Consider the following 406,826-nt stretch of genomic DNA (forward strand, 5'->3'; position numbering starts at 1 on the left):
GCACCCAGCAGGGAACGCTCAGGGACATTCAGGTAATGGGAGAACACCAGTGGAAAAGAACCCATTAAAACATGAGGTAGATTTTGAGGTTTCTGTATATTGTATTCTCTTCAGATTTCCAAAGCAAACAGGTACACGGCGACATTGATTCCAGTACAGGTTTAAGCACATGCAACACTGGTGTCCTATCTGTACATTGTTTTCTAAGGCTGCCCAAGGACCTTTACATTGAAAGCGTACAAGAACTCACACACACGTGCACGGATTCCTCCTGGCATCAGTCCTGAGGAAAAAAACAACTGGAATTTTACTGGAGAAAACCAAACTTCAGCACAGCAAGCGCATCAGGGAAACCCCTCCCCCAGCTGTTCCGAACTGCTTCCTAACCTCAAAACTCACTTTTTTTTCACAATTTGGAGCTGAACAGGCTGTTGTTCATCAGGTTGTAGTGTCTGAAATGGTTTAAAACAGTCCAAGGTTTACAGCACTGGAGACAAAACCTATATTCCCATTAAAAACCATGCTGATGCAAATGAAGTATCACATGGAGATGCTGACGTTCAAAACAGAAAACTAAGAAAACATAAGCACAGAGAGACCAGAAAACACATTAAAGACTTCTCATTCGTGTATAATTTGAGTAATTATACAGTCAGCCTTTCTGTAAAATACTAAAGGCCTAAATACTCAGACCAACCTAAATAACAACAATACAAAATTTTCTAAAACGGCTTCTTGTAGAAAGAATGTCAGTAGTTGAAAGTAAATAAATAAATAAACATTTTTAAAGGTCTGATATTGCTCTGAGACAGCGTCCATCAGGTTCCACTAGATGTCAGTGGCACAGAACCAGTTTGTGGCAGACTTAATGTCATCAAGTCCACTTGGTTTATTTATTTATCATCGTTACCTCTTCTGTGAAACACAGCCCACGTCAACTGTACCAACCACCCAGGATTTATGGCAGTGAACTGAAGCCAAAATAACAGTCTCATCTCATTTCTTTTCCCCCTCTTGCTTGCCTGATTTGAATAGAAGACGTGAAATCAGGCTCACAATGCCAAAAATGTGATGAGATAAGGTCTGAATCACTGCAGCTCCTCAGGGTTTCCTAAAGCAGTGACACGGAGCTCACTCCAACCCCAGCACTCTCTGTTTGTCAGGTACTGAACACCTTGAAGATAAAGCTTTTTATGTGAAATACAGTGTCGCTGATCCAGGTGGAAAATTATAAGGCACGTACAATTTTTTTTGTTGTTTTGTTTTTGTTTTTTTTTTTTTTTTTTAAAAACACACATTCTGAAGCATTGTTACAATCATGCTACTCTGGGTGGCCCAGCCAAGGACAGAGGGGATGAAAGTCCACGAAATGCAGGAAAATACAGGAAAAAAAATACAGAAAAAAATACAGAAACCAAAGAATAAAGCAGAACACATTGATACAACGTACACAAGGACAGCAATGATCAACTCTTCTCATTTCTTTGGCCAACAAGCAGTGACACTTGCAAAGCATTCTTGGTTTTGCACTGGAAATACCTGACTTTATTTGGATACACAGATGTTTGCCACAATACCTGAAATAAGTAAATAAAAAAACCCCAAACAGGCTGGTTCTAGTTTATGTTTTTAACAAAACAAAGCTGCCAAGTAATTGTTGTTGGGAAATCATGAGAGAAATAATAAGAGAGGGCTATAAAAATGATGAGCTAGAACGACAGCTGAGAGGAGGTTCGTAGTTAAGGAACATATGAAACCAAATGGCAATTGTTCTAGGCATTTATTCCAATATCTTAGAAAATAAAAATAAAAAATACTCTTCATTGCATCACCATTTTAAGACAGCAAAACAAATCTTTAACTTATGCCAAAAGAAGATGAGAATTGTTTCCTCTTTTTTTTTGTTTTTGTTTTTGTTTTGTTTTGTTTTGTTGGGTTTTTTTTTCCATTTGCAGCCTTGTTTATTCACAGTACAAACAGAGCCCCCTGGTACAGATTTCAAAGTCACAGATGCACAAAGTCGGACAAGGAGTGCTGATCCCTCCACCCCTCTGCACAGCTGCTCTGCCCCAGAGAAACCCCAGCTCCAAATAAAAATAAAATTCCCAAACCCCCACTTTTCAGTGCCACGTGAAATTGCAGAGCAGCAGCAACAGCACTGAAGCTCAGGGTGTGCATTCCCCCGAACAAAGAACATTCCACACATTTTGGAATTCCACCTTAAGGCAAAAAAAAAAAAAAAAAAAAAAAAAAAAAAAAAAAAAAAAAATCAGGTAATGCAGTTTTCTACCTGTCCCCTTCAAAGTTTCCTGGTATTCCAGATTTCAAGGGTGACCCTTGAAATTCAGTAAATGAACGGAACATTTGGCATAAGGAATGCTTTAACAAAAAAAAAAAAAAAAAAGAAAAAGAAAAAAAAGGAATAAACAGGAAATGCTTTTCCCAACAATAAATCAATAATTTCCCCTTAGTTCTATCTACATTTTGTTAAAGCATTTTATGCGTTTTCAATAACAAATTGCAACTTTTTTTTGGCAACTTATTTTTTTTCTTTTTTAATAAAAATCCAGACAGTGTTCTCTGTTTGCAATCAGAACCACACCCTTAGTGCAATATTATATTTATTTCTTACAGTAATTTTGGTTGCCATACAAGAGTATTAAGGATTGGGGAAAAGTGCAAGTTACAGGAGCTTGATTTTTTTTTTTTAATCAGTCGAAATAAGAGGAATTAAAGCACAAAAATTACAGCAACATAGATAACGTGAACACAAGTTGTTACACAAACTATAGCGAGAAACATATTAGTATCTAGAAAAGAAAAGAAAAATGTAATGGAAAAATTATCAATATTTGTGGCTCATACACATAATCATCGCCAGATCAACTGGGTAATGCTTTCTAAGAACTGAGAGGAAAAGAAAAAAAAATCACTATTTTTCATTAACTTAAGTACCACAAATAATTAACTTCTTTGTGATATGTAAATTCTGTAAATCAACAGTCACATCTAGTCATTTTATAATATATGAATTAAACTTAAAATGTTCTCAGACACCTAGGGCAAGGAGTCTGTGCAGTTATACACAATTTACATCTTGTAAGATTTTGGTATTGTATACACAAATATTACAGAAACTAGGCATGTAAATGCAATTTATTTAAATTACAGTATATAAACAAAAGTTGATCCTAAAACCCAGAATATCATAGATCTCTAATGACTTTGTTTTTCACTATCAGAGTAGCATGAAAGAAATGGGTCTTCTCTCCTCCCCCTGGTGAAAATACTCGGAGGCCACGGCGTTATCTGTTACTATTGCTTTCTTTTTTTTGTTTCAAACCACCCCTCAGAGCTGGAGACTGAACTCGACTTGGCAGAGGTGCATTCTGGTGGTCCAAGTAGGTCCCCTCAGGTCTCCTTACCTTTTTGCTTCATAGGACACAAGGTGAAAAACAAAACTATTCCCTTACACCTCTTTCATCTGCTCGTTGTGTACCTGCTCTTGGAGTACCTGAAGAGATGCACGAGCAGGAGCCACACCTGTGTGAGGAAGGGACGGTCCCAGCTGGGAGTTACTGGGTGTGGCAGCGCTTGCTCAGGGCAAGTTCAATCAACAGGAAGGTTGTGATCCAAAAAAAGCAGCTTTAAAAGTCAACTTCTACGTTTTTTTCTTTTACTACTGTATTTATTTCCTAACGTATTTCTGGCACATGTTATAGAGGTAATAGTAACTGTACCCAAAGAAACAAACAAAAAAAAACTAAAAAAAAAAGAGAGAGCATGGCATCAGTGGTTTATTTACTGAATTCTGTTGTATCACCAAATGGAAGACAAAAGATGGCTAAATTACCTTTTTTTTTTTCTTTTTTCACTTCTTGAAGTGTGTGATGGCCTCAAGTTGCCTGCATCAACCTATCTGAGTGGAACTGCCATTTTCTACACCTCCCATGGAAAAACTCAGCACTCCTCGACAGCAAAATACCTCAGTGCTTTGTTTTTATGACAAGGTTCCTTGGAACTCCCCAAATACAAACAGAGCGCAGTAACAGATGTTAAGTCAAAAGATTTGCTGTTCCATAAAGGGGGCAGGAGGCTTAAATAAGTTGATTTTTAATGAGTTTCCAATGCGTTGGTAACTGTAACCACTTTTGAAGAAATATTCATCCTCCTCTGTAGAAGTTCTAGCAAAGATAGAAAATATAACACAGCTCTGCTGGTTCAGATGCATCCAAATGAGGTTGATTTTAAAAAGGTCAAGACTTTATAATTATTCCACAGAAATAGTAGTAAACCACAAAAAGTTTTTTTCTTTTTTTTTGTTTGTTTTTTTTTTCCTGTTTTTAACTTCCTAGCACTGAAGTGGCACAAAGGCTGCCCAGTAGACCAGCCACTTATTTTCTTAAAATATTGTGCTTATAAACTATCTGTACAACTATTTAAACTTGCAGTAAAGAAAGATATTTAAAATGCTAAACTTTATGTACTCATACTAGGGCTGTTGCAGACCTAATTAGACACTTGTTTGTGAGCAAAAAATAATCACAATAATAAAAAAATTAGAGATAGGCTGGACCATATCAAGGACCATATCAAGGAAAGAAAGTTCAGGTACCTTGCAAAATGTAAGGGAACCTGAAGGTTTGGTAGGGAGGCAGTTTAGCCATCCACACCCAATTTACCCACCTTGAACATCTTGAATATTCTGTCCAGAAAGTCCTACAAAACTCACAGATATTCAGAGGTGTTAATTACAAGGGGGAGTTCAAACATGCAGAGAGAGACTTGTTAACTTGAAAGTTGAAAAAAATAATAATAATTTTATTTCTTTTAAACAAAGCCATGTGAACCAGCCATGGGTGTTTCTCCTCTGCTGACGGAAGTCTCCTGGAAAGTTCTCTCTGCCCCACTCCCAGCCCTGGATTCTGGCAGGATGCTCCCACCTCTCGTGCCAAGGAATGGGCTGGGGACCAGTGCCCGGCCCTCTGTCCTTGTCCAGAGCCAGTTCCTGCCAGCAGTGATAAAATGAGAGCCTGGATCCCTCCCCAGCTTTCCTGGGTCTCGGAACACACACACCCCGAGACACTCGACAGCTCTTTCCATCTTGGCATCACTTCTCTCCCTCCTCTCAAGGATCTGAAGCATTTCCATCCTAACAGGCTGAAATCCCTCTCTCACTTCAGATCCTGGCACACTTCCCACTGACTTCAATGGGAACATTCATCTCTCTTCTTCTTCGTTCTCAGCCTGCTGTTCAAAATACCCAGGCACTTACCACTCACTGAATTAAGCAGCACCTCCCAGGGCTCAGCCTCTCTCAGTGTCTCACTGTCAAGTCTCAAAGCTGTGCCCGCACACCAAAGTTTGTCCTGGCTCGTGGAGTTCACATTTTGACTCAGCAGCAGCTGAGCTGGTTGAGAACTGGGCGGTCTCAGGTTCAAACTAGCTTCACTTTGCTGTACCTCTAAGTGTGGTCCCTTCTCAGCCTTTACTCAACATCTGCAACATCCTACAGGCCACGTCAATGGAGCGTGCACTGAACTTGTTCTGCCACCTTGGAAGAGTGCTAAATACCACTGCAGAAATAAAGAAATACCAGGTAAAACAGAGCAAGGTTACCATTGGACTGACCCCAGCAGAACAACCAGCTTCACTGCCAACAGATCAGGGAGCTATGACAGTAAAAAAAGAGGAATATAAACTCCTGTGCCTGCCTCAATATCCCTGCTACTGATAAAACTGGATTTGAGTGGTAATGGAGCAACCTGTCCTCTTAAAATGAACCAAGGGCTGGGGAAGGAAGCCTGCTTGGAGACTGAATGTCAAGAAGAGAATAAAATAAAATGCAATTCTTTCTTTTTTTTTTCTTTTGTCAATAAAAGAAACCCTGAAATGTTTGCAATTTTAAAAGAAAATCATCACGCAATGGTCCCGGCCAAGGGCAGCATCAAGAGTTTTAAAGTTAACAATTGTCTCTCTCTCACATCTCCCCACAGCTTTGAAATAAAATGGCCCCACTTCTTTAGCATCTTTAGGTTTGTGTTTGGGCATGTAGCAGACAGTCTGCATCACCTGAGTACCAGGAATTAATCTGTTTTCCCCCTCCCCCCCCAATTTTGCTGGCACTCACAGACAGACAAGGCATTTGGGGTATGTCAGTACCAGCCCATCTCTAGTTATCAACAGAAGTTTGTGAGGCAAAATAGCTATTCTTATCTGTCCAGCAGCTGCTTCAAAGCTCTTTCTATGTTCATTCTGTGCCCAACTCTAGTCACTCCAAGGTCTATCAGATCTTCTTTCTGTAGATTTGGTAAATGTGTGCCATCTATTTCATTGTCCATAAATGTTTCTTTATGTTCACCTAAGTTTAGACTTTCCAACCAATCTGCCACATCTGGTTTAGTCCACAGGTGGACAGGCTTAGTTGTAAAAGGCTTATTTGAGATTGGCTGTTGTAATATTGAGGGAGAAGGAGACCTGCTGCGCCCTGTGGTCAAGCCAAATAAGTCCCCAGAAGGGGGCTGGCTGGGTAGGCTAAATACATCAGACAGAGTTGGAGAAGGAGATGAAGCTGAAGCAGAAGCAGTCAGAGGAGCAGGCAGGATGTCTTTATTAATCTCTGTTGGTGAAACCACAGGGCTGGGAGCATGCCTTGCTCCTGAGGTCCTGCTGTCATAGTCTGGGGACCTGCTCTGCAGTGTGATCGGCTGGCTGGCTCCGGGTCGGACAGTGAAAGTGATTGTTGTACTTCGTGTACCTGAGACAGTACTCATGACTTCCGTGCTCCTGCAAGTGCAAACAGACAGGCACAGTTAGAGCTGTTGGCCACCAGCATGGCCCCATCAGCACGTGGTAATTACAGCATGGGAATGCTTGGGTAGTTTCACATTTTAACTAAAAGTACAAAAATTATATCATCGACTCTTTCCCAGAAAACCAGCACCAGTGGTAAGACATAGTTAAAGACGTAACATTTGCTTATGAGCAGTCCAGGAAAAAACACCTTCCAGAGCACATTCTTTCCCTTTTTAATACCTGTTCCCAAATTAACTCCTGGTTAAATGAGAAGTGCTGAGTGGAACAAGCACATGAGCACTTTATACTCTCAGCGAAGCTCGACCAGGAGTTGACCTTCCCTTTGCCACATGGAGGGTTGGAATCCTTCAGTTCTGGCTTTACACATAACTAATAATAGTAGCTGTGGAAAGTTCTGGAGCACTGGATTTTGGATCTTTGGGCTTTACTCAGTGAATTTTACAGAGTGTTTGTAATACTGTTTGTTTGTAGAACAAGCTGCTCTTATTTCCCTTTCTATCCATGCTTTAAACATAAAACAGTCCTTCTAAGGTGCCTAAAACATCTCAGTGTCTATTTCCTTCCACAGAGAAATTATAGTCCGGCAGTTTCACCACAAAATTAAGAAGACAAAATTCTTCTTCCTGTACATGACTGGAGGTGATGTAGCTGGGATCAAGTTCTGCCTAAAGAAAATGAGTTTCTGATTATGAATGAAGCAGGCATGAACCTCGCTGAGAGGCTCGCTCTGATGTCCAGCCTGACAGGGTGGGTGAAGGAACACGACCCTCTGCTTCTGCCTGCTGGCTACAGAAGCATATTTAGAAGGTTTGGGTCTGTTCATGTCATCAAAGGCTTGACCTCACAGCCCTCACTCCCATGGGAAGAGCCTGCCGGTCAGTGTGCACTTCAGGATGCTCCACAGAGCCCTTGGATGCCTGGAGCACCAGCGTTCTTCACTTCAGAAATAACCTGCCAACTGGGAAAACCTTCAGACAACTAATTTAAAGCACTTGCAGACCAAAGGAAGGGTTTATTTATCCTGGGAGCAATGCCACGGAGTCCAGAGGATGATGTGGCTGGTGCTGTACTGGGACTTCCAGCGCAGACCCTGACAAAAGCCCTCTGTTTCTGAGTTCTGTTTTTGAGTGCCATGCTGTCCCCAGGCCTGGCCTGTCCTGTCGTGCCTGGGCAGAACTGAGGATGGCTTGGGTGCATGATGTCAGATGGAAATGCTTCCATTGATCCAGCACAGCATTAATTCTGCACTGCTGTGCAGAAAAGAACTCAAGGAGATGAAGGAAAAGCAGGGTAATGGCAACATGAGGCAGCGCTAACAGGTTATTCATCCCTTTCTCTCCCCCTGCAGTCAGTGATTCCCTGGCTGGCTGCTGCCTGTGGAGAGCCCTGAGAGTGTTCCCTGAATCACCCCTGGGGCTTCAGCACTTCACACCAACCCAGAGCCCAGGGAGGTGCAGCTCTGCCACACTGACATCAGGCAGGTCCCCTTCAAATACAGCTCCCTGTCACGAGAAGAGCACTGAGAATCACTTTTGGGAGAACTCACGTTTAATTCACACCAACATTCCCACTGATTTCCCATAGGCTGCTCCATGGATTTCAATGGGAATAGGGGGATCTCTTTGGAAGATTGGTACTTCACTTAAAACCCAGTAGGAACAATGCTTCCAGCACTTACAGCTTTGTAATTTAACACAGAAAGAAAACACTTGGCAAGGTTCTGAGTGTTTCCTGTGATGTTTTTGGCACCTAATGGCTCTCATTGTATTCCAAGGCTGGAGCTAAGCATTCTTACAAATAAAAAGTCTGTGGCAAGAGACCATTAAATTCTACTAACCAAGGGGAGCAAGTTATTTCCACCTCCTTTACCTCAGCACTACGAGTCTCACACTCATTACTAAGGCATGATATAATTTAAAACCAACAAAAAGCCTGCTTTGAAAAAGGTTGGGGTAGTGCTATCCTAGTGATGGCAAGAATGAGCTTTGTATAAATAGGGAAATGAATCTCTGATCTTTACCTGCAATCACCCTTCTACTTAACTTTCCTGTCTTGCAAATACTAGAAATTAGGGTTTTGTATTTGCACCCATTGTGGCAAGATCAAATGGATGATGAAAATACACCTCCTCTTATTCCAGGTGATGAAAGATAATTTCCACTGCTTGACTGACAGCTCCGGGCTCAGTGCTTTGCAACTCACTTTTGCTGCTTCTCCCCCAGACTGCTCCTCTTAAAGACTCCCTGCCCAGCCTTGTTCTGGAAATTACTGTCACTCTTCCTTTAAATAAAGGATGTTAAGACAGAAGAAACAAACCCCCCAAAAGTAAACTCTGTGCTCTCATTTGAAGTATTCCTTGGCTGGTGCTCCCTAACTTTCTCAGCCCCATGGGCAGGAATACCCAGGGTGAGCAAAGCATCCCAGGCATCCTGGTCCTTTGCTCCCTGTCACCTGGATCAAAACATTGGCTTCACACAGCTGCAAGCAGCAGCAGGAGAACTGAGAGCATCTTGCTTTTTCCAAGCCAGAGGTTCAGGGCTGATGATTATTAAAACAAAACTCTGACAGTGATAAGATTTATTTAGCTGATTGCAGAGGTTTCAACACCAACACAGTTCATAGCCATGTGAGTGCTCAGCTCTCATGGCATGGGCACAGCCTGGTGAAGCTCAGGGAAGTCTGCTGATGCACTGCCAGCCTTTCAGTTCCATGCCTTTCACTCCAAGATTATTTTCCCATATTCTTTTCCCCCTTTTCCACCTGCCATATCAGCTCCATTCCTTCGTGCTGCACTGTAATTGTAATCCAAGGGAAAAAAACCCCAAGGATATTTATGTAACTTCTATGCATCCTAAATTACAATTTATGACATCTCCCACACGATCTGGGGTGCAGACACAGCCTTGAAACCATCATCTGTCTTGCATTTTATGGTTGGTTGGTACCCTGGTCAATAAGGAGCGAGCACATTCCAGCTGGAGAGCAGGCACTCTTTGTTGTGTTACGGGTTTTTAATCAGAGCAATTTTTTATGCCTTATTTGATCATCTGTTATCCTAAATATGTTAAATCCATATTAAACCTGCCACACCCCAAACTTCATTTTAAAAAAAGGTGAAAAAAGTCCGATAACTATTTTAAATAAAATTTGCTCTATTAGAATCAGCATATGGTGGTAATTTGTAAACATTTGCTGCTGTGAGCCTGCACTGATTGCAATGCCCATTATGTTGCTTCATATTAAAATCAAAATATATAACCTATACGTCACAACCATGTGGCCTCCAAGTATAAAAGCAATCAGCACAGCTTGTAGGCAAAAAATTATTTTAAATTTTAAATTATATTTGCAAGATTCAAATTTACTGTTAACTTAATATCAGAGGCAAATCAGTGCAGCAGCTCATGGAAAAATAAAAAATCCACATTATTCTCAGCTCCTGGGAGCTGTTTTACCCCAGAACTTTCCAGATGACTTGCTGGTTCTGACACAGCTTTTCCATTCTATCAAAGGAAAACACCTTAAAAATCAAGAGGAGTAATAAGTGAAGTCCCTGTATAGGGGTACTGTGAGAAATTAAATTCTTACAGATCTTGGAGGCCACACAAACCCCAAACTTTGCCTTCACCTCTTAATTTTTTTACTTTGTTACAGTCAGAGGCAAATTGCACAGCAGGAAAGTAAGCCAAGAATTGTCTGTTTTGGGGGCAGGTGAAGAACAAGGGCTGACGTGACGACTGGCAGGATGCAGAGCTCCCCACAAGGGCGTTATTTTGGGGAGAAGAATGGAGAGCTGCTCGGTGTCTGCTGCCAGTGAGGAGCAGTCGGGAAGGTCTGTGGGAGTCTGTCTGTGCAGGAGCAGGCGTTTCCATGTGAAATGTCTGGAAGGCAGCGGGAAGGGGATGGTGCTGAGCCAGGAGGCAGCATCAGCCCTCTCTGCTTGGAAAACTGCAAGGGAAAGGGAAGCTGGAAGGAGAACGGGGGGAATTTCATAGCTTTCGAGGACAAGACGACCACACAGGCTAGTTTGTCTTTACTTTTAGCCTCACATAGGTGTGTAAAACAGTATCAATCATCCCTCCCACACCCTCCACCTCCCAAAATCTGGCAGAATCTGGCCATATCTGAAAAGTCCTGCCCCTTGTTTAGGTGCTCAGACACATTCAGGAATCTGGTATTATGTGCTCATGTTACCAACACATTTTCTGAGTACTCCTCTGATGAATGTGGCTTTTATTTCACCTTGAGATGGCATCCTAGGTCCCATTTTAGGATGGCTACCATTTCTGGATTAAGATTATCTAATCCACACTGCACTGTGAGAAACACAGTCACCACTAAAGTCACTGGAATGCAATAACAATGGGTGAGCATTAAAAAGCAGCAGAATGTACAACATAGAACAGTCCATGCTTTATGGTTGGCACTTACTTCATGGCACTTCAGCATGGCCCTCCTCTGACAACAGCAGTCATGACAGCAAATAAAAATGACAAAATGAAATGACTGAAACACTGCAGAAATCACTGACAAAGCAAGCAGTCCTGTGAAATCAGCTGGCAAGCAGTTAACAATGTGAAATGAGTCTAATGAGAGCAGCAAGTGAAAAATCAAGGCACTTATTTCACCCACTGCCAAACCCAGACATCCTTTACCATAAACCAAACGTAGGATCGCTCCCTATAAAGGACTCACTACTAAGTTCTGTTCTGCCTTACCTGCTTGTGGAAAAATGAAAGGAACTTCTCCAAATACTCATGAAAAAAACTAATTTATTGATGGCCAAAATCACTGGCCAGTTTCACTTTTAAAACTTGTTATTCCAGCACAGTGCAGGTTATTCTTCCTAGAGGATTCAATTCCACAGCATCCTCCATAACTCCCACATTTGTCATGAGTATTTCCCATCACCAGCAAACACAGCTGGACAAACACAGAAAAACTGGAAGTGTTTCTCCCTCTGGCCAAGCCGTGGATTATTTTGGTGTGCTGCTGGTGGACAGCAGCAGGAGCTGCTGTTCATTACTCCTTATCAGTGCTCCAGAGGCCTGAGGGAGGGAGGATGCTGTGTTCCCTGGGGGCTGAGCTGTCTGTCCCTGGCAGCCCCTGGGTTTTTCCTGCCTCAGCCACACTGCCTTTAGCCCCTGGATCTCGGGGGCTGGCTCCTGATGGTCGTGTTGCTACAGGACTGCTGGGTCACAGACAGAACAAACACTCCTCCTCTCTCCCAGGGAAAGTCCTGATCTGCTCTTCTCCCTGCTCTTTCATCAGCTCCCTATAAAAGCCAGGGGTCTCTCAAGTGGATTTATAACACTGCTGTATTTATTGTGGTTGACACGTCCCATCCTCCTCACCTGCAGGAAGACATGGATAAATCAGATTAAAACCTCTGTCACCACAACTGATGGCCATAATTCCTCAAAGTAAATGGTGGCCAAAACTGGGAGTGGGATCTGGAGCTCTCTTCCTGAACCTTGTGATCAAACCCTTTAATTACACTTCAATTAGTACAAAGTAAGCAAGGGTATCCTCTCACTTCCTCTTTTCCCTTCTCCTGCTGGGCTCATTTTTCCTATCCCACGGGCTGGCCACTGCCACTGAGGATGGAGGAGCAGATGGTTTCCAGCCAAGCATTTCCATGCTCGATTTAAAAATCTTAAATCTCAGTGTCTCCATAAGAACCATGGGAAAACTATAAATACACCATGGAAAATGATTGCTAAACCAAGGTGCAGATAATAAAAGCAAGTTTAGGGTGGATTCAAAGTAAGAATTGAGAAATGCTGTTCAGGACCATAGAATGATCTCTTTCTCATCCCCATCTATTAAAAAAACACAAAGAAGGTGATTTTATGGATTACTGCAGCCAGTCATTACCCAACTATCTGTAATTTAATTCACCCCTGTGCCACCCTAACAGGGCAATTGCCTTGAGTGAACCCCAGTTTTACATCTACTGGCTGTGCAAAGAGAATTCCCAGTGGGATTTAGGATTCCAATCTGGCCTATAATTTCATGTATGGCCCCATAAGCAGATACATATTTTTAATTTCATCAGGCTGCCTGTGCTGTGAACACCGCCCAAGCGAGCCTGTGAACACTGCTCCTATTTATAACTCTTCCCAGTCCCTCTCCTTGGCTGAAGGATAGGAACAGGCTAATTTATTATCACTGCTCTGTTCGCAGACCTAACAAGATGTTCTTTAATTTAGCAGAATCCCTGCTTTTTGTGAGCCAAAATTCCTGGGTCCCTCTCTAATGCTACCTCACAGGGAAGGGCTGCAAGATCAACAATTGGTTGTCATAAGCTTTAGAGCATTAGGGGAAAAAATACCAAGGAACTCCAGAAATTTTACATTTGAAATTTAAACATTAGCTTTTACACTTGAAATTTTCACAAGACGGTACTCCTTGGTCATATTTGTCAGTTTTGTAAAACAATTGTGTCAGTCGTGCAGTTGGGCTAGAAAGGCTGCAATTTATTTAACTTTTAGAGAGATAAAGTGGGAGTAAAAGCAGTGAAAAAAAAATACCACAGGGCTTCTGATTCCACAAGTGAACGTCTCCATTTCCATCTCTCTGCCTTACCCTGGTTGAGATGAAAAGACTCTGTCTGCAGCACCTTTTCAAACACACTTCCAGCATCTGTAGATTGCTGGCTCTCTTCTGCTGTCTCCTGGATTATTATTTGCTAAAAAAAGAAATCCTTAGCAACCTTTCCTGGTGGTTTTAAGCAGCTTCAATCCAGCTCATAATTAAGAAGTAATCACATCAGTTTGGAAAATGGCAGGAAACAAAACCCAGCCCTCTTGTGTCCTGTTGCCACCGGGAACGCTGTGGAGGTGTCACTTTCTCCCACAGTCAAATAACAGCCAAGAGTTTTGGTGCTCTTTGCCACTGCCAACTTATCCCATTTATGCCCTCACAGTTCTTTTGGCTCTGGTACATCCCAGGATCCTCTCTCCAGCTTGCAAAGATGAGTGTTTGTTTCTACTTTTCAGGGAAGAAGCAGGATTTCAGCCCCACTGAAATAATACTTTGAGTGGAGTGCCCCCTCGCCAGTTGAGCCCCTGTATTCCATAATGAAGATGTAGTAATTTGCCAGAGCGGAGTTCAAAAAATTTAAAAACCTCAAGGACAGAAAAAAAAGCAACATAAATTTGTAACACTAAGTCAGCTCTTCCTCTAAAAGGTAACATATGGGGCTACTTCTGCTTACATAACAGTTTTCCCCACCCTTTATACCTTTAAAAATGTATTTTCACAGAAAAAGTATTTCTATTTACTTCTACTTTTCATTTTGCTCTCAGTAATGAGAGTACTTTTACATATTTTCAGTGCATTTTAGTCGGTAGCCTTGGTTATTTTTTAATAAAATAGGGATGCTAAAGATCTCCCCTGTAACCTGGAACTACCTTTTAGTTTAAAAATAAAAGCTGATAAATAATGTTATACACATGAAGCTACAGACAACATGTTCCTGGGGCTTAACATGATCAACATCTAGCAAAAATAATGTGGGTTTTTTCATGTATGGAGGCTTTTCCTGCAGACCCAACTGAAATTTCTGCTCCCTTTAGTCAAGTGCCACTGAGAGGAATTTCAGAATTTCTGTGTTTTATTCCCATTTCTCAATTCTAAAAATTGAATTCCCTCACCGTCACCAGTTTGATGGCTTCCATCCTGCAGGAAATAATATGTAACTGTGTGATGCCAAGGCTGTGGATCACACTGTTTTCTGAATGAGCAATCTTTGCAATCAGCAGAGACACCCTTCCCTTAAAAACAAATTATCTTCATGCTTGCAAAGTACACCAGCTTTCCAAAGGCTGAGTTATTCATTAACCACCAGAATAATTCTAATAAAATTGACTTAGGTGGCACCTTTTTTTTAAAGAAAATTAAGCTAGCATGGTATTTTTGCAAGAAGAAATACCTCAGTCTCCTAATGAAACATACAAAATTAGCTTTCCTTTTTTAATAATTGTGGATTTCATGATATTATGTCCATATTCCATACAGATGTGGTTTAGTAATAAAATGGACAGTGTAAAGTGATTTTAATGAGCAGTTCTCTGAAATACTTTATGATTAAGTAGATTAAGAGAGGTCTCAGCATGAATCAAGTGAGACCACACAGTGAATGCAAAGCAACCCTTGGCAAAAACACTTTTTACTTGTTTGAAGCCAAAATACCTCATGGGACTGAAGAAAAATTAAATTATCACCCCATATTAAAAGGAAAGAAACAAAAGACAAAAAAAAATTAAAGAGATAAAAAAATTAAAGCAAAATCTAAGAAATTCACATCAAAACAACAGAAAGGTATGTGCAAACCTTGAAGTTGAAGGCTGAGAAAGCTCCTGTCCTATCATGTAGGCAACACAAATGTTGACAGTGTAAGAAATTCTTGTTTGACACACATTATTCGTTAAGCAAATACAGAGTACACTCTTCTTTTATCTATGTGATTTACAGGACAAGTTAGCAAAGGGATGGCAAAAAAAAAGATCGAGCTTTTATAGAAAATGATTTGGTTAATTACTTTTACCTTGTACTGAGACTCGCAGTTTTCGTTCCAGTCGGCGACTCCAATCCCTCCCCTGGCTTTGAGGATTTCTCTCTGTTCATTTGCTGGAGTATTGAGTTCAATTCACTAATGACATTAGCCTTGGGGCCTGAGAGAATCGGGCTTTTCACCTCTGGCACGTCCCCCCATAGCTTGGATGTCCTTTGGGGGACCACTTTCGCCAGGTTGGGCGGGGCACTGATGGGAGGTGGGGGCGGAGCGGGAGGAGGGATCACAAAGCTGTCTACAGTTTCCTCGATCAGCGCATCCTTGTAAAGTGCATTGCTTTTGTTGATTATGGGCTTCATTTTTGGCTTAGGAGGTACTGGGGGTTTGTCCACCAGAAATGTTTGCCCATCTGCATAGACTGTACAAGTATCCACGTTCTCCCCCCCTTCCGAGGATAAGGTAGAGATGCTGGACACCGTTGAGATAGTGCTGGTTGTCTCTAGGTGATGGTCACTGCTGCTCCGACTGTCGACCTCCTCGATCCCAGAGTCGGTGACGTTGTCGAAGCTGTCGGGGGGTGGCAGGAAGGAGGCAGGCAAACAGTTTGAGAGACCCGCTTGCTTTTTGCTGTCCAAGGAGTTTGCTGGCTGGCTGGGTGAAGGGGTGCCGTTCTTCCTCTGTGCCATCAGGTCTGTCAGCGCCGAGCCGGGCGCCGCACGGTCGTCGGGGATGTCAAAGCTGTTGGCAAACTCCAAGGGAGGGGGCAGCGGCTCAGTGAACAGGAACTCCTCGTCAATGTCCACTGAGGCCAGGGGCGGTGGGGGGATGCGGAAAGGCAGGATGACGGGGTCGTCCACAGAGCTGGCGGCCACAATGGTTTTGCAGGGAGAAGCCGGGGGCTCGGGCGCGGCAGGGACGCTCAGCTCGCTCTCCGCTTCCTCGCTGCCCTCCGGCCTCTCCGGCGGGGAGTTTTCAGGGCTCGGCTCCATCTCAGCTCCCTTTTCCTCCTCATCCTCGGGCATATCATCTGTCTTTGCTGTATCCACCGTGTGCACCATCAACAAGCCAGCTGATTTTTGCTGTGAGGTATCCACGATGTTTATCAACATGTTCTTCTTCTCCTCAGCTTTCTTTTCTTTCCCTGCATCCATCTCGTACTTGTTCTCAGTCTCCTGCCGTCTCAACAGGCCGCGGGTATTTTGCCTGGTGACAGTGGCAGTAACAGGAAAAGTCGTTTCCATGTTGGGTCTCAGCTTGGTGTCGATGTAAAGCGGTTTGTTAAGGTCAGTTTTGACTGCGTCCCCTTTGCCTGGAATCTGCTGTGTCTGCTCTTTCATGGCTCTGTCCCTGGCAGAGAGTGCAAGGGCAAGTGGAGAGTTTGGATCCAACAGCTTCCCTGTGACCGGGTGGACGTAGCTATCCGAGCTGGGAGCACTTATGGGCTTGGCTGCCGCCATACTGTTGTCAGTGCCTTTCGTTTTGGATGGAGCATTCAATGTCCTTGGGTCACTCTGGTTGCTGGGCTCACTGCTGTTAAAAAGGTTTTCGGGCTCCCTGGGGGCAGGGATCGGAGATGGTGACATGAGCTGTCTGAAACCATCCTCACTGCTGAACATGGCCTCCTCGGTGAACTTGGACTGCCTCATCCGCGGTGTTGGTGGGGTTAATCCAACGTCCTCGTCTCCCAGGTCTGTGGAGAGGAAGGCTGGGGAATTGCGCCTTGCCTCCAGCCTCTTTTCCCTGTCCCTCACGGCCCCTGCGATGGCTGCTGCGAACGGACTGCTGACTCCCAAGCTGTCATCAGGTCGGAGCTGTCCGGGCTGCTCCGAAGACTGAGGATCGATCTCCATGCTGCTCCCTTGGCTGCTTTTCCCGCTGCTGCTGGTGGATGGCTCTTTGACGATGATGGTTGGGATTGGAATAGAGCAGGTCTTTTCTGGACTGTCCTCCACGTTGGATTGTTTCACCAGCATCCCCTTCCTCCTGGCTGGCTTGGCTGGCACGTAAACGGCTTTGCTGGCAATCTTCCCAACCTCGGAATAGGGGTTTTCAGGCATCTGGCCCCTCTTGCTCCTGAAATTGGCCTGAGCTGCGGCACTCCGGTTGTACAGGTCTTCTGAGTCCAGGGAGTATCGGTCCAGCTCCCGCCGGTAATAGATCCCTTTGTCCCTTATCATGGTACCCACGCTCTCGGGCCTAACCAAAGAGATTTTTGCACCTGAATTCTGGTTAAATGGAGGTTTGATCGTTCCGTAGCTCCGGGATGTCAGGGATTTAGGGGAGTTGTACAGAGAGGGGGAAGGTGGTGGTGGTGAGGGAGGTAAGGACTGTGGTGGCGGTGGGATATCTTCAGAGGTGTCAGGCATTGAAAGACTCCTGGTAAACTTCAGCATAGGAGGGGCCAGAAACTGCCGCTCTTCCTCTGTTATTCCTGAAAAATCAGAGAGTGCTTTTAAAACACTGCCACATCCACCGGGATCCCTCACTCTGTAGTATTTCTCCATCCAACCCAAAATTCCAGGGTGCATTCCCTGGGGCATGAGGAGTAGGCAAAATTCCAAAAGAGGCCTTTAGGTTGATTCCCACCATAATCATTCTTTCCTGTTGGATGTCCCAGGTGCCAGGATTGAAAAGGATGCTATGGAATTTTAATTAAACTGATGTGTAGGCAAATGTTTGGGGTTTTTGTATTATCAAGGTGGCTGTAGAAAAGCAAATTTTCTTTGAAAACTATTGAACAGGGAAGATATTCTGTGCAGAGGAGCCGCTTCTGCCTTGCTCCAGCATTCTACAAATACATATAATAAAACAACTCAGAAACCTAATGAATTTTTAAGATGCAATTGCAATTTAGCAAAGGGATTGTGAAGATCCTGTTGGGAAAAAAAGCCCATAATGTTGCATTTCAAAAGATGACATTATATCATTACAAATATGGCTTTTAACATAAATAAACTGGGTAATACTGGGATAGTTTGGATGCTAATTTTACATCAGCATAATGCATTTCTAAATTGATAAAAGTCACTGCTAAGATTACTAACAAGAACAAAGAAAGCCCTAATTTGGTCTGCTCTTTGTTTCTTTGTTGTAAAAACATCTATTGCCATCATGTGAAATGAAAGAAAAAGGTGAATTTTAGTCCATTTGATCAACACGATTTCTTTGTAAACTACACAGCATTACAGTGCTTTTGCCTCAATAACAAGGAAAAAAAGGATCATATTTTGCCCTAATGTTTTGCAAAAGGCTTGTACTGATTTTTTTTGGGTCCTTGTTAGAGGGAACATTCTAAAGAAAATAACAAAATTATAATTCCATACTTGCCAAATGTGGAAATCACATCACCTTACACACAAACTTCTTTTCTCATGAGCTTTGTATAAAGATTAAACAGCCACTCACAGGGGGAAAGATGTTGGAGAAACACGCTTTAGGGAAGAAACAAAGTTACTAAAAGTATGCTATTAATGAACAATACCATACAAGAGAGGCATTTTACCTATAGATTTTTGTCTTCTCATTGTGCCCCGAGGTATACCCAGAAAAGGACCTTGAGGGCTCCCTGGGACAGTGGGCGTCATCACAGCAATACCCTGTCTCTCATACATGGACTACAAAAGAGCAAACAGAAACCCCAACAGCATTAAAGCATGAAAGTCTCTCCCATGTGGAAATAATGCCTCATCCATTACCCCTTTCACTGAGAGTTCTTATGGAAAACAATAAATCTGGGGTTATTTCTGGGGAGGAGGGAAGAAAAGGAGGGAGAAAGGGAAGGCTGGGCTTTGTTTAGACACTCATGAAAGGACAGCAGCTGTAAGAGGAGTGAGTTGATATTATTTACTAGGCAACAGCTTAAGGTGGGTAATGGAAAAGTATGCCCAAAATGCAATAAAACCAGTTATTTTTTTTACCTGCAAAGTTTTGTAAGATTAAATTCTGCACTTGAATGATACAATTTCAGAGTTGTGGCATTTAATTTTTAATACGTGCTATAGTATTAATGTCAATTCTTCCCTTACAAAGCATTGGGCATTATTTAATCAAGGAATTAGATACATTAGTAGGAATAAAGCAGTGCTTTGTGGCTCCCACTCACATTCATATCTGTAGCTGAGGGAAAACATCTACTAGAAGGCCGCTGTTTTATAGTTGCCACTCTGGAGTCCACAGTTGCATTGTCTGCAATTCTTGATGGCTTGGAAACTGGCACTATTTCATCCACCTTATCTGTAATATAAAAGCATTCAGTAAAATAAATATCACTTGTCCAAAGAAATGGAAAAGTTAAGTATTGCAAGGTCAAAGGAAGAGATTTACTTTTCAAAAAAATGCAAAGAAAAAATTTTTTTGGCATTTTAACAAGGCAACGCTTGAGCATCATAAGTCGTGCAAGCCGAGCACTTTTTATTGCTGCTACATAACATGCATGCTTTAGTTTTAAGCCTGCATGCATTTAATGTTTACTTAGTGTGACTCGAAAAACAATCCTCTTCTTCAAACCTTCAAAATGTGAAGGGAGAATATCTATATAGAAATGGAAAGAAGACCTTTAGAAATAGTGAATCCGTAGAGCACTGTTTCAAATAGAGATAAGCAGACTGTACTTAGTCATCAGAATTTCAGTGATATTTTGGACAATAACAAGTACTCCAGAAGTGCTCTTTCATGCCTATGCTCCTTAAATAATAACATCCTGATTTTTTCACACTCTTGGACTTGTAGGCTAGCACTGCTAACTGCATCTTTTGTTTAAATGAAACTTTTTTATGCATTTGTGGTTTTTTTTTTTTTTTTTTTTTTTTAATTTCTTCTAATATCTGGGCAGTTTGGGAATGCATTTAGTCATGGTCAGAAGAAGACCAAAAATAGGCAACGTCCAAATCTGAATGAGAACTTCAACATTTGGATTTGGGACTCTGATCTACTGCATGATGTGATGGTAAAATACAGGGACAAGTTTAATCGGGATATTCCAAAGCTGAGTGCTGGTGTTAGCTCCATCTCCAACTTTGGTCACAAACAAAGTTCATCAGCATTAAATACAAAATGCTACTCCCTCACATAGAAGACCTTGAAGTACAGTATAATCCACTAATTATTGCCTGACAGCTCCTTTTTTTTGCCCCTTCTACTGCTATGAAACCAAGGCACAGAGAAATTAAATCACTAGCCCAAGTCACTAGGAGAGTTTGAGTTTGGAATCTCTACTAGAATCCAAACTGGAATCGCACCAACAGCTTTCCTTACTACGCCTTCCATTGCATTTGCTTGCCTGTATCACGTTAATTTAGTGTCTTTTCCTTTGAAGTTTCACCAAAACTAGGATTAGTTTCATAGCCTGTGGCATTTCTGTGACTGGAACACCTCAGCCCGGCTCCTAGGCTTCCACAACATGAGTCAGACAATGCTACTTTTCAGCAATTAGCTCCATCTCCCAAATGATTGATTATTTGTCAAACAAGGATAGTTACTTCATTAGGATACTGCAGACTTGAAAAATCCCCAGGTTTTTGGTAATCTAGAGCTGGTGTTACTACCCCAAGTATTTTATTTAGGGATTTAAATTTTACCTCTCGCTGGAGAGCAGCGCACTCAGAGCCCTGGATATTGATATGGATGGGAATAAAGCAGGAAGAAAAGAGCTTTTGATCCTTCTAAACAGTAGATCTGGCTGATGCAAGGATGATATTTTAAACAGGAGAAGAAGAGAGGGAAGAACTTTCAGCCTTTGGGTTAGGAAGAAGGTTGTCCTAGAAGTGGATATTTCAGTGTCACAGAGGGTCAGGGAGCAGGCAGGAAAGGAAAGGCTGAGCAGGACCAGTAAGCTGAACACTGCTGAGAACCGTCTCACAAAAGTAGTGTTGATCTTTCTTTTCAGCAGAAGTTAGCATTCAAGTCTTTTAATTGGTCTGTTTTATTTTTTTTTTTTTTTTGGATGGGGTTTAAATCATCCAGTGGAAGGAGAAAAGGAAAAAAATTTCTTAAAATTGTCATATGTACTCAAAAATAAAAAACCAAGTTTATGTCACATTTCATAAGGCTTTGTAATACAACCTTCTGAAAGAAAAATATCTGCACTTCTGCTCAGCAAAAGGCATCAGAAAACAACGGTGTAACCACGAACATTTACCCTATATAGCAAAAATATTGCTGGACTGCAGAATGGTACTCAGGGGATCTATCACCAAGAGCTTCAGCTGGGCAGAGATTTCCTCTTAAGGCTCTCCCACCCTTGTTCTCATCCCAGAAGCCAAACAACTAATCTTTGGGATACAGAAAGAAGGAAGCCTTGGAGACTGAAGCACTCAAAATCCGCACATGAGAAATAGAAATGTACCACGTAAGAAGTGATCCCCTTTATTTTGAACAGACACATGTAGCCAGATACCCATTCAGACAACAAAAAGCTACAGGGAAAGAGTGATGAGGCCATGACAGACACTTGGAAAAGCATGAAAATTTTGTTGGGGATGAAACATACATACCCTTCAACTGCACTGATTCTGCTAGATAATCCTAGAAGTCAGATCCCAATTTTGGATCTGACCAAAATATCAGTTGGTACCCATTCTTAACACCATCTACTATTTCCATGGGAGAAAAAAAACCCCTGGTTTTACATGAGTTTATTGCAGGTTTCTTGTCTGTAGAGAGGTTTCCAGTCCTTCTCACCCTGTGGCTGCTCCCATTTGCCACATTTAGCCAAAGCACTCGGAAATGGGAGGGGAGGGTGGGTTAGAACTCGAGCTGCTTTGCAAGGAACTCTTTAGGGCTTCCTCGCATGGCACTTCCAACGGCAGCACTGCAGTTTTTTCTCTTGCTCTACTGCCTTTGGATCAGAAAGCAAAGTTAGAGTGGAGGTTGTCATTTTGGTGGAGGTTGTCATTTTACTACAACAAAAAATGTGAGGCCACAGAAGCAGCCAGCACGTGGAGACTGATCCTAAATGGCGGGTCCTGTGGGAAGTGTCAAAATCTGAATGCCTGGCCACAAATGCCCCACCCTGCCGGAGTGAAAGCACGGCATGAAACAAAAGCATCCTCACTGCCTTATCAAATGTGCTCCTCAGGCCAAGGAAATGTACTGGCTGAACCGCCGCTAGCTTCGCTCAGACTCATCCCAGAGAAAGAAGAGGTGTTGGGCCAAACCTTCACTCGCCTGTGCCTCGAGCTGTTTGTCTCCACAGCACTAGAGTGCAAACCCCTCCTGCATCCGAACCACACGTTCAAAATATACTCCTACTGGAATAATTTATCAGGCTCACTAATTAGCTTTCCCCTCAGCCTCCTTGTGACCTCAAATATTCTGCAGCATGCACTCCTCATACCAATGAGAGGGGAAGCTCACAAGCTTGTGTTGGAAGTTCTCTGAGGATAACTACAAATAACCCTGATAAAAGAGAGAAAAAAAGCCACAAAACGGATGCAAAAATTGGCACCTGCTGAGAGGTGGGTTGACAAAGTGGCCCAAAGAAGCCTGCCTCCAACGGGATTTTTAAAAGGAATGCAGCTGGATGAAGGTCAAAAGGAAGGAATGTGGGAAAAGCTTGCACTGGAGGTTGGCCATGCCAGCTGCATTTCCTCATCGAACCGGTCGTTTAGCAGAGTACAGCCACAAGCACACACGCACACACACTTTTACAGAAGTTTGTGGCTGGCTAGTAGAGTAAAAAACTGATCTGCTTTGCCCTGAATAACTTCAGCCTCGCTGCAAGACAGGGAAGAAGAGCTACATCTCGCTGGCCAAAGAGCATGGCTTGGTTGTAGTCACAGAAGAGGATTTTTAAGCCTACAATTATTCCCTGGCATTTTCCATAGAAACTGCTCTGCACCTTCTCGAGAAGTCACAATGGTCTGTTGAGAGTCAAACACAGGAGCCATGCTACACCTGTGAGAACCTGTCCCACTGCTCCAGGGGCTCCTGGGAGCAGCATCCTTCCGGAGAACTGTCAGGGATACCACATGTAAAAGCCAGTCTGATGCCTCTGCATGCATATAGCAATTTGAGTGCCACTATATTAAATTCCCCCGAGAGAGGCAGCACCAACAGATATAAAGTAATTTATTGCCAAAGTGCGTTTCCATCTGCCCTGTTGAGTTACCAATGGGACCCGTGCCCTGCTCAGGGTGCAAGCCCTCAGGAAATTGGATGGCCTAAAGGCACAGAAAGTAGTTGTGTTTTGTCAAGATGTAGGTCTCGTCTCTGATGAAAAGCTCTTAATCACAGACAGAGTAGCACAGTACCCAACAGCAAGTCATGACTTTTACGTTCTCAAGAGGTCTGGCTGCTAGGCAAGTTGCTTTTTTTTTTCTTTTTCTTTAATAATTAATATCTGTGATAATTACAGGGGACAGTCTCCTCCTAATAGATTTGTTGCAGGAGATGGCTCTTATCCCCGTAGAACACATTGCTTAGTGACTCCTGTTCCGAATACCCAGACTCTCTCAGAGGAAAAAGTATAATGCTGCCCATCAAGCCACCAGATCCATCATCAAATGAACTTTGAAAACGAGAGTCAGGTGCCCAGATAGATCTGGTGGCACATCACTACACAGCCCCCAAAAAGAGAAATATGAGGTATGATCCTGGCAACATTACTTATTGTACGACATAGCCAAGACATGTGGATTAGCTCCACCGAGGGTCTTAGGAAGTGAGCTGGTGAGACCCACAGAGGATAAGAATGGTCATGATCCAGTACAGGCTATACCCCAACACCTCAGGCTGGCATGCCAGAAACACCAGGCAAAGACTGATCGAACACAGTTTGGGAGGCGAGTATTGCCAAGACCTCTATACTTACCACCAAGTCCCGAGTGCTTGCTCAGAGGGAGTGGGATAATGGAGAAAGAAAACTCAAAAAACAGCTGCCTCAAGAAATGACTTGTATTTGTAAGAAAAGCAATGAATGCCTGGCACAGAGTAAAAAAATGCTCATATGAAGTTAAAGTGAAAGAACAGAGGCAAATGTTCTTCAAATACCAGCAGCACACATCGTTAACAGTGCAAATATAAACTACAAAATGTTAGACTAATCTAGTCAGCCAGAATATAATGTTAGCCAATGTAGGAAATGGTTGAACTCTGCCACCGATGGCCTTATGGCTAAGAATTAAAAGGACAGGCACATTAAAAAAAACTCTAAAAATCCTATGGAGTGGTTATTTTTTCTTCCCTCCCCCTTTTGCCTGGCGTGGAGGCATGGGCAGCGAGGCCCTTTCAGTTATGGCTCTCTGCAGCCGGCCACTGCGACAAGGCAGAGTGGCCTGCGGCGGGTCGCGAGAGTCGCTCGTCCCTTCGGCCCCTGGTAAGCACACAGTGGAGGATGCCACTGCGTCCTCACCAGTCCATGTCGAGGCACACGTCAACTCGACATGGGGGGTGGCTCTTTGGGAGATGCGCGTTTCAAGGACCTGTGTCCTCGGCTGCTTGAGGAAAGCTAAAATCTCTGACAGGTAGTTATGGATGGCTCTTGTGGAGGTAGCCACAATGCCCAGCTGCAGCTCCATACGGCCCATGGACTGGGACATGAGACCCATGGACTGTGCATGCTCCCTCTTGATATTTTCCAGCAGCTGCACAATCCTACTGTTGGTTTCCATCAACAGCTTCTCTCCCTCTGTAAGCTGGGGCTGCCCTCTCCAACCCCGATCCCTAGGGACAGGCTCAACACCGCAGCGCTCTTCATTCATCTCATCATTTCCCTCCTCCTCAGGAGAGTCACTTTCAAACTGAGGAGTCCTACTGAGTGACTGATCCCCGGGAGACTGTATGTCCATGGTGCACTCTGGAGTCCGCGCCGGTGTTTGAAATCCCTCAAAATCCTCCCCAACGTTGCTGTGCGTTTCAGATGAGGACAGCGGCCACTGCCAGCTCTCTGTGGTCCTGGCTGGCGAGTCTTCATCAGAGGCAGGCACCGAGGATTCCTGTTCTTCGGCCGGCGTGGACAGCGAGCTCCCTCGGTGATGGCTGGCTTGCCCCGAGGATCCAGGAACCTCCCCATCTTGCTCCCCAGTGACATCTGGCAATCAAATAGAGGAGCAACAACCACTGTATCTGAGGCCAGGCAGATGGAGGTATCTACATGCATTGGACAACACATAGAAAGAAGCCAGTTGGGAAGCCAGAGTGTATGTGTTTGGGCAAACGGAAGGGCGGACTAAAGTTTAGTGACTGCATTGGGCACGTGGCAATTGGCGTCATTAAGGACTTTTGGTCTCAGTGCACACTGTCCTGTACCCAGAACACACACAGCCATGCTGCATCCCAAGGCAGGAGCTACCAAATTCCCCTCAGCGTGACTGTGACAGGAAATGTCAGTGAACCTAGCAAGAAGCTCACCTATGCACTGCAGTGGTGTCAGTCAGAAATCCCTGGGACGAGCTCAGGGCCATGGGTCCATTTGAGCTTCCTGGGGTGCCAGATGTGCTCCACCACTGGCTGAGGGCAGCCCTTTGTTGCTCTGAAGCACTGCTGGCTATCTTCACTTTTGTCCGACGTCTCACGTCACCCCACCCAAAATCTCTCCCAAATAACTGCTGCAGCGCGACGGTGGCCGTCCGTGGGATTATCCCGTGAGCAATGCCCTCCCCAACATTTGCCAGATATTCCTTGCTCTCTTCTCCAAACAGTAGGAAATGCTATGTGAGGGCATTGCTCACCGGGATCTCTTTATCTCCTGCAAATGAACTGAGTTTTGCCCTGGCTACCTCTTCCCTTGCCTGAGGGTGCGTGGTGGAAATCTGGGTGCAAGCGCTTCCCCATGACAACTCTAGAGAAAAATGTCCTCCCAAAGAGCAGGAAAGGCTTGGGCATTTGCACCCACAGGAATCACCAGCTCACAATGGAGCGTGATCTGCCCAGCTCTGTCCTGCACCTCTCTGCATAACATGAGGCTGTGGCCGGGACTCTGTACACTTTCTATTACTTCAGATAAAAAAATGAGTCTACTTTTTTTTTTTTAAATTTTTTTTTGAGGGGAGCCAATTTGGTAATGAGAAATCACCCTGGGCAGTGTGGCTGAAGGAGGCAGCACAAAGCCCAAAGCCCTGTATTCCCCACGCTCAGGCAAGGGACAGCTGAGAGAAGCACTGCCCTCGGTAGGGTTGTGACCTGACCAGGCTGCTGCTGCTCACACCGCAGTGGCCTGAGTGCCAGATCAGTGCCATGCCTATTCTCTGGGATCCCAGCCTTGAAAAAAGCTTTTTGGATTTTTTTTAAGGATTAATTTCTGCTTTTTGAAATACTGCTCTTCAGACCTCAGTGGAAGCTGTAAGTTTATATCTGCAAGGTATTTCTGAGGTCATGTTAAACCATACTTTTGGTTCTGTTTATGTATCACGGCCGGGTTTTGTTTGATTTTTTAAAAAAAAATATTTTATGTGAAATATAATGAAATGAAAAGCTTTTTCTGACAGACCCAAGGATCCCTCCTCCTATATCTCAATCCCTGTCTACCACAGTGTGGTACTCATTATTTCTACACACATGTGCCTGCAATATTATGGTGCTCTAAAAGGGATTCTGTGTGACTTCATTGAATGATGACTTTTAAGTGCTAAAATAATGGATATTATTCGTGCATTTAGCATATTCACTACTTCAAAGTATTCACATTCAAAGTATTCATATTCTCTCTGCGTCTGGCTGGACTGTCCAGTTGCATGTTTTATGGAAAGTGAGGATGAAATTGTATTTGTAAAAAGGTATGAGCTCCTTATGGAAATGAATTTTAGGGACAAACTGTCATGCAATCATTGGCTCTTCCACTCCATGGAGATTTGAAAGGGACTATATATCAACCTAACTAAGAACTGCTTCTTCCTTGCAATTCTTCTCCTGCTTTATCTAATACAGCCATAGCTGCATTCCTTCACTAGCAAAGCTCTCTTAACAACTACAGTGGAGGATCATGAAATGATTTCTCAGCATTTTCTTATTTGAGTACACATGAAAAAAAAAAAGAACAAAAAAACAGGGGACCTAATTTTACCACACAAAGCAAACACACACTTCAGTTAAAGTCTATGAAATCGGAGTGAGGTAAGGGATCATAAATACTCATTCTGGTAGAGCCACTGGTCATACTGAATGTCTTGGCATTTCTTTTGACTTGTCAACAGAAAATTCCCCATATTTTAAAACCCCGTTTAGCTGGCAAGTGTTCTAAACAGAGCCCACCTAACAACTGGTAAGTAGTAGAACCAAACTATACTGGAAGTCAAAAACGGAAGCAAAACGAAATCAAAAACCTCCAACTCCACACTGATTTATGAATACTTCTGTAAATGGTATCACTGTGTCTAGTTTGTTCAGACTCAGGGAGACCAGAACACCTTTGTTATTTGTGCATGTCTACATATTTGCCAGAGGCTTGTAAAGAAAAATTTCTCTGAAAAAGCACAATAATAAATTTTTGCAAAATTCCTTATGTCCTATGAAATACCACTTGCCATTCTCCCAATCAGTCTTTTCAGCCTTTCAGAGCTGAAAGAACAGCATCTGGCAATCGGTGACCAATGACACAAATGACAAAAAAGCAAAGAGTCTGTGAAAACCCCTGGGCAGAAGGTTAATTGCGGAATCTCTTGGCGAATACTTCTGAATAATGAATACATGCACAGGTTTTAGGTTAGGTTGGTAAACTTGGCTGGTAATGAGAAGGAGGAATAACCATCGCTGTTATTATTTGTAACAAGGTGTTCAGCATCTCTCAGCAACTCCAGTTTCTGGAAGCTTTGGGAATCATTGCCATGGGCATGGGGAACCGAGGGTGTGTTACAGGCATGGCCTTCCACAAACTTTCCTGCACTAAGGAGAAGTCATGGGAAAATTGCCTGGAGGCCACTGGCTGACACCACTTGATGAATGTGTGAGTCTCTACCCAAGAAATCCATTCCTTGGTGACCAAAAGTCACCCTAAATTCTGGGTGGATCTTGATCAGGTTACACCAGTACCTAGGCTGGGGCTGTGGGAGAGGTGTGCCAGGCACAGCAGGGGCACTGCAAAACTGGGTTCAGCCAGAAACTGTCCTTATGTTGGAACAGCTGAAAGAGTGACCTCAACTGACTGCCTTTAACTCCTTAGAAAAGGGGTCACTTCAAAAAAAGGAGAGAGAGAGGCCACTACAGCTGTGAAGTCAAAATTGGCCATGGATCAAACCATGCGCCAACGTGGCTCACCTGGTTGTTAATTTCCTTAAAAAAAAAAAAAAAAAAAAAAAAAAAAAAAAAAAAAAAAAAAAGGCTCTTTCCTTTCAAGCTTTAAATAGAGTGTGTACAAAGAAGCACAGCTGGCTTCCTTGGGTGTAAAGCAAAGGGAAGAGGTCAGATTCCCTGATCTTTCTAGCAATTTCCACCTGACACACCAGTCCTACATGCAGTATTTTGCTCACAGTGATAGATATTACTTACAGGCAAAATAGGTCACTTCTGTCTTTTACAGGTATCTTTATACCAAGTGATAGCAGCCATCAGACCTGCAGCCTCCAAGGTTCACGTTCCTAACCTCACGTCCCTTGCTCTGCTGGGGCAGGACTTCCATCTCCATCCTTAAATGGCCAAGGAAGGGACTCAGGGAGGAGCATGCAAACAGGCTAAAGGGAGCAGAAACATCCGGAAGTCAGTGACCCACTGCACTTCAGCTTTAGTGCTTGATCACTGTGGGTACTGTGCAGCTATTTCCAAAAGCCCCCTGGGATTCACAGGTTTCTGAAGGCTGTTTTTTGTTTTACCTCAGTGACTCTGTTGTGTTTAAGGAAAAAAAAAGAGATCTGCTATTGAGGGGGTCCATGCAATAGGAACTGGTGAGCCTCCACCAAAGTCCTGGCTATCTCCCTTTCTCCCCTGTTGGATAGGTTCTCTGTTTCTGCAGAGGAGCAGAATCTGCCAGACAGATTCACTGTTCCTGCTGCCTATGCAGGTGATTCCCTTGGGCTGACACAAAGCCTGGTCTGACGTGGTGGATCAGCAGATGCTCCTGGAGGCCACAGGAGAGCTGCTCCAGGTGTGCCTGCAGGGGATAGCTGTGGTTGTGGTCCTGCCCTGAGCATGCCGATCAAAGCCAAGTTTATTCCAGCCTTTAGGTTCATGAATATGTCCATTATTTTGGAGCACTGCTACTCCGTGCTATTCCTTGCACCACAACGTTCGTTACCACTGAGAGTCCTTTGTGTCGGTCATTAGGCATTTTTAGGATTGTAGCAATTACTGGGTTGAGATACACAGAGAATTACAGTTCTCAAAACTTTCTTGAAGGAAAGTTTTCAGCTGCAGGGGTAGAGGACTGAGACAGAGGCCAAGAACAGAGCAGGGCTTTGGATATACACAAACTTTGGAGACATCGGAAGTATTTCTTTAACTTTTGGTCACTGAAGAACATTTGAGATTTATGCCTGTGTTGTGCCTTACCTGCCACTTGGACTGGCAGCTGATCCCTCCCCTGAGATGTGCTGCTCTTTAAGAAGCCCTCCTTTTGAAATCCCACCATTCCCGTTTCACCTCTGCTACCGGATCGTTGCCTTTTCCATTATTTTTCCTTTTCAGACTGCCCACCAGCGGAGCTGCACGGGAGGGCTGGGGCACCGTCTCTTCCTGCTGACAGACAGGTGGGTGGAGATGTCCCTTGGCCACAACAAGTGGGCCAGGAGCCCAACAACAGCGGGAACACAGCGGGGGAGCTTCCCGGGCCCTGCCTCTGCTGCTCTGGACCTGGGCCTCTGTCTGTATCTCATCATCCCTCCTGGGGTGGGTGCATTTCTCAAACTGCTTAGGTACCAAGGTGATAGGTGCCTTGTAAATACCTAAGATAGATACAGACAGAAACTGTACCAGGCACATTATGCAACACTTCAGACAATGCCAATGGCACCTCAGTGCTGTAGGATCACCCACCTGGTCCAGCATCTGCAGGCAAATACTGGGCACATGCATTTTTCCTTTGGAAAAGTGATGGGAACACAGGACATTCATTCTTCCTTGGTGGTAACAGGTTTGGGCACACAGCCCTTAGTGTCAGGCACTGCACATGCAAGGGTTTTGTTCCATCGCCTTCCCTAAATATGAGTTTGCAGGTTTAGATTAATTTCCTTCGTTAGCCGATAAAATTTGCTTCCTTGTCAATAATCTGCAAAACCGGGTTACAGGAGCTGCACCAAAACTAAAGGGGTGCCTATTTGAAATGCCTTTTAAATGACATAAAAATACGGCTGTGGTGATGCTTTCATCTTATGGATTCAATTTTTAATCCAAATTTCTTTTATTTTTAACTACAAGTAGCTTGTTTTTAGCATGAAGACCAGAAGTGATTATGCATATAATTAAGTTTCTGTGTTTGGGAGAAAAGAAAAAAAAAAGCAGCATCTAAATCAAGTAGGTGCAATTATTTGCACTGCATTCCTTTTAGGTTTTTGGCACTTCCCATGTATATGCCAAAGGCCTTGCCCTGCTTAATTTGTAAAAGAATAGCTGGGAAGTAACTGGATAAAGACTTCAGGGGGAATGTCTGTGGGTGGGAGAGCTACTAAACGACAATTTGGGCAAATAGTGGGTCTGGGGATCTGGGCAAGGCTTTCAAAGAAGATGACAAACAAGAATTCTGGAACACCTTCCCAATGCTAATGGCAGGTGAGAACCTCCTGATTTCAAAACAGAGGTTGGTCAGACCACAGGAGTTCATCTGATAAAGTTGCTTGGCACAGAAGCAATTTCACCTGACAGTGTCCCTAGGGGAAAAACAGGTGATTCATGTTTGGTTAAAATGGTTAAAAATGGATCTGTGCCCGCTGAGAACAAATGGCTTTCTTTTCAGCTATTCAAACAGGATCAGATGTGTAAAAATTCATCAAAGACCAAAAGTAGGTAAAGTATAACAAGGCCTTCAACACACCACTGAGCATTTAAAGACTAGCCTTAGCTGAAGCATGGATTCAGAGTAAGAACATTAAAAGTTAGGTTCTAAATCCAAATTTGTTGTTTATGATCAAAATTAGAGGAAAGAAACAACAAGTTCAGCCTGCAGTTATGTCCTGTAAATATATAGTTAAAAATATACAGAAATTGAATGACCCAAGTTTTCATGTGGACAATTAGGCTAATCCTCATCAATCTGCCACCACTATATTTTAATCTGGAATTACCTCTTTCAAGCCCCACCCCAAATTAACAATTTGCAGGATTGTGGTTGAATCACGACACCCAAACCACACATTTACCATACTGCAAACAACAGGCAGAGAATATTATTTTAGCAGTCAGAATAATGAGGAAATAATAAAAGCGCTTTGCAATACAGTCAAACACAAAAGGCACTTGAAACACTTTCCTTCTATGAAAATTACCTAAAAATATTTGTCTGATCTCTGGGATACTGTAAATTCTACAAAGTACTCTAAAATAAAATAAAATAATAAAATATATAACATAATAAAACATAAAAACTTTAGTTACTAAAATTAATCATTTAACATTGAGTATCTATAAATACCATCACATGATTTATGAAAATGATTTGTAGGTATTCACAGTAAAGAGCTCTCAAAACTTTTTTGAAGGAAAGCCTTATTTGTGCTTCTAGGGTTGAAAATAGCTTCACATTATTACACACAAGTCACATTTACACATTATAACCACACCATCAAAAGTAATTTTTAAGGAAGGCAGAAAATGGATATGTTCAAATTCCTTTCTAGAGATACAATTTTCAAGTACCAGCTCTTTAACAGCATGTTCATTATTAAGGAAATAATGACACAGGCATTTAAAATACACCTGCAATGCTGAAGCCTTGCAATTCAGCCTACCTTGAAAGAGGAATGGTCATTGTCTAACAGTGGTTTCTGTTCAAGAACAAAAACAAAGCAGAGAATATAGTCAATACCCACTCCTACCCTGCAAGCCAGGTGGAATTTAAATGGCAATTTGATGTTCTGTTTAAGAGACAGCATTTGAAAATTTGGCCTAGTCACAAAATAAAGGCAATCAAATCAAAGAAATCAAAAAGAAAATGGAGGATCTAAGACAAAGCCTTCTCTGGTCTTACACTTAACTCTCACGCTTCCACACCGAGGGGAAAAACCAAACAAACTATGAGGAATTATCTAAAATAATTTATTTTTAATTAGATTAGAAATTAATTAACATGGGTATGTGAACATTTGAAGGAAAAAGAAAAAAAATTAGCAGCAAAGGGAGTTTTGAGATGAGGGAGATAAGTCCTTCATCTCCCTGGCTCCTGAAAAAGAGAGAGAACACATTAAAAGTGCTGAAAGAGTTTTCCACTGCCCTAACTGTGCCATGTTGGGAAACACATGCAATTTTAACTGTTCCTCAAGCCCTCATGATTTTGAATATGTGCTTAGATATTAAATTGATAATATCTGAGCATAGTCACACTCACATAAACCAACGTATTTAATGTGTGTCTTTGCAAATGCTACAAACCCCACATTTTCTGTAACACTTACAATTCTTTTTCCAACTTCTTTTATACCACTGTCTTGTTTGGCTGATGCAGAAAGGTTTTGAAAACCTTTTCAATTATAGTCCTGTAGTAAAGAAAAACAGGTATCATGACAGGGCGCTACATCCTCAAGAATAAGCTGATAAATTCAAAATAGTAACGGTGTAGATGAGAACACCCATACAGACTCAAGCAGCCTCTACTCAGGATTCTGTGTTTCCAAAATGTTAAAGCATCTCATGAAAGGTAAATCCAGGTCTGAAGAAGTCTTTAGTACCAGGAGTTACCTGTTAAGTTTGGATTCTGTGGCACAAGTTGCTAATCAGCACATTGCCAAGTTATTCTTCATGGAAAACACAGGTTTATCATTGTTCCCTTTTTGAAACATGCCAATTTTCAATACTTTGCTCTCACAAGGTGTTTTACAAATAGTTATATTGTAGCCACGGTCCTAATCCTACACTTACACTGCTGTGGACTCCCCCAAGTAACACTACAAGCCATAAAATCTGCAGCCTCGCTGCACCGACCACAAATGGGACTGGCATTTCTTCACACAGACTTGACAAATTTCACCCAGAGTCACTGGTTTCTGCTTGAGATAAATGACAACCCGATGACAAGCTCTTCCTCATTACTACACTGCCATCTCATTAGAATTTCAAATATGTAATGTGAATCAATTACTTACAAGGGATAACCTTCAAGAATTCTCCATGAAGCCTGATGCCTTTTGCTCTCATCTTCTGAGATAGTGTCTGGTGAAGATCTGAAAACCTTCTTCCTACAGAGAAGCACTGCAGGTGCTGGCAGCTATCTCAGGAGCTGCTGTGGTGAGTGCTGTAAAAGTTGCTTTGGTGGTATTCCCATTGTTCCCTGCAGACAAATCTCCATCATCAACTCCGCCACAGTGAAATAAAGAAAGTGAGTTTTGAACCCAGGCAGCTTTGGGAGTGGTCTCTTCAAACAGAACAGAACACTGTGAGCTAATCCACTGCTTGGCATTCATGTATATTTATTTGCTCTGCAATTTCATTGTTTCAGATGCCATTGGAAAGTGCCACCTTTGAAACAATGGACAACAGGAATGGGATGAAGTGGGAATGCTTATTGCAGACAGAGCTAATAATATTTCTTTTGAATGCCATCAACTGATATTTTTCTTGATGCCAGGTAACAATATTCTGAGTTGATGATACCACAATTATTGTGTATCTGTGAGGTGGTGGTAGAATCTAAACCCTTCAAAGGAGAAAATCCTTTATTTGTAGTTGGTACTGCAGCCCACACCAAAGCCCAAAGACAAGGACCAACACACATACTTTATCAGTATATGGTATATATCAATATTTTATATTGATTACCATATCAAATCTAAGAACAAACAGCACTACCCCAGCTCACAACTGACACCCACGTGACACTGCCAACAGATTATTTATTAAAGCAGAAAGATTATTTGTAATTCCCATTTTGCTGTGGAAATTTAACCTGTCTCTTCATTTTGTCCCTTCTCTTAGAGTATTTTATATTAGGTAGTTTAAAATTCAACACTGTCCACTTCAGCTTTCACTGAAAATCCCAAATTACCCACTAAATCAAACCCATTTCCTGGCAGCAAAGAAAGCTGAGGAGCAGGAAATGTTTAAATCATGCATCCAGACATTTACAGATCTTAGCTTATGGATGTGTTCCTTAAGGATCATATAATTTTCAAATTCTCCATCCACAAGGAGTTATTCATAAGTCAAAACAAAAACTGAAGGAAAAGTCATTTAAAACCAAGCTCTGCACGAGCTGCATAAACTTATGATGAACAGAGCTAAATTTAAAGTTTTAAAATATTAATTTTGAAGCTTTAATGATACCTATTTTCCCATCATGATGATGAAAATTATGACCTCAAATTTTTCCCTTAATCTTTCATTTTCAGAGTGTTTTCAAACCTTCATTTCAAATTGCTGCATGAGTATCCTGGTTATTGTTCAGTATTAATGGAATCATGTTTTTAAGTGCTGCTTCCAACAAGTTGCTGCTACAACTCTTGGTTTACATGTTGCCATAACTTACTCATACAACAGTTCTTGGAAAACTACAAGGCACAGGAAAGAAGAACACCTCTCCCCAATCCCAGGTATCGCACAAAATGCAGAAAGTAGTTTGGAAACATGACCCCTCCACACACGCATTTCAAGGTTGGAAGCTACCTCTGAGTCAGGCAACTACTGCAGGCAGAAGGTCAGTGGCACAGATGAAGTTAAATTTTAGTAAAATTCATGCTTTGTAACTGCAGTAAAATGACAGAACTGCCCATGCTGCTCCAAACCTAAGGATTTTATCACCTTTTTAGACACAAATACCCTATCTTCTATCCTGAATATCAAAAAATACAGCCTATGTCCTGTCCTGCCTTTCCCCTGCCTTTCCCCTGCCTTCCCAATGAACCAGAACCCATCTCCAGAGATAATCAGCAAGACCAGTCACACAAAAACCACAGAAGCCATTTTTGTTATCTTAATGCCTCCCTCATCTCTGACCCAGAAAACTGAATTTGTGGTTGACAGAAGACTCTACACAACAACACAAAGATTTTTTTATATGCTGCCAAAACATATTTTTCAGTAGCAATGTGGTTTATTCTGTCATAGTCTCTGAATGGAGAATGGCAAATATCCCTAACTGGAACCTTAGGTAACCACCTGAAAGGAGGTCAGGAAAGAGCAGGAAAATAAAGAGTGGAAAATAACCCAATTCCATCCTATTAAATGTCAAAAAGGAAAAGTTTCCCTGCTGAGAGGAGACACTGCCTACAGCCTAGATTTCCTTTCCATGACACTGAACCTCGTCCAAGAGCAGGACACGGCCTGTTTTTCACCAACTACCACCCAGGGGCTCAGGGAAGTGGGAGACTCTTCCTTGGGCCAGGCTCCATGAGAAGGTGGAAATGAACAGCCCCTGCTTGGGAGAGCTCACAATCTAGAGAAGCAAAATTACATACAAGAGCATGGAAAAAGTATAGCTCAACACAAACAAACCCTCTGTACACAAAAATACATTCATGAAAACTATTAAAATAGCACTACTATTTCTACCTGCCCCCCTGCCTCACCATCCGTGCTGGGATGATTGCTCAGTGGGGATCTAGGGAAGGTGGGTCTTTTGGGAGAGATTTCAAGGAGAAGGTGGTAGGTGGCCTCATGAATCAGTCCAGGGAGGGCACTCCATGCATACAGGACAGCGTGGAAGATGTTCTACCAGACAGAGCAGCATTTCTGCGGGTGAGAAGCTCAGGTGTGGTGTGCAAGATCCCTGATTCCTGAGCCAGACACAGTGTGGGCATGGGAAAACATGTGGCCATTCGGGAGACGAGTGGGATCACTAATGTGGGACTGCACTGGGGGGTCACTGGCCACTAACTCTCTGTGGCTGCCAGTCAGCACAGGAACTGTGAGGAGATGAGATGGAAGGGGTTGGAGAAGAGTCGGGTACAGAGAAGGAAAAAAAAGGCAAGGTGAAGGAAAGGAGACAAAAGGAAGAAATGCGGGGGATATTTTCAAATGTGGTCTTCTGTTTGAGTTTCTTAGTGTGTTTGCAATTTATTAACTAAATAACTAAAAAAACATATACAATAATTAATGTACATTTGACACCATAAAATAAACTGGACCATATGCCAACATTTACATTGTTATTATCCTTCACTATGGAAAGGTGAGAAACGGGTTAAACAAGAGACAAAATGCTTCCCCTTACCCTTCTTCTTCCGTACTGAAGCTTGGAAATAGAAAGGGAAGGAACTGTGAATCAATTCTGAAGGTAATTTTTTATATGCTAAATCCTTGTCTGTCATTTTGAGTGCAAACATTATCCTTCCCTCTAAGATGTCAGTCTCTCTCTGCTCACCTCTGCTAAACAGGTATCTCTCAAACCACAGTAGATAAAATCTGCTTTTGCCAAGCTGTTTATCAGGGTTTATGAGGAATTTCTCCCCTGCAGGTATTAGGGATGCTTCAGAATTTTTTTTTTCTAAGTTCTTTTTTAAAAACAGTAATTGGGGCAACTTATTGATACCAGGCTGTCAAACTATGACAACATCAGGCATTCCCAGATCTTTGCAGATTGAAATGAAAAAGAATCATTAGCACACTGCCATCTTTTGGATTAATTAATTTGAAAGAGAACAGCTCAGATAGTCTGCTTATGAAGAACAGAATAGCTCAAAACATGTCAGTAAAACTGTAAGTAGGGTTGAGAGCCAGGCAAAGAAGTGACTCTAATGACTGCAAGATGGACAATTTTTTTTTTAAAAAAATTATGTTTACCTTAGCTAGAAGACATTACTAAACTATGCACTCTAAGGGAAAACAAATGGGGAGTTTCTATTTACATTTTTCTTCTATTACATAACAAGGGACATTCAATAAAATTAAAGGCATCACATTCAAAACCAATAAAAAGGAAATACATCTGTACACAGCACATAATTAGCTCGTGGGATTCTTTGTCACGAGACATTATTGAGACCACGAGCTTCTCCAGTTCAGGAAAAAGGGTTACACGTAGGTTTTGATGAGAACATCCACAGTGCTCATTTATAGGTTCTTCCTATTTGGCTTACACATATGTGGCATGAAAGGAATGCTCAATGCTCATTCATTAGAGAGTTTAATGGCTATAAAAGTGTGGGTGTTCTCATAGCTCTCACAGATGTCCAATATATACACAAATACATAGAGGGATATATAAATTATAGATAAATACACACATACAAGCTGTGTTTTATGTCAGGAGACAACTTTTAACTGATGATAGGGAGAACACTTTCTCTGTGGAAGCTTGTTCAGTTGCTGTGAAATTTAAGAATTCTTGTCCCTTCTGGTAATAGCCCTTTTCCAGGACAAATATGAAAATAGGTAGACCACAGATGTTATTTGGAACAGCAGTCACATTGTTTGCTAAGGTGGCAAATGTTCAGAGTGCCACAGAAGTGGCATTTACAGACTTGTTTAGGAAGAAAGCAAATTTCTGCCACCACTACAGCTTTCCTAGGGGACAAACACCTCTGGAACATGGTGCAGGACTATTCCTCAGAACAGAAAACCCCTGCCACTGCAAAATCTGCCCCATCTGGATAAAGGTATGTATGGGAAATGTGCTTAAAAATGGAAATATGTCCCATGGCTGCTTGTTAAAGGAGTTGCAGTGGTTTCTGCCACTTGGTGAGGACAAATATCAGAGCAAGGGCCACAGCCTGAGCAGGGGGGTGGGAAAGCTAAAATATGATGGTCTCCACTGGGGACATTACTATAAACAACCTATTCTCCCCTAGGAAAGTGCTGCTTCTGCTTTAAGACCAATATCTCCTGTGGAGGATTGAAAAGTCAGAGAAATAGAAGAATATCCTCAGCTTGAAAGCAATTGGCAGAAGAGGATAACAAAGGGGTAAAATGGTGCTTAAGTATTGCTGTTCCCTTGGGAAAGGTGGTTGATAAACCAGCAAAGTTTTACAAGCTCTCAGCACTCCATGAAAGAAAAGCAAATGAAAAACACCCAGACCCACAAAGTGTGCTCCAGAAATAATATTTTGCATTTTAATCCTGAAAGAAAAATGATGGAGCATTCACAAGCTGTTGATAACTTGAGTTAAGCTCCTAAACTTCCTTGTACATAAAAATCAAATTTTCTGAGACCTGCTGGAGATAAATAATCAGACTGGGGTGGTTTTTTTTGGTCTTCATTTGGTTGTTAGACCATAGAGAAGACACTACCCACTTCAGCACCACTTTGCTGGGAGACTTCCCACTGGAGTTACGTGACTTGACTCACTAAAGGATGGATAGGGTCCATCTGCCCCAAAAAACCACTGACTCACCAAGGAAAAAAAGGGGCCACAAGGCTATGATTCCTTCTAGTTGGCCTTCAGATGAGTCCATGTCAAGAAAACCCCGAGATTATAAAACTGAGTATTTAATCGTAGAATTATGTGGAAAAAGTGGTTTTATTGTGTGGATTCTTATCATCTATTACTCTTCAGTGAGGGATGTGGTTTGGTTTTATAACTATTTCGCAATTGCTAAACACACTGTTTTACTGTTATAGCCACATGGAAATATGCACTGGGCTTTTTCTCTTTTTATATATTATTTATTCATATTTCCATGTCTTAGTCTAACTGCAGAAATTCTACCTTTTAATGACCTAACAGATTAAAACCAGGAAGAAAAGAAAAATTATCTTCCTCATTTCTAGATAATGAATATAAATTCCTGAAGAATTATGCATATCTAGAATGTGGATGATCAAGCAAAGGAAACTACAACCACATTTCTCAAAATTAGCAAATACAAGACTGAATGCTCAATAATTTTTTTATTACCAATAGTGAGAGAAATTAAGTTTATATCATGCACAGAAGTCAAAGTGATATCATAATATGCACTTTTTCAGATCAAATGAAACAAGTTGAAGTTGAAGCTGCTTTAACACTGTCAGCTTTTAACAACAGCTTCTGGCAGCTTACCTTTATCCACTAATGAGAGGCCACAGAAATTTAAAATAAAACAATATTAGATGAACTGAAAATTTAGAAAGCAAAGCTAACATAACATGATACAGCATTATTTTCTTTTCTTTTTTTTTTCCTTTTATTTTCTTTTTTTTTTTGTTGTTGTAGATGTGCCAAACTTTGATGATGCATAAAATGTATCAACATTCCCTTGCGCAGCAGTAAAGGCACAAGTCTCCACAAAAACCATTCATGCGAGTCATGCACATTTTGAACTCTCCAAAGATGCAGCATTCTTAAAACCTCCTCTGCTCTAGACACTGTACAAGTGCAGCTCCCTTCACCAATTTCACAGAGACATATAGATAGATATTTACATCTCCACCAAGCCAGCATGCTTGCCAAAAACACTTTCTTACCAAGCTCTTCAAGCTCTGAGGTCATGGACTTAGAGCGCAGGGTCAGTGCAGTGGTTGGAGCTCGCTTAGGAGGTGGTGGGGCTGTGCATGGAACAGAAAAACACACAAGTGTCAGCCAAAACACACCCTCTGGAAGCCCTGTGCTCACAGCCACGATTCCAGATCCATTTAAAAGAATAAGCTTCATGCAATAAGGCGAGAATAAATACCTACATGTGGAGGAAAAAGCCCTGAGATGCTTTTCATGGACTGAATTTCTCCACTGATTCTGGCTCTAGCGTAGGTTGCTTGACACATCCGCAAGCTTTTATGTAACAGGATACATAGAAACATTTAAAGCTAAATAACTGTGCACTTCTGTTTCCCAGCAGGAAAAGGGCTTTCTAGAGAAAGGACCTCGCAGCAGTGGTGCCCCTTCTGAGAAATATGCAGGGCTAAAAACCTCTTGGGCACCAGCCAATCTCTGGCAGATTAATTTAATCTTGGGAGAAACTGTTCAATCTGAGAAATACAGGAAAGAACATTCAAATGTATCTGAATAGTTAAGGTGACTCTAAGGGAAAGGAGTGATCCTCAGAATATATAAGGTCTTAAAATATCAAGCCAATAATCTAGCACAGAAACTACCACCTGTGCTTTAGTATCCTGATAACAAATATTTCTGGCGGTCAGAAAAGATCATCTCATTCCAACCCCTCTGCCACAGGCAGGGATATCTTCCACTATCCCAGGTTGCTCAAAGTCCTACCCATCCTGGCCCTGGACACTTTCCAGGGATGGGGCAGCCATGGCTTCTCTGGGCACCCTGTGCCAGGCCTCACCACCTCCACAGTAAAGAATTTCCCACTAATATTTAGCCTAAACCTGCTGCCTTTCAGTTGAAAACATTGTCCCTTGTCCTGTCACTACATTTAAGGTCAATATGATACATACCAAAAGGCAGAGGCAAAAAGGATTGTTTAAAATGTGTGAACAGTAATTCCATCAAGCCAAAAATAATGCAGGACCATGCTGGGACATGATTTAGTTCAATACAGCCTTTCCTCTCCACCCCACTGGTCTCAGCTGGTCTCACTCTTTTTTTTTTTTTTTTTTTAATTATTATTATTATTATTTTTAATAAGCAGCGGAGGTGAAAAACACTTCCAGCACAGACAGAAAGCATTAGTTTCATGGAGCAGGAGGGAGTCCTGGAGTGCCAGCTCCTCACCTGCCCCGGTGCTGAAGAGCCAGGTGTGTGTGAGGGATAACTCACGGGACTGTGGGAGGAACAGAACTTTCAGCAATGTGCTGCAGCTGCAAGGAGCACCAGTGAGCAGCAGCAATCTTTCCTGCTTAATGGTAATTATGAGGGCCTAATGATTTCCCAGTGTAGCTGGGAAACCAAACTCTGGGGCATCTAAGGTGAAGGAAACAGTTTAAATTCCTTTTTTCTTTCCTCTTTTTTTGGGGGGTGAAGTTTTCGTAGTGGTTATTTGGATGGGTGGGTGAGAAACACACTGCTGAACTACCCCCATTTCAAGTACATTTGAAATTAATAAAAGATAATCTGTTCTCAGTGCTTTTCCTCTCTCACTACTGCAAGAAATTTTACAAGATCCTCAAATATATACATGTGAAAAACTCATAAAGATTAACTTAAATGCCAAGCATGATGAGAGAATATTGTTCTTTGGCCACGTGTTAATGTCTAACCCAACAGAATTAAATCACTCCAAATTAAACAAGAACAGGACATTTCAAATTTGAGAAGCAAAGTCTAATAAATCAGAATTTAGAAAACAGCCATTTCATGTCCATACTTGGTTTTCTGTGAAGGAAGAGCAGGAGAGTCCACTAGGAAGAGAGAAAAATGTACCTTTCTTCCTTGCTGTGTCATCTGGATCAAGATTCCTGGTTACTGTGACAACCTTCAGCACGAGGTGATTGCCCCCCTGTCGAATCATGTTCACCACCTGCCTGTGGCCAACTTTCACTACGTTCTCATTATTAACCTGCACACAAAGGAAGGAGTCTTTTAGATCAAAATGCAGAAAACTTTTGTTCTATCGTTTTTATGAAAAGAACGTGGAAGGAACAGGTAGAAACAGAATTTCTAATTACTACCTTTTAATTAAAATATGTATTTAAGGAACAGTGCGTAGCTGACATGATGACCAGAAAACAAAGCTACTCCATTGGGAAATGCACATCTAAGTAAATTCAACCAAATCCTGCCCTCCACATATTTTATTTGCAATTACTAGAATTTTCCTTCTGCAAGTTTCTGGAAGCATCTCCTGTCCTAGAAGCAAAGGCAACAGGGCCATAGCAGGCTTGAAGAATGTCCATGGAAAAAGAAGAGTTAAATACATGAAGCCCTGAGCAGTTACAGTGGTCATGCCAATTAAACTTCAAACTGCAGTGCAAGACTCAGCTTAAGGGGAAAAAAAATATATATGTAGTCTCAGTAATTTTTAGTGCTAAATCATCCTTTTTGCTGGATGTCTTTCCATAATATCAATTAATAGACATAGAAGAAAGCAGAGGCATAAAAACTGTAAATAAGCATGGCTAAAAGTAATTTATTTATTCATTCAATCTATAAGGAGTCACTGAAAGTTATCTGAAATTTGAATGATGACAACATGTAAGTCTGAAGTGCTGCCTGTGCTATTTGAACATAAGACATTGAGAAATGGAAGAAGAGCTGCTGCCAGGATACATGCTGGGAAGTTGATCTCTCTCCAAAATTCCACTGACTCAGTAATATTTCACTGAGATCATTCAATGCCTCCCAAAATGAACAGTCATTTTCAAAGTAAGTGTTTTTAGCCTCCTCTATTTATTCTGACAGGCTGGGCACCTCACACTCTAAAGGATTTACAGTTTAGAGCAGAATCTCTCATTAAATATTATTGCCATTTAGCAGAACAAACAGCACAAGCTGCCCCACTCCAACTTGAAATAATTTTTCCATCCATTGTCTGGGAGGAAAACCTTCCCTTTTTTCAGGCTTCAGCTGAGCCAAAATGCATTTTAATGAACCAGTGCATTAGTAAAGCATCTTTTCACAGAGTGCTGCAGTGGGGAGCCTGCAGGACGGGCTGGGTGCTCTGTCTGAGCTCGGGGTGCTCTTGGAGACGCTTTTTTGGTTCCATGTACTGTGACGTAGGCGGAACACATGCTGAACATCCAGACCTGTTGAGCAGGCAAAGATGAAGTTCTCTCATTCTGTAGGTGGAGGGTATAAAAGAATATTGATTTAAATAGGACTCTTGCTGGTTTGCTTTATTTTACACCTCCTTAGCATCTGGTATTTAATTCCAAGAGATATTTATTTAGCTGGACCAATGGCATCTAAATTTAATCTGTCTAAAATACTGAAGCAAACAGTCTTTTCCATTTACTTCTGAATTCCTTCCAGTATTAAAGCCTCAACAAGGCAATTCTTTTTCAGAGGAAAAAAAATAGTGTAATTAAGAATTATGGAATGCATCCACTCTATTTTTACTGGAATTAAATTTCAAGCTTGGAAGCCGGTAAGGATTACAATGTAATCCCTAATGCTGTCAAAAAATAGAGCCCTCCAAATAAATCAAAAGTCAATATTAATCAAACACATGTACACTTCACTAGTGTAAAGTGATAAATGTGTAATATGATAAACAGCTTATGCAGCATCCCATCTGTTCCCATCGTTCTGTGCAATGATATTTAACATTTAGTGCAGGAGCAAATATATACAACACATTTTTTTAAAGCTGCCTCAGAAACAGAACCTGTAAATGACTGTTTATAGCAGCTTTGATGAAAAGGCACAGTTACAAAATCTGGAAGCGGAAAGATTGATCTGAAAATAAATAAAATAAAAATATTGATAGGAGATCTGGAGGTCATTTAGCTCAGAGTCTTACAGAACTACTAGAGAACAAAAGAATCAGAAACCAGCAGAGCAGAACTTCATCTTCACAGTCTTTAGCACCTCAGGGGGTAAAACTGGAGCATGATTACAAAGCAATAACTTGGGAATTGTCAATAGCTTATAAGGATTTCCATGACATTATTTCTTTTACCCTTTTTAATTATTTCATCCAGAAGCCAAATGACTGCAGGAAGGGTTGTTAAGCAGTGAGACACCAGAGTTCAAGCAGGTTTCTCTCACAGTTTTAGTTTGATTTATTCAGCAAAACTTTTCCAGGTGTGAATAATTTGAGGCAAATCTCTCTCAACTTCCACTTCAAGCCTTGGCAAGGGGGAGTTTGTAAAGCAGTAAAGCAGATATCTATTCCAACTGTGCCAATTCATTTCATAATCACCCGTGTTCTGGTAGTAAGTGTAATTCCACTCTTTAAAACACTCAAAAACTACTTTTTCTTTTAGCAGCTAGGTGTTTGGAAGGAAGCTCTAGAAACAAAGAGTAAAGTTGTTCTGCAGGCATAAATTTGTGTCTTTCCCTCTTCAACCCAATCTTTCTGCATATTTTCTGAAGTCTTTCACTGCAAAACCTGAGGTTCTTATTTTCCTTCCACTATTCCACAAAACATTCATGCATCAAAAGCTTTTTCTGCCATGTCCTTCATAAATAAGTGAAAATAGGAATAGACATGTGAGGAGGCTGCGTCTATGCTACATAAAAGAAATCTGGTCATCCAAGAAACCAAATGCAAGGGAAACTGTCCTTTGGGACAGCCCACATTTTCAACAACTCTCCTCTGTCCACTCTGGACTCTTGGGAAAAGCCTCAGAATTCTGTATTTTTGAAAATCATCCTTTATTATCATCTGGTCACTGGGCAGTGGGATGGAAATTACTTTGAGAGAATTAATTTATGAAGTAGTATGATCTCACAAGACTGAATGTCTTTAAAAATAGTCTAAACAGGCTGGATAAAAATATTTTTTTTCCTAAAATGCACAGTTATGCAATGGGTTGAAAAATAATATAATATAATGCAATATAATATACTATAATACAATACAATATAATATAATACAATAGTAAAGTAACCTGTACATTGTAAGCTGGCAGATGCATGAGCTGGAACACATTCACCAGAGCAGTCTTCCCATAGGAATATGCAAAAGGAAAATAAAAAACCCACTACCAGAGAAAGAGACATTTGCAGACTTTGTTCTAGTAATTAAAAAAAAAAAAAAATTGTGATTTCTTCAATGCATCATCCTAATCCTTCCATTACCAAAACATTCCCTCAGTGGAAAAGGCAGTCAATCATTTTTAACAGTAATTAAGCAGGCAGAACTCCATCATTATGCTTGGGATGCCCATTGCAGAATGGTTGAAGTTGGGAATGCACATCCTCCCAGAAGCTTCTCAGAAGCTCTTCCTTATCCACTGAACTACTTGGAAAAAAACCCCAACAAACCCTCAAACCCGTTACACACACTTACAACCCCCTGCCTACACGTTTCTTAAAATTCATCCTTTTGATAAATATTTCACACACACAAACCCAATCACAATTTGTACCAGTGAAAATAAATAGCTCACAAGTGATTTTGCAGGCTCAAATGATGCTTCTGTGTTACAAGTAACCATGGAGTTGTGCACATGGCACTGCCTGTCAGCAGCCATTAAGAGTTTCCCATCTGGAGACTAAAATGTGAGAGGAAGAAAGACACAGTGACCCAGAGACTTTTGGGGAAGTTATTCGTGCTCTCAGTGCACCCACAGTGCCAACCCAGGGGTCACCCACTGAAAACCAGCAAGGGGTTTTGGTGTTTGTTGCCATACTGGGATGGGCTGGAGCAGCATTTAGCACAAACTAGCACAAATGTTCCAGATTTGCACCTGACAAGCATATTTAATGTCAAAAACTCTATTAATTTATCGTCTAAATTCATTCTAAAAGCTGGATTTAACAGGTTCATGGACAGCACAAGGGTACAAAGTGAATCCAGAAAGGCTTCTGCGAAAGTAAATTTGAACAAATTCTGTTGGCAGTATACTTCTTATTGATCATCCCAGGAAAGGCCTTAGTGCAAAAATGACCACAGATCCAAATGAGGAGGCAAGTTAAAAATGTCCAAAGCCAAAAGATGCTTTGGTGTAATGACATTTTATGTGCTTACAAAATGCATTTCACCACAAATTATATCAAGATTCACTGTCTCAAAAAGCTAGCACATGATTTTAACCTGTGTCTTAGATTAAAATAGAAAGCAATAATATAATATATAAATTAGTCTTATAATGGAAATTAATTTATGAATTTGTCTCTGCAAACCCAATTATTCCCATCCCACCACAGAAGCTTATATAAACAGAAGCAAAAGGCTTCAATCCACCAGGCTCCAACTATTAATTTATTTCAACAGTTTCTGAAACAGGTCTTGAAGAGTCTCTGGAAAATTCCTCAAGATTTTCCAGTACAAATGGGAAGTTTGTTTACATTCTGATCTCCCACATAAACATCACTGATTCCCACTGGTGTTTGACTAAATCCTATTTAATCTACTTTGGTGTAAAAGATGCTTCAGAGGTTTCATGCACTCTGTTGATCTAAAAGGTGCTTTAAAAAGAGAGAAAAAAAAATGCTTCACAGAAGAAGGGATACAAGGATGTGGAAATTCCAGCTGACATCTTGCATTAATAATGTTTTTCCAGTAGTCCACTTGCTCATAGATTTGCCTGCCCTGGTGGCCTTACTGCATGGGATGATGTAAAGATGAAGCCAATGAGCATGGAATTGGACTAGGTGATCAAAGGAGGCAACTTTCCACCTGAATTCTGTCATTCATAGGGTTTCTCCAGAAGAAGACATATTATAAGGAAGTATCTGACAGCCTTTTAGAAAAAAAGTACATATGAATTAAGGGAAAAACATCAAAATCGTTCATAGCCTTGCTATAGTATAAATCTCTTGGAATAAACTCAAATATTGGAGCACACAAACATATATAAGATGCCTAAAAGAAAACACCCTGTGGAGAGACAATGTCCTGAGGTTTTGGATTCAATCCTGTCACCACATTTGCCATGTCTGCACATGGGGAATGTTGTGCCTTCTCTGCTGCAGCTCCCGTGGCAAAGGGAGATGTCACTGCCTGGTGCTTGCTCTGGGCAAGGGCAGCAGGACAGGCTGGAGCCTGGTGGAACCTGGGATCTGCAGGGCTGCTCCAGCCCAGCCAAAGACTTTTCCCTGGGCTGATTCAGCAGTGGCAAAACTGCTGTCTTGTGGATATGGTCTCTGCCTGGAGACAGCAAAGCCGTCGAGGAAGGGCTCAGCCGCTTCATCCCTGCGAGTTGCACCAACGCTTCAGCTGCACCCAGGAACATCTATTTCTGAGAGAGGCACTGCAAGGAAGAGGCATCTCAGATCATAAACTCCAGACTCCTTGGTTGTCATGGCAACTGCATCACAAAATTTGTTTCTTAACATTTAGCCAAGCTCCATCTTGGAACTTCTCTGTTTTCTTGTCCCTGCTATTCCTGTTAGGCCCAGAACCTCTGAGAGGAAGTGACATTTTTTCTAATTTCTGTCCCGGGTGTAACCAGTTTGTATTATTTTTTTTCCCTGTGTAAAGATACCAAAAGCCTAAACAGACTTTATTTTCCCCTTACTTTCCCAGCATTCTACAAACATAACATGTGGGAGTAATGTCCTGCCTTGGTTAAACACATGTTTTAATAACATGACAAAGTTTAAACCTGAATGGAGCATAACAGCTGTCAGTCTTTCAAAGACCTTTTAAATTTTTTTAATGTGTCTAACTTTTGTCAAACCAGCCTATAAAGATGGTCATACACTCATCTGTGTTTCACCCAGTAAAGACTGCCCCCATGCCAGTGTCTGACCTCCCTCAAGGGAAATGCACAACTTGTTTTCTTCTAATAAGTACAAACTCACTGGATTAGTTTGGGATCAAAGCTGATAACCCAAAAAAGCAGGAAGGTTAAGGGTTGCTTTGCATCTCTTACCCATGGCATGATTTAAAAGGCAGAACTATGTTAAATTAGCACTCTCATCTAAAATTTTGGATTTTGCATACTTATATCTAACCTGAAAGCTGTTGCAAGTAAGTGGCTCCCATCCCCATGAGACTACACAGAACATTTAAACATCACTCAATTACTTGGATCCTGTCCTATTAAAAATAATGGCCTCCATTAATTAGTACCTGTTCCTATTTTGAATCCTTTAAGTCACATTTCATTGGAGAGTTTCAATTAACTTTATTGCAGTTGATTGAACTGCAGTGTTCTGCAATCAATTAAGTGGCACTTAAGATGAATTTGTCCGATGTCTGCCAGGTGCAAGAGGTGGAAGCTTCTCATGTTTTAACTTCTCTCAGGGAAAAAATATCCAATGAATTGTGCACATCTGTTTTGCTTCTTTTTTGCTTAAAATAAACTTACTGAAGATAAGCCAATAACTAACTTTTTTTTCCACATTCCAATGCTCAAAAAACTGTACTAGTTTAAAATTCAGTGAAATGAAAATGAAATTTGAAGTGCAACAGAGAGTACCTTTACATTATTCATCTTGTGAACATGCCTCTTATATTGAATTTGTTCTCATAGCCTATAAATTATCTTACAGAGACAGCACCAAAAATAGGCTACCAAAAATAGCAAACTAGAGGTTACCTATATAGTAAAGATACCTCTCTAGCATGTCTGCCCTTCACAAATGAAAGCATGCACGAAAATCTAAAACTGCTTAACCACTGCAACCAGAACTGCTTCCATCTCATTCCCCTCGCATACCCCGTCATCCTCTGCTGGGGGCTGCTCCAAGGTGGGGGAAAGGGAAAGGGCAAGGGAAAGGGAAAGGGCAAGGGCAAGGGCAAGGGCAAGGGCAAGGGCAAGGGCAAGGGCAAGGGAAAGGGAAAGGGAAAGGGAAAGGGAAAGGGAAAGGGAAAGGGAAAGGGAAAGGGAAAGGGAAAGGGAGGAACCCAAGTTGCTCATTCAAGCAGTGGGAAAACAAACTCCCATCCCTCCATGCTCCTCTGCTGGCCAGTCACCCACATCCCAGTTTGCTGCTCCCTCTGCACAGTCACTGATGCTTCGCAAAGCCCTTCTGACAAATTGACTCCAGAGGGAAAAAATAATCCAAACTTGAGAGGATAATTTTGCTCTGGATCACAGACTGTCACTGTGATCTGAGTGCTGGGCCAGCTCTGGGCAGCACAGTGGGTGGAGCTGGTGTGTTCTGCTGATGAGTTTTGGATGAGCCTCCTTTTGGGAGCCCTGTGCCACCATTGGCCCCTGTTGCCTCTGTCAGCTCCTCTGGGACAACTCGTCCAGGGCGGCAGGAAGAACAGGATCCCCTTTGGGCAGAGTGCATTTCCAAGCCAAGCCTATCCCTGGAGCCAGCTCCAGCTCCCTCCTCTGTGGGACAGGAGCAAGGAGCAGAGGGACCTAAGGCAGCATTCCCACTCCTGCAGTACCCTTGGAACAGCAACCACCTGCACACCCTGCCCCCACAGGGATGAAGGGCTTCAGACCCCCATTAAACAATTCCCAACCCAACGCTGGAGGAAAACAGGAGGCTGTGTTCCACCCTAAAAATATCATATTTTTTTCAAATGGAGAGTTGCAGTGCTGTTATGCAAGCACTGGGAGGACAATGGATCTTTATTTGAATTCTGAATGAACCACTTGATAAGTATTTACAGGAGGTGGAAGCTCACAGGCTGAGCCCTTCTATTTTTAAAGCTGTGCATACCTACACTAAAGACCATTAGGCAGAGAATTCTAAAATGTGGATCAAAATATATAGATCTCTTTATGAGCATTAATAATACAGCCCAATATTAATTTACATTAGGTAAGCACCCTAAGTCAGGCAACACAATTTAAAATTAAACCCGGTACATGGGATATAAACTGCCTGGTTTTGTACATTTCAATGATTTTCTTTTAAAACCTTTCCCAGAGATTACACAGATATATTGACAGAAAGTGTTGTCATCATGTGTTGATAATCTATATTTCCTCCTCCCACATACAGTCACTTTCCAGAAAATGCATCTGCTCTAAGAACAATATTAAAAAAAATGTATTGCTCATACATCCCTCTTTATGCAGGAAAGCCTAATCTTAGAGAAGATGGAGATAATTCTTTCTTAAAGCCATGTTAGTTTTAACAAGGCTGCCTTGAACTTGGAATCCCTTGGAACTTTAATTTGGAGGCCGTGGAAATGAGGACTGAAGTCTGGGCCTGAGGAGTGTCTAAGCACATACAGATTAATCAAACTCACATAAAAAATGTTTTCTGTGTTAGATCAGAATGAAGAAACACCCATCAGTCAGCTGGTGATGTGTGAGTGTCCTATATTAATTTAGAAAATTACTGATTGTACTAACCATACTGCAGCTTTGTGTGTGTTTTATGCCAGACTTCCCAAATTGAAGATAAACCCCAAAAAGAGGTATCAGTGGTGGAGTCATTGCAGAGCAGAGTTACAAACATTGAAATGTTTAGTTTAAAACAACCTCAAAAGAACATCTAAATCTATAAGCAAAATTGTAATGTAAAACAGACAGGAGACACAAATACCGCGTTACACAACATTAGCTCAACAAAAGCAACCAAAGAAAACTTTCACAGCTCTTTTTAAAGAAAACAAACTTGTTTATAAGAGCAACTTCATTAATTCATAAAGAGGCTTTTTGTTACCACTTCAAACGAGCAACGTTCTAATTTACCTACTCTCCACACAGAATAACCACTTTTTATCTTCTCAAACAAGAGTGCAAGTGCAAAAAGCTCCCCTGTTAAGAGGGAATGATTTATTTTGGTGAGTGAACAGGCATCAGTGGAGGATAACAGCAGATTCCTCAGAGCATTTTGTCACAGCAAATAAGAATCATCAACAAACCTTTCATTAGGTTTGATTTTATTTGTAAATAGTTTGGAAATAAAAATCTATTTTGGGATGATCTGGTGACTCACAGAGCACGAGGCAATTTCCTGGCCTTTAAAGAGGCTCCACCTTGGCTACAGAGAGTGCCAGTCCCGAGGGAACACCCTCCCAGCAAAAGGCAGAAGCAGTGGAGCAAGGCTTTGCCTTCTGCACTGCTCCCAGCCCACAGCAGGCAGAGATGCTGCAGCCCCTCCTCCGGGGACATTTGCTCTACAGTCCAGATTCTGTATCCAAACAAAACTTTGGAAACTCCTTTGGAGACACTTCCTACCTTCTAGTGGCCAGAAGGAAGCCAAACCTGTTGCCTGCTTCCTTTCAGCACCCTGAGCCAGCAGCACCACGGGCAGCTGGGCGATGCTGAGGGTGAGTCTGTGCTGTTACACACTGACATTTCAGGAATGCTCTCACGAGCTGCACAACCTCATTCCAGGAGAGGAGCTCGGCAGAAGAGCCTTGTGGAGATAAGCATGCCCCAAACCTGAGCATGGGCACCGAAGAGAGGGAGACAAACAAAGCACAAATGCCAAGCAAAGCCCAAGCAGCAACAACAACGTAACAGCATTGTCAATCAGAAAGCAGCAGCCTCATTTGTACCAACAGTAATTTTAGAATCACTAGAAAAGATGTCCAAAATCACAGTTTTGCAGACTTGTTCTCCTGCCACCTAAATTTTCTCTGCAACCCAACTCCCAAAACTAACAAACAGCGAAGCCCCACTGTGTTTGATTCCATGCAAAATATTTTGGAATGTGAACTAAGTCTTAAGCATACAAGGAAAGAACAGAAAAATAACTTAGTTTGTTAAGGAGAACAGAAAGAGATGGTGCTGCCCCACACCAAAGGGCAGAAATGCTGTGTGCTTCCAAAACTAAGGGAGGGAAACTTCTATTTAAATACCAAATATTATGCAAATCCCTTATAATTAAAATTGAATTTGTATCTGGGTGTTGTGGAATGGAGTTTAAGTGTTAACCAAGCTCTTAGGCAAAGGTTTAAAACTTGGAGGCACTGTACAAAGAGCTAATATTTCCCACAAAGTTGGAATTGCCAAAAGGTGTGTCAGGGTGACTCGGATACTGCCCTTCATAAATGGGTTCAGGGAGACCCAGGAGCTCAAATTCCCAAGGTGCTCAGCAACCTGCATCCCCCTGCACAGGAGATGAAACCACCCAAGGTGTTGGAATGATGCTTGTGAACACGTGATGTGCCAAAACTTCATCCTAAATTCCTGTTCCGGGAAGGCCAGGGACAGCAATGCAGATGGAATGTCACCCACCTCATCCAACCCCTCCTGAGCACTGACCCTCTGCTGGACTACTAAATCCTGCTTGGCCAGCACCTCCAAGGGCACTCCCACTGCAGGATTTGGGAAGCAGCAAGGGCTGGGGGCCGTTTCCAGGGACTGGGTGGCTGCAGCTGCCTTGCTTTGGAACCTGACTCCATCTGTGTGACAGCATATGCTCCCTGCCAGTGGCCACACATCCCAGAGGATGTGGAATACTTGAATTTCCCAGCCTATGTGAATTCTACATGCTGCAGTTAAACCTGGGAAAAAGAGCTTTGCATTTTGCCCAATATGCACCAGGTAACCCTGCTGGAGGTTAGCAATTGAATTTCACAGCTAGCAGGAACAATTCCTTTAGTGCCACTTTGCTCACATGGAGACAGAACTGTGAGAAGGAGGCACACTCACAGCTCTAATATATAAATTTTAGATGACTTTATGGTAGTGATTGATTCTCCTTGAGTGTCATCCTCTTTTTTATTCCAGCCTCTGAGCTCCTTGCCTAATTGCCCAAATTGCAGTAGCATCATATCCGATTTCTCTCCAAATACCTTGACCTAAATCAGCTTTGTCCCAGTTACTGGCATTGACAAGTCTGGCTGGCTATGGTAGAGGGACAATTTCAGTGCATCCACATATTAGGATGCACTTTGCACCTTTTTATTGATTTCCAGGTTTTTTTATTGGGTTTTTTTTTTTTTTTTTTTTTTTAGATTACAAGGAAAAGAGCCATGAAAGACATTATTTAGATTCTGAAATCTGACTGAGGCAACATAAAAGCTTCAGCTCTAGGAAACGTTGTAGAAAGCAACCTTAGTGTGTGCTACTCACTCTTACTACTATGTCCCCCACACTCTGCACAGGCAGCACTGCTGGAATTGCACATATCCAAGGCAGAATATCTTCTGCCACTGGCTCTGACTGCTGCATGACTGTCAGCCTTCAGAGCATCTTCCTGCGGAATGCAAGGAATGCCTATAACCAAAGCTCCCGAGAGTCTCTGAAATTAAAACTATTTTTAGCTACCCTAAATATATGCTGTCTGAAATAGTTAAGTGAGCCATTGTTGCTAATACATAGTTCCTTTCACACACATATAGAATACACGCTTATCACCCAGAGCACATTCCTTACTGAGGAAGCACAATTTTGTCCAGAGGAATGGAGAAAAATGTAGGTGTGTGCACTAGAGGCACTAGAAGTAACTCTGCTAAAAGGCATGGGAACAGCAAAATGCTGGGGGGGTCCGAGGCAGCACTTTAAAAACAAATAAATTAATCAATCAGGCAGACAAAAAGATGCCATTAATTAGTCCTTCTAATTTCTAAGTGGGGAAGAGCAGCTCTAATCTGATAGAGACTTTACCGACTCCATCAAATGGCCAATGTTGGTACAACAGGCAAGGGCTGCTTAAAAATAAAACAAAAGGACAAAGGACTGGGAAAATCGTCCTTTAAAGCGCAAATTGACTCCAATTTAAACGTTTCCTCAGCAAAAAGCTTTCAAGCCATTTTGCTTATGTTTGTTTACATGGCAGTTCTTTCTCAGCAGAAGGAAAGAGCTGGAAGTTTTATGCTCCTGGAGAGACTGAATCTCATTGTTTAATTCAGGAACTGGCTGCATCCAAAACTGGAAAAAACTAATTTGCAAAATTCACTGGGGGGTGTATGCCAAAGTTAGGGCAAATAATTCGGGTTTCCTGATTTTCTGTGCTATTCCTGTGGGCCTGGTGGCTGTTTGTTTGGTAATTCCTGATCTCTATGGACATTCCAGTCCAGCTTATTTTCAAAGAGAAAAGAAGAGAGTGTCTCACAGAGTAGTACTCAGAAATTGAGAATATGGAAGAAAGTAGCAGCAACTCTCTAGAAAGTTTTCCTGCATCTATGGCATAGGCATGTGTAGGAAGTTGTGTGGATGCAAGAACTCTAAAAACAGACATTTTGTCACTTTGGTTAGAGATCAAAGACCTAGAAAACAGGATGCAGCCTCCTCAAAGCATCAGATTCTCAAGTTACTAACTAATATATTTCCATCATTGCTCAAAAATAAGTAATTTTATCATAAAATCCCAGCACCATAGAATGGTTTGGGTTGGAAGAGACCTTTAGAGTCCAAGCCCTCCTGCCATGGGCATGGACATCATCAGTAGGTTGAGTTGTTCCCATAAACCCAAACCTTAGGACAGAGGCAAATAAATGTCCCTGTTGTGCATAAAATAAAGCAAATTTGTTGGAACTTTAGAAACCAAGCCAAGATTGCATCTTAGAACCATATCATTACCTATCTGCACCAAGATTAAACTGATAATAGCTCCAGAATAGGCAGGATCTTGGGGTTAGTTGCTTAGCAATTGAAACTTCTCTTTCAGAACTTAGAGGCCTAACAGTATCTTTTGTAATTATAACTTGGAAGTTTTCCTTCCTGACAGCGCAGCTGTGATGTTCTTAGCTACAAATCAATCACCTAAACCTTTACTTTATTTTGATAACACGGCTCCTGCTATGCATGGGAAATATATTCCTGTCTGCCTGAATTCTGAGCTCTAAGAGATTTCATCAGAGCCCTAATTTGGTGCCATTAAAGTCTATTCCCACTGAGGGTGGCTCAGCTTTTCTGCACTGAGATATTTTCCAAATTCTAGATCACCCTTACCAGGCAGGAATATGACAAATACAAATCTTTCCCACCTACTTCAGTAAGATCAAGTAATCAGGGAAACGGGGATGGAGCAAGAATTAGGATCAAATTCATCCTTTAACTATGGAAAAAGCTTCTGACAACACTTAGGAGTTAAGCCACTAACAAAGCATAACTCAGAACTAGGACAGAGTATGTTTTCTTCAGCCAGAAAAGTACATGCCCAAACAAGAGAGTGAAATGGATAAATTTTACAAGCCAAGAATAAAAAGGAAGGATGGGTTGCCGGTTGTGATAAGAAATCAAAGTTAGTTTCCTCCACCTGGAAAAGATGAAGTGATCTTTCACTTTTCAAACCAGTGTGGTCCAAGAAATAAATTTTATGTTTTTACTTTTTGTTTTGCCTTCTAATCAGGAAATGCAGTATAATTTTTCATTTTTTATTCAAGTCTGGAGTACTGAATTCATCATAGCTCCAACCAAAACATTAACAAAGTCCTCTTAAATATTTCCATTGGGAAATCCTAATTATCAATTGTGGCTTCAGTTGCCTTCTTTGCTCCTGTTTTTGCTTTCCCTGGAAAAGTGGCATTCATTTTACCTTGGAGCATGTGCTGCTTTTATATTTTCCTCTTCATGCCTTTGAAAATGAGGACCACCTCTTTAAAAAGTTCATGGGCAGCTTCTTACTCCCTGCTACTGCAGCATCACCACCTTGGGTTAATGAAGAATGCCCTCACGTAACTATGCATAACTGGATTTACTTCTCCTTCTTTTTTTTTTTTTTTTTTTTTTTTTTTGGCCTCACCCCGGGGTTATCACATAATTTATCAAGAAGAGATGAAGAATTTTGTTTGACATAGCTGCAGCCCATCTGGAAGGTTGCAGGAGATGTAATGTGGCCGAGAGCGATTCTTTCATCCCATACCGTGACAGCCAGCAAGAAGCAGCAAACAACAACAAAACCCCTCACTGTGAGTTATGTAGGTGCAGAACTTTCACTGTAAAAGCCGGATTAGTTAAAAGCTTCCTAGATAATACTTAGTCACAGAAAGAATAAACTCTGGTTACTTATTTCCTTCCCTTTGTCATGCAGCAAGACACAGATTAAAAAGACAGACACAGGGAAGCCAGGCACTTTGAGGGTTTGCCAGTATTTTGATTAGTGACCAAAGTCAGTGAACTGCACTTTGTCTTGTCTTTTATGTAAGAATAAAGATGAGTCATGCAAGACTAAAATAAACATCTTCTTAGAGGCAGCCTTGCTAATAATAGCTTCTACATCTTTAGTCCTCCCCAGTTGAAACTACTCTATTACTAAAGCAGTAGTATGGAGCAAAGCATGCTCAGGGATGAATTCTACCTCTGCTGCTTGCATCTTCCTGATCTGATGGTATCAAAACAGAAAACTCACAGCAAACACTTCCTCTGGGCTTGTGTGGCACCGTTTGGCAGCTGGGAGGGCTGTGGAGGTGACTGCTGTGAACATAACAACCTGCTGGAAGGTTCTGCTGGGTCTGATGGAGCCAATGCCAGGATGGACTCCATGCTGGCCATGGCCAAGCCCACCAGCAATGATGGGAGCACCTGAGTGAGAAAAAGTGAGAGAAAAAGCTCTGCAGGCCCCCAGATCAGGGTAGGAGGAGAGGCAGGAGGTGCTCCAGATGCCAGAGGCGCTGTGTCCCTGCAGCCCATGGAGGTCCAGAGGGAAGCAGAGATCCACCTGCAGACTGTGGAGTAGCCCAAGGGAGGCTGTGACCCCACAGGAGTCTCCTGCGATCCTGCAGGAGACCCACGCTGGCATAATCTGTTCCTGAAGGACTCACCCCAAGGAAGGGACCCACACTGCGGCAGTTTGGGAAGAACTGCAGCCCATGGGAAGGACTGATGCTGGGAAGTTCATGGAGGATTCTCTTCCCCTCTCTGGAGCAGGGAAAGGGTGTGAGGAGTCCAGCCACTGAGGAGGAAGGAGCACCAATGACCATATGTGATGGACTAGCCATGGCCCCCAGTCCCCATCCCAGTGTGCCACTGTGGGGGAAAATCAGGAGGAAGCTGAGCCTGGCAAGAAGGGAGGGGTGGAAGGGAAGGTGTTTTAAGTTCTGTTTTATATTTCTCATTACCCCAACTTGAGCTGTTATAAATTAAATTAATTCTTCCCCAGATCACGTCTGTTTTGCCAGTGACAGTAGCTGGTGAGTGATCTCTCCCTGTCTTTACCTCAGCCCAGGAGCCTTTTGGGGTATTTTCTCTCCCTGAAACACTGGTACATCCATGAACTCTGCATGCCACTGGTACCAAAGGGAAGCTCAATTTCTGACTAGAAAACAGGAATACTTCCTATTCCTAAAACATAAATCATGTCTGTGAACTATTCTGTACAAAGAGAAAATATTTTCAATGTATGCATCCCATAATAAATACATGAATTATATTTTGGCACTTTGAGGAAACTATTAAACCATTACATGTCTTTCAGGTGTCATTGGGTAGGAAGAAGTTTAATCATCTCCAGTATTTTTACACAGAAAATTCAAATATTAGCTATTTGTCAAGTGCAGAACACTACCCAGGGAACTCCAGCCAAGGAAAAAAAACCTTCCACAGCACAGCAAAGCTCGGTAAATCCAAAGAAAGGAAAACTTCCCTGAGTTACAGCTGCACCATAAGGAACTCCTCCCGCTTATCCCAACAGAGAGGCCCTTCCTGCTTGAATGTGCCTCAGACAATTGCACTGGATGTATGTTTCCCTGGAATTAAAGAGTTTTCCAGGTGCTCTGAAGCCTTCCAAACTCTCCAAAACAACAATCACCTCCTGTTCTTTCACCTGAGCAGTTAAAACAGCAGCTAAACAATGACCCTGATTTATTGGTGGTTATCTTTGAGACATTATGGATGAGAATCTTTTTCTGGGTTGGATCAGCCCTCTGTACAGAGAAGACTTATCCCATTTAGAACCTACCTCTGCAGCAGAGCTGCTTCATTTCAAGATGGTCAGAATGATAATTTTTTTAAGCACATTTGATAATTGTTCAAGGGGGAAGAGCAATTTTTAGAAAAACTAGAGAATGCCCTGCAGGTTCAACACAACTGATCTTTCATTTACAAGCCTCAAACTGTCAGGTCACTGAATATTGTCCTTCAAAACTGACAAGCAAGACTGGCTCCTATTAGAAAAACATTGTTGGTGGCTTCTCCAAAACTTAAAAACCCCATTTAGCTTCTCATTTCCCCTGTGAAGTTCTTTTAATTATGTAGCCAAACTTGGAAAGGCCAAACAACAACAGATTCTTCTGTGGCTCTCACAGTCCTCTGGCATTAGGAACATATGTCATTTGTTTTTTTTTTTTTGTCAGACACTAAAGGAACTTAATCTTGCTTCTTGGGATCTTCTGAATTATTTCTGGCAAAGAGAGGCATTGAGATTAGAAAGGGAATAGTCCTGGCAGCAGGAGCAGTTTCTTTGTAGCCTTTAAACCATGCTCCCCCTCCCCACACATATAGAAAGTATTCCAAGTTTCCATATATTTATATAAAACATCATTCTCCTAAGTTAATGAACTAAGTCAGTGCAGTGAAGTAATAGGTTATTAGAAACTTTTTCACAATATAAGCCTGGATCAAATAGCAATATTCCAGTGGAGCACTACCAGGTGAGCTCTCAGGGAGGCCTGCAGGTCTGCTGGCAGGAAGGCACCTGCATGGCAGAGAGGAGTGGGGATTGTCTTCCTGGCCCTGCCTTCCCAAATGGCTCTCCCAGCACACCATATGTTTCACACACAGTATCCCAGATGGATGCTTAAAGGGTTCATTAATTCCTCAAACCCAGATTTCTGAGGGTCTGGACAGCTCATACCTTTGTAAAATAGGGAGGAAGAAGTAAGAGCCAAAAACAAAATTGGAGGAAAGGGAGTTAATTTAAGATATGTGCAGGGATGGTGGGGAGCAGCTCTGAATTCCCTCCTTTGGATCCAGTGCTCCAGGACTGTCTCGTTCCATTGAAATAATTATCTGTACACAAGTGACATTTCAAACACAGCTTCACTCTTGTGACACCAGGCACAACTTTGGAGGCTTTGCTTTGCTCAGAGCTGCAGACTGCATTAGTCATAACGTGACTTAACCTTTAAAGGAGAAAATCCATGGCCACTAATATTTTTGGAGGGAAAAATTTCTTAATACCCCAATATCCAGAAAAATCCATCAGGGCCTCTTCAGTTCTCTTTCTTTGCGTTATTCTTTTGAGGCACCACTGTCTGCTTTGCCATCCTGGTACTTTTTTCCTGCCATGACATGAGGTTGTGATGAATAATATTCATTCCCTCCCTCCCTGGGTGTGGGGTCAGATTAATGCTGCATGGAACATCTGAAGAGAAATGAATGGGATCCTGGAAACACTTCCTCCAGGAACTGTTCTCAAATCCTACTGCATTTGGAGGTGGAGCTTGAGAAGATCATAATGCAAGTTGTCCAACAGAGGTACAAACAAGAGCTGGAAAATCTAATAGGAATAAGCCAAGAGCTTCCCCTGATGTACAGCCCCACATGGAGCACAGAAGGACCTCTAGCCTTCCTCAAGCAAATGAATTGAAAGCTGCACTTCAGGAAAAAAAAGCACAAATTTGTTGGAATAGAAGTAAAAATTCCCATGGTAGATGGAAGGAAAAGAGAGCAAAATTTGTAATGCAGATTTCTGCCTCCTTCTATTGTCATCTAAAATTTTGCTGGTGCTATTTGACCTCTTTTCCAGCTCTCCTCTGGAAGAACAGATGGAAGTCAAGTGAAAAACATGGAAAGGAACAGCAAAGTCTTATACCCCTCTGAGAACAACAAACAAGTAGTAGAAATTGAAATATTTTCTTTCCTTAGCAATGATTTTTTAATAGATCTTTCCTCAGATACACCCTTTTATCACAGTCCCTGTAACTGATAAACCAAAGAGGACAGTTTGCATTAAACCATTTCCTAAATTTCCTTAATATTTTTTTGCTTTGTCACTGACCCAGTGATAAAAGGCTCTGACATTTTACATTAAGGAAGGCACAGATGATCTCTAATCCATTTTTAAGCTCTATCTCTGCAGCATCTGGACAATTATTATCCACATTAGAAGGCTCTGGAGTCAAAGAAATAACAGAATGTATATAATCCATGAAAAAAAAAACAAAAAACACCTATCCCCTGAAGTACTTATCCAGAATTTTGTGAAGTCTGTGGCTATGAAAGATGGAAAATATGTCAGAGATCATCCATTTCAGAAGAACATCTCAAGATGCTCAAGAGGCAATGGCTTCAAGCTGACATTGGGTGGGTTCAGGTTGGATATTGGGAAGAAATCCTTCCCTGTGAGGTTGGGAGGCCCTGGAAGAGTTTGTCCAGAGAAGCTGTGGCTGCCCCTGGATCCCTGGAAGTGTCCAAGGCTAGGCTGGACCTCACTGATGAGAGCCCGTTGTGATCCAGAAGGATTTATCAGCTTTTTCCTGCTTGTCCTGCTTATTTTGCATCACATGGAACCATCTGATCAAAACCTTCAGCTATTTCTGACCTAGTTTTGATGGGTGATCCTGTCTCTGCCCTAATAATGCCAGCGTTGGTGCTCCTTGCATCTGCAGCAGCGAGACAACTTCATTAATAACTCGGCCATGATGTCATCCCTACATTCCCTCTGCCTATGTCATTTTTAGACCTTTGTGATCTAACTTTTCTTCTAAATCTGGCCCCTACTTTTGAAGAAAAAAAAAAAATTCTGCAAAAGGTTTAAAAGTCTCTGAAGTTATTTCTCTTTCAGTTCCCCAGACTTTGAAGTGGAAGAGGCTAGAGGGGATATCAAAATTATTTTTTGAAAATCCAGCCCTTAAAACAAACAGATAAGGTATATAAGATATATATACAGATGTACTTAACCTGTAAATTGTGGGCATAAAACTCAAGTTATTTCCCAGAAATACAAAAGGATTCAGGAGGGCAAAAGTGCAGCAACCTCTTCCTACAGGAGCAATGAAAAGTTTTGAGGGACAAAGCACATTAAAAAAATTGAAGTCTGTTAATCCAATTAGTGTCTGTGCAGGAATACAAAAACTGGATAGAAATACAGATTTTCTAGAAGTGTCAGAGATCTGATTTTGACTGCCATCACATTAGGAGTAAATATGAATAAGAAAACACTGTTCAAGTGTGTCAAAGCAAGTCTGCAGATTATAAAATAACATGTATTTATTTGTACCCCATTTCTTGAATACTCTTGCAGACCATCTCTTGTTTCACACTACAGCACATTTGACTTGTTAAACCCCACTTAATTAGAAATCAATAGCAACAGCTACAACAAAGCATGTCATATCAACTTGGTTACATCAGCTTCCACCACAGGAAAGTGAAGGTGTCATTTACCACAGATAAAAAAAAGACTGAAGTCCCTGTGGTATTGACTTAGGAAGTAACTGCAATAATTTCCAGCTTTGTTTCATCTTCTTCCAGAATATGACTTAATCCTCTTTGTAGATAATTCTCCATTTACCAAGCAGGAAACTTTTGAGACAAGGATTATGCAAAATGTGCCTTGGACCACAACAACTCCGATTTTCCAAAAGGCACCAGTGAGTCCAGACCTTCATGGAAATCCAGAAAATATCCTGGTCACAACTTTCTTGATGGGAAGACCCTGACCTATCTAAATGGCCAATTACAGGTATGTGCATTTGCCTGTTACTGTTTTCAAATATCTGACACCTACTTCAGTTCAGCATTCAAGGAAAAAGGTCAGAAAAAACATCAAGAGAATGTTTCTACAGACAAATTCACTCCCAGAATCAAGTCAGAGAATGAATTTATTTCACAATTTCTTGCAGTATACTATGTAAATAATTTACTAGCTTGTTTGAAATTATGAATACCTTGAAAATAAAAATTATAATGAAATTATAATCAAAAGGGTTTTGTTGGGGTTTTTCAGCTAATGAATTCTTAAAAATAAAAGCAACAACATAATATAGTCTGGCTAGATTTACTTGGCCTACAGAGATACAATAATGCTGCATTTACTAAACTCTGCTAGGGAAGGAACAAAAAATTGTAACTTTCCCATGTTGATAAATAAAGTCAGAGATATTCTGCTGAGTAAATTGACAGAAATGCAAATAACAGTAGGATTTGCATGAAGGGAACCCTCCTGTGCAAGCACCCAAATGTGAATTTTAGGCTTACTGAATACAGAATAATTTCAGCATACAGACCTGAATTATAATTATTTTTTAAGAAAGAAAACTCACATAGTTATCGATATTTTAGGTAGTCATTAGAAGTTGATCTTTCTCTTGTGAGCTGAAGTTTGTTAATCCTCTTTCTTTAACTAATCTAAAATTAATGAGTGATGGTAAGAAAGAGTCAATAAGGGCTAAAAATAATCTAACAGCAAAAACTTAGTCAGGCAATGATTTATTTATCTTCATGCTGACGCAGGTGTGTGGAAAAACATTGAATAAAGCAGCATTTTTGTGGGTCAGTAGCCAAACCAGTATGTGGCCAGTCATATAGTCCTGGGTTCACTTTCAGCATGGAATTTTGCAGACTGACCGTATTTCAGCAGCACAAAGAATCCAGCTGGTGTATTTTGATTATCCATTTTAATTCAGAAACAGAGAACAAGCTTGGCTCACTCAACACTTCTTTGATAACTGTGTACCTATATCTCTCTATTAAAAAATCCCAAATTTTGCCAATTTTTATATGATGCAAATCTACAGAATTCATATGTCTGCATCACAGAATCATGGAATGGCTGGGGTTGGAAGGGACCTTAGAGCTCAATTAATTCCCACCTATATTTATAATATATATTAGCATTCCAAGAGGATGATGGCACTATTCAGTAATTATTCTTTTCTCTGTTAGCAGTCAGAAAAAAGGTAAAACTGGTACTGAAACCAAATGCTAAGTGCATGACTGAAGCCTTAAGCAACCAGCTATTAACTACTGCTAACAGCAAAATTATCCCCTGCCGAATGCTGTTAATTAGAGCAAACAGTAAAACCACGGGAAAACGGAAGTGCTCATCTGTGTCACAACAGGCTGCAGTTTCCTTCATAATGGTCAGAATCTGGGTCAGACACTGAAGCTCCTCACCATTTAGCATTTTCCAGGAAGAGCTGGGAAATCCAGCAACTGATTCCCCAAACCACAATGATTCCCCACTATCTCCTGGGAAACCATGACCTGTGACCACAAGGACAAACATATCCAAGCTTCCTTTCAAATCCATCAATAGTTAATGGCACCTCTGGCACCCCGTGTGTGGGTTTGAAATTACCCCTCACATAAGCCAGAGTGTTTCTTTGATAACACAGACTTTAAAAAACTGCCATTGTCCAAAAAGTGTTACAAAAAGTCTTGGAGAATCATGGGATCATTTAGGCTGAAAAAGACCTCAAGATCATTGAGTCCAAACCTTAGCCTAGCACAAATATTCTCTCTGTTTTCCTCAAAATGTGGAGTTCAGTCATTTTGGGTGCATTGGCTTCTCCAGAAGAACCTCTCTAGGCCATTTTTCAATGCACTGGCAAAGAAAAAACTGAGTTTTCCACCCAAAACCTACTTCTGAGATAAGACAAGTCCAAGGAAGGAGCCCCACCTGACACTGTCAACACACAAATGCTGAAAGCAGCCGATCTGAGAGAGAAAACAAAGGTCACTCAGCACAAGGGAAAGGGCAGCATAAGAGACAGAATGCAAAAATACAGATGGTCACGAGTGAAAAATACTGAGAGAACCAATAAAAGCTGAAGGTTGCTCAAAGGAAAAAGCAGAAATGCACAGACAGAGATAGGAAAGCTCTAACGTGAGCCAGGGATTCAGCAGTGTCCAGCAGAGCTGCCCAAGCAGTGATCAGGCAACAGGAATTTATCACAGAGATGGGAGACAAAGAGACAGAAAACCTCTGAAAATAATGTAAAGCCACAACTGTTCATTTTGGATGTGAGTCAAGGGCTAGAAAATATGAAAGTCAAGATAAAGGGGAGAAGATTTCTGAATAGATGGAGGTGAAAAACTAAGGTGTTGGTCGGACGTGAAAGAAAGGAGTTACCAGGACAAAAATATTGATAACACACAGAATTACTTGAAAGAAAAAGACAAAAGACACATTCAATTTGCAGTGGGAAGCTGATTGCATCTTCCCAAGTGAGGATTCAAGCCAAATGACAAAGGGAAAATTGAATATTATTCTGTAACTGCAGAATGTGAATTATTTTAGAGATGCTAATAAAGCAAAGAGTAAACACTAGCAGAGAACATGGATGTAAAAAAGATACACTGAAATGGAGGGGATTCAAGCAGCAATATCATCTTTCATTATTGACATTGATTTTTTTCCCCTGAATATTATTAAATTAATACTGTTGGTCAGAAGACACTGATCTTTAGAATCAAAGCAAAAAAACTTGAAGTCTATGCGAAGCACAGGGACACACAGCACTGGTTTCTCGAACCCTGGTGTAATGAACACATTTCAAATTGCATTAATTTATTAAATGGAATAAATTAGATTTTTTGTCAAGATTAAGGTCAAGGTAAAATACTAGTGAGCCGCAAAGCAGTGATTTAGTGATATTTTGGCAGGAACTCAGCCCTAACTTATAAAATCCAGATCTATAGAAAAACATCTGGGATATAGAATAGTGTGCCATAAATTTCTATTGGCATCACTAGAGGTAAATTTGGGAAATGGGTTATAACAGCCTATGCTGTCAATCCCTCCATCACCCATGGACATCTTTTCCCTCAGTTGATTTAAACAAGAACCTCTTTAAAAAGGCAAATCCAGATAGAATGACCAAAGCCATTTTAGGTTTTTAGATGGGCAATCTATTTTAAGGACTGTGACTTTCTCTTCTAAATTTAATGATTCCTCTATTCATCATCTTAGTGGGATAGTTCTAGGAGAGTCTATACTTAAATCTGGCTTATATTGAAATCCACAGGGTCTAAAGGGGACTTTCTCCTTTGAGGTCAGCTCTCCTAACAGTCTAAATTTAATATTCCATGCAAAGTGCCACAGGTCACTGTATTTTTTCCTTTCCCAAAGCTGCTGCATATAACATCATTTTATCTGATGCCTAGAGCCTGGTAGATTAATTTAAACAGAGATCAGTCTAATAACAAAAGGCCTGATGTAGAAAACCAGTTTCTAGCAGTAAATACAGGTATATTTACTCTAGATATATGGATTTTTCATCATTCCTATTGTTACCTATACCTATACAGACTTCAATACATCTTAATTTGTGTTGGAAGAAAACCTAAAATAATATAAGTACATTTTTATAGAGCCTCTTGCCCGTTGGAGCTGGAAAGCACCATGGTAAAATAAAATACTTGGGGTCCTATTTTCCTTCCCAAATTCCCTCTATATTCGAACCAATTGATATTCCTGTTGCTGGTACCATGGTATCTGTAAAACAGAATTTAGAGCATTTCATTTCATGTTGACATGACTGTGTCTGATAACTGAGAGTTCTTTAATCCCCTAGAATATGTCAAATGCTTGAAAAACCATCTGATGTCTGGAACAAATGAAAAATATCCTGGTCTCATTTCCTGCCAAGCAATGAACTCCAGCTCTCTGGAAACAGCACCATCAGGTTCAACATTTCCCCCTGGCTCCCAAAGTTCCCAATCTGCAGAGCCCGCTCTCGTTCAGGAATGTTGGGGTGTTACGAGGGAATCATGGGGAATTCCTTAAAATCAGACATAAAAGTGCCACAGAACATCAGTGAGCACTTCAACTCCTCTGCTGTAATCACAGAACAGTTCACATAAATGTCATTATATTTATTACTCCTGAAATCACCAAACTGTCTGAAGAGCACTTAAAATATAATTTAAGAAAGGGAGAGATAGCAATCACTCTCTCATGGCAAACATGGTCTGTTTTAGAGTTTTCACCTCAGAAAAGGTGAGTTCTTCAGTACAACATACATTTCAGCTGCACTCCATGATCCTGATGGGTCCCTTACAATTTAGTATAATCTATGATTCTGGGATTTGTAGTAAAATAATTTTTATTTTGCTTCAGTAAAATCTTAGAGGTACAAGCCATTTAAAAGCCCTGTAAAAATGAAGCTGTGAATTAGTCAGGTATGGAAAAGTGGAAAAAGCCCCATTATCCATCCCAGCCAGAGTTTTTCTTCAGAGACAACACTCAGTCTTCCAATTCTTAGAAATACCAGGAAATAAAATTTATTCTCTAGAAGTATTCAATAAAAATATTCCTTCATCTCCACTATTTATTTATTAAAGTTCCTGTTGCAGTCTAATTTTTTCCAGCACACGTATGGCCACCTCATACTCCAGCAGCTGCCCTGACTGGCTTATCCAGGGGTAACTCCTCTGCTGCCTGACTTTTGCCTGGACCAACCCGGAGAAGCCCATCAAGGAGCATCCATCATCAGTGGCTAAATTAGAAATGAGTTTGGAGAGGCAGGTAACGATTGGGATTAAATTCATTACACTGTACCTCCTGCTTACAGGCTCAAAATATATCTTAGGCCCATTCAAGTTAAGCACCCAGAGTAAAAGAATGGGATTCAATTTTTTAGAAGTAGATCAAAGCTCAAAGAAAACCCAAAAAGGTTTGTATTTTTGTGTGCTGCTGTTAATGTTTTAAGAAGTGCGGTTCAGGCCTAGTATCTTACATGCCAAGGAGATGGAGAAAACCCCATCTCTGCAACAACTTCATGCTCCTAACAACTTTGTGTAGCCCTGTTAAGACCTTCTCACAATTCTGTTGTCTAAAACCTGACGCAAAAGCAGAGTACAACAATAAACTTGTTTATTTACAGCTCCAGTGACAATGAACAACTGAATGTTGTTCAATAGCAAGAAAATATTTAATGCTCTATTTCATCTCTTGTGCTGCTCTCTCTTTCTCCAGCTCAGCCTTGCATCTCTATGACAATCACTACACAATCCACATCATTCTGCAGCCCACACAGGCAGTTAACAATTTATCCCTGTTGTCTCCATCACATCCACTTAGGAGAGCAGCAATCATTCCTGCTTTGAGGCTCTGCTAATACAAATAATTAATTTCATCCCTTGAATCCCAACACCAGTTTCCACTGTCCCTTTAATTACTTGGACAAACAGATTGGGATCTTCTTTTCTGTGCCTTTTATGCCACAAATCTTTTTCTGGGAGCGAAAAAACCATCTGAATATTCCCCATTAAAAGTAAGTTAGCAGTGAATCATGCCACAGTCCTCCACACCACACACTGCACTGTGAAATTCCAGATATGTCTCAGTTGCTTCACTGGCACCTGCTGAATGCACACCTGATGATCACTTGGGGGTTCAGCCCCATTAAAAACTCTGCTGCTCTTCTCATTAGGCCTGCATTGCCCTTACAGGAGTGAAATCTCTCTTGCCCCGTCAGAAAAATACCACGCAGAACACGGACAGTTCAACCCCCAGAAAAAAATCCATCCAGGTTTTACTTGAATTCAGCTTTTTTGCCCTCATTCTCCCTTTCAATGGAAAGACTGAAGCTGTTCCTCAGACTCCTCTTAAACACCGACCTGTCATCTGTCACTGGACACCGTGCCTGGCTTTCAGGCTGACACTGGGATTTCTTCTAAGCTCGGGGCCACGTGATGTCTCAAAGGGCTCACCTTCACAGAAAGAGAAAATACCCTGTGGTTGGTCTAGGCAAGATCCCCAAACAGGGGCACAAATGAAAGCTAGGATTCAGATTATCACAGCTCAGTGAAGAAATAAAGCTGAATTTCAGTACAAGCAAAGCACCTTTGATTATCTCATTATTGGACCATGCCTGCATGGGAAACATGTTGTGCCAGGAATAGCACAACAACAGCGTGAGTAATTCAAACTCCTCTCATGAAGTTAATATTTAACCTGAAAATTCCCTGTAATCCACAGAAATTCACAACAAATCCAAAAGGGCTACTTTGCCTCAGAAAGAAAGAATTAAGGCATGAGCTGTCTTTTTTTTGTTATTATAGAAAAAGCAGAAACATTCTATTAGATCCTTTATGGGCTTTAACTGGGATAAACCAAGATGCATCCTGAAAGGACTCTCAAAGATTCCAAATAGGAGAATTAGAGTTTTCTATTCATTATGTCTCCCAAGCTCACAGAAGCTGGAAATATTATGCTTCCTCACATCTTACTGCCAAAGCTGCACCCCAGGTTAAGTGCATACAGCTTTCTTTAAGAGCTGTGCCAGATCAACACTGAAAATTGTATAAACCTGATCCCAAGAGCATGTATTTTATATGATTTATAAGCTTTGTTCATGTTTGTAACAAATCATTGCCTTCCAGAAAGCAATTTTTTAAAAAACCTCTTATTTTGCACTTATTTTTGCACTAAAAGCAGGACGTATGTGTGATGTTGTTGTTAGATGATACACATCAATAGCTAATTAAATCAGCCATATATATTTCATTGTTTAACACTGCAGGTGGTCTGAACAAATCGTTTCCAGCTCACATTCCAGAGCCTTGTATCAGAATTGGAATCTTCATTTCTCCATATGTAGTTCCCTCTTCCCCCTCAGAGCTCCATCACAAGAGTCAGTCCATTTTGAGGGCAGTAAGAACTTCCTTTCTTTTGTGTATAGGATGGTTTGACAGAAAATCTAAAAGAACTAAAAGAATAAATTATAAATCAGGCTGCCTGAGGTCTCTGAAAGACAGGGCCAGTGTATGCATGGAACAATCCCAGTTCCTTCAATGTCAATTCGGGGTTTGATTTTCTGTTAATAACTCTGTGGATTTGTGACAGACGAAGAGCATAAAGAGGTCAGTGTGTTATAAACAAGCTGTGAATTGACTTTGTTTGATAATCTAAATATAACATAATAAATACATGAGAACGAGCAAAAAATCCAAGGCACTAAAGGCAAAAATTAATGCACATGCAAAATTCACTTTGCCACAGCCTGACTTCTGTGGCACCAGGATCCCATCTCTGCATTTTCAGTGACAGGTATTAACCCAGGATCCATGGATTTAGTTGGGTAAAGAACCATTAAAAGGGATGAACTGAGGAGAAAGCCACTTTTGTCACTAATCACTCTACACTCACTGTCAGGAACGCAGAATTTTAAAGATGACTTTGATTTCTAGCAAAATTTTTTGCTGTGCATGTAATCAGCAAGACACAATTAGGATACATTCACTAGAAAATGGAAGGAGGAAGCAAAAAGGAGTTTAGATAACAACTTTATAAAAGGCATCACTGATTGTATTATTTGTCCTGGGACAAAACCAGTGGCTTTAAAGCAAGGTGCACAATAAAAAAGGACTGGTATTTACATTTATAAGCACAGGGTGCTTGTGAAGCAGTGACTGTCAGCCCACAGACTTAGTCACTTTGCTGAAACAATTGGGAAAGAGACAAGGAAAGTCAGGAAAAAAAGACGTGGACAGAAAGCATTCTACAAAGAAGCCACATCTGAAAAATCCAGGAGTCACCAGGGATTTCTTTTTAGAAAACCCCATATATCCCAAAGGAGCTATACAGACTTAAGGATTTGGCCTGAAAAAATACTTTTTTTTCCCTGAACTTTTTTCTAAGAGTTTCTAAATAATCTGCAGGAATACCTCCAGTGAAGCTAAATAGGGAATTTAACATTTTATGATCCCAAATACTGAGTGTGTGCCAACACACGATAAAAAAAAGCCAAGCCCATCAGAAATTACTATCCTCTCTTTTGCTGGGTTAGTACTCCAGCTATTTAAATTTATGCACTCATTGTGGTTTATCACAGACTATTATGGCACAGAAGGGCAAACATAAACTGCATTGATTACCTCACAGTATTGACAGTGAAAGCCAGCAGAAGCTGACAGGTGAAAAGATAATTAGGGCAGTGATGAACCTCACTGTCAGGTCTGCCTAGAAATACCTTGCTATATTTAATTTAGAAAACAAAAATTAGCTTTCTTTTCATAACTATATTCATTTGATTATCTCTCTCTCTCTTTTTTTTTTTTTTTTCAAAATCAGACTGACTGGGAAAGAAAATTTTACTCAAAGGCTAGTTGCTGCTATTGAAATTTTGCAAGGACTTCTTGGTTAGTTTGGGTTAATTTATTCCCTGAGGAATTTGTTAGGAACAGGGATTATGAACAGCGAGCACGAGTATCAAAAGGGAATTGGAAAGTCTGCCACTTTTACCAATAAGAAGACTAAGAAAAATAAGGATCTTGGCTGTTACAGGAAACAACGTTCAGTGAAATATTTCCAGGTGTCAGCCCCAAAAATGATGCACACAGAGAGGCCAAGTGGCTGCTGCCCATCTTTCCCCCCAAGAAAATTTGTACTTTGGGTCTCCATCATCAAAGCAACCACCAGTTTTTATTAAATTGGTAGGAATGATGATCTTATGACTAATGACTTAAATATAATGACTAGATCTTATGACTAACGATTAGATCTAATGACTTCTGGCTCTGTCACATTTGCATTAAATTAACCAATGTGTTGAAAGCCGAGGAGGAGGTTGGGTAGTGATAAATGGCTGAGCAGGCAGACCTGGAGACTGCAAAATCTGTCCCCCAGGAAGCCAGGCTAAAAATAAAAAAACCACTAACTAGGTGAACAATCAATTTATTTTGAATTTCTCTGGCAACCTTTTCCCTCCAGAGCAGGCAACAACTCCCCAGTTGAAGCGTGTGAGCAAACAAAGTTCAATTTACAGCAGCTCCATAGCAGCAGGAATTAAACCAACCTGCTATTTATGAGCCTTTCCGCCCTTCTTCATTGTACAGAGTGTCTTCCACGGTGCATCCTAAATCCTTGCTCCGCTGAAGTAGGACACAGATGGAAATGGGAAATCTGGACCCCGCTGGAGAAACTGCTGCAGTGGAACTGCACTTTGGAGAGCGGGTAGAGATTATTGGAGGTGGAAAAACACATTTGGGATGCAGGGCATAGGACTTGTAATGAAGAAAATATGTTTTCCACTTACCAGCAAACCCTGGCTATGGATTTACCCCTCATACACTGTATTTTATTTGTTCATACAATCACAGAATTGTTAAAGTTGGAAAAGGGCTTTGAGCTCAAATCAAAATGGGCCATTCAGAATGTCTGAGTCTCTACCTGTGAAACTGTCATTCTAATGTAAAACTCAACTAAAATTTTATCTAAATGAAGTAAATTCCAATATTGATGCTTAAACAAAAACAAAACAAAGAAGAGGAAGCATATAGATTAAAAAAACACTCTGAAGGCATCCTTACTAAGCCTGAATAAAAAGCAAGACTCTCTTTTTGCATGAGGTATCTTGGGCATTAAAAATTTAGATGGGAAGCAGAGCAAGAGACTTTCTGCGCAGAGAACTGAACACTGGAGTCTCTTTCTCCAAGGTCATTTGCTCACCAGGACACTCCTGTGATGGAAGGCTGTTTCCCCAGCCTCCATGTGACAAAAACCCCACTTTTCAGTGCTCACATTCTACCGTTTCCTCTGAACCTAAAAAAGACACTCCGTGGTCCTGCCTGGCGTTCATTAACACACCAGGAGAGACTTTGGGGACAGACAAAGTGAATGGTGGAAAACTAGGAGAAAGAATGCAGATGTGGGGGAGGACTCCCACGAAACACGTGGAGGAGCTAATGGCATCGTTAACACCAGATTAAATGGAGTTTTAATGAGCGTTTTCCCCACAGGAGACAAGGCAATAAAAATGCTGCTTGCTGCAAGTAGGAACTATGTGAAGATATGGGGAGACTTTTCTGAATCTTTGAGACACAGTTTGTGTCAATGGAATTTTTTAGCAAGATGCCATGATATAAATACTCAGTATTCTGTAATCTGCCAGATTTCTTCACCATCCAGAAGCACAACATTTTATCTAATCTCTCCCTGTGAAGGGGCTGGTAAAACAAACATTTGAGATCTATTGTTCCATATTCAAAGTCAGGTTGAAAATTGGGTTTGGATTACGTAGCTGAAGGGTTAATGTTTTATTATTATTATTATTATTATTATTACTTGGAATTCTAAGCATCAAAAAATCCTTAGTCAACTATTTGACCCCAAAATTAAAGGAGGAGTCTAAACTAAAGAAACTTCTCTCCAAAAGTAAGTGATGGAAACCACATTAGTTCAGATTGGTTGGATGAAGGACAGAAGGGGGACATCTCTGCTGAATTTTTCTCCTGCTGATTACCTGTGATTGAGAAAGAAAACTGTGAGATGGTCTGTTCTTGGCATGGAAAAGGGATTTAAGTAGCATCTCGAGGCCAGAAATTCAAAAGATACCTACGGAAGAGTGGCCAAAAATAGCACATTTCCAGATGATATTAAGAACTTGGCCCTATCTATGTAGACCTTCCATTAACTGGTTTCTCTAGAATTGAATTTATCATTCAAAGGATTAGATTTTCAGGTTACCATTTTAGCACAGTTAAATTTTCTAATATTAATGGTCATAAATTAAATCTGGTTCAGTTCAAAATCTAGTTATGCATTTAATTTCATTAACTTCCTGGCACGGAAAATGCACACAGACAATTAGATGCTCTGTACACTTGTAACAAACAGCAACATTTATTTAAAAGTGTTTCCTTTAAAATTCCTGTCTTTCTTTCCCCCAAAACCAAGAGAATTTCATATTTTTTCTTGGTGGATTTTCCCATTTATCTCTTTGCTCCAGCACCATGAAGAGTAAAGATGGATGGAGCCAACCCCTGTGTAGTTCTTAGATTTGTCTTGCAGCCTCTTTCTTTTTTATTTTGCTTGTGTGGTTGAATTAAGTTAAACTTGCATGCAGCTGAGTAGAAGCCAAATCATTTTATGTGTATTCTATTATAAATTATTAATTCTTGTTATTAATGCATACTCAATGCAGAAACCTTTAGATTCTGAATAAACTTTCCACAGCTGGACAAGATTTTAAATACTGCTTTTCTTTAAATGCAAAGCAAAAATAAACAGTTTCCATGTAGTATAGGAGCTGTGGCATAGTAACAATGGCCTCTTTTTGTGCTTATCTGATTCTCATCTAGTCAACCTAGGGAAAAAAATCACATGACTTGACTTCTTTTGTGAATTAGAGATACATAAATAATCTGCAAATCCATTCAAAGCACTGCGATTTAAAAACAATAAACCCAAGGCACCGGGTGAGACCAAATAAATGTTTTCAGCAAACTTTGTCCCCTGGATTGCCAGGTAACAGACACTGCTGGGAGGCAACCACGCAGTATCCGAGCCCGGAGCTCCCATTCTGGCTTGGCAGCATTACAACTTTTAAAGAGAAGTTGTTGTGCTCTCAATGCTCTTTTGCTCAGAATAATCTGGTTGCATTGATAAGACACCGGAGTTTTATAATTCACCAAAGAGAGGAAAAGTATCAGTGATCTCTACAAATTCTACCTTCTGGAGTTAGATTGATTTTATCCCATATTTAATAAAAAGGATACAACCATCTCTGTGTTTAACACTCCTCTGGCACAACTAGGCCAGTTTTTAAGCTGCTGGAAAACCAAGATAAAGCATTTCTAAATCATAACAGCGGACAGCTATCATAGAATGAGACAAGAGTAATAAGTGGTGGTATCAGTGTGGCAGAGAAAGGTCACATTTCTTCAGATGGAAAGGAAAAACATGCACATAGCACTTCAAATGTACATTATTTATTGTTATTATGGGTGGTTAAATTAATCAACATGTAGGGCAGTACCGGGCCAGGCCAGATGCAGAGAAACATAACACAAAGAAATTGCAGCAGCTGCTGCATATTCATAAAGCAGGTGCTTTTTAGCTAAAATTCTAAAATTCCCTTTTAATTTGGAAATGATCTTGGCTCAAAGCACTCAGGGACAGCATCTGTACACAGACAACGCCTGTGCCAATTGCCTCCCATGTACTCAACAGTTGCAATTCTTTAAGGAATGGTATCACCCTGCAGCAGACCCCCACAGATAGGAATGTTAGAATGACCCTTAAACCCTAGAGGGAACCTATTGGCCAGAGGCCAGATGGCCCCAACCCCCCAGAACCTAGATAAAAACCCACTCCGCCATTGTTCGGTCTCTTTTTCCTCCTTCTCCCCTGAAAATAAACACATGGAAACTGAGCCTCTCTCTCCTGGCTTCTGAAACTCTGCTCCTCGGCCGTCCCCCAAGACTGAGCTAGCATAACAGTTCAGGGAGGCAGTCAGAGGGGATTGTTTCACTCAACCACTTGGCTCTACTGGTGCTGCAAAATTCACCTTTCAAATTAAAAATATTTGCTTTTAAAATCCTGTGTTTTGAAGAAGAGCATCAAAAACTGCAGCACTGAGTTTTACTACAACTGCTAGGCTTAAACACATGCACTGAGAAGGAAAAGGCTCCTTTCTCAACTTTCCCTCTGCAAGTTTATCCCAAATAGGGCAGTGAGACGCCTTAAAGACTGAATTTTTGGGGGATTTGATGACCATTATATCACAGACACCTAAGAGAGGATTCCTTTAAGGTCTCGTGTAAAAGAGCTGGGAATAAATATGCTAATGTCGCCTCCTGTTGTATCTCCCTCTTGCTCAGACTTAAGGAAAAATAAAAATCAGTGCAAACTCCCATAAACCTTAAGCTGTGCTAAAAAGAGGACCCTGGATTGCCTGCCATACACTTTTGCTTCTACTCACATAACATGTGAATTACATCCACACTTCTGATAGGAGGAGAAAGGAAAGCTTGCTTATGAACGAAAAATTGGGACACAGAAGAGGTTATTTGTCGTTTTACAGGATGCACTGAACACTGCAATTTCTGCTTCAGCATCCTTTTAACCTTCAAATAAAGAGAATTATTAGTGTATTACTCTTCTTCCTTCCCCCTTCCCTCAGAGATGCTACTTTGAAGCTATATTCTATATATTATTTCTAGCATGTGAACACATCCACACACCCCAGAGCCTGAGCTTCAAGCCTTTCTTCAAGGCCTTCAGTTCATTTTTATGCCAAGTTGTTTCATAAGGTAGAGTTTCATCCTTCCTTGGAGAAAGAGAGCACAACTGAATACCTCCCTGACATCCACAAAAAAGCTTGGAATTAGTCTCCAATTTTTTCTTACCTTTTGGGTTGGAAACTGTCACCATGGAATTAGTAATTTTGGGAATTAGTAATGCTCCTCAGCCAAGGTGATTAAATCAGTGAGAAGCAGGAGTGGGTTTCACAGAAGTTTCACCAGAATCCCAGAATCATTTAGGTTGGAAAAGCCCTCTAAGATCATGGAATCCAACCACTAACCCAGCACTGAACCCCAGTTCTGTGCCTATTAATTACAAGTAAAAAGGCACAGATGAGTTCTAGGATGTCCTCTCAGGGGTGTTGGAGTTTTAAGGTATTTTTCCTGCTTCCAGAAGAAATTTTTTACCATGCATTGTGATTCTGTGCAAGGAAGGATTATTAACTCATAAGCAAAAGATAGACCTGATGAATTATTTAAATCTGTTCTGAAAACAACCCAGTCCATAAGCATTTAGGCAGATAAATATAACACAGGACATTTTTGTAGTTTCACCAACCCTGTGAAGTGACCAAGCACTAAAAGCACCTCCCAGCCTTTAAATACCAATATTTAATAGCAGTTTTTAATATGTTTACTCAAGCTAACTTAACACTGGGCTGAGAGTCAGTACACAGTAAAAAAACTCATCTGCATTTATATGATTTTTCAGTTTCATGATGTGCAAAGCACTGGGCTGCAGTGGCACTGATTGAAAAAAATTCCTGCAACTTCACCACACAAGCTAGAACATGTGCCTTGACTTTCAGATGTGCATCCCCTTTCAGAGGCAGGAAGCAATTACTTCTATTTCTTCCCTTTCAATGCCACACTTGCATCTGCATAATGCAGTTCTGGGACAGATTACTGAAATTCCTTGACACAGCAGCAGCAAGCACACAGGCTAGTTTGGGCTCAGCCTCCCCTGCTGATCCCACATGCTTGCAATTACACAGGGACCATAATCAACCTGCTGGGAAAGATCAGGGATCTTTCAGATTCCCTCTCTGCATTTTCCTGGTTTGCTCCAGGCTGCTGTCAATCTTGTCAGACAGCACAGGTCCAGGAGGAGTCAATTGTCACAAAACTCAGGGAGTGAGGAGGTGAACACCAGAGAAAAAAATGAAGCATTCTATACATACAGGACATCCTCTAGCTGGTAAACTTTATCAAGATCTGGGTTTGGAAGCAGACTTTCAGCACTTTTTGATAATCAGCTCGATAATCTCACAGATAAGAAATCTTATGACCTTTAAATATTTTTCATTTAGAACTGAAGGGAGGAATTTAAGGCCACAGCAGCCACATTTATTAACCTAACAAAAGCACCTGAAAGGAGCTGCAATATAAAATTTACAGCCAAAACACACAAATGGCAAAAAAAACTACCATTTCAATCAGAAAGCTTCTTGGCAACTAGTATCTAATTTGGGGTATTTAGCCAGCTTTTTATGAGCCTGTATTTCATTTTGTCACAGGATTTTCCAAATTGAAAATGGTGAAGAGATCATTTAACATACTACAACTGAAAAAATTCTTAATATTGTTGTTGATTCAACAGTGTACTGGACCCTCGCCAAGACCAGAAGCTATATTCAATTAGTTTAGGAACATATGTTTTCATGTGTTGGAAAGAACCGGGGTGCAATTAAATTCACAAAAATTATTCAGCAGATGGAATCAAATGTATTCCTGTGTCTCATGCTCATAGAATTGTGTTTATTTTATTTTTTGTGTAAAAAACCCAAAAAAACAACCAAAAAACAGCCATAAACCGAAAAAGATATATATTTTATGTTTTTCTATTGAGATGTAAAGATGAGGATCAGAAGTTGTTTTGAACACATGGAATAAATTGGTATGGTCTGTATTTCCTCAATTCCAACATATACAGTGCAGAGCATTTCTAGCCAGGGAAGCAACAAGTGAAAGTCTTTTGAAATGTGCAGGAATAAAGATAATAAAGATGTGCATGGATTAAAACCCTGCCCCAGTCTAGGGTTTTTTGCAACCTAAAGTATTTTAAAATACCCTCAGCATTCAGTCCATTCTGCTTCATCTGGGACCAGAAAACTGATTAAAATAATTAAGGATAAATAAAAAATTAAGGATGTGTCGCCGCATCCTCGGAAAATAAAAACCCCAGCATGCGTGTACTCCAAGCCTGGAGCACGTGAGGAGAGTGAAATGTAGATGGTTGAACCTCCCAGAGTTTACAACCCCTTTGACAAGCTCTGTGCAAAAGACTATTAAAGCAGGAGGTGAAGCTGTGCAGCAGAAGCTGCTTAAGGAGCAGACAAAAGAGGAGGAATGAGTCACCCCTTTTAGAGCCTTGAAAGTGCAAAGTCCCACACTTCCCAGTGGAAATCAGCCAGCCTGAGAGAGAGAGAGACAAACCACCAGGGCAGACATCACTCTCAGTCAGAGCTCCAGCTTGCTGAAATCCCAAGAGGAGGCTAAAAGCTGGGATAGTCTGGAAAAGTCTGATAGCGGGGACGTTTTCATCCATGGGAACTGGGGATGGTCAGCTCTGACTGAAGGAGACCTGGGCTTCACTGCACAGGTCCTTCTGCTCAGCTGAGCTCCAAAAGGAAAAGGAAGCATACCTGAAAAGCTCTGCTTTTATTGCTGATGGGTAAATAGATGATCACAGAAGTGAAATATGTCTGTTAGTGAGTTCTAGACTGTGGGGAGGCCCCTGCTGGCAGCAGAAGGGACCTAAAAGCCCTTTCAGGAGCACAGCGGTGCTCTGAGGACTTGTGGGTTTAGTGTTGCTTACATTGAAAGCATATTAAAAAAAAAAAAAAAAAAAAAAAAAAGTTCCTTTAGAGCACTGACCAAGCAACTCGTAGGCCTTTTCTCAGAATCTAGACTAAGAAAAAGAGGGCATTAGGCAGGGCAGAAACTGAGCTCTTTTTATGAGGAACTGCTGCTTCCCAGATTCTGCAGCTGCAGCCCCCCCTCACAGCCCAGTATCGCCAGCTCCAAAATCTCCCCACCACCCAGTTATAATTCTCATCACTGGGGCACAGCTTTCACCGGGGCCCTGTAACTTTTCCATATCCACCTATCCAGCTGGCAATTCCCTTGTATTTGCCCTGCATGATGAGTTTTTCTCCATCTGAGCAAAATCCTCTCAATTTCACATTAGCCAAAATTTAATGAGCAAACATCTAATAATATCTAATAACCATGGCACAAAATCATTAATCTCCATCCATCCTGAAAATTGTATTTTGTTCACAGCTGCTTGCAGTTGACCCCTTAGCCATCTTCCTATGCAATTTTTTTCCACCTTCAATAATAATTTCCCGTGGAATGCTAAAGTAATGTTTTGTTTCAAACCAAACAGATTGACTCTCCTGCATTAATCTTGTTTAAAAAACCAGCTAATCTCTGTCATTAGTCTTCCCAAACCAGCATGAAAAGAAATCCATTTATACCAGTTCATATTCGCTTCCCATTCACTTTCAGGTTCCCACCTATAATTTTTTAAATTCTGGGTTAAAACTTCTCACCGAATTGACCATCAGAAAACCAGCGGTTGCCTCACATTTTCTCTTTCTGAGCACAGATATCATGTTCATCACTCATCTCTCCTACTGGCCTATACTCTGACTCCTGTGAAATCCAAGCACCAGAAATGCAGTTTACCAGCTCTGTGCTTGACTGCCAGGCTCATTTTCAGCAGACACCCGATTACCCACATGCACCACGTGAACCCCAGAGAACACTGGCACAAAGCACTCCTTTTTCTCTTCAGACTCAAAGAACAAGTGGTCCTACATGTTGGGAGAGGTATGAATGTGTTATATGTACCCCAAATATCAACAGGAATGAACATTTTTTAAAATTTCCCCCCAAATCCTAGCGATGCCCACAGCCTCCTTTGCTGACTTTCTAACTTTAAATGTGCTTTGCACATTTAGTTTTGATGGCTGATAATCCTGCAGGTATCTGGGCAATATTTAGCCCCACAGAAAGCTGTCATCTCTTCCTCAAGAAAATAAAATATCCCAAGTCTCTCCTAGCACTATCATTCTTTTAAAACTACATTCAAAACCATTTCACGACTCCAAGTGATTTCTCCAGAGGAATCCCACTAAAGTTCACCTAAGCTGCAATGGCTTGGAGCATTTTTCTCACCATGTTGTACCTGTTTCAGCAAGACTCTGGCTGTACCACTTGTTCCAGCAGTAATAACAATAAATTGCCTCTTTTCTATCCCTCAAACACGGACTTGCATTGCCTCCTTTAGCTGTCAACACTGCTATATAGGTTTTCTCCTAACAAGTCTATCTCCCCTTGCCAGGAGCCCCCACTGACTCAGATGTCTCAGGTGGCTCTAAGCCTGTAAAGTGATCCTCAAAACATTTCTAACTCACTGTGACTCTGATGCTGGGCATATTTAATGAGTTCCCTCTTCTCATCTCTGTGGATTGGTCTGTCTTTCCTTCCACACACCGGGTGCTTCTGGCTTTTCCCTCTTATTTTTTATAAGAGCAGGACTGTTCCATGTGCTCCACAACCAAACACAGCAGCAGCAGCAGCAGCAGCTGCTCTGGAATTCCCACACAGTGGAATCTCCCTGTGCCATACAAGTGTTTATCCCTGACCAGGAACAGGAGAAAATGGAGGAACACTATCTTTGCACATCTCCTGGTCTGTCAAAACAGTTGCTCTGCCTGCCAGCACTCGCTACCTTCACGACTGGCAGATTTCCCTGGTGTCAGCGAGACCCAAAAGCCACCAACTGCTTGGGAAAAAAAGTTAAAAAAAATTAAGTATGAATGGAAATGAGGTTCACAAAGGCAAAACAAACTCTTGTGTTTTGCCATCATGTTGAGGCCCATGCAGGAAATCCATGATACTAGTACCCTTTTAGAAGCCCTGTCAGAGGGCTGAGGGAAGAGCCCTGCAGGGACTGCAGCTCTCTCTAGGTCCAGCCCCCAGGGAAAATGAGGCAAGAGGCTGGGAGAGATTCCAAATACAGACTAAACTGCTCCCTGGCATTTCTCTTAGCTGCCATTTCAGCCTCTGAAGATAGTTCAAACTTTATCCCAGGCAGTTTCTCATTCTAGAATCATATTCCTTGCCAGTTCTCCATTCCTAAGACTTTTTAGCACAGGCTTAGCCTCCATCTTCTGCCAGTCCCAGTCCTCCCAGTTTATCCTCAGTCCCACTTATCTTCTACACTCATCCCTACTTCCTTTTCTTGGTTATTTGAGCATTTCACCTGCTCTACTCCTCATGATGCATGCCATTTCTCTTTATGCATTCTTCCTGTTTCTTCCCCTCATTCAGGCTCTCTCCTTCCTTACCTCTTCCCTCCATACAGATGCAGTTCTTGGGTTATCCCTGTTTCTCTCCAGGTCCTGTCCCTCTTCCATGGCTGTTCATAAGGCCATGGTTCAGCCAAGCCTGCTCCCTGACTCCAGGTGTACCCAGCATCCAGCTTCATTAGCACTGGAGAAAAATGTCTGGGATTTCCACCAGATTTTGGAAAGCCAGCTGAGGGAGCAAGTGCAGTTAGAGAACTGACAAACAGAACCAAACACAGCACATAATTTGGGTATGCTTTCAGAAGAAAACTTCTTTCTCAAAAGTACAGGAGCACTGTCATTTTTCTAGTCAAAGCTCACCAGAATAAAAAAAAATCAACAAAAAGAGGAAAACCAACTGAAGCAGAAAACATCAATTCAAACAGCTTCACCAAGTGCTTAATAACTTGAGCAAAGTTTCGAATAGTGGCAAGTATCTGACAACAGTTTTATCCCAAGCAGTAGAAACATTTTTATTATAGAATCATAGGATGATTCAAGTTGGAAGGACGTTTCAGGATCATCAAGTCCCAAACCCCCAGCATGGGCAGGGATGTCACCCACCAGACCAGGTTGCTCAAGACCCCATCTAAGCTGGCCTTATCTTCTAATCAGGCTTAAATAAATATCAGTTGTGATTGTACAACATCCATGAGCCGTTTCAGTGTCTGAGAATCTCACCACAATTTATTAGAGGATGAGCAGTAAGGAAAATGCAACTTGTTTTTTTTCCTGCATCTCAAGCACTGAAACAGCCACGTTGCCTAAGAGAGTAAACCACATCCCTAATTAACCGAGAGAACATAATTACCTGCTTAATATACTTCCAATGCATATTTGTAAAGCCACAAGAAAGCAGCTTCTTTATAAAATATAATCTGACCTGTCACTTGATGGTCTTTCAGAAAAAAAGGTGGAGGGGTTTTTGGCATATCCATGGAAGATATTTAATATTTGCTGTTTTCAACTTACCCCCAATTTACTTAGCATGTGTTACTCCATTATGATTTAATTTGGACAAGAAAACTGCATGGCTGCTCAAGCAGTAAATTTAAAGTGTAAATGGATTCTTGGCTGCCAATGGCCCAGTTTCTGCTTCTGTTTCCATAGAAACCCATGTAGGAGTGGCAAGGAGGCATCTCTTAAAATATGAACTTAAGGGTTTACTTCTCCCTTTTTCAACCCTCTCATCTCTAAGCAAATGGTAGTTTAAATTTTCAACCCCTTCTTTCTCACCCTTTGATTTTACTCCTGTAAGCATATGAAGCAATAATCCCACTGGCCAGCAATTTCCTCTGCTAAATTACAGATTCTGGGTTGCAGGAAGCATGTACTTGGAACAGGAGGAGGAACGCCACACTCTCACACACCTCACACGCTTGGTACCATGCCACAAACGGTTTCTGTCCAGTGAAATTCATCCTGATGAAGGGAAGTAAATATAGAAGGTAGAAAAATCATCTTTAAAATGAGATGTACAACTAAGCCTGCATAAGAGGAAACTGTGACTCCTCAGGACAGATGCTACACACAGCTAAATTCACCTGCTAGCTTAATAATAATCCTCTCCTTTATTAACCATCACTCTCACAAAATCTTCAACCCAAGGTTCAATCTATGAATATCTGTGATGAGTCCCAAATGCAGTGTATTTCCTACAGTAATATGTCCGGTAACAAAAATAACATTTCACCAACACAAAAATTTAGTGAGTTTGTTCATAAGAAATGGTTGAAGTCCTCAGATGTGGCAAAGCAATTCTTTAAATGAGTGATAGAGACAAATGGGACCCGAACCATGATTTCATGTTAAGTAAAAGACAAAGATCTAGAGACAGAGTGTCTCAATCCCACCACTGTGTTTATTTAATTGCCATCAAGATCCAGTGCACACATTCTGAGCCAACTTTGGGCACTTCAGCACTGAAACTTTTCAGACTCTTACAGAAATGAGCCCCACATCACAAAAGCAAAGAACCAAACCCCTCCTGCCCTGAACCAAAGCAGGTCAGGCACGGAGACAGAGGAGGAACCAGTGAAGAAGAGAAGGCCACCATCTACTCATTCTCCTCAGCAGGTCCTTTCCTACTCCTTAAACACATTTTTTCCTCCTTTCCATAGAACTCTAACACAGTAACCTACCCAGATATAAAATCCATGAGGGTCTGCAAACTTTCCTTCCAGAAGTGGGTGAACTCAGTCACAGGGCATGAACCCCTCTTCACTTTTACTGCACAGCAGATGTCTGGAGTCTGAGCCACTTATCTTCCATAAAAAGCACTTGCAAATAAAAACCTTATCTTTTCCTGATGGCATTCTTTGGAGGGCAACAAGGCCAGAATCTTTCTTCTCCCAGCATCAAAAAAATAAAAAAAGAAAGTAGCAACCAAGGGGACATAATTTCAGAAGCTAATTAAGCTTGCTCTCCAGAACACATATGCCTTGTTATCATCAAACCTGCTGCCACATGGTAAAAGGAACAACTTGAAAAAGAAAGAAATAAATAAAATGTAAATTTTCTTTACATGATCTACATTGTTCTTGAAGTCTGATCTCCCTGTTAGACACGTTTGCAAAGGACGAATGACGTTTATGGCTCTAAGCAAAGCCATTGCTTACACTTTGCCTGTCCATTAAAAAAAAAAAAAAGGACAGAAACAAATCTTAGTTGCATTTCTCAATATTGCATAGATTTGTGTTGAAACAACATAATATTTTTTGATTCACAGAATCATTTTATCATAAAAGCCTGACTGTTCAGCTGAGAGAAGGATTTCTAACTATGTTTTGCCTGAGAATTCCAAGACACCTAAATCTTGTGCAGACTAAGGGTAAGGATGTATTTATAAATTGCCTTTGGATATTTATTTTTATTTATGCAGCGCCTGAGGTACTTCACAATTAAAGTAAGTGGGGCATCAAAACCTATTGGGGTATGAGAGAATAATTATGCATCAGAATCTAAGGAAACCAATTAAGCCGCAAGCATCCTTCAGAATAAATCCCTGATGCCCCCAGACAAACAGGCTTCTTCCATATTTGTGCAGCACAAATGATATGAACAATCCTTTGGAAAAATCCTTGAGATGCCATGGCCTATAATGCAGCTCAAGCCAACAACATAACTGATTGTTCAACATAAAAGGCACTTCCTAAAATTTTGGCTAATCTCCAGGTGCTACTTTGTTGCCTCTTCTGCTGTTCAGCTGGAAGATAATGACCGTGACAAGTATTTTTTCTTACATCACCAGTCTTAAATAACAGAGAGTTGTACAAATCCCTTCCATTTGAATCCATGCTAATCACAGTAAAGGCTTTGCTGTGCCTATTTACAAGCACAGCAAATTTTCTGGTGGCACCTCTAAGGCTCAGGAGGCTTAAAAGGATGATTGCTGCATTTGGATGTAACATCTTCCATGGCTCCTGTGTGACAGAGGGAAAAATGTCCTCTGAATAAAAAGCCACTCTCCACCTGAGATCTAGATCTGAAGGATTCCAAATCTTACCCATCAGCAATTTGCAACTCCATCTAAAGGTCAAATGATAAAGCAGAACATTCATTATATTTGAAGAAAATACAGTAGTAAGGTATTTATTATCTAATATATCTGTCCTACACATTTTATTAAAGTGAATTCCACTGGTTTGTAAGCTGGGTCCTACATGAAACTATGCGGAATACCTCACACTGATCACTGAAATCAGGGGATTTTTTTCTAAAAATACATTGGTGGATACAATAAAATTACAATTATAATTTTGGTGCTCTTACGCAAAGGTTATGACTCATTCATTAAAATATTTAAATTAGCAAGCCTACTGCTAGCTAAGATGGCAGATGCTAACACAGCCAAAGACTCAACACTCTGCATTATGTATGACTAACAAATCTTTGTGTAGAATGATGTGTAAATATTTCATACCAAGCAAATAGGCTTTGTGGAAAGTAGCATGATCTGAAACACACACAGATCACATCCCAAGTGTATTCAAAATACCCCTGATTATGTCACACAGGCAGAGAAGAACGAGCTCACACACGCTGAGTTCAATTCACCATGAATGAGGATTTTTGCCATCCGCTGGGACTGGAAATTGAGCTTTCATAGTGAAATTCCTGTTTGCATCTCTGATTTTGAATCTCTACTGCCTATTTCTGTTCTGGAAAAATACCAAAAAATATAATATGATCAATAAGTCACCTAAGAACTTTACATACCCTCAGTAATGCAGATATAAACCAACAGGTCTATGATCACTGTCCAGATATGAGCAGAGCTTCAGATAATTATTTTCATAATTTATTTTAAAATTCGATGGTATGAAAATACAGACTGCTTCATATGAGACCTTCAAGTTTACCACTTGGTTTTTACACTTTTAAGCTTTTCCTGCCCTCATCCTTTCCCACAAAAAATAAAAGCATTTTGAGTTCGCTTTCCTGTACGCTCCAGTTCACCCTCCATTAACTCCTGCACAGAGATAGAAACATGAACCTCTGTTAAACCTACCAGAACAGCAGCATGGAGCAGACTTGAATCTACCACTTATTTACCACTGAACTGCACTTTTCCTAAAAATTCTTCCATTATCCTCTAATTTCCAGTTTAATTTTGCGTGTGTTCCATTACAAGGTTCACAGCGTCAGCGCCGCGTCAGCAGAGCCCCTTCAGCAGAGAGATGGGAAATGCTGAGAAGAGGAGCTTTTCTGCTGGCTCTGAAGCATCATCTCTGAGCAAACAGCTCAGACTCACTGAGCAAACAAAAGCTCCTTCATGTCAGCAAAGTGGCAACTGCACCAAAAATGTGGCCGCTGTACCAATGTCAAGCAAGGGGCAGAAATGTCCCTGTCCGGCTGCTGTGACCACAGCATGAAGATGCTTCAGGACAGAGGAGAAAACACTGAATTTATTCTGTGGAACACCTTTAACATCACAACAGGCGCAGGAGCATCACAGCAGCAGCAGGATTTTTCTATTCAAATTCAAGGTTCACCCAAGTATTAGTGCTGGTGTTTCTACACTCACTGAGAAACAAGGCTTGGAGGTCAATCTAATGACACAACAATTTTACAAATGTCTTGGATGTGTGGAAGAAGACTCGGGTTCTAACAAGACCACATGAACAATCCAAACTTCAGCCACTTGGGAATGCTGTTTATTCCAAAAACAAGTCCTTAACTCCTTTCTTTTAAACTACTGGTCACTGAACTAAAGCAAAAAGCCACCACATGCAGAAATGCCATAATCCATTAACACAAGTGCATTTCATTAATGTCCCCTACCTCTCAATCTCCCATAAAATGGCAAATAATTGTGAGAAATAAAAAGAATATCAAGTTCCTCATGAAAAGATCAAGAAACTATGTTAAAATGTAGACCAATATTAAATGGCATCGCCAGGATCCAAGGAAATGTCTGTAAGGTATTTTCCTAGAAAAAAAGTTATTATGGAAATGCCTGTTTAATATTTTCCCCCTTTTTTCTATCAGGCATCAAAAAGCTTTCTGTTCCTGTGAAATTATTTAAGTCGGGCTGCTTGGTAATAGGAGAAGCAGAGCTCTTAGCTTCAAAATCTAGGCTATAATATTCCAGAGAAGTCACATGAAATTATGCAGCTGAGTGGAACTACTGCCACAGTAGCAGTCAGGTTCCAAGAAATGGATATTAGAAGTAAGCATTTCATTGTCAGCTTCAGCTTTGGGAAATCTGAAGTACCTGACACATGAAAGAACGTTTGATTCCTCTGATTCCTCTTCCTACATTAGAAACCTGCTTTAGGGATGGTCTGTATGTTCTTCTGGGCTCCATGCCTACCTGCCTTTTATCAATAAAATCACTACAAAACCCACCTTCAGCTCTAATAGTTATCCCCAAAGAAAAAAAAGCCTGAGTTGTTTCATTCAGCAGTGAAGAAACTTGTCCCAGGTGACCCTATTTCCTCCATCCTCCATCCTTCCCTTCCTGCAGCAAATATCTCACTCCAGGACACAGAGACAAGTTGTTTTCTCTAAACACTTGGCAAAATGTTAGAAAAGACAAGACCCCTGAACACAGATCAGACCTGCCTCAGGGAACAGTTAAGCTAACTCAAAAAATCCAGCAGTGAAATTCAAACCTGCCTCTGACTGCTGAAAGTAAAAGCTGCCAATTTAAGGTTCCAACATAGTTCCTTTCCTACAGAAAAATATGAGGCTCAAAAACTGCAAGGAAATAAATCCCCACTGCTTCAATACAGCAAACAAATGAACAGTTCCCCAAAGTCCAGCTCCAGACCAATGTCCTGACATTCACTTCTGTGTAAGTTGATGCACGGAACCTGAAGGTGCCAATCCTAAAATTCTGCTCTTGCTGAAACTTTTGTTTCCTTAGAAAACAAAGGCTGGTCTTCCCACCCATTGAAAGAGATGTTTCTAAGCCATGAATAACATAAATCTTCCCCCAAGGAAAATAGCTCTGCAGCCTCTACAGTACATCCCTGACCTGCAGAGTATCTATTACAAGAAATATCAATCCAGATTATCTGTTGACTCATAACACAAACCAGGCATCAAGATGATCACCAGCAGCGCAGGTGAAGGAGGAGTAGATGCTGCCAGAGGTACCTCCTCATGTTCAAGATGTATTCAATCATTTGTGTTTAGTAGTCAAAATTAAGGCCTTTGCACGTTCCATTTGGAAAACAAGAGGTTTTTTATAAGGAATGACAACAGAAACATTCTAAAATCTCCACATGCAAAACACTCTGTACATGAACAGAATGTAAAACCTTACTTGAAAGCAGCACGTGATCGATAAAATTACAGTGCTACTTCTTTTTTAGAATCCTTCTAGTCAGTTACAGATAACCATGGAAAGGTCTAGGTGGTCTAGGAAAGGTCTAGGTCTAGAAAAGTGGTTTTGCTCCTGTAGCAATTAGTAGGAAACACAATACTTACAAAATTAGTGTTAAAATGGAGCAGGTCATGTCTAACTCTGGCAAGCTTCAGTTTAACTATGGCAGCCATAAAGCCTTCCAGCTTTGAAGACAGTTTCCCTTCAGCTTCTTTGATAAAGATGTGGCAGATCAAAGGTTTCCCCTGTCACTATCCATACCCAGAATATCCACTTTATACCACACCTACAAGGAAAACACACTCTGGAAACAATAATAACTTATTTGCTGTTGACTTCAGCTTTAGGTCAGGCATTTGTACACTGAATTACTATTAATTTCTTCAGTTCTGTTCCATCACTTAATCAAGGTTCACTGCTGCTGCATGGGCATTTACAGAGTATTCAGAAAATACTAGAGGTAGGAGTAAAGAGACAAAAATCTGCGTTGCTATAGCTAAAATATGTGCAGTCTAGAACCACCTCCACTAGGTACCATCCTACTCCTCCAAACTGGAAATATTCAAAGTGTCTTCTCACTCTGTCAAGCTGCACATTCCAATCCCCAGCAAGACTCGAAAGGCAGGTCCATGGGGTCAGCTCCTTCCATCCCCAGCTAGTTACTATCAACACTTTTAGCCACTATCTGCATCTCCCCACATTTAATCCATTTAAAACTCTACTACAAACTGCTGCTGAGGCTTGCTTAAAGATCAAGTCAACCAAGCTTTGCTAAACATATGCAAGTCCTCAATGGACATATGGTTACTTGAGAAATGCAGCTGCGGCTGTGCTTCAATAAATCGTCTCTAGAAAGCCCTGACAAAAAATAAACATTCAATGACATTTCTGCTTAGGCACAGGTAAAACTAGAGAGCAGAAGAACATAATCATCACCTTTTTAACTGTAAAACAGTAACGTGAGCACAAATTATCATCAGCATCAGAATGCTAAAATGTTACTTACCCTGGAAATGGGAATGGAAGCAGACTGGGAAGGCTGTTAAGTAGACTCAGATTTTCAGCCCTCAAACATTATTAGATACCAGCTGTCTCACGGAACATGCACATTCTCTCCTGAAAACCTGACATGCTGGAGAATGGGATGCTGTCAGACCACAATCAAAAAGCAAAATGCCTTCCTACAATTCTAGAAGAATTTAAACCCTGCAATTTGTATTGTCTACAAAATGTGTTGCTTTCTCTGATATATATATGTATGCACATATGGAGATAGGAGTGTACATAAAGACCTATATAAATTATGTTTACACCTAAATAAATCAATTCCTTGGACTGTCTGTCTATCAACCCATTCACATTTTATCAAACATCTCTAGGCAGGAAAGCACCAAAAAAATGCATTTAAAAACTTGATATACTACAGTGATGGGGAAAAAAATTCAATGTTCTTCCTACCAGGTAGTGAATAAAATGCAAGAATCACAATAGCATTCTAATGTTTAAAATAGAATCCAGAAGACTTTCCCTTCTGCCAAACAAGCCAGTGAAAACAAATGAGCTACCCCCAGATCACAGCTTGGGACATGCAAGATTTAACATTATATGATTATTTTTTTTGGTGCAGAGAAACCTAAAAACCCCAGCATTTCTTTTTCTGGAAATAGAAACTCTTTTGTCACTTGTGTTTTAAATGTGACATATTTTGAAGGGCTGTTATTCCTTAAATAAAGACAGTCTAAAATAATGTCAAAACCAGGGGTTAACAACTATGGAAATCACAAGCTAAAACTGTGTGAACATGTGTAGTTTACCATGGGTGACACCTTTCATTTCTACTTCTTTGGTGTACTTATTAGGTCGGGATAAGGTCAAAGTCAATACTCAAGGAAAGAACTGCGTTCACACCAAAGGTGGGAAGTTATTCTTTTTGTTATGTGCTGGATGTGGATAAAGGAAATCACATTAAATCCCAAAGTTAAATAATGTGTTTTTAGGTCAGCAGAAGACATTTGGTAGAAGTCAAGATCTTTATGATTAAATCTCATTCCAGGCATTGATGGCAGTTCACAGTAATATCTATAAATACAAGTTACAATTTGTATTTCCTTAACCATCTACTTAATTAAGTTCTTCATAGCTGAATGCAGCAAAAGGCAGCCTTTATATTCTTTTAACTTTTATTTTTGTGTGCTTAGGCACTGTAAATTCAAAATCACAAAGATTAGGAGAACAGGCAGCATAGCAAAGAATAATGTGTCAATTTTGTACGGAATAGTAATTACAGCCATACAAAATGGTGAAATCCCCTGTTTAGGCTTGAGTCAATGCCATACCAATGGATTCAGTACTCTGGAAAGGCACTGCTGTCCTCTGAAAGTGACCTAAAAAGCTTAATTGAACAGTAACAGATGTAACCAGTTGTTCTGTTACATAACTGAATAGAATAAGGAAAAAAATCTGCATAAAATGGAAAAGCATTCCAGTTTGGGGGAAGAAAAGGGCAAGAGTTCAGAAGCCTGAAGGTAAGTCATTGTCTCTCAGGAGACTGTGGTCTACCTGCTTGAGGTAACAGTGAGTTAGCAAGATTTGTAGAAATCACCATGAGGAGCCAGAGCTCCATCCCATCTCCCCTGGACTTCTTTTTCAATGGTTTTCCCCTTGTGCACTCTCAGTCTGGAGTCACTGAGTGTTCCAGGAGTTGCATTTAAAGAGGTCTTGAGATTCACCCATGGACCTGTCCCCTTCTGTGTCTTCCAAGCTTGTGATTCTGGCCTCTGCAGTGATCTGAGGCCTTGTGTGATGTGGATAAGTGGATTTAAGCAAGCACAAAACCAAAACTGGAGCCTGCAGGGTATCTGCCCTGAGGAGTACATCGTTCCCAGGTTACAGAGCCAGCACATCCCAGAGCTGTCCTGCCACCTGCTCACTGCCACCTGCGCTGTGTCCAACAAAGCCCTGACCTGCACTAGCTGGACCATGATGAACTCAGTGACTCTGATTTTTTGCATTCCAGAAAAAAACCCAAACCAACACTCTTAATTCCAAATCTTTTAGTTAAAGCATTTAGAATAATTTAGAATGGATGGGGTTGGAAGGGACCCTCAAGACCATCCAGTCCCAGCCCTTTGAGGACGTACAGGGTTGAAGATCAACGAGACTCAAAGCTTTTGCAGTATTAAAACCGGGAAGAGAATTCAGGCCTGGTTTGAGAAGCTGAACTGAACCTGAGGATTTCACTTAGCCTTAGTCACTGTGAGTGAGATCAGCACCAGCTCAATGCACGAGGCTCCTTGGGAGTGCATTTGTCAGCACAAGCTGACACTGCAGCTGATCGTTCTTTAAGTGGTCTCCAGCCACACACGGCCAGGGAGAGGGAAAATTCTCCAGCCAAGCCAGAGCACAGAGAGCAGCCAGAGGGAACAGAGCAGTCCTGTGCTATTTCTCCCTTTTTGTTTCTTTTGCAGGGCAATGATCCGGTGCCAGTGTACTTCCAAAGGCACAGGTGATTAAAGCCATGACACTTTTAGTAGTTGTGCTGCATATTGCAGTATAAGCACAAAATTCCCTTGGGAATGTCATCCTGCCCATGTGCAAATAAAGAGGAAAAAAGAAAACCAGAGAAGACTTTTTTTTCCCCACCTATTTTTTTTTCCAATTACTTTGATTTTAAACTTCAGCTGCTATAATTTAAAAAATATTAATTAAAAAAAGGCAAAAATTTAGAGAGAATTCCTCCAATTAGCTAGCAGGAGTCAACATTTGTGTTCTAGGGAAACAGAAGGGTTTGTAGTTTGGGATTTTTTTAAGTATGAAAAACCACAGCTGAAGTGTTAAAATTTTTATTACATTCCTGAGCCCAGGACTCAGTTGAGGACTAAAGAAAATCTTGTGCCTACTGAGACCCAGAATATCTTTCCATTAGTGCTTGAACATTCTCCTTCGAGTGAGCAGTTAGTCCTGAGGGCTTTAAGAGGATATTTATGCTCAGGTATCAGCAATTCATCAGCTATTCTATTTTGAATAATCATTTGCTATCATCTTGCCTATTTACAAAACCAATGAGTTAAGCTTTATTTCCTGGGAGCAGAGTAGAAACAAACAGCAGGAAGTTTCCATACTCAAAAATCCCTGACTGTGCCACAGATCTGAAAAATGTTGTTTTAATCTGCATAACCACAGAAAAACCCAAACAGGGCCCAACAACAGCTGTCTCCAGATATTCTGGTCCCACTGACCTCCTGCCTTGTCATCCTGATCCCTCATCTTCTGTTGCAATGTGCCACCCCTCTGCTATTTTTGCTTCAGAGCTGAGCTATGAACTTTTTTTTTTTCTTTTTTTGGGGGGGGGAAAGAAAAAAGCCCAATCCCATACTCATCTGTATTTATGACTCCATATTTAATTTTTCTTTGAGGAAATCTTGTATCAGTGCCTTGCTGAGGTGTGGGGTGGGACAAGCTCTCTATCAACAAGAGCTGTTTTCCCATTTACACCTTCATCATTACACAGCCTCTTGCCATGATTGCTGAGGATATCTTTATTGAGAAAAGAGACTCAATTGCTTCTTCCACTGAGCCTGAAAGAAGGAAACTGGCACAACTCTAAAATGTCTTTCAGAATTCTCCTAAGGACCCTGGTCTTTACTGGCAGGAATTTTAAAAAGAATATCAGAAAAAAAGCAACCCTGATTTGATTTGGCAGGGGAATTACTTTTCAGGGTTAATTACTTTGGTAACAGATTTAAATAGATAACCATCCATTTAGCAGATTTAATGACTAAAAAGAACTCTCTTGTTGAAAGCTGACAGGGAGGATTTTGCATTATTGCAGTTCCAAGTATTATCAGTAAGTTAACCTGGAAAATAGCTGGGTTGTCACTCCAGTTTGGCAAAAAGTAAAAAAAAAAAAAAATAGAAAAAAGCACCAGGATCACCAAAAACTAATTACAACTGTGAAGGACAGCAAGCACTGGGAAACCTAGTGGCAAACATCACTGAGGAAAGCAAAAAGAGCTCAGGCACAGGGGCGGGCTGGGGGTGGGAATAGCATGGGGAACACGCTCTAACCCAACCCAACCTCCAAGGAGAAGAAGAGAGATCCCAGATCACTCCTGACACTTGGACCTCTCGTGTGAGATGGGCCTGAGGGACACATCTCTGCTCTGTTCTCCCTTCTCTCCCTGCCTGCTGTAGCAGCTCAGAGCAGCAGCTCCATGGATGCCTCAGCTTTTAGCTTTTATATTTTTCGGATTCTGTGCTTCTTTAGTGTGTACTTCTGAGCTTTACCTTAGAGGATGGTGAGCTCTCTTCACAGAGTAGGGAGACAAAACAATTCCTTCTCTACCTGGGGACCAAGGCCAATTGATCCAAATCTCAGGCCCAAGAGCACAAACAATGTGGACTGAAGAGAGAAAAACAAGAAGGCTGGGACTTCATAACCTGAAGCTGCAACTGGACAATTAACTCCAATATGCAAATGAACCAGAACTGATAAAAGCGAGAGACCCTGTGACCAGTTGTCAATTTTGTGACCATTTTGGGTTCATCCTGGGAGCCCGGCTGGGCTTTTGTACTGCCCAAGGTGTATCCTTTGAGGCCTTTTAATAAATCCCTACTGTATTCTTTAACTCCATCTAGTCTCTGCTCTAGGTCAGCCTTCAGTGATCAGTTTCTGATGACCAAGAGCCTGTCACACATCCCAGTCCCCAGCCCAGATCCACGGTAGTGCCAAACCTCACGGAACATTTTCAGGTTCTCCTAGGGAATCCCCCCCAGGAGTATTTTAAGTACACACACCTCAAAAGGCCATGCTTGCTGCAGCTCATGCTCAGGAGGAGTTATCCTGAGTGAGAGGGTAGGCTCAGGAGGAGAGTGTATCAAACACTCTGGGCTTTGTTCCCCTCGTGGGGGGTTAGGCTTGAGCACCAAGTGAGCACCAGCTCTTAGCACAGACACAACCAAAGGAGGATTCTCCAAGGAAAGCACAATTTTCACCTTAATCCAATTTAAAATATGGCTTGAGAGACATTCTAAGAGAGCCCCTTTTGCTGCCTGCCTCCACCTCAGTGAATCTCATAATGAAATGCATTAAAACAAAGCTGGCATTGGACCAATGCAGACAGCCAAATAAAATCCTGCTGGGTAGGACAGTGTTCTGTTTTGGAAAGAAAATATGGGATGCTCCTGCACTCCAGGTTCTCATGGAAAATCTAATTCCTCAGGTAACCTAAGCAGAACACTGGGAACTCTGCCTTTTAAGAGGGCACATCTGGTCTACAAAAGAAGCTTAATCCAGGAGTTACAGGGTAAATCAAACCGAGGTCACTTGTGCAAAATATTTTTTCACTATGCAAAAACTTGTTAAGATTAGTCAGGAGGCTGGAACTTGCATTGTGCATTTAACAGAGGACAAGCAGAAACTAAAAATTACAGGTATGTAAATCTCAGCAATATACTTATCTGGGAAAAATACCCAACAACAAGTCATATAGAATTTGAAATAACTATGGTCCTTGGCAGCTCTGTGTATTGATCCCAGGTTAAAAAGAATACCTTACACTATTCCCAACAAATATCCTTTTACATAAGAAGAAGAAGTTCATTGTTTGACACTTCTGGCTGCTTCATCTGATCCTCCAAAATCTATTTCTTTTTAGAGGTGTTTTTTTTTTCCTTGTGCATGTTCAATCTAATAAAAAATAATTTGATATTTATGAGGAAAAATACCATCAAATCAGGCTTCTCTTGAACTCAACTACTTTCTCCAGCTCACTAATAACTATATATAATAAAATAATCATATGGACTTCATTTGATAGTGGCCAATAATATGATAAAACTAAAATAGTTATTAGTGTTACTGATTGGGAGAATGCAATTAAACCTCTGGATATTTGATCAGATTAGCAAACCAAAAGAAAGTCAAAGCTTATTCAAATAATATTTATCTGAATTTGCTTCCTACTACTATGATATGATGGATAATGAATTAAGGCTGTATCCATCAGCTCCTGGACTGCATTCAGATTTAAGGAAGAAAACAAAAATAAAAATGCTTATCAGAATGAACAAAGCAGATCCCATATAATGCCAAGCATGGCCAATATAAACACAGGATTTACATAACATAATAGACCTTTATAAATCTTTGCTCTAGGAGACATTCAAATTATGGAAGAAGCATGTTAAAAATACGGCCTGTCCATTCTCTGAGCAGCCAACGTGACCAAGCCCTGTGTTTGGGAGGGAATTATGGAAAAGACCCATGGCAAGGTCCTGGGCACCATCCCCACGGCAGCTGGCAGTGCTCTGGGGAGGTGGAAGGGAGAAGACAAACAGCCTTGTTCCTGTCACATTCCCCCAGTGCCAAGCTGAAACACAAAGCAAAAGGTGCAGCCTTCCCAGAGGTGTTACAAGTGTGGGAGGCAAACTTTCTAAAAATTAAGTCACTAGATACTAAATAACAGGCTGCACACAGAAAACCAGCAATAAATCCCACTTGTTCATTAAGTACAGGCTAATTTCAGATCTTGTAAGTAACTTATGGATAGGTCATGTATGTAAGAGCTTATAAAGGACTTCAAATTGTTTCTTCAGCTGGGCTTGGCTATCAACACATCTCATATGCCTTAGAGACATTTGTCTTTCACTTCAGGCTACAACCACATTTTGGTCTAAGATCCCACATTTGCTACCCTAAAATCCTCTTCTCAATTCTTCAGTGGCTCTGGGCCTCCTGTCACCTTCTTGTCAGCAGTTCCCACTTCAACTGCTGTTCACTGAAAGAGTAAAATCATCCAAATGTACTTTGATAAAGCAAAACTTTCAAAATACACCATGAACTTTTGTGATCTTTGCCTTCTCTGATGTGCAGATACAAAAATGTAGGTTCCAGTGAGAAACTTCTACTTCATCCCACAAGAAGCTGTATGAGGTAAAACAGGGTAAATAAAGCTGTTACTACACTGCCTGTCATTGTATGGCTCATCTAAAAATGGTTGTTCCACTCCAAAGTTGTGCTGATGACCTCATATACAAATGAAATATCTGTCCCATTATTGTCACAGACCAAAAGCAACCAACACGCAATCCTCAGAGCTCTGAAATAATATTGGCCCCTTAGCCAATAATTTAGCTAATTCTGCAGTTAAATGAATAATTTTTGTCTTCTTCAATTCCATTTACATAGAAAACCATAAAAGAAAAGCCTTATAAGTTCAAGATACATCTAATTTTATTTATTTTAAAAGATCTAAGCAGACAAAGCATACACATGCAGATAAATTCCAAAATGAGTAACCTAAAGCTAGTAAAGTCCATACAGCAATGAGCTTAATTGAATTAATGGGACAACTTTGCCTTCTGCATTTCTGATGTTGAAACAGTAAAAGCTGAGTGTTGAATAGTGGGGAAAAGATGGTAATTGGAGTAGTCAAAGCAAAGGCCACAGTACAAGTGTTTCTAGATTATTTCTAATATCACTAATATTTCGCTAATATCTGTGAGGGAGAAAAAAATTGAGGCAAACACTGTGCACACTGTGTCACCAGTGAATTGCATTAAAACTGCAAAACAAGTGCTACTTAACATTAAAAATCCTGATAAAATATGATTTTAGCAGATATAGCAGATATTTAAACTTCTAATAAAGTATCCCTGCCAACCACAGAACTCAAGTGGTGTCTTGCATTTATTGTTTATGAGGTAGGATATTGCTTATTAATTAAGTTTAATAAATTTTATACACACCTTTTTAATCCATAGTAGTATTTTCTAAAAAATATTACTTTTCAAATGCCTTCAATGAGAAATAGTATCTTCACAGCTAATATGACCTCAGGAAAAACAGTTTGCTCTGCATTTCACATTTTCACTCAATTGCAAAACTGGTTCTCAGTTCTCTTTCAATAAAAGATGTCTGTCAGTTGCAGTCTTTATAATACACACCAGGAAAATTTAAATTATAGCAGGAAGATGAACTTGACATTAACCTAGATCTGTTTTGTGAAAAAATACATTAAAATAATTATAGATGCTATACAGATAAGCCTACATTTCAAGATATTTGTGTTTGAGGGTGTTTTTGAATAGTGAAATTTAATTTCATAGATGATTAATTAAAGGAGGAGATATTCGGGAAGTACCTTGAAATCAAAAGTTGTCTCTGAAAAGCTGAGAAATTTATGTTAATAAATAGAAACTCAGTCAATAGAACACTAAAATAATCAGAATTAAACTACATCATGTACCACTAAAACAAGTGGTCTCTATGGAAAATAATCAGTATTTGCTATGAAACTGATGGTGAATGTTGAGAATCCCAAATGAAATCATAGAATCACAGGATGATTTGGGTTGGGAGAGACCTTTAAAGCTCATCCAGTGCCACCCCTGCCATGGGCAGGGACACCTTCCACTAGCCCAGGTTGCTCCAAGCCCCATCCAGCCTGGCCTTGGACACTTCCAGGCATGGAGCAGCCACAGCTCCTCCGGGAAATCCACTCCAGGGCCTCACCACCCTCTCAGCAAAAACTTTCCCCATCACATCGACTCTGAACCAAACCTCTTTTAGTTTAAAACCATCCCCTCTCGTCCTCCACTAAAAAATCTGTCCCCATCGTTCTGTCAGCTCCCATTAAGCACTGGAAGGCCACAGCAGCGTCTCCCTGGAGCCGTCTCCTCTTCAGGCTGAACAAGCCCAGCTCCCTCCGAGCCTGTTGCTCGAGGGACACTCATACATTTGGTGGCAGCTTTATTCCCAGTGCCAGCGTGGGGGTGGAGCAGGGAAGGAGCGGAGCAGGGAGCTCCAGGTTGGCAGCACGTTTTCCATCTCTCCCTGCGGGAAGCACCAGGGCAGGAGAGGAGCACGTTTGAGTTTCCTCGCTGCCCCCTGCAGTGCCAGCCCTGCAGGGGCCCCAAAGCTCTCCCCATCCCTCACAGCAAGGCTGGGGCACCCCAGGAGCCAGAGCTTTCCCTCTGCTGCTGCTACCCAGAGCTAGAGAGAATGAACGGCCTTTTTTCCTGCAGTACACAAAAAATATTCCAGAGGAAGAAAAGAAGAAACCCAGCAGCTTCATCTGTATTCACAGAAAGAGAATATATCTATCTATGTATCCATCTCATATTCTCAGGATGGAGATCTAATAATGGAATGGGTGGGATGCAGTTCAAATCTCTTTGTCAAGCAGAAAGTAAAAAAAAAAACCAAAAACATATATATATATATATATATATATATGTGTGTGTGTGTGTGTGTGTGTGTATGTATATATATATATATATATTTATATATTTTCATAGAATTATAGAACCATCCAGGTTGGAAAAGATCACCAAGTCTAACCATTCCCCAGCACTACAAGGCCACCACTAACCCATGTCCCCAGGTGCCACATCCACACAGCTTTTAAATCCCATCAGGCATGGGCACTCCACCACTGCCCTGGGCAACCTGTACCAGGGCTGGAGCATCCTTTTAGTGAAGAAAATTTTCCAAATATCCAACCTAAACTTCGCCTGGCATAAGTTGAGGCCATTTCCTCTCAAATGTGATGGGACCATCTTGAAAACATGGATAGTTCCAATGTATTGGGTGTGCACCAAATGCTGACCGTGTGCCATTTATGTTACAATAAAAATGAACAGATTAATAAAAAAGGAACATCATAATAGTAATACATTTGTACTGAATAATAATATTAATTATGGTCTGAAAGAGGCTATCACAGGAGCTAGTACTCATGAAGGGCTGTCAGCACATGGATGTTTCTGCAGCATGACCTTTCACATTGTCCTACCCAGAAGCTTTTACTTCCTTTTAGAAAATTCCAGCTGGAGAAGGCAATGAAATCTGTGATATAAACGTGTTTCTGTGAGTTTGTTGGGTTGAGTTATTCAGATCACTAAAGCAGTATCTCTGGTTTAAATAGCACTGATGAGTGACAGTACAGAAAGTGTCTGTAAAATGGGAGTAGAGTCATCTGCTATTAATGTGTGGTCACTAACAGAACTCATTCACTGGAGACTTTTTAGAATTTAGGAAGCATAAAAAAGGGAATAAATGGGGAAAAGCAAGGCAAACCTTACAGTGCATGTCCCGGCATCATCCACAAGCCTGACAATTTAGGCCTGGGGAAAAGAAACAATGGCAAACTAACAACCAAAAAACAAGCTCATGTTTGTTCCCCTTTCTTCCCTTTCTTTCTAGCTCTTCATGACCCCTAAGAAAAGACTCAAGCTTTTAATCTCAAAACACTTCTTCAAAATTATAATACCCCAAATCAACAGTCACACAAATTATACCATAAAAAGAAAAAATCCTCTTAGGTTACTAGGTTCTGTAGCAAGTATTCATAGATTACAATTCCCTTCCACAAAGAGTTCCAAATATTCTGTTGGAGTTAAAATGGGGGGAAGTGGATTGCTACATTCCTGCAGCTTTTAAACAGTTGGAATGGGTCCTAAATGAAACATAATACAACAAATAAAAAAATGATGAACTTTCTCAGCAGGACAAGGACTGCAAATGTAGATTATTACCTTTTAAAAGAAGACGCTTCCTACATATATTGTTAGTTTTGCAATTTGATAAAACAGCTGGGGAGAAATTATATTAAACATATAAGTTTTCTTTCTTTGTTGTATATTGATTGTAGTGAATTAGACTCAATCAACAGCTACTTTGCTTTGGTTTTGAGATCTTGTTTGGAGTCAGTTGGCTGCAAAAATACAATTTTTCCAAGCCCCACTGGCACAGACAAGGGAGCGGAGTTGATTAATACATGAAGATTATTTTGGCAAAATGACTGATGTGGGCAGCCGACGGCCCAATCCCATCTCCCACCCACAGGGATAGCTGCTTCCTGCTGGCAAGGGCCACCTCCAAGGCAGCTGGAGCCTTTTCCAGCAGGGGGCAGGAGCCAAGGCTGGGTGGGAAGGGGTGCAGGGCTGCCTGACCCTCCCTGTCCCTGCCGGGTTCTGTATCCTGGTTGTACATGCCGCTATTTCTCCCAGTTGCTTGGAGACAGTTGCTGTGTTACAAGTCAACTGGAGCTGTAAAACAGCACCGCGGGCACAGATTGGTGATACTCTGTCAAGGGGGATCTTGTACTTGCTGACTGCTCACAGCTCTGTCCTTGCTCTTGAAGATGCAGAGATTTAGGTATTTAGGAGGGAACGACTTAGGAAGGTTTCAGTCCTCACTGATACATTTGTGATTCATGTTTAATACCAAATTAAACCTTCTGAAACTGCACTGATCATTTCCTGGTATTGCGTTTTGCTCACAGTATTTTTCTAGTTGCATGAAAAAATGTGGAGATTGTCATTATACAGGATGAGGGAAATATTTCATAGACTTGCTCAATAAATAAAAGACATATTTTACAAATTAGTAGCTGCATTCTGTTCTTGCTCAGTATTAGGATATACAAAATACATTTCTCTGTTATGCATATGAATCTATACCACGTGTCAGAGCTACCTGACATGAAACACGAAGAATTTAATTTACCGCCACCCTTTCTGTCCCTTAGCAGCTTAACCTCGCTCATATTTCTGACATCTTTTGCACTTTGCATGCGTGTATTTTAAGCCAGCCATGAAATAGAGGTACAGATGCATTTAACAAACAGAAAGCAGAAATACCAGGATCCCTGAGTCCTCTGCAAAGCTGCTTTCCAGCTGGTCAGCCCCAGCACATCCTGGTGCCCAGGGGGATTCCTCCCCAGGTACACTTCCTTTGACATACTCAACATGGGCATCTCCTGCTCTTCTAGTTAAGCTCCAAATGCTTTTCTGGTTTTGAATTATGCCTAGGATCCTATATCTGATCGTCGTTGTACAAATTTAACAGGACAGCTCACAGCCCTCAAAAACTGTGCTCCTTTTCCCTGTATTTTGAAATAGGTCCATTTATCTCTACCCTTTATTTCTTATCCCAGGAGGTGTTTTTCTCTTACTACACAATTAGCTGGTTTTCAAGCACATCATTCCCAATGTCCAAATGAAAGCTGAGGCTGCCAAGGCAGTTATTCCTACAACCACCAATTTCTTCCAAAAACATGACTTCCCATTTTGGAATCACTAAAGTTGGAAAAGACGTCCAAGATCATCAAGTCCAACCTTTTACTGAACACTGCCATGCCCTTGAACCATATCATGGAATGCTAAATTTTGGCTCCTGAAGGCTGGTGTGTTTTTAATCCCTTTTCTAGCAATTCTAATCTTTCTGACACCAGCACCAGCTCTCCAGCTGTGGGAAAACTCCTAACTCAGTTCTCAGGTTGTTTCTCTAAGTGTCCTGAAGAAGCAGCCATATCCCAAACTCCTCCATAGCTGGACTATGACTAAGAACTCTCTGAGGTTTCCATCAATAACATACTCTTTCAACAGTGCTGCCTTTTAAAGGTCCATCATCCTTCAGGTCTGCTGACCTCTGGCAGACCTCCCTGTTTCTAGCACATTTGAAAGAAAAACATCCATCATCAGATATTTATGCCTTTAGCTACTTCTTCCTTGAAATCTATTTTGGTGAGCCATACAACAGTTTTAATTCTGCAGGGTTAAAGTCTTTTCTCCCTTGTTCATATTTCCAGTTTTAAACTAAGGCTTCCTAATTCTTAGTGACACAGTTTAGAAGCCATTTAACAACACTGTGGTTTTGGTGGCTGCATTCCTAGTAGACAAAAAATGAGGAAGGAAATTAAAAAAATCAGAAAAATCAGATATCTTTTGTTTTAAAAGGTGTCTAAGGCAGGCCAATCTGTCTAGAAGGATGCTAAATTTCCAGTCTCAAAGCAAATAGAAATACTTGGAGAACCAAAGAAAAATCCTGTTTAGCTTAATTCAGAAGAATGCTTTAATTTTGCAAACCAGATATTTCTCTGGAATTGTTTAATTTTTCATCCTTGAGCTTGTTGTAGCAAGGGTTATCCTGCCACATGCTGGGTCAGGCTTTCTGCAGAGCCATCAATCCACATAAGTGTATCCAGACAGCTCCTTGGACACCAACCCAGGACAATTTTGAGAGCTCTCAGGAGCTGACCTGTGTCTCTCACTAAACTGATGAGACAGCACTTCTCTGTGAAACCAATTATTTGCAGAAATATTTCATTATACTCTATTTTTTTCACTGCTTTTCTGTATCCCAGAGACCACCAACTCAGTCCTCCTAGAATGGATGGCTTGGAGCAGCAAAATTTCTTTTCAGACCAAGCAAACCCAGTGAAATTTATCCGAAAGACCATTGATGGAATTAGGATATTTTAGTGACAAACTGAATCACAAATGAATGATTCCCAACCGTTAATTTATTAGGTCATATAACAGAGAAAGAATTTGATCATAACATCATAACACAGCTGTTTTATTTCAGATGTGGAACAAGGCCAAGGATTGGATAATTGTGCTGCTTCAATTAGTGGTGACTCGAGAGCTGGTGAAGTGGCATTGTTTGCTGCCAGGCAGGAAGCCCAGGGAAGCTCATTAACCAGCCCAAGGACATGAAGGGCTGGGGGGCTGATCCTCAACAGGCCATGGCAGGTGGCAGCACAGCAACAGCAGGGACCTTCCTTTCCCACACCGAGCACAGTTTCGGCCTAAAATCTGCATTTCCCATACTGAGCACAGTTAGCAGCACTTCAGCCTAAAATCTGCATTTCCCAGCAAAAAACTTGCATCTTCAGCCAAAGGATATTGGGCAAAATTGTCTGGGCCTATGTAGAGATCTCAAAGAATCATGGAATCACAGAATGGTTTGGGATGGAAGGGATCTTAAAGGTCATTTAGTTCCAACTCCCCTGCCATGAGGGAGACACTTCCACTAGACCAGGAATCTGATGAAGATTCTCATAATCAGCATCTGTGGTCTTCTGTTCATTTCCCTGGAAATTCAATCCCATGTGCTTCTCCTTTTTTGTTCATTTTTCTGCATTAGAAGTGTTTATTCATCCTTCCTCTGCCCTGCCTCTATCAAAATACAGTCATCTTATCCCCACAGCAGCAATGTGCTGTCAATATTTTAATGTTACCATAAATCAGCTGTGTCCAGCCCCCAGCTCTTGGGGCAGGATTAGGGTCCTCTGGAAATCATTCCATACAGAAGTTGGGAAGCTTTTGCCTCAGCCAAGGAAAAAACTCACAGTGTTGTATTATATTGCCACTGCAAATCTCTCCCTTGTAGGAGCCAGACAAGGATGGAGAAAGGTTGTCAGCATTAACCACCACGGTTGCCATTCTTATCTGACCTTGGGAATGAAGGGGAACGGGGAAAAACAACAAAGCACTCTCTGTATTTTTCAAACTGCTGGAAAAAATTGTCAGAGGGAGAATCATATCATCTTCCTTTTTTATATTCTCACCTCCTTAGAAAGCTTATTCATATCTCTGTCTCTATTTAGGCTTCCTAACACATACTCATTGGTGCATTTTTGGAGGGGCACAGGGAAAGGGGGGGCAGGGGAGGCTCTGCTCCCCAAAATCACCCTCCCGGCTGGCTGAGTAATCAAAGGGTTAACAGTATTATTATTATCATTCCTCACCACTTGCATTACTCAGAAAAATCCCAGCAGGTTGCCAAAGCTGCCACAAAACATGAACAGCCTGAAGAGATGGATACACATGGTGGCTGAAGCAGCTACATCCAGCTCGGGCTACCACTGCCACAAGGAAAGCTCAGAGAAAAGGGATCTCTCCAGACCACACGGCCCCAGGAATGCCTAGCAAACGTGACAGCACTTCAGGGAGCTGGACTGGCATTGTTCTGTTCCAGCTCTCTCAGTGTTACTGGGTTCTGAAGTTTATTTTGGGATTGAAATGAGGTGCACAATTTGGACATCTCTGCTTGAACCACAGGGTTAGCTGCAGTCCCTGACAGAGGAATCTGAGGGGACACCTGGCGCTAACATCAGGATGACAAGACATGGAGCAATGAGACTGCTACAAATACAATCAATGGTTTCACCTTTTCAAGAATTCCTCCAAAAGTGAGGAATTTAAGTAACCAAAATAATTTTTAAAAGATGGGCCAGGCTTCCCAGATATTAGAAACTGCTGGATTTATGCTTTTTTCCACATATAAACAATATGTTTCCAGCCTAACTCCCATTTTTTACTGTTGATAATCTTTGAGTGATTCAGTGCCTTGATACAAAGCCATAAATCTGACAATTTTCAAATGTTTCATTTTTCAAAACATGTACTGCCACTGCCTTCCTACTGGTATTTATGTGGAAACACATGGACTGGATTTATCCAGCCCAACTTACATTCCTGCCCGGAGTGTCCTCTGAGCATTTGTTTCCCTAACCTGGGACAACCAGGCCCTAGTTTAGTGCCCAGCTGTGATCTGAAGTCCTTAAGACTGAAATAATTTCTACACATTTTTTTAAGAAAAAAAAAATCACAATTTTACTTTGATTTGCATAGCTCTTAGTCTTTATTCCTTCAGGAAATAAGTTGCCATGCATTTTCTACCTTGCACAGTAAGTTTAGTAAACATAACATTTTAAATGAGGTTCTGTAATTCCAAGTCTAAGTCTAACTTTCTTCCTTCAACCACTCCTAATATATCCTAAAATCCCAAGAGAGCCATTCAGCAAAGGTGTTAACTTGCAAATACAAAGTTGATCCTCAGGTTGATATCTCAAAGCTTTATTCTGCATCACAAAGCATCTCAGTCTGTTAAACCATTAGATCAAAATGTCTCAGTAGGCTGATAGAAGAAAAACCAATTTGTAATCACTTTTTCCCCCCATTTTCTTGTTTTCTCCCCATCTCTTTCAACTTTTGAGATTACATTTGTAAGAGTTTTCCTTCCTGATTTATTTTTCCTCATTAGCAAGAAGATTGACAAATGAAGAGAAGTATGCTGGGATTATATTTTATCTATTTTTGGGCTCTCTGCCTGTCTGTAGCAGCTCATCCAATACTTGGAGGATCTTACTCCAAATCAGAATGAAACACTCAAAGCCGAACTTATCAAAAGATGAGCACAGGGCAGCAAGACTGGATCTTACAAAACCTTGAAATACAGATTATCTATACTGAAAGCATCAAATAAAATCAACCCCTTCTTGTGCTAGAAGCAGAGAGGGCTTGCAGAGAGCAGGAGCATCCTTTGGGAATGGGTTATTGAGCCTAAGCTTGCACACATCCCTCCAAACTCCACATGAAGCAAATTCTCAAGTCTGCAGACTAAAGATCTCGTTTCATATTTAGTATATGAAGGACCAGATGGGCAGGAACCTTCCCACAGCTACAGACCAAGTGATTTTTTAATGTCTGTCACTGTAACAGGGCAGATTTCAGAGTAAACTTTGTGCTGAGAGAGTTCTCAGTGTGCACAGGAGACAACAGGAACCAATGTGAATCAAAACTAATTAAAATAATAATTCAAAAGAGACACTTCTCCCAAAGACATTACTGCAGAACAATAAAGAAATTGCTGTGCAAACATGGCATATTTTATTGAAGACAGCATTTCTTTACTCAGATCCCTATGGACTGGAAACCAAAATCCAAAAGCAGGAAGAAAAATGTTCCTTGTCTATAGAATATGATAAAATTGAGATATTAGACGGGAAAAAACAAAACAAAACAAAACAAAAAGACCAAAAGGAAAAAACAACAAACCTCTGATATTCTCCCATGGAGACAAATAAATAAGAAAAAGTTTTCTAAATGTGAATTTGCACATTCATGTCAATTTGAAAGTCAATGCTTAGAATGGGTCATACATCTCCCAAAAACTGCTGCCATGTCACTAATCTGTGCTGATTATGAGTAACTGTGTTAAAACTATCTGGGTGGATAATTGCCTGGCAGCAGCAGTTTTGCATATAAGATTGTCACTAAAAAAATTAAAAATAAACTTTTACATCTTACTACATCAAAAGGTCTTTGGAAATATGTAAATTGGATTAATGACATTCATTTGTACATTAAAAGCAGCAAAACAGAAAATATAAAACTGCTTAAAATATCAAGTGTTTTTTAATATTCAGAGAGTCAAGCTGAAGCTTCAACAGTAATCCAGCAATTAGATATGGGTTAGTATGCAAATGAAAGAGGAATTTCACTCATTAAAAATTCCTCTGCAATGTCAGGAAGGTGGCAATATTCCTGTGTGGAAAACCTATTCTTGGTGACTTTTACAACAGTGTCAAATATTGTACCAGCTCCATTATTATGTTCCAAACCCTTCCCTGTTTTCTAAAGTTGAAGACAGGAATTCACCCACTACATAATCCCTTCAGAGATGGAAAAACCTACCAATACAATCTTCCTATGCCAGCGACAGTTAATATTAACATTAAAAGATCCTTATCTACCCAAAATGAATCAAACCTTCATTTCAATCTGCCTTGAAAAAGAACAAGAAAAAGTCGGTGTCTGAATGACAAGATTCAGTGTAGCTGCTTTAGGAGCACTTGAATAGTTCAGAGAGGATCCAGCCACCACATGCAGCCATCGGAAGATTCGTCCACCATGGGAATGTTCTGAATCCAGCACTTCCAGCTCCAGTGAAGCAGCTGAAACATGAACACTTGGATAAGGCAACTGCAGAAACCTGGAACTGCCTCACAGAATCCTAAACCCCTGCAAGTTATCCCTACTTCTTTGCAAGGATAGAACCAGAGAATGGTTTAAGTTGGAAAAACACTCAAAGATCACTGAGTCCAACCACTAACACAGCACTGCCAAGGCCACCACTGACCCATGTGCCAAGTGCCAAATCCACATGGCTTTTAAATCCCTCCAGCAATGGTGGCTCCACCACTGGCCTGGGCAGTGTTCCAGGCCCTTCTTTCGGAGGAGATACTTTGCCTAACATCCAATCTAAACCTCCCCTGGCCATTTGCTCTTGTCCTGTTCCTTGGGGGAAGAGACAATGGCTGTCATAGCCTTAAAATGGCACCAGTCGGCCAATTGGGTGTTATTTGCTACCATTCAAGGCATGGGCAAGTTTCTTTACTGTCAGAGCTGCCAAAGAGAAACACCAGGTTTCAGGCCTGAGGTTTTCACACCTTTACACGTGGAAAAAGACTCATCCAGAGAAAACCACCTTGATCAATCCCTTGGGGAGACCAAATAGGAACAAGTTCAGGCACCCAGATTCAGGGCCATACCATGAGAAAGGAGCAAAAGAACCAAAGTTTGAACAGCACTTCTCCAGAGGTTTGCTTGGGAAACAAAGAAACAGGAAAAAAATTGCAGGAAAAGGAGAGCTGGAAATGAATATGCCTAGTCTTTGAGTCTTCGATAACAGCTGCCTACATAATTTCCAGCTCTGAAGAACCACCACTTTTTTAGGTGTGCACATGATTTCTATTAAATATCTCCAAACTATTCTAAAAATGCACAGGGAATTATGAGAACCAAAGAGCTACTCCCAGACAAAACCCATCTTCAATTCCATTTCCAATCTATCCAGTTTTGTACAAGCCAGCTCCAAAATAGGCACAGTCAATAAGGCATATTTAGACATCAAAAACCCAAGAAACTTTTACAATGGATGTTTTGCTTGTCATTTAAGAACAATTTCCTCTTTAATTTAGGAGTTGAAGTGAGCCATAATCACCCCCAGTGTAAATAAATACACCAGTCAACAACTCACAAGCCTGTCAGCAATAAGCATGGCTTCTCACAAATTTATCTGGTACTGAAAAGTCACAGGTCGAGTCCATTAAAAACAATATCAGTTGTTTGGAGAACAGTTCTGGAAAAAGGAATTGCAGTAAAAAATACCAGGGAGATTGAGATTCTCGCATTTTGCTGCTTGTATCTTTTTCAAATAAAATACAACATAATCAACACAAGACTTTTGTATCTGCTCCGCAGACTTTTGTATGATATTTGTCCAGAAACAACCCTGTTTGTAACTGGCTGTAAATAAACTCTTCCATTACTTCTTTTTATGAACTTCTATGCTTTCAAATTTTCTCTTAATCAGCAAATAAAGGAACACTTGGGTACCTACTCTTATCCTATCATTCTATACTCACTCATTCTTGAGAAACTTCCATGTATTTGCTAGGACAATTTCCAGTGCTCTGATCAGCAAAGCTCTCAGAGACCTTCAAGTGCAGCCGCATCCAGAACCCAAAACAGAGGAATCACCACTTGGCCATGAAGACAACACAGGAGAACCTATTTTGACCATGGAGAAATTATGTTTTTCTAAAAAGTGAAAACTTTGTACCACAAGATGAGAACAAAAAATCCACCTCCCCAGACAGCTGCCAGAATATATGAGGCAAAAACGAGGTAGTGAAAAACGATTATTATCCTTCATTGTTGTATGCAAGAGTCTCTGAAGATTCCTATCAGTGGCACAACAGGATGTAAAATATTATTTCTAATCTCATTGATTTAAAGTACATTTCAATTTGCTTATTAGATGAATTTGCTGAGCCACACAGTCACAAGGCATAGGAAATGCTTTGAAGGTAGAGGAAAAAAACTAGGCAAGGATTCCTTGGAAAGCCACCTTCTCCCTTACTGGTGTCCTGCAGAGCTGCACAGTAATTTCAGAGGAGCACAGCAGCTCTGAATGGGATGGCCACCATTTATTGAGATAACTCCAACACTGAATATTCCCATGTATTTACCATTAGCCATCTTAGCAGGAGAATAGCAATGGGGAAGGAAGCCTTCTCCTGCTCTTTTTAAGCAATTAATGGATTAAATCTGAACCCAGTCTTCTGTAGAGGGCACATGCTAGAGATTGGATATAAAAAGAATATTAATCAAAGGAATGCAGAGCTTCTGCTAGATCAGACCCAAAAGTTCAGAATGTCTTCAAATCAAGTTTTTCTGCAGTTCTTAGCACCCACACAGAAGCAGTGGGGAGCCTGCTGTGTGTACCAACATTAGGGATTTATTTAACCCCTCTGAAACCTCGAGAACAGTTTAGAGAGCCTCATTTCACAGTAAAGGTTAAAGGGGGATGACACTGAGGAAATCTAACCAAAAACCCCTAAATGAATACAGTACATGTCCACCTACAGAGTTCTCATTTGCTTTTTCAGATTTGGAGATAATAGCAAAGATATATTTGCCTAGTAGGGATCCATGAGTGAAGCTATTTTTTTCAGAAAACTTGAATTTTTGGGCTAGGGAGGGAGGGGAAGATTACTGCTCATGAAGCCTATGATGATCAGATGCTCCTAATCTTCCTTTTAACCTCTGCACAGACTTGTGGCTCATGAAACACAACCAGCAGGTGAATTGAGCATTTCAGTGTTGGACAAATTGATTGGCAGTCTCAGAACAGGAAAAAGAAAACTGTCCATAAATAAAGGAAGAAACCATGACACACATGTGATAGTATTTCTCCTGCTTGTAAGATGCATGCACCTCCCCCAGAAAAAGGAAAAACAAAGAAAATAAAAAAGGAAAAATTTCAGATTTTTAGATTAGTTCTGTCCTAAGCAATAGGAGTTTGCCAATTCATTTTCCACCATTTGAAACAATTCATCTGCTTTCCCTCACCTGCAGTTTTGCAGGTTTGTAGCAGGATCCTGCAATTAAAAGAAACAGTATTTTCTCTCCTTAAATACCAGGCACAAGTAGTGTTTTTCATAAAGCTCCAATCCAGCAACCAGGTTTCCATAGTATCCAGAGACTAAAAAAAGCCAACGGGCTTCAGGGAAATTAATTTTAATAGAATGTCTTGTGGTAATTGCCCAACCACACCACAAAAATGGCATTTATTTATTTGGTGTTAAATTTAATACTTAACCCAACACCTGAGAGCTGGAAATGCAAGAGATGCATTATTCCTGTGCTATTTGAAAGAGAGGCTGGACAGATTTCTGCATGAGTGAAGACCATCCAGAGCTGAGCTTTATGTGAATCACAGGATGGCCAAGGTGGCTGGATGTCACTGGATGGTTTCTAGGTGGCCAAGAACTGGCTATTTATACTAAGCAACTCAACTTCATATAAATTTGCTATTTTTAGAGGATTTTGTAGTAGGAGTTTGGGGAGACAGTGGTTTTTATATTCACTAGGAGTCAGAAGGGTCCCTGTGGATATCTCCACACTCCACGTGCAGTCCCACGAGCTTTGGCAGAATCCCTCAGGATAGGAATGTCAGGAAATTCTGCTAAAATACTGTGGCATCCAGGCCAAAATGCCTTAAAACTGAAAATGGAGAACTGAATGGACACAGAGTTAGTTCGGGAAGTTGCTGCTGTTATCATCACAATTCCTTGCACATCCCCCTCTCAAAGCAGCATAAAAATGAGCTCTGAGTTTTAAAGAGCTACTTGTTAAATTTTGGGGATCCAGAAGTCCAGTATACACCTCATGAAGGGTCAAGGCTAAAGGAAAATGCTTCCCAGTTCTGCTCAGAGCCTGGAAAGCAAAGGGCTTTCATTCTTTTCTGCTCTTTATTCTTATTTTTTAAGCATATTACTTTCTTGTGTGTGAATAACTGAGAGCCTTTAAGAACCAAATTATTTTTTGTCTGCCCATTTCCATCTATGTCAAAAAGAAAACAGTGTTAATGTATTTTTAAAATTAACCAAGATTTGTTCCTCTTTTTAATGATCACATTGGCACATTTGGAACATCATCACTTCCTATGGGTTAGAGGATACATGTGAAAAACTGATAAAAAGAACGATCAAAAACAGTTATGTATAGGGGGTTTGTGCACATCCAAAGCACTCTGAGGGCACAATAAGTTCACTCAGGTGCCACCATCCACTAAAAATATAAATTAAGAAAAAAAACCTAACAAACTCAAACCCCCAGTTACTGAGTTTAAGTGGAGAGAAAGTAAAACACTTCTCCATTAAGTGAAAAATTAATTCCCCCAGTCAGATGCTGCACAGATACACCAGGCTGTTCCACACTTGTACCACAGCTGCTCTTTTTCCAAGAGCCCATTGTCCCAACCCTCCAGTACATCTGGAGCTAGGAGAATTCCAAAAGCAAAACAGGAAGAAGGTTTTCTCTGGACTCTGAGAGCTTGCATTTTAGGCAGTGTCAGGGACTTGCTGGTGCTTAATAGACATAATTTACAGATGTCAACAAGAGGATGACGAGTAACTGGTTAATAGAAATAAGTTTTTTCCTCTAATGGTTGGTGAAATCAAACTGTGTGCCATTTAAACATACAGATTTAAAAATAGTGGTGCCCAGCATGGTGCTGTGTACATATATAAAAAATCCCAGAATGGTTTTTGTTGGAAGGAACCAAAGACCATCCAGTTCCAAGTCCCTGCCCTGGCCAGGAACTCCCTCTCCAGCAGCTCAAACACTGCAGTGCTGCTGCAGCTTTGGCAAAGCTCTCATCATTAAAAAGATGTTTGTAGAGTTGATCCAAACCCAAAGTAGGTGCTGTCTAGGAACAGAGCAGCTCCCAGCCTGGCTGTTCTCCTGCCAAACAGGAGGCTCCCTGGCTGGGCAGGAGCAGCAGCCAAGCTGGCAACAAAAAACCCTCCTGCAAGACACTGAACTAATGTGGACCTGACTCTGCTGGTCCTTCAGAAAGGCCTAAGTGTGAGAGCTAAATCCAGCCCTCAGAAATGTACTGAGAATGCTGGCTTTGCCTTCTTCCTCCTACACACAACACTCTTATTAGAAATGGAGCTGGTGTCCACACTCCTGGGAGAAGAGGAGCAAACTCAGCTGCAGTGTGAGAATCCAGGTTCTTACAAAGCCATTAATAAAGCCTCCACTTATTTCCAAGAGAGAAAAAAGTATCATGGTTCTCATGAGTCTGCCCATGAAAAAAAAAAATTAGATTTCTATCTGGTAGTAGAAGTGAGCAGAGTTCACACTAGAAATAAGAGAAAACATACCCAGGGGGTAATTAATGAAGATTATCAGAGGATGGGAAGGTTTCTTTCTTGCTAAAAGGATTGGAATCAGGAGTAGCTGGCTTTGTAAAACTACTAATTCACTCAGCCACTGAATACCAATGTAAGGCATAACACTGCTAAAAATATTCACAATTACTGGAGTTTAAGCTACAACAATCAAGTCCAAAGTTTACTTCCTACAGCTGTTTTCAAGTTCGCATAAAGTGCTTACTGGAATAAAACCAGTAGCCTATTGCTAAATAGGCTTCATTTGTGTATGAAGGTTGTTTTTTTTTTTTTTTAATATTTCAGATTTTTTAAATGTCTCCCAAAACATTTATTGCAACTTCTTACATGCAGAGGACAGATATCTTTAATACAATGATAAAATAATGCTGTCTGTAATAAAACGTTTATTTTCTACCCAAAATCAGTTAAAGAAAAGTTTGTACTAGTAAATTGTATAAGCTTTTGAGGATGAAGAACTGCAGGCAGTTATACTACAGATATTTTGCATGTTTTAGTACAAGTACCATCGGAGGAGTTCTGCAGCAAAATGATGACATTTCTTCTATTACCATCTCTGGTTTTGATCCTCAAATTAAACCTTGAATTTTGCCCTTTTGTTTTTATTTTTTAAATGAATAATTCACCAGGTTTATCTAGTTTACATATTAACTGGAATGTAAATAAGCAGCCGTGCTATTCCAAAGACAATAACATTTCAATTTATCTAGAAAAATAAGAGATTTTATGGCACAATAATACACACTGCAATGCCTCATTTAGAGAACAAATGCATTGTTCTGGTAAAATATTGCAGAATTAACTTGCCTTTCTGAGTATTGATATTGTAGCATTATTGTTTGTGTGACAGGGAAAATCCCCATGAGCCACATCAGGCAACACCTGCAGAACAGGTGTACACTCACGGGAACAACAAGAACAAAGAGTTAGTAATCCACTGGGGGTTAAATTTAAAAGACTATCTATATCCTACCACACTAAAACCCTCCACAAAACTCTATTCTGAGTTAAAACAGGCCTTCCAGTTTAATGGATTTCTTTACTCAAAAATGGTGAGACTTGTTTATGTCATCAAAGCAAATCTCCAACACAACCCCACCTTCAAGAATACCTGAAGTCATGTCTCAAGGCAGAACCCTCCGAATTTTTCCAAACTTGAGCAGTTATAATACAGAAATCCAGTCACTGATGAGTTATTAATGACATACAAAGGAATTAGTGATGGTTGTAATTTTTAAACCCCTTTCTAATGGTGACTGAAGTATTTAGCACTTGGCCTAATATGTTGATTTATTTTTATCTATCTTTTTAATCAGGCTGATATCAAGATTCAAGAAAACATCAACTAAAATAGTGAATAACACATAGGGCAAGCTGTAAAATGTCAGTTATAACAACCAAATCATAACCATCCTTGTTTTCTGATTGTTCATCAAAGCTAAGAAAAAAAAAATCACATTGAATTGCCATCTCTTAAATTGCTTATGAAAATCCACATCTATTGACAGCTGCCTCTACCTCACTCCTTCAGCTCTAAAACTACTCCTGCACTTTTCCAGTACATTTGCCCTGTGCTCTATCCAGGAAAGCCACTACACACTTTACAATTTTTATCACAAAAACCACGGCTGGGTTTGAAGCAAGGAGGAGACAAACCACACACTGTCAGAAATTTCCATGGAGACTCTGTAAGCACTGTTTCCAAGGGCAAGTGTAACATTCATCTCTGAAGTCTCATGTTAAAATTAGTTGTACATGTTGGACAAATCAGGCACTGCACATTTGATAAAAACTCAGGTATATGATACAATGCCAGCTGTTCCAGGTAATCCCTACTCCATTTATCTGTTGGAGCAATACAGCACCTTCTCTTCCTTTCATGTATGGATCTTTTATTTGCTCTGCTCCACATATATCAACCCCAAACATGAATTATTATAACACCTCAAAGCTGATACTGAAGTTTTCCCTCCTCCAGAAGATTCCAGACTATTACTGTACACAAAGAAATTATGCCCTGTCCTCCTACCCTTGTGCTCTGCAAAGAAAGGATCTATCTCCCTGTCAAACCTGCCTTTCCACAGTGAGGTTCCCCTCATCTCCATGACCCCAAGCCACCAAACCTCCTCAAGGAAGAATGAAGCATCTGCTCTGCCTCTCATTTTGCCCCCTGCCAGACTGGACTCACCCCTCCCTAACGCCCGGTGCCTGCCACGAGTGTTAAAAATAGCATTAATTAGGATCCTGGTTGCCCATTAACTCTTTTATCATTCATGTGACATTTATGATAAATGCCTGATATTACTTACAAATGGTTGAGGTGGCACACACAGAAGCATAAACTTCAGAGTCATGGGAGAAATCATTTAGCAGCAAGGCAGGCTGACTACACCAGGGCTGACAATCACTTGCTGGCATTTAAATTTAAATCTTTTAGTTCAACACAAAAGATAAAGTAGTTTGGCATTCCTAGAAGTGCAGGTGGACTTCTATTTCAAGTCTTTTGCATCACTGTAAATATCTCTAAAGATGGCCTTCTCCATCCAGCCGGGGCTGTGCACTGCATGTTGGCCATAAAACAGAAAAAAAATCCTGCCTTTCTCCAACAGAAAAGTCTCCTGCAACAGCCAAGTTGTCATTTCTCAGGATTATCATATCCTCTTAATTAAGTTGCAAAATTCAGAACGGAATAACCCCGATGAACATAAATTACACAGAAATGGATTTGATTTGCATGTAATAATGGCTTCTTTCAGAATTAATTACAAATATGCTGGAGTATGGATTAACGTCCTCCTGATTCAGCACTGTATGTGCATGTTTAGCTGCTCTTCTAAGCTAAGGCTAGGAGTAAATTGTCTAGACAATTAATTATAATTCTTCTCTCATTTGCCAAAAAAACAGTAAAGCTTTGTGCAGAATCAGCTACCCAGCTTTCTTCCACCCCTTCAAAGATCTTAAAAAAAAAATCCATGGGCATATTTGTCATTCCATGATGAATTAAATTGCACATTGTTCACCATCAATTCTATCTGTGCAATCTGCCAGCACAGACTCTTCATACTTCCCGTGGATTAAAAGCCTAAGAAGAAACTCACCTCTAAAAATACAGCCTTGTTTCAAAACCCCACCTAATACGAACAGGGAGAGCTTTGGAAGGATCCCTGCCCAGGGATCCCAGCAGTTCCATTTGTAAGCTGGTCTACAATGCTAAATGCTTCTTCTTAAGTAAACAAACAGCAAGGGAAATGTGCTTGAAGACAGAGATAAAAATGCATATCTATTTACTTTAGAAGCCTGCAAAGCCTGTTCTTTCATGGCTACAGTGTGAGGAAGTGCTGCAACTATTTAAATTCAATCACCATGGGAGTTCAAGGCACACTCCAAAAAAAGCTGTGTGTTGTATCCTCTCCTGCATGCAAAAGCCAGCTCTGCAGAAATAAACATTGTAACACCAGATGTATTTTACCAAACCATACATGAGCCTGAAGAACAACACATCAAGTAATGTAAAATCAATAGATCTTACAGACGGGGCTTGACCAATCCATCCCAAAAGATCTATTTTCAGTACCCAATTTCACAGAGCCACAGCATCCCTTTGTTGGTCATGAAGAGGTTGTGGGGGGAAGAGGAAGAAAAATCCCAATTCATGATTTTGCTGTAAACCGCCCAGCAACACTCAAAAGGAGAGCCGACTTTTTAAACAAAACCTACAACACCACCAAAAACATCCTCCAAAATATCAAACATGAAGATATTTTTGGCATGAATGGAGTATTAAATATACCCTTTTTATAAAGTAATTTATACTGCAATAACATTCATTGCTTTTCTTTTCTTTTTTGTATTTCAGTGTAGTGTTGGAAAAATTCAATTTCAAGCCAAAGTAATTTGCTTTATTCTCCATGGTTACTAAATGCCACTGGACCATGGATATTTCTGAGTGCAGAAATAGTTGCATAAAAAGCCATTAATTTTGGTTGCTCCCTAAGAATATTTAGAAGAAACCAGAACTGATAGCCCAAAGTAAATATTGAAATTCATCTAAATTTCAATAACTGAAAGAAGACTACGACTTCCCAGATATCTCTGAGAGTGTATTCCCAAAGGACAAAAAGAACAACCAGAAAATTCCCAGCCAGCCTGACCACTGTTCTCTGTCACTGCTTTCCTGAATGCTGCATGAAGTTTTAAATTGATCAAGTGAAGCACATCACTGGTGTTAGCTCACAGAACTTGCTGCTCAGAAGCATCCCACACTTTTTCCAGGGTCAATACTCCACCAGGAACATCACTCTTTCCCCAACAGAGCACTGAGAATCAAATTTCAGCATCTCCTACCTCGATCAAAAAGTCTCCAGTTCTCAGGCCAGCTTGCCATGCTACTCCCCCTTCATCCACAGATTCCAAGTACTGCAAAGCAGGAAAGGCTGGAGTTGGGGTGAATTCTTCAATTGGTGTGTCAGCTTTAAAAATAAATACCACATTAAAAAAAGAAAGTTATGGAGTGCTTGCAAATACCACTTGACTACAGGCCTATCATTGGCCATTCCAATTTAGGGTTAAAAAATGGTGGGTGCTGGAAGTGAGAGGGATGTGCCTCACGGGAGATCAGGATGCTGGGGACAGAGTGCAACCCCCATGCAATAGCAATCCACAGGTCCTCCTTCCAGAGGGGGAAATACCTGCTCCTTTCCTGACACAAACCAAATCAAGCTGCACCAGGCAATAGCTGGGTTCTGATATTCCAGGATATTCAGTATTGGCTCAAGTAACCCTTTTGTGTGCCTGGCAGAATGCTGTAACTCTGGCAACATCCACCTAAAGATGAATTATGTGCTGGAGACAGGAGAGAGCATCTGGCCAAACTAGGGGGCTGGGGTGGATGGCAAAGGATGAAAAAAACCAACCAGAATTTTTTTTTCCCCTCCTAAATTTAGATGTGCATAACAAAGAAGAGACCAGAAGGAATCACTTTTTAGGACAGGAGGCACAGCTGTCCCTGTGACAGCCCTGCCTGCCCCTCTGTGTCACGTACACACATGGGCAGAAAAGTCCTTGTGTCTTTCACCTGAGCTGCCCCTGCTGCTACAGAGAAAATCTGGGGGAAACCGCTGGGCTCAGCCAGAGGGAGTGAGCCCTGCTCAAAGCACTGATAACCCACACCAACGCTCAGAGATAAGGCAGTGCCTTGGGCTTCCCTGCTTCAACTCCAAACATTTCATTTGGCTAAAACCAGCAAAGCTTTCCCAGCCCTGCAAATCCATGGTGGCACCAGTTTAGGTTTAGGGGTGGAGAACAGGGAGAGCAAAAGCCATGTCCCAAGAACGAAGACATGGAATAATTTTCATGCTCAAGCAAGGCAAGGGAGAACCCATGTGAAATGAGGGGGAGCAAGAGATGGGACATACCATCACATATATATATATATATATGTATTCTTTTTTAAAAAACAAAGGGAGCAAACTGCACTGAAAGTTAAAAAGCAAGTCATTAAATAGAATGCCTTTTATAACTCGTAGGAATGCCACCGTGATAGATTTTAGCCTACAGAGAAGTGCCATGCAGCTTAACATATGAACAGCTTTAAAAATGAGCACACTACAGGCCATGCAACATACGTGCAGCTTCTCAAGATATAAAAAAAGATCATATTTTCATACTAAAACTGCACCAATGTCACCTTGCAGAAGATCCACACCTATTTTGACCAAAACATCCCTCTCTTGTCTATTACTATTCGCAGCCCTATTTAATCAGGCTGGCTTTTGAAATAAAGCAGCAGTTTTTACGAGGAAAGCAGGTTTCCCACAGTTAAGCAAACTGCACAACAGAACAGATTAATGGCAAAATACTACATCCACCAGCATGAGAAAAATACAGGCAAAACTTTCTCCCCCCAAAATGATCATGCAGTGCTTCTCCTATGTAAAAATGCAAACTGCTTCAGAGAGAAGGCACCAAAATCCATCGGAGTAGTATAGCATACAGAGAATCCTGTTGTCTAGCAACCAAGTGCACCAAGAATAATTCCTGCTTATATTCCGAGATGTATAAATTTCTTCATGCCACTGCACATCACACACACACACACTCACACACACACACAGAAGCACATACCTTTTGCCCCTCTGAGCACAAATCCAAATCCTTCATTGTCTTTTTTCTGCAGGACCACTGCCTTTTCTTCTATTATGCAGTCACTGTAGAGAGAATTCCGAGGATAGCGACCATTATTACATCCCTTCATCACCACTGTAGTAGCTGCTCCTCCAGTGTGCAGGTTCATCATCATCACAGCCCGTTAATCAAATAATATTGCAGTAACCAAGCATGGGAAAATATAGAACAAATAGCAGCGAGGGGAAGACAAAGACTAAGCTGGATGGTAAAAGAGAACATGACAAAGCAACTTAAAAGGAATAAAAAAGGCAGAGAGGAAAAAGAAAGAAGAAGAAATCATGCATGGTGGTTTGTGTTCTATATGAATGACTGGATGAACATGTGATCATGTAATCTGTGGGCTAGCTAGGACTCTAAAAGGAAAAAAAGTAAGTGAACTGAACGACAGTATCATTAATAAACTCCTCAATCGTGGATGTACCAGATGCATCTTCTAGTGAAGCCAAAATGAAACCAACCAGAAGAAAAATGAGGCAGCATTTTAAATTTAAAGATAATAAATTATGATTTTCTATTAGCTAACTAAAAGGCACAAATATATTCTGAAAGCTATGCCTTGCATCAAAAGCCCTTTTTCAATCCTATTGAATGTTGCATGCTGCAAGAATCCCACATGATCATCTGACAGCCTACAATGCTAACAACGTGCAGCTGCCTTGGCGTCATCAAGCACAAATTTCCACAGCATCAAGAATCTGCATAATTGAAATAGTAACAAGGCATGCACAAGCAGGAAAACACATTTTCTAAGGAATATTTCCTGTCTCCTGATAAACAATTAATATTATAAAACAAGGAGATGGTGTAAAGGACTATTTATGTAAGCAGTATTCCCTTAAAGAGAAAGTAGCCTTAGGAATCTCACTGTCATTGGCTAAGATAAAAGTAGAAGGTAGATGAAGAAAATGCACAAAATGCTTATTAAAATGGGACCTTTCAGATACAGAAAACGATCTGCAAAAGCCTTATGGTGTTCAATAGCTTTCATTAAACATGAAGTTACTAAAAAAAAGCTCAAAGCAAAAAAAAAAAAAAAAAAAAAAAAAAAAAAAAAAAAAAAATTGAACGCTCTTTTAGGTACCAAAGCATTGCACAGCACGAGTTGCAGGGGTTAAGTTTATGAATTGTCAGCACTGCAAACAATGCTGCTTTAAAATACCTACAGAACTAGTTCAGATAGAAAGGAGTATGAGCAAGTTTGCTTTCCTTAATTTTTTACTAGCCAACTTCTGTTCCCACTGGTCTGGTACACAATCCAGTCCCCAAAGCAGTGAATGCAAGGAGTGACTGGATCTGCCTCAGGGCCATTAATAATCCCCAGGGGGAAGAGGAAACTAAATCAAGAGAAATTGTTGTGACCTTTTTATTTAAAGCTCTGAACAAAGAGAGGGATGATGATATCAGGTCACCAATGGAGAGCCTCCAAACTCCAGATTTTTCATGCATCACAGACCACCCTTTTGGTGCCTTTCCAACTCTGCGGGATGAAACTTCCTATGCCTGCTGAAGAGATGATGTAAGGTTGTCTTCCAAACTGCAGAGTGTTTAGCACCACACATGAATTCAAACTGCCACAGCGGTGACTTTGTGGGCAAGAGATGGTCACCATCAGCACCAAGAGCTCTTGTATTCTCAATTTATTGTAATTTACTGTGTCTTTCAGATATCTCCTGTTCTTACAGTTAAAAACTTCTGCTTCTTGAGAAAGCCCAACACCCTCCTGCTCAGGGATATCAGGATGGGATGGAATATGCAGCTCTCAGAGCCCACTGAAGCTCTCCATCAGCATCCTGATATTCTAGAAACTGACTGCTCCTGCCAGTGCATTCGCTTATTTCCCTCATTTCACCACCACATTCTCAAGGTGGGTCCCTGTAGTTATCCACTGAAGAGTCAACAGTGTTATTTTTTTTAATACTTAGTTAAATTAACAAAACCTATTCCCTTCAAGTTTCATTGTATCCAATCAATAGTTTAATAGAGCTTAGAAGGCAACTTCCGAGATCCTAATTATAGCAAGGGTTTGGTTCAAAGAACCCCTTTGTGTCCCCTCCCCAAATCCCACTCTCATGTCAGTTCATTTCCATACAGAATTCAGAAGTTTATCAGCTCAGCAAACTCAGGATCGATTCTCCTGGTCTATCTATATATATAAAAAAAAAAAAAATAGGCATCCAGGGTCCTTCCAGAGCCAGCTAATGAAATGGATGGGCATTGTGAAGGTAGGCTCACTTCATCCTCATGTACAGATTAAAGGTATAAAAACCACCTCTGGTTTTCTTCTCATGTACAGCACATCTATTCCATAAACTACCTAGTTTTATGCTTCAGTTCATGCACTGAAAGTGGGGATGCAAAATTGCCAGCATTTTACAAAGTTACATGCAAGGGGGAGGTGAGAGGGAAGGGAGGAAGTAGCATAACATGATTTTTTGTGAGAAAACACACAAACTGATCTCAGTTATTTGACAAATACAACTTTCTAATATACAGTTACAGTCATAAAGAGAACAAGATAGGCTTGAAAAAATCAGATGTATAGCATTTCTTCTCATTTATGTTCCCTGGAAGTAGGGAACCTGCAAAAATCCTATGGTTTGAGTAGCTTAAACTTGTTCAAGCAACCACAGAAAGCAAATTGATTCTCCCCAAACACCTCAGTGCTGCAGAGCAAAGAACCAGCAGCAGGAAAAGGGGGGCAGACAAGCACACAAAAACATGAACTGAATTTACAACCTGCACACCCTTTCTCCCAGAAAATTTGCATTCCCAAGAAAAGGGGGTAGAAGAGGGGCAGAGTTTAACCTCGGACTCTTTGCAGTGCTGCTTTTTGCTCACTTTGCCATGCCAGGGCTCTCTGTGCCAGCCAGGGTGGACTCTCCACCAAAGGCCTGTTCCCAGGCCACCTGCTCCTGGCAGGCAAAGTGGTGCCAAATGTAAAACTAGGTCAAAATTTCTGCCTATGAGCCTTCTTGGCAGCGTCTCTTTGATCCTGGAGGTGTTGTAAATACTTAGCAGTGGAACACAGGGTATGGCAACCAGTGGCAAATGAAGGTCCAATAACATTAGGAGCCTGCTCAGAGGCCTGAGCTCAAGCAAGAAGAGGAATTTCTTCCCAGGCTCTTTCAGTACAATGCACAGCTCTGTGTGAGTCCAAGCAGTCCCTGTTATCTGTGATATGCCAAATTTCACTAGGTGAAATCCCTGAAGTCCATTTCTGTCCCATCCCAAACCAAAATTCAACAGCTTCAATTTCCGAGATGAGTCCTCAGAATATGACCAGTTCCATATGATGGTAATAAAAGGAGTAATTCTAAAATCAATAGCTCATTATTGATACAGGGCAAACACTGATTTGACTTTGGGCTGTGTAAGGCCAAGAGTCATTGCAGTCAAAATTAAATGCAAAAGGCATCCTATCAAGTGTAGGACATTTCTGTGTGGAGCACAATCATAAAACTTCAGGTCAAAATAACAGTCAATGTAAATCTCTGCTTTACTCAAGCAGTGGATATTAGAAAATATGCTTGTTCATCAGCTCATGTAGTTTCCTTAACAACTTAAGGCTCAAGAACTGTGCAGAGCTGTTACAATTTCAATAATTTTACAGACTGACCAATGGAGAAAGGGAAATAGAAGGATTTGCCCATGGTCAGACAGATATGTGAGTTTTGAACTCGGCAGTGTTCCACATACCAACCACCATTTGTGTGGGCTTTTCTAAACAGCAGGAATTTCTGCTTTGCTAACAGACCATTAGGATAATATCTGAGGAAGGAAGGAGAAATGTCAAGTCTTTCATAAAGACCTGTATGAAGAAAATAAAGGTTGGATTGCAGGTTCCTGCTGGAGGCAGGCCCACAAAACCTGGCTTCCTGTTCTCATCAGGGATAACTACACCCCATCTTAAGGCCTGACTTATTCCACAAGCTAAAATACTAAATTACAGAGGTGGAGACTATCAGGATGACAGGATGTGTTTAGGTAAGTTTGTATCAAGTGCTTCATTGCTGATTTCAATCTGAAAAATAGCAAGTAGAGGACAATCAATTGAAAATTATCACCATTATCTGGAAACAAAAGTGGTTATTTGGTGTATTTTCAGTCTCCGTCTAAGGCAGAGGAAAAAATGAATGTAAAAAGGAATTATTTTCCTGATTCCCTGCAGTCATTCATCCCCTGGAAACAAAACTCAAACTTTTCAGCTTCAGTAGCCCAGGAGTCCACAAGCCCTTTAGTAAGGACTTGCTCTCCCCTTGAGTGAGAAGTGGACCTGGCTCTCTCCAGGTTCACTTCTTTCAGTTGGCCAAGTAAATTTAAGTCTCTTCATTAGCCCTTTTTCCTTTTCTCAGCACTCTTGCAATTGCAATCTTTTGGAAAGATCTACTGAGTTCACAAATAGATACATCCTAGAAGAATCAAGTGTTCTGCCAGGTGCAATAAAATGATATCTAAATCATTCCATAAATTTATATGCAATGTCTGGAAGCAGTCACACTAATTCCTTTCAGGATAAGATGGCCAATTTATGGTGGTTATGCTCAAGCCAGAGAAGGGCATTTGGGAAATCTGTTCAAGAGGAGGAGCCCTTCGTGCATTATCCAACAGTCAATCCCTGTTAAAGGCACATCAAAAATTTTCTTTCCCTTTTTTCGGGAAGTAACCCGTCCTGATGCCACATAAAATGGAAATTATGTCTACAGCAAACCTTATTGTAGGATATAGCAAACTTTCAGTGGGAAAACATTTCCTGTTACTGCTGGAAGGGGTCAACCTTACAATTTATAGTCAACTACTTTAATGGCTTCAGGAAAATTGGCTAATCCTACTAATTAGGGCCTTCAAGATTAATGAAGACACTTTCTGTGATTGCTCAAGTTTCTGAGGCATCAATCATCCACTTTTAGGTCTCACAGAAGAGCTCCCACAGCTCTCCTGTGTCAGGCACAGCAGCAATCACTTGCTCAAGAGGCAGCAGCTACAGCAGTGAGTGGGTTCTGTGCACAGCAGATAGAAAAATCCACAGGCTGTCCCTAAAAAACCCACCGGCAACCCAAACAGAAAGAGTAGGATTTAGCCAACTAAACAGTCGAGCTCACAGTGACCTCTCCCTTCACAGCATCCTAGGATTCCAGAATTGGGGGGGTTGGCCCACTCTGTACAGCTGAGCAATGCCAATGTCTTACAGGACAAGTCTAATGATTTTCCTTTAGAACACAGGTTTATCTGGAAGTTTATAGCAAGCTGTGTTTGGGAGGAAGAAAATATTTCCAAATAGATGGGTCAGTACCTCAGCACTTTCTTCATGGCAGATAGAACTTAGCATTAGAATACAAATAGTGGAGAGCAGTAGACTTTAAACCAATAAATTCCTTACTAGGCAGCTGAAGATACAAGTCCAGAGAGTATTATCATGGTACAATAATTAAAATATGACAGAGAAGGGATGAAAAGAATCACTTAGAACAAAAAATTTTCCAAGTTGTTCTGCTATTTCATTAAGAAAAATAAACTGGAAAATCTGGGCTGCATATGGAAGTGCAGCATGGAATCAAATGCTTGGAACTACCTCTGGATCTCAGCTTCCCAGGTGCTCTCAAAGAAATCCAAGAGCAGAATCTTCACAGGCACAGACAATTGGTTATGTGTCAGTGCCTGACTGGCACAGCTGGCACTCAAACAAAAAACCCAGAGAAGACTGGCAAGATCACCATTAACCCCTGCTTGCACTCTGTTCCTCCCTGCCTTTATAATTTGTGGCAAACAATTTCAAATTGCAACAGAAAGGACGTGGTCTAATTTCTCCTTGGTAAACTTGGCATAGCTGTGTCTTCCTCAGCTGGCTATGATCAAGCCAAATAAAGGAAGAGGAAAAGAAGAAAGGATGCTCCAGCAATACTCCTGTAACCTCCCCGTATTCATAGATGTGTCTTTCCAATCTCCTGTACCAGTGCTGTTTCTCCAGAGTTAGTAAACATCTAATGGAGCTCTTTGATCATGAGAACAGCAAGGCTGCAGATTTTGCTTTGAAATCTGCTGATGAAAGAGGAATATGTCAAACTGTGGCTGTTTTAAAGACATGGACATATTCTCCAGTCTTGGATCTGCACTGCACAGTGAGGGAATCACAGGCTCCAGTAAAACCTCACAGCACATCTTCCACCTAAAAAAGGTGTTTCATTCACACTTCTAAACAAGGAATCAAGCCAACTTTATTGGATTTTGAATACTTGATACCCTGGGTGAAAAAAGAGCAGTTCTTCACTAAGTCCCCAAACCCACACTAATGTCAGCCAGGAAGGGATTCAGTAAGAATTAGGAAGTCAGAATGATGGTGCTGCTTTTTCCAGCCTGTGATCAGCAGAGGTGCCAAAAAAAAAAAAAAAAACCAACAAAACAACAACCAACAATAAAATCAGAAAACCAGCTGTCATTACAAGAAGCAACCTATCTTAAAGAGAGTAACAGTGCTGTACACTTCAATGGGTTTATGCTACAAAGCTTTACCAGAAACTATAGGCTTAAAAGAGAAAAATTGAATTTCACAACAGAAGTGCACAGTAGTTGCACAATTTCTTTATGTAGAACCAAGGAGAAACTTTGTCTCTCTCTCTCCCCCTCAGTCCACATTCCTTTACTCAGCTTTTAATTACACTCATTATCATATTTTTGGTGTGCAGGAGAAGGGAGTAGCCAATCTAAAGTAATACTTTTCAAATAAATTGATTTGGCTACTGGTACTTGTAGGTTGTTTCCTGGTTTCACCTTATGTTGCTGAAACTGCAACAAGTAAAGTAAAATATTGATACAGCAAACCAGGAAGTCAACTTCCTGGAAAGAGAAATCATCCAGTAAAAGTCTGATTCTATATTATGTAGGGATCTCAGGACAGGATATGAAGGCAATAAAAAAGTCAGTGGTAAGTTCATAAGCCTAAGCAAATGTATATATAGGGTATATATGTACCATATGTATGCATATATTGATACCCATGTATGAATATAGTTGTGCACACTCACAAAAAGCCAAGTATTTTAGCCTTTTAAAATAGAAATGTTATTATTCTTTCATATCTGCACTGGTAGAGAGAAAACAAAAAACCATTGGGGGTGAGGAAACTGGCAAAATTAACTTAAAAATAAAAGCTTAACTCCTCTGTATTATTAAGTTCATTTTTCTTTTAAAAATGAACAGTCATTTCAAATACCACACAGGACAAAGTGAAAACCAGACATGAGACATGCAGGCAGGAGCCCTCCTGCTATGGAATAGGAGAGCTTTCTAGTCCAGAGTCCCTCCAACCTCGTCACACAAATGTTCCACCTAGCACAGGAATATTTTGGGTTCCAGCAAACTCAACTTGCACCCGATACTTATCAGTAATTTTCAGTTTTATTTATCAAGTATTTGAGCAATGTGAGCCTGGACTGGGAAAATATTAATATTCATTGCTAATACGATGAGCCTTGGGCAAACAGGCTGAACAAACTAACATATGTTCAGGTAATCAGGATATTTATCTAACAAACACTTTACTGTTTAGGTTTGTATTTTCCTACCCCAAACCAGCTGCAGTTCCAGCCTCTGATGTTGCCACCAAACCACAGAGAAACAGGAATTTTCTCCCTAATCATCTTAACATATAAAGTATTTAGACAAAAGGAATAAAAGTATTTAGATAAAAGGAATATTAATTATGGATGTTAAAAACATTGGGTTTTTATACAGGTTTTTTTTTTTTTAATTCATAATTTTCCTACTGTTTTTGCTAAAATTGGTCATCATTATCACAGACAACCTCAGTACCAAGGAGAGGAACATGTTCAGGGTTACCGAACAGGACAAGTAACAAAGGCAGAACAAGGGAAGTAACTTCAATCACACCTTGGGTTTAAAAGAAAATAAACAGAAAGTGTTTTATTAACACTTTTTAAATGTGCTACAAGCCCTTTAAGGTAGCAGTTTGACCTTGGAAGTCTTTAAAACAATTATTAAACTTGCAGTACATTTTGGTATCATAACTCCACTTGCTCCAAGACAGTCTAAACAAAAATAAGCTACAAAACAGGGGAAAGAAACAGGTGATTTCAGGACTGGTGACAAACATGAGTTTCAGATTAGTTTTAAGGGATCCTTCAAGTTTTCCATCACATCCTGTTTGCTATGATGAGCAGGAGGAATTATCATCCTCCTCTCCTGCATTCCTTGGAAAAGAAACACAGCCCTGACTGTACATTTCAGCTTTACAGATGTAAGTATTTCACTTACAAGTCTGCATTGTACAGAAGAGTACAGTGCTTAAATCAATGTTAAACACACTGCACATTTTTATGACAAAAAATGTTACGCCTTTAGTATATAACTTACAAGTAAGTTTGAATTTCTGTCTCAAAACAAATGAGGCCTCACCAAAGGCATAAAGTTTTTCTGAAGACATCTTTATTCTTCTCCAAGAGCTTTAAAAATACAGTGTACAGTGAGAAACTTTGATTTTCCAAGATTTTGCACAAAAGAGCTGTAAAGGTGACATGAATTACAGTTAAATTTTTACATATCCCTTTAAAAATCCTGACTAATCACGTTATTTCAGTCTCATTAACATCAGAAAGGAGGTGGCAACTCTACCTTCTTTTCTGAAATATATTCTCCCTCTCCATTGCTCTAATTGCACTAAGCCCTTGAGTTATTTTAAGTCTACTCCAAATTTTGCTTACCTGCAAGACTAAATGTCCATCTTAACAGCTCTCCTGCCTCCCAACATCATTATTTTCAGCAATTGTGTCAAAGCATGGCCCGTTTAGCCCAAAATGCTGGTAAAAAATCACTGACTTTACAATTTTATTTAAATTGGCCATGACTTCTCTTAATTATGTGAATGTTGAACTGGAACCTGTCTTTATTGCCCCCTTGCCTTTCACATTCAGCTCATTGGTTGCACTGATGTGGAATTTCTGGGAATATGAAGCTTTTATTTTTTGTGTACTGGAGACAGGGTAAAAATGTTGGTTTATTATTTTGAGTCAATTCAGATGCATAGATTTTAATGTATTTCAGAATTTATGGTGCTGGATGGGGTTGCAGTAGAGGTATAAACCACATCTGCCATAGGTGCAACTGCTCCAGGTTTGGATGTGCTGCTCTAGAAATCCCACAACCTACTCAGTATCAGCCCTGGTTTTCAACTGGAGCACCAAACTCCTAATTCATCATTATCTGGGCCCTATAAAAAATTAGAGAAATTAGAAGACACGTGGGTAACAGGGTCTTTTTTCCTCCTAAAGACACAGGAGCCACTTTTTCTTAGTGCACGTATTCAACACTTGCTATTCCTCTGCACAGAACTTTGCCATGAACTCAGTTTTTGTGTAACACTTATCCCTTAAAGCCAAGCTTTTGTTGATACATTTTAGTGCTTGTCAGACATCATCTCTCCAAAAACAGGCTGACATTTTGTGTCAGAGAGAGCAGGGAGCCCCAGCAGCCTCACCAGCCACTCAATCGGTGCATCTGCCAATCATTCCCAAGGAGCACCCCCTAACATCCACGAGGATGGAGAGAGCATCTGCTCCTGGCTCAGGGAAAGAGGAAGACTTTCAAAGGGCTTGGATAAAGCCCTGCTCTGTCCAGCAGGCTCCTGGCATTCAGCAGCAGCTCAGGCAGTGGATTTGAGTCTGACACACATGGGACTCAAGCCCAAACCTCCTTTAGTCCAGGTGAATGCTCTACCACCAGCTACTGTTTGCTCTTTAGCTGCTTCTTCTTTGTTGGGGTCAATTCCATTTCTCAAAGAAACACAGCTACAGCACATTTTGTTTGCCCCTGGCGGAACAAGGCACCCTCCCCCCACACCTTCCTTTTGCACCACCAAAGAGACTGAGCATGAAAATCCACCCCTTTCCAATTTTGGATTATTTCAGCTTTCAAGAGGAACAGAACACATACTCTGCCTGCCAGCCACCCTAAGAATGTTGCCTCATAGATCAAATTCTCCAAATGCAACAAATATTTGTGAAAATCTGCCTGGAAAGAGGGGGTGACGGGGGGAAGAGTGGTTTAGATCACTCCCACTGGAGGCAAGCCCACAGTGCGAGCTCACCAGTTATTTGTTCCCTTTGGGGCTGCCAAAACTTCCAACTGCATCATTCCCAACCAGAGGCACCATATGGAGCCTTTGCTCGTCTGGTGATGAGGTGACAGCATGGCAGCCAAAGCTGCCCTGGGGCAGGGAATTAAATCATGGCAGGGGCTGGGACGCAGGAATGGAAAACACTAATTATTAGAAACCTAATCATCCTCCTTTTGCCCCCCTCCCCAAAAAAATGTCCATTTGAATTTCCTGCTTTCCTCTGCTCTAATTATGGGGCTCTTGTTTCTAATCAACCTGGTGTCACACCCTCACAAACTTGTTCCGCATCTCCACTCCTTTTTCTTTTCTTTTTTCAGTTCCTCTATTCTAATTTAAAGAAAAAAACCCCACGTTATTCCCCGCCATGCACAGGACACAGGCTGCTGCTTTCAGTGGTGACATTTAAATCCATGCTGTCCTCCAGCATCCGGCCGGAGGAGTTGAAGAGGAAATCCTGCTGAGCCTGGGAGTACCAATTGCTGTGCAGGAAACGGCACAGCCCCCAAACCCCAGCCCTTGCAAGCAGCAGCTTCTCTACCCCAGGCACACAGTTAAGTCTGGACTAGCACTAGAGGTAGATCCTAAAATTTTTTCAGAAGGAGCATTGTAATTCTACATTTGGCAAAGGCTGTATATCCTTTTTCTTAGCTCTTGAGCTCTCTTTGCTAACACTTATCACTAAAAATTTAGGCAAACATCTAGCCCAGAAAATGCCTGACACATTTTAGTCATTAGTTACCAAACCATTAGTTGCTAAAAGCTGGAATCTTACTGAAGTGGGTTGAGCAACCTTCTCTGTTAAGGCAGCAAACAGCTTAAAAATGCACTTAGAAGCTAATGGAAACTTCTATCACTCACGGTAGTGTTTTGCATCTTACCATAATTGTATTAGACCTTAATAGTGCAATTATAGTACAGGTTTAGGTGGAGAGGCACCACAATTCAGATGCACACACACACACACACACCCTTTTTACCTCCTATTTCAGCAATTCCTTTCAATATTTGCTGTACCCACCAACACAAAAAGCTCCATCGTGGCATCACACAACAGCAGGGGAGGCAAAGTGCAAAGTTGTTAATTAGCAACCAAAGGAATTTCCATTAGAAATTGAATAATTGTAAATTAAAAACTTCACATTTTACATCTCCACCTGCTCCACAGAGGCTACAGTGCGTTAATTATTGCTTAAATACATATGCAATTCTTCAAATTGCATCAAATTATGCTCTTCAATTTAATGAGGCACAAGGTATTAAAATTGAGCTACCCTTGCCTTTCTGCCTCACATGAAGAGCAGCTCAGTGCTATCAGGCTGTTATACTCACAGTTAATTAATTAATTCAGAAGAGACAACAGGACAAGTCCAACAAAATAACTTTAGATATCAGGTGAGATTACATTACTCAAAACATTTTACATACTTTTTTTTCCCCCTACAATTTGGCTGGTGCTGACCATTCTCTGTGCTCAAAAGAACCATGACATCACATCTGCAGAGATTTTAAATCATTAAAATCTCACAGAGCTTTCAGATGTAAACACATCACTGGCTCACAGGGTTATATTTAATTACAATGATGAGCATACTCAGATATTTTTGTTACCATCTTCTAGGCAAAAACTGAGCTATGTGTATAGGCAAAAAAAGTTAAAATGCTGCTGGTTTTACTTTACTTCCACCAGAGGAAACCAAGGACTATGTTTAAAATATATGCCTGCAGGTAAAAACAGCTGTAAAATCACTTTCCACTTATTATCAATGTGTCAATTCCAGATTGTGGATTTACTGTTAAGAGTGAACAGCACCATTTAAATCTCCTTACTCCCATTTCCTTCAAGAGATCACCTGAACAGTACAGACTTTCCAGGAAACATTAGCACAGTGGAACTGGTGATATCCAACAGAAAACAAACAAACAAAAGAGCAGTTCACAGATTCCTAGAATGGTTTGGGTTGAAAGGGACCTTAAAGAGTATTCAGTTTCAATCCCATATTATCTAGTTCTTACCCTAATTCAGAAAATCACATTTATTTTCCATGTAACAACACTACTGTCACTGTTCTGCCCGGACAGAACCAACATGAAAATGTGGGAAGCAAGATATAAAATATAACAACAGCTCTTATACCTTCCCCCAGTCTTTTCAAGGATCCATTTGCCAGGATTTAGTGGACTACTGCCAGGCAAGCAGCACTCAACATGCACATAAGCCAAACTGCCCACCCCAGGGACATGGGGCCACCATAACCAAGGAGAAAATCCCTTTGCTCCCCATCAGTTTTACATTCCTCACCATTTGCAATGGCCAGAATTCCACTAAAACTTTCCATCTGTTTTAAATCTATATTTTATTATTTTTAAATCTATATTTAAAGAGATGAGCAACTGCATTTCTCCAGAGGGAGGATTATTTATGTGAAATGTCCATGTGAAACCAGATGAAAGTATTTCTGCATAGGACTGAGAGCTTCCACTAAAATAGGTGTGGAACACAACTAATGCTTAAACCACCAAGACAGCACAACTTGCATCACAACTTTGGGACAAAGGTATCCAACAGGCACATTCTGTGGGCTAAAAAATTTAAAAATATAAGCAAGCTCTCCACAGCATGCTGAGTTGCAGGGGCAGACAGCTGCAGCTGTGCCAAGGAGTCTCTCTGAGCTGCTCAGGATTAAATCTTATGCTGCTCTATCCAACAGCACAGATGACAACAGCAACAGAGAATGGCCTGGAAAGAACTTCTGAGAAGAATTTCCATTTTTTATTAGGTGTTTGTATGTAAATTGGCTTTTGAAGAGTCGCTCCTGTCTGCTTCTACACTCATGGGACATGGATGTTGCCACCTGACTCCAAGCAGGGACAGTAGGGTGAATGAATTAAGCCTTTAATTAAGTTTTCTTACAGATTACACCATCCTGTTTTCCTCTTTGTCTTCCTCCACAAAAACAGAACAAAAACCATAAGGCAAATCAATTTGGTCCTGTCATTAATATGGTGACAACCAGCCTTTGGAAAGGGTTATTTGTCATCATGTCCTTTCCTGTGAGCTCCTTAATACTACTGGAGCCATGGGACGTCAAAGAAAGGCACCAGGAAAACTTCTGCCATGCAGGGATTGGAACCAGTTAAAGAGTCTGGAGAAAACCCCCATGTGAAAGTCAATAACTCTGTGAAGAAAGACACAGAATAGGCAGGAGACCTCCCATTCATGTGCAGATTTGATTTCTGATGTTGGCATTCAGTTGTGCTATTGACTTCTGCTGCTGCCCTGTTCTGCTGGGGGTGGGAGATGATGCGATGAATGCAGTAGGAAAAGTTTCCACTGTCATGTCCTAAAGTTCCCAAATTCATGGGGGCAATGAATCCTATTTTCCACCATACCAAGTTTATAATTTTTACATAGCACCACACTATGTCTCATACAATTTATGTCTCCAGAGTATAAAACTAGGTTATCACAATATTAACAGTCCCTTTCCATTTAAAAGGGTGATAACATTTTACATGTGAAATTAAACAACTAATTAATTCCACATATTTTCCTGACTGAACAATCCACTGTCCCATCTTGAAAGAATTAATCAATTCCCTCACTTCAGTTAAAAAGCAGATTAAAAAAATGGTAATTTCTAAAGGTTTATCTTAGCTTTAAGCTTTAAAAAAATAAAGATTTTTTTAAATTCAAACATCCATTCTATGCCTCAGCAATACTTTCTATTATTAAACTGGAATTCAACCTTGATCAATTAACTCATTTACATCCTACAAATAATTTCATTTTAATTAACTGCTGGCAAATCCAGGGAAGACAGAAAACTTCAGAGATGTGGCAGTGCAATTTTGCATTACGTCCTTGCAGTTTCAGTGGTGTATCAGCTCTTTAGGACAAGGAGTGGGGATTTAAACTGAAAGAGGATAGACACTAAGAAGAATTTTTGCCCTGTTGAGGGCATGTCATCAGCATTTAAAGCAGATAATACATCAGACCTGGTATTTTCAAGTACTATATTATATTTGTATGATATTTAGTGACTATATGCCCGAGCAAGTCTCAGTGCCTTTCTCCACATTAGTAAGCATCCTCCCCATCTTCCCAAAGTTAATGTATGGGTAACTGATCTCTTATGCAAAGCTGAAATAGGATTTAATGAACCTCCATTACTCAAGCTGCACATTTTCCTCCAGATGAAAAATGCCATGTACAATGTATTTTCCTGCATGTGAATAAGCCCATTAATATAGATTTCTGAACAGAGTGTTTCTACTCAGCAATTTTTGCCCTTTGGGAGGGAGAAGGAAAGAGAGAAAGGAGCAGACACTTCCCCTCACTCCCCCACACCATTTCTGGAAAGGAACTGGATCAGCTTTGTTAGTACTTTGGATTCAGAGCTGTTCTTAGCACAGAGGCACAATTGCCTTCTGACAAATGTTTATGAAACCTTTGCTGCCAGCGTTAAATCTGTTCTAATGCATTCTTCCCCGACTTTGATACGAAATGATAACAGAAAGTAATCAAAGCAATACAAATCTGGCAATATCAAAAATTGCTCTCACTTTCACACCTTGTTTACCTCTTTGAATAATTCCCCTCCCTGAAGAAGCCCTTGTGAGGAATTAAATCTGCATGTACCACCAAGAGACATTAATCTCCAGACAGGTTCTGAAATACAAATTCTCTTTGCTTTAGCAGCAATGCACAAGAACTAGTGAGATCACCGTTCAGAGGTACAAAAAGTTGATTTGCAGCCTCAGTCAGGTACCTGAAACACAACTTGGTGTGTTATTGGCTTTTTCATTTTCCTGGTGTTACTTTACAAAAATTCTAGATTTACCATTCTTTGATGAAAAAATGTCTTAAGCAAGTCTACCTTTACACTGTATTTCTTTGAATTTCACATTAATTCTGCCTTCTCCTACCTTTTCCTCTCAATTTCCGCTATTACCCTTCCAAATAGATCCACTGGGTCTTGGATTCGCCATGGAAACTCAAGGAGAGTTTTCTTCCAAACCTTGTCAGGAGAACTCTGTTGCTGTCCCTCTCTCTACTCAGACATATAACAGATATCAACTGCAGACACACTTCATAACTAATTTATATAAGACTGTACAAAAGTTCATTTTTTCCTGATTAGCTCTCCTGCTCAGTCCTGAATCTGGTAAGATACATTTTTGGAGAGCTTTACTGTTGCACTGGATAAACCCAATACCTTTAGGAAAAAAACCTCAAAACAATATAGAAATAAACCAACAACCCCCCACTCCCCCAAAAAGAAAGGTGGAAAGGAAGCTTTTGATGGAATTGGCATTTTCTAATGAAAAGAAAAAAATCTTTTGTTAGAAAGTACCAGGAGGTTTCCAAGAGGAATTATTTTATATCTCTGAGGCAACATGCAGCAGATACAGTTTCTCTCTTTTGCAGAAACAACCCTATCTATTCACACTGAAATATAGAGACAAAGATATGGATTTTGTAGAGTAATGATCACTCAAAGAACCTTGCAAAAAGCCAACTCTTCTCACTGCAAATGTCCCCGGTAAGCACTGCTTCTCTTGACAACTTTACCATCATCAGACTGCCCCCATCAATCACATCATGTCCAACTGAGAACTCCCTCCCCAAATTCTTCAACTCACACAGAAGCTATATCTGAACCTCAGAACAAAGTCTAAGAGCACAGAACAAAACCAACAGTTACTTTTTTATTTTAGTATTGTGCTACATGAAACACTGCTATTGCTTTACACATTTCAGATTTCACATTTTTCTCCTTCAATAAATGTGGTTTCCTTGCAAACAAACAAACAAACAAAACAAACAAACAAACAAAAAAACCCACCAAAAACCCAAACAAACAAACCCAAGCTGTAATTGGACACTCAGGAGATAAGCATAATAATTCCAGTACGCTACCAGCATTTCTTCAAGAAGACACCAAAAGCTAACTGAGGTTCTGTGTTTTGAAGGTCATCCTTCCTGCTTTCTACCAGCAGTCACCTGTATGTTCAAGGTATATCCATGGGGGAGAAGAACCTGCTTAAAAATCATGAATTCTTCACAAATAAATAATCTGAGTTCTCATTTCCAGCAGCTTCAGTTCTACTCAGGTTCCAAAGTTAATGTTCAGAACAGCAAATCTCTTGCACCACTCCCAAAACAAAACAGTGAAACTCATGATTTGACTGCTCCTGAATTTTCTACACCCATCCCATATGAACAAAGAAAACTGTAATAAAAACCAATTTAGAAGTAAAATGGTACCCTCAGAAGTTCTGTTTAGTGATCTGGTTCACTCTTACCCTCCAAAGCCTAAACCAAAAGTAACAATTAAATAAAACCTGGGAAGGTTTTGTAAACAGATTGCAACCAAAAGGAAAAATTCTTACCTTGAAGCATCAAAGCTGTCATAGGATCCAACAGTGTAGTGTCTAAACAGCTTCTTTGTTCTATCTGTTCGTGTTTCTGCACAGAGAAAAAAGAATTTTCAATACTTCTGTATTTCTTATTCAAGTGCTGAAGTATTTGCTTATATTCCCTCGCTGTGAATGAATGTAGTTTCAAGGCATTTTGGAAAAAATGTTGGCTTTGGAGATATTCTTTTATGGCATCAGACACATCAAGTGAATAAGGAGAACTTCTTGCAGATCATGAATCACATCATTCACAAGTTTTAAAGCTCCACTCACATTCTCAGTGGCAAAAACTTTTGCGTCCAATATTTGGGTCTTTTATAGCTAAGAGGCAAAATAGAAGAAGAAAGAAGAGAAATCTGCAATAGATGTCAGAAAGGTTGGGAAAATAGCCAGAATATGCAAATCAATATTCTTTTTTTTGCCTAACTATGGGTCGGTCCTCCAATGAAATCACCTTTGGTTTGGCTAAGAGCCATCAAAAATCAGATGGAAAAGTTTCCAGGTTAGATTATGACCATCATCTGCACAGCGGAGGGACTCTCCATGGAAGGACAGTCTGACACAATCCCAACAGATGCTATTGATTCTCCAAGCCAGCCAGAGCCCTCAAGGCACAGCACCTCTGTAGCACAGTGTTTAAGGATGGTACAAATGACTGAGAGATTGGTGCTGTCAAATGACCAAGGGCAAGCCTGCAGAGAGAAAGTGAACATCAGAGCAGGATGGAAGGGCTTTGAACACAGCCAAGGAGCAGGAGAAAGTCCTGGGAGGCTGACTTTGGGAGGAAGGGTGAGGAAAATGCCTATTTCCTTGCTTTAACCAGTGCAGCTGACATGTAACTGGATCATGCCCCCAGCTGGAGGCATAAATACAAATACATCCATAATACAGAGAAATTTCAGCTGGAAATGTACATGAAGGTTGCAGCTGTCTAAAAGAGTAAGAAAGTTGTTTTTTCAGAGCTGTGCACCAATTGGCAAGGCCCAAGAAAAGCAGTACTAGGAAAAAACAGAAATATTTACATTTATATATATTTTGTGGAGACCAGCCAGCCTCCATCCTACAGGATGGCCAGAGGGGGAGAAAATACCTATTATAAGATGAACCCTACTTGATAGTTTAATTTATTTTGTCCCTTTGTCATTCACCTACAACTTGTGTTTTCTGCCTAAAAGGCCTTTCTTTTACCCAAAATTCCTGCTCCTACTGCACAAATTGCAGTCTGTTCCCCATCGAGCAACATTCATTTTTTCATACCACTCTAAAAATCAGCTTCATACCAAGAGACCTAAACAGAAGAAACAGAAAAGCATAAGCCGGGAGTCTGCTTTGAGTTTCCCCCTGGCCTGTTCTCAGAAGCCCCTCAGAAATTATTACAAAAAATAAATTATGATGAAGAACATTTTGAAATCTTAAAGCAACTGCTTGAGCCTTAAGGAGCCAGATGTTCCCCCTGCAGAATCTGTTTTCTATAGCATGATATTTCAGTGCTTTAAGGAATACAAAGTAGGTGGGAGGGATGGGAAGGCACAGCAAGACAGAGAGCTTTGTTCAGCTCCTCCGGATTGCAGAGCCAGCACTCCTCAGCTGCAGCTTGGATCTGCTCCCCAGCTCTGCCACCCCTGTGTTTCCCCCCACTGCTCTGTGTGCAGTCAGGGATTATTTGGGAAAACAGAAGCTTTGCAAGGCGCTGAACTCGAGGCTAAGTGGCAGTTTCCCAGGCTGCTGTGTTAAGCTCCCTAATTACCCTCTTTCCCTCACCTCCGACACAGATTCCAGGCTGCCTATTACACAGCACAAGTACAGACACCCAGGAGCAGAGGGGGAGGACCAGGAATCTGCCATCAGAATGAACTGGGGACTGAAAAAGGAAAAGGATTCCATTCTGTGACTTGACAAAAGAACCCATAGGCAAATGCCTAACAAATGCTGTTCTGAATTCAAGCCAAATATAGCATAGTAACACTGTTATAGGTATATTTGCGTCAAGGGATTAGCTCCAGGTTTCCCTGGATTTGAACCCATTCTTATGTTCCAAGTTTTCTTAAGACCAGAACTCTTTATCAAAATGCTTTGCATCAAGTTAGGACCACCTAACACTAACAACCCCATCATTATTTAAGAAGCTTTTACCCACAGAATCTTTGGAGGATTTCTTCTTAAACTTGGTCGCAGACAGATTAGAAAGACCAGGAAGAAGATATGGACATGAAGGTCTAGAAACACATTATCTAGCAGTTTTATTTTAATAAAGACAATTATTTTAATAACACTGCATTCTTACTGAGAGGAATATCTGTCACCACAGATGAAAAGTCACTACATCAAGTTGGATCAGTTCAAAAAGTTTTTCTAAGAGATAGAACAAAATGCCAGGGTTTGCAAAAATGGTCCAGTTTCCTTTACGTTGACAATAGAGAGATACATTGGGATATCACTTGAAGTTTCTAGATCTATTGAGAAGCCCATATTTTACCAGAGTAAATACCGTAAGTACACAACATTTTTTTCCTGGCCCATTTTCCACTGAAGCCTGTGGAACTGCAGCAGAAATAAGCTGTGTGCCCTTGGCAATAGTGGCAATCAAAATAATAAAGCCCCAGCTGTTTCTTTATTAGAATCATTTATTGTTGCAGACATCTCAGTAAGCAACAGGCTCAAACCCTGCCTTTCCAGAATGTAATTTATAGAGTTCAAAGAGGGGTGAGCACTGAGAAAGTGTAGGTGGAAAACATTTCTTCCTTTCTCTACCTCAGGAGCAGTGAGGGCTTTCCTCCAAATAAATGAAGGACTTCCTGTGGATTCTCTGTCTCAGTCTCGTAAGTGACCACAGGACTCCAACAGATCTTGCAGACATTATCAAAAGCTGAAAGATCACTACCATGAAAAGCAAAAAATAAATTTTGGACTCTAAACCACTCATATTAGGCCACTCGTGCCCTGTTTCAGCTCATGTCACAACTGTGAGCCTGTTCCAGCAACCAACCCGACTCCCACCCTGATGCTCCTGCTTGGACTAGGTTGCTTGCATATCTGATATTGCTTTGGAAGGTGAAGAACTAGGAGGGGTGTAGCAATGTATTTGCAAGGTTTAGGCCACTGTGTGCCCCAGCCAAAACGTTTCTAGTTATTCTCATCAACACCCTCTGGAATTCATCAAGGTTATTAAGACATAAATTGTGCTAAAATAAGAAAGAAGAGGCTGAGAAACAATTCTGTTTCTCAAGACCACAAGAACTAGGCCACAAGAGCTAGATAACAGGGATAGATAACTAGATAACAGAGGGCTGGGAAACACCTGGACTGTAACCAATCACATACTCTGAGAAGTGCATGCAGAACATGTGAACAAGATAGAGATACCAATCAAGAGATGCATGATCAGTGTGTGCAGTAAAGTTAGAATGCATAAATAAGTACATAATATAAACAATAAACAACTTCTACTTAATCATATTAGTTAGTTATCCAAGAGTCCTGATTTTCTACAGAAGGGGAAAAATCCCAAAGCAACTGTCTCCACTCCTTCTCTCCTCCCTGCTGCTCCTTGCTGGGCATTCCTGCGCCGTGTTTCCAAGGAAACTGCGCGGGATGCTGTGCCAGCAGGGATGCTGTCAGAGCTGCCAGCACTCTAGGAAAGGTTCCCAGTCACCAGCATGCCCACAGGATGAACAGAGGAAACAGGAGTACAACAGCAGAATTTGTGCTGTGATACTGGGAGGCAAGAGAGCAGCAGGTTCCCCCCAGATACCACTGGTGGGTAAAGGTGGGTTTTATCCCCACCCCAAAACATGCAGCTTTTCCTTCTTCCTTCCCTCTTCCCCAGTGACAGCACTGGGAGATGTTTCACTCCCAAGAGACATTTAGAGATGTTCTTTGTCAGAGCAGTTCACCTACAGCTCTCTGCAGGCGCAACACCCAAACCAGTGGCAGATGTTAAGGCCTTCCCTCTGCACCTTCCCCTTCCTGGGGGAAAACCCTTTCCCAGCCATTTATGCTGGGGGTTAGACCAGAAGTTATTCAAAGCTGAGGAAAGCAGTCTAATAATAAAGTCATCAGAAATTCACTATTCAAGGACACTTGTGCTTGTTTGCAACAAGACAGGGCTCCTATCTTATGAGTTTTTCCTTAAATTGACCCAAATTTGGCCATAAGAAAAAGTTCATGGGATTGAAAACATCACTAAGAGAGCATGCATTTTTCTATCCCAAGTATATCCAAAATATCTGCCATGCCAAATGATGCTCCAGAAAATAAACACATTAAAAGATAAAAATATTCTTCATACCACAAACTGTGAAGTCCCAGTAACTTATTTTACTTATTTCCATTTCCCCTTAGAAAATGGAGATTCATCAAAACTGGATTGTCTATTAAATAGGGTACATTAAAATGGTGATAAGTGAGAAGTTTTTTCAAGCCTATGATACAATTGTTTGACATGACATTTCTTATTGCTTTCTTTGAGCATTTCATTTGAGCCATAGGAAAGATGAAGTTCAGGGATCCTCCTCGAAATCTTGTGGAGTAGGATTATGGATTCCAAAAAATATACCAAAAATGGGATGAAGAAATAGAAATGGAAATTTTCTCTGTTAACTGTTTGATCACTGATTCTGATAAAGGGTTTTAAAAACTCATGAAAGTCAAATCTGCAGGTAAGTGCCACCCAAGGATTCAGCAGAAACTACAATTATCTTTTTAATTTCTTTGCAAATCTGAGGTAAGAACATTGATGCTGCATTTGAAGGGATAAATGAAGCATATGATTTCATATGAGGAGATATGAAGCATCATATGCTTCATATCAGCATATGATCAGGAGAAAAGAAGCATATGATGAAGGCATTTTTAAATGGTAAATTAATGAAAACCTTTAATTCACATTAATTTAATGTGGATGATTTTTTTTTAAGTCCCAGCGTTCAGTTGATGTGATGCTCTCAACCAAATTTTATTTCAGTCAAAGCTGAGAAACAGCAAATCTTATGTGGTTTTCAAAGTTTTTCAGATTTGAGAATAAGCACAAAAATGTCTCAAGGACAACTTGAGTAGAATAGCAAATCCTTGAATGTCCTTCTGCCTTTCCTTTTTTTCTGAAAATATTATTTTCAGAAAAAGAAAGGAAGAATGAGTGTTGATTCCCTCCTTCATCTTTAGAGGAAGATTAGCTGGAATACAGCGAATTCATTTACCGACAAAGGATGCTGAAATGGCTGATCAATGGAATGAATCAGCAAGTTTGTTTGCAAGGGAAACCTTAATAAGTGAAATATGCAACTTGGACCTGCTGGAGAGGCAGTTATGGAAGAACAGTGTTTCCCATGTCATCAGTTTTCCCTTTAATTTAACAAAAAGCCTACTTATACCTGAAAAACAAAGCCCCAGCAAGTAGTTGTGGAAGCATTTGCTTCTTACTGTCCTAACAACTTTACCAGCTGTAAATTGGTACAATTCTGTACAATGGTACAATTCTGGGATTCTGCAGCTCTTCCCTCACTTGCAGAATGTTTTCAAAATGTTGCAATGGTCATATGATCTCTCCCTAAGTTCTCCTGTTGGGTTTCTGAGGGTCTCCATTCCCTCTGCCCCTCATTTCCAACCCATCCGTGGCAGCTCTGTGGCCATGGTCTCACCTAATGCAGAGGATTAAGCCACTCTGTGTGGGACAGGCACAGACACAGCCCTGGGTGATCTCAAAGGAAATTAATTGGCAGAGGACAGATTTTTTTCCCCTCTTTGCTTTAGAGAGTAAAATGCATCTTAAAGCAAAAGGGTGAAGAGCTCATAAAAAGCTGGATGTTGACCTCAGAGTTTCTAGCAGCTGAACATGGCTTTGGTCCATGCGCACCTAGTTTCATCTTTGCTGAAATACCCAGCTTTTACCAAGTCAGGCCAAAACAAAGCAACTTTGGCGCACTTTGCCTAACCTGTAATTGTGGCCTGACAATATGTACCTGCCTCCTAAAAAATAGCTCTCCATGCCAATCCCAAAGTGCTCCTACACACATGAATAAAGACATCTTGTTTTTCAAATCCAGGGAGAACAAAGAAGTCTTGATGAGCTGCCTGCTGGCACTATCATCTGTTGCAAATGTTACTTATCCTGAAGGTCAGGATGGTTTGTTCACTTACAAAGCTCAGGTGCTGTAATGTTGCAGTTCTTTAGAACTGACTCAAGGTACGAATGTTTTTAATCATAACACCATATTTCACATTTTTCATCCTCCAAGCAAATAGTTCAAATATTGCCTGCAAATATCAGTGTTCTTACTGATGGCAGCAGCATAACCCAGAATGATGGCCTGTAGCAGAGGGCAGGTGCCAGGTGAAACCTGGCTTAATGACTTTGCCTTGACAGAGAGACTGCACTGAATTTAGGGAAATTCCATTAGAGGTTTGTGAAGGAACTCTGCATTTGCTTGTGTGGCAGGAGCTGTGGTCTGCCCGGCATGACAGGGATTGTTCCTACCTGAGACATGTTTACAGCCCCACAAAGAAAACCAGCTGCTTGGGAGAAGGTCATTGAGCACTCTGAGTTGGAAAGAACAGATGGGGAAGAATTATTTTGGGCTGAGTAAGGAAAAAGGTCCTGGAAAGCCATTCTTCTATTCAATTTCAAAAATCATTAATTTTCATGTACAGCAAGTTTCAGCAAGAGTTATTATGGACTTTTATCATCAATGGTGATACAAATGTTTCCCCTCAATTTCCTCCCTTACAAGAAGCTCCATTCAAGTCTAAATCTTCGCCAGCTGTACTCAGGATCAATGATCTGTCAAATTCTCTGGCTTCAATAATAGATAACATTTTGAATACATAAGAAGCTGCTGAACATGGGAGATACTTGGGAAGATCCTAGAACCTCATGATCTTTTTCACCACAGCACTGCCTTTTGTTTTTCCTCTGCCTTGATTGTGCACGTGGACTTCTCAGTCTGATTTTCACTGTGGATAATGCAGTGAAAATGACCAAACATGACCAAAACCCAAGAAACAGAGGAACACTTCACAGCTTCCACTGTAAGGGCCTCAGAATAACTTCTAATTTAATGTTATAACTCCAGTCATAGCAAACAAAAAGCTCAGAGCAGGATGGTGCTGAGCAATCTGGTAGCCAGGCTTACACGGGACCAGAGAGGGGAAGATGAGGGTGGAACAAGAAGCTGTGGATGTGGAAGTTCCCCGCTCATCAGGAAGAATTCCTGCCTTGCCACGCTGTTGCATGTGTCTAAAATACAACATTCAACTACAAATTCAAAAATGCAAAAGAAATTACTGAGAAACACCACATCACTTTTAACAGGAGTACCAGACTTTAGCAACTGAACTTGTGGTGCTGTATCAGAATATATAGATATAGCTAGATATAGATATAATAAAATAAATAACATATATAAAATATCAAAATCATTTATAGATATGGTTAGAGGTACTTTGCATTGATGACTGCTAAGTAACACAGGATTCAGAGCCAGGCCACAGGATAATTAATTTTCAAGTAGAAGAGACTATCACCATTGGTTTGAGAGCTTACTCCTAGAGAACCTACACTAGTATTCCAAATAATTAGGATGATTGCAGCAGGAAAGAAGCCAAATACAAAAATATTTCTACTTTTAAAACGTATGGTAGATACTTGTCCTTACAGCATTGCGTAGACACATAAGGGCAATTACTTTAAATGAATGGATTTGAAAATCCATGTTGCAACCTTAAACACTCCTGGAAATCAGAAAAAATATCTGAGAATGCTGAGAATTGAGTTTTCTAAGAAAGCACTAAAAATCAGATATTATATGTTAGGCAGTGCATATAAATATTGTACTAGATATTGAGGAAAGCAACAGTACTGTACAAAGTTTTTAAAAGTAATTATATTTTCCAGGTATTTTAGTGATGGAGGTTCTATAAAACCTTTCCATTCCTGCCACTAGCACTTCAAAACTCAGTGATCCTTCATTAAAGCTCCGCACACCACCTCCAAAATTAACTTCATTCTTGGACTTTGACTTTCCAGCCAGTTTCTCACCAGCTCACCTGGGGTTTGGGTGCTTCTGCATCTCACAGAGAAAAACATCCAGACATTTCATTGCACAAGGTACTCCTTCAACCACACTCAAAAAGTTGAAGCTTATCAAGGAATGTAAGATTTGACAAGCGCTCCAAATTGCCACACAAAACGCTGCTGCCAGCTCCTCTTCCTATGCAGAGAGCAGCTACAACAAAATCCCCAAACAAAGCTGACCACAAGCAAGAAGCCTTATTTTACAACAGGCTCAAAGCCCACGTCCCTTCAGTTCCACACTGTACCAAGAGGGTTTTTTTCTCCCTGCTGCAAGTTTCCATGGAAATGCATCAGTCACTAATCTAAATAAGTGCGGCTGAAGGACGCCTGAAAACCTGGAGCAATTACGCATGCCATTAGAGAAACAGAATATGATTCAGCCCAGCTATTAGAAATGTGCCACAGCTATAATTTCTATATTTTGTTGCAGTGTTCTAAAAACAATACTGCTTTATATTTCTTTTTAAACCCACTCTTTTGCTGCTTATAAGAGGGAGAAAAAAAACCCCAGAAAATGCAGTAAAAATACTTCTCACGTAACAAGCACTCAATGAAGTCAGACAGTAAATGTTGCAAAACACAAATGGAGTTGATGCCACACTTTTTTTTTTTTTTTTTTTTTTTTTTTTTTTTTTTTTTTTTTGCCATGAAAATCCACAGGACCTGAAAATGTCTCTCTGGTCAAAGAGACTTGACTTGAGTCATTTTGATGAATAATAAGACAGTGAAAGCTTTGATCTGCATTAAAGGGCTAATGAGCCTTAAAGCAATTGATGTGAATATAATTTCTGATCAATACAATAGTAGACATCCATGTGCAACCACAGCACACAGCTCAGGCACAGCTGGGTCTCTACTAATCACACAACTATAGGATCATGGAATCATTAAGGTTGGGAAGGCCCTCTGAGATCACTGAGTAAAAATATTCTCCCAGCACTGCCAAGGCCACCACTAACCCATGTCCCCAAGTGCCACATCCACATGGCTGTTAAATATCTCGGGTTCCAGTACCAATATTCCAATGCCTGGCAACTCTTTCCATGAAGAAATTCTCCCTAATATCCAAACTGAACCTCCCCTGGCACTACTTGAGGCTGTTTCTTCTTGTCCTGTCCCTGCTCCCCGGGAGCAGAGCCCGATCCCACCTGGCTGTCCCCTCCTGTGGGAGCCAGAAGGTCCCCCTCCTTTTCCCCAGCTTGAACCAACCTCCCCCCCTCCCCCAGGCACTTCTGATACTCCAGACCTTTCCCAAGTCCCATTCCCACTGCTTTGGACTCAACCTATTCCTACTTCACATCCCACAGGAAAATTTCAAAGGCTGTGGAACAGGGACTGTGCAGGTGATTCTGAACAAATGTTTTGAGAGTTATTTCAGACTATCTGAACTTGGTGTTACCACCCTGTTATTTTTCCAATTCCCCTTACTCTTAAAGAATGAGCTGATAAAACACTGAAAAAAATACAGCTTTCAAATTCTAATGACAGTTTTGTCAAGTTCTGCTTGACTGGGTCACATTTTGCAGAAAATGTCTCCCAAGTGGTTGGCATTCCATATAAAAAGGGAGGTGGCTGAATAAACGGTGGTGCTCCAAGTCTGGAGCACAGACTGGAGATGGGTTGTCTGTGCTACCTGTGTGTACACCAGCACTGCGCAGCCCCCGTGCCAAATCTACTTGAAATTAATGCAATTTCTGCCAATAAACATTGCAATTAGACCTCAAACAAGAGAAACTGAGGAGGAGGAAACAGACTTGTGCAGGAAAAGGCCTCTCAAATGAATAATGTGGTATTTCTAGACCACAGCCGAGCACTCTCCATCCATACTGGGAACATCTACTAAAGGAAGCACTCAGAGAACTGAGAACTGGGGTTTTGACCTGCTTGGGGTTCTCCTTGCTGACACCAAGCCACCACTGGGAATAAAGTCTAATTAATTAGATTCGAATTCATAGGCTGTAAAAACCAGAACAAGGGGGGAAAAAGGGGAGGGGGCATAAGTATACATTAAGAACACTAGAAGATCATACTAGAAAATCAGCCTGAAATATATGTATTTATTTATTTATTTATTTATATAAAATCTTTTCTGTTAGCTTTTGGTTTGTTAGTTCTTACTAACAAATTACTAACTTCTTACTAACTAGTTTCACCTAATGCCTTTTCTTCATCTGCTGAAGTCTTCACAAAAAGGAGCAGAAAGTAGGTCTTCCTTTTCAAATCTGACAATCTTTTATCTACACCTCAAGCCAGACACTTTCAAGTTTCATTTTTCACCACTTAGTTGACTTAGATTAAGGATTTATTTTAAATGTGACAGTAAAATTGTTTTCAAAGTTAAGTTTTTTGAGTTCTTCTGTGACAGAAACTGAAAAATTTTATTTATAACACACTTTTAAACCCTCATGAACGGATCACTAGAAAATTAGATGGATTTTAATTGTGCACTGGTTAAATTGAAGAGTGTTTTTTCTAGTTTTCCCCAAAATCCAGTGAAGGTTTAAAAAGCTGTATGATTTTACACAAATTGGGAATACTATCTGAACATGCAATTGTAGGATAAATACTTTTAATACAAGCATTACAAAAATTAAACATAATTCAAATCATGGAATTAGGATGAAATTGCCTAAGTAGAATTGAAAATCAACCCTGAAATGGACCATATAAAAGACCCTCAGCTTATTGCTGAGGGTCAATATTCATGAAGTTTCTCCACAGAAAAGCTTTACAATTTAGAGAATGAGGTACCTGGGGCACAGGGAGTGCAAACAGCATCCCAGAGACCACAGCAAACACCAAAGGCAGGCAATAAACCTGGATTAAAGTCATGCAGCTGAAAAAGCACCTGAGCTTTAAGCTTTTAAATTTAATCATCAAAATGTACGTTTGTTTGATTGTTACAGAAATGTCAAAATCCATTTCCAAGGTGCCTAAAGGTTACAAAAGCAGGAATGGCAAAATAAACTCATAATTTCTAGATGTTTTCTGCAAGCCTAAATTACTAATTCTTGGAAGCAAGCAGTGATATGGAAATGAATTCTCCTGACATATTCCTGAAACTCCATTATGTTCCCCGCTTAATGCCTATAAACTAATAAGGAAAAAAGAATTATGCTCCATCTTTGTACTTATGAGATTTTTAGTTATGATATTTGTAAAATGTTATAACTAAAGAAATCAAATAGTCTGGGTGTTTCTTAAAGGGAAATGATGTAAAAAGCTTGAACCTCTCAACTGACATACAAAACCTCCCAAAATCACTCTCAAACCTGCAATGTGAAAATACAGCCTTGACCTGTTAGCAGCTTTTATATTGTGGACTTTGTGACCTCTCAAATTTGAATGGAAAAAGGCAAATAAAGAGAAGCAGGAGAGATTTTGAATTTGTGAATTTTTGTTTTGCAGTGGTGTCTTAAAGATGGGATGCACTTAATTGAGATCTCTACTTAGTAGGTTTATTCCTTTCTAAAAATGTAATTGAGTGTATTAAGCCCACCTGGATTAGCCATCTCTCTGTGCTTGATAATCACACTCCAACCTTCTCCCCCTGCTCCCTCTCCTTTATCTCCTTCACACATATAAATTGCATCTCAGCATATCCAAACTTAATCCACAAAGAGGCCATGCAAATCTAATCCTCCAAATACATAATTTAAAAAAAATCTCATTTCATTATTTACCCTAATCCTGCACACAGACAGCACAAGACATAATCACCTCCCAGTGATAATGATTTGCACAGCTTGAAGAGTTCTTTGGACACTCAGAAAGATCCAACTGGTTAAACACTCACTGTTTCATACATCACTGTCTAATTATTCTTCAAAGGACTGCTAGGGCACCTCAACTTATTGTCATACACCACCAGCATTTCAGGAGAAAATGGACAAATAACTGCTTTTAGATAATCTCCTTCCTCATCACATAACCTGAAGTTGACAACTTGTCACCTCAAGAACATTATGATGTCAAAATTTTAGGATAATATTGTTTAAAAGAAGAGGCCTCATCTAGAAATGGGTAACAGGAATGAGACAGATAAAGGTAGATTTGCTATTCACAGTGTGGGATTTAGAGTTAACTGCAGTTCTGCCAGCTTTAGATGCATTTTGATTTGTTTCGTTGGCCTGTAATCACAAAAAAATCAGTTGCAATGTTGTGTGCTGACAGCAGCAGCCCAGCTTCACTGAAGTGTTTTCAGGACAGGGAATCAGGGTGCTACTCATGGAACCAAAGTAGGAATAACACTGATTTTTTGAAGATTTTCCCCACAAAATGACATAAACTGAAATACTGCTGGCACACATCAAATTCCAATCCTGCCTGTAGACAGAAAACACTCAAAGTAGGTAGAAACTAAAACAACCTGCCTTCCACCCAGGGGTATTATAGGTAAAGCCATCAAACCATATTAGCAGTGTTTACTTTACTAAAAACACTTCAAAGATCTGAGGGTTTACCCCCCTCCCAGATGTTGTGCTAAATGCCATCTGCTTTATTCCTGAAGGAATAAAAGCCATCATACATTTTGCTTTGAGATACAGTGAAGCAGAGTGGTCATTAGCCAAAAAACAGAAATGAGGAGTTTCCTGAATACATAATTAAGGATTTAATTAAATGGACTTCTTTACCCAAAAAAGTCAGGAGATTAGAAATCAGAGGAAGAAAAAAAAAAAGGCCTCATCAGCTTTGTGAAAATTACAAAATATAGAGAGGAGAAAAACACCCTCCCAGTTTTATAAATTGAATGTAACTTAAATGTACATTTTTGATTGATGAAAAATCCCAGAGGACACTTCCCAGGCCAAAGTCTCTCCTGATTTATTTTGGTTCTATTTTAGAAACTATACTTATGGATCTATTTTCTTTCCCTCCATTATAAGAGCTAATAAATACATTTCCAAACTAAACTTCAATTGAAATTTTGTTCCACTGCACAAATCAACACTTCAAGTTGCCCTCCTCTGTAAGAGGCACTTACTAAAGACATTTTAGAAGACTACCAAGCAGACCTAACATCCTGAAGCAGCAAGAACCACTTTGAATAAGCAACAGCAATTAGAGATGATGAGATCTGCTGTCATATCCACACATCAATCTGGAAACAAAATTTAGCTCAAGATTTATTCAGCTCTGCATGCTGCAGCCACGGACACAACCTCAGAACGTGACGCCTCCCCTGATCACAAGCGAGGTTACAGACACTGGGAAGCCCCAAATGTGCCTTTGATCACCAGAGGTCTCTAAGACATTCCCAAGACAAAAGAAGGTGGTTTTGTGTTATTTTTGCCCAGTCAAGCACAGCAGTGGTAAGGTGATATCCCATTCCAATCTGTTTCATAGCTTCACCCAGTCAAAGCTTGTGCCACTTTTTTCCACACTTTTTTAAAGGATTTCTGCAGCAGCTCTTCATTTGCAGAGTTATTTGCCCACTGCACAACATCCTGCATGGCCATTACGTAGCTATTAGAGTTGGGCACTTTGGCATTTATGCTGTACATAAAAAGATTAAAGGACCATCAACCACTCTATTTTCATTTAATTATTTCTACTCCACTGACTGTATTTCCAATACATAATGCAAAGTGATGGAATCCTACTACATTTAAAAACATATTTATTCCTAGTGGACAAGACTATAAAAAATAACACACAACTGTTTATTTTAGACCACTACAATACAGATTTGCTCCAAGTGCTTCCCAGGACACAACAGTTTTCTCTGATTATCTCTGCCATGATTTGTCACACATATACAATCTATACCTGGGTAAAACCCACAGAAGTCATCCACTCAGACTTTTACACACAGAAGATGTTGGAAACAACTGCAGCAGCAAAGTTCATGAGAATTCTCACTTTTACACCGTCCTTCTGGTATTCATTTCTCTCAGACATCCTTTGGCCTCATCTTCAGTGGCCTCCTTGGAAATATTTGTGGTTTTGCCACATTTTCTCCCCACACTCTACATCTGGCCAAACACACGGGAGAAGGACAAGCCACAGTCACTGTCAAAAATTCCTGAATGTTATCAAAACTGCCCTTCAACCTGCCCAGACTCACACCCCCTGTGTATCCACCAACACTGTCAGAGTACCTTAGGCAGCTTATTAGAGCTTTTTGCCTCTGACACCTTCTGTGTTTCAGGAAAACAAGCAAATCCCTTGGCTTTATTTAAAAATATCTCTGAGTGCACTCCTTTCACACGAGGGGGAGTGATCATAGGCTCCTTAAAAGGGGCTGGAAGTGAAGCAAACAGGGGGATGAAGGCAACAGGAGTTATATTTAACAGGTTTAAAACTCTTCTACATCCCTAAAGCTCTGGCTTATTTTATTTTAAATGACTGTAATTTTTTGCTATTACTTTTCAAATAGTTTGCATGTCACAGTTTAGACAGCCATGATACACAGAGTATCACCACACAACTTCAGAAAACATCAACCCATACAGAATAACACCTCACAAGAAGGCTTCAGGTGTCTGCCCACACAAAGTAACATCCCACCACATCAGAAGGTGCAAGCATCTGCCTTTCTTGCTCTTCAGCCCAACCTTTTGTACCCCTCACGTTCATGCAGTGCCCCTGTGTACCCTCTGGCACACCTACCTACAGGACAGATTTGTTACCCTAGCAGTGTGCAAATGTAGGCACACAGTTTGTGGAGATTGGGAGTGGGGATGGGCCCAGCCTCATCCCCAGTGGGCTGCAGCTGTGAAGAGCGGGTGAGCAGCGTCAGAGGTGATGAGCCATGGAGTGCCCCTGTGTGCCCTCTGTTCCCTTTGGTGGTTGCTCAGTGCACCTGGGCACTCCATGGCTCATCACCTCCAACGCTGCTCACCCGCTCTTCACAGCTGCAGCCCACTGGGGATGAGGCTGGGCCCATCCCCACTCCCAATCCCCACAAACTGTGTGCCTACATTTGCACACTGCTAGGGTAACAAATCTGTCCTGTAGGTAAGATAAAAAAACAGCACCTGTTCCCTGCCACAGCAGCCAAGAGGACTGAATCAAAGAGAGGTCCCTCATGCTGCTGACAAGGACAAAACCATTTGGGTGATGGATCCTGCAGCATCTTGGATACAAATGCATGGCAGACCAGCTTTGCACAGAGGGAAAGGGAAACAGGCAGCTGTCACCACTGCCAAAGGATTTAACTTCTCTGGGAAAAGTGCAAGAGGAGATTTTTAATAGCACAGGCCATTTATTGAGTGAGAACAGTGATTCCTGTTCTAAGGATCATTCTATAAGAAATTCAGATGAAAACACTGGGTAATCTGTGAGTGACAGATCCTTCTTGTGGTGTGAGAAGCAAGAAAAAAAAAAAGAAAAGAAAAAGAACCAAAACAAGCTCTAGACACACAGACAAGCTCTTGGGAGAAGTCTGCAAGAAGAACTTTTCTCAAATACATTTAGAGAGTTATTATCACAATTTTACAGAACAGCTACAGATAGGAAAAAGAAATTGTCAATAGCTTGGAGGACATTAAATAAAAAATGCAAGCCACCCTGACTTGGGATGACATGGAAACGTTTAATAAACACTTTATTGTATTCACATCCCACTCTCTGATAGTCGCACTTTTTCTTCTTTGGTTTAAGAGGACTGCCACCTACTGAGTTACCCTCACCTTCAGCTGGTTTTAGGAAAGAGATCAACATTACCTTCAAGTCAAGAGAATTTGGACAGCAGTTTTATGTATTTCTATATAAAAATATAAAAAGGTATTTTCATATGTAAGGATTAGAGTGCTGGATATATTCTTCTTTGCTGCAGAAGTTGTTTTGGTTTTAACCTGGAAATCCTTGCTGGCAACTGCTGACTGGTTGCTTTCAGTTTTAAGTGTTTTCAATATGTGATTTTATCTGGAATATTTCCTAGTGATTGACTATCATCTGCAAGGAATGTGGGAAAAAACCTCACAAATGACAGATTCCTAGATCTGCATTTGTACATAATCTAAAAATTTCCACAGATATTACCTAAAAAGTATTCCAAAATGTTTACACATAATTATTAGAGTTCAAGATACACCCCACTGCTCAGAAAGTACAAAAAAATACAGAAAAACGTTTCTTTCCCCCCTGTCTCCTGCTGCCTTGGCATGTCCTTTCTTAAGTTTTTATATCCAGGCAGAAATAAGAGTGAACTGAAACGAGGCCGAGTACAAATAAAACGATAGAGATGATTTTCCCCTAAATTCGGTACCCAAAGATGCCATCTAGTGACCACCTCCTGAATGCAGGGACAGCTCCCCAAAATGCAGCTCAGAGCCCACGTTGCACATCAGCTGAGGGGCATCTCCATCACCGTGTGTGTGTGTGTGAGAAGCAGAAGGGTGGAGTCCTTAGCCAGGGTGTTTTTATTCACGGACATCCCTCGGCACATCTGTCACTCCTTCCGTGCTCCGATCTCTCCATCCGGAACGGGGCTACTGGCTCAGGGAACATTTCCAGCAGACTCTGGAGCAAACAACTGAAAACAGCAGAACACTGAAGCATTCCCTGTTCCCCACCATTTCCTAGCCAGGAAAGGTCCTGTCTGCTCTTGCTACCCTCACATATTAATTTTGACTTTACTTGGAAAAAAGTAATTTTTGGTTGGCAACTGACAGGGTCAGAGCACTGGCTCTGGTAGCACTCAGAATGCAGGCTGGGAGAGAAGGATGCTAATCCCAAATTTTGGTGATCCAGGAATGTGGGACCAAGTCAAAGGAAAAAAAACCTCACTAGAGATGGCTCTTTGGAAAACTTGAGTCCAGCCTGACAGCCAAGAGAAACTCCTTCAAAGCCCTGGCACCCTTGATGATAGTGGCTGTTAGGAAATTAGGGGGAAGCTTTTGCACAGTAACAGGTGCACAGTGGTGACCTTATCCTGAATTTAAACAAGGACCACAGAAGAGCTGTATGCACACACAGCAGCCACAAGTCAAATCAGAGAGTAAAATTCAACTTTAGTTTGTATCTTTTTAAAATTCTGCTGCTGTAGGGCAGGGTAATTGATTTTCTGTAAGGAAAAAGGTGCAATCAGCACGTTCAGGATGTAGCAAGGCTTTTGAATATTGATAACCCAGATAAAGATACTAGAGCAGTCCAATTTATTGAGCTTCCAAACAGGTGCTTGGGATTTTAGGATACTAATGGAACGAATTGATTTGTGTAATACAATATATTAACTTCAAGAAACCCTGACTCAAATATTGTCATCAAACCATTAGATAGCTCATCAAATGCATTTAATCAAAATTCAACATATGTTCTTGCTTCTGAAATGCTGAAAATCATTAAGCACCAGGTCATGTATTACACAAATTTGGAAGATGGTCTATAGGGTATCTTTTACTTTTTTAACTTTAGAAAAGCTCAGCAAGAAAATCAGGGGGAAAACCAACAAGGAAGAGAAAAATCAATACAAATCATTGGTGTTGTCATATTATCGTGAAAGTCTGATCATGTAAGCAAAATGAGTACTGCAAAATCAGGTAAAACCTGATTTAGGGCATCAAAAATGAATGTTTGAAATATACATGGAATGTACACACGTCACAGGAGGGAAAAACACAATGTTATATACTGCAGGTTTCAGAAAAAAACATTTAAAATGTATCTTTGCAAGATAAAGACTTTCCTCAACCCCCACCCCAAAAAAAAAAAAAAAAAACAAACTTTAAAAACAGTGTACATTTAAAATTAAAGCTGTAAAAGTATCTTTTATCTGCAATGATGAAATTTGAAGTGTCCTAATGCTTCAAAGCAGCCACATTTCAAGAAAAATGCAGAAAATAGCTCCAGAAAAAACAGTTTCCAGGAAATCATTGGTCTCTTACACTTATGAATAGGAATAATGTTATATCATAACTCTTCATATGTGTTTGGGAAAATATTAAAGCCACTCTCATATATTTTAGGGAGTGAGTGAAATGGGTTCCTTATTTTCATGCTCCTCCAAGTGACATATTTGCAACCTTTACCTTAAAGCCTGACTATAGGAGACTACAGGCAAATTTAATTTACTCTAAAGGTGTGAAGTTAGAATGGATTTTTAAAAAATTAAATCCGAATGACAGGGATTGTAGCAATTTAAATTCACACCTGCAGTTCAAACTACTTTTCAAGCCAATCATAACCTTTTAGTGACCCAATACTCTTGGTCATCCCAGTCTGTGTCTGCTAAACCTGATAGGGCTGGGTGTGGGCATGCCAGACTGGGAATTAAGTAATATTCAGGCATTAATCACTTCAAGCTGATTGATTTCCATTCAAAACTGTCTGTTGTTGTGGTTAGTGTGGTTTCTCTGTGCTTTGAAGTGAGAGCTGAAAGTCAAACCATAAATCTGCCACTTAGTGACAGGTTGCATACTCCAGAGCCTGCACTATAAAAGGTTTTTTCAGAGCTAAGCCCTAAATTCTGGTTTAAAACACAAAACAACCACTGTTCTCCCAAATGCTTCCCAGAACAAGATTCCAGCAATCAGGGATAAGTGGTGTTTTAAGCCTACCCATTTCAGTGCCTGAGTAATCTGTTCGAGCCATCTGAAACAGGAGGATTATTAAGGCAAAATCCTTGTCAGGGTGAATCCTGTTAGGAAGCCCAGATCCTATTCCCTGTGTGCATGACAGTACCTGGGATCCTGCTGCCAATTATTTTCCCTCTATTCTACCAACATCTTGGACTATTGGATGCTTTTTCAAGCTTGTCCCTCATAAATAACAAGACAACTTGAAATTTATCCCTGTTTATAGTTGTACTGGAAAATACTGGGAGAATCCCAAAATTACATGTGCTTGATGACATATGAAACACTTCATCAATAGTGTTTCCATATAGTACAACCTAAGAAACTGGGTAATGTTTTTTAAGGAAAATTCTTATTATGTTTTGATTCTGAGCAGATCTGATGGTAGATTTTACATGCTGCAGTATTTGTAACTCAGGTCAATCCAGAAGAAGGATAATCAACTCTTTACTGATTCTTTACTTTTAAAAGATTCAGTAATACATCTTAAATTGGATCAAAACAGCCTTGCAAGAACTTTCTGAAGTGCTTGGCTGATCAACTTAAGTATTTCCACTTAACTTTTAAATGTGATGAGTTGCAGCATCATCCAAAGTAAGGTCAGGACTTCAAAAAATTCTAAATATGTACTTTTGAATAAGAATATTTATGATACTTTTCAGTCTTCCAGTTCTATCAACAGGGTGAAGCCTCACTGAATCTCCAAATACAGGAACTATGCTGTAGTTCAGCTCATTATAGATCAACTGAAGGATTTTTTATTTTCAGAACTGAACACTAAAACATCTATCAAAATGAATACTTAAAACACCTTGGTAGAAGTAAAGCTTCTCATTAAATAATCAGTATCACCTGCCTTTATTAGCCAGCTAACAAGACTCATACTATAAACTCAACACCTGTTAAATGAGGAAAAGTTCAGTAACATTTAACAGTGCTCTTCCAGACACAGAATGATTAAATACAAGTTTGGGTTCAAGGTTACTTAGACTTTAGACATAGCAGTCATTATTTTAGGAACAATTTGCAGAGAGTTTTACACACAAAATAACCTACATATATATATATATATATATATATATATATATATATATGTATGTATGTATGTATAAAAATTTATATTTATATTATGATATGTTATTATATATTTTTAATGTGTTTTTATTATATGCATATTATATATATATATATATATATAATCTCCCCCCCAGGTTAGTGGCAACATTAAAAGCCCAGTTAAAAACACACACACAGAGAAGCTGGAGGTAGTGGCACACCTGAGCTCATGGCTCTAGCAGCACTTGTAGCCCCTGTGCTCCCCAGGTGTCTGTTCCTCCCTGCTCCTGAGTCTCACAAACACTTCCCACCCCGTGCTGAGGTCTGGGACTGTCGGCCTGTGCCAAGAGGTGTCTGTCCTTCCCAGCACTCTGCCATCTGCTTTGTGGGAGTGAGGACCTGAGGAGAGCCCCTCCTGAGAATAGCATCCCTGTGCTGCAGCAGGGAGGAAAGCAGCAGCAGCAGCATCCCACTACTGGGCTGCTCAGGAAACACAAAAAGTGTATCACCCACCAGGGCGACGATGCATCACCTCTCTGGCAATCACTTCCACCTCCCTGTTCTCCTTGTCCCCAGTAAACAGGACATTTGCAGGAAAATAACAGTTTCCCTTTTTCATCTGTCCACCTGCTGCCCAGAATACAGGTAATATTTCACCAGCTCACCCTGAAAAATGGGAATTCATTTATAAGCAAAGCATTAAAACCAGTGAGGAATAGTAATATAAGGAGTTCAAGAGTCCATTTGAAAACAAACTACACCCTTAAGATTTGTTTGCTGAAAATGAAACAAGATTCTTTAATTTGCCTTTCTCTGGGGCAAGCTCTTAGCAAAAATCTGTAACATAAGAAACATCCCCTGCTTCTTCAAATAAACCAATTCTGGCATTATTTCTTCTGACAGTCTTTTGTTTACTACATGTAGCTGTGTCTTGTCCTTGGATGATCAAAGTTTAGCATGAAAATTTGGGGATTTTGGGCAGGTGTCTTGGATTTTCCTATCTGTATTTGCATTTTTCTCTCAAACAGAGGCCCAGGGCCTCAAAGTCCCTTAAGAGATCAACCCAAAGGAGAGGTTTGATCCTGGAAAAATGAAAGAAAAAGTATAATCTATAAGGATTTGCAGTCAGGAATGTAACTATTTTCCTTCTTTTTAAAGTCTTGACTAACAAATGTTAATATAACTTTAAAAAATAACTTTATAACTTACCTGACAAACCAAATATGATGAAAAGATATATTATATTTCATTTCCTTAAACTACTAATGTGTTGTACAGGGTATCCAATATAATTACTTTCATTATTTTCAGGAGAACAGCCAAAATACAGAACTATTTTCAATGTCTCTCCAGACAGCACTAAACTAATTCTTGATGTGTGCAAAACATAACGGCAAGCATGGAGTAAAGACTCGTTGATTGTTGTATAATTAGTCTTGAACCCTTGGCTACAAAAAAACCCCAAAAAACAACAAAAAACCCCAAAACAACACATTGAAGTGCTTTTTGCTTGTAAGTCATCCATAAAATCAGTTTGACTTTGACAGCCACATTTTATTTTTGTGAATTGTGGACTGACTGGAGGGTTGAGAAAGTTGATGGACATATTTCAGTTCAGAAAGCAAAGCCCAAGTTTCAGATTCAGCTACAAACACAAACACACTTTTGTGTGTAGATAACATAAGGAAGTTATACTACCATTTCAAATTCAATCCATTTTGTGAGTTCACAATTGGGAACATTCACTCAGGTCTGTCTGCTTTACCTGGAGACCAATAATCTATTTCTGACCCAGGAGTATCTCTTTAGTACTGATCTACAACAAAATGAGCTGAGCTCTCTAGCAAGGGAGGGAAGCAAAAAGCAGAGCCATGATTTCAGAACAGAATATGGATTATCTGACAGCTGCTCTGTTTAGGCATCATTTTCCTGATCACCTCCAGCACTGCCATTACTTTAAGCAGTTGCTCCATCATCTTCCTTAAATTAAGAAGAATTTGATCTCAGCTAACTGGGGAGTGTTTCAAAGAGTTTTCAGCCTCTGTTGTCAAGCCTTTTATCTGAGCCATTAAAAATGAGAAGGGAAAAAAAGCCCCCAAGTGTCATTTAGTGCAGCAGAAAAAGATGACTTATCAACACTTTCGGAGTATGTATAGATCTAAGGCTTGCTTTGCTTTTTTTTTTTTTTTAAGTTGCTTTTAAGAGTGTTAGGTCATGCTAAATGTAATGAGTTAGATTAATTAAGCCATTTGATTTAATTCTGATAGATAGCCAGAATGATTTGAACAGAAGTTGTGTTCTGATATAAATAATATTTACATAGGTGCATCAGAGAATCCTGGTTAAACAGAATTTCAGGGGGAAAAAATGGATGTTAAATCAAAGAAAAAACTATTGCTACTGTTATTTAAGATACTTAGAGAAAGCAAAAAGATCAACTGTAGTTGATCATAGGTTCATATTACAAAGTATCACTAATTATAAAAAAACAAAACAAAAATCTATTAGTATAGAGATGTTAGAATTAAAATATATATTCTTTATGAAATTTGAAATGCTCCAGAATTCCAGGAGGTAAAAGCTACAGATTTTTGTCTACTAACAGTCATTAAGATCTGCTGGGTTTGTTAAAATTTGAGAAGCTCAAAACAGATTTTAATGGCTTGAAAAAAACATGTTATATGAGTAGTTTCCACAAGAACAACTGGGAATCAAGAATTAGGTATTACTCCTAGGTTTTTAGCATGCTGCAGAACAGAGCTGCTCAAATTCTACCACAAGCTGAAGTATTCTCTCTTAAACCAATAACTGAGCTTAAATTCCCCAGGAGGCTCTATCACTTCATAAATAATTCACTTCATAGCTTTAACTTTTTGGTGCTTCTACAGTAATTTGTAACATTAAACATCTCTGATGTCTCTATCTGCTCTCAGACTTGAATATATTCCATGGGCTGTGATTTTGAACAGAAAATGGGAATGCATCACTGGAAGTAAAAGGAATAAACCATCGTCCTAACTCCTTTCTTGAGACATCCCTCAGAGTTGGCACTTCTTTGATCCTCTATGGTGTGACAGATGATTTCTTGAGGGAAAACAAAATGCAGAAAGAACCAGAAGAGGAAAAACTCCCCACCTGCATGTCCGATTTCACACAGCAGCAATCCCAGATGCACTGGAAATGTTGAGTTTCCTACCACGTAACTCTCATTTTATATTGCCATGCAATTTATTTTTAGCCTGTTTCAATGCTTTGGAGAGTTGTGCTGCTCCTTTCCAGCTGATTAGAGTTATTCCTAAGTGGCTCTTAGCAAGCATGGAAATGGGAGTGAAAGGGATAAAGTACATGTTAGCTGAGCAGCCCAGACAATATGAGGCTTTATGCTGCCCTCAAAACTCAACACATGATGAAATTATTATCATGGAATCCTTTATTTTACTCTTCCTTCAAACCAGACCTGCATGATTATTTGAGAGATGGGTTGGTAGACTCAGTGTTCCCAAGGATTTCTAACAAATATTCCTGTTAGAGTAAGAAATCTCTATTGCTTCTTGCTCAGACGATCAACTCTGAAAGAAGGAAAGGCCTTTCAAGGCACCTTTGGCCAGAGAAGACGCCCTGCAGGTTGTGTGGGAAGCAGATGGCTCCCTCCCATAGCCAGCCTGCAGATAAAAACAGTTCTCCAGTCACCTCTGCCTCCCAGTTCCCATTATTATTGAGTGATGATTCATTGCAGAGCCTTTCCCCAAACTGCTGTTTATCATTACTGGGAGCACAAATGCCTCGCTCAGCAAAGCTAAAGTGCAGAAACTTGCTGAGGTTCATTCTTTGAATTTCCATCACTTGAGACAAAAAAGTGGGGTTGATTTACATCCTCAGCTACAGAGAGTTGTCAGAATTAGTTGATTATTACTGCACCAAGCTCTTGTGTCAGCTGGGCTTTGTGGGCTGGCTTGCCAGCACCTCACATCTAGTTCTTTGCATAGATTTTTTTTTTCTTTTGGTTGCAGTATAGTTTTCCCAAGCAAAAATATAGTATATGGCATATTCTATTCCTCATCTTTCTAAAGCATAAATCAGACACAGAATATCTTCGTGTACGATCGCTGTGTTGAGTGTTGTCATCCATTCCCTTTTTTTTTTAATGACAGATCTGTCCATGGGAAACATTATGTGGCAGAAAATCACTCATCAAAAGATGAAATTGTTCAGAATGCCATGAGCCAGGTGGTTGGTTGTGCAAAACACAGAAGCAAGGCAGGAAAGTGTATTTCAGAGGTCAGAGATTTGGACGACATCCCTCAAGGCAGGGGGACTGACTGAACACTGCCTGACCTGTCAGCCTGGGCTCTGGGTACCAGGGTTACAATGGGATCCCACCTTCAGAGCCTGACTGGGATTAAAAAGATTAATATAATATAATATAATATAATATAATATAATATATATAATTAATATAATATGATATAATAAAATTAATATAATGAAGGTGTAATAGTCATCCCTTGGGATCTCAACCCATTTGAAATGGCTGCCTTTTTATCTGCATCACAGGACACTTTTTCAACTACTTTTTAAATTTGGCTTTATATTCTCTTGGCCATATTGAGTCCAGCCTGCACTGTCGAGTCAAAATATATTTCCCAGCTCTCAGAACTTATTAGCACCTTACACTACTGCCATGGCAATGTTTGTGATTAACTTTCCCAACAAAAATATCTTTCCCTCACATATATAAATTTCTTTTACACTTCCTCCATTTAGTCCTTCCAGCTGCAGCAATGTTTTGTCCTTAGCTGCTGCTGCTCACACCAAGTTGCACAATAAATCTTCACAGGTATACAGGCACCTTCTACTCAAGGTGAAATCTTGTGGAAGGAGAGTTTATCAAAATTTATTATCAAAACCCTCGAGGTGCTCATTTGGTGAGATACCATCACTTCTGTCTCATTGAAACCTACCTATTTCTAGTGGTTTCCAAAGTAATTTGTGCATAGAATTTTTCAGAGTTCTAATAATCACCACAATATTTCTATTTATTCTTCAGTTGTCTTTCTAGCCGAAAATTAGCCAGAACTGATTGCAACAAATCAGGAATAATTTTTTAAAAAGGATTTTGCTAATCTGGGTCATTTATAAGATGTGGGCCATTTAGGCTGGATGAAAAGGGGGTTTTTATCTGTTCTTTTCCCCCTTCACTGCTGTGTTTAACACAGAATCATAGAATCAATTATATGGAATAAGGCACTGGTTTTACATATGGATATCTATTATGTCCAGACAGCAAATTTGGGAAACTAAGACTCCTGTCATTCTGGAAGGCCAGTACAGATGTCAGCTCCTCAATCCACAGTAAAGCATCTCTCCTTCTTGCAGGAAGGCAAATCCATTTTCTAGCAGCCTGGCTGGCTCGACTGCCTGGGAAGGTGTTGTGCTAATTATAAAAAGGGATGGTGGAAATGAGGAACAAATCTGGTTTTACTGAACGCACAGGGCGTTGAAAACTAAGAATGTGGAAAACAGAAAATTCTCTGCTTCAGAAGCAGCAAAAGGATGCATTTTATTAACACAGCTTGGACTTGTTTGGTAACTTCTGGGATCGAGAGGGAATGCTGGACAACGATTGCTGCAATTTCTGCTTTTAACACCTGTGTAGGGTTACATAGGTAAAAAAGAAATTGCAGTGGTACTCTGCTATTCCTGGATAATCTGTCACTACGATTTCTAGTTGCTGGAAACTCGGGAATAAGGGATATCAAACAAAAGCACAGGCACTGTGCTCAGGAAGGGACTGGAGGTGGCACTCAGTCTGGCTGACAGGGTGGTCTCGGTGACAGAATTCACAGAATCACTGGGTTGGAAGAGACCTTAAAGATCAAGTCCAACCCATGCCCTAACACCTCAACTAAACCATGGCACCCAGTGCCACATCCGACCTTTTCTTAACACATCCAGGGATGGTGACTCCACCACATCCCCAGGCAGACCACTCCAGAACTTTATCACGATTGCCCTGAAAAAATTTTTCCTAATATCCAACCTAAACTTCCCTTAACACAGCTTAAGACTGTGTCCTCTCGTTCTGTCAGTTGCTGCCCGAGAAAGACACCGACCCTCACCTGACCACAACCACAATCCAGGAAGTTGTAGAGAGTGATAGGGTCACCCCGAGTCTCCTTTTCTCCAGGCTAAACACCCCCAGCTCCCTCATTCGTTTCTCACAGGGCTTGTGTTCCCAGCCCCTCTCCAGCCTCGTTGCCTCCTCTGGATGCTCTCGAGGGTCTCAACGTCCTTCCCAAACTGAGGAGCCAGAACTGGACACAGCACTCAAGGTATGGCCTCACCAGTGCCGAGTACAGGGGGAGAATGACCTCCCTGCTCCTGCTGGCCACACTGTTCCTGATACAGGCCTTTCCCAACCCAAATAGCCCATGCCTCTGTGCCACTTTGGAGAGGAAAAGTCAGCTGGAGCCTGGCAGAGTCTGCTGTGACACTAGAGGTCAGCACGGGCACAGCTCTATGGGCAGCGCAGGGCCAGAAATGTGCAATGCCAGTGCTGCCTCCAAGTGTGCCACAGCCCCCTGCCAGTGCTGCCTCCAAGTGTGCCACAGCCCCCTGCCAGTGCTGCCTCCAAGTGTGCCACCGCCCCCTGCCAGTGCTGCCTCCAAGTGTGCCACAGCCCCCTGCCAGTGCTGCCTCCAAGTGTGCCACAACCCCCTGCCAGTGCTGCCTCCAAGTGTGCCACAGCCCCCTGCCAGTGCTGCCTCCAAGTGTGCCACCGCCCCCTGCCAGTGCTGCCTCCAAGTGTGCCACAGCCCCCTGCCAGTGCTGCCTCCAAGTGTGCCACCGCCCCCTGCCAGTGCTGCCTCCAAGTGTGCCACAGCCCCCTGCCAGTGCTGCCTCCAAGTGTGCCACAGCCCCCGGGACTGACACAGCTCGGGCTGCACAGATCAGATCCTTTCCTGGAAAAAGAAGCTCTTGAGAACTGCTCATGGTCACTGCAGCCATGTGCCCACATCAGATCTAATCTGAAATAAACTCCCAGCACCCCTACAACTACTAATGAGGTGTATCCCAAGGGCACAGGACAGAAAAAGGCACGAAGGAGGCTATGGAATGAAAACTCACTCTAAGACAATATTAAAAATGAGGCTGGAACTCAAGGAAAGGTGCACTGAGGAGGCCAAGACGTTGAAAGACAGCAAGAATCTCTCAGACACGCTGACTCTGCCTTTGTATCAGTATCACTTGTAAAATCTAGGAGTTCTCCAGGCACTTTATGGAGGGAGGAATAATAAATAATAAAGTTGGAGTGTAGTGAAAGATAACTTCCAGCCTGAAAATGAATACTTCACCTCAGTTGTGGGCAATCAGATAGCCCTGAATTCTGAAGGATGTGGAGCACAAAATCACAAATGTAATAGAAAGCATTTATGTAGTAAGTCTCTCAAGTTCGTGTAATACCTTATGATGGAAGAAAAGCAAACAGAAACATCTAAATTAAAGCAGGAGAAACATGTTTTTCAACTTACCCAGAATATTTTAGAAAAAAAAAATACTTTTTAACATTTTTTTGAATAAAAAGACATTTCAGAATGGAAATGGCTCATTACTGAATAACACAAGATAACTGTCAATGCAGAAAGAGTAAATATGTGACATTTGTATTCTGTGTTTGAGCAGGTAACATGCAAGATGATGTGCCAACCTCATCTGAGGGAATATTTCTACTCTTAGAATAATTCTGCAGAATGTAAAAAACTGGCTACAAAATGCCAAAAACTGGCACTTTTTAAAACAAGGTAGCACAACGGTCTTGTTTGTAATATTTTTTTTAAAAGCGGGCAAAAGAATTTAGCAGGCCACAATAATGATTTTCTTTGTTAATGTTCTTTTTCCATTGGATCTCAAAAGGTCAAGGGAACTTCTTTAGACTGGAAAGCAGCGGGTCCTGTCCTGGTGCCATTAAAGGGCAAATGAGACAATCTGGATAACTGGGAGTCCATAGACCTGGCATCCACCCTAGCAAAATAATGGAGCAATTCCTACAAGTCTCAATTAATGGAGAATAAAAGAAAGGAAGTAGAATTAACGCCAGTCAATATGATTTTTTTTGGAAAACAGAACCTGCCAAGCTGGCATGGTACCTTTGAAGAGAAGACAGGAACCAGGTGCTGTTCTGTCCTGCCCACTTCCAGAGAACAGCTGGGATTGCAATAAAGTTCCCTAAAAATGGAACTTTCCTTAGAAGGGAGATTATACATCAGCCTGACATGAAACACCTGCCCAGCAGTTTTACTGGGCCTGGAGTGTTTAATTGGAGTTTGTTTTTTCCAAGAACTATTCCTCTTTCCTTCACTCATGCCGTGAAAATGACAAGCCTCTATTAAACACAATTGTTCAAACTTAATAGCAAAGGGAAGCTGCTGGAAGAAATGTTCCTAAATCTCTGTTGCTGTGGTGCTGGTGTGGAAAAGGCTGAGTCTGAGCTTCATTTCCTTCACATTGAAATGATCTACTTTCTAAATCATTATCATAAGAAGTTCTGCTGCTTTGGAAAGACTACGATGCAAATTCTTGCAAGTGGCACAAGTTTGTGATGTTTCTCAGCTGATGTTCTTTCAGCAATCCCAACAGACCTAATTTAATTTCTAATCATTTCACCATGCCTAACACATTTTTCTAAATTACTTCTGCATTTTTACTCAGAGGGAATACTGGCTGATTTTTGCTTATAAAGCTTTTCCCTTTCATTCCCATTGTTTCCCATGCAGAGGGAATGCATAGAGCAATTCTGTGATCAGCTGCTTTCACTCCATGCCATATTTCAATAATAATATGGCAGATACTGTGCATTCCATATATTTCATTTCCCTCCCATCTCCAACCTCTATCACATTACTCACAGAAGCGTTGAACCTCATTCTGGTTGTGGGACATTTTTTGAGCCAGCCCAGCAAAATATGGGAGTGCACAAGTTCACTGCCAGAGAAAATGGGTCCCTTTTCTTCCCATTTAATTACATTTTCATCCTTTTTAGTGTAGAAGAATGGCATATTTAAAGCCTTAAGCTATGTTAACATTATTATTCCCACTGTACCATAAGCAAACAGGAAAACAATCGGAAAGAAGGCAATAGTTTTAAATTACAGTAAATGTGAAGGCAATAGTTATAAATTACAGTAAATGTCATGGCATAAGCCTTCATAATTTCATGTCAGAAAATTTGTAACATGCTTCTGTTTATATTCTTTTCTTGCTTCCAGTTTTCATAATCCTTTTGTTTCTCTTGTGACAATTATTTTCTTAATTTTTGTGCTCCTTTGAATGATCAAAGACATTCTTGCTCAAAAAACAATCATTGTCTATTAAGACAATCCTGTCACATACTGAATTTACCTCCTGAAGTAATTCTCAAGGAAGTCAAAGGATTTGTAACAAACAGGTTTGGTTACTCTCTCTTCAAAATCACTAAAAATATGGAAAACTTTATTATCTTATCTTTGAACTTCACTTCATGCCCTCAGAATTTTCTACAGATTTGGAGACAAATGGACAATTCAAATTTAATGCAGGGTTACTCTTCCTACACTGGGCAATTCCAGCCTCAATCTTCCTTTTGTTTAATACATCTCCATCTCTAAATTCTGACTTTCTCAAGCCCTTTGAAGAGTTACACAACTATTCTCCCTCTATTCTCAGAGCCTGGATCCATTCTCTCCAAATATTAGATCTGGTTTTGCCTCCTCCTCTTTTCCCCTCTCAAAAGGGAGATAGAAAAGGAAGTACAACTTCTCCACATAGGAAAAAAAAAAAGAAAAGTATGCCTTGCAGTTTATAATGATGTGCATAAAAGAAAAACATCTGTAAATGAATGATACAATGCATAAATTTTAGTGTATCATCTGTGCAATGCCAGAAATTCTTGATAAAACAGAGATCTAAAAACACATCAATAGATGATTTCAAACTGCATACACTCCTGGAGAACATTAATTATATTCTCAGAGCTCATTTATAATGAGCTTTTAATTAGAGAGGTTGTCCTCACATCTTAATTCTTAAAAGCAGAGAAATTACAAGATGGTAGGTAATTCTTAAAATAACCTGCTTTAATGTAGATTTCTTTTTCTTTTATTATACCAGGACTATAAAGGCTCCTTGCTTAAAGTTACTTGTGGCAATACACGTGCATGATAAAGGGGGATTCCATTTCCTTTGTCATCAGTAAGGATGGGTATGGGACATCCCACTAAAGGATGCCTCCTCTAGCATTCAGGGACAGGTCAACAGGGCTGTGAACAAGAGCTAAATGCATTGTATGACTCCCTCAGACTGGCCAGGTTTTATTCCCTTATTTATTTGTCTCATTAGACATTCTCCCACACTTCAGAAAATAAAAACCAACATAATCCTATACAAAATGTCTGCTTACAGCTCTGTGTAAAAGCTTTGGTACTTCCCAGCATAGTTCCTCATGAGAAAGTGTGCTTGTTTGGACAGTAAAATCCAGTCAATAAACCCACCTGTATTTTTTAATTCAGCAGCTTGGCTTTATCCAATTCTCCCATTTCTAGCAGTGCACAAAGGCCCTGATGTGTCTGTTGGGATAGACACATGGCATTTGTCACATTAGGGTTCAACAGGGGCTTGATGTGATTACCTGGTTTGCTTTCATTTGGTTTGCACTGAACTTCTTCCACACACTCTGCAGGAAACCAGCCAATATGTCCCCGGGCGCTGCCTTCCCAGAATCCACCTTCTCCGATGCTCAGCACTAAACAGGGCAGACACAGGCAGTGTTACACTTTGCCTCCTCACACAAATACACAATTTTTGCATTATGCCTTCAGTAATCCCTGAAAACAAGCAAACACTGTGCAATAATTAATGCTGGTACCCCCAAAAAGGGCACAGAGTAACCTTTAAACAGGACCCTCCCTACTCAGTATTTGTAACCACTGCCCAAATTTATTTTTTTTACCACAAGTTTCCTTGGCCTTCACACAATTGTTTCCATTTTCAGTGTTCTCACTGCTGGTTTAATCAAGGATAAATACATGGTAATACCACTAACGAAAAAACCACTGTCTTGTCTGCTGAAATGAAGTGCTGAACCCATTGTCAAACTGCACCCACACTGAAATGGATTTTAATAATACATATTTTGATATCTCCTGCTTTTTCTGCCGCCTAAGGAAACATGTTATTTGATTTAGTGGGTAGCTCCAGGGATTTGCAATGCAGGTTGAGTAATATGATTTAATACACAGCAAAAACTTGAACCTCCCATAGGTGAGATCCACAATGGAGATGCCTTTTGAAACATTTCAATGATTTTTTTCTCAATAGAAGAAAACAACAATATGGAGGAGAACGATTTGCCAATAGCAGAAGAGGCTTTTATCTGGCACTTCTAATTATCTTGATATTAATTCTAGGACTTGGCAAGGATCGTGACAAAAGCCTGCAGAGCAAGAATTTTATTAGTAAGCAACTGGAGGTGAATTATGGTGATGGAAGAACCCTAAATATTTGCTGTGGTGTTTAAATTAGTATATAGAAGTTCCTGCAAACCACTCTATGTTTACTATATATTAGAAGACTGTAAATGTACTGTTAGAAAGATGCTGTACATTAATATTGAAACAAAGGTGATACATCAACAAAACCAGGTTGATTTGGAATATGGATCAGACACACAGCACAGGTGTGGGTGTCTGATCCCTATTCCCACAGAGCTTCCCCAAATCAGCCCAGTGCCAGCTCAGCCCCAGCTGCCCCTGCTGAAAATCAAGGCTAATTAGCCCAAAACCATCTCTCTGCTGAGGGATTCCAGTACCTGGGAATCTGCCTCTGCAGGGTATTTCAGTGCAGGAGGGACATAAAGAAGAGCTGCTTTGATGGTCTCCAATACCAGCACTTCTGGCACTGTTAAAACCTTGCCAGGCTTTAAAACCCTGGTCCCTGCCTGGCTGCAAATGAACTCGGGATCAGAGCAGCTGCTGTGACTCAGGGGCACTGAAGCTGAACTTGATTTGCACTAGTACAGAGCAGGATGAAAATTAAATTAATCAGAGCCCAAAAAAAAGTTAAAAAATTAAAATTCTTGGTAATGTGAAAGCAGTCTGGTTTGAGACACCAGGAGCTGTAAAACTGCATTTGAAATGTTTACCAGGGTTTTTATTAATGCAACCCTCAGCTATTTGTGGTATCACTTACAGAGCATGGCCATCTATTAACAGAGATATTTGACAGCAAAATGTTTATAAATACATCACTTTTAAGCTTTTTAATGTAGTATATTCCAAGAGACAGATTCCATGAATTGCACACTTACACACCACCACAGCAAGTAGCACATACTCAGGAAATATCCATTAAGGAAAAGTCCTGCATCTGGATGGGTCCCAAAGGCACAGTTTCTCAAGCACCTTTCTGACATATATGAGGAAACCTATAACTCCTATAAACCTAGCAAGTTATGGGATACTGGGGGAGGGCACTGACCTTGGATGACACCAACAACTCTACACTGAAAATAAGGCTGAATTAAAAAATGTTGTAACGTCTTTTTTAAAATAATATAAACATAGGGGCATAATTAATGAAAAATATGTTGCTGTATTCCAGGCGTTCTTCAAAATATTTAAAGCCTGTGCAAATTAACTAACACACATTGTCCATCTGATAATTAAGTGTTACATAAAACATCCCCTGATCATCCATCCACTATAAATGGGGAATTCAGCAGCTTCCAATACACTTTTAACAATGTAACATCTGCTCCCATAAGAAAGCATTTCTTAGATATGAGATAGTGAACCAGGAAAACTTAATAACCTATATGTATATATTTGAATCATTGCAAAATCTGACTGTACATTGGTTTATTCTCAGTCATAAAAGAGAGTGTAGGACTCCAGCCAAAAGAAATTTCCAAATGTGAGACAGTGAGAGTCCTATTGCCAGTAATTAGCTGCCTTTTTTTTTTTTTGAGAGGAGTTTTCAGCACTGAATCTCAGTCCTGAATTTCACTCCACAAACTGGCAAGATGCTCATAACAAAAACTACTTATATGTTGAGACAGACTTCCCTAATTTGGTATTTTATTAATCTGTCAGATCCGCTGACACTCCAAATCACACAGATATTTCCAGCTCTAAAAAGAGAGAGGCACTGTAAGGAGGAAGTTGGGTATTTCAAACACATGGAGTGATTTCATGTGTTTGTGGCAGTAGCAGCTGATGCAAATCTACACTTTTGGGAAATGAAATTTGCCTTGGAAGTCTGTGAGTGCAGGGTGAAAAGGGATTCCTACAGAGCAGAACCAGACCCACTTTAGCCCATTAATATATGAATTATTGAGTATTAGCCATCACTAATAGCCAGAGCAAAGGAAAAACTTGTGTAGTCCTGCCTGAAGACATAACATCCATGGAAAAGAAGTGGAAGGGTGAAATGAGTGCTGCTATAATGCAGACAGCCTTCAGCATTCTGGGAAAAGCCTCATGCTGGGGGCCTGGAGAAGAAGGAAAAGCCTGCTGAAGTTGCAAGAGACAAATGAGGGACAGCCCTGGGTTCAGCTGATGTGCAGAGACAGACAAATTGCTGTGGATATGGGGGACAAGCTCATAATCCAATGTAGAAGTTGATCTCTAGATGGTTCTACATCCCCTAAAACCTTGAAATTATCTCCATCCCCCTCACGTGGTGCCATTAATAAGAAATTCTGCAACATGAGCCAAGGCCATAATAAATTATAGATTTATAAAAACTAGCAACACTTCACTCACTCCAAAGTGAAGAACTTAAAAGAAAAATGTAATTTATCTATTGTAGCCATGAATGTTTGTTGTTTTTTTTTTTTTAATAAGGCCTTCATTTCTATCTTTCCTCTCCCAATAGTGTTTAAGAGATTCAATGTAACAGATAATCTGTTACCAGCAAGAGATTTTCTAACCAATGTTTTCCCTGCTGAAGGACAAAACAATGGTAAATCAAAGGATAACTTTCCCAAAATTAATAATAAGGCTTTCCAATTTCCAGTGGGTTTCGCTTTTCTTTTGGTAAAATCAAGAGGTGTGGTTGCTATGGCAAGAGCAGGTCAGAGGCTCTTTACACACAACCTGAATTACAAAATGAATCTGATTTTGTAAGAGTGAAATAAAGGTTCTTGCAACATCAGGAATCCTGGGACATCTCTTCACAGTGGTTTAAAACTGTGGTTTAAAAGAGGAGTTGTGTCCAATTATATGAACAAAACTGCAAAGCAAAATTGGATAAGCACCAAACTACTGGGTAACAGGAAAACATGGATAGGCAGGTGGCAATCAGGAGCTCGTATTTTAATGTCTTTAAAGCATTATACTTAAAATCTGTGAGATTCTGCCAGAAAATTATATATTTCAAATATTTCTTGCAAATTTAAGTCTATTGGCAATGTAACTATTGTAATTGATATTAATATAACATACTAATCTCAAAGCCAGAGATTGGGATTGGATGACCCTTAAGGTCCATCTCAACCCCTAAAAACATCCTATGATTCCATGATTCTTGGATGCAAACAAACTTTACATACAACATAAACGAAGGTCAGCACGAGTTACAACTTAATCATGCTCTCTGTTAAAGACAGGGATTTTTCTGACTCCATTCCTCTGGCCCTCCTGGCTCCAGACAGCAATCCCTCCCTTCCTCCCTCCCTGGGAGGGATGCTGAGCAGGATCTGGCTGTTCTCTCTTCTGGGCAGGCTGGTTCTGGCTCCCAAAGACGTCATCATGAGAGCCTGACAGAACCTGAGGTCAGAGCAGCAGAGTGGGGAGGACTCAGTGCCCCTCGCCCTGCTGCCAGGCACAGGGAGAATTCCAGCACACACAGACCTTCCTGGGCGCTCCACCAACAGTCTGGAAGGGAAGCCTCATGTATCTGCAGTTAATGATTCTGGCTAATTGACCTGAGCAGTCAGAATGGACGGCGGCCCTACAGACATTTCTTGTGGTGGAGAAGGAAATGCAGCAGTTCCTTCCCAGCTGGAGTTATGGGAGCTAACCAAATTAGGGAGATAATGCAAAGATCCTGACTTAAAACACCTCTTCACCTTTTCTCACCTCTGCTTTCTCAGGAAAGAAACAGTGCAAACAAGCACTTCAGGAAAAGAACCTTGGGGTGAGAAGATGACTGGGGCTACTAACAGAGCAACCACTCTCAAACCACGTCAAACCTACAAATACAATAAACTGCACATAATCCTCTAAATCTGAGGAAATATGGCTCAGTTGAAAGAGAACTGAGGGAGCTGTGCTGTTCAACATTTGGCCCTCTGTGGGAGCTTTTTCCCTTTGCCATAAAGTTTCTATGAAGATCACCTTTTCCCTGTTATTTACGTGTCTGTGAAATAGTTTTGAGAAAGTGAGGGAGAGATTAAAACGGTGTGAGAAATCAATCTGCACTGATTTGAGTTCTGGTCAGAAATCACACATCGCAAAAATCTGCCCGCTGATCCCCAGCTCTCTTGAGGGAGGTGCAGTCAGAGTCAAGTTTGCTCTTCTCCACGGTGATGCCTGAACTTGAATCAGGGGAATTCAGAGAGAAGTAATGGAGAAGGGCCCCAAGCCAACCCAGATGCAGAGCCTGCGGTGTTGCGTTGCACCACGCTGGTGCACTCACAGCTCCTCTCCAACTCCTGGTGCTCCCTGTCCCCTGAATATTCCAGGCCAGTTGCTGACTACCCAAGAAAGGATGTCTTAAAGTAGCCAAGCACAATGACAGGGGATTTGTGGATGCTTTTACCTCCTAATCCCTTCCCATGGCCTCTGACAGCAAAGGGAACTCTCCTGCTGGAGCAGGAGCAAGCCCAGGTCTTTGTTACATTTTGATAGCACGACTCTGTTCTGCCCTTCAGGCACAAGCAGCTTGAAGGAATGAGTTAGCACAGGACCTGTGATGAGCCCCTGTTTGTCATGTTAAGAACTGAAATCAATCCATTCAAATCAGGAGACAGAAAGGAAGCAAAAGACCAGTGAACCTGGGTAAAATTAATATTCCTTTTCACATTCATTTCATCCTTCATGTGAAACAGCAGCTGAACAACACCTTGCAAACCTCTTAGGTTCAATTTTTCTGCCACACCTACCCACACAAGATACAAAATGCTCTTGAAGAAACAGAACAGCCTTTCTGAAGCTCATCCCTTCCCAGTATTTTGTTTACTAATCTAACAAGTGCAAAAGCTCAGGAGACCAACGTTCCTCCTGCCCACAAGCACTGTCTGTTGGCAATATCTTTCAGCACAGCAGGGGCTTAATAATCTTTCTTTTTCAAAATGACTTACAAGTGGATTTCACAAGAAATGAAAATGTTAGTGATATATTTGGATTGCTCTGCTGGATGAGATCACACTGAAATAAAAGCAAAGTCACAAGAGTCAATATTTCTGATGCACAGAAGTACTGACTTCCTGCCCAGAGCAGATGCTTGAGCTGCTGCTACTGAGTTAGTCCTGCTCCTCTGACCCTGAGGAATGGAGCTGAGAGCTACATTTGGGTTTACCACAACTCCTCTGTGATGTGCCTGCACCAGAGGTATCTCAGAGGGCTCCTGGAAGTCTGTTGGAGCATATTTGAGATACTGAAATAACTCCCTGTTTTTCCATACACTGGGCAATAGAAAAGGCTGAGAGAGCTGAGGAGGGGGCAGCCTGGAAAGAAGAAGGATCTAGGGAGACCAAGAAAAACAAAGCTGTAAGCAGGGTGAGACTTCAAATGCTCTCAAAGTACTTTAATCAGGTGGGTTTTTTCTTTCTAAATCAGTGAAGGATAGTTCATGTGCATTTTAGGTATGTTTTAATATAACTCAGACTCTGAAAACAGTTCTGACTGTTTAGTTTTGAAGTGACCAGAGCCTGTCTGCACCTGGAACTCAGACCTGTCATTCCCATAAACCTTCTCTATTGCTTTATCTTCATGGACAAGAAAACTACTAATTTGCTCACAAAGAATTTTTTGAGCATTGCATTCTCTGAGTTTTGCTATCAAAGAGACCATTTAATTTCCAGTGCAAGAATTCAATTTAGGAGCACAAAAGCTGAATCAAATTAATTTTACAGCTATTTTATATATGTTTGTGTGCATTTGGATTGTGGCAGATTTATTGCTATGGACTTTCAGATACAGAAGGAAGAAAGAAAAAAAATAGAAAAACAAAATATTAGAAGTGTTTCAGTGAGGAATAAAACTAGGTCTCCTTTATTGATGTGAAAATGTAAGATTAGGGCAGTTCTGGTATAAATAAAGAGATCAGATTTATTTTTGCAAGCAGCCATGGCTCTTCTCTCATGAGTGGCAGACATGCAAATGATGTCAGTGTGTATGACTAACAACTAAAAATACAGCAGGTATTTTTGTACAGGCTACATAATATCCTATGAATACAAGACCATTTTGTTTAGTTTACATTTCTTTGAACCTTGCCCATTCACAGATTTCTCTGCGCAGTTTCCTTGTATCACACACTGTGAACTATTGTCACTCATGCACTTCTACCAGTTTTAGAAAGAAAAAAAAAAACAACCCTGCTTCATCTGCATCTGATGAAAACATCTGACTTTTCATCAAGAGTTTAGGAATTCATCCCTCTCTGTGACCCTTCTAATTCTGCCAAGTTAAAAAAGAAAATCCATAAAAACATTTCCTAAGTAATCCCTTTCTCTAATATGTTGTTCTGGGGTTTTATCCCTGCAATAAATGCCTTGCTACATCTTTGCTGTGATTAGTCTCATGGGATGTACTCGTGATGAGCATCTCCCTGGGGTCAGCCTGAACACGGGGCACAATCCCACAGCCAGTGCCAGGGCAAGTTTGAACACCCCAGAGCAATCTAAGAGCCAGGACTTGGGCATCAGTCCTTACACAAAACAGTGCAGTCACCAAGCTGGAGAGAAGAGAGGCCAAGACAAAGCTTTTCCATTTCTCAGTGAGGATAAGACGTTTCCAAAGTGAAGGAAAAATTGAATTCCATGGGGTTTAATATTCTCCCATTTCCTCCAAGGACTGCACAGAGCAAGCTGCTAAACGCCAAACAGGCTGAGCCATGGTCTTGCTAAGTAAGTCTGTAAAAGACAGAAAATACATCCAGTACCAAGTATTCCTGCTCAGAAAGAGGAAAAAATGCTGGATCTCCTTATAGTTAGCAGTTCTGGCATTCCCACAGCACTCAGGACTCTGAGTTCTACTGCCTGTGCTTTGGGAGAATGGAGAGGGAGCCCATCCTGCTCACATGGAGTAATTTTTTTAAACATCACAGAATCCTGGAATAGTTTAGGTTGGAAGGGACCTTCAAGATCATCTTGTTCCAACCTTCTCCCAGTGAAAGGGCAACCTTCCACTATCCCAGATTGCTCCAAGCTCTGTCCAACCTGGCCTTGGACACTTCTAGGGATGGGGCAGCCACAACTTCTCTGGGCCACCTGTGCCAGGGCTTCACCCCCTCCCAGGGAAGAATTTCTTCCTCAAATCCAGTCTAAATCTACCATCTTTCAGTTCAAAGCCATTGCTCCTTGTCCTATCACTACACTTATTGTCTAGCAATTATTACATTTTGACTGAAACAGGGACGGGAATCCAGATTTAATTGGACCTGGATTTTTGGCACAAAAAGTTTGAGCAGCTTCTTGGATACTGTTACACAACAGAGACCTCTTTAAAGCACCACTGTCTTTTCCCTGCACTCTTTGTTCTTTCCATGACCTTGCCGTGTTCATTCTGACATATTTTTTTGCTGCAGCTGAGGAACCATTGACATGGTAACACAAAATAGGATTTGATCTTGTTCTGGAAGTTTTCCCTTTGATTAGCTCTGGGAGCCTGTCACACACTGTTCCAGCCCTGCCATGCAAACAGCCTTAAATTACATTTCACAAGGTTTCATCCTTGGGAGTAACACTGACAATCCCTATGTACACTTGTTCTTTCCCCAAACCCTCTCCAAAACAGGCTGACACATCTAGAAACCTCTCCAGACTTTGCAGCAAAGTTCACTAAAATGCTTTAAAACAAATGGACTTGCAAAAACTCTGCCAGATTTCAATTCAATGTGCAAATCAGATTCTTGAAGCTGAAAAAATAATCCCCGCAGGAATGATTTGATGTAGGATGGGCACATCCCCCTTTTAATGACAGTAATAATTAATGTGTTACTTTCAATAAACTTACATTTTCCCCACAGAGAAGAAACCCTAGCCATAATTCCATTTTTTATTTTAGCATTTAGAGTGCCCCCCCAAAATCATTGGTCTCACATTTAGGCAACACCATTTTATGAAAACATGAAAAGTTGACTAATTCCTTCCTGCAATGTTTTCCTGTGACTGTTACTGTAACTTAGAATCAAGGACTCCTGAATTAATTTTTCAAAAGCATTAAACACTTCATTGAAATTGAAATCCTTTATTCTGGGATTACTTTTGCATATAATAGTCTCAAAACCTAAGGTAAACCACCTGCCAGATAGGGAATGCCTCTAAAATATTCAGCATTCCAGGCAACGTGTTGCAGTGTTTCCTCTTTTGCCAGGAAACACAATTTCTGTCTTGTCTTTTCCCAGAACTGACCAGAGTTGTCTTATTCTGGTGAGAAGAACCTGTGTGGTTGATATTCAGTCCTCTACATAAACAGAATATTCCTGCATCCTTAAATCCAACAGGACAATTGAACAGCTCTGTGTCCAACACCTGCCACTGAACAGCCACTCATTCCTTGTCCATTGACATCTGCAAGATCTCTATGAACACTGAGTGGAGAAAGTTACTTAGTACCACCAAAATTTCATCCTACTTCTTGTGCACCATGAGATCATAGTCACGGCTTCCTACCTGATCAGGGAACAACCTTGAGAACTGCAAAATTATCTTCTCAGCCATACAGACTTTAAGTTTAACCTTCTCCCTTCGTCCTTGCATTTAAAATTAACTTTGCATGTTTTACCTTTAAGTGCAGCACCCTTCAAATTTCTGTCTTACACCTTCTGAGGGCTGGAGTTAAGAGAAATTATTAAACTCAAAAATGCTTCAGAATCAGTACATCCAAAAATAAAAATGCAAAAATACCTTCTAATGGCTCCCTATTTTTTTCCCAGCTACTGTTTGCAGGCTCAAGGGAGGAGGTATTTGAAGTCTTCCTTTGTGAGATAAGTAGTTCCCTTCTCAAGAAAATTAGCAGCCGCTTAACACTTTTATTTAGGACATTGAATTTAATCCCTTTTGTTTGATTTCCATAACTGTTGTTTGATTTGTATGGGTCCAACACAAAGTCTCTTTTATTCTGTTTTACCTGGATGTGCAAAACCACAGCCTTACACCTCACTCTGGGGAAGACGAGTCCAGTACACCCTCTCTCACATTTTGTCAGCTGTACCTGGATGTATTAACTGCCTTCAAAGCAATAAAAAAGCTTGGCCTTAGTTTAAACCTGGTCTTAGCAGGTAATTGCAGTAGTGAACAGAAGTTTCACATGCACCACCATGCTTCCTCCAAAATTATATTCACAGGAGGTTCTCCCTGCCCACTTACCCCAAGTCGCATGAGGGGACATTTTCTACTTAATCAATTAAATGTTCCTGGAAGAAAGGGCCTGAAGCAGAGCTGACCTTACCCCCATTCCCTTCCTGAGCTGTTTAGATAGCTGACATGTTTACAACCCCTTAAAGCCCTGGAGCAGTGCCTCTTGAATGGCTCCAGCAGCAAATTCCGTGCCCTGGGTAAGAGAAAATGGTGCTATTACTGCACAGAGTTGTGAGTTGCAGCAGCATTTCGAAGTCAGTTAAAGTGGCAACTACATAAGCATTGGTTACAAAACAGAACCAGGAGCAAAATACCCTGCAAAGAAATAAATGCATAAAAGAACTTTCACCATACAGATTACTTCCACCCGTGTAAAAGAGAATTTTTTACATAAAATTCCCACCTAGCAGGAGAAAAGGTTTATTCCAAATGAATTAGGTGCTCACCTTTGACTCTATCTCCTTTGTGCAGGTGAATTTCCCCTTCCCCTTGAGGTTGATATGGCTTTACAACGATAAAAAGTCTCCCAGGGACAGCACTGTAGAGCTTCCTTTTGGGACCCTGATAATCCAAGGCAGACAGAGTATCTTTGTTGGCACTGGTACTGTAAACGGCACTGGAAATTGAAATGAAAAATCATTAACAGCTTACTCAAAAGGGGAAAGTTAATAATTTACCATCACATTAGCAGGATTAAATTAAGCAGTGAATAACAAAACTGTCTCCCAGTAAGACATCTAACCATGCAGAAAAAATACCAAACAGGAGCTTTCAAGAGTTGAAATCTTTCAGTACGAAACATGATCAATATTCACCTGACCATAATGGTATAGAACAGAAAACACACAGCATTAAAGCTTTTAGTTTTTCCACAAATTAAACTTGCACATTCCCAGGCCCTAATTAAATTCAAAATTTATATGCCCATCATACATTCCCAGCATGTCAGTTTGTCAGAGGGACTTGAAAATGTCTGTATTTACAATTCTTGGGAATGGATATCTTTGTAACACAGAGTGAACAAGTGAGATCACTGAATTATTAACTAAATGGACTGAATAATCAAGTTACTTCATCACTCCAATGCCCAAGGTTAAATTTAGATCTGCACAAAGCCTGCTACTTGTGGTTAACATTTTCCAAATGATCATTTCTTCTGGATGGCAATCACCAGCTCACTCAGTGACTCCAGAATGTGCCCATGAGAGCCACAGGTCACAACCACCTCACAGTCATCGTGTATAAAAAAGGAATTGTTGAAAGGTGGAGAACAATGCATAAGATCACTCTTAAACCTATGGGAAAATGAGTGAACTGTCAAAAAGATATGAAAAGAGAAAGAGGCAAATACTAAAGAGGGTGGGAAAACTATAGGATAGATCATAACAAACTTGCGGTCAACTTCAAAAAAACCCCAAAGCATAAAAACTTGCAGTCTTAACCAAAGTCTAGAAAAGGAAAATATGAATGAGAAGGAGTAGTATTAACGGAGATTGGTAGGGAAAAGTTAGGCTACCAAAGGAAGAAAGGTGATTCAGTGGTGGTTTGGCATTAAAACACTCTGCTTGCCTTCACGTAAGAAAGTAGTTCAAACTGCTTTAAGCAAAATGAAATACAAGCCTGGAGTCTGCTGAGATTTCACCTTTTTTTTTTTTTTTTTTTTTTAACCAGTCTCCTACCAAAATGGGAGCCAGTAAGTCAATAGGTACAGAAGTCTGATAAAAACCCTCACCTATTGGATCTTTCCTATCAGGAACACTCCCATTTTCCTGCAGTAACCTCTTCACCATTTGGAATTGCATGCCCCTTTCACCTTGTTCTGTTCTATTACTGTGAAGGGATGCTGCTAATGGTAAGCCCCACTCAGGAGTTTAGAAGTGAGCTCTGGTTGCATGTCTGTGATGGAGTTTGCACCAGAAACCTCAGCCAGCTCTCACAGTTGTTTAAAGAAAGCCTGTAAAAGATGACATTCAGATTTCAGTTCTTTTGCTCCATTCCTTTTCCCTTATAAGTGGAGGAACAGTCATCACCATAAAAAAATCCAGATCTATAAACTATAGCTACACATCTGATTTCCACTTGTATCAAGCTGTGTTTCTGCCTAGTCTGGTGGCAGCTATTCCCAGTGTTATCTCCCAGCATCTACTTTAACTGCAAGCACAGAAGATACATTCATTTTCTCCCTCACTGAAAGAGAAAAGGGAAATGGCACATTAAACCCACACAAGGAATGCAGAACTTCTCAGGCAACAGGCTCACTAATGGAAATCAGGGCTGCAACGTGGGGTGCAGGACTTTTTAAAAAGAGATCTTTCCTCTCCCTTACTTGTCCCCAGCGTGGGCTCCGATCCCAGCAAGTGCCATGCCAGGAAGGAGCAGGAGGAGGATGCGGAGATTTCAAGAGAGGTGTAGACATGTTTCTCTCTCAGCCCGAAGAAGGTGGCCATCCTTGGCAGCTCAGCCCTCACTGAGGCTGTGCTGGCACCTCATTCACCAATTTCTGTGGGGTAAGTTCCACACAAAGGCTGTCCCTTCCCTTTCATTCCCACTCCCCTCCTCCCAACCACTTTGCTGTGAAGAGCAACAGCCTTGTGAGAATCAAGAACAGTTTGGCTTGGAAGGGACCTTTAAGACCATCCAGTGCCACCCCCTGTCATGGGCAGGGACACCTTCCATTGGACCAGGTTGTTCCAGCCTGGCCTTGGACACTTCCAGGGATGGGGCAGCCACAGCTTCTCTGGAAAGTCTGTTCCAGTGACTTGCCACCCTCTCAGGAAAGAATTTCTTCCTAATATCCAATCTAAATCTCTCCTCTTTCAGTTTGAGTAGACAGAACACCTGAGCCACACGGGCTGCAAAAGTCACGTGAACCCCTTCCAGCATGGCTTTCCAGCATCTCTCCACAGCACAAATCCCACAGACCTCATTAACCCTTTGTCACAGTCTGACCTTCTCCATCACTGTGCCCCTTCTGGCTGCTTCTGTTCCACAACCCAACTTCCTGCTCTGTCAAAAAGGGCTTTTCCATCTCAGGGGAGCAACAGCTTCACAGTGACTGTTATATTTGCAAATAATAAGCAGAGACAGCAACAGTTCCCACATTTAACTAACAGTAAGTAGGTGGTCATGCAGTTAAACAAAATCTGTGAGGAAAGTGTCATATAAGGTGCCATTTCTGACTGCAAAATGGGCCTGTGGCAAGAAAATGCATTATTTGCAGGAAAAATTATATATATAAATCCTTTTAGTTGTCTTTAAATTTAGAGAGCCTTCAGCTCTCTTCTCAGTACTTGCACTTACTCTGGACTTCTCTGAAACAAGTCTTGGTGGCACAGAGGGAACTCTGCAACTGGGTAGCAGTTTTGGCAGCTGTGATTCTGATGCACTAAGAGAAACACCAAAATTTTATATCCACAAACTCTCAGGAATTAAATTGGTTCCCATTGTCACTTGAGCTACCTTTCAGAAAGGGAAGAGTAAAGTGGCTGAACAAAGTCAAAGCAAGTAAATGTTTGCTTAATAAAAAAAAAATTCTAATTGTTACGCCCAACTCAAAGGATTGTTTATACTTCTAGAATTTGAAGTGTGTTATCCCAGGAACATTGATGAAAAGGCACTTTTTATCCCATTCAGCTAAAATAATCACTGACTCTAAGGTGGCATCAGCAGAATCCAGAGGAACACAAGAACACTCATTCTCTGAAAAGATCCTTACAACCTCCTCATTTCAACTCCTCATCCAGTTGAAGCCTCATTACAGACTGATCTTGAGCTGTTACTGGGCTCTGTGAGGAAATGCCACCCAAATTATACCCAAATGAGCTTTTGGCATTATTGTAACATACAACAAAGCAAGATGAGCTTGCTTTGCTGCATGAAACCACTGGCATACGGAATCTGTATCCCCTTCCTTCCCCTTAATTTCACTCCTTCTTACATGCCAGACAACTGTCTCACAATTCACCAGATCTCCCCTGTTCAGCAGTATTGTATCCATCACAAACAGTGCCTGGCAGTTTGGGCGCCTAGGGCCAGGGAGAGCAGAGGAACAGGCAAGGTAACAGTGTCAGCCACATGACATTTTGTTTTACTGACTTGAAAACTCCATTTAACATCCCTTACACTGACAAACAGCAAAGAGAAACCAACAGCTGCATTCCTTGACAATGCCCAGGTCCTTTACTACTCTGAACAGCAAACATATACATACATATTAGGAAGCAGAACAGACAAAGCCTGATTTTCAAATGAGTTACATGTGCTTGGCCAAAACGTGTGAGCTCTGGTTCTCCCCACCAGCGCTCAGCTCCGATGCCTCACAGCCTTTTTGCAGCACTTTAACTCCTTGTCCTGGTGCAGCCCCATCTCTTTCACATTTGACAGGAGCTCCTGAGTCCAGGGCAGTGCCTTCTCAAATCTGCAGCCCCCATATGCGATCAAAACTTAGCCCCAGCCCTCCGCTTTATTCCATGGCTTACAATAGCTACATGACTCTCATTAGCCAGGATTTGCTCTGCAGTGGGACAGAGCTGCAGGATATTTGTCCAGGATGCCTGCTAGATCACATTACTCCCTCTATTTCACACTTTGGTTCAGCACACACCTACAGAAGAGAGAACTTAAACAGCCTCTGCTCCATCACTCATGAGCAGCTCCAACACAGGTTCCAGGCATGACCAATAGTTCTGTGAAGGGACCAGGTATCCCAGAAACAGTTTGCTTCACTGTTATATACAATCCTTATTTCAACTATGGGAAGATGTGCAGAGCCAGCACCTTGAGCTGGAGGTGCAAACTCTGTGTTAAGTCACTGCTGAACTTGAAAGTCTGCCTGGCTGCTGGAGCTCTGTAAGGAAACAGCTGGCTTTGGTGCTTCCAATTAAAATACTTACACTTGGGCACAGTCCACTGTGCTGAGAATGAATAACTATACATTCTAGAGAGTGTAAATAACATAAAGGAACGTGGCAGGCCAGTATGGTGCTTTTAGGAGTACCTCGTGCTGTGAAACAGCCGAAGCTCACCTGATGTGCCTGTGCTGCTGCCTCTTGGCATCCTCTCCCAGCCTGTTGAGGGACGGTGAGCGGCTTCGGGAGGATGGAGTGTAACTCCCCACAGTTTTTACAGTTCCATTGGGATTATTCTGCATCTGTTGGAGCAGGTGAGGGGAAAGGCTGCGGTGTGAAGAGGCAGAAGAGGAGGCTGACCACTCAGGGAGGTTGTTGATGTTCAGGTTGTTGTCGCTGTTGGAGCGGAGCAGGATCCGGGGGGCTGCCAAGGTGCTGGGAGGCCTCCTCCTCCTGTTGGAGTAGGTGGGAGCCTCCCTAAAGGGCACTGTGCAAAGAGAGACATGGAGGGTGATCTCAGATGATTTCACATTCATGTGTGTTTACCACCACATGCAACATATGGCATTGTTTCTTCTGCAGAGACAGAAGCTCCACCTTGCCAGCAGAGCTGATCAAATTATCTTTAGAATATCATTAAATCAAAAACAACAGAGCAACATTAACCTGTTTGCTGGCTTGAATACATGGTGAGGCAACACCAGTGCCCTGAGCCTGCTGAACACTCTGAACTGTGCTCTAGGAAATGGGAAACACCTCATTATTGCCAAGTTTGAGGCTCAGCATTTCTTTTGAGTGCTGTGTTGCCACATTCCGTCAGAAAGGCACAGACCAGAGCTGCCCAGCAGAATTCCTGATGCGTGGACTTGCAGTTTCCATCCCCCAGCTGGTACCCAAACTGGTCCAGACCTAAGTTCAAGTTCAGGCCTAACCTGAAATCTGTGAACAGTCACCTTATCCCCATCTTGCAGGTTAAAAATCGAGGACACATCTTCCTGTCCTGGCAGAACTCTATTACACTGCAATCCCCAGGCATTCCCCTCTTTCTAATCCTGGCATTCCTACCACATCCATTACTATGGTATATAGAGCATATTACCCCAGGGTAATACATTGGCTCCGTCATGTGCCACGTCCCAGAGGGAACACCAAGGTATCCAAAGGCTCCAAGAAACTCCTTAATGAAAGAGCCACAACACAAAACAAAGGTGACACAAATCTAACTCAGAGCAGAGGGTCCAGCCCTCCACGCGTGCTCCTGGTACACACGAGCGTTCACACCATTTTCCAGATCTCCTTTTCCCACTCTAGTGGGTCAATTTGTCCCAAGTGCAACTTAGAAGGCAAAGTCCCTAATAAAACAGGACCCAGTTATCAGCAGATGTGATGGAATTTCCTGTCCTGTCATAAAGGAATTGACCCCAAAACCTCATGGTGGCCTTGATCCCCGTTATTGTAACTGCCCTCACTAATTTCTCTCAGTGGAGCTCATGGGGTCACAAGACCTGAGCCAAAGTGCACAAATTTACATCCAAAAAGTCACAGTGGCATAACTAACAAAAGGCAGCCAGGCATTATCCTGAGGGCTTCGCTGAGCTGTAGTAATTCTCAAAGAAAATAATCATATTTAAATTGGGAAAGAAGACCCACCAAATATCATCCTTCATGTCTAGAGTGCAAGTAAGTGCCATTTATAAAGAGCCAGAAATGTCTACTCATTCAATACCCTTCAAAACCACAAAAAACCAGAATAAGAATGTCTGTCATACTGTGCAAGTAAATAAATTCACATAAATATGAATATAGATAGGAATCAATCTGTCCTTCCTTGAAACAGAACCTTTAATTGAGAGAACAAAGCAAAATTTAAGGTTTCAGTGCAAAGCTGAGAGCATATTTATAGCATAAAATTGAGATGGAACTGCAAGTAAAAGAATGGTTTGTATCATTTTCACCGGAGTCAGTTTATGATTACAGTTTATCAATTACACTTCTGAATATTTTACAATAAATTCCTTTGTATTTCCAGTGAGAGGAAACTTCCCCTACTAAACAACTTGGCCACATCTGAACAACCAAACACAGGAACAGCGTGCACAGAAAGGGCTTCAATTAATTCCCATGCTTCCTTTGAAATAAGGGAAATAGCCTTTAAAAGCTGTTAAAGGGGAGAAAGCACAGAAGTCCGATGCTTATGCTAGAAACTAGCAGAAACTCTGGATAATTTTCCTGACATTTCAAGTTTTTTTCCCATTCCATATTTCTTTAAAGTTTCAAAGCAGCTGAGGGTGTCATGAGAGCACCTTGGTGCTTCAGATGTCACCGTGAAAGCCCCAGTTAGAGCTAACTTAGAGCAAACTCACAGCATTTATCTCCAAAACTGGCACATACAGACCCTTAGGTCGATGTGTGGGGCAGAGATAAAACCATTTCTACATTCCTTTATTTTTGACATTTGGAATACAGCTCCAGAAAGCACTTCATTGAAGATGGGGATCTTTCCCAGGTACAACAAAGCAGAATTCAGTCAAGGAAAAAACAACAAACTGAGTACAGGGGATGTTTGACACACTCAGGTTTGCCACCAAAAGGTCTAATGCTGTTTCCCCAGGTCACCAAAGTTTGCCTTGGATTCAGTAAAAATTGGGTCTGACCTTTAGATTTTAATTAATTTCTCATTAAACTGAAAGCCTGCCCAGCCCTTCCAGCCACAGGCTGAGAAAACAAAATCCTGCCAGCGTTTTGGGGATGTTTACTGGGACTCTGGAGAAGCTGGTGGGGGCTATGCTGGTGGGAGGGAGGACAAGGACAGGGTGCCAGGGCACAGTGACAGCACAGACAGAGAGCTGCAGGGCACATCTGTACTGACAGATTGGAGAAACTACCCTCCAGGCACCAGAAGAAAGGAAATATTTTTCCTATACACACCTCAGGAGCATTTTACAAGAGTTTACTGCTCGTATTTAAGAGCATTAAATAAGCATTAATAACTCTTTTATTTAAGACTTCAGCTTTTGTTTTGCTATTAATGTTCTATTCTTGAGGAGAGAACTACAAGCAAAATTAGCCTTTACTACAGGAAATAAGCAGGGAAGGGGACAACTAATTACACCAATTGATGCGTGTCTAACACAAATCTTTTATAGAAAGAGTTAAAAATAAGCATTTCTGTGCCTGAAGTGATTAATATTCCACCCAACTGTTTCTTTTCCCCAGCAGTCTGCAAACTGTAAGTGGGTGGGTATTTTTTTAGCTGCTTCTTATCAGCATTATTTATATTATTTTCACAATTAAAAAACAGAACTACAACAAGAAAATGATGAAATGCAAATGTCCATGCTTTAGTCCTCATTGGACTCTGCTTTCCCCTAATATTTCACCATGTTTCAGAACTGCAAGAATAACTGTGGCAAAACTTGTTTGGGAAAAACACTTGATATAAAATTACATGAAAATACTGAACCAATTCTGTGCCCCAAAAGTTTAAATTTATCATCCCTAAAAGCATACTTGAAAGTACCACATAATCCTTCCTCCAGCTCTCTGAATTCTATTCCTGGCACTTCATACATCTGAAGGTGCAATTCAATACCATTCACTGACAAAATTCACCTAGGAAAATCTGTGTCTCCAAATGCATTTCTTAGGGAACAAAAACATTTTTATAACTACTTGATTCTTCAGAGAAAATCCTAAAAGGAATAAAGTCACATCCAGCTTTAATAACCACTTGCCTAAATGGACTAACATAAAATAATTTTGAAAAAGAAATTGCAGGAATTGATTAATTATAGAGTCACTAAGCCCATCATATTAAATGTACACAAGAAAACACCAGTCTGAAACATCAAAGTGTTCTGCTTTCATCGCTTACCTTCTTTCTTTGTGAAGGCATTTAACAAAGACTTCATTTTCCCTTTTTACTTTAGCAGCAATCCCCTCATTATATAACCTTTGCAGGCAAGAAAAAGGCAAAAAAAATATAAAAAAATGTATAATATTATTTAAAAAAAAAAAAAACAAAAATCACGCTACCCAATTTCTATGTGTTCAGGCTGGCTGCACCCTGACATAAGCAGCAGGTTTCTGGGCACTGTGGAATTGCGAGCATAGCTGGGCATGCAGTACCCAGCGTTCTGGTGACAAAGCCCACCCCACATTCTGTCTGTCAGCTGGGAGCCAACTGTGCACAGACTGGAGCTGCTTTAAAAAAAAAAAAAAGGAAGAAGAAAAAAAAAAAAAAGAAAAGCGCTCCTGCTATCTCTCGCAGCATTAGTCATGTGAACCTGCCGCCGCCACAGCCCCGCAGAGCAGAAGCTGCTCCCGCTCCCGCTCCCAGCCCGCCGGCTGCGGGAGCGCCGCGGGACCGGGAGCTGCGGGGCCCCGGGGGTCTCAGATTCCCGTTCCCAGGCGGGAGAGGCGAGGGAGCAGCTGGGGCTGGCCACGGGAAAGCCCGGCCAGGGCCAGGGCTGGAGCTGCCGGGGACCTGCCTTTCGCTCTCAACTTGCACAGCTGCCTCTCGGTGCTCAGAGCATCCCACTGTTTATTCGCTTGTTGCTATTCATGTGCTTGTTCCTCACTCACTTTTTGCTATGTATTTCTTTTTCCCCATCGATTTCCCCTTCTGCTCTTCATTTTTTGCTATTTATTGCCTTTCCCCTATTTATTTATTTGTTTATCCCAAAGGACCAATCTGAGAAGCACCAGTGGCCCCAAGCTTCACACAATGACCATGTTAAGGATGGAGCCAAACCTGCCACTACACAGAATCTCTCACCTATATTCCTGCATTCCAGTTTGAAACAGAGGGGATGATACAAGCACAATTATTCTCCCCTTCCACCGCACTAGAATAAAAGAGCATTTCTTTTTGGACAGAGTAAGAATACAAAAAAAAAAAAATTGACCAAGCTCATTTGGTAAATTCGATGTAGATGCCAGGAAATACAAGATGTAACCAGAGAAGTTTGGAACATCCTAATTCTGAAAGAAAAAGAACCCCAGGGATAACTATGCTTGGCAGTGCAAACATGCTTCCAGAGGAAGAGCACATAACTGAAACAGGCACATAGGAAGGAGGGGGAGGTGCTAAAAATCACAAAAATTTTAAGCAGATCTACTTAGATCTAAGATACAAAGATTCCAAAGGATAGGAAATTCATGGTCTAATAAAAAAGAGTAATCTACATTAAAAAATTGCCTTCCAGTAATATAAACTATATAACAGGTAATAAATATTTATTCTATTTCAGGCTTCTTCACTGATCACTAATGCATCTATTTGGAAAATCAAGGGGTTTCTTACTGAGAAAACTGCTTCAAGAAAGACAGAATATAAATTAATGGATTTAATGTCTGCGTGCATAGTGATCTCACAGTTAACACAGAACTGAAAATAATTAGTAAGCATAAATAAATTGAACAGTTTAAACTTAATTTAACATCCCAGCATTTGATTTACAAAGAAAAGAATATTTCCCTAATATAATTTTACATTTGGTTCAATTTATTTTTGAAAGCAACTATCCTTAACAAGTGGAACTCTTACCAGAGGAAATGGACACAGCACATGTGCAGCATTAAACATCTTTATTTGACTGGAAAAAACCTTCTTCTTGATTTCTAATAGATGCAAGATTTCCTAAAGAATAACTTTGAACTTTAATTCATTAACTTATAAATATGTGCATTAATTAGCTCCACAGAAGAATCAATATAATTTCCAGAACAAGAACTGCTCCACCAGGGCTGTGCCACTAATTTGAATTATAACCCTGTGTGGGTTTCATTTTCTAATATCTTCATCCAATCCCCTGATTATATTTGGAGCTGCAAAACACATAGGAACTAGGAGTGTAAGTGGAACCCTTAAACTGCTTTTTCCTTTCTCTGGGTGTCAGTGGTAGAAAGCACTGACAGCCCAGGCCCCCATGGACAGGAATTAGGCCAGGGAAGGGTTAACTCAATCCTGCTTATTCCTGTCTGTTCATATACAGTAAAATAAAAACAGACAGGCAACTGTAGTCAATCAAAATCAATCCCAGGGGGGATTTTATTAGATTCTTGCCAGAGCTGTAACATTTCATCATCTGGAGGTTTCTAATCAGTGTTATAAAAACATCCAAAATATGAAAGTCACTTGAAATTATTAAGTTTTGTGGAAATGGTGGCAACTCTTTCAGACCTACACCATCAGAGAGATCACCTGATGAGTGATCATTTTATTCCATTTAACCGTCTCTCTTTCCCCCAACGTGGGAAATGTAATTTCTTCCTACATAGCAGAGCCTCCTGCAATAACCAGTATTGTACAATGGGAAAATGTGACAATCAAGGAAGTCAGTGAACACTTGCAGCTGCAGTTTTTGAGCTTCTCTCATTTTCACTAATAGCTTATTAGAATTTATTTTAGCAGAAGTCCCAAATTCTGCGGTGCTGGGAAATTAAAAAAGAAAATATTCCAGCAGCTTCCACTCCTTCCTGAAAGATTTTCTGCCTCACATCTCTAGCCTCGGTATTATCACCTCAGGACAAAAAATTAATAATTTGACTGTGCCTATACCCAAGCATAATATAACCCACAAGCCATTACCATCCTTAATCTAAAAATTATGAGGAACCTTCCAAATAGAGGTGAGGCAAACCCTCATTTCCCTGCTCCTTTGGTAGGTGCTCAGAAAAATGTGTGGGAACTCTGCGTGGGGGTATCTCTGAGAGAAAAAAGCCACCTTAAACAGAAACCAAACATGGGTTCTCAGGCTAATTTTGATGAACACTTCTTGTGCATTTGTAACACCAGTTTTTTTGGGTGTTTAAACCCATTAAAAAATCCATTAGAAATCTATGGAAAATCAGTGCCTTACACACTCTTGAGGATCTATTTTTAGGCACTTAGATGCCCAATGTCTTATTTAATCATCTCTCCAACACACCTTGAGGGTCCAAGGCTTCTTAGATAATGGTCAACCACAGTTATGATTGCCGTGATTTATTCTTTCTTGATTTTGTCCATTTTGGAGCTCCTGTCAGAAAAATCCCTCTAGCTGGTACATACATATAGGTTCTTGTTAAAAATTCAGTCCTTAGCATATAGAAATGCTTTTCTCTGCACCATAAAACAGGCTTCCCGTATGCTAAGCCACCAAATGGAGAGTTAGACAAGAAAAGAGAGATTCAAATATAGACTGGAAAGAACATAAAAGGCAAAAAAAAAACCAGCCCAGGCTGCTACAGTGCTTCTAGATGACTGACTTATTCCAGAAAGCCACAAGCTGGTCATGAACCCAGGTAGGGGTGACAGATTCAGAAGGACTCCACCTCAGAGCAACAATTAAACTGATTTTATAGAGCAAAGGGTTTGAGGGTTTTTTAATTTTATTTTTCTGAATAAAAAAAGCTGTGGAGTTTGCTAAGGGAGCTTCAGTTAAAGCAGCACAGAGAGAGAAGCATCTGAGCCCACTGAAATGCTGCTGGGAGAGCCCAGCCTGGGCTGACCTGCTGTTATATCTCTGTCAGCAGCATCTTAGCACCCAGCTACCCCTGGTATCAACCAGCTCTTGGCAGTAGCCTTGGGGCACTCAGCCTGAGCTCAGGAGTGGAACAGGGGCAGGAGACTGTGAGTGGGAAAGGACAGCAGAGGGATGGCTAGGGAACAGATGGCAGGAGTTATCAATTAGGAAAAAAAGCAAAAAATAGCAGTGGGAGTTGCACAGCCATGTGCCAGACACCCCTTCCGTCACCACCGTTCCAGGCTGTGCTCGCTGTGACAAGGGCCAAGGAACCCAGAACCTGCCCAGAACTTCCTGGAAAACCAAAAACAAGGACTTGGAAAGGCTCTGGGCTCAGGCACAGCTCTGGGGATGGCTTAACCAGAGGCAATTTCTCTGTGGTGGAGAGATCTGGCCACAGAGTTCTGCAGAAAACACTTTAGTCATTTTCATAACAAAGCACAGGAGGTGCATGTGTTTGATGGCACATCCCAAAGGACTTTAAAAGTTGATGAATCCACAGTTGTCACACATAAATTAAATTAAAGTCACAGGAAGTGAAAATCAATCCTTTTTTTTTTTTGCCGTATTCACATGATTATAAATGAGCCCTCACTAAGATTACAGCAGCAATGCAAGGAAAGCACTCAAAGAGCTGCATGTGTCTGAGAAGGGAGACCAGTTCACCTCAGGGCTTTACTTGCAGATGCTCACACATGAAGGAGAGACAGAGGATCTTCCGGTTAGATTATATTCAAAAATTGCTAAGTATTGCTTCAAAACTTGCTACATGACAGAGCAAATGTCTGACATCTCTCTGAGAGGTTGGAAGGTACTAAGTGGAGAAATTATGAACCAGAAGAGCTTGAAAAAAATTCAAAAAGAAAAATTACCAGGCTCGATGTGGCAATACTTGCAAATATCTGAAGCTCTGCCTGAAGCAATACGGATACATAGAACAGAATTTACCTGAGAATAGAGAAAAAACTTCTGACCCCAAGGATGAGAAATGGCTTTGTGTGAGGAATCTGGGTCGGTGTGCAGAGAGAAGTGAACAATAGAAGGTTAAAAGGTGGGGAAATGAAACCCTCCAATTCTCTGTGAAAGGCTGGAATCAGGGAGGAAACAATGGCCAATAATGAGGGAAAAGTCTTGCAAGTAGCAGCTTAAAGAGAGAGAGAAAAGCAAAAGCAATGACAGAAAGCTCCAATAGCTGAAGGGGAATTTAAAAAGATGATTGAAATCTATCAGCAATGTGGAAGCAAGCAGCCAATCTGAATAAAATATGGCTGGCTGGCTTTCGTTCTAACAGGTATATTGCTAAAAGAGAAGCAACTTACCCAAATAAAGCCATGTATTTTCTGTAGTTCTGGAGAACATTCTCCCTGGAATGGGAAGGCCAGCTCTGAAAAGGCTTTCTCAAGGTTTTATACCCCCAGAGCACTCACAGCCCCTCATTTCTATTATTCCTGTTTGGGTTGAAAGTAACATCCACTCTTACTCTGAATACAAATAACTACAATAAATATTTGTGCACCCTGATAACAAAGAGTTTTCTCTGCTGGCCGTGAAGACAAGGAAAAATAGAATCTTCTAAAAAGTAAATAGTTTTTGTGAACCCTTTCAGAAAAAGGCAATGGGTGATTTGCAGTCAATAAAACACAAAACTACTTGTTGTAATTGAATTCTTTAAATATGAACTGGGCTTATTTCAAGGTGTGTTTTCATCAGCAAGTAGAACTCCTCCAGAGTGGTTCATCTTTACACAGCAGCAAACTCTGAGTAACCAGCTCCTTACAAGTATCCTTGAAGCAAGAGATTAACAACTTGTAGAGTATTTGGACAGAAGGATCCGTTTAGTTTAGACGACCAACTTGAACTGAAAGCAGTCAGTTGTGAACCCCTGAAGCTGCATTCTTTTACTTCCAACAAGAAGAGAGAAAATAGGAATCAAATATAATTACATCCCACTACAAATTGTTCTGCTCTCTAAACAAGCTGGTGAAAGGACAGTGCAATTTTCCCCACTAATAACACACTGGGAAATCTTGTCTTGATGCAGCACCACTCAGAAGAACTGAAGTACACAACAAATTAATTCCATTCCTGGCATTATGTATACACTGAGTTGGGGAAAAATATCACTTAACATCAGGGGGCTGTGCATATCCCAACCCACGTAGTTTATGCTGGGAAAAAAAATAACAAAGCCATGTCATTCAGAGAGAGTTTCATGGCTGGTGGCTCCTGTAACAAAGACTCTTCCCCTAAATCCGACAATGACGGGCCTTGGATGCAGCATTTGAATTTGTGGCTGCAGCCCAACGTCACAGAGAAGGACAAATGCAACTGCACAAGATGCTCAGCAAAATATCTGCCCCAATATTGGGCTGCACCATGCATCCGTGTCCTGGTGTTGTAGAGAAAACATCTAATTTTGCCTTGGTGTAACTTTCTTCCTACCAGAAGCGCTCCATGAATTCCTTAAATCATTATGTTGTTCCAGGCTTTATTCAGTGATTTGATTTCACTGCTTTAATCTAAGTGTGAACCTCTTTAGTAAATAGTGGGACAAAGCATCTGTGCTTCCAAAAGTGTTGGTGGATCATGTCAGTTTTATTTAGAATAACACCATTTTCATAACTGAAAATTGTATATTGCTCTCAATGGGGAAAAAAAAAAAAAGATTGGACTCTTGTAGAAGTTTCAAAATATATAACTGGTCAGATGTTAAAGTTCATGCATGAGTGTGAGGTAGCCAAGGCAGGTAGGGTAAGAAAACAGCAAAGAAAGAAATTCATAATATTTTTTTTTAGCTCCAGCTCCTCCTTCTTCTCCAGCTCTTAAATCCTGGCATGCTTTACTGCCATTTTTCAATCTCATTTCCCCTTCTTCTCATTGCTACATTTGCCTTTCACTGCTTCCCTCACCAATTCCCTAAGGATAATCTTCCTGCCACCCAGATCCAATAGGAAATAAATGGCATGTAAGAGTAGGCCAGGAGAGAGAATTTCTAGAAGATACCACATCATGGCAAAGTTACATAAAGTTGGCAACCAAGACAAAAGGATGGGGATAGAAGAGGAGCTGGACACAAGAAAACAGCATCTAGAAGAGGAAGATTCATGGGAGGTTGCAATATTTAAATGCATTAACAATAGTGGAAATAAGCCAAAGTTTAATTGTGAAGAGAGGAGGGAACAATCATCAGTAAATACAACATTACTGTAAATTTTTACCGGCTATTGCACTTTGGGAGGAATCCTTTCATGGAGAAAAGAAGACAGCATTTTACTGAGGAGACAGAGCTGGGCTTGAGCTGTCAGCAAAGGAACAAACTCTGGGAGATTTTCCCTCTGCTGTCTGACTTCCCACAGGTACTGCCACTTTATGATGTATTTAATGACAAAAACCTGCATTGCCACTTTCATTCTCATTTTACAGCACAGCCCATTTTTATTCTGGCAGAAGCATTGGTAAGCCAGAAACTAAGCACCAAGAGAACTGAATTATTGACTCTGCAGCCTCCTTGAAGCCCAGGAATCTGCAAGAAGTGAGAAGAGAATTTAGGGAGAGAATTCTGATGGGGGTTGTGAGTGTGGAAAGCAAAAAGTATTTCTGTGATTGCAGATTCTGCTTCTCAAACATGGAGCTAGTGAGACCCATCATTATGGCACCCTACATTATCCTCAGCACAGTTATTCCCCTCTTACCTAAGTGACTTTCAAGAATTCTTCCTCTGCTCTTATTCTCATCATCTCAATTCCAAAATGGATCAAATAATTCACACTGACACTTCTGAGAAAGGCACATTTGGGTTACCTGAGCAGAGAGTCTCCCACTGCAAACTTCCAGTTGTCTTTTCTGCTAAAGATGGGAGATACACAACCATTCACCCCCCAAAATATCTTCTCTCCTAAATAGGGGATTGCAAGCTCTATCCGAAGTCATGTTATTAAGCAGGATCTTTAAAAGATAAAACCCAATAATTTAAGCTGGTAATTGTCTCGCTATCCTTAGCTCCATTTAGACATTTGGTGTTAAACAGAAACTAAAACATTGCTGACTTATTCATTAAAATAACAGTATTTTAAATTGTATTAGTAGCCTACATTTCTTCATCTCAAAAATAACTGCTAATGAATCATGCTGGTACAACTAAGACAGGATAAAAAAAGCCTGCATCCGCTGAAGCAGGGGGTTATCTCTGTACAAATATGTAGGTGTTTGCAGCATTTATAATGTTCTCAGTGCTGAATCCCATTGAGAAAAGAAAGCTTGCTCACTGAAGGGGTTTTGAGGTGGATTAATGATTTAAGTGATGTCACAATACTATCCCTACTTCTGCTTCAAGACATCATCACATGTGTTTTACAATATCTGATAATGTTGAGGAAAGACTTCCCATCCTGTTTCTTGATATTTCCAGCAGATTAAGTTTTGCACTGACAGCTGGGTTTAGATTTTATCTAACAAGAACACAAAAAAAGGACTGTGGTTAAATAGGTTAGTAAGTCAGAGCAGGTAAATAAGATCAACTGGAAGAATAAAGAAGGTGCAGGCTTTAAACCCACCATCAAAAAGTAATTTTATCTATAAACTATTTCAGAAGCAGTGTCATCTATTCCTATGTTCCTGGCATAAATCTGATGTTCATTAATTCAGTGGAAAATGCATGGCTGACATCCAAGACATTACCATGAAAAGAGAAGAGTTCTGGATATTATTTAGCAGTCCCACCCCCGGACATCATGACTACTACAATGAAATTTGACTTCCGTGTTCAAGTTTCAAAATAACTCTGTTTTCTTCCGGACAAGAAGTGATGCAAATAGTGCTAATGCACATCCCTAAAAAAGAATGGGATCAGAGAAAGGAGAGGAATTGTATGAAGATGGCAACTGCATTATGTTGCTCTCTACTAAGTCACAGCATCCCAGATGCAGATTGTTGATGTTTAATGTGCAGAATGTGCGTTTAGGAGAGGAATAATTCTCACTTTGGTGTCACCTGTACACTGATGACGTGTGTGACTATTCCATGTGTCCAGCAGCACTTTCATTGGAGGAAGGATCATTTGGCCTCAGCCACCTAGGATCCAGTCTGTGGCCATCTACAGAAGCACATCTAAATTAAGATGATGACTGCACTCACAAATTCAAGGGCACAATTCAGGCATTAAATGTTTCAGAAATAAACCACACATCTTTATAAACAAAAATAAGTGCATGAAGAATACCCTGTGTATCCAGAGAAAAAAGTGGATAGGACAGAAAACATAAAACAGGGTGACATCAAATATGCATTTCAGATATTACATTAGGAAGCTTCAGCTGAGAAGTGAATTCAAATAACTTGCAATATTTTTTGTTTGCTAAACCAAAGGAAATACCCAGCTCTCAGCTCCAGCAGTGGACACCAGAGAGTTTCTCTAGGAACAAACCTGCAGGCATTCCCAGCAGCTCTGGCTTCTGAGGAACCACTGATACAAACAACAGAGAGGTGACCGCAGTACCCAGGGCACCTCTGTTACAGCAGGAGACTGAAACACAGTCAGAGATTCTTCTCATTCCCTGTGTCAAGTTCCCAGTGGGGGTCAGGAAAAGCCTAAAGTCATTCCCTCAGCTGGGTGATGATAGGTGGAGAGTGGTAAGACAGAATATATGGAAATTTAAAAGCTGAGGAAAGCTTCTATAGAATCCCCTCAAGTAAATTTTCCATAGAGTTTTAACATACCTTTCCTGGCCAAGAATTTGGCAAGAAATTTATTGATGACTCACGCTAAGACCCCCTGGCTAGGACCATGCTTCACTTTATGTTGGGAAGGAACATCAAAGGAATTATTAGCAGAAAAGGAGAAGAAATAAATGGGGCTCACAGGACACATCTGAGATCAAGAAATAAAGTGCAAGTGAAGGTGAAAGGACTGAAAGACAGGAAGAAAACCAGCAAATCTGGGAGCTATAATCTGGAGGAGTTTCCAGTGGGTAAATGAAGATGGGTTGCCGCTGTCAGATGCTCGGGAATGCCCCTGCTCCATGACTCAGGGAATGTCAGCAGCACACGAGGCATGAGGCAGCATGTGCTGCACGAGGGAGGGAAGTGCAACCCCTGAAATCTGACTCAGGGTCTGAACACCAGGCACCAGTTCAAGGATTAATCAAACCATTCAGCAGCCAAAAGCAATGCAGGAAATAGTGAAGATGCAGGAGTAAGCAGTGATTTACATTTATGTAGGAGACTATGAAAAGGAAAGGCTCTGAGGACCCAGTGAGAGAGTCACGGAGTGCTGACACTGGGACAGAGGCATCTCTTATTCTGTGGGTTGTTAAGCAATAAATAAAGGGAAAGGCACAGCTGTTTAAATTCTAGCCCCAGTAAAGGTGGTTTATTTTTTTGCTCTGGAGTAAATAGGGACTGGAATTTCAGACAGGAAATAAAGAACCATATGAATGACACAAGCCAGGACTGCTCCAGAACCAGAGAAATGGACCTTTGTAGGACAGCTAGAAGAGACTGCAGGAGATTTTCTGATCATTAACTGCCAGAAGTGGACAGCCCTGTCTGCATATAGGTATTGCTGAGTGGTAAATAACATCAGAAACAAACCACAGGTTCTCTCCCTTTACCAACACCTTACTCTGCCTCAGTGTGGATTTGGGTTTTGAATCTCATTAACTGAGGCTCCCTGACCAATCTTCTCCCTGACCTTCTTCTCTGTTCCTTAAAGGAAGAACTGTCAGGGATTTTGTTGCTATCCTCTATTACAGCTGGGAAAACCTTTGTAATTCTAATTGATCTTTCTTATCTCTTCTGCCACTCTCGATTACAGGAAAAAGGAGAGGGGGAAGCAGCTGTCTCCCAACTACCACCATACCACCATTTTCTTGGCTTTTATACCTTGACATCTCTCAGTATTCAGCATTTTCAGTACATACCCAGAGCAGGTGATGCCTGAAGACAGGGACAGAACAAACCTCCCAACACAGCACTGTTAATGCCAGGTGAGAAACACAACTTCACTAATGGGGAGCTCTGCAAAGAAAGGACATGCAAATACCTACAGGAGAAAAGCAGAGGAGAAAAGAAGCTGCAGGGCCTAGGACTGGGTTAGCAGTGATGAATAGACCCCATAAGCATTTAACTGCATGCAAAGGCAGTGTAAGGGCAGAAAATTCAGGAAACTGGCTGGTAGAAAATTACACCATTGCTCCAGAAATGAAGGAACTGAGGAAGGACACCGTGAGGGGAGGGCTGAAGTTGTTAAACAGAAATCTAAGGCTTACTATGAGACAAAATTTAGGGAACAGTTTTAAACAGCACAAAAATAAATAGAAAAGGAGATAGGAAATCAAAACAAGAGAGCGATTTAATACTGATAGTGATAATCACAGATGGGTATTTCTGAGCAAACAGGCACAGGCACACATCACGGACAGAAATCACCATTGTGCCCAACAGCAAATGGTGCCTGTTCCAGTGGGCTCAGGAACTTTCCAAACACAGCACACTGAGGAAAAGCTCTTAACTAGCAGAAGGAAGACTTACCTAGCTTGACACTACATGCTAGGAGCTCCCAGGGAACATGGGAGGATCCCAGCAGGCTGATCACACTGTGAGATGACATCCTCAGCTACTCCTGCCAAAAGCAGGATGATCTAAAGCAGCAATTTTTGCATGCAGTCATGCAAGGCACACACAGCTAGTGGCACTTTCAAGCATGACCACAGCAGAAATTTCTTTGGATAATAAAGACCTCTAAGGTCCTCAAGATAGCATGGGGAATAAAATGATGAAAGGAATGAGAACAGGTATTATAAAACAACTTTAGGTTTTGTTTCCTTCAAGAACAGAGTAATTTTTTTTTTAGGAAGGCACTTACTCATTACTAATCTACAGGCATTAAAATTAGTGTCCTTAATAAGCTGGGAAGGACATTCAAATATTTAGAACAGTACAAGTGCTAAGTAATTCATGTAAATAACAAAAGCACTTTAGTGCTAGAGCAAAATCCAGCAAGCACTGCTGTGTGTATTCCCAGACCAAAGAGCAAAAGGGAACATGGCTCATGTGTGATTTCTGGATTTGCTGCTGAAGGAGTTTTCTAATTCCATTTAATTGAATTCTGAAAGATAAACTTCACTGGGGCACAGACCTAAAATCAATTTTAAAAACCCCAAACATTCTAAAATATACCTTTTTTACAGCATTAGGGCACCAACTACCTGTATAGATCTGGTATTTCTATGCCCCTCATCACATGGTGCTTAATTGTCGTTAAATTCATTTGTTTTATTCATTGCTTAGATTTTTCCTTATATTGCTACACACACAAAACCCCCCCACATTATTTGTACTTGGTGACCCCTCAAAACATCATCATTCAGCACTCAAAAATACTGGGATTCTCTCCATATGTATTTAAAACCAGTTTGACTAAATAAATATGTTTCATTTGCAGAATAATGTAGGAGGACTGGAAAGAAAAAAAAAAACAAACAACCGTACCCTATGGAAAAAGACCCACTTCTTCATTTTTCTTGAAAGCATCCAGATCTACACTAAGAAAAATCTTCCACAAATATATCGTGGAAAAACCAACATTTTCCCCACTGTGGTTTGAATATTCTGTCCAGTTAGATGTCTCTGTGAAAGCCATCATTAGATCATTTTCTGTCCCATAGCAACCACTTTGTTTTCTCAGGGAAATAAAATATTTTTGCCTCCTCAGGCAATACCTTTCTCTGCATGTTCCCTAAATGAAGCTGTTTGTAATCCAAAGCTAACATCCCAATTTACACTGGTCTTCTCAGGGATGTAGAAAAAAAACTGCTAGCCAGAGGCTTTTCTAACTCTATATATATGCATATGTCCACAGCAAGAGTTAAAATCTCACATTTTATATAGAAAGCTTGGGGTTTTAATAACATTTTCTTATTTAATATTACAGATCCAAGTTCTTAATTTACATCATTAAACAATTATCTGGAAGAGAGCGATGGAAATAAGAAAGAGATATTGTTTTAACAGTCTGAAGGTGCAATTATAATTTCTGTCTGAATTTACTGAGTGATAAGAAAGTCAATAAGCCACCAGAGACTTTCAAGCCACTTGAAAGGATCTTCCTGTAGCTGTCAGAGGTGACAATTTCATGGTAATCCATAAAATTCAGGGCTCCTGGCCACAGCCACCAGTTCTCCAACAAAGGTTCTCAGTTCTTTACCCCAGCCCTCTGTGGAGCTGACTTTGTCTTTAAAAGGGTTTTTAATTATTAAATCACACTAAAGTGACTATACCTATTTTAAATAATTCACTGATGCTGTTTCACTGTGCAAGTCACTGCTGAAATTCCCCACAGGCATTACACAGAAGCAAACATGGAGAGAAATGCAGAGTGGAGTAAAAACCACCAAAGCAGTGACAAAAAACCCCACAGAAGCAGAATTTGTACCACCCTGTGACTTGCTGTGATCACCTGGGAGCTTGGGTGCTGTCTTGAACATAGTCTCCATTCAAGCATAAAAGGACTACCATGAAAAAAGACTTCAAATTTTAATTTTTTTTTTTAATTTGGTAATCCTATTACATCTTCCCAAGGCATCAAAATGTTACTGGTTCAAAGTTTCAAAAATGAGGGGCACTGCAACATGCAAAAAGTTTCCCAGGGGAAAATTTAAATGAGAGATGGAAGGCTAAACAGGATGCAAACACACACAAAACTCTGTAAGAAGACAGAAAGAAAGAAAAATAAGATTTGACTGGCTGTTGTACTACTCCAGATCTTTAGGAAACCTTATTTCTCCACCCAAATTCTGAAAAAATAAACACTGAGAAGGTTAAAAAGGTTTAAAAAAAGCCAAGATGAAATGTTTCCATCTCCAGCCAAGCTTTTCAAACCAGTACAGAAAGAGGGCTGGTAGGAATCAGTTTATTTTCATGCTACAATTTCAAATTTTTTGTCATTAAGCTTTAATGCAAGGCAAAGACGTTATCTGAGCAGCATTTCAATGATGATGCAACGTGATGGGTGCATTGCATAATGTCACAGGATATCAAAAGATGTGTCCTGGTGTAACCTCCCTCACTGCCAGGGAGAAGCTCCTGAAAATGCAGGAGGCTCTTCACATCTTGGAAGCCGTTACTGGGAAGTTGTCACTTGTTTTCAATAACTGAGCAGGATTTGTGACTACCCAGCCTCGGTGGGGCCAAATGCTTCCTTTATGAAACCGTGCCTCCATTGGCTTCTGCCAGGCTCCTCCTTCTTCATTTGTTACAATTTCTGGCCGCTGGACGTGGAAAAGAAGGGGACAAAATCCACTTCAGGCAAATGCTCCTTCCTTTGGGTGCTGCTCAAAGCTGTGCTAACTAAACCAGAGCCCCCCAGGAGGGTCTCAGTCCCATCAGTCAGGGATGCCTGGGACAGGGGGACACTTCAGTCACTGTGTCCTGAGACAGGGAGGGCTGGTCTAAGAGCTTGCTGGGCCCAGGGAACTGCTAGACCACCAGCTAAGTCAAGCCTAGATCAGCTCAAAGCTGGCAAACAAATATAAATTAGTGGAAGCAGGACTAGCACTTTTGTAGATTGGTTTTTTAACCGGTTTTGCATCTTTCATTTTCAATATTTTGTATGAATTCCTCTGCACATTCATCCTTTTAAGAATTAGATGAGCTCTCAGTGCTTTTTTAATAGATGAATGGTGACGCCGCATACTGTGTGTTTATGAACAATTTATCAGTTAAAGATGGAGCAGATTTAGGAACCCCTGAGATTTTAATTCTTTGTTAAGTAATTGTCATGGCAGCTTCTGACAAGAACAGAAAAATGTCATAAAACTAAGCAGAGCTAAGCAGTCCTCAAGATAATTTTCACCTTCTAATAAAACCAGAGCAAGTACACCTATACATTCTTTTACAAAGCCTGTAACCATGGTAGGAAAAGCAGCACAATTTGATTCTGACAGCCCGTAATTCCTCGTTATGCCACAGTTTGAATATTTTTTTTTTTTAAATCTGCAGGGCCACTACATTATAACTTTTAACCAAGAAACACAAAACCTAATCAAACAGCATTGAAAACTTCCTTCATCTTAGCTGGGGCTCGGGGGCAAGGCTTCAAATATTCCTGTTACAGCACTGCAACACTTTGGCTGAAATAACATTAAATGCATTGAAAATACCTTGGGGAGGACCAGAGAAAGAAGTTCTGAGGGGAGCTATGAGCACACAATGGCAGGAGATTGGGGACTGACTGCCAGGTCTCCAGGATGGAGAACAGCTTCCCACCTTGGGCAAAGAGCAGAGGACACTGCACAGGAATTCAGAGGGTCGACAAATCAAAATATGTTCATTAAAATGCTGACTTCACCAAAGTCTTCTCCAGACTGCCCTCATCTTCTCCAAAATCAAGAAAAGTGCTATTTGAAATATCTAAACAGCTCTGAGTGGGTCAAGGCTGCAGAGGCAAATTAAAAGCTGTAAGCCCTATCAGTACTGGAGTTTCCAGGCACTGTCACTCTTCATGAACACCAGTCCAAAGAAATCTACATCCTGACAATTTCCTATAGCAACATGGAACTACACACTGAGAAATTATTTCTTTCTTTCAGGCATAACAGTGACATAAGCAATAATAATACTTTTTTTATTTTTTAACTGAATGTCTCTTCCCAGTTTAATGTCTCTCCAAACAACAGAGAAGCAAATTAAATTATAATACACAACAGTTATCCCTTATGATTTATTCCTCCAAAATGTACTGTAGAAGCATCAAGGAAAACAAGGAATCTGAATCATGTCTTACACTCATGATGGAAAACATACTAGCTAATCCATCCCTGTTGATTTTAAAAGTTTATTTGGGTTGTAAGAGAACCCTGAGTGGGGCTTTTGTTGCTCCAACATGCATTTAAATTCTGGAAACAATTCCTTTGATCCAGAATCAAACACTCAATCCCACTCACTTCTGGAACTCAGATCCACAAAGTGATACAGCAGATTTAAAGGGTCAGAAGAGCAAATACCTCTAAAGCAACACAAAGTACTTTTAACATTCCCTTTATGCTTTTGATAATATTCAGCACCCTGAAAAATCTCAGATTTCCTGTTCTTTTCTAGAGAATTTGAAGGATTTTCTTCCAAGTTTTGAGAACTTAATTACTCTAAAATGGCTTCTGTCACTCACTGCACCATGAAAAATGGATATGCATGTTCCCAGATGTCTGGACACATGTCCATGGAAAAGTGGGCTTGCTGTAGGCTTACCACAGGAGTTCTTTATGTAAGCTTTCCTTGTCTAAACTGTTCTTTATAAACATTTTACAGGAATAAATTTGAGCCTGTATATTCTACAGCTATCCTCCCTGGAAATCTGCATAGCTCGTGCAGACACCTTGCAAAAGCCAGAGCAGCATCAAGACCATTGGCCCAATTAAATTCCAAGGGTGGGATGATCAAAGGGATATCTATGCCCAAATTCTGTTGACTTTGAGAAAAAAAAATGAGGGTTTTTTTAATAATTAAAAAAAAAAATCCAGCCTACAGACAGTGTTCATTGAAATTTGGAGTCATTGCAAATCACAATAAAGCATCAATACACTAAAACAAATAAATTTGTACATTAAGCAATAACCATTTCCATTAAAAGAGCCTGAAAAAACCCACCTATCTGTATTAATGGAAATAAAACATTCCCTTTTTTATGCCGAAGTTTTCTAACCACAGCTCTCCTTTTTCTGCTTTACATTTACTGGTTTTCCCAGATAAAATGGAAGGTAGGACCACATGGAGCAGCCTACCTGCACACAGAATCCCTGCTGAAGTTTCATCTGCAAGAAAACTGGGAGACGAGGTGCTCAACTGCATTGTTTTTCCTTGACAATCTAAATATCCAGTACTCCCTGCAGTAACACCACTTTTAAAATAAGAGAGTGTTTACTCTCAAACATCTCAAGAAGTCACAGCCCCTTTGGCACAGAGAATGGGGTCATGCAGCATTTAATGAGTTCATGGGATAAATTATTTCATATATATTGGTGCAATATAAAACATTTTAGGAAGATTATTCTCTTAATCATAATGAATATACTAAACCCACTTTATTCCATCCACCCATCTTGTCAAGGTTCTCAAGGCCAAATATGGAGTTTGGAGTCATTCTGAGCACATTTTTAATAGAATCATAGACTGGCTTGGGCTGGAAGGAGTCTTGACGACCATCTTGTTTCATGTCCCTGCCATGGGCAGAGACACCTTCTACAAGCCCAGGTTGCTCCAAGACCCCTCCAACCTGGCATTGGACACTTCCAGGGATGGGGCAACCACAGCTTCTCTGGGCAGCCTGTGCCAGTGCCTCAGCACCCTCATAGGGAGGAATTTCTTCCTAGAAATTCTCTTTACTTACCACCAAGTTTATCTCAAGTCAACAGATTATGGGTCTGTGAAGTCTTTCCTTTTGGGAAAGCTCTGCTCCTGAAGTATTCCATGTTTCTTTGTTTTACCTTTGCCAGGAACAAAAGCACCAAAATTAGACCTTTCTACTACTGCCCCCAAGCAGAGAAATGACCATGGTTTAACCCTTACCTGACAGCAATGGATTCCAGGGACTTCTACTTGGATATGGGAAGCTGGATCCTTTAAGAAGGGCAAAGGAATGAAGGCAACATCAAAAAGAAGTTAGGTGTCAGAATTCCATGTTAAGGGGAGAATTTGAAAGCAGAAATCCATAAAAGCAAAGCTCTTCTGATGGCATGACTTGTAAATGGAAAAGTGGACAGAACAAACATTTAGAGGAGATGAGGAAGAAATTTCGCTTCCTCTTAGTTCCTCCTGCTCTGCTGCCCCTGTCACTCTGAGCATGAAATGAGGAAATGATCATGAGGGACTGGAGGGTCGGGAAAAGCATTAAATGGGATTAAGGCTGGCACAGAAAGGTGGCACAGGACTTGGAAGCCTGGAATATCTTAGTGATATACCTGGAGCCAAGAAACACTGCTTTGAGCAACAAATGTGCAGGTCAGGGACCAACAACTGCAGTGGGTGACAAGACACCACCACCACCACCCCCTGCCCTGGAAGTGCAGCAGCACTGACACAAAAAGAGCTCGCAAAGCACGTGCTGGAATTATTTCAAACTTAAATCACAACCTCAACATGATTTCCCTCTGTTTCTTCCCTGTTATTCTTTGGATGGGTTTTGAGAATTCCTATTTTACAACCCAAAACTAGCCCAAGTATTCTCTCTGAAATTTTCAGCATCAAATACCGTAAGAAGTTCACAAAACACTTGTTGGACTGGTTTTAAATATTCATTGCATTCTGTTATTATAGCTATTAATCTGTATCTGCTTTTTAAACAGCTGCACTACTCAGTGCCTTGTTTACTATGCAGCCCTTACAGTTTCATGCTCCTTCAATCTTTTAAAACATCAGGCCAAGCTGAGTTTGAAGGCACTGTTTTACAACGTATTTTGCTACACTTCATGTCTGGATGTCTGTAATTCCAAGGAATATTGTTACAGCTGGGGAGTTTGGAAGAGTTCTGGTTTAGAAGACTGTTTTGTTCAGTGGCATGATTCCATATTTTAGGAAGCTCTTTTTAACCACACTCTACAGGACTCTCATATTGAACACCATTATCTAAAGTATTTATAATGTTTAAAACAGCCCTGGAAGGTTTCACATTTCACTGTTCCAATTAAATATTTTGTTTAGATCAGCCCATAAGTTTCAGAGTTTTCCCATTTTAGGGATCCAATTATGATCTTGAATAAATGCCCTATAAATACAGACTAGCCACAAGCAAACAAGGACAACTACTGTGCTTTAATTTTCTAGATATCTGGAGCATCAAAGGGTATTTCTCCAATAAGCTGAAAAAGAAGAAAATATCTGCATAATCCAGGACTGAAACAAGTGTATAGAGTAAGATACTTAAATGCCCCTTAATAAATTAATAAAGGAAATTTTTGAAGAGGTTTTTCTAATAAGTGGCTCATGGTGGGTTGAAGTGTTATTTCAATTATTACAGCATTTAATGTGTTTAGCTCTACCTCCATGAAACATTTCACATGTCACACAAGAATTGCCTCTGTCTGTGCCCCAGGGCTGCTAGAGCAGGAAAGGATACTCCAAATTATCCCTCTGGGACATATTAAAGAGCAAGAAGGAGAAGTGAAAAGGAATCAGTGCTCTGAGCTGACAGGAGGGACAGAGAAACAAATTTTTAAAAACCCTGTTCCTGATAGTTTCTAGGAAGCTCAAGCAGCAGGTACAACAATGTGGCATTGAAATCTTGAGGGGGAGTCTCAAGGAAAATAAGCTTTTACTGGAAAATTGGCAACTGGCTTTTTCATTCAAATAACAGGTAGTCAAGTGAAAAAGAAGAGAAAAAGCAAACGTTGCCAATATTTTGGCACTTGTAGGAGTTCTCCAAAAAAAGCATATCTAAGTTCTCTCCAGCTTTAACCTGAGAAAGAAATGCACATTAATGCTGCAAAGGAGCTGACACTTTTAATCTGCAGCCCACTCAGCCAAAGAACATCCACTTATACACCCTCATGCATTATTCACCAGGAAAATTGAAATAATCTACCCGTGGTTAAGCAGCTCAGAAGCAAATGCAAATCAAGGGAAAGCAGCTGAGAACGAGGATCATTCACAACTCCTGACACTCCTCCACAAGACTGGAGCCTCCCGTGGGAGCAGCCAAATCATTACAACCCTAATCCTCGTGGCTGTGCCTGGAAATTGGCCTCTTTCTGTCCTGGCAGCACAAGCACTGACCTGTGGCCATGCTTGGAAAAGGAGTTTGCTCAGTTTTTATTCAAGTAGATTCTCACTCCTTGTCAATGAAGGTGTGTCCTTGGGCACACACCTGAGAAAGTCTGGAGGATGATGATGATGATGATTATTATTATTATTATTATTCCATGATAATTCTAGCACTGGCATCCTCTTCGTTCCATGGCATGCAAAATAAAGTTACATAAAACAAAACCTCCAGCGAGGGAAGAAGTTATTGCTGTCACCACCTTCATTTTTAGCACTGGGATTTAATGGGAAATATCTTAGGCCATGATTTACAGCAATCATTTTATTCTCTTTAGGAATATACATGAAGATCAGAAAGAAAATTAATTTTTTCCTCCATCCCACTCAGCTGTATTGAAGTTATCCACCATTACTTACAGGTTAATGTGAACAGGAGAGGGATGCATAATTCTTGCAAGTTTATACAAATTGCTCTGGATAAATTTTCCATGAAATTTACATAAATCATATATTATGAAGTATTTCCATGTGCCTGAATTTATTATCATCGAAGTGGTTGTAAACACTCAGGTGGTTGCAAACTCAATGCATTAATGTTTTCTTCATCAGAATACAATAGTTTTAACCCCTCTGGTTTTAAGGCAAACCATTCCAGTTTTGTTTGTGCTTCATTTTTCCCTACAGATCTTCCACAGCAAAGAAGTTTTCAATTCAATGGAATTGGATGGAATTGGCTACTCTAGACTTGATTTCATGAAATTGCAAAATGACAGAAAGCAGAAAACAGTCCTGCCATAGTCATAAAACTATAAAGTGTAAAATAATGAATAAAAAATCAAATAGGCCTCACTCCAGGTAACAAAGAAATTCATTAGGGTTATATATATGTTTTCAGTCCTTTCAGAAATATATTTGACTATCAAAAAGCTAAAAGAAAAAAATCCTAAATTTCAGACATTCCAGGTATGATGATAAAAAATTCTACACACAGAATTTGTGATGAAAAATTGCTCCAGCAAGAATTTAGTGAGTTCAATTGTATTTCCCTTCATGGATTTTGAGTTAAATGCCCTGTGTTGTAGTGATTCTGCAGCAAGAGACACCACTCAGCCAAGGGAAACAGGAGCCCAGGAAAGAGAGAAAAGGGCTGGGCCCTTCTTTATGGAAAGTAACCAAGTAACCCTTCTTTATGGAAAGTAACAAAGTAACCAAGACATTTTTAATGTTCATATAATCCAGACCAAAACTACCATGGGGCCTTCTGGAAGATTTCCACAGAGATCTCCAATTTTCCCCAGGAAGCCCAAGCACATCCCCATGGAATGTTATCTCTAATTTGGTCCTTCAGGTGATGCTTTCATAAATATTCCACAGACTGGAGGTATTTCCTTGCCAAAAATTACCCCTAAATTTCAGATCGACTGAAAGCCAAAAAAATTGTGTGAAAAAAGCTATTTATTATGTCACTGGCATATTGTAAACACATCCTTAAAATTAAACTGATTGTTCATTTAGGTTGAATAATTAAAAATCTCCTCTGCTTGCTGACCCAAGATAAAAAGCAGTGGTATCCCAGAAATAGATGAAATTAAATATGTACCCAAGTATTTTGCAAATACTTCAGAACTCTCTTCTCATTTCAACTAAAATGACCTTATCCTAAATTTTATGCAGTAAAAGAGAAAAACTTGAGTATCAGTTGACAGAGATCTGACTTTGATTTCAAGCTTCATGAGGACCAGTGCTAATTACACTGATTTTTTTAACATGTCTGCAGGGAAAACAAAACAACACAAAAAAGGTAGCCCTAATGGCTTTATTTTATACACATGTAAATCTTGACTCTGTGTGTTCAGTTTTATGTGATTAAAAGATATTCAGCTTTACAGAAAATATTCTTTATCTAATGGGAAAAGACTGATCTGGATTTGATAACTTTAAAAGCCACTCATTCCCATTTTGCCACATCAGGAGTTAGTAACCCTAAAATGTTATTTAACACCATACCAAAGCTATTTGAAAAGGACATCCAGCAGAGGTGACCTTGCATTTCTCAAAGTCAAATTTAAGGAGTATTGACAAAAAAAAAAAAGAAAAAGAAAAAAAAAAAAAAAAAAAAGAAAGTGAAAAAAAACAACCCCCCAAGAAAAAAAAAAAAATCTTGCTAGAATTCTGAGATTTCTTCACCATGATGTGATGGCTTGACCTTCCCTTATTGCCTGGGAGGATTTCAACCAGAATGGCAAATTTAATTCTCCCCATTATGTATTTTAATGACTCATTGTTTTCCTATTTCTTTCTAGTTCCCGCAAAGCCTAATGGACTTGAGCATGATTATTAAAATGCTGCAAATAAAAAAGAATTTTTAAAACCTTGAAGTATTAAAAAAAAAAAAAAACACAACAAAAAGTGGAGATGCAATAAAGGACATTCTAAAATTGGAGCCCATTTTGTTGGGGATGGGAGCAAAGTGTCTGAGCCATATGCTGGTGTAACACAGGCAAACTGGATACAAAGCTTATGTCATTGCAACTTGCTCCTTCAGAAAGCAGCTATGGCAGAAATAGTCCCCAAATTTTACATTTCAATTTACATACAGGTCCAGATCAGCACCAACATTTGGATATCAGAATTCCATTAGAGTTCATCTTCCTAGGTCAAGAACATGATGTTACCAAATACTAAATATAAATAAATGGGTTTTAAACAACTCCTTATACCCAGTTTACTCAATTTTTTTTCACTTGGACAGAAGACCGTAAGAGAAGCAGATTTTTTTAAATCTGCACAGTTATCTTTCAGATGGCATAGGACACAGTCCAGCAGCTGCCAGGAAAAAAAAAAAGAAAATATTTTGTGTTTTTTCTTCTCCAAGAGGAAACCCAAACACACCCTAAGATAAGGCCCTAGCCTAAATCCGCAATAATTTCAGTGGCTTTTATCCAGATTTACACTTCTTTAATGCAGAACTCGATTTGTCACTTGCATAACAGAGTTTAGACACCAGAAAAACTCCCCTTGTCATTTGAACTTTTTACCTCCCCAGCCGGCACAGAATAAACTACAACTGCTGATTTGGACACAGCCATGGGTGGACAAAACCACAAACTGTATTTGGATAATCCCACAGTGTTTGGCTTTTTGTTTTTTTTTTTTTTTTTTTTTTTTTTTCCAGAAATAAGAAAATAGAAGTAAAACAACAAGCAAATCCCAAATTTTGTGAAGTCTACAATGTGACCAAAAATTTCTTCCCAAGCACTATTCCCTCCAAATCTCTGGACACGCCAAAAATTATGTTTAACTGCATAAAATTTCTGCCAGCACATAACTTTGAAATGTACTTTGTAAGATAAGAGCCTGGACTCCACAGAAGGATGAGAAGCAGTGTTAGTCCACAGGGATTTCAACTCAACTAGATCTTCTCTTACTTAACAGAAAAACGCCATAAGAAATCCTTCAGTGCAGGCACGTGGAGAGAGAGCTCCACCAGCTTTGGAGGTAGAGTGGCTTCAAGCCTCAGTTTTTGTCAGGAAAGATGATGAAAGAGAAATCTTCTCCATCCCATCATCATGAGAAAATTTCTATCTTCCCACTATGCACACACAAAGCAGCAATAAGCCCCTCCTTCGACCTCACCTCCCACAAAAAGATGACAAAGAGGAAAGCACAGTTCTGCATTAAAAACCTAAAGCATGTCCTATATTAGCAATCCAGCTAATGAAAATTGCTTTCTTTTAGTTGAAATAGACAATATCAGACTAGTTCCTATATTTTTTTTTTGGTCTCTCTTGGTTAACTTCATATGTAAGAATGTTCCTCTGTTGCTGATGAAGATGTCTGAATAAACATTGCTATCCTAATGGATCAAAAGATCAAAAATACTCTGTCCTAAGCACAGAGTGAAAGGAATAAAGTCACCAGACTCTTGGAATCACTTTTAACTACTTTTAATTCCTAAACTCCAATCTCAATGTCACAGACCTTGTAAAATGTGGAAGTTCCTGGATCCAATCAAAGAAGTGTTTGCAAAAGAAAAAGAGTTTTAGCTTTGGATCAGTCACACTCTGAAAAGGTGGCAAAGATTACCCTGCATAGGGCTGGAATTCAGCCTTGCTCTCTTTTAGGATGGGGGAATGTTTTTCCTTATCCCTATTATCTTAAGAGTTTAGTATAGAATTGCTTGAGGGAAGCAAAAATCAACATATGCAGAAATCACTGCAGCTTCCTCAGATGCAAGAAAGGGCTGCATCTCACAGGAGAACAGAAGGTGAATAGCCCAGCAAAGAACTGGGAGAGCACAGAGGTACAATACAGAACAGAGCTGGCACTGACAGAAGTGAAAGAAAAATGAGGGAAGGGGACAAGAAAAGAAAGAAACAGGAAAGAAAACACAATTAAATGGCAAAGTGATCCAAAACAGGCAAGATGCAACCAGCTGAAAAAATGATAATATCTTTATTTGGGGTGAAATTAGTAGTTAGACAAATCCAATCCAGGATTTGAGGGTAAGGTGCTGAATAAAAGGCTCTGGATGCTACAGCTGGTCACAGACTGATCGTGGGTTGCTGGGGCAGACCAATGACCTCATTCCAAGCATTCCTCAAGCCACACTGATGCTGTCAGGCTACACCAACAACCTCCCTGCTATGAAGTTTTCAGAATTAAGGATTAAACACAGTCCAAAACTAAGCTCAGGGCTTCCAATCTGTGGTCTCACAGGTGCTGCCTCTGAGCATGTGTAAAAAACTTCTGGTATTGTCCTCAAAGCTTTTCTTGGTCCCAGCTCAATGAACTTTTTCTTGCCTTTTTGCTACACTGCAGGTCACTGCAAGTGGTTCTTTGCTGGTTTTTTGGGTTTCCACCCCAGGAAAATCAACTGTGCCATGGAGCAGGACTGCAGTGCTTGCCCCTGCAGCCAGGTTAGTACCAGAGTCCCTGTGCGGATCACAAAGGTCCAGAGCATCTCCTTTCCTCCCTCCAAGATCCCTACCTCCTGCTTATCTTTAAGACAGGGGATCCCCTGACAGGGTTTAAGCACAACCCCTTTGAGTAGATCAGGGAGAAAGAGGCATCAGGCTCCTCAGCATCTCACATTCTTCAGGTAACTGCTTAATCCTGAATGCTAAATAAAATTGCCCTGGAACACCTGTGGATAAGGGGGGGACATTTCTGAGCCACCAGTACTTGAAAATCCTTTATTCAAAGGCTTTTTTTATGGAATTACCTGGAAATAGTCAATTGACTGCTGAAATATAGCTAACAAAATGTACTGTTTCGCTTGTTATTTGTTTTTATATGCATAATTTCCTGCCTTTAATTTTAACTCCATGCCCTCTAAGAAATACAATCTCAAAGACGGAGCTTCTCCTTTATTTTCCTGTAATAATATCATAGCAGTTTTCTCTAGCTATTTACAATCTCTTCATTCCCTTCACAGCTTTTCCAAGCCATGGAATGAAGAATTATATAAAAATAGGCCACAAGAAACCAGACACACTTGATCTGCACAGCAAAAATAGAGCTCTTTAGCACCTGGCATTCTCAAGAGTGGTAATGAAGCTGGCAAGATAAGCCAGGCTTTGACCCAAAATAAAAAGCTTAGCCCTCACAAGAAGGATAAATCTCAACTGACACAAAAATTCTGTCTTTTGGTTTCTTGCAAGGTGTGACCCCAGACATCTGGACAAGGAGAAGAACTGGGCTTCCCATAGGTGGGAAATGCAGGAAGAGGACAAGCAGCACACATGAAAACATCAATTTTAGCCTGTCATAATCCCTGAGGGCAAATTACAAATACACCCTGGTGCCTGCAATCCCAGGAGTGCTCATGGCTGAGGGGGAAGCCAAAAGAAAGGAAAGGGACTCAAAGGACAAACAAACAAGCCTGCACTTGTCACTTGTGAGTTTTTTTTCAGGAGCAACAAATAAATTCTTCAGGATAAATAACCGGTCTGTGTTGAATTACAGATCTGATGAGGCACATTTAAAACTGAAGACGCATCACAGAGTTTATGTTAACTTTTGCTACCTCAGATGTTCCAAAGAGATGTAAGAGGCTGTTTCCCAAGATGAAAATGGTATAATGTGAAAGATTATGCAGAGAGAATGGAAGTTTATCAAGTAATGGGGCTTTTGGTAAGAGAACACATAGGAGGAGGAACAAAATCTGGACTTCTGGAGTCAGCAGAAGTATATAACAGAAACCAGAGATACCTCTACATATACTCAGATAATAAAATCTTAATGTTGTAAATCTTCAGTTCAATAAATCTTCTGTTGTTTTCATTCGGCAGGGATTGCACCCAATTAGAGCCACTTGGCTGGATAATATTTACTTTGCAACTTTTTCTGAATCAAGGTGGCATCATAATTCTGTCTTTTATGAACAATTCTGAACAATTACTTCAGCAACACCACCTAGAAAATGGAATAGAAAACGGGCTTTTGGCTTCAATATCTGAAATTATCAAGATGCACAGAATGAAAAAGTAAAAAAAAAAAAAAAAATCAAAGCAGAATGGAGATTTGCTAAGGGAACAACCTTGTTGGACACCACACGGTCTCCCAGGCCATGCAGGGCATCCAGCAATGAAATAAAATGGGAGAAATAAAAACCTCCAAACACCAGCTCATTAAAAGGGAGAGGGAATGACATAAAAGGTTCAAGTAGAATCATTAGGTTTGGATTCCCTGGAATCTCTGTCCGAGATCCTAAGCAGACGTGATTTAAATACTCAAAGTGTTTACTCTGATAATGTTTTTCACAGTGTGACAAGACCTTGACTGCAAAAGCTGCAACTTATCCTGAACTCCACAGGAAAGACTCAGCTGAGTCTTCAGAGCCAGCCCAGGAGATTGAGATATAAATGTAGTGACAGCACCAGTGTGAAATATTGTGAGCAGTGTGAAATACAGTGTGAAATGTTACACTCATTACAAAGCCCTGTGCTCCAAAGCCTGTCCCTTTATCAAGCCTCATCTATAATTTGACAACAAACAGGCTTCTGGGATGATACTTTTTCCTTTTAAAGAGGCTGAATAAAGTAGCACCTTGTTATTAAAATCAGAGTATTTATAAGGCATTAAAACAAATTTCTTCAGTGAAGCTTCACTTCTTAAATTGTCAAACCATTGTATATTAAACAGAAAACATAACATCAACTTCATTTCTATAAATAATGGAGTTTGACTGAAAACTGGTATGTTGAGCTGTTACAAATGATGTCGATACAAATTTAGCATAATAGAAAGAGGAATTGCAAGTAAGGGAGTCAATGTAAATAAATGCAAACAGAGATTAGCAATTATATAGTCCGATATTAGCAATTGAATAGTCCAACTCAACCCTTTTCAAGTTTATTTGAACCAATCTATAAGTGAGATAGTAGCCTTGAAATCATGCAAATATTTAGTTTTATTGGATGTTTTTCTTTAAAAATATAAATATTTAATACAATTGGAGAATTAATAAAATTACATCTATATTTGGAAGGCTTTCCTCATCCAGATGCAGTTTTTCCATGGATGTTCCTCTCTTCCCCAAATGGAGTTATATTGAACCTAATTCTTTTTCATAAAGCAATGATGGCACATAAAAATCCACATACTCACAAGTTACAAACCCAATCCTGTGCCATCAGTCTTAACTTTGTGGTCTACTTTTATCCTAATTACAGAAAGGAAATTATTGGGTGCATAAAGAAGTTTGTGATGAATTGCTCAGAATAAGGACCTACATTACACTCAGAGTTTCATGGGGTTTTATTTTCCCTTCTCGTCCCTTTTTTCTTTAGGGTTTTTTTAGGGTGGCTTTTGGGGTATTTGGTGAGGGGTCTGTTTGCTAGGTTTTTTTTAATTCATCTCTGCATTTACTTTGGGAAGCATAGGAATTTTCTTCAGGAATCATTCCTGACTATTTTTAACAATCTCTATTTTCCCTTTTTTTTTTTTTTAATCTAGCATTTATTTCACGTGCTTTCATCTATTTTTCCTGTGTTCTCAGCATTGTAAATGGAAGGAATAGAGAGCCCTGGGAGCCTCCACACATCTCTTTCCCCACTTGTCCTACCTCTATTTTTGACCTGGTTTCACTGTTAGAAATCCTGCGTGGCATTTGACACCATCTTAGAGAGCTCTTGAGGCTCATGTGGAAAAAAGGATTTAAAGAAAACACATTAACTTTTGAGGAATACCAAAACTCTCTGGGAGGCTCTTCAAACAGTTTTCCTTCTGTAGCATCCTTTACTGGGCAGCTTGATATCTCAGAGCTGCATTGACACATCCCTTATCTCAGCGACCGCTGCTTTCCTAATATCGGTGTGGTCATCCAAACCCTCCTGTTCTGTTACACTGAGACCTAGATATCTGTATATATAGATAGATATAATATCATGATTGAAATGCACAGATCACATACTTCCAATGGGCACAGCCCCTTAAAAAAGGCACAATTACAGCAAATTTAGGGATACTGATTTTAGTGGAGCCTGAGAAAAGTTGGCAGAGGGTGCCTCAGATAATGCTGATCAAACTGCAGTATAAAAAAAAGTGGTGGTTTCCTATATCTCATTTAAACATCAGAGTTTTTACTCTCCAATATTTCAGCTCTGAGTTGCTCAGGAAAGAAAGCGTGGCACTGACACAGCACAGCTGAGGAGTCTCAGCCACACTCAGGGTCCAGCTGCAGCAGCCAGAGTGGTTTCAGAAACAGCATATGTCTGTTCAAAGAAGGCGTGATCAACCCCAGAACAACAAAAGGATCCAGTCCCATCAGATCACAAGACCAGGACACAGTTTTCCAAATCCCATTTACAGTACTGCAGGTCTTTAGCAAGGCAAACTGTTTTTCCTGGTTCTAATCCAACTCAAACAAGAGTTAGTTAATATAAAAGCTGTAATTGCACCGTGAGAAGGTCAGACAGCATGATCACATAAACCTCTTCCTGTTTTGTCATCTGTGACCTATAAAACCAAAACAGAGGTGACTGAACAAACTTCAGGTCAGAGATAAACTCTAAAGTACTATTTTCTTTTTACATCCCCTCAGCCAAATGCAATTTCTTAACTAATTCTAGCTTCCTTTGTGTCCCAAAGACATCCTGGTGTAGGATCAGGAACCAGGCTGAATCAGAAAGCAGATTCCTGAGGATAGGTCATCTGATGAGCATTTCCAGTGCCTCCAAGGGGAGCTACAGGGGTCAGAAAGATCCAGCTGCCAGGCTGAACAGCACTGGGAGTTTCACTCACAGTGAGTAACTGAAAATCATGATTGGAAGTTCCAGTTTGGCTGAAATATTAGTTCAGAATTGCAGCATTTGAGGGGTTTGGGGTACTTGCACTGCTGTCTGCTCCCAACTTGACCCTTGGCTTGCATAGTGAGCTCAATGGCATTACCCTTCTATGGACTCCACCAGAATTCTGAGGACAGCACAGCCCACTAAATTAGTTTTTGTAAAGCAAGAAATTAACCTTATTCATTTTATAACCTGTGTGATATACAAAAATACATTCCATTTTTGTCCCCGTCTGAGCCACTGTCCCTGGCATCCCCAAATCACTTTTTCTACTTGTGTTTTATGGCTTTATTTCTTTTTTGAATTCCATGATGTGCACTAGTTCTGTACATGACCTCTGATTTTATTTTCCTGTACAGTCCCTCAGTGGAGTCAAGACAGTGAAAACTATTTTTAAAAAACCACCAAAGACAAAATAGCCACTACTAGTGAAAGGATTGTGTACTTAGAGCAACCAAACCCCTTGAAGGGCTTGGGAAAGGTTTCTGACCCAACTCTGAGGAGACAGCTCTGATGACAGGAATGCTGCTGAAAGCAGCACATTCCAGCTGCTGGATACAATGGTCCCAGCCTGGAAGGTGCAGAGAAGGTGAGAGAAATTTCTGCTGAGGAGAAGCCAGCGGACTGGCAGCTGGCTGGAAGCCAGATTTGGGGGAGGCAGGAGCTACAGGCCCTGGAAATGCTTCCAGCCATTTGGATCTGGGTGTAAAGATTGGGGCAAGGCTCAAACACGAAGCTAACCCCCCGCTTCCTTTCCCCTGCCACCTTCCTAGGCATCTCCAGGGGATGTGCCAGTGTGACCTGCAGCCACCGCTCAGCCCAGAATTCTGCCTGAGACCAAAACTAGCTCAAGGGCACTGGAAGCAGCCTGGGATCCCTCCAGTGGGTTATTTTTGGCTCAAGTGCCAGGCTCTTCTGGTTCAGTCTGTAAAATAAAGCCTACGAGGAGTAGCTGTGGCAGTCATTGCCTACCTGGCAGGTGGCAAGGACACGCTGCAGGCTGGTCTCCAAAAGCAGTCCAGAACTTTCTGTAATCAGCTGTACTTAAAGCAGAACTTACACATGGCACCAGCTCTCTCCTCGCCTTCCTGCTGAGAATTTCAAGTAAGCCTCAAAAATGGCCACACAGCACAGAATTTGCATGCCTCAGCCTGCAGTCCTTGCTAAATGCACAGAATACACCCAAGTTCAAAGGCCAAGAGCAACCAGCTTCTGAAAATGAAGTTTAAATTTTGAAATAAAGCAAATTACTGTCGGGTTTCCACCAATGCACACACAGAAATAACTAACTTGCGATCAAAGGGAAAAGGAAAAGCATGGTAAGTTTTTCAAGCTCTGCCCTACATTTCAGTATGTAATTACATTAACACACAATCCCCAGTTTTCCAATTTGTTTACTGCCACATAGCAAGACTGAGTACGAGAAATTCTATTTCTTGCAACCATTCAGAGGAAAACAGAGAAATAATAGCGACAGATTTATTTCATACCAACCAGTATTTGTTTGGTTGTAACCCAGCCTAAACATCATTAATGCAAAGGGGTGTTTTTCTATGAACACAGGAATAATTATTTGTTTAGCACAGATATTCGAAAGAAATTGCAAAAGGAACACAGGATTATGATATTCTACCACACAGTATGCATTTAAAACATGGGAAATTCACACCTCAGTAGTTTTGTCATCCAGACTACACAGATATCATTCCTTTTTCACATTAAATGCTCACTAACATTTGAAACAGGTAATGCTACTCCCAAATGACAACTGCACAGGGCTACAATAGATGTTTCTGTCCCTTTTGCTTCTATTAAGTTACAAGCGATAAAAATAGAACAAGTCACTGCACGCTACCGACAGTTTTGTAGATTTTCCTTTTGCTTTGCTGCCTTTTCCTCCTTCTGCTGTTATCTGTCTCAATCTGATTTCCCCCAGCTTGAGGAGTATTCTGCAGGCATTTGATTGATGAAAATCAAAATTACTGAACCATTCCCCAAACCCAAATAAATAAGTAAACAAACAGAATATTCCTTGGGTTGGCCAGCATTTAATAGCAACACTTGCAGCTGAAAAACCAAGACTGCTGACCTCAATCACTCTCATCTAATTAAAGAAAATGTGTTAGAAAAGCAATTCTACCACAAACCAGCTAACATCCCCATGTTCTGAAATACCTGTTCTGCTTATTCTACAATAAAATACACGTTCTTTATGTTTACAGTCACAATGCCAGTTTAAAAAAACCCACATTTTTACTCATACTCAAAAAATGTTTAATTTCAAAGCAATTTCTCTATGTGGAATACATCTACAGACTGTATTAGCAGATTTTCAAAACTATCAAAATAAAAACACCCATGTGCAGGCACAGACAAACCATCACACACACACATCTCTCTGCATAATTATAGAGGAATACAGGAACTCTGACTTGAAGCCTAGCAACAGTATCCAAGTATTAGTTAGTCTGCTAATCAACTACCAAAAACTCACACACCAGCTCAATGTGCTTCATTTTCCTAAAGCAAACAAAAACCAGACAAAAGAGTCCCATCACTCCTGGCTCCAGAGCTGCTGAAGGACAAGATGCACAATAGAAAACAAACCTTGTTCACTTGAAGAAGAACAACCCATGTCATTTAGTCCGTCTGAAAACTCATCCCATCACAAAGAACCAAGGCAAAAGAGAGATTTAAAAATAGGTTATCCCAGTCAAAGGATTATCAGCTTGCAACATACTTAATATCTGCATATCTGTATATAATGAAAGCTTCAAAATTCTTACATATATGATTGGGTTTTGTACCTCCATCCTATAGAAGCCATAGTAAATTCTGTACAGCAAATGCTTCCTAAATCTGCTGTGCTCATTTACTCACAGACAGCTGCAGGCTGGATGAAAACAATCAGGGATTAACTTTTCTATTCATCACATCTTTTAATCCATTACTTTCTCTTAGTTTGCAATAAATAAATCCATAAAGTTGAATAAATTATAAATGTGTTATGGTTAGTTAAAAGAAAAAAGAAGTTTAAAAGGGACATTATTACTATTATTAAATATTTTTAAAGGTGTGCAACTGCAGTATTTTTAAAGGTGTGCACCATCAGGAGTATGTGTAAGGTCTTCCTCAAAGCAGAAAAGAAGATGTAACAATAGTCACTGAGCTAGGATACACTTCTGGGTCCCAAAGACTTCCAAAATAACCAATAATTAAAATAAGCTACTCTGGTGCTGTTATCATTCCACAAAAGAACTAATCTGGGGGCATGATAAATTGAAATAATCCGGGAAGCCACACTAAGCATTCCATACTGCTTGTAAAACGAGTTTCTAAGTACCTTATGGTAATGGGTTTCTTGCTTTATGAAAAAATACTATTGTAATTTATTTCAAATAGGATTACTTTTTAAATGATACAGCAATTTCCATTCACCTTTCAAACGCCTGCCATGAAAACAAAAGCGATTCCCTCATAAAAACCATAAATACAATGAAATCTGGATCTTGTTTTTAATCCTTTATGGGAATCTTTTTTTTTTTTTTTTTTCCTGTCCTTGGATTCCTTTATCTTTGCTGTTTGATACAGTCTTACAGAACAGCCTCATCCCAGTCTGGAGTAAGAACTTTACTGGAAGAATCAGCCAGGAGGGTTTTACTGGACTAAAGCCACAGGTATCCCTTGCAAGGCTTTTTCTTTATAGGCTTGTTCACATTACTCCATGGGACATTATTCTCACCTTTTTTGGCTCTAAAATAAATATTTTTTGTATTTTTCTTTTTTTTTTTTTTTCAGAACAGCTGGATGATTATTATTACATTAGGATTATTGCAAAGAAGCTTATTTTATATATGCCTAATTTTCACATCTATCTGATGTAAGTGCTTTACAATTAAATTAAAAGAACGAAGAACAATCTTGGTGGGATCTAATCTGTAGGACAAAAATTTAGTGGCTCTGCTGCAAATCAGAGTTTTCTATTTCTAAAGTAGAGTCCAAAATAATTACAAAGTGTAAAGAGATTTGGGTTATTAAATGAACTTAAAATAATAACAAGTTTTAGTGAACTGATTCGGTATCAAAATTCAGAATCTGACCAAAAATACACTTTCTGAGAGATGAGTGATTAAGAGTTTCTCAAGAGACTTGATAGTATGAATTGTCCTCATGTTCCCGAGGACACTTCCCAAGCTCTGCATTATTCCTTCCCCCTCTGCTGCCTCTAAGGAGGTGCATTGCTCAATGATAAATGTTAGAATACATCCAAAATTATAGGAGCACAGTGGGTAGTCAGACAAGCACAAGAAGCAAAAGCCAACTTGCTGAAGCTGAAATGCTGACATCACTCTGCACATTCATCATCACAGCAGCTCTCAGGTTTTCTGCTCAGGATTTGGTTCTTTGATTTACTCTTCTTTTTTTCTTTCCACTGGGAGACACTCCAAGAATGGACATTTCAACAGCTTCATTTTTCATAAGTAATAAAATTTAAAGGACAAATGTCCAGCTCAATTAAATTAGGTGTGAGGAAATAGCATAATGTAATGTTTCCTCTTTAAGACAAATTATTAATTTAAATAGTCATGCTCAATCCACCATCTTGCAAAAATTGCAAGTGAATAATGGAAGTACCAATACTTCTATTTTTTCAGTACCAATACTTCCATTTTTCAGGCAAAAATGGAGGCATCAGAAAAATTTGGAGAATCTTCCCATAGAAAGCATTTTCTAAGCATTTTTTCTAGAAATTACCAAATCCTATAAGTCAGCAAAAATATAAAAGCATTACCCATGTGTAAATATAAACAACAATGAGATACTCAACCTAATAAGAATAACGTGTTCATTTTTAATTCATGTTTTACAGATTATTAATAAATACAGGAGGATGAAGAATTCTTACATGGAAAGGAACTATCCTATTATCCCAGGAAAAAAAAAAAACCAGACTGTCTCTACACTTTTATGCAGAAGTTATGACTTTGGTGCATTTTGCCCTCAGTTTTCTCAGAGCACACTGCAAGAGCTGAAAGTGCTACAAGAACTCACATTACTACAGAACCTTCAACCATATCCCTGCAGATCATATGCAACAAGGAAGAAAAAGGAAAAGTAGTCCTTAATCCACATCCTTAGTTTTATATTTCATGTGAGCTGGCCTGGTTTCCCATATAAATGAAACACTCAAGTCAGAGATTTGCCTCGCTGAGTCAAATCAGCGCAGGCGCCTACACAGAGCCTCCTGCTGCAAAAGAAATGCCTTTTTTTGTTCAACTTCAGGATGTTTCTGTGGAACTTCAATTAACTTGACTTAAAGCATTTTAACCCATTTTTTTTAAACTGTATTAGGCATCACATGTATTAAACTGGCTTTTATTTTAATGGTAAATCTCTCTACTTAAAAAGATCTTGAAAGAGCCTCCAGTTTTTTTTTGTCAGGGGCCCTTAATGCCTGTCACTACCCTTAATCCCTCCAAACTCAAAGGGAATGCCTTCATGGATATGGGGAGTTGACTTCTGCCATATATTCATTTAATTATGGAGAAGCATCTTTCTCCATTTTCATCTTTTGATCAATTATTCATACTTTGGAGCTGCTTTAGGTGAGAGCAAAACAACTTGCAAGAGCCAATCTGGCTTTTCCAGGGAAGTGGATGTGTGGATTTAGTTTATTACAAACTGACTTAGAAAGCACCTACCACTTATCACATTTGCCTTTTCAGAGTATATTTTTGAAAACATTTCAGCTTTTCCCCCATCTGCAATTTTTTCGAAGAATTACTTTTCAAACCTCCCTGAAATGTCACCAGCCCTGTGGTTGTATATCACATAGAATCAGTTTTAACATCTTTGCAAAATCCTGGCACAAACAAGCACAACTTATTTTCAGAGTCTGTAAATATTTTGCTTACCAATATCAGCTTCCCTGTGATTCTTGATGTATTCAGCAAGCTCAAAATTTCCCGCTATTATAGCCACCTAAAGGGTTGTAAAATAGGCACAATTAATAAGTTGTCATCACTTGCTAAGAAGGAAAACACGCTACATCACTGACAAACATCAGGCAAACATACTTCCATTTCACAAAGTGGAGTGATTCTATTACTTTCCTTCTGCAATACATATCTGAAACACCAATAGAACACTGAAACAGTAAGAAATGAGATCTTAATCTGTTTGTAAGAGCACTGCCAGTCCCCCAGCTGCCCATTTCCCAGGAATGCTGGGATGGTGGCAGTCTCAGGTGGCTGCTGCTTTTCACATGATGGCAGTCCAAGGCAGCAGTGAACATTAAGCACAGCATCCCCAAAGCTCTGGGAGCTGTACTGGTGTGTGGGGAATGCTGCAGGAGAGACACCCTGAAGATATTATCTCCCTTTAATTGCTCCTGCCTCGCTCCTTACCTGAGCAATAAAAACAGGAGCTGAAATGCAAAGTACATGAGAGAACCAAGGACCAAGAGCTACCAGTATTCATGTACCACTAAGGCACCAAAAAGCACACTGAAAGAGAGAGACTGGTAAAGTTTATGCACATGTATAGAGTTTAAAATGTCTAAATATATCGAGTTCTAAAATAACAATTTTGTTTTTCATCTATTTCCTGATTGTTGAACACAGATCTTAATTCTTATTCCAATGGAAGCAATTCAGTTTTGCCATTGCTGGCAAAACTGAATTTTTCTTCTTCTCCTCTTTTTGCCCTGAATATCAAGGAATTGTCTCTTCTGCCCCCATTTTGCAGCTTTAACAGATCCTGTTCTCTAGTGGCACTGTGGCTTTCCTGATGTACCTGGAAGGCATAAGCTGGGCTCACCTTTCTCATAGAAACTTCTGTGGGTTTTTTAAACCTACAGTGTGCAGGTTTAAAAAAATTGAAAAGTATCTTACTTTAGGATTCTCTTGGATATAGGACTGTATCCAAGAGAATCAGACATGATAAATTATTAAAAACTTAGTGCAAATTTCTGAGCTGATGACCAAGAAAAATTATTTGCTGGTTTGTGCCTCTCCATATATGAAGAATGATGCAAAGGAAGACTTAAATGCTGCAATGGTCTTGGGGAGTGTACAAAGTACAGTTAATGTCAGCAATATCTTTGAATGTAACAAGTGTAAGATCTTATTTCTACACTCAGCCTAGGAAATTGAATAGACAATTTTATTTACCAGTAACCAAAACACACTAATATGGAAATCCCTGAAATTGGAGACTTTGCAACCAAGCTGTGGCTGCCCCATCCCTGGCAGTGTCCAAGGCCAGGTTGGATGGGGCTTGGAGCAAGCTGGGATAGTGGAAGGTGTCCCTGCCCATGGCAAGGAGTGGAACTGGATGACTTTAAGGTCCTTCCCAACCCAAGCCATTCTGGGATTCTGTGATGAGAGACGTTGGACATTAACATTGTCAGTGTTACTGCACTGACACCTCAACACCATCTGAAACCATCCAACTGAAAATTACTATTTTAAACACTGGTAAGCCAACCTTTTTTCCAGAAGCCCCTCCAGAGAGAAACAGTTTCTCATTATGGATGACACATCAGAATCTGGCCCCCAGCCACCTCTGTGCAGCCCTGAAGTGCAGCTTATGCCTCTCCCAGGCAAACACCACTAGGAAAGCAACAGCAGAGCTGTACAAATCCTCTCTCTTTAACTCCCAATTCTGCAGCCTGGCTGGCTCCAGCCAAGCCAGAATAACAGAAACATTTGTCTGCAGCCCTGCGGTTTTCTCTGGATTGTAAGCAAGTGGTAATACTTGTCTCTGATATTACCCCTAATTAGCAGTAAAATTCCAACAAGGGGGGAATTCAGCAGCAACAGGCAGCTTACTAGACAGCAGCCATAGTACTCAACTGAAAGAATTTTTGATACCGAACAGATTTTAAACCTCAAGTATAAAAATGCTCTTCAAGTGATAAACATATTTTATTACTTGGAAAAAAATTTTAAAAAAAGGTATTTCCAGATAACTAAGAGACAGCTTGACAGGGAATTGTTCCCATGTTTGCTTCTGAACCAGTAGATTCAGCAAGCTCAAGGAACCATTTTTCTCAATTTAATTCTCTTCGATGCACTAAAATCAGTATGTAAAATCCTTACAGCAAAATGAAAGAAAGATATTTTAAGATCTAAGGAAAGCAAGGAAAAGTTAAAAAGTACAAATATTTCTTGGCATAACATCAATGCGCTTCACTTGAATTTGATGGGTAAAATGTGTGGGAGAAAGTGAAGTCAGAGCAAAATCGGAAAGACGCAAAATTATACTCATTCAATTTGTACAGTTACAAACCACAAAGCACAGCAACCTTAGCTCTTTTTCCATACAAATGTGTCTTAAACCAAAATTATAGTGAGTGCACATGAAAATATAAATGTGAATACATTAGGACAAGTGAATGGTCTTCACAAGACCCAGAGATAGAACCAAATGAAGGGTGGTGGAAATTCTCTCCTTGATCAAGTTCCTAAATCAGAGACCAACTGAAGTTCTATATTTGTACTAAATTTCTTTGGACTTTAGAAAAAATAGTAATGTAGTGCCTTGGCAGGAAATACTAGAGTTTGATTCTCTCTGTTCTTCATAATTTACATGTTTTTAAATAGCCATAGTTTGCTTTTCAGGATGTTCTGTAGACAAGTGCTGGATATAAAATTAATAGGTTATGGCAGGAAAGAAGGTTTTGTTTGAGGTTTCTTTTGATCACAAGACATCTTCTCTTGGCACAAAAAAAAAAAAAAGTAGTACAACCAGCAAAACTGCAGTGAAAGTTTACTTCCAATTCCAGTAGGAACTGGATTCCAGTCATCAAAATGCATCACGTGCGTGTTTACAGACATGAATTATCACCATGAAAGGCTAGAGATAGCACTTTACAACTAGAGGCTATCTACTGACTGTGTTATGCTGAAGCTTCAAAAATTGCAGCTTTTCTAAAACTGCATATGCAGCAGTCTTGCCATAATTCAGGTTCTTTCATTCCTGCAGCAAATGTCCTTTCATGTCATCCTTTTGACATTTATCTCACATCAAAAGTCTGTGTGTCCTCTGTCACATATTCTGCAAACCTGATAAAACTTGATTCTGCATCTTTTACAAAATAAAAACATCACTCACACACAATTTGCACTAAAACCTGCTTTGTGTTTTGCCATGTTTTTAAAGGGTGTCTTTACTTTGCATCCAGAATCAGAAAGAGTTCACCTGAAGGATCCCAGCATGGTGTCAATCAAAGCCCAAGAGAAAAACCTGACTCAGTAATTCAGTGCTTTTAAACCCAAACCAGGACCTTTGTCTGCTGCAGACATTTGGTTGGGGGCCTTGCCACATTGTACTGTACAGAGAGTAGAAATTATCTTGTTGAGATTTTTTTAATCGGCATTAGAGGCAATTTGATATAAAAGATAGTAACCAAAGTGAATCACTTATCAGCTCCCTCCCAAGCTTAATTGACCCCACTAAGGCTGTTAACATGGGTACCTAATTTTTACCAAATTACCTTTGATAACACACATGTCTGGCCTGGGTAAGTCTGCCACAGGGAAGCAAGCAGAGAGTAAAGCTAAGCAGGAAGATGGATCTTGGTAGGAGGCAACTAATATAAAATAAAAAGAGAAGATAAAACCATGCTGCTGGACAGTGGTATCTCCTCCTATTCCCACAATAATTTGTCTCCAACGTGACAAAACTTAATGGAGTGCCCAAAACAGGTCCCAGCTGGGATAGCCTGAAGCACAAAGCCATGGGGTGGACAACTCACTGGAGCAGAACCAGGAGCTGGCTGTCACTCAGTGTGTGTAACAGGGAGCTTGACCAGAAAGGTTGTGTTTACAGAGACATTTCCTGTGCCTGGGGAGAAGCAGAGCTGTCACAGACACTCCTTGGTGTCTCACTTGCTGTCTCACAGACAGATGTTTCTTTCAGCGGTTCCAGGGCCTCGCTGTTTGCCACGGCAGGCAGTGCCAGATGCTCTCCTGCCAAGCCAAGGGAGGAAGGGAAGGAGTTTAATCGATGCTTGGCCAGTTGCTACGGGTGATAACCAAGGGACAGCTCAGCCGAGTGGAAATCTGAATGAATGAAGCAGCTGCAAGGCAGGGACTGGGAGGGAGCAGGCAGGAGGTGGGAGCATCCCAGCACTCGGCAAGGAGCAACACCCTCAACACTGGCACCTCCACAAGTGGGTCTCTTTCTCCCGACAGATCATTCTCAGCCCTGGCTTTCTGATATTCGCAGTCAGAAACAATCCCTCTGGATAAAGGCACTGTTTAAGATGCCTTTCAGGAGTAAATTCAGAAATTAAATATTTGAGGCATCAGGCACTGCTTTTTCTGAATCATGTTGCCCAAAGAAACTTAGTTTAAATCCTGGCAAATTAAAGTACTTTGTATAAACAGTGAAACTGGCCAGATGTCCTGTTACAGGTTTCAGTGTGAGAAGTTTCACAGTGTTTTCAGACTCTGCAGCAGACAGAAGTAGCACTGACTCACCACCATCTCTCTGTTTAGCCACCTAAATGCAGTTCTAAAGATATCCATTTACTTACATTCAAGTAGTTACTTTTTTATTTACATTTTTTTGTTCCTTTTGGGAAACTAGAAGTTGTATTTACACTTTACCTGGCACTAACCTTTCACAACAGATATTTTCCTGCTCTTGAAATGTATTACAGCTAGAGATTATATTAAATTAGAGCATGATTTTGTAGCCTGTTAACAAATACAATTTTAGAGCTTTATGGGCTAGTCCCTGAAAAGCAAACCCCACAGCTAAATTACATTACCACTCTTGGGAACAAACTGCTCCACCCAAGGAGAAACAACAGAAAAAATACAGAAACTGAAGCTGTCCCCTCTCAAATCACAACAATGAACTTTGACAAACTTCCTGTGTGGGACTGAAGAGAGCCTCTTAGTCCATTTATGTTCCACTCAGTCCAGGCTTCTGCATTTCTGCTGCACATGCTTACATTTGAGAGACCCAAAGCTCTGAAATGCAGTCTTTGGAGGGAGCAGAGGAAGCTGCAGGGTTGTAGCTGCTATTCACAGTGAGCACATAAAGCATCACTACTCCTCACCTGCTTTTTCTCCACCTGCTCTTCTCTTCCAGACAATTTCCCTTTCCTGAGGAAAGTGCATTTAATTATTCTTTCCTTCAGGGCGGATGTTTCACCTTTCTCTTGTCTCTGCCAGCCAGCAGTATTTATTGAATGATGGCTTTTCCAGAAAGCTTGGACTGGCAGTAAGTTGAGGCATGGTGCTGTACTTTAAAGGAGGTAACTTCAGCCCAGCACAAAATGTGAATTACATCAGTGCAAATACAAGTGCACAGACAGGACCCTGAGGTAAATCTTCCCTACAGGTTCCTGTCTTCAGTGGGAACCACAAGAAAGAATTCACACAACCCTGTGAATGAGACTGTAACCATCAGACTCCAGAAACTGCCTTCCACTTCAACCTCAGGCTCACAAAACCATAAATTATTTCTCATTCCAGCAAGGATTATATTTTAACAATGAAAATACACCACTCAAGCAGTCACAGCCATCACACAACAGGATTGACTATCAGCAGAGGCACGTGAGAAATTAACACAAGGGAATTTAGAAGGAAGCGTTGCAATCATTTCCTTAATTAAAAGATTTTCAGAAATGTTCTTCCACATATCATAATCAGGATGTGTTTGCTTAGTATCAAAAATATATAACCACATTCCAATAACCACAGCTTTTGGAGACTGACACCTCTTTAATTTGATACAAAAATCCAGTGGTGTTTTACTGTGGGGCAATGGAAATGTAACATAGCTAAACTTCAACGTTTTTATTTTCTACTGTGTCCTCTGGAAAGCTCTCCCTAATAAAGCCAAGAGGTACGTGGAGTCTAAAGCCACTTTGAATCTAGTCCCAGCACACCATCAAGCCCACAGCATTCAGCCCCAAGGACATCAGGAAGTTAAATTTAGGTTGTTAAGTGCCAAGACCCTGTTCCCATGCGTGCCCGTGTAGGACACAGCAGCGGGAGGCTCCATTCCTGATAAATGGTGACACAAAACCACCCAGCAGACTCAAATCCTATCCTAAATGGATCTGCATTAGCTGCTCTCATGTAGCATGTGGATTTTATAATTCTCTCAGCGGGACAGATGGAGTTCAGTTTGGAAAAGCAGGAAGCAATCTGTGTTCCAAATTTCTTTTCCATAGGTGTGGGATGGAAATGTATCGATCACCCGCTGTTGGTTCCTTATGCAATTCCAGGAGCCTGCACTTGAAGAGATGTTTATTGATTCAAAGAGCACCACAAGTACCTGGAACTCAGAGTCCTTAGGAAAGGCATTCTCTTGTAATGCCTGAGCAAAATGTGAAAATGTGGAAAACACTGTTCTGAGCACAAATCACAACGCAGACCTCAGGTGTTTTCCATCAGAATGTTAAGAATTCCAAACGGGTCTTTCTCTGAACCAGCTGGAAAATCCTACACAATTGCCACAGCCATTATAACTTAACACAGAACTGCTGGACAATCGTGAATTCCTTATTTCACTTTGCAAAAATCAAAGGGGAGTTTCACCCCACATTTTGTAGTTCCATGGATTGTAGTTGATTTTTGACTTTTAGACTACAACATAGCAAAATAGAAGTAGCAGAAGCTTCTCGGTTCACCTCATTAAAAAATAAAACCAAATACTTGATTAATATTCTATTAATATCACTAATTCCCTGTCTTTATCTAACAGTGCTGCTGAATACATAGAATATGAATGGCATAAAACATGACCTCAAGGAGATGCATATTCTTGCCTTATGGAGACACACATTTACACTCCAAAACTACATTAAAAAAATCAATTCTGGAGTTGAGATGTAATACATCTACTTAGAAATTTGTCAGAAGCAAATCACTACTTTAGGAAGTTTATGGTTGTGCAGTATTTTGTACATTTAATAAAACAATGTTTTTGTTGAAATCAATCAGAACTGAAAGGTTTTATTTTATAAAATAAAATTAATTTTATCCATTTGAAGTTCCCTTTCAGGTGTAGTATTTTCAAATTTGGGCAAAACTCACTGATGTAAGGTAAGATAGAATAAAGAAAAGCAGTAAAATTGAATTTATTTTCTTTAAATAATAGCCAGCAAAGGTTTATATTAATTGCAGAAATAACCCACATTCTCTACCAGGACAATAAAATGCTGACAATTTTCCTAAATTACATTATAGTAATGTTATGAAGAAATACAAGTAAAAAAATCATATTCAGCATTTTCCTGCATGCTTCTTTCCTGGACAGAAGAGAACTCTTAACATTTTTAATTATATAATGTAATACAAGCTCAATATTATGCATTTTGAAAGGAACTAACTGTGTATATTAATAGATCTGATGTCCAGTAGATGGCAAAATATCAGCAACCATCACCTTTAATCTTGGCACTTGATTCATTCAAACCCCAAAGTAATTTTTTTTCTTTTTGTTTCCAATATCCACTTTCTATTTCATTGGAGAGCAGGATTAGCTTTACCTTTTGGATGTTTTCTGTCTATTATCTGCTTGAAAGACAATTTCATCTTCGTCAGGTCTCGATACAACAAAGCACAATAATGTTACTATCCTTTAAATAGTCCTTTGAAGACAGTTTCTTCACCACTGATTTTTTTTTCCTCCAAGAGCATTCTGCTGCTACTGTTCCCAAATTTGCCAGCACATGTTAGCATACTGTGTACTAAAATCTCTTAGCAACAATATCTTAGTGTCTAACATTTCCCTTCTTCCAACTATGATTCACGGAACCATCTGTAGTCAGATATTGACATGCAGCATCCTAAAATAGGCACCTTACATTTGCTCAACAACTAGTTTTAGCATCTGACTATATAAATTGTGGGGAGAGGGCCAATATTTCTATGAGGCTCCTCAGCATTCCCTGGATCATTTCAGCACTGTTTAAACAAAGGCTCACCACGAGCGCTTTGCCTTAGTATTGAGGGCAAAGTATTCCCGCTTTTCCAAACGACAGCTCCGCTTACGTAACCCTCCGAGCAATCCCAGGCTTCCCTGGTAAGGACCACCTCAGACTGCTTCTCAGGCTGTTTTTAATAGTAATCAAAGACTAGGTTTTCAAGCTCCAAGATCTGAGCGTTCTTCACACCCTTGGAAGCCTCAGGCTCGTGGGAAGCATGCCACGATGGGTGGGACAAGGTCAGTGTCCCAGCTGGGTGAAGACAAAGGGATTTCTGCTGTAGGAAATGCAACAATATCCCACACTCAGGAAGAAAATTTACAACCACAGCTTCCCAAGCACTGCTTTTGCCTCCCAAAACTCTTACCAAGCTTGCCCTCAGAAAATACAGCATCTTCTTTTCAGTTGCAGCAAGTTAACTCTTAGCAGCAAAGACTTTGCATAACCCAAGTTATTTGTGGCAATGCACTGTGCAGTTCTGTACAACTTAAAAGAATAGTGCTGTACTAAAAATGTTAATTAAACAGGAACAGGAAATATTAATTAAAAATAATCATATTCAGCAGAATACATTATGTCAGAAGAGCTGATAGTATGGCTTTGGATCTGTCTCAAGCATGAGGAACCCACTTTCACCCCAGCGAAATCAGTGGGATTTCATCCACTTCAAAGGAACTGAGATTTTACCCTAAATACTTTTCAGCAATTAATATTTTAAAAACAAACACACAAGAAACATGCAGCCAAATACAGTTGGACTTTATCAAAAAAAGTACTCTGCAAGCATAACAGTGCTGGCATATTTTCCTTGCTAAAATGCTGGGTTTGCTTGCAAGAGATTTGACAGCCCCCATGGGTCTTCTGGAATACACTCAGTAGCCATGAAGCTGTGCCAGGGCTGAGCAAATTCCAGTCAGAATATGGGGAAGGCAATCACTCTGAATGACCTCTTTTCTGTCTCTTTTAGGTCCTGCAGCGCTGTTTTAGCAGGATTGGACAACATCTAAAATGCCTGCAGGCACCTTTGCTCATTTTCCAGTCTTCCTTACTAAGATTTAAAAGGCAGAACCTGTGTTTTATTCTCCACTGTCCTTTCACGAACACACACAACTGCGTTCTTAAAATCTAACCACTCTTATTCATGAATTAGCCATGACCGAATACCTCCAGATTAAACTAAGCCTGTATGGACACCAAGATAAAAAATGTAAGTCCTTTCCTCACAACATGGGAGCAAATCACTTCTAAATAATTTCCTCCCGAGGCTTTGAAATGCAAACTTAACTCCTAGGACAAAAGGAGTCGTTGTTATGCAAGTACCAGCTTGACAGGAAGTGTTGAATTGAATACACCAGCAAGTCAGCAGAGTTACAGGGAAACATGTCAGGAAGCCTAAAAAGGAACATCCAGGAAAATCCGTCCCAGGCACAACTTTGCTGCTTCAAACTTTCTTTTATTTCCTCCTATTTTTGCAAGGAGAAGTAACTCAGATTTTTTAGTTACCCTACTTTGTACGGGCTGTATTAAGCCTCCTCATGCTCACTGCATCTATTGGGAAATGTTATGTTTCTATCTATTTTCAAAGTAGAGGAAAAAGCCTTCCATCTTCTTCCTGCTTCTCTGCTGAAATGCCACCCAGCAAGTTATCCTCAAGCAAGATGCATTTTCCTACACTCGTGTTTTAATAATTAAAACAGAGCAGAAAAAGCCAAGTGTGATACACACACATTTACAATTACAGACTCATTCCTCAGGAAAATCTAGCTCAAGCTGGAAAGAGCCATCAAAAGCCAGTTGTTACATAATCCTTATTACTGCTACATGGGCGAGCAGCGGTTCCAAAGGAGTATTTACTGAGAGCAGATAAAGCCAGGTTGCAGCATCAGATGAATCAGATAACACACAGCCAGCAACAAAACTGACTTAATTTTCTTCATCCCCTCCAATAATATGCTAAATCAAAAAGCCATGAAATGCAATCTTCTCCAGCTGAACTCTCTTAGAAAAAAGGCTGAGAACATGTGCTATTTGCTAGGTTTTGTTTTCTTTGGTGCTACAGGAAACATTGGGCTGTGCAGAGGATTCAGCTCAAGGGTTTATGGGTCTGTGCTGCTGTAGAGTGAAATCTTCCACCTCGCCAAGCAGCCTTACCTCAAGGAAAAGCCAAAACCCACCACGTTAGCAGCTTCTTCCCCAAACACCTTCAGAAAAAAAGTCTTCCTACTCACAGCAGACAGACACTTCCCACTATTTCACAGCAGAAACTTTCGGAGATTCAGTTCTGCAAGCACTTAATAATATAGTATTGCTTCAACTGCTAATCCAAATGGCTGGAATCCTTTTTGAAAGCCCTTAGGATAAAATGCATCGGTGAATAAGACACTGTGATTATTTTACCTAATACATTTGGTGGCTGCATTCCAAACTCTGTGGGTTAACTACAATAAAACCTTTGGAAACAGCAGTCTAGCAATAGTCCATGCCAATAACATACTCTGATAGAGATGGGATTGCCAACTGCATGCCAGGAATGCTCCCTCCAAATGGCAGTGGAAGAAGATGCTAAGTCTGTCCTACAGGCACAGATTCTACATTTCTATAAGGAGGAAGAACTTGGATATAGCCAGAAGATAATGCTGAGTAGCCTGTTTTGAAATGCAAAAGCATGAGATGATGCCACATAGCACTCAACCATCATAACTCCAAGCATGAATCCATTCCTGCAGGCCCAAAGTGCCCACGAGTCCCACTCGCAGGTTATTTTATCTCCCAGACAAACTGAAAGGTGTTAACATCTCAAAACAACATGATTTAAATTAGGATTATACAAATACCCACTGTCTCTTGTAACTTCACCCACGACAACTAACTGTATCTGAATCACACTCAAGCCTTTCTTATTTTAAGGCAAGAGCTGGTGGTGACCCCTACAATTTACTTTGCTTATTTGTTCCCTTTCGTAACTTCTGAGCATTTTTTTCTGGAAGAACAAACCAGTTAGTTAGTTAGATTGGCTTCTAACTACCTCAGAAAGTGTACTTGTCCCAGAGAAACTGGACTGCCTGTGGCAACACCTGAGGCATGTCAGCTGGACAGCCCTGTCTGAGCATGGAACAAATGGGGGAAAGGAGAAAAAAGGGGTCTTGGATCATTTACATGGAACACAACACAACAGATGGTCACATGTAGACTCCTCCATAAGTTTGCTTTTGGTAAAAAAAAATGAAGACACATCCTGCAGTTAAGTATTTTTAGCATCTCCAAGCATTGCAATATTTTGCCTTTCTCAATAAAAGGTAATCATATAATTTCATTATTTTATGCTTTACTTCCATTTGGCTGCTTTTCTGAAAAATGACAGGGTTAAAACAAAGGTCAGAAGGGACTAGCCAGCAACCATCCCTGAGTCAGGAGGAATCAATTTAACTCTATATTGTATCCATATGTATTTTTCTGCTCCTGTATTTCCTAATATTCTCAGGAATATTTCATTTACCACTACTTCCCCCAACATCAATTTCAACCCTTTCAGTTATTCCCCTTCCTTTTAATTATTATTATTATTATTTTAATTGTGTCTTCTTAAGAACTTGTGCTGAGTGTGCCTAAATATATACAGACTCATGTATATTTTTGATTTTTTTTAAGGAAACATGCACAGTTTGTTCTGGAATGGTCACTTGTATAGATTTTTTTTTTCCTAAGTATGAATAAGTTCCATTGTTTGATTGAAATCAGGAAAAAGCTGGAAAAAGCTTGAAGTCTGACTAAAGGCAGAATGCATCATGAGCTCATAGCTGTATTTTTTGCCAGCTACACCCAATATTCAGTGATTCATTGTTCACACAGGTGCTTCAGGAAAGGAATTAGGATGGAAATAAATACCAGGAAAAAGCAAAGTCTTTCTATAATTCATATGCTCCATGAGCACAATGGTTCCATACTTGAACATCATGATAGGAGGCATTATTTTAAATTGTGAAGATGCCTTTCTGTGGCACCTGATAAAGATTTTGGGTTTAAAATTAGCTTTCACACCTTTTAAAAAAAAAAAGTCAAAGACAAAAAAGACAAAAAAATACCTGAGAACTTTTTGTCTTTTGCCTGTAAATTTCATCCAAAAGAGGGAAATTAAAAATGCCAACAATCTAAATCTAAACTGGGCTTTGGGAAGCCATTCTAGTGAGGCACTGGATATGCCCAGTTGTGTCTGTGTTCCCCCCAGGCAGCTCAGCTTCCAAATCCGTGAGTATAGCTCCTACTCCTGTTTTTGGAGCCCCTGTGCCTGAGTCAGTCTGAAAACCAGTTCCCACTGCCAGGTTAGTAATGTGGAGATCAGCACACAGGGCAATTAAAGAAAATAAAACTAAACACCACAACAGAACACAACGGGGGAGAGTGTACAGGGAGGGGTGGGTCAGCAGAGTTTTTCAGTGTTAGGAAAACAACACATGTTTTCCCTTGCCCAGACTCCAAAAGAGCTGAATCATTTTGTTTTTCCAAATAACAGAGATGGCAGGCATGAAAAATTTCAGTTCAAATGATTCAAACCTGGCCAAAAAAAAAAAATGTGAGCAATTGAAAATAGAGGCAGAGCCAACACACTGAAAGGAGCAGTAGAGCTCTACCTGCAGTGGAGCTGGAAGATTGCTGTTCCTCCTGCAATCCATGGGATGTAGGCACATGGATTATTCATGCTGGCCTGGGACAGCAAAGGCCAATCATTAGGGACACCTGAGACACAAACCATTCTCAGGTACAACTCTGCCCTTAAAAGGTGGCACTGAATGCCACCTCAGAATAGCTGTTCTGTACATTGAAATACATTTGTTCTAAAAACACTGACTAATTATTAGCACTATTAGCTAAAATAGTGCTTTATTGCCCATTTGAATTATTCATATCGAGCTGCTGATCACTAAAAGAGAAAGACCTGCTATACAAGGTGCATGACCATTTTAACTTAAACTTCATTTCAACAGCTTGTAAATACTGCAAAACTCAGATTTCTGAGCTATTGGATTAATATTTGCTAGATAGGCAATTAACTATTTTACATTAACCTAGAAGCACAAGAAATGTGTGGAAAACCAAGTAGCTGTGGACAGTGATGGGATACCATAGCTTTTCTGAAAGGCTGTTTCTGGAAGTTTTACTAATAAAATAAAAACTAAAAAAATAGCATTTAAGTTACTTAGATGGCCCAGCCAAAATGGGCTGAGTAAGTGATTAATAAACAGAACTGGCAATATAATATAACAATGCGGCACAGGTTTCATCTCACCTTAAATTGCTATATATAAAATACAGGAAAATTTCTGCTGACCCCACGTTCTGCACACTTTCAGCAATGGGTGACATCAGCAGTACACAACACCAATTGCTGACTCTATGCAACCCAGGAATGGGTCAGGTTAAAACACATCCCTGCAAAGGCAGCTAATACAGGTTTAGGTGCTTAACTGGGAAATACAGCCAAGCTCTTTTGTGTCCCCAGCACCTGCCAATGCCATTCCAATGCTAACTCTGCTGGACACTGAAAAGGCAAAAAGGACACCCAGATCCCAGGTGGGCATGGTGTGGGGTCCCTGAATTAAGTGGCACAGAATTCAGCCCAGATTATTTTTACTTCCTGCAATCTAGTATATCTATGCTTGCTTTAACAAGCCCTGTGATTTGGTGAGAAGTGAGCACGTGTGGCAAAACTGCACCACATTCATTGGACACTGATGCCTGATACAAACTCTGCCACTAATTTTCATCTTTGTTTCATTTTCATCTTCTTTGTTCCAAAATAAACAAAGCCTTAGCAGGCTTTGAAAACAGGTCAAAAAATTCTCCACAAATGTCTGGATCCTGTGGTTTCTACAGAATAGCACAGCTTTCATATCATCAATTTTCTGAGCAGCAGCTCCAAAGAACCATCCTTTTAATGTTGCTGAGAAAGGGACACAATGGAGGTGACTCAAAGGAGTAGATGCTGCAGCTACAACCACTCTCATTATGTACATATGAGAAGCCTCGATGTTCCTGCCTGCTGATTACATGAGCAAACATTTTTAGTATGCAAAATCCTATTAACTCAAGGGGATTCTGCATAATTTTATAACAGCTCCACTTGTGGTGTTTGATTGACTGGGTCAGCAACAGACAGATGGCAAAGAATTAATTCTAAGGCTGCTTCATTGCAGTGCTGGCGTCAGGGTCTCCTCTACTCACTCCACTAAATCAGAACTTTTTCTACATTACCTACACCTTTTTCTCTTCTAAGGGCAAGAACAAGAATGTTGGAGCTGTCAGCACAAAGAAGAAGACAAATGAAAACTCTTCTGTGTGACATTTACCCACCCCAAAAAAAATCCTAAACTGAAAAGGAAAGTTAACCTCGAAAACAGAAAGTAACACAGTAATCCAAGAGATTACCCTGGAACACATCCCTTCAATAATTAGTGTTTTCTCTTGCTCCATTTCTTGATCACTTCATAATTCTGAAGTGCAGAGAAAAATAATAGCCAGTACTTAGTGAATTTTTGCTTAGCATGTATTTAGATGGAAAATTATTAGCAGTCTGAAAATGGTGCCTAAAATTAAATTATTAATGCATCGTTTCCCAAGTTTGAGGAAACTGGTCCCAAAAGTAAACAACAGTATTGCTGGGATTTGCAAGCAGAACTCTTAATCTTATGAGATGCACAACTTAGGCCCAGAAAACCTTCAAAATATGGAGGGAATTAAACTGATACAGAAATATTTGACTGAGATTTTTTTTGAAAGCCCTGTAACTACTCGTAAACTTAGAGGAGTTAACTCAGAGACCCACATGGATCCAGCAAAAATTCCAACTGTTTCATTTGTCAAAGCATTGTTCCTTGAAGCCTCTGCCAGCATTGCCCAAAGTGGGTCAAAAAGGTAATGGGGAAGACACACCAAGGAAAGATAAATGAGGATTTCTTTTAGTTGAAAAACTCCTTGGTTTGGGGAAACAGCCCCATCCTGTTTCACTACAGCACAGTTCCTGTTAATAGCACTGTGCCATCATTCTTCCAGAAGCACTGATTTTTGTAACTTGAAAAAAACTCTTCTGGTTGTTTTTTGGTTTTGGGTGGGGTTTTTTTTGTTTTGTTTTGTTTTTGTTTTGTTTTTTTAATATTACAGCTTCCATGCCTATTTCTCACACTTTGCATTAGGAATGTTTCTCTGTCATCCAGGCTAATTAAGCCTGCTTCAGAAATAAGGGCTTGAGGTTGTCAGCCATACCTGACAACCCTTTGGACAAACAATTCTCTTCCATTTGGATTTTAATTAAGCTTACTGAAAGTGCTTTCATATCAGAAAATGGGGACAAAATTTTGACTAATCCAAAGCAAGACTTCCATTTTCTTTTGGAGATAACAGATAGCAGCTTCAGCCTCTAATGCTGACGGTGCACTAAGTCAATCTCACCCCTAAAACTTAGCCCAGCTCCTCGGCCTCACATCCAAGGAAGGAAGAGCTTCTTTTTGGCTAAATCAAGAGGGGCCAAGCAAACCCAAGTGCCCAGACAATCCCTGGACCACACTTACATGGATCTTGGATCTGTCGTACATGAGACTGGAGATCAGCACAGAACAAGGCACATCTGACTGCAGAACACCAAGGATTACATCTTTTGTCACCAACAGATCACAGAATTCTCAAACTCATTAACAGTGTCACCAGAGGCTGTGTTCCTCACATTTGTAATTATTCCAGGACACCTTCACTCAGTGAATTAGATAAAAGCCAAAGTTTTCACTCACTTCCTCCACACCTGTGTTCAGCCTTGTATGGTGTGACTTCTCCCCTAACCCATGTTCGTGTGATGTTTTCTTCCCAATATTTCAGGGGGAAGAAGTGTTTCCTTTTTTACCTGAAATGGGGACTGGCTGTTGTAATTCTTGATCTCCTTGTTGGCTCCCCGGAACAGCAGCACCCTTGCACAGCTCTCCTGAAAATGATGGAAAAGGAAACTTGTTCATAAAGATCCTTTGGCACTAAAGAGATTGTGACTGCTAAGAGGTGATGAGGTTTTTGGTCTATATTTTCATTATTAAAAAATAAACCAAATAAACTATCTGAGAACTTGAGTTGTTAAAACAGCATTTTAAAAATGACAGGCCTTCAGGTGCTTTGCAATGTATTAGAAACACTAGGCAAGTGTAAAGAAACATGCAGGGATACAAGTAGTAAATACCTTATTAAATTTTTAAGCAACTATACTGATAAAGTTCCATATTTGACAAAACAAATTTTGCACAAATTTGATTCCCATACAGGGTTTTTTGCCTATTTTGTAGTAAAAAAAGTACTGCTCACAGAACTGGTATGAATTATATCCTTCCCTCCTGCTAAAAGTTTAACAAAGCCGCTTTACCACTTAATTTGTTGGAGACTTTTTTCCCGACCTATCCTCAACATTAAATGTATGACTTTCTTTTTAGTACACATGAAATTATTTGATCTGCCTATACATACAGCACTGACCAACCTTATTGCCTCTCTTTCCCCTAAAAAATGCTAGCAGTTACAGCACAAGGAGGAAAATTTGGCTTCAGACCCTCCAAACTGAGAAAATCTGCAAAGAAAATCCCTTAAAAACAATTTATTTGGGCCAATACAGTGCACTGGTTAAATCACTGCTCTCCATGGCTGTTAAATATGACTGACCACAATCTGGTAGAAATTCTTGGAGGTTCTGAGTGGATTCTCGGAATTTTTGATGATTCCTGTATGGACTCTGTTTCTTATTTGTCATCTTTAATGTTCATCTTACAGTCTTATGCAAATCAATTCACATTTCCAAAGGGTTTTATATTCCCTCATCATAAATATTGTTCTTAATTTTGTTGTGCTTTCTGTGTTGTCTTGGTATGTTGTGCTATTAAGTTCTACCTAATGAGGTATTTGGATGTGCTACCTTTCACTTTGAACAGCAAATTTGCAGTCAGAGAATACAAAGTGCATAATTTAGGTATTTTAGTGACAGAAACAAAGCTTATTTACTAGATTCTGAGTCACAGATTAATTTGCAGAAATTATAATTGAAAATCATTTCTGTCATTGTGTTTTCTAATTTCTTACCATGGATTCTTGGTCTCATTAAGTCTCCCCATCACAGGGTTGCCCTAAATGTATCATGAAAGGAGGTTATCCTACCTTTTCCTCAACTGAAAAACATCAGAATGGATCAAGGTGGTAATTGACAATTATCTCTTAGATTGTAATTTTTAATGATATACAATTAACTGAGATAATCTCATTTGCTTGCACTGCAATCTGCACTTCAGTTGTATTTTCTCTATCTCTAAACAACTGATCAATGCCCAATTTTAATCAAGAACTTGAGGATATAAATAATGATATTGAAAAACATACTGTATTTATTGGGTGATTATTCATTTGTTTCTCAGAATAAATCATCCAACATCACAACACCAAAAGAATTATACATTCAAAAACCCTCTACAAATTTAACTGAGCTGTCTGCAGTGTAACAAAAATATGCAAAGAGATTTCTTAAATAAATGGTTGTGATTAGCAAAAAGATTTGCCAAAAGCGATTAAAGAGCCATTCAACATTAAAAAAAAATCCAAGAAAATTTATTTGGGTTAAGTACTGCATTCGTTTATTTATTTATTTTTAGTCCTTTGAAACAAACAGAAGCATTCTTAAGTTCACATTTGCTCCTTTTTGTTTCCTCCCCATCTGTCAGATTATATTCAATTTTAATACTACAACAGCTTTCATCTCAGATACAATCCTCCCAGTGAAGGAGGGCACATTTCATCCCAGCAAAAAACAGATTTACTGCATGTCCATGGAATAACTTTCAAAACCAGGAGTTTACTCAGGTCAGGACTTCTCTGACATCCAGGAAAACAAATTTACCAACTTCAGAAAGTAAGCCAAGAAAATTCCCCAGGAAGACGGGAAGGGAAGATCAAACGGGTAACGACACCATCTACAGGAATCTGGAGGTAACAAGGATACTGCTGTCCTTCCCATCCACTCCAGCTGGAAAAGGCAGCACCGTTCCTTCCACGTGAACCAATAACAACTTTCCGTAAAAACCCCACTGGCAAAATCAGCACAGGTTAAGGTTCACAGCACCCCAAGGGAAACTTTGTATTTCCACATACACTGGATGAAGGAAAACAGAAGGACGACAGTGCAGGCGGAAGATCTTAAAATTCCATTCACCAAGCCAAGCTTAGTAACTGTGTAAATATTTGAAAATTTGTAGATGCAGTTTCAATTAGAGTCTCTAAGTCTCCTGCAGAATAACTGAGGTCAGGAAAACACATCTCTGCATGAAAAATACTGTCATTCTACAGGATTACTCTAATTCCCACCTCATACTACAAAACTTTTGCTAAAAGTGTATGGTCTTGAAAAATGACAGATTATTCCTAAATTTTTTTTTAAGCTGAGGGCATTTTAGACTTAATTGAGGAATCTCAAGACTTTAGAAAAATGGCAAGACTTTAGAAAAAACTAAGATGGTAATTAATTAAGAAGCAGATACTTTAACAGATGTTTCACTGTTTACAGTCACATCTCATGCTTTCCGAATTCAATGTAATATTCTACATACTGAATTTTAAAATAGTTGTAAAACTCATCCCATCCCTGCTAAGAGAGTATAAAATGCTATCAAATCAAAAGGTTCTACTACTTGTAAATGACTACAGAAGTTGTAAACAGCAAAGGATTCAGTATCTTCTGTATAGAGACGTTTCCACAGTATTTTACAACTCTTTCTTATTTAAATCTAAATTAAATTATAGAGTATTGTCAATAAATTCCGAATAGGAAACAAATATTTAGATATTAATCAAACCCAACAAATAATAACCAATATCTCATTCTAGAACAAGAAAGGAAAATCTCCAGCTGAATAACCAGCTCCCAGGAATCACACCTTTAAGTTTAATAAATATTAAAAACCAATAAAATAATTTTAATTATGTTCTTTCCAGTTTCTAAGACCGCTTTTTTAAACCTGAAGCACTTAATTACATATAAAATAATGTAGTGATAGGATGAAGGGGAAAGGCTTCAAATTGAAAAAGAGCAGGTTTAGATCGGATATTGGGAAAGAATTCCTCCCTGAGAGGGTGGTGAGGCCCTGGAGAAGTTGTGGATGGCCCATCCCTGGAAAGGGTGGTGAGGCCCTGGAGAAGTTGTGGATGGCCCATCCCTGGAAAGGGTGGTGAGGCCCTGGGGAAGTTGTGGATGGCCCATCCCTGGAAAGGGTGGTGAGGCCCTGGGGAAGTTGTGGATGGCCCATCCCTGGAAAGGGTGGTGAGGCCCTGGAGAAGTTGCGGATGGCCCATCACTGGAAAGGGTGGTGAGGCCCTGGAGAAGTTGTGGATGGCCCATCCCTGGAAAGGGTGGTGAGGCCCTGGAGAAGTTGTGGATGGCCCATCACTGGAAAGGGTGGTGAGGCCCTGGGGAAGTTGTGGATGGCCCATCCCTGGAAAGGGTGGTGAGGCCCTGGAGAAGTTGTGGATGGCCCATCCCTGGAAAGGGTGGTGAGGCCCTAGAGAAGTTGTGGATAGCCCATCACTGGAATATCCAAGGCTAGGTTGGATGGTGATCGGCGCAGTGAGGTGTAGTGGAAGGGGATTGGAACTGGATGATCTTCAAGTTCCCTTCCAAGCCAACCCATCTGTGAGCTCCCAGCTCCTGCTGGGGACATTTCTGTCCCTGCAGGGGGCCAGCAGGGCTGGTGACAGGGCAGGGGCTCTCACCTGGTTGTAGAGGGCACAGATGTGCAGGGCCGTGTTCCCCGAGGCGTTCTGAGCACACATGTCGGCGCCGTAGAACAGGAGGTGCTCCAGGTGTTGGACGTGTCCGTACCTGCAAGCCTAGGCAAGGATGCATCGATATTTTAGTTATTACACCAAAGCCTAGGCAAGATTTTCAGCAGAGAAAGTGCTGGTGTTACTGAGGGTCTAATTTTTAGAACTACACCTGGTTCTCTCATGGGAGCACAGACACCCAGATGTGCATCCCTGCACCAACTCCAATGTGGGCACTTCAGGTACAGCAATCCTGTGCTTGAGTTTAACCATCTGATTCTTTTGGGAATGGCAGCCTAAGGGATCAGGAAAATACTGCCTTTGGAACTTCTTATCCACTAATGTTCATGACTCAAATGTGACAAGTTTTTTGTCCTGCTACACTCTGGAACGCTGCCCACCAGATGGCACTGAAGATTATCAGATTGCCAGAGCCAGGCCTTAGAAGGAAAATCTGGCCAAAATCCAAGTAAATCTTCTTGGTTCTGTGATGTCAAGCAGACACACAATATACACAAGACACTGCTCCAAAACAAGAGGAAATCTTCAAGAGTTACTTTATCTGTCACATAAATACAAGGTTAGACCATGGATTTTTGGAAATAAGCCTCTATGAAGAAGATTCATAGAAATTAGAAACTTTGCTGATTAGCAAATAAGCTTTAAAATAAGCAAATAAGCTTTAAAAATCACAGTAATTCTAGTCCATGGCCTCTTTTACTTGACTTCCTTCTCCTCTATGGCCCACTGACCAAGCACCTCCCAATTTCTAATGTTTTGAACTTTGTGGTATCTTAAATCAGCATCATTCCTACATAAATCAGAATTTAAGGTAAGAGATACAGGTATAGAAATCCATTCAGTCTTTCTGAGATATCTCATCATTCCTGAATTCAGTGGGAGACTGAATTCATTCAGACTGACACACCTGGCTTGGATCTACAATTTGGAAAAGTTAAGTGGAATGCTCAGTGCACAAATTAAATCCCCATCCTTCTTACTTCATTGAGGAATGCTTGAATTATTGATTAGTCAAAACAGATTGTTCCTAACTCAGATGTAAACATTGATTTATTTAGGATTACAGCCAACACAGGGAGTTTGGAAAGCTCTATTTCATTATGAGAAATAATAACCATATGTGTATGAGGCTGGGAGTTTAAAAAGAGACACATTTTCTCTGTATTTTTATGGAGTCCAGATGGGGCAATACTTTGATCTAGACAATCCATTTCCTCCATATCCTCAGAAAATATGGCAAAAAAATAATGCTTTTCTTTTCCCCTACTCTAGAGATGCATCCAAACAACTTGACCTAGACCCACTTAGTGAAAAAGCTCCAATTCTTGCCCAAATGTGGCTGCCAAAGCTACCTCCCATTTCTTTCCAAGAACAGAAAAAAAAATCTCTGTATTAAAGAATTTAGTGCACAGAAAATAGATTGAGTCAAGATGACCCAGGCAAACCTGTAAGGTTGATTAGTTGTATCTTTATTTATTTCATATTACAGCAGTTCCAATTTTTGTAGTTTTCCAAACTCATCCATACAGAGACATGACAAAGCAGCAGCAATGACATTGGGACTGTTAGAATATTTGAACTCCATATATTACTGAGTTTATCACTGTGCAAAGGGAAATCAATAAAGCATTTTTACACAACTGCTGGATAACATTTGGGAATTTCTGGAGAGGACAGTGAGAGGCTGATGGACCCCAGCAGCAGGATCCTCATTCCAAACCTTCCTGTAAAGTTCAGCAGAGACAAGGGGAAAGCACCCTGACAAACACAGAAGGAGCATTACCAAGGACACTGACACTGGCATCTAACCAAAAGAAAGAACTACATTTTCCTACTGAAGTCCCACAAACAGGAATCTAAACTTCCAAGAATCCATGGCATAAATATGACAAGTGCAACTTCTGCAGAAAAATCCACAGTAACCAAAGGATTTCAAAGTTATGGAACACCACTGGAACAGTTTTCTACTTCTAAGTCACCACGGAAGGATGCAAAGTAAATAAATAAAAATAAGTAGAAAAAGCAGGTAGAAAAAGGAAGAAATGTCATACTTGAATGTGCAAGGACTTCAAAATAGTGCTTAACCCTCCAACAACCATGGCACATTTCCTCATGCAAGTCCAACTGCAAACAAAAAGCAAATCTTTCCTACCTGATGAATTTCTTGCCATCCGTTTTCATCCTTGCAACTGACTGTAGCATGTTCATGGAGTAAGAGCTCACAGCAGAAAGGGTCCCCTCCCACCACAGCTGTGTGGTACAGCGGGGTCAGGCCACAGCTGTCCTTGTAGTTGGGAGATGCTCCCAGCTCTAAAAGGGTCTGAAAGCAGTCACAGACTGTGAAAAATAGATTTGGGAGGGACTTCCATATAAAGGGTCTTTACCTGAAAAAGTATGTATAAGGTTGATCATTGACATAACATTTTTTGCTCACTTATTTATCACCTGCTAATTGTGGGCCACAGCACAGACTAAGTTAAGCAAGAAATGACCTTGGAAGAATTAAGATCTAAAGGAATCTATGGGGCTGGCACTGAAAGAAGGAGTGGCAATGTTCAGTTTCCATCCTCTCACTAGGTTCAGAAATGTCAGCTCTGTAAATGTTGCATCACCTTTGCAACACATTCACCTCTTCAGTTCCAAGGTGCTTTATCAAAAATGTCATGCAATTTGAGTACCTGTCAAAAGGGAATAAGCAAAACCCATAAACCTAAGACATAATCTAGACCATCAGAGTGATTTAAGAATACCTGTTAAAATACAAAAGAAAACAGAAGACACTGTGTTAAGGCATAATGTGCAATCCATGCCACTGGAAGCTACTTTCTAAGAGTTGTGGCAATAATGCTATTCCTATTTCCTCAGACAGATCTTAGTGTATCAATGAATAAGCTTAAATTTCACCACTTTTCTTCCTACCAGGAAAAGGTAAATCAGAAATTAAAAAGCTCTATATTGAAAGCAAATGCTAAGATTTGAAAGCCACAAGAAAGTACTAGAACAAGCACATCTTAAAGGATCCATGGAGGACAATACAGTAATTAACTGAAAACAATCTCCTTTATGCATTTTTTAACAAGATAACACATAATTTGCTCCTGAAAGCAATTACCTTGAGGGCTACTTGGTTCTTAGCTCTGGCTGCTTTGTGCAGAGCTGTCATTCCATCTTTGGCTCTGAAGTCTAAATGTGCTCCTCCATTTTTCAGGGCTTTTATCACTTCTATTGTATTGTCAAGCTGAGCTGCCAAAGTTAGGGGTGTTTCTAAAAAAGGGAATAGGATGTACATGAAAAAGATAAACTATAAAATAAATTTAAGTTACTTTATATAAAAAAAAGTTTAAAATACTGTTCAAAGCATAAAATTATCAATTATCTCCTTTGGACAGCAAAGCCATACAGATTCCACTGGCTCAGAGTTGTGAAGGAATGTGTGAGATTCACCCTGTTAATCAATTTAACTAACTCAAGGTACTCCTCTATGCTGCTTAGTTTTGTTATTCTGACCTCCACTTTCTAAGTCATGATAGTTGGGGTCCAGTCCTCGATCCAACATCTTGGTCATTTTTTCCACAGAGAGATGGTGGACGTGATCCATAAATTTTTTCAAATTAGCCTGAAACAAAGAGTGAAAAATGAATCATCCTCTGATTTAAAAAATAAAATTTTGACTAAAAGTGAAGCATTCTAGCAGCTGATGTCAACACCCACTGTAGGTAATTGCTAACTCCTGCAGGAAATTGGGATACCTTGGTGTGAAGCTTGGCCAGCTGCTTTTCATCGAGGTTGAACTGTCTGTACACTCTTTTCTTGTAGCGAAACTGAGGGCAGAAAAGAAGAAGAAATTTTAAAACTTAAAACTCATAATATCATTTTCTCACCTTAGCAGGAAGTATGATCCACTCTGATGGCAGATTTAGGCAAAATTTTAAAAATTTTAGAAATAGGTTCAGTATTTCATATAGTTTTATATCATTTAAGCAAAATTCATATCTTGTACGAATACACTGAGATCAGTGGAGTTGCGTGGGAAATTAGATCAGCCTCTAGAATCTACAGAAATTAGCAAGAATTACACTGCAAAGCGCTTTTCCCCAAGGATTCCTGTGCCCTTTCCTTTATAGTCTCAGGCAGAAAGCTGGGTAGACATGTTAAATAAAAAAATATTGACTTCAAAATTGCAGCTTAGCATTTCTTAAATATAAAAACAAAAAAAAAAAGGATACTTGAAAATCCCTTAGTCAACGTAAAAGGAACTTGCACATGGGAATAGTTCTCCTGATGTTGAACAGGACCGGTTTTGTGAATGAGATTCTGAGGATTGCCTCTCTTTTTGGCTGAAACTCAGTCACATTTTATCCTGAGCAGCTTGGGTGCAGTAGCAAGATCTGTAGCAAAAGTCATGGGGGTTTCCACAGCTGTAATTTACCATTCTCTCATTGTCCCATGCAGAATTCCAGGAATGCAGCCTGTCTGTTGCACAAGGGACTGCACTAAATGAGGCTTTGACACCAGCTTTCCACAAAATCACTTTTAACACCTCAATTGCTGTAGTCAACACTCATGAAAAACGATAGAAACAGAATAAAGTGACTGTTTAATTTCCTTACAGTTGTAATGTGGACATCAGTGACTGAAACTCTGAAATAAACTCCTGGAAAAGCGAAGACCTGAAGCCTTCTCAGGACGTTGATTCTTTTCTCTTGGATTTATATTATAGTGGAGTAAGTCTATTAACCACACATTATTAATGGTTGATCTGCCACCATACAGGCAATATCAAAATTAATTAAATGCCCATTTCATGCCCCAGTTTGCTGCTATGTTGCATGATCTGGCTCTGCTCCAAGTTTGTTCAGTGCCATAGAAGTTTTGCCCAGCTTATCCTCAACTGCAGAGCCTCTGCAGGAGCAACAGAGAGGGGGAAATCCCAGTACACACCCTCTCCTCCCTTACTGCTTTCCCAGGAGGCAGAGAGAGGCAACCCATTCACTCTGAAGGATGGCACAGAGGGAACTAGATGGGGGTAAAAAAAGGCTTCACTGAGACAGAAAATTCTCTTTGGGAGAAAGCAAAGGCTGGTTATCCAGCAACTACTACACTGCTGTTGCAAACCCTATCACAGATGCAACAGCTTCACCTAGAACCTTGCATTTCTTTATTAAATAACTAAATAAGATATATGTCCTGTATCCTCAGCAAAGGAAAACTCCAAAGTCCACTGTGCCAGAAGGGCTGACTCACTGCAACTTTTTGGGGATAGACCAGCTCCACAAGCAGGGAATGCCAGCACTTCTGTGAGCAAGGGTTCAAGCTCAGACTTGCTGATAAGCATTTCCCAGATGTAATTCAGGTGCATGCAGACACCTCAAATACAGCTTTCTGCACAGTTTGTATCAGAATAGAAATGCTTCAGATGTTACATCTAGAAATACCTCAAGTGAAGGAACTCCTTTATTGACTGGCTGTGGGTATTCCCTCAGAAGTCTCTCCTCATCCAAAAACTTCCCATCTCTCCCATTGCTTGCAGGCTGGAACAGTCCATAATTCAGGACATCTTTCAAACTCTGGTTCAAAGTGCACAAAATCCGCTGTTTTGCAACCCACACTGAAGCTTCTGGGTTAAATCGAATGCATTTCTGCAAAGAGAAATTATTTTAAGGAGTCCAATTAGTGAAAAAACCTAAGAATTCTATTTCATATGTGCAATGATAATACCTAATGTGCAAGTAGTGTGAAAACACAGGACATTTCAAGTCCTTCCACAAACCTCAGCGAACGTATACATCCTTCCTCAGAGAGAGAGCACCTTCATGGAAAACCTGTTCATAAGGGATGTTGCAAGATGTTTAACTATCCACTTGATTCTTGGCTGTTCTAGTATCAGAAGATATCAGATTTTTTTTTGATTTCACAAAAAAAAATGGTATTCAGGCAAGAATTCTACTTCCCTTTTCGCTACATTTATCTGAGGGCAAGTTTATGGGAGGAATGATACAACGTGAAGCAAATTACTCGAAAACCTTGACAAACTTTTGCAGTTCTCTGCTTCTTACCAAGCTGGAATTCAGGGACTTGAGGAGTTTGGGGATTTTGCCTACAATGCAGTCACTGGTTCCAAAGTACCAGCAGATGGCAATGCCTAGAAAGCAATTTGGTGCCTCTGATGTGCTTCCTGAACACACGATGCTGTTTTTCTGCTTTAATCCTTTACAGTCTCCAATATAAAATGAAATATTAGACTTTGTCACAAGTAAGGCTGGCTAGGAAGCAGCTTTCATTTCCCCTACTTATTTTATTTTTCAAGATGTTTTGTGAAAAGTTTGGGGGGGGGTTATATGCTGAAGGGAAGGAGAGAGGGATACAAAGTAGATTGCACCAAGTATTTTTCTTCCCAAACATCCCAGTAGTTACAGTATTGGCTTAGCAACGAGGCCCATCTGTTTGAAATCCCTGTGTTCCCTCTGAACCTCACTTGCCCCACACCTCCTACATGGATTCAAACTTCAGTACAAGATTCAGACTCAAACATCAGCACTTCCTAGCAAAACTGTCAGTTACAAGATGGGCAATGAGCTTAACTCCTGACATTATCCCCACATTCTGAAAAATTCCAGTGTTATTCAAAAAATTTGAGTGTTATTCAAATGGGAAGATAATTTTGAAATTACTTGTATTTCTTTTCCTCCAAGGAAAGTCTTTCTTACATGAAATAAACTAATTTTGGACTTGTATGACACTGTTGTGATTTTAAAAATACAAAGCCGTTACTTCTGATCACAGTTTAATTAAGTCTGCTGGTTTTTAATGCACCTGGAGAATCCAACACATTCAATTTTGTTCAGTCTATTCTCGTGTTCTCTCTGTTCTTTGATGGCACACAAATATTTCACAAACTACTTCAGTGAGAGCTCCAGCTCTCCTAGTGATTCATAAGAAATAAAAGTGGGCTTATTGTAAAAAAAAGCTGATTCCATTAGCAATTTAGAATGAAATAAGATCAGTTATGTAAAAAGTAAATGGTTAACTGGAGAATTTTTTGCTACCAAAATGTTTCAGGCTGAGAAAAGTGAAACTAGTGAGAAAAGTGATTATGTATGCTTTCCATGAAGCCAGGCAGGATAGAAGTGGAGCTGTTACCACTCTCTCAGAAGCAGGTGCTGACCAAGAGGATAAAAAGGGGCACTCAGATGCTGTATAAGGTGCATTTTCCATCAGCCTGTCCCTGGAACAACTTCACTGTGCTGTTTCTGTGTCCTCCTGGCAGCCCTCCAGGCAGGGAGCACCACAGCCACCTCCCTATCCTGCAGACAAGTCATTACTTACTGCCACAGTCTGTATGCTGAGGAAACATCAGCTCAATCACAGCAGGACCTACACACAGGCTGCTCTAGTTATGAAATAAGGAACAATTCATTAGGCACACATGGCATGGTGACCACAAGGAAAGGAGGCAGCAGCAGAGTAAAAAAAAAAAATGGACAACTGTTTCTAATTTTCAATGACAAGAAAAAAAAATTAAAGAATAGGGATTATTTAGTGACAAGGAACTACAGAAACACATGAAACAAAGATGTGTTGCACTGACAGATACATTCACTGTAAAAAAACCACAAAGAACAGCCCAAAAAAAAGCCCTGAGTCGCTCAAAGTCACTGTCAAAACCACAGCAGGCCTCTCAAAATGCAAGTGCAGCAGCAAGACAGCACTGGCTGCTGAGATGCAAGGCCTGCGTTTGGGATGTGAAAGCTCCTTGGATCACAGGAGACATGGTCAATTATATTCTTGCATTCCTGCACACTGGTGAGAGCAAGTCACTGAATGAAGGGCAGGATGGGAAGCCAGGGAAAATACAACTCCCTCAGCTGAAGGGAAGATATTAATTGAGTAGGAATAATGCTTATGATACAGAATGTCTGAGGGATAGTATTTATCAGCTTAAAATCAATCAGCAAAGACATCTTTCTGCTCAGCTGCCAATCACACAAACTGTGCTGTGACTGAGGGACACAATAAAATGGTTTGTATAGCTGCCTCCAAAAATATGATTGTCAGGATATCAAAATATGAATTATTCCTTTCAATGGGAGATGTTGATATTAAAGATGTGACAGCCAAAGGGAAACACAAATGAGAGTTTGGTATCATGGAAAGAAAAGGGAGCAAGTCCCACATTTTGGTTTGTGCTGTGCTCAGCTTGAGTCTCAGCTTGAAACACTGCTCTCCTTCATCAGGCTGCACTCAGGAAATACAGAATTCATGAGGGGACAGGTCAGAAAAACCAGTCTGGCCAGGCTGTGAGCACATCACCTGCCCAGATCAAGGCCATGTGAACAGATACCAGCAGCACAATGCTTCTCTTATTAAACTGAAGATAAAACAAGGAAGAGCAAACAGAAAGCAGCAAGGAACAATCAGGCACAAAGAAGGATACAGAAGAATACTAGGGAAAAGTTGCAAAAGAAAACCTGGAGTATCTATGAGGCAGCACAATCTGGAAACAAGTGAAATTGGAGGCATCCCAAGGAAACATGGGACTCAAGCTGCAGTTGTCACAACTGGTTTCCTACTTTTTTAAGGTAAAAAGTGCACAAAGTAAACAAAGTGTTTTATCTGAGAAGCAAAAGCACTAAATGAAAATATTCTTTATCCTAAAACCCAATAAATAATAAAAAAAACTAAAGAAAGGATACAAAAGTATAAAAAGCAATGCAGCAACAGAACACCAAAAAGTGGCTCCAATTTAAGCTGTTGCTACACCAAACTGCCACTTACCAAACAATATTTTGCATGGAAAGTCCAATATAATTTTAAAAACTCCAAAACCCAGGGGAGGGAGGAATCAGTAAATGCTCATTATTGCAGTGGAGCAGCAACACAGATGGGCAGAAAGTGTCTCAGAGAAGTCTTCAGCAGACCCAAACACATTGGGCCTCAGAATTTAATAGATTGTATGGATCTGAGCATTTTGACTTTAAACATAAACCAGAGGGAGCATGTAAGTACAGGGTAAAACAAAAGAGTGGAACAAGCACCATGTGTTGATTATAAAATTATGAAAACAGTCCTTAAAACAACTGCCTGACAGAACTGTTCTCAGTGTCTGTGGCAAAGAGCAATTCTAAGCACAAAACACCATCCTGTCAGAATATCAAAGTAAAGGAGATTTTCTTGACAACAGCTCCTGAAGAACCGGACTGATTTCACTTACAGGCAGCATCACTTGGGATTTGTTCCTACACAGGCTGGAAAAGGAAATGGATACAAGATGACTGGGCCTGGATTCAGACCAAATAATACATGCCAGATAATACAGCTGTTTTACCCATGCTCCTCAAGATTGTGGAGGGCTTTCCACGCTCTCCATTCCCTCAGGAATTTTACTGAGCTCAGGAAATATTTCAGTCATATTTGAATATTTGAATATTCTCCACCGTCCTGTGAGAAGGATGACACTTATTGAATACAGGTCATGCACAGAGGCAAGAAGAAATTACCATTAATACCAAGTAGTGTTTCAGTAAATTGGGTTATCACCCAAACTGAGAAGGAGACAAAAAAATAACTGATCTAGAACTGAAAAGCAATTGTTCTTAAGGGCTCTGCATGAACTTGTCAAGGTTCACATTGTCTTCTAAGTTTCAAATGAGAATAAAAGAGCAACAAGACAGAATTCCTACAATGTGTGGTAATCTATAAAATTTTCCATGGCAGCACATCCTACATGTGGTACTTGGTGCTTATCTCATACCTGCAGTGAAATAAAGGCAGTTTGTACCACAGCCACCACAGATGAGCAAACTTCATTCTCTGGGAGTTTGTCTAAGGCTTTAAAGCTTTCCAGTGGGCTGAATTTTATCTAAACCCCTAAACTTTTCTTCCTTAGAACGAATATAGTCTTGATCATAACTCCCTAAAAACCAAAAAAACCAGAAAACTAAATTATGTTATTTCATGCTTCTTTGATTAAACATCCTAATTTTAAACACCTCATATGTTAAATTAATCATAATTATACAGGAAATGGGGCCTATATTTGCTCTGGCTTGTAGCTGTGCAACAGCTCAAACTCTGATCTTCTCCAGTTTTCTTCACTACATTTAATCCACCAATATTTCTGTTTGCTAACTTGAATCCAGTTTTCACTTTCTTGCACAAAGAGTTTGTGGGCTGATAAATTAAATAAGTGCATCAGCTGCTTTAGAACCACTTAAAACATTTGAGTTACTTTTCATGAAGAGTTTATTGAAAAGGAAAAAGAAATACAAAAAAGCAATAAAAATAACGAATGTTATAATTAATTTTTAAACTTGTCTTGATAATGTCAATAAGTAACTTATTACTGATCTAAAAAGCAGAGTAATTAAATAAGAGGACTTAGGGTAGCTACTATCCCTGTGGTTTTAACAGAGTAAGCATAGCAAGAAAAGCTGGTATTTCCATTCCATTTTCATGGATCTATTAATTGACAGGGTCGCAGATAGAGCAAGCTGGTAAGATCATCAAAAAAGAGCTCCAGAACCACACCTGAGGGCACACTGTCAAAAGAGCTTTTCCCTGTCAGGCTGCAGCCAGCCCATCTCTATCATTCTAAAAATGAACTTAATTAAGAAGAAAGGAAGGGTTTCATTGGAGATAGATCTTCGATGGCAGCAGGGCATGATGTAGCTCTTCCATGTCAGCACAGAGTGATGTATGTGGCTCACATCTATGAAACAGATGTGTTTTTATAATCGTCTTGGAAATTTCAAAAGGCTGGTGCCACCACTGAAAATCCTGATATCAGCATTCAAGGAGACCCAGGGTAATTCAGATAATTAATAACAAACTCAGACAAATTGTGGTTCTAGATGGAATCAGTCTCTCCCAAGACTTTTTCCAGCATGACACTGTCATTCCTATCACAGTACTTGTGTTCATTTCTCTGGCTGGAAGGTTCAGAAACAACACCCTGTAGTAAAGGCACGGCAGCAAAGGAGGAAGGAAAGGTTTGTGCTTCTTTTTCCTCATCTTTACACTCTAAAAGCCACAGGCTTTCTAAAAGGGATGTCTTTTGTGAGGCAGGTTGACAGAGAAAGACAACAAATACAGTAAAGAGAGAATTTGATGACCTCTTGCAGGACCCCAGTCTAGTATCAATCACAAACCATTTCATGAGAAGAGGAACTAGAGAAGCCATATATATATATATATATATATATATGAGGCTTTCATACAGTTAACATGTCGTTTTTTTTTATTCAATCTTCATCTTCTGATGTGGTTATGGATTCCTAAGTCTTTCTTTTACCCAAAATCTCTAATGCAGATCAGAGAGATATTTTGCTTTATGAACATGGCTTTCATCAGGTCAGCACACTAAATTCTCTTAGAAGGGATGGTGCCTTTAGTTGAGGCAGCCAGTTAGATAAACCACTGGGGTACAAAGCATAGACATTAAAACAAAACATGAATTTTGTCTGTAACACATCAAAAAAGAAAGTAAGAAAAGGGAACAGATGTACTTCAGGTTGAAGCAGCAAAGCTAATTATTAATTTCACTTTGTTTAATCGCAGTGCACTCTGCCTTACCGTTTGCTGCAGGTCAGGTATGATAATTCGAATCACTAAAGTGTTGCTCTGACTGTCTTCCATTCTGCTGCTTGGCTTTTCTGCAGTTGCTCTAATTGTGTCATAAATAGTTTCTTCTTTGGAGCTGTCTGATTCAGACTCAACAGAATAGTCAGAGAAGCTTTGTGCCATTTCATCTTCACTTGATGTAGGGCTACGAGGCATGTTAAAGTTTTTTATCCTGCCAATACAAAGGAGAAAAAGAAACAGATAAGTTACAGTTCAAGTCTTCAAAATGAATCAGCTATAATTTTTTTTTCTTCTTGGAAATAACATGCATTTAACAAGGAAGTTTTATGGTTTATCCTCCTTTTATTTCTTTCTGTCAATTATGTGGGTAGGCAGAGTGTAAAGGAAATAAATCTGGCTACCAATTTACTAGAGGAGAGGAAGGGCAGGAGAAGGAAAAACGAGTAGTGAAAAAGATGACCTTCCTTCCCAGGCACACCCAGCCTCCCAAGGGATCCAGAAAAAAACAGCACAATTACCCAGTCCTGTGCTAACCAGCACTGCTGAAAACTGTACTAAGAGCTAGGTCTGGCTTTGAAGCTTCCTCCTCCCACTGAAAAGATATTTCAGAGAATTAATGTAAATGCTAAAATAACATCATCCTGTACATCAAGAATCTGCACAGGTGAGGCTTTCATAAAAGTCAGTATTCCCAAATAGTGGAACCAAGCAAAAAATGAAATCCTGCAGGGAGCCAGACAGGCACAGATGCTGTTCTGTGGTTTGTGGCCCACACAACATCTTTTTAAACCAACACCACCCAAATCTGTCCATTGTATATACTCAGTTTAGAAGCAGTTCTAATCTGTGATAGAGCTTAGGCTAAAATGAAAGTCATGTTTATTCCAGACTAAAGATATTTGTAATCAGGGGTCTCACACTAAGAAGAGTGGAACACTTTCCTTCTGGGCTTTTCCACCTACAAGAGCAAAAGAATTTTTTTGTCCCACAACCTCAAAGTTGCTCCAGGATATGAAAATTATTATTCTATAGAAAAACGGAGGAAAACATTTACAATGGAAAAAACTGAAAGGACCAACAATAAACTCTGCAGTGCTTGGACATCATATAATTTTTCAGATTTAGGAGGCCAAAAAAAAGTATTATTTTTCCTTTTTTTTCCTGTGAGTAATCTTCCAAGACAATTCCTCTGCTTTTTCATGCAAAATAGAAAATTCAGTTAAAATAAAAATAAAATAAATAAATGAAGAACCAAACAAGCAATTCCAGTGTTAGATCACATTTAAAAAGAGGCAGTAAAGCAGAAGTGAAGCACAGAAAGGTAAAGTGACTTGACCACTCATAATCCAGGTGACTGTACTGAGGTACCCAAACACACATTTTCTATACTGCTCTCTCAGTCAGACCAGCCCAAGTAAATAAAGTCAAACAGCAGCAAGGGATAAAAGAACATTTTTTACCACTGTGCCTAACACTTTAAGTTAGTCCCTCTTCACTGCCCAGTCACTGTCCCAGCAGTGACTCCAGAGCAGGGACCAAAGGCTGCCATTGTCATTTCTCTTTCTAAGGTGCCCATAGGTTGGCTGGGCAGTGGTGAGTAAGGCCTGAGGCTGGAGGTCAAGGACAAGCACTCACACATCACATCACACCCCCACATCATCAAGCCTTATTGTTGTTTCTGATGAAGGATAATTCCAGTGTTATTGCCCTCAGCAATAATGACTAATGAAGATAAAACCAGTGCATTCAGAAATCTGAAAGCAAGCCAGTTCACAGCAGCTTAATGCAAGGCTCTATTTACAAAGGAAAACTCTGCAGGGAGTATTTCATTTTTTTGCTGCTTCAGTGAACTGTAGATTAATGCTGCTCTCCAAAGCACCTTAAGTAAATAAAAAGCATAAACATTTCTGTGGTTTCTCTGTTTATCTGCCGCTGCTAAAACATGTGAACCCAAAATACAGCAGGGCAATACACAGAATTTAAGGGCGTAAGAGGTACAGGCCAGTGAGTGTGGGCAGAAAGACAAGGACCATCACGTGGTTTGTCTGTCCCTAATGCCATCTGAGAGTGCAACACATTCCAGGGCAGTGGGTTTGACAGCAGTAAACTGCAGTTATACAGCAGCCAAATAAAGAGTTAGGAGGAAAAAACTTCCCCAGGTTTTGGCAAGTGGATTTTCATGTAAAAAATACCCAGGAATATCTCATTCTAGAATAAGAAAGGAAAATCTCCAGCTGAAGAACCATCTCCCAGGAATCACACCTTTAAGTTTAATAAATATTGTGACAAAACTCCTTGGAGACTTGTCAACAAGGCACAAGACACCTAATCTTCTGGAAAATAATGCACAAGAAAGCACAGAAAGGATAATGAAAGCCTGTATCCACAGTGGCAAAATGAACAGAATATGGGCCCCACCAGGACAGTGGAGAAACAGATAATTTAAACACCATTTTTTAAACAAGGCTATTTCAATACTGGAGAAACTGGCAATTTGTTTGGCTCAAGTTGTGTGGAGATGGAAGATCCCACCATTTGTTAACCAGAGTCACTGGCTATCACAACCCCGCAGGGAAGCTGTTATCTTTTCGGAACTGTTTCAATTTTGTCCCAAGGATATTCCAAAAGATTTTTCCACAACCTAACTTACTACATCAGAAAAATAAGGCAAGTTGCCTGGCTTACTAATTAATACTTGTATAACCCATGAACATATTGCACCCCAGATTCCTAATTCTTAGCTGGCAATTCATTGGTTCAATGCAGCTGAAACATAGATTAGGTTTATCATGGTTGTCTGGTATGCCTTTTTTCCTTTTCTTAAGAAAAACCCACAACAAAAAAAAAAAAAAAAAACAAAAAAAAAAAACAAAAACAAAAAAAAAAACCACATAGGATTCTTACAGTTAAACTGATTGCGTTTTGTTTGTGACTGCTTTTGGTGTAGAGAAGTGCTAGGTGCTGACAAGATTCTCTGTAATTGAATACAAACAGATCTCATTATCATCTTGGCAATAAACACTTAATTAAAAGTGTCACACCGACAGGGTTTGTTCCACCTCATGTTGTCTGTCCACATTTCTCAACTCCTGGGCACTGAGTGTGTCCCAGCTCCAGGCACTATCCTGTCCTCTGCACATCCCCTAAGCAAAGCAAGCTTGAGCTGCAGCTGGTTAAACACTCCTTTTGACACAGGAAGGCCACAAAGAAGCAAGAAGATGAGAGAGTGAAAGGACAGCTTTATGCTCCCTTTATTATTGGGCTTTTCCCCCAGCACCTTGCCCTTTAGCTTGGAGGGAGCAGCCGGATGTGCACCCAGCCTCTGGGGCTATGGCCAGGTGATGTTGCTCAGACCAACTGGCCAGATGAACAAAGCAGAGCTCAGACTGCTGCCTTCCCTTTACAGATGCTATTTTTAGATGTTTTTTTCTCAGTCTAGCCCACAGCTTTCACAAAGTCTGCTGGAATTTCTTATTCTGCCATTTGCTGCCACCACACCATTAAGAAGCGTTTGAAACAGTCCAAACTATGACCAAACCCCCTTTTTCTCTAAATAAAAGAAAACCCCTACAAGAACATTGTAAAAGGCCAGAATTAAACAGTGCACAGGTTATCAAACAGGAAAAAAACAGGCCCAGAGCTAAAGGTGTGCTCCAGTGAGTGCAAACAGAGACAGCAGGGGGAAAACCAAGAGCAGCAATAAATTAATATACTCTTTGGAGCCTTAAGGTTGTTGAACATCACACAAAAGGAATTTAATAAGTATACATGTTTATATTTATTTGTAACTTAGATATTGTAAATTTGATGTGAAAGGGCTTAAAATATCACCAATAGAGAGACACACCAGACAGGGGATCTTCGTTGAACATCCAGGTACTACCTGATAAATACACTATAAAAACCACATTTGAAAATCTTCAGCTTACTTGTGGCTCTGTGTGATTTTTGTTGACCCTGCAAAGTACCAAACCCTCCTGGTCTTGTTTGTCCCTAAAACACAGCTGAGGCACAAGCACCAAATGTCTTGTCCAAGGTCACTAAGGCCAGGTCTCACAGCAAGGTTTCAAATTTAGGGGTCAGTAGCTCCTAGTCAAGATAAGACCAATCTATTTTTATATAAACACTCATTTGCACAATAGCAGCCCTGTTGCCTGCAGGGAGAAGCCCTCCAGACTGCTGCTGTGAGGCCAGTTACAAACCTACCTGTGGGAATATCTGGGATACAGAGTGGGCATTGTCAGGGGTTGAGTAATGCCATGAACCAAACTGGGAGAAAAGTTTGTTGGGAGAGGAAGAGTCACTGCTAGAAAGAGGTGTTTAGTCATTAACTCTGAAGGAAAACTACTCAGGAAAGGGATTTCTGTATAAAGCCTGCCAGAGCTCCCAACACTTGGATTCTGTGGCTTTATTCAGGATTATATATATCAGCTCAAGAATCAGCTTGACAAGATATTAAATTAAAATGCTGGAGAAGATCAAGCATTTTCTTTTCTAATTATAATAATATTAAAACAAAAATGTACTTCAGACAGAGCTTCAGACAGAGGTGGGGGTGGGGGTTGAGTCCCAGCACACCATGCATTTCACACCTCTCCCTGGTTGGGCAGAAAAGGTCAGAGGAAAATTTGAATTTGAAGACCAATTCCAAAGGACAATTTGCAATTTGATGGGTTCAAGCTCCCTCTGCACTCCAACTTCAAAGCTGGCAGTAACCAGCATTGCCTCTCAAAAAACAAGCCCACCCTCCTTCTCACCCCAGAGCACTCCACCCTTGTCCCCAGATTGCTTTAACACGAACAGCAAAGCAAAACAAAGCACTGATCCAGGTCAAACTCCAGCTTTTTTGTTTGGGAATTTAGTTTCCACATCCATCACGCCTCTGAACTGGATCACTAGGCAAGTGTTTGCAGAAGCAGCAGGAGAAAGATGGCACAGGGCCAGAAGTGAACTGCCAGGGCTTGAAAGGGCAGAACCACTTTATCCAAAGTCAGCATTAATGTTTGCCAGCACAGAGTGGATCTGAGACACCACCGCCCAAGTGATAGGAAAGAGATGTCCACAAACAGAACCATCTGATTAACCCCAATGGAAATGTTAGCAGCACCCAAATTCCACAACTCCAACCAGGGCAGGACTGAAAGCCACAGACACAAAACTCACCAGGCAATGGCAAAACCTAAAAGCAAATATCCACAAGAAGAAAGCCAGAACATGCACAAGGAATGCTAAACAATCCACAGCAAAACCTCAAGGGAGACAAGGCTCTTGGAGCTCCCTTGCTCTCCCAGCTCCACCAGACAGGGAGAACCACCTCAATGATTACAGCTTTATGCCCCATTTAGCAGTCCCTCACTTAAATTCACTTCCTGGTGATGTATTTCCGATCTTTCTGTTAAATAACTGAAACACCCAGATAAATACTTTAGAAGATGAGTTCTAACACAAATGTTACAGTACCAGAATGACATGCAAAAATTCCTCCTGTACTTTTCTCTGAAGCTGTTGTTTCTCAGTGTGGCATCTCATGCTTCCAAACTGAATTATTGATTGGAAATCAATATTCAAAATCAATGGTCATATCCATTGGTTCTCATCAGCACCACCAGGAGATTGTTCTCACTGCCCTGCTAAAGAGCAGATTTATGTAGCCCTTGATTTTTTTTTGCTTGGTGACCAGCACAAGTGTCAAATTGTTTTGCAAAAGGGCTCAAGAGTGAAACTTTACCCCACCTTTTATTTTTTAAGGAAACAAATAAGAAAATTGTGTGACTAAATTGTCAAACCTGCCACTGATTTCTGAGTTCTCTTGTTCATGTCTATTTGCACAGACTTGCTAAGAAGAGGTTAAGCCCCATTAACTTTTGGTATTTAAGAGTCTTAAATGCCAACATCATGTGATTAAAGTGGGTCTGTAAGCAGGTAATTTTTTTTATTTTATTATTCTTAAACATAGGTACTTCACCATTATCACTGCTGTACACACACAAAATCTACACAAGCAGCCTATTTCTGCAAATACAGGGTAGTTTTTTGAGGGTTTTTTTCTTACCAAGCAGCTTTGATGCTAATTTTCTCCCTTGTTCTCTGTCTCTTCTACTTAGCATTTATTTTCTCTGTAAACTATTCAGCTGGTCATGGTATCTCCATGGAAAGGCTGAAGTTCAGCCAGGCAGATGTAAAGAGACATTTTGGGGAGGAATAGGTACAAAGAATACAGGAGACAAGCAACTACTTCTGCTGATTGAGGAAGGCTGGAAGACAGGCAGAGACGCAGATGTAGAAAAAGCTTTTGAATGTCTGAAGTGGAATTTCAACATAAAAAACATTTGAAGTAGGATTTCAACAAGAGAAAACAGAACCTGCTGGCAGGAAAAGGAACCAAGTGTAAAGACTTAGCACAGGGTGGAGCAGTAAAATTGGTTAGAATGGATACAAAAATGATTCAGACATATTAATGGGGGAAACATAGCAAGTATTTATAAATGTTACCCAGCACAGGGAAGTTTGCAGTAAAGGCCAACTCCCAGTGGCAATATAAATTCTTAAGTGGCTTCTTTTAAGCCCCTGCAAGGTTTCCAGAACAATTCTGGCTGACCTTTAAATAAAGGTCCTTCTTCCAAGACAAGGAATTAGGCCCAGCCCCAAGAGCCCCACAGAGCTACTCTCCAGGCTCTGTTCATTTCTACAGTTGCTTTTAGCATGGCCTGTAGTTTTCACATTTATTAGAACTTCCGCTTTCCAACAGATAGACAACAGTGCTCTTAAGGCATTCTTTAAATACTTCTTGCAGTGGAAACTATAGTTTCTATATTTATAAATACATATTTATATATTTTATGGCAAAATAATAATCACTTTGAAGCATTAAATAAGATCCTTACAGGAATTGCATGCACTTAGTTGTAAAATTCAGTTTGAAAATTCACCTGCTTAGTATGCATTGATCCAGAATTCTAAACCACTCTACACAGATGATAAAAAAAAAAAAGCTAAATAAGTAAGCAAGTAGCTAAATAACTAATCCAAATAGGGTGGAAAACAACAAAATGTTTTAGGAAATGCACCAAGCACATTGTCCCAGATACACAACTTGACTTGCACCCAAAAACTGAGATGCCTTCTTGGACTCAGCATTGTATTCATGTGCAAAACAACAGCCAAAGTATGAAAAGCCAACTTGAAACATGGAAAAGTTCATCCAGTTTAATCCAGTTCTGGATCCAGAAAGGCATTTCTTCATAACATGACAGCTTTTACATAAAATATCACAAAGAAATTCTTTACTGTGAAGGTGGGGGAGGCTCTGGTTGCCCAGAACAGCTATGGGTGCCCTATCCTGGAAGTTTTCTATGACAAAATAAGCTGCAGATGCATTGACTGAAAGAAAAAAATTCCCCTTCACTTATCCAAACCAAGAATGCTACAATGTGAGTAGTTACAACATGTTCTTGAAGCAAAACTGACGTAGTACAACACTTCAATTTTTAATAGTCACTGTCTGTTTCTAAGAAGATAAATTAAATGGTCATTTTGGGGTGCCCACCAAATTTTCTTACCATACAGGACAAGGCATTTTATCTTCCAGCCTTTCTGCTTTCAGCCTCTGCTTGCACTTAGCTATGTAAATATCAAAAAGATAATGATATGTTGGAAGGGAAAGGACATAAGAGAATTTAAAAATACTTACAACAGGAGTCTGAAAAAAAAGCTTGTTGAACATATTTACCACAATTTCACATCCCCAATGGACAAAGCAGCTCTGTTGCTTGTTAATTTGCATTTGATGTTTATCAACCTCTTTCCTCTTTACCCATAGAACATTTTTTTCTGATAATTCAAATACAAACAGAATAAAGTGTTAACAGAAAAGCACCACTGGTGTCTTGTTATGTAGATGAGATCAAGCTCTGAATGTAGATAAAGCAGATTTCCTCTCCTTGCACACAGATTAGCATTTAGAGCTTGCTATGAAGTTTAACCTGAATTTTCCTCAGATATGATCCTGGTGGGGACTATTATGTCATGTGATTTGCTGTGTTGACAGAAGTAGTCTCATTGTTTGCTTTAGTTTAATCAATGGAATAACATGCCAGTAAAAAAAAAAGTAAAGTTTCAAATAGATGCTCTGTTTTTCTTATAAAAGGATGAGTTATCTTTGAGGTTGAGAGCAGGTACAACAAATAAAACCAATTACCCTTTATCCTTGTGTATGTTGGGTTTTTTTCTCGTTTAATTTCAAAAAATTCATTTCTATTTCAACTCAGCAGGAAACGCCCCTTGAGGTTTGCAGAGGACAAAGTGGTTTGCAAATGTCCTCAGTTGGGATCTGGGGGCACAGAGCTCAGACTCTCCAGGTCTGCAGTTCCAGGCCAGTCCCCTGCCAAAGAGCCCGTCGGGAGAGATTTTCCCTGGCCTTCACACCAGCTTCATTTCTTTCCTTAATCCAGGGGGAAGCAACAAACAAACGGTGACCCAGAAACGGCGGAGGAGGAGCAGGGCAGGTGAGCAGCCCTTGGTTCAGCCAAACTCCAATGCAAGCACAGCCACGTGCCCTGTCCTCACCATCCCTCTGCCCATCTGTGTCTGTCTGCAGTGAATGTTCCTGGTTCCCAGGGACAGATGGTCTCCAGGCTTCTCTTAATTGCAGAAAAACTTCCCTGACTTTTTCCTTTTTCAGAGGTAACTTTGAAAAAGGAGCTCTGCTGACCTTAGCTGCATCTTCCCCAGCTATTTTCCAACCCAAGCTACGCATATTTTGGGCTTTAATTTAAACTCCAGCCTGTGCTCATGGCACAACCAAGGACATTCTTTAGGGTTGTGCAGGTGAAGGATGGTGATGACAGAGCGGAGAAAATATTTGCAGGCTTAGAGAGGTTAAACGATCTTCCAAACTAACCCAAGCAGCACAGTGACTCTCTAGAATAACTGAGAAATAAATTGTTTTCTTGACCTTTGAGATTTTTTATTCAACTCATTATACAGATAAACTCATTTTTACCAAATTATAGCCAGCCAAAAATTAAGCAATCAACCCAATTAAACTGATTAAAAGAGCCAGTTTCCTCATTGACTACCAAGGTTTAATTATTACCTTCAGTAAACAGCTCAAGAAATAAAATATCACTTCTTAGGCAAGAAGAAAACAGAATGAGACCCATGTTTGTGACCATTAGGCAAAAGAAGGGAAACAAAAAATAGAAAGAATGTTATTGTGTGAAAATACAGATTCATAAACTCCTCCATCTTTTGCTATTTAAATGCCAGATTTAGTTTGGAATTTAATATTAAAAATAAATAGCATGCTAAATCACCCTGGGCTATCTGCTCACAACACCTTTAATTTAGAGACAGTTTAGGACAACAACAAGGTTGTTTTCTGAAATATCCCTCTCTCAATGCAGAATCAAAATAAAAATCAGCCTCCCTGAACACAGGGACCTGGATTCTTTGCTGTGCCTTAGACTGAGAGAAGCACCAAGTCATTTGGGTTTCAGGGGTCTCTAGAGGTCTTTATTTCAGCCTCTTGCCCAGAGCAGGTCCAGCAATGAGATCTGCTTGGGCTGTCCATGCTTTTCTTCAGGCCTGCCCGGAAAATCTCCCTGAAGCCAGCTCTTTTCCAGGTTTACCTGTCCCCTCTCCTTGCAGGACAATACTCCAGCTCCCTTTTTCTTGGTGGCCCTCCACAAAACCTGCTCCAGTTTGTCCATAACTTTCCTGTACTGTGGTGGGTCCAAAACTGGACACAAGGTGCAAGATGTGGTCTGCAGAATGCCAAGTTACAGCCAGCACCATAATTTTTCTCCAGCTGGTGGCTGTGCAACTTAGTTTATAATGGAGATTCAAGCAAATTTCAGCATCACCTAAATTTCTGGACTCATTTATACCCCTTTACAGTGATTTCTTACAAAGTGCATTTTCTACCTGTCTGTGTAGGTCTCTAATTCAGTCCCAGGTAATGTAAGGCCTCAAATGAGACTGTTGGAGAGCCAGAAATACTTTAAACAGATTTATTTCTAATTGACTAGATTTCATGTTGATTGTACTCCTGGAAGTCCTGATTAAGTGAATTCATTACCATTTATAATTTCTTGACAGCACACTTTGGAGATTCCAGCCATGGAAATTATCACAGTCTAATCAAGATATGCAAACTGAATATAAAAGCACTTACACAAAAAAAAAAACAAAAAACTTGATTGAATCAGGATAGAAAATAATCCTAATAAGAAAACCAGCATCATTTGCACTCCAGGCATACTACTATCAGTTTCTGCCATGAAGAAAGTATTTAGGAAAAGATTTTATTAAATGTTCCAAAGGAGAAGCAGCTGAGAGAGGATTTGACAGAACCTTTGTGAAGGACACCCACGTGTGACCATGACTTCCTAGCAATGACAAGCAGTGATGCCCAGGGACACTGTGCTTGGAAGGGCTCCTGGGTTTCTATAAAACTGGGGGCTGGGGTGACCCTGTAAGAGGCACCCCTCACTTTGCTGCCCCAGTGCCTTCAGGTGGGCTGCTGGTGGGAACAATTGTGATGCAAAGCTCATTTCCTGAGCTACTTGTGCCTGCGACCTGGTCAGAGGGTAGGAGCAGCATCCAGGCAGCTCTGCTTTTCCTGTTATGCAGCTGAGCAGAGAAGGCAATAATTAAGCCCATCATGTGAACCAAACCCTTCAGGACATATCCATTAATGAGATTTACAAAACCCTCTCTCTGCTTTGCCGTTTGCAGAAATGAAGGAGGCAGAGCTGGCACAAGAAAAACCCTTTTCAGCATTGACATAAAACTAGAAATACTTTTATTTTTTCCACACTTTCAAAGAAAAGAAGCATTAAAAAGATTTGCTATTAGGTTTTATGTCTGCTTAATGTTCTCCCACAGCTTTTATGTAGCCTCCCTCACAGCTGGTTTTGGGGGTTTATTTCACACTTGCCATCACTAGCTACCTCACCTCAAAAGTTTTCTTCACTTCTTAATAAATCCAAACGTCTCCTCTTAGTTTTTTAGTCAGACATGGAGAGTGACCATTCTGCATATCAGCTGAATTTTCTTACATGCTTCCTAAAGGGAGCTTATATAAAAGGAGAGTGACTTTTTCCACAGGCAGATGACAGGACAAGGGGGAATAGTTTTAAACTGAGAGACAGGAGATTTAGATCAGGAAGAAATTCTTCACTCAGGAGCTGATGAGGCCCTGGCAGCAGGTGCCCAGAGAAGCTGTGGCTGCCCCTGGATCCCTGGAAGTGTCCAAGGCCAGGCTGGACAGGGCCTGGAGCACCCTGGGGTAGCGGAAGTTATCCCTGAAAACTTAAACATTTCAGCCAATAGAACACAGTTATTCCCATCAACTCAACACATTGTCAAACACAACACTTAAAATCCAAACTTGGACACTTGTTTCTGCACCTCTCTCTTGAGATAGGTGTGCTTATCTTTGATAGTGGCCCTACCACAGAAGCAAACAGTCAATTATTAAATGCCCTGATAAGCTAGGGCATTTAATTCATTAGGCTGAGCTTTGAGACACACACTTTTTTAAAATCTCTTTCTCATTTTCCCATTTTTACATACTACTGATCCAAATTATACTGCTTCATGTCACCACACACTTTACAGCAATCCACCTGACATATTTTACATAATTTTTGTATTTTCATTCTCCTTCCAGTGCTCATCCAAAGGCACTGTTAGGACTCACTATCCAGTCCTTATCTGTGTTCATAAATGCACATTGACAGAGACACCTGCAGCAGCCAGTGCAAGAAAAGGCACCTTCAGTTCCTCTTATCGCAGAGAAAATGAGTTTTTTAGTTTTCGGATCATACAGAAGCATCATGCTTCACCAAAGGAAACCTAAGTTTCAATCAGTGTCCTTTTTGTTCTAGTTTTCTGATCTCTGAGTTTCATGTTTCAATTTATTTTGTAATAATTGAACTGGAAGCCAAGAAAGTGATGTTACTTCAAGAAATTGTTCTGCCTAAGAAGTTCTAAGTCATCTCCAGAGTGCTGCCAAAACTTTTTGGACTGTGTTTTGAAAGAATCAGAGAAAAGCAAAGACAAAGACATTTATAATAAATGTAGGGACTAGAAGTCTTTATTAATAGGAAAGACTGAAAATGCAGCATTTAGGTAAGGTAAAAGAGATAAAAGAAATCTGATGGTGCTGTATCACAAGAGGCTCAAGTCCATCAGTTCTCACCTAACTGTACAAAATCCAATAAATCTTTCATCCAGTCCTAACAGCTGCAAATTTGCAGGGGCCTCATTAATAAATTGCTCCTAGATAAAAACATAAAAACGGGCCGGGGGGAGGGGGGGGGTGTCACATCTAACACAAGACGTATGACAACTTAATCGATCTGCTAAGTTCATATTTCAGGTACTTTGTGGAGGAGGATAAAAGTCAACAAGACCTTTCAGCCATCTCCACTCCAGGATGCAGTTCAACTGCAATTCCTCTGCTCTGAGATCATTTTTGTAACCCACCCACTGCCATAAAGCAGGAGGAGGAACAGTTTCCTTTCTGGAGTTCAAGAAGGTTTTGGAAGCATTTTTGACCACTTGTTTGTTGAAAAACTCACCTTTGCACCATCCAGCTCAACCCACGGGTGAGGTCCTGGGCTATAACTGTAGCTTTTCCCACCTGACACAAATAATTCAAACATTTTGTCTTCAAAACCAGCTTGGCACACTTACCTGTCAACACAGGTGACAGCAACAGTGACAAGATGATCATCAGAATCTAGTTCTCTTTCATCTCAGATTCCTGAACAAAACACAGAAAGATATAAAGATTTATAGCTGAACAAAGAAATTAAGTGACCCAGTGGCCACCCTATTTAAATGTTATAAAGCAGAAATGCTCAAGGAGATTTTCTTTTTCCACAAAGGAGATTTTGATAGGACAGGGAGAGAGGAATTTTACTACATTGCAAATTTCCAAAATATTCCTCATACTGTAATATAAATATTATGCATAGCTTTGCAAGGGCAGAGCCTGCCATGGCTTCACTCACTCCAGAGTGCTTCTGGCTCATGAAGTAAGCACTGAGACAAAAATAGGTTCTTCTGGTTATCAAGAAAGACATTTCAGGCCAGATCTGACAGAAGGTGAAAGGTGCTGCTCTGCTGTTCCCCACAAACATCTTCCTTGATTTAAGTCTTGTCAAAGCTCTGAGCAGCCTAGGAATGTGCATCTGCTGAACAGCCCAAGTACAAGCAGCAAAATGCTTGGTTTTGCCTCCCCAAGTCCACCTGAGATACTGAAATTTGGGTCTGCTGTCTGCAGGCCCCCAAGAGGATTCCCCAAATCAGCAAACACGCGCTGAGCATCCCAGTCCAGCTGTGGGCACAGCATGCATCCAGACATCCATATCCAGATATCCACTTGCTCCCAAATGTGTATGACTGGATTCAAATTTCACTGCCTTCATTAATGGTTAAAAGCTCATGCTGAACTAAATTCTTTCCTGTTACAGATTTTCCTCTTTTTATAGATCTAAATGGAAGGGAAAATCCAGGTATTTCCATAGCAACAGAAAGTTTTACTAACTCTACTTTTTGTTGTACTCTGCTGTATGGTTCTCCATCAGAAAATACTGCTGAATTATTATACTTCCAGTGTATTTAAGCCCGTTCTTTATCTTAAATACAGACTTTGACACATTTCACTAAAAACAAGCATTCCTATCCAAAATGTTCAGAGTAGGAAGAAAATAGTTGCATATCTGTCTCCAGCACCTGTGTGATTCTGCTCTTTCAGCAGCAAAAAAGAAACTATTGAAGGACATTTGCCACACTGAACTACTGTATTTTGTACCAGTGTCAGCTGCATTTGAGATTAAGCCTGGTAGGTTTTGCATTTTTAGGGTGGGAGATAAAAATGTGATTTCCATGATCACTGGGGCTACAGGAGAGGTAGGTAAAAAGTTCAGCAGCTGTTTCTTACAAGGCAAAATCAAGCCAAGGAAAGAAGTCAGCAGGTTGAAAATAAAGCAAAATAAACTGACCTAACAGGTTTCTTCATCTGAGATGGGATAAACTGCTTCTACTTTTGAATTCTCTCTTTTATGCACAGCAGCTTTCAGTTTCTAAATGGATCCAGAGAGAGGAAGAATAACCTGGGACTGCATAAATCAGAGAGAAAACTTCCCCAAAACTGCTCTCAAACCCTGACACATCAGCTCAACATAATTCTAAGACCAGGCTTTGCTATCTTTAGGAAAGATTTACATTTGGTCAGACTTAATAAAGTTAAGAGCACAGCAACAGCTTGCACTTGATTGTGGAAGAGAGGGGAATGCCAGAAGCTGGTTCTGTGTGGAGGCCAAATTCTTCTTACCCAGCAGCATGGTTCCACTTTGCATTTTGGATGTTGACTTGTTTTTCACTGTGCTGTCCAGAGCTAACCCTAAGGAAAAGCAAATCGACCTGTAAATCCATAGCTTGCCAAGAGATGGGGAAAGCTCTTTAAATGAGTATTTATATACTGCAAATTCATAGGAAAACAAAAATTGTGCCAATCCTGACTTTTTAATGAGTCTGGATATGTTGCACAGTGGAGAAAGGCAGTGACGCTGGAAGAATGAGCAGCTTCCCTCTCTGCTATTTCTGCAATAGGATTCCCTTAACACCCACTGGTAGACAAAAGCCAAGCCCCCTCCCAGATCCTGCTTTTCCCTCTCCTCAAGCACAGGATCAGTGGAGCAGAGCCTCCAATGCATCCCTAAATAAATCTCTGTGCTCAGTTACTGCACATCCCCAGCACTTCCCCCTGCAGGAGGTTTCCCTTCCAGACATCACTTCCATGTGTGGCCAGGCAGGACAGCAGGGCCATGCACAGGCTCATCCCCCTGGAAAAACAACCACGACAGGCAAGGTGCTTTTCCTTCTGCAGGAGCTCCAGTGGGGGTCTCTCCTGCACCTAACCAACCATTTCTAACATGTTTGTAGGAATGTAATGCCTTCAGGGATTTCTGATCCTTGATCCTTTAAAAACTTCGACTGAAGTTGAGCAGTAAATTCCAGCACCATTGGAAAGTGGAAGGTGGGAAAGGCTGACAGCACAATCACACAAGCCATTTTCCTGATCAAATCCATCTCTAAAATGCCAGGGTGTCTCCAAGCCACCCCATACAAACAATGCAGTTGGCGATTTCCACCCAGCTCAGTGCTGAGCAGTGAAAGGATGTGACATTTTTGCAGAGTGCACTTGGTTCAGGGAGCAGCAGAGCTGCAGCCATGCAGTATTTATAGGCCTTATCCTCAGCTCCTTCTCCCTGCCCTTTCCCCACCCCGGGCAAATCAGCTGGGATGCTGCCTCCCAAGCCCAGCTGCTGCCACTGCTGGAGGAAAGCCCTTGCTGTAGCACTGTGCTGCAGAGGGAACACTCCCAAAAGATCTGACACGGGGCAAACCTTCCCCCAGGTCTGGCAAAATGAGAAAACATTCCAAGAATTGTGTGAATTTTAGCAAGCTGAATGAAAATGTCAAGATTTTCCCATTCCTTTTTTTTCACAGTTTAAAGAATTTCTAAGCAGGAAGGAGCCTTGTTTGGGGGTGTTTCTCTAGGCCCAGGTGCACACCTAGGAAAGTAAGAGTTACTAATCAAAACTAAATTCAACTACAAGCATGCATTTCTACTGACTCACACAAGCCAGTCCACAAAAATCATACAATCCTATCAGCAACTGAATATTTCTGTCCAACTTCTTAATTCTCTTCCAATGCCAGAGAATTCCCAGGTTCTGTTTCTGAACTGGCTCCCAGCTGACCAGCCAGCTTATCTGCACAGATGCCTGCACAGCCACAGAGAAATAGCCATCCCTGTTAATTTATGAGGATGGCACAGAAAAGGAATACACTGAAATACTCAAAAATTAAGCACTTGGGAGCATTTAGTGACAGGATGAGCATGCCTAAATTAATTCAACTTCAAATGACACACTTCATTCATTTAACCCTGACTCTTCTGAACACAAACACTCACAGCATCCTGTTTTCTCTGTTGTCAGGTACATAAAAATGTCATGTGCTTTGAGGACCCTTTTAGTGGCACATAGGCTCATGTTTTCCTAGTAGCCTCTGAAATCAAAGGTAATTTATACCTGATGTCTAGGAATGTGAATACCAGTAGAGTTCATTTGACTACTGAACACTTGACACGACCCATTTTAGTTAAAAACCTGCTAAAGCAGGCCAGTTATGCTGCATGGAAGTCCCAGCTGCTGCTGTAATAGAAAAGTCATGTAATTTATAGGGAGCTGAAGGTACTTTGCACTGTCAGGCTGCAGGCAATCCATTAGTTTAGCAATTTTCAGATACTCCCAGATGTCTTTAGCACTAAAACAGACCCCAAACACACACACACTCTGAATTCTCCACTTTTCCCCCCAAGTTAAATTGAGAGCTCAAGTACTGAGAGAAGCACTAAGACCAAGGCTTGTGTCTCCAGCACATGATGGATTCAAATCCTGCCTGGGAGAGATGTAATAACTAAGCCTGATTTGATTCCAGCTCAGCAAAGAAGAAGGCAATGAGCTGAAAAATGAGTGTAGCAAGGGAAGAGCTACCTGAGATTTTGGGAGGCTACTCTCAGCTAATCCTGCCATTATGTAAAGCCAGTGCAAACAAAAGCCTGATCACGAGGTGGAAATGTGAACAGAATCAGGAAAACTGTTCAAGGAAGTGGAAAAATAGTTATTTTCTTCATCAGGAGACACCATATTTGGGCACATATTTAAAATTCTGAATAGAATTCCACATAGACCTTTTCAGAACTAAATATGAAGTCTACAGCTGCTCAAACACTTGCTGGAATGAACTCACAAATTTGTGTCTCTCTTCAGTGTTTTTTCTATGCTCCACTAATTTTTTTTCATCAGCAGCCTAAACACAAAGGCCTAAATGCTTGTATATTGTGTGGCAGCAAATAATGATCTTCAGAAACACCAAATGCTTTGTGCCTTCAGATTATTCACTGTTTATGGCAGCAAGTTCATCCTAGCAGAAAAAAACTAAATACCAAAATGTAATTCCTGTTCAACTCCCAACAATATAAATATGCACTGCTAACGTCATATATATTAAAGAGAAAGAACCTCCCAGACATTACTTCTTTGAAGGCACTGAAAGCCACAACATGTAAAGAATAATATAATTCCAGGTCTAGCATCAGATCCTGCATTTTGGCTGTCTGATCATAGTATGTTAAAAAAACATTTCCGATATGGAAAGAAAAACCCCTCCTTCCTATGCTTATCTGAACACGAAATGGCAATATATTTAAAGTAGTATGGACTACTGCAAGTTATCAGCAATCAGCGATGAAAGAAGAATGTGCCTTCAGTTCATGGCTCATAATTATTTCATTTCCCAAATACTGCAAGAATCCCTGATAACTGCTAAATAGTAAAAGCTCTCCAAAGAGCCAGAAGGTGCTCACCTTGGATGTAATTTTGCATGTAGCTCCCCAGCTCTGTCCAACTCAATGAATTCAGTTCTAAATTTTGCACTCAACATTTCCTGGTCTTCTGTTCTATGAGAAGGTGGAGAACTTTGAAACTCAGATACACAGGAAAACTTGTACCCATTTCCTACCTATCCTGAAAATGGATGCTGAGCCTTAGCTCAAAGGAAAACCTGTCAATTGTATGTATCAAAAAAGGCAGGCTGGTAGTTTTTAGACTTCTGAACCTTCCAAGGGTTATAAATGTTACCAGCTGATGACCAAAGAGAAAAAAATACTTCCACAAAGTGAATGAAACCCACAGGTTCTGATTACCTAAAAGGGAGAAACAGCCTGAGTTCAGTCCCATAGCAGAATTCTGTGTTTGCTGTGTTTTTAGCAGTCCAGATGGCTCTCTTATTTACGTGTCCCATCTAAACAATCACTGCTGCATTGTAGCAACACTTGTCACTGTAGTGACAACAGGAGGGAGATCTCTCCCCTCAGTTATAAATCACAAGTCACTGAGGGCAGCTGCAGGCTCTGCTTCTTTATCATCCCCTTCAAGACAGGAATTTTAGTGAAAGATGGGAATATATTAACTTTGCTGCCTGAGCTATGCTAAGTGGAGAGAGATGAAAGATGGAGTAATGAAAGGGAGAGAGCCCAGCATCGTGACTGACCTGTGCAAGGACAGCCCTGGTGTCCTGCTCACAAATGAATTATTCAGCTGCCAGGTCTTACCTGCAACTCCACTGAAAGACACAGGTCAACCTAGCCCCATCCTTTTCAGTTTCTTGGCAACACATTCAGGTCGGTGAAAGTGGACAGGATTGCTAGTTTTGGGGGTATTGGGTTAAAATACTATTTATATCACTAGCAGTACTTAAGTGAAAGAGAAATGCAAGCTAAAGTGCAGTATATTGCACTTTAAAGTGCAATATTTTTAATAATTTTCAAATAAGTACATCAATCTCTCTGGGAAGATTAAACTGTTCTTACTAAAACTACTATGGCAGTCATCTCAATAATAAAGAAAACATCTGTGCTAATCTAAAAATTGGTGAAGGTCTAGCAAGGAAACCACCATGTACATAAGCCACAAAGGTCAAGAGCTGCAGCCATGTGATCTCAAGAAATTAATCACGTCTAATTAAGCTGATGGTGCATGGGCTCTCCACAGAGAAAATTACAAGCAAAACAAGTTAAAAAAGGGAAAACCACAAACACCTTAAAATTTGTGTAGGTTACTTGTCAAAATACAGGCTCTTCAGCTTCTCCCAAATCAACAAGATCTGGACATGGACCCCCTTTTCCAGTCCAAGTTGAGATAGGAGTCTCTTCTTACCCTCAGGAGCACTGATAGCAACAACCAAGGTTCAAGGAAACTGGAAGCACAACAAATGGAAGAATATAAAGGGTTCCACAGCTTAGAAATTCATAAGCATGTTGGACAGCCACATGCAAGCAATGCATTAAGATAACAATCTTGGTTTAAAACAAATGTTGAGTCTCCTTAATAACCCAGGGAAACCAGTGCTTCCAGGCAAATACATCCCTGATAAAGGGATGGGAGAAAAGAGAATAAAACTGACAGATGTACACAACACTCAACAGAGAGCTCAAGCTGGACCAATAAACCCCATGACAATCAAGGAAATTATGCAACACTTATTTACTTTTGCTGAAAACACACTGAAATGCTAACTTCAGGAGAATTACAGCTGGAAAAGAAAGCCCCAAGAAGGCAGCTCCTGTCATTTCACATAAAGGACACTTGACTCTAGCTGTCACCAGTGGAGCAGCCATGAGACATGGCTGTGTCACTGACTGCCCCTCACTGAGGGCGTCATCCCCCTAGGAGTGTCACCCATGCTGCTGTGACATCCCCAGTGCTGCGAGATGAGCTTGGCACCAGTGTGCCAGCCCTGCCCTGGCTGTTTGTTGTACTGGGTCTGGGTGCTGAATTTAAGGTCTGCTGCCTTGGGCGCTGGGGAGAAGTGAAGAGCACTGGCCCTTCTCTGAATCACCACAGAGAGAAAGTTCATTTACTAATATCAGCAGAGCATCTAGGTCACAGATACAAACTCCTTGCTCACATAACATACTGCAGCAGAGTTCTGCCAGGCATCCATTTATTTGTTTGGAATTTCCAGTGAGGATCTACTGCACAGAACACCACCTATTCTTTCCACAGGGGGTTTATTTAGCGCTGCATCCCCACTCACTGTATCAATGTAATTTATTGTCTTCCATTTGCACAAACTTGGTACTGCCTAGGGTACACAAAGTGTAAACACAATTAAAGCACGTACATTTTTCTCTCACTTTCAAACATGAGTCACTCTGTCTTTAGTCATGTGTTTCTTCTATTCAGTTTGTTCCCTGCCCTGGTACAGGTTAGTCAGTCTCGCCCTTGTGACTTAGTTTTGTTATCCACAAAGCTGTTTGTTTAACCTCATAAAAACTATGAAGTAATATAATACTAAGAAAATTGATGCCCCAAAAGTAAGGCATTAAAGAACTCATACACACCTATAAAAAGACACTCAACTATTACAGAGCAGCTATATAAACATGGAGATTGCTGTATGGAGAACTGACATTCCATGATGAAAAAATAAATGTTAATACACCCCTAAGCAATATATGGCCATGCAGCCTGCTAAGTGAATTCAAATATTCACTATACATGGGGCAGCTGCAGCCTCTGAGTGATCATTACCTTGAGAAATAGAGTGTTTTTATTCAAGTGCAACCTCAGAGAGAAACAGCCCTTCCCTTCCTCGCCCAGAAAACACAAGGTGTGTGTCTGTCAGGAGCAAAGCAAAAGTAATGTGCACCATGTCACCCTGACCTGAGACACAATTACAAGGTGCACCACAGAAAACAGAGAGAGAAAGTCCCTGCAACTTCAAAGAGCACAATTGTGTGTGTGAAATAGAAAATCACTCATTTGCTAATAGACGTATAAAGCAACTCTTTAATCTCCAGGTGACAGAGAATGCTTTCCTGGTTATGTGGAAGAAAGAACAGCAGGGAGCACAGAATAGCTGCAAAAGCCATTACTGGCAATAATCCAGAGTAAGAGCTGAGCAGCCCGACCATCCTGAGCTATCCTGGGGGATTCCCATGACTGCTCTTCCTCCAAAGAACAGCTCTGGGTCATATTTCCTATAGAGAAGGAACCAGGAGCTGTCTGTGGAGCTGCAGCAAATAGAAGAACTTACATCAGTCTCTGAGCATTTCCAGCTCAACTTTCAACAAGGTTTGTGAGAAATCTGAAGGAAGGAGAGAAGCTGGCAACAGGGAGCAGCAGGAAAGAGATGACCAGGCAAGGAAAAGGCAATTTGAATAAGAAGTTGATTAACATGAAGTGAACTGGGCAAAACCAATTCCAAGCACACAGCATTGGAAATGGAGTTGATTATTCCCAATCCAGAAAGACAATGTGCAAATGTTCATTTTCCATGCTGCATTCACAGGAATAACTGGGATATTAGGGAAGAAATAAAGAACAAAGTCAAAGATCTTAAATCACGGTACAAATAGGTGAAACTCAGGCCCTGGCCCTACTCTTTTCCTGTCTGGACAGCAGTGTGGTGTGAGTGGCTGCATCTCCAGAGCACCTCAGCCATATCCTTATATTTTTTCTTTTGGCATCATGACCATGATGGCATTACCAACCCCAGACAAACTGGGAAATCCTTCAGAGGACAAATTGCACTAGTACCTCATGTACCTCATTCATACTGCTCAACACAATAGGAAGCAACCTGAAACAAGTATCATCACTTAGTGCAAACAGGATCAGCTGTTAATAGCCTATTAGCAGCACAATTAGCAAGCGGGATATTCCTGCTCATTATCCATCATTCCATTTGCAAACAGCATTTTGAACAGATTAGAACACAACCTTATCAGTAGAAGTCCCACCTGAGAGGCAATATTTTCAAATAAGAGCTTACCAAATTTCCCCATGATGCACTGAGGCTAAATTTTGGTCTTCCTAGAAGCTCTGAAAACCTGGCATCCATTGAGATGTCACAGCTGAGATACCCACTATACACAGAGCATCACCACACAACTTCAGAGGGCTTTAAGCACTCACCCACACAGAGTACCACCATACCACAACAGAAGGCTTCAGGCACCTGCCCATAGAGAGTAAGAGCATGCCACTTCAGAAGGCTGCATGCATCACCCCTTCTCATTCTTTAGCCCAACCTTTTGTACCCCTCACGTTCATGCAGTGCCCCTGTGTGCCCTCTGTTCCCTTTGGTGGTTGCTCAGTGCACCTGGGCACTCCATGGCTCATCACCTCCAACGCTGCTCACCCGCTCTTCACAGCTGCAGCCCACTGGGGATGAGGCTGGGCCCATCCCCCCTCCCAATCTCCACAAACTGTGTGCCTACAATCGAGACATCATTTCATAGGGAATTTTTTTTTTTTAAATCAATTTATCTTTTCCCCAAATAAAGCCCAATTCCTAAGAGCCCTCCAACACCATTTGTGCTGGCAGTGCTTTGTTGCCAGCTTTGCTGAGGTTTTTTCCCACAGTGAGCAGAGAAGAACAAGGCTGAGGAGGACACACTCCCCAGTTCAGCAGCAGTCGGGTGCAGTGGTCCAGGCTTACCCCAGTCCTGCTCAGAGAGCTGCAGTGGCGATCTCTCTGCATTGTTCCAAGAGGACTCTTTCCCTTATTAAAAGCTTTGTCTTTGTAGTCACATTCTGCAAAGCCCACACAGTACAACATCCACCATGCAAAAAAACTCCTTTATCTATTCTAAACCAAATTTTAAACCCAAACTTCAACTACAGATTCCAACTTGCATCTCTCACAGTGCAGAGCTCAATGAACAATGGTTCCCAACTTAATCCACCACCTTCATGATATTGCAGCATATTTGCCCTATTGGGAAAGTCTTTCCTTAAGCATCAGGTAATCATCCAATATAGACTTTAAAAATAAAAAAACAGAACAATTTTCACTCATATTGACTGCACTTTATAAACTGCTTTATAAACAGCAGTTAAAGTGGGTTGGGTTTTTTTTCCTTGGGACAAATTGCATGTCAATGCTGTAGATGTGACAAACTAAAGTCTAACTTAAATATTTTATTTGCCATAATAAAATCTATCATAAATAGTTACTTACTGAGATTACAATAGAATAGACTGTTTATAAAAGCAAAATGCAAAAAAAGAAAAATAAAAAAAATCCAGATTTCAAACTGAAAAGCTAAAACTACTATATAGGTCAAGCAGGTTTTTAATTTGAAAAAGAGATAAAGTAATTTTCAAAGCAGAAGACAGACTGGAGAGAAGCTGAAATACTGAACAGCAATTTCATAAACAATTCAGCTGTAGCCAAGTGGTAAGAGGGCTAGGAAGGAAACAAATAAAAACAGAATTGCAGCAACATTGTGGAGCAAGGCTTGGGTTAATGATTACACTGATAGGGAGTAAAAATTATGAAAAGTTTTTATTTAGATTACACTTCACAGGACTATTTCACACTTCCAGCTGACCAGTAAGGAAATGTTGATATCTGAAGATCTCAGTAGGATATTATTTTCAGTTTAAGTTAGAAATTATAGACTCTTAATATCAATAAATACCAGTTAAATGAATATACTGCTGCATATGTCATTTCGTACTGCAGAATATTCTGTCACTCTGAATAAAAGTCACGAGCATGAGCAAAGTGTACCAAAAAAATTCAATATGCATTCTCTCCTAAACAGGTATTACTGAGAGACAAACTGCTGCATTCAGCATAATTTGCACCATACTTCGTCCCATCTGGTTTGGCAAGTAAGGAAGCTTTGCAAAAAGGGGAGCAATACATAATTTGATGAGTTTAATTTCATGAAGTTTTATACCTTCTTTGTCAATCTGAAGTCTCATGGGAGGAAAGTTTCAGAGTCATCCTCAAAGTTTTAGCTCAGCTTTATTGACAAAAGAGAAAGTCATATCAAACAAGTGGATTACCACAGGAGAGAAAATTTCAAGGAAATGTTTAAGTTTTCAGTTAAACTTTGAAAAAGGCTCCTTTTTCTCTTGTGGTGCTTTGAAACATAAGAAGGTGTTTATTTCGGGAGCTCATTAAAAATGAAGATCACATCCTCTATAGAAGGAGAAGTGCAAAAGCCACCAGTCACCAACACCGTGATACACAGACATTTGGGATTGAAAATACAGTCCCCTGGAAAACAAAGAAACAGAGCCCCACGATCCAGCTCCACGGGATATCAGGCACTGCACTGACATCACACAGCTGTGTGGGAAATATCACTCTCCTCAGGAGAAAACCAGGGAATACAGTGTTATTGGGATATCACAGGGAGAGAACAGAAAAAAGGAGAAGAGAAAAGCAAAATACTGCCTTGGACTACTTTTTTTTGGTATGAATCTTTTAGGGACCTTGACATATTTCCTTCCACGTGGCATTTAAGGGCAGCTCTCTGCATTAACCTTTGCAGTTTTGAAGTCTGAATATTGGCATAAATAACCAACTTCAGCAGAGCTGCTGAGAGCTGAGGACCTCCAGGCAGGGAAAAAAAACAGTTTTGTTCCTCAGATGTTTTCCCTGGGTTCTGAAGTGTAAAAATTTCACTTGGCTTTATCCTGCACATTCAGTTTCCTTGACTGACAGGTGAAGTGGCATTCACAGTGACACACTTTTCAGATCTCACTGTACAAGTGCAAAGGCCAGAGGAAAAAAAGCACAATTTTCCCGAAGTTAAGCTGCTCCATGATAACATCTTCAAATATTAATTTAGGGTGATCTTTGCTACCAGGTAAACGCTATGCAGATGGCAAAGTGATGCATGTTTGCCCTCTATTAACACGTGAAAAATGGTGAGCTCATTTCAGTTTTGCAGAAAATGGGGACAAAACAGCACCCACAGGTGTGAGACAAGTCCTGTGGGGTGAAAGGCCAGGAGGGATATGCAGTGCTGACCCTGAAATGGTTTTTCCCCACTGTGAGAAGCCTCTGTGCCCCCCTGTGACCTCACCTCTGTACCCACAAGCAGAGCGGTTCCAAAGGTACCCACAAGGATGAGCCTGCTCCTCTGTCCTGGTGGGATGGCTCCAATGGGGAGAGAATGGATCCAAAGGGATGGAACAGGGCTGGAAGCAAAAAGCAGGGAAAGCATTACACTTCTGTGAACTGCTGACTTCCCAAGCAGCTTTCGGGCCCATTTCAGAGAGATGATGATGGCAAGAACAGTTCCATTCCTTCCCTCAGGAACCCACAGCTGGCACATTCTGCTTGTCCAAATAGGAATTACATCCTTATAACATGCAGCATACAGGAAAACAAGCCTGTCTACCAAAAAACTGCCATTCCACTTGAAACTTTTCATCTTTGCCAGGTCTGACCCAAAGAGGGTAACAAAGGGTAGGTGAGCAGCAGCAGTAGGAATGGGTATCATCTGGCTTATGTTTTTCAGGCTGTAGCATGCTTCAGAAAAACCTGTCCCAGTATTTCCTGGAGAAGACAGAAATTGTCCAGTCCACTGCACTGATGGCAGCAGCATTAAAGTAATGCACAAAAACAAAACTCATAGCAATGTGCTACAGCCAGTCCTATCCTAGGAGAACGTTGTCTAATCGGATAGAGATCATCTCAGAAGCCAGGATGTTTTCATACAGCCAGGGTCCTTCAGAGTGTGCTTCAGAATCTGCTGTCAGGAGCAATGGTCGCAGACATCAACACACGCCCGGCTAAATGAAGGGGCCAAATTGCTGAGCATGTTCCAGCAATGCCATGCTCTGGGGGGCTCCGAGAGGCAGGCAGCTGGTCTGAAAGACCTGCTGGAAGATCTCCACAGGCCACTCACCTGCCCGGTTAAAATTTACTCTTTCTGGAAGTAGCTAAGCTGTAAGGACGTGCCCTGGGGGTAATCCAGAGGCTGGCAAGTGGCACAGGTTTTAATACACTTCATTTTCTATCAGATCTGGAGAGGAGTGACCAGTAGGGGCAGCTGTCCTATCCTTCCCCATCTGCAGCGTGGCACTGGGAAAGACTCAGGTGGGAATGTTCTGTGGTGGAAGAATTCATGCACTGGATTTTGATGAACTGAAAAACATCTCCATGGAGGACAGTAAAACATTTGAAAATAGCAGGGAGATGGAAAAGTGTTGGTACACATCAATTTTAATCAAAATGTGACTTAACCAAAACTCAGCATGGTTCCCAGTGACACAGCCTATTCACATCACCCTCCTTCCCTGGAAAAGCTGCTTTCAAAATATATGAGGAACATCAACATAATTCACTACCAGGCCACTGCACATCACAGTTTCTGCCATCAGCCCTCATTTAATATTGGTTTCATGGGATATGTGCTCAGGTTCTTCTCACCACTAAAGCTTCTCCTTGTACCCAGAAAAGTCTTATTTCAAGTTCCTTCATTGCATGCCTTGTTTAATTGAAGATTCTGTTTAAAAATTAGGTTGGAGCTGGCATATAAACACACCATCAGTGACAAGCTACCAAGACGTAGGTCCAGCTTTCCTGGTAAAAAATTCTGAGACAAGATTTTTAAAATATTTCCCCAAGATGGGGAGAATCTTTTACACCTAAGGCAACAGCAGAGGTTTTCAGGGGCAAAATTGACTAACTGTGACTTTTACAGCTTAATGAAGAAAGAGAGCGCCAATTTAATCAGAAATGCAGGAAGCCAAAAGTTTGTATTTGGAGTAAAGCTAAATTTGGGAAAGCATTTTATATTTGTGACATGATTGGGAAACAGAGACATCAGTTTTCCACTAGAAACAGAGATTCTTTTACCAGCAGGATTAAATATGTGGCATTTTAAGGACTTTTTCTAACCCTTGCCTTTTCCACTGCAAACACTTTCTCCCTGAATAACTCTTGGTTATCTCTCCATTTCCACTTCTCTTTTTCTTTAGTATCTGCCCTCTTTATTCCTTTTCCTCCCCTACATTTTTCCCCTCAGAACTCTGGGTGGGCTTCTTTCCAGCTGCTACCACCAGCTATGAGAAATGACCCAGGAACAGATCTCCCTACCAGACACAGCAATGTGAAAGTATCATCTGCAGAATTCAAACTATTCAGTCTCTTCTCACATTCACAGGTAAAATTCATTACAGTGGAATGCTTGGATGATTTGAAATATTTATATTGATGCAATAATGCAAATTAAGGGAGGAATATCTTGATAAAACATCAGATTAAGGACTATTGAATGTATTCTCTGTTACACTCTGGTGACTGAACTTTATATTTAAAGATGCTGGTTTCACAGCTTCAGAGTTTAACCAACCGCTTTTCTGAGGTTCGCTTTCAAAATTTACTCAGACAGAGTAAACATCCTCTGTTTGTAATTGACACGATGTTAGTCCCAGAAGTCTATTTCCAACTGCATCCTCATTACAATTCTCTCATGTGATCACTGCTGATATTTTGTCAGTAAAGTTTAATTAAACAAAAGCACTCATGCACTATGAGTCTGAAATTGCAGTGATGAGCTGGTGTACGTGGTGAAGTGCAATGGTGCTACCAAAACCCAGATCAGCAATATTTAGAATCCAAATATAGGAATTTAAAGGCTCCACTTCTGACAGCAAGTCTGGTCACTTCCATTCCACTTTGGAAGGAGCCAGCCTGGTCAGCTGCACTCTTTTTCTGGACACAGCCAGCCCGGTCAGTTGCACTCTGTTTTGGAGAGGAGCGAGCTCAGCACGTGGGAGGGAGCTGTGCCTTTTGGCCCTGGGGATGGAGCAGAGCTACTGGCCTATTTTACTGAATTGTGGAGACAGTCACAGTCTCTGGTGCCTGTGAGGTGGTGCTGGCACAACGCTGACTTGCACAGCTCAGCAACCCCTCATTAAGCATCCCATTGCTCAGCCATGCACAGTTACCAAGATCCTCCTGGGTGCTCCCAGTGTCCTGAACACAATGCACATTCCTCACATGCTACAGCAGAAGAATCCATGCTCAGGAGTGAACATGGTGCACTGCCCTCTCCTGCTTTTTCTCATCACACTGTCCTAACTGGTTTCTAAAAAAAAAAAATTGTTTGTTCGTTTTTTTTTTTCCTAAGTGGGACATCATAAACCTTTGATTTTTTAACACAAAATTCATTAGAAGCAGTGTTGAGTGTGAAATATATTTCAGGCATCAGACAGCTGCTTGTGTCCTAGCATAGAAACCAAAATGTTTTTTTCAAATATCACGGGAACTTCAAGCTGATCCACAGTTTGCCATACATTTTATCTTGCTATTTAGATCCTTTTTTTGTATCGACAGAACTGCTGCACACTGTTTTCCCCTCCTTCCCAAAAGAAGGGACATGTTCAAACTGCTCCACTGAATAGCAGTGACACTTTCTGTTTGCTCCCAAGGGGTTTTGTGTTTGTAACCACAGTGTAACACATCCAGCAGCACACGGGGTTTGCAGCACTGCTGTTAATCCCGTTTCCAAAGCTTTTCCAGAGGGGGAGAGCCCTTAACACTTTCTGACATCTGATCCAGGGTAACCCTGTGCTGGCTCCCAGACTCACTGACTTGAAGGCAGCCTATTAAAACAAGCGCCGAGTTCTGGGCAAGCCATGCATAGCAAAGGCGCATTCCAGGCCCTGGGTTTTTAACGGGAATTCAATCTCATCTGCTCACCCCTAAATGTGCAGCGACTCCTCCGTCAAACGCGCGCACTCAGCCTCCGGGCGATGGCAGTGACAGGCACCTCCGCAGCCGCGCCAGAGCCCGGGAACTCTCATTCCCAGCGTCTCTGACATCAGGCAAAAACACCCTCCTGTAAACTGCTGGCAAAGCGCCCGTGCCGTATCCCGGGCTGCTCATTGCTCCGCACAGACACTCCCAGCCGGATCCTTCAGCTCTCACACAAAGCTCTGTGCCAGGGAAACCGAAATCCAGCGGCAGCTACACTGCCAGCCTAGCTCAAAAGGACACTGTTTTCTCCCGGTTTCCTTGTATTCCTCGAAATCTGCAAGCTCCCATCCACACTTCTCTGGAATTTCTGGAATGTGTTAGATGTTCTGTTCATAAATGATCACAATGAGTTCAGGGGAGGCAAAATGAGTGTACAGTGAGTATACACCACACCAACTTTGTTAATTTTTAATTTTGAAGCTTTCTGTTGAGTATGAAGACGGAGTATTTCTGTCTTCAGTATGAAGACTGAAGAAACTGATTAGAAAAATCACTATCAACATATTTTTTAATTTATTGTTCTTCTCTGGATGGAATGGAAAACAAAACAAAACAAAACAAAAGCAGAAAGTAAACAGCAGTGCTGAAAGCAGTTTATGTTCTCAGAATTCATGGTTTGCGAATTCCAGGTGTAACTTTTCAGGCAGGCAGGAAAATTTGGCTTAAAAAAACATTGATTTTAGCATGAGGGTGTTTTTTTGGAAGTTAATGACATGCAAATCATTATGCATGCATTTACATTTTTGATTAGGACAAGATTGAGAAGTTAGAAAATAGAGCAGTGATCCTCCTGTAGGTCTCAGCAAAGCTGTTTCAGGTCTGCCAGGGACGTGAATAACTAACACAGATGAAATAAGCAAAGGTCACAAAGAGGAAAGGATTAAAAGGCTGAAGATTTGTAACTTCTCTCCACTATCCTCACCAAGGAGCTCACGCTATCTAGGGTGCCTACTTTTTTAATTAATGGAAAACTAGTTTGATGGGAAGACCTACGTCACACTGGGCCTCTGAGGGGCTTCTGTGGAAACTCAGAGTTCTCTGACACTGAGCACACTCCTCCAGCCCCCAGCAGAACAGGCCGATCTCAGGAGCTGTGAAACTCAAGACTGCCAGTGAAACTGAAGGCAGAAATTTGATCGAGCCAGTGGAGTCTCTTGCATAATTCACATTCTTTGGAACACTCCTGGCTGGGCTGGGGAAGGAGCATCACAATTCCCAGCCTAACTCAGACAGACACTTCCTAAAGCTGCAGGACCCCTCCCTCAGATGTATTTTCATGGGCTCTTAATTCTAGTTTACAGCAGAACACCTAGAAAAGGTGTGCAAGAGTAGCACTTCTTTTGGCCAGTGTTCAGGCTTCCCTACCTGAATTCAGCTGCTACTTTTTGCAACTTTAATTCTTCCAGGCCAACCCACTGTGGCTAGAGAAGAAATGCCAAAGCTGCTTTGTAGTTTGGAGTTTCTGTAACTGCCTGCACAAAATTATTGCAAATACCTGATATATGTAAGTGCTTATGCCTGCTAGATGTTAGATGATATGGGCCATCAAATTTGGGACTGGGAACAAGTGGTGGCATCCAGCAACAAATCCAAACATTTACCAGCAGGTACCCCAGCTCACAGAGTGTAGCTGCAACTTTTAAACAGCACGGGAACTTGGAAAGGGTGGATCCATATTTCATCCTTTTCTTGCTGTCTTACCATCTAAACCTGTGCATCATAGAATTATAGAATGGTCTGGATTGAAAAGGACTTTAAAGATCATAGCTACAGGCCTCAGGAAGAAAGTGGGAGAGATTAAAAATATTATCAATTACCACCTCTAGCCTGAAGAATTTCTTCAAATGACACACAAAAAGAAAAGCCCCACCACTAATTACCTACTGGTTCACCAGAGAGTAGAGGTACTGTAAAACCTGCATTAAGGTCTCACTCTGCTGAATTGCATTTCAGCCCAGTTACCTCCCCAGACTTGGATTGTTTTAATGTGTTATTGTGTTTTTAAAGTAAGCAAGGAAGAGCCATTCTCTTTCACAGTTAAGTCACAACCTTGATCCACAAATAGCTTTAAACAAAGATTGTGTTTGTTTTCAAAGACTTTTTTTACTCCCCTGACAGAGAGTCCGTTCAACAAGACAGGTTATTCTGAGAGAACTTAAACAGAGCCAAGGCCACAGGAGGAAGGGAACACAGAAAAAAGGCAAGGATGTACAAACTTTCAGGAGAAGAATCTTTTCACCAGTGCATTCAGTCACTTGCAGGGAGGTTGTGTGACTTCTCCGGTATTAAAGAGCAAGGCCTGATTCAATTCCCCACTGCTTTTTCTACTGCGGGAAGCCCTCAGGAAGCACTTTCCCACTATCCACACTCATATTCCCCTCCTCTACCTCACCCTACTGCTCACGGTCCTACAAACAGCATCAGAGGAGCTCGCTCTGCGTTTGAGCGAGGATTTATCCTTCCTCACATCATCCCTTATTTCCTGCCCTCTCCCCTCAGTTCGAAGAAGCCGGGATGCCCTTGGGCCCCCCTCAGCCTTCCCATCTGCCCCCCCGTGAGCGCCGGGTCCACCCGTCCGGCCCTCACCGCACCCCCCTCCCCTCACGGCCACATCCCGATCCCCTCACCTCCACCTGCCCATCCCCTCACGGTGGCCCCATCCCCATCCCCATCCCCATCCCCATCCCCTCATCTCCACTTCCCTATCCCCTCATCTCCACCTGCTCATTCCCTCACCGCCCCATCCCCATCCCCATCCCCATCCCCATCCCCATCCCCATCCCCATCCCCATCCCCATCCCCTCATCTCCACCTCCCTATCCCCTCATCTCCACCTGCCCATCCCCATCCCCTCATCTCCACCTCCCTATCCCCTCATCTCCACCTGCCTATCCCCTCACCGCCCCATCCCTATCCCTTCACCGCCACCTGCCCATCCCTTCACCGCCCCATCCCCACCCGGCAGCCGGGACAGGAGGCGCCGCTTGCCTGGAAGGAGCAGCCGGACCTCCCGCCTCAGCCGGGGGCTGGGGATGCGCCTCCGAAACTCCGCCGCCGAGCTCAGGGGAGCCCTTCAGGGGTCCCGCGGCCGCCGCCCCTCCCCTCACGCCTCGGTTTACCTGCAAGGAGGGCACAGCGCCGGTCCCTCGGACCGGGCAGCGCCACGATGCCCCCGGCACCGGCCGCCGCCGCCGCCTCCTCCGGTCCTCCCAGGCTCGCCGGGGCCGCGTTTCCCGGGGGGCCGGTCCGGGGAGCCGCCCCCCGGCTCGCCCTGGCAGCGCCCGCCTCGCCGCCCGGGCCGCCCCCTGCGCCCGCCGCCCTCAGCGGCCGCTCCCACCCAGGGCCGCGTCCCCGCCCCGGCCGTGCCCCCTCAGCGCCCCTGGCCGGGGGTACCTGCGCGGCCGGCGGGGCGCCGAGGGCCGTCCCACCTCGGCCCTCAGCCAGCGCCGCTACCGGCACGCTCAATTTCTTTTGGTTTTTTTTAATCTTTCTGCCCCGGGACCGGCCCGAGCGCGCTCAGCTGGGCGGGAGCATCCCGCGCATCCCGGCACGGGGCGGCTGCCAGAGGCTCCGCTGCTGCGGCTGCGGCTGCTGGGGGTGAGCGGCTCCGGCAGAAACTTCTCCCGACACGCCGGTTTCCCAAGGAATGGAAGGCGCCAGGCTCAGCACAAGGGTGCGGAGGGCGCGGGGAACACGGCGGTGGAGCCGGGGGTGATCCCGGCTGGAGATGTGGGCAGGGATGTGCTGCTGGTCCCGCACGCTCCTGCTGCGCCGCTGCTGCTGCTGGCGTCTCCCCGCATCTTCCCAGCCTGCTTCCAGGGGCAGCCGCGGCTCGACAGGGCAGCCCGAAAGCACCGCAGGCTGTCACGGCACGGGCTGCATCTCACACACCCATTCCGAGCTACGGTCTCTGCCCAGGTGCTGGAAGGACTGGGAGACGGGAGAACCACGATCCTTGGTGGATGCAACAAAGTTAGGACCACGGCAAAATGTCATCCTCAAAATATCTTGGACTCTTTTCATCCTCGAAGAACTCGAACTTTAAATCAATAATGCCATTTAGAGCAAATCTCAAGTTACTCCACAAAAGAATATGGATTTCAGACTACTTGAAGGTGTCAACTCTTAGGCACAATGACCCTCACTACATTTTTCCATATAAACGATTTTAAACTGCACAGAAACAGCAAATGCACATAAAAATCTTCAGTAACTCACTTTTGGACTTCCTGAAGTGCTTTGCACAGCTACCAAACTTTTTACTATGGTAGCTCTTCTTCAAATAAGAAATGTCCTTGAAAAGGGGAATATTCTTTAATATATACAGAGCAACAATGTTACCTCATTAATATTAATGAACATTCAGCCATGAAAATAATTTTCATGCAAGTGCACCTGTGCCCATAGGTGCATTCATTGGCAAAGTTCACACATCATTCTCCCTTCTGGTTGCAAGTCCCTGATGAAACATGGAGATTTTAGATACAGTGAAGGATATTGGGAATGCCAAGCTCTCAAAATACAACATCCTTATGGGAAATTAAAAGCAAACAAAACCGAGGAGAATTAAGCAAGCAAACAAACCAAAAGAAGACTATTTGGCTTGAATGGGAATTTCCTACCTCTTCTGAGCTGATTTACCCATGCCTACATTTTGCTCTTTAAATTTTAAAGCATCCAAACATTTGCTCTGTCAGTCGAGAAAAAATGGACTTACTTAAACTCATGTTAGATCCCCTGGGGATATCACGGGGAAAATAGGACAGCAATGCTAAGGAGAAAAACTTCATCTACAGCATCTTTTACAATTAAAAACTGGCAAACAGTGAACAGCAACAAATGAGGGAGGTGGGAAACCATATAAAACAACAGTTTTTTCATTAATTTTTATGCTTTAATTCAAAACTCAATATTGTAGCCAATGACCAGTGTACAAAAAGTGGAAACAAAAAATATTTTTACTGACATCTAATTCATCAATTTCCATATGAATAGCTTCAAAGTATGACCAAATTAAACAGCACATATCTTTGCCATGCCTGAGATGCAAGAGAAACTCAGCATCCTTCAAGTACATTCTAAATACTGCTGGAAGCACAAATTTACAACCCCTAACATTTTGAGTGTTATGTCTAAAACTTTTCCTTGTTAAAAGGCTAAAGCTTTATCTATAATTAAATAAATTTTCAGTTTCCAGATGTGTAGGTTTAAAAAACATTATGGTGACCCTCAGGAGCTTCTTGAGCCAAGAAAACCAGGGCAGAGCAGCCACCCCCAACTACAATCAGTTGCCTGAAAAACTTGAAAGTTTGGAGATGGTATTATGAAATTCTGTCAGTGACATTTCATCCTTCAGAAAAAGGAGGTGGAGCAAGAGCAAATCTCCACATTTCATAGGAATTACACAACTGCACAGCTCCAGGGAACCTCCTTCCATGGGTACAGTTGATTATTAATTACACCAGCCTAGAGAATGAACACTTTGTAGGCTGAGAGGGGCAGGTGGGATGAAACCCATGGTTCTTATTCATAGCAAAGGAAGTTTCAAGGACTTTTTAACCTCTCATTGTTTCACATTATTGACCTGGTTTCAGTGCATTCTGGTAATTTCAAATGCAAGTCCAGCATGAGGCTTGCTATAAGATTTTTAAAACTGTCAAACACACCCTGCATCAGCTGAATGACAGGAAATTGAGGTAGGACTAAAGCAATAATGTGCCTGACTCCAAATTCAGATTTTTTGTATAAGAGGTAAAAAGTTAAATATTTTGTTTAAAAAAAATACCATCTACATATTCCTTGGTCTTTCATAAGTTTCCAAACTTATGAAATCTTATACAGCATTTAGTTGTATAAATTAACTGGAAATTTTATTTAGCATTTTCTGCACCTTTTCTGAACCCCACAAAAAGTACTCTCATGGCCAAATTAAATCTTTCAAATAATTTTGGAGGATGCTTTTGCTTACAAGACAAGGTCTCAACCCTCTCACTCTTAAGGCCCATATGGTCTTCACCACTGAATTCCCAATCCTTTTCTATGTTCTGTTCAATACTCTCTGACTTCCCATGCTCTTTTTAGGAGGGATGTTTTGACATCTTTATCCCATTATTGTACTTTGCTTCCATACTTCTTCAGTAATAATTTTACTTATTCTATTCAGACATGGTTTATCAGTTGGCCTTAATAAGGCAGTTTATTAAGCTTAAACCAATATAAAGTTAAATTAATGCAGACTTTTTTTTCCTGTGTCTGTGAATAGATTCCTCCAGCAGTTCTTTATGTTCTTCAAGAATAATAGAAGTCATTAAAAGCACCAGTTAGACACAGATCTGGAAGAGGGGTTAAATACATGGATGTCTGCTGATGTAAGATTATTGTGCCCTTTAAGATAATAAGGCATTTAAATATAAAAACTTTGTGTCAATTTTTACTAGGTTCCTTGCTCTCCAAAATAAAATACTTTTTTAAATTAATGACTGACAAGGAAAGAAAGCTGTTCCTTTTCCATTACAGATAAAATACCATGGAGTCATATGTTGCCAGTTTCTTGCTATTTAAAAAAGAGAATTAAAGGCTTCCCTAACTTCTCCTCCTTACCTCGCTCACATTGAAAAAAATAATTCTTCTACAAATTTCCACTCCTTTTCCAGGGACTACAAGCCACAGAAATAGGATTGGCTTTGCAACGTGTGGGAAGAATTTTACACATCAGTATCAAAGGCATCTTGCTTAATCTGAAGCCCTGGGGGAGGAGTGTGGTTTAATCCAGAGCTGGGCCCCCCACCTCCTCCTCCTCCTCCTCCTCCTCCTCTTCCCTGCAGCTCCCTCCTGAGCCTGGGCCAGAGCAGCTGCACCCCAGGCATCCCATCCATCCCTCCACATCAGCACAGCCTCCTCCAGCTAGAAATGCAGTTTTTAAAGAATCTCCTCACTTTCATTGTTGTGTGCAGCAGATGTTGTGCTCCTGTGCCTCTGCTTCGTGTCCTCTGAAAGCCTCTAATCAATGGGATTTCCTGTCTGAACTAATTGAAATCAATGAGAACAATAAAACAGAACACAGCAAAGGAAATCTGGAATTTAAATATGGTACCTCTGGCTTTTGCTGAATGTTCCCCAACTTACTTCTGTGCTTTACTGTTTCTGGGCAATAATAAAACTGGAAGCCAGGAGTCATCTATGCACTCAGAAATAATCAGAGAAGCAGCTCATTTACCAGACTTTTGGCTGAGGACAAAGCTGAGTGAGTGCAGATGACCAAAGAAGATTCATCAGAGGTGCGTGTCAGTCACAAATACAATGGAAAACAAGTGTTACTCACCATATTCAAATGCAGAGTTTCTCTGCCTATAAAAATAGGTATCATTATTTAAAATATTCTTCTCAAGGGAATTCAGCATTTAACTCTCACAGGAGCTATGCCAAAATGAAGCATCTTACACAAAATATAAATTACAGACTTAGACTGCAAGGAACTGTGCAAAAGAGTGAAACATACTGGGGATTATTCCTGTTTCCACACATTAGCAGGCCTGTCTTAGGAATTAACATAACAGACATGCAAGGTTAATTAAGTTGGCACCCACAATTACCTCACCCTTACACCAAAGCCAACTGCAGATATCTGATATTCAAAGGTGCTGGAATGGACAGAGCCCTTTTGAATCTGAGAGATCCCTGCACAAGGTGAGTTGAGGAAAAAAGCAGGAGAGGTCTTTGGAGCCTGTGGTCCCAAATTTAGCCTGGCTCTGCTGCTCTCAAGAACAGACCCACAATAAAAGCTTAAAAGAATGCAAATTCCATATTCTGGCTGATCTCAGTGTTGCCCCAGCATATGTGGGAAAATCTGTGTTTAAATTGGAGTTTGAGAGATGTGCTCAGTGCTTTGCATGTGCTTATGTGCAAATTTCTGGGTAGGAATGGACAAGTGCTCACTGAAATGCTTTAATGAAAACCAGATCAAATCAGGACATTTCATGCGCAGAGGTTTCAGTGGGGGTCTGCACACATAGCTAAGCAGCCATTGCAGCAATTTCCAAAGATACCAAGGAAAGAATTTAAAAGGAAAATCAAGAGCCATGTTTTTAATGCTTTTAGAGGAATTCCAAGCAACTTCAGATGACAACATTTCTATCCACTGCACTCCTGTTCTCTTATCAAGCCATAGCTAATTAGCTGTAGGCTGCCCTGCTGCTAACTCAGGCAACAAACCACTAGTGACTCCAGCAGATGTTCTCCTTTTCCTGCCAATAGGAATATTTACTAACATTTTTTCTTTTCATGTTAAGGTTTTCTGTCTCAATACTTACACCTTAGGATCAGGAATATGCCACATTTAACCACTCACAGCCATAAATAACCCATTTTCTAAGGCTGGTGTTTGCTTGGAAGTTACACAACAAGATTTTGACAGAGCTGAGTTACACAAAGTGGAGATTACATAGACTCCACATCTTTAAAAATTAGAGTTTATTGAAGTTTGTTGTTAAAAGATGGAGTTCATCAAACCCATGAGGGCTCTCTGCTGTCAAGCTGAACATGCACTTGATCTTCATGGAGCTTGTCTCTCCTCAAAAGAGGAGGCTGCTCAACAAGGGAAGAGATGCTCCCTGCTAAAACCAGCTTTTATTATGCAGGAATATCATCTACATTTTGTAAACAAAGCAAAGCACTACCCTCTTCTAGTCAGCATTCAGCCACCAGCCACCTCAGGGATATCTCAGCAACCTTTGGAAAACAAGAGCAGAAAAATTAATTTTTTAAGGTAGAACGTCAATAATTTACCAATCATTGACTACTTGGGTTTATTTACATAGAATTTCCAAAGTTCATAAATACCTTCAGTGCCAAGTTCATTTTCCACATAGATCTGGTAAAATAGAGATGGAGAAACTTTCCCAAGGGCATGAGTTAGTCCCAGTGAATGAAGAATTCATAAATCCTGCTTCTTGCTAAATTCAAATTATGTTCCCTCTTATATTAGTTGGAAGTTTCTGAACTGTAGTTAATGCTACCAGGTGTTAGGTAAGCTTAGACTTTATTGCTTCTCAGCCTCTTGCAAACTGCAAATCAATTTCAAAAAATGAAATATATGTGACTACTGTCTGATGGCTGGCACATCACAGAGACCTAGGACAAAAAGAAAGGACACAGAACAGACATTTTTCTTCTCTCTTGATTTTTCTTTTGTCCTTCATTTGAATTGACAACACAGGCCACAGTGGCTGGTAGCAAATCACTAGTAAGAGTTCTGTCTGTAGATTACAAGGGTTAGAAGATCACAGGAACCTGTTTTCCTTCTCACTGCAGTGGTGAGGAACTCCCACATGCTTACACACCTCAGTAAAGGGGCAGGTAAACTCATTAATTTAAATAGCCGTGTATTAAGTATACAATTAGAACTTTATGGCTAATCTGTTTTGTTTGTTGCTGGGGAAGGCTGGATTTGTGTAACCATTACTGGGCAGTAAGCCCCCCAGATTTGCTGGTTCATCACTTTGACTATCTGACTACAGACTGTTGCATAGATAAAAGTGCAAAACAGTGACACATTCAACAGCTGGTGATAAAAACACTCAACCTGTAGTCTCACATGTCTCAGAAGGCAAACAGAGCAGTCATTTCCAAGCCTCGTAATATTTAGAAAGTCAGACACAGTCTCAGTACATCAGGCTGTCATCCAGTTCATGTAAATTTTACTGAAATCCAGGGGATTTTGTGTAGAAAGATGTGATTGGTGCTGTGACCTGATTTTGAAAGACAGCAAGCACCCAGACCTGCCTTTGGCTCCACAAACAGCTGTAGATGTTCATCATGTCAGACAGGGAAGCCATTAGCCTTTCAGCATCCTGGTATTTCAGATCATTTAGATAGATTTACCCAGAGGAAATTACTGTAGCTATTAATTTATGTTCACTTCCTCACACGTAGGGGGAACATATGAAAGTCAAGTCATCTCTGCTGCTGACAAGAAAAGCTGTGCATTCAAAGATCAAGGACTTTGTGGTCTTGCTGGCCCAAGCCCTTCATGCCTTGTCAGCTCCCTGTCCTCAGTGGAAGACCACCAGTTAATGGATTTAACCTTTCCATCAGTGAGAAATAACAGACCAGCTTGTCAAAGATAAGTTACACTTAGTCCATGGACGTCCCCTTTCTCCTTCACTTCTTTTTACAGTCATTACATCTAATTCCCTTCACCACTGCTTTCCTTGGTTTCATCAAAACCACAGTTATTCAAGCAAGTAAAAGGCAGCTTAAAAGAGCAAAGTTGCAGCTGCTCACAGGGCTCTGTGCCCTCTGAAACTCAGCTCCCACACGTGCCAGCTTCAAAATGTCACCAACCATCTCCTGGAGACACCTTGACAACCTCTACCAGCTCCTGACTCCAGCAGCAGGTAGCCAAATGTTCATTTAATAACTTACTTTTCCAAGGTAACAGAAAGAAAGAGCAAAATCACTCAGTGTCAAAATAAATCTCTGGGTGTGGAATGACTGAAAACAAACAACAAAAAAAAACCCACAAAAAACCACTTCTCTGCATTCCATGCATTTCCTGCAAATACAAGTGTTTGTACATAACATGAACAGTCCTATACTGGCAGAAAATTCTCCAGTCCTAGACTGGCAGAAAACATGGGGGTGTCAAAAGAGAATCAGAGGTCTGCACTGAAAAATTCCAGGAGCAACAGCCCCACAATTTCAGCTTGGCTCATATTTCCAGGAAAACACCCAAGACAGCGCAGTGACAAAACAAAACCCCAACTGTAAGCAGTGAGAAACTAAAATATTCAGGAAATGAAGACGTCAGGTCAAGAAATTGCTAAAAAATTTCTTTTCTGTGACACTCAGGCTCCTGGGGCTATCCCCAATGGATGAAATTGGGAAATCTGAAACACAGGCAAGGCAAACTCAGTCGGTGATTTTTGTAGTTTCAACAGTAGAAACACTGAAGTGAAATGAATTCTTTTATTTATTATTTACAAACGAGTTTCCCCTGGAACAAGCAGAGTTGAAGTACAAGTTTTCAGGTCCACCTGCAGCATTCTGCTCCTGGCAGTGTCAGCTGGGTTTCAGAGCTATGAAATGGAAACCCAGATGTCACAGGCTCCAGGGCTGCTCTGGGAATGGGACAATTCTCCAGTTTTATCAGAAGTTGAAGGTATTTGCCATAGCAGGCAAATTTTGATGCCACAACTGGCTGTAGAGCAGATTTGTATCAAGTTCAGCAACCCCTCCATGGACCCAAAGATTTTGTTTAGTTGTCTACAGAGAATTTCTCTTTTTCAGGAAAAATAAAGTTCCTGAGGAGGTTGGAAGGATAAACAATGCTAAAACCAAGGTTGTGATGGGGACTGCTAAGGATCTTATCCCATAATACAGTGAAGTAATGGACCTGTGTAAGAATATTTCCAAAAGAGCAAACTGAAAATGAACTGACCTCTTAATGTTTATTTTACAGTCCTAAAGAGTGATTTACTACTGTTTAAAAAAATACATAGAAGCAGAGCCAGCACAGGATGAACCTGAAACTATCAAAGCATTAGAACACCAATTCAATACTGCACATATTCAAAGTATCCCAGACCAGAACAGAATAACAGAGTGGTTTGGGTGTCACTGAACTCCTTGGAATTAGTACAAGAAAAATGGGCATGCTAGTGTTTTATGGATTTATTTTTTACCTAGTTTTGTCACAGAAGATGATCTGCCACTGCAGAGTCTCAGTTTTCCATAGAATTCAACACGGACTTGAGGGAACCCATTATGTTTTTAGCCTCTTTGATGTAAAATGCCAATATTAATTAGTACTTTGATGCTAATTACCATTTAAACTGAACTGCAATGATTAGGATATTAAAGGAAAGGTAAATTATTACAGTGTTTGTTTCAGGGAAAGGGTAAGGCCTTAAGTTTAGTTTGGCTTTTAATATTCTATACCAGTTGACTTCAGCGATAGGAAAACCATTCCTTCTCTCAGAGGCCATCTGAGGACAAAGTGATGTAGAGCAGAGTAGCATTTATAGCTTCCCATGTGGATTTATTTACATGACATCAATCCTTTGAGCCAACGGTGCAGGCAATTCTTTGTGGGGTTTTGTTTTTACCAAAAATAACATTATTTAATTTTTTTTTTGGGGGGGGGGTGGGGAGGTAGCAGTTGATTTGCTCTTTTATATGTTTTGCATAATCACACATTCCACTCCTGCCTCTTCTCAAATTTAAAATGGGGTTTTTCTCCTACTGCTTTCAAAGGCAATAAAATTAACCCTACCTTTAGGGAGGACAGGAGTCAACCCAGGCTTCCGGAAGCAGAGAAGGAGCCGTTGACAGAAGATTTCTCAGCACCAAAAGCCTACCATCTTCCAGAAGAATTGGCAACTGGAAAACTGCCTGATACCAAAACTTGTCTGCACTTTTCAGCAACACCTTGAATTTTCTAATCTGAGAGATCCACAACATCTACTTACAACAAAAAACAACAACATGCACAAAGCACAGGCAACCCCAGCATTTTGCAACTCATTTCACTATTCCTTGAAAAAAAACATATGTCAGTTCTCCCTAGCAATGTTTCCAGCAAGAAGCCAAACAAAACACACAACTAACACATTCAATGGGATTAAACCTTTCTGCTTTTCCAGCAGTCATCCATAATGGCAGTGACATGGAACTTGCGTAACTCCATCTGAATCATGTTATGCCATTTCTGGGCTTGTCACTGAGCATTTTCTTAGTGTAATTTTACATTTCCTAGCAGTGCTGGGTTAGCAGTTGGATTTGGTGATCTCAGAGGTCTTTTCCAATCTGAACTGTTCTGTGATTGCTGAGAATCCCGTTGTCCTGGAAATAAGATGGAGTGAGTGAGCTGTGGAACTCACCCAGGGAAACCTGGCAAACCTTTGACATCAGTGAAGTCCACCAGATATTTTACACCCTGAGTTTCTTGCTTGGTTAGGGGATCTGAATGGGAAACATTCTGCATTAACATACCTAACTTCCTATTTATTTGATTTATAACATTTACCACCTGCTTAATGCCACTGCATAAATACATAACATTACTGCTAATTTTTTTCCCTGACTCATGTTGTGAAGCAGAAGAACCTCCTGCCTGACTTCACAGTGATGTGGTCTGAAAGCAGAAAGGGAGCATGAAAGAGGAAAACAATGTAGTTTTGCTCCAATGGTTGCTCCTGCTATAAAACATACATAAACCTTTGCAATCTCATACAGTTTTTATTGCCCCCAGGAAAAAAAAAACAAAAGCCATCCAATTACACATATTGGCTGTACCAGAACTAACAGTGAATGGAGCAGGCTGATTTCCCTTTCCTTTAGGAATGCACTTAGTCGCTAGGAAAAGCAGGAAAGCTGAGGAAAAAACTTGTACTTGAGCATGGAGTCATTTTACATCACACTGAGAGCAACCTGGCTTGTAACAAACTGCAGAAAGCAGTTTGTGATTTTGTGGTATTCTGTGATGCTGAGCATCATCAGGTTTTTTGGGGAGCCTCAGCCCCCTGCTAGGCCTGTTGGAGCAGGATAGCCAAGGGATTGCTGCAGAGACAGATTCCCCGGGGTGCAGAGATCCACAGCTGGATCTCCTGGGTGTGAGGTGAGCACAGGGATGGACAAACACAGCCTGTGCACCAACTCTGCCCTCCAGGACCAAGGAGATGTGTGGGACAGCTCCAAAGAGATTTTGGAGGACAGCAGAAACCCCACAAGGCCTGCCCCCGCTGCTGGAGGCGAGGACACTTCAGGGAAGGAACAGGATCTTGCAGGAGGGAGGATGGGACATTCCAGTGGCACTGGGAGGAATTAATCCAAGCATGACTACTGAAGTGACAGGTGATTTCCAGGGCCATTTCACCTCTGAGCCCCTGAATTTCCCTTATCAGCTCATCCAAGCTGAAACTGCAGCCTTGTCCCTAACTGAGGAGCCACAAACAGGCTGTCACACTCTGTGGCTGTTCCTTCCCTCAGCACGAAACCTGATGGACTGGGAGCAAGACATGTATTACCAAAATATCCAGGGAAGGAGAAAATTAAGCCCCAAAACAGCTACTGAAATAAAAAGTTGCCCCGAATCTTCAGTATTAAAGAAGGAAAAAATAAAAGAAGCATAGGCTCTACCTCTGCAAGGCCAGCACTGCACACACACACATAGAAACAGGGAGGTCATTTTTAGGGGATTTCTTATTTTTGCCTTGGGAGTCCTTGCATGGGCAGAACTTCTCTGCCATATTCTCTAGGCACTGATCTTATTTCTGCATTTCCTTTTCATGCTTCAGGAATTTCTTGATCAAGAGGATTGTCCAGCCCTGGCACAGCTGTCCAGGGCAGCAGTGGAGCTGCCATTCCTGGAGGGAATTAAAATCCCTGTGGATGTGGCCCTTGGGGATGTGGTTTAATGGTGGCCTTGGCACTTCTGGGTTGGTGGTAGGATTTGATAATCTTAGAGGTCTTTTCCAACCAAAATGATTCTATGAATTATGAGCCTAAAGTCAAACCAGACACTGCAACTCATCACCCATATTTGTGCCACTTCTAAATCTGCTCTCCAAGTTCAACACTAAAGTTATCCTTCCAGGGGATTTTATTCCTAACTGGGTATCAGGCAATGGCATGGCCACTTTAAATTCAACTGTATGACTATTGTTTAAAAACAAATGGAAAATGTGTGGATGCAAATATTTGAACAAAGAATTGCTCTGTTTTTCTCCAATCAAGAAGAAGGCACTACATACAATGTATCTGGCCAACTGCATTCAAATAATAGCTCAAATCATGAATATTCATGGCTGATGAATAACCATCATGTTGAAAAAAAAAATTACAGAATCCATTTCAGAGCAATTCTGTAAAGTAAGAGCAAGAAAATTCAGCAGGGAGAAATGATATCTAACTTCCAGAGTCAGAGTTTTCTACACTGCAGAATTTCTCTGATTTGCTATTTGCAATCCAATTTAACAACTAACTGCCCTTTCCCTCACTTCAGGTTCCCAAGCGGTGGAATTTCCCTCTTTCCCTGTCCCTTCCCTAGGGGTCACTACCTTAATTAAAAGCAACTTTCAGTATCTTCCCAATAAAGGACAGTAATAGGTCTGTAAATAAAAGCATAGAGTTATATATAACTATATACACAGCTTTTAAAGCTTTCTCCTCTTTAGGGGCTGCCTAAAACTGAGTAGAGAGTCACAGGGATTCCATTTCATTTACAAAATTATAAGCAATAATTTAAAAATACCAGAGTTTTTGTTTTCAAATCACAAAATTTCCACTATGCTTCCTTCAGAACAAACTGAGTTTTAGACTAGAAACATCCTCTTTTTATTTAATTCTGTTTTTCACTCCGAATCGAGGTTTTTTGTGTCATTGTCCACTGCAGATTGTTGTGAACAGCTTGAAAATGTGCTTTGACTTATTCCAGGAATATAGAAGATAAAACTAAGTTTGCCATTAAAAAAATAAATATAACAATTTGATGTTGCTTTTGATCTTAAAGATTTTACCTGACTGACTTAAAATCTCCAGCTGAAATCTGTAAGGGAGGCAGTGAAGAAAAGAAATATGGTGATCAAACAAATATCTTGGCAGCTAAATCAACCAGAAATCAACTCTGCTAAAGCTAATGAAGCATCTCCCTTGCACTCTTTAGGGGTCTAAAATCAGATTTTAAAGACAACTTGCAGTTCACATTCAAACTGCCCTATAGGTAACAAAATGAAAAACATCCTGAAAACCCTGCTGGGAGTATTTCGTATTTCTATGTCTTGCCAGATGTTTATCTGCCCAAGTACTTGCCCAAGTAAAACATGGCAATGTTCAGGCATGTAAAAATATTCCCTTACTCAATTTAATCCAGTTGTCTTGCAAATTCTCCTTAGTTACACATATTCCTTTGTAAATCATGCTGGTATCATCTTGAACACCTATTTTATCCCAGCTGGCAGATTTAATTGGGAGAATTTATGGGATGATCAGTGCTGGGTCTTACATATAGGCAGCAGCAAAGTAGGGCATTTTTGTCTTAATCCCAAGTTTTTTCTTGCAGGTCTTCACACAAAATGCCAGGCTAAAACTGGTACAGTTTTTCACAGGAAGAAATTAAATGCAATTTCATTTTCTATGGCATTTATTTTGTGCATGTTGGCAGATCCTTGAAGGGTCTGGGAGAGTTTGGTTCATACCAGCTGGGGTTTTTAGGGCCACACTTCCAATGAGAACAGGACACATCCATCTTCTTCCATCACCAAAGTTACTCAAGCTTCAGATCTAAAGCCTCATCTTAGTTATGATCTCATCTCAGAGTTTTCCTTCATCACCAGCACAGCAGAGCTCAGCTTTCTGTCTGTTTTAAAGTAATCATTTATTTTTTAAATGGTGCTGTAAAGACTACTTAGGTCTGCATGGGATGTATTGTTTGCATGCCAGCCATAAGGTTTTATATTTGGTAAAAGTTAATAACTGCAAAGGGGATTAAAAGCAACAGCAGCAGAAAAAATAATTCCCTAAGAGTGGTGTCTGTTTCTATAAATCACAATTTGTTGTACAGGACATCAAATCACTTATTAAGCAAAACTGAATTGTATCTGTTTATTAATTTTACATGTGTCAGATCCAACAGTGATTTCAAGTTCTATAGTTAAATCTGTGTTATAAAACTGGGATGTGTGATACCAGTAAAACTGACACTAAATTCCTGTCAGCATGACAGAAAATTTAAAATCATGTCTAATTTTCATCAACATTGTCCTTGCAGTAAATTAGAGTGACGAGGGAAATGCAATCATATGGTTTGATTGCTAGAAGGCTGAGAGTACCTTTTTTTCAATTTGTTTTTTTTAATAGCTGCATTTACTGCTAAAAGTGTCAATAAACTGCCTTTTTGCTTACAAAAAAATATCACAGTTAAAAGCTTAGAATTTTTTTCCCTACTGAAAAATTCTTACTGGCTGTCACAAAGAAATGTTGAAGGCAGGCAGCCAACAAGACTGTTCTAATTCTTTTGTCCCCGTTTCTCAAAATATCAAAATGATGTTATGTGCCTTGTTGTCCCAGATTGACTGTCTGTGGATTGCAGGGCAGAACAGCTCATTTTATGATAACCCAGAAATAAGAAGCTAAACACTCCCCTTGATTGCCATCTCCACGCTCCTGTCACTGCTGGGTTGTGCTGCAGTGACAGGGTCTGGGCTGGATGAGCTCTGGAGGAAATATGGGAAACATTTGCTGCACCTTTGATACTCACAGTGCCCCAAGAGTGTGGAGTATCACCCAGCATCATTAAAGTGAGTTTCTGAGCAGTGGCACGGAAGTCTCTGGAAAGGCTGTACCAGATGGGGCTTCCTCAGGGTCTGACACAGCCCCAGCCAAGGTACATCACCATCATGATGTGTTATTCGTGCTCACCACAGCCTTCACTGCAGTTACCCCTTCTGTCCTAATGCTGGGATTTTAAACCAGGTGTTGACTGTTTCAAGTGTCTTTTGCACCACGGCACACTGCCCAACCACCGGCAGTTACTGAAATGCCATATGTATATTTTATATATATATATATATATACACATTTAAATATCTGGATAGCCAGGCATTGGAACAGGCTGCCCAGGGCACTGCTGGAGTCCCCATGCCTGGAGGGATTTAAAATCTATGTGGATGTGGCACTTGGGGACATGGGTTAGTGGTGGGCTTGGCAGTGCTGTGGGAATGCCTGGACTTGCTGATTTTAAAGGGGTTTTTTTCAACTTAAATGATTCTGTGAATATATCAATTGTATATATTATATTGTATTACACTTTCCTATATATTGCACCCATTTGAAAACAAACAAGGGAAGGCTTTGTACTGCCAGCTTGGATCCCTGGAACACTTCACACCCTTAAATAATTCAGGGTCTCCACTTTCATATCCTTAGAGAGAGGGTTGGGATGTGGGTATCAGTTGCTTCATGTGCTGTGAACAGCGGCAAGGGTGGAGTTCTGACTCAGCCACCCATCATGGGGTAAGGATTGAAAAATTTGGGCAATCTGCCCCAAAACAAAAGCCTTCTCCTGTAGACATAACTCCTCCATGCAAATTAATAACTTGAAGCCTGGTGACTGAGCACATCTGACTTAAAGTTGAGTTTCCCCCAGGCATAAAAGCAACACAAGCAAGATAAAGCCTCAGGTTTTGAGGGAAAGCATAACACAGTTATTTCCTGCAATACCCTGAGTCAATGTGCTGCAAATGCCAACATCTGCAAGGCTGATGACTTGTGGAGCATGACCACACATTATGTGCTTGGAGGCTTCTAAAGGGAACAAAAATTGAAGTAGAAGTGCCTTAAAAGTGCCATTAGGACCCCTACATTGCCCACCCCTCCCAGAAGCAAACCCATAAACAAGGATCAGTAAACAGACTCATTTTAGAGCAGATTAAGTCACTGCAAAGTATTTTTCAACCAAATTACCAACCCTGTTTTTAAAGACATCAAAGGACCCAGTTAATTATTCCCTATCTCCTACTGCCCCTTCTCCCATCAAGTCTCTTTTAAGTGAGGCATCCCTCCCTTTGGCCAGAGGACCTAGAAAGTGGGTCTTGAGATCCCTTTCCTGTCTGTCCAAATCTTCTTTATGTTCCTGGTCTGAAAGTGTAGCTTGTTCTATTCTGATTTCTTCCAACACTCATCTGAATGCTAAATTTGCTGCTGTGAGGAGGCCTGCTGATTCCAATGTTCCTTTTTCCAGGGACACAGATGCATTTCCCCATCTCTGCTCTGCTGTTCCCCATTGATGTGAAGGGGGTGTCACTTTTCTCACTTCCTAAGTATTGGAAAACAAATTCCCACGTGTTAGTGGTTGCCGAAGCACCACAATGATGGCACAAGTGCTGCAGCTCGCTTGATTCCCCATTATTAATGTGCCAAAGGAGCAGCTCATCAGGGAGGATGCAGCCAGAAGAATGGAAATCAGGCACCTCCCATGGCTTTAAACTGAAACATGAATGTAGCACACAGGAAAGCATCCTTCTTAAAGTGCCTCTCTCTGGCTAGCACAGCCAAAGAGGGAGGGGATGTAAATGGAATTAAATAACTGCATCCAAAGCCAGAGCTGCTTTGATGTGTGAAACAAGGCAGGATTTCAAAGATCATTCACACATTTAGTAGCAGGTGTGTGTTGCTGCTGCTTATTAGAAAAGTCCCCAGCTGCTTTCTGTGAATTCAGCTTGGGGAGCCAGCACGTTCCAGTTCCAATCTGCATTCTGGGACAGGTAGCAGAGACCAATTAATCATGAGAACTCCCTTGGATGGTCTCACCTTCTTTTGTCTTTGAACAGAACAAGGGAAAATAAAAATGGGTCATCAGTGCCTTAGCAGGAGGCTACAACATCCTTTCCTTGAGAGACGTTACACTTTCAGCACAGATGTGAGGTGCAGGGAACAACAAGGAGCTGCTCAGTGCCACAGCACTTCACCTGTGGGTGGGCATTGTTTGTCTGCACAGGCAGCACCAAAACACTGTTTTAGAGCAAGGGCACAGGAGAGAAGGGGGTTTGGGCAATCAAGGTGAAGGCCAAATGCCACACAGGATGTGCTTCCAAACAAGGAGCAACAGGTAGATTGAAAAGAAAAGAAAAGCAGGTTTGTGGATAAATAAAGCAGAAAAAAAAGAGATAGTAATGGAAGAAAGCTGTCCCACAAGGCATAAAACTTCATTATCCTTCACTTGGTTTACACAAAGAGAGTGAGGAGGGGCTGCACACAAAACCAAGGGGGAGGAGAGGCAAAGAAATGACAACTCAAGCTCTGACTTGGCAGAAATCAGCCAAAGCTGTGCAGCTGGAACAGAAGGAAGAGATTCCTTTGGACTGACAGGACAGTAGGATGAAACCTGTGTTACAGTTATTAGAGAGAGCAAGAAGAATAGGGAAAGGAAAAAAAAAAAAAACCAGACAGCTCTACAAGCATGATTTGAATAATAAAAATAGCAGGAGATAGTTGGCATGGATCACTTAGCAAATGACACCTAAATGGCAGCATGGATTTACCCACAGAGAGCTGGCCTAACAAATCTCCCACTGCCTCACTGAGGAAGCAGCAATAACAGGAAAGGTTTGGCAGAGAGAAAATCTGCAGGTATAATTACATGGCCTGCAGGAAACATTGTTATTTACATACATATTTATATCTATATGTACGTAAAACCAGCTGGAAATGAAACATCAACAAGGGAGCAACTACCACAATGAAACTCCAGCCAGTGCAATAGCAAAGAACAGGAATAAATTAAAAGAGATTTTATATAACAGGACAAGAGTAAAGGGTCTTGAATCACAAGGCATATTCTGCACTATTCCCAGGAAAACAGCTGGGAATATGTGTGGGCAAGAACCCCAAGAGAGGAGATGTTTTGTGTTTCCCTCCAAACACTTAAAAAGAAAAAAAGAAAATTAGGTTTTGAGCAGACAACGTTTGGAGCCTTAAATGTCAAGGTTGAAAGTCTGTGATGAATAATCCTGACTTCATAGAGGAGGCAGTGCCAAGGAATCTCACCCTGTAATTCCTGGCTGAACAACCACTTTTCTAGGAAAAATACTTAGTCTCAATTTAAATATGTCAACAAATTCACTCTGTCCATAGGTTAATTGTTCTGATGGTTAATTTCTCTCAGCCAGTCTGAAATACACCCTGTCTCCAGTTCCCAAATTCTGGGGCTGGGTGCACTTTGTTTGATTTCAGAGCTCTCTGCAATCCTCCCCCTGAAGGTTCTACAGCTTTTCTCCGAGTTCCCTTACCTTGGAGTAGGTTGGACTTCTTTAGTTTCTCATTACTAATGATGATTTTGAGATTTTCATTCCAGGAATGAAAATCATTCCTGGAGTATTTTTTTTTCTAATCTTTCCAAGTTTCTAATTTTTTTTTTTCTCTCCACATAAGCAAGACACAATTTACTGGCCAATGCCTAATCACACACAGTGATAAATCTCATTAAAAATAAATACAAATCAAAGCAATTGCAATTGCAGGTCTGTAGAATTCAGACCTGCAGAAGTCAGGTCTGAATTCTACAATCTGACTTCTAGTAGAGTTAACCCTGATTCATATCTTTTTCCTGACTTTTTACACTTAATGAGAAGATAATCTGGGGTAACTGCACAGCTCTGATTAGAGCAAGGGAAAAAAATGGACAACACAGAAGGTTCAAGAGAGGATAACTGAGATAATAATGCCTCTAAATGGCAGCAAAAGAAGGTTAAACATGCTGCGGAAAAGAGAAAATTAACAGAAGACCTCACTAAAATACCAAATACCCTTAGGGAACAGAAAGGATGAATTTTAGTAGACTGGCAATTTAATAGAGAACTATGCAAGCATGATTAATTAATTAACATCTGTATTAGTTAATGACAACCAAAAGCTCTGTGTTAATGCTGAACTGTAGTAGGAGGAAAAACAAAAACAGCAGAGAACTTTCTATGTTTTAATGCAGAAATTTAACAAGTGAGATTGATTTTTGTTACAATAAAAGAGCTCTTTGTTTGGAGAGATATAAAGTTGTCTGACTTAACCTAGCAGTTAATTAATGTAACCATGACACTATTATGATTGATAAATGATGTATAATTGAGTAGACTTTAGCAGGATACCTCTGTAGGAAAGAAAGGTTGCTGCCAACCATTTTTATTTCAGTTCTATTGACCATGACAAATCCCAGGGCTTTAAATATGATGCCAATCTAATTTTAACTTCTGAGAATCAGTTTCCAAGTGAGTATCTTGGACAGCAAAGCCAATAGAAATCATTTAGCCACTAATTCTTTTGTCCTTGGGGGTTTTGTTTGTTTTATTTTGGGGGTGGTTTTTTTGTTGGTTTTTTCTTGGGTGTGGTTTTGGTTTTTTTTTTTTGGTTTTTTTTTTTGTTTTTTTTGTTTTTTTGTTTTTTTTTTTGTTTGTTTTTAATCCATGAGATTTCAGCAATGAAATTAAAAGAAATAAAAAAATAAGAAAGACAAATGGCTCAGTTTTCCTGGCAGCAGCCCAGGGTTCTCACAATGAGCTCCTGCAGTTTTTGGTTAAGCCTCTTAAGATTCCTGGGCCTGGGGAATTGCAATAATCTCTCCAGCACTCAAGAAGTGTCTTTGGAAGCTACTTTTGGACACTTCACTTTTTGCAGGGAGTACCATTTGAAGCAGCGCTCATTTTGAAATGCTTCCCAATTTAAATACAACTCCCTGCTTTTTCCAGGGTACAGAAGCCCAGGAGCAGCAGCACCTCACTGCCTTGATGCTTCCCTGGGACAGAGCACAGAAAGTCACAATGAAAAGAATTAGAAGCAAATGCCAAGAGTGCATTGCCCTGATAATAAAATCATGATGAAACTGTTGCTGTGACACCCATTTTTAGCTCTATTTACTGCAGAATTCCCTTGCATGGATACAGCTCACTAATAAAACCAGGGAGAAAGCTTTTCTCATGGAGATTTGACAATTCCTCCCAGTAAAATCTCTGACATCTATTAAGAAGCCTTCAGTCCAGGTTCATAAAGTACAAAATAAATCCTCACTGAATACACAGTCTAGGCTGAATTTTGTTCCCTTCCCCAGGCTACCCTCCTGCTGAAGTCAAAGCTTTCTTGGAGGAGACTGTAAAGATTTAATGCAAGAACACTTTTTTAAAGCAAAAAGCAGAAATTTGGCTCATTTATTGCACCATTTTTGTGTAACTGTGACATCCTCTGTCAGGTAGTGGGGAGGAAAATTGGTCCAGCAAGCTGTTCAATAAACTGCAGTGTGCCAGAGCTCTGAATTTATGTAAGCTCTTATTCCAACAAACTTTACCAACATATTTGCCCAACATGAGCCTCAGAGTGATATTTGCCTAATAAATAGTTTTGAGAGAGGAAAAGTCATTCAAAGCAAGCAATAAAGTCAGAGGTGTTTACTGCTATTCTATTTTCCTAATAAACAGAACTGAAAACAGGACTGGTCAAAGTTACTTTACACTTGTAAAAGAGGCAAAGCAATGACAGATGAGGAAAAAAATTAGACTGGAAGAGGTCTTTGGAGTTCATGTTCCTCATGTGCCAGTAAAGAGTTTTCTTGAGGAATTGCTCCTTAATCTTCCTAAAGACCGAGACAAGGCTGATTGACCTGTGGTTCCCATCCTCCTTTTTCCTGTCATATTAGTTAATTCACGAGAATTTATTGTAAAACATTATAAAACCCTCAGGTGAATGATGCAAGAGTGCTGGTCCAAGCCTACAGAAAGAGGTGTTACTGAAGTTTGGCCACAGATGAGAACTCCTGCTCCTCAGCACACACCACATCCCCTCTCCTGATGCTGAAGCTCCATGAAACAGGAGGGCAATGCGATAAAATCCTGCCAATGGCAGGGGCAGCCAACACCCCTGTGGTCTCCCACTTTGCTTGGCATCAGCTGTGATGGTTGCCAGGACCATCCACAAGGCAATTCCACTCACTAACCCATCTGGAAGCTAATTAGTCAACCTGGAACAAAAGCGGCCCTTCTGTTTGGCCAGGGCAGGCAAAAGGAATGGCAGGAGAAGTGCTGAAGGGGGAGGAAAAGCCCCTGCCCTGCTGATGGCAGCAAGCCAACAGTTCAGCTTGGAAGTCTGGGAAACTGCAGCCTCAAAACCTTTAGGATCCTAAAATAGTTCTCTAAAGCAAATGTCAGCCCAAAGGGCTATTGTTTTAAGCACAGAAAAATAGTATTTTAAATAATTTTAAAGTGGTCAGATGAGGGAACTTTAATCCTTCTCTAGCTGCTGATGAAAATGAATGATGCATCCAAATTTCTAACCTGCTTTTCAGATGTGAACCACAAGGCTAGACAGAAGCTGGTTTGTCAGGCTGATGCACAGAACTCTGCTTCAGGAATGCCACTTAAATATTAACCAGCAGCCTTCCTACCGTGAGCACATTCAGAGCAGAGGAGAGACGGTTTATTTATCCTGCATGGAATTTGAAGTAAAACTTCATCCAAATGAAATCACGGCCATGGTGCCATCTGGTTTTTTTCCAGCAGGATTATCATTCTGGATTGCTTTATTTTGGGGGAAAAGCTCAGTAAGGATTGTGACTTTAAGGCTGCAGCATGTAGAGACTTCAGGAGGTAATATACTTGTGGTTTAAACTGCATTTCTTTGTGAGGGATTTTTATTTCTCATACCCCAAGAGCTGTTTCCCAGACTTCAGAAACAGGTCTCTCTTCTGAGTTTTATATTTTGTAAAAAACTGGAACTTCACTATTCAGAATTTTTTCCCCTAAATTGATCCCTGCTCTTCACAAACTCCCCACTCAGCCTCTGTACTTTCTCCCAGTTGCCAGAGACATCAGCTGTTGTCTAGGAAACCCATCTTTGTGTTCTCCCGAGCATCCCGGCCCCGATAATGAAAGAAATCCCTTTGCATCCCTGGGTCACATCACGTTAATTCAGCAGCTCTGGGGGACAGCCAAGCAGCTGATTTAGGGAGCAACCTGCACAGCAAAATGCTCTTTACAGGACAGCCAGAGTGAAGGAGCTTCCAGAAGGAAATCCTTCCTGACAATCCCCAACAGAGCCTGGCTGGACAGGGAATTGCACACATTCAAGTTGATCTCTCATCTTGGTCAGTTCACAGAGCAGTGGAAGCCAGGACTGGCTGAAATTCTTATCTGGTTTAATTAGAAGCTTACAAGCCTTTTAAGAACATCATTTTTTCTGGGCCAGATAGGAAACCAATTAAGAGTAAACCTGCTAAATTCACAGCCTGATCATGAGCACCTCTCTAGAAAACTGCTCAATATCATCATCAACAACAGTGAAACCATGTGTTACTTCTTGGCTAAGAAGGGTTATTTGCCAACAGCTTTTCTTTTTTTCTTTCTTTCTTTTCTTTTTTTTTTCTTTTTTTTTTTTTTTTTTGCTTCATTGTTGCAGCCCTGCAGCAATCTAAGGTTTATACATATATGCAAACACACACACATAAAATATACAGAAGACACAGCTGGAAGAAGCCATGAGGAATAATCTTGCTACTCCCATCTCAAGGAATAATCAGCTTTGGTTCTGTCTCAGACTGCTCTAAAAAATGGCCTTTAGGATGGGTGCTCTGTGAGGACCAAAAGTGGAAAGATACCCATAGATTGTGTAAAAGCAAAAGGGAGAGTGCTCATTCTGTCCCAAAAGAGAGCAGATATATAAAAACCACAGCAACAGAGAGCAGGAATGAATGGATTTCAAATAATTCCTTTCAGCACAAGTAGATTATTTGTTGTCCATACCTACTTACACCGATTCCATGATTTTTTAATGATTTACCATACTCCCAGTCCCTTGGTCCAGGGAAATCAAGCCTGCATTAAAATGATAATTAAAAAAATGCCCTAATCCTGGTGATTTATAGTCTCGTACTAAGCTATGATCCACTGTCCTCAGAATATTAAAGCTATTTGTCATTCAAACTCAGATCCGATTTCCACAGAGGACCTCTCCCATTAATTGAAGGTTAGATCAATATCACTATTTGTAGTGTGTTTGAAATACATGCCAGGAGACTTTTCCATATTAAAATTCAACAACATATTACACTGACAAACTCGTTCTTGCCTGAGGCCAACCTTAAACAGGAGATATTTTACCCTGTTAATCTCATTCTCCTCCACAGCAGCTTTTCACATCACTGGGCTTGGCTTCCACCTTCACAAATTTAATTCACCTCAAAGCTTGCACCTTTCATTGCTTGTTGTCACCACGTTACAATCCTGGTCTTCTTCGTGCCAGGACTGTTGTTTTCTGGAATGTCCTGTTAAACCAGCACAGAAGGATGTGGAATTTGGGTGGTTTTCACCACGCTGTGCTTTGCACACTGCCTAGTGTGATGGAGACTCAGCCACACTGTCACACTCTACACAAGGTCCACCACCTCTGCCCAGACTTTCTGGCTGTAGATATGCAGAGAAATCAAGAGCTTTACCGAAAATGAATGCAGGCAAAACAGAATTTTAGCATTTTAGAGTTACAGCAACTGCTAATCAATTGACTGGGACCCAAATCTTGCTGTCACCTTGCCCTTCACTGCAGCCAGCCACGTGTCTCAGCCAGCAGTGTGAGGGCAGACAGCCTGGGTGACCTCAGGGGCCTCTTCTATCCCTACTGAGAAGGGAAGTGCACTGGGAGTGGAATCAGAAATATGAATGCTGCCCACTATAACCTTTTTTAATTGTCTCAAGTGTATTTTCCACTCCTCTTGTTGGATGGGAATGCACAATTGGGAAGTCCAGGCAATGAGATCTGCAAGCTTTTTATGAGCTTTTTATGAAATGCTCATCAGGATCATCCATTATTAACCTCTGCAGCAAAAGATCACCAGGCCCTTTTCCTCTTTCATTAAAAGCTTGCCAGAATGAAAAAGGGGTCAGTTTATCCCAAGCATGGAGCTCTCAGAGAACTCACAAAGTTTTCCACCAAGGTAATTTGCTTTCAACCACTATGTATTTTTCTCTCTTCCCTCCCTATTCTGCACACATGAGGTAAAGCAAATGTCATTTCTTCTTTGAAGACCCAATCAACATGACCAACAACCATTTTACTGAATTGTTAATGATTAGATTCATGATTTTCCATTTCTATTTTGTGTCTTGAAAACATTGCTGCTTTTTAAAAAACATATTTTCTTGTATCAAGAGATTCTTAAAATGTCAGCAAAGCCCTAATAGAGAGTTCACCAACTCCAAGAAAATTTCACCACAGATGGAACATCTAACTTGGATGCAAAAATGGAGGGAAACCTCCCCAAAAGAAACATTCAAACTGCTCTCTGTATTTTGTGGGTGAACATCAAGACCTGTGACATAACTGTGTCTCCCTCAGATCTTGTATCACTTACCAGGAAAACATCCCTGATGGGAAATGCAGAATTGAATTGCAGAGTTAGAGGAGGCTGAAGGTTCAGCAATCACTTCCAAAACCCTCATTTAAAATCTCAGTGTCAAATACTCAGTGGATTTAATAAATTGTATGCACAGAAGCCATTGCACGTGGGCTGGTTTATATGTAAGGTAACCTTCATGTGGATGCATGCTTTCCTCTACAATTTACTCCTAAGAAAAGAAGGTGTTTCCCCTTAGAAAAAAAATATGTGAGTGGGAATGCCCACTTCTTCTTGTATTGGATAGATTTTTCTTCCATTTAGAGAGAATAACATTCAAATGATGATGACAATTTTTCCTTGTTAAAGCAACACTGAGACTTAATGGAAGGTTATTACCAATTTAAAAAGAAGCAACTGTGGAAGTAACAAAATAGTTTGTATAAAACACAAATTAAAATTTGAAAACCTAAAGAACATCCTTCACCATTAATACTGAAATAAGGGCAAGTAAATTATTAGCAAATTGAACAGAATTTTGCTTTGATCCTGTGGGGGCTGCTAATGTAACTTGGTTGCAGAGATCTGAGGACCAGGGTTGGTGCTCTTGACCATCACACCTACAAGAAGCCAAGATTGAAATGTAACTAAGGATACCCAGGCAGGTGATAAGGCCAGCTAATAGTGCTATTCCTACACATAAGGTGACTTACTAACAACCTGAGCAGTCATACAAACTGAAACCAGAATAATAAAGTAAAATTCACTCAGAGACTGAGGAAAATATGATTTCCATTTGCTTGAGAAGACATGGATACTGGGAATTTGAGCTGACTGCTGTTCAAAAGTGGGAATGAAGGTAAGTTCAACCTCTCTCACTTTTAGGTAGCTAGAGCAGAAGTTTGAAAAACCTCTTTTTGACAGATTTTGCAGCTTTTACCATTAAGAGACCATGTGAATAAGGAAAAAAACACCTTAAGATGGAACTGGCAGCAATAAAAATGTTAAAAAAATCACCTTAATCTTCATTGTACTTGGAGGCAAACTGTCCTCTCCTTCTCCATATGATCCCAAATCCCAGGATACACATGGCGGTTCCTCCAGAGAGGACATTTTTCCCACAGAGATCCTCATGGAAGTCAATATCACATTTCACAATACCATTTTAAGTGGTTTCATGGATAGCTGTGGATTCCAGCCCTGAGTGGAAAGAAGTTTCAACACATTATTTCTCTCTCCATCCCCTTCTTCTTCCTACTGTTAAAATGACAGGAAAGCTCACTAGTCCAAGCTGTCTCCCTAAGAAAACTCCAGGAAAAAGATAGCTGTGTGAAGCTAGGAGAGCAAGGACAAGGACAGCACCTTCCACTCACCTCCTCTGGAACCTCAGCACAATAATTATACAAGGAAAATACTCCTGGGCATCAGCACCATTCATTGCCAGAGGTGAATTACTTCCCCTGTTCATCAGGAAGGTCCATGCCCCTTTCAAGAGAGGAGGAGGAGACAGCAATTGCTGTTTCATTTTCCAAATCCAATGCCACATAACATGAAGTCCCTGTTTTCCACTCAAAATGAATAAGGCATTTCTGATACCAAGCCTGCACACAAATTTTAGACACATTGCTGGCACATGGAACGTCTCCAGAAGGATTTGGAAGGAAGAGTTGGAAGAACTTTAGGATCTACACTTAACACAAACTGAAAGGACAGCAAATTTTTTTTTTTTTTTTTTTTTTAATGAATACTGACAGTTACTACTCCTGGGTCCCCTCCTGAACTGTGACTCTTCTGTGAACACCATGTCATGCTTTCTTTGGGATTTCATTTAAAAGGAAAATCACCCAAGCCAGTGGATACCTTTCCATTAACCTAGGACAGGTTTCTACTGACATTATTAAGTGGAGATGACACCCTAGGATATATTCTTTTACACTGATGGCAGGGCTGCAACAATGCAGCAATCTAAGGTTTTTACATATACACAAACACACACACAAGCTCCAATATTGAATTTCAGAAGTTAATGCCTTCACCAATAAAGTCTACTTTTAATGAAAAGTATGCTTTCAAATAAAGAACACATAAATTACCAGTAATTCATAGTTACTGTAATGAATTTAATGCCATCAGCAATAAACAACAAGCCTGTAAACCATCTTGAAACCCAGATTTATCATTGCAGGGTAATGACAGAGAAGCAGCCCCAGACACGTCTCCTGTAGGAGCTCTACCTCCTCGTTGTTGCAAACGGGGCTGTTCTGATGGTCTGGTGGTGGTTTTTATCTCCCAGCTGTATTCTCTCCCACTCAATTCTGCTGTCAAGCTCACAACTTAATTAATTTATTTACACTGCTGCTAGATGGATGCATAATCTTCCAATTAAATATACGCCAAAAGTGGGCACCAAGGGAAGTGCAGAGCCACATCTCCTTTTCCCCAGGTGATTCTATGCCTATATTCTGTATTTAAATCACACTTACTTCTATCCCTGGCTAAATTTGCCATGTGGACTTTTGGCCCTAAGCCATAAGTTTTTCAAATACAGCCTGAGTAATCTATTTTTATTATATTACTTTCAGTAAGTAATATATTAAATTATATTAAATAACAATATATTTTAAATATATGAGATATATTTCATATCATAAAAATAATTGCTTTTTAAAAATTTTCTTCATATTTTTACAGCCATATTAAAATAGACAAAGCATGCAAGAGAAAATCTGCCAAACTCACATCTATTCACCAAATTCACTGGGTTGCGTGTTTATTCTCTTTTTAGCTAATTTTTTTTTTCTGACCTAACACAAAACATCAGGATAGTTTTATGGGTAATTTTATTTGAAGAATATCCTAAAAACAAGTATTATATCCTAGAAACAAGTATTATTTTTCCCCAAAATGAACTTAAATGGAAAAGAGATCCTCTCTAAATTTGAAGTACCTACAATATCAACATCTGTCCAGAGCTGGAGTTATTCATTAAAGTCACCAGATGTTTGAAACAATTCAATTCTGTATCAATTTTCAAAGGAAAAGAAATAATCAGATGTTTCCAGAACTGAGCTTTGGGATGCTACGCCATCCTTCATTTGAAGGTTTGGAATACAAATGTAGGGAGAAGTTGAATAAACCAGAAAGCAATCATGTAAAAGTTTAAAAATATATATCTATAAATCATATGTAAGAAGAAAATTACTGCTATTTCAGACAGGAAACTAAAAAGGGAAGAGAAGGAAACCTCTGTGCTTACATAACTCCCAAAGTACTGGTGGTTTCAGCAGTGAGGAACAGACCTGGACTCACAAAGCTGGAGCCTGCCTAAAACTGTGGCAGTTTCCAGGTTTTCCCTCAAAACCAGGCACAATCAGGCCCTGCACAGCCCATTAAATCTGACCTAATGATAACCAGAATGTTAATGGATAGCGATATTCTACAAGAACCAAAACAATCCAGTGTTGATTTTATAGGTCATGAGAACTAAATGTGAGCAGCAAGCACATTAGCAAAGAGAAATTACTGAGGAGGAAATATCCCAAATCATCCCAGCATTTCTATTAAACATTTACGTTGTCACCAGCGTCAGAAAACGCTGGGTCGGTTCCGACGCCTTCCCTCCCACCCACTGTCAGTTCCTGGGAACAAATGGCCAGGGATGGACAATGGCCTGTGCTCTTTTCCAGCTGGAATACTGTGAATTGAAGCACAGGGGAGCAGGAATGCTCCATACCATGGCTGCCTGTGCTCCTCCCTCCATTCCCACAGCGCACTGTGCATCCCACAGTATCACTGTTGTTGTTTGCAATGAAGGGATGGGACTATTTTTGGGTTAAGAATTATTTATTGCTCAGATAAACATCAGTCTTAGAGGCTGTGAGACTTTAAAAGAGTAAGCTATCAGCTATAGCTCAAGAGTAGTCACAAGTTTCTTGGTTATAAGGCAATATATAACTTTCCAACTTAATAGACAGTTGTTACAGGGTTTATTTTGTTTTTCTAACCTATCACCTTTACTTTCTTTGCTGCACTGTGGATACTTTTGTCTAATATACTTCTGTCTCACATGCACACATATACTTCTGTTATAACTTCTAAACTCTTAGCTTATCCTACACAACCACACCTCTACATTATAAACCCTTCACCATCTTATCAACACAGTTTCTTACCTACTTAAGGCATATTCTTTCTTACAACCACAGAAACATAAGCTTATGATTTTTCAGCTTAATGTATGTGTATTGAAATTTTACATCAATCTAAGTTTCTCCCAAGGCTGCAAATTAAACCCTTCAGTGTCTGTGGAAGTTTCTATTTTTCTGATTCCCACACTGCACCACTCCCACTCCTGCTCCCCCTCACACACCCAGCCTCAGCCTTTGGGGACCCCCCTTTTGTACCCTGTGGATGGCTGGGCACTGCACTGCTGTGCTTTTGTCCCATTTTTGGCACGTTACCCAGGAATTCTCTTGTTTCCTCCACATCCTGGTGCTTTCAGGAGTAGGATTTCCAAGCACTGGGAAGAAATTTGTGGCTTGAATTAAAATCACAGAAGTACTCAAATCACCCTTTTTTTCTTATTTGGAGTAATCACAACAGTTATCAACTCTGTTTCTTGTCCCTTCCCTACCAGTTTGGGCTAGGGAGCCACTTCCACAAGTAATTCCTCCATCCAAGAGACAAAAAGAAGGAAAGCTTAAGCTGCAAGAGGCCATTTAGCACCTGACCATTGTCTGAGTTACAGCACTGCCTGAGGCCTCCACCACGTTACACTCTAAAAATAATCACACTACAGGAAAGCACATTCCACCTTTTTAAGCTTCCTTAATTCCTTCTTCTAACTCAGTTTCAGATGAGCTGCTCTTGCATTCAGCATTCCCGAGAAGGAACAGCCACTGGTGTGTACTCTGCACAGGACAATTGCCAGATGCAGATGAGGGAACATAAAATATGGGCCTACAATTTGATTTTTTTTTTCCTCCTACAGGAAAATGTAATTTCTTGCTGAATGCAGACAGCAGGAAAATTCTGAGGTAGAAAAACATAACTGGATGGAGTTAGAAAAGTGTGCTTGCAGCAAGCAGGGAGAGAATGAAATCCAAGTACTGTGCTTCCATCTAGAGGAATAAGTGGGCAATTTATTTCCAAATATCAACTGAGGAACTCCCACTGCTCCTGGATCAACTTTGGTCTGTTCATTTGGAACAGCTTGGGTCCATGGCTATGGCACAGTAACTGAGTTCCGATATCTGGGTTATAACTGCACTTCATCCTAGCGAGCAGAGGACAGAACAACCCCAGCTCTGTATCTCCCTTTCAGCAGCATTTTCCACAGAAAATCAGTACCAGGAGCATTTCCCTGTGGAGCTTCCCCCAGACAGTACAGTCTTTTCCACATACAGAGCCAGGTACTTCCCAAAGAGACTAGGACACTTGGGATATTTAAGATATTTAGCAGCTTCTCCCACAAGCAGACCTTCTTGCCTGCACCTGGGACATCCTGGAACTGGCACTTCCCCCAGAGCTCATTGCACAGTGCCAAGGAAGTGGTGCTGGATGGGGATTAAAGATGCCTTCTGACCACCCAGTCATGAAAAGCTAACTTTTGCAAATGAAAAACATGCTTCAAGAAAAAAAAAAAAAAAAAAAAAAAAAAAACCACAAATCCCCCTCTCAAAGGATCAGAACAGGGATAAGAAGCCCCAGTCTGTTCCTTTCTTCTGGAAGTGACAGTGAGAATGTCACATGGAATGTGAGATGTGGGCACCACCCATCCTCTTGCTCATGTAGGCCAGTTCTGAGGAGAGAAAATAACCCTCCCCCCTGTACCTCACAAGCTTTGTTCCCAATTTCAGTAATTTAGTATTTCTCCAATTCACCTCTGAAAAACTGCAACCTGAATTTTTTTTAACTTTAGCTTCTTTCTATCACTGTCAAATGTTTTGCCTCAGCAGGAACTTCAAGACTGCCAAGTATGTGTAAATACAAAATCAAATAAAACACCCACCTTTCCCACATCATCCCAGTTAATGATGATTCCACACTCATGGGAGGTTCCAGTGTCAGGATCCCTCTTTTATTTTGTGCTTCATCCCCTACACTGCTGTATTTTTGACCCATTCCAACCATAACACCCTGCAAAGGACATCATTCCAATATTAGTGCAGTTTGTCAGGAACATCAGGGACAAAATATCATTTTAAACTTATAACTTAACTTCCTGTGAAATACTGTTCCTGCTCCTGCCCTCACAGAAGGTGCCCCTAAAACATGCAAGGAACTAAAATGTGAATTTGTGGGTAACCACTTTGTTAAAATTCCTTCCATAAACCCTCCAGAAAGACCAAGGCAGCTCCAAAAATGAAGTGCTGCTTCTGCTCAGACAGGAGGCCAGCCAAGGTGAGCATCAACAAACTCATGGCTCTGCACGAGGAATGGGTCCTCTGTCATTGCACAAAGGAATAAAGGGAAGGAATTAGAGGTGGAAAATATATAATTTCTCCAAACTCACTTATTTGGTTGCTCTCTCTGTCCAAGCAGTTCCACTATTTTGCCTTTAAATAATAAGATTCCCCCTTGGAGTAAGTCAAATGGTTTTTAAAAACTCATTAATATGAAGGGGAGACAGATCATCTAAAAGAAAAATCACTTACTAAACACTGACTTTACTAAGCTTATCACATTTGCATTAGGAAGTCTGTCATGATTGCCCCAAATAATATCACAATATATGAGGTAAAATGTTATTCATCACACAGAACTTCAGGGGAGAGTTTTGACAGCCCAGAAAAATCAAAATCTGACACATGATATGAATAAATTCCAACAGGTGGGGCTTTTCTTCCCTAAGACACCTTCATATCATTAAAACACAGTGTTTTTGAGAAATAACCCTAACCAGCAAAGTCAATGGATCTTAGCAAGCATGTGAAGTATCCACATAAATTTCCACTTGAATAGGATTTCACAAAGCAAATTAATTAGGATATTGGCAGCCTTTTGTTTCTTCCAGAGGGAAAATCTCCTGCTGCAGCCTCCAGGGTCCTGTGATCCTGTTAATTGGCCTCGTGACCATGGGCAAGCTCAGCTACAGGACACACACTTGGCTCTACTGGGACTTCAGCATAAATCCCACCTCTTCCAAGGGGAAATTATCTTCTACAAAGTTCCTTTGCTTAAAATTAATTGATTGTATGCACAGACAAGCTGTAACATTAGCAGTTAATGGTAAATAAACCACCAAAACCATTTGTTACTTCAAACACTGCAGTTTTTCCTACATGTAACATTGCAATTTGCTTTTTTTGCTCATCAATCTCAAAAAACCAACTAAAAGTAACCCACAGCAGAAGCTTTTGGGGAAGCATTTGCCAAGTGTTTTTAAGTGGCAGTCACTCTGTAATGTGGAGAGCTCACTCCAGGGCCTATTTCACATTTTTAAGTGGCAAACACTTTATGAAAGTGGCCGTTCTGGGAAAAAGAGGCAGCTGGCACAGGAACACCTCAGCTTTAGAAGCGGGCCAACATCTCCAAGTCCTGGTCTCCCTGAAATTCATGGCAAAACCCACCCCAAGGGCAGGCACCATGATGGATCCCTGGGTTATTTTCAGAACTGGAAAACTGCCTCTTTAGGCAGTTGACACCAGAGAAAGATTTTTTTTTTTCCTTCTTTGGCAACTTCACTCTGTAAAGAAAGGTACTTGAGAAATGGGAATGAAAAACAGAACTTGTCCAGCAAAGCTCTTGTCCCTAAAAACGCAAAAATGGATTTTATCACATAAATTTGGGAAGAGCTTTAATGTGGGAATGTTTATCCCGTTGTTCTAGTAGCTGGTGGGTTTGAACATTTGTTCCCATTGCCATGAATTATTTTCTCCCAAAACCCTCAGGAAAAGGGTTTGGACTGCAATATACCAATTGTTTACCAGCAGTATCCAACATTACAGCACTGCACCCAGACTCTGGCTCCAACACCAAAAACCAGAGGGAAATTTAGTTTTTAAATACATCAAGAATTACATCAGCTGAGACGCTGGAATTTGAGAGTAGAGAATTTTAAACAAATTTCCTCAATTTGCTCGATCTCAGACCTACTGAAGCCAAGCATTTAAATTATGAACTGTAGCATGAGCACACTCTCAGGGCAATACTTACCCAGAAAAAGCTGCTTCCTAAATGACAGGAGCTCACCTCCCAGTACATTTTTATCAGCTTCTGGAATGGAGTTCACAGGATATCGACATGTCAAGCCATTTGACTTTTTTTTTTCCCCCAGTTTGTTCTTATCACAGTGACAGCACAAAGGCCTGGAGAAAGCAGGACAGAATTTCAAACACCACTGGATCCTTTCCCACTCACTGAGCCTCAGGACAGAGGGTTGTTTTCTCTCCCCCCAGGTCAAAAATCCCTCACACTGGATGAGTAAGACTGGAAGGACTGAAGGGCCATTCTTGCCTTTGGAACACATTCTGCTTCATTATATCATAATTAGCTAAGAAAAGCTCATTATCATCTGCTAACACCCATTTTCAGGCTGGGAAGGGAAAAGTCAGCATCACCAGTACTCATGCTCCCGCTGTACCTGGTGTTTGAGTTATCTCAGTATTTGGATGACACCAGGGCTGAACACAGGGACTGAATCAGCCACTTAAAGGAGATCAACCATCACTATTTAAAAAAAAAAAATCAATCATAGCAGAATATATTAGATTTATATAAAAATCCAGACCTTTACCAGACCAAGAAATATTAAATACCATCTAAAGCAGGTGGTTTACAGTATTTACCTGCAGCAGTAACTACCTCTTAAGCAGATAAATCAGTTCACTAAAATATCTCCAAGTCAACCTTGCTTCTGCTCATCAGTAAAACCGATGGAATCCTTCTTTTTCCATATTCATTGGGTTTTCCTTTCCCACAAGATCCTTAGCTGAATTTATTGATTTGTACCTTGAAGCTGAAACATGTAAAATTAGTAAGGCTGTGTCTTTAGAAGCTCAAATTTTATGTGTTCTGCATCTAAGTAACATTCTGCCTCCAAGACAGGGAGTAACTAAGCCTCAACAAGAAAAGTGCAAGTAAATTTGAAAAAATACTGAACCCCCACAAGTTACAGAAAGAAAAAATTACAAAAAGAATGTAAGAAGTTGGAAATATTTATGTCATCTCAATTGTGATTCTTTAAGTATCAGCTTACCTCATTATCAAAGATCTGTGCATCTTGATTTCTTTACAAACTTAATGGGAAAGAACCTTCTTAATTCTTTTATTTTCAGCCAAAAAAAAAAAAAAAAAAACACCTAACCAACCAAAGAAAATCAAAAATCCAGTAGTTCTTCCTTTATTGCACTCCATAAAACTTCTTGTTATAATCAAGAAGCCAATATACAGTAATAGTTTGATATTCCTTTAGAATTTATAGTTTAACTCTTAAAATAAAATTTGTATAGAAAAGATATCATTTACAACCCATTCAGTAGTAATCAACCATTATGTACCCACAAACAATATTAAATAACTTGTATGCAGCAGTTTCCTTATAGGGCATGGGGGAATCTTTTCTTCTTACAAATATAATATCCCAGTGTAAAAGAGCAATTCAAGTCAGCTTTGGAGCAAGTGTGATATGCACGAATTTCACTGGAGAAGCTCGAGGTTCCGCGTGGTGTCCCAGGGATTTGTACGACTGTGTCCAGTGCATAGCAGAACAGCAGCATGTGAGGAGCCTCGGGGCTGGCACTGCCCACAGGCAAAGGAGCCAGCCAGGGAGTGCAGTGGGTTCAGAGCACACCACTGAGGCACAGGACAACAAGGAGGTGTAGTGTGACCAGGTAGGTGAGGAATAAATAGCGGGATTTGGCTCGGGCCGTCAGCAGCTTGGAGCAGTAAAGGCTTCGCCCCCGGAGCCAGCGGCGCAAAGAAAGGGCTCCTCCTTTCATCTGAGGAAGAGACAGAAGTTACCAGAGAAAGAATCAGGAACACGAACCAGGAACAGCTCTCCTGCAGCCTGCATTTCTGAGGCACTACAAACCTTTTGTCTCTGACACAGCAACTGAGCCCAAAACACAACCAATGCCAAATACCAAAGCATAAACGATTTAAAGGCCCCAAACCCAGCATTAATGAGAGGGGAAAGGAATGAATCCAAGCTGTGTATTATGCAACTCCACACACATAAACATGCATACTGCATTTTGGGCATGCGTAATTAAATGCAGACACAGTTTATTTAATGGCCACATGTGTAGCACAAATATGATTACATACATTTTTTAAAGTGGACATATGCAGTGTGTTTTCTGGCACAGTTTACACAGCTGCTGGTCTGAGACTCACAGTCTCAACAGAAAGAAATTAAGGATGTTTTTCCATCACTGTTAAGGAGCTGATAACTCGGGGCTTTTAAAGGCTTTCATTCCCTTACCTTTCTCACAACGATGTGTTCACTGGGGTTGATGATTAAGGCTTCCCTCTCCTCTTCATCTTCCATCTGGACAGTGTAGTCACTGGGGACAGACCTGTAACTGCCTACTTCAAATCTAGAGAAAGATTCAAGGCACAGAGACATGCACTGCTGAATTAATTCCTCTTTTAAGGACTGAATTGACACAAAAAGCATTATTTTGCACACTTAAAATGACTGAGGGAAGGTCCCCACAAAAAGATGACTCACTTTACATTGCCAGGACTTTTTCAGTCTCTATTTGTAAATCTACTGCCAAGGTGTTTCATTTATTCAGAATTAATCCCCATCATCACCAGCTGACTGAACAGTGATTTCCAGGTGACGGTAGTGAGGGACACTCGATTTATGCAGGTGCACAATGATATTTTCCATCTAACCAGCAGCTCTGCTAAAGTTGCTATATGGGAAATTGTTTTCCTAACCTGGAAAAAATAAATAGCACCAGCTACTGAGTCTAACAGATGAAATTAAATAAAGAAAAAAAAATCCCAAAGCCTATAACACTTTCTTGATCCAGTGTCTTTTTCACACATGGATTTTCACTTCTTGGGGCGCTGTGGGATCACACACAGGTTTGTTTATTATTATTAGGAGTAGTAGTAATATGTCAAAAAAATCTAAGACCCACAGGAAAACCTCTCACCAATCTCACTAAAAATAAAAGCCAAACAAATAGTCTGTGTTTTACCTGTTACTTCTCTCCTCAGAGAGTCCAAGAGCCTCTTCTGCAGCTTCTCTCCTCCTCCTCTCCTCTGACAGTGTTTCTGTGAGCTGGGAGAGACTCTGCTGCATTGACTCATACTGCTGCTCAGTCTCTGCAAGCCTGGGACAAAATAAAATCTGAAATCAATATTTTATGGACTCAAAAGAATTACTTATTTGTTCTTTATTAGGAAATCTTCCTTTTTGGGACAGACTTAATTATAATGAAATGTTTCAGCTTAAATACTGAGATAAAGCCACCAATAATCAGTATATTTATGTACAGATACAAGCCACAAGTATTACCAGATGGTACCAATTCAAGAATATGGCTTATGATTCATATAATCTACTGTAAATCTAACTCCTTCCTCTTCTCCACACAAATGCCTCAGAGGGATAGAAAAGCATTACTTTCACACTCAGAACACAGCTGTCAGGAAAATAATATTGCTAATACACGCTCTGAGTCCTGACCTTTTCCTGAGCTCATTTAGCTCCGTATTGTCTATCTCCACAATAATCCCAGATCTCTCCTGTGGCGCTCCAGGGGGAACTTCTGCTCTGGTTTCATCCTAGAAAATATTAAGGGGGGAAAAAACCAAACAAGTGACCATTTTTCTACTTGCCAAAAGTCTTTACTTCAATTACAGAAGCTATAAGCACCACAAAAGAGTGGAACAGATAATTCTTTGTGCCACTTAATGTTTTCATTTCCATCTCTCAACAATGTCTGAGGGGAAAGAAATGCATCTACACATCCACAATTCCAGAAGCAAGGCAGTTATTCATTTATTCTTAATTTACAGTTCTTGTTTGGATTTATTTCCATTTATGGAAGACCAAGGGTTGTTTTCTGTATGTATCCATATGCTATTTCAGGGTGTTCTGTTAATGATTGCTAATGAATAACCAAGGCAGTACAGGAAAGCTTTCTAAGAATAAAAGAATAATGATGAATCATGAAGGACTGGGTTAGAAGGGACCATAAAAATCATGAAGGTCCAATCCCAAATGATAATCTTACAGATGTGTACGAGGGGTTGGCAAAGGGTACTGAAATGATGAACTGGCCATGTAGATCTCACTTCTGAATATATTACTCAAGCACTGTAAAATGATCTACAACTGATGTGAAATTATCACTACATTTCCTGATCCACTGAGCAGTGATCATCCAGTTATCTCTGCCAGCTGCAGACTAACTCAAAAAAGATGCTTCAAAACAAAAAAATATGTCAAACAACTTCCTTAAATGAAAAGTCAAATTAGACCACCTTAACAACAATAAGGACACCTATCTTCAGTCACAGGCCAGCAAAAGTACTGGGTCACTACAACAAAAAGTACTTTATTTCATTTTTAGCAAGAAAACCAGACACCTAAAACCCTTTCCATGTATGTGTTTACCTGGACAGAGCCTTGGAAAGATGTCACTTGCATTGCCTGATATTCCCTCTCCAGCCTTACGTAACGATTTTGCAGATCAGTGTAATGAAGCTGGTTGTCCCTCAGAGCCTGGGAGAGAGTCTTCAGCTGGGCAGACAGGACAGCGTTTTCTTCTGCTGACTGCACAACCTGAGAGAAATTCACATTGAAGTCATTAAAATTAGCTCTCCCAGGAAATCCCTGCAGATTTGAGACCTGCTGTTTCAAAATTGCATCCACTTTTTGGCAAGGTCATATTGGGATTTAAGGTGTTTTATGAGCAGAGGAAATAATGAAAGATGAGCAGTGATTTCCCCTGCCGTCAGAACACCCAAACCAGAAGCTGAAATCTTGTTCCAGCTAAGACAGACACCTGTTTATGTCTGTAATGAAAAATATTTGACTGTGAGTGCAAGTTCAGAGGTTCATCAACATCTTCAGAATGCAGAGTCAAATAAATCTCTCAGACAAACACCAAGTCAGGAAAGCCTGGCAGAAAGAAAAGTGACATTTAATTTGAATGTCCAGGCTGAGTTCTTTTAAAACATCTGCGTTTCAAAGTAAAGTAACATTCAGTCATGCACGACACCACCACTTCAGCAATATTCCAACATGAGGCCAGCCCGGACTGACATGAGCTTTCCAGGATCAGAGCTGCTGTTCCAAGCTACCTTGGAATTAATCTGCTGGAAGTGCAGGTCCTTCTGCTGCATCTCCTGGAGGCAGTGCTGCAGCTCAGTCTGCAGCTGGTTCTTCTCAGCTAGGACACGTTTGATTTCCTCTGCTCCATCTGCACTTCCAGCAAGGGAGGCAGTTTCCAAAGCCTTAAAAATATCAGGACATTCAGGGTAAATGGTACAGGACTTCTCTAAATAATCCACAACCCCAACACTAAATATACCCTGCAGAATTCCCTTTTCACATTATTTTCTTCTCACAACTTAATACCACATTTGAAAGACACTTTAAATACAAGATTTTTTTATACATATATATAGTGTTATTACTTGCATTAAAAAATAACAAAAAAATTACCACAAAAAGGCAACCCAAACTAATTTTTAATTGGCAAATAATGCAAAGCACAAAAATAAAGAGGGAAAAATAGCAAAGGATTAATATAAAACACCTTCCAAAATTATTTTCAAGCTAATAAAGTCTTGTATTCATGACTTGTAGAACAGCTGTTTTGTAAATATCAATTTAAAGCTGAAAGAAACCATTTTGAAGAGAAAAATTGTATTACCAATTTACAACTTTGGCCTTCTTTATCTCTGGCAGCTCAACATTTTGATACTAACCTCTAATAAGGGAGGGATATGTGCCATCTCTAATGCTTTATGGAATCTATTCACCCATACAATTATGAAATAAAAGGTTTTACCACATAAAATCCTCCACTACCCACAGACATTACTGGTCAATAGCTCTTACTCATGACTGTAATCACAGAAAATGAACAGCATACAAACTTCAGCAACTAAAATGCTGGTTTTAATGAAATTAAAATGAATATTGCTTCCTTCCTTTGGCACAGAAAAGGTAAATAAGAATACTATTCTAAAATAGCACTTTCCTTGAATCTTTCAAGTCTACAGAACAGCATTTACCAGCCTGGGTGTCAGCTGCTGCCTTTCTAAATCCAGGATTTTGTTCCTGGCAGAAGCCAGCTCCAGCTGCTTCAGGGGAAGGACAAGAATACTTCCATTCCCCTTTCTCCCCCAGTTAGGTCCTAGTCCAACCTGCAGTAACTAGACAGGGATTTAGGCTCTGCAGAATGAACTTTATTAGTGTTTAAAACCTCTCTGCATCCACTATACAAACTGTGCAACCTGCTGTCCATGTAACCCCAAGCTCTTTTCTGATCCTCTTAAAAAGCCTCTCCCTGAAAATGGGTTACAGCCATAATACATCTGAAAGAAATAAACCCATTTAATTTTTTTTCAACTTCTTCCTTTTATATTCTGGATTTAACTAATTTATTAAAGACAGTAACTTACAGGATTACTACAGAGTGCTCTTTTGAGAAGCAGGCTACAGATTTCAGACAATAAGCTGCTACCTTCCACTCTACATTCCTGCTACATTCCATTCTTTTACCTTGACTGGATAACTGCTGCCAGCAGGGAGTGACTTCTTCTCAATCATGTCTTGCTGCAGCCTCTGGAGCTCTGCAATCTGCCGGTCCTTCTCAGCCACTGTGATCTGACACTGATTCCTCAGCGCCTGGGACTCAGAGAGGAGGAGGTTTTTTTCCATTCTGAACATAAAACATCAGATGTTAAGTAATTCTATATTCTATACAAATCATTGAAGAGGATAAAGCTGCACTGTTGTACCTTAATCCAGCCAGCTCGTTCTGGTATGATGTGATCTCTCTCTCGGTTGCTGCCTGGAAGGCTTTTGTCTGCTGCAAAGCCTTCTCCAAATCATCAACCTTGTTCTTCAGTTTGGATATTTCAACAGCTGCAAGGCTGGCTCCTTCTTTAGCCTAGGTTTAATAAACATCATCAGTGAACTGGAATGAAAACTAGATGGGTGAAGTTTGATTAGAACTAAAATTCTGATTACAGATTAAGGTTTTCCCTATTTGCTTTGTTTAACAGGGTAATTACCTTAACTCCCAAAATTGTAAACACACCTCCTCTGGGCACACAGTGCTACCTTAGCACTCACAATCTACAAAGTTGAACTCCAGAATCCAACATGCCTCTGAGCATTCACTGCACGAAGAATAAAATTACAGAGCCATGTGGCTAATTCAACTTACCAAATTTTCGCCACTGTTCTGAGGCACATCCAAACTATTTTCAACAGTATTTTTCTCATTGATGCTGCTGCAATCAATGAGAAACGAAGCTGTGCCCTGCTTGGCTTCAGAAGTTACCTTCTGATGGCTGAGCTCCTGCAGCAATTTGTCTCGGTCATCCTGGAGACTGGCCATAGCCTTGGCAAACGCTTCCATCTGCTGGACATAATTCCCACACTCAGCTGAGAGCCTGCTCACCTCCAGCTCCCGACTGACCAAAGTCCTACAGACCCTTCCAATGTCATCAGCCACCTGAGCAAGGGTAACCTGATCTGCAGCATCATGGACAGCCCCATGCAGAAGAGAGTTTTCTTTGAGGATATTCATGAGCTGGGATTTAAACCCCTCCAATTCAGCTGCAAGTTCATCTCCTTTTTTTCTTTCGGTCTTGAGCTCAGAGGTGTATTTGCTCTGAAGAACTTTAAAGTCCTCTATGATGCGATCTCTGTCGTTCTGCAGAGCAGTCATTGCCTTCCCAAAGGCCTCATTTTGGGATCTCAACTCCCTGTTTTGAGACTGAACTTCAAGCAGCATCTTCTCTGCAGATGCATCAGGTTTATCTCCATCCTCAGGTGTCAAAAGAGTCCCACTGTATTCCTCCTCTGCATTTCTGCCTCTGGATTTCTGGAGTTCCTGAACCTTTTTCTGAAGCTTTCCTCCATGCTGCCCGTTGGATTCTTTTTTCTGAATACTCTCACTACTTAGCAGCTTCTCTCCAGATTCAGAAACAAGTTTCTCTTTGTTTAGTGATGTGATTAGAGATTCTAAATCACTTACTTTAGATGCTAATTTTTTATTCTCATGTTCCAAAGCCACAGCAGCCCCCTTCTGCAGTTCACTAGAAAGCTGCATCTCTTTTATTTGTTTCTGAAGATCATATTTTTCATGCTCAAGGCTTTTAATACACTCCAATTTCTGCTTAAGTAAGTCCTTCAGCTGATGGTCTTTCAGAGATAAAACCTGGTTAAGATCTTCCCTGTATTTTAACAGCTGTGCACTCAGCATTGCATTTTCAGAATGCAGATCATCTATCCTATTGAGAAGGATCCTTAACTCCTGTTTCAAAGAATTAGTCTCACTTGCACTGCCAACTAAGAGACTGTCCCTCTGGTTTAAGACATCCCGGTGAAGATGTTCCAGCTCCTTGTATCTGGTAAAAAGATCATCCCGGTCATTCTGGAGAGATGACATGGATTTTTTAAAGGCATCTATTTCACTGGCAATCACAGCCCTCTCCTGACTTGCTTTTTCTGCTTTCACCTGGAGATTTCTCAGCTCGTTTTCCAGCCTCTGACGGGACTCCTCAGCTTGTTGTCTCTCCATCTGCAAAGACCTTATCTGAAGTTCATACTCTTTGATCTGATTCCTATGTTGAGTCTGTACCTGAATCAGATAGTCTGAAATTTCATCCCCTTTTGAAGAAATGAGTAGGGAAATTTCTTTGTCTTTATTATTTAGCATGATTTTCATTTGCTCAGAAATAGTCATTTGCTTCTGCAATTCAGCATTCGTTTTTTCCTTCTCTGCTAGAAGCTCTTGCAATTCTTGCTCCTGTCTCGTAAAATTACTTTCCAGAGCTTTTATCTCTCTTCCTGCACTCTTACTATTCTCTATGAGATGATTAAGAGAATTATTTTCTTTCAGGAGTGCCTGCAAAGCTTCTTCTTTGGACTGAAGAACACTCTCCAGCTCTTGCTGTCTGTTAAAAAAGAAGGTATTTTCTTCCTTTATCCTGCAGAGCTCTTCATAACGCTGCATATCAACAGATTTTTGCCTCAAATACAGTTCATCCTTTGTTTCCTCTACCACAAAATATTTGATATTTAGTTCTTGAATCTGAGTCATTTTATCTTTCAATTCATCTTGCAAGGCTGCTATTCTTTTGTTACTGTCTTCCAGTTGTTTCTCCTTGTTTTGAATGGCCTCTTTGAACTGTGTTTCCCAGGTTTTCATCTCGGTGATGACCCTGTCCCTGTCATCCTGAAGGGAGGACATGCACTTTGTGAAAGCAGCCAGTCGTGCCAGAGCTGCGTTCAGATCTGCCTGCAGCTGCTTGTTCTGAGAGTCCTTTGTGCTGACTTCCTCCTGCAAACCCTGAACCTCACTCATCGCCCGAGCTTTTTCTCTCTCGAGTGCACCATGTCTTTCCTCCAGGTTCGAAATTTCACTTTTGTGAAGCAATTTCAGCTGCTGGAGATGAAATTCCAATTCTCTCTCGTATCCTCTCTTTTGAAGCTGCAGTTCATCTCCTTTCTTCTGAAGTTCCTTCCTCCAGTTTAGATTCTCATCTTTAAGCCTGTCCACTTCCCTCTTTGACTGATCCAACAGTTTCATCTGTGCAGTAAGCGCTCCCTTGAGATTAAGTATTTCATCATTTGATTCTGCCAGCTTTTCTGATGCATTACTTAAGTCCTTTTCAAATTTTTCATTTTTTGACTTTGACAATTTCACAGATCTTTCCAAATCCAGGATCAGCTCCTGGAACTTTATAGAATCCTTTTGCAATTGGTTGATCTCCTGCTGTTTCTCCTTTAAGAGCTCTTGCAATTCTTTTGTTTTGTTTTTAGTCCCATTATTATCCCTCTGAGCACTTTTCACCTTCTCCTCAAAAATCTTTACAAGATGGAGCTGCTGCTCTTCCTTTTCTCTAACTGCATTCGATTTTTCTGCCTTTAACTCTTCCAGCTGCTGTAAGAGCAAGTTATTCTGTACCTGTGCTGATTTCATCCTATCAGTAAGATGATCAACTTTTTTAACATGATTAAGCAATTCTGTCTCAAGAAATTCTCTCTCACTCTTTACTTTGTAAGAACTTTCTTGTACATTTTCTAATTCTTCCTGTAACAGACATTTGTCATCCTCTAAAATCTTAACTTTTTCATTTAAACTAACAATTTCTTGTGTTAGACTTTTACATTCTGTGTCCAGCTTTGTTAGACAATGAGTTTTGTGGAGCAAAGACTTCTCAGTTTCCTGTGCTTTTTCTGAAATTAATTTTCTTTCTTGTTCTAGGACAAGCACAGCTTGTTGTTTTTCAGAGAGTTTATCCTTTAACACATTAATGTCCTTTAATAGTGATTCATTTTCACATAACGCAGCACTGATTTTGGATTGTGTATCATTTTGGTACACTTCCATTTGAACCTGCAGTTCTCCCAAGGCTGCTTTAGTTACAGTGATGTTATTATGAAGGACATCATTCTCATTCTGAATTTTCTCTAAAGCCTGCTTTAGGTTTCCAGAGGTTTGTTTCAGCTGCTCGTTCTCCTCCATCAGCTGATGGTTCTGCTCAGTGAGCTCACACAGACGATCCTGGTGTTCCTGCATCCTGGCCTCCTGCTCACAGATCTGCCTTTCTGCTTTGCTCTGTAACTCCTCAACCTCCATTTTCTTGGATTCACCAAGTTGTTTCAGTTGGCTCTTAATAACCTCATTTTCATCAAGGAGATTTTGTAAATGCTGCTGCAGAGCCTCCTTCTCAGACTCTCCTTCCCTGAGTCTTTGAACAGCCTCCTGCTTCTCTTTCCTACTGAGATCAATGACTTGCCTCATATCTGCTACTTTACTACTGATATTCTCATACGCCTGGAGAAGCGACTCATACTCCTGCTTTAATTCACTGTGTTTAGCCTTCCATCCTGTCAATTCAACTGTCTGAGAATCTTTTAAGGTATTTAATTGGAAAGAAAAGGCCTCTTTTTCCTGAACTATGGACTCCATGGTGGATTTCAGACTTTCACATGCTGCAGTGAGGTTTTCATTTTCGGTCAGCAGCCTCGCATTTTCCGAAGCAAGGCTCTCCTCTCCGGACAGTGGAGCCACAGCACTTGAACTCTGCTTTTCTCTGCCAAGCTCTAGCAAGTGCTCTAGCATTCTTGTCTTGTTCACCAGTTCTTCTCTTTCCGACATCAGCTGATCAATCTGTTCCTTTAGACATTTATTTTCTCTCAGGGCTTCTTTACGTGATATTAAAGCCGCCTGTAACTTCCTTTGGAGACGCTCTCTGGATCTCTCTTCTGTTACAGGTCTTTGCTCTTGGGCTTTGGAATCATTTAAATTTGCAGGTTTTGCCAGTGGCTCTTGTATTGTTTGCATTTGTTTCTGGATTTCACATTCTGTTGCTTCTCTCAGTTTAGTTTTCCCAGAGTAATCGGTCTCTGATAGTTGAAGAGCGGTGACTTTTCCTTCCAAATTCCCTTGAAGGGAATTACTTTCTGAACCAACCTCTTCCAATTCCTTTTCAGTCCCATTTTCTTCCTTAAGCTCTTCGCCCAACACCACAGATTTACTCATCTCAGCCTTCTCACGCAGCATACACAGCTCTGCCACAAGATTTTTGTTTTCTTCACTGAAATGTTCTACCTCCTTTTTCATCTTAATTAGTTCCAAATTTGACTTTTCCAAAGAGCTGAGAAGTTGCTCTTTTTCACTCTTCATGTCTTCAAAGGCTGTTTTGTAATGGTGGGCTTCTTCCTGGCCCTCCCTGATTGCTTTGTTTAGTAATTCTTTTTCCAGACCAAGTCTCTCTTTTAAATCTGTAAGTGAACACCTCAATGCTTCTATTTCCTCATTCTTTCCTGCAACCTCCTGCTTAGCTTCAATTCGTGACCTCTGCAGTTCCTCCTGACTCATCCTGTAATCCTCTTCACGTTTTTTAATAAGTGCTTTTTTCTCATTATCCACATGTTCAAGCACTGCCTTGAGCTCTACAGTTTCAGTCTGATGTGCCTTCAGCTTTTTCTGTAGATGCTTTATGTCCTCCAACAAGCTGCCCTGATATTGCTCCTCTTGTCTCAAAGACTTTAAACTGTTTGTTTCTTCTCTGTCATCACCGAATTCAACCAATATTTTTCTCAGCTCTTTCCTTAATATCTCTGTTTCCTCCTGAAGTTTTGCATAATTAATTTTGAGTTCTTTCAGCTCAGTGTTTTCACTTGGCACTGAAGTGATCATGTTTTCTGACTCTTTCAAGGATGCAACCTGAACCTTGTTTCTTGGTGTGTCCGATTCCAGACTCCCTGGGTCAGCTTGTTCTTCTCCCAGGAGTGCCTTGGATGGAACCAACTCCTTTGCTTCTAACTGGTTAAAGCCCAGCTCTTTACATTTTGTTTGGAGAACTTCCCAGAGTGCTTTATGTTCTTGCCTGAGCTGCTCAAGGTTCATGTGCTCTTCCCTTTCTTGCTGGAATTTTTTCATATCTTCTTTCATAAACAAAAGCTCCCTCTGTAAAGCTTCTTTTTCTTTTTGTAATTGATTCACGGCATTAACGTCATTGTTGGGATTCAGACACTCATTCCCATCTCCAGCACTTGAACGAGGCTCTTCTAAACTGGAATCTTTCAACAATTCTTCCTTCTTTTTAAGTTCAGACTTTACCTCTTCAAGAGTCAAGAGCAACTGAGAACGTTCCTCTTGATATGCCCTTGCTCTTTCATCAAGCACAGACTGCAGATGAGCAAGCATACAGTCCTTCTCCCCTAAAGATTTTAGGTTCTGCTCACAAACATTTTGTTTTTCAGCTATGACATCATTCAGTTCTGCAACACTGTGCTGAAGCTCCTCTAAATAGGATGCTCTTGAAGATAAGGTTTTGGTCAGATCATTTATCTTGGCATCTTTTTCTACAAGCTGTTGTTTCAAAGTTCCAAGATGAGACTCAAAATCATTACTTTGTCCTTCAATTAGTTTCAGTTTGTCTGTTAACTCATTAACTTGCTTCAACAGCTCCTCTGCTTTTTTCTGCTCTTTTTCTATTTCTTCCTGTCCACTCTTTTCTAATTTCCCAACTTTTTGCATTAGATCTCTTCTTACTATCAATGCTGCTTGAAGCTTCTTTTTCAGATTCTCTTTTTCCTTTCCCATTTTCTCAAGATTACATTTCAACTCCTCTTTTTCATTCATTAAATTTTTAAACTCAGCTTCTCTACTGCTTAACATAACCTGGTTGTGTTCCAGCTCTTTCTTACAATCCCCAAGTTCCTGCAATACTCGGTTTAGCTCTGCCACTGAACGATTATGAACAGCCTCAAGGTCTTCAAGTTTGGCATTTAATGTACTCCTCTCTTCAGAAAAATTCAGCATTTCATTAGACAGTGACTCCATGACCTGGGTAACAGAAGAGTCTTTTTCTTTCATTTGCTGGCTTAGACCAGAAATTAAATCCTTCTGCTGATTGACCTGGGACGTTAAGTTTTCAATGAGGTGATCTTTTTCCCCTATTTCTTCAAGGAGACTTGCTACTTTTTTACCTTTAGCCTGCAGCTTTTCTTGACTAGTTCTTACCATTTCTTCTGATTTATTCATCTTGTCCTGAAGAAATTCTACCTGCTTATTTATTTCTGCCAAAGACTCCTCCCTTTCTTTCAGGAGACACTCTTGTTTGCCTACTGTTTCCTTGAGTGAGACCATTTCTTTTGACAGACATTCCATTTCAGACATGTATTTGCCCTTCATCTTTTCCATGTCACTCTGCAGCACCTCCTTCTCCTTCTCAAGCGACTCCATACTTCTTAATTCATCCTTCATGGTGTCTATTTCTTTCTGTTTTTCTAAAAGCACCAGTTGCAAACGTTCTCCTTCTGTTTCTTTGCTCAGAATAGCAGCTACCAGAGTGGAGAATTTTTCCAACTGAGTTTTACTATCGGTTGGCTGCAGTTCAGAATCTGAAATTGGTGCCTTCTTTTCTTTACTTAAAAACCTACTACTAAGAAATGGAGATAAGCTCTGAGTTAATTTCTCTTTTATAAGATTCAGCTCTTGCTGCAAAGACTGGATTGTGCTATCTTTTGATTTCATTTCACTTTCTAAGCTGCTTAATTGCTCAGCAAGATCATTATTTTGTGAATTTGCCCTATCAAGTTCTGTCACCCATTTGTTTTCTGACGCAAGCAGACTTAGTTCTAGAGTTTGACATTTAAGTTCTAATTTAGAAAGTTCTTCACCCTTTACACTAACCTGCATCTGTAACTTCTCTTTTTCAGTCTTCATTTGCAGTTTGACAGCCTCTATCTGCATCCTTGAATAATTCTCACTGGTTTCTAGTTTTTCATGGATTTCCCGGAGCTCTTCCAATTTATTTTGCAAATCAGTCTGAGATGCAGTAAGCTGTGTGTTTTCAGCCATCAGTTTACCAACATCATCTTGCAACAGGCTTTTTTCTTTCTCTAAAGACTCCACCTGACACTGCAGACTATTTATTAAAAGCACGCTGTCATGGCAGTCTTGAGATGATTTGGAATTTACGTTGTTGAACTCCAACTTCAAACATTCCAATTTCCCAGCCTGTTCAGTGCATGTCACATGCAGAGACTCCACAGCCAAGTCTTTCTGCTGTAGTTCTTGTTCCAGAGTATTTATTTGGTCTAGTGCTTTTTGGTGCTCCCTTTTAAGAGAGTCAAGCTCAACAGTCAAAGAATCAATTTTTTTCTGATGATCATCAAGCTTCTTGTTCCTTTCCTGAAATTCCTCCGTCAGGTTTTTCATGGCTGTTCCACTTTCTTCTAATTTGGATCTGAGAACGTCAATCTCACTAGAAAGAGCATTAACATTGCTCTCTGCCAACTGTATGCTGGCATCTTTCTCCTTTAAGGAATTAAACAGTCCAGCAATAATTTCGTCTTTGTGCCCAAGAGCTATGTTCAGCTCAGTTCTTAGCTTGTACTGAGCTTCAATTTTCTCCTGAAGAGATAAAAAGGCATTTTCTTTCTCACAGACTAGCTCCTTAGAGTTTTCTAGTTTTTGTGTTAGTTCAAGGACCTGACTTTGGAGCTGAGAAATTAAATGTGTCTTCTCTTCATCTTTCTTTGCTTTCTCCTTCAGAGTTTCAAGGAGACCTTTGTTTTCTGTAAGAGATGATTCCTTTTCTGATAAGGACTGGTCCATTTCAATTATTACATTCTTCTGATGCTCTATTTCTTTTTGGAAATTCTCTTTCATTTCGTGCAGCTCCACCATCTGTTTCTTTAAAACACCACACTCAGTCTCCTTCTCTTGAAGTTGCATCTTTAAATTCTCACTGAATGTTGAAATGCTGCTGATGGTTGATTCTTTTTCTGAAACAAGTACTTTTAGCTGTTCTGCTTCAGAGGCTAAAAGCTGTAACTGTTTCTCCTGCACAACACAAGAATCCTGTACGGCACAAAGCTGTGCTTTTAAACCAATGCATTCATCTACCTTTTCTTTTAAAGATGCATCTTTCTTTGCAATTGAGTCATTCAACTGAGATGCTTGTTCTGTCATGTTTTTAAGCTGACTTTGAAGGTTAGAAATAACCTCCATATTCTCAGACAGTTGAACCCTAAGTACATCAGACTCTTCAGATTTATCTTTTAACAACTTAAATTCTTGACCTTGCCTCTTAAATTCATTTTCTTTTTCCTGCATTGCATGTCTGAGCTCATCAGCTTCAAAGTTCAGGGTTTGTATTTGGTACCGGAGATCTGCAATTAATTCCACGTATCGCTCTTCTCCTGACACTTTATCTTTCATTTCCTTAATCAAAGCCTCTTTTTCAGAAAGGAGAGTTTCTTTTTCCTCAAAGGTAGTTTTTAAGTTTTCTTTCTCCATCAGCAGGCTGTCAATTTGGTCCTTCAAATCTAAAATACTATGGCTTTGTTGGGACAGGTGTGAAGTTAAAGCATCTATTTCCTCTGATTTTTTGATTACTGTAACATTAACTGTCTCTAATTCCGCTTTCAATTTTTTGTTTTCTAGATCTGATGTTTCTGCTTGGTGCCTTGCTGAATCAATTTCAGACTGGAGACATTTACATTCATCTGATTTCTCACTCAATAATCTTGAAAAGTCCTCCTTTTCGTGCCTAAGCACCTCCACTTCTTTGCTTAATAGCTGTAGCTGATGGTTTAACCCTCTATTTTCTTCCATTTTGTCAAAAATTTGCCTCTGAAATTTCTCAAGTTCTGAACCCTGACTTTTCACAGCCAGGTCTCTTTCCTCTACCAACTGAGTTAATTTAGTCTTTTCAACTTTAAGATTTTTTATTTCATCCTGCAATTCTACAACACAAAGCTTACTCTCTTCCATCTCCTTACGTAATGAATTATTTTGAAGATTCTTCTCTTCTAGAGACTTGTTTGCAGTTTCAAAATCCAAAGTTACACTTTGAATTTGTTCCTGCAGGAGTAAATTCTTTTCCTTGCTATGGTTGAGCTCTTGGATTAGACCACTGCATTCAGATAATTTATTATTTAATATTTCTTCTTTCTTTATTTCTTCATCTCTAATCTCCTTCAGTTGAATGAGCAGTGATTGCACTTGTTCATGCAACTGTTGAGTCTGTTCCTTGCTTTCAGACAACTGCTCAGCCAGCACATTACATTCCTTTGTTTTCTCCCCCAGCTGCTCTGCAACTGAACTTTCCTTTTGCTTGGCAGCTACTGAATGTTGCTCAATCTCTTTTGCCAGAGTGTTTTTATTACAATTTAGTACTGAAAGAGTTTTTTCATACTCAGCAGTGCTAACAGATAACTTATTCTCCAATTCTGCCACAGCCTGGATTTTCTTTAACAACTCACACTCCTTTACATCCAGGAGTTTGGACAAATTCTCATTTTCTCTGATTAGCTGCTCCTTCTCATTTTCCATTGTACCTACACTTCTTTTCAGATGTTCATTTGCTTTTATTTGCTCTGCCAATTTTTCTTGTTTCCCTTCAAGATCTGCCTGCAACTGGCTATTAGCTGAAGCTTTCTCCTGTGTCTCTATCTCCCATTTTTTAATTTGTTTATTTATTTCATTTAATTGGTCATTAAGTTCTTTGCAACACATCTCTTTGGCTTTCAGATCCCCAATTAATTTAAGTTTAGTCTCCTCATTCTGCTTCTCCAAAGCCCCAAGTTTCTGCTCTAATGAAATAATGAGCTCTTGTTTCTCTTGCAACTCTTTTTTAGCTGTTTCCTCATGACCAGTATGTTCTGTGAGCTTTCTGGATAACTCAGCCAACTCTTCATCTTTTTTAGCGTTTTCCAAAGCCAGTTTGTTGTATGAGTCTTTAATTGACTTTAACTCATTTTCCAACGTCTGTGCTTTGCTCTCCTTCTCATTAAGCAAACAGTTCCATCTTTCCTTCAGAGCACTGTTTTCCTCAAGCTGAGATTTCAAACATTCCATTTCTTTTCTTTGTTTATCCTCTGTTTCTTGCAGCTTTTCAGATGATTTAGTAATTTGCTCTTTCAGCAGAGCAATTTGTGACTCGCACTCTGCAAGACTGTGATGGTACGCAACGTTGTTTGCCTTGATTTCGGAGCGGAGATCCTTAATTGTCACGCTGTTCTCAGTGCTCTGCCTTATTAATTCCTCGTTTTCTTTGGTTTTAGCTTCATTCTCAGCTCTAGCTCTCTCCAGCTCCATTCTCATGGTGTCACTCTGCTCAGAAAGGGCAGAGATCTTCACGCTGGCATCTCTCACATCAGCTGTTTGTACTTCCTTCAGCAAATGCATTTCCCTTTCAGCCTTTGATAAAGCCTCTTCCAAACCTCGCAACTCCTCCTCTTTGCATTGTACTTGATGCTTCAGCATCATAGCCTGCTCAGAATATTCTGTCATGTTCAGAGACAGAACAGACATCTCCCTGTCTTTTTCTGACAGCACTTCTTTCAGATTATCGATTTCTCTTTCACGTTTCTGTAGATCCTGAATGAGTTGAGACCTCTCCTCCAAATGGCTTGAATTCAACTTGTCAAGCTCTTCATTTGTCTGGTCCAGGTCTAGCTGCATGGACTCCACCATGCTGTCTTGTTTCAAAGTCTAAACAGCAAGAAAATAATGTTACAAGAACATTCCAAATACCTGTTAGAGGGAGAAGCTACACCCACACATAGAACAAGCATTTAAGGTAATCAGCCTGTACCAATGTAAAGTCACAAGATGTTCTTCTTTAGATTGTTTTAGCAAACAGAAAGCTCACTGCATGAAATTTAAAGCAGCTCATGCTGTCACTTTTGCTGACACTTAAATGGGCCATGAAAAATGAACACAGAATTTCTCTTACATTATTTTTATAAATTACCTTTTCTTTCAGTGTAGCAACTCTTTCCATGAGATCACTGATGGCTGTTTTCTGCTCAACGTTCTCCACTTCGTACAGACTGCATTTCTTTAAGGCTTCATTCAGCTTAGTATTAAAAGTAGAAGTTCATATGATAGAAATACATACAATTCTATTAAAATTGGGATGTTACCAGTTATAATATTGAGTTTACACAACAGTCAAGTTTATGCTTTTAAATTCATAAACAAAAACTTATCACCCCAACAAAATGTAAATACTTTCATGCAAAGCTGTGTTGGGCCTAAGAAATCCTTACACCAAACTTAAAGAAAAGCAATTAAATGAACAAACTGTAAAGACAAAGTACCAACTTGCAGACTGGGAAAACAGCAATAATTCTGTTGGGACACAAATCAAAAGCTATGGTTAAAGCTCGTCAATTCTAATAAGTGAAATACTAACTATAAGTTTAACTTACCTTTTGCTCAGCATGCACAAACTTTTCCCCAAGCTCTTTGTTCAGAATATCCTTTTCTTGAAGGAGTTTCCTTAAAGTTTCAACTTGTTCCAGCTTTTCTGTTGTGCTCATCAGTTTCTGTTCTCTTTCTCCAAGTGAATTTTCAAGGAAACTATTTCTGTCATTCAATCTGAGAAGAAAATACATATTTAGACATTTCAAAAACAAAGCTTGTGTAAAATTTTCTAAATTTACTAACCCCAAACTAAGAGAATCATTATTTTTACACTTTCCACCTTAACTTCCAAGTATAAAAATAACACAACTGCAAACAGAAACATGAGGCAAGTAACTGTTTTTTCAAGTGTTTTGAGAGATTATACGCCTCATTAGAATTTGAAGTTTAAAACAGAGAAAGCCAATGGTGTGTGGAGCTGTAAAGAACCTTCATTTTACCCTTTAAGCTGCTCATTCAAGCCAGAGATCAGAATCTGATGCTTTTCCACATCTCGCATTTGTTGGTTGCGCAGTTGGGTGAGTTGAGTTTGCAAACGCTCATTTTCATTCTGCAACAAAGCAATGATGAGGAGCATTATCACACCCAGAGAAGCAATAGAGAACTTCACTTCATTCACACAGCTGTTTGGAGGTTTCAAACACAGTACAAATCTCCTACTCTAGTCAGATCCACTGCACCAATTCAAAAATAAAACCACAAGAAAAAAAGAAAAAAACAAGTTGTACAACAGCAACCAACAATCAAAAGCAAAACACATCCAGAATCAACAGCAAGTAGGACAAACGTGGCAAACTTGTCACCATCCATGAATAGAAGGTGGCATTTTGGAGGAGATAACACACCTGCACTGCCCTCAACAGCTGCCCTTCTTCCTCTACATCAAACGTTACCTGTATTGAAAGGCTTTGTTACAAGAGTCTCAATAATTAATGTAAGCTTGTCTCTCATCTTAAAACCAGTCATTCTTTTTTATACATGTGCAACTTAACAGATAAAGAATTATGAGTAAAGCACCAAGAGATTGAGTACAAGATCAGTTCTGTCACTCAGTGAAAATATGGTTCACAAATTACCACAGTAATTTGTCAGTCAGGCAATATCAAAAATAACTTTTCCTTTTAAAAGAACTCAACTGTTCTTTGTGGGGACTTCAGTGAATGGTTTTAAAATATAACTATGTGTCTAGCTAATATCTGGAGTTTAGATTGCATGTGTATATATTTATAGAAAATTATGGATCATTTTTATATAAGCAGTTTCTTCTCTAAAAATGTGTACATACATATATATACACTTACAGAAAAGAAACTTGAGGGATATAAGAAGTGGAAAACTCGATGGAGTCATTACCAAATCTAATTCTGGACCTTCTGGCAAAGACTTCCACAAAGAATTATGAAAATCATGTTATCTTTTTACTATGTTTCTAGAACAAATAAAGCTTAATCCTAATCATAATTTTCCACATGCTGAACAAAAGCAACAGGCTTCAACCTCAAAGCATAATATAGGATGTGCACACTCGCTGACAACATAATTGATGAATGTAAATTAGGTTTCAGCCATTTTTTGTCAGCTGCAAATCGATGGGTTAGGCTTATTGTAGGCTGTGATATAATGAATATAAACTGAGAATGATTCTCTTGCATCATCAAGTTTACACAACTCCAAAGCTCACCTGGAGAGCCTCCATTCTACCTTGAAGCTGAAATCTGTCTTCCAAATCCTGACAACGCTCTTCCAGATAAAGTATTTGCTCCTGCAGTTGGTTTCTTTCCAATTCCAACTCTTCAACCACACTCCGTAAACCTACTCAGGTCAAAGAAGGAAAATTCTTTCAAGAGAAGTCTACCAAAATTCCCAAAGTCTAGAAATGGCTGCAGCTCTTTACGCAAAGTTCTCATCAGTGTTGGGAACAAACAAATCTCACCTATTTCTAGTGGAAATGCCTGAGGCACTACATCCCCAAAATTTAGATGGCAAAAGTAGCCTTAACTGTTGGAAAACCAAAATAAGTTGCAGAGCTCATGAACTCAGAGGACCTAGCAGAAATACTTGAATATTGAGCCACCACTATTGTGGCTCAACCAATAGGGTGGCTTATGTTACATTAACCAAAAGTTGATCAGGCGCTTGCAGGATCATATATTAAGTAATTATTAATAAACTGGTCTGGACTGACAATTTGCAAGTGAGCCCATTCCATCTTAACAATAAGATGTATTTGCAATCTTTACCACTGATATAAAAACATCAGCATTAAAAACTAAGAATTGGATTTTTAAATTAAGCAGCAATGAAATGGAATTCTGGTTTGCAACATAACTGTGATATAAACTGGAAATACATTCAGAGGAACAAGACTCATAACTTAAAACAAACACATGATCTTGCCACATGGAATATCTGATGGGCATCAAAGCTCATCCAATTCCAGTGCTCAGCCATATTGATGCTGTACTTGTGAGCCAGAACTAGGCAGTTCATCCAGCACGCACATGCTTGGAAACGGAAAGGAAGAAAACACAAGCCAAAAAAATCCAACAAAGATTAGAATACACCACAAATGGGCTGTTAGCTGAATTTGAAAACAAAAATAGACAAAAAATGCAGATGCTGTGTGCATGCTTTCATCAACTGTCTAGTCACTATCACACCTGCACTGGGTGAAGGGTACTCTGGCCACCAACCTCCCATGTTTTCTCCTTCAGCTGAGTCACTGCTATCCAAGGTGACATTCAGTTCTTGGAAGCATTGTTTGCCATCGAAGGGGAATTCTTCCTACACACAAAACATGAGAAGGAAGTTTAACTTAAAGAAGGAAGCAAGCAGGGGTAAGATAATTCTGCTACTAAAACCTCAGTTTCAATCAAAAATCCCAAAACTCAGCACTGATTCAGGCACTTAAATGCAAGTATGTGGGATTGCTGTGGACTAGAGTGGCCTCCCCAGCTTCCAGCTATTATTTCCAGAAAAGTCGAGTCTCCCACAGGTTTTTAAGATACCTGCAAGCCTTTAAAAATACCCTTGGCTATCTGAGAAGCTAATGGATAACAATGTTTGGATATCTTAATTAGTGCCCTGATTTCTGAAGTTAAGAGTTCTCTGAAGTATCAGTTAACTAATTATCTTCTTCCAATGGTCTGTTAATGGGACAATGCCATCCTAATTCTTAAAAAAGTTACTATTTTTTCATGCAAGGTACAGCACCACCTACCTAGAAGTCCACCTGTATGAAGTGCACTAATTATTCAGTAAAGCTCCACCAGCAAAGAGATTTGTAAAGATTTTATAGAAGCCAGAAATGGCCTTAACATCTTAAGTATGCACATGGCTTCAGGCACAGGAATTACTCCAGAGAGAACCTTGTGATTTTTCAGTGGAAAGGAGTAAGAGGTGTGATGCCATTGGAATGTCTCATCTTCTGGCTATGCACATGATCATTAAATTTATCAGTGTTTTCAGTTCCAATCTATGTTCTTAAGCTCCTAATGTTTGAAAGACTAAAGCGCCACATAAATAACAGTACTTTCCACGTTTTTATTAGCAGACAGGTAAAAATAAACTCGCATCTCTTGGAACCCACCTGCAGCTTCCTGCTGGTCTGACTGCCTTTTCTTCTTGCCTGCTGCAGCCTGCCCATTCCTTGAACTGTGGCCAGTTCCTCCTCCAGCTCCTGCTGCCCTGAGACTATGGCTGGATCGGAGCAGCCAGGAAAGAACCAGTCATCCTCAATCAGTTTTGTGCCACAGGAAAGCATTTACATTTATATCAGACACTACTACATGAAAAGAGACCAGGGACAGGGTGAAGTCCCTACAAATGACTGACAGGAACAAGATTAAAGATTAAAATCCACTGCATTCGCCTTGTGATTTCCCTCCAACATTGCTATGTAGAACATAAAGTCTGAGTAGCTCACTAAGAAGAAGCAAACTGAAGTCTAACTTCACTTCTTCATCATCTCTAAAGGAAGATTTTATACAGGAAAGTGGAAAGGGTGAGGTTATACCATTCTAAGAAGGAAAGCCAATCAATTAAAATGCCAAATTACATCTCAATTCAATTTACCAGGTTCAAATATGCCTAATTTGCATGATGAAAACCACAGCTTTTTCAGCTGATGCCTTTTTATTCTCAACAACCACATTAATTTTTATAAAAACTTAAATCTTAGTACAAGCTCTAAAGCCAGATCATTGAGGAAGTCACAAGCACGTGTTACACTGCAAACTGGCATCAAACCATCTTATCATAATTAGTAACATCAGTCTTTTCAGGACAAATACAGAATCACTGGTAAATAAACACACTGAATAAATTGAGAATATGAAAGCTTAGGTATGCATCCTGTTCATTGTTAGAAATGATTTGTCATCTGAAGTGCATTCCCATCTGTTTTGTGATACAACAAAACACATTTGGGGTAAAGATTAGGAAACAACACGTTCCATGCAAAGCAGACACAGCAGCACAGCCAGGGAAAGGGAGGGCAAGTAAAGGTGGCTCCATACTTTAACTGAAAGTTACATTAACTGGATAATTACAAACTTGGCTTTCAGTTTAACCACATGAATCCACAGCTGTCCTCACAGCACAAAAAACTCAGAGAATTGACATCAATGCATCTGTGAGGAACTATTTGGAGATTCAGCCCTATAGGGAATACTCTGCTTTCATCTGAGTTGGCCAAGGACTACTTATACCACAGATTTCCTTAACTCACAATTCTGTAGCACCTGCTAGATTTAAATTCTTCCTGTAGTATTTCAACATTACACCCCTAATGTCTTGTCAGAAAAGATTAGTGAGGAAAAAAGGTATAGAAAAAAAAATGACCCTTTTCTAGTGGGACTGATAAATTGGATTCTGATTTCAATTACGCTTTGGCTTCTTGCACTGTCGATTCATAAGTGTTTTAAACGCCCTTGTGTATTTTCTAGATTTTACGCTTTTTTTAATCATTATACATACTTTTTCAAGGCTGTAAAATTAAATGCCCAATTTTGATCACAGGCCTTAAACCTCTGTTTACAGGAACTGCCAGTTAAGTAGTTCAAAGAATAAGATCTATTCCAGGTAAAAATTTAATCCCTCCTCTGACACTGTAATACAGGAACCCAACATATTTAGGCTTCTAAGTATCTGATAATGAAAGAAAACAATGAAATTACCAGTGTCACAAGAATAATGGAAGTATAGGAATTGGAGCTTTAGAATGATTTAGCACACTCAGACAAGTGTTAAAACACTTCCAGTTAAATTGAGCATTGCTTTAACAACAATTACTAAGTAAATGTGTTTTCTAATGTTCACAGCAGCTTAGGAAGCTTTAACTTTGCAATTCTCTAACATAAAAACCTGACAAACTTCCCAGAACATCTTTTTTCAGATAAGCACTGAATGTAACAAATTATGATGTGTCTGTACTTCCCTGAGTCACTATTGATGCTACATATTACTCACATATGGCTTAAAATATTGGTAGCTAATATTAATGCATGCAAGTTCAGCAATTTATGGGATGGACTATTACTTCTTTTAAAAATACTACTGAATTCCAGGTAGCACTAAGAATTAATTTGATTCTTACTTAGTCACAACTACTTGTGGTAAGCCAAGAAATTTGTCTCTAGAAATAAGATAAATATGGAGTCAGCTGTTACTACAGTGAAAAAATGAAGATGATTTCATTAATATAAAAGAAGAAACAGGTATCGCAAGGCAGGAGAAACTCAAGTTAAAACCCAGCAGTTGTTACACGTATTGCTAAAATCCACAAACCATCAATGGCAGACCTTGCAAGGTACTGTTGGCAATTTTCTCCACAAGAAGCAAGAGCAGGAGAAATCAGCAACAGTACATTCCAAGGGGCCATTGCTGCAGGAACCTGCATGCACAAAACTGATGGGAAACTGCTCTCCCTGGCTGCCCAGATCGCAGTGGAGGGTAGGAGTGGAGGGGGAAGGGACGCTCAGGGCTCACCAGGTGGAACGGCAGGAAAAAAAGAAACAGAAAGATCATGCTATTCCCAAGGGGAAAAAAAAATGCAAAATTAAACCTGGACTGAGGCAGAGGAAATTTTACAAGTGTTATTAATATTGCATGTGGTTCTGTGGCCAGCACAGATGTGCTAACAGGTAGATTTGATGGAGGGGTATTATTCCCTTTCAATACCAAAGCACAAAAAAGAAGAGAAGTGATCCTTAAAACATCTCTGTGCTTACACACTGAACTTTCAAATGGATCACGGAAGTGAAAAATAATTCAGCTGCTGATTGAAAAGGCTCATATTAACTAACTGGATTAATTATGATGGTAGGTCCTGTTCATTGAAATTTATCATTAATCCCCACACTTAACTAAGGGGACAAAAACTGTAATTTAGTTTAGATGTCATGGAAAGAGCAGCAAAAGCTAAAATTTAACCAGACTTTTATAAGCTTTAATAGAAGTAACTTCAGTTTCTCGTCAGCTGATTAATAATTTAGCAAGCTCTAAAAGCCGACATTACTTGAAATGCTATTTTCTATAGGTAATTTGATATTTTTAACCACCTCCAAGTCACTGCCAGTGAGCATTATTCAGCTGGCTTATATAAGTGGCACCTACTAACAGATCACTAAATATCCTGAACAGAGACATTTCCTAAAGAGAAATTCCATGCCAGGTACATTTTGCTTAAGCACCACCTTCATTCCCCTAATTCAAACCAAAACTACAGTCCCACACACATTCACCGCTTCTCTAGGCAGGCAGCTTTAATATTTCAATGGGGAACTATTTATCATTGATCAAATATGATGTTTAATCATTTTTACCATTTATCATATGCAGACAATAAGCCTGTCAAGCAGTCTTACAAAGCAGCAGCTCAAATGGCAAACAGAAAAACACACCTACTTACTAAAAATTACATAAAACAAGATTAATATATGAAAAACAAACTTGAGGGAATAGGAAAAAGCAGATATTGCATATTTCAGCAATTTCACTAACTATACAAATTTTATGACTACAGAAATGAGTCATGGTGATGTGCTATCAATTTGGTCTGAAGCACAGCAGACACACATATATCTATAAAAACAGGATTGTTGTACTGGAAATAAAATAATTCACCTTCTCTCTCCTCCTCAATCTGAGCCATTCTCAAGGCCATGGCAGATTTCTCTTCTCGGACTTGATCCCGGGACTCCTCTGACTCTGGGACATTTTCCTGCCATTCCAAGAGCTGACTCTGCAATTCATCCACACTACCTGATTCACTGGCCTAACAAGAGAAATTTTGTATTTAAAAAAAATGACCACACCCCTCTGCAAATGCAAATACATTGCAAGGTGGCAAGCCATCATAATTCACCATTTTACTTTAATAAAAATCTATGAAATTTGTAAGTGCAGATTGTAGATATTGTAGATTATGTGAAAAACAAGTCCGACAACTTCATAAAATATTAAAACTATTTTGTCTACAAAATAACAGCCACACTTTGATGATTCATGTCAAATGTAGCTAAATAAATAGAAGAATGCTTGGGAAAATGTGATTTAAAGTGTGTGCAAAGTAGGTAGAAATCAATCTTACTGAGTAACTCAAAACCTTGTTCTCCACCTGAATAGCCACTGACACTGACAATTCCATCTATCAATAAATTAATTTTCAGCTCCAATATCCAGCTGCCACACTTCTCAAAGTCTAATTAGCACCATTAATCAATAACTCATGCAAATCAATTTTCAAGTCAACCTGTGAAGCTGCTCTCTTTGTAACTTGGTCAAGATCAGCCTGCAGCTTCCTCTGCTGCTCTTCATAAAGCTCCAGCTTTTTCAGCAGTTCTTCTACAAAAACATAACAAATTTGGTTCATGAGGACACAAATAATTTCTCTTTGTCTCTTTACTTTGGATCATCTGCAAAAGATTTTCTTTTACCATTTTGAGTTCCGATTTCATGCAATGACTGCAGTTTTGACTGAAGTTCTTCATTTTCCACTTCTAATTCTGACACACGATTGCTTAAGGCAGATACATCATTGTTCTTTGAGGAAAACTGAAAGAAAATACAGTTATGTGGTTTCAAACACAGCAAAATCACAGCAAAGTCCTTTTTTTCTCTTATTCTTTAGTAGTACTAGAATAGCTGTTTTTCTAATATTTAAAGTGCAATACAGCAGCTCTATCTAACAAATTTACTCCTGAATGCTGGTAACACAATTAGTAATATTTTTTATTTAAACTACATATTGTATCAACACTTTATGTGCATTCCATTTTCATACATTAATTCATAAAGTAAGCTATTTTAATATTCCATTTACACCACAGTTTACTTTTTCCCAATCAAAACTCCAAGCACAGTAGTTGGAGAAAGACATAGAGCCTTAAACACAAAGCTCCACATACATTTTTCAGTTCATCCTCCAGCTGTTTGATTCTTGATTTAGACCAAGCCTTCATTTTCAAAAACTTGGCTTCAGATTTGCTGGCCTCTTCTGTTTTCAATTTCACTTGGACTAAGAAACAAGAAGCAGGAATTATTTAAAACTGTAGAGAGATTATTATTACAAACCTTGTGTGCAATTCCTTTAACAACTGGAAGTTATACACACAAGACAACAGCATTTACAGAAAAACATAATTAGAAACAGTGAGAAATTTACAGTTCATGTAATTATCTTGGTAATCCTCTAACCCTCATTATTATAGCACTTGATATCTTTAATTACTGTGGCAATAATATTCCATCAAATTTCATGTAGTTCTAATTGCAGTAAGTATGAAATTGGCTCAAAACACAAAAAAGTCTGGGGCAAAGAAACCTTTAATACTGTCAGTGACAACTGTTTAAATAGGATACCTTCCAAATCTTCCATCTTCTCTTTGGTTATAGATTCCAGATCCTTGACTTCTTTGGAATTACCCTGTCCACCACCACTCAACTCTGCCACTTGTTTCTGAAGCTGAACCAGGGCCTGGTCTTTCTCTTGCAGCTCAGTTTCATGTTTCTCTTGAATTTCATGCAGTTCAGCATTGTATTTCGCCTTAACTTTTGTCATTTCAAGCTCATGTTTCTCCATCATGTCTTTTAATTGGGCTCTCATTACATGTTTCTCAGCATCCAGTTTAGACTGGAGGTTTTCTTTTTCAGACAGAAGACGTTTCAGGTTTTCATTAATCTCCTGTTTAAAAAAAAAAAAAAAACAGCACAAAAAACATTTATAATTTTAATGCACAGTATTTTCCCTACCACTGTCAAACATTATACCTGTACTCTTATTTATGGCACTTCTTACTTGCAATTGCTGGTCCTTTGCATCCAGCTCTTTTTGCAAGACATCAATCACCTGTGTCCTTCCCAGCATGACTTCTTCCTTTTCATGGAGCTTCTGTTTCAAAGCCTTTAGTAGCTACCAAAAATAAGGTTAAATAATCAAACAATCTATAAAAGACTTAATTTTATTCTCCCAACCCGACACTTGAACTGTGTCACAGAGTTTAGTAATTACATGACTCCCAATTCAAGCTGCTGAGTTTCCAGAGCAACGTACCTGTTCTAGGTCAGCACTTGCATCAGATTTAGCAGCTAATCTAAAAAGCTCCTGCTCATGCTTTTCTCTCTGTGCTTCCAGCTCCTTTTCCTTTTCCTGGATAATACTTTGAAACATACGTATCTAAAACCAAGAACAAAAATATGAAAGCAGTCGACAAACTATAGTAAAACCCCAATGAACTGTCTAATGAAAGGTACAGCAAGATAATGGATTCCAAATTAAGTAAGAATTTTGCTTCCAGTAATACTAAATACACTAATTAGTCACTTATGTTCATTCCTAGCAAGTTTCTGTCAACTAAGCCCAAATCCTCCTCAAACACCTGTATTCTACTTCCAATGTCATTTGTAGCTCTCTTACCATTTTCCCAAGAACTGGACATAACCTTTGGAATGCTGCATTTACTTACATTTTCCACGTATGTAGCTTCTTTTCCTTGGAAATACTCTCTTTCCTTGCTTTGAATGTTTTTCAGACTCTCGATCTGCTCCTGGAACAAGCTGCATTTTTCTTCACTGTCTCCCACCTTCTTGGTAAGGTTCTGCACCAGAATCTCCATGCTTTGCAGTGATGACTCTTTAGCTGTCAGCTGGTTCTTTACAATGCAAACCAAAAGACAATTAACAGAAAAATGATGCAGTAATCATGAAGCCTTTCCTTGATAAGAACAAAATAAGCAATATATATATATATATATTTATATATATCAATTAAGATAGTCAATAAAAAAATTTTTATTCACATGAATTAACTGTATTTCAGAGAGGCACAGACTACATAACATATCACAATTCATTGGGAGCTTGAAAGCTCTACAGACATTTTATAACTGAGCTGCTAACATACCTTCAATTCTTCATTGGGCAGGAATATTTGATTGGCAGCATCACTGGATCCGCAGGCCACCTGCAAATCCCTGATGTAAGCATCCCTTTCGGCCAGCCTCTTCTCCTTCTCTGCCAGCATGGCATCCATGTCAGCCCCACGGCTGCGCTGCGCCTCCAGCTCAGCATCCTGAGATGAAAAGGCAGAATTGTTTGTGGTCTGTGCTTCCATCTCCAGCACAGAAGAATGGCCTGCATCATTTCCCTAGTGCCTGTGTTTGAGTACTCCAAAAATTACAATCAGATGCATAACTGGATCTGTCTGAAGTGTAATCATTATTTACTGAACTTTTCTCTCTGAAACTTTGCAGAATTCCCTTTCTTGTCACCATCCCCAGGGAAGTTATGTACACAAAACACCACAACATGAAATCAGCCCTTGCCTACATTTCCTCCTGTTATGACCTATTTTTTCAATGAGGAAAATTGAAGCAAACCAGTACTTTTGTTCAAAAAGCAAGATTTAAATACAATATTGACCCACAGAGCTCGTCTTCGTGTATCCTTCTCCACTGATCCAGGATTCCCTGCTCACTGAAGGCACAATGACGGAATTCCTACTGCCCTTGCTGAGGCTGTAATGTAACAATTCCTCAACACAAAAATCCAAGAATGGCTGTTCAGTAGCACAGAATTAAACATATACTTAAATAAACATATTTAAACATAATCCTACACCACAAAGGTAAAAAGTCATGTCATACAAAACACTACCTTTTTCTGTAACTCTTCATTTTTTTGTGCTATCTGGGATTCCAGCTCTTCAATTCTCCTTCTCAGCACTAATATTTTCCCCCGATTTGCTGCAGCATTTTCCTGATCGCCATCTTTTGATGCCTGTAAAAACAGAGAGGTTTGCATTGAACAGGTTTCCTGGATTCTGTTCCTCTACTTAGTCTGATAATATTGCTAAAAAAAGCAGACTTTACTCACAGACTCTGTTTCAGTTCTCTTCTATATTTCATATTCCATGTAGAAGCTGGCACAGAATTTGTATTAAGCTTATAAAAGTCTTTGTATTTAAATTATTCATGATAATTACTGCTAAAAAGCAGACTGGAATGTGCAGCAAGGAGATTCACTTTCTCTGGCAATTGAAACTCAAATAATCTGGCAAGTGTAGCCCATACATATCAGAGGGAAAACAGGACTACTGGGTGAAAATATGTAAATTCAACCATTCCTAAGCATGTTTTTAATCAGAATTTCCCCAGCTGTAATTTCTGTTTTATAGAAATTATCTGCCATTACAAGAAATCAATTGCTAAGCATGTTCTGTCAGCCAAAAAAAGATCAAAAGAATGAATAGTTACTGCACATTTTTGAGGAAAACTAAGGACTGCAAAAAACTGATTGTTACCTTTCCCTTCCAGCACATCTTTAAAATACAAATCTCCCTTAAAAATTAAAGCCTCACTAAAGTTATTTAGTGAAGTCCTACTCTGAAGAAATACAAGTCTACTTACACAACTGTGTTACTACAAACACATCTGACACTCTCTTGTTAAAAGTAAAACACCTGTCACCTTCCAACACTTAATTTACATTTTGCTAGTAAAGACAGTTACACACTTCCTAAGGAACAAGACAGGTTTTGTTTTCATTTCTTCTCCAAACCTTATCTGCCTGATTTACATGTGTCAAAACTTTTAGTTGCTAATAGGATGAAGGAGTGAGAAGTTTTTACTAAAACAATTTGAAGGGAATGTGCAGCTTTCTAGATTTCTATTGAAAAATAAAAAAGTTAAATAGAAACACAGATGAATTGACAGCACCCACTCAGTCTACCTTGATCCTAACCTGACTCAGCTTAAAATTTGAATTTCCCCATTGAGTCCAGCATGGAAAAGAGCCTACAGCACCCCAGAAAATGTATCTGCTTTCAAATATGTGAACACCTTACCTTTTTTGGTTCTGCTTTGGCCTCTAAGCCTCCTGCCACTGGTAACTGCTTCTTAAGTTCTTCCAGCTGCGAGGTTAATGATGCAACCTTGGCTTTGTTCTGTAGCTTCAGCTTGGAAAGTTTGGCATCAGCAGATTCCTTCTCCTCCTACAAACATCAAAGTCATGACAGGCTAAATTAGCTACACGGACAACTGCCTCCTTTAATTCTTCCATTAAAAAAATGAGAGAGGGAGAAATCTGAAGTGATTAACAAAAAATATCTTCCCTGAAGAGACATTACAATGTTTCATTATTTAAATAGTCTCTTCTTTATTTAAACTTTCTGCACATGGCAATTATCACTATATAGAATTGAAAACCTTATTATATAAATTTCCCTATTTTTTTCATAGCAATACAAATTCTAGGCTTGATTTTTTAATGAGAAGAATGAATTATTTTTTCATAAAAAAAGACACCTTCATGATAGTGTAAAAGCTTATTTCATTTTTTAAAGTGAACTCGATATACAATGAGTTTTAAAACATGCAGTAATTTAGTACTTGGCTGTTCACATCCACAAAGGAGAAGGGCAGAAAGAAACCTCTCATAGGAAAAGATCAACCTTATGATTGTTTTTAAAAGAGTAAAAAGCCCCAAAAAGCCTCCAGGATATTAGATATAAATTCCTTCTAGCTCAGTCCTGGAACAGAACACACACTGGGAACAAGCAGCAATGGCCAGACCCCAGAATAGCTCCTTGTGACCATCCCAGAACTGCTGTAACAGACTAGGAGCTTGTAAAACATGACAAAAAGGACTGAAGGGGGATTTTAAACAATGATTTTGACATGAACACATGCTCAGTACCTTTAACTGAAGATCTTTGCTCCGGAGCTCAGCATCCTTCTCCCTCACAAGCTCCTTTAGCTGTGCCAGCAGCTGCTCAGTGCTCATCAGCTGCTCCGTCAGATCCGTCACTGACGTGCTTGCCGCGTCCCCGGAGCCTGCAGCCTGTGGAGAGCCAGGGGAACATTCAGCCTGGGGAGAGCCAGGGTGATTCCAAAAAGCCAAATGGGGCACACAGCACTGCTCCTCAAATGCCAGCACTTCGTGTCCCACTTTATTGCAACAGTCAGCAAATGCAATGCTAAAACTTCTATAGGTTATATATACTTACAGCAGGCTGGTTTTACCAGGCCATATGGAATTCTAAACCTTATGAGCTGCTTTAGCAAGCTTAGCTTGAAATACAGCAAAACCATCCAAGCATTCTAGGTATGAACACCTTAACTTCCTCATTCCCTTGATCTGTGTTGTGACAGCCAGCAGTACTGCTAAATAAAATAAATACCCATAAAATATTGATATTGAACTTACTCTACCCAAAGATACCCTGAGGATGGAGCTTATGTAACTCCTACAGATGTTTCCTTAAGGCAGGATAAGCAGAGTGAGGACAAGCACAACAGCTGTGGAAGGCATGAGAGATTAACTATCAAGGAGATAAGAAACAAGGACACAACCCAACTTTTAGAGCCCTAGAAATGTCGTGGTAAAACTAGTCAAACAACTGCTTCATAAAAGAGAAAATACATATAGTTAGGGTATGAAGAATGGAAGATTCTCTGTGTCAGAGAATCTTAAAAATATATAAATAGTAACTCCGTACTTACTGCTGTTTTGGAAGGAGAATCATCTCCACTACCCCATTTCCACATAGTTCCACGATGGCTACAGAAAAATAAATTGAATAATACAGTAAGTATCAGGGACTCAAATAACCGCAACTAATTCATGATTCTATGTATCTCATTGTTAAATGCTTGAGAGTGATTTGCTCACTTCTGACAGCACCTCTGGTCTCCACTATACCACCAGTGAGAAACAACACTTCTCATTATGTACAAAATATGCATAACATGCCTTTTCTAAAAACTGCCAGTCGGTAAAATGCCAATACTTCCAAAAATAATCTAGAGAAGTCTTTAAAGAGTAAATGCCATGAAGTATTATTCAGCACAGCTGCCTCTCCAACATATAAATAGAAGACACAAACCCCATATAGTTTGTTAATATTTAACCTGACCTTAAACACTGCCTGTCACTGCAGGAAAGCAGGGATTACATCAAAACAGATTTCTAACAAAATCACACATTAAGGCTAAAACCATTAAATAACATCAAACTGCTTGAATTGCTGTGGCTGCTGCTTATCTGAAAAGTACAACCAGCACTGCACCTGCTCAGTAATTGTCACTCTCAATTAGCAACACCCAGAGGAAAGTCTTGTGTCCTTCCCACTCTGTATTACAGACTTCTGAACCACACATCCACAGACCAGGCCTGAATTTGGAAAGCAGTTTATAGTAAGCACTAGCACACAGCTTATCTTTGAAAGAATGCAGCCTGAGAGCAGAGGCTGCCTTTAAAGCTGTTCATCACTCCAAAGCTCAACCCAGGAAGCACAGACTGCAACCTATGGCCCACATCACCTACAATTCCAGACTGGATCCTCCTAAGGATCTCTCCTAACATTAAAATCAGCAAACGAGCCATGGGTGTGGGAATGTGAATTGCAGAACCTGTAAGTAAAACCCTCCTCTCATAACTACTGCAGAGCTGCAACATCAAACCTGTTCCCAGTGAAAAGCTCACTTCCAGACACAGTAAAGGCTCACCCAGGTACAAAGAGGCCAGAATGACTCACTAGATGGAACACAGTGGTGCATCTGTAAACATTTCAGCTCATTTCCAGCTCTGACTGACAGAATTATTTTGCTGGTCTCACCTGCCAGCATTCTTACCCAAATACCTCAACTGCTCCTTCCTGGTGGTTTTTTTTTATTTACATCAGTGACACTAAACACTGACAAGTTTTCCAAATCAAGTTGGGAAACCAAACTGATCAGGCTTTTCCCACCCGGCATGAAATCAACCAAGGATGGGTTTTGCTTTTTTTCTGGGGTACAGACAGCAAGTTAAAGCTGCAATCTTTAGTTAAAGCTGCAATCCCTCAACTCTTTATCTTCCACAACTTCCACGAGATGCAACAGATGCTGCTCAATTTTATGAAACAACTTTTTCCAAATGCTCAAAGTACAACTGAGGTCTCAGCTCTGATCACAACAGCATGTTACCAGAAAGAAAAGCCTCAGTGGCAGCTGTGCCTTCCTAACTCATCCCCTACCGGCTGCAGCCAAATCCAGCTGAAAAAACCTAATCTCGTATTATTCATCTGGGCACTTTCCAGCCTCCTCCGTCCCCTGAGTCAGTGGCCACAGGGCCCAGCACGAGCACATGACAGATTGGGGCAGCAGCTCATTCCAGCTCTCATGACTGAGGAAGGTGATGGCAGTGCCCTCCCTCCTCTCTGCCACAGGCCTACAGCAGAAGAACAAACTGTGTAACAACTCAGCTAAACCTAATATTATTTTAAACCCATTCCCCGAAATAATTTGGTGTTGGCAACACACCCACTGAAAGAAAACCATTTTTATTTGTTTTCTCCTACACACTTTTGCTTTACCCACCAAGATGCTGGTTCTTTAGATGAACAAATTAAATTTGCTTTCAAGGGATCTGTGCCATATATGAACTAAAAGCTCCTGGACAAAACCTTGGCCAAAATCTGCACGAACATACAACACACAGCACAAACTGAAGCAGTGTTAAGCAAACCCCACACACCCTGTAAAAATATATTGAGACATTCATATAGCTATTACTTGGACCTGTTATAAATACGATTTCTTAGTCACACTGACCACATTTAAATATTAACATGAAGTGCTACTTACTTTCCATAATAAATACATTATATACAAATAATTATAATACAAGGGAAGCACTATTTTGTAAGAGCGACCCAGTGGAGAAACCGCAGATCAGAGCACTGCAGGTGCATGTGGGGCGTAGAGAACTCCAAGGAGTCATTTCCACCCTTTCCCACATTTCCAACCCCTCCTGCCCGGCTCCATCAGCGCCTGGCAATGGCAGTGCACCACCTCCTCCGCCTTCCCCGCCTCGGGGGCTCCGCGGGGCGGGCTCGCACCGGCCGAGGCCCGGGCGGGCCCGCCGGCGGAGGGCAGGAGTCGCGCCGTGGCCGCGATGTCCGCACTCACCTGCGGGGCGGCGGAGGGGCGGCCGCGGCCCCCGAGCCCGCCGAGCGCCTCAGCCCCGACGCGGCCCCGTCGCCGCCGCCTCTGCGGCCCCGCAGCCTCGGCCGCGCCCGCGGGAGCGGCTCCGCCCCCGCCGCAGCGCCCCCTGCCGGCGCGGAGGCCGCCCGATCGCCTCTGCTCTCCTGCTGTTCCTGAAGTTTTCTCCCATTTTTCTGTGGGGAAGCAGGGACCTACAAGCCAGACGTGCGTCTCCCTACACATTACCAGGTGTTTAGTAACTGCTCACCTGTGCCAGCGCCTCACCACCGCCCTCAGCGGAGACAATTTCTTCCTAATGTCTGCTCTAAACTCACTTTCCTTCAATTTAAAGCCATTACCCCAAGGCCTTCATTCCAGGTTAGACTCTCCTTTAGTTTGTTACATTTACACAATGCCAAAGTCTCCAGTAAAATTCTACCAGCTCAGTACATTGCAGTGTATAATGTAATTGAGAGATATTTATAAATAAAGTTAAAACATTTTCAGACTAGAAAAACTGGCTGCTGTATTATTAGGAAAGGGAGTTTTCATAACAATAGTTGTATTGATCTCACTTTGAGGGAGAGGAAGAGATTGAAAATCCTTTTTCTAAGCAGAAAAAAAGAAAACCACCCCCAGCTTGCTACAGGGTAAAACATGCAGGTACAAAAGGACGCTGTGCCTTGTATCTGCCAGCAGCAGCATTTATATTTTGCATTTTGTAGTCTTTTAGATAGTCCTCTCATCTGTGTGCAAACCACAGATTTCTACAGATAACTGGCACTGGGTTCTGGGCTACAGCCCCACCATTCCCCAGACAAACATCACTTCATCCCACAGAACAGAGAATAAACCTCAATTCACAGGATCCTACAGCATTGCCATGACTGGGAGCAGGAAAGAAGAAACCCATCAGGCTTCAAAAGTAATTTGATTTCATGATGTGGCTGCCATTTCCATCTCTTTTATGTTTACCTGGTGCAACACTCTTATCATCATTCCTTTTGGATGTGAGCTAAACGATGACACTGTGCATGTTCTCAGCCAAGCCCTGACCGCTTAGGAACGTGACGGCTAATGATGATGGGTGCCTGAAGATCCCTGCAAGACTTTAGCACCTCTGGAAATAGCAGTCTGAGCATGGAATGAACTCCAGAACCACAGGCTTGCATGTGGCACAGAGCACTCTGTGGAGAATCCTCTGGAGAATAAAGTTTATGAAGTTTGCAGCAGTCTCCAAAACTAATTCCATTGTGAATCTGACCACAGCATCCATCATCTCAACCTATAACCTTTGTGATTTTACCCCCATCCTGCAGTGTCTCCATAGCTTTTCTCCAAACCTGCCCCACAGCAGCATCTCTGAATACCTGTGAGAGAGGAGAAAACAGCAGTGCAGGTGCTTCACTCCCATCCCTATCTACCAAAATGATGTGAGGGGCTGGTTTGAATTGTATCAAGCATCAAACCAACCCTGTGCAGCGAGGACTGGAGAAGCTGTCGTTCCTGAACAGCACTCGTGTGCCATGAATAACTCAGCTGGGGTATGGGTTCAGAAGCATCTAAATCAATTCAAGACTGCTTATCCCTTAAATAGAACCAACACTGGATCACATGCAGAGGTTTCCTTATTTGGGAGAGGAACTTTGCTCCAAACCCTTTTTTTTTTTTTTTTTGTTATTCATTCCACTTAGGAGGAAGAAACTAAAAGTATTTTTAATTTTCCCTTTCCTAGGCTCCAGGACAGTTTTCCCTAAGTTGTCATAAGGGAAAAGTTGTCATACCCATAAAAATAATATCACCTGCAGGTCTTCATTTTATCCCAATGTCTAAGTTATTCTTGGAAAGATGGGAGTGGAGATGACAACACACTTCTTTTGGGGATCTCACAGCCAATTAGTTGCTCCCTTCTCCCCCTCTAAAATGCAGAATGGTGTTAGCACTGTGCTGTTAGTGCAGTATTCACCTTGTGTGGAGTCAGAAAGTGCAGTGTGCTTTTTTTCTGCCTCAATAAACAGGGGGATCTCACAGACAACTTTCTTGGATGTTTAGGCATAGTTAAACTCCCCTGCTGTGATGGCAGCTTAGGACTGACTGTTTTTACCAGTGAGATCCAAGCCCTTGGAGACACACAGAGATTCAGACACACAAAACTCTTCCAGCTGGAGGAACACCACTGTTGTTAAATGCATTTAATATTTATATAACAGCAGTATCCAGATGCCCCAGTTAGTGCAACAGTGAGGTACTTAATGTGCAGCTCTCTGCTGGGACTATTCTGTTGTCTTAGCTACTCCTTTTTATAAAATAAAGCTGCTCACTGGTCAGCCTCCTCATTCCTCTCACACCAAAAAGCAGTGGGAGGAAATGGCTTGCTCTGCCTGTCTGTTTTTCCCTGTGAATCTGCTTATTTTCACAATTTCCTGCATCCTGAAATAACACAGAGACATCCCACCTCATCTTTGATAAAACTAGAGAGGGATTTCACACAGGATAAAGCCAAATTCTTCTCAACCAGGTGAATCAGCCTCACATTCCTACCAGTACCAGGAGGCTTCCAAGCTCTCTCCCTGCCCAAGTTCAAGTCAAAGGACACCTGGACCACTTGGAAGAGGAATTAATGGTAAAAAAAGATCCCAAGAATGAATTCCTGCTGTTGCTGAAGCTTCCATTTGTTACCTTCTCCTTGTTCCCATAAAACCTGTGTGTCCCTCCACAAAAAGAGACTGCTGGTTATAGAGCAATTGGGAAGTAGATGTAGGGCAGAATATTCTTGGATGATCAGATGACCATTAGTACATAAACGATGTGTAGTGGCATAAAAAGCACATTCAAAGGATGGGGTTTTAGTCATGCCACTAATGCAGAACAGAGCAAGCAACTCAGAAAATTACAAAATAAAACCAAAGCAACCCCGGCAACAGTGACAAGTTACCCCGCAGTCACTGCAGGGGACAACAGACACCTCTGCACAGCGGCACAGCCTCTCACCCTGAGTTTACTTGTATTGTCCTGGGTCTTAGAGGACACTGCTGAACCACACAAAACATCTGGCTGAGATTCCCACTGAGGGAGGCCCAAAGCCAGGAGTCCCTGGGTTTCAGGCACCACTTTGTGACACCCACCCCAAACGCTGGGAATCACCCCAGGCACCAGCACAGGCTGGGCGCTGACTGGGGGAAAACAGCTGTGCAGAGGACTTGGAAGTCCTGGTGGACTCACAGTTGGACAAATTTCAATATTTTAATACTTGAACTAAAGTTTTCATGTCCCTCTTGGTTTTAATGGTCCTCTTTGTGGACTGGCCAGCAAATCTGGGCATAACACAGCAGCAGCAGAGGGAGAAATGCCAAAGTTCAAGGAGCAGCCACTGTTCAACAGCCAGCAGGAGAAAGCTCAGCAGCCAGCACAGCCAGACTCAGAAAATGCAAACCTTACAAGAATTAAATCACATTCTGGTTGATCTTTACAAGAATAAAGTAACACATTTAAAACACAAGGACTCGTTGCTTAGGCTGCTTCTAGAAGAGAAACAAAAAAGTATAATTTAGACAAAGTGTTCAAGGCTATCAAAAAAGAAATAGTAAAATGATTGCTTGAAGATTAGACACACAAAATACAGAGCTTCTTTTTGCACTTACACATAAAAGGAGAACATTTTATGCAGGCCATACAGCAATGAAACAAGTTTAAAAGTACCACCATCAAAAAAAAAGACATTGACAATATAATAGAGAAAAAATTATGCCATCAGGATGATTTAAGGAATCTATCACCTTGTCCAACAAAAGATACCTCTCTGCTACAAACCTTCCCCCAATTTATACTGAGTCAGTGCTTTAATACTTTTTCACCAGAAATGAGCCTGAGTTTGACAAATGGTGCTGCAGCAATGGAAAAAGTCATTGTGCAGAAATTGCTGTCTTCCAGTGTCTGTTTTTAATCAGGTTGGAAATAAAAATAAGGAAGGAGAGAAGTCTACTTGGAACCTGCTGAGTCTCTGGATGGGAAGCATGGATGCTTCTGGAGCATCCATGGAAACAACCACCTCCCATGGAAACAACTGGAGTTCTATCCAGCTGTAAATACCAATAAATCACCACATACTCCATGTTCTTTTTTGACATTTTTATTTATCAAAGACAGGACAACTTCTGTATTTAGAGTGATGGGAGAGATCCCAGGACACTTTCATAGCTACAATAAGCTCAACCAAAAGGTACATTGTGGATTACATCAGGGATTTGGAACAACACCCTTCTTGTGACTGGCGGACTGGTGTCACTGGTGACGCGAGCACAAGCGAGGGTCCTCAGGAAGAGGATATCCCATTGGCAATGGACACAACTCTGGCAGGGATATGCCAGCAGCTCCAGAAGAAGAAGGAAGATCTGGCATCTCACCTGACTGAGAGGGTCCCCAGGTACCAGAGATGTCCCAAGGTCTGTCTCCACCACGGAGCAGAGCAATGTAAGTATTTCAGAATTTGACCTCTCACACCTACGGATGGAGCAGGTATTATTCATGCTATATAAATACACACCTATACTGTGCATTGGCATTTATGGAAAGAAAGTTCTGCAAGATTTTAATACTCTTAGGTGGAAGCTTGAAGGGATAAGTTTACACGTCGCTGTTTTCAACAAAACCCAAAAGCTAACTAGGTGGGGAAGTAACCTACATGTGCCATTTCATCTCCTTAGCATTTTATAATTGATTTTCAATATACCAATAAATACTCAGTGCAAAGCACATGCTCACTTAAAATCCTAAGCATGGATAATATATGAGGAAAATCCAAAAAGAAGCTACCACATGTTGTCTACATGCTCACAGAAATATATATATTAAAAAAAAAAAAGAGAAGTGTTTCTCACTTATAGCAATATTTTGGTTTTGGTTTAAGAAATGTAGATGCTTTCTCTTAAAATAACAGCACTTGACAAGGTTATATTGGCTTGTAGAAAAAAAAAAGGTACAGTGATGGGAACAAAGTGCTTACATGACTCGAAACTGAATATTTCCATATTCATCACAAAGACTGCAGCAAGGTACACTTATGATCCAACACTTCTAGTGTTGAGGGCAAATCCACTGCTTGGTTTGTGACAAGCAGGATCCAAAGCAAAACAAATCAGAACCCACAGAAGTGCCAACCAAAAATAATGACAGTTTATGGGACAGGAAAAAAATGAGTTTCCAGCAGAAATGCTGTAGTGTTCTTTTCTTTCACATCACCCACTGGAGTTTGCCCAGGTTCTCCACAAGATAACATGACTTGACAAGAGCTGACCTTCCCCACGAGCAGGGGGACAGATCAAAACACCCAATAACTGGTAACAACACACATCTCCTTCCCATGAATGGAGGCAGTGATTTAACAGACAGAACCTTGGCAAACAAAATTACACGGGAATGTTTCTGCCTATGGACAGGAGCTGAAAATATGCTATATAGAAAAGAGTTAATGTTTTTGTGCAACTTCATCTTCAAAGGACAGCTTACAAATCAGGATTATTACAGGAGCATCCATAACATGGCCATTAGAGAAGCAATACTGAAGGCTGCTTTGTTAACCCCAGTAATTGCACTCTCATTGCACAGGTCATGTTGGCAGCAAAAGAATTCAAAATTATCCAACAGGAAGGAATCAGCAATTTCATTCACACTGCACTGGGATGCTTTCCAGCAGGAGAAAGTTCTCAATTTACCTATGGAACAAAAAAAAAAAATTGAACAGATTAAGAGAGTATTGACAGTAACACCGGTTTTGGTACAGAGAGAGCAGTGCTTAGCCTGCCACTGTTAAGAGAATAAAACAGTGAGGAGAAGGCAAAGTTCAATCTGTGACAGGGCCCACAGTGTAAACACAGAAATTGCATGCAGGCCTTGTGGTCTGTGTTGCCATGGCATCGGGGGACAGTGGAGGGAGGCAGAAGCTGCATTGTCTGGTTCTTCAGCCCCAGAAATGCTGCACAAACCGAGCACAAACTTCCTACCGAGAAATATTCTGTACAAAGAGTGGAAGGTCTGACCACAGTCCCACCCACAGCACTCTGCACAGCAGTGGCTAATAAGGTATAAAATGTACCCCCAATTTCAAAGCAAACGGAATGAGAATTTGACATGAAATTTCAGGGACAGATCACTGTGCTTGGCCTCTCACCCTCCCCAGAAGGGACACTTTTTGTAAAGTCTTGTGTCCTGTAGTTCACGGGCCATTCGTGCCACCAGCATCAGACCTATAGTTGTGTTTTTGCCACAGTCATGTACTTCCTGTTTTAAGTTCAAGCATTTAGAAGTTTCCAAATTTGCTTTCACTAGGAATTCAGCACTGTGTATCCAGTTTACCCACTAGGAAGTACAGGGTGAAGCTTGAGTGATACCTGGCATCACCAGCCAGCTCAGCCTGCATTCACAGAACCATTTAGGCTGAACAAGACCTCTTTTGAGATCATCAAGCCCAATCTTTAACCCAGCACTGCCAAGCCCTTCACTAGCCCGTGTCCCCAGGTGCCACATCCACATGGCCTTTAAATCCCTCCAAGCATGGGGACTCCAGCACTGCCCTGAGCAGCCTGGGCCAGCACTTGACAAGTGCTTGACTTCACTCTCAATGAAGAATGTGCAGAAGACAGAGCTGGAAGAGTCACTAAGAGTGGTAAAACACTGCCACAGATTGTCCAGAGGGGTGGTGGATGTCCCATCCCTGGAAACATTCAAGGCCAGACTCTGAGCAACCTGATCTAGTTAAAGATGTCCATCCTAAGACACAAATCACTTCACTCTCAGGAAAAGAGAATTTATTTTAATAGTGTCAATTCATAAACGACTGAGCCATTCATCTGCAGCTTTATTTTGTGGGCTACGCATCCTTTATCTGTTTTCATAGAGTAACAACTTGTATTTGAAATTCAATGCTGTCTTTATTTTTTTCCAGCTCCCTTGTGTGGGTCTTTGTTTGTTTGCTTATTTTTTAAAATCTGGATATACAGCTATCTATGTACATGCTTGTACAGCTACAACTCACATATCTAAATCATCACATTATTGCTTGGATATAAGCATGACCTTCCAGAGTATTTGCAAGTTCCTTTTGAGTGAGGCTGAGATATGCATGCTAGGGCCAGATTAGAGGTGTCCAGGCAATGAAAGCTGATCCAAGTGGGTTTATTTTAGGTCTGTGGGACACTGTACATACCAAATTTTAACTGCAAGCAAGTGTCTTCAGTCGTTAAGCAGGTGCTGTTGGTCCTGCACAACGTAGGGCTGTTGTCACAGTGGTAACATCTTAAGGTATAACCTAAGACAACAAGGGTTTATCTTCACTGAGTAATAAACTACTGAGACAGCAGCAGCAGCATTAAAAAGGAAAAAAAAAAAAAAAAAGAAGAATCACTTATCTGCATCTAATTGTCACAAAACATGCCTGGTTGTTAAGCTCAAGACTTCAGCTAAAATCGTTAAACTCAAGACTTCAGTTAAAATTGACAAGCTTATGTCAGTGCACCAATTGAGGCTGGCAATTTTGATAGGCACATCTTGAAGCAGGTATTTATGTCACTTTTAAAAACACCATTATCTGCCTGCAGAACAAGATATTAGTTTGCACCTTTTATGTGCTCTTGAAGACTGCCTTTTCCAGGCAATGACAGATACTTGCAGCTGAGCTTTATTCTATCCATTTTTTAAATTCTATCTCCTTTCCCTCTCATACTGCACACTAGTTTCCAATTCACACAAGAGGAATTCCATTCTCTAGCAGCAAAATACCAATTTTCTGTTGTGTTAAGCAGCACCGCATCCTGCCCCCACTTCTCTCTCCTGAGAATCTCCTATTCTGATTGTCTTGACCCAAGACAATCAGAACAGAAACTGAGCTCTGCTTTGATGGCTGCTGACATTCCCCACAGTGGTATTAAATAACCCAGGCCTTTCTCGCTGTTTTTACTCCTTCTGGCATTTTTGTCCATGATTTTCCCAGCCTCTGCCATAACGTTAAACCACAAAGTCCCTCTCTTCTACTCACCAGAGCCACAAAAAGTAATCAGAACAATGCAGGCACTCAGCAGGATGCAGTTCATCTTGGTCATGCTTCTTCCCTAATTTGAGGGCATAAAGAGATATTACAAGTTTATTTATTTAAGAGCAAAGTGCCCAGTGATGAACCAAGGTTTCAAGACTTGCTTCAGTATAAAACTGAAAGCACTGTCCAGGAAAAGCAGGGAAACACAAGAGAGAAAAATAACTGCACTTTCCAAGGGAGGATCTTTATTCTGAGAACAGGATTTTTATTCTCAGAACTGATATTTGAGCCCTGACAGGCTCAGACGGATCTCCTCTCTCCTCTCCGATTACACCATTCAACAGGCCTCCCAACTTCTCCCAGCTACAAATGCACCTAACAAAAAGCATGGTCTCAAATGCTTTTTCTCTTTCAGCAATTCCCCAGTAACCCTGGAGCCAGACTGCTCTCCTTTCTCCTCTCTCAAGGGGTTGTAAGAGGTTTGGCTGCTCTGCAGGAGCTTTTGCCTATCCCCTCCCAAAATTTCTCCTCTCACTGAGGGACTGACACCGGCAATAACTCACCAAGTGCCTGCAGCAGTAGCTCAGGTCTCCATGGCTGCTGCAATCTGTAGGCAGCAGTGCAATGGGAAGGTCAGGAATTTTTTAAACACAGGCAGCTCCAAAGCAGGAGTTCTCAGACAGATTTCTGCACACAGACTCTGAACTACAGTCACAGCTCCTACTGAAAAACCTCTGCTACTGCAGAGTGGGATATTCTGAGGAGGCAGCAAGCAGACACAGCAGGGAGAGAGGGACCACACTTGTGCTGGGAGGACATGCTTTATGTTTGTCTTTAAAGCCCAAGTGGCATTCAAAGTTCCAAAATATTAAAGGTATTCAGAAAACAAGTTTTATATCTGATAAAACTGTAGTGAAACTGTCACTGCTCTTAATTCTGCCTGCAACTATAAGATTTTAGCAGCCCTTTATCATGTTAGGATGGAGCCTTTTCCTCCCAGGACAGTGACTGTGGATTTGACAAGATGGGTTCACAGCAAAAAAGTATTGAAATACTTTTCAACCTTAAGTCTAGTTCATTTTTCTACTGACAAAAAAACCCCAAACCTCATCAAACAAAAAACCCAAACCTATCCAAAAGAACCTTAAGAAACCCCATCCAATGACTTAAAAAAACAACCTGCTCTCTTTTTTCTCCTCTCTGTGTGACTTACTGTTGAGCTGAGGGGAAACGATAAAAAAACAAAACCATAATGTGCAAGATGAGCTTATTTATTGGGGTAAACAACTTTGCAAGAAGCCCTTCAAGGCCAGAGGCTTGTTCCACAGTAATGTGGATCTACAGGAGCGCTGTAAAACCTGGTGGTTACAGCAAGAGCCCTTCTGGACAGCAAACAGAACCACCCTGGGAATCTCTCCATCTTCCAGGCATCCTCAGTCACTCAAGTGTCAGCAGAAGAAAACAGCTTTGCCTTTTAGCAACACCAAGTCATGACCGGCATAAATATAAGGCAGATGAATAAAACTCATCAGAGACAGCAAAACAGTAGTAATTCAATGCATCTACTTTTGGGAAAACAATTGTTTTCAATTTCCTGACATCAGGAAATTCCGACCTTTGAAAAACAATTGCTATATATATAAACAGCAATTCACAATGTGACTCAGAAGAAATTAAAGGAGAAAACACCTCCTAAACTGCATTTTCTATATTAGTCGTATCAGTCAAGCATCCGACCCATCTCAATGACAGCAGCTGCTACAGCGCGGAAGGCTCAGTGCCCGGTTGTGAAACAGAATTTCTCTGCAGTCCCACCTGGGGGGAGGCAGGCGGGCAAGACCCGCTGCTGCTGTCACCGCAGAAGCCAGCATGGGGAGGAATGGGGAAAGGACAGGGCAAGAGGAGCACGAGCCGCATCCCCGCGGGGAGCGGCTCGCCCCGCGCCGTGTCCGGACGCCTCCTGGCCGCGCTCCAGCGCCGTGCGCGGCCGCTCCGTCCCTCGGCCCCGCGCCCGGCCCGCGCAGCGCAGCGCGGCGCACTGCGGTGCGGCCGCCGTGACTCAGGGCACGGCCACGGCCGGAGCACACTTGCCCCGGGCCGAGCACGCAGTTCACCCAAACGCTCCTCGCGGCTCCCGGGAAAAGCCGCCTCTCTCCCCGCTTTCTGCCCTCTTCTCTGCCCCGCAGCGGGGACCTGCGCGCTCCCCCCGCGGCCACCGCTTGGCCTCGCCGAGCTCCCGGCGCTGCCGCCGCTGCTCCGGGCTTGTCCTGCTCACCTTCCTCGGGCAAATCCTGCCGTGTGCGGCGAGCGGCGATGCGACGCTGCCTCAGCCGCTGCTGCCTCTCCCGGCGGTGCCGCCTCCGGGGCGGGGCGGCGGCCGGGAGCCGCTGACGGCGCCAAGGCGGGAGAAGCGCTGCCTCGGGCCGGGCGGCAAAGGGTTCGTGGGTGCTCCCTGCTCCCACCGGCCGGGAAGGCCTCCAGGAACGCTTGCAGGAACGTGTGTGCCACCCTCCCTCACGCGTCATGTGGCCATGCCTGCGGCCATCGCCACTTTGGGGTTGGAAGGGAACTTCAAGACCATTCGTTCCTGCCACTGACAGAGACACCTTCCACTATCCAGGTTGCTCCAAGCTCTATCCAACCTGGCCTTGAGCATTTCAAGGATGGGGCAGCCGCAGCTTCTCTGGGAAACTTGTGTTAGGGCCTCACCGTGCTCTGATTAAATAATTTCTTCCCAATATCCCATATAAATCCAGCCCCTGTCACTTACATTCCATTCTCCTTTGCCCTGTCAATCTAGGCCCTTGTTCAAGGTCCCTCTCCAGCTTTCTTGGAGGTCCTTTAGGTACTGGAAGGTGCTCTAAGGTCTCCCTAGACACCTCATGGTATGAATTAATAGATAAAAGAACACACAAAGGAAAAACCAGGACTGGAAAGTGGCACCTTCCTCCAGAGGTTCCTGAATCTAGATTTAAACATTCACAACCCAGGAAAACATCGAACAGCAATAGAAATGAGGACCCCAAATGACAGTTTATGGGACAGGATTTACTAATACTTAGATCCATGCTATCTAGGAAAAAAAAAAAAGGTTCAGTGCTGACTTGAGGACAATATGAAATACCTGTAAAACTACCGGTTATATTTAAAAAGGATTCTTAGATTTATTTTTTATCCCACCTAAACTGCCTATTTATTTACTAAACCTAAAGCAAATCCTAAATCACTCAGAATTTACATCAGATTCTCGTGGTATGTTGATTATCAGTCATCTCAGTATATTATTTTCTGTCTAAAAGATTTCGCCTCTCTTTAAGCCATAAATAAAAAAGGGATGTCAGAGTAAGATGTTTGTGGATTATTGGATATAGCTTATTAAATGAGACTCCCCTCAATTAATATGATAGAAAAAAATTCCCATATTAATTCCCTTAGCTGAGGAACTGGGAACAAGGAACTTCAGCCACAGCTGAACATTTACCTGTTTTCCTTTCCCAAGATCTGGCAAGAGTTCCTCCAACAAAGCACTGCTTGTCTGTATCATCACAGATAAATGGTATTTCAAACTTGACCTGAATTTTGCACCTTAAATTCTTTGCATAAATTTTGAGAAATTAAACAATGACAGAAAAAAATAACACCAGCACCAGAACACTGGAATAACTTGCACAGCAACTTTCAGTTGGGTTTTTTTTTTATTTCACTGCTGGCACACCACTTGTTTTTCCCTCTCTGCTGCAGTCACGGCAAAGAAATCATGGCCAAAGGTCCCCTCCATGCAACTAGCAAAATCCCACAAAAATGTTGAAGGAATCCTACAGAACAATTATAAAGAGACTGTCGGCATAGGGACAGAAAAAGGACCAGACCAGGTAGGTGTTTGTGTTGGATGTACCAGGGTTTCACCACAAGTTGAGTCACGGGCGTTCAACGAGGCTGCTTTTAGCTGGCCAGGTGAAGTCCTAACCAAGCATCAGTGGCAGATCTGAGTCAGGAGAAGGTGGCAGAGCTTCAGCTGAGCCTGCAGGACGGTGGCCAAAGGTAAGGACACTCCTGTGATTCCAGTGACGACAGAAGTGTTGGGCAGCTGGAGGCACTGGAGTGACCCTGCCCCACACCTGGGCTCACCCAGAGCAGTGAGGTGCTGTCTGTGGCAGTGGGACCTCGACTCAGCTCTCTGCTGCTGCTCAGTGAACATTCCCACAGTGCTGCCAAACATCACCAACCCCTTTGTTTTCCATTTCACATTGATTCCATGATTCACACCTCTTGGGAGGGGTAAGGAGAGCCACTGGCTTCAGCCCCACTTCAAATGCACATCATGAGGAGCTGCAGCGCTGCTGGCAGCTCCAGGCAACACACCCTGTGCTGAAATAGCTGCCTGAAGCAAACACCCTTTGGCCTGCTACAAACACATTCGTGCTCAGGGCAGGAGGAGCAATTCCTCCATTACAGAATGGAGGTTCCTGGTTCCCTCCTCACTCCACACCCCTCTGCCACCAGCTGTGCCCAAAACTGAGGCCTCAAACTCCAGCACCGCAGCGCTCAGGGGCTGAAAGCACAGCATTGTCCTGGATCTTGACTTCTCCCAGAGAGAGCAAGAATTCCAGCTCAGAACCACTCCCCAAAAATGAGTGAAATTGCCAGGAGTTGGCAATGTTTGTTGTGTAGAGTCCCATGCCCTTGAGCTGATTCCACTGCACTAGAACATAGAGATCCTGGGAGGAAACTTCCCAAGAACAGCCTCCAACCATGAGGGTAATCTGTCCTTGCAAACACACAGCACACTGACAGCCCTGCAGTAAGTTCTAGTTCCACTAAAACCTTCTTGTACTGATCCTTGACAAAACTTGAGGAAAATTCTTACCCCTCACAGGTAATAGTGTGGTAATCCTCAAAAATCCTCATGTTTTGGAAGCACTCCAGCAACTCAGTGTTGTTCTGACTCCTCTCATGGACAACACAAGCTGGTTTTGTTTCTGGAGATGTTTCACCTAACGACTGTTGTAGGGACCAGACTCAGTATTGGTTTTTCTATCTTGTGCCACTGTGGAAAATGCACCAGGAAAAGCTGAGCACATGAAGAATCCAATACCTGGACTTGCAAAAAACAGAGAAATCTGGAAATTAGTCAATAATGGCTGGAACTACAATATACCAGTCTACCTCATAAAACCTACAAATTCTGGCTGTCAAAAGAAAGAACTGATACACCAGTGCTGGTCACAGAATTATTGCTCCAGTCTTGGCAAAAACAGTCCCATGTAGCACTTGAGAACAAAAGAGGCAGATGTTTATTAATGACAACAGAAATAAAATAAAAATGATAAAGCAAACAGATACTTCTTTAAATATAAATTTTCTAGGCATCTGCTGTTCTGCCAGCCTCCTATTTATTTGTTTTTCTTTTTTATTCAGTTACAAAAATCCATCCAGGGCTCAAGAAAACATGATACATAACATAAATTTGTCACCTATGACAACAGCAAACATAATGTAACAGAAAAAAAACCTCAAAACATATTTACAAATCCATACTCTGTAGTCATTGAGAAATTCCTTACTTAACGAGTGGCAGATTATGCATGGACACTACATTCCCAGAGGCATTCTCCAGTCAGAGTCACTTAGCATAAAATCCAACTGACAAACAGATTGTCTATAAATAAGGCCAGTTTGACTCCTAATTTATACATTTTGACGACCAGAATTTTTTGCTGTTACTATGTTAATTAAAAAAAAATAGCATAACAGCACCTAATCTCACCCAAATGGGATATTCAGACCAAAGTGCAAGTTTCATTCTTAGGAGCAGTTATCCAGAGCAGAAACTCATGAGAAAGGAGACCAGGATACACCCTTCTAATGCTTTGTATAAAACCAAAACCCCACACCATATTTGCAGTATGATCATAAGTAGGCAACACTTTAAAAATGTGAGATATGAGTACCTTGGACTATCAAGCTGTTTCACACTTCAGAAAAAAGTAAACAAAGCCCAAACACCTTCCTCTTTCTCCCCCGGTTTTCCTCCCTCTTCCCCCACTTCCAAACCAGGGAAATAGAAGTTATACTCTTAATGAATATGAGAACTGGCACCAACATTCATGCTTGTTGCCCTGATGTGCAACAGAGTTCATTTACAACAGTCAGAAATATTCCTATGCACTAGCCCTGAAGAGTTCAGCTTATGCAAACTGTTTGGGAAAAAATCCCAAGAGTGTGACATGGCAGCTTCCAGAGGGTGCAGGAATGTCCAACACTGCACGTGGATCTCAGGAGTCATCAGTGCCTGTGGAATCTTCGTCTTCATCCACTGCAGATCCATTGGGATTTGCTGCCTAATACAAAACACACCCAGTTTTAAATAAAAACATCCTTTCTGGTTAATTGTAAGAAAGCACTAACAATTGCCTAGAAAAATCAGGGCTGCACTACCACACCCATTAGCTGAAGCAGACATTGTGATCTATGTCCTAAAACCAAGGTTAATTTGCAACAGAGGTCATTTTGCCAAACTACTTGACCTTTCACTCCCTAAGGATGCCCTGGGTTTCAATATTCCATACCTCCAATTATGTAAAGCCACAGTTCAGTAGCTCAGCTGTACCCATTTTCTTGGTGGTTTAGGTTGTCTTATACTAAAATAACTTAAAAACAAAAGGGTCATTACTATTTTTGAAATAGGAGTGGAGCAACAGAGAAAAGCAAATTACATTCCAATCAACTGAAGGGAAGGAAGCTAGACAGGAAGGCAGTTACAGTTCCCAGAAAAGTGAGCAAGAGTTAAGAGATGTCATTTTCTGTTAGACGCACGACATCTGCTGGCACCTACTCTTAGAGCCACTGGGAATGAGTGTCTGAAATCCTGGATAAACCTGTCACAGTGGGCAAGAAACTGCCTGCTCCTGAGGAAAGCTCATAGCTCCTCAGTGCTTGCACTAATACTGGGGATAAAATAAATCAAGAGCTCTTCTCTAAATGTGTCAAAGAAAAGGGAGAAATGATATAATTAACTCACGATCTCCAAACTAAAACTACATTATAATTAACAGCAAGTCAAGTATCTTGGTGATTTGCAAAGTCATTAAGTGACTTTATGAAATGCACTTTCAGCAAGAACTAATGCACATCACAGACTACAGTTTTTAAACTGTCATTAACTGGAGCATGTCTGAATAGAGAGATACATTTTTATGGCTAAAATTAATGAGTGTGCTCCCACCAAGGAGGGAGCTCTGAAACCCAAGCAGTTCATGCAATGCCATGTCTGCAGGCACCAGTGAGGAGCTCTGAATCGTGGGCCATGTTTTGTATGGAATCAGCAATATGAACACTATTCAGCACTGTAATTTTTGTCATTTTTTTAATTTTGGGGCTTGTTTTAGCCAACTGAATCTCTGCTTACCATTCATGCTGTGGACACCTTGAACTCTGGACACACCATATGAAACCTAGGGATTGTGACATTAAAGAATCTGTCCTTGTTGTAGAGGCAGTGGAAGGTGTAGTAGCCCTCCATGTATCCAGAGGTTGTGGTAAACGTGGTACAGCTGGTGTACTCGTAGACTTTCCCTGGGCTGATAACTGGGAACTCTCCTGTGGGTAAAATATCACAATAGTAAGGACTGATGGAGAACTACCATTTAGCAGTTGCTAAAGATTTGCACTCCACAACAGACTCAGGCAGATCAATTTGTATTCCAGTAGATGCATAAATTGATGCCCAGCAATTAATGATATTATAAAAAATTGGAGAGGGGTTAAGTAGCAGGATATTCAGATACCCCTTACAAAACAACTTGAAAGCCAAAACAGAGGGACACATCTCTTTTTCTCTGATTTTGATACAAAGCCCACAGCCCAACAAACAGGCAATAAAAGAATTTTAATATGAAGAACAGTAAATACTCTCTCCAGAAATTTTTCACTTACCAACTACTCCAGGACCTTGGACTTCTTCCACATCACCTTTGGCATTTGTTATTCTCCAGTATCGACTCTCCAGCTGACAGGCATTCTCAGGAAGGGCATCTTTGGACATTTCAATCCTAGAAGCCAAAGAACAGACTTAATACATTCCTTTCAATAAATGCTCTAGTGCCCTTGGGATCACCAAGCAGACTGGGAAAAGAAAACACCCACTAAAGTAACCCAAATCAGTTGGCAGGGTCCATCTCCATGCTTCACTGTCTTTTACCCTTTTCTAAATCACAAGAGCTGCTTGTAACTGCTTTCCCCTACCCATCACTGTATTTTAGCAATTACCAATTTGACTGGTACTTTGTGTACCTGACAAAGTAATGATTAGGATTATTTTATTAAAAAGTACAGCATGTTGTGCACCTCCTGTTCATTTCAGAACATTTCTGAATGCTGTGCATAAATTTCCTTTGAACATTCCACAGGTCTGTCCTGCATTGTAAGAATTAATTCAGTTATTTTTACCTGATTCTGTAAGTGAAGAAATAATGTGGTGGATGTACAGAACTGAGTTCAGGTAGAAAAGAGGTGGACACAGACACAGTGATATCTTCTGTGGTAGCAACACAATCTTTATCATGCACATACCTACAGAGAGGAGAGCATTAACTTTGCAGACAGCTCTGCATATTCAATACAGAAAACGAAACACATGAGGTGGTTAATTGTTATTAATAATTAATATTAATAAAAACACTTGTTTAAGTAAGGATGTGTCATTATAAAAAGAAAACAGCCTAGAAACTCTAGCAGCAAATTTATTTACAGATCCAAGGACTTGGTTCTACAGCATCCCAGTTTGACAGAATTAAGGTTCTTCATTGTATTTAGAAGAAATTGCAAGTGCATGAATATTCAAACACCAGAACAAGTCCTGCTTATTTACATATTCAAGAGACCAATTAGCTGAAACATTTGTTTTTTTAGTAACTCTGAACAGTCCTGCAGCAAAACCACACTCATGGCACACAGAATAAATATCATGTTTTTTGCTAAACTTCGGATCACTTATAATGCAAAATTCTGGTCCCATTAATGCAAAGTTACAAGTTATGAAGAATCTGGTTAAAACATAAAGCTGCTTTAAGCACTCAGGTTTACATGTTTATTTTCAGTAGTTTAATGGGCTTTCTCCTCTCCCCACCACCAGCTTTTTTATCAGATACCCAAAACTACTTGGGGAGAGGTAAGCATGCATAGAAGCAGCACCAAAACTTGGCACTAAGGCTACAAATCCAAGTCACAATACCTGAAAATCTGGTCTCTGATGATAGGATAACCTCCAGTGACAACTTTGTTTACGTAAGATGTAAACCATTCCAAGTAAGATGTACCTAGATGGCAAGGAAGAAAAACATTCCTAAGGATGGAAATTTTAGCAAATTTACCACTGAGTACATTACATTGAATACTTCAAGGAAAAAGTTTAAAGCTTTGATTATCTTTGTAAAAAACTCTCAGGCTTATTGAGATGAGACAGTCAATATTCCAATCATTCTACCAACAAGGATAATTTGGAGAAACCAATTAAGAACTAAAGAGTTCAGGGTGCACCCTACAGAAATGACACAGCCAACAAAGAATCTAAGCTAAGTATTTAACATTATAATCAGGGTCTCATCACTTGGATTCCATATGGAAAGCTTCTACGGAACACTGCAGCACTTCCTCTCCTTTAAAAGAGGGATAAATCAGAGACACACTCTGCACTCCTCTACAACCTCAGAAGACTAAGGCTGTATCATTCTGGGATTTTGTACACTTGCAGCCATTGTCTAAGTACAGCTTTTCACACACACACAGCCATTATTCTGGAGCAGTTTGATTGCTAAGCAGACACTCAAGCTGTCACATTTAATTCTCAAAGAACAGAGTTTCACATACCAGCTCTCTGCACAAGAATTTCTCAGCCATAAATCTTCCAAGCATTGCAATATAGAGTTCAACAGAAAAGTAGAGAGTTCATCTGTTTGTCAATATTAGTGATTCAAAACTGGATTGAAGCTGAGCTACCAAGAAATTATTATCTTTGCCTTCCCTGATGTGTTATCAAGTACTCCCACTCCTGAGATTAAGTGTGCTTACCACTTCTTCCTTGGAGCATGAGCTGTGTGTGCTGTCCTTTGATCTTTTGGAATTCTAAGGGACTCCAAGTTTATTATCCTTCTTTCTACCACTAATCCACAAAATGCAAACCTTGTATGAAGTAGCTCTGAATGGAGGAAGTGGATTTATTTACCTGCCACCTTCCAAATGCCAAGAGAAATGCCGTGTATGGAATTTCCCCTCCACCCCATGGTAAGCCGAGATTAAGCCAACTGGAATACTTCTAAATATGTTGGATGAACCCACACTGACTATTTTAATTTGAATATTTAATCTAAAGTGTTACCTGTAATGAACATAACAATAGTAGATGGATTGCGAGCCATTTGCTCCTGAAAGGGAAAGAAGTTTAAGGATGTATTAGACAGCATTGGACTTTCAAGGTTACCATTTAAATAACACAGGGAACACTTTCCCTATATTCACTAAACCTGAAGTCTGGCTGCATGACCCATCATTAGAGTCCCAGTCAGATCCTCAGACATGTAAAACTCACAGTGCTCCCATGACCACTGAATTTACAGCTTCAACTTTCCACTAAGGCTCCTGCACTACCAATCAGCACAGAAGTACTTTGAGAATACAAACACATCTTCCTTACTGGACACTGGTAGAAGATCTCGTATTTATTCCGTCCCTCCACACTCTCCAGGGCCATGTACTGACTGAGGCCAGTGTGGATGCAGAAGGTCAGGGGCAGGCACTGCTTGAGCCCCAGCCTCTGCTGGAAGCCTCCGGCCGCGGTGTCAATGTCCAGCAGGTCTTCGGAGCGGTAGTGGTTCGACAGAGCCATGCTGCCCATCAGGCTGGGAACAACAAAAACAGGGAACACGAACAGGAGACATCACTCACAAGGCAAAGCTGGCTTGTCATCTTCTGGAAACTACTTCTTTCAATGCTCTAGATGCGTATTAGACTGAGGAGAAATCCAAGTTGAACAGCCACATGCTGAACTAGGTTACTAGTTCAGATCACCCTGGCTTTGTGGAAGCATCACCCAAACCTGAGTGTACACTCCACACCCACACTCCCAGCCGGGAACACCAGGGAAAGGCAAATGAGATGGAAATTCCTGCAGATGCTGAGCAGATGCTGTTATGAAAGTAGTGACTCAGGTGCAAGCTGCCACATGTCAGCATGCTAAAAGCTGATCCCATCCTGGGCAACAGGTTCCATTCCTCTTTCTCCTTAGGAAGTCTAGCCTGGAATTAGCACATTCTACAGAAGCTGTGCCAACATGCCAACACAGAAACCTGAAGCATCTAACAAGGACAAGTCCCACATAGTTTCTGTTTCTGATCTAACAACCTGCTGCACAAACTTCCACTGCCTACCCCTGATCTTCCCAGTATTCATCCCCCACCAGTGGGACCACACCTTCCCCTGGAAGCCTTTCTCCAAGCTGGAAGACTTCCCCAGAGCTTTGTGTCTGCTCCTGCAGCCCCTCCATAGCCACATCATTACAGTAAAGGCTTTGTGGGAGTGAAACAGTGGGAAGAGAGGATGCAAATGGCTGCAGAGCACCATTTGAAACCTACACAACTAGGGCACCTATCTCCTCTCTAAAAAATTTTAAAGTCTCTCCTAGAAACCAGAACTAGAAATCATCCTTATGGTTTCATAAAACAGTTTCCTGAATCCCTTCTGCACATAAAACACTCAAATTGGAGAAAGCTGCACCTTCTTTATGAGTGAAGGTTTTCGCAGAGCAATGAGTGCATTCCTCCCTACAGACATTGCAAATATTTGCTATAGTTTTCCATCTTTTGCTTATGTTTGCAGCACTTCATCAGGTGCTTCAAACACCTGATTTTTCTACAGCAGAAATACCAGAAACTTTGGTCATCAGCTTTCTGACCTTAATGTAAAAGGGAGTTTTCCTCTGCAGAAACTGCATAAAATAGTAATATCTTCTATTGAGGAAACCTAATTTACAGAACTGAAAATTTGATTCTACCTTAATATGACTAACTGGTTTTAAGTCATTCCCTAACCATTTCAAAGAATAAAAGAATTACTAAAGAACGAAGCTTAAAGAGTGCAAGGGACTAATTTACTTCTGTAATACAAAGCCAAACTTCAGGGGAGCAACTTGCAGTGCTATGATTAAAAGTCTAACAGCTGGAAGTTATTATATTACATATATATTATATATGGAAGTTATGAAGAGTTGTTGCAACAATCTGACAAGGATTCTCACTAGGAAAAAAGGGAAGTGTAAGACTAATTTGAGCAATTAGAAAACCGCGCTGGGCTTCCAATTACTTCCGAGATTAGAAGACAGCCAAATCTGGAAGTGTCACTTAACCAGTCAGTCACAATACAGTTAAATGCTTCATTTATCCTGTTCAGGGGACATTTCATCTTTTAATAAGTGAAGTGCCTAAGAAATACAAAAGGAATTTATACTTGGAAAGTAGCTTTCAGTCCTTACCCTGGAACAACCAACTTCTGCCCATTATGGATACGGAACGAACACCGATAGTCATCGGGGAGTTTGCAGCGGATTTGTGCTTCCACAGCATCCAGATCTTCCTCCCTCACACTCTCTGGAAAAGAAAGGATAGTTCAGGTATTTCAAACACAAAGCATGGAATCTGTAAATGCTCTCATCCAACCAACACGGACTCAAGTCAGTATCTGGCAGCTTCACTGGATGCTGGGTGGTACACAATGAGTATCACATAAATTTGGAAGGAAAATGGTGACTATAATTGATTATTTAATACAACACCAATCTCAGTCCAGTGCAACCTCAACAGGCCTGAAAGCAGCGTATGTTTATAAAGTGGAATGAACCTTTTCCCCACATCACTGCCAACAACTGAGTTCCAGTTACAGCTCCCAGGCAGTATTGATTTTACTCTTCCATCACCCTAAGGGTTGCTTCTTTCAGTTTCCAGTTCAGTCGGTGACACAGAAATACTGATCACAGCCCTCATTCACCTGGAATATGAAGCAATAAATGGGTTGTTAAAAGGGGGATTTTCAAATCCACAACGCAAAGGGGTGGAGAAGAAATATTCTAACATTTCCACATGCACTTCAGGGTGGTTCCAACACCCTTACTTCCAGCAAAAATCAACAGGGTGGCCTCTCTGATCTGTTCCAATCCATTTTTTAAAACCCTTTTCATACTGATTATCTGTTTCATTAACAGGACATAAATTAAGACTTCATTGAAACAGTATCCCTTACAAATGGTATGAAAAAGCCAATTTTACCTAAAACCTGCCATCATTATGTAAGAGTGGAAATTGGTAATTTGAAATGTATTTTTGTCTTTCTGTACATAAATAAAAGCTTCACATTCTATCTTGAAAAATACTTTGCAAAACGTAATAATCCAGCACTATCCAAGCAAACCAAGAAAATGCAAGATTTAAATGGGATAGAGATAATCTGTCTCTTAAGAGATCATTTGTCTCTTAATTTCACAGGTCAGGTTAAATTAGACATCATGGTCTAAAAGTCAACTTCATACAGAAAACTGAAATGCAGCTGAAAATGTAAAAGCTTTTTTGTCCCCTATATCAGAAAAGCCAAAACTCACTCTAGCTGTGATTTATGACCTAGAACACTGGAAGTACTTCAAGGATTAAAATACAAACTCAAACTGAAAACAGAATCTAGGAAGGGAGTTAAAAAAAGGAAAAATTATGTTCCACCACTGGACCACTGTAACACCTACAGAAAAAAATAAAACCCAACAACATCCTTTTTGTTTGGCTTCAGATTAAAAGGTCTGCTTTCATGCGACAGTGTTTTAATGAGGTCTTATGAAAACCTCACAAATAAAATCCCACCAAGCAGGTCCTCAAAGCAATGAAGTTACTACACTAAAAAATAGCAAACAATAGATCATAGCAACCTAAAAATGTGATAAAGACAGAGCGGTCACTAGAAAAAAATCACCTTGATTTCAGAGAATCTTTGGATTAGTAGGAACTGGGCAAGGACTCTGCCTGTGTTTGCAAGGAAGGGAGAGCACATCTACCTGACTTTCAGGATTCTGCTAACTAAGGCACACACCTTTCATGAAAGCAGCAGGAGGCCTAATACCAGGCAGGGCTGGGTGAACCAACCTACCCACAGGTGTGCCAGGTACCTTTCAAAGAGCTGATCATGCGCGGACACCACTGCCCCAAGTACTGCTCCAGGTCATCCCAGGCTTTCTTCAGCGTGGCATAGTAGTGGATGTATCTTCCCAAATCAGAGTAGGTGCTGATGAAGATGGCTCTCCAGCTCTGATTCCGGCGGCTTTTTTCCTCTCTAAGGGGCCAATGGAGAAAATGTGTTCGGATGGCAGCTTGAAGAGACTTCTAAACCCAAGGAGTTGGTATTTGTTATTTGGCAGGAACAGGATGCATAATATTAACCCAGGAACACTCTGTGCCATGTGAAGCTACACAAACTCAATTAATTCCAGCATTTATTCAACAGCAAGTTGGAACAGAATTAGGAAACATTTGGGCTACTTAGTGGAATATTTAGAAACAATACTCCTTTACACAGAGTGCCTTCTGAACAGTGCTCTGTCTGGTAGTGAACCTTAGAGCTGGTGAAAAGCTAATTCACACCCTTCATTACTCAGCTTTTCTCAGCTACAGAGAAGCTGAGAGTATGAGCTGGATGTAAGATGGACTGAAAATCGGCTGAACGACACCTCTTAGAAATTCATTTTCATAGGAAAAAAAGCTTAAAACAATCCCACTTACTCTGAAATGAGCCAGTATTTTTTGCAGTGTCTTTTCCACAGTGGGTCATGGCTTGATAGCTGATTTAATCTTCGATTCAAATAGCAGCAGCTATAAATATAAAATCATTTAATGCGATTGCAGCAAAACAAACCGGCAGAAATGCTGTATCACACATCACCTCTCATGAAATAAACGTAGAGTTTGAAAACGATTTGGCTGTCCTTTTAAAGCTGTGCTTACAATGGTTAAAGCTCTTCATCACAGTTGTGTAAGTCATGAACTACTTTTCCACACACTTAAAGAACTGGCAGCAATTAAGTACTTTTGTAAAGCAGGTCACCCTGCAGACCTACACCACAGTAAACAGTGCCTGAAAGATTCCAGCATGACTCCACTCCACCAGTGGAAAGCACTCCAGTAGCACAGGATGCTATGATTTAAATCCCTTTTTATCTGGATGGTCAGGCTCTGCCATATCTTTTCCACAGTAAGCTACAGAAACCATACAGTTTTGAGTATTACAAACTTACTTTTAAATTGTTTAAATCATAAACTTTGAAGAAAGTCTCCAAAAGACACCATCAGTTTAGATGTGGCAACATCACTTCTCTGGTAGCTCGTTCTACAATGTCAAGTGTGTGTTTCAAAGACTGTGATTAACCCCAAATGAGGGTACCAAACAAGGTTCCAGTTATTGCTGTTTGGGGTTTTATAAACTCTGTAAACTAGAATTGTATTAGCATCCCAAAATCAGCCTCAACAAAGTGATTCTCCTGTATTTCCTGACATTATCCTTTCCATCCACATCCCCACAAACACATTCAAGTCACACCTGGACATCTGGCTGTGCAAAAATTTCATGACATGGGAATTTTTTATATTTTTGGCGGGTGGGGAACTGAAATAACCCAAAGGAAAAAAGCCCTTGCAGAAATCTATTGTACTGGTGTTTATCAATCAAGCCTGTAATTTTTGGAAGGGAGTAAGTCACCACAGCATCACAGGAACATGTGGCTTCAAACATAATAAAAGTGGAATTAAAGCCATTCTCATTAATAACACAAACAATGGAAAAGTTGGCACGTGATCAAATATCTAAGAGCCACCATAACAACTGTTACCATTTTTGCTTATGCTTAATGTCTTTTTTGCTGATATCCTAATACAATTCTCCCTGATATCCTTATAATTCTTAGCTAATATTTATTAGGGGTAATAAAAAAACCAAAACCCCCACATTTCTGGTAATATTCTGTTTTCTTCTTACGCTTATTCCTCCCTCTTTGATTAAACACTTTGGTTTCAATCACTGCCAAACCTTGCACTTGACTGCTGAGGTTTTACCCAAAACCACACTCTCATCTTCATTGTATGACTCACAACCCTTCAGCCACCGAGCCCAAGAGGCACCTGCCACTTTCATTCAAGTTTGTTTTTTTTTTGTTTTCCCTTGAAAAGTCACCCTATTTCGTTTCATTTTCAATACATTTACTAGCAGCAAGACCACCCTTTGTTTGCCCATAGAAACATAAGCTTCGGGGGAATACTGATTCCACAAATTTACTTACTGCTTCATTTAGGTACAAACACATAATGGGGGAGAGAAAAACAGATTCATTGAATGGTTTGGATTGGAAGGGACCTTAAATATCAATGAGTTCTTCTACCATAGGCAGCGACACCTCCCACTAGACCGGGCTGCTCCAAACCCCGTCCAACCTGGCCTTGGACACTTGCAGGCATGGGGCAGCCGCAGCTTCTCTGGGCAACCTGTGCCAGGGCCTCACCACCTTCTCAGTAAAAGGGAACATTTCATTTTGTTAGAAAGATGACAGTAAAAGAGGGGAAAGCCCGGTGCTGCTGGAAGGGAAGGCTGTTCAGACCATGTCCTCCCCTCAGCGCCTCCTCCGGAGGCAGGCAAGCCCTTTCCCCACACAGCCCGGGGAGCGCTCCGTCCGCCGCGCCCCTGCCATCCCCCCGGGCCGCCCGTACCTCACCAGATCCCGGTAGTCGAGGAAGCTGAGGATGAGCAGCAGCGGGTCTGTGGGGAGCAGCTCCAGGCTGAGGGTCGGGGAAAGCTCCATGTCCGGGGGCGCCGCCATCTTGCGAGACGTCCCCAGGACGCACCGCCCATCGCGCCTCCCTCCGCGCCGCCGGAGCAGCGCCTCCCGGGGGCGGTGGCTCCGCGGCATCCTCGGAGCTGCTCAGTCGGCCCTCGGAGCTGCTCAATCGGCCCTCAGAGCTCCCAAATCGGCCCTCGGAGGTGCCAAATCTACCCTCCGAGCTGCTAAATCGGCCATCGGAGGTGCCAGATCGGCCCTCAGAGCTCCCTGAGCTGCCCTTGGCTCTCCCAAATCGGCCCTCGGAGCTCCCAAATCTGCCCTCAAAAGTGCCAAATCTGCTCTCGGAGCTCTCAAATCGGCGCTCGGAGGTCCCTAATCAGCCCTGGGACCTGCCAAATCAACCCTCGGAGGTCCCAAATCTGCCCTCATAAGTGCCAAATCAAACCTCAGAACGCCGAAATAAGCCCTCAGAACTCAGCCCTCAGCCGTCCTCGCTCAGCCCGCAGAACTCCGAACCAGAAGTCAGCCCTCAGTCCTCAGAAGTCAAAACTCCGCTCTCAGAACTCAGGCCTTAGAACGCAGAACTCGGCCCCGAGAGCTCAGCCCTTGGTCTCTTGAAATTCAGTTTATGTGCCAAGGGGTTTTGGTCAGGGAACAGTCTGCTTTTCACAAGATCAGCTTCTTAGTGAAGCTGAGGGACAATAATAAGTGGGCAAAACTGAGACTGGGAAAATAAACCTACTGAGTTGAATATCATCAAAACAAAACCAAAAAAGTGTTGCATCTCCAGGATCACATTTTATAGGAAAAAACACTCAATGTGCAACAGCTGCACAAACAATAGATGCTACTCTTTTAATGCCCCTCACCTTTAGTGAGTTAAATATTCTTATATGAAAGAAGGAATCATTTCTTCTGCGTGATTTTATGCTAGAAATTATTTTCTTTTCTCTCTTCTTTTTCGGGTATCAGTAGGATTGAAATGAAATAATTCATTGTCCTAGCAACACTGCTCAAATAAGAACTGGAAAGGAAGAAGGGGGTGGTTTTATGACTGCGCTATTGCTAGCTGTTGGGGAGCTTTTTGTCCTTTATAATTTCTGCAATTGTAAAGTTCCCTGTAGAGAAGAAAACACAATAGCAAAAGTATATTTGAAATGCTAATAAAATGATATTACTTGTGTTTGTCCTTGGGTTTGTGGCCCGTGAAAATCTAATAATGCAGAGCCAATAGAAGGTCCATAATTCTTTATGTCTTTCAGGTTTTGCCAAAAGCCTGGATAGTTTTGCTTCTAGCACTTGCATAGATCCAGGCTGTTACTCAAGGGCTTAGGCAGTGGTGAAAATGGAGGTGGAGAAGCTATAGGAGTTAGTTATAAAAATTGATTATCACCCCTGGTCAGGCTAGAGGCTCCTCAAGTGCAGAAATGGCTGGCATTTTACTTTCCTAATGAATATCCTAACAATTATTTAAACAAAAACATAGTAAAACAGAAATATCTGTTGCTGAGACTGGAGGAAAAAAAAAAAAAAACAAAAAAAACAAAAAAAAACAAAAAGCAAGCAACCAACCAAAACCCAAAGAACCAAAAGCAAACATAAACCCATTTGAAATTGTAGTATCTCAGTGTTTTACCCAGAGCAGCCTTTGCATCCTCCATCAAATAACTGACAGCTGCAGAAACTGTGACACCAGTAAGTTATCATGGAATTTTCCTAGCTCAGCCTAGACATAAATGTTCTTTTCCTCTTCAATAATGGGGCCTAATTTTTCTTCCATTATCACCGGCCATGGAGCCCAAATGGCCAAATAGATCAAAGGTACTCATCAGGCTGAGATCTGCTCAGATTGCTCTGTATGTCCAGTGTTTAGTCTGTGAGAGATGATGAGGCTTTTAGTATCCTTCATTTATTTTTACTTCTTGAAAATCTAATGAAATGGCACACTGGGGATCTTCATCGCCGGGTGCTGATTGTCTCTGGGAATTCAGCTAATGTGCTATGGTTTTGGGGAATGGGCTTCTCTTCACAAGATCAGCTTTTTAGTGCTCTAAGTGGACAATAATACATGGGCAAAACTGAGACTTTGAGGGGAGGAGGCAGCTTGGGGAATTGGTAGCAAGAAAGAAGCTGAGGTCCAGAAATTTGTTTTGTTATTATGCTGTTCTTATTGGTTTTGTTTTTTGCTGTAGCAAAGATGCAATAAGGTCAGGGCTTCACAGAAATAACCAGGCAGTGACCTTGGCTTGGAAATCGGATCATGTAAAATTAAGCAGAACAAAAGGAGTGACTGTAATAAAGAGCATAAAAGGAGCTGGGTAGGAAAATTCAGAACGGGAGCTGTACAATCCTGCAGTGACTCCAATGAACCACACAAACATAAAGGCAGTTCAGCAGTCCTTTGAACAGTGGGGGATTTACATATGAACTGATAACAAATCGCATCTTCAGGCTTCACAAGAGTGAATCTCAGATGAGATGTGAGAGATGACAGGGAGGGAGCAGAGCCAGAACTTCGGGGAAATGTCTACATGAATAAACTAAGTATTGCACGGGAGCTTGTTGGACATTTTACTAACAAATGGGATCTCTGATGGAGTACAGCTTTGAGCTGCCTCCTGACACAATGAAACAACAGCTGGAAAAAGCCCTGCTTTGTTACAGCCATGTAGACTCAGGATAAACCAACAAAACCCCTCCCAAACCTCGCATGGTGTAAATTAGCTTTGGCAGCTCCACAGTCAAATGAAGTCAAGGAACACTCCAAGAATCAACCAGTGGACTTCATCTGGTGCTTACAAAGCAACTGGAGTCAGCTCCCAGCTTTCATCCTTCTGGACCATCTGCCACATGGATGCTTATGCCTGCATCAGTTGCCCGAGGTTATCAAAAAGCCATGTCCAGTCCTCCCTGCTTTGCATCGAGGTGGCTTCAGGCTTGTCTTTGGTTATTAGCAAATCTTTTTGTCTCAGATTTTTAGCTCCAAAACGGGTCTGAAATATTGATGTATGTTTGGAGAGCTTGGAATCCCACTTGGAGAGCAATGTTGATAGACTGCGCTTTTTTCCTCAGGTCAAAGATTCCATGTTGACACAAACCATAGCCAAGTTTTATTCTTACACTGCCTAGCTTAGCTCCAAGTTGGTTTTCAATTCATATAATTCTCTCACATAACTCAAATAAAAGATACTACTACAAATGGAAACATTACCTGGGAAAGTATAAAAAATAAAGTTTATTTACTTTAGAGAGCATAGACAGGCATCATTCTTGCCTCAGGAGTATTTCTAATTTCACACAATTCCAGCAGTTTCACTGTGTGTGATTCCCAGTCCATGACATGGTTCATGGCCTAAGAGATGTGTGAAAGACCCCACTGAAAGGGGCTGCAGGTATATTTCATGATCTCATGGAAAGTGCCAAGACCCTGCTTGCTTTGTGTGGGAGCTCAGGAGTTCTTCCTTTACCCGAGGAACATGGACAATAATGAGACATCGCTGTGGAAAACTGCTATTGAGCCTTTCCTGACCTTAAAAAAACCCCACATGTGTATGACCCAGATAGCAAATCACTTTTCAGTTGTACGTACTGTTCTTAGGTCATTAGCTGAGATTGTTAATGAGGCAGGCAGTTGGTCATGGCTTCAGTGGTGGGGTTTTTTGGCCACCAACTCCTCAAGCCAGAACACATTAATCAGAGCATGCAACAACAAATAACTGAAGTGCTGAGCTGCATTTGGAGAGGTAACACACAGATAAAAGCCTCCAGAAGCCCTTTGCAATTCCCTTAGTCATCCATTCCCACTGAAAGCTTCTCTTTGGGACTTTCCAGGAGGCCTGGTGCAACCTTTGGTCGTCCTTTTGGTCAGAGCTCTTATCTGTGCAGTGCAGACCCGGCCTCTTTCTGCTTGCACTCCTCCAAAGCGGTTTTTACGGGATAAACAAGCCGTATTTGCTGATGCACACTTCCTTATCAGCTGGACAGCACGCTTCTCCTGCATGGTGGGTCATACTCGCTGCTGGGCCAGCTCCAGGAATTCCAGGGCGGCTGCATCATGGCGCATTAGGCGCTCGTTCGCAGCCATGGACTCGAGAAAATCACAGCCACCTGTGATGGGGCCTTATCTTAGAGCCCACCAGGAGTTTCCTGGTGTTGCAAAGCATCTTCAGGTTGATAATTGCAGGTCTTGGATCTTTTTAATGAGATAGCAACATGATAAGCACTGGTTTGGGGAGCTGTAACAATGCCAGACTGAAGACTATGTGCCTTATTGAAAGAGAATTTCACTTTTATTGTGTTTCTGCAAAATATAAGTAAATAAGTAAATAAGTAAATAAGTAAATAAGTAAAACGTTTCTGTGTCTCAAAGCCAGCTCACAGCTGTTAGGAAACTTATTGGTAAAGCTGTCTGAGATGAGATGCAAGACACATCTGAGGTGAAGAGAAAACCAAAACCCTATGAATTTTTACCAGCCTACCCAAGAAGTTACAGCCCCAAAGAGGAAACATCTCAGGAATCACATGAAACATAGCTGGTACAGAGCTACTGGACTACAGAAGGAGTTATTTCCCTTGGGTCACAGCTTTCAAAAATTATTTCTCTCTCAACACTGCAAAGCAACAGATTTCCATCACCCTAGTCGCTTCCTGTTACAACATTCCTTTTGCCTCTCCTCCAGTTCCAGCACCTCCACAGGAATCAACCTTCTTGCAGTCCATTCCACCTTGGCTACAGGCTTTGCTGTCTTATGCCAAGCTGTAAATGTAACCAGAATATGCCAGATACAGAGCAGAGGCAATCGTGGAGCACTTTGCACTCAATTTTTCATTAAAAAAAGAAACATTTCTTCACTGAAACATCTTTAAAAAAATGAAATTTGTCATGCACAGCCTGCTATGGGGCAGAGCTTGTGGCTTAAAATGGGAGCAAGACATACAATAACGCTAATTAATGCTTGTGAGGCACTTGAAAATGGCACATGGTGTATGCTCCTGCAAACCACGTTGATTAATTACCATCAGCGATCTGCTGGTTTGTTAGGAACTTTTCCGAGATGTGCCTTCTCATTAGCCTGGTACAAAGCAACCCTCAGCAGGAGGGAACAAGTTGCTTCAAACACGGTTCAACTTTCTGCCAGTTTAATCTTCATCTCACTGACAGACTTCTGAATCTTAATTTAATTATAGTGCCTTAAATGTTTTGTGATAGCATATCTCAATCTCTCAGTTCTGTCTTTTAATGTTTTTTTAAGTTGTTGTGGGACAGAGGAATAGATAATTTTTCCAGTGTCCATTAAATTTCCCTTTGCCTCCAGTACAGTATGTGCTCTATAAAAGAGATGAACCTGCTGCAAGTGAAATAAGCTGATGCTGCACTGTCTTTTTAGAGCAACAAAAATCTTTATAGATTATTTTCCCGAGTGCCATGAATCTCCTTCAAAGCCTTAAGTCACTGATACCAATTAATAAACTTAATAGTCTCATTTTCAATTCACATTCAGGCCATACAGAGCATGTGCTCTGGCAGATGCTTGAAAGCTTTGTCTTTCAGAGATAAAATGTTACCTTGTGTATGAGGTGGGGGTGATTCAGGAGCAGAAAGACCTGTTAAAGTGCAGCACCTGAGGCCTCCTTATTTTCTGAATTTACAGTCTCAGGCTGGCAGTCGTATAAATGAATGATGCTCTCTGATGTTCTCTTCCAAGCAGGCAACGAAATTGGCAGGGAGTCTTGGGTTTTGTGCTGATGTGTCCAGAATTCAAATAATTTCATTCTCGGCTATAATGACAATTGGAGGCAGAGTATTACCTTGAGAAAAGAGAAGGGAGAGATGGCTTCTGGATCCTGTATTGAATTAACAACCGATTCCTATTTACTGTCTCCGCTGAAAACTCTATTATGCAGGGCTCTTATTGCCCTTATTCAAGGGCAGGGAATTAAAAAAGTGATATCGATGGTAATGCTCTCATCTTCTTGCCATGACACTGAATAATGGGGACAAAGAAGGGGAATCTTGACGGATGATACGCCTTTTAAAATACTGCTGATGGCGAAAACACGGAAAGGACGACACATTTGAGTACCAGTGATGAAGTCATATTCAGATTTTTGTGCTTTTTGCTTAGGACATTAAATCAGCTTTGCTTTCCCTTTTGCTGTTGTTTTTGGAACATTTTATTTTTGTGTTTTTGCAGGAGGGAGTCCTTACTGTAAGGAACATATTCAAGATGAGGTAAAGTGTTGCTTACACTGATTCCAAGAGAAATCTGCTCTCTCTCCTCCTGGACTCAGAGAGCAAGCATTGGGAATTTGTCAGGGAAAAGTCCAGCAACAGATTGGTATAATTATTTGGGGAGAGCAATACTGCTGCTCAAGTGGAGGCTCTTCTGGCACTTTCCATTTCAGCTTAAGATCTTTCTGAAGTTACACAGACTAAATAAAACTGGTGGTCTTATAAAAAATGATACCTGCTGTGGACCCTTCTTTTACAAATGCATACATTTAGGTCTAAAAAATCTATTTCCCTTTGTAAACTAGACCTTACACAAAATAATGAATGTGTTTGCATTAGGAACTTCCATGGAATAAGTGAGAACATCTCCATTTTATGAGTGGGTAAATGAGAAGCAAAATATTGAACTACCTTGCCAAAAGTCACTTTCTGAGGTGATAACAAAACACCGGTCTTGGTCTACTTTGTGCAAACCTATAAGGTTTGAGCTATTAACACTCTTCCCTGATCTCAGCCCAGATGTAAATGAGGCCCCTTGCCCTAAATTTTCAGTCAAAACTTCTGTGAGGTGAAATCATGATAATCAGCCCTGTTACGGCTCACCCTCTGTGTACGTGTGCCACGACCTGGAGAACCACTGTGCACCTCCACCCTACCTCAGCATCCTGGCTACACCCACCAAGCTTTGTAAATAAACTCATTAATGACTTTAGGCTTTGTTTCTAGCTGGACAGAATATTTGCAAGGAGCCACTGTCAATGAAGAGAGCTGATAGATGTATTTTCCTTGCCTTTCCTTGCCTCTGCTGGCAGGAATTCAGGCCAATAATTATAATTATAACCAGCTGTCTGTGGCCTCCAGAGGTCAGCATATCACTGGAAAATAGCTAAATATCAGCACCCTCAAACTATGCTTTCCAAGTTGTTCTCATTAGGTGTAGTTTCCAATTTCTCTGATAACAAGATTTAAAGGGTTTGTTCCCAGCTCTACTTGTGACAGCAAAAGCAAGAAAAAAGCTCTCAGAGTATGCATTGTAAAATGCAAAACATTGTCACTGATCAGTGGCTGGGACATTTCCTGTGTGACAAGTTTACTGAGAACAGTCAAGTAGATATCCACATGTTTGAGTGGGACATCCCCTGGGTGACAGGTTTATTGAGAACAGTTGAGTAGATATCCACAGGTTTAAGTGGGACATCCTCTGGGTGACAAGTTTATTGAGAACAGTCAAGTAGATATCCACAGCTTTAAGCTGCTATTCCTGATGTGTCAGTAGTGATGGAGTGAATGGCCCTGCCAAGCACCTTCTGGGTGGGTGCCAGACTTGCTCAGTTGTGGGAAAAGCTTTAATTTTTAGTAACTTTCAACACAGCTTGCCGTTGTAGTCCCACTCTCAGAAAGAATAATGTAGAACCAGAGATGAGAAATAAAGAGTTCATCAGAGGCATGAAACAGCTTTCAGGCAAGAAGAAACTTAGACTATTCACCTCAGGAAACATAAGTTGGAGAGAATATGATATCATAGAATGATGGAATGGTTTGGGTTGGAAGGGACCTTAAAGATGACTAAAATTAATTCTTTCTAAATATGTTTATTGGCTCTCATGATATTATCCTGGATTCCCTAATCCAGAGCAAAACCAGGATGAGCTACCTTTCTAAAAGACCCAAATCTTACACAATCTCCAAGATCAGATAGATGCAATCTGTTGCAAAACACCCAGAACCAGCCTCAAAACATCCTCATAAACACCAAAGAGCCTTGGTGTCACACAGCACTAATTTCTCCTACAGCACAATCTAATTTCTTAGCATGAAGAGCACAAGATTTACTGTGCCCTTGGTGTTCTCACATTTGTGCTTTGAAACACAACCTGAAGTGGATCTAGCTGTAGACAAAGAGTAGAAACCCTGCTACCAAAAAATAAAATTAATAATGCAAACAAAAAAAATCCAGCATAATTTAAAAAAAGGAAACAGAATGAAAGGACAACACTCAAATCTTTCATTATTTTTATTAAAGCTGCAGAGTCTTACTACACACAACAAATATTTTATTGATATAATCTAAGTTAATAAAATAGTTGAACAACTCTTTAGATTTATATTTGTATAGAAATGATCTGGGGAACATCTCATCTTGAGACAGCAGTGCCCGAAAACAACTATTCAGCAGGGTTTTTTAAAAGAAGAGTTTGGTACTAGAGGATGCACAGTTCATTCTCAAAGGAAAAAGAAAAAATCCATGCAAAAATAACTCCCACCCAAAGTGTAAGGCCAAATGGAATGACCGTGTGAGGGATGACTCTTTCCTTCCAGTGTTCCTACTGTGGGAGCTTGTCATCTAAACTCAGTAATGAAAACAAGCCAGAAAGAAAACTGAATTGCACAGTCCTAGTCTGCAGGTGACAACGTCATAACATCTCTTTACAGAAGTCCCTACTCTGTTCCAGCTGGGAGGATGGGTTATGGTTCTGTGTCTGTCCCCGGCTGCCAGCTGATGTCAGTTACTGTCTGTGCTGCGAACACAAGTCAGTGTAGCTACTATTGCTTTGCTCTCCCTCCTTCACCTGGGTGTACTTTACATTCTACATAGCACTGTCTGCCAAGGGCTGACTGCGTGGCTTTCCCCCCACGTTCCAAAGCCCACAGCCCAAGGGATGATCTCCTGGCTGCAGCTGGGCCCGGGAGGTGTCTGTCCCAGAGCGCCAGGCACGTCCGTGCTAGATCATGCCGTTGATCTTAGTCCACTCGTAGATGTCCTGCTCGCACACGATGTCCGAGTTGATGAGGAGGTACCTGTCCCCCACACAGAAGTGCTTCTGGCAGGCGGCGCACTTGAAGCACTCAAGGTGATAGACCTTGTCCTTCACCCGCATGGTCATCTCGTAGGCGCGGATCCGCTTCTCGCAGGAGGCGCACAGCCCGTCCTGGCCAAAGAGCCTGCAATGACAGCACAGAGGTCAGCACGGCTCCTTGGCTTGGCAAAACCCAGTCAAAACCAGAGCACAACACCCTCGATCCTTAGGACCAGTGCTGAGTGAGAGAGAGGTCATGTGGAAAGCTGCCGAGCAGAACTGGAAGCTTTGCAACACCAAAAATTGAAACAGAAAATCCAAGGTCTTGACCTTGGATAAAATCACAGAATGGGTTTAGTTGGAAGGAAATTTAAAGTTCATCCTGTGCCACCCCCTGCCATGGGCAGAGACACCTTCCACTAGTGCAGGTTGCTCCAACCCCCATCCAACCTGGCCTTGGACATTTCCAAGGATGAGGCAGCCACAGCTTCTCTGGGCAACTTGTGCCAGGGCCTCCCCACCCTCCCAGGGAAGATTTTCTTCCTTAATATCCAAACTAAATCTACTCAAATCTATCAATATAATTGGTTTCTCTGATCAAGGACCTTATCCTGAATTGAAGGAGCAAATGTTGGCCAGAATACTGCATGAAGTTGTACCATATTAACACTTCTACTTCTGTGATCAACAGAAATTACCTTTTGCTAATAATTTTTGCCTTTCTTAAACTGTTGCTCTGTAATTTACGGAAAGGAGTTGGGATAAGCCATGGTCTAAGGCTCTCCTGCTTTTTGTCTGTGCCTTCACATTGGAAATTCTTTCAAGCACTTCTATATCCATGAAGGCACTCGTGATCCATGAAGTCACTCCTGATGGGTTTCAGAAGGACACTTCTAAGACCTCCTAGATACCTATGAGACAGTTTTATGCTGTGGACTGCTCTTTAATTGACGTGGAGAAACCCTGCTGAGGTCCTCATGATATTGTCTATAAAAAGGAGCCTCTACCGCATGCCATGCAGAGTTTATTAAGTCAAATCAGTAATAAAGAAGTACGAATATATTGATATTTTATTTTTAAAAGGGACAAATGCTAGAGGTGATGTATTTATTGAGTTTGACTTCCAAACTTCCATACTAATTCTGGAAAGAGTTTTTCCACCTCCTACACATCTCCTGCATGTGCTGTGCCTGATTGTAATCGTCTTCTGGACTGAAGAAAGGATGTCTGGTAAATTAAGAGACCTTTAAGGAGAAAAAATATCATTCCTTTTGTCTACCAGGAGATGTCAGTGTTTACTTCTGCCCAGTGAAAGTAACGCTAAGGTTACAAAAAGGTTGCCAAATTTTTCATTAATGAGGGAAGATGTCTATTGCATTATTAAATAAATAAAAATGTTGGATTTCACTGCAAGAAAATGTATTCATTGTATTGCCATACTTCCTGTTGATTCCATTTTAAGTTGAAAACTATCTGGGAAGTGTAATTAACACTGGATCACTGCTGGATTTACAAGTGGTCCCATTAGCAGAATTCAGTCCTTAATTTCTGCTCAGCAAAATTCCATCAGCAAAGCCCAAGGACAGCATAATTAGGAAGTCCACTGAGATTTTGGTTTTGTTATTATTGGCAGGTAAATTAGCCTTCAGTAAAAAAGCTGGGAAAATACCAAATATCATTATTCTGTTCCACAAACCTCCTGACACGTTAGGGATCCATTAGAAGAAATGGAACACAATGAGCACAGCAAAGATCAATACATTTTAATCGAGAATGTAAAGATACTTTGTTATCAATTTTTGTGAAATATCTTAGTCTCCAATTAATCCTTTACTTACAAATTTTTGGCAAAACAGGCAGGTAGGGAGTTAATGATGAAAACACCCATAACTAGTGTATTTGTAGGATCTGATTCTGCAAAATGTGCAAATTCTTGCTTATTCAGTACCAGGCTTAAGAATGCCAAAACCCCAAATGCTCTTTCAGCTCTTACCTGGGTTTAAACACCTTTAAGTTCCAAGACAATTCTGGGAGAAGCAGAAAATTCCTTAAAACCATTTAGGGAATCAGTTTATTGCCAGCTCAGTGGGAGATTGCTGGAATTCAGCCCCTTTTCCCAATTTCTGCTTGCCAGAATGCCACATTGACCCTTCACCTGAAGCTGTGGGGTGAGGTCTGAATGACAGATGCCAACACTGAGTCCTAGGAGTTCTTTCTGTATTCTTCCCATTATCAAATAATTCTGGTTCATCCACAATGTGTAGCACTGCTTTCATTTCCATCAAAAATGCTTTTTATCCCCCCTAAACTTTAAAATATTTAGATATAAACAACTCCAAGTTGTTTATCTAACCAAGGCAGATAATCTCTAGTTTTATCTACAACTTACTGAAGAATCCCAGCAATACTAAAAGCATCTGCATATGAATCCCAAAAATATGAGGACAGGCTGATGGAGTTGGGGCTGTGCGCTCTGGAGAAGGCTCTGGGGAGATCCTAGAGCCCCTTCCAGTGCTTAAAGGGGTTCCAGGGGAGTTGGAGATGGACTTTGGGCATGGAGGATGGGACAAAGGGGAATGGCTATTAAATGACAGAGAGTGTGTTTAGTTGGGATATTGGGAAGGAATTCTGCCCTGAGGTGAGGCCCTGGCACAGGTTGCCCAAGAAGCTGCGGATGCCCCATCCCTGGAAGGCCAAGGTGGAGGGGAATTGAAGCAACCTGTCCTAGAGGAATGTGTCTCTGCCTGCGGCAGGGGCTGAAACAAGAGGAGCTGTAAGGTCCCTTTCCAGCCCAAACGATTCAGGCATTCTAGGACAGGAGCCCATACTGCAAACCTGAGCTTGCAGACACTGCCAGGCTTTGAGAGTCATTCCAAATGAATTCCTCGTTCCCATCTCTACTCAGCAAACGATGGGAAGGAGGGAGGAGGGGTTTGAGGAGTGGGATGCCTACCTGAGATAGTCCCTCCTGCAGAGCTTCCTGCCCAGCTTGTAGTAGAGGCGCCTGCCCACCTCGCCGAGCCGGCAGCCGCACAGGTCGCAGCTGAGGCAGTCCTCGTGCCAGTACTGGTCGATGGCCTTCAGGAAATAGCGGTCCCCGATGTTCTGCTGGCAGCCCCCGCATGTCAGCAGCGACGGGGGGATCTGCAGCACCTCATCCACTGGCTCCCTGAGGGAGTGAGACAAATGTTGGACGAGGCAAACCCACTCCAAGAGCATCCACACGAGAAGAAGGAAAAGCGAAATAAGTCACAAGCTCGGACAGGTTAGGACAGGGGTGGTGTCCTCGTTTTTGCTCGTTTTCACCAAGACTAAGAAAGGCACCCAAGGGATTTTACACTTTCTGTTGGGAAATGGAAATTTGGAGACAAAGTTTGACGGTGTCACTTCTCAGAACAGCACGAAATGAATAAACACAACAGCTGATTCTGTTGCCCAACTGGTTTAAGTCTCGCTGCTGGTTTTAATAAAGCCAGCATTTTACCTCATGTTGCTGCAGGACTACTTTTTTCCCTTAGCCAAGGACATGAATCCCCTGGGATGGGTCTGTGCCAACATACCTCAATTATCTGGCATTTACATATCCACGAGTGAAAGGAGGCACAATTCTTTATTGTGATATTAGCACTGACTCTTTATGCACCTTATTTTGTTCCTTTTTCTAAAAAGCTTGGAGATCTAGGATAATTCTGATTAAAGAAGTGAGAATTTTCTTCAAAGCCACTTTCTTCAGGACTTCTGTGTCTTTTGGGGTAATTTCACCACTTTAAAAAAAAAAAAAAAAAAAAAAAAACAGCAAAAAAATTAAAAGAACGGTGCCTGAACTCAGTTTTGTAATGTATTGGGCTTCACCCAAATGACAGAAAAGTAAATAAAGAAATCTAGTGGATCCATCCCTTAAGCACTTGCTTAATTTCAAGCCTGTGGCTAGTAGAGTGGACCCCAAATTTTTTCGTATTATTGGATTAATGCTCCAGGACAGAGTCCCTGAGCAATTTGCTTCTGTCATTGGTCTGTCTTCCCCTGGGCTGCTGGGGGCAGAGGAGACCTACACTGATGAAGAAGCTCTGCTCCCAGTTTCCAGCAGGCAACAGGAAAAAAATTGTATTACTCCTGCTTATTTACTGGATCAGCAGTTTTCTGGGCAAAAATTACTTTCTTCAGCAGGGAGAAACGACCTCTGGTCAAAAGCTTCTCGGCTGAGAAAGTGATCCTGCAGTTTTTATTTAGGCAAGCTGAGCCCTGAGATATTATCGGGTTCTATTCTGCTCTGGTTTCTCCCTTCTAAGTTTAAACTGCTGTGCCCTGCAAGCTGTGTCGTAACACCCCTCTCCTGCCAGCTCACCATCCTGTGAGTTTTCATTAAAATCATGGGGAACTCATTATTAGGCCCTACTTTTTCCAAATTTATCCTTTTGGGCCACATAGTCCCTTTCCTAACACATGGGCTCCATGCTGACAACTTCTGAGAGCTTTCCAGTAGAAGGAAGCACACATCATTAGCCTTCATTATCTGTTATTTGAAACTTTGGAGTGTACCCCAAAATGTTTCATCTGAAGGGTGTTTGGAAATCCCAAGCCAGGTTTCTCTGAGAGCCCTAAGCTCCAGAACAGCCCAACGGATGTTTATGCAGAACAGCATTCCTGGTTAACGCATTAGGCTTTTGATGTCCATGGATTGCTAAGCCAGCACTTAAGCCACCAGAACACAAGGCAGGTAAATAAATAAAGATTAAAAAAAAACCTTGTAGATGAAAGCTGGACATCATTAGGAGCTGGGATTACAGTTTCTTTAAAAAAATCATAAAAGAAAATGTAACATGTAAAACATCATGGAATGAAGTGATTTAATCCCCAAAAGCAGCGGTCCCCATGTGCTCGTTCTGGGCTGCAAGCGATGGCATTTTTAGTATCTGACAGGAAACAAACCACGAATGACTCAATTTACTGAGAGCGATGTTTTAAGCATTATCTGCAAACGGAGATTTTATAATTTCTTTCTTTTTTCTTCTCTCTTACCGCGGTCCCAGACAAGCCTAAGTGCAGTCAATTAGCACGTTCAGGGCTGAAGTGGCCCTGGGTCTGTGCTGAGTTACCTTCCCTAGGTGTGCAGCAGGGACGGGACAGCGGGAGCACAGCCCGGGAGAATGCCTGGATCTGGATACGGAAGCCGGTCCCTTCCCTGAATGGGAAGCCGAGGGAGGGAAATTCTCATCTCCTACATCCCGTCCATCAAGTCTGTCTACATGCTCTTAGCAGAACACCCAGCCCCCACCAAAGCTTTCTACGAGCTTTTGGAAGTTGCATTACGAAAACGTGGAAGTTGGGCACCCGCAGCTAACAGCCCTGACCTTTCACTGATCGGCTGCAGCGAGTCGGGCAGATCGGGGATGGGGCAGAGAGGGTCCCTCGGGATGGAAAACCTGGAAGCTTGGGAAGCGGGACGCTCGCTCTCTCTCGCCGAGCATCCCCACCACCCCGCGGTGGGATGAGCGAGTGGGAGATGCCCCTGCCAGGGGGGAATTGCGCCTGTCTCTTCCCGGCTGCTCTTTCTTCCCTCAACTTGGGGGCTCTCCCCAAGCTTCCCCACGCCGTCAGCCCCGCGGGGCCGGGGCAGCCCGGTGTCCTGTGCGGGGGAAGGGGGGTCGGAGCGGCGGGGGCTGCCGCCGAAGCCCTCCGGGGCTGCCGGGCACACAATGCCGGCGGCGGCTCCGTCGGGGAGGACGGGTGGCACCGGGAGGCGAGCGGGGACGATGGCGAGCGGGGGACCGCGCAGAAGAAGCGCGCACTTACTCGGAAGGATCGAGGCTTTTCCTCTCGATGGCCGATGACATTGGCAGGGCCGGTTCCTTTGTGGCGTGCCGGTGGTGGGCTCTGCCCCCGCCGCCCCCGCAGAGGCTGTCTGCTCGCGGAGCCTTGTCGCCAGCCGCGCTGCCCCGCCGCCCCGCGATGACATTCACAGGATTTCCTCCTGCAGCACCGAGACAGAGAGAGACACAGGGGCTGGGGCTGCGCTCCGGCCCCGCACGGCCCCCCCCGGCCCCGCACGGCCCCCCCGGCGCTGACCTCCCATCCCCGCCGCGCTCCCCCCGCGCCCCGGCCGGCGGGGCCGCTCCCGCGGCGGGCGGGGGGCGGCGGCCGCGGCCGCCACCGCGGCTCCGCGCCCGGCGCTCAGCGGCTCCGCGCGGGCAGCTCCGCACACGCTCCGCGCCCGGGCGGCAGCGCTGCGAGCGGCGGCAGCCGCATCCCCGGGATTATTATTACTCCGTGGCTCAGCCCCGGCTCTCTGGTTTCATTTCCTTTTTCCTGATCACGATTCAAATACAATAGAAGGAAATCACACTTAAAGAGACAGCTGCCCGTTTCTTAACTGCACTCCTGGGGATTCGGCAATACAAACAGCAGCATCACGACTCGCTGGGTTCCTTAAAGAGACAGAGCGGGGCTCCCCAGAGCCAGGGCTGGGGGCTGCCGAGGCGTTCTCACGTTATTATTATTCCCTTACTAACGCTGTCTCTGTGCGCAGGCAGGTGGGCGACCTGAGAATGATCCCAAGAGCTGGAAAAAAATAAGCGCCTGGTTCCGGATTGTGCCGCCTTCTCAGCTGCACGCAGGAGCGGCACTCGCCATCCCTTTCCTCGTCCTCTCCCTCTCTGACACGAACATGCACATGCCCACACGCACCCATGGGTTTGTGCGGCACTTGGAGAGCCACAGGTAAAGATCCCGAACATTATTTGTCCACCCAGAGTTCAAACTGGTCAGCTCAGTTGTGTCTCATTTATAGCCCGAGTGAACATTTGCTTCCAGACACCCCCGGATTCTTGGCAAATTGTGTAACAAATTTACGCCCTGGCACCGTGTGAGGCTAATGAGCTGCAAAAGCCGGCGAATACCAAGTATCGATGTGTAATTAATCCGAGACATGCCAAAGATGGGGAAAGTCTTGCCTGAATATTTCTGTTTTCTCTCCCACCCTTCCTCCTCTGCATCAGCACAGCACATCCCGGAAAGGACTGATTTACAGCGCCGGAGTGAAAACTATTGCAGCAATCCGAGCCTTTGCCAGGCTTTGTGGCATTAGACGCTGGCCCTTGCTGGAGGCAGAGTTCTGGATGGGATGAACAGCTTGCCCTGTTAATTCCTTTTAAAAAAGTAAAGAAATATCTGTAATAAAGCCCCAGAGAGTAGTAGTAGCAGCAATATTTTGCCTCTATATTAATTCCCACAAGAAAAATGTATTTGATGTCTATTTTTATGACTACATTCTCCTTTTTTTCCCCAGCTTTTTGGCAGCTGGGGATATAATATCTGCAATACATTAATGAGCCTGATCCAAAGATTAGTAATGTCAGCAGAAGGACTGTTAGTCCTTTTAAGGGGCTTTGAACCAAGCTCTTGAAATACTGTAGAGCTATCACTGCTTACTAGAACACATCTTTCTTATTCTTTAAACACATTATCTCCAATGTATTTTAAGCTATTACAACAGGACAGTCACTCTCATTTCTGTTGAAGGAAAAGGCTCTTTTGTTAGGTTTTCGCAGACAGGACTGAATTATATGATGACTATTTCATTTCTGACATGTTTACCCTGTGATCAACAAAGTAAAATAAATGTAAATATTGCCAGAAGACTGAATAACTAAACTGTTGCAAGACTTCATGAGAAAAAAAAAATCTGCCGGTAACTTCACTTGGCTAAAAAAAGAATCAGAAATTTAATTAAAGGTGACTCAAAAACATGCAGGACATCAAACATGTTTAAAAAAACCCAAGACATTTCTATGAGCTTGGTTTCCCCAGTGTCTCAAGGTTTAATAAAATATAAACTCTTAAAATATAGAAGGCAAAATTTCCCTGAAGATTGGGGTACTTATATTCTGATAAACTCCTGATGGAATAATGTGAGTGATTCCATAATGCCAGCAAATGTTCTGATCTCAGAAGTTGTGCACACACTGCAGACGTGCTGGCCTGCTGCCCCTCTTCTATTTATTTTCCCAAAATTCACAGGAAATTAATTTATTTAAGACCTCTGTGCCTTTGTGTATCTAAAAGAGTTCAAAAGTTTTGGTGAGGGACAAAAGCATCAACATTGGCACATAAGGAATTACTTAATTCCTTAGAAAAACAACATCAAAATGAGGATGTACAATACACAGTGGCCAGCGATTATTGGGAAAAAACAATTTTTAAGGTTTTGCAATTCCTTGCTTTGCTCAGACCACCTCAGGTCTGACAGATAATGAGATATTTCTCATATTCATAGTTGAGCATGTGCACTGATGGACAGACCAGGAACATTCCCTGCATTGCCAGATCAGTCCCTTCACCTGCAGAAAAGCTTTTCTGCATAAAAACAGTGGAATAATGTGCAATGTCGAAGCCGAAGAGGACAATTTCTATGTGTTTCCCTTTTTCAGTCAGATCAAGAACAAACTTTCCCAGATGAAGTCAGATCTTTAAGCACAGAACTCGTGATAGTGCTGGGATCACTCCATGGGCCTGCAAGTACCATCTGTCTCCTCATCTAAAGTAATTTTAATTAAAACTGTGAGATTATTTCTTGTTTTCTCTCGATCCTGTGAAGGAGAGATGCCAGGCAAAGTCGTGAGCAAAGGAAAGTGGAATAAAGCTGGATTTGCAGCAAAAAGCTCACCAAGAAGACTCTCAGAATGCTGACCAAGAACTGCATCTTCAAATACCTCTGAGGAACAAAGCCATAGACCTTTTTGGAACAATTCCATTTTCATTTATTTGCTTTACATATAATAAACTCTTGCTCTGGAGAGTGACATTTGTCCTTTCCAGCTGAGGACTTTCTGTCCCATCAGAACAGATGACCAGCAATCAAGAAGGACTTCTTTTTCTTCACCTTGAGCAAGTCCCTTAATATCACTTTGCCTCAATTTTCCCATCTGCAAATGTTTACTTTCCTCAGCAGAATTGGCTGTTGATTTAATTTTGCCTCCCGCTGAATAACATTCCCAAAGACAAAGCGTTATTCAGCGCTGGAATTGGTGGTGCCGACATTTCCTGCCCAGGCACAAAAAGACCAGCACTATTTTTAGTGAGGGCTTTTCTTTCCATTGTTTCTTTCTCTGTGAAGCTGGATTTTCCAGTGCTCTTTAGTGTGGCTTTTTGTGTGTGCGTGTGTGTTCATTGATTGGAAATCCTGAGAGATGAGTTTTGGTTTCAATTAACTTTTATTAATAAAGATCACGCTATAGACTAATTATTGGAGCATGGCTGGGGTCAAATCTGCTGTTAGAGACTACATTTAGCATTTGGGGCTTGGAATAATGTGCCATGAATAAGTCAGGTGTACGTTTCTGGATGTTTCTCAATGAGAATTTAATGTAAAGCTGCATAATTTCTGTGAGTGGTGCAATCTAAAAGAATAGCTCAATGTGTCCAAAGAAACATCCTCTCTTGCACTCAGGGAGTATTTTCAGCTTGGTCTTGGAAGGCCAAAATATCATCATCTCCACTCAGCCTCAGGTTGTTCCTACCTTTATTCCTTTGGTATACCCCAGCTTTATCCCCCCCCCCATAGCTTATGGATACTATTGAGCTATTTCAGGTCACCCTCATTTAGAGAAGACTCTGTTCAGTAAGATTAACTTTGCTGCCCTCAATAGCCAGTAATGCTGGTTGCCTAAAAATGCAGTTTATGAAGATTGAAGTCTCTGCATAGATGGAAGAATTAAATCTCGGTGACGGTGGCCTAGATTTTCAGTTAATGCTTTCTGTGGGAGGGAAAAGTCAGGACCATGACTAAAGGTGAACAATTAACATGAAAGGTGGCATAAAGGGATCAGGACTTCTGTAATTTGGGCTGTCTTCTGCTGCTGAGCCACCATTTAGTGATAGAATCACTGCTCCACTCCAATCCACCTATTTGCAAGAATCCTCCTCTTTCCCACCACACACTGGACTGAAGCCTTGACCCACCAGCCCCTGAGATGAGGCTCTGAAGTAATGGAATTTTGGGTTGGTTTGGGTTTTTTGAACCCAAATTTGACACCACAGAAGAAGAAACTTGGTCTCTCTTAAAGCACACAGAATATTTGAGGAGGAATTTGGAGGCTGGAACTGGGAGACCTCTAAGGTCCCTTCCAAGCCAAACCATTCTGTGATTCCATGATTCTGAATAAACCAGCTGCTGCCAAGGAGGTGGGACTGTGCCACTGGAGAACCAATGCTATCAATCTATGGTGAGTATAATGAGTATCAATAGTTACTCATATCACCACAGTGTCATATTAATGGCATGAAGGGCACCACATAATTCAAAGACAAAAAAAAAAAAAAGCATTTATTCCCTTTTCATGAACCTGGAAATATGATTTCAGCCAGTAAGTTCTGTTCTGGTCGGTGTGCTCTCCACAAGTGCTGTTTTGATTTTTGTTGGGTTTGTTTGTTTTTTTTTTTTTTTCCCCATATCAAACCCTCCTCAACATTCTCCTAACTAGCACATTTTCTAACCTCCCCGAGGACAGAGGTGGATAGAGAGGATAAGGAATTGTCACTGAGTGATGACCACATGACTGACTTGAACATACTTTGGAGGCTTTTGGTGAAGTGTGACTCAGAGAACTTACAGACTTCTGACCAAGGACACACTTCTCTTTTTGGGGCTCAACCCTTCCTTTGAACTGGAAGAAAACAAACCAGAACAATAAAAACCACACTCAGAGTGAGGTTTGCCCTGGGACTGTGAGGTCCAGACGTTAGATAAGGATCCTGGTGCACAGAGAGGTCTGGGCAGTTACAAAGTTTTGTTTTGCTTTGTTTTGCTCTGCCTTATTTTCTCCCACAAGCAGCAAAGAGGAGAGAAATAAAACCACCCAGCCCAGCAGCTGTGGTTATAGCCCAGAGAAATCTTCAATTACAGATCACATCAGGGATGATGAAAAGTTAGTTACAGGCAGTCAGATGAAGGGATATTTCTCTGCAAAAACGTGAAAGGTCCCCCTCCCCATTTCCTCCCTCTTCTTTTATTGATTTCTCTTGCTGCCTTGCACGCAAGCCAGATCCAATTACTCTGTCATGGTTTTCATAAGGCTACTGCTCTACAGTACAGTCCTTTCAAGTAATTCCCTCTTTTTCCATGGTAAATACTCTCTTCTATGCTGATGCATGGGAATGACCCCAGTAGGGCACTGGGGAGAGTTTTGACTTCAGTATTAAACATCTCATCCCAACCCATTCATATAAAGGGAGAGACCCACAAATACTTCCAGTTTAGAAAATAAACGGTGGCTTGGGAATGCAATTCCCTCAGGGCAAAACTCAGAAGGAGTCATAGACAACCAGAGACTGTACCTCAGGCTCTCCTGTGTATGTACACAGACACAGATATGTATATATATTTATATATTTATGGGGTTGGGTTTTTTTTACACATTTCTATGTAGTATGTATGCAATTATGCATTTGTGTGCACAGAGACACTTGCAGACTTGCAGGTCTTCATCTTGTGCTCCTTTCCAAGCTGTTTCCCAACTAAAGGAGTTTTTCCAGATTACAGGCTCTAGTCAATGCACTCCTTCATGTTACCACCAGGCAGATTCAATAACCTTGGCACTGACCAGCAATATTGCCAGGAAATCTGACATCATTCCAGGAACCTATCTGTCTTCTCGTTCCCCCATGGAACATTGTTATTTCTGCTCTTAATTCCTTCTAGGGTTGAACATGCAATGAAGCAATATTCCCTAATTAAATGTATTGAGAGGTGGATTTAATGAGGAAGTCTGGTGTCACCTAGTTCACATGGGCCAGGGAAACAGCAAGAGCTGCTGAGTGGCTGCCCCATCCCATTGCAAAAGCAAATCCCTAAGAATACATGGCCTGGGGACAGTGGAATCATAGAATCATGGAGTGGTTTGGCTTGGAAAGGACCTCAAAGGACCATCTCATTCCAACCCCCCTGCCGTGCACAATAAGGTGCTGACACTTCATGTGCAAGCACTGTGGACCTTTGGAGAAAAACCAGCCAGAAGAAAAACAAACAACTCGATTCACTATTGTTCCAGCAGCTCCAATTAAAGCTGCAGCGCAGAGGAGCCACGCTCACCTCAGCTTGCAATATCAGTGCTCGCTTTCCTGCATTCCCTGTGGAAATTCATCCAACACGTCTCACGCCCTGAATCTACCCAATTTGCATCCACAGACCTATGTGCTGGACCACTTCACTTCCCCTAATTCCCTTCCTTCACTGGCCTACCTTCTGCTGGCAAAATTTCATCACTTGGGAATGCCTGATGCATCCTTTAAATTCCTGCTAATTTTTTTCCTACCTAACAAGGCTCTGTCCCAAGCATACTAGCCACCTAATTACTAACCTTGACCTTGGGGGAAAAAGAAAAAAAAAAGGCAGCAGAGTACATTTAATAACAGCCCCAGTGAGCTGAGACGGCTTTACAATTATGTTGCATAATGTAGTCATGAGGAGAGGGTTACCAGGGAGATAATGGTAAACATCAGCCTTAATTCTGTCTGAAAAATAATTGGAGTGGTCTCCCTTTGTGGCTGGGGGAGAGGAGAAAATTGGATGGGTACATTTCCAGTTACTGCAAATGTTAGTGGAACATGCTGCACTCCACCACTGAGGGAATTATTAGCTGCCTCTGGATGCCGGGGGTATGAGTTGTCTGGCTCCCTCCCCACACACACAAGTCTGTGGAGAAGTGTCATTTCAGGGAGAAAAGAGCATTGGTTCCAGCACAACTGGGGTCTCTCCATGCTGTTACTGCATCTCTTCACAGTGACCCTATCAAAATCATGTTTGTTGGAGCATTCATCAGTCCTGACACATTTTTTTAAATAGACAGTCTCTGTGAAGTCCTCTTGCTGTGAAATCCTCACACCTCTTCTCTCTGCACGAGTCACCTCAGGAGTCCCGGGCCCCTGGCCCCAGTCCCTCGGGAGCACCTGCACAGCTGCCAGCAGTGCCATGTCCCTGCTCTGGCAGGACGTGGGGATGGCAGGGATGTGCCAAAGCAGGAGAGCTGGGATGCTGAGTGGTTTGCTGGCAGAGCATCCTGTCCTGTCCCACCCCATCTGGTCACCACCATCCGCCCACTGCTAAGCTTTCTTCTCTCATGTACGGACCAGGTGACACTGGGCCACTCTCAGGTGGGAATAAGCCCAGAAGAAGAAAAATATCAACTTTGTAGTGCAGCCTTCTCTGGAGCTCTCCCTTCTGGTTTCTAAGCCCCTCTGGGGACCTTTTCACTGATGTCCCCACCCAGAAATCATCAGGAACAACAACAAAGCCTTGGGAAGCCTGGACGTGCTTCCCTGCATTTTCTGTCCCAGCCACAGCCTGCACCTGAGGCCAGGTGCCTCTCACCCTGCCTATGCTACAGCTCTCTCCCAGATATTTTAGTGAGTCCATCAGCCTTTATTTATATTTAGAGCAGGTATTTAATTCCAAAACCACAGGGGCTGAGTGCTCTCAGATTAATTTGTGGTTTCAATTCCCCTTTGACAGAGCTGTAGAGTCACCTAAGCACAGTGACAGGTAGGTACAGCAGCTCCTATCACACACTCCCTATCAGCCAGGCTTCCAGTGACGTCTAAAGGTGGAATTATTCAGCATTGCCTATTAATATTTAAGTGAAGGCAGTGTTACACAGCTGCCTGTGTTTTTAAGCTCCTGTCAGTTCTGGTGCCGCTTTGCAGTGGATTTGGAGGAGCAGGGGCAGGCACAGGAGGTCCTGGCTGCTGGATCCCAGCAGTGCAGGAGGCAGCACTGGAAGCTCTGGGGTATGGAGCGAGAGAATCAGGACCAGTGGGCAAACCCACGGTGGGCAAATGGTTTCCAGTGCTTGTGGCTCTCACCCCTCCCATCTTCTGTGGTGTGAACGAGATGGTCTTTAATGCCCCTCCCCGTCCAAACCATTCCATGATTCTCTGGAGCTCAAAGACGCAGACAGCTCGTTTTGGCAGAGCAGCCAGGCCAACCTTTCCTGATTGCACTCGAGCAATGTGTTCCCTGCTGGAGCTTTCCAGCACCGCAGCCAAGCTCGGTTCTGCTGGCTGCGAGACCCCAGAGCCGCCCAGCTCGGAGCGCATCCAGCGCTGCCGCGCTCCCCCCTCGGCTCCTCGGCAGATCTCTCTTGATGTCAAGCCACACTTGTTGGCACAAACACATCCTTTAGAGCTGCTTTCTACTACCCAATTAGAAGGCTGTCAGCAGCACGGCCATCACTCCTCCTGCGGCTTTTGACAAGCCTGGACACCGCTATGCTGCTGCTGAAGATTAAAGGAGTCTGTCCTTTGTGTTACCCAGCGGCTGTGTGCTGGCCAGAAACTAATTCCCCTTGCCCATGGATGTGCATGTGGAACAGCTAATGGGCTCTGCAAGCCTGTCTCCTTTCCCTGGGAAGAGGAACACATGCACTAAAGAACTGAGTTGTTTAAAACCCATTTCCCCCATCAAGCCGAGAGCGAGTTGCCATTCCTGAGAGCTGGGGACTCGTGGGGGTGGAGGTGTTCTCAGTAGTAACAACAGTTCAGGAATTCTCAATTGTTTTTAATGATTCATTTAGTGGCTCCACACATCCTCTGAGACTGAAGAATGGGTGGGTGATGCTCTCACCTCCAGACTGCTGGCTCAGAGCTGCTCTGGGCTCTTTGGTGTGAAATGGGTTGAGTGACAATCCTGTACATTAACTTTACCACCCAACATAAAGATTACTGGGTAGTACAAAAGAAATGTTGCTTTAATCTCCTGCAGCAGCACAGAGGAGCTCGGATTTGTCAGGTGCTGGCAGCAGGAGTGATGGTTTGGTGGGGAACCTGGCCTCAACAGCATCCCAGGCTGCATCTGAGGCTGCACTTGGCCCATTAACTTCCAAATTCTGGCTGCATTACATGACTGATGGAATATGTGGAGCTGAAACATAACTAAAATAATTGATCACCCTTAAATCCCATCAAACTCCCCAAGAAGTGGAAAAAGCATATACAGAGTACTCAAAGCCCATAAATTCATTTAGCATCAGATAAAGACCACCTACTTCCACTGGTGTAAAGCTGGAGTAATTCCACTGAAGTATAATAAGGTCAGTGGAGTTGACTAGCATTAAACTGACATCGTTGAAAATAATTTTTTAGCTATAAAGAATGAAAGATTAATGTTCTTTGAATTCCTGACCCCACTGTAAAAATGAAAGACATGATGTGGGAACTCTTTGAAACTGATAGAAATGTCTTGGTCTCAGATCTCCCTCCGTTAATCAAAACAAGGCACTGTAATCAGCCCCAATTCTGGGTCTATCTGTAAGGAACAAAGTGAGCTCAGAGAATTAAATCATTTAACACATTATTTCCTTCCTCATTTCAGCGCCGATTGAGCTTCTTGCACAATTTCTGCCCCTCCTGCTGCTGCAGGGCAGGACAGTCCCCAGCATCCCAGTTGACTGGAGGGATTTCTGCTTTGAGAACTTCTCCTTCAGGCTCAGAGATGCCTTCTTGGCCTTCCCAAGCTCTCATTTTCCATTTCCTTTACTACCTGCTGAGTAGGAAACTTAGGACACACCTAAATGGGAATATATGCCTGTGCCACTGCCCCAGCAAAATCCTGACTGTGCAGCCACAGCTTAGATCTTGGAATAATTTAGGTTGGAAAACCCCTCTAAGACTGTTCTCCCAGCACTGCCAAGGCCACCACTAAACCATGTCCCCAGGTGCCACATGCACACAGCTTTTAAATACCTCCAGGGACAGGAACTCCAGCCCTGCCCTGGGCAGCCTGTTCTCGAGCATCTTCTCAAGGAGTTTATTGCTGCCTTCCTCAGGTGAAACAAAATCCAGTGGTGTTTCCCACAGCAGGGTAGGGCAGAAATGACAGGCTTTAAGCTTACTCTAAACTTATGTTTGGGGAAAGGCTGAATAATGTTTTTTTTTTTTTTTTTAAAGATAGCACAAGTAGGATCACCAGACTCTTAGAACAACATTCTCTACACTGAATTGATAAACCTTGCTTAGGGTTTTTTTTAGATTTTAGATTTGTTCAATAGATTTGCAGTTTCAATCGAAGAAGATTTTTATCAATTGTTCAGATAATATTCTAAAGATATTGCTTTTGTTTTACATAATAGGAAATGTAAAAATTGCATAACCAGTGGCCTGGGCAAAGTATTTTCCAGGTGGGATGAATGCCCTAATATTGCACTGGCAATATGTACAATAGCATGGTTTGTAATCTCAGCAACATTTTCTGTGTTTTCTTCACACCACCCTATGGCTCTTTTAGAATGAAAGACCATTCTTGTAGAATTAATGGCTATTTAAGTCATTAGAGATCCATGGAAAAGATATAACTTTAATTTGAAAGGTGGGATTGGCTTTGCTTCAAGAGGGGAGTGTCCACTAAGGTCCTACAGGTGCATTCTGCACTATTGCTTTTCTCTGATGTTTTGAAAGTTTTTATCAGGCTTTGTCCAGTAATTGATTTTTTTCCCCCCATTTCACAGCTGTCTGTGTTTTTGAGAAGTCACCAAAACAATTTCTGGCCAGACAAAAATCACCCTTCTCGGGAAAACTTGGGTGGTTGGACTTGATAATCCTAAAGGTCTCTTCCAACCTAGCTGATTCTGTGATTTTTATGATTCTAAAGGTACCCACTGTAGCTTTCTAACTATTTCTATTTCCAATAGATTTCCTGTTAGCCATCCCTACAGGAAATAAGTGCCCAGTAAATAGACACTGGCTCTTAACTAAAGCATTTTGCATTCCATGGCTGGGAACAAGCCATGGTGCTCAGTTGACAACTCACTTCCTCCCGGGTGTCGTTTGGGGAAAGTGTCAAGGAGAAAAACTGTCAGGGAGGGAAATAAGAATAAAAGATGGGTGCTGGGCTGGCGGGGTTTCCTGCAGAGCTGCCTGTGCACAGATGGCTTCCTGTGATAGCTCCTCCCGGCCACCACGGTCCCCCCGGCACCTCTGGAGGCTTCATGGTCAGCCTGGAGAAGAGAAGGCTCTGGGAACACCTTAGAGCCTTCCAGTGCCCAAAGGGGCTCCAGGAGTGCTGGACTTTGGACAAGGGCCTGGAGGGACAGGACAAGGGGGAATGGCTTCACATTGACAGAGGGCAGGGTTAGGTGGGATACTGGGCAGAAATCCTTCCCTGAGTGGGTGCTGAGGCCCTGGCACAGGTTGCCCAGGGAAGCTGTGGATGCCAAGTGGGTGGGCTCAGAAACAAAAATTTGGATGCTTAGATGGCTCGTGACTAAGTATCTTTCAAGTCTTTCCTTTTTAAAGGATTCATGGGCTTACAGGTTTACAGCAATATTGGAGATAAAGGAGAACATCTGACCAAAATCAGCAGCAGTGGTCAACTGATCTTGAGATGTTCATAGAATCCTGGAATGGTTTGGGTTGGAAAGGATCTTCAAGTCCATCTCATCCCAACCCTCTGCCGTGGGCAGGGACACCTTCCATAGACCAGGTTGCTCAGTTGCTGGTGAACATCTGAGAGAATCACTATTTACCGATACTATTTCAGCTTTAATAAGTTTGGCAGGCTATGAAATTACTTCTTAGGTCTGTGTGGGCAAAGTTTAATGCCTAGGCTGGAAAAGTTTAGTTGTTCTCTCAGTTACTCCGCTGGTAACTTGGCCATAGAACTTATCTTGATATTCCTTCAGCAAGTGCATGTTCCACTAATTTTAGGACAAACGTGGTGGTGTGTAATGAAAAGCTTGAAAACTAATCTAAAACCAGGAAATCAACCTTGATTTTTATGGAGGGGGAGAAAAAGCTGCAGTCTTGCTGGGTATGGCTCCAGCAAGGAATCTTGCATTCTTTATGAAAGCCTGATTTTTCTTCATTCCAAAGCTTTACTTTGTGTGAGTATGAGTGATCGCATGATTGATTGAGAGATGGAGAGACAGACACACATGTACCAGGGACAGCCTCTCCCAACTTCCTTGGCCAATGTTTACCTCAATCACCTCTTGCCTGTACTGGCTCAAATCTTGCCCAGCTTACAAAAAACTTGGGGCAGCTGAAATTTCCGGCAGATATCACTAAGCACACATTTATAATAAATCATAACACTCATTTTTTCTCTTCCTTTCCCTGAAATTTTTTAGTTTTCTAACAAGCTGCCTGTTTCCCTTTAATTACACAGACAAACCCCCACCTGCAACATCCACACTGGACTCTTTTACAACCACAATATTTATTGCTAACTGACCCATGGAACTTATTCAGCATATAACCCTCTTTTTTTTTTTCCTTTTTGACCACAATCCATTTCCCCCCACGTGCATGTTTCTCTGGTTCCCTGTGTCTCATACCATCCCATTAGCTCTCAGTGCTGAATAGCTGTTCCAGGACATCAAACTTTAATTTAAACAGAAGATGATCAATAAGCTTAGCAAATTGCCTATGGCAACATCAGCAGTTTGAATCAAAGGGTTTTATAGGTAATTTAAAGGGCATCCTCACTCACCCCCACCATGTGGTAGGTACCTATTGCCTGCTCTGCCAAGAACAGCTCCGTTGGCTGAACACGAGGAAGAAGAGCTTCTCCTCCACAGCTGAGCTGGGAAATGGCTCAGAGCATCCATTCTGGAGGCTTTTGAAAGCTGTGTTTTGAAACCGCAAAAGACATGGCATCTCTGGAGAGGAAATAAAAGCCTAACTCGCAAGACTTGTTAAAAATCCCTGACAAATCAGAGCCTAGAATCAATATCAGCACTAAAGAAACAGAGATGTAAAAGGAAAACACACACACTCATCAGTCCAACTCTCCTCTGTGGTGCTGGGGCTTGGGACCACCATGTGTTCACCTGAGGGAGGAGAAACCATCATTTAATCTTTCCTTAAAACCTCTGCAGTTTGTTTTCCAGACATGAGGGCAGCCTTTGGCCTGACACCTGGAATCACAGAATAACAGAATGGTTTAGCTTTGAAGGAACATTAAAGACCATGACCTTAAAGGCCATCTCATTCCAACCTCCCTGCCATAGGACACCTTCTGCTATCCCAGATTGCTCCAAGCCCTGTCCAACCTGGCCTTGAACACTTCCTAGGATGGGGAAACCACAGCTTCTCTGGGCACCCTGTGCCAGGGCCTCACCATCCTCACAGGAATTTCTTCCTCACCCTCTCTCATTTTAAAACCATTCCCCCTTCTCCTATCACTCCATGACCTCGGAAAACAAGATGATCTTCTTCAGGATCCTTGAAATCTTGTGATAGGAAAGGGAATTCTTTGGGCAGTGGGTAGCAGCAGCAAATGTGTCTGGCCTGTTTCAGACACACAAACATTATTTAGGAGCACGAGGGGCCCAAAAGGCCCTTGTGAGAGGGGACATAAGGCTCTAAAGGCACTTAGCTCCTAGCTGGCTCGGGGTCGGAAATTACACAATGGATGTTGAAATGTTGGCTTGTTGAAAAGTTGTCATTCGAGTAATGGATGCTTTATTTCCTGTTTTTGCTGAAAGCTAAAGTGAGACATAATTAGCAAGCGAGAAAGCAACCTTGGCAGCCAAACAAAAAAAGCACATTTTGGGTGCCCGAGCCAATTAAAATTGTTTATGTAGCTCACGAACAATATTTTCCTCCAAATCATTAAAACAGAGAATTCATCATAACAGAGCCAGGCCTGGTGCTCCCAGCCCTGCTCCTGTGCCAGGCTGTCAGCTCCCAAGGCTGGACTGAGAGCACGTTGTGATGTCCAGGATGCTTTTAGGGATCAAAGAGTGACTGGAAGAATGCTCAGCTTCCGTTTCTTTTGGGTTTGGGATAATCCTGTGCATAGAAGAACTTTAATTTGCCTTGGAGATTGGAATGCCTATTAATTATAAATTTAAAATCTCTTTTTTCAGCCCTTTTTCTCTCTAAAATCAGAGTTGAAGAACTCCCCACTCTTCTTTTTAGTACTTGAATCCATGCCCTGCTTGATTCTCACGTGGATGCCCAGAGATTGCTTCTGATGATGTAAGGTCTGGCTTCTCTTCTTGCTGCGTGAGAAAATAATCCTTTAGTAAAGAAACAGCGGATGGACAAATATCCCTGCTCTGTAGGATGATGTCCATCTGCTCCCCTCGTAACAAATCATTGTGCTTTCCATGTGAATTCTCAGCTTTCATTCCTAGAGGTGAGGTCATAGTATGTGAAATATTTTAGTACATTTTTATGAATTGGCCCATTTTAATGTTTTGCTTGCTTCTGAAGCAAAATTAAATCTGGTTGTGAAAATTACCACCTCCCCCCTTCAATAAAAATTATACATGTCCTGAAATAAAGAGCAAAAGGGTTGATACAGAGGAGGAACAATTTCTCTCACCAAACAATAAAAATTAAGTGCATACACTCACTAAATTAGTGCTGTGTCTAGACATGCCAAAAGTTGTGTTTTTCTGTAAATTTGTTTTGCTTGTGACTTTTGTTTTTGCTTGTTGCCTATTTCTGGCTGTGTTTGGTGCGTGTGTGTTTATGTTACGTAGCATTGCCCGCTTTGTTCCAAGACTTGCAGAAGGAAAAATGGGTTGGGCGTGACGTGCCCTGGGAGTGTTCTCCAAACAAAGCTCTGGGTGGGTGTTCAGGCTGCTTGGACTTGCCTGTGGTACAAAGTGGAGAGCACTTTGTGAGTGGACTCATGGATGGAAGCTGCTAGGAGCACAAATCCTGGGCTCAGGCTCTGATCCCCACTCGGCTGGAGGGATAAGAAGGCTTCATGTTGTTTTACAGTGCAGAAGTTCTTGTGCTTAAACACAGCTCATGGATCGTAGTCCTGGAATGGATTGGGTTGGAAAGGACCTCAAAGCTCATTTTGTCCAACCCCCTGCAATGAGCTGGGACATCTTCAACGACACCAGGCTGTTCAGAGTCCCAGCCAACCTTGCCTTGAGTGTTCCCAGGAATGGGGCATCCACCACCTCTCTGGGCAGTCTGTGCCAGTGCCTCACCACCCTCACAGGGAAAAGTCCATAAATACACAAACCTGGGTGAGGGGGGGAATTAACCACATGAGCGGAAACAACAAAGGCAAGGTCTTCCTGGCCAGAGTCACTGTGGAGGACACCAGGCACTGCTGGAGCCTTCGTGGCATTTTTGTAAGCACACCAGCAAAAAAAAAAAAAAAAAAAAAAAAATTTCTAATTTAATTAAAATTAAATTAGAAATTTACCAGTTTCACTTTGTAAGAGTGCTGAACATTAAATGAGTGACAAAACATGATGTGCATGGTCTTACCTGATCAAACAAGATACTTTTTTCCAGGAAATCTATTAGCCCTGAGTGGGTTTTCTTTGACAAATGCCTCTCACTAAAACCATCTGTGATGGGGTAGAGAAGGAGCAGCCTGGTAAGGCCATGATATCCTACAAGCCACTTGGAATGAAACGCTTGCCTCAAAGGCAACGATTTGGTCAAATCATTGCTATTGTGAAGTTGTGGGTTTGGTGTCATTGTGGCATTAATACACTGAGAAATTCAGACAGTTTATCAGCATCCATTAAGGAATGGGAGGAAATTAGGACAAAAGCCTGTTGTTTATTCAAGGTTGTGTTTTATTTATCCTCTGGCTTTTAAAAGCCTCTTATTTTATGTGCCTTCTGGGCACGCAGGCTTTAGTTTAAAAACATCACCACTAAAACAAACAACCAAACTGACAAAAGTCGTTTTGGGGAGAGCAGCTGAGATGTAAAAGCAGCTCAGCACTCCAAGTACCCCTTGAGGTAAAAACTCTCTGCTGAGGTCTGAAGGACCATGACCCCTGGATCAGACCAAATGGGGAAATCGTGACTCCTGGCAAAGCAGATGCTCCTACTTGGGCTCTTCAGAGTTTTATCTGAGAGTTCTGAGCAGCCCAGGTTCCTGCCAGGGAGGTTGTGAGGTTGTGGGGGGGATGTGATCACATCCCTGCGTGTCCAGACTCCAAATCATCCAGGGGCTCCATTGAGCAGTGAGGATTTCCATGTTTAATAGAGGGGGGAAAACAGACAGGAAAAGCAGCGACCAAAGGACAAATATTTCTATTTCTGGGGACACATGATAAGCATAAAACGTTGGGACCTTTCTTGCTGATACCAACTGATTTTCCAGCCTCTTCTCTGACAGCCCCAGGTTCATGTATTGTCCTTTTTGTTACTCATGGTTAAACTCACCAAACAGCAAAATATTAAAACATTCCAAAATGGTCCATTGACAGAATTTTTTGTTTTCTGCTTTATTCCTTCCTTTCCTCATCCACCAGGGACTGCCAGAAACTCTGTGCTGAGGGCAGACTCAGCCTAGCAGGAAGAGCTGTTAAAATGCTCCTCCAGGAGAATTTGTTCTCACAGATTTCACAGCTTCTCCTTCACCACCCCCTGCCCCCACCATGTCCCCTGACCACCTGACCAGGGTGGGACCCTGAAATCCTCACCTGTTGTCCAGCAATATGGGAAATCCTTTCTGACCTACCTTCCCTTTGCTCCCTGGCCATCTCTTCCAGTTTGATTCTGTATTATTACCAAATTCAATATTTCTGTTTCCTTTTGTAGCACATGCTGAGCTCTGTAACCCAGATGTAAGTACTGTGCATGTGTGCTTGTGGATGTGTTCATGGATGGATGGATGGATGGAGGTCCTGCTCAATGAAATGATATTGATGCAGCTCCTGATGAATGAAATGAATTCACCTTGCCACTTTGGACAGGGTTAAAATGCCATTATGGTGAGTAGTTGTATAAGAGAACCAACATTACACCCACCACTGCCCCTGTGGGTATTCACAAGCGTTGGGGAACACCTATTTTCCAAGGGAGGGAACCTGAACAGGAGTAAAGAACAGGAAGGGCGTCATCCAAGGATCTTCATAATTTTTCTGCTCTAGGGAAGTTCTTCGCCCTTGACTAGCATTGCTCCCAAACTAGGGGGGCACTCAGGAAGGGATGGCACCAGTCTGCAGATTTTGGGAGGAAGGCCCCCCTGCCCCATCCTTGCACACACCAAGAGCTCTTCATGTCCTGTTAAGGAAACATAGCAACATTTGGAGAAGCCAAACAGGGAGGCAAAGAGGAACCAGGGCTCTTTTAAAACACTTTGGCTACCAAAAAAAAAAAAAACTTCTACGCTGCTTTTTTTCTGGGCTCGGCGGGGAGGGAGCAGCAGCCAATTGCGTTATAGCACTGCTGATTACTTATGATTCCCTTCCTGTGAGGACAGGCCCTGATGTGTTGTTTTTTGATAACACTGGCTCCTTTAGAGCAATAACCCTGGTACAGTTTCCTGCCTAATCGGAGAGCAATTACTGTACCTCAAAAGGGAAAACGTTGAGAAGGGCCCGGGTTGAGCTCGGAAGTGATAACAGGAACATTTTCTTGCTAAGCCGTGGTTAGACTTGAGCTCATTTGAGCATCTCCCATGGCAATACGCAACAAAAATCAAAGGGAAAGGAGAGGCTGAGGGCTGGTCTTGTCAACCATGCCCGTAGGATTAGATCCCCCGGTGCTTGAGTGGTTGGGAAGTGTTGATGCCCATCAGTTGTGAGAGGACATGGAATCGTTTCCCTCTAGGCCCTTACTCTGAATTTTCAATAGTTTAGGAGTGAACAGTTTTGCTGTTAATGAATTTCTGACCTGTGTTAATTGACCTGGTGGCCTTGGCCTGGTGGTCACTGGTGGCAGGTGACCACGTCCAAAAGGAGAAGGCTGCACTGCCATGGTTTGCAGAGGTGTAATTGGCTTTAGCAAATTAATTTGCCAAACCTCTATGGGAACAAAAATCAAAGTTTTAAGGGGTTGGCAGACTATTCCAGCAGAGTGGTGTAGCCAAAGACACTGGTTTTGAAAAGGAACTGGCGAGTGAAATATTCTGGGGAGAAAAAGTAGTTTCTGATTGGAGTGCTGATGTATTTCTGATGCTCCAGTGCTTTCTTTAGGACTCATGGCCTCAGGCATTTCCACCTAAGGCTGAGGCTGTGCTTTGGACCTCCTCTGTGAAGTCCCTGGCTACAAAGGGTGTGTGCAGTAGCAGAGAAGTGCTATCACCCTGGAGTCGAGCAGGGAGAGGAAATGACTCAATCATCAAAAGGCCCTTCTTCCTCAGGGAACTGTCCTTAATCAGTATTATCCCGTTACAATAATACCATTTCAGAAAGACTGGGAACCAGAGCACTTGCGTAGCCATGTAAACTGCTTCCTGTATTTGCCAAACAAAACAACATTCAGCAATTAATAGAATTCAGCTATTAGTGCTGCCATGATAAAACAACAACCCTGACTGTTCATCCTGCAAAACGTTTGGTGCAATCCCTCCCCCAGGAAAAGTCCTTTTCTTTTGGCTCTGTGTTACCTGCCGCTCCAGGAGAGAATAAATAAGAATAAACAAGATTTGTGGCATTTTGCCTGGCTGAAAGTGTCACAGCTATGGAAATTGTCCTCATTACCCTTGCAAGAGCTACTGCAAAGCTTCCTCCTGGGATGCCCTGATTAGTCATTGCTCTAGTATTAAGCTGGGATACTTTGTGCTGCTTGCCAGGGATCCTGTGCAATCTCTACCTTTTGGTGCTTGATAATAGGCAGCTCCCAAACTGGCAGTGGAGGCGCCGGAATGAAGCGGTGGCTCCTTGGGAGCTCTGGGACAGGAGCATTGCAGGGCCATAATTAACTCTGATTAGACACAGCCACAGCTGGGCAGCAGCTCGGCAACAAATGGCCCCTTTTGTTCTCCTTGGGTTTGAGAGCAGAGCAGCTCATGGTGACAAAGGAAAGCCACTGTGACCTGCTCTGCCCTGGCCGAGCGTGCCGGGCCTCAAACCCAACTTCCACTGCCTCCCAGAAGGGTCCAGCTGGGAAGGGACTTTAAAAATCACCCCCTGCCAGGGCAGGGACACCTCCCACTATACCAGCTGCAAGCCCCTTCCAACCTGGCCGTGGACATTTCCAGGGATGGGTCAGCCACAGCTTCTCTGGGCAACTTGTGCCAGGGCCTCCCATCCCTCACAGGACGGAGTTTCTTCCCAGTATCCTATTTAAACTCACCCTCTCTCATTTTAAAACCATTCCCCCTTCTCTCATCACTCCATACCCTTGTTCAAAGTCCCTCTCTGACAAACATGAATGAAAAGCATCCTTGCATGAGTTAATTTGGATGTGGGAATTTTCAAATATTCCTTTCAAAAGGAATCACCAGTGACATGTGAAAAACCTACTGAGTGAAACTTGAAAGCTGCCTTTTTCTTTTTTTTTTTTTCCTGACAATGCAAAAAAAAAAAAAAAAAAAAAAAAAAGAATATATCACTCAGAAAGAGATTTGACAAAAAAAGAATCATTCAGGATGCCCAGTTACCCAGGATGACTTCACCAGTGTGGGCTTTACTCCTGAGAATGAATTAGCTGATAACCAAACAGACTTGGCATGGGCATTTCCACATGCTTTGCTTTTAAGCCTTTGCAAATGCACAAGGATTAGAATAAGGATTGAGCAGAGGAAGAGAATGTGGCTCTTTGCTCTTCTTGGAAATGGGAGCTACAAACTTTTAGCATCTGCCTCCACTGGTTTTCTGGTTATTGGGAATGATACAGATCATTCCCAGTGATCCCAATGGGAATGATACAGATCATTCACTGGGTCTTCTCATCACAAGGATTTGTCAGAAAAAGACTTTCCTTGAAGTATTCTGTATACAAGATGTGTGCTGAGCCAAAAAAAACCCCACTCCATGCTGAATTCAAACTGCAGAGCAAAAAGAGAGCGAGAGATGGTACCAACATACCCCATGTGAGACATGACTAATCACAAGAAGTGACAAAAATAAATCATTTTCATAGAACTGCCAGCGAGGGGCCAGAGCTCCTGCTAAGCCACCACCCTTTACCTGACTTTGAGTCAGAACTCAGCAGAAACAGAGGTTAAAATTCTCCTCTGCATTGGATAAGGTGGCTTGGGAACGCAGCAATGGATTTTTGGGAGCATTTGGGACTCTGCCTAAATCACTGAAATCAAAGGGTTCTTTCCACTGGCTTTCTGTTAGAAAATAAAACTGATTTGGGGAGAAGAGATTGTCTTTGAAGGACTCAGGAGACTCAACTGAGCTCTTGGCTGTGCCAGAGGTTCCCAGGGTGTTCTTGGGAAGATTGCCTTGGGAAGATTCCACTTGCACAGTCTAAAGGTGCTGCCTCCTTCCAGCACCTTCTGCCTGCCTCGTCCTTGGGAAGTGTTTGTGTGGGATCCATCCCAGACCTGGGTTTGCACAGCATCCATCACACTGTGGTCCCTGCTGAGGGGGGATCACAAAGAACACTGGAATTAATGATTTGGTGGGAAGAACATCAAATAGGAAATATTATTTATAAA

At 41.0% G+C, this 406,826-nt stretch overlaps 6 protein-coding genes and 4 long non-coding RNA genes across 25 annotated transcripts; 4 read left to right on the forward strand and 6 right to left on the reverse strand.

Annotated features, from left to right (window-relative positions):
• Window positions 1-3,666: 3,666 nt before the first annotated feature.
• SHANK2 (SH3 and multiple ankyrin repeat domains 2) lies at window positions 3,667-269,750 on the reverse strand. Of its 7 annotated transcripts, XM_068194245.1 has the most exons (28): window positions 269,657-269,750; window positions 260,939-261,008; window positions 259,194-259,303; window positions 255,966-256,066; window positions 248,228-248,447; window positions 242,092-242,295; window positions 240,406-240,477; window positions 240,164-240,272; window positions 239,769-239,920; window positions 238,809-238,976; window positions 236,585-236,701; window positions 232,701-232,778; window positions 216,771-216,837; window positions 199,373-199,423; window positions 178,485-178,794; window positions 173,907-174,076; window positions 163,564-163,677; window positions 133,230-133,305; window positions 116,648-116,730; window positions 114,869-114,993; window positions 41,581-41,716; window positions 39,723-39,803; window positions 36,552-36,572; window positions 19,805-19,864; window positions 19,437-19,567; window positions 18,837-18,948; window positions 15,368-17,765; window positions 3,667-6,786 (listed from the first exon to the last, which is right to left on the reverse strand). In XM_068194245.1, the coding sequence occupies exons 5-28, from the start codon at window positions 248,429-248,431 to the stop codon at window positions 6,213-6,215; spliced, it is 5,613 nt and encodes a 1,870-aa protein (XP_068050346.1). In that variant the 5' UTR covers window positions 248,432-248,447; window positions 255,966-256,066; window positions 259,194-259,303; window positions 260,939-261,008; window positions 269,657-269,750; the 3' UTR covers window positions 3,667-6,212. The 7 variants fall into 7 exon arrangements, with proteins under 7 accessions (XP_068050346.1, XP_068050347.1, XP_068050351.1 ...); XM_068194246.1 differs by lacking the exons at window positions 19,805-19,864; window positions 36,552-36,572; window positions 199,373-199,423; window positions 255,966-256,066; window positions 259,194-259,303; XM_068194250.1 differs by lacking the exons at window positions 232,701-232,778; window positions 236,585-236,701; window positions 238,809-238,976; ... (7 more) ...; window positions 260,939-261,008; window positions 269,657-269,750 and adding an exon at window positions 224,375-224,391.
• LOC137476151 (uncharacterized) lies at window positions 21,239-33,581 on the reverse strand. The gene is made up of 4 exons (XM_068194259.1): window positions 32,803-33,581; window positions 32,140-32,175; window positions 29,750-30,393; window positions 21,239-25,361 (listed from the first exon to the last, which is right to left on the reverse strand). Exons 3-4 carry the CDS (start codon window positions 29,826-29,828, stop codon window positions 24,502-24,504), a joined length of 939 nt encoding a protein of 312 aa, XP_068050360.1. The 5' UTR covers window positions 29,829-30,393; window positions 32,140-32,175; window positions 32,803-33,581; the 3' UTR covers window positions 21,239-24,501.
• Window positions 116,514-118,660, forward strand: LOC137476153 (uncharacterized). The gene is made up of 2 exons (XR_011000274.1): window positions 116,514-117,078; window positions 118,084-118,660. It is a non-coding gene; the product is annotated as an uncharacterized lncRNA (long non-coding RNA).
• Window positions 197,076-200,731, forward strand: LOC137476154 (uncharacterized). Of its 2 annotated transcripts, XR_011000276.1 has the most exons (4): window positions 197,076-197,118; window positions 198,553-198,641; window positions 199,300-199,464; window positions 200,627-200,731. It is a non-coding gene; the product is annotated as an uncharacterized lncRNA (long non-coding RNA). The 2 variants fall into 2 exon arrangements; XR_011000275.1 differs by lacking the exon at window positions 197,076-197,118 and having other exon boundaries at window positions 198,503-198,641.
• A 3,180-nt stretch (window positions 269,751-272,930) lies between the features above and the next one.
• On the forward strand, window positions 272,931-273,263 carry LOC137476152 (uncharacterized). The gene is made up of 2 exons (XR_011000273.1): window positions 272,931-273,071; window positions 273,150-273,263. It is a non-coding gene; the product is annotated as an uncharacterized lncRNA (long non-coding RNA).
• A 39,318-nt stretch (window positions 273,264-312,581) lies between these two features.
• LOC137476160 (golgin subfamily B member 1-like) lies at window positions 312,582-346,688 on the reverse strand. 5 transcript variants are annotated; one of them, XM_068194270.1, is made up of 30 exons: window positions 346,591-346,688; window positions 344,143-344,200; window positions 343,337-343,480; window positions 342,486-342,632; window positions 341,297-341,419; window positions 340,545-340,712; window positions 340,108-340,293; window positions 339,696-339,818; window positions 339,441-339,554; window positions 339,005-339,326; window positions 338,551-338,660; window positions 338,080-338,197; window positions 337,896-337,987; window positions 337,268-337,418; window positions 333,732-333,841; window positions 332,836-332,926; window positions 331,824-331,954; window positions 330,988-331,035; window positions 330,583-330,692; window positions 330,148-330,316; window positions 329,688-329,792; window positions 318,623-329,425; window positions 318,192-318,343; window positions 317,953-318,112; window positions 316,524-316,676; window positions 315,835-316,002; window positions 314,902-314,999; window positions 314,411-314,545; window positions 313,681-313,795; window positions 312,582-313,195 (listed from the first exon to the last, which is right to left on the reverse strand). In XM_068194270.1, exons 2-30 carry the CDS (start codon window positions 344,185-344,187, stop codon window positions 313,037-313,039), a joined length of 14,550 nt encoding a protein of 4,849 aa, XP_068050371.1. In that variant the 5' UTR covers window positions 344,188-344,200; window positions 346,591-346,688; the 3' UTR covers window positions 312,582-313,036. The 5 variants fall into 5 exon arrangements, with proteins under 5 accessions (XP_068050371.1, XP_068050373.1, XP_068050369.1 ...); XM_068194272.1 differs by having other exon boundaries at window positions 318,740-329,425; window positions 332,803-332,926; XM_068194268.1 differs by having other exon boundaries at window positions 332,803-332,926.
• Window positions 346,689-350,718: 4,030 nt separating this feature from the next.
• LOC137476158 (CD59 glycoprotein-like) lies at window positions 350,719-357,171 on the reverse strand. 2 transcript variants are annotated; one of them, XM_068194267.1, is made up of 4 exons: window positions 356,907-357,171; window positions 354,635-354,707; window positions 353,807-353,908; window positions 350,719-352,316 (listed from the first exon to the last, which is right to left on the reverse strand). In XM_068194267.1, the coding sequence occupies exons 1-3, from the start codon at window positions 357,154-357,156 to the stop codon at window positions 353,881-353,883; spliced, it is 351 nt and encodes a 116-aa protein (XP_068050368.1). In that variant the 5' UTR covers window positions 357,157-357,171; the 3' UTR covers window positions 350,719-352,316; window positions 353,807-353,880. The 2 variants fall into 2 exon arrangements, with proteins under 2 accessions (XP_068050368.1, XP_068050367.1); XM_068194266.1 differs by lacking the exon at window positions 356,907-357,171 and adding an exon at window positions 355,195-356,194.
• A 2,729-nt stretch (window positions 357,172-359,900) lies between these two features.
• On the reverse strand, window positions 359,901-371,627 carry FBXO3 (F-box protein 3). Of its 2 annotated transcripts, none has more exons than XM_068194262.1 (11): window positions 371,413-371,627; window positions 369,439-369,528; window positions 368,829-368,992; window positions 367,155-367,269; window positions 365,322-365,526; window positions 365,007-365,052; window positions 363,864-363,948; window positions 363,080-363,202; window positions 362,567-362,682; window positions 362,040-362,230; window positions 359,901-360,968 (listed from the first exon to the last, which is right to left on the reverse strand). In XM_068194262.1, exons 1-10 carry the CDS (start codon window positions 371,610-371,612, stop codon window positions 362,043-362,045), a joined length of 1,332 nt encoding a protein of 443 aa, XP_068050363.1. In that variant the 5' UTR covers window positions 371,613-371,627; the 3' UTR covers window positions 359,901-360,968; window positions 362,040-362,042. The 2 variants fall into 2 exon arrangements, with proteins under 2 accessions (XP_068050363.1, XP_068050362.1); XM_068194261.1 differs by having other exon boundaries at window positions 359,901-360,972.
• Window positions 371,628-371,770: 143 nt separating this feature from the next.
• Window positions 371,771-379,961, forward strand: LOC137476159 (uncharacterized). Its single transcript, XR_011000277.1, has 2 exons — window positions 371,771-378,836; window positions 378,961-379,961. It is a non-coding gene; the product is annotated as an uncharacterized lncRNA (long non-coding RNA).
• On the reverse strand, window positions 379,712-387,216 carry LMO2 (LIM domain only 2). Of its 3 annotated transcripts, none has more exons than XM_068194265.1 (4): window positions 387,198-387,216; window positions 386,307-386,484; window positions 383,467-383,682; window positions 379,712-380,658 (listed from the first exon to the last, which is right to left on the reverse strand). In XM_068194265.1, exons 1-4 carry the CDS (start codon window positions 387,199-387,201, stop codon window positions 380,439-380,441), a joined length of 618 nt encoding a protein of 205 aa, XP_068050366.1. In that variant the 5' UTR covers window positions 387,202-387,216; the 3' UTR covers window positions 379,712-380,438. The 3 variants fall into 3 exon arrangements, with proteins under 3 accessions (XP_068050366.1, XP_068050364.1, XP_068050365.1); XM_068194263.1 differs by lacking the exon at window positions 387,198-387,216 and adding an exon at window positions 386,885-386,936; XM_068194264.1 differs by lacking the exon at window positions 387,198-387,216 and adding an exon at window positions 386,580-386,773.
• Between the last annotated feature and the right edge of the window lie 19,610 nt (window positions 387,217-406,826).

This window comes from Anomalospiza imberbis, chromosome 6 (assembly GCF_031753505.1).
Source record: "Anomalospiza imberbis isolate Cuckoo-Finch-1a 21T00152 chromosome 6, ASM3175350v1, whole genome shotgun sequence".
Taxonomy (NCBI): Eukaryota; Metazoa; Chordata; class Aves; order Passeriformes; family Viduidae; genus Anomalospiza; species Anomalospiza imberbis.

Bases quoted from the DNA above. Each gene is read 5' to 3' on its own strand.
- LOC137476151 (XM_068194259.1), bottom strand. From the start codon at position 29,828: ATGGTGGGATTTCAAAAGGAGGGCTTCTTAAAGAGCAGCACATCTCAG. The intron at 25,362-29,749 runs GTAAGGCACAAC...TTTGATTGCCAG, and splicing joins GCTGCCAGTCCAAGTGGCAG to ATGTCACTGGGGAGCAAGAT.
- SHANK2 (XM_068194245.1), bottom strand. From the start codon at position 248,431: ATGCCTCGTAGCCCTACATCAAGTGAAGATGAAATGGCACAAAGCTTC. The intron at 238,977-239,768 runs GTAATTGCTTTC...GACTGCTTTCAG, and splicing joins AGAACCAAGTAGCCCTCAAG to ACCCTTTTAGAGCTGGGAGC. The intron at 18,949-19,436 runs GTGAGTGGGAGC...GCTCTTTTGTAG, and splicing joins CCTCAGCTACAGATATGAAT to TCCATGTATGAGAGACAGGG.
- LOC137476160 (XM_068194268.1), bottom strand. From the start codon at position 344,187: ATGTGGAAATGGGGTAGTGGAGATGATTCTCCTTCCAAAACAGCA. The intron at 340,294-340,544 runs GTATGTTAGCAG...TGCATTGTAAAG, and splicing joins TGCCCAATGAAGAATTGAAG to AACCAGCTGACAGCTAAAGA. The intron at 333,842-337,267 runs GTGAATTATTTT...GCTCCGATCCAG, and splicing joins GATTGAGGAGGAGAGAGAAG to CCATAGTCTCAGGGCAGCAG.
- LOC137476158 (XM_068194266.1), bottom strand. From the start codon at position 354,698: ATGACCAAGATGAACTGCATCCTGCTGAGTGCCTGCATTGTTCTGATT. The intron at 353,909-354,634 runs GTGAGTAGAAGA...TTGTTGTCTTAG, and splicing joins GATTACTTTTTGTGGCTCTG to GTTATACCTTAAGATGTTAC. The intron at 352,317-353,806 runs GTATGTACAGTG...TTTGTTCCATAG, and splicing joins TTGCTTGCAGTTAAAATTTG to GTAAATTGAGAACTTTCTCC.
- FBXO3 (XM_068194262.1), bottom strand. From the start codon at position 371,612: ATGCCGCGGAGCCACCGCCCCCGGGAGGCGCTGCTCCGGCGGCGCGGA. The intron at 369,529-371,412 runs GTACGGGCGGCC...TTATATTTATAG, and splicing joins GACTACCGGGATCTGGTGAG to CTGCTGCTATTTGAATCGAA. The intron at 368,993-369,438 runs GTAAGTGGGATT...TTGGCCCCTTAG, and splicing joins AAATACTGGCTCATTTCAGA to AGAGGAAAAAAGCCGCCGGA.
- LMO2 (XM_068194263.1), bottom strand. From the start codon at position 386,921: ATGCTGCTGTTTGTATTGCCGAATCCCCAGGAGTGCA. The intron at 386,485-386,884 runs GTTAAGAAACGG...TCGGTGCTGCAG, and splicing joins GCCGAATCCCCAGGAGTGCA to GAGGAAATCCTGTGAATGTC. The intron at 383,683-386,306 runs GTAAGTGCGCGC...TCACTCCCTCAG, and splicing joins AAAAGCCTCGATCCTTCCGA to GGAGCCAGTGGATGAGGTGC.